Source organism: Equus caballus, chromosome X (genome assembly GCF_041296265.1).
Source record: "Equus caballus isolate H_3958 breed thoroughbred chromosome X, TB-T2T, whole genome shotgun sequence".
Classification (NCBI taxonomy): Eukaryota; Metazoa; Chordata; class Mammalia; order Perissodactyla; family Equidae; genus Equus; species Equus caballus.
This window is the reverse complement of record NC_091715.1, coordinates 111,911,502-112,418,236: the sequence shown is the minus strand read 5'-3', so window position 1 is coordinate 112,418,236 and position 506,735 is coordinate 111,911,502. Positions and strand designations below refer to the sequence as shown.

The window sequence follows — 506,735 nt, the reverse complement described above, 5'->3', positions numbered from 1 at the left end:
AAGTTTGGAGACCAAAAGGCCCAAGCCTCTGAAATTAGTAAGAAACCTCTTAAAAGTACATCCAATCTCCTGATTAATTGACAATTGACCTCTGGGAGAGAATGTGGCAACCTAGGTATAGATAGTTGCTTTAAAACTTAGGGAATTATGACGTGCAAATTACAATCAAGAGCTAAGTTTTAGTTTGAAGCAATTTCTATTTAATATTATTTGGAGTAGTTCTATTCTGTGGGTCACAGATAAGCTCCCAGGGCATTACCTGGAGCTTATTAGGAATTCAGAATCTCAGACCCTAACCCAGTCCTATTCAATTAGCAATCTGCATTTTAACAACATCTGCAGGTGGTTCATTTGCACATTCAATTTGAGAAGCAGTGATATATATAGCAATATTTTAGAATTAAAAAGACTAAAATAATATAGTGAGGTAAGCCCATGGGCAGGCTAACTACAGCTTTGACTATCGTTGGCATTGATCATCTATCTCTAAAAGGGGGAAAAGAGCTAAAACTGATGTGTAAACCAGAATACTATCCTCTACTGTCACTTGTAATCAATGATAGGATGCATCACCATTTCCCTAAGTAGACCTATCCTTGTTAAACATTAAACCTCCCATGGTGATATGAATTAAGATATAATATGATTGGCAAATTGCTCTCAAAGCAGGGCTTGCTAAAGTTGTTTTTGGTGTGTTGGGGGGGAAGGAGGAATGTGGAGGGGAGAGGTCAAGGCTAGGCAGAGAAGAGGCAAACAACCCCATCCTCGGAGGCTGAGTTGGTCTTAGGGACCTCATATTCCAATTCCCCTGTTCAGAACATGCATAACAAGCTCTAATAATGAAAGGATTTCTTGAATCCTTGCCATAAACCTAGAAGTCCCTAGCAGAATTTCTGCAATAAAGTGGATATAACAACCAAGTGGCACCAAATCTGGACAGAGTTGGACCTTGTAAAAGGACCCCTGGAACTACTGGCCTGCTAGCTGTGTAGGTTTATTAACCATTTAATAATGTGACCCCAAATTTTCTGAGATTGAATTTTTTGAACCTCTGTTTTTTTGCATTATGATAGAGTTTTAAGGTATCAAATATTTCCCCAATGCTTGATACAGAGACAGTGCCTTAACTCACGGTCCCCCTTTAGCCCATTTGACTTCTGCCAGCTAGGGCTGCCCTAGCCCCTCACTTTGAAGCCCTTTCTCTAGGATCTCCCAGAAACTAAGGAATGACACCTTTCACAGCAGGAGTTCCCCAGGATCCTACTTTAGGGTGAAAGTGAGTGAGGATGGCTTCATGGGATGTGTCTCGTGGAAGTACACAGGGTCCTATGCTTGGATGCTCAGAAGGGCCTCACACATGGTTTAATGATCTGTCACCATCTTGAAATTCTTAATAGTATTTTTAAGAAGGGGCCCCAGATTTCATTCTTCACTGTGCCCTGTTAATTATGTATCCACTCCTGATAGCCAGTATCAGTTCTGATTAGTCTGCTCAGGCTTTACCATTAAAACATCCCTATTCCGGTTTAAGACTATGATTTCTCTCCAGGAGGGGCTGCCCACCAGCACTCCTTATTCTTCCCAGCTCTGTGTTGCAGAAGTTCTATTCCAGACAAAAGAGGTCTGAGGCTCCCTTCCTCTACCCAGCCCCCATTCATAGAACAGAAACTCTACCCCCTGCACAGCAAGCTGAGAATATTGGGCTCCAGTAACCTTCACCCCAGCTTCTGTGTAGGGCAGAGGTTCCATGCTGGGAGGGACAAAGCAAGGAGATCAGCAATGCCCCTTCCCTGCTGCCCCCCAGTCCAGAGTCTCTTGTAATGGGTGATACTGCCAGGGTAAATGTTCCTGCTCCCATCTCTGGAGCAATAGCACAGAGGTTCTCCATAGGGGGAGAATCAGGCCATAAGAACAGAGAGCTCTGTAGCTGTCCCTAAAGGGGACTGACTTTGTTTGGCATAGAGACTGAGGAAGTTCAGGTCTCAGCTGGCTGTCAAAAAAAATATGGATTTTGCTAGTGAGCAAACATGATAACACAAAAAGGCAGAAAAGGAGATAGAACTATATAGGAGTGAGATTTATATGTCTCACTGTCATTAAGTTGATATAAATCTGGAGTAGATCTAAGTTAAGATGTATACTGAAAGCCCTAGTATAACCATTAAGAAAATAAATTTTTAAAAAGTGAACAATTATTAAAGTAATTCAAATGCCACACTAAAAATATTCAATTACAAATAAAGGGGATAAGAAGGACAAAGAAACATGAATCATAGAAAAAACAAAAAGTAAAATGGCAGTCGTAAGTCCAATCATATTAATAATGACAAAATGTGAATGAATTAAACAACCTAATGAAAAAGCAGACATTTTGAGACTGGATAAAAAAAACCCACATCCAACTCCATGCTATCTACAGGAGACACACTGTAGATTCAAAGATATAGGTTTTAAGTGAAAGGACTGAAGAAGATATACCATGCAAACATCAACCAAAGAGAGCAGAATTGGCTATACTAATGTCAAACAAAAGGGATTTTCATCTTTAAAAAGTGATGATAATGATTAATGATGAAAGGGTGACTCCATCATGAAGACATAATTATATCTGCATCTAATAAGACAGCCAAAAAATATATGGAGAAAAAAACTGATAGAATTTAAGAGAGAAATAGACAATTCGATAATAATAATTACACTTCATTAACCCACTTTCAATAATGGATAGAATAACTAGTCAGAAGATCATCTAGGAAATAGAGAACTTGAACAATAATATGAACCAATTAGGCCTAACAGACATCTATAGAACAATTTATCCAACAGCAGCAGGATGCACATTCTTCATAAGAGTTCATGGAACATTCTCCAGGATACACCTATGCTAGGGCATAAAACAAACCTAAATAAATTTAAAAGGATTGAGGGGCCTGCCTGGTGGTGCAGTGGTTAAGTTCGCATGTTCTGCTTCGGTGACCTGGGGTTCGCCAGTTCAGATCCCAGGTGAGGACATGGCACCGATTGGCAAGCCATGCTGTGGTATGTGCCCCACCTATAAAGTGGAGGAAGATGGGTATGGATGTTAGCTCAGGGCCAGGCTTCCTCAGCAGAAAAGAGGAGGACTGGCAGTAGTTAGCTCAGGGCTAATCTTCCTCAAAAAAAAAAAAGGATTGAAATCATATAAAGTATATTCTCTGAATATAATGGAATTAAATTAGAAAACAATAAAATATAAAAATTGAGAAACAGATAAATATATAGAAATTAAACAACACACTCCTAAATAACCAATGGATCAAAGAAGGAATCACAAGGGAAAGTAGAAAATAATATGAGAAGAATAAAAACAAAAACACGACATACTTAATTTATGGGATGCAGCCAAAGCAGTGCTTAGCAGGAAATTTATAGCTTATAAATTCATATATTAAAAAAGAAGAAAAAATCAATAATCTAACCTTTCACTCAAGACACTGGCAAAGAAGAGTAAACTAAACCCAAAGTAAGCAAGAGATAGTAAATAATAAAGATTAGAGCAAAATAAATGAAATAGAGAATAGAAAAACAACAAAGATAATCGACAAACTCAAACTTGGTTATTTGAAAAGATCAATGAATTAATAAACCTTTAGCTATATTCATCAAAGGGAGAGAGAAGACTTATATTACTAAAATTAGAAATGAAAAAGGAGAAATTACTGCCAACCTTAGAGAGACAAAAATGATTATAAGGTAATACCATGAAACAAATTAGAAAATTTAGATGAAATGGACAAATTCCTAGAAAGAAACAAATGACTAAAATTGCCTCAAGAGGAAATAAAAAAATCTGAATAGTAAAGAAAAGAGATAGAATTAGTAATTTTTAAACTCCTCCTGCCCACCCTACCCGCCCCCTACCCCCCACCAAAAGCATAAGCCCAGATGGCCTCACTGGTGAGTACTACCAAATATTCAAACAAGGATTCATGCCGATTCTCCACAAACTCTTTCTAAATGTAGAAGGGGAATGAAAATTTCCCAACTCATTCTATGAAGCCAGTATTGCCCAGATGCCAAAACTAGAGGCCAATTATTTTGTAGAATTCTTTTCAATTTTGGTTCACCAAGAGTTTCCTCATGATTACTTTCATGTTATGCATCTTTGACGGAAACATCACAGAAATGATGCTGTGTTCATTTCATTATATTCTATTATGTGGTGAAGGATTTCAATGTAACCCATTATTGATGGTGTTCACTTGGTTCACTTGACTAAAGTGGGTGCTATCAGGTTTCTTCACTGTAAAATTACTCTCTCCTCACCTTGGAATGAATAAGTGTTTTGTATTTAAAGTATGTAAATATCCTATTCCTCATCAAACTTTAGATTTATTAATTTATATGTTTGATTAATGGTTCTTATTTTATTCAATGAATTACAACCTGTGACTATCATTATATATTTTGATGTTCACCTTGTTCCAGATTTAGACAGTGGGAACCCCTTTAAGCTGTCTTCCCTGTCCTTTTGACATAGACCCATCATTCTTTGAGCAGTTCCATGCTTTTGATAGAAGACATTCTGGGCCCATCTTGTACTCTCCCTGCCCTCGCCGTGGAATTAACTATTTCTCCAAGAAGTTCCAATTCCTTTTAGTGAGAAATGGAATTTAGAAGCCAGTATATGAGGGCTGTATGTACTCATTATTTCTAGCCCCTCTCATTGCACAGTTTGGGAAAAGTATGTGTGAATGTGTGCGTGTATCTGTGTATGTGCGTATCCCCCTTATGTAGCTCAGGCTCTGATATCACAAAATGCTGGACTGCCCCCAACCCATGTGAATGCCTTCCTCAACCCGCTCTGACTCTGACACCCCACTCCAAGCCACCCTTTCACAAAAATGCCCCCCTCACCCCTCTGACACTCTGCCCTGGGACGCCCACATGTACAGATACGTCCTTACTCCCCTCAGCCTCTGACTGCTCGCACAGGGCTATCCCACCCCCATGCATGGATGCCCTTCTCACCTTGCTTGGCCCCTGATTTTCTTTCTATGCCATCCTCTCTCCTCCTTGTGGATTTCCTCCTCACCCCGCTCATGCTCTGACTCTGCATGCCAGGCCAGCCTCCTATTTGGATATCCTTCTGATTGAATTGACTTCTTGTGTCAAGTTGCTCCGTTCTGTTAATGCCTTCCTAATCCCACTTGGGCACTGACTGCCTGTGCCGGACCGGTCCTAGCATGGACATCCTATTTACCCTGATCAGGTGTTGACATCTCATACTACACTTTTCCAGCCCCCATCCCCCACCTTTGTGGATCTTGTCACTTCACCCTGAGTTCTGACTCCCCATACTAGGCTACTCTGACTGCATGGATATGCTCTTCACCCCCACTTCACCCCTAACATCTCACTCTGGACCACCATGGTTCCACTCCTCCCCATTAAGGATGCTTACCGTGATCTGTCCCACCTAACTGCTTTATGATGAATCGCTCAGCAAGAGGAAGAAGGGGAAGGGGGAGGAGGTGCTTGAATTGAATTTTGAAAGACGAGTGGGCATTGTCAATCAAAGAGAAGGGCCTTTCGGGTAAGGAACTTATATGTGCATTATGGGATATAGAAAAATAATTTTTCGAGTTTATAGTTTTTCCAGAAAGTTACCCAATAATTACATCACAATTTGTTGAACACACTCTATTCTCCTAATGTAAAAATGACACCTTCCACCTTTATCATATATTTAATTTGTATGTGTATGTGTGTGTATACATCTTAGTCTATTTGGTCTGCTATAAAAAAATACCACACGCTGGGTAGCTTATAAACAACAGAAATTTATTTCTCACAGTTCTGGAGGCTAGAAGTCCAAGATCAGGGTGCTGGCATGGTCCGGTGAGGGTCCTCTTCTGGGTGATTGCAGACTTCTCTTTTATTCTCACATGGTGGAAGGGGCTGGGGAGCTCTCTGGGGTCTCTTTTATAAGGGCAGTAAGCCCATTCACGAGGACTCCACCCTCATGACCTAAGCACCTCCCAAAGGCCCCACCTTTTAATATCATCATATTGGGCATTAGGAGTTCAACATGAATCTCGGGGGGGACACAAACATTCAGACAAAAGCAGTGTTTTTGTGTGTGTGTGTTCGTGTATGTGTAGCTGAGTTTATTTCTGGACTCGCTTTTCTTCCCTATTGAACTCTACGTCTAATCATGTACCAGCACTAGTTACGCACCAGCACCTCTCCAACTCTATAGCCTGAAATATGCTTTAATGTCCAGTAAGGGCAGCCCTCTCCACTCATTAGACTTCTTTTTCAGAAAATTCCTGGCTCTTCTTACATGTTTATTTTTCTACATATATTTTAGAATTAGCTTGTTTTATTCCCCACACCAATCATGTTGATATTTTTATTGACATCTCATCATACTTATAGAATAATTTGGAAGAGAATTCATATCTGTACAAAGTTTTTTCCTAGCCAAGAAAATGAGTACTTTTCCTTTTTGTCAAATATTACATTGTGTTTTTCAGTAGCGCTTCAAGGTTGTCTTCAAATAAATATTGCATGTTTCTTGTTAAATTTATCCCTCAGTAATTACCAGTTTGTATTTATCATAAATGGTATCTTTCTTCCATTATAAATGTAATTGGTTGTTAGTATATAGGAACCCTTTCTTTTGTATATTATTATTTTTATCCAGCCATCTTGCTCAGTTCTCTTAAAGTATATAGTAATTTTCTCTTGAGGTCTCCAGATATACAATAATGTCATCAGCCAATAATGCTAACATTGTCTCCATCACTCTACTTTTTAAAAATAAACTTTTTAAAATTTTACAACAGTTTTAGATTTACAAAAAAATGCATGATAGTACAGATTTCCCAAATATCACACACATTGTTATTAACTAAAGTCCATATTTATTCAGATTTTCTTAGTTTTTACCTAATGTCCTTTTCCTGTTCCAGAAACCCATCCAGGATCCCACATTACATTTAGTAGTCATGTCTCCTCAGGCTCCTCTTGGCTGTGACAATTTTTCAGACTTTCCTTTTTTTGGTAACCTGGACAGTTTTGAGGAGCACTAGTTAGGTATTTTATAGAATATCCCTCAATGGGATTTGCCTGAATTTTTTCTCATAATTATCTGGAGCTATGAGTTTTGGGAGATGAAGACCACAGAGGCAGAGTTTTCATTCATGATATCAAGGGTGCATACTGTCAACATGTCTTGTCCCTATTGATGTTGACCTTGACCACCTGGCGGAGGTAGTGTTTGTCAGGTTATTCCACTGTAAAGTTACTATTTTTCTCCCTTTCCATATTGCACTTTTTGGAAGGAAGTCACTATGTGTAGCCTACTCCTAAAGATAGAGAGTTATCCTCCACCTCCCTGAGAGCAGTTATCTACATAACCTATTTGGAATTCTTCTTCATGGGAGATTGGTCTATATTCCCACATTTATTTATTCATTCAATCATTTATTTATATCAGTATGGACTCATAGATATTTATTTTATACTTTGAGTTATAATCCAATATTACTTTATTAAGTTGCTCATATTGTTACAGCTTTGGCCATTGGGAGCTCTCTCCTGTCTTCTTTGACATACCCTCATCATTGTGGGTTTGTTTTTTTATAGCACGTCCTTACTTTTTGGCACAGTAAGATCTTCCAGGCCCATCTTCTATTTTCCTCTCTGAGCCCTACAATCTGTCATTTCTCCAAGGAGCCTGGTTCCTTTGATTGGGAAATGGTATTAGAAACCAACATCTGTGCTTATTGATAACCTGGTTGTTTCTTTCAGATTTCTGAAGTGTCATTTTTTATAGGCCCTTTCAGCTGACGGAGCAAAGAAATACATGTGTGTGTATTCATATCTCATAATCATATCATATACTCATATTAGTCTATATACACACATCTATAAATATATCTATATGTAACCATCTGTATTTATAAGAGTTAAAGATGAATTCATACTGATGTATCCAACAGTAATCCATTGCCACACAAATCATTCTAGCCTTCTCTCTTTGATTATCTATAACCTTTCACACCAAAAGTAAGAAACCTGTCTCCCACCATCTACTATCTATTTAATTAATTGTTCAGTTCAAGTGTACATGGATAGCAGTATGAGGATTGTTAACCTGTACTCCCTTGGGAAAGGACGTTATCAACCAGAGTACAGTGCTTTTTTATTTTGCATTTAGTCTTACAGACTCCATTCATTTCCAAAGTTACTTAGGTCAGCACTGTTTTCCCCTACTCCCTTCAGTGAGGTTGTTTCATATATTTGTAATATAGACAGATTGTTTAGTCAAATTCTGCATTCCATTCCTGATGTCCTAAATGTTTTTTTTAAAAATAGGCATACATTAAGGTTCACTCTTTGTGCTATGGATTTTGACTAATATTTAGTATCATGTATTCACCATAACAACATCATGCAGAATAGTTTCACTGCCCCCCAAAATCCTCTATGCTACATTTATTCAACCCTCACCCCTTCCTTCTGAACCCCTGGCAACTGCTGATATTTTTACTCACTCCATAGTTTTACCTTTTCCAGAATGTCATATAATTGATATCATGCAGTGTATGGCCTTTTTCAGACTAGCTTATTTTACTTAGCAATAGGCATTCAAGGTTCAGCCATCTCTTTTCATGGTTTGATAGCACATTTCTTTTCACTGTTGAATAATATTCCATTATATTGATGTAGCAAGTGTGTTTATCCATTCAGCTATTGAAGGAGATCTTGGGTGCTTCCAGTTGTGTGTGTGATTATGAATAAAGCTACTATAAAATTCATGTGCAGGTTTTTGTGTGGGCATAAGCTTTCAAATCAGTTGGTTAAATACCTAGGAGCATGATTGCTAGCTTATATGGTATGACAATGTTTAACTTTGTAAGAAACTGCTTCCAAACTGATTTTACCATTTGCATTCCCACCAACAATGAATGAGAATTCCTGTTGCTCCAGATCTTTGCCAGCAATTGGTATTGTCTGATTTTTGGATTTTGACCACACCAATAAGTGTGTAGTAGTATCTCATTGTTTTAATTTCATAACTCTGCTTTTAAAAGTTATTTCCATTGTTTGTAACATTTACATTGCTTTATTTCCATAATTTCCACAGATATTTAATCTTTAATCTTATGTTTAAATAGATTCAGTGTTCTACAGAACTTTCGCTGCTGTTTATACAATCAGTCCTTGGTTTGCTAAATTAATCTTCTAATAATTTTTCTCACGAAGGACTGATTCTCTAAGATTATGTATATTTGAAAATATTTCTTTCTAACTGAACACTGGCCACATTTTCTTCTTCTGAATATTGTTTTGTCCACTAATGTTTAGTGCTTCTACATAAGAGTTTAAGTCCCCCCCACACTTTTTTGTTGTTTGTTTTTGTTTTTTGCTTGAGTGTGAAAAGGAGTCCTTCTGTATTTTTGAAATCCAGGAACTGTACTATGATATTGTCTTAATGTCTATTATTCCTGGTGATGCAAGCTCGGGAGGCCGAGGAGTCGAAAGAAAGATTTCTTGGACTCTCAGGGTCTGGTAGTAGTTCTCCTTTATTCAGGGAATAGCATGGGGACAGGACCCACGGGCAGCGAAGAGTTGCAGGCATGGGGACAGGACCCACTGGCAGTAAGAGCTGCAAACATGGGGTGAGGGTAGGGCTAAATTTAAGGCCTAGGTATGTGAGTTATCTCTTTACAAGACAAAGGAAAGATCATATAAAAAAGTCATTAAAATGGTATCAGTGTAGGTGGGGTCTGGTTATTGGGTGGTCCTATAACTTTGGATAAGAATCAGATCACATCAGGTCAGGACATCTTATGCTTCCCAGAGGATGATATAGATCAGTGTGTAGGCCAGGATGCCTTGGGCTTCTCCCTGGGGCAGCCTTGATCCTCATCACTGGCATGTCATATGTTCTTAACTATATAGATTAAAGTATTTCTTTTGAATTTCAGGAAATTTTCTTATATCATGCCTTTGCATAATTTTCCTGTTCTAATTTATTTTTGTCTCTTGTTCTGGAAAACCGATTATGTATGTGTTGGATCTCCTACTTATGTCTTACAAAGCCAACAGTGTCTTTCTAATTCTTTTATATTCTTTTCCATTTTTTGGATCATTTTTCTCATGCCACTCTGCCTATCCCTTTCTGTGATTTTAATGATGTATCTTCTTTACGCTGCTTCCAATATGGTCTTAATTTCTGTAGTTGTTTCATTTTCCTCTTCCACTTCTTGCCTGTGCTCTTCTAACTCATTTCAATTGTCTTCTGTTGTCTTAACTTTTCTTTGTGAAGTGCTTTATTTAAAAGACAAAGTATTTTTTTATTGACTTCTTCGAATTTTTAGCAATATGTTTAATTACGATTTGCCCCGTGCCACAGTAATATGTTTTAGAGTGTGCTCTTCGCTTACTATTTGTTTACTTTTTCTTCTTTCCTTTTTTTCCCTTATAGCATATTTGCTACAAATATGGTTCCTTTAAAATTTTCATTTGGTTCCTTTTTACATTTTTCTTCTTTAAATGCCATAGTTCTTCCTGGACCACCGATATGTGAAGATATAAAAGGCACAGGGTCCAGGGAAGAGCTGTAAGCCAGCAGAGTCTTCCAGACTCAGAATGAAGATCTGTAAGGTACAGTATTTTGTGTCAGTGTATGTTTTTCCTTGTCTTTTAATAGTCAACACCTTTCCTGCCCTCTTCTATAACTTCTCCTATATTGCAGGGGCTGGAAGCTTGGGAACTGCATTTCCCACCTACTTGACATTTTTCTAATAAGGATCACTCACGTGAGATGTGCAAGATGGAAAAAAAGAGTTTGGTAGTAAAATTTTGGCCTTTGGGAGAGGTGAGGTTTAGTCTCACGCAAATCACCCACCTCACTGATGCAGCCAGCTGTGACTAGGGATAGTATTCTCTGCAGTTTCTCATTTTACTGACAGTAGAAACTTTTTGATTTTCTGAGAACTAGTGGTAAACTGCGAGTTAGCTGTGTCCTTCTTTGACCTTTGCTCCTTCATTGTTTCTAATAGTTTTATATCATCCACTACCCTTGAAACCAGGGTGTTTTCTCTTTTCTTAACCAAACTCTGTCTGGCATGTTGTTAACCAGTTTAAGCTTTCTTTCCCTTTCACAAACAAAGATTTGCATCTGAAATGCTTCTTATCACTCACAAAATTTCCTCCACCCTGCATTACAGTTGCAAATATCATGTGTTTTCATATTTTCTTATTTAACTTTGTCTTCCTTGCTACTTTCTGATGTTTGTATAGTTTAGGAAGGCTTCACTGACTGGATAGCCTACAAACTCCAGTCTGGTCATAAAGAAGGTGTAGGCGGGTTTTGTCTTTCAGGATACTCGCTGACTTTGGAGACCTACTTATTTTATTGTCTCTGCATGTGATTTGTAGCCACAGATATGCACTCTGCTGGTCCCTCACCATGGTCAAATTCTCAGTGCTCAGGAAAACACTTCTTTAGATTCATTTATTAATAAACATACACACACACACACACACATACACTTAGTATGTGTCCTAAAATTTTTAAGGCTACTTAGATCTTGATTTCCAAAATGTTTTATGATTTTCCTTATTTACTTGCTCGTTATTCATCTCTTTAACTTATTAAAATATTGTAAACAATCTTATTTCATATTTTGTATCTAATAATTCCAATGTGTAATGTTCTGCTTTTCTAATATTTCTGACTATTGTTTTTACTATCTATTGATGATAGCGCTTTATTGTCTAAAGACTTAAGTTTTTTGTGTGTGTGATCTGCTCATTTTCCTCTGAAATTTTTCTGTGGAAAATTTTTGAGGGCTAGGATAAAGGGGATTCCTCCTGAAGGGAAAATGGAGGCACTATGGACAACTAGACCCGAGCAGTTTCTGGGCGGACGTGACTCAGCACGTCCGCAGCAGGCAGCGCCTGCGCCGAACCATGTATGTAAATAGATCTTACGTAACCTGCTGTTGGCTGTGTGCCACTTTTGTGTGGAAGTCATATAAAAGCGGCCGGAGAAGCCGTGGTGGGCAGCGGGCGTCCTTCCCCCTGTCGGCCGAAGAGAATAAAGCTTGTCTACACTGCCATCAGCTCCGAGCATCTTTTTTCAACTCCCTGAGCCCCGGTTCAGTCCTCAGGCATTCCCCTCCTGAATACACTTGGCGCGTAGTTCCAAGGTGAGTGGGCCTACGGCTCCTGAGGCTGACGGCATGGACGTGTGGCCATCCACTAGTATGTGGTTCCCGGTGGTGGAGGTCCTGTTGAATTGGCTCTGCGTACCCTGGGGGACCAGGTGCCAGAGAAGGCCTGCGCGGCCTGCCGTTGGGCGGGCGGCTTGGCTGTTTGACAGCCCTATGCCACAACATGGATTCTACCCTGTGGGATGTGGCCCAGATACGGCAGCTGCGAGCCAAGGAGGAAGGCCTTGAGGCACAGGTGCAGCAGTTGGAACAGGAGATGGAAATGGCACCTCACAGCTAGACGGCGGAAGACCGGGACGTGGAGGAAGTACGCCCTCTCCATGCTGGGCCAGTAATCCAGCAAAAGGTAAAGCATGAGCAGCCCCTGGGCCCAGGAGGTGTCGCAGAAGGAGCCCCAATCATGACAGAGTTCACCGCATATACCCCCTATATGCCAACGGAACTGTGGGACCTGTGTTAGCAGTGCAGGCAATGGCCAGGTGAGCCCCTATCGGCCTGGCTCCTGAGGCTGTGGGATGAGGGGGCAGATGGTATAATCTGTGCCCGTGACGAGATGGAGAAGCTGGCCTCCGTCACATTGCATCCTTCCCTTCGCGGCGGCTACAGAATAGCTACCGGCTAGCCCAAGGGCAGGGAAATCACTCCATGATGGAGTGGGTGACGGCTGCCACCCGGACAGTGTGGGATAATGCCGGGGAGCTTCCAGAGACTGTAAGCCAGTGGTAGATCTATGCGGAACGGGTCCAAGTTATCTGAGAATTGGGAATGTGGCAAGCCATTTTTTTCTTTTTACTTTTTATTAAGATTATGGTAGTTTACGACCTTGTGAAATTTCAGTTGTACATTATTGTCAGTCATGTTGTAGGTGCACCACTTCACCCTTTGTGCCCACCCCAACCCCCCCTTTCCTCTGGTAACCATCAACCAGATCTCTTTGTCTACATGTTTAACTTCCACCTATGAGTGGAGTCATACAGAGTTTGTCTTTCTTTATCTGGCTTATTTCACTTAACATAATACCCTCAAGGTCCCTCCATGTTGTTGTGAATGGGACGATTTTATCCTTTTTTATGGCTGAGTAGTATTCCATTGTGTATATATACCATATCTTCTTTATCCAATCATCAGTTGATGGGCACTTAGGTTGGTTCCACGTCTTGGCTGTTGTAAATAATGCTGCAATGAACATAGGGGTGCATGGGACTTTTGGAATTGCTGATTTCAAGTTCTTTGGATAGATACCCAGTAGTGGGATGGCTGGGTCATATGGTATTTCTATTTTGAATTTTTTGAGAAATCTCTATACTGTTTTCCATAGTGGCTGCACCAGTTTGCATTCCTACCAGCAGTGTATGAGGGTTCCTTTTTCTCCACAACCTCTCCAACATTTGTCACTTTTTGTTTTGGTTATTTTTGTAGCAAGCCGTTTTTAACGTTCATACCCAGGGGCCCGATGATGAGTGCTTTACATTTGGGATGCAGGACCTGGTTCTTAACATGGCCCTGTCTAATTCTTTTGGGTCCTTTGTGGCCATTTTGGCACCTTATGTGGGGCACCAGATACATGAAGTAACTACTGCCATGGCCACTTTGGGGGACGTAGATGGCCGAAGGAGGGAGAGAACTGTGAGTGTTGCATGGCAGGTGGCGCCCAAGCTGAGAACAGGCTTGGCGGAGAAAGGGCCCAAGCAAGTCACCCACATGCAGATGTAGATAGACCTGCTAGCCGCAGGCATTGATTAGGCGAAATTAGACTGGTAACCGAATGCTGTCTTGGTGGCGCTGTGGCGCCAGTTGAAGCCTGAGCAACAGTTCCAAGAGACAGTAGGACTGGAGAAGAATCCTGGTAAGAGCCAACAGGTAAGCCTCCACCTCCAGGACTTCATGCAGCCGTCAGGAGGAGAGCCTGTGTCCCTGTTTGACTAGGGGGAAGGCCGAGGCGCCTGGCTTTGGGGAGTCCCTGGAGGACCAGAGGCCACATGTGGAACTTGCGATTTACTGGTCCCCCACCAATGTACAGTGTGTTCTGGCTTTGGTAGATACTGGAACGTATTGCAGTTTGATTTATGGCAACCCGGATAAGTTTCCAGGGAAGCCGGCAAATGTTTGATGGATATGGGGGCTGTACGGTGAAGGTGAAACCGGTGTCCCTGTCCCTTGGTGTTGGTCGCTTGCTGCCCCGAGTGTATACAGTTTATGTGTTCCCTATCCCTGAGTATGTTCTGGGGGTGGACGTCTTGCAAGGACTGCGCCTATAGACCACCCTAGGCGAATTCCACCTGTAGGTGCGTGTGGTCAAGACTGTTGTCTGGGGGCATACACACCACAGAATTGCCTTCCTGGTGGACATGAGGAGATCACACAGACCATTGCAAAACTAGAAGAGGCTGGGATCGTGCGACTCACCCGTAGTCCTTATAACTCCCTGGTTTGGCCCATGAAGAAGCCAGAAGGCATGTGGCACATGACTGTGGACTAACGGGAATTAAACAAAGTGACTCCTCTGTTGCATGCTGCTGTGCCCTCCGTACATGATATAATGGATCAACTGGCAGTCCGGCTGGGACAATACCACTATGTTGTAGACCTTGCTAATGCCTTTTTTTCTGTCGACATTGCCACCAAGAGCCAAGACCAGTTTGCTTTCACCTGGAATGGCAGATGATGGACTTTCTGCGTGTTGCCGCAAGGATACCTGCATAGCCCCACTATTTGTCATGGGCTCATTGCTTAGGACTTAGCCACCTGGGCTCACAGTGATGCAGTGCCTGTATTTCACTACATTGATGATGTTATGTTAACCTCTGACTCTCTTGCAGATCTAGAGCAGGCTGATGACTCCCTACGGAGACATCTGGCAACATGTGGGTGGGCCGTCAAGGACGCCAAAGTCCAGGGACCTGGCTTATCTGTCAAATTCTTGGGGGTTGTCAGGTCGGGTTAGACAAGGGTGATACCGGAAATGATCATTGACAAAATACAGGCATACCCACTGCCAATGACTGTAACTCAACTGCAAACACTTCTAGGCCTGTTGGGGTATTAGTGGTGTTTATCTCTCACTTAGCCCAGGTGGTGAGACCCCTGTATGCTATGATAAAGAAAGGAGCCCCTTGGGACTGGACAGACCCTGTGGACCAAACATTTAAAGCCTCAAAGTGTGCTGTACAGCAGGCACAAGCCTTACAGGTGGCTGACCCAGGACGACCATATGAATTGGACGTCCTGTTACCCAAGAGGGTTTTGGCTGGGACCTATGACAGTGGCATGACAGGGTACAAGTCCCTGTCAGGGTCTGGTCCCAACTGTGGAAAGGGGCAGAGATACAATATTCTCTAGTGGAGAAACAGTTGGCAGCTGCCTGTGCCACCCTAATAGCGTGTGAGGCCATCACACGAACGGCTCCTGTTCAACTTAGAACCACGTACCCTATTCAGGGATGGCTCTGGTCATGGGCTACCCGGCCAGGGTCTGATACGGCCCAGACCCCTACCTTGTCAAAGTGGGGGTCCTATCTGGAGCAAAGGAGCTCGGTGAGCTCCAGCCCCTTGAGTATGGAGTTACAGCAAGTATTAGGGCCAGTTGAGTTCCTTGCTGTCGGGGAAAAGGCCCCAATAGCTCCTCTAGAGATAGAGCCCACGTCCTATGCTGAAGGGAAGCCCCCTGTCCCGGAGGATGCTTGGTATACTGATGGTTCTAATAGAGAGCCAGCTGCTACGTGGACAGCCATAGCTGTGCAGCCAAGCACTGATACTATTTGGTTTGATACTGGCACCGGCCAAAGCAGCCAGTGGACAGAATTACGGGCTGTAGGGATGGTTATCGTCCGTGAACCAGGGCCTTTAGCTATCTGCATGGACAGCTGGGCGGTATACCGGGGATTGACCCTGTGGTCATCCACGTGGTGGGCTCAACAATGGTTGGCTGGAAACCGCTCCATATGGGGGCAGGCCATGTGGCAGGAACTGTGGGCTTTGGGCCACGAGAAAGAGCTAACAGTGTATCATGTTCCCCGTCATATGCCTCTGACTGCTCCTGGAAATGATGAGGCTGATGCTCTGGCCCACGTGAAGTGGCTAGAAAGGGACCTCTCTACAGATGTGGCACATTGGTTACATCGATGCCTAAATCATACATGGAGCAAGACCATGGGGACGGTGAGTAAGTGTTGGGGGCTACCCCTCACGTGGCAACAGATAATGACAGCATGTCAAGAATGTGCCGTATGTGCACAGGCTTTCCCTAATAGAGGGAAACTGGTGTCCACACAGCAGCAAATAACTAGTGGGTGTGTGCCCCTGGTCCAATGGCAAGTGGACTATATTGGGCCTTTATTGAAGACCAAGGGTGCTGTATATGCCTTCGTGGCTGTTGACACGGCCACTGATTTGCTCTTTGCATGGCCCTGTGCAGCTGCAGATCAGAGGTGGACAGTTCAAGCCCTGCAGGTTCTGTGTGTCCTTTATGGCCGACCCTTGGTCATAGAAAGTGACAGAGGGACACATTTTACAGGACAAGAAGTCCAACAGTGGGCCAGCACCATGGACATCCAATGGACCTTCCATACTCACTACAACCCAGCTGCTGCAGGGATGATAGAAAGGTGTAATGGGCTTTTGAAGCAGGGCTTATGCACAGCCATACAGCCCCCCTTGTTGCGAGGATGGGCGACCCAGTTGTGGCAGGTGCTGATGGTGTTAAATGAAAGGCCTCGAAATGGAGGGCCAGTCCCTGTAGAGGCTTTGCTACACCACAGCGCGGCTCCCATGCAACTACATGTGGTAACCACGGATGAGTTACGAAAGCCTGGTTATGGCTGAAATGGAAACATTCTTTTGCCAGCCACAATGTGCCTCAACATGGGAGAGGCACAAGAATGGGAATGGCCTTGGAAAATAAAAGCCCCCCACTGTAGATGGTTGGTGTTTCTAGCACCATGGGGACTTGGGGAACAACGGGACTTACACGTCACCCTGTGGGTGACTAGCACTTGGCCCCCTCAGGTAACTGTCAGGCTGCCACAGACAGATGCTGGTTCTATCCTCAAGGGAACATGTGTGATCTCTTTGTGGCCAATAGTTCCTCTGTACTGCTCCATGTGGAGCCAGCGCTTTCAGCACTCCTATGGGCAGAAAAGGTATGATATCAACAGCCCGGAAGGCCCCAGTTGGCAGCCAACCTCCCAAGATAAGCGACTAGCCTGCATTTTGCCTGAAGGACGTGATTTGCCTTTGCTGGTTCCTCTCACTGCTTTATCCTTTCACCCATTGATGGAGTGTGGTGAACAGTGTTGTGGAATGGGTGCACACCTATGCTGAGATGGCCAAGATATCTAACTGCTTGGTGTGCACAGAACTGCCCATCAGCGTGATAGGAGGCTTGCCGTGATATATCCACCCCGCTTCGGAAGGGAACTGGACCTGGCTGTATTCCTGGGGACCCTCTGATGCTTAGTGGTCTAACCTCTCCTCCCCGTGGCGGTGGGTTCCCGCTAGTTAGGGGAACCCGCCGCCTGTCTCTTGGTGGCCATTTGCTGTTCTCTGTATTGTTGTTGTGGTATGTGGGTCCAAGGCACTGCACTATATGCCCGCGCTTCCTGCAAGCCCCCCACTGCTGTGGTCTAATGGGGGGTCAAGTGAAGAGAAATGGAGGCACTATGGACAATTAGACCGGAGCAGTTTCCGGGCAGACGTGACTCGTCATGTCCGCTGCAGGCAGTGCCTGCGCCAAACCGTGTATGTAAACAGATCTTATGTAACCTGCTACTGGCTGTGTGCCACTTTTGTGTGGAAGTCATATAAAAGTGGCCAGAGAAGCCGCGGGGTGGGGGTTGGGGGGGGGGGGGCTCCTTCCCCCTGTCAGCTGAAGAGAATAAAGCATGTCTACATTGCCATTGGCTCTGCGCATCTTTTTTCAACTCCCCAAGCCCCGTGGTCCAGTCCTCGGCCATTCCCCTCCTGAATACACCTCCAAAAAAGATTTTAATTTTCTTCTGTCAGGTTGGGACCACTGGAAACTAAATTCTTGGTTTGAGGTTTTGTGAGACAACCCAGTTAATGTGAATTGAGGCTTCTGACTCATATGAGGGCTGGCTATGGTTATGAATTCTCAGGGAGTTTTGTCCTTCCACTTACTAAGTTCCAGATAGATGATTTAACTTGTAGTCCTCCAACCTCGTCTTTCTGTGGTTCAAGGGGACGGGGTGAGTTTAATTCTAGTTTACCCTTATACTCAGGGTAAACTTTGCTCTTCCAGTTTTGTGTAGGGTCTTCTATTGAATTTTTACCACTTGGATTTTGCTTCTCTTGAGATTCCCATGATTCTGCAGATAACCATGATCTCATTAAATTCCCTTGAGAGTAAAGCCAGCTTGAGTGCTGTGGGTTTTTACCCTCAATCATTCCTTGGCCTGAATATTCTTTAATTTTTGGTAAACTTAGGACAGTTATTTGGTAATATTTATTAAATGTTAATATGTTTTTCAGTATTTTTACTCGTTTTTATTTGAAGGTTCAGTCAGGTCACCTAATTCTCTGTTAGCACAAATGACCTATACCTGTGCTCATCAACTCCTCCTCTCTGACTTTGCTCATTTTCTCTCTTGCTCTCTCTCTCTTTACATACAGTGAAATTCATGTATTTTGAGTATACACTTTGCATTCTCTTTTAAAATGTAACTACCCTTGAAAAGGTTTCCTGGGCATCTTGCCTTTATCAGTCTTTGGTATATTAGTATTAATTAATAATTATATGTTTTATTCTTTCCCTTGCTGAGTGCTTTATACTGAGGGAAAGGGAAATTCATTTGGTGGATAGCAAGTGTAGGCTAGAGTGAGGCACCAGATTGAGTGTTTCTGGATATTTAGGAGGTAGTGTGTAGGTCTTGTGCTTGTAGAGGGAATGATGTTTAGAAAGAATTAGGATACCTTGACTATACATTTTATTTGCTGAGTGACTGAAAAAAAACACTCCACTTCTTAACAAATTAATGCATATTAAAGATACAGCTAACTGATGGCATCTTAAAGGATAAATTCACTAACAGCTCCATCCAACTACACAAAAGTAGAAATCTATAGTTCCAGTCCATAAATCTTCCCACATCTGTAGGCAGGGCACTTGCTGCACAGCAGGCTGCAGGATTTGCTTGTTCTTGTGGAAACCTAGGGACAGAGAGTGAAGAAATAGGGTAACTATACTTGTTACCTACATACATACACTATTTTTATTTATTCCAGAAGAATAGAGAAAGTCTGAGACACCACTGAACACTGCTTGGGATGGTAGGCAGCCAGGAAGCAGCTTGAGGACATTGAATGTTACGGATGGAGGTGGGGGGAACATAAACATGAGAAACGGAAGGTCATGTAAATTGTAAATCAATCCTCGATACTTGCGCTAACCCTATCCAACATAGGCTTGCTATAAGAACGTGTTTGGCTGGCTCTTTGAAAGCCTAATAAAAGAAAATAATACACATTATTCTTCCAGGGCTATGACCTTGAAATAATGTGATTTCTCCCCATGATTTTAGTGTTCAATCATAAAATCCCCTTTGCTTCAGATAATAAAGATTCCGGGTCTATTTGCTCACTAAGCAGTTTTCCCCTGTGTGCCAGGGACCCTTGTAATATGTAACTGTTGACTAGAATTTGTGTATATCTGGCAAAAAGGTTCAGAGCCCCCATAAAGCTGACTACATCAGGCTATTCTGCATATTGCCAAAACAACCCTGTGATAACAATGACGGTGGTGCTGCTGGGCACTGTTGTGGCTTTTTATGCATTTCACAGCGTGTCTATAAACATGCCCCTAATTGTTTCTCACAGTAAACCTATAAGGTATGCAAGATTAATCATAATGAGATGAAAAGACAAAAAACATTAAAACCTTGCCTGAGACCCTGTGTCCCCAAATCTTAGTCAGCTTCACACCGGTGCTGTGGTAGCTTCTTGATAGAGCAGAGCAGATACTCTGTGTAAAGGAGCGCTGTATATTACTAAATTAGGCTTTGTGCATCCCCAGCACCAAGCTGAACTGTACCATTCATTCATTATCTTTTTAAACAACATTTAACAACAAATTTTAACAGCATTTAATGAGTGCCTTCAATATGTCAGACACTGTGTTAATTTCTGGGAATACATTGTGGCCAAAAATAAACAGGACCTTTTCCCATGGAGCTTGTACTCTAGTGAGACAGAGAAATCTAAATAATCAAAGAAATAAGATAGAGATTGTGGTAAGTATTTTCAAGGAAATAGTGTGCCGTGAAATTGTGTATATGGTTGTTTTTTTTTTTACTAGTATTTTGAATAGAGTGCTCAGGAAAGGTCTCTCTGATGAAATCTGAAAAATGAAAAATAGTGAGCCATGGAAGGGGTGGCAGGAAAAAGGCACTAAGCAGAGGGAATAGCAAATACAGAGTACCCAGAATGGGGAAATGCCAGTATTTTGGAACCAAAAAAGTGTCACCTTTGTTGGTATGTCATTCGTGGCAGAGAATGACGTGAGATGATATCAACAAGTAGGAGCCAGGTATTGCAGGTCTTGATAAAGTGTTTGGAATTTCTTCTAAGAACAGCTATTTTTAAATAGTGATAGTTTCGCAGAAAGTTGTAAAATGATGCGCAGAGAGGTCCCACGTACCCTTCATCCAGTTTACCCCAGTGGTAACATCCTACATAACCAGAAAACCAACATTGGTAAAATCTACATACCTTATTTAGATTTTACCAGTTTTACGTGCACTTGTGTGTCTGTGTGTGTATAGTTCTATGCAATTTTATCACATGTGTAGACCACAATCAAGATAGCAACATACAGGACTGTTCTATCACCACAAGGATCCATTGTGTTACTCATTTATAGCCATATCCATCCCTTCTCCAACACCCCCACCCCAAGTCCTTATCCCCTGGTGAACCACTAATCTGTTCTCTGTCTGCATAATTTTGTCACTTTGTGTATCTCAGTGGAATCGTACAATATAGCATTTTGAGATTGGCTTTTTTCACTTAGCATAATTTCTTTGAGATCATCCACATTGCATGTATCAAGTTTTTTTTTATTGCTGAGTATAATTCCAGGATATAGATGTACCACAGTTGTTTTATCCACTCACCTACTGAAGGGCATTTGGGCTGATTCTAGTTTTTGGTTATTATGAATAAAGATGCTATGAATATTCATATACAGGTTTTTATATGAACTTAAGTTTCCATTTCTCTGTGATTAATGACCAAGAGTGCAATTGCTGGGTCATACGGTAATTGCATGTTTAGTTTTACAATAAACTGCCAAAATATTTTCTGGAGTGCCTATACCATTTTTCATTCCCACCAGCAATGTATGAGTAATCCAGTTTCTCTGTATGCTCTCCAGCATTTAGTGTTATCATTATTTTTTATTTTTACCACTCTGATAAGTATGTGGTGATAGTTCATTGTGGTTTGAATTTACATTTCCCCAATGTCAAGTGATGTTGAACATCTTTTCATGTGCTTATTGGTCATCTCTATATCCTCTTTGGTGAAATGTCTCTTTATGTTTTTTGCCCATTTTCTAAGTTGACTGTTTTCTTGCTGCTGAGTGTTGATATTTCTTTATATATTCTAGACATGATGCCTTTTTTGGATATGTGGTTTGCAAATATTTTCTCCCAGTCTGTAGCTTGTTTTTTCACCTTCTTCCCAGACTCTTTCACAGAGCAAAACATTCTAATTTTGATGAGATCCAATTTTTCATTTTTTTCTTTTATGGATTGTCCTGGTGGTGTCATGTTTAAGAACTCCTCACCAAGCTCTTGGTGCTGAAGATTTTCTCCTATTTTAACTTATAAAAGTTTTATAGTTTTACATTTAAATCTATGATCCATTTTGAGGTAACTTTCATATAAGATCTGAGGTTTAGTTCAAGGTTCATTAATTTTGGGGTTTTTTTTGGTAGTGGGTGGTTAAGCAAATTGTGTCTGCTTACAAACAGGTGAATTCCCTTGACCCCTCTAATGGCGTTGATTGTATGGAGCACATGCCAAAAGGGTCGATTAACAGAGTCAAATCCAAAAGGATTATACTCCAAGAAGGGAAGAATTTGAACTCTATTTCTTCTTCATCCAGATAGCTCCAATCTTTTGCAAAAGGCCCAGAAATATTAGGCTTTGGTCATCTCTACCAGCACTCATTCTCAGAGTTAAACAAGTGAGATAGTTGGAAGAGTTGGCTGTGGGATTTAAGTTTTTCCTAGAAATTTCTAGATACCATAGCAATTGATGAGAAAATGGGGCAAAACAAAGTTAAATGAGTTGAGAGAATTTCTTAGTAAGTCGGTTATGGAGTGGAATAGAAGTCAGTACTCAACTTTAGAGCCATATCACTATACTACCCTACAGTAAATGAGTAAGGGCTCAATAAATGTTCTCATAGTAACAGCAAAGAGTAAAAACCTTGGTTTATAAAGGAAAACATAATGGCATGAATGAAGTGCTTTCTCATTCACTCTCTTCACTGGTCAGATGCTATTTTCCATCATTCAAGGAATATAAAAAATTCTTGCAGTTTATTTTTTTAATGTCTTACTTTGAACAATTGCCTGAGCTACTAATTTTAAAGGAACTTGGTCCGCAACTCAAGTTTACTGTATGCAATTAGAATTCCAAACTAATAAAGTAGAAGAAAAAACTTTTAAGGCAAAATAGTGCCTAAAACATGATACCAGTTAAGAAAAATGAACTGAAATACAAATTTCTACTTTTCCAAGCACTAAATTAAAAGATGTCTGCAAGCTATTTTCTGTAGAGGACACCATGAGTTTGGAAAGTGACTTTCCAGAACAAGAATTGCTCTACTAATTAACAATAACTCCATGTTTAAAGAACAGAGAAGGTCACTGGAAAATTGCATGTGCCTGAGGTATGTATTATCCTGTCTGAGGTTGATTCATTCAGCTATTGAGAACATCATCTTAATGAGGCCAAAGACAAAGACCGTATTCCAATATGGGCAGTGCTCTGGACTGAATGTTTATGTTCCCCTAAAATTCGTATGTTGAAATCTTAATCCCCAATGAGATGGTATTAGGAGGTGAGGCCTTTGGGAAGTAATTAGGTCATGAGATTGGAGCCCTCATGATGAGATTAGTGCCCTTATAAGAAGAAACATGGGAGAACTCGCTTCTTCTCTCTCTCTTCTTCACCGTGTGAGAATACAAGAAGGTAGTTCACAAATCAGGAAGCATGCACTACCAGACACCAGATCTACTGGTGCCTTGGTCTTGGACTTTCCAGCCTCCAGAACTGTGAAAAATAATTTTTTGTTTTTTGAGCCACCAGTCTATGATAATTTGTTATGCCAGCTAGAACTGACTAAGACAGCCAGTGAACTCGCTCTTCCATAACAGACTTTCGCTCATCCCTCCTCAGCTCTCTGGCCAGTATGTGCCACTGACCATGCTATATAGCAGTCCCCATGAAAATAAGAACATCTTTAAGTGCAGATCAGTTTCCAAGTTGTAAAATGGATTTTTGTGGTTAGTGTTAAAAAGGGTGCTTTGGATTAATAAAACACCTACGTGTGCTCTGTGGAACTTTGCTCCACTGGATGTTAGTAAGTGTTCCCTGGAAAAAGGATTCTGGGATGAAATAATTGGGGGAATTCTGGGCTAACCCAAGTTAAACCTTTTTTTTTTAACTGCATGACCTGGCAGAGCCTTTATTAGACTATGTATTAGGACTCTCTGATTGTAGCATTCAACATTTTCCAAATTTGTTTGATTGGGGAGCCGCTTGTTTTAGACCACAGCTGTTTTTTTTCCACCTTTATTGATATATAATTGACATACAACACTGTGTAAGTTTAAGGTGTACAATATGTTGATTTGATATACTTATATATTACAAAATGATTACCACCATTTCATTAGCTAAAACCTCCATCATGCCACATAATTACCACTTCTTTTTCGTGGTGAGAACATTTAAGATTTATTCTCAGCAACCTTCCAGAATTATTACACGGTATTACTAATTATAATCACCATGCTGTACGTTAGATCCCCAAAACCTATTTCTCTTATAACTGGAAGTTTGTGCCCTTTGACCAGCATCTCCCCAATTCCCCTGTTTCTTAGCCCCTGTTAACCACCATTCTCCTCTCTGTTTCTATGAGATTGGCTTTCTTAGATTCCACATATAAGCAGATCACAGCTATTTACATCTCCCAAGAGGGTATTCCAGAGACAAAACCGTTTGAGATACATTAATAGCTCTAAACCCTGCCCGCCTGAAAATTGAGGTGATGCTAACTCAGAATGCCACTTAGGAGGAGGTAGTCATTAAGGGAGGATGCCTGTGTATCCTGGGCACACCGATGTTTAGATTTATTTACTAACTGCCTAACCAAAATCTGTGATTCAGTCTGATGCTGAATGAGAAAAAAGTTGTCCTTTGGAGTTCTTAAGAGTGGAAAAAAACATTTAGAAGTGAGACAATAGCAAGTACCTAAGCCAATAAATAATAGGCTGCTGATGGTGGAGTTCATACAACTGCTTCAAGTACTGCCCAGCCAACAGCTGAGGAGACTGTGAACAGAGTGAGGTAGATAGATGGGCAGTCTGTCCTCTGCTTACTTCTCTAACAAATCTTCCTCCCTTTTCTCCTGCCATTGCCATGGAGTTTGGCCCCTGAGTTCTGTTCTGAACACTCTCCTCTTCCCTTCTTCTTTATTTTCTTCTCACATAATCTCATCCATTCTTTGGCCTTGGGTACCACCTCCCATTTCTGGGTCTTCAGTCCAGAGGTCTGACCTGAGCCCCAGATCTGCATTTCTACTCGGATGTCTCACAATCATCTCACACTCATCCTCTCCAAATTCTAACTCCCCCATCCTTCCCACTTCAAACCCACTGCTTCTGCTTCTGCTTGGTGCTGCGTGAAAGGGATGATCCCAGGCAGAGGGTGGGATGGGTTGGTGCTGAGGACATGGTCTGAGTGGGAGTGTTAAAGTAATCATCTCCAGGCCGCTTCTAGATGCCAGTTTAAAAAGAGAAGTAGAGAATTTGAAGTCTCTGACCAGGGACAGCCCAAGGTCAAAGATCCTATGACCTCTTGTCTTAGGTAGTTGGAGAGGAAAGGAGTGAAGGGTGAGAAATCTGGCTGATTATGACACTGTTTTTGTCAATAGATGTGCACTGCTGGCAGGAGGGAGCTCAGGCACTCAGCCCTTCTATTCTCTCTGGATGTAAAGAAACAAGGATCAGAGGAGGCAAACAGAATAGTAAGAAAGTTCTTTTATTTATGTTTGACAGTCCAACAGCTGTGACAAAGTGTCTATGACAAAGTAAAGCCATTGGCAAAGGGAAAAATCACTTTATAAAGACTTTAGACTTCAAGATATTTTGAAACACTGTGCACATACCCTGGAAAAGGTGGGGTTTTTTTCTCTAGATTAAGAGATTTGGTTATAGTGGGGGTTTTGTGGCTGATCTGGTTTTTTATCCAAACCAAGGGATAAAGTTAGGATTAGTTAGCATCTCTGAGACTAAGATTCCAAATAGGAGAATAACACCACTCACTTTGTAGAGTTTCCTTGAGGATTGAATAACCATAGTATGTAGTAGTTCACTGAGCACAAAGTAAGAGCTCAATAAGTGCTATGTTTCTTTTTATTTCTCTCAAAAGTTGTAAAATTATATCTTTTTCCCAGAACACAGCATGTGGATGGTACCTGAGCCAATTTACTAGTGGAGGACTGCTGCATTGCAAATATTCAAGGGGGAAAGAATACAAATGCCCAGGCAAAGTGGACCTCTTTAAAGACACAGGACCTGACTTTTGAGTTTGTGAGTGTTTTTGAAAGAAATATTTTTACGCTAAAACCTTAAGTACTTTCCTTTCGTCTATATTATCATTTGAACAGGCATTGGAGAAATATGCTCAGTGAAGGAGTCCATAAGCTAAATAGTAATAATCAAAATAACAACAGCAAACCTTTGGCTAACACTTGTGTGCCAGTGTGCAAATCACTTTAGATCCATTACCTCATTTAATTTCATAATAACCCTGTTTCGTAGCTACTATAATTATCGACATGGGACAGCAAAAAGTGTTATTTATAATCTTTTGCTGCCCTTTGAGGAGGGATGTTACTAACAACTGGAGAGTCCTTTGTTTGTTGCGTAGGATTTTGAGTATAGATATGTGAGTTTAGAAGTCCCTAGACAGAGATAACTCACTCTGCCTAAGAAAGGGATAGAAAGAGAAGGATAATAATGATGCTGGAAGGGAGAAGCCAAAACTGGGAAGGCTAAGTGTAACAGAAGAGAATGTAGAAAAGGAGAACTATGGCCGTGACAAGTGAGACTTGGAAAGAGGTAACAAGGGAGATTTTTTGGAGAAAATATATTTTGTTTTGTAAACCTACTCCAGCTTGCCTCTGAAACCTTCAGTATGACATACATTTGATACAAAGAACTTCTTTATGGAGAACGCAATGAAGCTCTGAGTCCTGTATTACAACTGGTGGGGGGGCAAAAGGAGATGTATGTGGATACTGCCAACATATGGATTATGCTGTTCCACAAATAAAGAAATGAGGTTTAGAGAGGTTAAGAAATTTGTTCAAAGTTAATAACTAGGAAGTGCAGGAGTCAAGATTTAATCCCTGTTCTATAATATCCCAGTATCTGGAATCTTAACCTTTAAGGTAGACTGTCTCTCTGAATATGTTAGTTTTAAATGTTTTTATCAATTTATAATCTCAGACCATAACCTTTAATCTGAGGCCCATTGTATTCTTCTGGCTCAGTGAAGCACTACAATGTGTCCTCCTTGGCCAGGGTCTAGGGGATTCCTTTGCCCTTCCTCTTTACATAGAGCTTTGAGGAAGGTAAGCAGAGAGTGGCCTTCTCTGGAATAAACTTTGGAGGGCTGCCTTTAAAGTGTATGGCTCCAGACTTTGAATTGAAGAGCTGAACAGGGCGAAATGATCCTGATGAAATGAATAGTACAGAGTAAAAGCATATGGCAGGAGACTGACCATCAACACTGTTTCCTTGATTAAAACTTTTTAAAAATGGTTTCTTTTCCCCCCAAATAGAAAATTTGGGAATACTCACATTTTTCTCTCAAGTCTCTCTCTTCCCCCCATCTCTCTTTTGCTTCCCTCTTCTTCACTGAAATTTTCAAAGCAAATTTATAAGGCTTCAGTGCTTCAAATGCCCATGTAAATCGAACCCTTCTCCAAGGTGTTTTCTCTGGGGTTATTGAGTTAAGCAAACCCAGACTTATCAAGAGCTATCTGAGAGCCCAGTCCTCAATTCAATGGCAAGGGTCTCCGGAGGGAGTATCTGCTGGTGCTGGTGGTAAATCCAGTGCCTGAAGATGCAGAATCTTCTGCCTTCCAAATGCTTCCACAATTGAATGACTAGAATCATCTGCAGTTGGTTTATTGGTCAGAAAGCTGTTAATAGCCAAAGTCTCTACATTCTTTTAGCACTCCAGAGCCAGCCACACTGTGCCCCTCTGCTGTACCAGAATCATTTGGGCAATGTCCCCTCCTCAAAAGTCTGAGGCCCAAGCTGAGCCTCGTTGTTGCCTCAGAGTTCCCTTTTTGCTTTTTCAATCTTCTACTGTCTGTTTAACCATTCCTTGTATAGGCTCTATGTTGAAATGCCTAATATAGTTTCTGTTTTTCTATGGAAGTGTTTTTCTTCCCAGTGTCTTAATGAATAGGTTGAGTCAGTCAGGAGAGTTATTGGATTTCCCGTAATTTTCAAAATTTTTGACATTGACTCAAATCTTAGGCAACAGAAGTGTCCAAGAGAAGGTGAAAAGGGCAAATTTTTTTCTGTAAGTCCTTCACTGCCTTCGTTTAATTTAATCATCTGCAATTGGTCTTCAAGGAAGAGAAATACATGGAGGTCGTTTGTGGGTGTGCTTTGTTCTATTCCTAGCTTCCTGACCTGTATGTCTGATCTCTATATGTATCAGAAGATTACAGGGGTGCTGAGATAGTAATCCCCTCAAACACCTCACGCCCTTGGCCAGTCCTTTCCGGCTACAAAGAGCCTCATCCATTTACCTTTTTGTGCCACAAAAATATTAACAATTCCTTCCTAGGTGTGCATTGACAAGAAATGAGTGGGAAGATTTGGTCTATTGCATTTCATGCAGATTCTCCTAAAACCTCTAAGTTTAGTGTTTCCCAAAGTATCTTCTGTGGAATAATGGTCTCTCATGAGGTTAGCAGGTGTTACAAGGGGAAAAATGTCTATGGCCAAATAAATTTGGAAAGTTCTGGGTTAAACAGCAGACTAACCATAGGTCCCAGTTTTCCCAGGACATTTCCAGTATGTACTTCTTGTCTCAGTGTAATTATTAATAACATCCCCTCTGCACTCAGAAGTGGCCTACTTCGGATGGTTAATTATAGGTCACCCTATCTTTGAGACACAGAGCTTATGCAGCATCTCCAACACTTATTCATCCATGGAACTTATTTTTAAGAAGTGTGTTACAGGCTCCATTGACTATATTTAGGAAACATTGTATTTGAATCTATTTGATCTTTATGACTGTAAGCATCTTACGGCAGAGTAAAGAACATTTAGTTTCTTGAGGCCTGTCACTCTGCTTCTGGACAGAACAGCAGAAGTGTGACCTTATAATCCACAAGATTGGGCCAGGACAGGCTTTAATGGCTTGGAGTCTGAACCCCCTGAGAGGTTAGGAGGCAGGGAACTTGATGTTGCAGTTGTTGGCTTTGGAGTAACTCTCCCTTCTTTCTGTATTCTTGGACCCAGAGACTGGAACCATCACAGGAGGAGAGAGAAAAAAAGATCCCTGTGCTTCACATAAGATCCACATTCCCTAGATTTCCCTACTGGATTCTGTGTCATATCTTCACAGCTGCACTGATCCCAGTGTCATTCTGGAGATCCATTCCCTCATCTCTCAGATGATAGTCAACCAATCTCTGTTAAGGTGTTACTGGATAAAAACTTCACACAATGGGAGGCTGACCCTGTGGCCGAGTGGTTAGGTTCGCGCACTCCACTGCAGGCGGTCCAGTGTTTCGTTGGTTCGAATCCTGGGCGCGGACATGGCACTGCTCATCAGACCATGCTGAGGCAGCGTCCCACATGCCACAACTAGAAGAACCCACAACGAAGAATACACAACTATGTACCGGGGGGCTTTGGGGAGAAAAAGGAAAAAAAAAAAAAACTTCACACAATGGACATCTACCTTTCAAAAGTAGTGAAATGCTTTCTTCTTTGGAAATTTTGGACACTAAAATATAAAACAGATGAAAGTGAAGTGCACCAATTGAAGTGAAATTGGGAAAAAGAAGCATATTTTCTCAGCCTCCCTTCCGTCCCCATGACAACTCCTCTCTCTACCATGGTGACCCTTGATGCACATACTCAGAGCCATGGAGTTCTACGAGGAATAGAGAACTACTGGCTTATATTATCACACCCTAGTATAATGGATTGTGGTTAAACACACAGATTTAGAATCAGACAAATCTAGATCTGTATCCTGCCTTTGCTTCTTTCTCCCTGTATTGGCAATTACCAATCTACCATTGGGAATTTAAATAAATATTTTGAGCTTCAGTTTCTTCATTTGTAAAATATGGATAATGTTGCCTTTTGGTAGTTTAGTTTGAAGGTTAAATGATAGAGTGCTTGTAAATTGACTGGTACAGTTCCAAACATATAGTAAATGCTATATAACAGGTAACTAGAAGTATTAGAAAGAGAGGATAGAGTTTAGAGTTAGGTTTTGCAGTCATACAGAGCTGGATTCGAATTCTGATTTTTTTTTTTTTTGAGGAAGATTAGCCCTGAGCTAACTACTGCCAATCCTCCTCTTTTGGCAGAGGAAGACTGGCCCTGAGCTAACATCCGTGTCCATCTTCCTCTACTTTTTTTTTTTATATGTGGGACGCCTACCACAGCATGGCTTGCCAAGTGGTGCGATGTCCGCACCCGGGATCTAAACCAGTGAACCCCGGGCCACCAAAGTGGAACGTGCGCACTTAACTGCTGTGCCACCAGGCCAGCCCTGAATTCTGATTTTGATCACAAGCTGTATGACCATGGGAAGTTTACTTAGTCTAAGAATTAGTTTCCTCATCTGCCAAATTGGGATATTAACAGTATCTAACTCATGGGCTTTCGTAAGGGCTTTTGTACATATTTGAGATAATGCATGCAGTGTCTGGCACAGTGCCTAGGATATAGAAAGTACTGCATTATTAGTATTATTTTTGTTTCTATTATTGTTTATATTTCTAGTATAGTTTTTATTTGTGCTTCAATACAAGTCCTGGGGTGAGGGTGGTTGAAACAATTTCTTGGTGGACCACTGATTCCAAGACAAAGATGAATTAGAGTAAATTATGAAAGAAAATTCACAATTTTCATTTCCTCAATTGGAATGCTATAAACTTTAACAGAACTTAAAAATAAAGTATTCCCATAGAATCTACTATCTTATAGCAATAGCAAATGTGCGTTTCCTTGTGAACTATACTCTGCTGAAATACTGACTTGGTCAATTTATGTTACTGTTTATGAGTCAGCTGTGCCCTTTTGGTGAGCTGACACTTGCACCTCAGTCTCTGAGTGATTTAGATTGTCAGAATCTCTCTTTAGGCCCTGTAGATTAATCATTCAGCTCACAGAACAAAGGCCACACTGGTTAAGAAAATGGAAATTAAGCACCAAAAAAATTTGAGCACGATGAAAACTTACTTCTGTGAGAATGTCTGAATGTTTTCCCTGAGTGATTTTTCTATAATGCAAATCTGATTATATAACTCTCCTGCTTAAACCTTTTGATGTGTTACTGTTGCTGTCATGATAAAGATCGCTTTCATTGCTTAGGATCCAAGGGCTTTCATGATCTGACCCCTCATCAGTTCTTCACTATGTCGCTTATCTCTGAGTGCATACTTTTCCCACCACCCCACTCGCTTGGTTCCTCTCTCCTCCCCCAACTGCCTGCTCTCTCTTTCAGCCACACTGAACTATTTGCAAGTCCTTAGTCATGGCACCATCTCTCTTGTCTCTACTTCTTAAAATTTACTACCCTCTCTGCCTGGAACATCCTTCAACCACTCCTGCTTTGGCTGGGCTGGCTGACTACTGTTTGTTCTTTGTGGGGCTAAATGTCTTTTCCTCCAGAAAGCCTTATGTAAGGCAAGGTTATGTTCCCATTGTATATGTTCTTATTGTCAGTGTTTTGCAACCTTTTAAAATGCATATGTACTTTAGGTAAACAGCAGTGTCATTCTCTTTGTAATTTAAAATATGAAACATTATTAGGAGTTCTTTCTTTCCAAGTAATAAAGTATACTGTAACATTTAATATGCTTTAAAAATATACCTTTCAGGCCTTACAGATTCTGTCAACATCCTTTCCTGATCTCCTTAGCACCCCACCTATCTGGTTGCAAATCACTGCTATAGGTAGTTAAATTTTCCTTAAAGAGGGGATGAAGGAGAGTCCCAACAAACCAGTCTGTGGTTATGTTTGGAATGTCATCCTTCCCCGGGGATTTGGAGACAGTAAAGGCAGATAAGAAGAATGCTCCAGATTAATAAACTGGCATGATACCCAAGTTGTAGTCCCAGCTTTGCAACTAAGTAGTTTTGTTGATTCAGGCATTTTGCAAATTTTTCTGGGTCTTTATCCCTTTATCTTTAAAATGAGAATAGTCAACTAGGTTAGCATTTCTTGCCATATATTTGAGGTGCACTAATATTTTGCGAGGTGCTATTTAAAAAGGTTGGTTGCAGCTAGATATATTTGAGACACACTAAATTGAGCAAAGTTAACTAGATTTCTTCAGTCATCAAGATCCTATGACATGTTAACATCCTCTAGAGTTTTTTAAAGGAGACTTTAGTATGAAATGTTTTTTTCCATGTATTAACCATGAACTTCTTCTGATGTTCTTGTAGAACTCATATTCTGTGTAGTACAGCTGGACTGAATAATCTCTCGGGGCCTTTCCTATTCTGACACATTTTGATTCTTTTAATGAAATTGCTTGACGCTTGGCCTCTAGGTCTTGTTTAAACTCTTTTCCAAAGCAGCCTTAAGCATTCATCACTGATTGATAACCCGATTAATACACGCTACAGAGCTGATGGTGTATGGTTTTCATGATTCAATTTCCTGAGCCTTTTCAGATGACTCGACATTTCTGGAATGCAGAATTTAGAGGATAGTGACTAGCTTCAACTAGTTGCTTTTCCATATACAAGAGGCTTTGGGGCATTATGTATTTTTCATTAGTTATGCAATCTAGGGAGTCGTGTTGAAAAGCTTTCTGGAGAAAATATCTTGGGAAACCACCTACGCAAATATGGAAATTTTGACAATGCACACGAACTCCTATTGCCTAAAGGCTGTGTGTTCTCTTTTCTAGATTTGGAATGATTAGCTAGAACAAAACAACATGAAACAGATTTGCATCTGAAACAGTGAGCTTCTTGTCACCACAAGTGTTCTGTTTGAAGGACTTACAGCTGAGCTATTTCACTGAATGTCAGGAATATGAAAGAAGATATTCTCACATTGGAAGGGGAATTAGAACAGATTGCCTTGGGAAGATCTATTCCAGATTTAAGCTTGGTCTGTAGTGACATAAGTCCTCTCATTCTGAATTGTAATAGCACCTTTAGAATCTTTCTTCTGGAGGTTAGCCTCTAGGGATCCAATTCAGAACTGAACAAATAATACCTGGGAAAGGTCTCCTACGGATTTTTTTCCTTTAGTCATTAATAGAGCTTTATTCTTTGTTTAATTATTCCCTTTGAAAGCCCAGAAATTCAAGCTATGAAGGAATGGGATATTGGACCAAGAGTTTATAAATGGGGTAGGTGATCAAGAGTGAATAATGAAAAACATGGCTTGGATGAGGAAAATGGTGTTACAGCTGTGTGAATGTCACTTCATATATCTTACAGGGAGAAAAAACTTGGGTAATTATCAGGGAAGGGAAAGCGCTAGAGTGCCAAATCAAGGGAAAATTAAAACCTACCCACTTTTTCTTTAAACTCTCTCCTTTCTTGTGTCATAGAGACAGAACTAACATGCCAGGATATGGGGGAAGATAAAATTAAAAGGAAGGGTCCCTATCCTCGAGTAGTTGTCAGTTCGGTGGAGTAGACAATCAAGTGAGCATTTACAATCCCGTGTAAAATCTAGATAGAACAGAATTTTGGAAATAAGGGATAGGTGCTGTGGGGATACTTTCATGGTTAGTCCTTTTGTAGTCTTGTTTAAGAAATCATTTCCTATTCTAAGGTGATATAAATATTCTTTTTGTATTTCCTTCTAGAAGTTATAGAGTTTTCTCTTTCACATTTAAGTCTTTAATCCATCTTGAATTAAATGTTGTGTTTGGTATAATACAGGGCTTCAACTTCATTTTTTCTAAATGAGTAACCAGTTTATGCCAGCACGTCTTATTGAACAGTTTCTCCTTTCCCCACTGATTTGCAATGAGCTCTGACATATGTTGTTTCCATATGTGAATGAGTATTTCTGGCTCCCCATTCTGTTTCACTGATTAATTTATCTATCTCTGTGGTAAAACCATACTGTCTTCATTTCTATAGCTTTATAATCAGTCTTGAGATCTGATAGGGCAAGTTTTCATACCATATCCCCCACCCTTCTCCTTCGTATCTCCCTCCTCCTCCTTCACTTCCTCTTTGTCTTTCTTTAGGAGTGTCTTAGCTATTCTTGGCCCTTTGCTGTTATATATCAATGTTGGAATCAGCTTGTCAAGTTCTTTAAAAAACTGTTGGGATTTTTATTAGAATTCATTGAATCTATATGTGAATTTTGGTAGAATTGATAATGTCAAGACTTCTATCCACAAATAGGTATATTTCTCCATTTACTTTGATCTTCTTGATTACTTTTTAATAAGTTTATAATTTTCTATATAAAGATCGTTCACAGCTTTATTAGATTTGTTTCTATGTACCTTAATATTTTGTTGCTATTGAAATGATTCTTAGAAAATTTACATTTTCTGTTTATTGCTGGCATAATAAAATTGATTTTTGTATTTTGATTTTCAAATTCACCCACTTTGCTAAATGGTTATTATTTCTATTAATTTGTAGATCTTTGCACTTTCTCACTAAATAATTATATCTTCTGCGAATGTATTTGCTAAGGTAAGAATTGCTCTTCTGACAAGTATACCCATAAATCTTAGTGTCTTAACACAATAGTAGTTTGTCATTCACATAAAGTCCAGTGTGCATTTTCAGGGGTTAGTCTTCCATTTGGTGACTCAAGGACACAGACACCTCTTCTCTTGATGCTTTATTATCTCCTAGGCCTTTGGAGTCCTTTGCTTCCAGCTACAAAAGTGTATAGGAAGCATACTACTCCTAACCACCTTGACCAAGAAGTGACATATATCACTTACATTCACCTTCAATTAGTGAAAATTAGTCAGATAACTTCACCTCAATGTAAGGGGGCTGGGAAATTTCTACACTATGGAAAAACAGCATAGATCTTTGGACAATTAAGTCTCTATGTCATAGTGAGTACTAACAGCATTATTTTTCCTTTCTTAGACTCTTAACCTCATGCCTTTTGTTTCTTTTTCGTGCCTTACTGCTCTGGCTGGTTAAATGTAGTTCATTGTTGAATGGAAGTAGCAATAATAGGGGATCATTGTCTTCTTCTTGATTTTAAAGGAAGTGCTTTAAAGCTTTAACCATTAAGAATGATATTTACTATATTTTTTGGTTGATACCATTTATCAGATTAGCAAAATTTAAAATTATCCCTCATTGGTAAGATTTTTTATTCTTTTTATTTTGAATATGTTTTGAATTTTATCAAAACATTTCGTATCTATTGAAATTGTTGCATATATTTGCTCTTTTAATCTGTTAAAAGGGCGAATTACATTTATGGGTTTGATAATGTCAAACCAGCCTTGTTTTTCTCAGATAAAATTAACTTTAATAATGTGTTATTATTTTTATACACCACAAGTTTCTGTTTGCTTTTTTTTTTTTTGTGAGGAAGATTGGCCCTGAGCTAGTATCTGGGCCAATCTTCCTCTATTTTGTATATGGAATGCTGCCACAGCGTGGCTTGATGAGCGGTCCGTGCCTGGGATTCAAACCTGTAAAACTGGGGCCACCGAAGCAGAGAACACGAAGTTAACCACTATACTACCAGGCCGGCCCCCTCTGTTTACTTTTTTAAAAGTTATTTAGGATCTTTGCATTTATGATCTTGGGTGGAATTTGCCTATAAATTTCCATGCTCATATTGTTCTTATTTTAAAATTGAAAATACAGTAATACTGTGTTTCCTTCTCTCCTGGTCTCTGGAAGATTTTAAATAATATTTAAATAATGAGTTCCTTGAAAGTATTGTATTGCACACCTGTAAACCATCTATGACTAGTTTTTATTTCGTGGAAAGAATTTAAGCTACTATTTAAAATCTTTAAAAGTTAGAAGGCTATTCAGGCTTTCTATATCATCTTTAGTCAGGTTTGGTTTAGTAGGTTTATATTTTTCTAGGTAATTAACCACTCAATTTGAGAAAGTCAAGATTACTGGCATAAAATTGTTCATGGTATTATCTTTTAAGACTCTGCTGTTTCTATTGATATGCACCTCTTTAATTATTTTTAAAAAAGTTATAAATGTGTCTAAACATTTAAATTATATTAAGATATAATTTATACAGGATTTATGTACAGCCACTGAAAGTGTACAATTCAGTGCTTTTTAGTATATTTATACAGTGTGTAACCATCATATAAGCTAATTCTAGAGCATTTTCATCACTACAAAAATAACCTTGTTACCCGTTAGCAGGCATTCCCCCACTCTCTCTCCATCCTCTCCTTCACCCCAGGCAGCCATCAATCTATGCTCTATTGATTTGCCTATCATAGACATTTCGTATAAATGGAATCATCCAACATATGCCTTTTTGTGTCTGGCTTCTTTCACTTTGTATAATGTTTTCAAGGTTCATCCATGTTGTGGTGTGAATCAGTAGTACTTCATTCATTTTTATGGCTGAATTCCATTGTATGAATATACCACATTTTGTTGATCTGTTCATCAGTTGATGAACATTTGGGTTGTTTCCACTCTTTGTTTATTATGAATAATGATGCTATGACTATTAATAAACACATTTTTGTTTGAACGCCAGTTTTTAATTCTCTTGGTTGTATACTTATGACTAGAATTTCTCAGTCATGTGGTAACACTATGTTTAACTTTTTGAGGAACTGCCAAAATCTTTTCCAAAATGCCTGCACCATTTTACATTCCGCCAGCAATGTATGAGGGTTTCAATTTCTCTGCATCCTCATCAACAGTTGTTATTGTGTGTCCTTTTGATTCTAGCCTTTCTGGTGGGTGTAGAGTGGTATCTTACTGCGGTTTTGATTTGTATTTCCCTAATGGCTAATAATTTTGATTATCTCTTCAAGTGGTTGCTGGCCGTTTGTATATTTTCTTTGGAGAAATGTCTGTTTGAGTGTTTGCTCATTTTTAAGTTGAGTTATTTATCATTTTATGATGGAGCTGTAAGTGTTATTTATATATTCTAGTATATACCTCTAGGTATTTACCTAAGAGAATTAAAAATAGGTGTTCAAACAAAAACATAAGATATATGATTTGTAAAAATTTTCTCCTGTTCTGTAGATTACCTTTTCACTTTCTTGATAGTCCTTTGAAGCACAAAAGTTTTTAATATCAATGAAGTCAAATTATCAATCACTTCTCGCTTGTGATTTCAGTGTCAAATCTAAGGTTAAAAAGATTCACGTCAGTGTTTTCTGAGATTTTTATAGTTTTAGCTCTTACCTTTAGATCTATGATTGATTTTGAGTTAATTTTTGTGTATAATGGCCCCACTTCATTCTTTTACTTCTTGATATCCATTTGTCCCAGAATCATTTGTTGACAAGACTATATTTCCCCATTGAATTATTTTGACTCTTTTGTTGAAATCAGTTGGCCTTAAATGTAAAGTTTATTTCTGTAAATAAATCTATTTACACAAATGGATGTTCCATGAATCTATATATTGTACTTTTTAACTCCTAGATTTCTTTTTTTTCTTTTTTTTTTAAGGATTGGCACCTGGGCTAACAACTGTTGCCAACCTTTTTTTTTTTTTTCTGCTTTATTTCTCAACCCCCTCTCCCGCCCCCCCCCCCCCCCCCCCCCGCCCTGGTACATAGTTGTATATCTTAGTTGCAGGTCCTTCTAGTTGTAGGATGTGGGACGCCGCCTCAACGTGGCCTGACGAGTGGTGCCATGTCCGTGCCCAGGGTCCGAACCCTGGGCCGCTGCAGCGGAGTGCGGGAACTTAACCACTCGGCCATGGAGCCGGCCCCTCAACTCCTAAATTTCTATTTCATCCTTTTTTTAAAAATAATTTTTATCTCATTATTGATAGTCTCTATTTGGTGAGACACTATTCTCATACTTTTTCTTTAGTTTTTAAAGCATGGTTTCCTTTAGTTCTTTGATCATATTGAAAATAACTAATTTAAAGTTTTTGTCTAGTTAAAGTCCAATGTTGGGCTTTCTCAGGGATAGTGTCTGTGATTTCTTTTCTTCCTGTGTATATGCTATACTTTCTTGTTTCTTTGCATGTCTCATCATTTTTTTAAAACTAGACATTTTAATTAATATACTGTGTCAACTCTGGAAATCAGATTCCTGCCCCTCCCCAGTGTTTGTTTTTGTTGTTGTTTTGATGTTGTTGCTAACTGTTTCTTAGTTACTTTACTGAATCAATTCTATGTTGCGTGTAATCGCTGACGTCTCCATTCACTTAGCTAACTCATAAGATGATGAATCAATGGAGATTTCCTGAAACACCTGGAAGCAAGCAGTCTCCTAATATTTGCTGAAGGGCTTTGTGTGCATGTCGGGTCGCATCTACAGCACCCACCCACGTCATCGACAAATCTGCCTCAGCCTTTACTATTGCTTGTGCAGAGCTTCAAGGTCAGCCAGACATGAGAGCTTAGGGCCTTTTCAGATCTTTCCTGAGCATATGCACATCTCTGGGCATGTGCGTAGCCCTATGCCTGCTTGTGGCATTCTAGATTCACAGGAATCTGTCAGAGCTTCTGAAATCATCTCTGGATCTCGCCCTCCCCAGCCTTGTTTTTTGCAGGCTTTTGGTTAGCCTATCACTTGCCCCAGCCTCTATCAACCTCCTCGGGCAGCCTCAAATGCAAACAACGATCTCTAAATGCTTTTATCAAACTTCCCCTGGGAAAAGGTTGTTTGTATTAGCTGAGCTCTGAGTCCAGTCAAATTAAGATAGTCTGAAATTGAGGTGTTCTGGGGAACTATCAGTTACATGTGGTAATAACACACCTGTGAGAGCAAGGTTTTGGAGGACCTCCAATCCTCTTCTGCCCCTACGGTGGCTGCCAGGTTGCTGATTTTCACCATGACAGCTAGATTTTAGTTTTCAAGGGTATCATAGAGCTTGAGAGAGGGAGATAGGAATATTGCAAGTAAACACACCCCAAAGCTTATCAAGATGCAATAAATTCTACCTGCAATAAATTCTTGAATAAATTCTACCTGGATTACTGCAAGCCTTTGGTTAATTTGCAGAATTCTGAAAATGTTGATTCTAACTATTTTTGCCAGTTTTCTTATTGCTTTTATGGAGGAGAGAAATTTTTGTTAGGTCACCCTGCTGGTTATGTTTTGTAATTATTTTCTCCCACTTTATCTCCTTGTCTTTTTAGCCTTTTACTTATGTCTTTGATGAACAGGTATAATTAGTATTTTCCTCTTTTAAGATACTTTTTTTTTTTTTTTGGTGAGGAAGATTGGCCCTGAACTAATGTCTGTTGCCAATCTTCCTCTTTTTTTTCCCTCCCCAAAGCCCCAGTGCATAGTTGTATATCCTAGTTGTAGGTCATTCTAGTTCTTCTATGTGGGATGCCACCACAGAATGGCCTGATGAGCAGTGTGTATGTCCATGCTCAGGATCCGAACCGGTGAACCCCAGGCCGCTGAAACATAGGGCATGAACTTAACCACTCAGCTATGGGGCTGACCCCTCAAGATACATTTTTATTCACTTAAAGTGAATGTTTCATTGATGATTAAATAGCATTTAATATCAGAATTTTATTATTTAGTTTTATCTTCTTTAGCACTTTTTAATTTTTTTGAAAATGAACTTCATTAAAGTTTAATTCACATAAAATAAAATGCATCATTTACAGTGTACATTTAGATGAGGCTTGAAAATATTTCCACCCATGTAAATACCGTCACAATTAAGATGTGGAATATTTTTATTACCCTAAAAGTTTCCTCATGACCCTCTGTATTCTAACTCCTTTCCCCACCCTTAACCCTTGACGTCCACTCATTGTTTCCTGTCCCTATAGGTTACTTTTTTCCAGAATATCATTTTAATGGAATCGTTGAGCATGTAGTCTTTTGAGTCTTGTCTCTTTCCCTTAGCTTAATGGTTTTGAGATTCATCCATGTTGTTGCATGTATAAGTAGTTTGTTCTTATTTAGTTAGTTAGTTAGTTAGTTAGTTAGTTTTTGAGGAAGATTATCCCTGAGCTAACATTTGCTGCCAATCCTCCTCTTTTTGCTGAGGAAGACTGGCCCTGAGCTAACATCTGTCCCCATCTTCTTCTGCTTTATATGTTGGATGCCTGCCACAGCATGGCTTGATAAGTGATGAGTTGTTCTGTGTCCAGGATCCAAGCTGGCGAATCCTGGGCCCCTGAAGTGGAGCACGTGAACTTAACCACTATGCCACGTGGCTGGCCTCTATTCTTTTTTATTTTTAAGAACTCTTCCATTGTTTGGATATACAACAATTTGTTTATCCATTCATTGGTTAATGGACATTTGGGTTGTTTCCTGTATTTGGCTGTTATGGGTAAAGTTGCAATGAACATTCATTCATATATAGTTATTTTTGTGGAGATATATTTTCTTTTCTCTTATATAAATATCTGGGAGTGGATTTTTGGGTCACATGGTAAATGTATGTTTAACTTTATAAAAACATCCGGTTTCTTTTCCAAAGTGTTTGTAACATTTAGCATTCCACCAGAAATATATGAATTGTATTTACTCTATATAGTCACTCACACTTGCCATTGTCAGTCTTTCTAATTTTTCCTATTCTGATGTTTGTTAATGGTATCTCATTATTTTATTTTGCACTTCTATTGTTAGTAATGAAGTTGGGGACCTTTAAATGTATTTTTTGGCATACTATTTTGTAAAATGCTTGTTGAAGTCTTCTGCCTAATTTTGTATTGGGTTGTCTTTCATTTCTTCTTGATTTTTATGAGTTCTTTATACATTATAGATATGAATTGTTTGCTGATTATGTGTTGTATCTTTTACCACTGTGACTTGCCTTTTTAGTCTGTGAGTAGATGTCTTTAATTTTAATGTGGTTTATCAATCACTTCCTTTATGGTTAGTCTTTATATGTCCTGTTTAAGAAAGATTTTCTTACCACAAGATGACCAAGATAGATTCAATGTTATCCCCTCTATAAGCCTTGTTGTTTTAATGTCTATATTTAGATCTACAGCCTACCTAGAATTGATTTGTGTGCCTGATAAAGGCAATATTTTTTCTGTTTCTCATATGAATATTCAATTGGTCCAGTGCTGTTTATTGAAAGAAAAAGTCCTTTCCACATTTCTTTTCAGTGCCATTATTGTTATAATTTAAGTGTTTGAATAATTGTGGATCTATTTTGGACTTCTCTGTTCCATTGGTCTATATCCTTGTACAATTCACACTATCTTAATTACTGCAGCTTTATGAGTTTTGACATCTGGTTGTATAAGTCCTCTGGCCTTGTTCTGTTTCTTCCACAGAATTATCTGGATATTCTTGGCTCTTTGCATTTCCATGTATACTTTAGCATGAATTTACCAATCTCTACAAAAACCTTTCTGGGATTTTTATTGGGATTGTACTAATATCTAGATTACTTTGGGGGAGAAGTGTCATCATTAGGATACTGAGTCTTTCAAGTAATTAAGACAGTATAACACTCTATTGATTTAGGTTTTCTTTCATTTCCAAGTGTTTTATAATTTTCTGTGTAGAATTCTTGCATATTGTTCATTAGACTTATTAGTAGGAATGTGTTAACTTTTGTGCCATTGCAAATAGTATATATTTTAAAACTTCATCTTTAGTTTGCTGTTAGCATATAGAAATGCATTTTTAAAATATCGATTTTGTATACAGCTGTGGTGTAAAGCCTAAAATTAAGGTCAAATATTATGTGCCTTGACTTCTGGTTAAATTGGAAGGGACTCTAATGGACTAACTGCAAGCTTTCCTCCCCATTCTGCTTTTTCAGATAGGGTCCCCTAAGCTAAAATATCCTCCTTATCAAGGGGACCAGGCATAATTTCTGAACGAGTGAGCTTCAGCTCCTTGACAGCCCACAGAATTATTTAAACAAGCCAATCACATTCTCCCCCAGAAACCAGCGTCACCCATCCTCTTGATACTACAAAGCCTGCCTCCTACAGATGTTGATTGTTCACTCTGTTCCTGAGTGCCACGCGGCCTTGTGTGGTATGCAGTGCCCTCCTCCCTTGGGCTGTAAGTATACATGACTAATAAACTGCTGTTAATCTCATATATCCGGTGTTAAGTGTCTTGTGTTTGCCAGCCCCATAACCCTAAGGCAAGGATCCCTCCCTCATCAACATGGTGAATAGATGATTGAAACACCTGCATCCTTGCTCAACTCACTTATCTAGTACTTTATTTGAATATTCTCTCGACTTTCTGCAAACATAATCATGTCTTTGAAAGTAATGTTGATTTTACCTCTCCTTTTAAATTCTTGTATCTATTATTTATTTATTTTTTGCCTTATTGAACTGGCTAGAAGTTCTGGTACAATGTTGACTATAAGTAGAGATTGTGGACTTACTTTGTTTTTCCCAACCTCAGACAGAAAGCTTTCAACATTTCACTCATAAGTCTTTTGTTTGTAATAGGGGTTTTTTGTTTTTTTTTTTGGTGGGTACTATTTATCAGATTAAGTGTCTACCCTTCTGTTTCTAGTTTTATAAGAGTTTTCACCATGAATGTGAATTGAATCTTCTTAGGTACTTTTTTTCTGCATCTATTGAGATGATTTTTTTTTTCTCCTTTGTTCTATTAATGTCATGAATTACATTGATTGATTTCTCATATGTTAAACCAACTTTGTCGTCCTGAAACAAACTCAACTTGGTTATTTATTTTTTAATTTAGAATTTTTGCTACTGTGTGCATGAGTAAGATAAACTCTATTTTTTGTGGTATTACTTTTGCTACAGGAGCTTTCTTTTGATTAGTGTTTGCTATATTTTGTTCCATCTTTTTACTTTTACTTACCTATATTTACAATAAAAGAATTTTTTTTAAAAGCAAGTTGTGGTTGTTGGAGATACTTATCTTTTAACTGTAGCATTTGGTCCATTTTGTAGAATGTATTTACTGATACATTTTAGCGTAAATTTAATATCTTGCTATTTGCTTTCTCTTTGTGCCACTGTTTTATATCCCTTCTTTCTTGCCTTCTTTCTTGTCACTTATTTTTATTGTGTCATATTTCCTCATATTATCTTTATTCTTTAACATTCTTGCAATATTCATAGTGGTTGATATTGTAATGTATATCTCTGATATCAAAGTACTATATAAATTAGTACTTTCACTGCTTCCTGGACAAGTCAATGACCATAGACTTTTTAAACTCCATTTGCCTTCTTTCTGTCTTATATGTTATTTTTCTCGTGGATATTAATTCTCTGCATTTTTAAACCACTCAATAGATTATTATTAATAATAATCAGTACTAATTTTGGTGTGGCCGCATATTTATCCTTTTGTTGTTCTTTGTTCCTTCCTCTATCTTCAAATTTGTTTTAGTGTTTTATCTGCCTGAATATCATCCTTTAGTAGTTTTTCAAGTGAGTGTCTGCTGTTGACAAATTTTCTCTTTTTTTCTGATCTAAAAATGTCTTTCCTTCTTAATAGATATTTTTGTTATATATAGATGTATAGTTTGATCATTTTCTTTTTTAGTAACTTGAAGTTGTACCACTGTTTTCTGGCTTCCATTTTTTTACTTAGGAAGTCACTTGTCAGTCTTAATTTGGCTGCTTTGCAAAAGAAAAAAATATTTTTTTTTTTTTTTTTTTGTAAATCAGGCTACTTTTAACTTTTTCTTCATCTTTGATTTTTAGAAGTTTTACTATGATGTGCCTAGGAGTGGTATTGTTATTACTTATCCTGCCTGAAGTTTGTAGGTCTTCTTGAATCCATAGCTTGATGTCTGTCTTCAGTTTTGGGAAATTATCTGCCATTATTTCTACCAGTATTGAGTTTTTTCCATTCTCTCTCTTCTTTCCTTTGGAGACTCCAATTACACATTTACATGGTGTTTTCACTGCACCCTCAATGGGCATTTAGAATGAAAAATGGCCTGATAGTAAAGTTCTCTGAACTACTTTAAACTAGGGAATGATACAGGAAGATTCTAATAGTGAAAATATCGCTATAGTAGTTAATGTAGAAGATGATCATGAAGCAGAGTGGGGGCAGGGAGGATGGTTATAAAGCTATAACCGTAATCCTGCTTTTGACTACTTATAATTTGTTTCTTTCACTGATTTCCCTTTCTCCTCCCACTTTCTAAATGTGAGTATTCCCCAAAGTTTTATTTTTGTCTTTCTCATCTTCATTTCCTCTTGTACTTTTGTAGTTTCAAGTAACCTCTGCGTAGTTGTCTATGAGATGTATCTCTCCAGTTCTCATTCCCTCGTCCAAGAACCACTTCTACATTTGAAACTGCCCATTGTATATTTACGCACACTTCAAAGCAGGGACTTTAAAAAGCAAATATTTTCTCTGCCACATTTTAATTCTGTCCTCTGATTTCCAGTTTCTGTTAATGGCATGATCATACATCCAGCCACTTAGGCTCATGTCTCTCATTTTTGGGTCCTTCCTCTTTTTGGAGTCAAACATTCCATAAGTTACAAGACCTCTAGCCTTTTGATCCACATTCTCTCTCCCATCCTTTTTTATCTTTCTATTACCAAGACCCAATGTCAGCTCTCATCACCTGGACTATTTTAAGTTTTCTAACTGGTCTTTCTATATTCAATCTCTTTCCGCTCTATCCATTTAATAAAAAGTTTCTAGGTTAAGTTTCCTAAAGAGCCGTCATATAATGTTATTTGCCAGGTCAAAACATTCAATGGGTCCCCATTACTTACTGAATAAAGTACAATTTCTCAGCCTAGCATTCAAGGCCCTCCAAAGTAAGATCCCAATCCAATCTCCATTATTTATTTCCTATCATGCTTCAACAGAGACATTTTGCTTCCATCAAACTGAACTAATTGTCATTCTGTATACATGTTCCATGTATTCCTTCCTTAGTATCTTTGTTTGGGGTTTTTCACCTTTAGTCACAAGAGCATATGACAGTGAATTGCATTTTCTTCATTAGTAGAATGACAACTATCTTTAGGGACATGCAAGATATTCTGGCCTTAGGCAGATCACGTCATGTACTGTTTTACTTTCATCTACCAAATAGCTTATCTTGAAAATCAAGTCAAAATGAATAGAGATGCTCCTTTGAAACAGAAGTCACCTAATATTGACTTGAAATTTGGCAGAGAAATTTAACAAAGAGAAGGGGCAGTTATGCTTAGAGTCATATAAATTTTTGATAATCTCAAAGTGAGAAAACTTTGTCCTCAGAGCTGGGAAAATTTCCAAAAGGAACTTGTAGCCAAGGCTGGATTACAAGTGAGTGAGCAGGCTGGTCAATAGCATAATTGAACTGTGGTTCCCAGGCAGAATTTTTTTAAAATCTGTGTCTTTGGTTAATAGGCTCTGAAGAAAATTCGATAAGAGTAGTTCCAATCTTGTCTTGAGCAATATGGTCATTATAAAATTAGGATGTATACTTTTAAGGTGTCTACTTTGAAAAATGGCCTTCCTTTTATTCCAAACGTATCCTGGTTTTCTTTTTTTTTTTGAGCTTTGTCTCTATCACCTAATTTTTCTAAAAACAGACTTTCTTGGTCTCTTTACTCTAGTACCACACTTTAATTTTGGCCCCAAAGATCTTCCCACTCTCATAAGAATGATTATTACTACCATATATTGAGCACTTACTATGTGCCTGACACATGCTAAGCACTTTAAGTATATTATTTAATGCTCACAGCACCCTGTGAGATAAGTACTTTATCTTTAACATTTTAAACATAGGAAGCTCAAATCTTAGATAGTTTAAATGACCTTCCCATGGTCACATGACTTAGTAAGAAGTAGAGTTTTGTTTTAGACTCTGAAGTCTTGATCCTTAAGGGCATCCAAAGGTAACCCCAAGGAAATGTGCTTATATCAAACATCAGGGCTTCCTCTGAGTTGAAAACAAAAGTGGTTTAAGCTATCCACTCTAAATTTTTTTCCTTGGATCTCTCCCCGATTCTCTTGGGTTTCTCAAGTCCATCTTATTGCACTAGTTTCATAGGGTTTCAAGAGAGACTCTTTAAAGAGAAAATCTTAAGTAAAGAAATTCAAATGGATATTCCACATGGAAGCAAGAGTTCTTAAACTTACCGCTCCTTTGGTTGAGAATTTCACTCCGTAGCACCATTGGGCAGCAATAACCTTGTGCCGATATTCTTCTTTGACGTTGGAATCTTCCTGGAACTTGGAATGTGCAGATAATGTATCATATATCTGTGCATGTTGCTTACATCCACCCACATAATTAGCAAATTGATTCTGAAAATTGGAAGTCATGAAATAAATAGAAATAATATTTTAATTGGTTTGCTCCTTTTTAATTAAATAAACCTTTATTAGGTGATAATTTGTAAATGACATAGGCAGACATTCAAGGTCATACAAATTTGGATGGATGGTAATAGAATGAAAAGACTTGAAGTTAATCTAATATTATAGTGTACAAATTCGTGAAGCCTTCACTAAGGAGAATGTTAGAATTCTTTCACTAATAGACTTAATTTGTTCATTTTTATATGGTAGCTTCATGGTACTAGTTACTAACTTCTTAGCTCTTATTGTAAGTCTGTAGGATTTCTTCCCACATAGAAATGATAAGGGCATAGATGTTAAGAACATAAAATGAATTGGTACTAATAACTTTCACATATAGGGCTTACTGTTTGCCAGGGACTATTCTAACAGAATTACTTGTATTACCTCATTTAACTCTCATAACTACCCCAAGAGGTAGGTAATTAGTATTATTTCCATTTTACAAATGAGAAACCTGAGGCATACAGAGAGTTTTAATTTGCTCAGAGTCACATAACTATTATGTAAATGTGAACCCAACAGTCTGGTTGCAGAACTCATGCTCTTGTCTACTATACCATACTATGTAAACTTTATTTTTCCAATCTATTCAATCTACGGAGAGAGTAACATTCTATGGGAAGGAAGGTAAGTTCTTTTCTAAGGATTTAGTAGATATTCAAATCCAACTGAATCTGTCTACTATGGGTTATTCTATTCACCCTTCGGGACCTACAGCAGCTATTTCAAGCCTTCTCCCTCCTTAAGCTCTCAATAGTAACCATCACCCGCCAAGCTGATGACCAATATTCATCTTTACCACATCATCGCTGCGTCTATTCTCTCTAATCTCTGCAACCTTATAGACAGAGAACTTCTGTTACTAACTTCTGAGGAGACTGGGCTTCTAGTTTTATACTTTCCTTCACCCTCAGCATATATTTCTCCTCCATTTTGGTTGCATTATCCTCTGCTTAGAAAAGCAAAACCTCAGTATTTCTCAATTTTTCCTCATAGAAACTTAGTTAATAGGTGTTATGACAGTTAATAGATATTACATGAAATAAAAAGGTTTTATGGAAAAGTAAGGTTGGGAAATATTGGATTGAAATCCCGAATCTGCCTCTTAATGATTTTATTAAGTATAAAATGTTAATAATATAATATTAATAATAAAATAACAATATATAATAAAAAATAAAAACATAAAATGACTTAATCTATCTGTCTCTCATTTTTCCTCTTCAATGCAATGAAGCTAAATATATTATCTGCTTCACTGATTTGTTGTAAATATTATATGATGTAATACATGTAAATCACTTTGCACTGTGCCTTACCCATAATTTGTATTCAATAGATAACAGCTGCTATTATTAAATTATGATCATTACTATTTTACGCCAGGGCAGAGCTACTAAGGTTGAATTGTAACCAAGTCTGCAATCTCCTGGTAGAGCATGCAGCCCAGGTCCTCCATGCAGTGGATCCCCAAGTTTGCTCTGTGAATGGCTGCTTCAGAATCTCTGCAAATATTTTTTTAAAAATACAGAGGTCCAGGCTCTATTCTTAGAAATAATGATTTAGTACATTTTATAGATTATTTTGATAAAACTCTATTTTTTTATAAAACCAATTTTCAGTAAGGTTTGGGAACCACTAATATAGAAAATAATATTCATATTCCCTAGCATGGCATTCAAGGCTTTACATGACCTAGCTAGCCTGTCTTTACATTCTCAGCTTTCTGCTGTAGTGGTAGGGGATACTCTTGAAATAGAAGTTTTGGGACCCCATGTGGTATCTGGAAAAGAAGAGCTATAACTGACAGACAAAAATCCTCCAGTCACTACAAGGATTCCCAGTAATCTGCAGAGAGGATTCAAACCAGGATACACAAAAAAATCACTTGGGGGCACCTATTAAATATACATATTCCTGGATTATACAGTCACATGTCACTTAATGATGGGGAGACATTCTGAGAAAGGCAGCGTTAGGCGATTTCTTTATTCTGCTAACATCATAGTGTGTACTCACGTAAACCTAGATGGTCTAGCCTACTACGCACATAGGCTGTATGGTGTAACTATTGCTCCTAGGCTACAAACCTGTACAGCATGTTACTGTACTGAATACTGAGGCAACTGTAACACAATGGTAAGTATTTGTATATGTAAACATCTCTGAACATAGAAAAGGTACAGTAAAAATACGGTATAAATATAAGTGGTATGCCTGTATAGGGCACTTATAATGAATCAAGCTTGCAGGACTGGAAATTGCTCTGGCTGAGTCAGTGAGTGAGTGGTGAGTGAATGTGAAGGCCCAGGACATTACTGTACACTACTGTACATTTTATAAACGTTGTGTACTTAGGCTACACTAAATTTATAAAAAATATTTTTCTTTCTTCAGTAATGTTAATATTAGCTCACTGTAACTTTTTTACTTTGTTAACTTTGAAATTTTTTTTTTGGAGGAAGATTAGCCCCGAGCTAACATCTACCACCAATCCTCCTCTTTTTTTTTTCTTTTTGGATGAGGAAGACTGGCCTTGAGCTAACGTTATGCCCATCTTCCTCTACTTTATATGTGGGACACCTACCACAGCATGGCTTGACAAGTGGTGCATATGTCCGCACCTGGGATCTGAACCGGTGGACCCCGGGCTGCCAAAGTAGAACATGTGAACTTAACTGCTGTGCCACCAGGCCAGTCCCTAAACTTCAAAATTTTTTAAAAACGTTTTGAGTCTTTTGCAATAACACTTAGCTTAAAACACAAACACATTGTACAGCTGTACAAAAATATTTTCTTTATTTCCTTATTCTATAAGCTTTTTTCTATTTAAAGTTTTATTTTAACATTTTCTTTTTACTTTTTTTGTTAAAAACTAAGACACAAACACACACGTTAGCCTAGGCCTACACAGGGCCAGGATCATCAATATCACTATCTTCCACCTCCACATCTTGTCCCCCCGGAAGGTTTTCAGGGGCAATAATGCATGGAGCTGTCATCTCCTGTGATTACAGTGCCTTCTTCTCAAATATCTCCTGAAGGACCTGCCTGAGGCTCTTCTTGAGGAGGTGTCACTCTTTTCAGAAATATGTCCATGGTGGTTTGCTTGGTTTGTTTGTTTTTCTCATCATAGATTTGCTTGTAAGCAGATAATGCACCATGAACACTCTTCTCTATTAATGCAAACCTTTCAGTGTTGGGGTCCATGTTTTCAAACTTTTTAAGGAGCTTCTTGAGGTCTGAAAAAGCTTCTGAGAAACCCTTCACTGTGAATTTTCTTGGTGGTTCTTCTTCTTCTGCAGTTTCCTTTTCTCTTGCCTCTGCTTCAGCTATGCATTCCTATTCCAGTTCCAGCAACTCCTCATTAGCCAATTCTTGAGGAACCACCTCTAGGACCTCCTCAATGTCATCCTCATCCACACCCAGGGTAAAGTTGTTTGCCGTCTCAACCACACCCTTGTTGATGTTTGCAACCTCCTCATCCTTGGAAAATCCTTTAAAGTCATGGACAAACCTTTGAAGTGTCTTCCAGATGCCACTTATACCCTTCTTGGTGACATCACCCCAAGCTCAAGCAAGGTTCTTGACTCAGTCATAGATGTTGTAATCCTTCCAGATTGCATTGGTGCCTTCTCAGTGTCTTCCTCAGTTGTAGTGATAGCCTGGGCAAAGATCTTCTTCAGGTAGTAGGCCTCAAAAAGCTGCTATAACTCCTTGATCCATTGGTTGGATCAAAAAGGTGATATTGGAAGAGAGAAACACCACTTTGATATTGGAATGAAGGTCACCAATAAAAGGAGGATAACTGGGAGCATTATCAACAATAAGCAAGAAGTTGAAAGGTATGCTATTCTCCAAACAGTACCTCTCCTTTTTGCTGGCATAGCAATTCAGGAGGGCATCATGGAAGAGGAGCTGGGTCATCTGTGACTTCTAATTGCTTCTGTAGTACAGTGACAGTGTGTGCTTACTCATATGCTTGAAGGCCCTGGGGTTCTCACTGTGCCAGATCACAAAGGGTTTCAAGTTGTAGCCTAAAACATTACTCCCAAGCAAGACGGTTATTCTGTCCTTAAAAGCCTTGAAACCTGGCATTGACTTGGTCTGCTTATGGGTGAAAGCCTTTTCAAGTATCCGTTTCCAGAACAGGGAAGTTTCATCCATGTTGAGTATTTGTTCTGGCAAGTAATTTTTTCCCATAATCAGCTCATTTAGAGTTTCCAAAACTTCTTCAGCTGCCTTCACATCAGCACTCGCAGACCAACCACTCACTTTCACATTATGTAATGAATAATGATTCATATTTCATTTAAACCAGAGCTAGCAGTAAATTGAAATCATAGTCGGGTCCAGCCTTTTCTTTCAACATTGCAAGCAAACTTTTTGGTTTCGCTGTGGTTGTCATGGTGCTGAGAGGGATACGCTTCTGTGTTGGTCTTCAATCCGTGTTATTACAAGTTTCTCCATGTCTGATATAGGCCTTTCTTGAATTACTGTTAGTCTTGTTAGCTTTACTGAAGCAGATCCTATAACAGCTTCCATCACATTGATCTTGTTCTTCAAGATCATAGCTATGGTGGAATGGGACATGTCTGACTAGCGAGTAATAACCATCCTTGATTTTCCATCTTTGTAGTCCGTAATCACTTTTAATTTCATTTTCAGGTCAATCACTCAATGTGGCCTCTTACTGGCAACATTAGCAGTGTATTTTGTATACTTAGGGGTCATGATAAACAAAACAACATGAAATTAAATCAAGCACAAGAGAAAATGATGTAATCAAGAGACATAGTAAACATGAGATGTATGAGACTGCTTCCAGTGTAACATGGCATACTGTTTTATAGTAAACTATTTTTTATAAATAGGAAGTACACTCTAACATAATGATAAAAAGTGTAGTATAGCAAATACGTAAACCCATAACACAATTATTTATTATCATTATCAAGTGTGTACTACACATAATTCTATGTGCCATACTTTTATACAACGGGCTACACAGTAAGTTTGTTTACACCAGCATCACTGCAAACACATAAGTAATGCATTGTGTTTCAACTTTATGATGGCTATGACGTCACTAGACAATAGAAATTTTTCAGCTCCATTATAATTTTATGGGACAACCATCATATATGCAGTCCATCGTTGACTGAAATGTTACATGGCACGTGATTGTACTCCTAGACTTTCTGATGGAGCAAATCTGGGATGGAGCTTGGGAATATACATTTTTTGACAAGCTCTCCAGGTGATTCCAATGAGGCGCCAGGCTTGGAAACCACAGCATATTCTTTTCTAGGTCTGTATTTGTTGAGAGCAGAGACCACATATTTTTCACTTTTTTTTTGAAGAAGAAGATTAGCCCAGAGCTAACTACTGCCAGTCCTCCTCTTTCTGCTGAGGAAGACTGGCCCTGAGCTACGTCCATGCCCATCTTCCTCTGCTTTTATGTATGGGACGCCTACCACAGCATAGCTTTTGTCAAGCGGTGCCATGTCCGCATCCGGGATCCGAACCGGCGAACCCCGGGCCGCCGAGAAGCGGAATGTGCGAACTTAAACGCTGTGCCACCAGGCCGGCCCATCACATTTTTTTATTGTCCAAAATCAATAGTCCAACGTTCACACAAAGTAGATGCTCATTTATTGATCCAAGTCAGGGAGGAGGACTGGTTGGTTAAGAACGAGAGAGAACTTTTTGCTCTGCCACCATAATGACTTAATTTGTATCAGACGTATCCTCCTTTGGAATAAAGGAGAAACAACACCATCGACTATTCTATTCCTGACTCCCTTGAAACCACTTTTAAGGCCAATAGAACTGTAGATGTTTATGCTCTTTGATGGAAGATCCAAATGTAGCCAGCTTGGACTAGCAGTATCCAATTAAAACCTATTTAACTTTTTCTGTTTGTTGTCTCTCATCTATGAAAGCAAGGCAAATGAACTATTCAAATTCAGTTACAGTATTTTTGTTAACAGTGCAGGCTCTGGATTCAGACTTCTCGTGTTCAAATATTTTCTTCACCCTTTTCCAGTTGTATAATCTTAGGAAAGTGACTTAAACTTTCTGTGCCTCAGTTTTCTCAACCATAATATGAGGATTATCACTACTTCATATGATTGTTATGAGAATTAAATGAAATAATGAATATAACTTAAACAGCTGTTGACACATAAGATGGGCTAAATATTTATTTGTATATCTCCTTGTAACTAATAAATTTTCTACATATATGTATCAGAATTTCCATAGAATTCTAATTCCCTTCCCTAAAATAAACATTTTTTGTGAATTGAACAACCTCTCACATGTAAGCTGCATTTTCCAAATAGTGACGGAAGGCAAGATTTAACAATGTGTTCTAGAAATGGGGTTTCCACTTACTAGTACTTGATCATGTTTTCACCAGTTTGTGAAAAGTGGGAAAAAATAAAATGGTATAATTGCCAAGTGTCATTGGTTAAGAAGGATTGTTCTTTAGACACAGATTTATTTCATTCCTACATTTTGGGAGGATTAAAATACCCTCTTTAAGGGACTGACATAATGGCTTGTGGTATGTTTTTAAAAATTCTCATGCTTGAATAAACTTTTTCAGAATAACAAACCTACATCAGATCTTCACATTTGTTTGAAATTTTACTGGTTTGTGAAATACAATAGTTTAAGTACCACTATACTAAGGTCTATGATCACCAAGAAATACATTTAAAGCTAAATCATCAAAACATAAGTTCTCACTTCCTTTGACTATCTAGTAGGGCAAATACCCATTTCTTCTACCTGTCTTTGAATGTGGTTTTGGTTTTCAGTTGACAATATCACAGAGCAGTTGCCACCTTGACACTAAACACAGCAATAGACTTTGCTCGAATCTTGGACAAGAGGCATGATTCATGACGATGGTGTCAGTGGTCTCTAGTTGTCATTTTAGGATTATTTATGGACTTCACACTGACCAAAATGACTTACTAGTCTTTTATTAAACAATTAAGACATGAGAATATTAGATGGGACTATTGATTCTATTTAATGCTCTCACGTTAATTCTATCAAAAAAGGAGATAACTTCTTGTGTTGCACTGAGGTATCATATAAGGCATTTAAAATGCTTTGCAAAGATTAAAGTACTAGAGAAATGCAAAATATTATTAGATGGTACCCACTTAAAAACTATTTCTCCACTTTTTTTCTTCTTTCCTTTTAGTTTTAATATTACATGGATGTGACTTTTCTTGTGCTAGAGAAAAGTCCTCGACTCTGTGTTTGGATACTCTTTCTAAAGCACTATTGTCGTGACCTCAGTTATGTTTAAAATTGCATGAAAAGAATTAGAATTGTTGTTTCTTGATGATATGCTAATATATAATATTTTTTGAAATTTCTGTGCTTTCCAAAAAAATTTTTTAAATAAGCATTATGTATATAAAAAATAAAATTAAACATAAATATAAAATAAAAATAGTAAAACCATTCAATGTAATTGGAAATGAAAATCATTATAGAAGTCAAGCTTGCTTTATATCTGACTGCCACTGGGTGTCATCAATGTATGACTTTCAACTGGCAATCTCTAAATAAAGTTGTATGATAATTCTAAAGTTTATTGTGTTAGCATTTGAGGTAATATTTGTTTTCACTTGAGATTTTTATTATTGAACTAATCTTTAACTATATATTAGTAATAATTTTATTTCCTGGCTGATAATGCTTCATAATCACTACAATATTGTAGAACACATGATAAATGACACTTGTAATTTGGTAACTTAAGAAATTGAAAAAAAAAATATATAAGCCTCTGTTACTGCAATAAAAAAAGAATTAAAAAAAAAAGAAATCGAAGACCTCAAGAAGGTAAACAAAATGTGACCAAGCTGTTAGGTTACAGTTTTATGTTTGTGCTTGTGTGTGTGTGTGTTTTGTAGATTCAAACCATTTAAGTACTAGATAGAGCGGAATTGCCCAGAAAACACATTAAGGAAGCCATTCATTGATTCAACCCAACAGTCATACACTCAACACATATTTACTGAATGCTTACTGTGTGTTAGAAATTGTTCATGGTACAGGAGATAAAGGGGTGAACAAGAGAAACATCATTCCTTCTCTCAAGTTGTTCATAGTTTAGTTGGGAAAGCAAATAAGTAAAATCACAATTATAGGGAATGTGATATGTGATATGTATTACGTAAAGAGGAGACGGTATAGAATTGGAGTTAAGTGTTCTGGCTCTGGAGTCTGGCTGTCTTGCTGGACATCCCTGGTTTTACCAGCTATATGACCTGACCAAAAATATTTAATGTGTCTCAGCCTTAGTTTTCTCACATGTACAACGATGATAATAATAATAGCCCTCTCATAGGATTGTTTTGAAAATTAAGTGGAATAATCAATTTAAAGCACTGGATGCAAAGCACTTAGGCTGAAAGTGGGTAGTTATAGGATTGGAACTTCCTTCCAAAGTTGACAGCATTTGCAAAAGTATGCATACATTTTGAGAACTTAAAATTGTTTAGTATGGTGGGTATACAGCCATAGAAGTTAATGACCTTGCAAAAACAGTGGACATGTATATCAGGATCTTGGTTGACTTCCCACTGAGTATATTCAGTAGATAGTAAGATATGGGTCTGAAGTACAGTGGAAAGATTTGGGGGTCATCAGCATATAATTGATAGTTGAAGTCATGGGTGTCGATGATGGATAAGGAAGCCATTCAAGGAGTTTCAGCTCTGGAATTATGTGATTAGTGTTATAAATATATCACTCTTATAACAGAGACGAGGGTACGTTTAGGATGAGTGATGGGGATGCTTCTCTGAGACTGATGGCAGAAAGAAATAGAAGTCATTAGGAATATGAGATTTTTACTTAAAAAGCATACTAACATGATTTCTCTGAATAATGCATTATAACACGAAAAAATAGAGTAATGAGGATAATTTTGTAAATAATCATGCAAAATGTAAACAATAATTGTACTATTTGCTTCAAAGTTATCATCTTAAGAAATCTTACACTGCTGTAGCAAGAAGCGCATTTTTTGATATATATTAATGTGATTTTTTTGCTTTTCCTTGTACTGATCTCCCTCTTATTCTAAAAGAGGCACACGTGTCTGGTGAGGTTTAGGATAATTACAGCGGAAATCCAAAGACATAACTAGTTAATATGTTTCTAATATTCATGATAGATTAGATTGAGCCCCTAATGTGTGAAATTTTAGGACTAAATTGAAGGAGCAATTTTCCTCTTAAAAGCCAGGCTCTGTTGAGAGGGAAGATTTTCTATCCTCTCATCTCTTTGCTCTGCTTATTTATATGGGAGATTTTGTTTTTAAATAGAGTAGAGCAGAAGACTTTTGGATTGGAATAGGGATTTGAGGGGGAATTGAAGAGAATAATGACAGAAGAAGCTGTCATGATAACTGAAGATTGAACTCTTCGTGTAGGAAATGTTGAGACTGAAGTTGAAAGTGCTGTTTTCATGAGACGTGGTAAAACTTTCTGTCCTGGTTGATGTTTTCATAAAAACATGGTGAAACTCGATGCATTGGAGGCCAGGTATAAAAGAGTGACAGAGACTTGAGAAGATTCCCTTTACCGAGAAAGAAATGTTTTACTCCTTTCTCTTTGATCAATGGACTATGAATAACTTAAAATTTTGATCTCTACCATATCTGGACAAATATAGACTTCATCTTGTGTAGTCCAGGCTTCACAAGGTCTGTCAGGGAGCCCGGAAAGTTGGCCAAGATATCAAGATGGTATGTGAAGTGGAATATTACTTAATCGTTTAGCAAATATAAGTATTGTACCCCGGTATTCAACTGTCTTGCAGTCCAGGTGTGCTAATATTGTTTTAGCAATATATCTAACAGGATGGCCAGCTCTGCACCAGCTCTGGTTTTCACAAGTTCAACATGCTAGGCATATCATGATTTACATAGGTAGTCTTTGTTTTTGTGGGAGTTTGAGGAGGGCACACAGCAATCCACTAAAAATTCATATTAGACATTTCATTTTTTCAAAAGCCCTTCTTGGTAAAGCTGCCTATGCGATTCTGTACTTTTTAATTCCTTACATATTGGGAAGCTTCTGTCTCCTGTCTTTCTTGGATTAAGTATACCCATATCACCTTCAAATACTTTATCCTTTGATTATACATCTTTATAGAAGTGTGTCCACGTGCTCAAATAAAAAGTGTCTCACATTTATCTGGACCCGCTTACCTTAGAAATTCTTTTAAGGAACCAAATTTTGTACTTCAGTAACCTTTTTGGGGATTCACTCTCAACAGCTTTTCAACATATTTCTTCCTAATGGTGAATTTTGATATTACATGTTAAATGAATAAAATGTTGTACCTTCACTATATTATTATTTAAATGATTCTATGATATTAAATATATTTGTTTAAAAATGAGTTTGGAAACTTTTGAATCAAAGTATTGCTTAAATTCCAAATATTTGGGGGATTTTTTTCCAGATATTCTTTTGTTGTTGATTTCAAATTTAGTTCCTTGATGGTCAGAGAATATACTCTGTAGATTTCAATCTTTTAAAAATGTATTAGACTCATTTGATAGCTGAGCATGTGGTCTATCTTATTGAAAGTTCCATGTGCACTTGAAAATAATGTATTCTACTGTGGTCTATAAATGCCATTTAGGTCAATTTGGCTGTCAGTGTTCTTTGAATCTTCTCTATATCTATTGATTTTTGGTCTACTTTATTACATCAATCACGCAGAGATAACTATTGCAATCTTCAAGTATAATTCTGTATTAGTCTATTTTTCTTTTCAATTCTGTTCATTTTTGCCTCTTGTATTTTGAAGCTCTACTGTTAGTTTCACACACATTTAGTATTGTTGTGACTTCTTGATGAATTGACCCCTTGAAATGTTCTTCTTTATTACTGGTAATATTCCTTGTTTTGATGTTTCCTTTGTTTGATATTAATATAGTCTGTCTAGCTGTATTATGATTATTCCTTTCATTACATGTTTTTTCTATTTCATAAGCTATCTGTGTCTTTACATTTAAAGTGAATTTTTTGAGGAAAGCATATAATTGGGTCTTTTTTGTCAAGTTGACCTAAACTTAATAGAATTGTTGTTATGTTGGTTTAAATCAATTATCTTGTTATTTGCTTTCAATTTGCCCATCCCTCTTTTCAATTTCTTTTGTATTAATAGTTTTTATAATGATTTTTTATATTTTTTATTTGTTTCAGGAATTAAGGAAACCTCTGAGAAATCATTAGCTGACCACTAAGCTAGCTAAACAGAGACTATAGTGACCACAAATGACAAAGAATACAGAATTTATAAAACTGGTTCAGGAAAGTAACTAAACAAAACAACAATAAGAACAACAACAACAACACAACAACAAACACTGGGTGGGGAGAGAATCTTATTTCCAGATTTAATACCTTATATTATTAAAACTGTCAAGTTTTCAACAACAAAAAAATAAGACACGCACAGAAACAAGACAGTATGGCTCATACACAGGATATAAGAAACATTCAATAGAAATCGTCCCAGAGGAAACCCAGACATTGAATTTACTAGACAAAGACTTTAAATCAGTTTTTAAAATATGATCAAAGAACTAAAGAAACCATGTCTAGAAAACTACACAAAAGTATGAGAAGCATGTCTCACCAAATAGAGAATATCAATAAAGACAAACTATATCCCCCCTACCAACAAAAACCTAAATAAAAATTCTGGAGTTGAAAAGTACAATAAGTGAAATGAAAAATTTGCTAGCAGGAACCAACATCAGATTTGAGGAGATAAAAGAAAGTATTAGTGAACTTGAGATAGGTCAATTGAAACTAGTGAGTCTGAAGAACTGAAAAAAAAAGAATGAGAAAAAAAACACAGCCTTAGAGACTTGTGCAACATAATCAAGCATATCAACATATGCATAAGGGGAGTCACAGAAGACAAGGAGAAAGAAAAAGGGTAAGAAAGAACATTTGAAAACTGTCCTTGAAAAATTAAGGAGAAATTAAGACATTCCCACATGAAGAAAAACCGAGAGAGTTAGTCCCTTGCTAATACTGTTTCAGCAATATATCTAATAGGATGTGTAGCTCAGTACCAGCTCTGATTTTCACAAGTTCAAGTGTACTATGCATATCATGATTCACATAGGTTGTCTTTATTTTTGTGGAAATTTGAAGAGGGTGCACAGCAATCCACTAAAAATTTCTTAAGGTCTTCAATTTCTAAAGTTATCAAATTACAAGAAAGTGTCATTTAGTATGTGTTCTCTAATATTTCCTACAGGAAATAATAAATGGAGTCTTTCAGGTTGAAATGAGAACACTAAACAATAACTCAAATCTACATGAAGGAATAGATAGACCAATTGAAGGTAACCACACAGGTTAATATAAGACAGTATAATGTGTGTTTTGTTTGTAACTCTTTTTCCTCCTATCTTAATTATATTTAAAAGCCAACTACATAAAATAATAATTATAAAACTGTGTTTTAGAGCATAGCATTTACATACGTGTAGTTTGTATGACAATAACAACACAAAGGAGGAAGGAGAAAATGGAATCATAAAGAAGCAACATTTTGTACACTATTGAAACTAAGGTGATATTAAGCTGAATTAGATTATTATAAATTAAGCTGTTAAATGTCATCCCCAGGGTCACCACTAAGAAAATTAATAAAATAAGTTATAGTAAAAGAAGTGATAAGGCAATTAAAATCACATGCTAGAAAATATCTGTTTAACACACAAAGAGGCAGTAAGGGAGCAATAGAGAGAAAAAAAGACAACAGAAAACAAATGGGAAAATGATGCATTTATATCCTACCTGATTAACAATTACATTAAATGTAAATGTATTAAATGCTCCAATTAAATGGCTGAGATTGATAGAATAGATTTAAAAAGATGATCCAAGTATATGTTGTCTACAAGAGACACACGTTTCAAAGGCACAAATAGGTCAGAAGTAACAGAATATCAAAAGATAAACTATGTAAATGGTAATTAGGAGAGAGCTAGAGTCACTATATTAATATCAAACAAAATAGAGTGTACTGGATTGAATAGTGTCCCCCTGAAATTCATGTCCAATTGAAATTTGTGAATGTGACCTTATTTGGAAATAGTGTCTTTGCAGACATAATCAAGTTATGATGAGACTATACCAGATTAGAGTGGGCCCTAATTCAATGACTGGTATCATTTTAAGAAGAAGGAAAGTTGGACAGAGACAGTAAGGCAGAAAAAAAGTCATGTGATGACAAAGACAAAAATTGGAGTGATGCACATACAAGCCAGGGTAAGTAAAGAATTGGCAGGAACTGCCAGAAGCTAGGAATAGGCAAATGGCCTTGCTGACACTTTGATTTTAAACTTCTAACCTCCAGAACTATGAAAGAATAAATTTGTACTGTTTTAAGCCACATAATTTGTAGCAATTTATTATGGCAGCCTTAGGAAGCTAATATAGACTTTAAGACAAAAATTATTACTAGAGACAGAAGAATATTTTATAATATTAAAAGGATCAATCCATCCAAAATTATAACAATTATAAACATATATGCATCTAAACTGGATGAACTGAACTGAAGAACTGAAGGGAGAAATAGACAACTCAGTAATAGTAGTTGGATTTCAATAACCCACTTTCAATAATAGATAGAACAACTAGACATATGATCAAAAAAGGAAATAGAAGACTTGAACAACATTCTAAATGAACTAGACCCAACAGACATATATAGAACACTCCACCCAATGAGAGAAGAATATCTGTTCTTCTCAATTAATGTAATACATCATATTAATGTAGTATAAAACAAAACACACATGATCATCTCCATAGGTACAAAAAAGTACTCACAATTCAACACCCACCCGTGATAAAATGCTCAACAAACTGGGAATACAAAGGAAGTTCCTCAACATGGTAAAGGGCATTTATGAAAAACTCACAGCTAACTTCAGACTTAATGGTGAAAAAATGAATATTTCCCCCCAAGATCAGAAAGAAGACAGGGATGTCTGCTTCCACCAGTTCTATTCAACATTGTACTGGAGGTTTTAACCAGGACAATTAGTAAAGACAAAGAAATAAAAGGCATTAATATAGAAAAGGAAGAAGTAAAATTATCCGTATTTGCAGGTGACATGATCTTGTACTTGCAAAATCCTAAGAAATCCACTACAAAAAAATTATTGACGCAATAAATAAGTTGAGCAAGATTGCAGACTATGAGATCAATATACAAAATTCAATTATATTTCTATACGCTGTCAATGAACAATCTGAATATAAACTTAAGAAATCAAATTTGTTTACATTAGCATCCAAAATAATCAAATTCTTGAGCATAAATTTAAGAAAAGCAGTAGAAGACTTGTATACTGAAATCTACAAAACATCATTGGAAGAAATTAAAGATCTAAATAAATGGAGACATCTTGTGTTCGTGAATTGGAAGTTTCAGTGTTGTTAAGATGGTAATATTCCCCAAATTGATCTGTAGGTTAAACACAATCCTGCCCAAATCCTAGTTGACATCTTTGCAAAAATCAACAAGCAGGTCCTAAAAAATTTAATATGAAAATTCAACCAACCCAGAACAGCCAAAATAATCTTGAAAAAGAGCAAAGTTGGAGAACTCACATTTTCTTACTTCCAAACTTACTACAAGACCAGCCCTGGTGGCCTAGTGGTTAAGTTCAGCATGCTCTGCTTTGGCAGCTCAGGTTTGGTTCCCAGGCATGGACCTAAACCACTCGTCAGTGGCCATGCTGTGGTGGCAGCTCACATACATAAAGAGGAAGATTGGCAACAGATGTTAGCTCAGGGTAAATCTTCCTCAGCAAACAAAAAAACCCCAAACTTACTACAGAACTACAGTAATCAAAACTATGTGATACTGGCATTAGGATAAACACATAGAACAAAGGAATAGAATTGAAATTCCATAAATAAATGTATATTTCTAAGGTAAATAAATTTTCCATAAGATTGCTAAGACTATTCAATGGGGAAAGAATACATTATTGAACAAAGGATGCTGATACAGCTGTATATCCATATGCAAAAGAAAGAAGTTGGAACACTTCCTCACACTATATACAAAAATTAACTCAAAAATGAATCCAAGATGTAAATATAAGGGTTAAAACTATAAAACCCTTAAGTGAAAACATGGAGATAAATCTTCATGAGTTTGGATTTGATAATGGATTCTTAGATATGACACCAAAAGTATAAGCAGCATAAGAAAAAAATAGACAAATTGGACTTCATCAAAATGAAGAAGTTTTGTGCTTCAACAGACACTATTAAGTAAGTGAAGAGAAAACCCACAGAATGAGAGAAAATATCTGCAAATCATATATCTGATAGAGGTCTAGTATCCAGAATATATCAAGAACGTTTAAAATGTGACAGCAAAAACACAAACAACCCAATTAAAAATGGGCAAAAGCCCTGAATATATAGTTCTCCAAAGAAGATATACAAATGACCAATAGGCACATGAAAAGGTGCTCAACATTATTAGACATTAAAAAGATATAAATCAAAATCACAGTGAGATACCACTTCACACTCACTAGGATGGCTAGAATCAAGAAGACAGATAATAAGAAATGTTGTCAAGGATGTGGAGAAATCGGAACCCTCATACATTCTTGATGGGAATGTAAAATGTTGCAGCCACTTTAGAAAACAGTTTGATAGTTCCTCAAAAAGTTAAACATAGAGTTGCCATATGACTTAGGAGTTCCATGGCTAGGTATGTACCCAAGAAAATAGAAAACACATATCGACAAAAAATGTTATACATGAATGATTATAGTAGAATTTTCCATAATAGCCATGAAGTGGAAACAACTCAAATGTCCATCAACTAATGAATAGATAAACAAAATATGATATTTCCATACAATGAAATGCTATTCCTCCATAAAAAGGAATTAAGTATTGATTTATGCTACAACATGGATGAACCTTGGAAACATAATACCAAGTGAAGGAAGCCAGATAAAAAAGGGCACATATTATATGCTTCTATTTATATGACCAAAATGACTAAACCCATAGAGAGAGAAAGTAGATTATTGCTGTCCAGGGGCTGGGGGGATATTGGAGTACAGAGTGACTGCTAATGTATATGGGATATGTTTTAGGAGTGTTGAAAATGTTCTGGAATTAGGTAGGGATGATCATTGCACAATTTTGTGAATATACTAAAATCACTGAACAATATACTTTAAAAGAGTGAATTCTGGAGTGAGTTCAGCAACATGGCAGAGTGAGTCATTATGTTTGTCTCTCCCCTCTAAGTTACAACCAAACAGACATCCATTGACTAACAGAGGGTTTCCTACACAGCATAACAGGATGCCTGAGAAATCCATGCAGCTATACATCTGAAGGTGGGTAGACTGACCCCAGTGAAGCAGTGGAACTAGGGGAGTGGCCCCCTCACCAGCAACAGCGATCCAGGATGTGGATCCTCATGCAGTGGCCAGTGCAACTGTGAGTGGAGGTGAGGGTAGCCAGGCCCACGTGTGAAAGCCTGCTGAGTGGTGGCAGACCTGCCCATGGAAGTGTGTCCAGCCGAGTGGTGGCAGGACTGCCTGTGTGAACTCAGAGTGGCCTGACCAGCACAACTATGAGATGATGCCCACTGCCCAGCAGTGGCAGGTGGAATCTGACCAGAAGCATCAGGAACCACAGCAGAACTGGCAACCCAGCCCCCAGTGGTGGCAACCCTGACACCAGCTCCACCAGCAGTAGAGGGCGTATACAAGTCCCTGGGACCCCAGACCCCCACCAGTGACAACCAGTGGCAACACCTGTGAATGCAGCACCCCTGGCTGTGGTACAACGAGCACTGCAAGACAACCCAGGAACAGCAGCACAGGTGGTGCATGAGACAACAGTAACCAAGCATACAGAAAGCCAGTGGAGGAACATGAGACCTAGGTGACCAGAACCAAAGCAACCAAAGTTGTATCCAAATAAGAAAAGGTGATTACTACCACAAATGCAACAGCAGAGGATCAATTCATCAAACACCTCGAAGAGCTACAGTAACACTGCAGAACAGAAGGAAATGACAACTCTCAAGAAACCAAACCTGAAGTTACAGAAGATTAAAATCTAACTGACAGAGAATTCAAAATAGCTGTCATAAAGAAACTCAATGAAGGGCCGGCCCTATGGCTGAGTGGTTAAGTTTGCATGCTCCACTTCGGCGGCCCAGGGTTCGGATCCTGGGCGTGGACATGGCACTGCTCATCAGGCCATGTTGAGGCGGCATCTCACATGCCACAACTAGAAGGACCTACAACTAAAATATACAACTATGTACTGGGGGGATTTGGGGAGAAAAAAGCAGGAAAAAAAAAAGAAGATTGGCAACAGTTGTTAGCTCAGGTGCCAATCTTTAAAAAACTAAATAAACTCAATGAGTTACAAGAATACTCAGAAAGACGGTTCTCTGAGCTCAGGAATAACATTAATGAACTGAAGGAATACTTCACCAAAGAGACTGAAGCTCTAAAAAAAGCCCAGAAATTCTGGATATGAAGAACACAATGAGTGAGATAAAAAATAATGCAGAAAGCATACAAAAATAGAGCAGAGCTTATGGAAGATGGAATTAGGGAGCTCAAAGATAGAAACCTAGAAATACTTCAGGTGGAGGAGGAGAGAGAACTAAGATTTTTAAAAATGAAGAAATTCTTCAAGAAATATTTGAGTCAATTAGGAAAAGTAACATAAGGATTACAGGCATCCCAAAAGGAGAAGAGCGGGAGAAATGAGCAGAGAGCTTATTCAAAGAAATAATAGCTGAGAAATTCCCAAACCCGGGGAGGGAACTGGACATGCAAGTACATAAAGCTAAAATAACTCCTAATTACCTCACTGCAAAAAGACCTTCTCCAAGGCATATAATATTAAAACTGTCAAAAGTCAATGACAAAGAAAGAATATTAAGGGCAGCCAGAGAGAAGAAAATAACTTCCAAAGGAAATGCTATCAGGCTTTCAGTAGATTTCTTAGCAGAAACTTTACAGGCTAGATGAGAGTGGAATGACATACTCGAAATATTGAAAGACAAAACCTATCACCCAAGAATAGTCAATTCTGTGAAATTATCCTTCAGATATGATGGAGAAATAAAAGCTTTCTCAGACAAACAAACTCTGAAGGAGTTCATCACCACTAGACCTGCTTTACAAGAAATGATGAAGGGAGCCCTCCCACTTGAAAAAAAATGGAAAAGGTTTATAAAGCTTTGAGCAAGGAAAAAAACAGAAAGAAAAAATCAGAAAATTCACCTTTAAATCAGAATAGGTTAGCAAACAATTACAACATAAAAGATAAAGGGAAAGAAAGCATTAAAAATAACTGTAAACACTTCAATTTGGTCAGAAACTCACAACACAGAAAAGAATAATTTGTGAAAGCAAAAACATAGAAGGGGAAGAAATAAGGGATGGAACGTGCTTAGGCTAATGGAGATAAGAGACTGTCAGAAAATGGACTATCTCAACTAAGAGATCTTTTTGTGTGTGTGAGGAAGATTGGCCCTGAGCTAACATCTGTGCCAATCTTCCTCTATTTTATGTGGAGTGCCACCACAGTGTGGCTTTCCAAGCAGTGCTAGGTCCACGCCTGGGATCTGAGCCCACAAACTCTGGGCCACCAAAGTGGAGCATGCGAACTTAACCACTACGCAACCAGGCCGGCCCCTCATCTATGAGATCTATTAAACAAAACTCATGGTAACCACTAAAGAAAAAATCAGATCAAAGCAACAAATCATAAATTAAGATAAAACTGAGAAAAACCATCACAGAGAACCACCAAACTGAAATTGCAGTCAGAAATACAAGGGAAAACAAACAACAGAAATATAGAATTACCAGAAAACAAAACATAAAATGGCAGTCTTAAGCCCTCATGTATCAATGATCTCTCTAAATGTAAATGGATTGAGTTCTCCAATCAAAAGGCAAAGAGTGGCTGGATGGATTAAAAAACAAGACCCAACAATATGCTGCCTCCAGGAAACACATCTCAGCTCTAAAGACAAACATTGGATCAGAATGAAGGGATGGAAGATGATACTCCAAGCAAGGAAAGCAGGTGTAGCCACACTTATGTCAGACAAAGCAGACTTCAAGATACAAGAGATAATAATAGAAAAATATGGGCATTATATAATGATAAAAGAGACATTCTGCCAAGAAGACATAACACTTATGAATGTATATGCACCTAACACAGGAACACCAAAATGTATAAGGCGATTATTAACAGACCTAAAGGGAGAAATTGACAACAACACAATAATAGTAGGGGACCTTAAGATAGAGCTTATGTCAATGGATAGATCATCCAGACAGAAAGTCAACAAGAAAAAAGTGGCCTTAAATTAAACACTAGACCAGATGGACTTAATAGATATATATAGAACATTCCATCCCAAAACAGCAGGATACAGATTCTTCTCAAGTGCACATGGAATGTTCTAAAAGGTAGACCATATATTTGGAAACAAAGCAAACCTCAACAAATTTAAGAAGATTTAAATCATATTAAGCATCTTTTCCAACCTCAATGGTAGGAAACTAGAAATCGACTACAAGAAAAAAGCTGGAAACATCACAAATATGTGGAGACTAAACAGCATGCTACTGAACAACTATTGGGCCAACAAAGAAATCAAAGGAGAAATCAACAAATGCCTGTAAACAAATGAAAATGAAATCACAACATAGCAACTCTTATAGGATGCAGCAGAAGCAGTAGTAAGAGGGAAATTTCTTGCAGTACAGGCCTACCTCAAGAAACAAGAAAAATCTCAAATAAAAATCTTACTCTAATAATGAAAAGAACTAGAAAAAGCAAAGCCCAAAGTCAATAGAAAGAAGAAAATAATAAATATCACAGCAGAAATAAATGAGATAGAGTTTAAAAAAACAATAGAAAGGACCAATGAAACTAAGAGCTGGTTCTTTGAAAAGATAAACAAAATTGATAAATCCTTAGCCAGACTCAGTAAGAAATAAAGAGAGAGAGCTCACATAAATAAAATCAGAAATGAAAGAGGAGAAATTACAACAGACACCACAGAAACATGAAGGATTATAAGAGACTACTATGTAAAGCTGTACACCAACCAACTGGATAACCTAGAAGAAATGGATAAATTCTCTGATTCATATAATCTCCCTAAACTGGATCAAGAAGAAATAGAGAATCTGAATAGGCCAATTACGAGCAAAGAGATTAAAACAGTAATCAGAAACCTCTCAAAAAACAAAAGTCCAGGACCAGACTGCTTCACTAGTGAATTCTGTCAAACACTCAAAGAAGACTTAACATCTCTCGTTCTCAAAATCTTCCAAAAAGTTGAGGAGGAGGGGAAGCTTTCTAACTCATTCTATGAAACCAATATTACCCTGATAACAAAACCAGACAGGGACAACACAAAAATGGACATTACAGGCCAATCGCTGATGAACATAGATTCAAAAATCCTCCAGAAAATGTTAGCAAATCAAATGCAACAATAAATTAAAAGGATAATACTCTACGACCAAGTGGGATTTATTTCAGGGATGCAGGGATGGTTCAACATCCACAAATCAATCAATGTCATACATCACATTAACAAAATGAAGACTAAAAATCACATGATCATCTCAATACATGCAGAGAAAGCATTTGACAAGATCCAACATCCATTTATTATAAAAACTCTCAATAAAATGGGTATATAAGGAAAGTATGTAAACATAATAAAGGCCATTTATGACAAACCCACGGCCAACATCATACTCAATGGAGGAAAACTGAAAGCCACCCTCTGAGAACAGGAACAAGACAAAGATGCCCACTCTTGCCACTCTTATTCAACATAGTACTGGAAGTTTTAGCCAGTGCAATTAGACAAGGAAAAGAAATAAAAAGGATCCAAACTGAAAAGGAAGAAGTGAAACTCTCACTATTTGCAGATGACATGATTCTATATATAGAAAACCCTAAATAATCCACAAAAGAAATACTCAAAATAATCAACAAATACAGTAAAGTTGTAGGATACAAAATCAAAATACATTTATGTATACCAACAATGAACTAGCAGAAAGTGAAGTCAGGAAAACAATCCCATTTTCAATCTCAACAAAAAGAACAAAATACCTAGGAATAAATTTAAGGAGTTGAAAGACCTATACACTGAACACAATAAGACATTATTGAAAGAAATTGAAGAAGACATAAAGAAATGGAAAGATATTCTATGGTCATAGATTGGAAGAATAAACATAGTTAAAATGTCCATATTACTTAAAGCAATCTACAGATTCAATGCAACCCCAATCCCTACGACATTCTTCACGGAAATAGAACAAAAAATCCTAAAATTTATGTGGAACAACAAAAGACTGAAAATAGCCAAAACAATCCTGAGAGAAAAGAACAAAGTTGGAGGTATCACACTCTCTGAATTTAAATTATACTACAAAGCTATAGTAGTCAAAACACCATGGTACTGGCAGAAAAACAGACACACAGATCAATGGAACAGCACCAAGAGCCCAGAAATAAAACCACAAATCTATGGACAGCTAATCTTTGACAAATGAGCCAAGAACATACAATGGAGAAAGGAAAGTCCTTTCAATAAGAAGTGTTCGGAAAACTGCACAGCCACACAAAAATTAACTCAAGATGGATTAAAGACTTGAATGTAGGACCTGAAATCATAAAACTCTTAGAAGAAAACATAGGCAATACACTCTTTGACATTGGTCTTAGCAGTATCTTTTTGAATACCATGTCTACTCAGGCAAGGGAAACAAAAGAAAAAATAAACAACTGGGAAATCAAAGTAAAAAGCTTCTGCACAGCAAAGGAAACCATGAACAAAACGAAATGACTACCCACAAAGCAGGAGAAAATATTTGCAAATCACATATCCAACAAAGGGTTAATTTCCATAATATATAAGGAACTCATCCAACTCAACAACAAAAAAATGAACAACCCAATCAAAAAATGGGCAGAGGATGTGAACAAATATTTTTCCAAAGAAGATAAACAGCCAACAGGCACATGAAAAGATGTTCAACATCATTAATTATTAGGGAAATGCAAATCAAAGCTACAACGAGATATCACCTCACATTGGTCAGAATGGCTATAATTAACAAGACAAGAAATAACAACTGTTAGAGAGGATGTGAAGAAAAGAAGAAAAAGGAACCTTCATACACTGCTGGTAGGAATGCAAACTGGTGCAGCCACTATGGAAAACAGTATGGAGATTTCCCAAAAAATTTAAAATAGAAATACCATGTAGTCCAGCTCTCCCACTGCTGCATATTTATCCAAAGAACATGAAATCAACAGTTCAAAGAGATTTATGCACCCCTATGTTCATCACAGCATTATTCACAACAGTCAAGATGTGGAAGCAACACAAGTGCCCAAAAATGGATGAATGGATAAATAAGATGTGGGGTATATATACAATGGAATACTACTCAGCCATTAAAAAGAGAAAATTGTGCCATTTGTGACAACATGGGTGGACCTTGAGGGTATTATGCTAAGCAAAATAAGTTGGTCAGAGAAAGACAAATACCATATGATTTCACTCATTTGTGGAAGATAAGCACATAGATAAGGAGAAAAGACTAGTGGTTACCAGAGGAGGAGGAGGTGGGGGAAGGGTGAAAGGAGTAAAGGGGCACATATGTATGGTGGTGGATAAAACTAGACTACTGGTTCTGAACACGATGCAGTCTATACAGAAACTGAAATATAATAATGTGCACCTGAAATTTACACACTGTTACAAGCCAATATGATCTCAATAAAGAAAAGAACATGCTTACAAGAAAGGTTAGGAAGTTATAAGAGACAAAGGGTGAATCCTATGGTGTGTGAATTATAGTTCTATTTTATTATTTTTCCAGTTTTATTAAGATATAATTGGCATATAACATTGTAACGTTTAAGGTGTAGATCAAAATGATTTGATATATGCATGTATGGTGTAATGATTACCATAATAAACTTAGTTAACATCCATCACCTCATATAGTTACAATTTTTTTCCTTATGATGAGAACTTTTAAGAACTACTCTTTCAGCAATTTTCAAATATACAATACAATATCGTTAGCTATAATCACCATGCTGTATGTTTTATCTCAAGAACTCATTTATCTTATAACTGGAAATTTGTACCTAGTTCAATTTTAAAGAGCAAAAAAATATATATCAATGACAGAATCTTTTTGGCTAGTATACAAATTTTCACTGTGCCTTCTTTCAACCTTGCCATGTATTTGAACATTTTTAAAATGAAATTTTGGGAAGGAAGCAGTTTCAAATCTCTGTTCATAGATGTTGGGTTTCCTGGCTTTGGACTTTATTGTAGGATGATCCCACCAGGTCATTTCATTTGGGAGCCAACAATGTCAGTATTATTGGTATTTTCATCCTGTGTTCCTCAGATTCCCAGAGAAAACCCTTTCATCTCCCAACAGGAAGATTTCCAGCATTCTGGTTGCCCACTGGAGGAAATGAGTTAGAGTTCTCAGCCTTCTATTTTCAGTATGATATTAAGTACAATATTCCTTTCCTGTCTTCAATTCTGCCACATGTTCCCTAATCCAGAAACCCTCTCTTTTTTTTTAACCTTTTCCCATATGGTGAGAGTAGCTGCTGACCGTCTACATTAAGTGCGAGAAGAGATTTGCAGAATCTTAGTGTGTCTAAACAGATTTCCAATTAATTCTACTTATTTATCTCTTCCCTTTCACCCTAACTTCCAGAATAATCTGGTGTCACCGATTTGAAACTTTTGGGGAATCTTCTGTGGGTGTTAGTGGTAGAGTGCCTGGCACATTGTAAGTGCTCCTTAAGTATTTATTGAAGTAAATTGACTGATAACATTTTAGTCACTTATTAAATTGTATTTTATACTCAGCCAGAACTTCATGCATGTACAAGCATTAGTTGATGTGCCTACAGGTGATGGTCATCCCTAGGTTTTACCTGAAAGCCAGGAGCAGCAATATTTGTTTTTCTCTTCCTGTCTTAGGCCCCACATAGAACCTGAGGTGCTTCACATAGCACTTTACATATAAGGTCACAAAATCCAAATTATTGACATTATTTAGCTTTAAAGATAAGTGAAGACTGGCTGGGAGATGTGGCTCTTGTCTTGCACTGGGGCCGATCTGCTAAGACTCCTATTGTGTCAGCCTTATTATTGCGTATGAAGAAATAGTTTCTCAGACAGATTGTTTCCCTCAGGCAGAAAGCATCCAGGAAATTAATTTGCTCTCCATCTCTATGTTCTTGGTCAATAGTCACCAAAATTTTGATGGTACACCATTTTCAGTAAAATAATTTGGATCATGAAATCCCATGAATTCCAGCATATGTATATTACTGTATGAGTAAAATATATTTATAGTAAAACATGAACAAGACATTGAGATTTTTAGAGGATGGGTTAAAAATATACATAGACATTCTAAATTATTTTTCCAAACCTCAATAGATCATCTTGGGGATGAGTCCCCCTCCCTCTCGGGGAATGTGTACCTCATTGGTGTACATTGGACTAGAAAGCAAAATGTTTCTCAATCTGTGATCTAAAGACCACTCGTGTCAGAATCACCTGAGATACCTTTGAAAATAGTTTTGTGCCCTTCACTTGCCTACTTAATCAGAAACTTTAAGGGTAGTATCCTAAGATCTTCATTTTAACTAGATCCACAGGCCCAGGAGATTTTTAGGAGCACTGAAGATTTAAAACCATTGACTTAGAGCAGTGTTTCTCAAAATTGGTTGATCATAGCAAGAATTAGTGTGCTTGAAATACAGATTCTTATTTGCCCCCACAACACATACTGAATCTAAAATATGGGTAAGGACATTGAAATCTTAATAACAGTCATGTGCAGCATAACGATGGTTCAGTCAATGATGGACCGCATATACAATGGTGGTCCCATAAGATTAGTACCATAGAGCCTAGGTGTGTGGTAGGCTATACCATCTAGTTCTGTGTAAGTACACGCTATCATGTTCACACAATGACGAATTCGGCTAATGATGCATTTCTCAGAACATACCCCTGACGTTAAGCTACGCACAACTGTATTAAAAAGTGTCCACAGGTATTTTTTTTAGTAAGACATTGTACACATTTGCTAGGGCTGCCATAACAAAATATCACAGACTAAGTGGCTTAAACAACAGAAATTTATTTTCTCACAGTTCTGGAGGCTAGAAGTCCAAGGTCAAGGTGTAGGCAGGTTTGGATCTTCTCAGGCCTTTCTTCTTGGCTTGCGGATGGCAACCTTCGAGCTGTGTCCTCACGTGGTCTTTTCTCTGTGTGTGCTCATGCCTGATGTCTCTCTGTGTGTCCAAATTTCCTCTTCTTATAAGGATACAAGTCAGATTGGATTGGGGCCACCCTTATGGCCTCATTTTAGCTTAATCACCTCTTTAAAGGCCCTATTTCCAAATACACTCATGTTCAGAAGAACTGAGGGGTGCAGCTTCCACATATGGATTTTGGAGGGGGACACAATTCAGCCCATAATAGACATGCCAACTAAATGTAATGTAGTATTCTAGATGGGATCCTGGAAAAGAAAAAAGACATTGGGTAAAAATTTTAAAAAATCTGAATAAAATATGAACTTTAGTTAATAATGATGTGTCAGTGTTGTTTCATTAATTGTAACAAATGTACTATACTGACCTAAGATGTTAGTAACAGGGAAAACTAGTTGGGAGTTTGAGAAATCCTGGTAGACAAGAGTCTCTCCTCTGGCATTTACTAGCTATGTTATCAGACAAGTCCTTTAATTTCTCTAATCTTTAGTTTTATCATTTGTAAAATGGAAATACTAAGAGTCCTATATATCTTATAAGATTTTTAGAATTTAAAATGAATAATGTAGGTTTAGACACTTTGTAATCTGTACATTCTGATATAGATGCATTTTTAAAATAAACTTTTTATTTTACAACTGTTTTAGATTTACAGAAAAACTGTAAATACAGTACAATTTTTTAATATATTAATACCCAATTTCTCCTATTATTAACATCTCACATCAGTATGGTACATTTGTTATAATTAATGAACCAATATTCATATATTGTTATTTATTCACATTTCCTTAGTTTTTACCTAATGTCCTTTTTCTTTTCCAGGATCCCATCTAGATTGCTACATTACATTTAGATATCATGTTTCCTTAAGCTCCTGTTTTTATTTTTTTTAAAGATTGGCACCTGAGCTACAACTGTTGCCAAGCTTTTTTTTTTCTGCTTTTTTCTCCCCAAATCCCCCCAGTACATAGTTATATATTTTAGTTGTGGGTCCTTCTAGTTGTGGCATGTGGGATGCCGCCTCAGCATGGCCTGATGAGTGGTGCCATGTCTGCGACCAGGATCCGAACCAGCGAAAACCCCTGCCACCGAAGCGGAGAGCGCAAACTTAACCACTCGGCCACCGGGCCGGCCCCCTTAAGCTCCTCTTGATTGTGACAATTTAGACGCGGTTCTAAGAGATTTTTTGCATATGTGCAAATTTACCTTTCTTTTGACACTCGTAGTGTCTTAGAACTAAACCAGCACATTCTGAGTACATTTATAGACCATATGAGATACTATGGGATATTATTTCCCAAGTTTGGCTGAAACATGAGGAGAGGTTTTTGAAACACAAATCCCTGGTCCCCACACAGCCCTAGTAAATGATTATCTCCTGGGCTGAGTGGGGCCCAGGAATTCTATTCTATTTATTTATTTATTTTTAAAAACAAATTCCCCTGGTGGTTGTGAGACTACTCATCCAGCACATGTTTGTAGATGAGCATTGGAGATTCACTGCTCTGGTGCATTTCAATTGTTTCTCGCATTTTTGATCTCTAAATGGCCAGGAGAGATCTGCTGAAGCATGCACTTTGCTTATGTTGGTAGAAGATTCTTGCTGGATAAAGGTAAAACTAGGTAATTCCTTCAATGCCTATGAACTGGACCTCCGTCAGTGCCTTCATAATCGGGTATCTGTTACATGATGAAGAAATAACTCAGTCTTCCAACTGACATCAGAAAGACACATGGAATTCAAATCATGAATTGTGATAAGTATTAGACAGAAAAGTGTTTTCTGTCCTTCAACAATAGTATGAAGTGGTAGGTAAGGCTATGGAAAAAAATTGTCTATTGTGGTGAGCAGGATGTTGCAGCATAGAGCCAAGAAAATAAAAGACTGTTCAGACAAGTTCCTATCCAACTTAATGCCAGACAATAAACACTGATGCACTGTCTATCCAAACTAGTCTTCAGACAAAATAAGATGTGTGTCAAGCAGCTTTGGCAAGTACAGACACATAAGACAAGCCTATCTAAACCAAAGGTCTCAGGGAGCTTCATCCTCAAGTCAGTCACAATCATTCCTTTTTGGGAGGCACTATGAATTTATATTTTGGAATATAATAATTTGAGCACCAGAGTCATTCTCCAAAGTATCTAGCCAAGAAAATAAATTCTTCTATGACACTATGCTATAATCATTTCTCTTCTTTCGTTTTCTTTCTCTTTCTTCATTTCTCAGTTTCTGTTTTTGCATTAAACATTCTAATGGAAATTTATTAATACGCAATTGTTAGGAGAGCTTGCCAATACTGGAATATCTATGATTGCTTCCTAGGACACTATGTTTCTGGTATCAAAGATCTCGCAAATCAAATCAATAAGTAGAATACTAATCTGTAAACATAAACTGAGAACTAATCGAGTTATTGCAAAGTGTGATGACTTTTCTACTCCCTATGTTTGGGTACGACTATCCGTTAGAGTATTTGCCTTGGGCTGTGTGCTGGTAAATTATCTATTCGCTCTAGAATCCTTGCCGTGTTCTGTATCAAAACAAACTGTCTTTTCTAGGTATCTTTGCCCTTTCCTCGGTGAGCAGATTGGGCAGATGTGAGGCACTGGAATATTGGAAGATGTGAGAAGGCAAGAAGACAAGATATTTATCTCCCTCTCTCTGCTTTCTCTAGCATCTCTAACAATGGCTGATTCTCCGTCCTGGCTCTTCACCTTCTGCTGCATTGTCTTTTCCTCTATGGTCCCAGTTCCAGCCTTGGTTCTAGGTCCTACAGTATGGTCCCAGCCTCTGGGCTCTGGTAATAGCTCTTTATCCTTGTCACTCCTTCGTAGGGATAAGCATGGCTTCTTGTCATTTGTAATATGAGTTGCCTTGCCTCCTCCTATTTGGCTTCTAAGCGTGTCCATGTTCTAACTAACAAATGCCAGTATTAAATTTCCTCTGTTTGAAAGATCCAGAGTGGTTCCTTTTTCCTGGTTGGACTGTAAGTGATATACTCAGATATCCTGTCTCTTGGATGAGGCTAGAGAAATAATGAAAAATTATCTCAGGATAACTAACTGTTTTATCTCAAAAATCTCTCAAGATAATTGTCAATAATAATAAAAATCCTAACTCAGTGGTTGTAGAAATGCGTAAATACCCACAAAAGTTATGAGGATAAATGTAGAAGCATGTACATTGATGAATAATATTAGAAAAAATTAGTAAATGGTCTAAATATTTATCAGTTGGGAAATGCTTAAGTAAATTATGGCTTATTTATCCTGTGGCATACCACGAGAACATTAAAAAGAATGGGATTTATTTATATGTATGGACATGAAAAGCTTTCTAACTTTTGTGAAGAACAAAAAGGAAGAGCAGAAATCTAGCTATTTTAAAAAAATATCTATATAAGTGTGTGTATAAATATATATTAGCATATCCGAGTATGTGTGTATATAGTTGTAAGCATACATATATAAGAAATGTTCAAATCAAGTGCTTGATTCCCTCACCTTCAACCTGCTTTCCTTCGCGTTCTTCGTCTTAGTAAAATCACCGTTATTCACTCAGTTAATCAAATTTGAAGATATCCTCAACTTTTCTCTCTTTCACCCCCAATGTTTAATCTGTCAACAAATCCTGTCAGATTTGCCTTTTAGAACATATTCTGAATCCAACCACTTGTCACCACTACTGGACTATTACAATCCCTAACTGCTGTCCTTGCTTGCACCTTTGCTGCCTTATATTCTATTCAACACAGAAACCAGAATCATCTTTTAAAACAAACACTTCTTGTTATTCCCATATTCAAAACCTACAAATTCAAGTCCCTACGTGATCTTGCCAATGGCTACTTCTGCAACTTTTTCTTCTTATCTGTTCACTCTGATCTAAGCACACTCACCTCTTTGCAGTTATCCAAATAAAACAAACATGCTCCTCTCTCAGGGCTTTTGTACTTGTTGTCCCCTCTGGCTGGAATATACGGTTCCCAAATATGCAGTGACTCATCCCCACACTTTGTTTAGGTCTCTGCTGAAATATTACTTTGCCAAAGAGACCTTTCCTGACTAAAATCTAAAATACATAACAGGCCAGTCATTTTTTTTGTTCCTCTGTCTTCTCCACTAGAACGAAAGATCTATGAAGGCAGGGGCTTTATTTTGTTCCCTTATATATCTAATATATTCATAGATCCATATGAATAGGTAGATAGATGGATTTTGTATTCACGTGGGTAATGTCCTGAAAGGAAATATGGCATAGTGTTAAAAGATTATCCCCAGAAAGTGGGGGGAAGGGATGGCTTGAGAAGGATAATTTTTATAATGCAGTGATTAAAAGTGAGGGCTCTGGGACCAGACTGCTTCAATCAGGAGGCAATTCATCATCCTTTCTGTATTTCCTAGTACCTTTTGCCATTTTTCCTTAATAGAGTAGTAGAATAATTAAATTCCATTTCTAGCTATGATACATGGGGTATTTTTAAATGAAATAGTAAGTTGGCTAACTCCCATTAATAGTATTACTCTTATTGTGCCTAAAGATGTGTATATCAGAGTTATGTTTCCACAATGAATATATGATATGCTATTTACTTATCTTCTGTCTTTATTTTGTAAATACCTTTCTTAAGTATAATTGACATATGGTAAACAATGCATATTTAAAGTGTACAATTTGATAATATTTTGACATACTTATACATACACTAGTGAAACCATCACCCCAATGAAGATGACCAACATATCTATCACCCCCAAAATTTCTTTGTTTCCTCCGCTACCACCCTCCTCCATATGCCAAGCAATCACTGATCCGTTTGCTGCCATTTTATCTTAGTTTTCGTTTTCTGGAATTTTATATAAGTGGAATCATACAGTATGTATTCTTTTTTGTCCAATTTCTTTCATGCAGCATAATTATTTTGAATCTCATTCATGTCATAGTGTGTATAAGTAGTTCATTATTTTTCTTGCCAAGTTTCATTCCACTGTATGGGTATACCACAGCTGGTTTATCCATCTGCCTGTTCATGCACTTTTGTATTGTTTTTAGGTTTTGACTGTGACAAATATAGCTGCTAGAAAAAAATCTGTGTACAAGTCTTTGTGTGAACATACACTTTCATTTCTCTTGGAGTGGAATCACTCGATCATATGGTAGGCATACATTTACCTTTTTGAGAAACTGCCAAATTGTCTTCCACAGTGGTTCTATCATTTTACATTCCCACCATGAGTGTGTGAGAGTTCCACAACTTTGTCCAAACTTGATATTATTAGTTTTTTAAGTTTTAAATATCTTAATAGGTATCTGGGAGTATATCCCATTGTGATTTTAACTTGCATTACACTAGTGCCTATGACTCATCTGTATATATTCTTTATAAAATTATTTATTTATTTATTTGCATTTTACCATTAAAACTTTATTTTTTTAGAGCAGTTTTAGATTCATAGCAAAATTGAGGGGGAGCTACAGAGATTTCCTATATACCCTCTGCCTTCCACACATGCACAACCTCCCCCACTATCAACATCCTCTGCCAGAGTGATGCCTGTGTTACAACTGATGAATTTGTGTTAACACATCTTTATCGCTCAAAGTCTATAGTTTACATTAGGGCTCACTCTTGGTATTGTGCATTCTGTGGGTTTGGGCCAATGTATAATGACATGTATATCTCATTATGGTATCATCATAGTATTTTCACCACCCTAAGAATCCTCTATGCTTCCCCTATTCATCCCTCCCCTCACCCCAACCCCTGACAACCACTGACCTTTTTACAGTCTCCACAGTTTTCCTTTTTCTAGAATGTCATTCCTTGGAAATCATTCAATATGTAGCCCTTTCAGATTGGCTTCTTTCACTTAGTAATATGCATTTAAGACTCCTCCATGGTTTTTCATGGCTTGATAGCTCATTTCTTTTTTGCCCTGAATAATATTTCATTGCCTGGATGTACCACGGTTTATTTATCCAATCACCTACTTAGTAGTTTCTAAGTTTTGGCAATGATGAATAAAGCTGCTATAAACATCCATGTGCAAGTTTTTGTGTGGACGTAAGTTGTCATCTCCTTTGGGTAAATACCAAGGATGTGATTGCTGGATCATTTGGTAAGAGTATATTTAGTGTTGTAAGAAACCACCAATCTGCCTCCCAAAATGGCTCTACCGTTTTGCATTCCTACCAGCAATGAATAAGAGTTCCTGTTGCTTCACATCCTCTCTAGCATTCTGTGTTGTCAGTTTTTCAGATTTTGGCCATTCTACTAGGTGTGTAGTGACATCTCGAGGTTTTAATTTGCATTTCCCTGATGACATAATCTTTGAGGCATATTCATATGCTTATTTGCCATCTGTATATCTTCTTTGATGAGGTATCTGTTAAGGTCTTTAGCCCATTTTTAATCAATGTTTCTTTTCTTATTGTTGAGTTTTAAGAGTTCTTTGTATATTTTAGATAACAGTTCTTTATCAGATGTGTCTTTTGCAAATATTTTCCCCCAGTCTGTGGTTTGTCTTCTCATTCTCTTGACATTGTCTTTCACAGAGCAGAAGTTTTTCATTTTAATGAAGTCTATCTTACCAATTATTTCTTTCATGGACTGTGCCTTTGGTGGTATATCGAAAAAGTCATTGCCATACCCAAGGTCATCTAGGTTTTCTCTTAGATTATCTTCTACAGATTTTTAGTTTTGTACTTTACTTTTAGGTCTGTGATCCATTTTGAGTTAATTTTTGAGAAGGGTGTAAGGTCTGTGTCTAGATTCATTTCTTTGCATGTGGATGTCCGGTTGTTCCAGCACCATTTATTGAAAAGACTATCTATCTTTGCTCCATTGTATTGCCTTTGTTTCTTTGTCAAAGATGAGTTGACTATATTTATGTGGGTCTATTTTCTGGCTCTCTACTCTGTTCCATTGATCTATTTGTCTACTCTTTTGCCAGTACTACATTGTCTTGACTGTAGCTTCATAGTGAGTCTGAAAGTCAGGTAGCATCAGTCCTCCAACTTTGTTCTTCTCCTTAAATATTGTGTTGGCTATTCTGGGTCTTTTGCCTTTCCATATAAGCTTTAGAATTAGTTTGTCAATACCCACAAAATAACTTGCTGAGATTTTGATTGGGATTGCATTAATCAATAGATCAAGTTGGGAAGAACTGACATCTTGACAATATTGAGTCTTCCTACTAATGAACATGGACTATCTCTCCATTCTTCTTTGAATTCATTCATCAGAGTTTTATACTGGTCCTCATATAGATCTTGGACATATTTTCTTAGATTTATACCTAATAGTTCATTTTGTAGGGTGGTAATTCAAATGATTTTGTGTTTTTAATTTTAAATTCCACTTGTTCATTGCTGGTGTGTAGGAAAATGGTTGACTTCTGTATATTAACCTAGAATCCTGCAAGTTTGTTATAATCACTTATTAGTTCCAGGAGTTTTTTGTTGATTCTTTTCGCATTTTCTACATGAACAATCACATCATCTGTGAACAATGTATATCTTCTTTGGTTAAGGGTCTGTTCAAATATTTTGTCTTTTTAAAATTTAGCTTGTTTTATATTATTGAGGTTTGAAAATTCTTTATATATTCTGGAAATATGTCCTTTATTAGATAGGTGATTTACAAATATATTTTCGCAATCTGTAGCTTGTTTTTTCCTTCTCTTAAGAGGGTATTTCACAGTGATAAGTTTTAATTTTGATGAAGTCCAATCTATTAATTTGTTTCTTCTGGGTCATGTTTTTGATGTTCTACCTAAGAAATCTTTTCCTAAGCTAAGGTTGCAAAAGTTTCTCTGATGTTTTCTTCTAGAAACTTATAGGTTTAGTTTTGGTCAATGATTTAATGCTTGTATGTGGTGTGAATTATGAATTGAGGTTAATTTTGTCCATGTGAATATACAATTGTCCAGCAATTGTTATTTCTCCACTGAATTGTGTTTGAGTCTGTGGCAAAAATCAGTTGTCCATATGTGTGTGTGTGTGCACTTCTGGACTTCTTATTTTGTTCATTGATCTATTTGTCTATCTTGTTGCCAAGACCACTGTCTTGATTACTGTAGCTTTATAATAAAGACTTGAAAATAGGTGGTGTTAGTTCTCCAAATTTGTTAATTTTCAAAGTTGTTTTGGCAATTCTAGGTCCTTTTCATTTTCATATAAATTTTAAAATCAGCTTGTGACATTCCACAGAAAAGTGTTTTGGGATTTCATTTGGCATGGTATTGAATTTATAGATCAATTTGGAAAGAATTAACATCTTTACAATATTGGGTCTTCCTGAACCATAAAACAGTATATCTCTCCATCTATTTAGGCCTTCTTTAATTTCTCTCAGCAATGTTTAAATATAAGCAAAAACATATATACATTTTTATTTCTCCTTTCTTAGATAAAAGGTGACATATTATACACACTGTTTGGCACTTTGGTTTTTTGACTTAACAATGCGTCCTTGAGATTACTCTGTTGAAATATATAGAACTTTCCTCTAGACCTTTGTTTAGCTGCTGACTACTTTATTATGAGAATGTACCATATGTTATTCAAAAAGTCCTTTATTGATGGATACGTGGCTTCTTTACAGACTTTTGCTATGAAGAATAATGCTACAAAAAATGTCCTTGTGCATATGTCATGCCATATTTTTGCCGGTTCATCTTTAGGATAGTTTGCTAGAACTAGTAGTTCCTGTGTCAAATGGTCAATGTGTGTGGAATTTTCCTAAGTATTGCCAATTCTTCTCCAGATGAATTTTATCATTTCATTTTCTCAACATATGAGAATGCCTCTCCCCTACAACATTGCCAACAGAATATGGTGCCAAATTTTTGGATTTTTGCTAATCTGATAGGTAAGAAATGGCTTCTCAATGTATTTTGATTCATATTTGTTGCAAGTTGGTTCCCTAGGAAACAGACTGATTTGATGGAAGTGGAGTTGGGCAGAGGGAGAAGTTAAACTACGATGCATAGAACAAAGGCCTCAGCAGATCCCAGAGGGAACTCTAGAGCTGGGATTAACTATAAGTGATATCCTGATTGAGGCAAGGAGTCAGGCCTTTATATCCCTTCATTGACAGCTATTGGGTGCAGGCTGCCCTCAGAAATGGGGCATCATATGGGACAAGGCAGCTTTCTGAAGCTGAGGGCAATTCCTGGACTCAGCTCACAGTTTTCAGCCATCAACATTCCCAACAGCTGGAGAAATGGTTGTTTCAGTCCTGGAGGTGGGAATGTGGTTTGATATGGATGGCTTACTACAGAATACAATACACTGTTTCTCTTGATCATTTATGAAGCTGAGTGATAGGCTCATAGGGGTTCACTATATAATTCTATTTTAGTAGGTTTGAAATTTTACCTAATAAAAGGTTAAAGTGTAATTTGAATTTCTATATGAACAAGTTTGAGACTCTTTTCATGTGATTAAGTGCCATTCGTATTTCTTTTTCTGTGAACTTTCTCTTCATATATATTTTGCCCATTTTTCTAATAGAATTTTAGTTTTCTCCTCAAGTTTTAGAAACTTTTTGTATCTGAGATGTTAATCTTTTTTGGTGATATACATTTAAAATATTTTCAGTTTTACATTAGTCTTTTTATTTTGCTTATGGTGCTTCTTTTCTTGTAAAATTTTTAAATTTTTTTATCAAAATGGTTCATTGTTTACCTTATTGCTTTCGGATTATGAGTCCGAATTTGGAACGTTTTCTCTAATTCCAGGTGATAGTAAAATACTGCCATATTTTCTTTCAATACTTCCATGTATGTTGTGAGGAATGGAAACAATTTTGTTTTATTTATGGAAATTGAGTTATTATAATACCACTTATTAAGAAATCTATCATTCCGAACAGATTAGGGTCACCAGAGGGAAAAGGGGCCTGGCAGGGCGGGTGAAAGGGGCAAAGGGCCACATATGTACAGTGACGGGTAAAAATGAGACTGTTGGTGGTGAACACAATGCAGTCTATACAGAAACTGATATGTAATAATGTACACCTGAAATTACACAGTCTTATAAACCAATATGGCCTCAATAAAAGAGTTTTCAAAAATAAAAAAATCAAGTAAAAAAATGCCAAAAAATATCCATCTTTCCCCTCTAATTTGAATGCCGCCTTTATCATATACTGAATTTCCATGTGCAGTTGAGTCTGTTTCTGGATTTCTTGTTAAGTTCCACTTTTTTTTCCTAGGCCAATTTGGCACTCTTGTCAATCTAGAGAGTATAAGAAGTTTTACTGTTTGGAAAGACTACTCCCTCATATTGCTTTTTTTTTCAGGGTGCTCCTGAATAATTTTCCACATATATTCTTCCAAATATAATTTATAATCAACTTATCTGCCTCAAAAAATTGATTGCAATTTGTTGGGATTACATTAAATTTACAGATTAAATTAGGAAAACTTGATATTTTCTGATGTTGAGTATGCTTATGCAGGAAAAGCTATGTGATTTCACCTGTTGAGTTTTACTTTTATAACCTTCACAAATGTTTTATAATTTTTTATATAGATTTTGGGAATTTCTTGTTAATTCTATGAGCAAGTATTTCTTTTGACTATTGTAAGTAGAGCATTCTCTTCCATTATATCTTTTAACTGGTCAATATTTGTATATTGCTTAAGCCTTTTGATTTCTGTACTTCAATTTTATAAGCTATTATTGCACTATATTTCCTTTTTGAACTTCGAATCTATTTTGTTTGTTATTAATATAGTGACACCAGCTTTCTTTTGGTTAGAATTTGATGGGCAAGGGTTGAAGTTACAGTCTTAAGTCTGAAATTTATGGGGCAGGCCAGCAGACTGGAGACTCAGGCAACATTTCTACATTACAGTCTTGAAGCAGCATTCCTTTTTCGGGAAACCTGACTTCCTGCTCTTACGATATTCAACTGATTGAATGAGGTCTATACCACATTATGAAGGGTAATCTTACTTAGTCAACTGATTGTAAATGTTAATCACATCTACAAAATACCTTTAAAACGTCATCTAGACCATTGTTTGACCAAACAACTGAGCACTGTAGCCTAATGAAGTTGACACATAAAGTAATCTGTCACAACCCATTAAAGGACAATGGGGTTGTTTCCTGTTTTGGGCTATTACGAATAAAGTTGCTATGAACAATCATATACAGATTCTTGTATGAACAAAAGCAATTGCTGAGTCATATGGTTAATGCTCATTTTTTTTCTTGTCTGTTGGTGTCTGATTGTGCCAGCATCATGTGTTGAAAAATTATCCTTCCTTCATGGAAGTGTTTTTGCTTTTTGTCAAAAATCAATTGGACACATCCATGTGGGTCTATTTCTAGTTTCTCTCTTCTGTTCCACTGATCCATGTTTATCCCTCTACAAATACCACACCTTCTCTTCTCGCTCCCAGCTTTGTTGAAGTATAATTCACAAATAAAAATATATATGGTTAAAGAATATCATACTGTTTTGATGACTGTAGCTATACTGTAGGCCTTAATATTGGGTTGAGTGATTCCTCCCACTTAATTCTTCTTTGTCAAGATGGTTTTAACTATTCTATGGTCCGCTTGTGCCTTCCATAGAAATTTGAGAATAAGCTGGTCTACATCTACAAAAATCCTTGCTGGGATTTTGATAGAAATTGTGTTAAACCTGTATATCAATTTGGGGTGAATTAACATCTTTATTGTGTTGAATCTTTCAATCCACGAAGATTGTATGTCTCTTTGTATTTATTTTATGTTTTTAATTTCTTTCATGACCATTTTGTAATTTCAGCATACAGATCCTGTCCATATTTTGTTAAGTTTATACTTAAGTATTTCATTTTCTTTGTAGTGATTTTATATATTATTGTGTATTTAATTTTGGTTTTCATATGTTTATTGCTGGTATATAGATTGATATTTTTGTGTTGATCTTGTATCCTATGACCTTGCTGAATGCACTTATTCATCTTATTCATTCCAGGAATTTTTTTTTGGTAAATTTCTTGAAACTTTGTATGTCTTGTAATCTGCAAATAGAGACAGTTTTATTTCTTTCTTTCCAATGTATATGCCCTTTATTTCTTTTTATTGCCTTAATCTAGTCGCTAGAACTTGAACTACAATGTTGAATAAGAGTAATGAAAATGGACATCCTTGCTTGTTCCCAATCTTAGTAGTGTATTAGTTAGAGGTTTTTTTTGCATATGCTCTTTATTTTTATTATTTTTTAATGTATATGCTCTTTATTAAGTTTATTAACTTGAGATAATTAATAAAATCATGAATGGGTGTTAAATTTTTGCCAAATGTTTTTTATGCATGAATTGCATTATGTTGCATAACATTCCAAGAATACTCCTATTGTCTATGAAAACATTTCTATTGCCTGCAGTATTGACTCACCTGGCATCATAAAAGGAAAGCATAGGGCCAGCAGCTGTGTTGCAGTATGAACGTGCTCTATGACATCTGACAATGGAGCTATTTGGGTGGTGTAGAGAAACCACATTTGAAATGTATAGTACATACCAGAATCTTGTCTATGGAATAAGGTTCCACTTTCAGATGTACGAAATTGTAAGCAGGGAATTCAGTTGTCATCAATACCTAGTTAATTCAACGTTTTCTCCTGTGAGGAACTTACTGGATAATCCAGTATATAAAATTAGAAATGCACTGTATATTTTATCTTTCTTTATTGGAATCAACAAAATATACTTACCAGAATTCCTGTACTTGTAGTACACAAACATGTAACAGTAATTTAAAAATCTGTGTGAAGTTGCATATTTTATTCATCCTAACATACTGGATCATATCTTATATCTGATGTATCTTGTCCTGATGAAGGCTGTCAGTTACAGATGAAAATAGCACACAAATTGCCAGTAACCCAGCAAAACGGTCTAAAGGATAAAATGCTCCATTGACAAATCCTGCTCCCTTTCATCACTTATCAATGTATGTAGTATAAAAGTAATTTGATTACACAATTACGAAGATCAATACAATGGAGCAACAACTTTGAAGTGCTTTTGAATTGTTCTGGGTAATTAGTGTTATGGATTCAAATAATATTAAGATTGGTGACTGTATAAGATAACTTTAAATGCCGTGGACTATTACTGTTCATATATGAAAGAGACTTTATAAAGGTTTTCCAAATTTTAACAATGGTAAAACTTACATGGCTTTACTAAATACGAGTTATGAAACAAAAGAAACTTTTCTAAGCTGTCAGTGATACAAAAAATTTTCATCAACCACACTAAAGGGAGACTGAGGTATCTTTCTGTTCTCTCTATAGAAAATAATATTACAAAATTATTGTTATAAAAAGGATTGATGAAAGAGTATACAGCCACAAAAAGGTAGGAAAAAAGTATTATAGAGTTGTGTCAGGCAGTTATTATTACTATTAAAATATTATATTATCGTCATGGGTTTTGTAATGTTTGTGTTATATGTCAGCTTTTTTTTTTTTGAGGAAGATTAGCCCTGAGCTAACTGCTGCCAAACCTCCTCTTTTTTTCTGAGGAAGACTGGCCCTGAGCTAACATCCATGCCCATCTTCCTCTACTTTATACGTGGGATGCCTACCACAGCATGGCTTTTGCCAAGTGGTGCCATGTCTGCACCCGGGATCCGAACCCGCGAGCCCCAGGCCAACAAAGCAGAATGTGCGCACTTAACTACTGTGCCACCGGGCAGGCCCTATGTGTCAACTTTTTAAGTTTTGTAATTTCTTGTGATTTCAATCATTTTACATAATATCTGCTTTCATCCCTACTTTTGAGTTTTTAATAATGTATTTTTATTCTATAGTCCCCCAGCCCACACACAAATTGTATCAGCATCAGGTCTGAAATACCAGAATCTATCTTAGTTACTATAGGTTTATGATAGGACTTAATTTTGTAGGGGAGAAAATATAATTTCCCCTCTACCCTTCTGAGTTCTTGGCTGAGACCTCTGTAATAAAAGACAGATTAACAAGAGAAAACCAAACAGACCTGGGAGAGACCCAGGAAAAGAGAATAACTCCCCAAGGTGGGTTCGAATTCAGGCTTAAATACCATCCTAATAAAGAGAGGGGAGGGAGTTAGAATTTCAATTAGCACTGCATGACTCTGTGGATCAATTTGGGCAGAACTGACCTCTAGGCTTCTTATCTCTCCATTTACTTGTGTCTTGTATATTTTTCAATGAAATTTTATAATTTTCTTCACACCAGATTTGTACATCTTTTGTTAGATTTATTTAGAGGTACTTCAAATATTTTATATAATATGATTGTTAATGGCATCTTTTAAAATAATTACATTTACTAAATATTTATTGTTGGTGGGAAGAAATGAAATTGCTTTTGGTTTATTCACCAAACTACCTTGCTAAACCCTCTTATTTCCAAAAATAGTTACCTGTAACTTGTTCTGAGTTTTCAGTGTAGAAATTATATTATTTCAAATAATAATTTTACTTATTTATTTCAAATTTTATTGTGATTGTTATTTTTGTCATACTGTGCTCGTAGGACCTCCTGATTTACATTAAATAGAAACAGTAATAATAGGCATTATTACCATTTTAATGATTTTAAAGAGATTAGTTCTTATGGTATATTCTCACAGGAGAATGATGTTTCCTGTATATTTTTGGTAGGTAATGCTTTGTCAAGTTAAGGAAATTTCCTTCTATTCATAATTTGCTGCAAGTTGTATTTTACCAAATGCTTTTTTTCTTTGCCTGTTGAGGTGATCACGTTGTTTTTCTTCTTTGATCTCTTAAAGGAGCATATTATATTTACTGGCTAAATAGTGTTAAACCACCCTTACTTTTCTGGGATAAAACAGCTTTGTTACGAAATGTGTCGGTCTTACACTACTAGATTACTTTCATTGATATTTGTTTCGGGATGTTTGCATATGTATTCATGAGTGAAAGGTTTGCAGTTTTCTTATTCTTTCTTTGTCTGACTTGGGTGTCAGATTCATACTGACCACATCAAATAAGTGGGAGAGTATTCTCTGATTATTTGCTGGAAGATTTTATATATGATTGCATGAGTTATTCCTTGAGTGTTTGCTAGAATTCACCTGAAAACTTTTTGGTGCTTCCTTTGTGTAAAAATATTTAACTACTTACTCAATTTCTCTGACAGTTTTAGGAATATTCAGGCTTGTTCATTCCTCTCAATTTGTATAACCCATATTTTTATAATAACTTTTCTTTGCACGTTATTCAGTGTATTGGCATTAAGTTATTTATAATATGTATTTTTTAATTCACTTCTGTATATATAGTAGTGTTACTCTTTTACCTTCCATCATTGTTTATTTGTGTCTTCTCTCACTTTTTATTAGTCTGACCAAAATACGTTCAACTTTTTTTTATTAAGATTATGATATTTAACAACCTTGTGAAATTACAGTTGTACATTATTATTAGTCATGTTGTAGGTGCACCACTTCACCCTTAGTGCCCTCCCCCCACCCCACCTTTCCCCTAGTAACCACCGATCAGTTCTCTTTGTCTATATGTTAACTATCACCTATGAGTGGAGTCATACAGTGTTCGTCTTTCTTTGTCTGGCTTATTTCACTCAACATAATACCCTCAAGGTCTATCCATGTTGTTGTGAATGGGATGACTATGTCCTTTTTTATGCCTGAGTAGTATTCCATTGTATATATATACCATATCTTCTTTATCCAATCATCAGTTTCTGGGCACTTAGGTTGGTTCCATGTCTTGGCTATTGTGAATAATGCTGCAATGAACATAGGGGTGCATGGGACTTTTGGAATTGCTGATTTCAGGTTCTGAGGATAGACACCCAGTAATGGGATGGCTGGGTCATAAGGTATTTCTATTTTTAACTTTTTGAGAAATCTCCATACTGTTTTCCATAGTGGCTGCACCAGTTTGCATTCCCACCAGCAATGTATGAGGGTTGGTTTTTCTCCACAACCTCTCCAACATTTATCACTTTTTGTTTTGGATATTTTTGCCATTCTAACAGGTGTAAGGTGGTGCCTTAGTGTAATTTTGATTTGCATTTCCCTGATGATTAGTGATGATGAGCATCTTTTCATGTGTCTATTGGCCATCCGTATATCTTCTTTGGAGAAATGTCTGTTCATGTCCCCTGCCCATTTTTTGATTGGTTTGTTTGATTTTTTTGTTGTTGAGCTGTGTGAGTTCTTTATATGTTATAGAGATTAACCCTTTGTCAGATAAATAACTTGTAAATATTTTTTCCCAATTAGTGGGCTCTTTTTTTCTTTTAATCCTATTTTCCCTTGCCTTGAAGAAGCTCTTTAGTCTGATGAAGTCCCATTTGTTTATTCTTTCTATTGTTTCCCTTGTCTGAGGGGTTATGGTGTCCGAAAAGATCCTTTTGAAACTGACGTCAGTGTACTGCCTATATTCTCTTCTAGAAGACTTATTGTTTCAGTCCTAATCTTTAGGTCTTTGATCCATTTTGAGTTTATTTTTGTGAATGGTGGAAAAGAATGGTCAATTTTCATTCTTTTACATGTGGCTGTCCGGTTTTCCGAGCACCATTTGTTGAAGAGACTTTCTTTCCTCCATTGTAGACCCTCAACTCCTTTGTTGAAGATTAGCTGTCCATAGATGTGTGGTTTTATTTCTGGGCTTTCAATTCTGTTCCGTTGATCTGTGCACCTGTTTTTGTACCAGAACCATGCTGTTTTGATTACTGTAGCTTTGTAGTATGCTTTGAAGTCAGGGATTGTGATGCCTCCAGCTTTGTTCTTCTTTCTCAGGATTGCTTTAGCAATTCGGGGTCCATTCTTGCCCCATATGAATTTTAGGATTCTTTGTTCAATTTCTGTAAAGAATGTCATTGAGATTCTGATTGGGATAGCGTTGAATCTGTAGATTGCTTTAGGTAGTATGGACATTTTAACTATGTTTATTCTTCCAGTCCATGTGCATGGAATGTGTTTCCATCTCTTTATGTCATCATCGATTTCTTTCAAGAAAGTCTTGTAGTTTTCAATGTATAGATCTTTCACTTCCTTGGTTAAATTTATCCCAAGGTATTTTATTCTTTTTGTTGCAATCGTGAATGGGATTGCGTTCTTGAGATCTTTTTCTGTTAGTTCATTGTTAGCGTATAGAAATGCTACTGATTTATGTATGTTGATTTTACACCCTGAAACTTTGCTGTAGCTGTTGATTGTTTCTAATAGTTTTCCTATGGATTCTTCGGGGTTTTCTATATATAAGATCATGTCGTCTGCAAACAGCAAGAGGTTTACTTCTTCATTGCCTATTTGGATTCCTTTTATTTCTTTTTCCTGCCTAATTGCTCTGGTCAACACCTCCAGTACTATGTTGAATAGGAATGGTGAAAGTGGGCACCCTTGTCTTGTTCCTGTTCTCAGAGGGATGGGTTTCAGTTTTTGTCCGTTGAGTATGATGTTGGCTATGGGTTTGTCATATATGGCCTTTATTATGTTGAGGTACTTTCCTTCTATACCTACTTTATTAAGGGATTTTATCATAAATGGATGTTGGATCTTGTTGAATGCTTTCTCTGCATCTATTGAGATGATCATGTGGTTTTTGTTTCTCATTTTGTGAATGTAGTGAATCACGTTGATTGACTTGCGGATGTTGAACCATCCCTGTGTCCCTGGTATAAATCCCACTTGATCATGGTATGTAATCTTTTTGATGTATTGCTGTATTCTGTTTGCCAAAATTTTGTTGAGGATTTTTGCATCTATGTTCATCAGTGATATTGGCCTGTAGTTTTCCTTCTTTGTGATGTCCTTGTCAGGTTTGGGGATCAGAGTGATGTTGGCTTCATAGATGGTGTTAGGGAGTGCTCCATCTTCCTCAATTTTCTGGAATAGTTTGAGAAGGATAGGTATTAAATCTTCTTTGAATGTTTGGTAGAATTCTCCAGAGAAGCCGTCTGGTCCTGGACTCTTATTTTTGGGGAGGTTTTTGATTACTGTTTCTATTTCTTTACTTGTGATTGGTCTATTCAGATTCTCTATTTCTTCCTGATTCAGTTTGGGGAGGTTGTAAGAGTCTAGGAATTTATCCATTTCTTCTAGGTTGTTCAATTTGTTGGCATATAGTTTTTCATAGTATTCTCTTATGATCCTTGTATTTCTTCAGTATCTGTTGTGATTTCTCCTCTCTCATTTCTAATTTTATTTATTTGAGACTTCTCTTTTTTTTTTCTTAGTGAGTCTGGCTAAGGTTTTATTGATTTTGTTAATTTTTTCGAACAACCAAGTCTTTGTTTCATTGATCCTTTCTACTGTCCTTTTTGTTTCAATATCGTTTATTTCTGCTCTAATTTTTATTATTTCCCTCCTTCTACTGACTTTGGGCTTTGTTTGTTCTTCTTTTTCTAATTCTGTTAGGTGTTGTTTGAGGTTGTTTATGTAAGATTTTTCTTGCTTATTGAGGTGTGCCTGTATTGCAATGAATTTCCCTCTTAGGGCTGCCTTTGCTGCGTCCCAAATAAGTTGGTATGGCGTGTTTTCATTTTCATTTGTCTCCAGATAATGTTTGATTTCTTCTTTAATTTCTTCAATAATCCATTGTTTGTTCAGTACCATGTTGTTTAGTCTCCACATTTTTGCCCCTTTCCCAGCTTTATTCTTGTAGTTGATTTCTAGTTTCATAGCATTATGATCTGAAAAGATGATCGATATTATTTCAACCCTCTTGAATTTAATGATGCTTGCTTTGTTTCCCAAGATATGGTCTATCCTTGAGAATGTTCCATGTGGGCTTGAGAAGAATGTGTAACCTGCTGTTTTTGGATAAAGTGTTCTGTATATATCTATTAAGTCCATCTGGTCTAATTTTTCATTTAATTCTATAATTTCCTTGTTGATTTTCTGTCTGGATGATCTATCCATTGGTGTTAATGGGGTGTTGAGGTCCCCTACTATTATGTATTGTTGTTGATGTCTCCTTTTAGTTTTGTTAATAGTTTCTTTACAAATTTCAGTGCTCCTGTGTTGAGTGCGTATATATTTATGTGTTATGTCATCTTGGTGGAGTGTCCCTTTTATCATTATATACTGCCCCTCTTTGTCTTTCTTTATCTCTTTTGCTTTGAAGTCTACTTTGTCTGATCTAAGTATGGCAACACCTGCTTTCTTTTGTTCATTATTAGCTTGGAGTATTGCCTTCCATCCCTTCACTCTGAGTCTGTGTTTGTCTTTGGGGCTGAGGTGTGTTTCCTGGAGGCAGCATATTGATGGATCTTGTTCATTGATCCATCCTGCCACTCTGTGTCTTTTCATTGGAGAATTAAATCCATTTACATTTAGAGTGATTATTGAAACGTGAGGGCCTACTGCTGCCATTTTATCACTTGTTTTCCGGTTCTTTTGCATTTCCTTTGTTTCTCGTCCCATGATTTTTGGATTCCTAATTCAGGTATGTAAATTTCTGTATTGGCTTTCTTCTTGTTTGTAATTTGTGTCTTTATTCTTGTTATTTGTTTAGTGCTTACTAGGTGGTTTGTATTACACATCTTGTAGATGAGATAGTCCTTTTTCTGATAGCCTCTTATTTCCTTAAATTAAAACATTCCATCCCTTTTCTCTTCCCCTTCTAGGTTGTTATTGTCAGATTTTTTTTTTCTCTTCCTTTTTGTGTTGTGAGTTTGTGGTTAAAATGACAAGGTTATATTTATTCTTGTTGTTTCCATTCTGTTTATCTTTAATGTTTTATTTAACTTTTGCTAACCTGTTCTGATGAAGAGCTGCTACTTTCTGTTATTGTCCTTCTGCTTATCTCCTTTGTTCTGGATTTTGTAACCCCTTTCCTTTTTTTGATTTTTCATGTATGAGGTTCTTCTGAGCATTTTTTGAAGAGGAGGTCTTGTGGCAATGAACTCCCTTAACTTTTGTTTATCTGGGAAACTTTTTATTTCTCCATCATATTTGAAGGATATTTTCGCTGTTAGAGTATTCTTGGCTGCAGGTTTCTGTCCTTCAGAGTTTTGAATATTTCATTCCAATCTCTTCTAGCCTGTAAGGTATCTCCTGAGAAATCTGCTGATAGCCTTATGGGGGTTCCTTTTTAGGTTATTTTCTTCTGCCTGGCTGCCCTTAGTATTTTTCTCTTTGTTGTTGACTTTTGCTAGCTTCACTACTATATGCCTTGGGGTTGGTCTTCTTACATTGATAAAGTTTGGAGATCTATTGGCTTCTGTCACATGAAGTTCCATCTTTCTCCCCAAGTTTGGGAAGTTCTCAGCCATTATTTCTTTGAACAGGCCTTCTGCCCCCTTCTTCTCTTCTCCCTCTGGTATACCTATAATCCTTATGTTGCATCTCCTAATTGAGTCGAATAATTCTCAGAGAGTTTCTTCATCTCTTTTTAGTCTTAGTTCTCTCTCCTCCTCTGTCTGCAGCATTTCTATATTCCTATCCTCCAAATTGCTAATTTGGTCCTCCATATTATCGACCCTACTGTTCAGAGAGTCCAGATTTTTCTTAAACTCCTCCATTGTGTTCTTCATCTCCAGTATTTCTAATTGGTTCTTCTTTACAGTATCAAGCTCTTTTGTGACATAGCTCCTGAACTCGTTGAGTTGTCTATGTGAATTCTCTTTTAATTCATTGAGTTTTTTTTAATAATAGCTGTTTTGAATTCATCTTCATTTAGGTTATAGATTTCATGGTCTTTTGAATTGTTTTCTGGGTACTTCTCATTTTCCTTCTGTTCTGGAGATTTAATATATTTTTTGATACTGCTTCATGGTGTGGATTTGTGCCTCCACATAGAGATAGAGTTTAGTTACTGCTTCCACTTGTTTCTACTGGTGTGGGGGGTGGAGCAGCTGTTTAGACTTCACCGACCGGGAGCCCTGTCAGCTGTTGCTGACTGGACCTGGGCCCCTCCTCCTAGTCACAGTGGTCCTGTGGGGTCCCTTGTCAGCTGTGGGGGCAATTGCAAGGGGGCCTCAGGCTGCTGGTGTCTACTGTTGCAGACCACCTAGAGGCGCTCCCTCCTTGGGGTCTGCAGCGGTGTTATGGGCTTTCCCAGTGGCTGGAAGCAGGATCACCTATATTTGCCGCTCTGTCACTGTCAGAGCCCACAAGATCTCACTTGTTCACTATAGGTCACAGCAGAGCTATGGGTATCTTCTGCAGTCTGTGGTTAGCTTACCTAGCTGTGCTACTTTTGCCCCAGGGCCTTCCAGCCCTTTGATTGCTGGTCAAGGCCTCTCCACTAGTGCTTTGCAGAGGCTTTCACTGAGGCTGCTGTGGGACCATAGAGTTTCCCCCTGGGCTGCAGAGCTGGGCCACTGAAGCTCCACCCAACCCCTGGCCACTCCCACAGGATCTCTGCATGTCCCTTGCCCCCTCTGGGACACAGCCAGAGTCCGTGAGTCAGAGGCAGTTGGCAGGCTGCTGCCCTGCCTGGGATCCTCCTCTCCCAGAGCCTCCCAGTGTTCTGAATGTTGGGCGGGGCCTCTCCACTAATGGTGAATGTCCAATTAGTTGTAGATTCGAAAGGGGAGAGACAAAAAAGACTACTCACTCTGCCATCTTGGTACCACCCTCCAAAATACGTTCAACTTTATTTATCTGTTCAAGGATCTGATTTTTGGCTTTGATAATCCTCTTTATTATATCTTTGTTTCTTTGTTTCATAGAGTTCTGCTCTTGACTTTATAATCATCTTCCGTCTAGTTTATTTAGCTTTATTAATTTTCCTTTTATTGCCTTTTAAGTTACAAGCTTAACTCATTAATTTTCTCTCTGTTTTCTCTTTTGTCACGAGCATTTATGGTTATATTTCCTGCAAGTACCACTTTTAGTATATCATTTGCTGCAATGATTAATATGCAGTATTTGCTTCAAAGATTTAAATCACCAGAATAGTTTTTCTTTGACCCATTTAGAAGTATTTTTTATTTCTAAATATATTAAGTTTTAAATGTATCTTTTATTTACTTATTTTTTAATTGCCTGTGGTCAGAAAACATAGTTTGTATAATACTAATTCTTTAAAATTTTCTTTCTACTTTATTGCTTAGTACATGACCAATTTTATAAATATCCTTTGTGTGCTTGAGAAGAAGTTATAGTCCCTAATTGTTGGGTGCTGAGTTTGTAGGGGAAGAAAAACTTTTCCTTCTACCCTCTTAGGTTCTCTGGCAGCATTTGCAAAATAAACTGATAACAGACAGATTAACAGAAGAGAAGGCATACAAATTTATTACTTCTTAATTTTATATGCATGGGAGCATCACAGAAGGAAGTGAATACCCAAAGGAGCAGTGAGATTTGAGAATTTATATGCCATCTTAATAGGGGAAAGAGAAGGGAGGAAAGGTCACTTATGGCAGAGCAAATGATTTTTAGGAAAGATAAATGGACCCTTAGAAGAATAGATGGGAGATATGATAATGTGTGACAGTCTGTTCAAGTATGATACTGATTTCTCCTCTCCTCTAATTAGAGTCAGTCTTCCCTGGTGGATTAAGTTCTCAGGGAGGGGATTTATGACAATTGAGTTCTTTTTTTTTGAGCATCTGTTTTTAAGAAGAGAAGGGAATTCAGAGAAAGTCTCTTCTTGCATTTGTTGATTCTGAAATGTCTTCAGCTCAAAATAACCCTTATTTAAGAGAGGCACATTTTAGGATAGCATATTTTGATCTCCTACCAGTTTTATATGTGACCACTGAATCAAGATTATTAATTGTGTTGTTCAGATCTTCTTTATTCTAAGTATTTTTCTCCTTGACTAATCAGCAGTTTAGAAAATCATTTTGAAATCTCCCACCATGAATGTAAATTTATTAATTTTTCTCCATAGTTGTGTCAATTTTGCTTACATTTTGAGTCAACTTTACTTGGTTTATAGTACTTAGGATCATTATATTTTCTAAGTCAACTGAACATTTTATCATTATGTAGTAACCCTCTAACAATGCCTCATGTCTTAAAGTATATCGTGCTAGATACTAGTATAACTACCCAAAATGGATATGACTGTGTGTATGTGTGTATGCATACGTGTTGACAAAAATCCTCTCCTTGACCAAACTCTACTCAGGCTCCGCTGAACTTTTTTCAACTAGGCCTTGACTTTGGGATTTTTGTGTTCCTCTCTGCATTCTCCCATCTTAGCAAGAATCCTGCTAAATATATTTAGCTAGAATCCCCTATCCTCCATCTCTGATCCTCGATATCTAATGGAGTTCCTCATCCTCCATCATCCTCCAGGTGATGTCTGAGCACCCTGGCCTGCCTTCAGCAAGAATTCTGTTAGATTGGTTTAGTGAGAATCCTCCCGTACTTCTGATGCTTCCTCTTAGTAATCATCCGTCCACTGAGCCCCACCCTGCTCCTTGGCTATCAGTTCCCTTTTATCCATGCTGTATTCAGAGTTGAGCTCAATCTCTTTCCTCCACTGCAAGACCCCATTGCAGTGGTCCTATATGTACCACGATAGTCCCTCCTTGAATAAAATCTTCTTTATCATCTTTAACAAATGTTGCCGAATAATTTTTTCTTTAACAGCGTGTGTGTCTGTCTGTGTGTTTTGGTTAGTAAATACTTGGTGAATCTTTTTTTATTTTTACTTTCAATCTTTTCTTGTCTCCCTAACTTGTGTTGGACAAAGACATCATCTCCTATTCCTTAGGCAGTTGGCCATTTAACATGCAGGTCTCATCATTACAGTAATGAGAAAACGCTCCCAGGGCAGCCATAGGTTCCACTGTAACTTAACACCCTGGTTTCCAGTTTCTTTATTTTTGATCCTTGGAGATGTACCGTCTTTTGTTTTGAGTGCTATTATGAATTGGAAACAGCTGTTCTCAACCCAGATAGCATGTTTTGCGTCATGGAGTGAACTTTTAATAATACTGAAATACTGATGATGGGGTTCAGGGCAGGCTGTCTCAGAATGTGCCATTTTGGCATGTGGATTATTTTGAACTGAAGACAATTAAGGCCCAACAGATTGAGGAAGAGCTTTTTACCTTTCCCTTAACTGTCTAAAAGAATTTAGATAGGGGGACTGTACTGGGACGAGAGTTATTACCAGAGATAACTTTTTATAGCAGAAAGACTTATCTGCCTAGCATGGCAAACATTTGTTTACCAAACATTTGCTTTACCCACCTTTCTGTGAATCTTATGCCTCCCTTTTGAAGTCCCAGATACCTACTCCCTTCTCCTTAGCTGAAGATGGCATATAAGCCTCAATTGCCTGACTGTCAGAGTCTCTCATTTCTTTCTGGGCCTCCTGTACACACAAAATTTAATTTTTTTTCTCCTATTTACATACCCTCTGTGAATTTAATTATTAGGCCAACCAAAGAGCCTAGAAAGGAAGAAGGGAAAAGTTTTACTCCCTGACACTGGTGAGTGGCCTCCAACTTAAAATAATTAAATACAAATCTCTGAGACTGAGATCCTGGCATTAGTATTTTTTAAAGTTCCCCAACTGTTTATAATGGCAGCTAGGTTTGAGAACTGCACATTTAAAAGATACTTATTATCTTTAATTTAAGATATGTATGTGTTGCATTTTGGTGTTTTTTAAAAAAGATACTGCGTTGTTTTGCCAGAAATACTAGTTAAATTTAACTTCCACTTATTAAAACTGTAACCTTAAAGTCTGAGCAGGAATTCTGGGCAATGTATACATTCAAGTAATTTTAGAATGTAGACTTTTGTCAAAGCACTGAAATCTCAAAAGCTATTAAGAATTTTCTGCAACTGAATGAAGTAGCTTTTCATTTTCTGATTTTGAATGCAAAAAGTTTCACAGTTGAGTTAGAATCTTTTGGAATATGAAGTTGACTGAGAAACTCAAATGCAGAGTAATGCCCTTTATAAATAAGAGATACCCACAGTACTGATAGGTGTATGTATGTATATATCTGGAAGATTTTTGAAAGGACAAACAAAACAACTGTGATGATGATTATCTCTAAGATATGTGATTATGCAGTATGGAGTGAGTTAGAGGGAGCTTTTTCCTTGACTGCACATACGTACAATAAAAATTTTCACCCAAAGCAAGTTTTATTTTCATAATCATTTTTTGAAAAGCAACAAAAGGGGTTTTACTTCTAGGTATCCCATAATAAGTATGGAACGTTAATGCTTCCACTGGCTATAACGAAAAAAAATCTGGGTATTTTACAAAATTATATTTTAAAAGCATCAGAAAACTATGGAAGCAGCAATCACAAAATTAATTGAAATTCAGACTCTGGAAAACTCCCCACAAGTGAGTAGATTATTGGGCACCTTTTCCCCACTGGAGCCATATTGTGATTCTGGGTATGAACAAAGTGCCACATCTGGGGAAAGAGAAACCAGCGAAGCTTTTATTGGTTACATGAGGCTGGGGCGACAAAATTAGAAATTAGAGAGGCATCAAATACACAGATAGTGCTTTATTATGATTCTGTGTGGGAAGTTAAATAGCTAAGCTCAAAGCATCTGAAGAGCTGAGCAAAATATCCTATAGTCTCAGGGTATTGAGGAAAGAGAGACTAGCCAACAGGAAGGGCCTGCAAAGCCAAAACAGAAAAGAAATGAAAGCCTTAGAAGAGGTGGTGAATTAATACTCAGGCTGTATGGTCCCTTTTTATCCGGGGGCATTATTAATCCTGGACTCACCTGGTCTCTTTTAGAAGGCCACTGTTGAGGGGCAAAGGGATCAGCAGAGATTTCAGCACTTGTGTGAGGCTGGAATGACAAAACTGGAAAATTTGAAGGGCTTCAAAAAGATAGCTATTTCCTACTCAAGACATTTACCCAATTTTGAAGCTGAAAATTTCTAAAGAGTGGAACTGAATCTCTAACAAGTTTTCAGGCTGAGGAGACAAAGCTCTACCAAGTTTTCAATTAAAACCAATGGAGGACATGCTGTAGCATTACTGGTAATGTATAGGTAAACAGCGCTACGAAAAGTTAAATCGAGCAAAAGTCAGCTCAATTCCTAATTAGATTGTCACGATCATTTCACCCCCACCCCATATCCAAAATGGAGTTGCTTATGCTAAGCTCCACATCACCAAACCATGATTTAATTAGTTTTGGCTCTCCCAGAAGTGGAATCTTAAACTAGTAATTCAGGAATCTCCTGATCAGCACTAGTTAGGTGATCTGCCTGATAGACCCCTGCGATCCCCTAAAGGAAGGTAATCTTGCAATAACCAACCTGCTTTTTTGCCTAGTATAACTTCCTTGTTCCGCTTCGTTCTCCCCGTGAAATGTGAAACAAAATAGGGTCACTTATGTCTAAGGGCTCTAAAATGGAAGTGGGAGGGCACTAAGGAAGTGGGTCTTATGCACCTCCTCATTGGGCAGAACATGAATGTTTGAACTGAGACAAATATTCTGAGAATACTGAAAGAAAACCTGCAACTTGTCACAATGACAGACTTTTGCCTCCCTCTAGTGATAGGTTTAGCAATCAATTACACTTCCCCAAGGTTAGCTTTCTGCCTCCAACCGCAATTAACATTCTTTGTAATGCATATCTCTTCTCTTTGCCTTTAAAAATCCCTGGCTTTTACTCCCTAGTGGGATGCCATTTGGATTTCTACCTGAATCTGTGCTCCCCAAATTGCAATTCTTTGATCCCGAATAAATGCTTTGCCTCTTAAACTAGTATATGTTTTTGTGGGTTAATATGCCTATAAGTCTTTCATTTTTGTACGGCTCCTCAGAGCTCCTTTCTATGTGCTAGATTGGACGCTGCTGGATGCAAATTGATTTTTGCTCAGATAAACTCTTAAAATTTTTTAATGTGCCTCAGTTTATCTTTTAACATTGCATAGAGGTTTTTTTCTCAGCACTGGGATTATGGGGAAATTTTAGTTTTTTCATTATATATTACTATGTTTTGAACATTTTATAATAAATATATATTACTGTTATATTAGAAAGTATCAATAAATTGTGCTAAAAGAATGAAAAGTACATGCATTTACTTTGAACAAAAAGTTCATATTTAACTAAATATTACAGGTGTCGATGCAAATAATCCATAACCAATCTATAAATGAAAATTGGGGTGAGTTTATTCTGAGACGAAATTTGAGGACCATAGCCCAGGGCCTTGATTCCCCAAGGAAGGAAGGGCTCTGAAGAAGTGAGGTGTACAGAGTGGTTCTATACCCTCAAAGAGGATGTTTCACACATTATCGAGATGTCCCTTTTACAATAGTCACGAGACTGCTCTGTTGGCAAGCGATTGATGGACACAGCAGGGTGGCAGGTCTGGTGTCTCAAACTGGGTGGTCACAGCTGAGCACAGCATCAGTTCCCAGCCTAAGGAAAGATGCTTATCCTTAAGGAAATGCCAACATGAAGGAAGTTGCACCTTTATCTTAAGGGCATTTGTTCTTCCCATAGCAAATGCTTAAAGCAGATGTACAATGCATGCTCAACAGCCATGTCAGGCCTCTTTGGAAAAACAAAATCGGGCCAAATTAGGTTTACAGAAAATGGGTTCGTCGTATACCCCTATATATCCTATTGCTTGCCATTTCTATTTGTCACAGCGAAGCATTTTGAGACATTTCTAAATATTTCTACTCTGAGTCTTCAAAGCAAAATATGAGTTCACTACTATCAGAAGAAAAATCTTAATATAGTACAAAGAACACTGTTAATTGTTTATACTTCTTTCTCCTCTCTTAACATGATTGTCTTCCTGTACTTGAAAAAGTCATCTCAATGAAATTAAAATAATTTCTTACCATCAAAACATTTTATCTGAAGATAGAATAAACACCAGTGTTCAATAATTTTTAAATACCATAAGCTTAGTTTATACTCCTTCTCCTTCTCCCCAACATCAAGCAAAATCCAGGTACTGTGATTGCATTCAATTGTACCAAGTACACTCTTCTTCCTCTTCTGAATATCCTCCTTTCCCGTATTTCTATTCCCATATTTTCTACAAAGCCTACCCTCTATCTCCTTTCTCTGGCTGTCTAATGCAAATATTGCCTGCTTCTTAATACTGTCTTAATCTTAACTGTACTTCATATAGGTAAATCTAAGGTCTAGAGTACCCAGAATATCATGTACTATTTTGTTTGAACATATAGTTTGAATCTAGAACTATGTTCTTATTTACCACAAAGGGGAGCAGAATATACCATCTCAAAATGTGCCTCTTTGGCATAGGATTATCTTGAGCTGGTTATTTTTAAGAAACAGCAGATACAAGAGAAGCTCTAAAAACTGAGTGGAAGTTACCCTTTTGTAAGAGACATTTACACCTATAAGGGAAATCTCCATTTGTAAGGGTGTCTCCCTCTCTGTACTAGGAAGAGAAGGATGGCTCTAAATCTCTAGAAACTCTAATCAGGGGGGAAGGCAGTGATTTAAATCTACATAACAACCTTACCCTTGTTTACTGTGACTAGAAACCTCCCAAAACTGGCCTCCCTCCCCCCACATCTTCTTTTGTCTTTAGCTGGAGATGGTGTTTAAGGTGGTGGCTTGGGTCGTTTTGGGGAGTTACTCAGTTTTCCTGGGTCTTACCCATGTAGATAGGAGGTATACATGTTATTAAACTTCTGTTTGTTTTTCTCCCGTTAATCTGTCTTTCATTACAGGGACATCTCAGCCAAGAACTTGGAAGGGTAGAGGGAAAGTAATTTTTCCTCCGCTACAACCACTTATTATTAGGTAAAAAACAAACCAGCAAAAAAGTGGAAGCAGATGAAACTCACTTTAGTTGCACAACATCTTATGAGTTTTTATTATGTCCTAAATTTAAGTCAAGTCTTTATTGGCTGATTTAGCCTTAACATAACAATGTTAGTGAGTTTTTTTGTAATTTGCACACATAAGAATCTGCTAAAAATACTTTTTTGAGTAAGTCAAAGGCAAGTGTTAACACATCATTTATTTTTGTAGAGAACAACTTGCACACATGTAAGTGAATGTTGATTATAGCAATACATAAGGATTAAAACAACATTATTTGCTTCTTTTTATGAGCATACTGGCAAAGTGAGCAGAACGTATTACTGGATTTGGATTCAGAGCTGTTATTAAAGAATTAAATAACATATGAGGCCAAATTCCAGAAAGCTGTAAACCCATGGATAAAATCTAGAAGTCCATTTTGTCAACCAATGATAGGTATCTGGATTCTTATAAGATACTAGATGTCATAAATTCAAGGAAACAGGATTAAAATCCATCTTTGTGATGATTAACTCATCTGTTTATTTTATAAATATTTATTAAGCTTCTTCCATATGCCAAGCACTCTCCTAAGCACCGTGGATATAGCAGTAAAACAGAGAAAATACTTCTTGCCCTCAGGTAGCTTGCATTCTCGTGGTGGAGGGACAGACATGAACCAGCTTGGTTGCATTTATATTCTTCAATAAATATGAGGCAAAGTCATCAGGTGAAGGTGGGGGAAATTTGAGTATTTAAGAAATGAGAAAAAGGTTTGACAGTCATTTTTGAGAGTGGAGGCAAAAACATGCTAGGGAAATATACGTGGATTGTTAGGCATTATTGATTATCCATTTGAGATATGTGGTCAAGAATATAATGTGATCAGCATAATTCATTTATTCACCAAATACTTATTTAAGCATTTACTTTATGCCAGTCACTACTTTAGGCCTACATTGTAGTAGGAAGAATTAAATACTTTTTAAAAATTGGTAAAAAAAAAAAAAGATTTTTATTACAGGATTATAAGTGCTGTGGAGAAAAGGAAGCAGGGGAGGAAGATAGAAAATGTAGGGCTCAGGTTTAGGGGAGAGGTGAGGTGCAGGTTGCAATGTAAAAAATATCCGTTGTTAAAAAAGCAAAATTCCACTGAGCAAATGTAAAGATCTAATTGGCTTTATTTAATGATTCATGAATTGGGCCTCCCATCTAGCAAATAAGCGAGCTCTGAAGAGCTGTACTTTTGTAGGCAGAGATTTGGCCAAGACAAAGAAAGAATGGCTTACGCCATCCTTCTTTGGCGGATGGAGGGGTCTATTAGGCAAATTATTTCACTGCTGGTGACCAGAAAATTCCAGATTGACTGGTTAAGATTACACTCCTGAGGAAGGTTGAAGCTGCAATTAGGTTAGGTATTAAGTCTCAGTTTGGTGATGTGGGCTTAGCACACGTGACTCCATTTGGGGCCTGCTGTTTCTTTTTTAACAGAGGCAAACAATTTTCTTAGTTCATTTTATCAGATAGGCAGTAACAAAAATGCGTGCTTGCTAAAAAATATATTTTTGTTATCCATGGTCCCTAATAATTCAAAGGAATTATTGTACAGATTCTTTAAGGAAATTAATCAGAGCTCAATCCTTTTTCCAAAGTCAAAGAATGATAGAGAATTCAGAAAAACCGTGGGGGCAATTTTAGGACACATTTTATAAGTGTTTTTTTCCCCAAAAGTGACTTTTCCTAATGAATTCTCAAAATTATGAAAAACTTATCTCCTTTGAGGAAGCAACTTTAAATAGTTCACTTATGCATGCTTCAAATTCTTAGAAATCATAACTGGAGAGTAGTTTTATGGAGCAGCAGGCAGCTTTCCAGAGAAGTATTTCTTTAGCACAAGTGTAATATGCCAAGGTGACATATTTTAGTCAGCATATCCTAAACTCCATCAGATTTTTTACTGTGCATTTTTTGGCTGTATATGTTTGATAACCCCTTCATATGTCAAAAATTTTGTGGTATATTTTGCTATAGATCTTATTGAATGATAATCAGTCTGTTTTCTACTATGATTGATAAAAATAGTTTTATTATTCAAAATTTAGAAAAAATTCTTTCAGCTTCACAACTCATTATTGTTAATATCATGTAGATTTTATAGTCTTATGTTTTACATTTACATCTATGATCCTTTTTTTACCCAGTTCCTTATTGTGGTAAAATAAACATAACATAAAATTTACCATTTTAACCATTTTTAAGTGTACATTTCAGTGGTATTAAATACATTTCATAATGTTGTGCTCCTATCACCACCATCCATCTCCAGAACTCTTTTTATCTTGTAAAACTAAAACCCTATATCCATTAAACAATAATTCCCACTTTTCCTTTTCCCTTACCTCCTGGCAACTATGTTTTTACTTTGTGCCTTTATAATTTTTACTACTCTAAGTACTTCATGCAAGTAGAACCATACAGTATTTGTCTTTTTGTGACTTGCTCATTTCATTTAGCATAATGTCCTCAAGGTTAATCCATGTAGTAGAATAAGTGAGAATTTCCTTCCTTTTAAAGGCTGAATAATCCATCGTACATTCAAAAATTGCTTATACCTCACTCTATTTGTTTCTTCTGAAAATTTTAGCCCTATCCTGGTGCTGCTCAATCTATACTTCATATTTGTTGACATTTCTTATGTATTTCCCATTTGTTTATCCCTTACCACTATGTTTAGGGGAATTTATCTATTAGTCAATTCACTAATAGCATTTTCATCTCTGTCTAGCCTATTGTTTACTTGATCTCTTTTTTTCAGTCACTATTTTGTTTTATTCCTAAGACTCTACTTGGTTCTTCTACATGTCTGACTATTTTCATTTCATATTTTCCTATTCTTATTTTATAAATGTTATTCCTAAGACTTATAAAAAATAAACACATTCATTCTATGGTTGATTTCCTATTGCTGTAGGACTGATGAACTGTCACTAGTGTTCCTAGAGCATAATACTAGAAGTCTCTGTCTATTCAATTCCAAGATGATTTATACAGTCTGTAAACAAGGGCAGGAAATAAACACAGATATTAATCTCCAAAATCTTTATATATCTCATTGTCCATAAACCACGTAAGTGTACAACATTTTAATGTTTCTGTTGTAAGATAGGAAAAAGAAGTCTATCTTTCAGTGCTTTGAATGGAGATGAAATGTAAAATGCAAAAATTGAATTTATTTACTGTCAATTAATGCTGCCTCAGTAAAGGTTATAAAAGTCAAGATCAAGACACTTTTCTTTTTCTAAGCAGTTACTAGAATATGTCCATGAAGCTTGACTTTGGGCTTGGCTTTCACTTTTTATTCCTTCATTTGGAAGAGATATACAACTATTAAAACTTCTGAAAAAAAGAGAAAGAAATCTCACTAACAGAGATCTGAAAAGCCTTGAAAGTAATATCTGACCATTAATATTAGATTAAGTAAAAAAAAAGGGAGGTGAGAGAGTAACGTCAGCATCATGGTGGAGTGAGTTGTTCCCTTTGTCTCTCCCTTCTAAGTTATGACCAAATGGACATTCAATAACCAGCAGACGGCTCCCTGCACAGCATAGCAGGATATCTGAGAGATCCACACATCCATGCATCTGAAGTTGGATGGACTAGATCCCTGGGAGGTAGTAGAACTAGGTGAGTGCACACCTCTCCCTCCCAGGCAGCAGCAATCTAGTTCATGGGTCCTCACCCAGTGGCTGGTGTGACAGTGAAAGGAGGTAGGGGCAGCCCAGCCTGCATGAACACTTTTGGAGTTGTAGCCCAGGTCATGGGAACACCCACGGTGCTGCAGCACTCTGCCTGTGGAAACACTCCTCACCAAGTGGAGAGGCTCAGCCCTTGTGAAGGAGCCCCTACCAACACAGCAGTTCAGCCTAGCTTCCTGCAAACTCAGAGCTGACCCACATGCAAAAGAAAGTGCTCTTCCCATCCCACCTAATGCATCAGCTTGGCTGGTCCCCTGCCAAGCACAGTGATTCCATACCAGAATGACCCAATGGTGGAGCACAGAGGCCACACCTGTGCATATGTGTGTGACCTGCAGAATGGCCGCAGCCAGTACACAAATGCAGAGAAACCCTACTGGCACAAACTCCAGCAGACAGGGAGAACAGAAAACACAGGTCCTGACCCCCCAGTGGTGGCAGGTGGAATCTGCGGCCTATTACTACCACAAATGCACCAGCAAAAGATGACTTCATCAAACGCCATGAAGAACTACATTAACACTTCAGAGCAGAAGGAAAATAACAAGTCTCCAGAAACCAATCCTGAACTCACAGAAATTGGCAATTTAAATGACAGAGAATTCAAAATAGATATCATAAAGAAACTAAACAAGTTAAAAGAAAACTCAGAAAGACAATTCAATGAGCTTGGTAATAAAATTAATGAGCAGAATGAATACTTCACCAAAGAGATTGAAACTTTAAAATAAAAAAAAAAGCCCAGAAATTCTGGATATGAAGAACACAATGAGATGAAAAATAATCTAGAATCCAGAAAAAATAGAGCTGATATTATGAAGGACAAAATTAGTTATTTAGAGGATAGAAATAGAGAAATGCTTCAGGTGGAGGAGAGAAAACTAAGAATTTAAAAAATGAAGAAATTCTTTGAGAACTATCCGAATCAATTAGGAAAAGCAACATAGGGACTATCGGTATTCAAGAGGGACAAAGGAGCAGAGAGCTTGTTCAAAGAAATAATAGCTGAGAACTTCCCAAACCTGTGGAAGAAACTGGAGTTACAAGTACATGAAGCCAGTAGAACTACTAATTACATCAATGCAAAAGGAGCTTCTATAAGGCATATAATATTAAAACTAGCAAAAGTCAATGACAAGGAAAAAATATTAAGGTCAGCAAGGCAGAAGATAATCTGCAAAGGAATTCCTCTGAGGCTTTCTGTAGATTTCTCAGCAGCAACCTTACAGGCTAGGAGAGAGTGGAATGATATATTCAAAATACTGAAAGACAAAAACTTTCAGCTAAGAATCAAAAGACAGAACTTTTCACTCTCTCCAGTGAAACTATCCTTCAGATATGATGGAGAAATAAAAGCTTTCCCAGATAAACAAAAGCTGAGGGAGTTCATCACCACTAGGCCCACCTTACAAGAAAGGTTGAAAGGAACTGTCCCATGTGAAACTCAAAAGGAATGGCTTACAAAACCTTGAGTAAGGAGATGGGCAGATAGATAGAAATAGAAAATTGTAGCTCTATATCAGAATAGGTTAGAACACAATTATAAAAGACAAAGGAAGGAAAGCATCAAAAATACCTTTAAGCACTTCAATTTAGTCACAAACTCACAACACAGAAAAGAATAATTTGTGACAATAATAGCTTAGAAGGGGAAGAAGACAGGAGTGGAACATACTTAGGATAATGCAGATAAGATGCTATCAGAAAATAGACTATCTCATCTATGAGATCTTCTAAACAAACTTCATGGTAACCACTAAACAAAAAACCAGAGCAGTGCCACAAATCATAATAAATAGAAAACTGAGAAAATCATCACAGAAGACCACAAAACTGAAATGGCAATCAGAAATACAAAGGAAAAGAAACAATGGAAATACAGAACAACCAGAAAACAAGAGATAAAAAGCAGTATTAAACCCTCATATATCAATAATCACTCTAAATATAAATGGATTGAATTCTCCAATCAAAAGACACAGATAGGCTGGATGAATTAAAAAACAAGACCCCAAAATATGCTGCCTCCAGGAACATGTCTCAGCTCTAAAGACAAAGATAAGCTCAGAATGAAGGGATGGAAGGGAATATTCCAAGAAAATGACAAGCAAAAGAAAGTAGGTGTTGCCATATTTATATCAGACAAAGCAACCTTCAAGATAAAAAAGACAATGAGAGACAAAGAGGGGTAGTATATACTGATAAAAGGTACACTCCATCAAGAGGGCATAACACTTATGAATATATATGCACCTGATACAGGAGCACCAAAGTATATAATTCAGCTATTAACAGACCTAAAAAGACAAATGAACAGCAATACAATGAAAGTAGGGGATCTCAACATCCCACTTACATCAATGGATACATCATCGAAACAGAAAACCAACAAGGAAATGATGGCCTTAAATGAAATACTAGACCAGATAGTGTTAATAGATATATATATAGAACATTGCATCCAAAACCAGCAGAATAAGTATTTTTCTCAAGTGCACATGGAACATTCTCAGATAGACCATATGTTGGGAAACAAGGCAAGCCTCAATAAATGTAAGAAGATTGAAATCATATTAAACATCTTTTCTAATCACAATGCTATGAAACTAGAAATCAACTGTAAGAAAAAAGCTGGGAAAGTCACAAATATGTGGAGACTAAACAACATGCTACTGAGCAACCATTGCATCAATGAAGAAATCAAAATAGAAATCAAGAAATACCTGGAAACAAATGAAAATGAAAACACAACATACCAACTCTAATAGGATGCAGCAAAAGCAGGACTATGAGGGAAATTTACAGCAATACAGGCGTCACTCAACAAAGAAAAATCTCAAGTAATTTTAAATGACACCTAAGAGAACTAGAAAAAACTAAAATGGCACATATATTTATTATATACCAGAAATTATAAACCAATATGACCTCAATAAAATAAAAAAATAAATTAAAAAAGAAAAAAATAGATACCTCCCTGCCCCCCTAAAAGGAAACTAACTCAAGGCCAAGGAGGAGAGAAGTTAATTTAGCATCGTAAGACATAGGTGAAGCTCTAGGAAGCCTAGTGCCAGGTTAGACGTCTGGCAGTTCTGTATTCTCACTGGGGCTAGAACACCACAGCACTCTTACCCCCACCTTTCTGTCCTTTATCTTCTGTGTGTGCTCATTTTTTGGAAGTAAAGTTCACCTAACATGAAATTAACCATTTAAAGTGGGGGGAAAAAAAAGAAGAGACCAGAACTTGGTCTCTCCGCCACGTGAACACACAGCCAGAAGGTGGCTGGCTGTTAGCCAGGAAGTGGCTCTCACCAGGAACCGAATCTGCGGACACCTTGATCTGCACTTCCAGCCTCCAGCACTGTGAGAAATAATTGTCTGTTGTTTAAGGAAAAGAAAAGAAAGGGAGGTGTATAAATACACTTTAATCTCTCTTTCTTGGTCTTTTGAAATCTTTTCTCCTTCCTTTTATAAATAGTCAGTGAATTAGATGGAGGGGGATGTAGCGAAGGGAGACACTTCAGATTTTGACGAGATACTTAACTATGGAAGTGCGTAATAACTAAAGTGGGAACCTTAATTACAGATTCCTAATGAGAACAAGCATGACAACTAAATAGGAAGTGCAGTGCCATGGCTATCATTTATGGCTGGGTGGATTTTGCAAGGTGCTATACACTTACACTGCCAAAGTCATGCAACTCAGTGGCCCTGGGTGATGTGCCAGCTAAAATAGAGTTTTCTCAGAAAATGTAGTGGAAAGAAACCGTTGAGCACACTGGTGACTATCCCTATTGTGAGAATCTTTAGACTAAGTGGTTCCTCTCTAATCCAGTCAAATTAAATTACAGAATATCACATTTTATTATAATGTGTTATATACATTCTAGAAAAATAAATCTCATATAGCACATAATCTTTCACTAAAAGTAACAAGGTTTATTGGAAAATAAGGTAGAAGCAGATGATTCAAAATGTATGCAACTTTGCAAAAGATGATGCAAAATATATGTAACTAGTGCACCAACAAAACAATAATAATTCTAACCAAAAGAGTAGCACAGTTCAAGTGGACAAGAGGACATTGCATCCATAAAAAGGAAACAATTTGAGATCAGAAATAATGATTTTCAGATAAAAAATACAAATTAAAAAACATACTCAGTTAATAACATATTGAGGATTTCAGAACAGGATATCAGTAAGTCAAAGTTCAGTTTAACAAATTATGCTAAGTTCACGTGCTCCACTTCTGTGGCCCAGGGTTTTGCAGGTTCAGATCCTGGGCACGGACATGGCACTGCTTGTCAGGCCATGCTGAGGCAGAGTCCTATATGGCACAGCTAAAAGGACCCACAACTAAAAATACACAACTATGTACCGGGAGGCTGTGGGGAGAAAAAGGAAAAAATAAAATCTTTAAAAAAGAAGTTAAAAAAAGAAATTATGCTAGTACTTAGAAAAAAAGATGTATAAATGAATATCATGAATAAAAGGATAAGACATGGAAAAATGATACAGAACATCTAACATGTATATCGTGGGATCCAAGAAGCACAAAACAGAGTACATGGCTCAGAAGGAACAATAAAAAATAATGGAAAAATTTCCCTTAGCTATGGACAGGGGTTTCAGACTGTCAAGCCTACTAAGCCCTGGACAAAATTAGTGAAAAGAAATCTACATGCATCCAGTATTGAATTTTAAGAGTGAAGCAAAATTCTACAAGCATCAAGAAAATAACATGTCAGGGGCCTGCCTGGTCGTGCAGCGGTTAAGTTCACACGTTCCGCTTTGGTGGCCCGGGGTTCGGATCCCGGGTGCGGACATGGCACTGCTTGGCACGCCATGCTGTCGCAGGTGTCCTGCACATGGAGTAGAGAAGGATGGGCATGGATGTTGGCTCAGGGCCGATCTTCCTGAGCAAAAAGAGGAGGATTGGCAGCAGTTAGCTCAGGGCTAATCTTCCTCAAAAAGAAAATGTCAGAAAATAACATTACTAATAAAAGAAAATATAAACATAATATCACAATACTAAAAATTCTAAAGAAATTTAGGTAACAGGTATATAGATTTGAGGGGAGAATATTTTACCCAAGAATTCTATGCCTAACTAAGCTATCATTTATGTGCAAGAATAACAAAGAGATATTCTCATATTTGCAAAAACTCAGAAAGTATACTGACAACTAATCTTCCTGGAAAAATATTGTTTAAAAAATTTTAGAAAACTGAAAATGGAGCTAAATCAAGAGTTTAAGAAGCAAGGACAAGTTATTCACGGCATTGATCACTGAAACCAGTAAGCTTCAAAATTAATGGATAATGTATATAAGGTTGTGAAGTTAATATACACGTCAAAAACCCTTCAATATAGAATCTAAATAATGCACAAAATAAATCAATAATATGGATATCAAAGTCCCTGAGATTATTATTGAAAAACTAGCTAGAGGGAAAATATAAACGAGGGCCTAAAAGTATAATCCATATCTCATGTTACATGTGGGAATGGAAAAAATATTCTTACATTCATGTTGTTAGGGAAATATAGATTCAAAATGTTTTTTATAACATTAAAATAACTTCTAGGAAATTAAACCAATTCATGTAAATACTGAAAAAGAGCAGGTGAAATGTAATCAATATATCAAAGAAGTGTAATTTGTCAAATATGGAAGTAGCAAGTTGCCTAAAATAATCAAGAAATTTATTTAGAAAGCATAAATACACTTAATTAGAACTAAGAATGGGGACATAATCACTGATAGATAAAAAATGAAAATAATTAGATAATACTTTGCTACATTTATGCAAATATGTTTGAAATAAGATGAAACTAGTCTTTTGAACTTAAAATTGCTTGGACAAGAGTCAGAAAATAAGAAGAAATAAATTACTATGGAAGAAATGGAAAACGTTGTCGAGGTTTCCCTCTAACTCCAAAGAAAATTCCTAGGGCAGGATTTTATAGCCCCAGGACCCAGGATTTATGGATGGAGTCTTTCTAAACTTCAAGGAAAGAGCAAAGTTTGTTATTCAAACTAGTCTAGAGATATGATTCAGGAAGACTTCCAAACTCATTTTATGAAACACTGTGAATCAATGTTGAGAGAGATAATAATAATGCCAGAAACTAATTATATGATTTCTTTGTCTCTGACTTCTCTGACATGGCTGAATGACTCATTTTTATAGTCCCACAACAACACACACTATATATATGTTATATAAATAGATATATATTTTAACAGCTTTCTTAAATTTTCATTACATACCATAAAATTCACCACTCATCTGTTTTAAGTGTACAATTTAATTTTAGAATATTTCATTTGCTCCAGTAAGATCCTCATGCTCATTTACAGTTAATCCATGTTCCCAATGTTAGCCTTAGACAACCATTAATACACTTTCTGTCTATGGATTTGCCAATTCCGGACATTTCATGTAAACATAATCATATTTATGAAGTATGTGAAGTGAAAATGTCTATCTTTCACTCTGCATAATGTTTTCAAAGTTCATTCATGTTGTAATATCTATCAGTAGTTCATTTTTTTGTTACCAAATAATATTTCATTTTATGAGACTATCACAATTTATCTATGCATTCATCGGTTGAGGGACATCTGAGTTGTTTCTACTTTTTGGCTGTTATGAATAATGTTGCTGTGTACAAGTTTTTGTGTAGACATATGTCTTCAGTTCTCTTGGGTATATACCTACGGATAGAATTGCTGGATCATGTGGGAACTCTATGTTTACTCTTTTGAGAACCTGCCAGACTACCTTAGAAAAGGTTCATTTCAATTATTGTACTTTTTACAACTATAGAATTTCTATTTGGTTCTTATTGATAATTTCTTCTCTTTACTGATATTCTCTGTTTAGTCAGGTGTGTGGTCATACTTTCTTTAATTCTTAGACATGGTTTAATAATAGCAACTTTGAAGTGTTTTTCTGCTGAATTTAACACCTGGAGCCCGTCAGAATAAAAATCTATTGCCTGCTTTTCTTCCTGAACTCTGATCACACTGTTTTGTCTCTTTGCATGTCTTATATTTTTTTACCGATAATGGAATATTTAGATCGTGTATTGTAGCAACTATGGATTTTGATTACCCAAAAGGGCTTGGTTTTTTGTTTTTGTTTGTTTCTTAATGGCTTATCCAGGCTAATTCTGAAAAATTTATTTCCCACACAGTGTGCAGTCTCTGATGACAGAACTCTATTTTTTCCCTTGGCCTATATTTTTAAGTCTGGCTTCCTAGGAGTCTTCCCTAAGGTTATCATAGCTTAGTATTCTGCCAGTGATTTGTGATAACTGGTTCTCAGGTCCTATGAGGCGGTAAAACTTCCACTCTCTGCAGGTAGATCTGTGTGTGACTTGGGAAGGCTTTCAGTTCTGTCCCATGTTGAGCCAAGGACTAGTAGCTCTCAAACTCCCACTCTAGTTACTCCTGAGTGGGTGCAGCCTAGCACATGTGCACAGCCTTCCAGACCTCCAGGAATGAGTATAACCTTAACAGGGCCCTTTTTGGCTGCCTCTTTTTCTGGTTCTCTCTGTTAAACTTCTGTCTGGTCTATCATTTTTGTCCCTACTGGTTTCATTGAGCTATCAGCCACTAACAAAGGAAAGACGTGTGTAAACCCAGTGACTTGAACTACTAAGTAATATGCAATGTTATTTTCTATTCTTTTTTAATCACTTAAGGGAAAATAGTGTACATTTGGAGAGCAGAAGACCTATTTACTGAATTTTAGCAGAGAAATGAGTGAAGATTTTCCAAAATTGAACTAAAAAGTATTTTCTACAACAAAATGAAGGACCCAATGTCTTTCCCTTGAGGCAACATCTTTTTGAGATAGTCTTGGGCCTATGATATCATTTTGGTAGGCTAGGAGGAGGGGCTGAGAAGGTGTATAGACATATTGTGTACTTCTAAGCTGCTTTTATCAGAGGTACTTTCAAAGCACTTGGCTCCCATTCCAATTGTTAAAGATGACATATTCCTGAGGTGCTATTTCTGAATTGGGACATCAGGACCAGGAGGCATCTGGGTGGTTTAGTTTATTGCAAACCCCTGTAGGCTATAGCACAGCAACGATAGTGTAAAAAAGTCAAAGTGTTCTGGAGAAACCAATAGAATTACCATAGTCCTTAGTCTCCACCCACATAAAAGACCCAGGCTGTCATGAAGCTCCAGTGGCAACATGGGCTGTGATTTGTCCAGAGGTTGCCAAACTCCCTGTGGCGGTATCATTACCTGCTTGAATGCCTTGTTCACAGAGCATTTATTCAAAATAATACAGACACTTATTGTGAGTGTATAATTCCATAATTTTTAGTAGATTGATAGAGTTGTTCTACTGTCACAACAATCCAGTTTTAGGATATTTCCATCACCCCTCAAACTTCCCTTGTGCCTGTTTGCAGTGTATCTTCACTCCTACTTCCAGCCTTAGACATGTAGATTATACCTCAGCAAAACTGTTAAAAAGTAATCCAAATAAAATATTATCATATATTGCTTCCTGCAATATTGATTATATTTATTGTCAAAAATAAAATATTTTTAAAACTAAAAAAAATAGTACAGTAAGAAAGAGGAAAGGAGTGAGCATTAGAGAGCAAGTGCTTGATGGTGGGGTCTGGAGACACTTGAAACTGGAGTAGCTCCACACTTCCACGGTATACTGAGAACCCAGACCCTTGATGCTTAAAAGCCTGCAAAGTTCTCCTTAAAACCATACAGTGGAGACACCAAAATATACTAGCATCCAGGAGAAGCTTTCATATAAGTTATTGCCAGTTCTGTAAACAAATATCCTAGTAGATTTTGGAGTTGAGTGTCTTCCCTACTTTTTTCCTTTTGAGGCTTTGTGTTGACTGCCTCTGTTAGATTCTCCTACACAGAAAGAATACTCCAGCTAGGAGGAGTTAAGCTTGGTTTCTGCATAAAAGCAATAGTTAATTTATGAATTAAACATTTAAATAAGGTGTTAGCCTTTTGCCTAGTAAAATTAAACTTATTGTTATGGCTGAATGTTTGTGTCCCCCGAAAATTCATATGTTGAGATTCTAATGCTTGATGTGATGGTATTAGGAGGTGGGCCTTTGGGAGGTGCTCAGGCATCAGGGTGGAGCCCTGCTGAATGAGTAGTGCCCTTATTAAAAAGGCTCCAGAGAGCTCTTGCGCCCCCTTCCACCGTATGAGGACACAGCAAGACAGGCAAGATGTAGGCAAGACAGGGGCAGTCTGCAATGCAGGAGGGGGCCTTCACCAGAATGGGTCATGCTGATGCCATGATCTTGGACTTCCCAGACTCTAGAACTGTAAGAAACAAATTTCTTTGTTCATAAGCCACCCAGTGTGAAGTATTTTGTTATAGTAGCCCAAACGGACTAAGACACTAGGATGAATCCTCTGTTGAAACAATAGCTGTATTTTCTTTGATGTTAGAGCATCATCGGTAACATGATCTTCATCATCATAATTATTTTACTGTGCTTCAAGCACCCCTTTCCTCTTAAGCATAAACAAGTCCCTTCTGAAAAAGGTGTCTTTGTCGCTACGAATCTCATGTTAGTTGCTTGTCCAGTCCTTGTCCCTCTTTCCAACCTCTTCAGGGAAGGGCTTTCTCATGATAGGGATTCACAGTGGACTATACATGGCCATTCTTATTAACTTTCTTGGCAGGAGTGAAGGAATTTTTAAAGGCTTATTCCTCTCTTCCACCCATCTACTTCCCTACCCCATTTTGAAGTGGTAATACGTGGAAAGATGCACTTTGAGATGGGCTATGCCTTCTGCTCTGAGAAAGTGAATTTTGCTTATGGAACACTAAGAAGGAGTCATGTGCCATATTGGGAACAGCACAGGCTTATAAACCAGACACTTCCACCTCTGTTCTTTCCAGCAGCGTGACTTAGGTGAAGACTCCTTACTTCTCTGATCCTCAGTTTCTACAGTAGCAAAGTGGGGATTTTAAATAGACCAACTTATCTACATAAAACAAAGCACAGTTGTGTTTGGCACATTGTCAGTGCTCAATAAATGATAATTATATTAAAATTAATAATATCAAGAGAGCATTCCAGGAGTAGGCCAAGTGAAGCTGGTTTGGGTGTGAGGTTTTAAGGCAGAGAGGTTAAAAAGGATCAGTCATAACGTTTCCTTCTGTGTCTTCCTGTCTAAGCTTCTCAGGATCTTAACAAAAAGAAGATTTTTCAGAATAAAATAGAAATAAATAGTGCTAAAGCTTAAGCTTAGGTGTAAGGTTAGAAGTAAGTTTAGAGCTAGCTCTGAGGGAGCCTTAAAAGAAGGGGAAGCATTGGAGTTAATGATAAGTGTTGAGTTAGAGGTTTGAGTAATGTTAGAGTTTGCAGAAAGGCAGGATCGCAGGTAGAGGTAACGTTAGAATTTAGAGACAAGAGTTAGGGTTAGAATTAATTATAAAGTTAAGGCCAAGGGTAGGATTACATGTGGAGATAGTTTTAAGAATAAAGTTAAGGATGGAAATAAGGTTATATATAAGGCATGAGGATGTGGATAGAGTTAAGATTAAATTGAAAATTAAAGGTGGGGTTAGCTTTAGTGGAAGAAATACGTTCACTAAGTTCCCTTCCCATGGAGTCTCTATCACCATTTTTTCTGGAGTAACCATAATGAGAAGAGATTTCCTGGTAACCCACATTGGACATGGAGTGTGAGCACAAAATGAGCATTTGTTTTGTTAAGTCGCTGAGAGTTTGGGATTGCTTTTTACTGTAGCTTAGCCTAGACTACCCAGATGGATTCAGAAATCTAAGAATCCTAGTAAGCTGCTGTTTGAGAACACCTTTAATAAGAAGAGAAACCACGTATAAAAACTTGTATTTCCTTTCACCTCCATTGGCTTTGATTTTGGCTAAAGTGACAACCAGCCAGGTTCTTTCATGTTATTTATATAGGTGGTGAACTAGATTTCCACTAACAAATAGACTCTTGTTATGGATGCTATGCTACCCTGCCAAGATCCTACCTTCAGGGCTGAAGGGTTTATTCCTTGGGTACGGGGATGATTGTGGACTGGCAGCTTTCAGCTATAAGCCCTCTATGGTACTTGCCTTTGTTGCAGAGAGTGGCCTGGCATAAGGTCATGCATCTCTTTTGAGGGCAGTGGAAGTATAGAGGTTTGGTCTTCACGCTTCAACTTGAAACAACTCCTAAGCGATATCCTAGGTTCAAAACTCCCCATGGGAGTCAACTAAGTGTTATACTGTTTTTGTTGTTCACGCCTCTTAATTGTCTTTCCCCTGGTGTTGTAGTCTTTGAGTACATGCAGAATTAATCAGGAAGGCTTTCTGGTTGTGCTTGTCTTTGTGAATTTATTTTACAGAATTCAATTTAACTTTCGAAGAAAATGAGGTAAAGTGGTATATTTTCCTTTCCAAAGGTGCAGGGGGAATAAGTCCTTATTGTAACTACGTCACAGCCCAACTTCTCCCTCTGCCCAGTCCTGCTTTCTTCCCTTTCCCCATGTATAAACGTCCTACCCACTTTTATCTCCATCTCAGAATTTACATCCCAGGGAACCCAACCTATCTCTTAGAGCTATTTATGTTTATAAGTGTGCTATAGGTCACATAATATTTGAGAACCACTATGATGTCACCTACTCCCACTGGCATTGCCTCTAAAAATACCTCTTTCTAATATATTCAGCTCTCTAGGTAATACGTTAACATATGTGTAGGGAGAGTATGCAAAGAGAAATGAGCCTCCACTGTGGAGACTGCATTGGCCTAAGTGGGAGCTGAGAGTCTGTGTGGAAACCATGTGTTTCTGCAGTAAGCAGAAACTTACTGCTACTTGATAGCAAGAAGCATTGTTTTCTCTTCAGACCACAAAGACCTTCCAGTGCTGTGGAACGAGCCACTTCAGTCTTCTCCTGCCCACTTTTCCTTCCACTGGTAGTAGAGACTCCAGATCTCTGCCATCAGAAATTTCAACCTCTCTCCATCACCTGGTTGTTGGGGAAGAGCAGCCCCTAGTTTCAGGGGCACAGATATTTCTGGCTTTGGAGAGCAGTGGTCCCATTGTTTCAAGGGACAGTTCAACATTTATCTCTTGATCCACTCCTAGGAATCAACCCAGTCATAGTGGCAAGGGAATGAAGTATTCTTGCTTTCTTCTCAGGCAACTGACGTCATACCAGTATTGCCCAGGCTCACTCAGCATTGGGAAGGTAGTCATGTTGAAAGAAAAGGCTAATGTGTTTTGTCATCCCTGTCTCCAGGTGTGGAGCAACAGAGCAACTTAGTATGGTGACCCTGATGATTTCAGAGGTATCCAAAGCCATTTGGGATAGAGGGCAATTAAGGTGATCATCTCATGTTGCATGACTGAAGAGCGGGGAGTTGTGAGGCCCACTTTGGCAACAGGAACAGATAATACAATGCCCACAAATGTTGATGCTCAAAACATATCTGTGGAATGTAGAGTGGCCACTAACAATTGGGGATAAAACCATCAACAAGATAGACATGGTCCTTTCTGTTCTTGGGAAGCTTAGAGTCTGGTGGTAATAAGATAGTAATGATACCCATAGCAAGGAGAATATGTGAGCCACCCCAGGCCCCTGCTCAGGTTAAGAAAGGTAGGATAATTTGGGAGTACAGTTATTCTGCTCATGAGGAATCAGGGATGTTGGTGTTAATATTGGTTTTGTTGTTTATGCCTCTTAATTGTCTTTCCGCTGGTGGTGTAGTCTTTGAATACATGGAGAATTACTCAGCAGAGTGATATTTCCTGGTTGTGTTTATCTTTGTGAACTTATTTTACAGGGTACAATTTAATTTTCAAAGAAAATGAAGTGAAGCAGTATATTTTCCCCTCAAAAGATGCAGGGAGAAGAAAGACATGTAACATATTAGCCAACATTTAATAAATTTAATAAATTAATAGGAAGTATCACAAAAACCTGGAGTGGATAACATACAGGAACCAGGAATAAGACAGCACTTTGCAACCACTCACAAAAAGTACCATTTGATGAAGGAGAAGATTTACAGGAAATAATATAAGGCAGTCTGTTGCACATGTCTTAAACATACGTATGTATATAATAGTACATCAAAATGATTTGTTTGACAGTAAATTCCCACGTTTACATTTATCACATGGACTTTTTTTTTAAAACATTTATAAAAGTTTGTAGATTTAACATTGAACTGTAAGATTTATATCCAAATGAGCATATTTGTTTCATACCAAACTGCACGGAACTTACGAATAGCACACAATTTGAGGATAATTACTGTGTTGGGTACTATTTAGTACTACTACTTGATGACATAAGAATTATTAACAAATGTGCTATAAGCTGTTATCATTCAACTTATTGCTAGTGCTTTTGAAAATCCATGGTTTATATTTTATTTCTTTGTAAAACATGTGCTATGAGCTTGCCCTGATAGTTAAGAAATCAGATGTTTCCAATTTTCTCTAATACTCACAATACTTCAGATCTGAATACATGGTCTTTTTAAGGACTGCTGAAGGATTTTCTTCAGTTCTTTTTATATCACCTACTCTGTCCTACGTTAATTGATGTCCTGATGCCCTATAAATTGATGGATTCATGCAACATACATGGCATACATGCAGGAAACCATCTGTATGTGCAGAACTCATGCTGAATGCATGCTGTGTTTCTTCAGACATTTTCATTTTAGTAAGAATTAGATGATCTCATTCAATTTCATATAATTGTTTTTACATGCAGTTAGACAGAGCTAACAGGCAGGTAGACTTTACTTTCGTGTTATATTTGGGCATGCTCAAGCAATTGACTGACATTTGGCAGTGTTGCAAATCAAGTAGAGACTGTATGAGTTTCTTCAAATACAGCAGCTCTCTCACTGCCCCTGTGGCAGACTGTTGGATTTATCTATGCTGTGTGTTGAGGACACAGACCGGGGGTTTTAGAAATTCAGGTTCTGCCTTCACCAATTTCAAGGTATTGAGAGACACACACTTTAATGTGTGTAAGTAACTGTCAGGTATAAGAAATAGCATCATGAATTCTTCAGAAATTGATCCACAGTTGTGTGAAATGGACACACATGGAAATACAGTTACTGGAAACGTATACTCTGCACACAGCATAGACTTAATGGTCTGACATTAGCAGTGCTTGAAAACCTTTCACGGTTAACAAACTAATAAAATGGTACTGAATTCTTAGAGAGCAGCAGGCCCATGAATGAAACGATGGCCAACATTTATTGTTACACAACACTATATTTTAACAAAGATTTAAACTTCTGGTACATAATTTCAGTACAATGAAGAGCTTGCCACTTTCACAAATTAGCTGCAGCCTTTTCCTGCACTAGAGTTTGGAAGGATCTGAAAATGAGATAAATTTTGTTTAAAATTCAAATGGAAACTCTCTATTTCTGTTATTCCCAGAGTTCAGTAAGATTCTTTTAAATTACTTTTTTCACATTCCAAGGGCTTAATTCTGTAGTCCTTAATCAAGTAAAACTTCCAAGGTTTTGATCATCTATGTTTCCAACACAAGTTTTACTCAAAAATGGACTGCTAAATTAGGTCCTATAGATAGAGGTACGATAATTAAGAAAATATTTTAATAAGGCTCAAATGCTAACTTTATTTTGGGTGTAGCACATGAATTTCCAGGATCCTGAGATCAAAACCCAATTGATGTTGAATCCTGGACTGGGAAATAACTTTGGGATCTCATTTCCCAGTTTAATCATCAAATTAGGTATTTACGAAGGACCAGAATGAAAACACTAATTCCAGTTTGCTTGTCATTGTAATCAGAATTTGAACATTATCCTTAAGAAGTGAAAAGTTATTGGTGTATATATCTCAAATAATCCTTCCACTTCTGTAGTCCTGGTTAACAAGCTGCTATGTTAAAATACCACTACATTTAGGGACAGACATTGTGGTGAAATACCAACACAACATTTTGACAAGGTCAAATTTTGTCCCTATGTGTGATAACAAGTCTAAGTTCTGCCCTTGCCTCACTAATAGGTGTGATAGAGTACCAGAAGGCAGAACCTATCTTACTGTGTTTATGTGTGTAAATGAGCAGAGCAAGAATTTAAAGTGTATATTTACTGTTAACCTGGAAAAAGATTCCTCCAAATTTGTTCATTTTAATGTGGTTGAAATATAACCACTGTCATGTGCATCATTCTGGTCTCCTGCAAATGCCACCTGAGATGAACATCAACATTTCCTTATGAACAAAAGAAAGAGAAAGAGAGAGAAGGAGGAGGAGGAGGGAGGGAGGGAGGAAGGAAGGGAAAGAAAAAGAATCAACACTTTATGCATCAAAAAATCAAAATAAGTTATTCTCAACCTGTTATAAACAGTAAATATAGAACTCTAAATCTCACTATTGTATGCATGATTGTAAAGTACAAGGTTGCAAAGCTATATATAAAAACACTCTTTTCAGATAGCAATATTTACATTAGTTATGACCGACAGAAGAATTATAGAACATTTTCCTGCATTTGTAGCTTTACTGTAGGAAACGACTGTGCTGCTCTTTCTTACACACTACTAATCCTTTCACTAACCACATTGGAGGGATTAACTGGTAGCTCCAAATTCTCAACTTGCATCTCTATCCCGGGCTCATTGTCGTTAGCTTTCTTCGTCACCGGTTCATTGGTATGCCGGTACACGTTAACATTAAGCTCCCTCCCAGACAAAGCAGTGGCAGCAACTCTCGGGATTTGTCTGACAGGAGGTTTTTTTTCTGCCTTATAATTGCAGCGCAAGTAGTTGGAGAATGCCCTTCGGTAAATTTTGTTGAAAAGAGTGTACACCAGAGGATTAATTCCTGAACAAACATACCCAATCCAAACAAACACATTCAGAAGCTTTTCCATGAGCTTTTGATTACAGGCCTTCCCACAAAGAACCGACAGAATATTGGTAATAAAAAATGGGCACCACATGATCAGAAACACAAAGAAAACAATGCCAAGGACTTTCGAGGCTTTCCGTTCATTGTTGATAGCTTGCATGGTGCCCCTGGGACGTCTTTCTTTCTTCTTTCTTCGGCGTGGGTTCAAATCTTGGTTAGGGTTTGCAGAGTTCTCTTCAGCAGTTGTATTCCTTTTGCAGCACTTCAGGAAATCCAGGCTCATTCCAGGTGGTTCCTCGGTGTGGCCGCGCAGTAACATCAGAGCTTGTCTGCGAAGAACGTGAATCGTCAGGCAGTATGTAATCACCATGATCGTCAGTGGTATGAAGAAAGCTACGAAGGACCCAATAAGAACGAAATTTGGGTCATTCAGCACGCAGGTGGTGTTGTTGACGAATACTTTGTCTTCATCTCTCAGTCCAATCACTGGGATAGGAACTGATACACCTAAACGAACAAAAAAAGGAGGTGGAACATTGGTACAGCATATGGAAGGATTGAATCGGTTTGTGCAATGGCATACATTCAACTGCATTTTACTGAACAAAATTTAGAGCTGATATTTGTTGAAAGCAATTCACAGCATAAATTGATAGCCACATGAAAGAGTAGTCGTATGATATCAGAAAATGACAACTTTTTTCATGTTAGGAATGCCTTCTCCCCAAATCTTTGTAGAAGGCATGAAATTACTATCATTGGGATAAACTATTATAGATATGGTTGTGTGTAAGAGTGGATTATGCCTATTTTGTTTTATTTCTACTTCCTAGAACTGTCCTGGCTCATAGAAGACACTCAATAAATATTTGTTGAATGAATGAATAAATTTATATCTGTACTCAATGACATTAGTAAAGCCAATCATTCATTTTTTAGCATGTCATCTTCCAAATGCATTAAAAATGATGTGAATACCACCTATAAGAGTAATAATAGTATATCAGCCTTGGCTAGACTGGGTTTGAGATGAGTTTTTAGCTGACAACATCTATTTCCTCTCCCCGCTTTCCCAAGGAAAGGGGCCAAGAAGAGGAAACTTTATGTATGAGTCCTTTGGAGACAAGGCTGGGGAGCTCTGGAGTTACTGGAGATGATGAGGAGAGTGTGGTCCCCAAATACGCTACAGGGACTAGATCTGACCACTATGCAGAAATAATCTATATGCAGAAACGGAAAGAACTCTCTCTCTCTCTTTCTTTTCTTTTTTTTTTTTTGAGAAAGATTAGCCCTAAGTTAACATCTGCCGCCAATTCTCCTCTTTTTGCTGAGGAAGCCTGGCCCTGAGCTAACATCCGTGCCCGTCTTCCTCCACTTTATATGTGGGACGCCTACCACAGCATGGCGTGCCAAGCGCTGCTATGTCCACACCCAGAATCCGAACCGGCTAACCCCAGGCTGCCGAGAAGTGGAATGTGTGACCTTAACCACTGTGCCACCAGGCTGGCCTTTAATAAGAGTTTTTGTGGGGCCAGCCCGGTGGCGCAGCAGTTAGGGTTGCACGTTCCGCTTCTCAGTGGCCCCGGGTTCACTGGTTCGGATCCTGGGTGTGGACATGGCAGCGCTTGGCGTGCCAGGCTGTGGTAGGCGTCCCACATATAAAGTGGAGGAAGACGGGCACGTATGTTAGCTCAGGGCCAGGCTTCCTCAGCAAAAAGAGGAGGACTGGCAGTAGTTAGCTAGGGCTAATCATCCTCAAAAAAAAAAAAAGAGTTTTTGTGAGACTCTGGGTATAAGCAATATTGTTTCAAGGTCAAGAGACAGAATGAAATGCAGAGTTGGGAGAGATGCAGTCTTTCCATTTCTGTGTGGAATTTTGAGCATTTTTGTTTTACAGAATACTGAGAGATAGTACTCTAGGTAAGCATCTCCACTAATAAATAGGCTCATAGGCAGAAAATATCAACAAGGAGATAGGAGCAGAGGGTGATCTTGTGCCTGAGCATAAATAAGGAAACGGGAAATGGTCAGAAATCACTATGGTAGATCTTGGAGAGGTCCTGCATCAATAAGTAGGGGTAACCTGCAAGCGAAATTCAAATTTTAATGTTAATTTATTTTCTTTTGGAGCCACAGGAAGTTGAAGCCTGGGAAATTCAGATTGCTTTTTCAGGATTCTATGAGAGATTATTATTAGGAATCCTGGGCTGGTGGATATCTATGCTACAAACTCTAAGAGGAGGTAGAAGTGCACTGTCAGAGATCTTCGCTGGCCTTAGGGAACACACAAGGAACAGTAACTAATCTGAAACTGAAAGTCCCTCCAAGCCGTTTTAATGCCTTTCATCAGATATAGAGTGTTTGGCTGGATGATCAAGAAGGAAAAAATGGTCAACCTTTCTTTGCAAGAGCTTGCTGAGGATGTTGCTTGATATTTAATCTCTGGGAATACACAAGGAACGGAGAGTGTTTGGAAAGTGATCTTTAAACCTTCTTCCTCAGACACTGAATTTCTGAAATTTTTTCTCTAGAAAAAGACCGACTGATGGTGTGAGAAGCAGTAACAAATGTAACAAGACTCCTTGGGGTATTGGTACGTGCCTATAACACTGAACCTAGGCATGCCATGCAAGAACCTAAGAAAGTCTGTGAAAACCAGGAGGCACTGCAAACAGAAAGGCTCCTCCGGTAATACAGTGTGGGATCCTGGTGAAGAGACCTTTGGACCCTGGATGGGAAGGGTGGCAAGTATCAGAAGGCAATTTTCACAAAGTTTGATGAAATGCTTGAAGGAATTTCAACAAGCATTTGGGAATATAGAATCACACAGGTTACATTTCTTAACAGTTATAAAAACGCAAGTAAGAAAGCTGTCAGTTTCTATCATTAGAAGCTTCACTCCAAAAGTCAAAAATATAGGGGAATCTCTAGAAAGAGTATAGATCAAGCTTGCCTGAAAGAATTCAGTATTGGTTTATCCTTCATGAAGTGTTTTAGTGATGGATCAGGCTACGGGAAGTTTTCTGGAGTTAGGGAAGCTAATATGGGATTAAGAAAAGAGGGAAGGTTTCTTCAAAACAAATAATTTACAGGAGAAAAAATTAGAGGGAGAATCTACAGATTAAGGGAAATTTATAGGACCTAGCAAGCAATTATAATATGTGGATCTGCTTGAGGTCTTGATGCAAACAAACAAACTTTTAAAAATATTGAGGACACAGCTACAGATTTGAACAATGACTGACCTTTTGATGATATTAAATAATTATGGCTCATTAATTTTTAAGAGTGATGTTGATATTGTGGTTATGTAGAAAAATAGTTCTTATATTTTTAGATATACATACTGAAATATTTTGGACAAAGTATTATGATGCTTGGAGTTTATTTAAAAATAATATGGGAGGTGTAAATGAATGGAAGTATGGATGATGCAAGATAGTCTATACATTGATAAATCTTGGAGCTGGATGACAAGTACATGGGTCTTTATTACATAATTCTATCTACTTTTGTAATCTTTGAAAGTTTCCATAAAAACATTTAATAATATTTTAAAAAATTGAAAAACTAAAAGAAGACGTAGAGGTCCTGTCTGAAACAGACAATGAAGTTGCTATTAGTCCTAGAGAAAAAGACCGACTGATGGTGTGAGAAGCAGTAACAAATGTGACAAGACTCCTTGGGGTATTGGTACATGCCTATAACACTGAACCTAGGCATGCCATGCAAGAACCTAAGAAAGTCTGTGAAAACCAGGAGGCACTGCAAACAGAAAGTCTCCTCTGGTAATACAGTGTGGGATCCTGGCGAAGAGACCTTTGGACCCTGGATGGGAAGGGTGGCAAGTATCAGAAGGCAATTTTCACAAAGTTTGATGAAATGCTTGAAGGAATTATAACAGTCTCCAAGACTTAGTGGCCACTGCTGACCCTGAAAGTGATAATTCTAGAGCAAAAGACTTAGACTCCTGGGTGGACACACTCGCCACTTTGATATATTTTAGGGAAGAAGGCTATCTTCTGACAAAAATATTGGTAGAAAACTCCGTTATGCTTTCTCAGGATCCTATAGCAAGATGAGAGAAGTCCAGGGGAACTGCTCCCCTTCCAACCTCTCCTCGTCCTCTACCCCCCAGCAATGTGGGAACTAGAGCCTAGAGACTTGGTCTGGGGAATTTGCACTCTGGATGAATCTTGACAAGGGTAGACATACCTACATTCAGGAAAAAAATGGTGAAGTGGAGATTCAATTCCCCATAGAAAATGCTGCACAATCTTCTAGGTATTCCTAGAGACACCAGAAGTCTCTGGGAAAGGCCTCACACAGTGACCGTAAGAGCAATGGAAGTCAGTATTATTCAGAGCCCAGATCTGGAGTGGTGTTAGCTTGCCTCTATTAAAAGATTTCTTCACTTTCCTAAGAGACTATTGGGCTTAAAAGTAGGCCTTGTCAAGGGACAACAAAAGAGGGTAGCAGAGTGATTCCAGATGAGCTGAGGCTGTTATTGGATATGTGAGGTCAATTTTATCCCTGGCATCTATTTGTATAATTTTATGTACATTGAGCAAAGAGTGAAGTTGCCCTTTATTGAGTCTATCTTATGTGCCAGGCACTGAGCCATACATCACTGACAAAACAGATGTAAAATGTGTTATCCCAATTTGGGTTAGGGTTAGGGGTTAGGTGTAAAATGTATTATCCCAATTTGGTTAAAATCTCTATAATAGAGATATTATTTGGTAAGGCAACTTAACCACTTTACCAAATCTATGCCATCATTAGTTGCTTTTTTTTAAAACAGTGAATGCAGTCAACAAAACAAGAAGAAATTCACGTTCTTTTGACAATATCAGGAAGTGATAAATAATAACAAGAAGTAAAGCAGCACTAATAATAATATATATTGCACTGATTATCTTATTCAATGCTTTAAAGAAATAAAGATATGCGTCAGCAGTTCTCAAAGTGTGATTCAAGGACCCTGGTGGCCTCTGATGCTCTTTTAAAGAGTTTTCTAGTCTTCCTTTACCAAATATTTGTCTTTTAAACTGCATTTTCTTCACAAACTTCAACCAAAACAACGTATCACAACAGATTGAGTGCAGGTACATATATAAGAATCCAACTATCTTTCCATAAAACTAAACATTAAAGAGATTTTCAAAACTGTAAAACAATGCCAGTCCTTGCTCTGATTTCTTTTGGAAGAATATAGTTAGTTTTCATAAAAATATGTTATTTATTTATGTTAACATTAAATGGATTCATTATTGCTATTTAAAGTGAAGTGATTTGTAAATATTTTAAACATTTCTCAGCTTTAATTTTGAATATAGTAAATATCAATATAGTCATGTATCACTTAGCAATGGGGATATGTTCTGAGAAATGCGTCGTTAGGTGATTTTGTCATTGTGTGAACATCACAGAGTGCACTTACACAAACCTAGAGGGTATAGCCTACTACACACCTAGGCTATATGGTACTGATCTTATGGGACCACTTTCACATACACAGTTGACGGAAACATTGTTATGCAGTGCATGAGTGTAGATATAGCCCACATAAACAAAAGCTCTTTAGGGTCATCAATTATTTTAGAGTTTAAAGGGGTCCTGACATCAAAGAGATTGAGAACTGCTGTTCTATGTTAATGGATGAAGTTAAGCCCTGGAAAGTTAAGTTCAGCAAATTTGTGAAGTCTTTCTCAGTATTTTAAACTTGTCAACCAGTAGAAATTTAGGCGATACTTTAAGGTCAGGTAAATATAAGCAACATCAGTAATAGCAACAAAACATTTTATATACTTGATCTCATTTATTCTCATAAAAATTCTGAAAGGCACATGTTATTTGGTGAAGTTAACTTCAGAAAAGTTAAGTTTAGCAAGTATAATTGAACAATCTTTGGTATTTTAAAAACCTTTGATTTAGCCAAGAAGAAAAAGTAAAAATGAACTCCCATAGAAAATACCAGATACAAATAACAATAATTGCAATAATAACTACCTTTTACTGAATGCTTCCTATGCTTCCTATTTGTCACACGTTGAGTCAATTACTTTATAGTATATACTTTCATATATTATCTTATTCAATTCAGAAAAGAGCATAGAAAGAAGGAATTATTAGCTAGAATCACTTAATCTTTCTGAAATTAACTTCAATATATCTATATCACCTTCTTTAGAATTTTAGAAACAGCAAAGATAAGTTATAATTTATGTTCTGCTGAAAGTGTCAGGTACTACTTCAACCAATAAAGTCAAATATTTTGCATGCATTATCTCATTTAGTTCTCAAAAAACCCTGAAAAGTGATTATTATTTATTAAGGTAACTTAAACTCAGAGACAAAAAAATACCCTCAATAAGCATATAAGATCTTAGCATTTTAGAAACGTTGAATTCAGTAGCATAGTTATAGCTCAAGTTTTTATTGAAAATATGTTACTACTACTACTACTATGACTACTACTATCACTCATTGAGTGCTTACTGACTCTGGTACTTTATCTCCACTACATACTTTATATGCATTATCTCATTCCAGCCTCACAAAAGCCATAAAATAACTTGATGAGGTTATTTTACTGCAAATAAGGCAAGTGAGTTCAGAGAATGTATAAAGATGCTCAAATTATTTCTTAAAGCCTTGAATTCAAGCAACACAGATCAGTTCTCTTCAAACTATCAGATAGTAACACCATATGCCAATGATTCTTCAATGCACATGTCTTTCAGATTTTAACATCTTTGAAAGTGTGATGCATCTTATAACCAATAGTGTCTTGCAGTCACTGTTGGCCAGACAGCAGTTATTACATAGTTGTCGTTGTCAGTGCACATGTGAACCTGGCCTGAAAAACTTCTTTTGACATGTTCTGATATGACCAAAATTACCAGCAAGAAAATTTGCAAAATGGGTATCAGCAATTCAGTGTGAAAGAAAAATTACATCATAACAGGCTAGGGAGGGATTGTTCTGAAGAAGTCATCCTCAACAGCATCAGATGACACAGAGGGGTCCTAGAGTTCAAAACATTTCCTCTGTCTTTGAAAATAAGGAGGTCACCGGTGATTACAGAGAGAACAGTTATAGTAGAATAGTGAAAAAAGGAAACAGATTGCCAAGAGATGAATAATAAATAGTGATACAAAAAAGGAGAGAGAGATTATCGGATAAATTTCCTGGAACAGATTGGCCAACATCAAAATGAAAACAACTTAGGGGAATTATTACTGTATTCACAGACCAGGAACAGAAGTTGTCACCCCAAAATATACCTTTTTGGCATAAAAATTATTTTAGGCTGATTATTTTTGAGAAACAGCAGACACAGGGAAAAGCTCTGAAAACCTAGTAAAAGTTGCCCATTTATAGCAGAAATTTACATTTATAAGAGAACTCTCCATGCCAGGAAGGAGAGGATGACTAAATCTCTAGAAATTCTTATCAATAGAGAAGGCAATGACTTAAATCTACATAACAAATTTACCCTTGTTTACTGTGCTGACCTCATCCTAACAACAGAACATTAAAGTTATTTTTTCCCTCAATTATTTTATTGAAATCAAAAAGGTTTATAACATTGTATAATTTTGGGTGTACATAATTATTTATTAATTTCTGAATAGACTGCATCATGCTCACCACCATAGTCTAATTTTTATCCATCATCACATATATGTGCCCCTTTACCCCTTTCACCCACCACCCAGCTCCTTTCCCCTCTGGTAACCACGAATCCGTTCTCTTTATCCATGTGTTTGTTTATCTTCCACAAACAAGTGAAATCATGCAGTGTTTTTCTTTCTCTGTCTGGCTTATTTTGCTTAACAATCATTCCTTTGAGGTGGGAATGCAAACTAGTGCAGCCACTATGGAAAAGAGTATGGAGATTTCTCAAAAAATTAAAAACAGGAATACCATATGACCCAGCTATCCCACTACTGGATATTTGTCCAAAGATCTTGAAATCAACAATCCAAAGAGATTTATGCAACCCTATGTTCATTGCGGCATTATTCACAATAGCCAAGACATAGAAGTAACCCAAGTACCCATCTACTGATGAATAGATAAAGAAGATGTGATATATATATATATATATATATATATATATATATATATATATATGCAATGGAATACTACTCAGCCATAAAAAAGACAAAATCATCCTATTTGCAATAACAGAATGTTAAAGTTACTTTTCAGGGGTGATGAGCCAGCCAGCAGTATGCACAGAAGAGAAAGTTTTGATCCGCGAATTGAAACTTATCCTGCCGGGGCTTCTGCATACCAGTCTGCCCTCTCTGATCCCTTAAACCTTATCCCATGCACTGGCTCAGGGAGACAGATTTGAGAGCCTGGCCTCCTATCTCCTTACCAATGGATTACATAATAAGCTTTCTTCCGTCAAAGACTGGTGTACATAGTATTGGCTTCTGTGTACACAAGTGGAGACAGCCCTTGCTCTGTAATATTTCTAAAGTGCAGGGCTGTCTCAGAGGTATCTATTTTCGTGAATTGTTTTTCATGGAGAAGAATTTTTTCATGAAGACCTAGGAAGATCTCACAATGTCAAGCTAACACGAGTGGTTGCCTCATGGAGTAATAAGTGAGCCTCTTGAACATGAGAGTTGACAGCAGAAGGTAAAGGAACTATTTTCAGAGAAGATCATAGAAACAAACACAGGCAGCTCTGCCTCAGTTCTGAGGGGATAAAATGTGACTGAGAGTTGGGGAGAAAAGCTTGTTGTGTGCTTTAGCAAATAAATCAGTATGGTGTTGGTTCAGTGAGAATTTTAAGGAATTCAGAGTTAGGTTCAGAGTCAACTTTGAACTTCAAGGGGTTTTTAGCTTTGGGAAGAGTAGGAACATAGGCATGCATGAATAAAAGAAAGCAATTACAATGGTAGTAGTAAGGAGAAGACCTCAAATGACTGAGGAAAGTTGAACTACAAGAGAAAGATTGTAAGCAGGAAAGCATGAAAAGGCAGTCCATGAGGTGACAAGAGGAATGCCCATGATTTGGAAGATATTCTTGGATAGGAATTTGTGAGAGGTGGGTGTGGAGGTCCTAGTATTTAACTACAATAGGGCTGAGGGCATAAGGAAGTGAAATTTGAAGTAGCATTGAAATATGGCCATATTACTACTGAAAGGCAGCAGAATATGCCACCTCAAAATATGCCTCTTTGGCATAAGGATTATTTTGAGAAATGGCAGACACAGGAGAAGCTCAGAAAACAGAATAGAAGGTACCATTTTGTAAGGGAAATTTTCACTTATACAGGCAATCTCTCATTTGTAAGTGTCTCCCTCTCTGTACAAGGAAGAGAAGGATGACTCTAAATCACAAGAGAATCTTATCAATGGATAAAGCACCCACTTAAATCTGCATAACAAACCTTACTCTTGTTTACTGTGCTTTTCCTACTAACCTCCCATAACTGGCCTCCCCCCACCCAACATCTTTTTGTCTTTAGTTGAAGATGATATTTAAGGTGGTGGCTTGCACTATCTGGGGGAGTTACTCAATTTTTCTGGATATCTGTCATGTATACATAAGGATACCATGTTAATAAATTTCTGTTTGCTTCTCTCTTGCTAATCTTTCTTTTATTATAAGATGTCTAAGTTACGAACTCAGAAGGGTAGAGGGGAAATTATTTTTCCTCCCCTACACTACTCACAAGCTAATGAAGTTTGAGGAAACTAAGACTGCATTTAAGGTGTAATAACGTGCTTAAACGTTAAAGGTGAAAGCCAGTCGAGTGGAAGAGCTTAAAGATAGAGAAAAGAAAGATTACAGATGATGGATAAAGGTTCCTGAGGAGGCAAAGTCAGAAACAATTGAAAGAATTACATTAGGACTAAAGAATGGCTGTTACTTCCTGTTAGAAGAGATGGTAGTATGAATGAGCGGCAGAAATTATCAGAGCCTATATAAGAAGATGAAAGAGTAATAAAAATTAGAAGTAAGTGTTAGGTGGCAAAAGAGCAGAATTGTTAGCTGGATCCACAGAGTGATTCAAATGAATATTTGTTGATTCTGTGAAGCAATGAGAAATAAGGAGAGTGAATGCAGATAGATATGTGTGGATAGTGAGCTTTTCTTAAAAATAAAAACAGTTGAACACTCATATGTTACTGGCAAAATATTCAAGACAGCGAGTTTGAAGATGCAGGCGAGAAAGACAATGGGAAATGGAATCGGACCCTGAGAACCTGAGAAAAGATGGACTCCTGGGTCCCAGGCAGAAAGTCAAGACTTGAGTAAAAGGTGGCCTCAATTCTCTTGTAAGAGGTTTAAAAAAGATTATTATGCAAGGGAAAGAAGAGTGTCTAATTTAAGGGAGGAATAAAGGGGACTAAGGGGAATGGGCAGATTTTTGAGATATTTAGAAGTTCCATTGATAGGATATGGTGATTGGATGTGGCATGTGAGAGAGAGGAAAGAGTGAATAAGTGATTGCGGGTTTTTGGTCTACGTCGCTAGGTAGATGGGGGTGCTATTTAAGCATAAGAACACAGGTGAAAGGGCAGGATTGTGGCAGGGGAGGTAATAGACTCAGTTTGGATTGTGTTAAATTTAAAGTGCTTGTGGAGTATGAATATGGAATTCCATGTGAATATAGGTGTTTGGAACTCATGAGACAGGTGTGGGTTGGGGACAGTATTTTTCTTATAAGGGAAAATTTTAAGGTCATGACCTTCTAGGGAGAATTTTTGTGAAAAGAGAAAAGAGATCATATAAGAATCTACAGCAAGAGTTCTGAACCTTTTTGTATCTGAGGACCTCTTCTCAGAATACTATTTTAAATGCATAAAATGACATAGAGGGGATTGCAAAGGAAATAAATTATTTTGGCATTCTGCTATCAAAATATTAAAAGTAAATTTTAGAAACAAAATATGTGCTTTTAATTAGCCCATTAAATAACAAAATCTAGTATTGGGTCTAATAGCTAGTGAAATTTTGAAATATTGACGAGCATCTATCACATGTCATATAAACAAGGGAACCATGCTGTTTGAGTTCTAAATTTACATTTTTCTTCCCCTGAGGGCATTCTGCAGCATGGAGGTTAGATCTAAAACAGAAAGTTGCCATCTAATTGAACTGAGGAGTCAAAAAATAGCGTTAAGGGCTGCCAGAACAGCTGCTATTTGAAGGGTGCAATCAGAGAAAGGACAAGCCACGGGGAGGAGGGGGCTTAAAAAGTTTAACAAAGTTCCCTCAAATTCTTGCTTGACACTTGTATCCTTTATGTGCGAGACTCCAAGTAACCCATAAAGCCAGCAACATTTGAGAGGTTCAACGTATTTAATAGAGAAGAAAGTATTTACTCAAGAACAACAGTTGTCTACTGCAGAGAAAACAGAGTTGGGAGTTTGCATCACACCAAGTCAGAAAGGTTAGTAAACACTTTAGCCTGTTTATTTATACTGAGAAGGAGCATGCCTTAGGAGAAAAGCCAGTTTTTTAGGACTAAAGGATTTGCCCTAGAACTAAAAGGAAACCCAGAGTCCACCATAAAAAAGCAATACCAAAGCCTCCATAAGAGTATATTTGTAAAATTACTATATATACAAAGAAACAGAAAAATGTGACCCATAATAAAGAGGAAAATACGTCAATAGAAACAGATCCATACATGACCCAGAGATTGAAATTAACAGACAAGGGCTTTACCTATGATAAATATGCTAAATAATCTACCAGAAAAGATAAATACATGGTTGTAGATATGGGAATTTCAGGAGAGATGTGGAAACTAGAGAAAAGAGGAAATAGTGTAACTGAAAAAATTCATTACTTAAAATTAAGAAAAATAATTGAATGGGATTAATAGTAGAAGCAGTGAACAATTAACTAGAAGAAGGTCAATACATTCAAACTTGAGCACAAGGATAAAAAGATATTTTTAAACATTGGACTCATGTCTCTAGCTATGACAGAATTCTTGGTACCTGACTTGCCATCCTGCCAAAAACAACTATAAAATTGGACAGAATATATGACTCAACTCTTTTCAGGCATTTGGTAACAATTGGTCTAGGACTGTGCTTTTTAAGATAAAAGAAGCACATAAGATAACTCCTATATGCACCCTTCCCCTCTCTATCTGGAAACAATTTCTTTTTTTTGTGTGAGGAAGATTAGCCCTGAGCTAACTGCTGCCAATCCTCCTCTTTTTGCTGAGGAAGACCGGCCCTGAGCTAACATTCGTGCCCATCTTCCTCTACTTTATATGTGAGACGCCTACCACAGCATGGCATGCCAAGCAGCGCCATGTCTGCACCTGGCATCTGAACTGGTGAACCCCCAGACTGCCGAAGCAGAACGTGCACACTTAACCACTGCACCACCAGGCCAGCCCCTGGAGACAATTTCTTGACTGTGGCACAGAGAAGTAGAGACCAAGCAGGGATTGATTTTCCTCCTGAACTAAGGAGGTAGAGATCAGAGTTCAGGGTTGCCAAAGCACTTGGATCTTTCTGGGCAAGGTATAAGAGAAGAGGAAATTATACAGAAGGAGACACCAAGAAGTACTTGTGAGCATACCTTCCAGGTACCTGGCTGAGGGCTAGGTTGCACATACACAGATGAAACTCCATAAGGCCTAGCGGAGAGTGGCAGCTATGGGGACAAGAACAGCACAAAGATACTAGAGGTTATATAGTCCTAGAAGTTGAAGTCTGGCCCAGACAGAATGAAGAGACTCCATTAGGACATCACTAACATCTTGAGGATTCAGTTAAAACAAAAGAAAGACTCTGCTTAGCAATGAGGATCATGGCCTTAAAAGATGCACCACAATAAAGCCTAAAACTAAACCTCAGCAGGTTCAAGAAGAACAAACAATAAATTAACAGCATGCCAGCCTGAAATTCAACACTCTTTAAAAGAAAACAATATATTCCAGTTTTGTTGCAATGTATCATCTACAATACCTTGTATAAAATTAAAAAATAGGGGCCAGCCCAGTGGCACAGTGGTTAAGTTCACACATTCTGCTTCAGTGGCCTGGGGTTTGCCAGTTTGGATCCTGGGTATACATCTACACACTGCTAGTCAAGCTATGCTGTGGCAGGCATCTCACATATGAAGTAGAGAAAGATGGGCATGGAAGCTAGCTCAGGGCCAATCTTCCTCAGCAAAAGGAAGAAGATTGGTGGCAGATGTTAGCTCTTGGCTAATCTTCCTCAGAAAAATTAATTAATTAAAAAAATTTAAAAATATATGCTAAGAAATAGGAAATTATTATATTAATCACAGAAAAAGTCAAAAAAGACTATATCACTTAATGTTGGAATTATCAGGTAAGGAATTTGCAGCAATTATTACACAAACATTCAAGGATTTAAATGCAAATGTGGTTCTACTGAGTGAAGAGATGTTGATTCTTAGCAGAGAAATGTAAATTTTTAAAAAAGAATGCAATGGAAACTTTGGAAGTACAGGCAAAAATATCTGAATGAATAATAAACTAGACAAGTTTAATAGACAATCGGAAATAGTAGAAGAAAGGAACCACAAACTTGAAGACATTTATACAAATTAATCAATCAGAAGAACAGAAAGAAAAAAAGATTAAAACAATTAATAGAGTTTCAGTGACCTGTGGGAGAATGTAAAGCACTCTAACACACGGGTAATTAGAATCTCAGAAGAGGAGAAATAATGGGCCAGGCAAATGTTTGAAGAAATAATAGTAAAACTTCCAAAATTTGGTGAAAAGTGTGAATCTATAGATCTATGAAGCTTAAGCTCTTAGTAGAATAAATCCGAAGACAAATCCAAAACATAAGAATATCACAATCAAACTATGTATAAACAATATAAATAATAAATCTAAAAGGCAGCCAGATGATGCCAGTGACTACAGCAACACCAGCAGCAGCAAGGCACCAGAGACCCCAGAGGCACAAGCGGCAATGAAGAGAGTGACAAAATGTCCTCTGGCAGAAGTGGAAGAGGGTAGAAAGTACTGATTCTCAAAAGTAGCCAGGCAGCTCAGGTAGGAGAAACCAAAAACTTGTGCTATACTGCCACCTACTGAAAAAAAGGAAAGGCCTCTAATTACCAATGTTGTGAACTGTCAGAATCAAAGTGAACAAATACCTAAATAAGAAAGGTGTTCACTATTTCAAATGTGCTGATAGAGGAATAACTCATCAAGCACCATGAAAAACCATCATAACATGGTATCCTAAAAAGAAAATGATAATTCTCCAGATACCAAACTTAAAGTCATGGAAGATTGTGATCTAACTGATAGAGAATTCAAAATAGCTGTCATGAAGGAGCACAATGAGCTACGAGAAAATTCAGAAAGGCAATGTAATGAGCTCACGAATAAAATTAATGAACAGAAGGAATACTTTATCAGAGAGATTGAAACACTAAAAAAGAACCAAACAGAAGTTCTGGACCTGAAGAACTCAATAAACAAGATGAAGAATGCATTAGAAAGCACTGGAAATAAAGAAGAATATATGAAGAGAGAATTATTTAGCTCGAAGATAGAAATCTAGAAATGATTCATATAGAAAAGGAGAGAGAGAACTAAGATTAAAAAAAAAGATAAAGAAACTCTGAGAACTATTCGACTTCATTAGAAAAGGCAACATAATGATAGTAGATATCCCAGAAGGAAAAGAGTGGGAGAAGGGAGAAGAGAGCTTATTTAAATAAATAATAGCTGAGAACTTCCAAAACCTGTAGAAGGAACTGGATATACAATTCACAAAACTAACTGAACACCTAATTATCTCAATGCAAAAAGGTCTTCTCTAAGACACAGTATGTTAAAACTGTCAAAAGTCAATGATAGGGGCTGTCCCAGTGGTGCAGCAGTTAAATGCACACATTCTGCTTCAGCAGCCTGGGGTTCACCAGTTTGGATCCTGGGTGCAGACATGGCACTGCTTGGCAAGCCATACTGTGGTAGGCGTCCCACATATAAAGTAGAGGAAGATGGGCATGGATGTTAGCTCAGGGCCAGTCTTCCTCAGCAAAAAAAGAGGAGGATTGGCAGCAGTTAGCTCAGGGCTAATCTTCCTCAAAAAAAAAAAAAGTCAATGATAAAGAATTTTAAAGGCAGGCAGGGAAAAAAAGGACAGTAACCTACAAAGGAACCCCCATTAGGCTATCAGCCAAAACTCTACTGGCCAGGAGAGAGTGGAATGACATACTCAAAATATTGAAAGATAAAAACTTTTAGCCAAGAATACTCTATAAAGTGAGGATATCCTTCAGATATGAAGGAGAAATAAAGGCTTTCCCAGACAAACAAAAGCTGAAGGAGCTCATCACCAGTAGACCTTACTGACAAGAAATGTTGACAGGAGCTCTTCTACTGGAAATAAAAAGGCAAAAGTACACAAAACTTTGATTAAGGTGATAAATAGACAGATTCAGAAAATTGCAAATGTATATCAGAATAAGTTGTTAAATAATTATAGCATAAAGGTTTAAGGGAAAAAGATATTAAAAATAACCATATCTCCTTCAATTTAGTAACAAACTGACAACATAAAAAGGAATAATTTGTGACAACAAAAATATAAAAGGGGAGGAGGAAAAGGGTGGAACATGTATAGGCAAATGAAAATATAAGACACTATCAGCAGAAAAAGGACTATTTTATCTATGAGATTTTTTATACAAACCTCATGGTAACTATGAAACAAAAATCTAAAGCAGAGACACCAAACATAAAAAAAGAGGAAACTGAGAAAAGCATGGAAAACCACCAAATTACATGTCAGACAAAAATACAAGGGAAAAGAAACAATGGAAATAGAGAGCAACCAGAAAACAAAAGATAAAAGGGAAGTAGTAAGTCCTCATATATCAATAATCACCTTAAATGTAAGTCGATCGAATTCTTCAATAAAAAGACACAGAGTGGCTGGATGGATTAAAAAATAAGACCTAACAATATGCTGCCTCCAGGAAACACATCTCAACTCTGAAGACAACACAGTCTCAAAGTTAAGGGTTGGAAGACGATACTACAAACAAATGGCAAGCAAAAGAAAGCAGGTGTAGCCATACTCATATCAGACAAAATAGACTTCAAGGCAAGTAGATAACAAGAGAAAAAGATGGATATTATATAAAGATAAAGGAGACAATCGATCAAGAAGACATAACATTTATTAATATATATATGCACCCAACATAGGAGCACCAAAATATATAAAGCAACTATTAAAAGACTTAAAGGGAGAAATTGATAGCAACACAATAATAGTAGCTGACGTTAACACCCCACTTACACCAATGGATAGATAATCCAGACAGGAAGTCAACCAGGAAAATCAGCCTTAAAGGGAAAATTAGACTACATGGACTTAATAGATACATACAGAACATTCCATCCAAAAGCAGCAGAATATACATTCTTCTCAAGTACATATGGAACATTCTCAAGGATAGACTATGTGTTGGGACAAAAAACGTCTCCATAAATTTAAGAAGATTGAAATCATATCAAGCATCATTTTCAACCACAACAGTAGGAAATTAGATGTCAATGACAAGAAAAAAACTGAAAAAAAATCGCAATTATGTGGAGACTAAACAACATGCTACTGAACAACTATTTGGTTCAATGAAGAAATCAAAGGAGAAATAAAAAAATACCTGAAGACAAATGAAAATACAACATACCAAAATCTATAAGAGGTAGCAAAAGCAGTACTAAGAAGGAAGTTTATAGCACCAAAGGCTTACCTCAAAAAACAAGAAAAATAGGGGCCAGCCCTGTAGCTGAGTGGTCAAATTTGTGTGCTCTGCTTCTGTGGCCTGAGGTTTCACCAGTTCAGATTCTGGGCTCAGACATAGCAGTGCTCATCAAGCCATGCTGGGGCAGCATCCCACATAGCAAAACTAGAAGGACCTACAACTAGAATATACAACTATGTACTGGGGGGCTTTGGGGAGTAGAAGAAAAAAAAACAAGAAAAATATTGGGCCAGCCCTGGTGGTCTAGTGGTTAAGTTTAGCAAGCTCTGCTTCACTGGCCCAGGTTTGGCTCCCAGGCATGGACCTACACTGCTCTATTAGCAACCATGATGTGCTGGCAGCCCACATACTAGAAAATAGAGGAAGATTGGCATGGATGTTAGCTCAGGGTGAATCTTCCTCAGCAAAAAAAGAAAAAAAGAAAAAGAAGAAGAGAAAAATCTCAAATGAACAATCTAGCCACACACCTAAAGAAACTGGAAAAAGAGGAACAAACAAAGCCTAAAGTCAGTAGAAGGAAGGAAATATTAAAAATCAGAGCAGAAATAAATGAAATAGAGACTAAAAAGACAATAGAAAAGATCAATGAAACTAAGAACTGGTTTTTGAAAAGATAAACAAAACTGACAAATCTTAGCTAGATTCACTAAGAAAAAAAGAGAGAAGGTTCAAATAAATAAAATCAGAAATGAAAGAGGAGAAGCTATAGTGGGTGCCACATAAATACAAAGGATTATAAAAGACTAGTATGAACAGCTATATACCAACAAATTGGGCAACCTAGAAGAAATGAATAAATTCTTAGACTCATACAACCTTCCAAGACTGAATCATGAATAAATAGAAAATCTGAATAGACCAATCACTAGTAAGGAGATTGAAATAGTATTCAAAAACCCTCCATAAAACAAAAGTCCAGGACTAGACAGCTTCACTGGTGAATTCTACCAAACATTCAAAGAAGATTTAATATCTATCCTGCTCAAACTCTTCCAAGAAATTGAAGAGGAGGGAATGCTTCTTATCTTATTTTATGATGCCCATATTATCCTGATACCAAAACCAGTCAAGGACAATACAAAAAAAGAAAATTACAAGCCAATATCTCTGATGAACGTAGATACAAATCTCCTTAGCAAAATATTAGCAAGCTGAATACAACAATACGTTAAAAGGATCATACACGATAATCAGGTGGGATTTATTCCAGGAATGCAAGGATGGTTCAACATTGGCAAATCAATCAATGTGATACATCACACTAACAAAATGAGGCATAAAAATTATATGATCTCAATAGATGTAGAAAAAGCACTTGACAAGATTGAACATCCATTTATGCTAAAACCTCTCAATAAAATGGGTATAGACAGAAAATACTTCAACATAATGAAGAGCATATATGAAAAATCCACAGTTAACATCATACTCAGCAGTGAAAAACTGAAAGCTATCCCTCTAAGATCAGGAACAAGGCAAGGATGCCCACTCTCACTACTCTCATTCAATATATTATTGGAAGCCCTAGCCAGAGCAATTAGGCAAGAAAAAGAAATAAAAGGCATCCAAGTTGGAATAGAAGTAAAACTTGCTATTTGCAGATGACATGATTTTATATATAGAAAACCCTAAAGTCTCCACCAAAAATTTATTAGAAATAATAAACAAATAAGGTAAAATTTCAGTGTACAAAATCAAAATACAAAAACCAGTTGCATTTCTATACACTAACAATGAACTATCAGAAAGAGAAATTAGGAAAATAATAATATTTACAACTGAATTAAAAAGAATAAAATTTCTAGCAATAAATTTAACCAAGGAGGTGAAAGACCTGTACACTGAAAACTGACATTGTTGATAGACATTGAAGAAGACACAAAGAAATAGAAAGATATTTTGTGCTCATGGATTGGAAGAATTAACATTGTTAAAATATCCACATTGCCTAAAGCAATCTACATATTCAATGCAATACCAATCAAAATCCCAATATTTTTGACAGAAATAGAACAAAAAATTCTAAAATTTATATGGAACCACAAAAGACCCTATAGCAAAAGCAATCGTTAGAAAAAAGAGCAAAGCTGGAGATATCACACTGCCTGAATTCAAAATATACTACAAAGCCATAGTAATCAAAACAATTAAAAAACAGGCAAAGGATCTGAACAGATACTTTTTCAAAGAAGACATACAGATGGCCAACAGTCACACGAAAGGATGTTCAACACCACTAATTTTAGGGAAATGCAAATCGAAAATACAATGAGATACCACCTTACACACGTTAGAATGGCTGTAATCACCAAGGCAAAAAATAACAAATGTTGGAGGGGATGGGGAGGAAAGGGAACCCTCATGTACTGCTGGTGGGAATGCAAACAGGTGCAGCCACTATGGAAAAGAGTATGCATATTCCTCAAAAAATTAAGCATAGAAGTACCATATGATCTAGCTATTCCACTTCTGGGTATTTATCTGAAGAACATGAAAACATGAATTTGAAAAGATGTATGCACCCATATGTTCATTGCAACATTACTTACAATAGCCAAGACTTAGAAACAACCAAAGTGTTCATCAATGGATGAATGGATAAAGAAGATGTGAGATGTATACATACAATAGATTATACTATTCAGCCATTAAAAAGAAGAAACCTTGTCATTTATGATAATATCGATAGATTTGGGGGTATTATGCTAAGATAAATAAGTCACATGGAGAAAGCCAGATACCATATGATTTCACTCGTATGTAGAAGATAAAAACAGCAACAACAAACAAACACATTGATATAGAAATTAGATTGATGGTTACTAGAGAGGAAGGGGGGAAGGGAGGAAGGAGTAAAAGGGCACATGTGTATGATGACAGAGGGTAATGAGACTTTGGGCAGTGAATATGATGTAATCTACACAGAAATTGAAATACTATGATGTAAACTCAAAATTTATATGTTATGAACCAATGTTACTTAAATTAAAAAGAATAAAAAAATTCAATAAAGTAACTGAAATGCAATGCTAGAAATATTTGATAAGGAGAACATAAGGCAAGAAAAGAAGAATGGAGGAACAAAAATCAAATGAAACAAATAGAAAGCAAAGAGCAAGATGACAGACTTTAACTCAGTCATATCAATAATTACATGAAATGTAATTGGACCAAATACTCCAGCTAGAGTATCCAGCAGCACTTTTTAGAGTAGCATATAAAAGTAAGACTATCACTGTCTAAAAGAGATGAACTTTAAATATGAAGACACTTATAGGTTGAAAATGGAAAATTACGGAAAATGATATATTGTATAGACAGTAATTATAAGAAAACTGGTGTGGCAATGTTAAAATCAGGTAAAGTATACTTTAAAACAAGAAATATTACAAGAGATGAAGGGGGACATTCAAAACAATAAAAAGATAAATTTAAAAGTGAGACATAACAATCCTAAATATGTTTTTCTCTAATAGCACAACTTCAAAATACATGAAGCAAAATTTAACAGAACTAAAGGAAGTAATGAACAAATCCAAAATCATAATTGGCAATTTTAACATTCTTCTTTCAGTAACTGCTAGAAAAGGAAAGTAAAGATATAGAAAATATGAACAATGCTATCAACTAACGATGCAATTGACATATACAGAACGTTACACCAAATACTTCTGAATACACATTCTTTTCAGCGGGTATTGAATGCTTACATGAAATTCTCACCAAGATAAATCATATGCTGGAGCATAAAATATATCTTAATTATTGCAAAAGACTGAAATCTTCTGCAGCATGTTCTCTGACAACAGAAATAAATTAGAAATCATTTACAATGAGATAATGAGAAAACTCCCCAGATAATTGGAAATCAAATTACAAGTATATAAATTATTCATGGGTCAAAAAAGAAATCACAAGGAAAATTGGTAAAAACATTTGGATAAATATATTGAAAACCCAGCACATAAAATCTGTGAGTTTGGCAAAAGCAGTGTTTAGAGGGAATTTTAGTCATAATGTCTATAGTAGAAAAGAAGAAAGGGTTAAAGTCAGTGATCTCGGTTTCCATCATAAGAAACTTAAAAAAAGAGGAAACTACATTTTAGGTAAAAGGAAGGAAGTAATATATACAATAACAAAAAATCAATGAATGAGAAAACAGACGAATATTAGAGAAAACTGACAAAGTAAAAGTTGGTTCTTAGCAAAGGTTAATAAAATTGATAAATCTCTAACAAGACACATCAACAAAAAGGAGAGAAATGAGAGAGAGAACACAAATTACCAATATCAAAAACAAAAGAGAAGGTATCATGACATATGCTACAGACATTAAATAAAAATAAGGAAATACTACAATCAGTTATGATCAGCTGTATTATCTATTTCATGTATAATTTAATAATCATATAATTATATATGTCCATTTATACCCCCTGACATATGTGTGATTGTTTACATATGGTTTATTTCTAAATATGGTGTAACCCCACGACATATTGCTATAATGTTTTTTTGAGTTACTAATTAAATTTTGAAAAATACAATGAGAAAATGTACACTTTTTAAAAAATTTTTTCCTTTTTCTCCAGAAAGCCCCCTGGAGCTGCCATCTCCTGTGATAACAATGCTTCTTCTGGAACACCTTCTGAAGGACCTGCCTGAGGCTCTTCTTGAGGAGGTGTCACTCTTTTCAGAAATATGTCCATGGTGGTTTGCTTGGTTTTTTCATCATAGGTTTGCTTGTAGGCAGATAATGCACCATGAACATTCCTTTCTATTAATGAAAACTTTTTGGTGTTAGGGGTCCATATTTTCAAACTTTTAAAGGAGCTTGTTGACGTCTGCAAAAGCTTCTGCTAAACCCTTTACTGTGAATTATCATGGAGGTTTTTCTTCTTTTTCTGCAATTTCCTTTTCTCTTGCCTCTTCTTCAGCTATGCATTCCTGTTCCAGTTCCAACAACTCCTCATTAGTCAGTTCCACATGAACTACCTCTAGGAACTTCTCAATGTCATCCTCATCCACACCCAGGTTAAAGTTGCTTGCCATCTCAACTACAGGCTTGTTGATTTTTGCAGCCTTCTCACTTTTGGCAAATCCTTTCAAGTCATGAATGAACATCTTGAGTGTCTTCTTCCAGATGCCATTGATACACTCCTTGGTGACATCACCCCAAGTGCCAGCAAGGTTCTTGATGCAGTCATATATGTTGTAATCCTTCCAGAGTTGCATCAGTGTCTTCTCATGTCTTCTTCAGTTGCAGTGATAACATGGGCAAAGGTTCTCCTCAGGCAGTAGTCCTTAAAAGCTGCTATAATTCCTTGATCCATTGGTTGGATCAAAGAGGTGGTGTTTGGAGGGGGAAACACTGCTTGATATTGGGAGGACCATCATCAATAAAAGGAAGATATCTGGGAGCTTTATCAACAGTAAGCAAAATCTTGAAAGATATGTTATTCTCCAAACAGTACTTCTTCATTTTGCTGGCATAGTGGTTCAGCAGGGCAACTTGGAAGAGGAACTGGTTCATCCATGACTTCTTATTGCTCCTGTAGTAGACAGGCAGTGTGTACTTATTGATATACTTGAAGGCCCTGGGTTCTCACTGTGCCAGTCTCAATTTGTAGCCTGCAACATTGCACCCAAGCAACACTGTTATCCTTTCCTTAAAAACCTTGAAACCTGGTGTTGACTTGGCCTCCTTATGGATGAAAGTCCTTTGAGGCATCCATTTCCAGAATAGGGAGGTTTCATCCATATTGAATATTCGCTCTGGCAATAATTTCCCTCCACAATCAGCTTATCTAGAGATTCCAAAAATTCTTCAACTGCCTTCACATTAACACTTGCAGATTCATCACTCACTTTCACGTTATGTAATGAGTAACAATTCTTGAATTGTTTAAGCCACCCAGATCTAGCAGTAAATTTAACATCATAGTCATCTCCAGCCTTTTCTTTCAATATCATAAACTTTTTGCTTTGGCTGTGATCATCATGGTGTTGAGAGATATAAACTTTTGTGTCTGGTCTTAAATCTGGGTCACTAGAAGTTTCTCCATGCCTGATAAAAGCCCTTCTTGGTTTCTTTTTTAGTCTTGTTGCCTTCAATGAAGCAGATCCTTTTACAGCTTCTGTCGCTTTGTTCTTACTCTTCAAGATCATAGCTGTGATGGAATGGGACATGCCTGACTGGCAAGCAATAACCATCACTTATTTTCCACCTTCGCAGTCCCTAATCACTTTTAATTGTATTTTAAGTCAATCACTCAATGTGGCCTCTTTCTAACAACATTAGCAGTGGGTTTTGTATGCTTTCGGGCCATGATGAACAAAACAACATGAGACTAAATCAAGCACATAAGAGAAAGTTATGCAATCAAGAGATGCAGTAAACGTGAGATGTATGAAGCTACTGCCAGCATAACACAGTATACTGTTTTATAGTACATTTTTCTGTAAATAGAAATAGTACACTTACTCTAAAATAACAATTAAAAATATAGTAAGATAAATGCATAGATCAGTATCATAGTTGTTTATTTTCATTATCAAGTATTATGTACTGTACATAATTGTTTGTGCTTTACTTTTATATGCTTGGTAGTGCAGTAGGTTTGTTTACACCAGCATCACCAAAAACATGTGAGTTATGTGTTGTGCTATGACGTTACAATGACTACAATGTCACTAGGCAATACAAATTCTTTAGCTCCATTATTTTCTTATGAGACTTCCATCACATATGTGGTCTGTCATTGACCAAAAAGTCTTTATGTGGTACATGACTGTTAAGTCATTTCCTGAGAGAATTTTTGCCAAAAGATCCATCTTACAAGAAACATTAATGGAAATTCTTCAGGCTAACAGCAAGTGGCCTGAAACAGTAATGCAAGTATGCAGAAAATAAAAAGAATGCCAGCAAAAGTAATTTTTTAATTACATAAGTATAAACGTTTCTCCTTTCTTAATTGATTATATATATATAATCTTTTGTTGGCCACATATCATATAGAAATGTAACATATTTGCCAATAACAGCACAAAGGAGATAGGTAGAAACAAAGATGTAAAGGGCAAAAGAAATGATCTAGATGGTAACTTAAATCCATTGGAAAAAAGGAAGAGAATCTAAAATGAAGGTTAATATAACAAAGCTATAAATATATACTTGCTCTTCTATTCTCTCTCATCTTCTTTAAAAGATATAAAGTTATATAACATAATAATTACAGTAATATATTTTGTTTCTAAAATTTATTGGTATAATGTGTATAAAAATAATACTACAAAAGGATGAAAGGGAATAGAACTATAGAGAATGAATGTTTCTATATCTTATTGGAATTAAATTAGTACATATCTGAAGCTGATTTTGATAACATAAGACGTATATAGTAATCGCTAGAACTACCAAAATATCTCAAAATAATTATTTAAGTTATTTTGAAGTAACTAAAAAAATATAGTGAAAAATCCTTAAAGAAATAAAGTGTTACATTAGAAAATATTCACTTAATGTAAAAGAAAGTAGTAAAGGAGGAATAGAAGGAAAAAAAGACATGAAATATACAGAAACAAAATGTAACATGGCAGATCTGAATCCCAACTAAATCAATATAGTATTAAATGTGAATCAATTAAAAAATTCGATCAAAAGGCAGAGATAGACTAGATAAAAAATGATTCAAATATATGCTGTTCACAGGAGCTAAAAGATACAAATAGATTGAAATTAAAAGATGAAAAATGATACATAATGCAAAGAGCAACCATAAGAGCACTTGAGATTTGATACTAATATCAGATAAAATAGACTTGAAAACAAAAAAGTTTACTATATATGGAGAGTGACATTTTATAATGGTAAAATGGCCAATCCATCAGTAAGATATAAAAATTCTACACATATATGCACCTAATAACAGAGCACCAAAACGCATGAAGCAAAATTGAAAGAAATAGAGGGAGAAATAAACAATTTGACATTAACAGTTGGGGACTCCAATACCCCACTTTTAACATTCAACAGAACAACTAGGCAAAGATCAACAAAGAAATAGATGACTTGAATAACATTATAAAGCAATTAGACCTAAAAGACATGTATACATTAGATAGATTCTTCTCAAGTGCACCTGGCACATTCTCCAGGAGAGATTATATTCTAAACCATAAAACAAACTTCAATAAATTATAAAGACTAGAAAAATAAAAAAGTATATTCTCTGGCCACATGGAATGAAATTAGAAATTGATAACAGAACAAAATTTGGGGAACTCACAAATATGTGGAAATTAAACACTCCCAAATAACAAATGAGACAAAGAAGAAATCAAAAGGAAAGTTAGAGATACTTTTAGATGAATAAAAATGAAGATACAACACACCAAAACTTACAAGATGCAGTTAAACAGCATGTGGAGGTTAATTTATTGCTTTAAATGACTATATTAAAAAATAAAAAAGATCTCAAATCAATAACCTAAGACCCACCTAAGACACTGGAAAATAAAGAGCAAACTAAACCTAAAGTAAGCAGAAGGTAGGAAATTATAAAGATTAGGGAAGAAATTAATGAAATAGAAAATAGTAGAACAGTAGAGAAAGTTAATGAAAATAAACCTGGTTCTTTGAAAAGTGCAACAAAATCAACAAACCTTTATCTAGATTGATGAAAGAGAGAGAAATAGAGAGGACTCAAATTGTTAAAATCAACTAATTGAACATTGCTAATTACCTTCCAGAAATAAAGTATTATAAAGGAATACTATTAATAATTGTATGCTAGGGCTGGCCTTGTGGCCGGAGTGGTTAAGTTTTCGTGCTCTGCTTTGGTGTCTCAGGTTTTCGCTGGTTTGGATCCTGGGCACAGACATGGTACCACTCATCAGGCCATGCTGAGGTGGCATCCCACATAGCACAACCAGACGCACTCACAACTAGAATATACAACTATGTACTGGCGGGGTGGGGGTGGGGGGCGCGGGCGGGGTGGAGAGGTCTTTGGGCAGAAGAAGAAAAAAAAGAAGATTGGCAACAGATGTTAGCTCAGGTGCCAATCTTTAAAAAAAAAAAAAGAAAACTAGGCATCCCTAAAAAAACAATTGTATGCCAATAAATGAGACAAATAAGTAAGATTAAAGAAAAATTAACAATTCTTCATAAACTCTTCCAAAAAATGGAAGATGAAGTAACACTGTCAAACTTATTCTAGGAGGTCAGTAGCACCTTGATACCAAAAGAAGATGAAGACATTATAAGAAAAGAAAACTACAGACCAATATTTCATAGAAATATGAGAGGGACATCTGCATCATGGCAGCACAAGATGTTCCTCCTTTTTACCAACAAATTAACCATTCATCCATGAACAAAAATGCATTTGTGAGAGTTGTGGGATCTAGCTCCATACACCAAGGGAAGCAGGAAAATTCTCACCCAACTGTGCATCTAGCAATAGGGAGATGACCTTGGTATGAGCTGCAGAACCAGCAGAGCCAGCAAACCTTCCCAGACCCCTCTCACAGCAGTTGGGAAAAAACCTGGAAAGGGCTTACCTAGATAGATACCCATGCACAAGAGAGAATTTGCAGAAGTCCAGCCTTCCCCAGAGGAGGTTCCAAACACCAATGGAGCAAACAACAACAAAAACAACGAAGTACAAGTTTGGTTGCAGTGGAGGTGGTAAGAGAAAGTTTTTGAGTGTTGCACCCCCCGCCCCAATCCCACAAAGGAAACACTGCATGGGGCTGATCTGTCCAGTGCTTGGGATCTCTCCCGCAGGAGAAAGGAAGAGTGGTGACTGAGTGCCTGGCTACCCTAGTAGTGCCAGATGTGGCTGGAGAAACCTATTTCTTTCCAGCAGCACCCAGATTAATGAGGCAGGGCCTCCATGACTGGGGAGAGGGAGGAGGTTAGAAAAGAGGTAGATAAGAATTTCAAAGGGAGTGACATCATCATCTTGGTGGAGTGAGTTGTCCCCTTTGCCTCTCCCCTCTAAGTTACAACCAATTGGACATCCGTTTACCAACAGAGGATTCCCTACACAGCACAATAGGATGCTTAACAGATCTATGCACCTATACATCTGAAGGTGGGTGGACTGGACCCCAGGGAGGCAGTGGAACTAGGGGAGCAGCTCTCTCCCCCTCTCCTGGCAGCAGTGATCCGGGGTGCAGATCCTCACACTGGCCTGCACACCTGTGAGAAAACAGGCATGGCTTTCACCCTGCCTGTCTCCCAGTGGACTCAGGCTGCAAGTCCGTGAGCACTTGCAGTGGGAGCAGAGAAGGTGGGTGCAGCTTGCTCCTTGCCCATCTCCCAGCAGACCCAGTATGCATGCCTCCCCCATTCTCCCAGCAGAGGCCAGGTCTTTCCAACCGTGTGGGCAGTATACACAATTCTGGTTTTCCCCACTGGGATGGGGAGCCCTGACTTGAGTTTTTAAAATACACTGGCTAGCACCAGAGAGCAGAGGCTACACAGCAAGCAGCAACAAAAACCTCTCCCTGCTTAGCCCCTGCTCCTCTCTAGTTGTGTCAGGTGAAATCTGCAGTGAGAGGCTTCAGGATAAACAGCAGAACAGGTGACCCAGCCCCCAGTGGTGGCATCCCCAACACCAGCTCCACCAGCAGTGGGGGCTGTGTACAATTCTCTGCACCCCTGGGGCCCTGACAGTGACATCCATGAACCCAGCATGCCTTGAAGAGGTGTAACCACTACCCCTAGACAACCAAGGAACAGCAGCACTGGTGGTGCATGAGAAAGCAGAATCTGAGCCTGTGGTGGGCCAGTGGAGGAACACAAGATCCAGGTGATCCTAGAAGCAGCAGAAGTGCTCACAGCATGGTGACCCTGGTGGTGACACCAGAGACTGAAGCACCATCCTAAATAACAGGCATCGGTAACCCCAGAGGCACAAGCAGCACAAGGAAGGCACTGACAATGCCTCTGGCAGATACAGTGGAGGGTGGAAAGTGGAGGCTCTCAAGTATAACCAGAAGCAGCTCAGGACCAAAGTAACCAAACTATACCCAAATAAGAAAGGTGGTTACTACAACAAATATGCCAGCAGAGCATCAATTCATCAAATGCCACAAAGAACTACAGTAACATGGCAGAACAGAGGGAGGATGTCAGCCCTCCAGAAGCCAAACTTGAAGTCACAGAAGATAACTATCTAAATGACAGAGAATTAAAAATAGCTGTCATGAAGAAACTCAATGAGTTGCAAGAAAACTCATAAAGACAGTTCAATGAGCTCAGGAGTAAAATAAATGAACAAACAAAGTACTTCACCAAAGAGATTGAAACGCTTAAAAAAAACCAAACAAATTCTGGAGATGAAGAACACAATTAATGAGATGAAAAATAAACTATAAAGCATTAAAAATAGAGCAGATCATATGGAGGAGAGAATTAGTAAGCCCAAAGATAAAAACCTAGAAATGATTTAGGTGGAGGAGAGAAAGCTAAGGTAAAAAAAAAATTGAAGAAATTCTTTGAGGAATAGCCAACTCAATTAGGAAAATAACATAAGGATTATAGACATCCCAGACAAACTCTGTATGACTCCACTCCTATGTCTACTGATTACAACTAGAAGGACCCACAACTAAAATATACAACTATAAACTGGGGGGATTCGGGAAGAAAAAGCAGAAAGAAATAAAAGGAAAAGAAAAAGAAGATTGGCAACAGTTGTTAGCTCAGGTGCCAATCTTTACAAAAAAGAAAAAAAAAGGAAGTGGGTGTAGCCATACTTATATCAGAGAAAACAGACTTCAAAATAAGACAATAAGAGACAAAGACAGGCATTATATAATGATAAAAGGGACATTCCGTCAAGAACACATAACATATTAATATATATGCACCTAACACAGGAGCACCAAAGTACATAAAGCAATTGTTAAGTAACCTAAAGGGAGAAATTGACAGCAACACAATAGTAGTAGGGGACCTTAAGATAATGCTTACGTCAATGAATAGATCATTCAGACAGAAAGCTAGCAAGAAAACAATGGCCTTAAATTAAACACTAGACCAGATGGACTTAATAGGTATATATAGAAGATTCCATTCAAAAGCAGCAGAATACACCTTCTTCTCAAGTGTACATGGAACATTCTCAAAGATAGACCATATGTTGAAAACAAAGCAGACCTCAACAGATTTAAGAAGATTTAAATCATATTAAGCATCTTTTCCAACTGCAATGGTATGAAACTAGAAATAACTACAAGAAAAAAGTTGAGAAAGTCACAAAAATGTGGCGACAAAACAACATACTACTGAACAACTATTGGGTCAATGAAAAAATCAAAGGAGAAATCAAAAAATACCTAGAGACAAATATATCAAAACACAACATACCAACTCTTATGGGATGCAGTAAAAATGGTACTAAGAGGGAAATTTATAGCAATACAGGCCTGGCTCAAGAAACAAGAATAATCTCAAATAAACAATCTCACACCATACCTAAAAGAACTAGAAAAAGAAGAACAAGCAAAGCCCAAAGTCAGTAGAAAGAAGGAAATAATAAATATCAGAACAGAAATAAATGAAATAGAGACCAAAAAAAACAATAGGAAGGATAAATGAAACTAAGAGCTGGTTCTTTGAAAAGATAAACAAAATTGATAAACCTTTAGCCAGACTCACTGAGAAAAGAGGGAAGGAAAGATAGAAGAAAAAGGCTCACATAAATAAAATCAGAAATGAAAGAGGAGAAGGTACAATGGACACTGCAGAAATAGAAATACAAAGGTGTCTGCTACTTCAAACATGAAAGCAGCAATGCAAAACTACAAGAAACATAAAAAATGAAGGAAATGTGATATCATGAAAAGAAAATAATACTTCTTTGATAACTAAGTTTGAAGGCATGTAATTTTGTGATCTAGTTAATAAAGAACTCAAAACAGCTGTTTTGAAGAAATTCAAGTAGCTACACGAAAACTCAGACAATTTGACAAAATCTTGAAAAAAATATGATCAAAATGATATTTTACAAAATAGATAAATGCATAATAAGGAACCAAACAGAAATTCTGGAGTTTAATTTCTCAATGAATGAAATGAAAACTATGATACAGAGCATATACAGTGGAGTAGAGCAAATGGAAGACAGAATAAGTTAGAGAATAGGGATTTTGAAATAACTCAGAGGAGAACAAAGTAAAAAGAGTGAAGAGAACCTATGTGATCTACAGGAATCCATGCAAAGCACAAATATTAGAATAATTGGGATTCTAAAAGAAGAAGAGAGGGAGAAGCCAGCAGAAAATATATTTACATATATAATAGCTGAGAAATGCCCAATCTTAGAGAGAGAATTGGACACCCAAGTTTACAAATCTAATTGATCACGTATTATTTCAATACAAAAAGACCTTCTCCAAGAGACATTATAATGAAACTGTCAAAAATCGAAGATAAAAAAAGAATTCTAAAAGTAGACAAGGAAGAAAAGATTGTACCGTACAAAGGAACCCCCATTAGGCTATCAGCAGATTTTTCAGCAGAAACCTTACAAGCCAGGGGAGAGTGGTAAGACATATTCAAAGTACTGAGGAAAAAATTGCCAGACAAGCATACTCTATCTGGCAAAATTTTCTTTCAGATAGGAAGGTGCAATAAAGACTTTCTAAGACAAACAAAAGCTGAGGGAGTTTATCACCACTAGACCTGCCTTACAAGAAATGCTGAAAGTTCTTCACGTAAAAATGAAAAGACGCTAATCAATAATATGAAAACATACAAAAGTAGGCAACACACTAGTAAAGGTAAATATACAAACAGACTTAGAAAACTCTAAATCTGTAATAAGATGGTGGATTAATCACTTAACTATAGTATAAAGGTCAAGGAAAAGAGTATGAAAAATAATTATAGCTACTATAATGTACTGACAAATACACAATATAAAAGGAAATAAGTAATGAACCAAAAGTCTTAAAGGAGGGGAGTAAAAGGGTGAACCTTTTGTAGATAATCAAAATTAAGTTGCTTTAAGCTTAAAATAGACTGTTTTACCTATGAGATGTTTTATGTGAGCCTCATGGTAACCATAAAGCAAAAACTTAGAACAGAGACAGACAAAATCAAGAAAAGGAAAACAGAGCATATCACCACGGAAAATCACCAATTTACAAAGATAGGCAGGGACATAGGGAAAAAGAAACAATGGAAATAAAAAATCAACTAGAAAACAATTATTAAGATGGCATTAGTAAGTTCTCACATATCAATAATTACTCTAAACATAAATGGATTGAATTCACCAATCAAAAAGCACAGAGTGACTGGCTTCATTAAAAGAACAAAACTTAATTATGTGCTGTCTATAAGAGCCTCACTTAAGCTTTAAGAACACTCATAAGCTCAAAGTGAAGGGATGGAAAAAAATATTCCACGCAAGTGAAACCAAAAGAAAGCAGAGATGGCTACACTTATATCAGACAAAATAGACTTTAAGCCAAAAAATGGTAACAAGAGACAAACAAAGTCATTATATAATGATAAAAGGGTTAATTCATCAAGAAGATTAAACAATTGTAAATATATATATACACCCATCATCAGAATACCTAAATATATTAAGCAAATACTGACAGATCTGAAGGGAGAAATAGACAACAATACAATAACAGTAGGGGACTTCAATATCCCACTTTCAGCAATGATCATCCAGACAGAAAAACAACAAGGAAACAATGGACTTGAACAATAAATTAGACCAAAATAACTTAACAGACATTTATAGAACATTCTATCCAGCAGCAGTGGAATATACATTCTTCTCAAGTACACATGGAACACTCTCTAGGCTAGATCATGTGATAGGTCACAAAATAAGTCTTAGCAAATTTTAAGAATGTTGAAATTATACCAAGTATCTTTTCTGACCACAATGTTATGAAACTGGAAAACAACAAAAAGAAGAAGGTTGGAAAATTTACAAATATGTGGAAATTGAACAACACACTCTTGAACAACCAATGGGTCAAAGAAGAAATCAAAAGAGAAATAAAAAATATCCCAAAACAAATGAAAATGGAAACAATATATCAGAAGTTTATAGGAATAAACACATATAAGAAAATAGAAAGATCTCAAATAAACAACCTAACTTTACATATACCATAACTAAGTGTGATTTATCTGCAGGATGCAAGGATGGCTCAACATACACAAATCAATAAATGTGATATACTATATTAATAGAATGAAAGATAAAAATCATACAATCATCTCAATGGATGCAGAAAAAGAATCTTTCAAAATTCAACATTTTTTTCATGATTCAAACCCTCAATAAATTGAGTATGGAAAGAACATATATCAACATAATAAAGACCATATAAGACAAACTCACAGCTAACATTATACTCAGTGGTAAAAAATTGACAGCATTTCCTCTAAGATCAGGAGTAAGACAAGGGTGCTCACTCTCACTATTCTTATTAACCATAGTACTGGAAGTTCTAGCCAGAGCAATTAGGAAAGACAAGAAATAAAAAAACATCCAAATTGGAAAGGAAGAAGTAAAATTGTAATTATTTGCAGGTGTTAGGATCTTATATGTAGAAAACCCTAAAGCCTCAACCAAAAAACTATTGAAACTAATCAATGAATTCAATCAAGTTGCAGGATATAAATTCAACATATAGAAATCAGTTGCATTTCTATACACTTACAACAAAACATCTGAAAAAGAAATGAACTATCCCATTCACAAGAGCTTCAAAAACAACAAAATACTTAGGAATAAATTTAACCAAATAAATGTGAGATTTGTACAATGTAACCTACAAGACCCGGATGAAAGAAGTTGAAGAGGACACAAACAAATGGAAAATATCCTGTGTTCATGGATTGGAAGAATTAATATTGTTAAAATGTCCATACTACTCAAAGCCAGCTATAGATTTAACGACATCCCTATCAAAATTCCAATGGCATTTTTTTCAATGTACAAACATCCTTCCCCTTATTTTTCACACAAATGCTAATATATTATCACTTAATATAAATGATTTTGGGCCAGCCCTGTGGCGTACTTGTTACATTTGGTGCACTCTGCTTTGGTTGGCTGGGTTTCCGGATTCGCATCTGGGCATACACATACATCATTCGTCAGCCATGCTGTGTTGGCAACCCACATACAAAACAGAGGAAGATTGGCACAGATCCAATGGCATTTTTTGCAGAAGTAGAAAAAGTATCCTAGAATTTGTATGTAACCACAAAAGACCACGAATAGCTAAAGAAATTATGAGAAAGAAGAACAAAGCCAGAAGCATCACACTTCAAACTACATAACAAAGATATGGTAGTTAATACGGTATGGTACTGGCATAAAAATAGACACACAGACCAGTGAAACAGAATAGAGAACCCAGAAATTAACCCTAGCATATACAGTCAGCTAATATTTCACATGGAGCCAAAAACACTTAAGGGGAAAGGACAGTCTCTTGAACAAACGATGTTGAGAAAACTGCATAACTACATGCAGAAAAATGAAATTGCACCTCTATACATCAATCACAAAAATTAACTCAGAATGGATTAAAGACTTAAATATAATATCTGATAACATAAAGCTCCTAGAAGAAAACATAGGGAGAAATTCTTCAACATTGGATTGGGCAATCACTTTTTGGATACAATACCAAAAGCACAAGCAACAGAAGCAAAAATCAACAAATGGGTCTACCTCAAACTAAAAAGAGCTTCTGCAGAGCAAAAGAAACAATCAACAAAATAAAAAGGCAACCTATGGAATGGGAGAAAATATTTGCAAACCATATACCAGATAAGGGGTTAAAATCCAAAATATATAAAGAACTCATATAACTCAATAACATAAACACAAACAATCCAATTAAAAAATGGGCAGAGAAACTAAATAGACATTTTTCTAAAAATACATGTAAATAGGCAACAGGTACATGAAAAAATGCTCGAAATCACTAATCATCAGGGAAATGCAAATCGAAACCACAATGAGATATCACCTCACACCTTTTAGAATAGCTATCATCAGGAAGACAAGAGCTAACAAATGTCTGTGAGGATGTAGAGATAGGGGAACCCTTTTACACTGCTGGCCAGAATATAAATTGGTGCACCTATTATGGAAAACAGTATGGACATTACTCAAATAATTCAAAATAGAACTACCATATGATCCAGCAATTCCATTTCTGGATATATATTCCAAGGAAAAGAAAACTGGGTTTTGAAGAGATATATGCACTCCCATGTTTATTGCAGCATTATTCACAGTGGTCAAGATACGGAAACAACTTGAGTGTCAGTCAACAGATTGATGGGTAAAGAAGTTGTGGTATATATATAATATTAAATATTATTCAGCCATGAGAAAAAAGAAAAATCCTGCCATTCGCAACAGCATGGATGAACCTTGAGGGCATTATGCTAAATGAGATTAGTCAGACAGAGAAAGATAAATATTGTATGATCTCACTTATATGTGGAATCTAAAAAAGCCAAACTTGTAAAAACAGAGATTAGAATGGTGGTTACCAAAGGCTTGGTGTGGGGTGGGAGAAATTGGGGATATGTTGTTTAAGGGTACAAACCTGGAACAAGTAGATAAATAAGTACTGGAGAGCTAATGCACAGCATAGTAATTATAGTCAACAATGCTGTATTATAAACTTCAAAGTTGCCAAGAGACTAGATGCTAATTGTTCCCACCACTAAAAAGGAAGTGATTATTATATGATGTGATAGAGGTATTCACGAACGCTATAGTGGTAATCATATTGCAATATGTAAATGTATCAAATCAACATTTTGTACACTTTAAACTTAACCAATGTTATATGTCAATTATATTTGAGCAAAAAAAGAAACATGGATGCAAAAATACTCCCCAAAATACTAGCACACTGAACCAAGCAACATAAAAAATTACACACCATGATCAAGTGGGATTTATCCCAGATAGGTAAGGTTGGTTTAACATCAACAGAATTTTAAAAAATGCATGATCACCTCAATAAATGCATAAATAACATTTGAAAAACCTCCATTGCCCTTTCATGATAAAAACACTCGGTAAACTATTAATAGAAGAGAACTCCTCAGTTTGACAAAGGACATCTATGAAAAACTCACAACTCACATCTCACTTAACGACGAAAGACCTCCTAAGACCTCTTGGTATCCCCCTAAGATCAGAAACAAGGCAAGGCTGTGCACTCTGGCCACTTTTACTCATCACTGTACTAGAATTTCTAGAGAAGACAATGACACAAAAAAAACCAAAATAAAAGCCATCTAGATTGGAAAAGAACTTGAAGCTATCTATGTTTGCAGATAATATGATCTTGTATACAGAAAATCCTAAAGAATACACTAAAAAATTAGTAGAACTAGTAAATAAGTCAGGAAAATTGCATTATACAAGATTGATGTCCAATCCAATATATGAAATTAAGAAAACAATTCGATTTACAATAACATTGAAAAGAATAAAGTACTTAAGGATAAATTTTAAAAAAGAAATCCAAACTTTTTAAATTGAAAACTACCAAACATTGTTGAAAAAAGTAGAGAATTTAAATGAATAGAAAAAAGCTCATGTCCATGGATCAGAAGATTTAAAATTGTTAAGATGGAAAAGATGCCCAAAGTAGACTAAAGAGTCAACACAATTCCTGTCAGCAACCCAGCTGACTTCTTTGTAAAAATTGACAAGCCAATTCTAAAACTCATATGGAGTTGCAAAAGACTCAGAATAGCCAAAGTAATCTTGAAATAGAAGAACAAGGTAGGAGAAATCATACTTCCTGATTTTGAAACTTACTACAAAGCAATGATAATCAAGACCATGTGGTACTGACAAAAATAGATAGATAGATCAATGAAATAGAATTGAGAGTCCACAAGTAAACCTATGTGTTTATGGTCAACTGATTTTCAACAAGGCTGCCAGGACCATTGCTATGGTCTGAATGACTGTGTCCCTCCCAAAATTCATATGTTGAAATCCTAACCCAAAGGTGATGATATTAAGAGGAACCTTTGGGAAGTGATTAGGTCATGAGAGATGAGCCCTTGTGAATGGGATTAGTGCCCTTATTCCATTAGGGCTGGAGAAAGCTCCCTTGCCCTTCTGTGATGTGAGATTATAGTGAAAAGATGGCCATCTAGAAAGTGAGACTTCACTAGATATTGAATTTGCCAGTGCCCTGATCTTGGACTTCCCAGCCTCCAGAACTGTGAGAAATAAATATTTGTTGTTTATAAGCCACCCAGTTTATAGGATTTTGTCATAGCAGTCTGAAGGACAAAGACAATGATTCAATGTGGTAAAAATAGTCTTTTCAAATGGTGCTGGAATAAGTGGATACCAACATGCAAAAGAATGAAATTGGACTCTTACACCATCTACAAAAATTAACTCAAAATGGATCAAAGACCAAAATGTAAGAGGCAAAAACTAGACAATTTTAAGAAGAAAAGATAGGCATACATCCTTATGATTATAGATTTGGTAATGTTTTCTTAAATATGACAATAAAAGGACAAGTGACAAAATAAAAATGAATTGAACTTCATCAAAATTGAAAATGTTTGCACCGCAAATGATACCATCAAGGAAGTGAAAGGATAACTGACACAATGGCAGGAAATACTTACAAGTCATATATCTTCTATATGTCTTTCATCCAGAATACATGAAAATGCTTACAATTTAATAATAACAGATAGATAACCCAATTAAAATTGGGAAAAGGATCAGTAGCTATTAGGGAGATGCAAATAAAAACCACAATGAGATAACACTTTACACACACTAAGATGGGTATAATCGTAAACATTGACAACAAAAAATGTCAGTAATGATATGAAGATATTGGAACCCTCCTATATGGATGATGGGAATTTAAAATGGTACATTAGCTTTGGAAAACAATTTGACAGTTACAGTATGACCCAGGAATTCCTTAGTTATGTATCCAAGAGAATTGAAAACAGGTGTTCAAACACAAACTGTTCATAGCAGGATTATTCACGATGAAAAAGAATGAAAACAACTCAAATGCCCATGAGTAGAAGAATGAAAAAAAGTAAATGGCGGTATATTCTTATAATGAAATCTTATTCAGGCTTAAAAAAGGAATCATAGATACATGCCACCATATGGATGTACCTTAAAAACATTACCAAGTGAAAAAGCCAATCACACAAGACTACATATTATATTATTGCAACTACATGAGATTCCAACTATTGCCAGAGTAAGCATGTAGAGACAGTTGATTAGTTCTTGCCTAGGCATATGTTGTTGGGTAGGTAGGGGTAGTGATAGCTATAGAATTTCTCCTTGTGGTCATAAAAACGTTTTCATCAAACACTTTTCCAAAAAATAGAAAAGGAAAGAACATTTCCCATCTCATTCTATGAAGCCAGTATTACCCTGATACCAAAAACAGACAAAGACATCATACAAAAAGAAAACCACAGGCAGATACTTTTTATTAATATAGGCAAAAAAAAAACCCTCAACAACATACTTGCCAACCAAATCCAGCAACATACAAAACGAGTATACATCATATCAAATGAGACTTATCCAAAGGACGCAAGGCTGTGTCAGCATACAAAAATTAATCAACACAACAGGCCATAATAATAGAATAAAGGACAAAATCCATTGCATTTTTGTGATGAAACAGTGAACGTACAAGAAACAGAAGGGAACTTCCTCAACTTTATAGAAGGCATCTACAAAACACCTACAGCTAATATCATACTTCATTATGAAAAACGAAGATCAAAAAGGGAGAAGTTTACTTTCACCACTTCTATTCAACATTATACTGGAGTTTAAGCAGAGCATTTAAGTAAGAAAAAGAATTAAAGGCATCCAGATTTTAAAGGAAGAGGTAAAACCATCTTTATTTGAAGATTACATGATCTTGTGTTAGGAAATGAATTCAGCAAGTCTTTAGGATAAAAGATAATATGAAAGAATCAATTGTAGTAGTATATAATAGCAATGGGAAATCTATAAATGAAATAAAACAATTCCAATTTCAATAGCATCAAAAAGTAATAAAATATTTAGGAATAAATTTAACAAAAGTGCAAGATCTGTACACTGAAAATTGCAAAAGAAAAATTGAAAGAAATTAAAGAATATCTAAATACATGGAAAGATATCTCATGTTCATGGATTGGAAGACTTAATTTGTTAATGCTTTACAAATTGTTCTAAAGATTCAATGTAATATGTATCAAAATCTTAAATGACTTATTTTTCTGAAATTTATAAAAACCCCAAGACTTTCAAAAAAATATATATATAAAAGAAATTGACAAGCTGCTTATAAAATTTATATGGAGCTGCAAGGGACTCAGAATAGCCAAAACAATATTGAAAAAGAAGAACAAAGTTGGAGCACTCACACTTTCGCATTTCAAAACATACTACAAAGCCACAGTAATTAAGACTGTGTGGTATTGAAATAAGGAGAGCCTTGTAGATCAGCAGAATAGAATTGAGAGTCCAAAAATAAACTCTTATTTTATAGTCACTCATTATTTGAGAAGGATGCCTATACAATTCAATGGGGAAAGAATAGCCTTTTTAACAAATGATGATGGGACAATTGCATATCTGCTCACAAAGAATGAAGTTGGACTCTTACCTCACAACATCTACAAAAATTAACTTAAAATGAATGAAAGAGCTAAATGGAAGAGCTAAAACTATAAAAATCTAAGGAAAAAAACATAGGAGTAAATCTTCAAGACCCTGCCTTCTTAGACATGAGACCAAAAGCATAAACCATTAAAGAAAAACGATAGATAAATTGGGCTTCATCAAAATTAAAAACTTTTGTGTTGCAAATGCAAGATCAAGAAAGTGAAAAGACAATTAATAGAATGGGAGAAAATATTTGCAAATCGTATATCATCTAAGTGTCTTTTATCTAGGCTATATAAAGATCTTTTACAACTCCATAGCAAAAAGATAATCCAATTAAAAATTAGCAAAGTATATAAATTTCTCTAAAGAAGACATACAATTGACTGATATTAATATGAAAGTATGCTCAGCATCATTAGCCATTAAGGAAATACAAATCAAAACCACAATGAGATGTCACTTAACAAATACTAAGATGAGTATAATCATAAATACAGACAATAACAAATGTTGATGAGGATATGAAAAAATTAGAACTCTCCTACGTGGTTGATGGGAATTTAAAATAGTACAGCTGCATTGGAAAACTGGTTGGCAATTCCTAAATAAGTTAAACATAGAGTTATCATGTAATGCAGGATTTCCACTCCTAGGATATACCTGTAAGAACTGAAAACATATGTCTACACAGAAACTTACATATGGATGTTCATAGCAGCATTATTCATAATTTAAAAAACTAGAAATAATTCCAATGCCCATAAACAGAAGAATAGATAAATTGTGGTATAGTCATACAATGGAATATTATTCAGCCATAAAAATGAGTGAAGCACGGTCATGTGCTAAAACATGGATGAGCTTTGAAAACACTATGTTATTTGAAAGAAGTCATACACAAAAGATCATATAGTGTATGACTTTCTGTATATAAAGTGTTCAGAATATGCAAACTCATAGAGACAGAAAGTAGATTACTGTTTGCCCAGGGTTAGGGGGAGGAGGAATGGGTAATAATTGCTAATAGGTAAGTAGTTTCTCTTTGGGTGATGAAAATATTCTGAAATTGGTTAGTGGTGATGGTTGCACAACTTTGTGAATATACTAAAAACCTCTGACCAAATTATACATGGAAGAAGAGACATTACAATTCTGATACCACAGAAATATATGGATCATAAGAGACTACTATGAACAATTATGTGCCAATAAATTAGATAACCTAGAAGAAATGGATACTTTTTTAGACACATACAACCTACCAAGATGAATCATGAAGAATTAGAAAATCTGATCAGAACAATAATGAGTAAGGAGTTTGAAGCAATAATAAAAAGCCTCTCAACAACGAACAGCCCAGGACCAGATGGCTTCACTAGTGAATTCTACCAAACATTTAAAGAATGAAGGCCAATCCTTCTCAAAGTCTTCCAAAAAATTGAAGAGGAGGGAACATTCCCAAACTCATGTTACAAGGTCAGCATGCCCTGAGAAAAAACAATATAAGTACACTACAAGAAAAGAAAACCACAGGACAATAGCCCTGATGAATATAGATGAAAAAATCCTCAACAAAATACTAGCAAACTGAATTTAACAGAATGTTAAAAGGAACATACACCATGATCAAGTGGGATTTATCCCTGAGATGCAAGGATGATTTGACCTACACAAATTAGTAAATGTGATACACCACATTAATATAATGAAGGATAAAATCTTATGATCATATCAATAAAAGCAAAAAAAGTATTTTGCAAAATTTGAAATTCTTTTATGATAAAGCTCTCAACAAATTGGGTATAGAAGGAATGTATCTCAACACGATAAAGTCTTTATATAACAAGCCCACAGCTAATATCATACTCAGCAGTGAAAGGTTGAAATCTTGTCCTCTAAGATCGGGAAGAAGACAAAAATGCCTACTCTTGCTACTCTTATTCAACATAGTACAAGAAGTCCTAGCCAGAACAATTAGGCAAGAAAAAGAAAGAAAAGACATCCAAATCAGAAAGGAAGAAGTAAAATTGACTCTGTTTACAGATGACATAGTTGTATACACAGAAATTTCTAAAGACTTCATCAAAAAACTATTAAAAGTAACAAACTAATTTAATAAAGTTTCAGGATACAAAATCAACATAGAGAAATCAGTTGCATTTCTACACACTAACAACAAACAATTTGAAAAGGAAATAAAGAAAATAATTCCATTTACAATAGTATCAAACACAACAAAGTACTTAGGAATAAATTTAAGTTAGTGAAACATCTGTACACTGAAGGCTACAAGACTTTGGTGAAAGAGATTGAAGAAGGTACAAATAAATGAAAAGATATCTCATGTTCATGGATTGGAAGAATCAATATTGTTAAAATGCCCATACTACCCAAAGCCATCTATAGATTCAGTGGAATCGCTACCAAAGTTTCAATGGCACTTTTTAAAAAAATTGTTTTATTAAGACTATGATAGTTTACAACCTTGTGAAATTTCAGTTGTACATTATTGTTAGTCATGTTGTAGGTGCACCACTTCACCCTTTTTGCCCTCCCCCCACCCCCTCCTTTCCCCTGGTAACCACCAATCAGTTCTCTTTGTCTATGTGTTTAACTTCCACCTATGAGTGGAGTCATACGGAGTTCATCTTTCTCTGTCTGGCTTATTTCACTTAACATAATACCCTCAAGGTCCATCCATGTTGTTGTGAATGGGACGATTTTATCCTTCATGGCTGAGTAGTATTCCATTGCATATGTATACCATATCTTCTTTATCCAATCATCAGTTGATGGGCACTTAGGTTGCTTGCACATCTTGGCTATTGTAAATAATGCTGCAATGAACATAGGGGTGCATGGGATTTTTGGAATTGCTGATTTGAAGTTCTTTGGATACCCAGTAGTGGGATAGCTGGGTCATAAGGTATTTCTATTTTTAATTTTTGAGAAATCTCCATACTGTTTTCCATAGTGGCTGCACCAGTTTGCATTCCCACCAGCAATGTATGAGGGTTCCTTTTTCTCCACAACCTCTCCAACATTTATCATTTTTTGTTTTGGATATTTTTGCCATTCTAACAGGTGTAAGGTGGTGCCTTAGTGTAATTTTGATTTGCATTTCCCTGATGATTAGTGATGATGAGCATCTTTTCATGTGTCTATTGGCCAACCGTATATATTCTTTGGAGAAATGTCTATTTATGTCCCCTGTCCATTTTTTGATCAGGTTGTTTGATTTTTTTGTTGTTGAGCTGTGTGAGTTCTTTATATATAATGGAGATGAACCCATTGTCAGATATATAACTTGTAAATATTTTTTCCCAATTAGTGGGCTCTTTTTTTGTTTCAATCCTGTTTTCCCTTGCCTTGAAGAAGCTCTTTAGTCTGATGAAGTCCCATTTGTTTATTCTTTCTATTGTTTCCCTTGTCTGAGGAGTTAAAAAATATGGAACGCTTCATGAATTTGCGTGTCATCCTTGCACAGGGGCCATGCTAATCTTCTCTGTGTCATTCCAATTTTAGTATCTGTGCTGCCGAAGCGAGCAGTGAATGGCACTTTTTACAAAATTAGATAAAACAATCCTAAAATTTGTATAGAACCAAGATTACCCCAAATAGCCAAAGCAATCTTGAGAAAGAAGAACAAAGCTGGAGGCATCATGCTTCCTGATTTCAAACTATACTACAAACTTATAGTAATCAAAACAGTATGGTACAGGCATAAAAACAAACACATAGACCAATGGAGCAGAATCAAGAGCCTAGAAATAAACCCTTGCGTATACAGTCAATTAATATTTGACAAGGGGGCCAAGAATACTCGATGGGGAGGAGATAGTCTCTTCAAGAAATGGTGTTGTGAAAACTGGATATTCACATGCAGCAGAATGAAATTGTACCCTTACCTTATATCACTTACACCACCACAAATTTACTTGAAATGGATTAAAGACTTAAATATAAGACCTAAAACTATAAGACTCCTAGGGGAAAACACTCCTTAACATTGGTCTTGGTGAAGATTTTTTGGATATGACACCAAAAGGACCCAGAACAAAAGCAAAAATAAACAAGTGGCTCTACATCCAACTAAAAAGCTTCTGCACAGTAAAAGAAACAATAACAGAGTAAAAAGGCAGCCTATGGGGTGGGAGAAAATATTTGTACACCATATACCTAATAAGGGGTTAATATCCAAAATATATAAGAAATTCATATGACATCAGCAAAAAGCAAATAACCCAACTAAAAAATGGGTAAAGGAAGATGTTACTATGGGGAAAACAGAAAAGAGTATACAGAATCTCTCTATTATTTCTTGTAATTGCATATGAATCTACAATTATCTCAAAATGAAAAGCTTATTTAAAAATTTTTAAAAACGGGAAAAGGACTTGAATAGACACTTTTCTAAAGAAGACATACAAATGGCCAACAGTTATGTGAAAAGGTGACCAACATCACTAATCATCAGGGAAATGCAAATAAAAACCACAATGAGATATCACCTCACATCTGTTAGAATGGCTATTATCAAAAAGACAAGAGATAATACGTGTTGGCAAACATGTGGAGAAAAGGGAACCCTGGTGCACTGTTGGTGGGAACGTAAATTGGTATAGCCACTATGGAAAACAGTTTGGAGATTTTTTAAAAAACTAAAAACAGAACTGCCATATGATCCAAAGGTATATATCCAAAGGAAATGAAATCATTATCTTGAAAAGATATCTGCTCCCCTGTGTTCATGGCAGCATTATTCACAATAGTCAAGACATGGAAACAACATCAACATACGTTGATGGATGAACGGATAAAGAAGATGTATATATATACACACACAGAATGGAATAGTATTCAACCACAAAAAAGAAGGAAGTCCTGCCATTTGCAACAACATGGATGAACCTGGAAGGCATTATGCTAAGTGAACTAAGTCAGGCAGAGAAAAACAAGTATTGTATGATTTCACTTATAGGTAGAATCTAAAAAAGCCAAATTCATAGAAACAAAGAGTAATTGGTGTTATCCAGGGGCCAGGATGTGGGGGAAATGTGGAAATGTTGGTCAAAGGGTACAAACTTCAAGTTATAAAATGAATAAGCTCTGGGAATCTAATGTACAGAATGGTGACTACAGTTAACAATACTTGCATATTCAAAAGCTACTAAGAGAGTAGATCTTAAATGTTCTCACCTCATACATGCACACAGGTAATTATGTGAGGTGATGGATTTTTTAACTAACCTTATTATGGTAATCATATATATATATATATATCTCAAATCATGTTGTATACCTTAAACTTACACAATATTAGAATGAAATTATATGTCAATAAATCTGGAAAAATTAAAATCTCTGAATTTTACACTTTAAAATTGTGAACATATGTGAATTATATCTCAATTACAGGAAAGCAAGACATGGAAAAAGTTATATTATGCTAACACAAATCAAAGAAAGCGGATGTGTCTATTTTAATATCATAATATCTAAATTTATCAAAAGTTCATTTGAGTCATAAATGTGCACCTAATGATATAGGTTAGAAATACATTGACTAAAACTGATAGAACTGAAAGTAGAAATAAAAAAGTCCACAGATATAATCAGAGAATTCAACACCCTTCATCAGTAATCCATGGAACTAGGAGGAAAAAGACCAATAAAAACAAGGAGGACTTGAACAACATTATCAGCCAACACGTGCTATTAATATGTGGAGAATAATCTGTCCAAAAATAGCAGAATACCATTTTTTCCAAGGGCACACAGGACATTTAGCAATGTAGACCATTTTATTTACCTTAATAACTATTAATTTATCAATTATTTTTATGAAATATAAAATATATTTTATAATGATGTCATTAACTTCAATATTGATTTAAATAACAGAAATACATAAGGAAATTCTCCAAATATTTGGACACTAAACAGTACATTTCTGAATAACTCATGGTTCAAAGGAGAAATCACAAGGCAAATTATAAAGTATTTTTGAATGAATGAAAATAAAAACAGCATCTCGAAATGTTTGGAACGCGGCTAAAGTGATGCCTACAGGAAAATTCATTGCATTAAATACTTATATTACTAAAGAAGAAAGGTTTAAAAGCAATGACCTATGATTTTACCCTAAGGAACTAGACAAAGTATCAAATTTAACCCAAAGTAAAGCAAAAGAATGCAAATACTAAAGATAAAAATACATCACTGAAGTATATAGGAAAGCAATAAAGAAAAAACAATGAAATCAAGAAAGTGATATAGTTGATAAAAATCCAGTCAGATCGATCAGGAAAAATAGACGAGATACAAATTATCAACATCAGGAATGAAGTAGGAGAATGCACTACAGATCCTATAAATATTAACAGAGAATAATATGTGAAAAACTTTAAGCCAATATACTTGACAACTTAGATGTTACGGATAAATTCTTTAAAAGATACAGACTTATCAAAGGTCACCTTAGAAGTTATAGAAAACCCAAATAACTGTGTATCTATTAAAGAGATTGATGTTGCAGTTCAAAATCTTCCCACAATGAAAACGCCAGGCCTGAATGGCTTCAGTGGTGAATTCTACCATACATTTAAGAAAGAAATTATTCTAATTCTAAATTCTTTCTAAAAACAAAAGAAGTAATGCTTCCCAACACATTCCATGAGGCCAGTGTTACCTCAATTCCAAAACTGGACAAATACATAATAGGAAAACTATAGACGAATGCCCTTCATGAACATTGATGCATAAATTTTAAACAGAATTTTAGCAGCTTCAACCCACCAGTAACCAAAAAATTAAGGCAACATGATCAAATGCTGTTTATTCCAGAAATAGAAGATTCATTGACATTAAAAAATTAACTGATATAATTTTCCATATCAAGAGATTAAAAAAGAAAATCCATATGATCATCTCATAGACTCAATGGAGAAAAACTGAAAGCTATCCCTCTAAGAACAGGAACCAGACAAGGATGCCCGCTGTCACCACTCTTATTTAACATAGTATTGGAAGTCCTAGCCAGAGCAATCAGGCAAGAAAAAGAAATAAAAGGGATCCACATTGGAAAAGAAGAAATGAAACTGTCACACTTTGCAGATGACGTGATTTTATATCTAGAAAACCCTAAAGAGTCCACTAAAAAACTTTTAGAAATAATAAAGGAATACAGGCAAGTTGCAGGATACAAAATCAATGTACAAAAATCGGTTGCATTTCTATACACTAACAACGAAGTAGCAGAAAGAGAAATTAAGAATACAATCCCATTTACAACTGCAACAAAAAGAATAAAATACCTAGGAATAAACTTAACCAAAGAGGTGAAAGATCTGTACACCGAAAACTATAAAACATTGTTGAAAGAAATCGAAGAAGACACAAAGAACTGGAAAGATATTCCGTGCTCTTGGATTGGAAGAATTAACATTGTTAAAATGTCCATACTTCCTAAAGCAATCTATAGATTCAACGCAATCCCTATCAAAGTTCCAACAACATTTTTTACAGAAATAGAACAAAGAATCCTAAAATTTATATGGAACAACAAAAGACCCCGAATAGCCAAAGGATTCCTGAGAAAAAAGAACAAAGCTGGAGGTATCACACCCCCTGATTTCAAATTATACTACAAAGCCATAGTAACCAAAACAGCATGGTACTGGCACAAAAACAGACACACAGATCAATGGAACAAAATTGAGAGCCCAAAAGTAAACCCACACGTTTATGGACAGCTAATATTCAACAAGGGAGCCAAGAGCATACGATGGAGAAAGGAGAGTCTCTTCAATAAGTGGTGTTGGGAAAACTGGACAGCCACATGCAAAAGAATGAAAGTAGACCATTCCCTTACACCACGCACAAAAAAATCAACTCAAAATGGATTAAAGACTTGAATGTAAGACCCGAAACCATGAGACTTCTAGAAGAAAACATGGGCAGTACGCTCTATGACATTGGTCTGAGCAGCATATTTTCAAGTCCCATGTCTGACTGGGCAAGGGAAACAAAAGAAAAAATGAACAAATGGGACTACATCAAACTAAAAAGTTTCTGCACAGCAAAGGAAACCATCAGCAAAATGAAAAGACAACCTAACAATTGGGAGAAGATATTTGCAAACCACATATCAGATAAGGGGTTAATATCCAAAATATACAAAGAACTCATAAAGCTCAACAACACAAAACCCAACAATCCAATTAGAAAATGGGCAAAAGATCTGAACAGAGCTTTCTCCAAAGAAGAAATACAGATGGCCAACAGGCATATGAAAAGATGCTCAACATCATTAGCTATCAGGGAAATGCAAATCAAAACTACAATGAGGTATCACCTCACTCCGGTCAGAATGGCTATAATTAACAAGACAGGAAATAACAAATGTTGGAGAGGGTGTGGAGAGAAGGGAACCCCTGTTCACTGCTGGTGGCAGTGCAAACTGGTGCAGCCACTATGGAAAGCAGTTTGGAGTATCCTCAGAAAATTAAGGATAGATCTACCATATGATCCAGCTATTCCACTGCTGGGTATTTATCCAAAGAACTTGAAAACACAAAGGCATAAAGATACTTGCACCCCTATGTTCATTGTGGCATTATACACAATAGCCAAGACTTGGAAGCAACCTAGGTGCCCATCAAGGGACGAATGGATAAAGAAGATGTGGTATTTATACACGATGGACTACTACTCAGCCATAAGAAATGACGAAATCTGGCCATTTGTGACGACATGGATGGAACTTGAGGGTATTATGCTGAGTGAAATAAGTCAGAGGGAGAAAGTCAAATACCATATGATCTCACTCATAAGTAGAAGATAAAAACGACAAAAAAACCCACACATAGCATTGGAGATTGGACTGGTGGTTACCTTTGGGGAAGGGGGGAGGCGGGAGGGCAAAAGAGGTGATTAGGGTCACATGTGAGGGGATGCACTATAATTAGTGTTCGGGTGGTGAACATGATGTAATGTATCCAGAATTTGAAATATGATGTACATCCGAAAAAAATAAAAATTAAAAAAAAATTCAATATCTGTTCGTAATAACAACTCTCAACAAACTAGTAATGGATGGGAACTTCCTCAATCTGAAACGGCACCTACCAAAACAAACAACAAGCAAGCAAACAAAAATACTATAGCTACCATTGTACTTAATTGTGAATGACTGAATGTCTTTTCCCCAGTTAAAGAATGATGCAAGTTTTTCCGCCTTTACCATACATTTTATTTAACACTGTGCTGGAGGTGCCAGTTCATGCAAAAAACCAACAAATAGATATAAATTGTACAGATTGGACATAAGAAGCAAAACTGTCTTTATTTATGGATCTCATGATCATCCATATAAAAAATCAAAAGGAATATACAGAACGCTAGAAATATTAAATGAGTTTAACAAGTTTGCAGCATAAAATCAATTGTATTTCTGTGAAATAAGAATGTATAATTAAATATTAAATTAAAAACAACTAGGGATAAAAATTAGGAAAAAATTTTTTAAAATATGTGCAAGAACATGAACTATAAAACAATGTTAAGAGACATTAAATATACCGTGTTCAGGGATCAACTTATTCCTCATTGTTAAGATGTCAGTTCTCCTCACATTGATTCACAGATTTAATGCAATCTCAGCCAAAATTCCACCTGGAGTTTTTAACAAATATTATGGTGCAATTCTATGATTTATATGGAAATACAAAGGACCTAGACTAACCAAAATAATTTTGAAAAGAAGAGCAATATGAGAAAATTCAGGGGCCGAACCCGTGGCATAGTGGTTAAGTTCTGCACACTCTGCTTCGGTGGCCCGAGTTCACAGGTTTGGATCCCTGGCACAGAGCTACACAACTCATCAGCCATGCTGTGGCAGCAACCCACATAAAAGGTAGAGGAGGATTGGCACAGATGTTAGCTCAGGGACAATCTTCCTCAGCAAAAAAAAAAAAAAAAGAAGAAGAAGAAGAAAGAAAGAAATAGAGAGAATTCACATTATATAATTTCAATACTTACTATAGCTACATTACTATAGACATTGTGAAAGTGGCATAAATATAGACATATTGATTTCCTGAGCAGAACAGACAGTCCATAAATAGACCAAAACACATATGGTCAGTTGATTTTTGAGACAGGTGATGTAACAATTCAAGGGGGAAAGGATAATCTTTCTAATAAATTGTGCTGGAAGTATTAGATAGCCATGTGCAAAAAAAGGAATCTCATCTCTTCACACTGTATACAATTTTAAACTTGAAATGAGAACACATGCAAAAATTCTATTTATCAAAAAGAATTCAATGACATAGGAAAAAAGAGCCCATTACCAAGTGGAATTTATTGTAAGAATATAAGATTAATTACAAATTCAAAAATTTAATTTACCATGCTAACAGCACAAAGAAAGAAATCCTATGAACATCCCAATAGATGTAGAAAAAGGATTTGATAAAATTCACAACTGTTTATAATAAAATCCAAGCAAATACAGAATAAAAGAGAACTTCCTTAATCTGATGAAAGATATTTCACAAAACCTACAACTAACAAACATTATTCTTAGGGGTCGGCCTCATGGCTGAGTGGTTAAGTTCGCATGCTCCGCTTTGGTGGCCCAGGGTTTCACCAGTTCAGTTCGCAGGCACAGACATGGCACCGCTCATCAGGCCATGCTGAGGCGGTGTGCCCTATAGCACAACCAGAGGCACTCACAACTAGGATATACAACTATGTACTGGGGGGATTTGGGAAGAAGAAGAAGAAAAAAGATTGACAAGACTTGTTAGCCCAGGTGTCAATCTTTAAAAAAAAATCCCAAGAAACAAAAAACAAAACATTATTCTTAGTGTTGAAATAAATATTGAACACTTTTCCACTATTCCACTCAAGAAAAAGATGCTCGTTACCTCCACTTTTGTTAAACATCGTTTTGCAAGTCCTTTCAGTGCAATAAAATAACAATAAATTAAAGAATGCATTAAAATAGGAAAAGAAGAAATAAATTTATTATCATGACATTACTGGGTATGCATAAAATTCCAATGAATCTATTAACAAACTCTTAGAAATGCTAAATGAATTTAGCCAGATATCTTGGTACAGAGTAAATATGCAAAAATCAAATGTCTTTCTGTATACTAGGAATAAACTTGTGGAAATAAATTTATGAAGTACTAATACTGTTTACAAAAGCATTCTAGGAAATCAAATACCTAGGGATAAATCTAACAAAGATATACAAGACACCTAAACTGAAAACTACAAAATCAATTAAAGAAGGCCTAAGTAAATGGAGGAATATTTACATGTACATACACATAGGTACATGGATCAGAAGCCAGAATATTGTTAAAACTTGAATTCTCATTCAACTGGTTTGTAAACTCAATGTAATCCTGATTTAAAAAAAAACAGTATATTTTGTTTTGAATATTAACAAGGTAATTTCAATTTTAAATGAAAATGAAAAAGTCTTAGAACAGCCTGGACAATTTTGATGAAGAGCACAGTTAAAGGACTTACTCCACTAGATATCAAGACTTAGCATAAAGTTACACCAATTAGGATGTCGTAATACTGGTACAAAGACAGAATATTAGAATAGAACAGATAGTCCCGTAGCAACAACATCCATAAGGTCACCTGACTTTTGGGAATGATTCCATTCCAATTCAGTGGGCAAGGATAATCTTTTCAATAAATGGTGCTGAATCAATTAGATATCCGTATGAGAAATAAAATCCAACCCCTCTTATATCAGACATAAAAATTAAATTGAGATGTCTATTAGACCTACATGTGAAAACTAAGATCGTCAAGCTATTAAGAAAAAACAAAGTAAAACAAAAAACAGAGAGGTTTATCCTCTTGAACTTTAGATAAAAAAATTTTTCTTAAACTGGACACAAAAATTGCTTACTATTAAAGTAAACAGTGACAAAGTGAACTTCATTAAGAGAGTAAAAAGCTAAACACAGATTGGGAGAAAATATTTTAAATATATATATTTGGCAAAGGACTCATATGTAGACTATAAAAAGAACTCTAGAAATCAAGTAAGAAAAGAATTAAATTGAAAATAGGCAAATGATTAGAAAAGATGTACCACAGAAAATACACAAGAGGACATCCAAACGCATAAAAAACATAAGGAAAAGTGTTAAACACTATGAGTCAATAGAGATATAAAAATGAATACTAAAATGAGATAATCACCGCAAACTTACCGGAACACATTTAATTATTAGGTCCAGGGTTTGGCAAACTGTGGCTCATGGGCAAAATCTGGCCTGCAGCTGGGTTTTTGTGGACTAAAAATTATTTTAAATTTTTTAAAAGGTTGTTAAAAATATATGCAACAGAGATCATATATGGCCCACAAAGCCTAAAATATTTACTAACTGACCCTAATAGAAAATGTGCGTTGGCCTGCAACTATGACCACTAATACTAATTTTTGACAAAAGTTTAGTTTTTCTTCCATTTCTTACATTGCATTTCTTTCATTTTTAATATTGTGGATGACTTTGTGAATGAATACAATCTCTTTGAAAAAATCTTTGACAGTATATACTAAAGAAGTCTAAAAAGATTCTCAGATTTTTCTTTTAAGTATAAGTACAACAAAAATGAATGTTTATATCCATGAAAAAGCATAGACACTCAGGTTCTTTGCAACTTTATTTATAATAGCCAAACACTGGAAACAAACCAAATGTTCATCAACATTAAGAAGGTAAATTTATTTTTTGATATTTATACAGTGGAACGCTGTGACAATGAGAAAGAACCAACTACTGATAAATGCAACAACATGGATGGATCCTATAGAAGCAGCATTGATTGAAAGAAGTCAGACCCAAAAGAGTACACAAAAGAGTACATATTATACGCTTCCATTTATATGATATTCCAAAACAGGCAAAACTAATCTGTGGTTATAGAAGTCAGAACAGTGGTTACCCATAGGGGATTACTGACAGAAAGGGTGCAATAGATGGCCCTCTGGATATTTGGAGTGTTCTGTGCCTTTTTCTGAGTGTTCATTACAGCAGTGTATACATCTGTAAAAATTCATCAAGCTATACACTTAAGATTCGTACACTTTACTGTATATGTTATACTTAAATTTTTTTAAACTTTTAAAGTTTGTGGAAACCCTGAACTCTATTCACAGACATTGAAGGTTACAACCACTGACCTAAGATGAAAATTATATGTAAGATGCTTTTGAAAGATGCGACAGAGGGGATATTCTGAGGGCATGGGTTGAATTTGTGAGCCATGGCTACTAACGAGTCATGAAGGTGGACAAAATTCCTTGAGGCACCGCCTTATTGGTTGTCCAAATAATTCAATCGCAAATGTGGTAGAGAATTTTGAGTAGCAACACAAAATGGCCCAGGCCAAAGGAGAAGAGAAAAAAAGTAAAATGATTAGGAAGTCAAACAAGGCAGAAAACAAAGAAGATACAGAGAAGATAACGGAAAAGCAATGTTTGAAGGAATTCTCTGAGTAGTTGGACATAGAGATCTGGAGAAGAATCTTTAGTTCTTGTTGCCTTGTGTGCACCCTGCTCACTTAAGGAAGTAAAGCTGTGTCTTGGATATCTCTCCCATCTCTTCCACAGAGATAGGAGAGAAGGAGATGTGGGCTTAAGAATGATTAGCAATAAAGGCTTAAACTAAGAAAGCAAGTGAGGGAGTGGAGAGACTGGGATGTGAGAAATATTAAGGACAGGTTGTGTTGATTGGCTATGGGAGAGGAAATCTAAAATGATTCTCAGGTTTCTGTTTGGGTAAATGGGAGACACCATTGCCATCACTTGAGAAATGAAAATGTAGGAGGAGGGAAAAATGGAGATGGGAGAAAGGTGATGAGTGAAATCTTGGCGAGATGGCATTTGAGATATATGTCTAACGTTCATTTCTATATCCCCATATAGCTTGAGTTAGAGATCTAGATATAACCTGGATAGAAATAGTTTTTGAGTGTCGTTGGTAGATAGATTTTGGTTTTTTCTGTGGATAAAGTAAGCCAGGAAAACTGTACAAGCAACTGGAAAGAACAGAATCCTGGGGAAGTGTGAGAGTAAAGCAGAAAATGAAGAAAATGAATAGGAGCAGACAGAAAGATAGGAGAAAAGAAAACAAACAAAATGATGTTATAGTGTGCAGAGGAAGATAGAATTATGAGAAAAGCATTCTCAAACTGTTTCAAATGCCACAAAGGGAGTTAGGGCTGGAAACATAGTTCTTAAAGTGTGGTCCATGGGTATCTCAGTGTCTATAAGACTCTTTCAATGGTTTTGTGAAGCCAAAACTACTTCCACAATAATATTAATGTGCCATTTGCTGTTTTTACTGTGTTTATGTTTTTACCGATGGTGCAAAATAATAGTGGGTAAAATTGCTGGTGTCTTAGCATAAATCAAACTTTGCTGTTTGTTTTTAGTGCTGTGGCGTTTATTCTGCCTCCTAGTGACCTTGTGTACCCCAGAGTTCAACTCTGCCCCATCTTTTTGTGCCATCCTCTCACCTACCGGCACTATATCAGACAAATGCTTCATTGCTATTCATAGGATTTTCATGGCCAGCTTTTTCACAAGAGGGTGGTCAGGTCCTTCTTCCTAGTCTGTCTTAGTCTGGAAGCTCCACTGAAACCTGTCCACCATGGGTGAATTTGTTGGTATTTGAAATACCAGTGGCATAGCTTTCAGCTCACAGCAACTTGCAGACTTCACAGTATGAGAACTGACAGACAGATGGGTGGTATCGTTCCCTGACTGGAAAATGAAGCCGGGCTGTGTAGGTGAAAGCACCGAATCTTAACCTCTAGACAAAAAGGGCTGGCTCGATCAGGCTAGCGACACCAAATTGTACAAGTAGTCATTGTATTGTTCACCATTATACACTTTTAGGGAAAAAAAGGCTAGTTTTACTTAAGAATGTCCTTGATGAAGCAGTAGAAATTATTAATATTGTTAAATTTTGACCATTTTAATAATCCATGTGATGAAATGGAAGTATACAGAGAGCACTTCTGCTGCGCACTGATAGGAGACAGCTGCTTTGAGGAAAAGCACTTATGCAATTGCTAGAATTGGAAGCTGAACTAGACACTTTTTTCATGGAATAACATTTTTACTTGAAAGAATGACTGCCAGACACACTAGCATTATTCACACTTGGATATTCTCAAACTTGTCATGTCAAGGAAAAAACAGGTGGTATTTGCTGCTAATGATAAAATTTGAGCTTTCAAGTGAATATCAGAACTTTGGAAAACTTGCATCCACCCCTGGAAGTCAACACCTTCTCAATATTTAGAGCCTTTTCTGCTAAGACTTGTAGGGATTATTAAAGAATGTGATTTTTTGATACTGTATTAACATTTGGAAAATCCGCACAATTCAGGGAACCAATATTTTGCAAATGACCTATGCTTGATGTTAGAAAATAAAGCATGGATAAAATATTCATTCAAAGTGCAAGAAGGACTAGTGGATATTAATGTAATAGCATATGAAACATTCAATGATATCATTTCTGACTCCACATTACAACTAAACTTAAGAAACTACCACTTACTGAGTTGTAGCATAGTATCAAAGAAGAATGTTCACTACTATTTGAAAACTTTCCTGTATTGAAGTTGCCTATCTGTATGAGGATATGTATTTTCTTTGCGTAATTCAAGCAAAGCAACTCATTGCAACAGATTAAATGCATAAGTAGAGATGAGAATCTGGTTGTCTTCTACTAAGCCAGAGGATAAAGAGATTTAAAACATTATGACAGTGTCACTCTTTTCATTAACTTCATTTTTGGAGGAAAATGTAACTATTTTTCATAGGGTTATGTTACTTATGCTAACATGTAATTAGTTTACTATTTTTTAATAAATCCATACATAATTAAAAATTTTCTCAATTTTAATTTCCAAGACGATAAATATTGATAGATACAACTCATATAAATGAAAGCTCATTGGGGTTTTCAATAATATTTAAGTGTGTAAAGGGACCCTGTGACCAAAAATTTTGAGAACTGATGAATTAGACAATTAAGAAGTCACTAATGAACTTACAGAGAACAGTTTCAGTAGGTGGTGGAGCTGCAAAATCGATTCTCATGAGATGAACAATAAACTGTGACAAAGAAGACATGAAAGTGATTATATAAGTTTGGCTGTAAAGTCCAGGAGACAGACTGGCCATAATCTAAATTAGTATATAGATTGGAGAAAGTATTTTCTAAAAATTCAGCTAATTTCTTCCTAAGTTAATTTATAAATTTAAAGAGATCCCATCAAAATAGAAACTGACTTTTAAAATGGAACTAGGAAAGTTAATATTAAAGCTCATATGGAAATTAAACAATCCAGAATGTCTAGGCAAGCTCTGAAAAATTAGAGTAATGAGTGATGATTAATCATACCAGATGACAACATTTGTTATAAAACTTTCATAATTAAAACAGTGTGGAATTGGCACACAAATAGACACACTAGTGGAATAGAATGCAAACTTCAGAAATAGGCCCAGATAATGTAAGATAATTTTTTATACTATAAAGATGGCATCACAAATCACAGGGTAGATGAACTTTTTAAATAAATAGCATGAAATAACTGAATGATTAGGTGGATGAAGATAAAATTGAATGTATATCTCACCACATACAAAAATAAACTCAATGGATCAGAGGTCTAAATGTAAAAAATGAAGAATATATGGTGATTTATTGTCTAGCCTGAGTGTGGGGAAAGAATTTATAACTATCACTCAACATAGAAAAGAAATCTGATTTGATAAAATGATCTTTAAAAAAATAATAATTTTGCACACCAAAAGCACCATAGACATTTGCATAGCAAGTAGAAAATACAGAGAAAATATTTTCGTTTATAACATTTAAAATGTTTATTATCTGTGATGTATAAAGAGCTACTAAAATCAAGAAATAAAAAGGTAAAGAAACAGATAGAAAAGTGAGAAAAAGGCACAATCACTTTGCAAAAAACTGATTTATTAATGACACTTAAACATATGAAAACAAGCTTAACTTCTGTCATGATAAAGCAGAGACAAATTAAAACTACAATAAAGGGTGACATCAGCATCATGAGGGAGTGAGTTCTTCCCGTTGTCTCTCCCCTCTAAGTTACAACTGATCAGACATCCATTGACCAAAAAAGGACTCCCTACACAGCACAACAGAATGCCTAAGTGATCCATGCATCTATACATCTGAAAGTGGGTGGATTGGACCGCCAAGAGGCAGTGGAACTAGGGGAACAGCCTACCCCTCCCCTGACAGCAGTGATTCAAAACACGAAGCTTTACGCTGGTGCCTGCTGGCAAACAAAGGCTACATGGGCAGGCATGGCATGTGTGGCTTAGTCCCTGCACACTTAATGGTGGTGAGTAGCACAAGTATCAAGAGAACTGAGGACACAGGGCAGAGTCAGTGACCCAGCCCCTTCCCCCTCCCCCAGAAGTGGCCATCCAAAATGTAGAGCTGGTGTACATGCTTGTGAACAGAGGCTGCAGGGGTAGACATGGCACTTGTGGCATAGCCACAGTGCCCATCACGAGCAGTGGTGGGTGGTGCACACATCCCGAGGATTCAAGACACAGAGAAGAGCTGGTGACCTGGCCCCTCTTCCCTATCCCCAGCCTTTCCAACAGTGGGGACGATAGACAAAAATCAGATTTTCCTGGCTGGAGGGGGCACGCTGACCTGAGTTTTCCACACACACCAGCTCACACCAGCAACCAGAAGCTGCACAAGTGAGCAGCAATGACAGTCACTCCCTCTTTAGTTCCTACTCCCCTAGCAGTGGCAGGTGGAACCTGGGAACAGAATCCTCAGGAACCACAGCGGAACCTGTGACCCAGCCCCCAATGGCTGCACCCCCAACACCAGCTTTATCAGCAGCAGGGGCTCCATGCAAGTCTCCAGGTCCCCAAGACCCCAGCAGCAACAATGATACCCGTGAACCCAGATCCCACAGCAATGGCGCAAACAGGACCCCCAGAAAACCCGGGAGCAGCAGTGCAGCTGGTGCATGTGGCAGCAGCATTCAAGACCGTGGAGAGCCCACTGAAAGCCAGTGGGGTAATACAAGCAGCATATGTGCTTGCAGTCTGATGACCTCAGTGGTGACACCTGAGACTGCAGTGACATCATAAGCAGCAGGGCACCAGCAACTTCAAAGGCACAAGCAGCACAAGGAGGGCACTGATGATACCTCTAGCAGAGGCAGTGGAGGGTGGAAAGTATAGGCTCTCAAATACAGTCAGAAGGAGCTCAAAACCAAAGTAACCAAAGACTTATGCAAAAAAGAAACATAATTACTACCAAAAATGTGCTGGCAGAGGATCAACACATTAAGAACCATGAAGAACTACAGGAACACTGCAGAACAGAAAGAGAATGACAATTCTCCAGAAACCAAACTTAAAGGAGATTACAGTCTCACAGGAGTTTACAGTTTAACTGACAGAGAATTCAAAATAGCTGCCGTGAAGAAACTTAATGGGTTACAAGGAAACTAAGAAAGATAGTTCAATGATCTCAGGAATAAAATTAATGAGCAGAAGGAGTACTTCACCAAAGAGATTGAAACTCTAAAAGAAAAAAACCAAACAGAATTTTTGGGGATGAAGAACACAATTAATGAGATGAAAAATAAAGTACAAAGCATTAAAAATAGAGCAGACAATATAGAGACCATATGGAGCTCAAAGATAGAAATCGAGAAGTGATTGAGGTGGAAGAAGAGAGAGAATTAAGAATTTTTTTTTAAATGAAGAAATTCTATGAGAAATATCTGATTCCATTAGGAAAAGTAACATAAAGATAATAGGTATCCCAGAAGGAGAAGAGAGGGAGAAAGGAGAAGAAAGCTTATACAAAGAAACAATAGCTGAGAACTTCCCAAACCTGGGGAGGGAACTGGATATGCAAGTGCATGATGCTAATAACTCCTAATTATCTCAATGCAAAAAGACCTTCTCTGAGGCATAAATATTAAAACTGTCAAAAGTCAATGACAAAGAAAGAATATTAAGGGCAGCCAGAGAGAAGAAAATAACTTACAAAGGAAACCCCATCAGGCTTTCAGCAGATTTTTCAGCAGAAACTCTACAAACTAGGAGAGAGTGGAATGATATATTTAAAATACTGAAATACAAAAACTATTAGTCAAGAATATTCTAGCCTGGAAAGTTATCCTTCAGACAAACAAAAGCTGAGGGAATTCATTGCTACTAGACCTGCCTTACAGGAAATGTTGAAAGGAGCCCTCATACCTGAAACAAAAAAGCAAAGGTTTACAAAGTTTTGAGCAAAGTGATAAATAGATACAATCAGAAAATTGTAATTCTATATCAGAATAGGTTAGTAAAAACTTAATATAACATAAAGGCTAAAGGGAAATAAACCATAAAAAATAACTATAGCTACCTCAATTTGGTTACTAACTCACAACACAAAAAAGAATAATTTGTGACAACAATAATACAGAAAGGGGAGAGGAAAAGGACAGAACTTGTGTAGGCTTATGGAGATAAGATGCTATCAGTCAAAAAAGGACTATCTCATCTATGAGATCTTTTATACAAACCTCATGGTAACTACAAAATAGAAAATCAGAGCAGACTCACAAGTTATAAATAAAGAGAAAACTGAAAAAAAAAATCACAGAAAACCACCAAACTGAAATGGTAGACAGAAATACTAAGAAAAAAGAAACAATGGAAATATAGAACAACTGGAAAACAAAAGGTAAAATAGCAATATTAAGCCCTCATATATCAATAATAACTCTAAATGCAAATGGGTTGAATTCACCAATCAAAAGATACCGATTGACTGGAATGGTTAAACAACAAGACCCAACAACATGCTGCCTGCAGGAAAGACATCTCAGCTCTAAAGATAAACATAAGCTGAGAATGAAGGGATGAAAGATGATACTCCAAGAAAATGGCAACCAAAAGATAGTGGGTGTAGCCATACTTATATCATATAAACCAGACTTTTTTTTTTTTAGGAAGATTAGCCCTGAGCTAACATCTGTGCCCCTCTTAATCTACTTTATATGTGGGACGCCTGTCACAGCATGACTTGACAAGCCGTGCGTAGGTCTGCACCTGGGATCCAAACTGGTGAACCCTGGGCTGCCAAAGCAGAATGTGTGAACTTTGCTTCACCACTGGGCTGGCCCCTAAACCAGACTTCAAGTCAAAATAGTTAAGAAAAAAAGATGGTCATTATATAACGATAAAAGGGACATTCCACCAAGAAGACATAACATTTGTTAATATGTATGCACCTAAAACTGGAACACCAAAGTATATAAAGCAACTATTAACAGATCTAAAGGGAGAAATTGACAGCAACACAATAATAGTAGGGGACTCTAAAACCCCACTTACATCAATGGAGAGATTGTCTAGACAGAAAGTCAACAAGGAAACATCGGGCTTGAATGAAACACTAGACCATGTGGACTTAATAGATGTATATAGAACATTCCATGGATATACATAGAACATTCGATCCAAAAGCAGCAGAATACACATTCTTCTCAATTGCACATGGAGCATTCTTAAAGACAGATCATATGTTTGGAAAACTAACAAGCCTCAATAAATTTGAGTAGATTGAGACCACATTAAGTATCTTTTCCAACCACACTGGCGTGAAACTAGAAATCAACTGTAAGAGGAAAGCTGGAGAAGTAAAAAATATGTGGAGACTTAAAAACATGCTACTGAACAACTATGGAATCAGTAAAGAAATCAAAGGAGAAATAAAATATACCTGGAGACAAATGAAAATGAAAACACAACATATCAAAACATATAGGATGAAGCAAAAGTGGTAATAAGAGGGAAGTTTATAGTAATACATGCATACCTCAAAAAGAAAAAAAAAAAAAAAACCTCAAATAAACAATCTAGCACTATACCCAAAAGCACCAGAAAAAAAGAAGAACAAGCAAGCCCAAAGTCAGTAGAAGGGGGAATAAATATCAGAGGGAAAAAAATTAAACAGAGACTAAAAAAACCAATAGAAAAGATCAGTGAAACTAAGAGCTGATTGTTTGAAAAGATAAACAAAATTGACAAACCCTTACCCAGACTCACCAAGGAAAAAAGAGAGAAGGCTCAAATAAAATCAGAAATGAAAGAGGAGAAACTACAAAGGATACCACAGGAATACAAATGGTTATAAGAGAATACTATGAAAAGGTATGCACCAACAAACTGGATAACCTAGAAGAAATGGATAAATTCTTAGCATTATACAATCTCCCAAACCTCAATCAAGAAAAAATAGAAATTTGAGTAGACCAATCACAAGTAAAGAGATTGAAACAGTAATCAAAAGACAGAAGTCCAGGACCAGATGGCTTCTCTTGTGAATTCTACTGAACTTTCAAAGAAAATTGATCCTTCTCAAACACTTCTGAAAAATTGAAGAAGATGGAATGCTTCCTAATTCATTCTATGAAGCCAGCATTACCCTGATATCAAAACCAGAAAGAACAACACAAAGAAGGAAAATTACAGGCCAATATTGCTGATGAACTTAGATGCAAAAATCCTCAATAAAATATTAGCAAATTGAATATAATAATAGATTAAAATGATCGCACATTATGATCAAGTAAGATTTACTCCAGGGATACAGGGAAGTTTCAACATCCACAAGTCAGTCAATGTGATACACCACATTAACAAAATGAAGAATAAAAATCATGTGATCATCTCAATAGATGCAGAGAAAGCTTTTGACAAGATCCAACATCCCTTTATGATAAAAACTGTCAATAAAATGGGTATTAAAGTGAAGTACGTCAACATAATAAAGACCATATATGACAAACCCACAGCCAACATCATATTCAACAGTGAAAAATTAAAAGGTATTCATCTAGGAACAGGAACAAGACAAGGATGCCCACTCTTGCCACTCTTATTCAACATAGTACTGGAAGTTTTAGCCAGAGGACTTAGGGAAGAAAAACAAATAAAAGGAATTCAAATTAGAAAAGAAGAAGTAAAACCATCACTATTTGTGGATGATCTGATCCTATATATAGAAAACCCTAAAGAATCCATCAAAAAATATCAGATATAATTAATGAATACAGTTAAGCCTCAGGGTACAAAATAAACATACAAAAATCAGTTGCATTTCTACACACGAATATTGAACTGGCAGAAAGAGAATTCAAGAATACAATCCCATTTATAATTGCAACAAAAAGAATAAAATATCTAGGAATAAATTTAACCAAGGAAGTGAAAGACCTATACACTGAAAACATATATAGATAAAAGACATTATTGAAATAAATTGATGATGATGTAAAGAAATGGAAAGATATTCCATATTCATGGATTGGAAGAATAAACATAGTTAAAACGTCCATATTACCTAAACCAATCTACAGATTCAATGCAATCCCAATCAGTACCCCAATGACATTCTTCATGGAAATGGAACAAAGAATCCTAAAATTTATATGAAACAACAAAAGACCCTGAATAGCCAAAGCAATCCTGAGAAAAAGAACAAAGCTGGAGGCATCACAATCCCTGACTTCTAAATATACTATAAAGCTATAGTAATCAAAACAGCATGGTCCTGGAACAAAAACCCACACGTGGATCAATGGAAGAGAATTGAAAGCCCAGAAATAAAACTACACATCTATGGACAGCCAATCTTTGAAAAATCAGCCAAGAATATACAATGGAGAAAAGAAATTCTCTTCAATAAATGGTGTTGGGAAAACTAGACAGACACATACAAAAGAATGAGAGTAGATCATTGTCCTATATCATATGCAAAAATTAACACAAAATGGATTAAAGACTTGAATGTAAGACCAGAAACCATAAAACTCCTAGAAGAAAACATAGGCAGTATGTTCCTTGACATTGGTCTTAGCAGTATTTTTTTGAATACCATGTCTCCTCAGGTAAGGGAAACAAAGGGAAAAATAACAAATGAGACTACATCAAACAAAAAAGCTTCTGCACAGCAAAGGAAACCATCAACCAAAAGAAAAGACAACCCACAAACTGGGAGAAAATATTTGCAAATCACATATCCATCAAGGGGTTAATTTCCAAAATATATAAAGAATTTGCACAACTCAATGACAAAAAAATGAACAGCCTGATCAAAACATAGGCAGAAGATAGGAACATTTTTCCAAAGAAGATATACAGAAGGCCAACAGGCACATGAAAAGATGTCCAATATCACTAATTATTAGGGAGAAGTAAATCAAAACTACAATGAGATATTACCTCACATCCATCAGAATGGCTATTATTAAAAAGACAAGAAATAACAAGTGTTGGAGAGGATGTGGAGAAAAGGGAACCCTCATACACTGCTGGTGGGAATGCAAACTGATGCAGCCACTATGGAAAACAGTATGGAGAATTTTCAAAAAAAATAATAGAAATACCATATGATCCAGCTATCCCAGTACTGGGTATTTATCCAAAGAACATGAAAACACTAATTTGAAAAGCTATATGAACCACTATGTTCATTGCTGCATTATTCACATTAGCCAAGACTGGGTAGCAATGCAAGTGCCCATCATCAGATGAGTGGATAAAGAAGATGTGGTGTATATATACAATGGAATACTACTTAGCCATAAAAATACAGAATTGTGTCATTTGTGATAACTTGGGTGGACCTTGAGGGTATTTATGCCAGGCGAAATAAGTCAGACAGAGAAAGACAAATACCCTGTGATTTCACTCATATGTGGAAAACAAACAAACAAACAAACGAACACATAGATAAGGAGAACAGATTGGTATTTACCAGAGAGGATGTGGGTTGGGGGAAGGTGAAAGGGGTAAAGGGGCATATACATATGGTGGCAGATTGAAAGTGGACTTTTGGTGATGAACATGATGTAGTCTATACAGAAGCTGAAATATAATAATGTACCTCAAATTTACATAATGTTATAAATCAATATGTCAATAAAATAATTAAAAAGCAAAAAAACCCTGAGATAACATGTATCACCTATTGGATTAGCAAAATTTTAACAGTTTTAAAATACACTTTTTTAGCTAGGCTTTGGGGAAACAAGCTCTCTTGCATTGCTGGTGGGAATAAAAAATGGATCAACCCCTAACTAAATGTATATATATATTTACCCCTTGATAAATCAACTCCATATCTAGGAATTTTTGCTGAAATTAAACTTCCAAAAGTATGAAACACACACACACAGAGTGAAACAGAGAGAGAGAGAGAAGCACATGATTATTTCTGATGGAATTATTGGTAATTACAAATATTAGAAACAAATGCTCATACTACATAGGAGATTGGTTAAATAAATTATGATATATATATCTACACAACGCAGTACTAGCGTGTGTAAAATACAGAAGAAATTTGGCTTTAAATGGAGCGTTGAGGCCATTTACATGATATTTGGGTTTACATCTACCATCTTGCTATGAAGTGATACAGATTGATTCCTAGGACATATTATTGAGTAAAGAACAGCAAAGCATTAACATGCATGTAGTATTTCATCTTTTATCTAAGAAAGGAGAAACAACAATATATAATTTTTTTCAAAAATAAACTTCAAAAGTATACTTCAGAAATTAGTGAATGGGTTACCCAAGGGATAGAAGAAGAAGTGACATTTCTCTGAGTATACTATTTGCATAGTTTTGACTTTTGGAACATCATGTTAACATTTTACATATTAAAAAATAAAGTCAACAAGGTTGGGTAAATCAATATTGAATACGTACAGAAACCATAAAAGTTTCTAACTGTCAAAAATTGGTAACAGAATAACACAGAAGAAAGTTTCAAACTAATGCTAGCATTTTGAATACAATGCCTTGACTATATACCCTTGAAGGGAAACATTCTAAGGACAAAAAAAAATTATAATAAAATTTTAAACATAGCATTTTATTTATTGTAGTGGTATGAGGATAGCGATTCTGAAATGAATTTGTTGTATTGTAGGATTTAGAAAACATAAATAATAACCAAATAAATATATTGTTGCTTTTGGGGACCAGGCTACACACTGTGAGAAAAATGAGAAATAATAATGAATTGGGAAAGTAGCAGAAGAACCCTGTGTTACCGGACTGAGATTAAAGGCATAGATATATAGAAGCAATGATATCCTAGTAGCAGTGAGCATACCTAGATTCCATACCTTGGTGTATAAAACAACTGACCACTAAAAAGAACAGGAGGGGTTCCTTGTATGAATGACTGATTTCAAAATGGGGGTATGGAAAGTAGAAGGTGAACCTGGCCTAATTCTTGCCAGAAAGTAAGAGAGTGCTCCATGGGACATATCAAAAGGAGTTCTCACTGGACAACTCTAGGACAATTTGAGCATCAAAATAATTAAGGGCAGTAATTAATTGTTGCATTGATTACAACAGAATTCAGGAATCTTTACCAATATGAATAAATAAATAGTGGGAGTGAAACCCTTCCTTACTGTATAATGTCAACTAATAAAGGAAGAAAGAATGATAAAGTAAGAAAAATTATCATTGTACAATCACATATTAATAAATGGTCCAAGGAAGAATCATTAGTGGATTCTAAATCCATTGGGTAATAATTTGTTGGGAAATAATTTCTTAATTTCAAAATATATAGAAATTTTCTAATTACTTTTTTGTAAATATTTCTATTTCATTTGAATTTCAGAAAAAGAATATACACTTTATGATTTCAGCACTTTGAAATTTATTGAGAATTAATTTATGGCCAAATATAAGGTCAATTTTGATAAATAATTTTTGTGCAAATAATGGGAATATGTATTTTTCACTTGTCAATGAGTTAAGCTTTGTTCATTCTCATTATACAATCACTGATAAAGGTGTGTTAAAATTATATAGCATGATTGTAGATTTGTCTATCTGTTTCTATAGTTCTGTCCATTTTTGATTTAGTAATGTTGAGTGTATACTATTATATACAGGCAAATTCATTATGTCTTCCAGATGAATTAAATCTTTCTTCATTATCAAGTAACCTTTCTTTAAAATAATTTTTCACCGAAAAGTCTATTCTGACAGATTATTAATATAGCTACACAATCTTTCTGCTGGTTAGTGTTTGTGTAAAGTACCTTTTTTATCCCTTGATTCCTTTATGATTTATGTATGCCTCTTATAAACCCATAGTTGGATTGCTTTTTCAAATCCTGACAGTCTTAGAATATTCAGTCCCATTTTCAATTAATATAATTATCAATGTATTTGGTTTTAATTATGCCGTCTTAGTATGTGTTTTATAATTTCCCACCTGATCTGTGTTCCTTTTTCTATCTTTTATTGCCTTCTTTTGGACTTATCTTATTATTCTATAATATTCCTCTGTAAATTTGGAAGTTAAACATTCATTTTCTATTAGTGATTACTCTTGAATGTACAGCAAGTTATACTGTATTCATCAAAGCTTAATATTAAATATCATTTTTATCTTTCTCCTGGGCAATGAGGAAAGTTTACTTTCAATCCTCTTTACCTATATGCTATTGTTTTGCACATTTTAGTTCCATAAATATTCTGAGCTCCAGAAGACATTATTATTGTTTTACACATTCCATGTTTGTTTATATTTAACCACACATTTACCATTTTCATTGCTCTGAATTGCTTCCTGCATCTCCAACTTTCCATCTGTGGTCATTTTCATTTGTTTTAAGAACACTCTTCAGTATTTCTTTAAGTAGGAGTCTGCTTTTGTCGTGTTCTCTTAGTTTTTGCTTGTCTGCTAATTTCTGTATTGCACTTAGATTCTTGAGGTATAATTTTGCTGAGTATATGATTCTAATTTAGCATTCACTTTTTATCAGCACATTGACACTACCATTTCAACATCTTCTAGTTTTCATTGTTGCTGTTGAGAAGGCATTCATCCATCTTATCGTTTCTCTATTGAAGTTGATCTCTTTATTTTTTTTTCTTTAAAGCTGATACATTTTTTTCTGCAATGTCACTATGATGGTTCTAAATATTGATTCCCTTTTATTCATTCTGCTTGAGACCTGGTGAGTTCTTTAAATGTGGGAATCAGTGTCTTTCATCAATTTTTATAGTTCTGTCCATTTTTGATTTAGTAATGTTGAAGCCATAATATTATATACAAGCAAGTTCATTATGCTATATATTCCAGTTGAATTAAATCTTTATTATCAAGTAATCTTTTCTTTAAAATAATTTTTTTGCTGAAAAGTCTATTCTGACAGATTATTAATACAGCAACACAATCGTTCTGTTCAAATACTACTTTTCTGCCATTCTTTTCTCCTCTGTGGAACTCTTCTCATGTTATACTGTATGTCTATTATCCTCTTATTCTGTCTTCTCTCTTTTCCATCCTTCCAATTTTTCTTGCTTCATTCATCAGTTTCTTCTAACTGACCTCGAGTAATGCTCTGTTTAGCCATGTCTTATCTGTCTTGGAGTTCTGAAGTTTTCATGTTGTGTATAAGCTCCAGATTTTCTAGTTGTTTCTCAAGTGTTAAATGTCACTTTTTATAGTTTGCAATTTTTCGATGAAATATTTAAGTTCAGCTTGTACTTTCCACGTGCACATTACAAATAGTTATTTAAAGTCTGTGTCTGGTAATTCAACTGTCTTGAGTGTCTGTGGGTTCACGTGTATTATCCTTTATTGTGTTAGATCTGGTTCATGTTGTCTTGTCTCTTCATGTGTCTTTTTATCATTACATTCCAGTTACTAGAATTGAAAATTATTGAAAGAAGTAATTTGAGCCTAAGAAGATAATTTTTTTCTTATACCAAAAAATTTGGAAACATGAAGAATTTGAAATTTCCTTAACCTAATTTCTAGGCTCAAGATTTTTCTTGGTTACATAGGTGACTTGAAGCAGGCCTGAATTCCTGGTCAAGGGTGGTTTAATTCTGGTCTATCCTTATTTCTAGTGTACAGGCCTTTGGGATGCAAAAGTAAGTCAGTTGGTTGACCCTTGCCAGGCTTTGTATTCCAGCTTTGATCCTCCTTTGCTCTTGACACTGTAAAACGAGCTTCTTAATCTGTCAGTCACATCTTCACGTTAGCACATGCTTCATTGGCAAAAGTGACCTCAAAGTCATACTCATTTTTCCTGAATTCCTGTCTTTTTCTGGATCTCTCACTTATTATCTTCTCAATGCTTATAGAATTGTTTCCATATTTTTAGTTGTCTTAAGCACGAGTCATTGAAAATTACTGTCATTATTAGAAGCTGATGCCTCTAATAGTCTAATTTAATTTAGCAGTGTATTTCCTTTGTGAGCACCATAAGAACGGGTATCTTTTTAGATGAGCTCTTCTAGGTGGAAGGGGTAAAATCTGTGAGCATTTGCATATGTATGTCGAATTATGTATATAAATTCACCTTTTTTCTGGGAGAAGTTTCATTGCTTTTAATCCAAAGATGTGTATCTCTCTCTCTGTCTCTCTCTCTCTCTCTATCTAATCTATCTTCACCTATAATAGAACAATCTTAAAAACTTATTTTATCAATAAACCTAGCGTCAAAATCTTTAGATGATATCAGTGAAGATTGCATAGAGGTCTTGATCTTGTAAACTTTACCAAAATCTTTTACAGAAACATAACTTTGAAGAAAAATAATTTAATGAGACACTAAATGCAAGTTCCAACTGGAAGAGAAAAAAAAGGAAAAAAAGAATTGTAAAAGCCCTTATATTTTAATGGGTTAAGTTTTATGACTTGAATATTAGTGTTGTTATGGCATTTATGAATATCTCAAATATACAATAAGATGATCATTTCTTTCCCTTCAACCTCTTCCAAATCTTTAAAGAAACCAATAGATTTTTCTCCTTTTTATATAACCAGAATCCAAGAAGATATTTAAAAACAGAGGAGAGATAGTATATTTTAGATTGATTAAAAGTATAAATTTAGATACGTTTACTTCATGAAGATTTGTATTGAACTATTACTTTTTCAACTGAAGAATATATGGAATTAGAATAAAAACGTTAAGATTAATATTCTGGAATATATTTATGTTCCTTAAGATTTAAATGCTTTATTTTCAAATTTTGGACTTTGCCATATATCTTTGTCATCTTCAAATCGTCTTAAATTTCTCAAAGATCTTGTGTCTGTGTTGCAGAATTCATTGGCATATCAATGCATAAAATAATTTAGCAGCATAAATGGAAACTTAGCATTTACGTATTCATACACATTACATTTATTTCATTATTGTTAACCTAAATATCAGATAAATAGGTTAAGAATAATTATTAAATAGAAGAATCCCGATTAAACGCAAATGTTACCAGTCGACGTCTGTACGTTGTTCACAGTACATAATCCGAAAGTATTGAGCATAGCCGCTGCAATTCTAATGGCCAAGAAAGTTAATTACCTATAGAAATTGCCCAAACTATAGCAATCTTCATGATGGCCTTAGTCCGCGAATTGAAACGGCTATGCTCAATAGGATTACGTATTGCTACATACCGATCCAGCGAGATAGCGCAGAGGTGCATGATGGACGCTGTAGAAAATAAAACATCCAAAGAAATCCAGACGGGGCACAAATATCTAGGTAGTGGCCAGACATAATCTAAAAGAGAACAGAGAGAAAACAAGAACATATTATCCAAGTTATACTGACTATAGTTTTCAATTTTAGTCTACTTATTTTTCCTCTCATAATCTAAGCTTTTTAAAGACTGAAATTTGGGAAACATTATTTTCCACAGTAATGATGATGCTGACAATGATGATGATAATGCATTCAGTGTTCTGTACATTGTTTTTTATTGAGGTAAAATTTACATAGCATAAAATTAATAACTTTAAAGTGTACAATCCAGTGGCACTTAGTACATTCAAAGTATTATTCAACTATCACCTCTTTCTAGTTCTAAAACATTTCATCATCCCAAAGGAAACCACTACCCATTAGCAAGCAGTCACTACCCATTCTCCACTTCCTCAATACCTCACAATCTCTAATCAGCTTTTTGTCTCTATGGATTTAGCTAATCTGTATATTTCATATAAGTGAAGTCATACAATATGTGACCTTTCGTTTTTCACTTTTTCTTTCACTTAGCATACTGTTTTTGAGGTTCATCCATTTTGTAGCATGTTATCAGTACCTCATTCCTTTTTATGCCTGATGCTTTTATCACTTGAGATATTTTTGATGCTCTTGTAAATGGATTTGTTTTCTTAATTTCCTTTATGGATTGCTCACTGCTAGTGTATAAAACTAGAACTCATTTTCATGTGTTAATCTTCTATCCTGCAATTTCACTGAATTGATTTATTAGATTTATTTTTGTATGTGGGGGGGGGTCTTTAGGATTTTCTATATATAAGTTCATGTCCATCTGTGAAGAGAAATAATGTTATTTTTTCTTTTCTAATTTTCCTCTGCCTTTTATTTTCTTTCTTACTTAATTGCTCTAGATAGACTTCCCAGTACAATGTTGAATGGAAGTAGTATGAGCAGACATCCTGTCTTTTTCTGATCTTAAAATGAAATCTTTCATTCTTTCACTATTGAGCAGGGTGTTAGCTGTGGGATTTTCATGAATGCCCTTTATCATGTTGAGGAAGTTTCCTTCCATTCTTAGTTTGTTGAGTATTTTTGCCATGAAAGAGTGATGAATTTTCTCAAATGGTTTTTCTGCATCAATTGAAGTGGTCACATGGTTTTCTTACCTTTATTTTATTAATGTGATGCATTACATTGATTTTTGTATATTGAACTATACTTGCATTCCTGGAATAAATCCCACTTGGTCACAGTGTATAATATGATGCTGAATTTAGTTGGCTAGTACTTTGTTGAGGATTTTTGCATCCATATTCATGAATGATGTTGGTCTATACATGTCTTCTCTTGTTTTGTTTTTTTTTTTAAGGAAGATTAGCCCTGAGCTAACTATTGCCAGTCCTCCTCTTTTTGCTGAGGAAGCCTGGCCCTGAGCTAACATCGTGCCCATCTTCCTCTACTTTCTATGTGGGACGCCTACCATAGCATGGCATACCAAGCGGTGCCATGTCCACACCTGGGATCCGAACTGGCGAACCCAGGGCCGCCGAGAACCAGAATGTGCGAACTTAACCGCTGCACCACCAGGCCGGCCCACATGTCTTTTCTTGTGATGTCATTATCTGGATTTGTTATCTGGATAATTCTGGTCTCATAAAATGAGTTACAAAGTGTTCCCTCATCTTCTATTTTGAAGAAGTTTGAAAAGAATTGATGTTAATTCTTCTTTAAAGGTTTCATAAAATTTGCCAGTGAAGCCATCTGGTCCTGGACTTTCCTTGTTGGAAGATTTTTTTGATTCCTGATTCAATATCTTTACTTGTTATAAGTCTCATAAGATTCTCTATTTCTTCTTGAGTTACTTTTGGTAGTTTGTGTGTTTAAGGATTTGTCCATTGCATCTAGATTATCTGATTTGTTGGAGTACAAGTGCTCACTGTATAATTTTATAATCCTTTTAACTTCTGTAATGTCAGTAATTATGCCCTCTCCCACTTTCATTTAAAATTTCAGTAATTTGTACCTTCTCTCTTTTTTTCTTAATCACTCTAGCTAAAGGTTTATCAGCTTTGTTGGCTTTTCAAAGAACCAATTTTTGGCCTTCTTAATTGTATTTGTTTCTTTCTATTGTCTATTTTATTTATCTCCATTTAAATCTATACCATATCCTTTCTTTTGCCGTCTTGGGTTAAGTTTATTCTTCTTTTCTAGTTCCTTAAGATCTAAAGTTAGGTTATTGATTTTGGACCTTTCTTTTTAAATGTAGGCATTTACAGCTATAAATTTCCCTCTGAGCACTGCTTTAGCTCCGTCCCATAAGTTTTGTTAAGTTTTCATTTTACTCTTCTCAAAATATTTTCTAATCTTATCTGTAATTTCTTTTTTGATCCATTGGTTGTTTAATATTGAGTGAGGTGTTTAATTTCCACATATTTATGAGTTTTTCAGTCTACTGTTAATTTCATTCCATTGTGGAAAATATACTTTGAATGATAATATTTTAAATTTTTTATGCTTGTTTTGAGACCTAATATTTGGCCCATCCCAGAGAATGTTCCATGTGCACTTGAGAAAAGTGCTTTTTATGCTGTTGTTGGATGGGGTGTTCTATATGTCTGTTAGAGTTAGTTGCTTTATGGTATTGTTCAAGCCCTCTATTTTCTTTTTGATCTTCTGGCTAGTTGTTCTATCCATTATTTAAAATGGGGTATTGATGTCTCCAAGTAGTATTATAGATCTGGTTTATTCCTCCTTCATTTCTGTTAGTTTTGCTTTCTATATTTTTTGGTCTCTGTTGTTAGGTGCCTATATATTCATAATTTTTATATCTTCTTGATGGTTTGACCCTTTTACCCAATATATAATGCCCTTTTTTGTCTCTCATAACAATTTTTGTCTTAAGTTCTGTTTTGCCTGATACTAATTTAGCAACTTCACCTCGTTTTGGTTATTATTTGCATGGAATATCCTTTCTTTTCTTTTCCTTTCAAGCTATTTGTGACTTTGGATCTAAAATAAGTCTGTTACTGACAGCATATATATGAAGATTTTTATTTATTTATTTTTTCTTCTTAAGATTGGCACCTGGGCTAACAACTCTTGCCAATCTTTCTTTTTTTTTTTGCTTTATCTCCCCAAACCCCCCCCTGTACACAGTTGTATATCTTAGTTGCAGGTCCTTCTAGTTGTGGGATGTGGGACGCCGCCTCAACGTGGCCTGATGAGCGGTGCCATGTTTGTGCCCAGGATCCGAACCCTGGGCCACCACAGTAGAGTGCACAAACTTAACCACTCGGCCATGGAGCCGGCCCCATGATTTTTATTTTTTAAATTCATTCTGACATCATGCATTTTTAACCATTCTCCCAATCTCTGCCCTTTAACTGGAGAGTTTAATTCATTCACTTTTAAAGTAATTGAAGTTAAGAAAGAACTTATTTACACCATTTACTATTTGTTTTCTATCTGATGCATGCCATTTTCCTGATAAATTCCTTTGTTATTGCCTTTGTTTGTGATTAACTGATTTCATAGGATACCATTTGATTTATTTCTTGTTTCTTTTTCTGTATATTATTTTAGTTTTTTCCTTAGGTTAACTTGGGAATTAAAATTATCACCTAACATTATAACAACTACGTTTTAAATAATGCAAACTTAGTTTCAATAGTATACAAAGTTTTTGCTCATTTATATCTCCTTCCTCTTTATTTATTATTGTCACAAATTACATCTTTATACATTGCATGCTCGTTAACATAGATTTATAAGGATTGTCTTATGTATTTGCCTTTTATGTAAGATAGTAAACCAAAAGAGGAATAACAAATCAATAGTAAACTTATATTGGATTTTATATTTACCCATGTAGCTACCTTTATTGTATATTTCTTCTTAAGCCTTTGAGTTACTGTCTAATCACCTTTCCTTTCATCCTGATGGACTCCCTTTAACATTTTTTGTAGAGCAAGTGTACTAGTAATGAATTTCCTCAGTTTTTGTTAACCAAGGGATTTAAAAAAAATTGAAATATATTTGATATATAACATTGTGGAAGTTTAAGGTGTACATCATATTAATTTGATACATTTATATATTGTAATATGATTGCCACTGTAGCAATAATTAGCACCTCTATCATGTTACATAATTATCCTTTCTTTTTAGTAGTTGGAATAATTAAGTTCTGGTCTTTAGCAAGTTTGACAATTATAGTACAATATTGTTGTCTATATTCACTATACTGTGCAATAAATCTCAATTTCTTCCATTTTTATCAGGATGGTTTTGCAATATATAGAATTCTTGGTTGATAAGAATTTTTTGGTTTTTTGTTTTGGGTTAAGAACTTTAAATAAATATGTCATCCTACTGGCTACAGGCTTCCATGGTTTCTAAAGATAAATTCATTGTTAATCTTGTTAATGATCCCTAGCAATATTGACCATAATTTGTCTTGATTTGGCTCTCTTGGAGTAATTTATGCTTGGAGTTCATTGAGCTTATCAGATGTGTAGACTCATGTCTTTCCCCAAAGTTGATAATTTTTGGCCATTATTTCTTTATTCTTTCTGCCCTTTTCATTCCCTCTATCCTTCTGGCACTCTCATTATGTGTATATTAGTAAACTTGATTGTGTCTCATGTGTCTCTCAGGTGCTGTTCATTTTTCTTCATTCTTTTCTCTTTCTGGATAATCTCAATTGATCTATTTTCAAATTCCCTGATTCTTCCTTACATCTGCTCAATTCCGCTGTTGAATCAATCTAGTGAATTTTTCATTTTAGTTACTGTACTGAAATTTTATTTCAGTTGTTGTATCCAAATTTCTATTTGATTTATTTTTATAATTTCTATCCCTTTATTGATATTTTCTCTATATTGAGACAGAGTTCTCCTGGTTTCCTTTTGTTCTTTGTTCATGGTTTCCTTTGACTATTTCAGCATATTTGAGAGAGTTGATTTAAAATGTTTGTCTTGTAAGTTTGATGCCTGGGCTTCCTCAGGATCATTTTCTATTAATTTATTTTTTCCTATGAATAGGCCATACTTTCCAGTTTCTTTGCATTCCTCATAATTTTGGTGACACTTGAACACTTTGAATATTATAATGTGGCATCTCTGGAAATCAGATTTCCCCCCTTCCTGTGGTTAGTTATTCCTACTTGTGAGTTAATTTTCTTTGCCTATTTAGTGATTTTTCTAAACTACTTTTACAAAGTCTGTTTTCTCTATCTTGTGTAGCCACTGAAATCAGTGTTATGTCAGCTTACTGGCCATCTAGTGTTGTGGTAGAGGTTTCTTAGACATTTATACACAAAGAAAGAAAAAAAATTCTTAGTCTTTGCAGATCAGCTCTGTTTGGGGACTCCTCTTCAACAATTAGTGAGGCTGTTTATAACTTTGTGTTAGCTTTCAATTTAGGCTTGCACAGAGGCTCAGAGGCTGAAGGTCAGCTCAAGCATAGGTGAAATAATAGTGTCTTCTCAGGCTTTTTATAAGCATGCATCCATCCCTGGGCATGTGTGTGCCCTTCTTCACTCTGTGGTATATATGGATGCCTTAAAAATAATGTCTTATTTCCCATTATATCTCCTTGCACAACCTCTTCCTTCTCAGGTCATTCAGCCTGTCTCTTGCTTGTCTGGTCTGTTGTTTCTTGTATCAGTCTGCTGCAGATAATCCTTATACTTTTAAATGTTTCTGGCAAACCCCACCCAGAACATCAGTCTAGATCTAGGAATGCTGAGTCAAGTAAAACAAAGGCATATCCTTGTGCCTATACTTCAGGGATCCACCAGAGAAGTATAAAAAGAGAAGCATAATTCTTTGAGAATAGGGTCTATATTATTCCCTCTAGCACTAAGAACCAGTACCAGGCAGGCAAGCTGTCATCCCCTAATCAGCTGCTGATCTGGAAATTAGGGTATGGTAGGCAGGCAACTTAAAATGATACAGTGTTCTCTTACTACAAAGCAGTTGCTTCTTTCTTCACCAAGCCTTCCCTTGTTTGTTTTAAATTTTTGCCCAGGTTTCAGAGTTCTATAAAAGTTGACAGTGACCATTTTTGCCAGGGCATCTGTTGCTCTTGTGGAAGGACAGAACACTGGTGTTCTCTGTCACATAAATTCTTTATTCCTTAATTTAACTTATCTTATTCATTTGCTTACTATGTGCTAAATATTTTGTTGGGTACTAGAAGTAAATATTAATACATGGCAAAAACTCTTGTTTCCACTTTTCCAGATACTGGTTAAATTCCTGATTCCATTTTGATGATGATTGTTGGTGTGGCATTACTTCTGACTATGCTGGTGTCAAGATTGACAGAATGCTTCAAATAAGTTGTTTTTAATATTGGTGTTCTTTTCTTTCTTTTTGGTGAAGAAGATTGGCTCTGATCTAATATCTGTTGTGAATCTTCCTCTTTCTTCTTGAGAAAGATTGTCCCTGAGCTAACATCTGTGCCAATCTTCCTCTATTTTATATGTGGGACACTGCCACAGCATGGCTTTATGAGCAGTGTGTAGGTCAATGCCTAGGATCTGAACCTGCAAACCCCAGGCCACTGAAGGGGAGTGCGTGAACTTAATTAACAACTCTGCCACTGGGCTGGCTCCAAATAATATTGGTGTTCTTAATGAAAGAGTTGAGATCCAAGTGGTGTTCCATAGTGCTAAAGTTTGCACACTGGAGAATCATTCCAGGTTTAAAGTTTCTGTAATGACATTGATAGCCAAGATCTAGCAACTGAATCCGGCAAAAAAAGTCAACTCTTTTTTATCAGCTCTTTATTGAATTGTTTTATAATGTTGTATTCTAGTCTGTTGGAGTTGTTACTGAAAACTATCTTAGATACTGGGCTCTGCTCCTGTGCAAACTTGGTAACATTTCTACTTTACAAAATAACCAATGCAGAATGCTATTTTCAAGGAGAAGTAAGAGAAAAAAAGTAGATATCTGGCTATGGAAATATTTGGGATGACCGATATCCTTCTTCGGATATTTTTGGTTTCTTCAGGAAAGGGCTGAAGGATGTCAAGATATAGACTGATCAACAGGTGCTTCATGATCTAAAAAACTTTCTCAATAATGAGGCAGCACTGATCAAACCACCTTACTTTTAAGGTTAACCTTATTTCTAATTAGCAAGAGATCTATACAACTGATTATTATTTGGTTTTGGGGTCCTATCCCTTAATACCCCTGTTTTAGTTGGCTGCATCCCCAGCCTTTACCAGGATTTAATGTGTCCTTAGGTCTCTATCCTAGAGGTGGTCAATTTTAGTTTTTTCATTTTTGTCATTGGTGCTGTTTCAATCTATATGAGTTATTGATGCATATTTGGATGATGTAATTTTCTTAGATAAATCATTAATTCATACTTATACCACTTGTTATTTATTGAGCTTCATGAATCCATAAATTTATGGTTTTCACCAAATTTGAGGAATTTTCAGCCTTTTTTTCTTCTCAAATAGTTTTTGGTCCCATTCTTTCTCTTTTCCCCTCTAAGTCTCCAATTAGATGTATGTCAGCATGTTTTATATTGTTTCACAGGTTCCTGAGAGTGTATTCTTTTCCTTCTAAATATATCTTTCTCTCTGATCTTGATTTCAGATAATTTCTATTGATTTATCTTCAAGTACATTGGCTATTTTCTCTATCTCCATTACAGTGTTTAGCCTATTCATGGAATTTTAAAAAATTTTACATATTGTTTTTAAGCTCTCAAATTTCCATCTGATTATTTTTGTTGTTTTCATTTATCTTCTGAGATTTCCTATTTTCAATCATTATGAGCATATTTTCTTTTATGTTATTGAACATAAATATAATAGTAGCGATAAAATCTGTGTGAATTTCAACATCAGGGTGTTCATAGGATAGGTCTCTGTTGAAAAGTTTGTGTGTGTGTGCACACATGCATATATATGTATGTGAATGGGTTACATTTTCCTGTTTTTTCTTAAAGTAAGAAAATTTAGATTACAACCTAAACATTGTGACTGTTACAATGTTGAAACGTTGGATTCTGTTACATTTCTCTAGAAAGTGTTAGTGTTTTTGTTTTTCATGGTTACTAGCTTGTTTGGACTCAAACTGCTATCTCTGTCTCTTGGGCTACACTTCAAAAGTTAGTTTGGCTCATTTATCCTTTCTTTGACTGCTTGAAGTATGCCCCAGACAAGCATGGTTCAGAGGTCAGCTAAATGTTTAGGAAGAATTTATAGTTATCCAGAGCAGAATTTGTGGTTCCCTCCATCTATCTCTACCTTTCCCCAGATGTTCCCTCACCTTCCAGGTTTGAGATTTCCTCAAACTCTGTCCTCACTTTCTTTGGCCTATAAAAATGAAGATTTTTTTTTTGAGTTTTAGCCACCTCACATGGCACAGACTTAGGCTATAAGTCATGAAAGTTGGAAACTCAACCAGTGTTGGCCCCTTCTTCCAAGTCTTGAGACCATCCAGAATCTCTCTGGTTTTGTTTTTTCTCCAGTACCTTCAAGTAGTTGTTTTCATATTTTATTTAGTATTGATAGTTATTATCTGCTGGAAGTTTGGTTCAATAGAAGCTTATTGGCCATGCCAGAAGTGGAACTACCAATCATTAGAATTCAAACCATGCACTAAAGAAATCAAAGAAATTCTTCTAAGCAAAAATGGTTATGAATGTCCATTTCTGTCCAACATTTTCTTGTAATCTCCTCAGATTGTATCTTCCATGGAAGTTGACTGTGTTGAGGGTTTGGGTATTCTTCTTGACTTGTTTCACTTTCAGAAATTACTTTCCCAATTGTGCTTCCAATGCACAAGTATCACCTGACTGCCATTATGTGGAGAATTTTGTTGCCATAACTACTAGAATATAAAATCCATTGTGTAGGTCATTATTGCCTTTTTAATTTTTCCACTATTTTATCCATAATGCTTAGATCAATGCATGGCAAAGGCACTCAATAAATATTGGTTAAATGCATAAAAGAATATCCCTACCCAACAGATCGTAACTTCACTCTAAACTCAACCTCACCATATGACAATGTATATTCTTATTTGGGTACATATCCATTCTGCAAAGTCAATACACTATCTGGTCAGTTCTCGGCTGTTACTTGTTTAATAATGGCAAAAATGGCAATAGCTATTCTGCAGGATCTGTCATGTACCAAACACAACATTAAGGACTTCATTTTATTTTTTCCACACACAAAAAGCAATTTCACAATGTAGTTTCCTTTATCCTACAGTGTAAGGAAAATGTGTCTCATAAAGTTTTGGACTCATTAAGTCCACAGTGTGAATAAAAGATCTTGGTCCAAACCTGATATTTTTTCCTGAGCACTACGTTACCTCCTATCACCATACATTATTTCTTACTAGATAATGAATATAGTTGCTTTTCCAATAGAGGACAAAGTTCCTTATACAGATTTTTCCAAGACGTCTACTTCCAAACATACAACACAGCAAAATCCAAAGTCAATGAACAAGCACCTAAAGTAAAAACTATCCCAAAGGATGCCATATCAGAAGGAACTGAATCAGTAACTTCTGGATTCACTTCACAATCAAGAATAATTGCAGAAAACTTTCTCTGAATTTCTGTAAGCTAGATTTTCTCACACTTGACTGATCACGATTATCAACAAAGATTCTTAATAAAAATATTCTTTCCTGGACCTCAGTGAAGACCTATTAATTCAAAATATTTAGCATTTCAGTGAATATTTAATGTTTTCTCATTTGCCTTTTTAAGGCAAATGGACATTTTAAGTTATCTCAATGAAATTAAAGTCTGTTTGCTTTAGATAAATTTATATGATCCAGGTACATTGCAGAGAAGAAAGATGTGAAAAGTTTGGTGGAAGTTGCATAGCAAAGAGGCTATGTAGCATAATTTCAGTGGGGGAGGTCAATTCATAGCTGAGTGAGATTAAACCTTATTTTCAGAGGCAAAAATTGTGTATAGTGTTTCATAAGACATTTTCATATATTCATTCATTCATTCATTTAATCGTTCAAAGTTTGCATGATCCTTAGTAACTAAAAATCACAGGCATTCCTCCCCAATATTGAAGATAATGACAAAGATTGAATAAAATACATTGTAAAATTTAAATGTAAAATTCATTGTAAAATTTCATTTGTGCAAATGAAATATGAAAGGGCTTTATTTTTATGAAATAAACATCTTTGCCTGGCACAAATTAGGCACTCAATAAATATTTGTTAAGCGCATACAAGAATATCCCCACCCTGCAGATCATAATCCCACCACACAGAAAAGAATAATTGTCCATTATTCTGGTAATATAATTCAGAGATATAAGGACAACTGTGAAGTAATCTCAAAGCTAGAATGGAACTCAGAAGTTATAACTGATGTCTTTAAGTTAATATATATGAAAAGATGAACAAGCTGAAAAAGATTTAAAAGTTCCCCCAATTCATTTCATAAAACAATCTAATGTCAATATCAAAACCTACAAAACACTGAAAAAATGAGATTAAAGACAAATAGCATTCATTGATATAGATTCAAAGACACAAAGAAAATATTAAGCAACAGAATCCAGCAAAGTATCAAAGGAACAATGCATCATGGGAACATAAAAATTGTTCCAGGAACGCAAGGGTACTTCAGTATCATAAAAATCTGTGGAAATAACCCCTTGTACTACATGTGTAAAAAAATGTTCTGATCGTTTAATAGATATTGAAGCATAATTTGATAAAATACAGAAGCCATTCCTAATTAAAACTTTAATTATATAGGGATAAAAGGAATCTCCTTAAATTTGAGGAAAAAACCAACAACAACTATTATAAAAAATAATTTGTAAGTACATTTCAATTACATTAAATTCAAAAATTCGACAGCACAGAAATTTACAGACAAAGACTTCAAAGCAGCTACCATCACCATGCTCAATGAAGGAAGGTTGGATGCTCTTGAAATAGACAGAAAGAGGACTTCTCAAATAACTAGAACTGATAAAAAGAACCAAATGAAGAGTTTAGAGCTGAAAAAAAATAGGGTATCTGAAAGAAAAAAAATCACTGGATGGGCTCAATACAATGCCAGATGAAGAATCATTAAAACTGAATGTAAATCAATAAAAATTATCCAAACTGAACAAGAGTGAGAAAAAAATTGAAAATAAATGAACCTAGCAGGGACCTATGGAACAATATGTATATATCTAACATTCATGCCATTGGAACCTGAAAAGGAGAGGAGAAAGAATGATACAGAAAAAAAATATTTGAAGAAATAATGGTCTAAAACATTCAAATTTGATGAAAAATAAATTTACAGATTTAAGAAGTTCTGCAAAACCCAAATGATTGAACTCAAAGAAAATCATGCCTAGCCACATCATAATCTGGTGGAAACAAAAGATAAAGAAAAAAAATCTTGAAGCAGCTGAGAAAAAGGACTCTTTACATATAGGAGAGCAATGATTTGAACAACTTCAGAACTTTCATCAGAATTCATGGAGGCCAGAAGGCAGTCTAATCACCAACAGGAATTCTATATCCAGTGAAAATATCTTCAAAAAAATGAAGGTGAAATAAAGAGATTTTCATATAAGGGGAAACTAAGGAACTGACTACCAGGTGACTTTCTCTAAAAAATGTTAAAGTATGTTCTTCAGAAAGAAAGAAATTATATTAGAAGAAAACTTATCAACTTTAGGAATAAATGGAAAGCAACAGAAATGGTAAATAATCTGGGAAAATATAACAGATTTTTTAAAATTGTAAGTCTTTAAAATAGATGTGAGCATCAAAAAATTATGTCATTGTCTGAGAAGGTTCTTAATGTACATAGACGTACTCCATAGTATAACTAAAACAAAAAGGGGGAGAATAAAGGGACCCGTATTGCTATAAGGTTTTTATATTCACTTGAAGTGATAAGATACTAACTACAAGGAAATTGTGAAGCATTAGGTACATATATTTTAATCTAGAGAGCAATCTTCATAAGAAGCTGTACAAAGAAATATAGTCAGAAACACAATAGATCAAAAAATGGAATACTAAAATACAATGTACAAATCCTAAAATAATTCAGAAATAGGAAAAAATAAATGAAAAAGAGAAGAGATAAATAGAAACAAAATAATAGACATAATTCCAAACAAAGCAAAAATTGCATTAAATGTAAATAATATAAAGTATAAATTGCATCAACTTAAGAAGATAGCCATGTTGGATTAAAAACAACACAAATAAACGACCCTATTATATGCTGCCTATAATAGATCTTATAAGTTTAAATATAATGATATAAATAGATACACAGTAAAAGGGTGGAAAAAGATATATCATGCAAACACTAATCAAAGGAATACTGGAGTTGCTACATTAATACCAGACAGAGTAAATTTCAGATTAAGGAATATTAATAGGGACATCAGAGACCATTTCATAATGATAGAGTATCAATTCTTCAAGGGAATATAACAATCCCAAACATTTATGCACCTAATAACAGAACTTCAAATTTCATGAAGGAAAAAAATGATAGAAAAGAAAGAAGTAAAAAATACAATCACAATTATATGTTGAGATTTCAACATCCCTTCCCCAGTAATTGACAGAACAAGTAGACAGAAAATTACTGACGATATAAAAGACTCGAACAGCACCAACAATGAATTTGACCAAATTGACATTTACAAAACACTGTACCCAACAATAGAAGAATACACTTTTTTTCAAGAACTCATGGAAAATTGACCAGGAGAGACCATATCCTGGGTCATAAAACAGATCTTAAGAAATTAAAATGATTGATATCATACAATGCATGTTCTCTGACCATAACAGAATTAATCTAAAAACCAGTAACAAAAAGATGTGTTGAAAAAGTCCAAGTATTTGGAAATTAAACACAGTTCTACATAATCCATGTCTCAAAGAGGAAGACAAATTAGAAAATAATTTGAACTAAATGAAAATTAAAACATATCAAAATTTGTGTGATGGTGCTAAAGCACTACTAAGGGGGAAATTTCTAACATTAATGGTTTATTTTAGAATAGAAGAAAATCTCAAATCCATGATCTAAGCTTCCATATTCTAGACAAAAGTTCTAATCCATAATCTAGTCCAAAGTTCTAGTCAAAGAAAGGCAAATTAAATCCAAGTATCAGAAGAAAGGAAGTAATAAATATAAAAGCAGAAATCAATGAAATAGAGGAAAGATAATAATAGAGAAAATTTAATGAAATGAAATGCTGGTTTTTTGAAAAGATCAGTAAAATTGATAAACTTCTAGACAGACTGAGGAAGAAATAAAAGTAGAAGACACAAATGACCAATATCAGTGGTGAAAGAAGAAATATCTCTCAGACTCCACAGACAATTATAAGGGAATGCTATAAACAACAGTTTGCCCATAATTTGCACGGGATTTTTAGGTCCTTAGACACGAAACCACAAATTTTCTGAACGACGCACTCAGTCCTGAATTCCAGTGGAGAGTCTGCGTTACTGAGGCAAGAAAAAGGATACAAATGCTCTAAATCCCCAACCCTGAGTCAGCCTTTTCCTTAGTGTAAGATTGGCCCACTTGCCACCAACTAAAGAGAGCCAAAGCCAGGACAGCTGAGGGGAAACTTAACCTAGAATTGCACGCATATCGAATAAACCCTTTGTAGAACTACAGTCTTTTGAGATGGCCTGGTAACTCAGCTCTTGACTTAGAGTCTGTGGAAAACTCAATAGCATCAGTCAAGCTGGTGGTGGTGATAGAACCGATTGTCCGCCAGCAGCATCTCCTATAGATCAGTAATTCCCTTATACAGGTCCATAGTGAAATTTTCAGCATTCTATGGTGAAAACTGGAAAATTAAGTATAAGATTGGTTTTTTGATAAAACTATATTCCATTTAAATGGCTTATTTTTTTTCCTGAGATTATGTTCTCCCTATAGAATCCAAAAGTAGAAGAGTCCAGCCCATAGGATTGCCTGAGTTTTGCTTTACTACTTTGTTGCTGCCCCCATGTTTTTGAGAGCTCAGCCCTGCTCTTGATATTTCCTAACACCTTGCCTTTGACAAAGTTTGCGGGATATGACTGGATACTGCATCTGACGTCAATTATATCTTCTAAATGTTTGGCGGGGGCACGCCGCTAACTTTCTCCCTTGGAATCACACCCACTCCCCTGTAACTTGATTTTCCCCTGATATTAGACTGTGTTTCTACCCACTTGAACTTGATTTACAATTATTGGGTCTTCTATGGGCTATTGGTCCCAAATTGTTTCCTTCTGACACTGAGACATTTTTTTTTTTTTAATTTACTGTTTTACCTTGACCCTCAGACATGAAATTCTGGGCTGCTTTTCAGGCTATATCCTTTGCTTCCTTCTACAAGTAGAAATTGGACTCTTTCTCATAGCTACTATGCCTCTGGGCATCCTAAATAAATATGCCCAGCTACTAAATTCCCCTACCGTGGTGTAGTGCTGAGAGTAGGAGGTGCAATTCTCAAGGCATTATCTGTATGGCTGGTGAAGTTGCTGGCAACTCTGCAGGTCCTTCAGCTGGCTAATACGGTTCAATACATCCTGACTGGCCATGAGCTTACAGATGCACTCGCATACCCACTCCTCTTACGAGCCAAGGTCATAGCACTCAGCACTCTATCCTCTAGTAAATACATTTGTTACATACACAGAGTGCCTTTCTAGTGATGTAGGTCAGCATCCGTATTTCCTTGACATGCAGACTTTATGGTTCTTCAGCAAGGCAGAGTAGTGTTTCTGGAATCTGTCCTGATGAAGCGGGCGGGGAGATGGGACATCCTACATATGCAACCAGCCAGCCCCCTCTTAGTATAAAATGGGGATTTCCTGGCAGCACTATGCAGGATGTTCAACCTCCCCGCCCATGTGAAGGTTAACTGCTGCACCATGAAGTTCCAGTTTCTGTCGAAGGGCTTGCTGTTGATTGATGCTTCTCTGTGTGAACGATTTCATGAAGGTCTCTTCCAACCTGGTCTTCTGTTCCTGATGGACTTGCTGTGATTACTAATGGCTGAAATAATCTAGAAGTCTGGTAACTAATAATCCACCTCATACTCAAACTTAAACCCCACATCTCTAACAATATAAATTCTCAACTTGAAAAGAGAAAATCCTTCTGACACAGGTTCCAAGCTATATCACGAGATACAACCAATCTCCAGTTCCACTCCCAATTTAGTCAACCCGTATTAAATAATATAAACCTTTACATAATATAAGCCTCTCTAAATAATATAGACAGAGACTTCTTAAACTACAATAGAGGCACTTCTATTGCTGGAAGACCCTAAATGGGCTGCATACAATTTTTTGACCAAGCTACCCCAGTTGAAATCACCTATCTCATATGTATCACAACTTATTTGCCAAAAACGCATGTCTAGAGGCATTGTCCTGAGACTTGATGGTCTGTGGCTGTGCAATCTGACCACCGCATTCTGAACTGAATAAAGAAACTTAGCTATGGACGGATTCTGCCAGCCTTGTTCTTTCAGCTGAGCAAATTCTGCATTACATACTTGCCCATCTCAAGCCTCTTAGCTCTGAGAACTTTACCTGTAAAACTTGTGAAACTGCGGTGCCACCGGGAACTGACAGCTGAAAGGTTCAATATGATGTACAATATCTTTTGAAAAACACCCTGGATTTGCTCCCCTGCAATAGTCCCACCACCTGTCTACCCTGGAGCTTTTCATATGATTTGCGATTGAGCTAGTTCCTTTCAAGCTGACCTCAAGTCTTTCCCTATGGGTATATGGTAAAGATTTCCATTTCTCTGTTGATATTTTCTTAACAAAATGGAAGACTCAACAATTTTATGGATCTTGGGTAGAGGGAAAAGGAGAAGGACAAAGAAGAAATTATGAATATTTTCCTGGTGCTCTCTGCCTAACCAAGTATACATTAATGAGAACTTCTGCTATGTGTACTATTGTGGCTCTACCTTGTCAGTAGTGGGGGAAAAGAAATGATGCAGGCAAGGGAATAAGATATAATTGTGGCTTTAACTTTATGCTTCTAGATATTCTGGTTTTGATTTTGGCTTCATTTTATTACATTAAGCACACTCTTAATTTGGTACTTTATTTTCAAAAGAAAAAAAAGCCTATTTGACTATGTCATTGATGCAAGGTGATTTCTAAGTCAATAGGACAAAATAAATTTTTAAAAAGTGTATCTAGTATTCATAATTGATCAAGTCTTGACAATACTAGCAGGAGTAAAATTTGCTGACTCTCCTAGGTACTTGAATGGCAACTCTGGCATTCTAATGTTCACAAATACCACAGTAAACTGGAAAATGTTCTTTTGAATAATGCTTTTTTACAGCGATCCTTTAAATCCCCAATAATGTATCCATAAATACTAAAATGCACATTTTGTTAAAGATTAGTATTCTAAATAATGAATAACATCCTTGACCAAGTAATTCATCATTAGAAATTTTTAGATCAATGTTTCTAACTTCTTCGGTTGTTATTGATTAATTTGCCATGGAACTTACCTTGTTGTATACCTTATTTTCTACAATACATTTTAAGCTGAGCATACAGAACATAACGTATTTATATATCAATATTTACCAATCTATTCAAGTCTAAATTAATTGCTGCTGATACTGGTGTCAACAACATGCTGTCAGGTCCCAGGCAGATTTCTTAAAGCATCCGGTAGCAATCATAATTTTAGGTCATTCAAAGTACCGCTAGGTCAAAGAGACACCATCTACAGTCTTAGATCACCCTGATAACTACTGTTTGTGAACTTGTAACATGTACTCACATCTGCTTTCTTTAGTTAGTGATCCTCTTGATTACTGGCATCATCCCCCAAGGTTTGAAATACATCTCTAAGTGTTCTCCAGGTGTTTGACCTTGAATGCCCCCATCATCTCCCTTCTTTTACGTCTTAGATTGAAACCAGTGCTTATTTACTCCTTTCATAGGCCCAATTTTCAAACATCCCCACATCCCAAGTGTCACTGATGCTTTACACTTTTTATTTATTCTTTATTCAAACAGTTCACTCTGCAGAATAATAATAGATTAAAAGTGACTCTGGGGGCTGGCCCCGTGGCCGAGTGGTTAAGTTCGCGTGCTCCACTTCGGCGGCCCAGGGTTTCATCAGTTGGGATCCTGAGCATGGACATGGCACCGCTCATCAAGTCATGCTGAGGTGGTGTCCCCCATGGCCCAACCAGAGCCACTCACAGCTAGAATACACGACTATGTAGTGGGGCGCTTTGGGGAGAAGAAGAAGGGGGAAAAATGCTTACAAAAAAATGCGCCCATGAAATTTTACTTTTTTGTTATATTTGATAGACTTATTTACTTTCTATTGAAGTATGGTTGAGGACTATGAAACTTAACTGAGTGCACAGAAACTCCTTCTAAAGCTTCTAAAGGAGACCAGAAAATAATATTTACTTACAGTTTCATAGATAAGAATAAATTATATTATACATATCATTTATATGTGTTTGCATATATATATGACTTACAAAGTTGTAGTTTACAATGAAATTATTGCCATTTAACAGTATTTCCCTAAAACTTTTACAAGTTTGCTTAAAAAGAAAACAGTGACAATGTGTTTCAGGAGCTAAGTATTGAAGTTAACTACTATATTGTATAACAAAAATGTTCTTTACAGAGTAATACATTACTCAAATTGTTGGTATAATAGAAAAATATTGAAATAAGTTTTAGAATAACTAGTGTATTTTATTACTTTATGGGTATATTCTCTTCCTTGTTTCAAAATAAGTTTAAGGTGTTTTACCCATGTGTCATTGATTTAACGTATTTAATAAATATTCAGTTCTTAATACGTACTAGGCAGAGGAAGATAATGATTCAGAAGGCAAGCATTATACTTGTTCTGTTGATTTTATAGTATAGTGAGGAGTATCATATGATAGAAAACTAAATAAATGAACTGGTCAAAAGAAAAGCACACATGGAGTCGAAGGGCATTTTTCCCCCACATTCAGCAATTAACAGAGAGAGAAGAAAACCAAAGGAAAACCAAAACAAATTGAAAAGAGTAAACAAGTAAAAACTTGGGATTTTCGAACTGTATCTTAGACCAGAGAATGGCAAATATTTTCTGTCAAGGGCCAAATAATATATTTTTGAGTCTTTGCAACTACCTAACTCTACTGTTGTAGGGTGAAAGAAGGCAAAAACAATCCTTAAAAGAATGGGTGTGGCTGTATTCCAATAAAACCACTTAGCCAAACAGGTAGCCAGCAGGATTTGGCCGGTGGACCACACTTAGTGGACCCCTGGCCTCGAGGGCTAGGAAGGGTGAAACTGAGATATGGTTTAGGATTGATGGAGACGATTCAGTATCATCTTCAATGCTGCTGCTTGGGGTTATCATGGAGAGAGGTAACTCTGTATATATTAGCGTGAACTTGGGGATTGAAAAAATAATCCAGGCACACAAGAAGATTTCTGCTTTAGCTGCATAAGATAAGCATATTAGTAAGGATCGTCATTAGATTTCTTGAAGGATATTACTATTCAAAAGAGAAAGGAAGTTAAACAGTATTTCACCCAAGTCAGTGAGAAAATTTCATGGTGAATTTGAACATGTGAAGTTCAATTTCATTAGGTACTAAGATCTTCTATTTTTATTAATCAAAGACCTTGAATTCAAATAAACATAACAAACTCATAAGCCTGTACCCTTCACCAGTAGCTCTTGATGAGGTTGAGGAAGTTCTCTTCTATTCCTAGTTTGTTGTTTTTATCATAGAAACGGGTTGGATTTTGATAAATGCTTTTTTGTGTCTATTGAGCTAGTCAGGTAGTTTTTGTATCCCTTTATTCTACTAATAAGGTATATTATATTCACTGATTTTCATATGTTGAACCAACTTTGCATTTCTGGGATAATACCTGCTTTCTTGGTGTTCAATCCTTTTTTATATATTGCTGGATTCCCTTTGCTAACATTTTCTTGAGGATATTTGCATCTATATTCATAAGGGATATTGGTCTGTAGTTTGTTTTTCTTGTGATGTCTTTGTCTGGTTTTGGTATGAGGATAATACCAGTCTCATAAAGTGAATTGGGAAAAATTACTCTCTCTTTTATTTTTTGGAAGAGTTTTTGAAGGATTGGTGTTAATTCTTCTGGGGAACCACTAGACAAGCCAAATAATGACAATTCTCTGAAAATGAGGTTCTGAAGGAGCTCCACACTCACCGGATTGTTGCAAGCCTTTAGTGAATTTCCAGAGTCCTGGATTAGTTAATTTGGACAATTTTTATAAATTTTCTTGTTGCTTTTAAGAAAGAGAGAATTTTGGAAGTCCTTAGTCCACCCTTTTGGCTGATGTCCACAATGTAATTTTTGTGTTATGAACACATCTTAAAATTTTGTAATCTCACAGAGTTTAGAAATTGCATTTATAGAAAGTTTTGCACACTGAAACCACATTACTAATACCAAGAATGGAAATGGTGATTTTGAATAGAAGTATGAATGAGAATATGGAGATATTATGTTTGTATTCATTTCCCAGTATCTAGGGGGTGCATTATACACTGTTCTAAATAAACCTAGAAGTATATTTTATAATACAGAATTTTAACTTATCAATAATTGTCTCAAATATTTTAGGCTAGTAATTTATCTTTTTTTTTTTTTTGAGGAAGATTAGCCCTGAGATAACTACTGCCAATCCTCCTCTTTTGGCTGAGAAGACTGGCCCTGAGCTAACATTCGTGCCCATCTTCCTCTACTTTACATGTGGGACGCCTACCACAGCATGGCGTGCCAAGTGATGCCATGTCCACACCCAGGATCCGAACCGGCGAACCCCGGGCCGCCAAAGCAGAACATGCACACTTAACCACTGCACCACCGGGCTGGCCCCGTTATTTATCTTTTAATTTTGCTTATGTTTATTTTTTGCTGCAGTTATTTTATCCCTACTTCACATTTTAAAAGAAAATGTTGTCATAGTCAGAAGTTTTATAATTATGTGTAGCCAAATCTGTCAGTCTTCTCAATTGTGTAATCATCTATAGTTTCTTTATCTTAGATATTGGGTAAATATTCAATAGTTGGGTAAATTTCCTGTTGAATTTCTTCTTGTTTTTCTTTGGAGAGGTTTTAGATAGTCAACTTTGAATCTTCCTAGAGTTTTGAGTGTGAAATGAGGTGAGAACCTAATTTTATCCAACATATTTTCTTCTATCTTTGATTTTGCTGCCTCATTTATCATAAATAGTATGACCTATTGCTGTACTTTTTTTCTCTTATGGTTTTATTGGTTTAATTCTACACCCACACATTACTATTATACTGGCTGTTGGCTTAGAATATATTAAAAAATGGCTTTTCACTTCCCATCTTTGAAAAGCATTTATTAGGAATGTGCATTGAAGTTTATTAAACGATTTTCCACCTCTACTAGGATGAACGATAGCTGATTGTGTTTAATTTATTGCAATATTATATTTACATATTTCATAATATAATGAAAAATATTTAAATTCATGAAATGAAAAGAAACCAGCATTAGTTAAGTATATTTTTTTGCGGGAAACTTTACATCAATTATGTCATTTGTTTCTCACAACAACCTTATAAGTAGTTACAGATGAAAACAAAACAAAACAAAAAGACCCTGAGGCTTGGTGACGTTAATGCTCAAAGTGATGCAGTTGCTAATTTGGATTTGAATATATATATATATACATATATATATATATATATGTATATATATATATATCAAAAGCTGTGATTCCACCCTGTTTATTCAAGTTGTCCTGGATTTTATTTAGAATTTTTCTATATTAGTAACCAGGAATTCACTGTACAATGGAGAAACAAATATACAAACGTTTCAGTTCAATGCCATGCAGAGGTAGTACACATGATGTTCTGGGAATGCTGAGTATGATATACTTAACTCTCTCCAGGTTTATGAGATAAGGCTTCTCAGAGAAGACCGGAGAGGGAAGAAAGTAAAGTTTGGCGGAAGCAAGAGATTTGGAGAAAGTGTCAAGGAGATCAGCAATGCTGTCATAGAACACAGTATCTGTGAATGAGAGTTAAAGAGCTGGAAGGAAGAGCTTTATATTGAGAAGTAGGAAGTTGATTATAAAGGTGGAGCAGTTCTTAACTTCTGACCCATTATAAGAGTAGCCATAAAAATCATGAGACTCTGAATTTCCAAGAAGGTTGTGCTTTAAAAAATGTTTATTAATACATTATTTGGCATATACTCCTGCTATATAGTATCTTATACTTTCTCTACTGCTAATTTTTTAGGTTAATGCAGATTTTCTCATCTTCCAGCTTCCCTTGTCCTATCAATAAGTTAGAAACCATGGCTGGGAGTGAGTCAAGATCTCCTTTCACCACTTCCGCATCCTAATTGAGGAGAGAGAACTTAAGCCAAACTTTTGTATTGTTTCTAATTCTAGTTATATTATTGTAGCTTTTATAAACATTAAAAAATTCTGCCATGCATTCAATACTCCTTATTAATTTCTGGTAGGGTTTCGATTTATTTTTGTTTGATTTTACAGGACTTGTGTGAAATGCTAAGAGCAGTCTCCAGCACTTTTACCCATTCTGTTACTTTAAGATAAACTGAAAGCTATTCTTTTAATTTTAGCGTGTGATTGAGGGAAGGTATAAAGGAGAAAGGCGTGCCTACTTGCCTAAGTAGCAATATCTCTTTCAGGTCATCATCTAAATATCTCTTTAGCCCTTTTAAACATAACAAATTGATTTTGAAAGGAGATAGAATGAAAATTTATAGACTGAAATAGGGCACTGCTCTCAGGTAAAAGCAGATAGAGAGGAAAAAGTCAGAGAAAAAGCACTGTACTAGTTAAATATTCTCTGGAAAACTTGCCAAGGATAAATACAACTTTATTTTAGTAAGGGAAAGAAATGCTTACAAAACAGAATACGATTTATCATATAATTTGCTTTGTGGAACTTGATAGATAAACACAGGTTTTCTTTCAGCCAATAATTTGAACAACGCATGGCTTCAGTTTGGATCAGGAGGATTTATGTTTTGTTATTATTTTGTCATTCTATTAATAATTGCATAACATTATAGGCGTTGATTATCTAATATTGCTTTATATTCTTAGTACTCAAGTTACTCCCTACTAAATAATCATATAAAATGGTCTGTTGTCCTACAAATTCTTAACACTGGCTAGGTACACACTAGGTATAGTTTTAGGTTCCACAACTTCACAGGAAAGTCCCTAAGACGATTATAAGCATTATGAAAATAAATCTATAGGATTTCATTAAGTAGCAAATGTTGCTTAGCTTTCAGAGAAATACAACATTAATGACGACTTGCAAGTATTCTTGCACAGATATTTCCTCATTCCATCAAGTATAAAGCCTGAGTAAACAGGTCATAACTATGTTATGAAGAATTAGGTTACTCTGAGATCTGATATCTGCTTTCTACTTCAATCTCATCTCTAGCTATTTTTCCCTTTTCATTTCCACATACCTTTGCACGCTTTGACTTTTTTTGCCTAGAATGACCTCTGTAAAATATTCCTTCTTCAGATGCCTTTCCTGGTCTACCAGGCAAACTCCTACCCATAATTAAAGACCCAGCTCAGACAGTACTTCGTCTGGGAAGCCCTTTCTAAAACTGCACATCCAGAGTTAATTACTCCTTGCTATATCTTCCCATAGTACTGTGAGTATATCTGTATCCTTATCCCTCCTAGAACACTAAACTTCTTGAGGTTATAGCCTGTCTTAGTACTGTGTAATGTTTCACACAACTCCTTTAATAACATGGATGCCAGTCTTTACATGTTCTGTGGTGTCACAATTCCCCAGGTTATTATTAGTATTATTATTATTGGCATAATCAGCCACACCCAGACTCTGGACAAATGAGAGACAGACCTAGCAGTGTATTAGGAGCTACTAACAACCAACTCTTGTCCTCTGTGGCCAGGCTGCTTAGCAGCTGGTCTCACTGCATAGGTTCCTGGTACCTAGATTTTCCAGCATCCTTGTACAGAAAGAGATCTTTGGCTGATTAGAGACATAACTTGTCATTCTTTCTGAAAGCAGAATATCTACTTTTGATCTTCCATATCTCATCTCATCTCATCTCAGGTCTAGATTCCTCTGCATTAAAATCTTCTCTTCTGTTGTACTTTCTCTCAAGACTGAATATCAACACTATTGGAAACATCTGATGAGACATCACAAACAACTTCCTTATACTGTCCATATACTCCATGTCTGAACTGTAGTTTGGTACCTTAGGCTCATGAATTTGGATTCAATTTGCTGAACCAGTTTCCAAAATGGGGATAGCATTTTCTGCTCAACTATTTTATCCTACCCTGGAAGAAATTTACGAAGGCTATTAATGGGCCTCCTCCACCAAATTGTCATCAAGAGTTATTTCTTCAGTATGTTTCTGACATTATTTAATCATCAAGAGTGTAGTTTTAAATGTTTGCATGCATTAATAAAGGAGACTGAAATATATTTTGAATGTATATGATTTTTTGGGGGTAGATTTTCATCTGCAGGGTGGCGTGACTGTTTTTATGAATGTAAACAATTTAATTAGATGAAACTATAAAGTCTTTTTTGACTTCATAAGCCTAAAGTATACTTTTTAAAAATTAACTAATCATAAACAAATATTAAAGGACCTTTTGTCTGGTAAAAATATTCAAATACTTGCTAAACTATTCCATGTTTTTACTTTTATTTAACAAAATATCCACTAGTTATCATAATAATTCAATTTATAAACTGATATTACTCAGGAAGATTGGAAATCAGTATCAGCTACTTCAGTTCACTAAGGTTATTTAGGCTTAACAAGATGGCATTTTCATCATTCTCTTTAAACATATTGTGGATCTGTCTAAGCTACTGGAGAATGTTTTCATAGAATATGGCCTGGTTTTCATAACGTGGGTTTGTTAAGTCTATAACCCATGGAAGGGATTGGGAACAAAATTGGGGTAACCGAGGAAGGAGCCACAGAGTTTTGGGGTATCTACCACTCTAGATAATTCTTTCTATGGAAAATCAATTTAAGTGAGTAAATAACCATTCACAGTTTAGTAAGGGACAGAAGAGAAAGTAATGGGACTAAAAATATCTCAAAAATTGTGGCTGCATAAAGCAATAGGAAAAATTGACGCTAAGAAGAAATGGTTGTTTTACCATGAGGAAACTTGAATGTTTGAAGCATGAACAGGTGGTTGTTATGGATGACTAATGAAAGCACATGCTGGAAACAAGTAGTAGCTTGGCAGATAGCAAAAACTCTCCCATGAAGGAGTCTCCTGCAATAACTCCTCTATCTTCCATTAAGACTATGCATTTAGAAATTTACTGACACAAAACATTTAGCCTTGGTGGGAAAACTGCAGATTTAATATGCTAATATATTTCTCAGTGAATTAAATCTTTGCAATGAGTGCCTGCAATGGGAACGTATTACCATGATCCTTGTCTTTTCCATAAGGCAGATATTGCCATGATTAAAGGGAGGAGAAATTTCATGTAAAAGTAAAGAGGAAATACGTAAGGGTTCCCCCGATATGAGTGTTCCTATGTATATGTGACATATATATGTTCTTTGAACGTTTTACTATATTACTACTGTCATATACTTAGATTTTTGTCATATACTATTTAGATTTTTTTATCCAAAGACTTTAAAGCATTATATAAACATTAGCATGTCAATCTTTTAAAAAAACATGTAGAGTGGGGTCTGGGGGAAATTATGAAATGAGAAAATCTGTCTTTGGGCACTTTCTTCACTTTCAAACCTCTTTCTCCCATTAATAGTATCCATAATTTAATAAAACATTTTGAATTAAAATTAAGTTTCTATGATCGGAACTGTAGAGAATGACAGGTGATAGGAAAATATTTTGGCTGGTGTGGAAAGACAAAGCAACTTTAGCAGTGTCCCGCAAAGGACATCTGATCAGAGGCTTACTCAGAATTTCTAAGAATTCCCAGGCTTCCTAGAACATACTTAGCGATTCTATCTAAGAAACAAGCAGTTCATTAGTCAGACTATGCCACGCTTTTTCTATTTTATTCATTAATATTCTATATAATGTACTATAAAATGTTTATATAAATTGGTTTTAAAAATCAAAAACTATAAATTTTAGCTGGACTATCATCATATGATCACTTTGTGGTGAGGTGTAGGAATTTTTATAGATTTTTTTTATGTGATGAAAGTCTTGCTTCAAAATTGAAATTGAAGACATGAAATGACAAAAGAAAAGGTGTTGAGACAGGTACAGGGTTGCAGTAATGGACAGACAGTGGAACTTACAAGAGAAGGCCCTGAGTCCCGGTCAAGGGGACAACAAAGGCTAACTTGGGAATGGAGCTGTGTGTCTACAGCTTGAGGAACAGATGAATCATGTGCCAAAGTTTGAGAATCAGGTAGGTAGGGAGCAAAAGAAAAAAAGACAAGCAGAAATGGCTAGAAAGTAAATTGGAGCAACTGTGGTGCCTCATGGGACACGCTAGGACAAATATAACAGTAAAAAGCCTCCTTTAACCCATTGATATCTCTGGTGAATCCCAGTTTCTGTCTTGTCTGTTTCCTGTAGATTAAATGAACTATTTGGCTGCATTCCTAACTTTCAACCTTTATGTTTTGTTCCCTGGATCCTGATCAGCTTTTTTTCCTTTTTTGTGGCTTGGCTTTTTGACAGATAAGCTTTCCTCTTGGCATAAAAATATTCATAAAATCTGAAGATAAAGGGCTTAAAGTGTAAGAAAAGCTTATGGCCTGGATTTTAGATTTGGCTGTCATCAACAGATGGTAGCTGCAAACATGAGAGTGGACATATTGCCTAGGGAAAGAATATAGGGGAAGCAGACTTTCTACCTGAAATTTATGTTACTGCAACAAGTCCCTGGAAATGCCAGCTGAAGGCTTTCAAGGGACCACTAGCACAGGACGCTACCAGCAAAAGACTAGATTACTTGTCATTTAAAGATACTTAGAATTAATCAGCATTCTACAGTCTTCTGGTGTAAGCAATCATGTAAAAAGTCGACAACATTTTGCTTTTCTCCTTCTAAAAAGTAAATTACAGAAGTTTACTCCAGAATCCACATATTAAAGCTGAAGGGTTCTAAATTGTTGTTTTATTCCTTTTGATTGCTTTAATGTCTCTACTATTGTAAAATTTTGCAAAAACAGAAAGTAATTATATGAAATTTTAACATTACATCATTTTGGAACCACTTATTTCTTAATGATTTTCATTATCTCAACAACCTTATATAAAGTAGAAGAATATTATTCTTAAATTGAGAACTTTACTGTTCAGCAACATTTAATTGCTAGCTAAGCATTGTACAGCTTCTTCTCAACTATACCACAGTGGGATGAACGTGGACTTTGAAAGTAGGCAAACCCGAGTTTCAGATATAGTATCATTAACTTAGGTGTCACCACCTCCATGAAGCCATTCTTGAAACTCTTCCCCCTCCCTCATTAGTTACTTTCGTTTTGTGTTCACAAGATACTCTGACACAGATCTGACTTTGCAATTATGCCACATTGTACTAAAATTACCAGTCACTGTGTCAGTTTCCCCCATTACAACTGCTACAGGCAAAGGAGAGTGTTTACTCAACACAGAGCCCAGCACATTTTAGGTACTCCTTTTAATGTTAGAAAAGACAGATGCATAGACAGTATTTAAGTGGCTTGATTTATCTTTTTTTAAAAGGAAGAATGAAAAGAGAAAGATGATAACATTTTTTTCAGATACATGGATAAAAAGAACCTAAGCATAGTGTGTCAGTAAAATAAGACCACAGAATGTGAAACTAAAGGCATCATCCTGAGCAAAACTTGATGAAGCAAGTAGGGCCCTCATGCTGAAATGTTCTGATTGTCATCACACACTATATAACAGCTTGGGTTTGGTTAGGTAGACAGAGGACTTTCTAGCAATTAACTTGGTTCTTTGGAAATTTTGTTGTTAGTGCCGAGGAGTTGATTCTGACGCCTAGTGACCTTCTGTACAGCACAAAGGAACCCTGCTTGGTCTTTTTGTGCCATCCTCTTATCTTCCAGCACTACATTAGACAATGTTCCAACGCTATTCACAGGGTTTTCATGGCCAATTTTTTCGGAAGTGAGTGGCCAGTTCCCACTTCCTAGTCTGTCTTAGTCTGGAAGCTCTGCTGAAACCTGTCCACGATGAGTGATCTTGCTGGTATTTGAAATACCATGGCATGGCTTTCAGCATCACAGTGACATGCCGCCGCCACAGTACGACAATCGACAGACAGACGGGTGGTATGGTTCCCTAACTTGGAAACAAACCCAGGGCGTGGTGGTGAGAGCACCAAGTCTTAACCACTAGACCACTAGGGCTGACCTCTTTGAAAATATTGAAGGGGGCCGGCCCGTGGCTGAGTGGTTAAGTTTGTGTGCTCCACTTCGGCGACCCGGGGTTGCGACGGTTCAGATCCTGGGTGCGGACATGGCACTGCTCATCAGTCCACGCTGAGACAGCATCCCACATGCCACAACTAGAAGGACCCACAACTAAAAATATGCAACTATGTACTGGCAGGCTTTGGGGAGAAAAAGGAAAAATAAAATAAAATCTTAAAAAAGGAAAATATTGAAGCATGTTTCTGAAAAAATTTGAATTGTAAAACTCTATGGCATGTTCTAAGATGACTGCCCTCTTTTTTGGATTTACTAGGCTCATATTTCTCATGGAAGTGTCAGGAAACAGCACAGAAACTCCATGCAAAAGCTCCTGAGCTCGCTCTATGATTTCTCATCACAGATTCCTATTTGTTCAAGTAAAGAGATGATAGTTAAGAAAGCTCATTATCTTGTATTTGGAGCTTCGTGTAGCTAAAATCACATATGAATACATCATAGCCAGTGCCAAATATTCACTAGATAGCTCCCATGATATTGCAAAAAAATATTGCAAAATCCCTGTTGCAGATTCCAAAATTACAATGCCTTTGTGATTAACATGGGCTGACATACATACAGACGGGCCTACTGAGTCACATCTTACAATGAGGTGTGAGTTGCTTCAGTGATAAGAAGGATAAATAAACTGCCATAAGAACTTGCTCCTATGGAATGGGCCAGTATGTATTATATAATTAATAATACTTTGGATTAATTTCTAAATCAGATTGGTCTCTATCTTTATCACAAAGGCCATGGCTACGCTTTAAAGTTCTGCTAGTAACATCTATTTTTATGTTAATCTTGCAGAAACATATGTAGCAGTTTCAGCTTATTACTAGCTACTGATGTCTGGGATGCATGTTTGCTCTTTGGCATAATATATGAGAAAAATAAGGACAACCAAGGGAAAATACATATGATTAGCAAAAAATGCCAAAGAAGTAAATTCTAATGCTTAAATTCTCCATCAATCTAATGTATACCCAGGGTCAGTCTTATGCCATGAGTTACTTCCAGGGCATAAAAATTCCTCCAGATATGATAGTGACTTGAGAAAGCTTAAGAACATATATAAAGGATGAGTATGTATAAAGATAGCTGCCTCTGATCTTCCTCTACTTGAATCCAGTAATACTACACAACTTATTTTTCTAAAATCAAACTCACATTCTTTCCAAAAGTTTTAATGGGCTGATCTCATCAAGATGGCAGTGTAAGCAGACTCTGAACTCATCTCCTCCCATGAACACAACCAGGTTACAACTATTTTTGGAAAAATTACCCTGGAGAGAAAACTGAAAACTGGATAAAAAGAACCCCCACAACAAGGCACAGTTCTGACTAAGGCAGAAAAGACAGAAATTCCTGCTGGAGAAGAAAAAAGCCACCTTTGGGAGCAGCGGAGCTTCTCAGCTGGCCAGGCAGGAGACACCCTAAGGTACGCAGCCCTCCCTGGAGGAGTGAGGACCAGAGTGGGAGCCAATACTGCTATAAGCATCCTTCAGACTCAGCCCAACTGAGACAGGGGTCTTACTGTCTGGCTTTGCTGGCTATTAACTGCAGCGAGGATACCCCCAGAAAAGCTATAGGCCGAAAGCCGAAAAGATCTGGGTCTTAAAGGGCCCACGCACAAACTCACTCATTGCAGCAACGTAAAATCACCAGAGAGGAGGCTGACAGTCCTTTGGTGAAACGAGACTCACCTGGTGGGTTCTGGGGGCATCTTGGTGAGAGGAGGGATCTCTCTGGAGACTGAGACATTGGTGGGGGCCATTGTTCTGAACTGGTCCAGGCAGGCTGACACAGACCCCGGTGGGTGCCACTGAGGTTCATCCTTTGGCCTGTTAGCCCAGGGGTCTGCCATGCCCACTAGAGCACTGATTTAATCCAGTTCAGCCAAGGCAGGCAACCGGCCCTAGGGACTGGCCCCACCTAACAGCAAGCCTTCAGGCTACTTTTCAGCCTGCATTGACTGGGTGCCTTGGTCCTCTACAGGCAGGCAAGGGTGTCTGCCTCTGTGGGGCAGGGCCTGTGTGAGGACCAGGTGAACTGTGGGGGGCATTGGTGGAGAGGTGGGGGCCTCTGCAGTGTGGCATCGGGGTATGCTCCATGGGGTTGAGAAGTGTGCATGGACCAGGACTGTGTTGACTGCGTGTGTGGTCCTGGGGGGGTGGTGGTAAGGCTTATCAGCAGCAGAAGACGTGTGCTTCACAAAAAACCATAAAAAGGATCAGCCCCACCTTCCAAAGCCTGAAACAATTGAGTGTTCCCGTGCTTAGGGCCAGCCCCACTCAGCTGCACTCCTAAGATAACTGACAACAGCCTTGTAGGGCTGAGGCCTATCACAACTGTAAGCCCCTGAGCATAGCAATCAGCTACACTGGGTACCAACCCAATTAAGAGGAAAACTGCAATAGGAGTGTGCTGATAGACTTTGTAGCCAATGGTGCTGAGGCTCCCCAAACCAGATTTACAAACAGCTGGCCAGGGAAGGAAAGACTAGACTCCCTGGGTTCCCACAGTGGGAGCAACCCTGCTGCAGCAGAAGGACACAAGTAGCCCACAAAGTGGTCACTCCTGGATCTTCTGGACTGGTGACGAGAGGGAAGCACACTGCTGGGCCTCATAAGGCATCTCATACATAAGGCCACTTCTCCAAGATCAGGAGATGTAGCTGACTCACCTAATACAGAGAAATAAGCACAGAGAAAGAGGCATAATGATGAGACAAAGGAATACTTTCTAAGCAAGGGAACCGGACAAAATCCCAGAAAAAGGACTAAATGAAACAGAAACAAGTGACCTACTCAACAAAGAGTTCAAACAAAATATCATGAGGATGCTCACACATATGGGGAGAAGACTAGATGAACACAGCACATCAGCAAAGAACTGGAAGATATTAAAAAAAATCAGAAATGAAGAATATGATACTAGAAATGAGAAATTCACTAGAGGGACTCAAAAGCAGAGTAGCGGATGCAGAAGAACAGATCAGCGAGCTACATGAAAGACTAGAGGAAATCACCCAAGCAGAACAGAAAAAAGAAAAAAGAATTAGAATGCGAACAGTCTAAGGGAACTCTGGGACAATATCAAGCGTGCTAACATTTGGATTATAGGTGTCCCAGAAGGAGAAGAGACAAAGGGGCAGAAAATTTATTTGAAGAAATAATAGATGAAAATTTTCCTAACCTGAGGAAGGAAACAGACATCCAAGTTCAGGAAGCACAGAGAGCTCCAAACAAAATAAGCCCAAAGAGGCCCACGCCAAGACATATTATAATTAAAATGTCCAAAATTAAAGACAAAGAGAGAATCCCAAAAGCAGCAAGAGAAAGGCCACAAGTGACATATAAAGAGAAGCCCATCAGGCAATTAGCAGACTTATCAGCTGAGACCCTACAGGCGAGAAGAGAATGGCATGACATATTTAAAGTGCTAAAAGGAGAAAACCTACAGCCAAGAATACTCTATCCATCAAGTTTGTCATTCAGATTGGAAGGAGAGATAAAGAACTTCCCAGACAAGCAAAAATCAAAGGAGTTTATCACCAAGAAACCAGTTCTATAAGAAATGCTGAGGGGAATTATTTAAGTGGGAAAGCAATGACCACAAATAGAGATGAAAAATAAAATTATCAAAAAAGCAAAACAACAAAAAAACCCAGGCAATAAAATCACTTGTAAAAAGGTAAAAATATAGTAAACGTAGCAGATCAACTACCTGTGAAGATAATATGAAAGTTAAAAGACAAATGTACTAAAATCACCCATTTCAATGATAAGAGGGTAATGGATAGACACACACTAAACAAGAGACTATACATGATTTGAAAAAGATAAAATGTGGGAGGAGGGGAGTGAAAAAGTAGAGCTTTTAGAAAGAGGTCAAGCTAAAGAGTCTATCAACTTGATATAGACTGTTATATACATAGAATGTTAACTAGGATCCTCATGGTAATCACAAATCAGAAACCTATAATAAGCAAGCAAGAAAGTAAGACAAAAGAAATTAAACATATTACTAAAGATAGCCATCAAACCGCAAGGGAAGAGAGCAAGAGAAAAAGACAGGAACAGAGAAGAACTATCAAAACACCCAGAAAAGAAGTGACAAAATGGCAATAAATACATATTTATCAATAGCAACTTTAAATGTCACTGGACTAAATGCTCCAATCAAATGCCATAGGGTGGCCAATTGGATAAAAAGACAAGACCCATGTATATGCTGCATACAAGAGACACACTTCAGACCTAAAGACACTCACAAACTGAAAGTGAAAGGATGGAAAAAGATATTCCATGCAAATGACAAAGAAAAGAAAGCGGGGGTAGCAATACTTATATCAGATAAAATAGACTTTAAAACAAAAACTGTAACAAGAGACAAAGATGGGCACTACATAATGATAAAGGGAACAATCCAACAAGAAAATATAACACTTGTAAATATGTATGCACCCAACATAGGAGCACCTAAATATATAAAGCAGTTATTAATAGACATAAAAGGAGAAATAGACAGCAATACAATAATAGTAGGGGACTTTAACACTCCACTTACACCAACGGATAGATCATCCAAATAGAAGATCAATAAGGAAACACTGGCCTTAAAGGACACATTAGACCAGATGGACTTAGTAGATATATACAGAACGTTCCATCCAAAAACCACAGAATACACATTCTTTTCAAATGCACATGGAACATTCTCCAGGATTGATCACATATGAGGCCAGAAAACAAGTCTCAATACATTTAAGAAGATTGAAATAATACCATGCATCTTTTCTGACCACAAAGGAATGAAACTAGAAATCAACTACAGGAAGAAAACAAGAAAAGCCACAAAAATGTGGAGATTAAACAAAATGCTACTGAACAATGATTGGGTCAATGAAGAAATCAAAGAAGAAATCAAAAAACTCCTGGAGACAAATGAAAAGGAAAATACGACATGCCAAAATCTGTGGGATACAGCAAAAGTGGTTCTAAGAGGGAAGTTCATAGCAATTCAGGCCTACCTTAACAAACAAGAAAAATCCCAAATAGATAATCTAAAAGCACATCTAAAGGTACTGGAAAAAGAACAACAAACAAAGCCCAAAATCAGCAGAAGGAAGGAAATAATAAAAATCAGTGCAGAAATAAACGATATAGAGATGAAAAAAACAATAGAAAAAATTAATGGAGCCCATGGAAGCAACCTAAATGCCCATCAACTGATGATTGGATAAAGAAGGTATGGTATATATATACAATGGAATACTACTCAGCCATAAAAAAAGACAAAATCGTGCCATTCACAACAACATGGATGGACCTTGAAGGTATTATGTTAAGTGAAATAAGCCAGTCAAAGAAAGATGAACTCTGTATGACTCCACTCATAGGTGGAAGTTAAACATAGAGACAAAGAGAATTGATTGGTGGTTACCTGGGGAAAGGGGGGATGGGGGGAGGACACAAAGGGTGAAGTGGTGCACCTACAACATGACTAACAATAATGTAGAACTGAAATTTCAGAAGGTTGTAAACTATCATAATAAAAAGTTTAAAAAAATAATGAAACCAAGAGCTGGTTCTTTGAAAAGATAAACAAAATTGACAAACCCTTAGCTAGACTCACCAAGAAAAAAAGAGAGAATGCTCAAATAAATAAAATCAGAAATGAAAGAGGAGAGATTACAACGGACACCTCAGAAATACAAAAGATAATAAGAGAATACTATGAAAAACTATATGCCAACAAATTGGATAATCTAGAAGAAATGTATAAATTCTTAGAAACATACAACCTTCCAAAACTGGAACAAGAAGAAGTAGAAAATTTGAATAGACCCATCACCAGTAAGGAGATCAAAACAGCAATCTAAACCCTCACAAAAAATAAAAGTCCAGGACCAGATGGCTTCTCTGGTGAATTATACCAAACATTCAAAGAAGACTTAATACCTATCCTTCTCAAACTCTTCCAAAAAAACTGAAGAGGAGGGGAGGCTTCCTAACGCATGCTATGAAGCCAACATTATCCTGATACCAAAACCAGACAAGGACAACACAGAAAAATAAAATTACAGGCCGATATCACTGATCAACATCGAAGCACATTCCCATTTAAAAATTATTACGTGTGACTGAAGACTTTAGTCATTGAAAGCCCATGTTGAAATACACACATACCAGGAAAAGACTTAGGTCATTTTCTGACATTAAACCTCCAAACACTGTGAATTGGTCAGATTAATCAGTTCCTGGCAGAATCAAGGCTGGGGAAGCTTGGGAAACTTCAAGTGCCTGGGGCTCTCTTGGTTTTCAAGGACTGCAGTCTGGTTCAATGGACAGACCATGGATATAGACTCCACTCTGGCTCTCATACTACTTACCTTTGTGTCATTAGCACAATCAATTAACCTCGTTGAACCTTAGTTCCCAAGTTTGTGAAACAAGGGAACTGAGCTCTTTGAATTTTAGGGTCTCTTCTAGTTCTCAGACCCTGAGTATAAAACTAGTAGTTGTCTTTCTAATTATCTGAGGAATATAGAGCTGTCCAAACCATTCTTTCAAGTTCATGGAAATTGTATTAACAGGACTGTGTTAATACTAATATTATTAATCTACAGCAAGATTAATAACTCAGAACTGTTTGAAATCACATGAAAGAAGCAAATATCCTTACCAGAATTTGGCTAACCATTTCAAATATCCGATTTCCTAAGACACTTTTTTTTAGCACAAGCATACCATAACATCAGGCTAGGTGACAAGTACAAAGTTAACTTTTCTATTGTGTCCCAATGGGACAGTGTTTGTCCCCTTTCCCTAACTGATGATGGTCCATTCCTCATTTCCTAAGAATGATCCTTTATCATATATACTGTTCTGTTACAGTCCAGTGCTCTATTTTTAAGTACAGACATCATTCCAGTCTGACTAGGGGTATTTCAGTCACACACTGTCTGCCTTGATTATTATTTGTTGTCATCTTCCCAAGAGAGAACATTTATGGAACAATGTGCTCTTTTAAAGCCACTAACTCTATTTAATCCTGATAACACAACAATTAATTTATTCTTTAGTTTAAGGATAAGAAGTAAAATAACTTTTGTGCCCCTGGACATTTAATTGATATACACTGTAGCTTAAGTTAGAAACTTAAGACAGAGTGTCGTCCAATCAGTGAAACTGAACTCTTAATAATTAGAAAATCCTACATTAAATGGTCTTCCCCAGAATTTACCTCAAGCCAAATTCAGATGGGTTGGAGTTGAGGGCCGCAACTTGGCAGAAATAAAGGTATAGTGGAAAGAGAACAGGGTCAAGGGTGACACATGAGTTTTGATTCCAATGTTAACTATGACTAGTTTTATTATTATAAGGATATCACCCTCTGTGGTTGTCAATGGACTGGAAGGAAAAAAAGGAACACTTGGTTGCAGATGTTGCACTTAATACCCCACTAGACCCTGATACATGAGAATAATGATACTACTTCCACTATCTACCTTTTTGTGTCACTGGGCATATTAAATGGTGTAAAGAGCTTTGGGGTCAGACAGAGCTGCGCTCTAATCTAAACTCTACGCTCCTGAGCTAGGATAGTTTTTAAATCTCTCTGACCCTCAATTTCTTTGCTTTAAAAATGGAGATAATTACACCCAACTTGCAGGGTTGCAGCATTCAGTAATTAGTACAAATAATAATAATTAAATGAGATGCCACATGTGAAAGTACTTTTAAAATTTAAAGATATTTAACATGTAAGAGTGTTGAGTAGTATGGTTATATTATAGAATTTCTAATTTCTTATTTATGATATTATTACTGTCTTTAGAATTGCCAAGACTTGCTTTTTCTACTTTTCTATTTTTACTATCTTTTTTGATATTTGACTCATAGCCCCTGCTTCTGAAACATTTAACAAAGAATGAAGAGACACATAGAGGTAAGGGAAGAGTATGTGTATTTGGATTTGGGGAAGAGAGAGACAATGAAGGCCTTCAGAATTCTTGGCCATAGGTGAAACAATACTATTCTATTTTTGATAAATCTATATAAGTAGCCCTTAGAGGCATCAAAATTCAAGGTAGACAAAAATATTACCATATGGATTTAAAGTGATAATATATTGGTCTTACCAAAACAGGATAGTTTTTTAAAATAACTTCCTTAACTGGAGTCTCATAAATTACAACAAGCTCTACTCAGGAATAAGGTAATATTGAAAGTAAGCTAAAGGAAGCCAACTAACTTTGGCTTTTGCATCAATAAGACAGTATTCCTGCAAGATGTGCTATTTCATTACAATCTTTTTCTGGCTGCAGATTTGCAAAAACAGAGATATTGGAGCCAGATTCAATGAAAGTTACTTTACTAGTATGAATTGTTTTAGGGACAACTCACGTTTGTCTGAGGAGTGTTTCCAACTACAATGGACATTCTCCTAAACAACTTATTGTGTCCTGTTACCAGATGAGAGGAACGTTTTTTTGGAATACTCACCTGAGTGACCAGGTACAACTAACTAAGACATTATCCTCTGTGAGGTGGCAGTGGGGCAGGGGCATGCCATTCTCAGATTACGGTAGCTTTTGCCCTTGTGTATCATCATTGGATGGTGAAAGATGGGCACAGAAGGTAACAATCAAGAAAATCAGGTCTTAGGAGGGTAAAGAGAAGAATGTAAGATTAATTGTCTGGATGGGAGTCCTTTGGCATGATAAGAAGCCAAAAGAAAGAAAATTATGTCATTTGTATCTGAGAAGTTTGGGAGATGGCACTGTGTGAGCATGTAGTTCTTGATATTAATAACTAAAAGCAATTCGTCTTCTCTGCAGTTTACAGATTTTTTAAAAAGTGAGGTTTAGATCATTTAAAACCTGCTGAAAGTAATGTAACTATTAAGCAGCAGGAATTAGCATTTGAATCCAGGCATATCTGTCTCCCAAAGAGTCAGTCATATATAAGCTTTTTCTGCTACCTCTGCTGCATCTAACAGTCTTAGCTATACAACAATGGATTTGTACTGCCAGATATGTGTATAGAGGATATAAATATAGCATATTCGGTCTTGAGCTTCTAGGTATTTATTTTTGGTTTTATTTTTTCTAAGTTGTTTGAATTAAACTTTACAGACATATTTCTTCTACAAATCCAGGAAGTTTTCTTAAATCTAACACTTAAGCTTTACGTGACTTAGAATTCTTAAAGGTGGCAAGAATTAGCAAATCAGGCCTCTAGCATTTATTGTATCTCCCAAGTGCTTGCAGCTACTTACTATCAACCAAGGTTCTCTCATTGTAAACAAACACCTTAAGATCTTGGCATGGATGTATCCAAATTGATCCCTATAAGCTAGAAAGTATCTGCCATCTGTGAAGAAATCTCAGGGGAAAGCAACAACAACATTATCTCTGAGGCATTGCAATCCTACAATTCTGTCACCCAGTGCTTTTAGCTGAGGAATGAGAGCTTTCCGTAAGCACAGCAAGCAGGAGAAAGATCCCTCCAGTCTGGAGCCTGGATGGTTGATTCCTGGTGAGTTGGTCTGTTTGAAGTGAGGCCAGAATAGCCTTCTACATTTCAAAGTGGTGTGGCTAAACTAGACAGTAAATTAAAGAGGGGCACGTCCTTGTAATATTACTTGATTGTATTCGGCTGCTTAATAGATAAATTAGTAAAAACAAACATGACAGGTATTTATTATTGTTTGCTTCTATTATCGTTTGCCTCTTACACAAGCAACAAAGTATACATTTAGAAATAAGGTGCAGGCATTTTGGTTTTATGTAATTTTGGTGTTTGACACATTAGTGAGTCTTCTGTAAGCTTTTACTATTTTCATATTGTTTTCTGATTTAGGGAGGAAGGAGTAAAGCATGGATTGAAATTGTCACAAACACAAACCAAATACTAAAATCATTGATCACCATCAAGCAGTTTGGTACAGGCATCATTAACAAAGCACTGTACATGTGTACACATACACACTAGTACTCCCTATTCCCTCTCATCATTTGTAGGGGCACTAGCCCCTATATAGTGCCTTTTAAGCCATGCATCCTTGAAGCCCCTTGTCTGGGCTATGTGCCAGCACTCATGATGCTAACAGTGCTGGGCTTGGTCAAACAAGCTGTTTCTCATGAGATAGCACAAAGACTGTCTTGGTCTCAGGGACCATGGAGGCCCTCCGGGGGAGCTCTGGCCCTTGGAATGCAGGCTATACAGGGACAATCCCCCTTGGCATGCAGGCAGCCTTTGCTCTTCTGCCTACTCAAGCAAGCTTCTCTCAAGGGGTGGTGGTAGATGCACATTTCTGTCCAACCAGCCACCACTGGACATTACCTGTAAGTAACTCCCAGTAAACCTACATGTCTCATTCACTGTCTCTGGGTCTTTTCTTCAGTCTCTTGGCAACCTATCTTGCACTACTCACCCAGCTGGGCACGAGGTAGAACACCAAATTATTTCACTTCATGGCACCTATTACCATCCAACATTCTATATTTTCTCATTGGTTTTACTTATGGTCTCTCTCCTACCATGAATATACGCTTTATGCCTGTTATTTTCACTGCTCCAGTCACAGTGATTAGAAGCGTGCCTGATAAAAAATAGGTGCTTATTATATATTGCTTGAATGAATTTGGATAGATAAATGAATAAATGAAAAAAATAAAGTCTAGGGAGCTGTTTACTGATCTGCCTGTGTTTGTGCATCATTCAGTAGTACAGCCAGACCTAGAACCCAGATCTCCTGCCTCTCAGTCCTGTACTCTCTGTATTACACCATGCATGTAACTGATCAACGGAAGAGAAAGACAACTTTAAAAATCCATAATAATTTCCCCCTATAGGAAGGTGGGAATGGGATAATACAGGTAATACATGTAATGAAAAGAGCATTCTTTGAAGATTATTTGAAAAATATTGATTTATATAGTAACTTTTCCTGTCAAAAGTTCATTGTTCTAAGTCCAAGGGACAGTGAGAGGCCAGTGATGCATAGCTTCAGTAATTTGAAGTATAGAGATTACATCAGTTAAACATCAATATCTTCCTGAGAGCTTCACTGTTAAATAATGTATTTTTTTTAAAAAGATGATGCAAATTCTCACTCTCCTTCTGCACTGGCTTAGATGAATATACTAATGTATGAGTCTTTGCTCAAGAAAATAATAAGGCAGAATGACCTTTAGAAAATTGTTGTGCTGCTGCTGTCTATGTCTGGATAATAATGGGTGGATCTTTGGGCTTAGTAGTAGAAACTGTCTTTCTAAAAGAAAGACACATGATATAGAATGTGAGTCTTGAATTTTAGGGTACATCTAATCACCTGAGGAACTTGTTAAAATGCTGATTAAAACACTAGGTATTTCTGAAGCAGAAGGTCACATTCCAAGAATTGTGGCTACAATGAATGAGAATGACCATCTAAAAATGACAGGCCAAGTTTAGTTTGCAGAAGTATGAACTGATAAGCTCGTCTCCAAAATCCCTTAGCCTCTTCATAATTATGGGTTCAAACCCAAGGTCTACATATTATTGCTTTTGTGCCTATTGTCTGGGCTCCTCTACAAGATTACAAACTCCTGGAAGGTAAGGACAATGCTGATTTTCTTTACCACTGTAAACCCAGCACCTAATATAGATACTTAGTAAATATTTGAATGAATGAGTGAATTCACTACCTAAGTGGCAAATACTGGAGAGAATTTTGCTCAAGCTATCCCATTTTCCTACTTATTATTTGGACATGAAATTGTCATAAACTTAGGGATGGATGGAAGCTTTCCAATGTTTTCTGAGAAGAGAGGAAGAATTAATTTGTTTCCTCTACCCTACACTCTCCCTCCCTCATATCAATTCAATGGATTAGCTCTTCTTAAGGTAATTCTACTTTGATTTTCTCTGGATTAAAGGAGGGGCTGAGAAAATTTTGTGGACTATGTCAATTCTTGACATGTTCCTGTGTATATCTTTTGTGTCAGTATGCATTCTCACACTGATGCATATACTCATATACAAATATTCATAAGCGTGTTCAGATTAATGTACTAAGACATGATAAATGTGTTTGGCCACTTAATTTTTCTGCCAGTCATATGATCACATCTGTAATGTGGCTGAATTATTATTACATAATATGCAATCCCATTTATGGATTTGGTTGATGTGCTCATGGTGCTGTTCATTGTCATGGTCAGACAAGCCACATCTGTTCAGAATTTAAAATGGTCCTTTACTGCTATTGCTAGAAAATTATATTAAACATTTAGTTTGCTTATTTTAAAATTTCCAAATGTTCCAGTGATGAATTGAATGATCTTGATCAAGGACATTTGCATTATGTTTCCATAATAAAATGTGTGATTGAGAATAAATGTGCAAAATACCCTTTTTTGTGATTAAAGCTTCATGTAGTTCATTTAAATGCAGACAAAACAAGGGTCATAGTCTATTCAATATGTTTATGGGAAGATAAACAGTCTATATTCTAAATGGGAGAAAGAAAAAGTGTTATCATTTTCTACTCTGTATGTATCTCTAATATACATGTATATTGGTTTGAGTGCTTATTTTTCAACTTAACTTCAAAAATGAAATTTTATAAGTAGAGTGAAATATCTATCACCTATCTACCTACCTACCTGTCATATATCCTATTATAGTGAATGCCCATAAAATAGAATTTTTTTTTTCTGTAATGAATTGGATCAACTCAAATATTGCCTAACCTAAGTGGTTCATTGGCTGGCATTCAGAACTCTTTTTGTTTTTGTAAAACATTTCAACAGAATGGTACTTTTGGACTTTATTTACTTCCCACATTTAATTCAGTACTTATGGAGAGCCGTGCCATTAAACATAGCCATAGATAGGAAGCAATTGCATTTCAAGCTCAGTATTAAGACAACAGAATGAGTAGAAGAAACAAGGCTTTGGAAGGACATAGAAGTAACTATTCACATTTAGAGCTACTGTGGAATTTTTTGAATACCACAAAGTCTTCGATTATCTTGAAAAAGAACAGTGGGATCTTTGTTCCTAGATATCTTGAAGAAAGAGGCAGACATCTAACTACACGTATCATAGGGATATTTTTATGTTCTAACATGACTAAAGAACAAAAAAATGCAGTAATGTCCTTCACAGTCCACTCAATCACTTACTGTCTTTAAGAATAAACAAAGCAATTTATTTTATGAAAAATATAGCCAAAATATAAGTACTTAGTTGCGCAAACATAACTTAGCATTGTTCAAAAGATACTTTAAGGGCCTGCAGGTAAATATAAAAACTTGGTAAGAAACAAAATCTTTAGAATACTAAACATATTATTTTACAACAGTAGTAGGTGATACTTATATGTTGCTTATTTGTTACGTTGGTTAGTCCTCACACCATGTGAGGTATGTACTATTATCACCCCCATTTTACAGATGAGGAATCTGGAGTGAATCTGAACCATTTTCTCATCCTCCAAACTCTTATCTAAACACAAGAGAAGAGGATATTACTTTCTCCCTTCTTATTAATATTGTCCTTGGCTGTGGGTGTGCTTGCAGTATTTCCTGTTTGTGGCCTCCATGCTCTGTAATTTCTAAGCTCAAAGCTCACTTTTCAAGTTCTCAGAGGAACGTGGGAACTTTTTTTTGCCTTATCCTTTAAGATAACTTATAATTCAGATCATTAGTAATTATAATTACTGGTAATTATTTTCTTTCTGAGAAAGACCTGTAACAGGTTAGCCTCCTTTCGGGAATCAACTGAGAAAGAATTGATGACACTTTTAAAGGCTTTAATTTCCAATGAGAAGCTGCAGCACTAGGAGCATCTAACACTGTATAGCCTGTATGCTTGCAGTTAATGAGAAACACCGGGGTATTCAGTTCCTTGTGAGTATAAAGTAGGATGAAGCATAAATCTCTTGTAAGTAACAAAATAACAACTACACTAAAATATATGGCATTCTGTGACAGAATCTCAAGTAGTCCTCTATTTTAAGAATCACAAAAGGATAATTAAACTGTTTCAAAATCTCTCCTATAAAACTCTCCCTGGGTCAAAAGTCTGAAGCAAATGATTTTCTTCTTGAGAAGGTGTCACTAAGGGGGAGGTCTCAGCTTTCTTGAGAATTGTAATTTTTCTAATGTTTCTTCTGAGAATAGACCATGGCAAGTGTACTTTGAGAAGACTGACTTTAATAAAGTCATTTCCTCCCCAGACGTAAGTTAAAGTAGAAAGATGAAAGCTTGAATTTGAGATACAATAACAAATTTCCAAAAATGTCCCTGACTTTATCCAAATCTATATCTCATTTCATCTGAATTGGGAAGGTTATATTAATGAAGAATAAAACGTCATTAGATTCTGAAATTTATAAAATAAATTTATAAAATAAATCTTTATTTACAGCTGTTCTGGAGGGGGGGTAAGGGAATGGAGGGGCAGGCACAGGGAATTACTTAGTTTTCTCCCAGTTTTATTAATACTATTGGGTGAAAAATGGAGGAGTGATCCCTGAACTTTAACAGAATTTTCTCATTCTCCAAATTCTTATCTAAACACAAAATATGCAGAAAAATAAATTTCTTCATCATTCTAGAGATTATTTTTGGAATTTAAAATTTAGCTTTGGTATATTTATTTCTGCATGGAAAGAAAACCTAGCTTTGAATCATTAGAAAAAGTTGCACCTTTTAGAATAAAATCACACGGCCATTTTATAACTTTCTTTTTTCACAAATTATTTAGTTTAATTCAATCTCTTATACATAAGACAAGTTCTCTCAAGCATTTGTAAAGTTTTAATTCATTTTTGCCATACCCAACAGATAGATATTTTGACCTGTGAAATCATAGAGATTTCTTGTAACCAAAGTTTTCATCACTTGCTTATAATTCTGAGAAAAATTTCTCTGCGTGTTTAAACTGATGAATTGTATTTACTTATTTGCTTCCATGGAATTTTGGCAGGATCTTTCAAAATGGGTGAGTTTGTGTTATACAGAATCCTCTGGAGGACAAGGCCCAAGGACAGAAGTTCACTGTCATTCATGGTGAAGGGTGGCCCAGAAAAAGATCCTTATGGGTTTTTGCATTTGGGAAGACTTTATTGCCCAGAAGTGAGTGACTAGGACAAATGCATGACAAAGACTACATTTCTTGGCAGATGTCGACAGTTGTAATTACTTTCATCATTTCCCTTCCCCATGGTTAGTCAGACTGTTTTATTTTGTACCACAGTCGCTTAATAAAATGAAAACCAGAATAGAGAAGCAGCCAAGACCTTTGGCAATGATGGCTTTTAGAGGAAATGAGCGAAGGAAACTTTTTTCACAAGTAAAAGACAGCATAGAAAGTCATTTTGAGTGAGAAAGCTAGGGAGAAGGGGGCTGATACACTGAGCAAGGTGATTTCAGGCCACCTGGGCTGAGAACTTAAAGAACTATTAGATTGAACCATGTGAATTTGCTAATATTCAACTCTTTTGACTTACAAAAATGTTAATTTTGTATAGTTCAACTTAATATTATTCATTTCCTGCAGAACCAGACTTTAGGATTGGGTTGCTTGGAGGCAAACCCCACCTCTGTCATTTAACATCTGTGTGATTTGGGGCAAATGCACCTCTCTGTGCCTCAGCTTCCTCATCTGTACAACATTTGGTTGTATCACTAATTCAGCAGTTTAAGTATCCCGTTTACTGTTGCTTGTACAATTTAGTTGCTTCCAGTTTGGGTAATTACAAGAAATAGTACTACAAATTCTTTTACAAGTATCTCGGTGCTCAGGAGTAAGCCTTTCTCTAGATTATATTCTCAGCAATGGAACTTCTGGGTCCTAGGGTATACACTTTTCTAAAATTGCTATATAATGCTGTGTCGTTTTTCAATAGAGTTGTAGCAATCTACATTCCCACCACAACTGGGTGAGAATGCTTGCCCTTCCACATGCTTGCCAACACAAGTATAGTCACACTTTAATTTTTGCTGATCTGGTGACTACTTACTGGTATTTAATTGTGGCTTTAATTTCTCTGATTATTAATGTTTGGGCACTTTTGCCTATGTTTATTGGCCATTGGATTGCTTTTGTAAAGTACCTCTTCAATTTTGTCTTTTTGTCAATTGCATTGTTTGCTGTTTCCTTATTCATGCATAGGAATACTATATTCCAAGGATATTATCAACTAAATTTGCAGCTTGAACTTTTTGGACCACTGCAAATCACTACAACTTCTGACTTGAGGTTACAAATTTTCAGGGACGGGTTTCCTCCGCCCCTCAACTTTAAGGCACTTTTCCTTGGAGACCCTAGTGGTGAGGGTATGGTTCAGGTTTACCCCTGGTCCACCCTTATAGTAGGGTATAGTTTGTTAAGATGCCAGCCTAAAATGGGGATGATCTTCTGTTTGAGTTCTTGTCTGCATACTTTCAAACTCCTTCATTTAGCAAATTTCTGCAGGACAAAAGGTTCTTCAGTCCTGAGCCTACATCTGGGTTCCACTCTTGACTAAAAGTTTGCCCTGATAATTACTATCTTGTCAGCTCTTTCACATACGCACACACACAAACACACACACACATATTCAATATACTTGTTTGGTAGTGTTGTTCTAAAAAACCTAGTCTGCCATATTTTAGAAAACAGAACTCATTGCTAAATAAACATATAAAATCTCATCCTGTACCTAATGCCTTTAAGTCCCTTACAAATCAGTTCACGTGCAAACAAAGGGAAACCAGGCTCTGAACTGGAGAGATTTTCATCAAAGTGTAGAGCTGTTATCTGAAATACGTACTAGTCTTTGACTATAACCATACCCTCAGTGGCCTTCCAGAGTAGTGACAATATGAGTCTGAATGAGCTCAGGGCCCCACTGTCCTGCTTGAGTTTAAAGAATTTTTCCTTAGAATAAGAAGCTGTATTACAGATTTTATGTGCAAAGCATTAATACTGTTAACAGGTGCTTAAGTCTGCTTCCAACCTGCAGGGCACAAGAGAAAGCATATTCTACGGTTCTAATGAGCGTAGGGAAGGAGGAAGACTTGTTTTAGTACCTGCTGTGCCACATATCATCTGTATGTGTATATCCACTTCGGAATTTAGTTTTCCCTTCTGAAAGCTCAAGAAAATTACCTGTTTTATCTACTTTGCAAGGTTGTTCAAGGATAAATTGAAATACTGTGTATGAATGAGTTAAATATTTAAGATATCAACTACAGTCTTCCACCCAAGATAACACACTTCTGCTTCTTGTGCTTCCACTATCCTCCTAAATTATCCACTGAACCAAACCAGATTCACACCTAGGCACCCCTTCTTCCCTCAAAGGCCTATGCAGACAACTGGAAAATGATGCTGCAAGAGCCAATTTGATCTTTTGCCAAATGTCTTCTGAAATGGAATCCTGGGGAGTTTAGTCAGTCCATGATTAAGGATATAGGATTTATACACAAAACTTTTAATATTCTCTTTCATTATTTTGCCATACATATTTTTTATTCTCAATTTCTTTCATTTATGTAGAGTCTGAAAAGATATAAAGAAAGAGAACCAGGATGGGAACTGGTCTACTAGCCTGGAACTTAAAGTTTTCCATCTGTGACCTGGGATGGCAAAGAATCCTTACCATACAGCACAACCCTCCATCTAGGTCCCAGAGGTCAGTCACTGTCTCTTATATAGGGAGCTTCATCTAGGTAGCTCTGTTTTCACAATGACAGACACAAACTCTTTTTTTTTTAACATGGAAATGGCAACAAAGGGATACATGAATGGGAAAATGAAATATGTCTGATCATTTCCCTCTCCGCCAAGATATATATGTTGCACACAAAAACACTAATCAAATACTATTCGCAAGGCTGGAGGGCACTCCTATTTGTAAGCTGACTTATGAGACGTTGTATTATTTTTTCCTGTTCTTTGATCTCATTCTACTATCCTATTGTTCATCTGGGACAGAGTCTCAGAAGCTTCTGGCTTGTGAACTCAAATATGATGTGCCTTATCACTTTTATTCAGGGTTTCCAAAATAAGATTTTACTAAAATCAATTCCTAAGAGTAATGTTGTTAATAATAATTAAAATATGGCACACATACTAAGTACCAGAGATTCTATACACATGACCTCTAACTCTCAATGTCATGCCGGTTAGATATTTCCCTGTTATATAGATGGAGATGTTACTCAGAAATAAAAGGTGACTTGCCCAAGGTGAGAAGACGGTAATGTAAGGATTTATACCCATGTCCACCTGATATCAAAGCCCACTTTCTACTGCACTACACCTCAAAAAATACCCCTGAGAATTAATGGTGTTTCATGCTATTGACAGATGCATTGACAGATGCATTGACAGATGGACTGACATGGCACCTTCAATACATTCTACTTGCATTTTTAAAAAATCTCTTCAGAAAAGAACTGACACGAATTCCACATTGGCAGTACCACCCACAAATGGTACAGCACTTTATTTCCTACCAAACATTTCTTGTCACATCGACACAGGCATTATACATTTCTGCAGGAATTCATCTTATCTCCTACATAATGTTACCAAAACACTATTTGCCTCAAGGATTTTAATTGGAATTGGACATTTCAGCTCTCCATTAGCTGCCCTTAGTCAGAATCACTGAATTTAGTCATTGCTGATTTTGAAAATTCTCCAGAAATTATTCAAGGCCGATGTTGAAAATTAGATGTTTTACCTAGTGACACTAAAATGGAAAATACCAGACTACATAACTTATTTAAATAATTTGAATATTTTTCTAAATGTGAATAAGTTCCTTGGGTGCTAGAGCCCTGTTTATTTACCTCTATATTCCTAATGCTAAGCACAGGGTGAGCATTCAATTAATATTTGGTGACCTGAAATGTTGACACATGATCCCAGAAAGTGTCTTCAAAAGCCATTTTCCCTTAGATCCTATGAACTGTTCAGAATGAGGCATGTCTTAAAACATCAACATAAAACTAATTGAACTGGAAGTAGATGAAGAAGTATGAACGCAGAGAAGGGCAACCAAGAAAATTTTCAGAAAAAGTATAGAGACAGGTTAACTTTATAGTACCTAATCTCAACACTTTTAAATGATAATTAATAAGGACTAGAAAGCCCTTGTAAGGACAGTTGTACATTTACTGGTCATTTTATTCGTGGTAATTTTAGTTATGCTTTGATGCCATTTTTTAATGCAGCAGATAGTAATTGAGGTAAGTTTTTATCTTATAGTAGTTTATCTTATATTTTTATCTTATCGCTCTATTTGTAAGCTTTTATCTTACTTTTGCCATTACATTTCTGTTTCATAATGCTTGTCATGACATTTTAAACTACATCTATTTCTCCTTCACAAGAATTAGATAATAATGTGTTAAGAATGTGTCTCTAAAAGTTACAGAAATATAACCACTTGCATTTTTAATAAACTGTGTGTAGAAAGATCTAATCCTAAAAGTATAGGTACAATGAAATTGGGTTTCTCTATTTCTTCTCAAAGTTGGGTTGGCTTTATGAATATATTTAGTAAGCATGAAAAAGACCATTTATGTGGTAATTTGGGACCTCCTCTGAACTTCTAGACTATCTATTACATGTTCAATATCTTGCATCATTTGCACATAACACTCCATTGTTCATTATCTCTTTATATAAATTTCTGCCTTCCACCAACATATACAAATACATATGTGCATTCACATAATTACATTATAAACTCCCTTGTAGGCAAGGATTGGGATTAACGCGTTTCTATATTCCACTGTGTTTTGTTCAGTGCTAACAAAAAGCAGATATTCAGTAAGTGTTTTTATGTTGATTGTGGGTTGGCCCATGAGCTATAATAGGTTAATTTTGACGTTTGTTTTCTCTGATCATTGTCTTTGATCCTCTCCATCTTGGTGGCTTACTGGTTGTTTCTGGGCCCATAAGAACTCCTTAAAGTATTAAAGATAGTGGAATTTGGGCACAGGTTGGGTGGGATGGGGAGGCTTCTGAGTAAAATAAAAGTTTTAATTTCATTTAGGTGTATATTTTAGAAGTGATACAGAAATCAAATCTGATAGCTTGAGGATTAGATGCACAAAATGAAAGGCATTTTTGGCAATTATCTGGATTATTTAACCAGTTTAATAAAAAAATGTTTAATTCCAATCCCTGGATGGATTCTGTGGTTTCATTAATCTGATTTGGCTTACTGAAAGTATAATATAAGTGAATATGCAACTGCAATTTTTGCAATCGACCTATCATATTGTTCAGCAAAGGTGACCTCTGAAATTTCTGATCAGAATCCCAAAAGCACATTACCAAATATAACTTTTATTGTTGAGAAAGGGTATGACTCCATGATGTCTACAAAATTGTCTCAATTTTGAGATGATTTAAGAGCCTATGCTCCAATTTGACAAAGATTACTCGAGGATTTAACTTTTGAAAATTGTATGTGGCTATTCTCAATCACAATACATTATTTTGCTTCAACTCCCTCAAAGATATTTTTTTGAGGTAGTTTCACTTATGAAACTGGCTTTTATTACAAAAACTAAGTATAACCTGTCATAATTATATTGTTTTATTTTGAAGTTTGAGTAGGAAGAAAGGGTAATATCTCTATTTTACTAATATAGTCTATATCAGTCTTTAATTCTGATTTGAATTCTTTTTATAAAACAAGTTATGATGAGAAGAAAGAAAGAAGTTCTTGGGTACCTGATGTTCAGGATAAGGAAAGCAAAAAGGGTAAGTAAGCTCAATCATTGAAGACAATCTATGCTTATTGCATATATTTACCTAAGAAAGGCCTTAAAATAATTACATTTTAGAGATAAAAGCAATTTTAGAGAATCGAAGCCAGTCTTCTCATTTTACAAATCAGGAAAAGGCTCAAAGAAGCCAAATGGCTTAACCTAGATCACACAGCTACTGTCAAAGCTGAAAATAGAAACTAGGCCTATAATGACCTTTCTACTATCCTTTAGTATTAACGAATAGAAAGAGAAAGTAAAAATGCAGATTAGAAAAATAATTCACAAATAAGAGTAATTCACCAAGAATCTGGCATCCCAAAGTAAACCCTTGCATTATTGATGGTTTGCCCTCAAATTTTGACATCGTTCCTCCTCCAGCTTTCCTCTCTGATCTTGTACCTTTCTAGATTCATTTTTTCAGGTCTCAGCTTTTGCTTCTTCATTTGGACCCCAGGCTGAACTGAAATTAATAGCTGTTAGTGGACACGACCTTTGAACATGGGGAGGATTGTTTTGTAAGCCAGAAACTACTGTGATTTCCCTTGAGCCTATAAACATGTATAAGTCTCTCATCTGCAGTTAAAATACTTCCTAGGTTTTGCGTTTCCCTCTAATAAATGCTCTGTCTTCTGAGGGTCAGAACCAAGCCTCTACAAAAATGGTTTCATAAAATCCAAATGTAATGTGTGGACCTTGCTTGGGTCCCAATTTAAATAAAACAACTGTTTAGATCCTAATTTGAGTCAGTTTGGAAAAGTGAATATAGATTAGGTAGTAGAGGATATAAAGTAACCATTTAAATTTTATTAGCTAAGATAATGTTAAGGTGTTGTGTTTAAAATGTCATTATAATTAAAGTATCTACAAAGGAAGGACTTCAGAAAGGCAGAATGAGGACCTTGGTGAATCCTTTCTCTCACAGAAGCAACAGAAATACTTGCAAAACTATGAAAACCAACTATTTCAGAATTCTGGAAATTAACCAAAGGCACAGAATTAACTTAAAAGACATTCTTCAAAAAAAACCCTACTAAGCTTTGATAAGAACAGTGGAGTCTGTGTTGTTTTAACTTGGGGCCACTCCTATACCCCTCCCATCCCGGCAATGGAGCACAGTAGACATGAAAAGCCAGCAGCCAGTAGAATAGAGCCTGGCTTGTTTTGGAGCTCCATGCAAAGCTCTATCTCCATAGCACTGTAAATATTTTTATAACATTTACAGTAAATTCCTTGCAAAATCCTGTCCTCAAAGCATTGTAGCTATTTGATATGATTCTGAGTTCAGTTTCTCAGAAAAGACTGATATAGACTATATTAGTAAAATAGAGATATTACCCTTTCTTCCTACTCAAACTTCAATAGAAATATTGAAAACAATAGCAATAAGTTGGATTTGATAATACTGCAGTTGCCTAAGTCTGTGAATTCAGTCAGAACAAATAAGAACCTGACTAAAAATTTAGATGGAACACCTTGCTAATGGGAATCAGACCAAAATAAGAGACTTTAAAAAGCTCCAACATATTCCAGGAGATCTAAAAGGCTGCACACACGCATGGCTATGCACTTTCCCAAGAAAGCCCAGAGAGGACCCCAGTAATTCATCTCTTGCTGTCTTTGCTACCTTGCTCAAGTAGAAAGTAAAAGCCAAGACTGACTTGCAAACTCCCAGAAATTTGAAGGGATGACTTCACACAAAATTTCCTTGAAAGAGGGAGGAGGAATAACTGACTTAAAGCATCTAATGAAAAACATTCTGACCAACCATCACCTGATAACAAACTATGGCAGTTCAGGGGCAACTCCTAAGAAGCCAGGCTTAAAGATAAAAACAAGAATTAAAAAAGAAAGCTACCAGAGAAAATAGCAACTACAAATTGCAAGGAATACAGAATTAATCTAGAAAAGTCTATAAAGAAAGCAGAATGAGAAAAAAATCCAGCAACAACAACAAAACACTGGGAGTCAAAAGATCTGATTCTAAAGTTGCTACAGTATATTGTTTTAAATGCCCAGTTTTCAACAAGAAAACAGAAGGTAACAAAGAAACAGGAAAATATGGCTCATAGGCAGGAATAAAAGTGGTCACTTTCTAGTGTCCTAGAGGGGGCTCAGATGTTGGACTTATTCTACAAAGGGTTTAAATGATCTATAGAAATATGTTTAAAGAAGTAAAGGAGACTATAAAGAATTAAAAGAAACTATGCTGTTAATGTCTCACCAAATAGAGAAAAATCAATTAAGAGATACAAATTAATCTAATATTTAAAAAAACAAAAACAAATAGAAATTCTGGAGTCAAAAAGTATGATAACTGAAATGGTGAGTTCATTAGATGGGTTTAACAGTGGATTTCAGCAGGAAGAAAAAAGAATCAATGAACTTGAAGATAGGTCAAAAGAGATTATCCAGTCTGAAGAACAAAAAGAAAAGAGAATGAAGAAAAATGAAAAGAGCCTGTTGGACACCATCAATTGTATGCATAGTGGGAGTTCCAGAAGGAGATGAGAGAGAGAAAGAGACAGAAAAACCTTTGAAGAAATAATGGCTGAAAATTTCCCAAATTTGATGGAAAACAATTTACACTTATCAAGAAATACCAATTAGATTAAACTTGAAGAAAGACACCTAGACACTTTATAGGTAGTCAAAAGACAAAGACATGGAGCAAATTCTGAATGCAACAAGAGATAAATGACTCAACAAGTGACAGAAGTCCCAAAATAGGTTAGTAGTTGACCTCTCATTGGAAACTATGAAGGCCAGAAGGCATCGGGATGACATAGTCAAAGGGCTGACAGGAAAAGACTGTCAACCAAGAATTCTGTATCCAGCAAAACTACGCTTCAAATACAAAAGAAAAATAAAGACATTTCCAGATTAAAAAAACTGAGAGAATTTCTCACCAACAAACTTGACCTACAATATCTACTAAAGGGAATCCTTCAGCTAAGATGAAAAGCTACATGGTAACTTGAATCCATATGAATTAAAACACTTTTCCCCTAAATGGTTTAAAAGACAACTATATAAACAATGATTATGGAAGTATTTTGATGTGCTATAATGTATAAAGGTGTAATTTGCATGACAATAAAAGCACAAAGGAGAGGGAAGGAATGGAAGTATATTAGAACAAAGTTCCTATATACTATTGAAATTTAATATCAATATTAACAAGATTAAGTTAACATGCTTATTGTAGGGAGTGACTGCTAATTCTTATGGGGTATCTTTTTAAGGTGATGAAACAGTCTGGAATTAGATAACAATAATTGCCCAACTTTGTGAGTATACTAAAAACCACTGAATTATATATTTTGAAAAGGTGAACTTTACATTATATAAATTATATCTCAATTTTAATAAAGGAATGAAAATAAAAAGAAGCATGTTGTAAGCCCTAGAACCACCACTAGGAAAATTCAAAAAGACATAGTAAAAATATTCACCGAAGAAGTTTAGACGGTACAATACAAAATATCTCTGTCATCTTCATTTTGTTGACAAAGGTAAAAAATAATGAAGAATCTTCTATGAGTAGTAGTAGTTGGTCTTTCAAAATCCAGCAGAATAGTGTCATGATGGTAGGAAATTGTGCAGAAAAATAATGACCTTGATTTTTCTCCAAATGTGTCATTCTTTATGAGGTATATGTGAGGAGGCTGGCTTTCCTGTATAATTATTACTTATTAGCGTATTATTTTCAAGTCACCACAAATACATTATTGTTCCCTACTAGATTTGTTAAGTATAGATAATAATACCTGTAATAAAGGATTGCTCTGAGGTTTTGATGAACAATAGAAGTAAAAATGTCAAATCTAAGAAACCGCTCTTATTTGTGTGAAACAGCAAAGCATACTGGAAGAGCAAATGCTTTGAGGTTGAATTTGTACTCCCTCCATTGTACAACCTGAGCCTAAGTTTCCTCATCTGTAAAAGGTGAATAATGACATCTACTTTATGTAATTTCATTAAGTTAAATTATAAGATTTCAGTAAAGTTCTTAGCATATAGCTGGGCCCCAATTTATATCAGAGCTATCACTATTATTAGTTTTATTTTTGTTATTGTTATTGGTTTTACAGCATACAATAATTTCCCTAAGGCCATAGCTCTGTTGTAGTAGGCATGAATAAACAAAAAACAATAAGAAAGAAGTTTGAGCCTAGATTTAATTTTGCTGTTCTACTACTTTTCCTTTCTGTACTCTCTTATTTTTCCTATTAACTATCACCTTTGTGTACTGTTGAATTATCTTCTTTTTTCAAGTAATCCTAAAACATGTCTGGAAAAAATACTATAAGAGAACATCAGGTTGGGCTACAAGTTTCATATAATGGCATATGCAATATCTTTCAAGCTTTTTTTTGTTTATTTCACAGTAAAAATTGGACAATTCTTTATTACATTGTCACAATATTTTACTTCAGAATTAAATAGGGCCTTAGATTCCCTTACCACATCTCCCCTCTTTTGTTCAGTCTTTATATAAGTTATTTAATTAGAGTTTCCCAATTATGTGTAAAATAATATTGTGACTAACCTAGAATGAAACTTTTAGATGAATAAGCCACATTAAAAGTTAATTGAGTAATTTGTCATAGTATTGCATGCTAAAAAAATTATTTGCGAAATGTTGATCTTCAAAAATTGCCTTTATATATATACTTTTTTGATGAGGAAGATTGGTCCTGAGCTAACATCTGTTGCCAATCTTCCTCTTTTTTTTTTCCCTCCCCAAAGCCCCTGTACATAGGTGTATATCCCCCTTGTAGGTCCTTCTAGTTCTTCCGTGTGAGACACTGCCCCAGCATGGCCTGATGAGCACCGTGTAGGTCTGTGCACAGGATCCCAACCAGAGAACCTTGGGCCACCAGAGCGGAGCATGTGAACCCAATCACTATGCCACTGGGCCAGCCCCACCCTTATATTTTTAAATGAAATAAGTTTTGGGGAAGTAGTCACTTAATTTTCTACTTAAAGCATATTCTACTTAAACCACAAGAAACTTACCTTACTTCATTGTAATTAAACTGAGAAAATTTATATATTATATATTTAAATCAAGAAAATACTTTCAGAACATTTGTTTTGGTAGATGTGGAAATACATAGTCTATATTTTCATATGCATAACATATGGTGAGGAAGGTAGGCCCTGAGCTAACATCTGTTGCCAACCCTCTTTTGTTTTTGTTTGAGGGAGATTGTCACTGAGCTAACATCTGTGCCAATCTTCCTCTACTTTGTATGTGGGACATCGCCACAGCATGGTTTGACCAGTGGTATGTAGGTCCATGCTCGGGATCTGAACTGGTGATCCCCGGGCCACCAAAGCTGAATGCATGATCTTGACCATTACGCCATCAGGCCAGCACCTGCATAATTTTTTTTTTTGAGGAAGATTAGCCCTGAGCTAACATCTGCTGCCAATCCTCCTCTTTTTGCTGAGGAAGGCTGGCCCTGAGCTAACATCCGTACCCATCTTCCTCTACTTTATATGTGGGACGCCTACCACAGCATGGCTTGCCAAGTGGTGCCATGTCCGCACCTGGGATCCAAACTGGTGAGCCCTGGGCCACGGAAGTGGAACGTGTGCACTTAACAGCTGCACCAGCGGGCTGGCCCCTGCATAATATTTTTTAATTGGAGATAGAAGCTTGGTTCAATGTATAGTCATGAGTTGCTTAACAATAGGGATATGTTCTGCGAAATGCATCATTAGGCGATTGTGTCATTGTGTGAACATCATAGAGTGCATTACACAAACATAGATAGTATAGCCTACCACACACCTAGGCTATATGGTACTAATCTTTGGGACCACCATCATATGTGTGGTCTGTTGTTGAGCAAAATGTCGTTATGTGGCACCTGACTTTAATACTAAAAATAATAATTTCTTAAAATTGTATAGAAATTTCCAGTTTATGAAATATTTTCACCTTAAGACTTTACTAGTCACAAATACCTGTAAAGTTGATGCTAAGTGAGATAATGTAGATTAAAGTACACAGGATGATAGGTACACAATAAAAACTGATCATTCATAAAGGAGAATCTAATTCTTAGAGATATCCATTGATTTACCCAAAGTCACAATGTTAATGTGGCATTATTTAAGAGTCATTTGATCAAAAAGATCTAGTTAAAACATAATAGATCTTAGCCAAAATTAAAGGTAAGGAAATGAAACTATCAAAATTCAAATACATAAATGATTAACTTATTAATGTTCAGCTTTTATATAATTTTTCCATTAAACAATTTCTTTTTATTGGTAACTAAGCAAAGTATAATTCAATGTTTAGTGGAAATAGTTTGTTATCTTTATTTTTTTACTCCAATAGCCCTTTTAGAGAACACAGGGGTTGATTACAATGGTTTATATGTGCCACCCACTGGTGAAATTCATGTATGTACAGAGATTGTAATTCTAGATTTTTGAGGAATTGAAAATTAGAGACTTCATTCTCTCCCATCACAAGAAATACTTCAAAGCACGTAAGGAATTTACTTATCATTATTTATCTATGCTCTCTTTTGAATATAGTTCCCATTTGAAATTAAGTACATGAAAGTTAGCTTCAGCTACTAGTTCTATAGCACTTATTTAGCTTCCTCTGTACTTATTCCTAAAGCAGGAAACCCAGGAAAGTTCTTTCTCTCTATAAATATGAAGGACATATTAAGCTGAGAGTTTATGAGATGAGGTTACAGTAAAACAGAAAAGTGAATCAGTGCTTAATAAATATCAAAGGCCTTTTGTTTTAGATCTTTTTCAAGGTTTTTTCTACATAATTTTGAGGAGAAAATATGTTTTTTAAATTCTTTTGAGTTCTGAAAATAATCTTGATCTAGACTAAGGAAAGCTTTTGCTCTCCAGAAGCTGGCCTGACCCTGTTATCTTATGTATACTCTAAGACTCTAAGAGCTAATTCAGAATACTTCCTTTCCTGCTTCGTTCTGAATAGGGTTAAAATCCACAGATGCTGTGATCCTACAGTTACATGGAAAATGGTAATAAAGAATCTACAATGACTTGGGCTAATTTGTAGTCATACACACCTCCATAAAAACCCTCAAATACCTCTTAAAAAGTAATTAAAGAACGAAAGTAGAGATAAATAGGCTGGAAATTAAAATTTTGTCTCCTCTACCTATTTTATTAAATATTTCTCAATGAGAAATTCTACACTGAGAAAAAAATCTCATTCAACTCTGATTGTCTTGTTGATATTCTTACTTTAAAAAAACAATGGCATTAAGTCATGGAAAAAAATTCATGAAGTGTATTTTTGGGACTTAATGTTATGTGAACAATTGGTGAGCAGCTTGTCTTTGCTATATTTTAAATGCAGAAAAATTAGCATGAAAAGATTTTAGATTTTTGATATCTTTCATTTGGAACACAAAACAAATTTCAGCACTTGCAGACTATAGACATTTGACTAAGGAGGAAAAGGAAGAAATCAACTTTTAACAATCAGTTCAGGCACTCAGATACTGCACAGTTCAAGCACTATGTTTGGGCTATACAGTGATAAATGAGAACAATTAAGATTCATAGTTGTAAGAGATTCTATTTAGCATATGAAAGACAGCTTTCAAGCATGAATTACTGCCCTTTGAGGTAAAGGCTAAGTAGGCTATTCTTATTCATCTCATAACGTTTAAGAGTGAGGGCTGCGGATATAGGATCCATTCGTTCTAGGCAAATTTTCTTTTATGTTCACTTAGATGGCAACAAGAGATGAAACATCTTCTGTGTTGTTAAAATAATATACAATTAATGAGTCTATTTTTCATCCAGGGTCTCTTACTGGGACTAAGCAAATTGATTATAAAGATCAAAGGCACATAAAAGCACATGTGAAATGTAACCCTGTTGTATGAAATAGTAATTCTTCTTTTCATCTCCCTGTCATTCACAAAGGCACTATACGTCTACCTCCATAATGATAATTTCAGACTCCAAGTAACTTGTTCAAAGTGACATCAGTACAAAACTTAATTATAGAATCTTAAAACATAGAAGAAAACCTAGAAAACATCTAGCTCAAGTTTCTACTCAAAATAGAAATTCCTTGTATAACCTCCAGTAATGGGATGGTTCCCCTCCTTCAAAGACAGACTTTTTCATCAATAAAGATCATTTTAAGGAACCCTAATCTGCTTCTTTCTGTATTTTTTACTATTTATCCTACTTTCACCTGTGGAGCCATACGAGCATGAAAATCCTTCAACTATTTGAAGATACATCCTGCCCCTCCACCACTTCTCCTTAATTCCATACTCTAATCACATGGCAACAAAGGCATTGAAATCTGGGTCTACAAACTCTGTCTTAACGGGGTGTGAATATAGTCTGAAATGCACTGAAATGAAATTACTTTGAGCAAAGCTATGATTCTAAAAGAGTGTCTATCAGCTGAGACAGTATCACTAGTAAGTGTACAATAACTGTTAACTATTGTTGTCATTGTAGGGCTTGGAAATTACTCTTGGATATACAAGAGATTATTTTGTTGTTATGCTCCTTTGTGTCTCTAGAGTAATATCAAGACAGGAAACAAGAAACAGTGCTCGGTTTAAGTGTTCAAGAACACAGCATGTTCCACATTTCTATGAACCTGTGGCAGAAATACCAGTCTGCTAGCTGGGGAAATGGGGCCCTTAATATCAGTGATCTAAGTGAGAATGGATATTAGCCTTTTATGGCCCTAAATCAGGTAAAATTGTGTGCTTCAGTTTTCCTCATCTCTAAAGTGGGGAAAATATAAAGTTTTATCTACATGTTGGTTGTGAAGATTAAATGAAGTAATAGACACAGAGTAAGTGCTGAAGTGGATAAGAATATGCCACCTCACAATATGCCACTTTGGCATAAGGATAATTTTGAGCTGAAGGCAATTAAAAAACAGCTGATACAGGAAAAACTCTCTACCCTCCCCCTTTCTGCCTAAAGGCAGGGTATAAATTTCCCTTTATGAACGTGTCTCCCCCCATATCAGGAAGAGGAGAATGATTCTTAAACATTAGTGACACACTTAACAGCCCCAAGGCTACACGAGACTGAGCCTGTATAGCAAATCTTATAAAAATAACCTTTATCAACAAATGGATAAAGAAGATGTGGTATATATACACAATGGAATACAACTCAGCTATAAAAAAAGATGAAATCTTGCCATTTGCAACAACATGGGTGGACTTTGAGGGTATTATGCTAAGTGAAATAAGTCAGATGGAGAAAGTCAAATACTGTATGATCTCACTCATAAATAGAAGATAACAACAACAACAAACACATAGACATAGAGATCAAATTGGCGGTTACCAGAGGGGAAGGGGGTAGAGAGGTGGGGAAAGGCTGACTCAGCACATGTGTATGGTGATGGATGGTAATTAGTCTTTGGGTGGTGAACATGATATAGTCTACACAGAAACTGAAATATAATGGTATACACCTGAAATTTATAGAACATTATAAACCAATGTTACCTCAATAAAAAATAAAATAAATAACCCTTATCTTCCATTATTTTCTTCCATGTATTTACCTTCCCACAATTTTCTACCCCTAGAAACCAAAATCCCTTTTCCTTTGTCTTGTCAATTCTCCACAATTTATTGCTCTCTGTTAAAATGGTATATAAAGCCCTGGGGTCTAACCACTTCTTTGGGTCTTTGCTTCTTTTCTATGAAGGCCTCCATATGAATAAGTAATAAACTCTCTTGCTAATCTGTCTTTTGTCAATTTAATTTTCAGCATCTCAGCACTGAAACTAAGAGGACAGAGGAAAACGTTTTCCCTCTCATACAGGGCTCAATTAAAGTTAGCTATTATAATTATTGTTGTAATCATCTTGCCTACCATCAGGGCCTGGCACCCAGCAAGCATTCAGTTAGATGTTAGTTGCTATTACTTAGCTTAGATAGTGCTGCCTATCTGCCTGTAGTGAAATGACCTTTGCAAGTAGAACTAGAATGTTAACTAAAATTACATTATGAATTTATTTTGTGAACTTACTGGATAATTAAAGCAGTAATTAAGCAGAGATAAGCACTTTAAGCAGAGACAAAGTGCAAAGAACGACTAGAAATAGCAGACTCTAAGGATAAGAACAAGAACCAGCACCTCTGGACTGTATTCTTTAACATATGTCACTGTAATTTTCGGTAAATATACTTTGTGCCATCCTTCCTTTTTACATTTAGAATTGAAACTTACTTGGAAAAAAATTTTTCCCTTAGGCTAAGGAGCCTGCAGTGAAATGATTATGTGTATTGAGAGAGGAATAGGAGATATTAAGAGAAAACATTTGAACCAAAAAGTAAAAATTCACAGGTTTAGATGTGTGGGGCCAGGAAATTCCAAGTATCTAACCTCATGAATTGATTTGTAAGAGGGAAGGAGGCCTTCATTTATTCATTAAAAAATGTCAGATACAGGGATAAATGCTAGGTATATACAATTACGTAAGACTTCTAAGTAGAGAAGGTCACTACTTAGCCTTTCAGAGGGAAGCTTTTGTGTAGATGCTTGAGAATAGGAAGTAAGGCATCAGTAAATAGACTCTCAATCAGCCCTATGGAATGTGTAAGCCCTGGGGAGACAATAATAAGTGAAAAAGAAAAAGGAAATAGAAAGCTGTTTTACAGAGGAATTTTGTGAAGGAGGAAGGGCCAAGGATTGCTTTTCAATGTTTAGATAAGAAAGTGTGTCACACTTATGGAGGGACATACTCTCAGTTTTTACAAGGAACATAAGCACAAAAAAGGCTAAAGCAAATGCAGCACCATGCGGTGTCTTGAGGGTTTGTAGGTTTGGCAGCATCAGATGACAGCACCCAAGACAGGTAAGCAGCATTCTCATGGAAGGCACTGGTGGTGAAATGGCAGAGCACCAGCAGAGACCACAATGGCTGGTGGGAGACTGTGGATGCCCAACAGACATGGCGGTACTCAGCAAATGCCCAGCGAATGATGATGGATGCCCAGTGGCAGATGATGGATGCCCAATGGGAGATGATGGATGACCAGCAGATAGAGTGAAAGGTGGCAGGTAATGGTGGATACATACATGCTCAATGAAAGCCCAGAATAGTGGTAGCAGTGCATGATGCAAATTGATTTACTCACAATCACATGTGAGACAACTTCTGAGGACTTCTAGAAGTACTTGGAGGGTAGGTGTGTATTTTTCTAGGATTGGAGTAACTTTGTAAACACATGGGAATAAGAAGCCAGTGACCAGGGTATGAATATCAAGGTTGTATCTTTTGTGCCCACAAGCTGTGAGACCTGTCACAAACTTAAATGCTTTTAGGGATAAGGTAGGTAATATCAGTGAGCAAGACAGCTAAGGGTAAGAAAATGGGGAGTGGTAGAAAACATAGCAAAGATGGAACCTACACACTTTTAAAAGGTATTCAGTTTACAAAGTTTAAAACCATTGGCCAGGTGAAAACAAAACACACCTGCAGGCAGAAATCAGATAAAAGGCTGTCAGTTCGTGACCTTTGGTTTAGGTGAACACTGAGTATCAATGTCTTAGAGCTTAATATAGCATTTACCTAAGAATGTGGTGTTACCTTTAGACAAATAAGAAAATTGTTTCATTTTAAGAATGAACTCCAGGTATACAAATTTTGGAGATATTTCATGTATATGAGAAGATTGTCTTCTGCTATTTGTTAACCAATTAAAAGAAATCAGAGAGATTGTATTGATCACATTTTTATTTCTGTAAACTATAGCTTTTCCAGAATATTTAGGACAACTTGGACACATTGAACGACTTTTGATGGAATCCCTGAAAATCCCCAGGGATGACAGTGGAAAATATGAGGGTGGATTTATATTTTCTAAATATATTCCCAAACCCTCTTTCCCAGATGCATTTCTGAAGCTTGAGTTGGACAATATCTATCCTTTACTAAAAGGTATAAATCTCTAGCAAAAGGGAGTTAGAGTTTAAGGAATTCTTCAAAAGACGTGAAGATAAAATTATAAAATGGAGGAAGATTTAGCTTATAAGCGTATATTCCATTTTAATGGAATAACTAAATTCCGAAGAGCATTCACTATCATCTCTCTCTCTCTCTTTTTGTATATATATATTTTTGTTTGGTAGGAGGATAGGTGGCTAATTTAGCAGCTCACTGTTTTTAGTATAGTTATTCTTGAGAGGAATGTTCTAAGTGAAATGTAACATGAAACAATGATTAAGAATGAGGGCTTTGGGGCCGGCCCAGTGGCTGAGTGGTTAAGTCTGCGCGCTCTGCTTTGGCGGCCCAGGGGTTTCACCGGTTCGGATCCTGGGCGCAGACATGGCACCGCTCATCAGGCCATGCTGAAATGGCGTCCCACATGCCACAACTAGAAGGACCCACAACTGGAATACACAACTATGTACTGGGTGGCTTTGGGGAGAAGAAGGAAAAAAAAAGGCGGCTTTGGTGTTTGTTAGGCCTGTGGGTAATGATCAGTTATGTCACTGACAAGTCCTGAAGCCTTAGACACATTACTTAACTTCCCTAAACATTAGTTTCTTTGTCTTTAAAATATGAAAAAAAATCATAGAGATTACTTTGTGAGGATTAAATGCGTTAATATACGCAAAATTCTTTGCAGAATACATGGGAAATAGTATGTTCTCAACTAATGACATTTCTTATGAATGTGAAGATGAAATGCTGTGATTGTAGTCCAGCGCCTTGTAGAGTTACTAATCAACAATTTCAGTTTTCTCCACTTCCAGTCCTCAAATCCTTTCCAATTCCCATTAATATACTTAAACAGTTGCTTAATTTTCCTTGTACATGGATGATCCTATGCTATATTTTGGTAACAACTAACCCTTTTATGACTTCCACAGGAATTTTAGCTCCCAGATCTACTTCTGATGAACAGACTTCTTGACGCAAGTGAATGGAGGACCAAACCCAATACACTTACCTTCTCAAAGGATCCAAATTGAATATTTAGGTAATTATTACAACTAGTCCTACTTTAGAAACATAAGCATAATATTATAAGAAATTTAAAAAATCTTAAAAATAATTACATAGATATTTACTCGCTTTAGCCCATTAAAATGGTTGTATATAAATTGTGTCATTTTCAATTTCTGACAGTATTTCCTCTACATAAAAATAAAGGCTATTAAAATAGATAATGCATTTCCTTAACAAATAATCTAGAATCTACTTTTGTACACAGATGTTTGACTGCATGGACTACATGCCAGTGATGAAATCTCTCTTCCCCAAATCCCCTGGATGCCTAGTTTGGTTGAGGACTTGCAAATGAATTATAAATACGATGTTGTCTGAAAAGAAATCATAGCTATCAGAAACAGGGCTTGGGCTGGTATATTCCATTGTGGTAAACTGAATAATGTATGTGAAAGCATCATGAGTGCTCAATGACAGATATTATGTGATATGTCTGGATAGAGCATCAGAAGTTCAAGAATGGACTCCCTGTACTTGCATAAATTAATCCAATGGCTTTGAAGGAGAAATCGCTTTCATCTGGTATCCCCAAATACTGGTAGGAGGAAATTACCAAAGAAAACAGCTATAAAAACTTGACTGGAATACTTTTCTTTTGGGGGACGTCCATTATAAAAGCATATAAAAATTTATAATGATAATAATAACAATAATGAATTGCCATTTAATCCTGCAAAGCCACATAAATTGGCAAATATGTAGTTTAAATAGCTATTTTTTTCTCTTTTTGCCTACTGCTTTTGCTTATTACCAGGAAGGGTATTTTTCCCAGTCATTCATTCCCCCTTCCTCCTTACTCCAAAGTATCTGTGCGTTATGAATGTCCGTTTCTGAAATGCAGATGGGCTTTGCCACTGCTCTGCTTCTATCTAGCAACTAGATTATAAATTTCATGAAGTTATGTCTCTTTCCTTTTCCTGCTGTGTCCCCAGTGTCTAGCATCGCACCTAATGTGTAGTAAGTGGTCAAAACTGATGAATGAATGATGTTGAATTGATTCCCACTGAATCTGAGTAAATGGTAATGGGATGGGTTGAGAAGAGCCATAGGTGGGAAAAAAGGTGGTGATTTCTAAGGCTCAGTAAAACGTACTAGGAACTTGTTACTCCATGACGTGTGAGAGAGAGGCATCAGACCCTAGAGCAAGAAAGTGCCAGACAGCATGGCTCTATTTCACTATAGCAATGAGTTTGTATAAAGAACTAAAAGTCCAGCAACAACCCAAGGAGTTGAGATTGATAAATTAGGGATCATTAGTCTGGTGAGCCCAGTGAAAAGTCAAACATGACTTAGGTATTTGGAAATTTAGTAAAGAAAACCAAAACAAAAATTACTTTAAACATGCAAGATCTATAGTTAGATTGAGTTTGGAAACCAAATTTTCTTCACTTGATATTTTTAAGGTTTCACTTTATATGTTAATCAGTTAAATTTTAAACATATAATCTTAATATGTACATACATATATATGTTTTAATTTAAAATAAATGTGGAGTATATTGAGTGTAAACATTAAAATGTCTTAAGAGCAGGAAGATCACCAAATTAAAAGGAATAAATGAAGACCTAGCAAACCAGGCAGCCTGACCTCTACTCTGAGCACACCAATATGCAAATATATGCACAATAGTAGCCTAGCAGACCTATCAGATGGAAGCTGCTGAAAAGAGGGATGGCTGAAATAGAAAATTATTTTTCAAAGGCAGAAAAGGATAGGATTCAAGACAGCTGATCTGAAAGGCTTGGCATACAACTGGTTAAGCCCTAGAAGTACAGAACAAGGGGAAATTTAACTTGAATTATAGGCACTAGGAAGTTGGGAACTGATTTCTTCAAAGTTGGAAATGGTAAATATCTGTAAATCTGAGCGTGAATATTTTTAATTCCTCCTATTGAAAAATGGAGACTATAATTATGCGAGAAGAAATTCTTTTTGTTGTGTAAGAACATGGGGGTAAATTGTCACTATTATGTGAATGGAAAAATTATTCTTCTTGGTTCTTTATTATAGTTCTACACATCTGAGGTCAAAGCGTCCATGTCGGGCAAAAGAGAAGAGGAGAGATAGATAGTTCAAATAGACGATTCAATAAATATTTTGCACACTTTTGTGGAATGTTTAATATGAGTGAATAAGTCCAAATATTCGTGTCTGAATGTAATAGTTACCTATGTGTCTTTACTTGTTGACTGAGCATTAATTTGTTCTCGTGGTAATTCAGTGTTTTTTATGTTTGTTTCGGGTGGCTGTATATGATGGAGAAAGCTTTATGACCTTGAAATCTCAGAAAAACCATCCATTTTGGAATGACCTAATAGGGACTTAAAGGCAATTTGATGACTAAACACCTTTAAGTTAGACATTCATTATCATTGTTACCTTTCGTTTCCTTCTGAAGTTATTGAAAAGCGATTTTTAAAAAATGAAATAAACTGAGATATCCTAATATCTTTACAATTGAACTGAATAAATTAGATAATATTCAATTTTGTATACTGATTTCAATAAATTGTTATAATTTCACTATATATGAGTTTGATCATTATTAAGACTTTGTGTAGCAAATCCATTTGCAGGAAAAAGGCATAGCATCATATAATACCTGGTTAGGCAAATATATTTATTATTCTTGTATGTGTGCGTATGTGTTTTCTAGGTTTTAATTGCAACTATAGGAACACATATCGACCTACTTGTAGGAATTTTGTCAGGCTGGCAGGAAATAGGGAGGGCAAGGGAAATTTGTTTTTTACTACATGTTGATAGAAATATTTAGTCTGGGTATTGTTTTCTGATAAATAATAAAATTATGTTTGTAAATTGAAATTGTAGAATATAATATAATCCTGTTAGCAAATTTCTAACTAGACACATTTTGACTATTTGATATTAACATAATGGTGATTCTAAGTAGGTGAAGAAAGAGAAATTTTGGCTGGTGAATATGAATATTGAGAGAGTTTACTTTTTATTAGGTGGCTTTTTTGAGTGTCATCACCATGGAATGTCAAGTTGAGTTTGTAGGCACACAGTGTCTTATCCACCTGAACAATTTGGGTACTCGTGCAGCTATGGGAGTATTTATAAAGGAAAGGTAAAGACTTGATCCTATACATTTTGAGATTCTCCTGGTTTTTGTTTTGTTTTGTTATGTTTTTGACGATTATAAAGCTATGGCTAAAAGGGTGGCCAGAATAAATCAAAATTGTACTGAAAATATCTGAGATGTGATTAAAATATAGATTTGGGGCTAGTGGTGTTGTAGGACTTTAACAACCTGTGGAATATTATTTAGAGAAAATAGGGTTTTCAATTCATGACTTAATTGAAACCTGTGTTAATCTCTAATAGAATGATGCCAAGGATAACTTAGTCCAATTGCTTTTGATTTTTTATGACCTTAGGAGTAGTTGCCGTCCTCACTGAAGTATGTAATTTCTAAAATAGTAGCAATTTTATATATATCAACTTTCTACTGTCTACATTTGTATTTTATATCTTAAATATTATACATGTATTATTATATGCTTTTATTTTTATATATGTTACTCCTCACTAGAGAGATCAAGTTCCCCTGAGAGATGAGGAGTTCCAGGTCTGAGAATGGAATGATTCTACAATACTTTAAAACTTATATATGACTTACATATATATTTTTAAGTTAAACTTTTTATTTTGAGATTATTGTAGATTCACATGCAGTTAGTGGTAACAAATAATGCAGAGAGATCACGAGTGCCCTTTACCCCATTTTCCCCAATGGTAACGTTTTGCAAAACTATAGTAAATATCACAACCAGGATGTTGACATTGGCATAGTTGATACAGAGCATTTCCATCATTGCATGACTCCTCCTATTTCCCTTTTTACAACCTCAACTACTTGCTTCCCCTGCAACCCCATCATTAAACCCTGGAAACCATTAATCTGTTCTCTAGTTCTACAATTTTGCCATGTAAAGCATACTACATAAATGCAAGCATACAGCATGCGATCTTTGGGATTGGCATTTTTTCACTCCGAATAATTTTCTAGAGAAGCATCTAGCTTGTTGTGTGATTCAGTCATTTGTTTTTATTGCTGAGTGGTATTCCATGGTAAGGATGTACCATAGTTTTTTGGCCATTCACTCATTGAACATAGTTTCCAGCTTGGGGCTATTATGAATAAAGTTGTCATAAACATCACTGTGCAGGTTTTTGTGTAAACATAAATACACATTTCTCTCAGATAAATGCCCAGGAGTGCAACTGCTGGATAGGATACGTAGTTGTCTGTTTAGGTTTTCAAGAAACCGCCAAACTGTTTTCCAAAGTGTCTGTACCATTTTATATTCCCACCAGCAACGTATGAGCAATTCAGTTTCTCTGAATCCTTAGTAGCATTTACTTTTGTCATTTTTTAAAATTTTAGTCATTCTTATAGGTATGTAGTAATATCTCACTGTGGTTTTAACTTTCATTTCCCTGATGTCTAATGATGTCGAACATCTTTTCATGTGCTTATTTGCCATCGGTATAGTCATTATGGTGAAAAGACTCTTCATGTCTTTTCCCATTATTTAAGGGGATTATTATTTTTTGTTGTTGTTGAGATTTGAGAGTTCTTTATATATTCTAGATACTAGTTGTACTAGTGTGAAAAATGACTTCCCAAAAGATATCCATGTCCAAGCCCTGGAGCCTGCGAATGCTATCTTATATGGCAGTAAAAAGGGGTCATTGCAGATGTAATTAAATTGAGGATCTTGAGATGGAGGGATGGTTCTGAATTATCTGGGTGGGCTCTAAACGCAATCACTTGTATCCTTATAAAAGGGAAGCAGAGGGATATTTCATGTAGAAGGCAATGTGACCACGGAGCAGAGATTGGAGTGATGTAGCCACAAGCCAAGGAATGCCAGCAGCCACCAGAAGCTGGAAAAGGCAAAGAATGGATGGATATTCCCCTATAGTCCCGAGGTATTACGACCTTGCAGACACCTGGATTTCAGCCTAGTGATACAGATTTCTGACTTCTGGTCTCTAGAACTGTGAGAGAATAAATTTCTATTATCTTAAGCCACCAAGTTTGTGGTAATTTCTTACAGTAGCCATAATAAACTATTACACAATTATTCCTTTTTTGGATATATAGTTTACAAATATTTCCCCTACTCTGTAGTTTCTCTTTTCATTCTCTTAAAGGGGTCTTTTGCAGAACCAAAGTTTTTAAGTTTGATCAAATCCAATTTATACATTTTTCTTTTATGGATTCTGCTTTTGCTGTCAGACTGAAGAACTCTGCCTAGCTTTAGATCCAGAAGATTATCTTTTTTCTAAAAGTTTTACAGTTTTACATTTAAGTATGTGATTCGAGTTAATTTTTTAATAAGGTGTGAAGTTTAGATCAAGGTTCATTTTTGTGCCCATGGATGACCAATTTATTTGGCACCATTTGTTCTTCCATTAAATTTCTTTTGCACCTTTGTCAAAAATTAATTTGGCATATTTACGTGGTCTATTTCTGGGTTCCCTACTCTGTTCTATTGGTCTATGTATCCATTCCTCTGCCAATACAATATTGTCTTGATTACTGCTGCTCTGTAGCAAAACTTGATATGAAGTAAGGTGATTCTTTCCACTTTATTTCTCTTTTAAAAGATAGTTTTAACTACTTTAGGACCTGCCTGTGCCTTTTAATATAAATTTTAGAATAAGCTTGTCTATATCTAAAAAATTTCTTACTGAGATTTTGATAGGAATTGCACTAAATCTGTAGATCAATTAGAGAAGTGTGTTAGGCTGAATTGTGAACCCCTAAATTTATATGTTGAAGTCCCCAGTACCTCAGAATGTGACCATTTGGAGATGTGGTCTTTAAAAAGGTAATTAAGTTACAATGAGGTCATTAGAGTGGACCCTAATTCAATGACTAGTGTCCTTAAGAAGAGAAATTTCAACACAGACAGTACAAGGAAAGACTGGGTGAGGACACAGTTAGAAGGTGACCATCTGTAAGCCAAGGACAAAGGCCTCAGAAGAAATCTACCCTGCTGACACCTTGATCTCTGACTTCTATCCTCCATAACTATGAGAAAATAAATGTCTGTTGTTTTAGCCCCCTGGTCTGTGGGACCTCGTTATGGCAGCCCTAGCAAACTAATACAGGAACAATTGACATATTTACTATGCTGAGTCTTCCTATCTATGAACAGGGTATGTCTCCTGCTTTATATAGGTCTTCGATTTCTTTCACCAGCACTTTGTAAGGTTAGGTGTACAAATTCAGTACATATTTTATTACATTTAGACCTGAGTGTTTTATTTTCTTTTGGACAATTGTAAGTGATATTGAATTTTAATTTCAGTTTCCACATGACCATTGCTGGTCTAAAAATGTGATTGATTTCTGTGTGTTGATCTTGTATCCTTCAACCTTGCTGAACTCATTTATTAGTTCTAGGAGTTTTATTTGTAAATTCTTTGGGATTTTCTGCATAGACAGTCATGACATCTCCAAATAGGAACAGTTTTACTGCTTCCTTTCCAATCTATATGCCTTTCTTTTTCTTATAGTAGTGGCTAAACCTTTCAGTACTACGTTGTGTAACAGTGCTGAGAGCAGACATTCTTTACTCCTTCCTAATCTTAGGAGGAAAGCTTCAGCCTCGCACACAGTTTCCACTGCCATGGGCAGATGAGCTTGCCCTGTCACTGGGTGTGGGTCTCCTTGCTAAGTCCCTTCTTTGGTTTGTTTGTTTGGTTTTTTGTCCATGTCTGTTGAAGATCCTGAGTTGCAGACCTCTCCAGTATCCAGACTAGGACATATGGGAGATAAAAAGAAACCCTAGAGAAGTCACTGCAGTGTCATTCTTCAAGTACTGAGTTTCCTAGCCAGTGCGCCTTCTTCGTTGTGCTTTCAGAGTCCTTTGATGATTGTCTGTCAAATTCTTTACAGGGTATTTAGTTGTATTGAGAGGAAAGTAGCAGGGAAAAGTGAACTACTCCATCTTATCCCTGAACCATGTATTTTACAAATTATTATGTTATTAAATATTACATAATAATACAACTGTTTTTTTTTTAAAGATGAGCCTAGAATATCTTATTGCTACTATGAAACTTAGAATTATTTGAAATGATTTCTTGGGATGCTAGAGTTGGCTGTGGGTGAAGAAGTCTAGCAAATCAACTGCCAGTGTCAAAAGGAGGAGGCACTAGGCAGGTAACAGGATGGGGACTCCTGTGGTTGTAGTCTGTTGGGTGAGAGATAGGGTGTGAGTGCTTGTGACGTGAGTCTTATCTATTTAAACACAAATAATTCCCCTCAGGCATTTTGCCAATATGTATGGAGAAATAGAGCTTAACTCATATTTGTCTACTGCTGCATGTTTATGTTGTTCTTAGGCATATTGTATTAGTCAGTCAGTTCTGTACCATAAACCTTAAAATTCTGGTGCAGTGGACCAGAGAGCATGATTCTCTTTTGAGAGAGTTAAAGGGTACCTAGAGAATATTGCTAGGTGGCTTGGGAGGGGACCTGGATGTAGCTTAATAATGGAAAGAAAAAAAATAATCCTCTAAGTAAAACTGCAGCTTAATGCACAAGAGATATTGCGACTTTCACAAGCTACATAATGAACTTTCAAATACATTTGAATATTTTTTCTCATCATTTCTTATAGCTCTACTCTACTAAAATAATCACGTACTGTTTAAAATACTAAATCTGAAAAGTTCTGATTTAAATGCTTTATTTCATTCTAAATTATTCCTGGCTTAAATATCTAAAGTCTGAGAGCTTCTGTATCATTATATTAAAAAGTGACTGAACTTTATCAAATTTAATAGTGCATGCTCACTTGCAATAGAAATTTGAAAATTCTGTTACATACCCATTCCCAGGTCTCCATTTGACACCTCTGAAGTTTAATGCTCTGAGTCTCTCTGCAAGTCGTTTTGTTTTTTAATGAAAGTAGAGCCCAAGTGAGAATGGGATGAAAAAAATAGTTGGAGAGAAATAGAAAGCTGGGAATGTGGATGGCTGAACCTCTGAGTATGTACACGCACTTTAATTATTTACACTCTATTAATTGCATATCTTTTTATATCCACATTTTAAGGACAAAATCCTACCTGTTACCATAGCACATCTTCCCAGAAGTTTGGAGTGAGCAGGAATTTCAAAGGAGGAAGACATTTATAGCAATAACAATGTTTTTAAACTAGAGACTTGAAGACATCGTAGAAGTTCACAAGTGCAAAAAGCTTTACATATTTTTGGGAGCAAGAATAATCACTTTGATGCATAGTTTGAACTAAATCCCTCTGTGAGAACCAAAGGCCTCAGATGTGAAATGAACGTTTCAGGCACTGAACTAATTCACAGAACTGTCTTAATTCCTGCCAATACCATGAAGCATTTTTAAAAACCAGCAGGCCAATCTTCTTGACATTCTTGGGAACAATTTGACTTCTAATTTTCCTCTAATTTAGCTTACATAACCCCCCAAAACAAAACGGTCCTGACCTTTTAAAGTAGTCTGTGAGCATCCATGTGACATAGTGAAAAATGAAATGGGTATTAGAATCAGCTACAGCACTACATCTAGGTTCAAATCTTGACTCTGCTATTTACTAGTCTAGTCATGTGACCTCGGGGAAGTCAAAGCCTAAGTGAGGAATATGTAAGTTGCATGAAGTGACAGAGAGTCTTTGTGCGACCAAACCGTAGTGAGGCTCCTGAGCCTTCTCCTAGAGAGAAATTCGTTATGGTTTTGTCCACTAGCCATAGAATTGAGAAGAGTGCTTGGCACACAGTAGGTTCTCAATAAATATCTGTTGAATCAATGATTCTCAGTTTCCACATCTATAAAATTAGATTTTTGTGAGAATTTAAAATTACCACAACTGTTAAGGCCCTGGCATATTAATATACTAAAACTCCAATGAAACCCTATTTGTTCCTCAAAATTTGGCTGGTCTCACCATCTCTGTGAAGTTTTCCTGAACTATCTTCACCCAGCTCTAGATTGTCCAATCGTTTCACACATCTTCAGTCTCTTTACCTCTCAATGCGATATGTATATGTCTTGCTGTATGACTGAAACTGGACATATTGGTGCTTTTATTATGAGTCTGCTGTTTTCCTATGAAGGTATTTACCTGGATTTGTCCCTTTTACTCTTGCCTCTTTGACAAAGGGGGCTATATCCTCTCTGTTACCTGTCATAGTGTTTGAGAATAGACTCTAAAGCAAGACAGACTCAGTTTAAATCCTACTCTACAATATCCTCACTATGTGCCTTCTCTTAGTTACATAATAGCCTCATTCCTCCATTCTATCATATGTAAATTGGGGGGAAAACAGAATCTAACTCGTACGGTTTGTAAGAATTAAATGATTTAGTACATGTAAAGCATTTAAAGCAGTGCCTAACACATAGAAAATACTCAACACATGTTAGCTATGGTTATTGTAGCTTCCTGCAAAGCTACATACAATTAATTATATGCTCTGCAACTTTCATAAAGACTTGCTTCTAGACAGTATTGTCAAGCTGAACAACACATCTTTATATAATTAAATTATCTACACAGATCTTGGATGTATATTCTAATTTCTTTAAAATAAGACAAAATAGAACAGAGTAAATATGACATCTTAAATATGCATGCAATGACAGGATAACAGGATGAAAAAAGAACGTCAGAAAAGATGTTATTTGAATAAGACAGGGTAAATGTTACAGATTCACTGTTTTCAAGTGGGATTTAGGAGAGGCAAATTCGTTCATTTTGTTCGAGAGTTCATTGTGGACTGAAGAGCAGGGATGCTGTACAATGATAACTCATATTTCACTGCTTCTGAAGTTGCCATTTAATTCTGCCATTTCTTGAAGTAGTTGTACTTACACATAGCTACATAAACTCAGAAAAATAAAATGCCAAGTTGCCATAAGGAAAGAGGGTATGATCTGGTCTCCTAAACTAATAGGAATTTTTAAAATTTCAAGACTTCATGTTCACTTAACTTCAAACTTAAAGTCTGTTAGCTATTTGGGGATTGAATGGACCATATGTGTAATCCAGCTTTACTCTGTAAACAATAGCTCTATGAGTGAAAACATATATGTAAAATGAAACATCATGTACTAATAATGGTGAATTTGAGGTTGCACTCAATTTATTAAGAAAATATATTTAAAGCTGGTAATCATTTTAATTTTTTTTCCTAAAAGATACATGATCTGTTACTGTGTTGTTTAATTACTACAGATGCTTTTTTTGACATCTTATTTTTTATCTTTATTTGACATCTACATATCCTCTTTGGTGAAGCGTCTGTTCAGATCACTTGCTAATTTATTATTAGCTGTTTATTTTTCTTATTTTTGAGTTTTACGAGTTCTTTATTCTGGATACAAATCCTTTACAAGACATGCTATTGTTTAATATTCTCTACCAACCTGTGGCTTCCCTTTTAATTCACTCTAAACTGCTGTTCAAAGAGTAAAAGTTTTAAATTTTGATGAAATTTAATTTATCCATTCTTTTATGAGTCACAGCTTTTGTTGTCATAGCTAAGAACTCTTGGCCTAACCTAATCTCATAAAGATTTACTCCTATGTTTTCTTCTAGAAGTTTTATAGTTTTACATTTCACATTTAGTTCTATATCCCATTTTGAGTTAATTCCCGTATAAGGTGTGAAACATGGATTGAGGCTCTCTTTTTGCATGCGGGTGTCCAATATTTCTAACAACATTTATTGAAAAGACTATTTTCTCCTTTGAAATGCTTTCGAAACTTTGTCAAAAATTAATTGATAGTATTTGCCTATTTTTGGATCCTCTATTTGATCCATTGATATATGCATTCATCCTCCCAACAATACCATTCTGTCTTGATTACTGTAACTTGACAGTAAGTCCTAAAATCAAGTACTCTGGGTCCTCTAATTTTGTTCTTTTTCAAAATTGTTTTGGCTATTCTAGCTCCTTTTCCTTTCCACATAAGTTTTAGAATCAGTGTGTTGATTTCTACAAAAAATTATCTGCTGGGATTTCATTTGGAACCGTGTTGAATCTACAGATTATTTGAGAGAGAATTGACATCTTAAAAATACTGATTCTTCTAATCTGTAAACAGTGTATATCTTTCCATTTATTGGGATATTCTTTAATTTATTTCATCAGTGTTTTGAAGTTTCCAGCCTACAATTCTTACATATATTTTGTTAGATTTACACCTAAGATTTTCATGTTTGTTGATGCTATTAGGCATGGTACTCTTTTTAATTTGACTCCCAATTTCCATTACTAGCATATATAAGTACAATTTATTTGTGTACAGGGACCTTGCTTTCTAAGAGCTTGCTAAACTCATTAGTTGTCTTAGTTATCTGTTGATGCATACCAAATTACCCCCAAAATTAGTGGCTTAAAAGACCATATATTATTTCACAGTTTCTGTGGATCAGGAATGTGGTCACATCACATCCTTTCCTTTAGCTTGTCTCACAGGCTGCAATCAAGGTGTCAGCCTGGTTGCAGCCAACCAAGGCTTGCCTGGGGAAAGATACACTTCTATGATCACTCATGCACTTAATATAATTCGTAGGTTTTGGATTGAAAGACACAGTTCCTCATTGGATGTTGGTGGAGGCTTCCTTCAGTTCCTAGCCATGTGGGCCTCTCTATAGGAAAACTTACAATGTGGCAGCTTGCTTCATCAAAGCAAGTCAGCAAACAGGCAAGAGAGAGTGTCAGCAAGAGAGAAAGTGTAAGCAAGTCAGAAATTACAGTTGTTTATAATCTAATCTCAGAAGTTGCATCCAATCACTTCTTCTGCACTCTCTTCTTTAGAAGAAAATCACTAGGTCCAGCCCACACAAAAGGGAAGAGGATTATACAAGAGAGTAAACACCAAGAGGCAGGATCATTGGGCGCCATTTTAGAAGGAGCCCACCATATTATTTCTAGGAGCTCTTTTATAGATCCCTTAGCATTTTCTATGTAGACAATCATGGCAACTTTGAATAGAAATAGTTTTGTTTCTTTCTTTCCCATATGTAAGAGTTATGCTAATTTTCTTACCTTGTTGCACTGGTCAGAGCTTGTAGAATAATGTTAAAGAGGAGTGATGAGAGTGAACATCCTGGTCTTATTCCTGTTCTTTATGTGAAATCATTCAGTCTTTCAGCATTAAGTAGGATGTTAGCTTAAGAACATTTGTAAATTCCCTTATCAGGTTGAGGAATTTCCCTCCTATTCTTAGTTTTTTGAGAGTTTCATTTTGAATGGATGCTGATTTTTCCCAAATGTCTTTTCTGTATCCACTAATCCATAATTGAGATGATCATATGGTTTTTATTCTCTTTAATCTGTTGATATGGGGAATCACTTTAATTTATTTTTGAATGTTAGACCAGCTGTGTTAGAATGTTTTATCCTTTTTAAATATTGCTGGATTCAATTTCTTAATATTTTCTTGAGGATTTTTGCATGTATGTTAATGAAGCATACTAATCTCTTTTTCTTTTAATGACTAGTTTTATTATCAGAGTAATCCTGGATTCATAACATGATATGGGATGTATTCTTTTTATTTTTATTCTCTGGGCTAGATCATGTAGAATTCTTATTTTTTTCTTCCTGAAATGTTTGATAGAATTTACCAGTAAAGCCATCTGAGTTTGGAGATATTTTTGGCAGTTTTTTAAGTAGGGCTATTCAGGTTAATCATTTTTTTTATAAGTGAACTTTGCTAGTGTATGTCTCTAAGAGAATTAATCTATTTCATATAAATTTTTGAATTTATAAACATAAAGATTTTCATAATATTCTATGTTTTAATGTCTGTAAATTCTGTAGTGATGCCTCTTCTTTCATAATTGATACTGGTAATTTGAGTTTTCTTTTTTTCTTGATCAGTCTGGCTAGAGATTTATCATTTTCATTATTCTTGTAAAAGAACAAGCTTTGGGTTTCACTGGTTTTTCTCTATTACTTTCCAATTTTTGATCTCACTGATTTTTACTCTGAACTTTATTATTTCCTTCTTTCTGCTTGCATTAGGTTTAATTTGCTCTTCATTTCCTAATTTCTTAAACTGCAGGTTTAGATTATTGGTTTGAGACCATTCTTGTTTTCTAAAATAAGTAATTAATGCCACAAATATTCCTCTAAGCACTACTTTAGTTGTCTTACAATTTTAATAGCTTTATTAACAGCTTTGTTGAGGTATAATTGACAAATAATAAACTGTATATATTTAAATGTACAATTTGATATGTTTTGACATATACACACTTGTGAAATAATAACTACTATCAAGATAATGAAGATACATGTTATGCACCTTATTTTCCTCATGCCATTTAATATCCATTTTCATCTGCCCACCCCACTCCCAATGGTCTCCAGCAACTGATCTTCTTTCTGCCACTGTAGATTGGTTTCCACTTTCTGGAATTTCATATAAATGGACTCATGCAATACGTACTCATTCCGCCTAGCTCTTTTCACTTAGTTTAATTATTTTAGGGTTTGTCCACCATTTGTGTGTTATCAATAGTTCATTCCGTTTTATTGACAGTGTTTAGCAATTTGATTATGATGTGTTCAGTTTTTTTTGAGTTTATCCTGTTTAAGGTTTGATGAACTTCTTGAAGTTCTAAATTTATATCATCAAATTTAGGAAATAATTGGCCATTTTTTTTGTTTTAATTTGTTTTTTTTTTTCTGCACCCATCTTTTACGCCTCTCCTTTTGAGACTCCAGTGACACAAATATTCTACAGTATAATACAGTCCCACAAATTTTTGAAGCTTTGTTCATTTTTCTTCAATTTTTCTATTCTTTAGTTTGGATGATTTCTATTGATCCATCCTCAACTTCACTGACTCTTTCCTCTGTCATCCCTATTCTGTTATTGAGACCATCCTTTGATTTAAAAAAATTTCAGATATTGTATTTTCCTGTCATAAAATATTCAATATTTTACATTTTCTTCTTTTTTGTAGTTTCTTTTTCTCCATTGAGAACTTCCATATTTCCATTCATTACTACATGGAGTATTGTTACAGCAGCTGCTTCAAAGGCTTTGTCTGATAGTTCCAACATCTTGGTAATTTGGGGGTTTGCATCTGTTGATGGTCATTTCCTTTAAGAATTTTTCATATTTCCTGGATTTTTTTTTACGTCAAGTAATTTTAGATTGTATCCTGGACACTTTGAATATTATGTTTTGTAGATTCTAGGTCCTGTTAAAATCCTCTCAAGAATGCTGATTTTCTTTACTTGTTTGTTTTAGTAGGCCATCAATCCGATTAGTTTCAGACTTAACATTCAGTCTTGCCTCTATGGGCCATAGGTTTAATATCTTTTCTGTTTTCATAAGCTTTGTTTATGATACTTTGGGTCTGTTCCACGCACGTGCCCCTCAGGGCATGGTCTGAGACTGGGATGATTGTTTAAATCAGTTCTATCTCTAAAGCTTTTCTATGCTTCTTGGGGCCTTTCCTGTTTAGGTAGAGGTCAGAGTTGAGACTGGCACTTGTGCAGGTTCATACATAGAATCAGGAAAATCTTTAACCTGCTTTCTCATCCATGGGATTCCCTTCCATACTCTCTGGTCTACAGAGGCCCATTTTTCAGGTCCATTGGTCAACCAAAGCACAGTTGTCTGACTACAGCAATCCCTCTGGACAAAACCAGAAGACAAAAAAGGTAGGAAAAAAAGATATTTCAACTACATTCGGTAGACCACAGAGACTCCTTTTGCCAGTTACTCTGGCTGGGAAGACTGGGTTTCTATAAGAGTTTTAGCCCCTCCTGTACTACCACCCATACAGCTCTGTGACTGGGTACTTGCCCTTGGGGCAAAGCCGCTGGAGAAAAGAGGAAGAAAATAATGGTTACTTTTCTAAGCTTTGATTTACCTCCCAATCTGCCTGCTTTTGTTTAATTTTCTGAGTCCTCAGGTAGTTGCTTTTGAATTTTTCCAGAATTATTACATGAATACAGTAAAAGAGAGAGTCTTTAGTGGGCTCACTCCATTTTTGTTGGCATCAGAACTATCATTAGGGGCCAGCCCTGGGGCCAGCCCTGTGACCGAGTGGTTAAGTTCATGCGCTCCGCTTCAGCAGCCCAGGGTTTCGCTGGTTCGGATCCTGGGCACAGACATGGCACCACTTGTCAGGCCATGTTGAGGCAGCGTCCCACATGCCACAACTAGAAGGACTCACAACTAAAATATACAACTATGTACTGGGGGCACTTGGGGAAAAAAAGCAGAAAAAAAAAAAGAGAGGAGATTGGCAACAGTTGTTAGTTCAGGTGCCAATCTTTAAAAAAAAAAGAACTATCGTTATTAATTTTAATGCTCAAATGTTTTCAGCTTTGGTAAGGGGGCCCCTTTAAGCTAGCTTCTGTGTCTTTTTTATATATTCCCATCACTCTTTGAGTACTTTCTTACTTTCTAGATCAAAAGATGTTCCAAGTCCCAGGCATAGAGTCAACCATTTCTCTGTGGAGTCCTTGTCGCTATTTGTGCTTACTGCTACTCATGTGACATTGATTTTAAGCCCTCATAATAGACAGAGATAGAAAATAATTCTAAGTATATGCATACATATACATATACATATGAATATTGGTTTCTATATTGATCTATTATTATCTATATTATCATTTCCATGCATTCATACTGATATCATGAATATTAATCAAGCATCACAGGATTCATTATTTGCTTCTCCCTTTCCAAGTTTTCATCTCCCTTATGCAACAGTGAGAAACTTGGTTTCTATTATCTTTCGTATACTTATATACTTATAGCATCCCAGAACACATAGGAAGTAGTTTCAGAATTACCATTGTGTATCTATGATAAAATCAAACCTAATACCTAAAATTCATTTATTTACATTTTTATTTATCTTTAGATCATGTATACAGTACAAAGATTGTGCTTTAAAGTTATATGGGTTAGGATTTTTTGTACTCTCTACTCAGTGTGGTTATGTTATTAATTTCAAGTAGAGTTAAGCTCATTTGACTCTGTCCATAATCCATTTCAGAGTTTTCTTCCAATATTTGTTTATTCTATTTTTTTATATATCTAAAACAACACAGTTTCTGAAGTCGAAATTCAATAAAATGTGTATCCAGAGAAGTGTAATTCTCCTGCCCGACACCGTTCTTTCTAGTTCCCATCTTCCCCCTGCAGGTAATCGATCTCATTAGGTTCTCATTGATTTTTTTCTGTTTCTTTTTTAGAAAAATAGATATGTGTATATTTTTGTATTTCTCCTTTTTCTTACATAATGATAGCATACTCCATGTCATCTGTTGCATTTTGCTTTTTTCATTTAATAATATATATTGGAAATTACTCCATGTCAGTTAATACAGAACTTCCTCATTCTTTTTAATAGTTTCTTGGTACCCCATTATGTGGATATTCTATAATACATTCAATTAATCTCTTATGTATGGGCACTTAGGTTGTTTCAGATATTTTCCAAGTACAAGCAATGTTCATGTGAATAACCTTATACATACATATCTTTGTATTATCAGAGGTTTATTATCCAGGACAAATTTTTAGAGGCTGGTTTGCTGGATTAAAATGTAAATGTATATGTAGTTTTGTTTAGTATTGCCAAATTCCCCTCTATATGGTTGTACCAATTGGCATCCCCACCACTAATGTACGAGAATGCCTATGTCTCCAAAGCCTTGTGACAATGCCAAGTCAAGTTTTTAAAATTTTGCCAGTCTGATAGGTAGAAGATAGTATCACAGTGTCATTTATTTTATATTTCTTTTATAATGATTGAAATTAAACATTGCCATCTATTTATAATTCAAATATTCACAAATGTTTTTAAATATATATGGTATATAAAAAATTCACAAATTACCTACATACATATTTAGCTCATTCTTTTTTTCTATTGAGTGTTGGATCTTATTACCTCAGTTTTAAAGAATTCTTTATATATTAGCCCTTTATCAGTGATATATGTAACGTTGCAAATATTTTCTATGAATTTGTTTTTGAACTTTGCTATTTGTACTTTTGTCGTTTATTATTGTAATTATGATTATTATTATTATTATTGTGCCAAAGATATCAATCTTTTATTTTAGTACATCTGAATTTTGAGTCATAGTTAAAAATCCTTTGCATACAACTAGGTTATAGATAAATTCTCCTTTCTTTACCTCCAGTACTTGTATGGTTTCATTTTTTAAAAATTAGATTTATGATCCACTTAGAGTTTATCTTTGTTTTTGATATGTGGTAAAATCTAGTTTTATCTTTTTCCAAAAGGCTATACAGTTGGACAACACCATTTCCCAGTGATTTGGAATGACACTTTTACCATATATTGCATATTCATGTGTACTTGAATCTGTTTCCTATTTTCTAGTCTATTCTGCTTGTTTTTCTACGTATGGTCCAATGATACACTCTTTTAATTATAAAGGTTTTATTGTATGTTTCAATATCTCATAGGGCTAGTTCCCTTTCGTAGCTTATCTTTTTCAGTTTTTTTCAAGCTATTCTTGCATGTTTAATTTTCCAAAAGAACTTTAATATTACCTTATTTATCACCATAAAAAAGCTTGTTGTGAGATAACATCCAAAAAGGGTTAAACATAACACCTAAAACTGTAAAACTCCTAGAAGAAAGCACAGGGGAAAATTTTCATGATATTGGTCTTGGCAATGATTTCATGGCTATGACACCAAAAGCACAGGCAAGCCAAAATAAACAGGTGGGACTACATCAAACTAAAAAGCTTCTACACAGCAAAGGAAACCATCAACAGAGCGAAAAGACAATCTACAGAATGGGAGAAGATATTTTCAAACCATATATCTGATAAGGGTTAATCTCCAAAATATACATGGAACTTCTCCTACAACTCAAGTTAAAAAAAGAAACAAAACAGTAACTCAATTAAAAAATGGGTGAACGGTAGACAGATCTCCCTACGGCCTGGAGAGCTTTAGGGAGGGTTGTGGAGACAGATATCAATAGGACTTTGAAGTCTTGGTAAAGTGGCTTGCTTTCATTAGGTGCCTACTGTGCACCCGGCACCATGCTAAACACTATATATATTAATTCTGAGCAATGTGGGAAATTAGTCACATTCTACACGTGAGGAAACTGAGGCACAGAGGTATTGAATGGGAGCGCCAGGGTGCACTGGGCTAATTTCCCACAGGATGGCTTTAGTGGCAGTGGCTGCACAGATGAGCTCCTTGGGTAACTGGGAATGCTGCTCTGGGGCTTTAAGCCTAAAGGTGGTGTTGGGAGAGATGGGAGTACTGGGTGGGAGGAAATTCATTAAAGCACAGGTTCTTGGAGGGAACTCAGGCAGGGGCAGGGTGGCCCCTGGTGGACATGAGGAGAATAGCAGCTCAGTGGCTCTGACCTGCTCCACCAATGGCTTCCAATGAAAGAAGAGGGAAGGGAAAGGGTGGGTGAGGCTCGACAGAGGTCGCATATTGTTGTGTGGGGCTGAACTAAGGACCTCAGCCCTGTGACAATAGTGGCTATTCCAGGGGGCCCGGTCTGGGGAGGGGTATTCTGTGAGGACAGAGAGGAGGAAGGAAATGGATCTTCACTGAGCACTGACCAGACACTTAGAAGAGACACCCCAAAACAATGATATCCACTTTAAAAATGGGCAAAGATACACAGGCACATGCAAACCAAAAGAAAAACAAGGTCATGACCTGAAGATCACAGTGCAATTCAACTCAAAAAGAATTACATGGAACAAAGCAGATCTCTTTATAATGCTGAGTGGGACAAGATCCCAGAAGACAAAATGTGCACCAAATGACATAGCATAAAAACATGTGCTTCAAGAAGGCGAAAAGACAACCAACAAAATGGGGGAAAATATTTGCAAATCACATATCTGATAAGGGACTTGTATCAGAATATGTAAAATATCTCTTACAACTCAACAATAAAAAGACAAATAATCCAATTTATAAATGAGCAAAAGATTTGAGTAGACATTTCTCCAAAGAAGATATACAAATGGCCAACAAGCATATGAAAAGATGCTCAATATCATTAGTCATTAGGCAAATTCAAAACCACCATGAGATACTGCTTCACACCCACTAGGATGGCTAAAATTAAAAAGACAGGTAATAACAAGTATGTGCGAGAATGTGGGTAAACTGGAACTCTTATGTTGTTAGTAGGATTGTAAAATGGTGCAGCCACTTTGCAGAACTGTTTGGTGATTCCTCAAAATGTTGAATATATAGTTATCCTATGACCCGGCAATCCCACTCTTATATAGATACTCGAGAGAAATAAAAATCATATGTCCACACAAAAACTTGTACAAGAATATTCATAGCAGCGTTATTCATAATAGCCAAACTGTGGAAACAACCCAAATGTCCATCATAGATGAATGGACAAATAAAATGTAGCCGATCCATGCAATGGAATATTATTCAGCAATAAAAAGGAATGAAGTATAATATATACTACAACATGGGTGAACCTTGAAAACATTATGCTAAGTGAACGGAGCCAGACACAAAAGGCCATGTATTGCATGATTCCACTTATAAGCAATGTCCAGAATAGACAAATCCACAGAGACAGAAAGTAGATTAGAGGTTGCCAGAGGCTAGGCAAGGGGGAATAAGTGACTGCTAATGGGTACGGGATTTCTTTTCATAGTGATAAAAATGTTCTGAAATAAGATAGTGGTGATGGTTTCACAAACTTGTGAATATACTAAAAACCATGAAATTGTACACTATAAAACTGGTAAATTTTATGGTATGTGAGTCATATTTTAATAAAGCTGTTATTTGAAAAACATTAAAAAAGAGGGCAAAGCATTTGAGTAGGCATTTCTCCAAAGATGATATACAAATGGCCAATAAGCATATGAAAAGATGCTCAACATAAGTGATCTCTGATGACCAATCATCAGAGAAATGCAGATCAAAATCACAATGAGGCATCACCTCACACCTGTCATGGATGGCTTTTATTACAAAGGCAAGAAATAACAAGTGTTGGTGAGGATGTGGAGAAAAGAGGACCTTTGCACCCTGTTGGTGGAAACACAATATGGTGCAGCTGCTATGGAAAATAGTATGGAAGTTCCTCAAAAATTAAAAATAGAACTATCATATGATCACACAATCTCACTTCGGGGTATTTATACAAAAGAATTGAAATCAGGATCTTGAAAAGATATTATCACTCCTATGTTTATTGCAGAACTATTTGCAATAGTGAAGATGTGGAAACAACCTAAATGTCCATTTGACAGATGAATGGGAAAAGAAAAGGTGGGATATAAATAAATATACATATAAGTGTCACATTATTTATATAGATATATATAAATATACATATATGAAAATATACGTATATAAGTATATAAAATGGAGTACTATTTAGCCTTAGAAAAGAATGAAATTCTGCAATATGTGACAACATGGATAAACCTTGGGCATATACGCTAAGTGCAATAGGCCAGTCACAGAAAGACAAATACTGCATGATCCCACTTATACGAAGTATCTAAAATAACCAAATTCGTAGAATCAAAGAGTGGAATGGTGGTTGCCAGGGGATGAGTTATTTATCAATGAGTGTAAAGTTTCAGTTAAGCAAAATGAATAAGCTCTAGATATTTGCTATGCAACATTGCACCTAAAGTAAATAATAACAATGTATTATACACTTAAAAACTTGTTAAGAGTGTAGATCTCATGTTAAGTTCTTATGACAATAAAATGAAATTTAAAAAATTTTTAAAGAGTTCATTCTCATTTTTATTGAGATTGAGTTAATTAATAAATTAGCTTAGGAAGAACAGATACCTTCATGTTGTTGAGCTGTTTTATCAAAGAAAATGAGGTATCTTTTCATTTGTTCCAGTCCATTTTTATGTCATTTAGGGATGTTTTAAAGTTTTCCTCGTAAGGGCTGTGCACATTTATTCTTCAGTATATTATCTTTTTCTTGCTATTTTAGATGGGGGTTTTTGCAATTGGTTATTTGTTTATATTAATGCTACTGATTTTTGCATATGAATGTTTATTTTGCTATCTTACTAAATATCTTATTTTTTTAGTAGTTTTATCCTTATTTGTTTAGAGTTTTTGAGATATGCTGGAAAAAGAGATAATTTTACTTTTTCTTTTTCAGTCTTTACAACTCTAAGTTCTCCTATCTAACTGCATTGTCCATCTTCATTAAAATGTTGAATATAAGTGGAAGTGCGAGGCTTACTCATCTTTTTCCTAATCTCAGAACAAGTGCCTTAAGTGTTTTTCCATTAAGTACAATGCAGGTTGTACAACTATGTTATTCATATTTTCTTATATTAAGGAAGTACTATCCATTTCTATTTTCTTGAACAATTTTTATGGAAAGAACTGTGAGCTTGACAAAAGCTTTTTCACTCAATATCTTTAGAGATAAATCACATACTTTTAAAATAATATGTTGATGTTATAAACATAACACTGTGTTAATAGTACTATTGTATCAAATTGATATTAATTATTTTTAGCTTTAATTAGTAATAATGTTCATGTATATTAATATATTTTATTAAGAGATTCTTTAATATTGAGCCAATATAGTGTTACTGGAATTAATCCCAGTTGGTCATGGTGTAATATGTTTTAATGTGGCATTGGATTCTATTTGTTGATATTTTATATAGTACAGTCACATGTCGCTTAATGATGGAGATACGTTCTCAGAAATGCATCATTAGGTGATTTCATCATTGTGTGAACATCATAGAGTGTACTTACTCAAACTTAGATGATATACCTTCCTACACACCGAGGCTATGTGGTACGAATCTTATGGGACCGCCGTCATATATGAGGTCCATCATTGACTGAAACGTTATGTTATGCTTGACTGTATTGTTGTATTGATAGTCATAAGTCATGTTGGTCTATAATTTTCTTTCTTTGTACTCTCTTTATCTGGTTTATGTGTTAAAGCTATGCTTGCTTCATATAAGAATTAGGAAGTTTTCCTTTATTTTCAATGCTCTGAACTATTTATGGAGCATTATGACTATCCGGTCTTTGAAGATTTTATAGAATTCCCCCAGTGAAACTATCTGGATCTTTTTATGTGTGCAATAGCTGGTGTTTTTTTGTATAATAGCTCCTTGATAACTTTATTTCTTCTACCGAAATTGGTATGTTTCTCTCTACATCTTGTGGGGTCAATTTTGTTAACCTGGTTTTCTCTAGAAAATTCCCTATTTTCTATGTTCTCAATTGATTTACATGTAAATCCAAAAAGTAATCTCATGATTTAAAACATTTATTTTGCTTCAGCAGTTGTTTTTCTTGTCACATCCTATTTTGCATTTTTATGCTTTCTTCTTTTTTCCTTAAGTTAGCTAGTGATTTTTTATTTCATTTAAAAGTTGGTTTTGGGGGCCAGCCCCATGGCTGAGTGCTTAAGTTCACATGCTCTGCTTTGGCAGCCTAGGGTTTCAGTGGTTCGGATCCTGGGTGCAGACATGGCACCGCTCATCAAGCCATGCTGAGGAGGCATCCCACATAGCACAACCAGAAGGACCTACAACTGGAATATACAACTATGTACTCGGGGACCTTGAGGAGAAGAAGGAAAAAAAAAAAGGGAAACTTGGCAACGGATGTTAGCTCAGGTGCCAATCTTCAAAAAAAATTGTTTTTTTTTAAAACCAGGATTTTGATTTATTAATTACATGTATTGTTTTTCTATTCTCTATCTAATCAACTTCTGCTTTTATCCCTAGTTTTTTTCTTCTTTGTGATTTCTTTTGATTTACCTTGTAGTTCTTTCTAACATTGCTTGCTGGGAATTGAATTAATTTTGATACTTTTATTTTTACAGATAAATGTGATTAGAGCTAAGAATTTTCCTCTGATCATTGCTTTAAGTATATTCTATAGATTTTGATATGCAGTGTTTATGCTACTATAGTTCTAAAAAAATCTGTAATTTCAATTTGCATTTCTCTTTTTGACCAAGAGTTGTTTAAAATTTGTTATAACTTCAAGATGAGATGGTTTTTGAACTTTTGTTGTTAATAATTTCTAGTATTATTGCATCTCACCAGAAAGTACTTTTTGTAATATTTCTACTTTTCTAATATTTTCTTTGTGGCCTAATATATGATTAATTTTTGTGAGTGTTCCATGTACACTTGTGAAAAAGGTACACTCACTATGATAAGGGTATAAATTTCAACATATATCCATTAAGATCTATATCCTTCTTTGTTTTTTGCCTAATCTTTCTTGTACTGAGTGTGATGTGTTAAAAATCTCTCATTGGTAGAATGTATCCATGAATGTATCCTTCCATGTTCTTTAGTTTTTGCTTTGTAAACAGCATTGCTATGGTATTGGGGGCATGAATATTCTTTACTGTTATACCTTTGTTGTTAATTGTGGCTGTTGTTATAAATAAGCATCCTTTTCCTGTTATGGGAAAAAAAAATCTCTCTTTTTCACTCTTCTTTTTTCACTTGAAATTTACTCCATCAGATATAAAGATTACAATTTCTGTTTTCTTATTGTTTCCATTTGCTTGATACACCTTTGCCCATCCCTTTATTTTTGGCAATTATGAATCACTGGGTTTTAAGTGTTCTTCTTATATATAGAACATAGCTGGTAAATTGAAAATATTTTATTTTTAATAGTGAATTAGGTCCATTCAAGTTTATTGCTATTACTGATATGTTTGTTTTCAACTTTGTCACATATCATGGTATATTGTTGAAAGCATTATGTTTTATTTTGTTGTAATTCTTCCTCCAGTTGATTCTTCTCTTCCTCTTCTATTAATTAAATTTATTTTGGTTTTAGGAAGGTTTGTTTTTGTCCTAGTGGTTAACTTTATATCATATTTGTATCATCTTTTATTTACGTCTGTTTAATGGCCTTAGACCCCTTTTTTCTTATTAAATCTATTACTTTCTTGTTTACCAGAATATTTTTTGGTATCATTTAATTCTCACCCTTTGTTTATGTAAAAATCAATGAAATTATTCTACTTTCTTCTTCTTTCTCTTTCTCTTCTTTTCTCAGTTTTAGTTGCATTATTTCTAATATGTTAAAGTATATAACAAATAATATATATCATATAAGATATAACAGTATTCTTTTGCCCTTATATCACCTTTATTTTTATCTGAGCTCTAAAATTAAATATATTAAATGCTCACCATCAGTTTTTTTGGCGAAATTTTCCTAATCATCCCTTGGTTGGATGAATCACACCCACTATTCAATTTCTTAAGAATGGCTTGTGGGTTTAGAACTCTCTGCGTTTAAAAAAAATTAAACTTTTAATAGCCTTGATGGCCAACTTGTCTGGATGTAAAATCCTTGTTTCAAACTTTATTTGAGTATATTTTTCTGTTTTTAATTTAAAGTATAATTTACATATAGTAAAATTCAGCCTTCTAAAACTGCAGACTGGAATTTATAGCTTTTCAAATTTTGAAAAATATATATTTTATATAACCACCACTACAATCAAGATGTAGAATAGTTCCACAATACCAAAGTAAATGCTTCTTTGAAGTCATCCTCCTACATTCAGCCCTTGGAAACTAATGATATGTCTTCTGTCTTTATAGATTTGCCTTTGAAGAATGCCCTACAAATGGCTGACTTTTAAAAAAATATTGCTTCACAGTGGCTTAGCTTTGTTATTTTTGTTAACTGTTAAATTTTGTTAATTTTTAATTTGTTAAATAAGCCAGTCTAATTCTCTTGCTCTTATAAATTATTTCTTACTTTTGCCTAGAATCCCTGAGGATTTTTTCTTTATACTTAAAATCTAATGTCTCAGGTATATCTTAAAGTTAATTGTTCCAGGTCAAATTTCTGGTATTAAGTTGGCCCTATCAATATGTAGATTCAGAAACTTTTATTTCTGGAGAATTTTCCTGGATTATAGTATTAAATATTAATTCTGTTCAATAATTTCTTTCCTTTCAAAGATTCTCATTATACAGTCATGTGTTGCTTAACGATGGGGATATGTTCTGAGAAATGCATAGTTAGGCGATTTTGTCATTGTATAAACATCAGATGGGACTTACAGAACCTAGATGGTATAGCCTACTATGCACCTAAGCTATATGACACAGCCTATTGCTCCTAGGCTGCAAGCCTATACTGCATGTTACTATACTGAATACTGTAGGCAACTGTAACACAATGGTAAGTATTTCTGTATCTAAACATAGAAAAGGTACAGTAAAAGTATGGTATAAAAGACAAAAATGGCACACCTGTATAGGGCATTTACCATGAATGGAGCTTGCAGGACTGGAAGTTGCTCTGGCTGAGTGCGTGGTGAGTGAATGTGAAGGCCTAGGACATTACTGTACACTGCTGTAGGTTTTATAAACACTCCACTTAGGCTGTGCTAATTTATTTAATAATTAATAAATAATAATTTATTAAACAATATTTTTATTTCTTCAATAATAAATTAACTTTCGCTTACTATAACTTTTTTACTTTATTACTTTGAAAAATTTTTAACTTTTTGACTCTTTTGCAATAACATTTAGCTTAAAACATAAACATATTGTACAGCTGTACAAAAATATTCTCTTTATATCCTTATTCTATAAGTTCTTTTCTATTTCTCAAATTTTTAATTTGTTTTTACTTTTTAAACTTTTTTTAAAAACGAAGACAAAAACACACACATTAGCCTAGGCCTACACAGGGTCAGCATCACCAGTGTCACTGTCTTCCACCTCCACATCTTGTCCCACTGGAAGGTCTGCGGGGGCAATAGCATGCATGGAGCTGCCATCTCCTGTGATAACAATGCCTTCTTCTGGAACACCTCCTGAAGGACCTGCCTGAGGCTCTTCTTGAGGAGGTGTCACTCTTTTCAGAAGTAAGTCTATGGTGATTTGCTTGGTTTGTTTGTCTTTCTCATCATAGATTTGCTCGTAAGCAGATAAGGCACAACGAACACTTCTCTCTATTAATGAAAACCTTTCAGTGTTGGGGACCATGTTTGCAAGCTTTTTAAGGAGCTTTTTGAGGTCTGAAAAAGCTTCTGCTAAACCCTTCACTGTGAATTTTCCTGCAGATTCTTTTTCTTCTCCTGAGGTTTCCCTTTTTCTAGCCTCTTCTTCAGCTATGTGTTCCTATTCTGGTTCCAACAACGCAATGGTCATTTCCTCAAGAACCACCTCTAGGAGTTCCTCAATGTCTTCCTCACCCACACCCAGGGTAAAGTTGTCTGCCATCTCAACCACAGCCTTGTTGATTTTTGCAACTTTCTCATCCTTGGAAAATCCTCTGAAGTCATGGACAAACCTCTTGGGTGTCTTCTTCCAGATGCCTCTCATATGCTCCCTGGTGACATCACCCCAAGCCCAAGCATGGTTTTTGTTGTTGTCATAGATGTAATCTGTCCAGAATTCCATTGATGTCTTCTCAGTGTCATCCTCAGTTGCAGCAACAGCCTGGGCAAAGGTCCTCCTCAGGTAGTAGGCCTTAAATGATTATATAACTCCTTGATACATTGCATCACAGAGGGGGTGTTTGGAGGGAGTAATACCACTTTGATATTGGGTTGAAGATCACCAATAAAAGGAGGATATCTGGGAGCTTTACCAACAATAAGCAAAATCTTGAAAGGTATGTTACTCTCCACATAGTACTTCTCCATTTTGCTGGCATAGCAATTCAGGAGGGCATCTAGGAAGAGGATTGGGGTCATACAGGACTTCTTATTGCTCCTGTAGTATACTAACAGTGTGTGCTTATCGATATGCTTGAAGGCCCTGAGGTTCTCGCTGTGCCAGATCACAAAGGGCTTCAATTTGTAGCCTGCAACATTGCCCCCAAGCAAGACTGTTACCCTGTTCTTAAAAACCATGAAATTTGGCGTTGATTTGGCTTCCTTATGGATGAAAGTCCTTTCAGGCAGCCATTTACAGAATAGAGGCGTTTCATTCATATTGAATTTTTGCTCTGGCATGCAATTTTCCTCCAATCAGTTTATCTAGAGTTTCCAAAAATTCTTCAGCTGCCTTCACATCAGCACTCACAGACTCACCACTCACTTTCACATTATGTAATGAATAATGATTCCTGAATCATTTAAACCACTCGCGCTAGCAGTAAATTTCAGCATCGTAGTCATCTTCAACCTTTTCTTTCAACATCACAAACAAACATTTTGCTCTAACTGTGATCATCATGTTGCTGAGAGGGACATGCTTCTGTGCCTGGTCTTCAATCCAGGTCATTAAAAGTTTCTCCATGTCTGATATAGACCCTTCTCAAATTTTTGTTAGTCTCATTGTCTTCAATGAAGCAGATCCTTTAATGGCTTCTGCTACTTTGTTCCTGTTCTTCAAGATCACAGCTATGGTGGAATGAGACATGTCTGACTGGCAAGCAATAACTACCATTGATTTTCCACCTTCATGGTCCTTAATCACTTTTAATTTCATTTCCTGATTAATCACTCGACATGGCCTTTTACTGGCAGTTTTGTATGCTTAGGGGCCATGATAAACAAAACAACGAGATTGAATCAAGCACAAGAGAAAATGATGTAATCAAGAGATGCAGTAGACACTAGACGTATGAGGCTGCTGCATATTGTTTTACAGTAAACTTTTTTTATAAGTAGGAAGAGTACACTCTAAAATAATGATAAAAATTGTAGCATAGTAAATACATAAGCCAGTAACATAGTCATTTATTTCCATTATCAAGTATTATGTACTGTACATAATTGTATGTGCTATACTTGTATACAACAGGCAGCACAATGGGTTTGTTTACACCAGGATCACCACAAACATGTAAGTAATGCATTGTGCTTCAACTTTATGATGGCTATGACATCACCACGTGACAGAAATTTTTGACCTTGATTATAATCTTATGAGACCACTGTTGTATGTGCGGTCTGTCCTTGACCGAAATGTTATGCGTTGCATGACTGTACCCACGTTAGATCATTTTTGCTGGTGTTCCATCTCAAACATTTTCTTTCTGACCCCTTTTACTTCTTTCTTTATCTTGCCTTCTTTCTCTTTGTTTCCCTGTTTTTCTTCAATGCTCCTCATTAAGTTTTCATATAAATCTGTTCTTTAGACACTTTTAATTTAATGTTCATTTCTGACATGGTTTTGCCTTTTTCTTCTATTTTATTGTCCTGGGTTCAGTCAACTTTTGCTTTATTTTGACCAATTTTTTTGTCCATTTCTTTTCTTAGTTTTTATATTTCTACTTCATGGTATTTTTTTCATACCTTCAAATACTTGTTTGGGGAAATTTAATTTTGTTTGAAGTGTTTTGTTATAGTTTTCTTTTTCTTGATCATTCTTTATTAGTGGGAATTTTCATTAAATGCCTTTTTTTTTTTTTTTGGTGAGGAAGACTTACCTCACCAAACTAACATCTGTTGCCAGTCTTCCTCTTTTTTTTTCACTTGAAGAAGATTAGCACTGAGCTAACATTCATGCCAATCTTCCTCTACTTTGTACATGGGATGCTTCCACAGTATGGCTGACAAGAGGAGTAGGTCCATGCCCAGGATCCAAACCCATGGACCTGGGCTACCAAAGCAGAGTGTGTGGAACTTTGACCACTTGGCCATGGGGCCGGCCCCATCAAATGCCTTTTTTGATTCTCATGTTCTTCTTTCTTCTTACAGTAACTTGGTATAGATAAGATTGGTTGCATTTTTGAATTTATATGAACATGGCTGGAAGTTTGTGGATGGTTTCCCAGATTTCAATCTCAAGACTATCTTCTTCTCTTCATGGAAAAAAATATAGTTTCTTTACTGGAGGGCTTTTGGGCTATGGTGAGGGGCAGTAGGGGGGAGGGTTGATGGGTCTTTACATGTTAACATTTTTTTTTATAAAGTGGTAAATTTTCCCCTTTTGCTTCTTTTTCCCTTTGTTGTGCATTTTTTCCAAAAGTCACCTCTACCTTCCTTTTCCTACCCTTTTCTACCTCCAAAGAGTTCCTTTTCCAAGACTGCTTTCTTGTGTCCTATGCACCCTTCTAAGTCACTTCCCCAAAGCCTGAGCTTCCAGGGAAAGTTTTCAGAATTTTTAGACTTGGGGTAGACTCTCTTTTCTGTGATGATTTTAGATCAATCTTAGGCTTCCTGCCAGCTTTCCTCTTCTCCCGTTCACGCAGTTTTTCCTGGACTGTCCTTCTTCTACACAAGAGCATGTGATGGGGGCCTGATAGGTAGCCCACTCCGATATCCTGTTTATTTTTCTATTTACAGATAATTTGGAGTTTAGATATTCTCCAAATTTGGTGGTGGTATAGCGCAGTTTTATTTGTTCTTGTTGTTCTGTATTGTTGAGGGAGGATGGACGCGTTAGGAGATTTGGTTTTAGGCTGATGCAATTATTTGACCATCCATATATTTTTTAAGAGAGAAACTGGCAAAATGAAACATACCAGAAGACAAAGTACACCTTCTAAAGTACATTCATTCCAGTAAGCTTTTCTTGCATAATGATGGAGCTGGAGAGCGGGAAAGTACTCACTGAGCAGGTAAAATACTTATGCTTTGAGGTTAATGCATCATTGAATCTCAGTAAACATAAGAAAAGCATTTTTCTGAATTTTATAAAATGCCTATTAAGATAATCTATTACCACTGTGTGTTTAGACCAAGATAAATGATTTTCAAATTCCATGAGAGATTATTTTCTAGATGCGGTGATCTTCTGTTAGGATTTGAGAACTAGATACATTTTCAGTGTTATTCCTTCTGGCCTAATTCCATTTTACACCCCAGGTAATGGAGTGTCTATTCCACTCCTTTGTGAGATGAGCATATCAGCAATTTAATTCAAACTGGGTTCTCCAACTCCCTAGTAAAGATACTTTGTATAAGTGATTTTGATTGTTAATTATAAATATTAGCTAGAAACAAAACTTAGGTTAAAATGAATAGGACAAAGACATGGCAGAAAAATAAAAAGAAAAACAAAAAACCTCTCGAAAATCAACATATGAAAACTTTCAATGCTTGAATTTTTATTGTGATAACGTGACCTTTCACTTGTATAGTTAGTCATTAATTTGTTATCGCCCGTCTCCTCCTAGAACCATGAATTGTAGACTCCACGAAGAGGAATAGCTGTTCTTGAGTGCTTATTATGCACCAGACACTTAGTTTGCCAATATTTAAAAAAATAACTGAAAGTATATTTACTAAAGATGATAAGCCACTTTTTCCTTCTTTGTATAAGAGATGGTACTAGGTATGTGTACTGCCCAGAATATAGGAGCGGGAGCATGTTTCTGTCACTGTCCCATTCTGTACATTGTAAGACGACTGTCATTGTTTACAAATGACACTGAGCCATAATGTATCTATGTAAGATCTTATTATAAAGTGTCTGTTTTGCTTTTTAAGCCTCTGCTACCGATGTATTTAGTAAATATGATACATGCACACAATTTCTTCTGTCACACAATTTGCTTTTTTCATTTCCAAAATGATACAAGTAAAATAATTAACTTTGTGAGTGTTTACTCTGATACCTGACACAAATTTATGACATAATCTGAGATTGAAAAATTAATAAAATTGTACTTACCATAAAGGATTGCAAGCAGAGACAGTGGCATGACGAGTAGTCCCACCAGCATATCAGCAATGGCTAGGGACATTAAGAAGTAATTGGTGGCATTGTGCAGTTTCTTTTCCAAGCTTACTGCCATGATAACGAGAATGTTGCCACCTATTGTCAGGATGATTATTATGACGATTGAAAGTGCTGGCCAGTTTTGTACCCCGTCTGGGAATTTGAAGCGTCCACCATCGGAGGTATTGAAAATGTCAGTTACTATAGCTGCAACTGGGCTCACAGAAATATCGCATTGCCAAACCAATAGGCCAATTAGGTGCACACTGAAAATTAAGAAAAAAATAATCAGGTACATATCATATTGATTATACCTAACAAATTACTCATACAAAACAATTGCTTTTCTCTTAACAATCATTGTCCTCATCTCCATCACTTCTATTCTCTTAATTAAACCTCTGTACTTCTTTCTATCCGAGGAATACTAACTTTGACTGAGTGCTTATGATGAGTCAGGCACTTAGCTTACTGAAATATATATATGTATAATCTCATTTGATCTCATATAACAACCTCATGAGGTTAGTACTGGTTTATATCTATTACGTAAATGAAGAGACTGAGGTTCAGAGAGGTTAAGTAACTTTCTCAAGGCAATACAGACAGTTAGTGGCTGGGGTAGGGTCCACACTCAGGTGCCACTGATTTCAAAGCCTGTGTTTCAAACTTTTACTCTGTACAATAATCTGAAACCACAGTATTGTTTGAATTGCTGTAATGGTCTATTCTTTATATTTTTAAAACATTAATTTCTTCTAGATATCCTCTGAGACAACCTACAACAGAATGAGAAGAGATTTTCTTTTAAATGTGCAGTACCTTGACAAGAAAATTGAAGTTGCCTTCTTTTAATCCAAAGCTAAGAAGGAATAAATTGCCATCGGACAAACTTCAAGCAAGATTTTGGATGAGGCACAGTGGGTTTTGGCAACAGTACATATTCATTCTTTTTAGAACTCGTCTTACCTTCTCAGAGCTGCAGAATGACTTTATGCTGGTACATAGTTTTTATCTGTGCTATAAATTTCCCTTCTACCTGACACTCTCCCCATTTCTGTCCTATGTTTTCTGGGCCTTGTTCTAGGCTAGAAAGTGATTTGTGGTGATTAATTCATATGGGTTTGCTGCTTTCGTATGCTGGAAACGAAATCTAAGTCATTTAAAGCATACATTTCTCATGATGGTATTTTGGTAGATTTTACTAGTAGGAATTTCAGGCCAAGTGGCAGGCTAATGCAAGAGAACTGGACATGGTTATGTTTTGCAAGTTTCAAATTAATTTCCCCTGATGGTGATATGAGATTTAATCAGGTTACGTACATTGTGTCCTCTCCAAGTGTAAGCTCCTAAAGTGTCTAATAAAACTAACATTTTCCTTAATAAAATAGACAAGACAGACAAGTATATTCAATATTTCCTACTTAAAAGCAAGAATTATCTGTAAAAGACTGTCTTATGTGTATTCTATGTTCAGTAATATTTAACGAGTATTAAGCATCAACTATACTATACGTAGTGGTTGTAAAATCTGACATTATTTATAGAGGAAAAAATTTCCTCTACTGGTACAATATGTGCTAAACAATTTTCAACGCTAGCCAGTTGAAGTCAGATTCTTTCAGGAATTGGGGAGATGGAACACATGACAATACAACAACCAGAGTCTATGAGTTTTCCATGCAAATGCCTTCGTTTCATTATCTCACTCACTTGTTCTTTGAACTAAAAATATTATCTCCATACAGGGAAAATATATGCGTGATTGGATTGATTCATCACTTACTATCAATCATCAGAGAAACTTGCAGTAGTAAAGCTAGATGATTATGATTATCATAATCATATCATATCTATAATATTTTATACGCACACACATGCACACACACCATCCTTTCTGAACTGAGTGAAACAGCCTGAAAAATTATTGGCATTATTTAAACTTAAGTAAAAATATTGTAATAATTTTTAGCATATTTAATAATTATTTCTCTTAATATCTTGTTAATATACTTCTACGAATTTTTTTTCTTTTTAGGAAGATTAGCCCTGAGCTCACATCTGCTGCCAGTCCTCCTCTTTTTGCTGAGGAAGACTGGCCCTAAGCTAACATCCACGTCCATCTTCCTCTATTTTATATGTGGGATGCCTGCCACAGCATGGCTTCATAAGCAGTACATAGGTCCATGCCCAGGATTGGAACTTGCGAATCCTGGACTGCTGAAGTGGAGCACACGAACTTAACTGCTGCGCCACTGGGCCGGCCCCTCTATGTATTTTAAGATAATGAAGAAATCATAAAAATATTTTGACTTTCTCATTCTACAAGGAATAGAAAACTAATAGTTCAGACATTTAGCTTAAAATTACTTCTCATTAGTCAAAGTTACTTGATGTCCTAAGCAACATGGAGGGGAGAGGCATACATAGTAATTTTTATCAAATAATGAGAAGCAATTGGTAAATTCCTTCAAATGCTGGCCGTGTTATTTTCTTGGAACATAAATAAATAAGCTAGGGGCTGGCCTGGTGGCATGGTGATTAAGTTTGTGTGCTCTGCTTCAGTGGCCCAGGGTTCATGGGTTTGGATCCCAGGTGTGGACCTGCACACTGCTCATTGAGCCATGCTTTGCTGGCATCCCATGTACAAAATAGACGAAGATGGGCACTGATGTTAGCTCAGGGCCAATCTTCCTCACTAAAGAAAAAAAGTGAAAACACTACATGATTCAAAAACTCTATATCATAATTAGTCTGTGATTAACGTGAGAAGAAATTGTTGAAAGAAAGAGCCAAATAAATAGAAGCAAGTTATTTACTCTCAGCTTTGGTTATTCTGTCACTGTATTTGTTGCATTTGGCATGTGGCCAATGTCCTAGCTACGTGATCTTAATGATTTTTTTTTGACCAGTCACTTAACCTCTTAAAACATCAATTTCCTCATCTGTTCAACAAGGATGATCTCTGTCACATGATTGTTGTGAAAACTAAATGATCTATGTAAAATCCTGAGAAGAGTACTTTGTCATAATAGGCCCTCAATAAATGTTGGAGCTTACCCTCTTTCTGCCTTCAAAGTTAAACAAAAGTATTTTAGGATGTCTACCCCTCAACTCATGTATTTCAAAATTTTTCAAGAATTTAAGTCCTGATTTTATTTTCGGAAGATACCTATTTATGCAGAACTGTGCTCCGATAGTAATTTTAAATTTGAGGTCTTTTCTGATCTAGCTGATGAACACCTTGTCTTTCTGGCATTAAAAAAAAATTATGGTTTAAATTAGCTGACGATCATCTCAAGTAGTCTCACAGGACTTTACGCTCACAATAAAATACTGCATCTTCAACTGTCAGTAAGAGAACCGCAAATATATTTAGCCTTAAGCCTAGAAAATAAAGTCCTAGCAAAATATGCAGTCCAACTTCAAATTTTCTAAGTAAATTATGAAAACATCTAAACCCTTTCATATTTCTCAAAGAATGATAGAGAACTCCAGGATAAAATTGTATATAAGGAAAGAATAGATGAAAAACTGTGTCCAATTATAAATTTTATAATTTGAGTATCTTAGAACTTTGAGATAGAAAACTACTTCAAGTGGTCATCTTGCCTACCTCAACTGGTCAGATACATTTTTATTTTTTATTAAAGAGTCTGTGAGACAAATACCTAATTACTGAGGAAGTTTGTAGAATCTAAATATATCTATTGTGAATTATAAATAAACTAATGATGCTGGGGAAGATCGTGAAAGAGTATTTACTTCAGTTTCCTGGTTTCAATTCAACTAAAATTAATAAATTCTTATTGAGTACTACTTATGGGCAAAGTATTATGATTTTTATTGCAGTTTAATCCTGTTTTCTATAGTTTTGTAATCAAGAATTGGCTATATTATAATTTAACCTAATTTCTAATATTTGTTTGCTCAGTGAATTATGTACAGTCCTTTTACAAAAGTAAAACAATTTAGGTCTTGTTCCTAAAGCTTCTGTTAATTGTTATTAAGCCCACAGAAATCTCATAAAATATGTACACAAAATCACAATTTCTCTCTGAACAATGCAAATAATTTATTCACTGTTACTAAATTTTTAATGAAAATATAATTTTACACTCTTGGTAGATAAAAAACGATAATTTCATTTAAAAGTCTGAGTACATTTTAAATCTACTGGGATTTTGCATGGCATATGACAATGGACATTATTAGAAAAGATGAATGGTCCCTTGTTTCTATTAACAGAGTGTAAAAACTTCTGTATGACTTCCTTAGTTTCATAGCAGAATAATTTGGTGCCTGTTAAGGTAGCCCTACAATTTGGTACATAGACCCATGGCTATAGGCTGAATTGGCACAGGCGCATGGAGTAAGAACATTTGTCCTTTCGTTTTCCCGTTCCTTACTCTTTTTTTCCCTTTTTTATCATTGTCCTTCACCCTTTCCTTTTCCTGTCTGCTCTAGTTCTTTTGGAATAATGCATCTTTGAGACTTTCATTACTACAGTGTACAGTGACATCCAAGATGGGCTACAGTGGCGCCTATTGCAGAGGATCCAATGTTGATGCACTTTATATCTACGTTACTCTGTAAACTTCTTCCTGGGTGAGTCCTGTTACAGGAATCATAGAGGAGTGAGGCAATTCAAGGCTTCTCAACTGTACTGATCAGAGTTTACAGAGCCCTGGATCTTTGTTTCCATGCCCCCCCATTCCTCGAAAAGTGGGTTTGGAAGAAACAAACCCCAAATTTTATTAAGTTAAAAAGAAGATGTACCTGGGTTAGATCACATTTAGAGTTGCTCAGTACTTGAATCCAGTTCTTTACTTATCCCCTTTATATTACATTCTGTGGACTTTAACTACTGAGTCATTGTATCAAGACTCACGAACATGACATAGTTTTCCTCTGTCCAACTACATCCCTTAACCCCCAGGCCCTGACTTCTGACGCATTCTTTTGCAACATCAAATAAATTTCATAAAACCAGAGGCTTATAAAGATATTTTATTCCCTTGGCTGTTTAGTTCATGCAGGAAAGAAAAGGAAAGGACCTTTCTCATTTTCACGTATTAACTGTGAAGAAAGCAACCACGAGCAATGGAATTATTTTTGAATTGAGGGTATTGTTACCATATTACTTGTTTGAATACATGAACTTTTGTGTTTAATTGACATTCAAATTATTCAGATTTTTTTCCGTTTATTTTTTTTGATTAGGAAACACCCACAATATTAGTCTATTGGGATGCAAGTCATTTGCACAGATTGAAGCAAATATAGCTGAATGATCATATAATAGCCTTTTAACATTTTTGAGCAAGCTACCATAAAAAAGTTATCTTTTCAAAAATAGTAAGTAATAAGATCCTTACAGGAACGAATGCACCGCTTTCCTCAGGTTCACCATGATTGCTTCAGTCTTAAGCAACCAAAGTTTAAAATTGAGAAGAGGAAACTAACAGATTGGATTCATAATGCCATCCTTTCTGGGGAAAGAAAAAAAAGAGAAAGAAAATTAGTCAAAAGTCCAAATAACTTGCATAACAACAAATTAAATAAACAAATATACTTATTAAGTGATAAGAATCAATACTAAATTTAGCAAACAGGTAAGCATGTTATATCATATAAATGAAAAAAAAGACAGAATAGATTTTTCATTTATTTACTAATATACAACCATCATAGTTTTGCTAAAATTTCTTGTATGCATTTTATTTATATAGGGCTTCTACTAAATCTCCCTCTATTAGAGTACATGTAGCTTCAATTCAGTGTTTTGAGGAAGCAAGTAAGAATATACATTTCTTAATTTGCTAACCATTGGGGGAAAGTTTGTGATCTAATAATTAAGTAGCGTGTGTAAAGTAAAAAATGTTTCATCTTATAGCAATATGGAAAACTAAAACAAGTTTTCAGCATTTTTACAAAGTGAACATATTTTGTATAACATTTCCAGTTTTTTTCTTCAAAGTGAAGCAATTTGCATTTACATAGACTTTTGCATTAACCAACAATATTCTCCAGAGGGCAGCAACAGATTTATACCAAAATAAATGAGTTGGTCAAGTTTACTATATTAAATATAGCAACCACTCTAGGAACCAACTAGTTAGTATCCAATAGATAGTATGTTACAGTTACAGCAAGTGGAATAATGCTGAAAATTGCAAACAAAAGGCCAGTTGCACTAGATAATTGAAACAAAAGTCCTTAGTTTATTTTATTGATTGAGAGGTGACAATGCATCTTCAGAGGTACTAGGAAGGAAGCATGAAAACTCTCTAAGAAACTTTTCAAAGAATTTCAGAATGAATATCTTCAATTTTTGTGGGCTATTTTTCAAGGAGTTATTTGTTGCATTGCAAAACATCACCAAATATTTACACAGCCGATTATTCACCACTTAGCACTCACTATGTTCAGAATGCTAAAATACTGGCCAAGAGTAGAAAGAACGCAAATTTGCTGAGAATCTCTGCTGTGCTCCTTGTGGAAACATCTTTACAGAGCAGAACAGGTCACTATGAATCTTTACATTGACATTGAAGAAATATTCAGTGTGAATTCTAGTGATTAATATACAGACCCTCTGGTTTTTCTGCCTAGAGGTTCTAACTGGTAATAGAATGGGTAAACCTCTGTTCTCCATCTTGCCTTTTCTTTATCTTTTATTCTAGGATTTGGATTATACTCTTTTCCCACATCAAACATCTAACATCTAATTGTATTACTTTCTGGGGTCACAAGCTATTACAAGGGCCAAGATCGTCACGTTGTTAAGTGTGCATGCAATGAGTGGTCAATGAGAAAAATTTAGTTGAGTTGAGTGTGTGTGTTTGTGTGTGTGTGAGAGAGGAATAACATTGAAAGAGCATCCATTTTGTCCAATTTGTAAATATTTTTAAGGAATATAATAAAAATCTGTCGATAACCCTTTTTAGTGTTTTCTAGGTTCTTTTAGAAATCTGGAAATAAAATTTTACTAGAACAAATTGCCCCTTCCCAGGTTTCACATCTCATTTAATAGAACTATTATTCTAGACTCAAGCTACAAATTTAATTTATTCTCTTTTTTTATCCCTCAACTCTCACTTGTGATTTCTATCAGTGCTATCTGCACAAAAATCTATCTGAAAATCATCCCCTTAACTACAGTAATACGTAAAATATGGCCTCCAGTATCTAGAAACTCAAAATAGTCTGTGAGAGAGAGAGAGTGACATTAGCCAGACCGTTTCTATTCCATAAAATACTGCCAGACAACACATAAGTCCCTTTTTCTGGGAGGTCTGCAAATAAGTGAGAGAAAAAATGGTAAAGGGAGACAAAAAAGTTTTATTTTGCTTCTTAGCCCTCAATAAATATCAAAATTCTTCTTTTTTCCCAATAATGAAATATAAAAATTGTTTTCAATTTTTATTTTTCAAGTATCCAAAGATTAAAATAATTCAAAAGTTTCATAGTAAAATATTCTTCATTTCTATAGATTATAACAAATCAATTGAAATTGTGTTTGCCATAGCTTGATATGATAATCATCTCATTAAACATTATATTATCCATATTCTGAGTCATGGTAAAATCTCATTATTGTTATTCAGAATATTATTATATTCCTTTAAAAATTAATCAACTGCATCATCCTTTTTACCTGTAATTTTCCTGGGAAATATAAACAGAAAAATTGAATAACAAATATTTACTTTTTTAAGTTCCAATTTCATTGATTGAGAAGAGCATGTAGTAATCACAAAAGTATATTATGTGTATATATCTCCAATTTATTAACTAAAATACCTTGAAGGCAAAATAATATCTTTCTGTGCTGTTAATATTTACATCCTTTGAAAGTTGACTATACCTGACAGAAAATGCCCCTGGATTGGTGGTAAATTTAGAGATATTATATGATAGACAAGAATATATTATGTAAGTTATGTAAGTAAGTAATGCCACATTACATATTTCCCCAAAGGGCCAGGTCACTATGATGGTATTTCGCAATGAGGAACGTTCTGTGAGTAATTCTACAAAAAGAGGAGGGGATGCAAACCCTCTTAAATCCTTGGATAAGATAAATTAGTTAGACAAACAAAAAAATAAAACAAATCTAATTAAATGCTCTGATCTGCATACTTCTCAAACTCCACCAATTTTTCATAATGGAATTCTCATGCTTGTGTGAACACAAAAAGAATACCTTTAAATTTAAGTATTCAAATTTGGGAAGATTTGTGTTTTATAAAATAAAGAAAAAAGTCACTTGTGGGATAGCTGACAGAATGATTAATTTTTTATAAGAATTTATTAATTCTCATAGAAACTATGTTTGATCATGTAACAAGGTAATAATGTTATAAAAATATATACATGTTTATATGTGTGTGTATATACATGTGTGTGTGTACAGAAAAAGATTGATTAACTTGAAATCAATTAGCTGTCTCAAGCATGAAGAGAAAATCACAGATTAAATCACAGAAGTAAGTTCCAGATGAGTAAATACACATTCAGACCAATCTCATTTCTTTCTGTAGCATAAATCACAAACCTTTTCATCCTCTTTCTAAAGCTCTGTAAGATCTTCAGGCATCAATAACAGTAACTACATTTGCTAAGGCAAAAAGGGGGACAAATATTAGTTTTCATATAGTTCTCTATAGTATAATTTTATACAAAAACTGCAGAATAACCTCAATTAATATGGAATTTTAATTAAGCAAAAGCCATACCCTCAGCATTATGTTTAATTGATGCCTATGAAATCTATGCTCATATATCAACAAATGTCATGTGTCATATAGCATATATCACAAAAACATAGTGTGAGCACTTGAGAACAATTGAACCAAAATAAGATCTCCACTGCATATTCAGAAATAAATTTCATAATATCAGAATCAGTATCACTCACAGAAATACTTAAAAGCCATTATCAATAATCATCATGGAAGTGAAAATAATGACAAAAAGTAAAAACTCTGTGGGGAAGAAAGGCTGGCACAAATTAAAAAGAGCAAAGGCTACTTTTGTCTCTTCCAACATGACCTCAGGCTAGACTTGGGAATTTGTCAATTTCATAGCTAATTCCTATTTAGGTCTAAACTTAAGATTGACTATGATGGGACCTAAGATTTCTTCAGATCACAGCTCCTATTTTGACTTATTCTTAGTAGCTTTTTAAGGGTTTTGCATGGGTATGAATTTAAGTCATGCTACACCTCCTGCATTCATTGTAAAAGAATGTGATGGTTCATTCACTTGGAAGACCAGTGTTGTGCTCTCTCTAAGGGATCTAGTTTTCCATGCTAATTTGCCATCCAGATGGTGGGATATATGTGGCCTTTATTTTTTGCTTGTGGAATACTGTATATTAAATTCATTTGTGAAAACTACAAAGGTGAGATGGGAAAATCAGTTTTGCATATCATTTCAGTTTTACACATACTAAATTTAGCTTATGAAAGAGCATCTACTTTGCTCTCTATTGGGAGGTAAAAGTAAAAACATGAATAATAACAACAAGGAAAACCCCCAAAATTTTGGAATCCAGTAAAGTCATAGTTGGGGATTAAGTTTAAGAATCAACTGTTAAGCCAGTAAAGAGTAGACATTAAATTAGAGAAAGGAAAAACAAGGAGAGAAGGCAGCAAATAAAATGGAGAGAATAGGCAAAAGGGAGAATGTCAAGGGAGAGTGTTTTGAGAAGGAACAGAGTTCATACTATGTGATTTGCTTAAAGAAGACTGCTAGTAAATTTAGCACCATTGCAATAAAGTAGTGTAGAAAGGATCTAGAATGCAGTTGGATGAAGGGGAAGAGAAGAGGAATGGCCAGATGAGAGAAGGTGATTGTTGAGGAAATGGAAAATGTTTAAAAAGTTTTGTCTGATGCAGCAGAAGCAGATGTGTACTAAATGTGTACTAAAGACCCTTTTGAGAGGAGGAGTCATGTAAATGTACTTCCCATGTAACTCCCATGGTCCTTAGCCAAGTGCTTGGTGCAAAGCAATGGGCTAATTGAAGGGAAGGGAAAGGGAGAGACTTGCAGAGATTTAAGGTGTGAAGTCAAAAGATCCTAAGAATAAAGGAAGAGCTGTGGCTTTGTCCAAATTGAGTTTGGAGTGGATAGAAGTCTACAACTTTGTTGAAAACCCTGGACATTTTCTTGGATCTTCTAAAGCTAACCATTTATAATTCATTTGTACCATTACCTTTTCCACTCTTTGACACTGAAGAGAGATTGGTCATGTTTCAATCACATTTTATGTCCTCTGTTTTTTATTATTTCTTTCCAATACCAGATCAAACATATTATTGATGAGACTAAGAAGAAAATGCCAGCATTTCTACTTGGTGTTTTAACAAATTGGGGGGTATAGATTAACCCATAAAAAAACATAGTTTATATTAAATTTCTGGAAATACCATGAGCTCATCATGGTGATGCAGCAGATTACTTTCTCTCATACTGAAGAGACTAAATCTGACGCTGAATGTTTTTAAAAATTATTGAATATACAGTCAACTGAGATCATTCTTGTCTGACTTTTTATAATACAGCCTTTAAGAATTGAATAATTAATAACAAACGTAGATGTTTAATTTTTGTCAGTTTTCACGGTTCAGAAATTATGGACTCATAATTCAAAAATCATCCCTCTGGGTACTATAGCCACAGAGCTTTTGGCAGATGGCTAGATCAAAAGTGAATTAGTCATAAATGTTCAGAACAGTCCTGGGAAATTATGTTACTGTGGCACAGATTTACATTTTAGGGGGAAATCTTTTAATTCAAAAACTATCCTTAGGACTAATGAATGTTGTAGGAATTTTCCTTTCAACTTCAAATGTACTGTAGGGATTTTCTAATAAAACATACAACAATCATAGTAAAAATTCACTTTTGCCAACTATAATCAAATAATAACTATTTATGATTTTAATAAAAAGTTACTAAGTAGTCCAGTTATAATCAATGCAACTAGAGCCTGTTCTTCTACCAGTCAACAAAGGATCTTTAAGCATGTTAAGCTCATTTCAAACTTTATTGTATGAAGTTAAATAAATTCCAACTGTCTATCTTCAAGTATAAGGTCTTAATTTATTCTAAAATTATGAATTCACACAACTCCTACGGCTGGAAAATGATGAGTGATCAAATAATCTAGTCCTTTGCCTTCAGACAGGTCTATATTTAAACCACTTGAAGAAAGTTGATAATTGATGTTCTTTAGAACAACCTCTAGGAGAGGCAATTTTATAAAGTTCCAATGTTTGGCAATCTGCTCTGCCGGAAAGTGTTATTTTATATTAGGCAAAAAGCCTTAAGGTAAGAGACTTCAATGGGAATGATTAGCTCTGTAATAGTCAAGTATCTATACCATAGGATAATGCAATACTAGCGACTTGCTTACTGTATCTTTCTTTGGCTTGCCTGAGAATGCAGTGCTTCAGACACAGAACTGGACACTTCCTCATAGTGCGTCATAGTGAAATCTAACGTATATAATCTGAATGTACAATTATGTATATTGGGTGATTTTATAATTTCTTCTCCAAACTGAGACACTTTTGAAAGGGAAGGGCAGGAGGGCATTAACTGGATGAGACTCTGGGTGTCTCCTGGGCATTTCATGAGATCTGGTAATAAGGTGATTATTTTATTTGAATGCAGGTCTAGTGTCATTACTGTCATTTCTTTCCTCCAGCCCCTCAAGATAACGTTTAAACAAATTTAAACGTTTCTCTTGTTCTTGGAATTTAAATGAAACATGAAATATTTTCTCCTTATTTGTATTTAATAAAAGATTCTGCTTGTGTTTTACATATTTTATGAGAGTGATTATTGTTAAATTTAGTGAGCGTTAACAAGATAGTTACCTTGTAAAATCTACAGTATATAAGATCCTAAGTTTTTCACAGCTAGATTTATTCCATTTACCTAAAACAATACTTCAAAAACAACACCGCTTCCAAATTGATAGAGTTAAAATAGCTACCAAATCACTCCACAATAGTAGTACCAGACATTGAGAGAAGCTGGCTCAGTGGGCAGAGTCCCCGGCAATTTGAAGCTGCTTTCTCCATAGGTGGTAGTAGCACTATCCCCGAATTATCTCAGCATAAGTATCCACATAGCAGAGTAAACCGAAGGCTTTTAAACAGCGGAGCTCACTGGAGCAAACCATATGCTAAATCTCTGTTTTGGAGACCAACTGTGACTAATTTACAGGACTGAAAACTCTGTATAACAATACTTTAATGTATTTGAATATTTATTGCTTGTCTATTATGTGCTCGGCACTCTGCCAAATGCTGGGCATGTAGTAGCAAACAAGATAGAAGAGGCCTCTGCTCTCATGGAGCTCACATTCTAGCAGGAGATACAGACAATAAACATTTAAACAAATAAGTAGGATAATTTCAGATAGTAAGAATTGCTAGAAATAAACTAAAATGGCATAATGGATAAAGAGTGATTGGGGGACATACTTTAGATGGACCTATGAATGTAGCCATAGCTTGAGGTTAAATACTTAAAAAATATTATAATATACTAATAATATTAGCCAGCATATGCTGGTTATTCTCAATCACAATAAAAAATACAGTTTGTTTACACTGGGGAGTTAAGCATATAACAAGTGTCATTGATGGGAACACTTTAAAATTTTCTGTTAGTTTGATTTTAATTTTGCAAACCAGGGGGAAAAATCTGTTCATCTTTTGCTAAAATACTTAACGTTCGATTTAACTGCAAAGTAAAATGTGTTCCCACTTACATTTACATTGGTGCCTCCTCCCCCATAAGCAACTCCCACTTCCCATCTCATTAGGTTAAGAGATCACAAACTTTTGACTATATAGCAGGTCCTTCTGGCTGTGGAAGGTTCCAGTTGAGTCATGAAAAGCGAAAAGTTCAATCAGTTGCCCAGATGTATTTATTGCCAAATAACTGGGTACTTGGATACATCTGGACAGCCGAATGAACTCTTAACTCCTCATCTTTCCAATAGCTCTTCATTTCACAGCTTCACAATCACCTATATAAAAGGAAAAGAAAGAAAGAAAGAAACAAATATCTACTTTGGAGTAGAAGGATCAATTTTTTCCTGGTTCTGCTGTCCCATCTACAAAAAAGTAAATCTTACCAGTTGTTTTATAACTTATTACTATAAAATGCATATAAATCACTAAAATGCAACAATACCTATAAATAACATATTAACAATGTTAAATTAAGATATATCACAGGGGGCTGGCCCTGTGGCTGAGTGGTTGAGTTCACGCACTCCACTTCAGCAGCCCAGGGTTCACTGGTTTGGATCCTGGGTGCAGACATATGCACTGCTCATCAGGCCATGCTATGGTGGCATCCCACATAGAAGAACTAGATTGACCTACAACCAGGACATACAGCTATACAGTGGGGCTTTAGGGAGAAAAAAAAAGAGGAAGATTGGCAACAGATATTAGCTCAGGGCCAATCTTCCTTACCAAAAAAAGCATAAAAAAAGATATACCACAAAAACAAAAAAATAAGTCAAAATCAAAATTAATTGTATAATTAACAATTTAAATAATATATAATTTGTTCTAGTATCATTCAGTACCCAATATGTTAAATATATGTAGTATAGCATAAAGGACACTAGGCAGGGAAGTAGGAGACATGGGTTCTAGTCTTAACTCTATCACGTGGTTGATGTGTGACTTAGGATAAGTCACTGAACCAATTTCGGTCTTGGTTTTCTCATCCATTATATGAGGGGAATATGATAGAGGATCTCTATACCATCTGGCTCTGAAATGCTGTGATTAAGGTTTTATTCATAAATATTTGACATTATTCTATGGTATTTTACAAATAAGAGGCTTCTAAATAGCTGTTTGATTACAATTAGATTCTACTTCCTTATTGCCAAGTCAGTGTAAGATATGACAATCACCTGAGAAAGCCTCTTGATTTGAAAAGAGTGTGAAAGTGATTTTTAGCTTGAGTATCCTCATAATGCAGCCTGCATATCCCACAAATTAATGTGCATGTATTCTGTCTCATCTCTTCTTTCTACTTTCTTAAAGGAATCTTAAATACATATCTCATTCTCAAAGAGTTGGGAGACTACACAGACTCACAAAAAATTTAAAACAAAGTCATTTAATGTGATTTTCTGATTTAAAAAGTTTTTCTGCCAAAATACTTTACAAAAAAGTTAAGTAAGAAGTAATGGCTAGTTTTGTCGCTATCTAAAGCCTGACTTCTGTTTTAGTAGTTTAATGCTCAACTAAAACCTGTTTATTGCTTTGTGTAGTTTTCTCCCTTTTTATTTACTTAAGGAAAAAAATAGTACTTCAGTTTGACAACTTTGAAAATACTCCATTTCTTGCACCAGGTCTGTGAACTTTATATCAGATAGTGTCAATATTTAGAGAAACAGATCTGCCTATTTTATAACTCCTCTCAGTGAGATTAAAGCTATAATTCAGACCACAAATGATGTAATAAAGTTTTCATGGCTTTTTGTAACTAGATGCCTGAAGAATTCTGTTAATTATCCTCCTAGAGTACATATTGTACAACTCAATTTACAAAATAAAATCTGTCAAGAAATTCAAACCAATATAAATCCTCAAATCCTTTTGCTCATGATTTCAAAGTGTGTGTGTGTGTGTGTATTTACGTTAGAGGTGGTTAATGAAAAGAAAAGTGCAATGAATATACAAATTTTATTGTTATGACCCTTTAAGGCACCATGATTTCATAAGTGAAATTTCATGAGTGGTTGAATATTTTCATTCATATTTTTGAAGCAGGCAAATTAACTTATCTAATATTATAAACCTATGAAATATTGATCACTGCAAATTTGGAAAAAATAAGCCATTTCTGAAATAACAGCAACATGTGTTGTTACATCTCACTGAAAGATTATTCTATATATAGGCAGTCATGATTGTTTTACCCACTCATGTGCAGTAGAGACATAGTTTTCTATCACATATATTTATACTATAATATAAACAAACTGTAGCAATTTTGCTAAAATATCAACATGCTATTCTACAGTTTCTTCCAAAGTTGAAGTAAATTTGAAAAGAAAAGAACAAAAAGATATTTCTGAGACAATTGAGAGACCTTGAATATGGACTAGAATATTTGATGGTATCAAAGACTTACTCTTAAAATTGTTAGGTGTGCATGAGAGCATCAATGACACTGTTGGCAGAGGACGTGGAGGGTAGAAATTGCTGGCTCTCAAATATAACCAGAGGCAGCTCAGAATCAAAATAAACAAAGCCTCACAAATAAGAAAGATGTTGACTACCATAAGTGTAGTCATGGAAGACTGCAATCAAACTGATAGAGAATTCAAAACAGATATTATGAAGAAACTCAATAAGCTATTAAAAAAACTCAGAAAGACAGTTCAATTAACTCAGGAAGAAAATTAATGAGCACAAGGAGTACTTTATCAAAGAAATTGAAACTCTACAAAACAACTGGACAGAAATTCTGGAGCTGAGGAACTCAATAAAGGAGATGAAGAAGGTATTAAAAAGTACGGGAAATAGAGCAGACCTTATTGGAGAGAAAATTAGCAAGCTCAAAGTTAGAAACCTAGAAATGATTCAGGTAGTAGAGGGAAGAGAATTAAGATTTTTAAAAGACGAAGAAACTCGACAAGAATTATCTGACTCCATTAAAAAAGACAACATAAGAATAATGACTACCCAGAAGGAGAAGAGAGGAAGAAGGGATCAGAGAGCTTATGTAAAGAAATAATAGTTGAGAACTTCCCAAACCTGAAGTAGGAACTGAATATACAAGTCCACGAAGCTTATAGAATACCTAATTATCTCAACACAAAAAGACTTTCTCCAATACACATTATATAAAACTGTTAAAAGTCAATGATAAAGAAAGAATTTTAAAGGAAGCCTGGGGAAAAAAAAAAGAAACCTAAAAAGGAACTCACATTAGGCTATCAGCAGATTTCTCAGCAGAATCTCTACAGGCCAGGAGAAAGTGGAATGACATATTCAAAACGCAGAAAGATAAAAACTCCCAGCCAAGAATACTCTATCCAAAAGGTCATCCTTCAGATATGAAGGAGAAATAAAGGCTTTCCAGACCAAAAGAAACTGAAGGAGTCAACTACCAGTAGACTTGTCTTACAAAAAATGTTGAAATGAGCTCTTCTACCAGAAACAAAAGGCAAAAGTACACAAAACTTTGAATAGGTGATAAACAGACAGAACAAGACAACTGCAAAACTATTATAGAATAGGGTGTTAAACACTTAATTATATCATAAAGGCTAAAGGGGGAAAAAGCATTAAAAATAACTAAAGCTACTTTCATATGATAATAAATCACAATATAAAAGGAAACAATTTGTGACAACAAAAACGTAAAAAGGGAGGAGGAAGAGAACGGAAGTTGTATTGGCAAATGAAGATAAGACACTATCAGCAGAAAAACTAGTATTTTATCTATGAGACATTTTATACAAGTATCATGGTAACCACAAAACAAAAATCTAGAGCAAAAAGATGAAACATTAGAAAAAGAGGAAATTGAGAAAAACAGTATAGAAAGCCACCAAACTATAATGGCAGATAGAAACATAAGCAAAAAAAAAAAAAAAAAAATGAAGATACAGAACAACCAGAAAACAAAAGACAATATGTCAGTATTAAGTCCTCCTATATCAATAATCACTCTAAATGTAAATGGATTTAACTCACCAATCAAAAGGCACAGAGTGCCTGGATGGATTTAAAAACAAGACCCAAGTGTATGCTGGCTATAGGAGACTCAACTCAGCTCTTAAGAAAAACATAGGCTCAAAATGAAGGGGTGGAAGATGATACTCCAAGCAAATGGTAGTCAAAAGTAAGTGGGTGTAGCCATACTTATTTCAAACAAAATAGACTTCAAGCCAAAAAACATAATAAGAGACAGAGATGGACATTATATAATGATAAAGGGAACAATCCATTAAGAAGACATAACATATATTGTATATATGCACCCAACATAGGAATACCAAAATACATGAAGCAAATATTAACAGACCTAAAGGGAGTAACTGACAGCAACACACCAATAGTGGGGGATTTTAATAATCCACTTACATCAATGGATAAATCATCAGACAGACAGTTAACCAGGAAATATAAGCCTTAAATGAAACATTAGACAAGATAGTCTTAAGAGATATGGACAGAACATTCCATCTAAAAGTGGCAGAATACCACTTCTTCTCAAGTGCACATGGAACATTCTCCAGGACAGACCATATGTTGGGACATAAAATAAGTCTCAATGAATTTGAGAAGATTGAAGTCATATCAAGCATCTTTCCTGACCACAATGGTATGAAACTAGAAATCAACCACAAGAAGAAAGCTGGAAAAGTTAAAAATATGTGGAGACTAAACAGTGTGCTATGGAACAACTATTGGGTCAATGAAGAAATCAAAGGAGATGTCAAAAAATACATGGAGACCAATGAAAATAAAAATCCGACATACTAAAATCCATAGGATGTGACAAAAACAGTACTAAGAGGAACATTTATACCAATACAGACCTGTCTCAGGAAAGATGCAAAATCTCAAATAGATAATCAACCCTTACACCTACAGTAACTAGAAAAAGAACAAATAAAGTCCAAAGTCAGTAGAAGAAAGGAAATAAAAGAGCAGAAATAAGTGAAATAGAGACCAAAAATGACAATAGAAAAGATCAATGAAACTAAGAGCTAGTTCTTTGGAAAAAGTAGATAAAACTGATAAACCTTTAGCTAGACTCACTAAGAAAAAAGAGAGAAGTCTCAAATAAATAAAATCAGAAACAAAAGAGGAAAAGTTAAAATGGCTGCCATAGAAATAAAAAGGATCATAAGAGACTACTACAAACAGCTATATGCCAACAAATTAGAAAATCTAGAAGAAATGGATAAATTCTTAGAATCATACAACTTTCCAAGGCTGAACCATGATAAAATAGAGGATCTGAATAGACCCGTCACAAGTTTAAAAGTTCAAAACAGTAATCAAAAGCATCCTAAAAAACAAAAGTTCAGGACCAAATGGCTTCACTGGTGAATTCCAGCAAACATTTAAAACAGATTTAACACGTATCCTTCTGAAACTCTTCCAAAAAATTGAAGAGGAGGAAACATTAACTCATTTTACAAGGCCAACATTACCCTAGTACCAAAAGAAGACAAGAACAACGCACAAAAAAGAAAATTACGGGCCAAAATCTCTGATGAACATAGATGCGAAAATGCTTAACAAAATATTAGCAAACTGAGTACAACAATATATTAAAAGCATCATACGCCATGATCAAGTGGGAATTATTCCAGGGATGCGAGTATGGTTCAACATCCACAAATCAATCAATATGATACACCAGAGTAACAAAATGAAGGATAAAAATTATGTTATCATCTCAATAGATGCAGAGAAAGCATTAGACAAGATTCAACATCCACTTGTGATAAAAACTCCCAATAAAATGGATATAAACAGAATGTACTTCAACATAAGAAAGGCCATATATGACAAACTCACAGCTAACATCGTATTCAGTGGTGAAAAGCTGAGGCTATCTCTCTAAGATCAGAAACAAGACAAGAATACCCACCCTCACTACTTTCTTTCAACATACTATTGGAAGTTCTAGCCAGAGCAAATAGGCAAGAAAAAAAAAAACTCATCCCAATTGGAAAGGAAGAAGTAAAACTGTCACTATTTGCAGATGACTTGAGTCTATATATAGAAAGCTCTAAAGAATCCAAAACAGAATCAAAAAACTGTTAGAAATAATAAATGAATCCAGTAAAGTAGTAGGGTACAGAAATCAATGTACAAAAATCTGTTACATTTCTATACACTAACAACGAACTATCAGAAAAAGAAATTAAGAAAACAATTCCATTTACAATAGCAACAAAAAGAATAAAATGTCTAAACATAAATTTAACAAAGGAGGTGAAAGACTTGTACATTGAAAACTGTAAGACATTACTGAATGAAATTGAAGACACAAAGAAATGGAAAGATATTCCCTGCTCATGAATTGGAAGAATTAACATTGTTAAAATGTCCATATTACCTAAAGCAAACTACAGATGCAATGCAATCCCATTTTTCACAGAAATAGAACAAAAAAACCCTAAAACTTGTATGGATCCAAAAAACACCCCGAATAGCCAAAGCAATTGTTACAATAAAGAACAAAGCTGGAGGTATCACACGCCCTGATTTCAAACTATACTACAAAGCTACACTAACCACAACAGCAGGGTACTGGCAGAAAAACACACACACAAATCAGGGGAACAGAACTGAGGGCCCAGAAATAAACCCATGCGTATATGGACAACTAACTTACAACAAAGGAGACAACAACATACAATGAAGAAAGAAACGTCTCTTCAATAAATAGTTTTGAGAAAACTGGACAACCACATGCAAAAGAGTGAAAGTAGACCATTATCTTACACCACAAACAAAAATTAATTCAAAATGGTCTAAAGACTTAAATGTAAGACCTGAAATCATAAAATTCCTTGGAAAAAACATAAGAGCATCCACTCAGGCATCAGTCTTAGCAATATCCTTTGAATATGTCTCCTCAGGCAAGGGAAACAAAAGCAAAAGTGAACAATGGGACTACATCAAACTAAAAAGCTTCTGCACAGCAAAGGAAACCATGAACAAAATGAAAAGACAACCTAACAAGTGGGAGAAGATATTTGCAAATCATATATCTGATAGGGGACTAATATCCAAAATATACAAATAACTCATACAACTCAACAACAAAAACATAAAGTAACAGACTAAAAAATGGGCAGAAGATCTGATAGATATTTTTCCAACAAAGACATATGGATGGCCAACAGACAGATGAAAAGATGTTCAACATCACTAATTATTAGGGAAATGCAAATCAAAACCACAATGAGATATCACCTCAAACCCATCAGAAAGCTATAATTATTAACAAGACAAGAAACAAGTGCTGGAGAGGGTGTGGAGAAAAGGGAACCCTCATGAACTTCTGGTGGGAGTGCAAACTGGTGCAGCTACTATGGAAAACAGAATGGAGATTCCTCAAAAAATTAAAAGTAGAACTTCCACACGATCCAGATGTTCCAGCTATTTATCCAGCTATTTCTGGATATTTATCCAAAGAATAGGAAAATACTAATTTGAAAAGTTATCTGCACCTCTATGTTTACTGCAGCATTACTTACAATAGCAAGACTTGGAAACAACCTAAGTACCCATTGACAGATGAATGGATAAAGCAGATGTGGCGTATATATACAATGGAATACTAATCAGCCACAAAAAGATGAAGTCTTGCCATTTGTGACAACATGGATGGAGATTGTGGGTATTATACTAAGCAAAATAATCAGATGGAGAAAGACAAATACTGTATGATTTTACTCTTATGTGGAATAAAAAAAACAAAACAAGTGAGCAAACAAAACAAAATAAAAACAAACTCATATAAGCACATAACAGATTGGTGGTTACCAGAGGGGAAGGGAAGTGAGAGGAGGCAAAATGGTTGAAGAGGGTCAATTGTATGGTGACAGATGGAAACTAGACTTTTGGTGGTCGCATGCTGTAGTACATAGAGATGACAAATTATAATGTTATTCACCTGGAGCTTATATAATGTTATAAACCTATGTTACTTCAGTAAAAAAAAAATTAAAAATTTATGACAAAAATCTTGTTAAGTGTAGTAACTGCATCATGGTTATGCAAGAATATACCCACAATTTTAGAAATGCTTATTGAGGTAAAGCAAAAAGATTTAAAATAATCCAACAAAGAGAGTGGGAGACAAAGGCAAAGGGATATATGAATCAAGCATTGCAGAATCTTAATAATTACTAAATCTGGGCGATAAGTATATGGAGGATCATTGTACTATTGTCTCTACTACTTTGTGTGTTTGAAAGTTTCTCAAAAGAAATTATAACTACAAATGAGATATGCTCTCAGGTAATATAGCATGAAAAATATTTAGTTTTCTCAAATAAGGCAGACTTCATTATTTTATGCACAATCCAATTTTTATTTTTAGCACCATAATGTGCCACTAGCCCACTTGTTAAAAACAAAGACAAACAAAACACAAAACATTGTTATTAACCATCTAAAATGATGAGCATGATGTATTTTCCCTAGAAAAAACTGATCTTTCTAGAAACTATAAAATTATATAGGCATCTTTCTTTGATGACTTTATTCTTAGTGGATGTTACGATAATGCATTTTGAGAAAAGTAGTCCTCGGGTAAACCACATTTTCAATACCAATTCGTTAAAGTCTTTGCATTAGTACTACCCTCTCCAGTTAGCAACAGCTTACATAAACTTGAACTCTCATCTAAACTCTTGAGGGAGGTGCAGTAATGGTGACTCATTAAATACAGGGCATAGCTCTAATTTGGTAAAGGTCTTAAAAATTTTGCAGAACCACAACGTGACCATATAGAGGAATGTGACTGTAAATAAGGTTTGCTGACAGCTACCTGTGCAATATGCATATTACAGTATTTAAATTTGCTATGAATTTATCTAGTAGCTGTAAATTCAAACTTATTTCCATCAGGTAAGAAGGATACCCAAATACCGGGAATTTCCACACGTAAGGAAAGAAACAATATCACTCACTTAAGTCATGAACTGTAGTATGGAAATAAATGGCCAGTCAAAAGAAGAAATTATTTCTTATAGTGAAGAAAAAGCTCTTTAGCAGTACAATAGGCTCTTTACTAAAGGCTGAATTATAGTACCCTCCTGAGCTGAAATGGACAGCTTTCGGTGATCCAGTCAAGAGAAAAGTGGTAACTGAACAATCATGATGGTTTACTATACAAACAAGTGCTTTCAAATTGATGAGCCTTTTCTGTAGGTTTTCAAAGTGATATTTATATCTGTAGGTGTTATAGTCCCATTGAAACAATGCAGTATTAATACATCCTTATAAACTTATAAAGGAAAATGTGTTTGGCACAAATCACCACTAAGGCATGGTGTGACACTTTTGTCTCACATGTGATTTTGTAGACCTTCTAAAATATGCTTGGAAATAAATTAACGAGAGTATGTTACTCTTTTCTCTCATTTCAGAGACTCAATATTTCATGATATCACCAAAATGGCATTTAAATAATGCTTTACTTTTCTAAACTGCATAGGATGCTGACTAAATTGTGCATTGGTTTAACAAAAATATATTACATGCATCAACATGAACATTTGTTCTTCTTTAGGTAGTAAATCATAGGCTGTGTTGTTATTTCTATTGTTACATTTTAAAAGCTGTCATAAGGAGTCCTATTTTCTTATTTTATAAATGACAATGTCTAGGTTAAAGTTATAGGGCCCTATTTTTTCCGAATGCCAATACAGTGCTAACAAAACAAAAGCCACAAACATTTAATGACCGCCTACTCTGTGCCAGGCTCTATAATTAGTTTCACCTAATTTAAGTTTCACAACTCATTTTACAGAAAAAGAAATTGCTAAGTTCAAATAGGTCAAGCAGTTTTTACTAGTAAATTGCTAGATCAAGATTCTAAAAGTACATTTTCAAAATTTTAAAAACCAGCACATTTAGGAAAACAATATAAGCAAAGAGTTTATGATTTCATCAGGGCATTGTTCATTTATTCAACACAGTTATTTAATGCCTTCTACAGCTCGGTAATATTCTAGGCACTTGGGATACACCAGTAAATAAAGCAAAGACCCCTGCGATGAAGAGGTTATGTTCTTGTATCAATTATTTCTTTATTGAGAATGTATGGTAAAATAATTTGGTATAATTTCCAAATGTTTTCAAGATTTCACTCACCTCTTCTATAGGTAAAGGAATAAAAGTTATGCAGGCTGCTTTTGGCAAATTACCTGTATCCTTAAGATTACTAACTAACATATTTGTGAACATATATTCACTATTCCTCTCTCTTCAAACTTCATTTTTTCCCACCATCTGCTCATATTGGAGTTCTGAAATAGAATCAGTTGTTACTGTATTACTTGTTATTGTAAGAAAGATTCCATAAGTTTTAAAATCTTACTTTAAAATCCTAAAATATTTTGGTCCAAATTAAAACCATCTGTAAAGAGAAGCAACTAAAACAAATGAAAGCCAAAGATAGAAGAGTTGGCAATGTAGTGTCTCCAGAGCCGATCGTATTGCATCACATATATACATACATAGGTTTGAAAAATTCTACAGATTTCACAAAACACCTGCTACTCAGAGAAAGCCAGAAATTATTCTAAATGGTCATTGCAATTAACTTGCCAAAAACCGAGAAGTTACATTCATAAAACAAGTACCCAGCTCTTGCCAATATTTGTGGAAACTTATTCATCAGCTTCCCACATACCTTTTGGCTTGATTGCTTTGCATTTGGCAGTAGAGAAGCTGTTAGTATAAGACTTTATAAAGTTGATGCCATTGAAACTGTCATTGTGGTATGCCCTGGAAAGTCTTACTAACTCACCATCTATCACCCTAAGATAGAGAGAAGAATAAACCTTCTTGACTGAGTAATCCCTGTAGAAATTTCTCAACAAGAACAGAGTGTGAAAACGGGATGCATAATCATTGTTTTCATCTACTAATTTATTATTATATGTCAAACACTGTGAGAAATATTTTATATACTTTTTCTCATTTAATCTTTACCATGACAACAATGCAATACCACATTATAAATTAAATTGAGATGTTAAAATACCACATACAGGTAGTAAGTGGTAGAGTAGGATTCAATTTCAGAATTGTTCACTCCAATGTTTATAGTCTTTCACTCTGTACCACTAACCCTTACAGTGGTTCGTGATTCCTGTAAGAAGCCATAAAATTCTCCAAATTGAACATTGTACCTGTCAATCTCTGTGTCTAATAAGTATACTTTCAGGGAAGGTATTGCCTGGGGAGTGCTTAAGGGCCATCCAACTTCCTGTTTTGATAGCTGTGGAAGCTGACCCAGAAGAGATAAATGACTTGTCCAATGCCCTTATGTAATTTTTGTCAGTGCCAAGATTAGAAACAAATATCCTATTCTCTTTCCAGGCCTTTGATGCTGAGCTTTACCAAGAGCAAAGGGCCTCTAACGGTCACAGATATTGAAGTCTCACTAGTTTATGCACAATTTTTAGTACTGATGTCTCATATCCTCCCTTTAAGTGAAAGGTATGAAGGAAATGTCATAGACTACAAAATTAAATGCAGTAGAAAGCTACTTTGGAATGCAATCCTGAACACTTGGCTCTTCAAATATTCAAAAAAAGGAAGACAGGCAGAAATGCAGGAAGAAAAAAAGAACAAAAGAGGGAGAGGAAGAAGAGAAGGAAGAAATGAAGGAAGGGAGGGAGGGAACGAGGGAGGGAGGAGGAGAGGGAACAGAAGGAAGAAAGGGAAAGAAAATTGTTGTTCTCAAATCCGTACTAATTCCTAGATGTCTGGAAGCCCCACTTGTTACACATACTGTTTCAGGGACTAACTGGCAGGAATATGCTGGCAGGACCAGTCTCAAACATAAGTTGTTTATGCAAACTTTGTTGAATCTTACAGTTGCTTTGATCATTTAATTTACTCACAACAACAGCAGGGAAACAAAGTGATTTTTAGATACAATTAACACTTCCATGACTAGAACAAAAATGTAAAGAAGGCAATTTTGTTCTGCTGGAAAACACACTAGTTTACATATTCAAGCAAGTAGTATAGAGATAATCTCACCAATCAATAGTCCTAAATTATTATTTTAGCACAGTTTGTGAATTTAACATACTTAACACAACTGTAGGCAAAACAGTCCATTAAGGAGGTTTTAAATAGCAATGGAAGATAGCTTTTAGTTTTGGCTCACTAGGATTTACTCAAGTGATTCACAAGATGACATTGCCTTTGATCTTGCTAAAATTGTGCAATTGTGCAAGTTGTTTTGAAAGCAGAGATTCCTTTGAAGCAATAAAGTATTCAATTATAGTCTAAGAGTTGCCAAATAATGCCTTCTCCTTCTAGGTCACATAGTTAAATCACAGAGAAAGTCTTGGCCATTACAAATGAAGCTGAATAATGCTAAAATTTTTGAGTCAGCTAACCAACTTTTTGAGGACATTATGTCTCTAAACCTTTAGGATAAGATGCACACAGTACTGGGATAAGCTAGCTTTGTTATTCAGAAGAGACATAAATATGTTATATTTGAATGAGCATAGAATTTTGGGATCTAAAGATGGAAAGTTGAGACCAACTTTTACTTCTTAACTTTATAACTTTGGGAAACTCATTTAATCCTTCTGTGACTTTGTTTAATCTACTATGTGGCCAAAAAGCTGATAAGCATGAAATTGCTCTGTAAAAAGCTAAATGATTGGCAGATACTAAAATAAAGAGGCATGTTGATTTAATGAGTAAGTGCATTTTCTAAAAGTAGTGAATAGAATTATCTGATTATTTTTAAATCATGTTGAGTCACATGGTTAGTTACAAAATTATTTAAGTTAACGTTGATTACTTTCCTAATATGCAGCTCTAATAAGATATATTCTTAATGAAACAACTCACAATAAAAATTTATTTTCTCTAGATTTTTTTCTTTAAGTTTGTCTTCAAAGATTGGGAAGCAAATCAGTTAGAAATGGTTCTAATACAGTACATTTATCTAAACAGTCTGACTTGGAAAAAAAGGCAAAGTTGAAATCACAAAGACTGAATTGACTATATTTGTACCAGACTAGAATTGAATTTAGTAGGGTTTCCATGACACTCAAATGAGGAGGTTACCCAAACACTGAGAATTTACACACATAGGGAAAGAAACAAAGTCACTCACTTAAGTCATGAACGGTAGCATGGAAATAAATGTCCAGTCAAAAGAAGAAATTGTTTCTTATAGTGAAGAAAAAGCTCTTTAGCAGTACAATAGGCTCTTTACTAAAGGCTGAATTATAGTACCCTCCTGAGCTGAAATGGACAGCTTTTGGTGATCCAGTCAAGAGAAAAGTGGTAACTGAACAATCATGATGGTTTACTATACAAACAAATGCTTTCAAATCTGTGAGCCTTTTCTGTAGGTTTTCAAAGTGATATTTGTATCTGTAGGTGTTATAGTCCCATTGAAACAATGCATTATTAATACATCTTGATAAATATGTTTTTAATCTAAATGTGTGTAATGATATTTTGAGTAAGAATTCATTTAAGAAGAATTCTATCACTTCATTACTTTTTAAGCAGATGCATAGTAGGCACTCAAAAATAGTTCCCGAGTTTTTTGAGTTGAAGTTTTAAGGATAAAGAGTTTTGAGAGATTTTTTTATGAGTTAAGTTAGGGTGGCTGGCTGGTAGTCATTGACAGTTTGTATTTACTCTCTATATACAACAGTAACTGAAGTCTTTTTGGCTTGGTTTGGTTGTTTTTAATAGACTCTAGAAAAAACCAGCATGGACAACTCTTAATTTTTTGAAAGATTAGTAAATTGTATTTCAATTTATTACTATCTAATATTTTTATTTTATAAAATTATATGTCAGTTATATGTGACTGACCTTTCTCTTGACTGGATTGGCAAAATCTATAGATTTCAGCTTAAGATGGTACTATAACCCAGTCTACTATAAAGGGGATGAAGCCAACTGGAAAGTATATTTATGCAACCAAATTTTATAGATCACAATTTTCTTACTCTTAAATCTTGAAATGAGCCCAAAAGAGCCAATTACCTGGTATATTTTTACTTTTAAGTTCAGAACAATCAGAATAAGTAGGTGTGGAGAAAATGAGCATGTCTAATTCATTTAGCCTTTATATTGATTCAAAGCCCATCAGCAAAACATCCTTGAAGCTTCTATTTCAGCACAGCATTTGTTATTAAAATAAGACAATAATAAAATGAAGAGCCAGTGAATTAGGGAAGATGTATTATGTCCATCAAACTTTAGAACGTGATAGAATGCTTTTTATTGACAAAGGCAGGTAGAATCACATACCTTCACATATATTCATAATGATTTAGAGTAGCATGTCAGTCTTATTTACACTTAGGCATAATTCAGATTCCACTCCAGGAATAATTCAATGCTTCATTACATTAGTTATGTTATTATAAAAGAAAAAGAATGTGAATGAGTACAAAATCACCTGCCAGTATAACCTATTAGAATGAAATGAAGAGATACATTTATTGTACTTATATTACATATCCTTTCAAATCTGTAGACTCATGCTTTCCCAGCCAAGAAAATCATAATTGAATCATAAGAAATGCAATAGACCAGTATCTGTGGCAGAAACCTTTGATGTTAATGAGGGAACTGGCAGTCATATAAAATCAGATAGATCATGGAAAATACAGTTGCAAGAAGGACAAGAAAATACAATTGCAAGAAGGAACACATTGGCTAGCAGCCTGATATTTCTTTTCTTTCTCCATGAAAATTATAGGTATGGAAAGATTTTTCAAAATCAACATTTTCATTAAAAAGTTGTAAAGGCACACTTTGAAACTATACCTAAAGTGGTTGCCTTCTTTTTGAAGTGACAATAAAGGTGATTCACTTTAGCCTTGGTAGTCCCTGAGAAAAAGCTCCCATGTAACTAAGTGTTACCAAGGTCTCTAACAAAAAACACTTGATGTACCCACACATCTATGGACAGCTAATTTTTGACAAGGGAGCCAAGTACATACGATGGAGAAAGGAAAGTCTCTTCAATAAGTGGTGTTGGGAAAACTGGACAGCCACATGCAAAAGAATGAAAGTAGACCATTATCTTACACCATACACAAAAATCAACTCAAAATGGATTAAAGACTTGAATGTAAGACCTGGAACCATTAAATTTCTAGAAGAAAACATAGGCTGTACACTCTTCGACATCGGTCTTAGCAGCATATTTTCAAGGACCATGTCTGACCGGGTAAGGGAAACAATAGAAAAAATAAACAGATAGAACTACATCAAACTAAAAAGCTTCTGCACAGCAAAGAAAACCATCAAAAAGATGAAAAGACAACCTAACAATTGGGAGAAGATATTTGCAAACCATATATCTGATGGGGTTAATATCCAAAATATACAAAGAGCTCATACATCTCAACAACAACAAAAAAATCTAACAACCCGATTCAAAAATGAGCAAAAGATCTGAACAGACATTTCTCCAAAGAAGATATACAGATGGTCAACAGGCACATGAAAGGATGTTCAACATCATTGACTATCAGGGAAATGCAAATCAAAACTACAATGAGATATCAGCTCACTCCGGTCAGAATGGCTATAATTAACAAGACAGGAAACAATAAGTGTTGGAGAGGATGTGGAGAGAAGGGAACCCTCATACACTGCTGGTGGGAGTGCAAACTGGTGTAGCCACTATGGAAAACAGTATGGAGATTCCTCAAAAAATGAAGAATAGATCTACCATATGATCCAGCTATCCCACTGCTGGGTATTTATCCAAAGAACTTGAAAACATGAATGCACAAAGATACATGCACCCCTATGTTCATCGCAGCATTATTCACAATAGCCAAGACTTGGAAGCAACTTAAGTGCCAATCAAGGAACAAATCGATAAAGAAGATGTGGTATATATACACAATGGAATACTACTCAGCCATAAGAAACAATGAAATCTGGCCATTTGTGACAACATGGGTGGACCTTGAGGGTATGATGCTCAGTGAAATAAGTCAGAGGGAGAAAGCCAAATACTGCATTATCTCACTCATAAGTAGAAGATAAAAACAAACACACAAAAACAGAGATTGGATTGGTGTTTACCAGAGGGGAAGGAGGGTAGGAGGAGGACAAAAGGGGTCATTAGGCACATGTGTGTGGTGATGGATTGTAATTAGTCTTTGGGTGGTGAACATGATGTAATCTACAAGTAATCGAAATATATAACGATGTACACCTGAAATGTATATAATGTTATAAACCAATGTCACCACAATAAAAAAATTAGAAAAGAAAACACTTGACGAAAAGAGAAACGAATCCATACTTATATTCATTATTAATTTATTGAATGGTCTTAATTGAGGCCTTTTATGTGTTAAGCACTGTGTGAAGTGCTGGTGACATGGTGATAGGCTAAATAGACATGACCCTTTTTGTACGAAGAAGAAAGTCTACTGCATATAACAGACCTTACATGAATAATCACACGAATTCCATATCCTTGGAGGTTGTGATTGGTGCTTAGAAGTGAGAGAATAGGGTCCTATGAAAGTGTAATTTCGATTGGTTGGTCAAATGTGGCTTCTTTAAGAAGTAATAATTAACTGGGATCTGGGAGATTCATGATATGCCATTTTTTCATCAGCCTACAAGGTTATTGGAAAAAAATTGCATTTCAGTCTCAAGTCCAACAGATTCTAAGCCACTTATGGTGCAGGAGTTGTATATGAGTATATTAGAAAGTCAGTTTAAGGCAAAAGAAAAATCTATTATAAATGTTTCTAAAAGAAAACTGGGGGACATTAAACTATACCACATTACTGCTTGGTTTATTGTTGAACAATATCAAGAGTCCATAGACTGTCTGAGGTAGAATTCTAATATTTAATAAATAAGACTCTCTTCTGTAGGCAACTTTCATTTGGGGCAGCACACATTTTAGAGCTGCCATCTAGTGACTACCAGAATAACTACTAAAAGTGGTCATTTATGTTGGTGGGCACTGTGGTGGTTTTTACACAGAATAAAATACTACTACCTAGATGCAACAGTCTATGTGAGTACGTATTGAATTCCTGAGCCTCTTTCTTTACATGAAGAGTAATTCTATGTGCATATGGCAAAGACACTACTGTAAAAAGGAGAATAGGATACGTTACTACTAAAAATAACAGATAACTCACTTCAAATGTTGTGTCATCCCAGTTTTGATAGATCAATTTTGCAGATCATCAAAATTACAAATGGCTTCCCAAAGAAGGGAAAAAAAGTGACTGTCTTTCCCAATCTGGTAAAACAAAAAAATATTTTGCTCTAAATTTAGTAATTTTTTCTTTTTATGAAGTAGAAGAGAATAGAAAATATTTATTGCACACAGTAAGAATAAATACTTTTTTATGAAGCATTTATTTTGTGTGTGTGTTCTGAGTTGCACACTACAATGTATTTCAATGCTGTGCATATCAGTCGAAAAATTTTGAAAGGCACTGGAAGGTTTTCCATGATAATGGGTTAGCGTGGTAGGCAAAATTCTAGAATGACCCCAGTGACCCTCACCCGTGCATAATCCCCTCCCCTTTAAGTGTGACTGAAACATGTAAGTAGGAGATATCATTCCTACGAGTTTGTTGCTTTATGTGGCAGAAGAGATTAACCAGGTGGGCCTAATCTCATCCTATTAGTGCTTTAAAAGCAGATAATTTTCTCTGGTTTGTAAGTGAAGAGAACGTCAGAGAGAATTGAAGCACGGAAAGGATTTTATACGCAGTTGCTGGCTCTGAAGATCGAGGGGACCATGTGCAAAGGAAAGTGGGCTGCCTCTAGGAGCAGAGCAGCCCCCAGCTGACAGTCAGCAAGAAAATAGGGACCTCAGTCCTACAGCCCCATGGAGCTGAATTCCACCAACAACCTGAATGAATGTGGAAGCAGACTCTTCTCCAGAACCCACAGATAAGAGCTCGGCCCAGAAGACAAACTGACTTCAGCCTTTTGAGACCTTAAGCAGAGAACCCAGGTGACGACCCTGGACTTTTGACTTACAGAACTGTGAAGTAATAAATGGGTGTTGTTTTAAACCACTAGGTGTTTGGTAATTTGTTACATGGTAATAGAAAACGAATACACTTAGTCAATATGGTTAATATAAAAGGTATAGGAAAGATGTTGAATTATTATAGTGGCAGAGATGTGAGCAAATAAGGATCAAAGTGTGAGGAGTAGGAATGATTGTGAGATAGAACAAAGGAGTGGAGATGATGGCATGAGCAAAAAGTAGAGTCAGAAAAATGACTAGAAGAGGACAGAGGCAAGGAGCAGAAGACGTGCAAGATTCGGCAGGTGAAGGCTTGTACTTTTCATGAGGTAAAACTATTTTTTCCCTATCAAAGAAAATTGGCTCACTCCCATTTAAAATGTTTACATTTTAATTAATTTGATTTATTTTTTCTAGTATTCTCTTAGATAGAAATGTGAGAATCGGCTCAAATTTTTCTAAAGATATGTTCTGAAGGACAAAGAAGTCTGGGAAAAACTTACAGGCTGCACATAGCACAATCCATCTTAATAGAAAAGCTTTATTGGATTTGAACAAGCATGAATAGGAACTGAATTAAATTTATGCCAAAAAACCGGAAGACACTGTTTTGGATTGATGCAGACTAATAAATCAAGTGATGGAGTCAGTACATTTTTAGATTGGTGGCACAAAAGAAAATGGAAACATTGGAAAGCTCTGGTTGTTTAATATACAGAACCAGGTAAAACAATGATGAATCCAAAGCTGATAAATGGGAAATTGATTCCACATTGCACAGACTGAAATTCCTCTGAGACTTTGAATAACAAATATAACCTACTTAAGGAAAAGTTCTCAGAAATTAAAACTCAGAGCTGTCAGATCCTGAAAAGAAAATTTCTGAATAGGCTGCAATTGTTATTGAAACACTGAGGCAATTAAAATCTTAAGTGTGAGGAAAGGCAAAGATATGATGGCTTCCCAGGAGAATGTCATAAAACTTTAAATATCTCCTGTGCTCTAAACTGCTCAAAGAGCTAGCAGGATTATTAAGTTTTTAAATCCTTTCCCTGCAGTGAAACCTCATAGAAAACGATTAATAAGCAACTACTACGAACAAGACATTATTTTCTTCTCTTTAGAGTTTATATAACATGAGAGCAAATGCTAGTCCCCCAGAGAATTAATACTCTAAGGAAATAGAAGAAAGATGAACAAGAAGTATCATCACTGTATAGTTTTGTCAATAATCATCAAATCTTTTTCCTCTTGTACATCTTTAACAGAGTCCAAAAGAATGGAAATAAACCACTTTGAACTTAAATGAAAAAATAAAAACCTTTTATAAATGTACTTTTATTCAATTTTGCTCCTGTAACTTCTGTCACGGTCCATCGTTGTGGACTTCTATTACAGTCCATCTTTGAGGATACGTAGAGAAGAATACCACATTAGTATCCAAACCAATAAGCATTGACTGACTAAAAGTGATCTTACCGTACTATAAACAATGTATATTCTGAGGAGCACTTTGATTTGCCCAGTATGTAAAATATGGATAATACCTATTTTGTCCAAAGATAAAATGCTGGAAAAATAATTTCATGAAGAAAAATACTGTTTCCAGAGTTCTTAACCTTATTTTCCACTGTCAAATGTTATGGGTAAATGCTACACTTAATTTCATGATTTTCAGTAGCATATATAAGACTTCTCTTCTTTCTTCTGCAGATACTTATTGGTTTCTTAGTAAATTTCAAGCATCACCTTAATAGGTGCTGTTGATTAGATACAGATTTTATTTCCAAGTAGGGGTGAAAAGAAGAAGGATAAAGCAGATACAAGTATAGCTTAGAAGTCACTATACTGTAAGGGATGATGGGTAACCTGACGGTTGTAGTTAATAAGAGGCACCAGTGAATCAAATTTTACCTCAGTCTTTAGAGAATGGATATATATTTTCATTTTTTCTGGTGTGCTTAGGACATGGTCTTACTTAAACTCTGGGAGAAGGAGTAATGCCTATATAATCCTGTTCAATACTCTATCAAGCATGCTTCTTTATATGACTGAAGAACTGGCTCATATTGAAAGCATGCTACTTGAACAAAACAGTTTCATTAGTGGCATTCATTTGTTTCCTAGTGTGAATATATGATTCCTGCTGTTAATAAAAAGAGGGAAGTTTGCTAAATCAAATCTTAAGATATAATTAAATGGGAAGTATGACATTAAGCTTCACTGCAACTTGTCATTATTATTGTGGTACATTTATATGGTCCTTCATATTTGCAATACGCAAGATAAATGACCTCATATTAACTCTCCTACTGAGTTTGGGGAGTCAGGGTGAGCACATAACTCTATTGTTCAATTAACCAAGTGAAAAGCTTACAAAACTTCATGGGAATTATTCACTGTAGCTACTATTTCTATAGCACTGGTGGTTCCCAGCTAGGTTTACTACTGAATGGGAAAAGATTTAAATTAATGTTTATAATTCTGCTGTTAAAAATTTCATAGCTCCTCAAAATATTTTAGTGAATAGAGATCATAGTGCTAGGAATTATATAATGCAATATTTTTAAATGACTTCTTTGTGTTTATTACAATGAACTTGTGAGGGTAAAGAGAGACAAACATGATGAGGTTGAAGATAACTGGTTTCGAGATAGAGCAGTGGGATTATTTAGAAAACGCAGATATTCACCATTAGGAAAGTCAAAGACCTTTCTTTCTCTTTGTTGTCTCTTGTCCCTACTCACATACAAGCAAATGTGGGGGATTGGAATTGGTCACCCCAAGATCTGTCTCTTTGGCATTAGGATTGTTTTGACCTGGTTACTTTTTAAAAACTGCAGACACGAGAGAAACTCTGAAAAGGAGAAATCACCCTTTGTAAGAGACATTTACATTTGTAAAGGAAATCTGCATCTGTAAAGGTGTCCCCCTCTCTGTACCAGGAAGAAGGGGGGATGACCTTATCTCTAGAACCTCTTATCAATGTGGAAGGCAAGGACTTAAATCTGCTTAATAACCTTACTCTTATTTACTGTGTTTTTCTGGTAGTCTCCCGTAACTAACTGCCCCCCCCACCCCCAACATCCTCCTTTGCCTTTAGGTGAGGATGGTATTTAAGATGAGAACCTCTGCCATTTTGGCGAGTTGCTCAGTTTGCCTGAGTCTCTCCCATGTATACATGTTATAAAGCTTAGTTTAATTTTCTCCTGTTATTCTGTCTCATGTGAATTTAATTCATTATCTGGCCAGAAGGACCTAGAGTGGGTAGAGGAAATGTCTTCTTCCCCTGCACAAACATATTTTAAAACTCCCAGTTCTAATCTCACCTAAGGAGTCTGAATCCATAATATCAAAAAGAAAACAGAACCCAGAACTAAGTCTATGTTTCAACATCAAACAATTGGTATATTTTCTTTTTCACAGTTCATTTTAGGAGTTTCTAATACAACTAAAGGATCACTTCTATTTAAAACGTCCCCATCAAATAATCTTTTTCACTGTTAAAAACATACAAAGTTTCTATAAGCTTTAATAAATTAGATAATTGCTTTGTATGACAAATTTCCCTTAAGGGATGATATTGCAGTCAGCAAACTCTTATCTTAAAAATACCAGAAGATATAACCTTCTAGACAACAAGCCTAAAGAGAAGCAAGGTGTCAATAATCTTTACCCCTTAACTTTAAAGCCTCAGTGGGAAACTGTGAAATTAACTGGAAATGTTAAAATAAAAAATTCTTAAAGTTTTTCTATCCTTTTTGCAACCCTCCAATCCCAGAATCTAGCAGTAATTTCTCGATTATTGGTTAGAAATACAGAGTACATTGCGCTACAAGTGAGGTTTGAAAGAGATTGTATAAGGCATAGGAGAGTATAAACTTTATTGTGAATGCAATATAATCTTAGTAGTCCAAGAAAGCGTAAACATAACAGATACTGAAGAATATGTTTGAGAAAAAGCAAATTAATTGGTAACTGTAGCTAGAATAAGTATCCATTGTTTTGGTGTGCTAGGGATAGTTAAAAGGAAGCCCTCAACAAGATGCCCTAAGGTCTCAAGTATAGGAATATTTGTCTCTGCACTGAGCTTATGCAACATTTAATAGATCATTAAAAATACTCTTAAATTATGTTACTTTATTAGTTTTAAAATTTTATTTTGGCTTGCTGGTGGTCTAAGTGCCATATGAGAAGGCGCCATAATCTTTTCAGCGCTTAGAATCTTTAAAGTCTTACTCCGGCTCTATCTGTACATAAGTGCAGAGTGGACGACACTGAGGTCTACTGTTGGTACCAGGAATTTGGAGATTCCTATGAGCAATTTAACAATGATTTTTCTCACTGAATCTTTGCGGTTGCACATGCAAGGTCACTTTCCATGTTGAGTTTTATGGTTATCAGATTGAAAAACACAAGGAGAGTCAAAAAGGTTGTGGTACGTGAAATTTGCTCATGACATGGGACAATATTTCAAAAATCAGCTCTCATGTAACTCCCTTAGATTTCTTTGGGAGATTCTGTCTACATTTTTGATGAGTGTTTTGTTTGTCTTGTCTTGGTTTTTAATCTTCCATTTCAGCCAACTTTTATTACAAAGATGGGAGAGCATAATCCAAGAAGATAGGCGACATTGGTTTTAAACACACTGTGGAAGTAAATACAGAATAATATGACAACTATTTCCACTACTAAAATGTTCTTGAATACTAGGAATACAATATGTTATCAGACAAATTTATAACTATCCCATCTCTTTTTCCCCTATATCAAACATGAATATTTTATTAAGAATCATGATTATGACCTGGGAGAGAGAACCTGTCTGATCTTGTGAGTTCTTACCAAATGTATGGGCAATCCTCTAGGAAGATACTGTGTTGATTACTTATTTTAATCTATCATATTGATTTAAGAATGTGAAGTCCAAATATGAATAGCAAATGAATTTTGGAAGCTGCATTGTTCTTATCTGGAATTACTGATGATCTTATTAATACAAATCACTCTGATATGATTAAATTACCTTGTGATATATTAAGAAATCTGAAGCATGTATGCAAGTATTTTAACTGAATTCTTCTTCAAATACATAATTTGACAGAAATATGTTTGGTAAAGAATACTGACATAGCACTATAATGCCAACTTTAGGCAGACTAAAGAAACTAAGCTTGTTCTGACATTATTAGATACAGAAAATAGTACTCTCAAAAGTTCACAGATAACAATGTCTAATACTTTTTGCTCATGTTTGCCAGGAGCACTTTTCAAAGACTAGTATTCAGAGATCATAATCTTGTTAGAGGAAGTCTAAAAGGATATGTAGAGAAGAATACCATGTTATTAGTATCCAAAGCAATAAGCATTGACTGACTAAAAGTGATCATACCGTACTACAAACAATATATACTCTGACAAGCACCTTGATTTGCCCAATATGTAAAATATGGATAATACCTGTTTTGTCCACAGATAAAACGCTGGAAAAATAATTTCATGCACACATTTCCAACATTACAAATACCAATTCTTAATACTGCAGAAAAGAATTAATATAATCTTGTAGAGGAGACAAATTATTCATAAAAATGTCTATAACAACAAGCTCACTCATTCATTGTTCACTGTGTACCAGGCACATAATGGCAGACTTCTGGGGACCAACATATAAATAAAACACAGTCCTTAGCAAGAAAGGGTTCAGAATCTTGTATGAAAAATGTGTAATGAAGATCGCTATCCACTCATTGACCTGAATTATTTTCTCCACAGACTAAGGGCTTTTTGGGTGTCTTCAGAAAACACAGAGCTCAGAAGAGTGGATATTGACTATATTCGGGGCAAATAACCTGAGGGGAGGAAGTCACTGAATAGCTGCCTAGAAGATGCACTCAGTTCAAAATATGTTATTCATCATGGCTAGGTGAATTAGAATGAAGCTGGGAAAGTAAATAAATGAAACAATAAACAAAGCACCTGGCAAAGTCCCTACCACAGATATGGTTTTCAAAATACTCAGTGTAAAGGGACAACTGAGAAGACTACTCTGTTGGTTGAAACAAAACAGAAGGTCAAGGACAACCTAGGATTGTTTCTCAACTCAAAATCTGTCATTCATTGAGGCTTTGCAAATAATCTAAGGACTCAACATTCAGAGAGATAAAATTATTTCTTAAAAACTATACAGTTAAAAATTATAATTTTATTATTACTTTTCATTTGTTCCCATAAAAAGTTAGTTCTTCATAAAGAAAATTCTCTTAACAGCTTAAAATTAAAATGCTAGTCAACTGAACATATCAATTTATCAGAAAATATGCAATGATGTACATAAATCACAGATGCCATTATTGCAAATGCATTACTTCCCAGGAAGCTGCTCAAAGAAAAAAAAGTAATCAATGTGATTATTACTGAATATTAGTCTCATAAAACACATAAAAATTTTTACAAATAATTTTTTATATGAAGAAAGAAATGTTCTGCTCTGGTAATGTTCATTTATTTGTATGCTTACAAGAAAAATCTCCCATTAGTTAATGCTGACATTGGCGCTAAGATGATACATGTGTTTGAATTATTTTGCAAAGCAGATACATTTTTCGAGCTCAAATGAGATTCTAATATCCTTGTTTAGGAAAAATGTTAGAGGTTAATACTATTTTATTAGGAGGAGAGTTCCTTAACTAAATCCTGGAGAAAAATCTAAAGTAAATCTCTAATCTAGATCCTGAGTTGAAACATTGAACATTTTATTATTATCAAATATGCTTCTTATTTCATCATAAAACCTCCATAGCATTCTTTCCAGAATCAATCAGAAGTCCACTGGAAAGACATTATCACTTGTACAAGGGAAAGTTTTGGAAATTTTTTAAGATTTCATAAATATTGAGATATACAAAAATCTGAAAATATACATTATATACATATATCTAAAGACATACTTGGCCAATTGAAAGAAGTTTTGTTTAATCATGTGCCAAATAACTATTCCAGCTATACAGAAGATAATTCATAATAAGAATAAAAATCTCCAAAGTAACATGTACAGTCCAAATAATTGTGATTTTATTTCATAATGGAAAAATGTAGACCATTGGTAAACATAGCAAGAGAGATACGTTGAATTGCATCAAAAGTGACAGAGAAAGAAAACTACATTTATTGAGAAAATTAATCCTTTCAAGAAGTAGCAAAATATTACATCTAAAAATTAACCAGCTTGCTGACTACATTATTCGCAATCTGTGTATTTCTCATAAATCATCTTGAGTTGGCTGTGATTGCTAAAGTGACTAGTTTGAGAGATGGCCTAAAAGGAATGAAAAAGGGATGAAAATAAATTAAAAACGACTGGACTAGACTAGGTTTATGATAAAACAGAGTAGATGAGGTAGTTAAGCATGCAAAATTGTGTTCAGTGGGAAAAAATATATCCCTCTGATCTGTCTGTATAGTTGTTTTTGACATTTCTACCCTCAAACTGTCCAATGAATATTTAGTTGTGGAATAGAATGAGCAGGGTTTGGAACACATATAATTCATAGTTTTATAAAGCCCAAGCAGATGAAATTTATTTGGGGTATTTACAATAAAGAAATTTTATGTAAAATACCTGGATTTTACTATGCGGAAATTGCTAATAAACGGAAGCCAAGAAAAAAATTATAGAATAAAGTGAATTCTTCAGGCTTTCAAGAGTGAAGCAAAAGAAACAATTTCATTAATTATCTTTTTTTAAAGATGAGCAACATGAGCTTGCCAAGGAAAAGGTAGGTGGAACAATTCCAAAATCTGCGACAGAAAGAACCAAAGATACGCCTTGTTAAAAACTTTCAGAAAAAAAAATGTAGTAAAATCTGATTGCTAATTACAATCATGTTTGACACAAAATAACATTTTCTTCTTTTCTAGCATTTTGCTTGGTCATACTGTTATTTGCCTATTTTTCCATAGGTAGAAAAAAATGACTAAGCTTCAGACATGAGGCACTGCAAACTGTAAAAAAAATAAAGTGTTTTCATTATGGTTCTTTTTTCTCCTTGTTTTTATTTTTAATGGTAACACCTTCTACCCTTACTGCCAACCTCAAACATTCATCTTAGTGTCTCATGGTGGGAATGAGTGACTAACTGATAACAGTGAGTAACTAAAGCATTAAAATACTTTAGTTTGTGAAGTTATCGTTTCTTCTGGCGCTTCCACCCTGATTAAAGTCAGGCTGCAACTAACGAGAGACTTCACTTGGGGCTAGAATGAAGGGAAAGTTGCTGGTCTTGCTGGCTTCTGTTTTTCTTTATCATTCTTAGGCATCAAAAGCAGCTCTTTTCTTCAAAAAGGAGGATCAAGCAGTCCAACAGAGTTGTTTTTGAATAATCCATGCACGTTGTCTTGAATACAGGAGAGTTTCACAGCTTTAGATCAGGTAAAAATGCCTCTTCTTCCTATAGCATTTATTTTGTGGGTATTTTTGGGTAGAGTAATTGTCCTTCATTTTCCAAATTTCTCCTTCACTCCAGCTGAAATATTTAGTGTCTAGGTTGGTAGTTCTCAACTGGGGGTGATTTTGCCTCTCAAGAGACATTTGGCAATGTCTAGAGTAATTTTTGATTGTCATAATTGAAAGAGTGTTGGTACTGGCATCTAGTGGATAAAGGAATGCTGACAAACAACCTGCAATGCATAGCACAGCCCCTGACAACAAAGAATTATTTGGCCCAAAATGTCAATAGTGCTGAGGCTGAGAAACTCTGATCTGGCTATACCCTGCCAAGGACTCCTTCCCTTTTTATTTGTAGTAATTCTTTACGGAGAGATTTTAGATTTTTGTATTTAATGATATATATTTCATATATATCAGGTCTTTGTAATCTATTTTCCATTATCATCTTTTATGAGGCAAGAAGTCTTGGGACGTTCTACATAGAGGTCTTATATTGGTTATCTGAAGCTATTTTATAATTCTCAATATGAATATGCTTCTCTTTCATTACTCATATTATATATGTCTTTAATTATTCTTCAAATGATGCCATTTTATTTCCAACATTCTTCATTAACACGAGATTAAGTGAAACACTCTGTTAGCCTACTACTATTTCAAAATATGGTGGCCAATGCACTAAACTCTTGATTACCTTCAACAACATAGAGCAATCTAGCAGAATTCATATACTGAAGCTTCCTCGTTCAAGCAAAATTGTTTATTTTTTAAAATCCATTATCACATTTTGAATTCAATTTTTATTCCTCCTTTTATTTACAACATAGAACAAAACTTTAGCCTTTAGAGCACTTTGTTTCTTTAAAGTTATTTTCTAATTGTAATGTCAGTACTGCATTAAACAATTTGAAGGCAAATTGCAATTGACAGTAACCAAAGTTTCAATTAAGTACCACTCTCCAAATTAAACACCATTGGGTATATTTTCATCTGAATTCTAATATGCTAAATCACTCAATTATGACAGTGATGTGAGGGAGGTGGAACCCCATCATCCCCTTGTTAATCTTGTCTGGGATAGCAGTACCTTACCCGCTATAAGGACAAATTCCATCTTTACTACAGATACAAAAACTGAATGGAGTTGATACCTTGCTGTTGCAATAGTACTTTCAGGAAACCTAACTGTCTTTACCATGTAGCCTTTAGTGGAGAGAACAAAGTCCCCTTAAGTATAATGGTCTCCAGGGATCTTAAACCCCAGTTTATCTTTAGAAATTGCTGTGATTCATGATTCAACCATATTTTTTAAATGACTTTATTTTCTTCATGTAATTTTTTTTCTTGTAGTCAGGTTAACTTATGGATCTTAAGTAAGCATTAAATGGGTTAAATCAGAATAGATTTTTCACAGCCATTAGCACTGTAAGTCTTTAATATCAATATTCTGTGTAGAATTACAGAAATCAAGAATTTTGAAATTTAGGAGAGTTCTTTGTAGTAGAGAGATTAAAAATTAAAGGAAAGGAAATTAGCAAGTTCATCCTATGTGCCAAGTGCTTTATATTTATTATCTTACTAAAGCCTCTCTCACAATTCTATGAGGAAAAGTACCATTACACCAATTTGTAGACAGAGAAACTGGGCATGGAGGAATTAAGGAAGTGACCAGGATTCTAACTTAGGGTTGTCTGAATTCAAAGCAGAAAAACAGTGTTTTGGTATGCAACTGAACGTGCAGAGTAGACTAACTTATGTTAGTCTATTCCAAATATAGCTGTAATAACTAGCTTATAAGTATAAGGTTCTTCAACGAATGTGGATTTTATTAATTCCTCAAACATTTATTAAGTGCTTGCTATATATGCCAAGTGCTAGGAGATATAAAAACAATTAAAACAGCATCCTTATTCCTTGGAGACCTCACAGTGGGTTGCAGGGGGTACATAATTAGATAAAGTGCAATACAGGGTAGCAAATGTTATCGCAGAGCAATGGACAAACTGGTAGTTGGGAGGGGTGGAGCAGCACAGGATAGACACGCTACCTCCCTATCTTGGGTGTTAGTACCAGTGATAGCCCCATTTTACCTAGATGTATGAAATATTTTTAGTAGTAATAAGCTTAAAAGATCCACGTTAATGATATTACTCCACAGAATTCTACCCTATTAATAATAACTTTTGTTTATTTGTCTTCTGCTTTGTGTGATATGCTTTACATTTTATCCTCACAAAAAACTCTTTGAGATTGGTTTATTTTATGGATGAAGAAATTGAGGCTCAGAGAGGTTACAAGTATTCCCCAAGGCCACATAGCTAATAATTGACAGAGCAAGAAATCAAATTTAGGTCACAATGTGTGTCCTGTTCTCATTGTCTCTGTAAACTTCCTTTAACCCATTTGCGTATCTCTTTCCTCTGTCGGTCCTTTTCACTTACCTTTTTCTACTCCTCCCTTTGTCCTTCGATCCAGTCTAACAAACATAAAACACTGAAACATTCTTTTCCTTAATTGACACACATACTGAAAAATTTATATTCTTGTTTTTAATTTAAAAGTTGAGGGATTGCTGTAATATTTATCCAGAAAAACAGGTTGTTTTCTACTTATGTGATCCTTGACAGCAAGAAATAATCTCTCCTACCTCTGAACTTCTTTGAGCCCTTTGACGTGCCTCTATTCACATGGTTCTTTTCATATTCTCCCTTGTATTATGTTATGGTTTTGCTCCCAAGTCCCAGCACAGTGTTTTGTACATAGCAGTCATTCAAGAAACATTTGTTGACGACATTTTCTGTGAGCCATTGGCTTTCAAAAAAAAAAAGCAAGTTACGTATTTTGAGATGGGAAAGGCCTAATAAGGTTTGGTGTGCTAATTAAGTTTTACAAATTTATCTTCTAGGCAGCATTTGTGCTGATGATCTTCTTTTGTCATAACACTTATTCTCATAATACCTGTATTATTTAGCACTTAGAAAGCTATTTTAACATTAAAAGAAAAGTTTCACTGAAGGTTTAAAGCATAAACAAAACACCTCATACAGTAATTGGTGAATAAAGTAGAGGCAGGAAGTTTAAAGAATGTATTGAGATACTAACTCATTTCCTGATGCCCAAGCCACACACCTCTAGTTAATAAATGTATATGTAGAATGGACCTTACACTAAATTCTTAAATCTTTTAACTATAGATGATAAGGTGAAGCTACTTAATTTTTGATATTCAAAGTAAATATTTCTGAAGTATAAAAAGCATTATCATTTAAGATATTTTTTAAAACATATCTCCTGTTATGCATTAATAGACTTCACATTATTCCATCTCAAGAGATGAAGGCTTTCATATGAGGGAAATTACATATAATGCATATCACAATCTACACCCTTAATGAATATTTATTCAAAACACAGACCTATCCCAGAATTCCATAAGGCTATCCATTTAAATCAGGTAGAAGGTAGCTGCATAATAGTCAAAGATTGCAATATGAACATATAGTAAATTGCAGCAGAAAAATCTCACTATAAAATCACTCGTAAGTATTAAATTTGTAGAATCTGTTGGGGGTTATAAACTATAACTCCAAGTATAACTAGTTAAGTTAAAATCTTCAATACCATCCCACCTCGACAATGGTCTTTACATTTGTGATCAAATTCCTGTCACTTTTCCTTTGTTCTAGTTTGATCTGGAAAAAATTCTTTTAGATTCCCTGCCACTACTCACCTCCAGTTTTTCTGCTTGAATAAAGTCATCAATAACAGCTCCAGCTTTGAATTTTGGTAAGTCTTTCATGAGTGTGTGTTAATACCGGGGGCTGCTGACTGTCTAGACTGAATGTCCTGAGTTAGGCAAATGCTCTGCCTCTAAACTTTCACAGCAGAGGGAGCAATACATGCTATTGCGTAGTTGTAAAAGAAACAATCCAGGCCCAGACCTTTATAAAACCTCAACAGAGCTTCCTTTACTTGCAGGGGTATCAGTATAAATGTGGATCAACATTCAGTTAATGGAAAACTTTTATAAAAGTGATCATTTCAAATTCTTCACTCACAGTGACCAACTGACACAATTCACCCAAGTTGTTTCTGGTTTGAGCACTGAAATTCCCATGGCCTGGGAAACCCCTCAGCCCAGGGCAAATGGGGACAGATGGTAACCCTATAAAGAACCCAGCCCATGCCTTTTCAGAAACCTCAATGAAGTCTCCTTTCAATTCCATTCATATCTCTAAAAGCAAAATGCTATATTATTGGGAACAATTACTGCCAATCAATTCTTCCTCCAAGAGGAAATGTTTCAGTATAGCAATCTGGAAACGTATGTCAATTTTCTTTTGCTTTTCACAGTAATAAAGGAGATGCTAAAGTGAGACAAAACACCCGTCCAAACGATAAGTTAAAGAAAAAAAGTACCATCCAGTTGCCTTAACTTTCTTCTATTGTAGAATTAGAATTGTTCACGTCTTTAACACTTTCTGCTTAACCTAAACATCTGGAACTCATGAACAACCTTTTCAGCAGAAGAGATCTAAACAGTTTTAACTCACTTTTGCAATCATTCCCATGAGATAGTAGACAGGTTTGGGAATTCAATGAAGAGATTTAAAAAATGACAACACAAAGATCATTTATACATTAAAGCATCATTGTTGGACCCAATCCTCAAACTCCTACCACCCCTATGGTGGCAGTTAGTGCACACCTGCAGTCCTCCAGTTCCTTCTCTCCAGCTTATTCCTAACTACTTTGTCTATGCACCTGCAGCACCAGGGATCCCTACTCTCAGCGGGAAAAGGGATGAGAAAGCAAACGACCAGGAGCAGAGTCCTGTTTTCTTTTCCAAGCTGACATTCTGGGATTCTGGACCTTTGCTTCTGCTGAATACTGGAGTCAGGTTGCTCCCATGCAATTCTACTTCTATTATCCAATGGCCAAAGACCTGATTTGCTCCTGACAATGAATGCCTCAGATTTTTTAACTCCACCTGCATTTCTCAGCTTGAAGACATACAGACTGGCTCTACAGACACCTTAACTCCCTAGGCACAACTTTGATTTCTTGGTTCTCAAACACTTAATAAGCTCTTGACCTCTGGTACTATATGGGAAACAAAGTTCTGGTTTGCCACTTCGGTCAAACTCTTTCTCTTCCAGCTTCCTACCTGTCTAACTAGACCATATCACTGACTGTAAAACCAGCAATGGGAACCCAAATTTCTCAATTTCTGATAAAACTACACATCTACAGACAGCTAATCTTCGACAAAGAGGCCAAGAGCATACAATGGAGAAAGGAAAGCCTTTTCAATAAATAGTGCTGGGAAAACTGGACAGCCACATGCAAAAGAATGAAAGTAGACCATTATCTTTCTCTATACACAAAAATAAACTCAAAATGGATCAAAGATTTGAAGGTAAGACCTGAAACCATAAAAATTCGGGAAGAAAATATAGGCAGTACACTCTTTGACATCAACCTTAAAAAGATCTTTACAAATACGATGTCCACTCAGACAAGAGAAACAAAAGAAAAAATAAACAAGTGGGACGTCATTGGATTAAAGAGCTTCCAGAAGGCAAAGGAAACCAAGATCAAAATGAAAAAATAACCCACCAACTGGGAGAAAATATTTGCAAATTATATATCCAATAAGGGGTTAATTTTCATAATATATAAAGAACTCACACAATTGAACTACAAAAAAATAAACAACCCAATGAAAAAGTGGGCAGAAGACATGAACAGACATTTTTCCAAAGAAGATATACAGATGGCCAATAGGCACATGAAAACATGCTCAACATCACTAATCATCAGGGAGATGCAAATCAAAACTACACTTAGATATCATCTTACGCCAGTTAGAATGGCTATAATCACCAAGACAAAAAATAGCAAATGTTGGAGAGGCTGTGGAGAAAAGCGAACCCTCATCCACTGCTGGTGGGACTGCAAACTGGTGCAGCCACTTTGGAAAACGGTATGGAGATTTCTCAAAAAAACTTAGAATTACCATATATATGACCCAGCTATCCCACTACTGGGTCTGTATCTAAAGAACTTGAAATCAACAATACAATGAAACTTAGGCACCCCTATGTTCGTTGCAGCATTATTCACAATAGCCAAGACGTGGAAGCAACCCAACGGCCCATTGACTGGTGATTGGATAAAGAAGATGTGATATATATACACAACGGAATACTGCTCAGCCATAAAAAAAGACATAATCGCCCCATTCACAGCCACGTGGATGGTCCTTGAGGGCATCATGTTAAGTGAAATAAGCCAGACAGAGAAAGACAAACACCATATGATTTCACTCATACATGGAATATAAACAAACTTATGGACAAAGAGAACAATTTAGTGGTTATTAGGGGAGAGGGGGAGAGGGTAGGCACAAGGGGTGCAGGGGCGCATTTATGTGGTACAACTGAAATTTCACAATGTTATAAGCTATTTAGACCACAATAAAAAATTTTTAAAAAATATTTCTTAATTTCTGGTTCATTTCTTCTCACATGAGAGGAACAAATACTGAAAAATTGACAGTCACTTCTCCTAAAGCAGTTCTTTCTCTGTGAAAATAAAGATAATAGGAGAAATGTAATATTTCTTATTTATGGAAGAGGCAGAGTCTTCCCTTAGCAGGAAAGCCACAACATTGCTCTGTTGTTGCATTTTCTCTCCTAATGTTTCAGGAACTCTAAGCTAGTAGCAGTGATTACATCAACAAGATATATAGATGTTATTCTTTTTTCTAACAAGCAGTAGCCATCTGGGACAAACACATTTTATGAAACAACCTGTTATTTGTACCAATATATTTGAAAGTCATTTATTTTGAACATGCGAAAATACCAAATATAATTGATCAACTGAGTCCCAACCATGTCTCTGACTATCACTGAAGGTATTTGACAGTAAATTCTCTAAGACGGGACCTGGCATATAGTAGGAGTTCAGTAAATATCTGGTCAATGAGGAAACTGTTGAATGGTTGAGATTTTTGTCAAGAATTTATACAGAATTAAGGAGGCACGTAAGACAGAGAAAATAATAAACAAAGAAAGAAATTTCAAATAATTGTATAAATCTTGCCTTGTCAAAGATACAGAGCTAAGAAAAAAGCAAAGGGTTATATGATAAACTGTAAGCTTTGGTTTTATACAGAAATCCTTTCTAAATATCACTTCTCACTAGCATGTGACAAAGCAAAATCCATAAGCCTAATTTCAATGCTAAGTAGGCTACCTCACCACTATTGTTTTGTCACTTCTAACAGTTAGCATCAGGCATTTGGTAGTGTGATTTCTATTTTACAACAGTCTTGTATATAAGACTGAAGAGCATATGCCCATTTCTAGTTCACATGCACTTGTTTGCTGTTGATTTCCATATAATTAATATCTCACTAGTGAGTAAAAATGTCCAAGGGAACCAAAGAGGGAAGTGTTCTAATATTTCTTTTAAATAAAATTCCTTTCATTCTGTGTGACTTGTTGTACAAAGGGACTTAATCACTTTTAATCTCAATTTCCTTTTCCATAAGACAGAGTTAATAATAGTGTCAATCTCCTAGGATTGTTATGAGAATTGAGAACGATAGAAATTAAGATTATTGTTGTTATGAATATGATTGTGATAATAAAATAAAAATAGTGATATCCATTGAAGGGATTTAATGAGCCAACTCCTGTCCATAAATAAGATGCAGTGTATTGTCAAAAAGGGTCTAAGTCTAGGATGTAGGCCACATTTTTTCATCATACAATACCCTTATTGAGCGATTGTCAACATTTTTTCTATTATTGTGTTAAGTATTAATGTTTTTATTACACAGAATTAATAAGTAAAACATTGCATGCTTATTGTTTTTGATCTGTATTAACTGAGTTCTATTTTTATAATGCTCACCTCAAGCTAACCATAAAAGAGCACTTGCTTTATTATCCCAGGAGCAATGATTGACTAGTTACACTAATTTACTCAGTATGGAGTAAAGGAATTTTTTATGGTTCATCTGTTTTTGTTTGTGAGTTATTTCCTATAATATAGTCTTTTAGTTAAAGTTGTTTCATTGTATTCTATTTTTTATATAGAAATTTTTTATGTTAGATCAGAAGAAAATGATGCAGAAAAAAGAAAAACATCTTGAAGGGTATCAAAGCAGACGGAAAACAGGCTTTCAAAATCATGTAGTGCTGGTTTTAGTTTCTTTTCAGTATCTTCTGGAAGTGCAAAGAAAAAAAGAAAGGAAATCTATCATGTATTGAATACCAGGTACTATGCTAGGAACTTCCACACGTTAAGATATTTAATTCTTGCCCTCAATTTGTAGAGGAGGAGATGGCTGGGTTGCAAATTGAAAATTCTTAACCAGATAGACATCCGCATCTCCCAAGAGTCAAGAAGTGTCTTGATCATCATTAGTGCTCTGAGGAAAAAGGGCTGCTTTTCTGGGGTGCTGCTGTGTTGACCAAAATAATTCCTCACCCAGGAAACAGACTTTTCAAAATAGTGTTAGACACGACAGATGCTTTAGTTGGAAATTATATAGAAAGTTGCAGTGTTGCTGTTTCTATTATTTGAATAAAAAAATATGAAGTGTGTCTCCAGAGCTGTCAAACTGATACCTTTTATAAATACTGATTTTTTTTTAAAAAAATGAGAGAGGAGTTATTTTACAAATGACAAGAAATGTTTCCAGCAATAACTGCAAACTTAATTCCTCTTAAAAAAATTACTGTGTTACAAACCAAAGTTGATCTGCCATTTTGTGAGCTCCACTTGAACTATTAAATTACTGACTAATATGAAGACTAGTGCTATATTAAAATTATAACAAATAAATAGTTTACGGTCGAATGCTTTTGCATTGTTTTGGTTATAAGGAATCACTGGATGCATTACAAATCCTGTGCTCACTTCCATTAGGAAAATGATGCTGTCTTTGCAGTCTCAGAAATGGTAGTTGGGAATGCCACAATCATGCATGTGTTCCCAGTTTTCCCTTTATGGATAAGGCCGTGGCCAGCCAAATTGTGGTAACAAACTCCAATGAGTCTAATTTGTCAAACAAAAAGCCTATTTATTTACTAATTTAAAGTGAGAAAATGTACTTATGTCTCCTTATTTCAAGAAACTGAGTTCATGTCATTCTGGAAGCCAAATTGATGTAACAAAACTAAAAGAGAACCAGAAATACATTGTGTTAGCCTCAAAGTAAACTTTCTCTTTAGATTAAGCAGAAGACCCTTCTTGAATCGCATTCACACCCTAGGGGATAAATCTATATGGAGAGGTACCATTGGATAATATTTGCCACCAAAAATCTTGCTCTTTTAAAACCAAGTCTCTTCCTCTTTCTCTCTCTCTCTCAGTCGGGCAGACGATTTTAAAAGTGCAGTTGTCTGAATTTTCAGAGCTTTTTAGGAAGTAAGTGTTTGTGCAGATATTTCCTTCTAAATGCATTATTAAAAAATCGTCAGAAACATCATTTGACTCTGATCTAGAGAGGCTGAACTATTCTAATGCGAATTAGACCTGGTTCAAATAAAATGCTACTAGGTTTGTTCTGATTCTACAAGGCTGTGATCCTTTCCCTCTTCAGTATCTAGCTTACTTATCTTGTTGAGAATTTTTATCATGACAGAAAACAGACGTATCATTTTTTCTATTTTCGATTACTTGATTAAAAAATTCATTGCTTCAGAAGAAGAGCTGATTAAAGATCTAATGACAGATGTCATCTTTTAACTCAGTTGCAGTTTCCTGAGACTCCATATTATTTTACCAAGAAGCACCATCCCATAACCTAGCAGAAACTAAGTAAGTACAGCAGTCATGGTTTGCGAGGACAGTATGATGCTCCACAGCACATTAAGAAAGGCTATTATTTAAACCCTATATATGGCTATTTTATAGCTTTGTACAATGGAGGTTGGTTTTGGAAAGGGATAACTGTTTACCATTTTTCATATATGTTTACTGTGTAGTAACTTCTGGGGATGCAAGATTAAATAATCATGTTTTAGAGAAATGTCTAGTAGGAGAAACAGAAAAAGAAGTGGGCAATTGCAAGCCAGAGACTCACATACTGTGATGGAGGTACATACAAGGTGTTACGAGAGCCAATATGAAACACATCTCTTTGAGACATGGGAATTTTAAAAAGCTTCCTTATAGTAAGGGAACTTTGGAAGATAAAGAAGAGTTGGATAGAAAAGAGAACTTGAGATGGGAGTGAGGAATGTTATCTGCAAATTTGGTCCTTCTCTTTTTTTCTTCTACTCTTTCTGTATTGTATCTTTCCATATAATAAGTAGATCTGAGGACAAAATTTTCATCCACACTTCTATGACCAGGAATAAAAATCTGCCAAAATTAGAATTCTCCTCTTTATTATTCAATTTTCCTATTTCAGTGAAGCTTTCATCAAAGAATAAATGATAAAATAGTTTTCTAATCCCAGGTGGCAACAGCTGAATTAAGTGTACTACTTATTAAACTGACTTTTAAATTATAAGATGGCTTTTTTATTATGTCTCAGTACCTTACATATATATTTATCATTAATTGGTAATCATAATTCATTTTCTGGTCAGGTATGTGCACTGTAGGCCAATTACTACAGCATTGATATAGCACTTTCCCCAGATGCTAATGTGAATTTCATTTCCCACATCTTTTTTTTTTTTTTTTTGGAGGAAGATTAGCCCTGAGCTAACATCTGCCAACAATCCTCCTGTTTTTGCTGAGGAAGACTGGCCCTGAGCTAACATCTGTGCCCGTCTTCCTCTACTTTATATGTGGGATGCCTGCCACAGCGTGGCTTGACAAGTGGTGCCATGTCCGCTCCCAGGATCCGAACGAGCGAACCCCCGGCTGCCAAAGCAGGACAAAGCGGAACATGCAAACTTAACCGCTGTGCCACCGGGCCAGCCCCTCATTTCCACATTTCTTAAAAATACTGCTGTGCTTTATGAGACAATTGGAGCAGAGTTTAACATTTATGACCAGTTTAACATTTATAACAATCCAACAGATAATTTAATGAAAATCAGAAGCATAGTACAAAAGGAAGAGCTTGAGACATTAAAATTTGACAAAGAATATTGCTCACTTTGGCAGCACATATAGTAAAACTTGACAAGGAATAGAATTGATATTTATAAAGAAAAGCTAATAAAATAAATTTCATATTAAGAGACCATAAGGCTAAGAATCTCAAACGCACTTAACATTTATATATGAATTGTCTATTCTATTATTTAGTTGATTACAAAAAATTATACTTTTCAAAACAGATTACTCTGAAATTATATTGCTAAACTTTATAGATCATATCAAGTTGGTCTTGAGGTTCGACAAACCTAATTTTAATTTAGCATATAAAATTCATAATAAAGTAAAAACAGATTTTAGGCATTTGTCTATCCTCTTCTAAAGGAGTTACAAATGTTCTTAAAGAAAAGATACAACAAAAGTTAATTTGGGGCTGGCCCCGTGGCCGAGTGGCTAAGTTCGCGCGCTCTGCTGCAGGCGGCCCAGTGTTTCATTGGTTCGAATCCTGGGCGCCAACATGGCACTGCTCATCAAACCATGCTGAGGCAGCATCCCACATGCCACAACTAGAAGGACCCACAACGAAGAATATACAACTATGTACTGGGGGGTTTTGGGGAGAAAAAATAAAATGTTAAAAAAAGTTAATTTAATTTTGTAAGCAATGTACTACTAATTGCTAAGGTATAGGATACCTTGAGGTGATGTCAAAAGACATTCAAATTCTCAAATCAATAAAAGTACATAAAATGTATAAAACATAGATATATCATTAAATGATGAAGAATGCACAAAATGTATTGTGAAAGTACAAATATAATTGTGTCTATGAACTAGCATTAGACCTAGTTGTTTTCTGAACAATGTAAGTTTTCAAAATATTGTTTTTCATCTGTATTTTCCATTTTATCTCTTCTAATACTTACCAAGTAACTGGACTGCATAATATTTTCAAAATTTTAAAATCTTATTGGAAGAAAAGATAACTGGTGTAAATGACAGGAATAATCCTTTTAATTCACAAAATCTCTTCTGAACCTCAGCCTAATAAAGTCAATGCCAAGAATTCCAGTATCACTAAGTTTACGTACAAATGTTTAAACTAAGAAAAGCTTCACCTACATAGGATACATCAAATATTAAAATAACGTAATTTAAAATTTTTCTCACTTCTTTCAAAAAGAAAACAAAATAAAATTTATGAAGTTTTATTATTTAACTTATTTTGTCCTTATCTGAAATATTATATTATTAAAGTACTGTTATTTTTATTTAAGGTAAGCGTATATATAATATAATTCCACAATGGTTATCCAATCTATTTTACAGTTGTGTTCCTTGACATGTGTCATAAATCTGTTTTTATAATCTGTTTTTAACCTATATTTCAGAAAATTGATTTAATAATACTGGATGGAAGTAATATGGATAAATTTTTCCTTCCTTTCTATCTTTGCCTACTTTCCAAATTAAATGAAATATTTTAAATTGTGGATGCTTTTAAAAACTTATATTTTTAAATAATTCACAAAACGTTACTTCAATTAGAAATAAAAGCTTCCCCCTCCCCCAATAGACCTATGGCCTGCTCAGAAATAAGTTCTAAAGCATTCTCATGCTGAAGCTTCAGCCTCGACTGAAGATGAATATTCTTAGCAGTAAACCATCAAGTGTTACCACTGGAAATACTTGTTCAAAGTAAGAGTGAAAAGTTAGTACTTTCTGATTGGAGAAAAACTAGTTCCAAACATGTGCTGAGTGGCATGAGAGTGCCTACATTCCTTGTTTCTCTTTCTATTTGCCCGTCGAGGAAGAGCTCTGGGGGAGGTGGAATCCCTGGAGAATTATTTCTGGAACATGCTGTGAAGTGGAGTCGCTGAATATTCTTCCTTCTGGTAGAGTATTCTCAGACCCTAATTTGGTCAAGAGTTTTAGATAACAGTTACTTTTATGAAAGATGCATTTTAATCATGTCTGAGGACAATAAAATATTTAAAGTAAGTGATGAATGCTAACAAGAAGGGCTGTCATGAGAGTTACCAAAATGACCTTAATTTATATTGTTGATTTTAAAAGGATTTGCTGTATGTCAACTGCCCTTTGTTGAAGGTTTGATACTGTTAAACTTCATTGACTTGAATAGTAACATTTTTCATGGGGAAAAAGTAGGGGCTAGGTAGAAACACTTAATTGGATCCTCACTTTTTTGCTACTGTAAAATAAAACTATTGGACTAGATTCCTTCTCTTTCTAAAGTCCTAAAAATCTATAACAATCTACTGTCATAACCTGTCTCAGATAAATGTGTGGCACTAGGAAAGCATCTGACAGGCAATCCAGGGACTGACAATCCCTCTGGTAACAGGTTCCTCTAATTTCAGTTTTATTTGTTTTAGGCAAAGACTTCAACTCCTCAAGCTGTATTAGCAGACGTAAGCACACATAGTAATAATAAAAATTATGTCAGTTACAGTAGTAGGTTAATACTTCATTGACTAATTCAGAATTCATATGATCAGTGCAATGAAGCATCACCAAGTCAAGAGAATAGTTTCACTGAAAGAGTCTCCAGGTTATTCATAATTAACAGGTAAAGAACTAGGCTGAATTCATCTCGTGGCTTTTGAAAGTTAGTACCAAAGTACCGCTGAAGATGTGAAACAAGAATACTCTATTAATCTTGTTTATAAGCTATATAGTCAAGATAATTAAACACTGTTCTTGTGGGATGAGAAGATTTAATTAGCCCAGGGCATCTAGAAACTATTAATAAAAGTTTAAATGTTAATCAATCTTACAACAATTGTTAACTGGTTCAGTAATACATTATCATGGTGTTTACTAACGACACAAATTAATGGTATTTATAGTACCAGTAATACAAATTAGTAAAACAATAATCTCTAAAACATGAATGTAGCCTTTAGAAAAAACATTCATCAAATTTCAGGCTACTGAAATGTTTTGACTACAGTACACAAAATCTATCATTGCTCTTCTAGTTTTCTTTCCAATGCATCAAACTTCATCTCAGTATTAGTTGAAAGATTTTAGTCTTTCAACCAATGTATCACTTCAAGTATTTATATAAACTTCTCACCTGTCTAGACTGAAAGATAAAAGTTTTACAGTATAGGTTTTTGATAGAAAAAGAGGTGTTTTAAATTAAACTTTTTAAATTGTAAATTTATTGATATTGTGGTTTTTAAGAAGGTATCTTGTTTTAGTCTTTTTCCTATAAAGATATATTTTTAATACCATAGTGAGCAAAAATATAATCCTCCCACTACCATTCCCATTTTCATAAATTTGATATTTTGTGGAAAAACTGCAATAATTTATATGCCAAAAAACCTTTTGCACTTATTCTTAGTGTGTTTTTAAATAGTCTTATGAAAGTGAAAATTACCTGTCCGTTTTTCTTTAGGAAAATATCTCCCCCTTCCAACAAATAACCAAGAGAACTAGGGTAACTACTAAATGAAAATAACTTACAAATTTCAAAACTGTGAAATGAGAAGTATTTTCTGTTATTACACATCTGGCTTTGAAGAAGAAAATGAAAGCACATTCCAAAGCATGATTTTTCTTTGTGAAGAATATTGAATTTTAGTAAACTCGATGCCCCTTTTTAAATAAGGATAATCTTTGGACTCTTGTCCAACTACATTTAACACTAGGCTAAAAGTTTTTAAAGCAATATTTTTACTTAAGATCAGTGTATAACGTCATCTTATTGCATTCTTCAGTCTTGGTAAGCAAACCATTTTACAAAATGTGAGAAGCAGTCATAATACAAAGTATCTTAGAATACTTCAGTGAAATTCTAAGATAAAACTGATGCAAAAATATAAAAATACTAAATTGGTAAGTAGTTAATACCACAGGTTAGTCTGCTGATATAGACTCTCTCAAAGAGTTCTCAATACAGAGCTGCTTGCTTATGTCATAAAACTATAATTTACATTAATTAAATATATTCACTGCTGCCAAGGGTCATTATTTTCAGGGAAAAGAATGTACCTTAGCAATTGGATGAACTTGTAAAGAGGATATTGTTTTTTCAAAAGATAATTCTCATAACAAATTTTTTAAGTGTAAAAAAACATAATTCTCAGAAGTCAAGCATTTTGAATATCAGGTGATTCTTCACCGTTGTCTGGGGTTCTTAAGGCTTATTCTTCTTTGCCAATGTACAAGTCTGATGGATGATGAGTCTCCCCCACTCATCCTCACCCAATAATGTAGTGAAACTTCAGCTTACATTTACTAGGAATAAAAGATTTAGAAGTGCAAATACAACATTCAGGGACATTTTGTGTATGAAAGTATTTGCTTTGTATGACTAAATGATATACTAACACAGATGAACTATAGTATAAAGATAAGTTCTGGTGCCAGCCTGGTGGCACAGAAGTTAAGTTCTCATGTTCCACTTCTTGGTGGCCCAGGGTTCCCAGCTTCGGATCCCGGGTGCGGACATGGCACTGCTTGGCAAGCCATGCTGTGGCAGGCGTCCCACATATAAAGTGGAGGAAGATGGGCATGGATGTTAGCTCAGGGCCAGTCTTCTCAGCAAAAAGAGGAGAATTGGCAATAGTTAGCTCAGGGCTATTCTTCCTCAAAAAAAAAAAAGATAAGTTCTCTATCCACAATATATTTCATTTATCATTTGTAATTCCACCTGTTATAAAGAAAATCACAGAGAAAACATTTATCTTTTGTGTATGTAATGTAGGGGATCAGAATTGGCCATCCCAAAATGTTTCTCTTTGACATAAAGATTATTTTGGGCTGGTTACTTTTGAAAACTGCAGACATGGGAAAACTCTGAAAACCAAGTAGAAGTAGAAGTTACCCTTTTAAGAGATATTTACATTTGTAAGGGAAATCTCCAGTTGTAAAGATCTCTCCCTCTCTGCACCAGGAAGAGTGAGATGACCTTATCTCTAGAAACTCTTATCAATGAGGAAGGCAAGGACTTAAATCTGCATAATAACCTCACTCTTGTTTACTGTGCTTTTCTGGTCATCTCTCATAACTGACTACCCCACCCCCAACATCCTCCTTTGTCTTTAGCTGAGGATGGTATTTAAGATGACAATCTCGGCCATTCTGAGTGTTACCCAGTTCTCCTCGGTTTCTCTCATGTATACATGTTATAAAGCTTTGTTTGTCTTTCTCCTGTTATTCTGTCTCATGTGAATTTAATTAATAGTCCAGCCAGAAAGACCTAGAGTGGGTAAAGGAAATGTCTTCCTCCCCTACAGTAACAACTACCGAATAAAAATAGCTGAAAACTCAACCTGTGCTTTGAACACTGAAGTGTTTCATCACACTTACAATAGCAACACAAAGTTATGATATCCTCATCATGCTTGATCTCTTTATCTTACGACCATAATTACAACCTCATACTATGATTATGTCAGTAAGAGAGGGAGGCGGCTCTCCTTGCCTGGTGTCGTCAGTATGGGTACATATTTTCCAATTTGGCAGAAAGTGGAGCTTTTATTTACATTTGAATAATGTTAATGGAAAACTTTGAATGAAGTGAATAAGGGCATATTGCTCCTTTTCAAATACTTATATGCAATAGACAGTTCCACTTCTTAAAAAAATAGCGGCTTAAGCAGTCTGGGTGAAGCCTCTTATACAGAGGTATTTTATAGGCTTTCAGAGCCACGAGTATAAGATATTGGGTGAGTGCAAAGAAAGATGGAGGGAGGGAGGAAAGAGACAGACAGATCTTATCTCTAAGTGAATTGTAGATGTATTTTTTTTTTCTGGGAAGGGAAAAAAGAAAAGGTTTATTTCAATGAAGATGTTAGGAACCCCTACGATAAAACTTAATAAGCAGCAGAAAGCTAATGAAATATTCCTTTAAGACAATGAAAAATAAATCTCATTTCTAAGGTAGCCTCATTTCCCTGAACTTTGAAATTCTAAAAAGAGCAGCATATTAAACAATATAAAAAGCACATTTACATATGGAAATATCATCCAGAAATTTCAATATAAATGTGTTACCCCCCACTAATTATAGCTACTAAGTGGTCCGGTTTTATGAAAGATTCGGTTTCTACTTAAAATAGTACTATTCACTTTAAAAGTACATATAAAAGTTATCGTTGAGAGAAAAATGGCAAATTTCAATCTACATCAATTAAATCTCAGTCATAGCATTTTAAAGGTACTCATTTATCTTTCTTCTGTTAATGCTTTTAACGTATGCTTCTTTATGGTTCTAGGTATTCATTTTCTTTTTTTTTAAAGATTGGCACCTGAGCTAACAACTGTTGTCAATCTTTTTCTTTTATTGCTTTTACTCCCCAAATCCCCCCAGTACATAGTTGTATATTTCAGTTGTGGTCCTTCTAGTTGTGGCATGTGGGACGCTGCCACAGCATGGCCCGATGAGCAGTGCCATGTCCGTGCCCAGGATCCGAACCAGTGAAACTCTGGGCTGCCGGAGTGGAACGTGAGAACTTAACAACTAGGCCCTGGGGCCAGCCCCAAGGTATTCATTTCTTGTTCTGTTGAGAAAATAAGTGTTATCTTGTGAACTGAATTTCCTAATCTTTAAATACTTTCTCTGAATGCAATGTGATAATATACTAATGGCATATATACATTTTAAACAACTGAGTTTTTATAGGTGGCAAAACTTGACTAAAAATAAGTGTTAATTTAAATTTTTCAGATGGAAAAATTGCCTCTAAAAATTAAAATAAGAAAACCACTGTCCCATATTTCATTTTTATTTACTGCATTTTCTTTTTGTGCGTGTGTATGATATTGCTAGCCATACCAATGTGTTTTTGAAGCCCTATGTTTGCAGAAAGAGGAACATGCTTAATAGAAAACAGGCAAGCAGCAAGGAACATGTTTTGACAGTAGAGAGCTCTAACACATTTTAACAGTTACAGAAACATCAGGGGTAGTCCTTTCAGCATAACTTTATACTAGAAAGAAGGGAGCTGACTATCCTGATTACCTCTTGGGATTAGATTACTAAAACATCTGGGACTCTATAGAAGAGTGCTTTTCACGTTAGTCTGAGAGGTAAAAGACAAATTGGGGAAAGCCTGATCAAAATGATCTCTTCACTCAAAAGTCTGAATGAAACTTACTGATGACTGCATTGACTCTTCTTATTTCCTTTTCCTCTCTTTGGAGCTACAGTTTACAAAAGCCAACTGCATATCAGAACTTGAACCCCCTTTATCCTTTTGTTTTGTGGGGGATCAGAATTGGCCACTGCAAAATGTGTCTCTTTGGTTTATTTTTGAGAACAAAAGACTCTGAAAGAAACTTTGACCCTCCACTTAACTGCCTAAAAGAATTTAAGATAAAAAGCCTGGCTCCGGGCCAGGCCATCACCATAAACAATTCTGGGTATAATAGACTAGGAGGATCCTTGCTAAACACATTCTTTGGTTTCCACGTGGCTGTCACCCCTGTTAGCTAGTATAATATGTGACTTTCCCTTCCAATGTCTAAATTAGACATCGAATATAGGCACCATGATCTGCACGGCAATATTTTTATCAGTAGAAGGCAACGGCAGGCTTTTCCCATGAAAGTGTTGTTTGAAATTGCAAAACTTTGGGACTAAAAAGATACAGGGAGATACAATACTTTTGTTACCACCAAAGTTTGCTTTAAACAAAGTCTCTGTACATGTATATCTGTACGTATTACTTGCTTAATTAAATGCTTTTAATCCTCACAGAATACGACCTATCAACTAATCTTATGCATAATTTTCTTCTGGAGAATTTTTTTTCTTTAGCTTTTATTTTTGGTAAGATAACTAAGAAACTTTGTGGGTATTAGAAATGGTTTTAAATCTGGTAATTAATTACTGCCTATTCAAAGAGGACAACAATACCCTTCTTGATGTTTTAGTCACCTAATTCTATTTGTCTTTCCCATGGTTCCAAATTTAAGTAGAGAAATTGTAATCAAATATCGTCCAATTATAAAACCGAGTGAAGTAGGTATAGTTTGTAATTTGCCAAGTATATATCAGTAAAATCATACTCAAGAGTTATGAATTTAGTGTGAGTTATATGTTAATAACCAAGAAAATATTATTCTACAGCCTAAATTTTATTTATTTGGACATGAGATCAGATCCTTAAGCAAGCTCAATGTGGCATGCTGGGTAAAGCCCTGAGCTAGGAGTGAAGATACAGATTCTAGTTTTGTGAACTTAGGTGAGCCTCAATCTTTTTACAGCTAAATTTCCTCTTCTATAAACATAAATTATGCATTATGTACAAGCTATTAGGTTTAGGAATACGGCTATAAGTGTAAAATGGCCTCTACCTTCACAGAGCTTACATTCTATATGGGTGTAATTTTCTCAGTGGATAATCTCTAAGTTCACAATCACTTTTAAAATTCTGTACTAATAATGTTCTTTCAGATTGCAAAGGATTGGCCATCATCATGTGTAGGGAAAGGAAGGGCATGTAACAACTGCACATTAGGTACAGAACGAGAAAAAGAGGGAAATAATCAAACCCATGCTCATAGAAGAAGGTCAGTTCATAACTGTTCACATAATCATTTCACTGAGTCTAACTATGTGTTTCCAATTTGTGGTTTAGCAGATTTGTTTTTCCAACATTTCATGTTATTGCCTTTTTAATTTATATTTTATTTTATTTTTTTATCTTTAAGAAACTTCTGTGGAAGTCTAAGAGGACAACTTTTTGTGTGTGAAAATAAGCTCTTTTAATTGTCAGACTACTTAGGCAGCAAAAGCATTTTATCAGCTAACTTCATAGCTCTTCTAAGTAGTTACATAATAAAAATGAAACGTCTTAAGCTTACACTTTCAAAATGATGCGTAGGTAGCTGAGAAACTAAATCTGGGTAGGAGAGATGAAAATTCCTATATCCTTTGAAATGTTGGTACCTAGACCCAAATGTATACTCTTCCTTAAATCTCTGGTACTTTACTGTTTGCAAAGCACTTTCACATTCATCGTCTCATTTGAACCTCACAAGATTGAGATTACCAGAATTTGAAAGAGGAGGCAAAAAAGCAAAGTAAATGCCACCTTTCCTATTCAATAATTAGTATTGAGGCTCTATTCATTTCTGAGGATGGTCAGGCTGCTAATCTTCAATACCACTGCAACACTAGAGATTTGTTTCTCTCTCTTATTCCCATCCTCACTACCAAATCAACACCAGCATTTTGTGGTTTTGCCTATTACTTGTTTTCCAGTTTGAGTTAGGGACGTGGAAATAAGAATACAGGTGGGAAGGTTGACAGGATTTGAGGGGTTAGTTTGATTCTTTAAATTTAAGTCTGTTTTGCATAAGTCTTTATAAATGTGTGTATGCACACATACCCAAACATGCAGGCTTAAAATATCTTCTCAAGCACATCCTATCTGATCAAACTTTAATATTTACTACATGTTCAGAAGAAGCATCACTCTGCCCATTCTATTTACAGGGTCTATTTACCTTGACTTATTCTGGGGTCCAAAACTAATTCAAGGCCGTGGAAAAAGGAAAGGAGAGTGGCCAGAACTTCTGTTCCAAAAGTAATTTTATATTGTAAAATGGCATTGTTTCAAAGTTGTACTGAATGTCTTTATATGTCATAAGAACTCTAGAAAAGAGAAAAAGTAAAATAGAGTGCTTTAGGACACCTATTCTTTTAGCCATGGCCTAGACGATCATTTTGATGATTTGGAAAAGCAGTATATTAGAAATGGACATAGTGATATTCTCATTTTTTCTTAATTTCAGATACATAAGATTGAGCTCATTTATGTTCTAAGAAGGCAGAATGTAATTGCAAACGTTTAGCTTGTTTGTAATTATTATTCTTTTCCCCTTTCTTGACAAGTACACAATATTTTTTACCCACCATAAAGGCCATTGTGACTTATTACTAATGAAAGATTACCTTCTGAGCTCTTCACTTTTTAAAAGCTCCAAATCTTATGGTATTTTAAAATACAAGGCCTTATTTTGTCCTTAAGAGGCTGGTGACTGAAAAATAGTATTTTTAACTCTGTCCAGTATACTGTTTCATTGTGCCATGGTTAAAATATTAGTAAGTACTTCATTATTCTCTAGGGCTAAACATTTTCTTGTAGTTAAATAAGGTTTACCCTCCAAGGAGGAGATACGACCAATACTTCATTGCGATGTTATGCACTGGTAGTTTTCCAAGATAATTTAAACTTAAGCAGCAGCTCATCAAAATATGTCTGAATCTGTCCCCTCCTTTCCATCTAGGCCCTCATCAGCTTTTGTCTAGACTATTCCAACAGTCTCCACATAGTTCTCCTTGCCTCTAGACTCTTACTCACTCCAATTCTTCTCAAAGTTACCACCATAGCTTACTTACTATATGACATATGATCATATCATCCAAGAGCTCAAGAAATCCATATTGACCACAGAACAAAGTCTAAACTCTTTAGCCCATCACGAAATTCCCATAGCCTACTTCTCATTTACCCCTTCAATACTGGCACTGCAAACATACAACAAATGCATACATGCACACACATAAAACACAAATCATAACACATTTCTTGAACATGTCAGACACTTTTATTGCTCTATGCCTTTATTCCTACAGAGAGGAAATAAAATACAATTGCTCGATATTTGAATTAAATTAAGGAGATCAAACACTGAACTGGAGGAGGATTTCAAGTAAGCTAATATCGCTCTTGTACCACTTGAGTTTTACACTCACCCACTCAGGCCACCTGTTATCTGTCTAGTTTTTAGCTCAAAAGCAGATAGGTCTAGAGCAATCTTTTAATGATTTTCTAAGGATTAAAAAAAAACACTTTGTGCAGAGCATATTCATTCTGATCTAAAAGTAAAAAGGAAGTAAGCAAGGAAACAAACAAACAAAAACCAAAAATTCATAGGGCAGTAATAACAAATTACTTAAACCCTTTTTTTTGGAGAAGTGGGTTTCCACATTGCTATTTAAAAACTCTCTTGAGTAATTCTTTCAGCAGTTAACAAATTCTTATGAAAGAAAAAATTTATATTGCAATTCAAAAGTTGTTACTACTGCAGATCACAATGAATTCTTTCTTTTCAAATGATTTCTTAGCAATGAATTTTCCAATATGCATAAAAATGGAAAGATTTTGCAGCCCAAATGATCTTTTTATTTTCCTCCTCAAAAGTGGGTCTTTTCTTACCTCAGAAAGCTGAAGTGGAACACATTTCTATTTTCAGAATAGAATAATGGCTATAGACAATCGAAGGTGATTATATGACAAAAGTAAGGAAAATTCTGAGTGCTGGAGAGGAAGTCTTTTTGCCTAGTCATTTTGATAGATTAGTCAATTTCATTTATATGTATTTTTTCCCTATAAATTGTAGGCATCCACAGGCAAAACTTATGATCGTAAGCAAATGATTTTCAGGCTTGATATTTACCTACTCAGTATTAGATATGGTTATCAAAACACTCCTTAAAAACTTTACAAATCTCTCAACATTCAATAATTCTTCATTTTTTTTGGCAACTGTTGTTACTTTGGATTTTTGTTCAATGAAATGAACAAGATGTCAGGACTTAAACTATTTCTATGTCTGGCACCTTGGGAAGCTACAGCGACTATTTCAGGTCATCACATATTATTTGATGAGTAATTATTTCACTGTACAACAATGAACCCAGGAAAATAAAAGGAATAATATAAATTCCAAAGGTCCCTGATTTGCAACTGTCAAGGAGAGAACAAAAAATAGGCTTTCAAATAAGCACCTGTTAGACTAAGTACAGCACATCAAGAAAAAATAGATTGTACCATTCTACGGGTCCCTTTCCACTCTTGAGTCTATAACTATAGATTGGTTACCTCTTTGGGGTCCTTCCACTGATGTAAGTGACAGCTTAGATCTTTGAATAAAAATATGAACAGAAGACTCATGAGTTTTATAAGGATGTACAACTATAAGTGTTGAAGTTAAAAAACAAAAAAGATTTAACCAGAACTCTTATTGCCAGAGTATTCCAATTAACCAAAGTCAAATAGTATAGGGGTGATTTTTGTTTAATATTTATAACAAGGAATATGTTAGCTCTTATATCACATACATACAAACGTTTAACCTGGCTAACCACAGATGTATTAAATAATAGTAAACATTTGCTGCCAAATATGCAGCTTTTCTCATAATTATGCCACTAGATTATTTATAATACATTTGTGTTGAGGAAAATGTTAAAGTAATATTTACAAAGCCTCTAGTTTACTTGTTTTGTAGACATAACGTAGGAGCAAAAGGCAGAAACTGGCACAATGCCTTTTATATTTAGCTCTAACCAAACTAACTATAGTTCTATATTTCTTTGAAGTTTAGACAAATATGATTTTGCATTCAGGTTCTATTGTGAACAGAGTATGAAAATGTGAAATAAAATCTAAGATCCACCACCTTCTGAGACCACAGTAATGAATACAGTATCAAGAAGACTGTCTTGTAGACAGCAGAGTTTAAAGTCAGAAAAAATGGATTCTACCAAACATAATACTAAAGAAAGCCATCAAACCACAGGGGAAGAGAGCAAGAGAAGAAGAAAGGAACAGAGAAGAACTACTAAAACACCCAGAAAAAAAGTAACAAAATGGCAACAAATACACACTTATCAATAGCTACTTTAGATGTCAATGGACTAAATGCTCCAATAAAAAGGCATAGGGTGGCAGATTGGATAAAAAAAAGCAAGGGGCCAGCCTGGTGGCATAGCAGTTAAGTGTGCACATTCTGCTTCGGTGGCCCAGGGTTCGCCGGTTTGGATCCCAGGTGTGGACACGGCACCACTTGGTACGCCATGCTATGGCAGCCATCCTGCATATAAAGTAGAGGAAGATGGGCATGGATGTTAGCTCAGGACCAGTCTTCCTCAGCAAAAAAGGAGGATTGGCAGCAGTTAGCTCAGGGCTAATCTTCCTCAAAAAAAAAAAGAAAAAAAAAAACAAGACCCATATATATGCTGCATATAAGACAGACGCTTCAGACTTAAAGACACTCACAAACTGAAAGTGAAGGGAGGGAAAAAGATACTCCATGCAAATGGCAATGAAAAGAAAGCTGGAGTAGCAATACTTACATAACACAAAATAGACTTTAAAACAAAACTGTAACAAGAGACAGAGAAGGGCACTACATAATGATAAAGGGAACAATCCAACAAGAGGATATAATGCTTGTAAATATCTATGCACCCAACCTAGGAGCACCTACATATATAAAGCAATTATTAACAGACATAAAAGGAGAAGTAGACAGTAACATAATAATAGTAAGAGACTTTAACACTCCACTTACACCAATGGATAGATCATCCAAAAAGAAGATCAATAAGGAAACATTGTCCTTAAAAGATGGGTTAGACTAGATGGACTTAGTAGATATATACAGAACATTCTATCCCAAAATTGCAGAATATACATTCTTTTCAAATGCACATGGAACATTCTCCAGGACTGATCACATGTTAGGCCACAAAACAAGTCTCAATAAACTTAAGAAGTTTGAAATGATACCAAGCATACTTTCTGACCACAAGAGCATGAAACTAGAAATCGACTATAGGAAGAAAATCAGAAAAGACACGAATATGTGGAGATCAAACAAAATGCTACTGAACAATGATTGGGTCAATGAAGAAATCAAAGGAGAAATAAAAAAACACCTGGAGACAAACGAAAATGAAAATGCAACATGCCAAAATTTATGGGATACAGCAAAAGTGGTTCTAAGAGGGATGTTTATAGTAATTCAGGCCTACCTCAACAAAAAAAAAATCTGAAGTAAACAATCTAACAGTTCAGCTAAAGGACCTGGAGTAAGAACAAACAAAGCCCAAAATCAGTAGAAGGAAGGAAATAATAAAAATCGGAGCAGAAATAAATGAAATAGAGACTAAAAAAGCCATAGAAAAAATAAATGAAAGCAAGAGTTGGCTCTTTGAGAAGATAAACAAAATTGACAAAGCTTTAGCTAGACTCATCAAGAAAAAAAGAAAAGGCTCAAATAAATAAAATCAGAAATGAAAGAGGAGAAATTACAATGGACACCTCAGAAATACAAAAGATTATAAGAAAATACTATGAAAACCTATATGCCAACAAATTGGATAATATAGAAGAAACAGATAAATTCTTAGAATCATACAACTGTGAAAACTGAATCAAGAAGATATGGAGAATTTGAATAGACCAATCACCAGTAAGGAGATTGAAACAGTGATCAAAAACTTCCCCCAAAATAAAAGTCCATGACCAGATGACTTCTCTGGTGAATTCTATCAAACATTCAAAGAAGACAATACTTATCCTTCTCAAACTCTTCCAAGAAATTGAAGAGGAGGATAAGCTTCCTCATTACTCTGATACCAAAACCAGACAAGGACAACACAAAAAAAGAAAATTATAGGCCAATATCACTGATGAACATCGATACAAAAATCCTCAACAAAATACTAGCAATTCGAATACAACAATACATTAAAAAGATCATACACCATGATCAAGTGGGATTTTTTCCAGGGATGCAGGGATGGTTCAACCTCCACAAATCAATCAATGTGATACACCACATAAACAAAATGAAGAATAAAAATCAGACAATCATCTCAGTAGATGCAGTGAAACACTTCACAATATACAGCATCCATTTATGATAAAAATTCTGAACAAAATGGGTATAGCAGACAAGTATCTTGACATAATAAAGGCCATATATGACAACCCCACAGCTCATATCATTCTCAATAAAGAAAAACTGAAATCTATTCCTCTAAGAACAGGAACCAGACAAGGTCGCCCACTTTCACCACTCTTATTTAACATAGTATTGGAAGTCTTAGCCAGAGCAATCAGGCAAGAAAAAGAAATAAAAGGGAGCCAAATTGGAAAGGAAGAAATGAAACTGTCACTCTTTGAAGATGACATGATTTTATATATAGAAAACCTGAAAGGATACACTAAAAACTTTTAGAAATAATAAATGAATACAGTAAAGTTTCAGGATTCAAAACCAACATACAAAAATCAGTTGCGTTTCTATACACTAACACAAAGACAGAGAAATTAAGAATATAATCCCATTTGCAATTGCCACAAAAAGGATAAAATACCTACGAATAAATTTAACGAAAGAGGTGAAAGATCTGTATACTGAAAATTATAAAACATTATTGAAAGAAACTAAAGAAGACACAAAGAAATGGAAAGATATTCCACACTCTTGGATTGGAAGAATTAACATAGTTAAAAATGTCCATACTTTCTAAAGCAATCTATAGATTGGATGCAATCCCTATCAAAGTTCCAAAAACATTTCCCACAGAAATAGAACGAAGAATCCTAAAATTTATATGGAACAACAAAAGACCCCGAATAGCTAAAGGAAACCTGAGTAAAAAGAACAAAGTTGAAGGTATCACGCTCCCTAATTTCAAAATACCCTACAAGCTATAGTAACCAAAACAGCATGGTACTGACACAAAAACAGAGACACCGATCAATGGAACACAATTGAGAGCCTAGAAATAAGCCCATACATCTTTGCACAGCTAATTTTTGACAAGGGAGCCAAGAACATACAGTGGAGAAAGGAAAGTCTCTTCAATAAACGCTGTTTGGAAAACTGGACAGCCACATGCAAAAGAATGAAAGTAGACCATTACCTTAAACCATACACAAAAATTAACTCAAAATGGATTAAAGGCTTGAATGTAAGACCTGAAACCACGAAACATCTAGAAGAAAACATAGGCAGTATGCTCTTTGACATCCGTCTTAGCAGCATATTTTCAAGGACCATGTCTGACCAGGCAAGGGAAAAAATAGAAAAGATAAACAAATGGGACTACATCAAACTAAAAAGCTTCTGCACAGCAAAGGAAACCATCAACAAACTGCAAAGACAACCTAACAACTGGGAGAAGATATTTGCAAACCATATATCAGATAAGGGGTTAATATCCAAAATATACAAAAACTCATACATCTCAACAACAAAAAAACTAACAAAATTAAAAAATGGGCGAAAGATCTAACAGAGATTTCTCCAAAGAAGATATATGAATGGCCAACAGACACATGAAAGGATGTTCAACATCATTAGCTATCAGGGAAATGCAAATCAAAACTATAATGAGATATCACCTGGCTCTGGTCAGAATGGCTATAATTAACAAGACAGGAAACAAGTGTTGGAGACAATGTGGAGAGAAGGGAACCCTTATACGCTGCTGGTGGGAGTGCAAACTGGTGCAGCCACTATGGAAAACAGCATGGAGATTCCTCAAAAAATTAAGAATAGTACTACCATGTGATCCAGTTATCTCACTGCTGGGTATTTATCCAAAGAACATGAAAACACAAAGGCATAGAGACACATGTACCCCTATGTTCATTGCAGCATTATTCACAATAGCCAAGACTTGGAATAACCGAGGTGCCCATCAAGGGACGAATGGATAAAGAAGATGTGGTATATATACACAGTGGAATACTACTCAGCCATAAGAAACAATGAAACCCGGCCATTTGTGACAACATGGAGGGACCTTGAAGGTATTACGTTCAGTGAAATATGTCATAGAGGGAAAGTCAAATACCATGTGATGTCACTCATAAGCAGAAGATAAAAACAACAACAAACAAAGGCATAGAGACAGAGATTGGATTGGTGGTTACCAGAGGGCAAGCGGGGAGGGAGGAGGGTGAAAGGCGTGACTAGGCACATATGTCTGGTGATGGATTGTAATTAGTCTTTGGGTGATGAACATGATGTAATCTACACAGAATTCGAAATATAATAATGTATACCTGAAATTTATATAATGTTATAAAGGAATGTTACCACAATGAAAAAAATAAAACATGAATTCTAGAACCACCACTTCTTTTAATACACATTTGACTTTAGGCAGGACACTCCCTCATAACTTAATTACCTACTTGTTGAGTAGGTATAATAACTGTACTACATACTTGGAAAGATTATTGGAAGCTTAAATGACATAATAGACACTATAATTTTTTTCAGGTTAAGACACTATGCAATATAAAGTATCTCTTATTGTGCTGTACATTTTGACTTAAGGATGTTGATCAGCCTCGATTACATATCACAAATATATTATTTCAAATTTTTGATTTACAATTTGGGAAAATATGGGCAGAAGCACAATGAGAAGCCTATCTGAAGTGGGGAAGCAGAGACACATTTTTCTTTTTTTCCCACCTACTGCAGATTTAGAAAAAATAAATTCGTGAAAATGCCTCACTCTTTTAAGGTCATTACTATGAGTTCAGCAATTTCCCTAAGAAAGTTTGTTGTTTAACGTGAGAAATGATAGCGCTTGGAGTGTTTCAAATTCTACATGTTGCCATAGAAACACAGCTTCAGACATTGGATAGAATGAACTATATGTCACTCATTTTTTTCTGATAAAGATTTTCTTAGTAGCTATATCCTGGAAAACTAGACTATGAAATAGGTGGAAAGATATGAAGCACTTTGCTGGGCTATGATTGCAGAGCCTGGATGTTGTTTAACCAACAAACACATTTGTTCTTGTGTTCAAAGGTGCCCCTGCACTGCTCTGAGAAACTGTCTTTGGAAAAACACAACTGCTGAGAACAGAGCTGTTCTCTCTACTGCCCATAACAAGCTGGGAGTTCAAAGACTCATCAAACATAGCCTTGAAGGAGCCAGTGGCAAATGTGCTTTCTTAGTAGATTATATTATAATATAATATATTATTAATGTAACTATTTTGAGAGATTTAGAAGCAGGAAGTTTTAGTTATAGAAGTAGAAATTTTTCAGATTCCCTTCAGTCTTTGTGGCAAACAAATTTCTAACGTTTTAATATATTACTTATTATTTCCATTGCTTACAAGTAATAAACATGTCCATTGTATAAAATTTGAAAAACAAAAAAGAAAAAATGTAAAAATCCCAGGTGATTTTAACACCCACATATAACTACTTTTAAACTTATTTAGATTTTCATGTAGATGAAGTCAAATATTTAATTTTAAACCTATATTTTTCTACTTAACATCAAGACTTTTCCTTTAAAATAAAACCTCACATTGCCATATGATGTCAGATAGTCCATAATAAGATTCAAGAAAAGCAAATGACAAATGATGAATGTCTTTCTTCTTTTTGGAACTTATTTGCATGCCCTCCATTGAGGATGGCGATCCTGAGAAGAGGCAGTGGCTAAGAGGCTTTTTTGATTTTATATGAAGAAAAAGTTGAATTGTAACAATCTTAGATTTCTTAACCTTATAATCAAAATCTTGGTTTGTTTAGTTTAATATCATATATGTCAAATTTATCAATTCACATATTTTCCATAAAATCCATTGTAAATAGTCATAGGAACATAGATAAGATACAAATGAGGTTTAAAGTAAAAATTTTGATAATTTGGTGAAATAATTTGCAGTCTTGCATCACTTAATGACGGGGACACATTCTGAGAAATGCGTTGTTAAGCAATTTCGTCATTTTGAGAACACTATGGAGTGTACTCACATAAAGCTAGATGGTATAGCCTACTATACACCTAGGCTAGATGGTACTAATCTTACGGGACCACTGCCATATATCTGGTCCGTTGTTGACTGAAATGTTATGTGGCACATAACTTGTACTTCTTAGTGTTCTGGTGTTCTTGGAATTTATTATCCAATATAAGGTTCACCCCAAACTGAAGTTAATTTCTAATTAATTCAGGTCACTAAAGTAAGATTCAGTGAGTTATTAATCTAGGTCAATTATTGTTCTTGAGCAACCTTAAGAGTTAATAAAGCTTTCAAGTTTGTCTACGCGACAACCAGTAGACAACTTTTGCCCTGAGAAAGTCTGGCTCACTAATGGAGAATCAGAATTTTTAAGTCCAGTTACACATGGGAAGCAGCACTTTAACTTAATTCAGCCGATCTTAAAGATGCAGTCAGATAAGCCTCCTGATCCATAATAGTCTTGTTATAGTTAAAGCAAAATAACCTTACTTCATAGTTATGCTGTTCAAGTTTTATTTAATAATAAAAATTTAAAGCAGGAAACACTGACCAAACAATCTAAGTTAAGAACAGCAAAATTGTAACATAGCCTAATAATCTCAATTTATGCATATTAGCTTAAATATATATGGGTATATACGGCTGCTATATTTTTGAAAGTCATATTTGAAAATCCGCAGAATAAGTGTACATGCCTTAATTTGAAGTCTTGGTTGTCTGTATGCATTTGTACACACCTGTGGCTATTTTTAGCTATGTATGTAATTGCATTATTTCATTTAATGTTCATATCAAAACTGCCATCCTCATTTTATAGGCAAAGAATATCCCACTATACAGGAAAGCTAGGTAAATTGCCCAAAGTCATATGGCTAGTGTATTCCTTTTTAAAAATTATTTTGCATAAGTAAATAATTACATATAAATTTATTTAACCTAGGATACAAAATTGAATTGAAATTTTCACGTGATTTTATTCAAGTGGGGAAAAATTTTATTTTAAACCATATTTAAAATAAACTTTAATTTTGTAGTTCAAGTTACTCCACTTTTGAGATTTAACACTTCTTTCCTATAAAGGTAAACGCTCCTGATGATGTTTTTCTTGTTTCATTTGCCTGTAGCTAACAGAATTCTGACATTTTTGGCACATATTTACGTAAATCAGTAGTGACCTTTTTCACTTCTGTAATTTACAAAGAAGGAGAAGATGAACGTTTGCGTACCGTCAGTGTTCATTTTCCATGAACAGGCTCTATGACAAGTGCATATTAGACTCATTCTCAACTATGTAGCAAGTGAACACAATGATCTACATTTCTAAACAAGAAATCATAATGGTATCTTAAAATTTTATTTTTACTTGCCAATGAACTGCCAACTGAATAATGGTAATGCCTGAAACCATTGCTGTGCATGCCAACTTCTTAAAAATATGGCCCCCATCAATAATGTCAATGACTACAGTATAATAATTCTAATGATCAAAGAAACATTCTGAAAATTTTATGCTATTTAACACTAAAGAATGTTATATATTTTCTAAGCCATCATAGATCAACTTAACAATTGAAGAAATGAACACTATATTGTTGTGCAATATCAAACATGATGGAAATGTAAAAATAATTGAATTAAAAGTTAAAGCAAAGGTGAAATCTAAAGCAGTCTAAATGTTGCAAACCCAAATCTTATGAATTTTCAGTCTATTTATTAAAAAGTGTAAGTTACCAGTAACAGCAAAATGCTCATTTTAAAATTTTTTATTGAGATTAATAAGAATTTTTATGTAATGGGGGGCTCAAGCATCTAGGATCTGAAAACAAGGCATATAACTATATTTACATGTAATTGCTCTTTGTTATTTTAATTAGATTTTCATTTAAATTTCTCTGAAATTTCTGAAATTCATATGTCAAGAGTTATCCATAAGTTTTGGTAGAGAAAACATTCTAGGGTATTTTGCTTCTGTGTATTCTGATGGGCATGTATGAAAATTAAATGTTAATCTCAGTCTGATTTCCCCCATGGTGTGTTAAGAACTGTACAGAAGCAGTTTTGCAAAGTGGAAAGATATTAGTTACATTCTATTTAAAATCATTGACCAAAAATGTTGTTTCACAAGATCAAACAAATGACGTAAGTCTGATGATGAGGCAAGTCCATGGCTTATATGGCTTGCCCCCAGGCATATTTATGAAACCGAGAATAGATAATTCACAGAATGTATCCAGTAACTTTAAATAAGAACGAATTTTAAGTCAAATTTTTATTCACTTCTGTTTTCCAGTTAAACACATACATTAATTATAAAAACAGACTACTTTCATGAAAGAGAAGAATATTTTATTCCTGAATACATTTTATTCAGGCAATCTGCCTAAAAGCAAACACATGGCAAATTCTTTATTTTTTTTCTTTTTCTCCCCAAAGCCCCCCGGTACATAGTTGTATATTCTTCGTTGTGGGTCCTTGTAGTTGTGGCACGTGGGACACTGCCCCAGCGTGGCTTGATGAGCAGTGTGATGTCCGCGCCCAGGACTGGAACCAACGAAACACTGGGCCGCCCACAGCGGAGCACACGAACCCAACCACTCGGCCACGGGTCCAGCCCCCATATGGCCAACGCTTAATAACAGTCTGTGGATTTGCTTGCAGGGGGTATTAATCATCTACCTGCCACAAATTTATATATTTAATGAGAAATTCAATATACTGCATAAATTTCAGTTTTGGTCAGTACATAGTCATTATACACAGTGAACCTACACTATTAGGTAAGAAAACACCATAAGATATGTTATTACATGCTAGACTTAGAAGAAGAAAAATCAATTTTCTTTTAACTGTACAACTGCTTAACTGCTTATTTCAGGGCAAGTATGCACCGCTTTTGGGCAAAAGTCATTATGATATTTACATAGTTAATAAAGACAAAACATAAAAAGAATGATTTTCTAACCATAAAATTAGAAAATCTTATGGAGTAAATTTCTAAAGGAGTTGTTACAGCTTTGCCATATACAAGCTGTCTTATCTTGGCCAAGGAATTTAACCTCTCTGCAATTGTGTCCTCATCTTTTAAGTAGGGATGCTAACAAAACTTATCATAAAAGGCTGTTGTAGGAGATAGTGAAAATGCATGTAATACTCTGAGAATGATGCTAAGAATATAGTATGTGTTCAATGAATGTGAGCTGTTATCGGCGCAAAAAACACTCCTACTTTATTGCACAAATGTATTCTTTCAACCCAGCGCTTAAAAGATAGAAATGCATGTCTCCTCAATAAAGTGGTCACTATATCTTTTCTGGTACTATTCAAAAGTAAATTCTAACTAAAAGTGTGTCTAAAAAACTGTTCAACATGGTTCCCAGCACATAGAGAAGAAATGAAAGCTGCATGGAAAATTTTGTAGCTCAGTGATACAACTAATTCATGGTCTTTAGGTTAGAAGAGTCTGGAAATAACCAATTATTATTATGCCAAAGTCACCTTTTATTTTTTTCTCTACAAAGAAAACTTTAAAGAGAAAAAATATAATTTTGTTTGGCAAGTATTGAATGGGAAAAGTTGAAGTCGGTGTTCTTAGTGGTAATGAGCTTAATTTGTTCAATAGCCTGGTTCATACTGGCTTACTGATGACTATTATGCTTGATTAAGTGATTCACATTTCATCTGATCATTAAAATTCAAATTAATAGACAAAGGGGGCTTAGTAATGGTTTGGGCACCATTGCATAAATCACCAGGGAATTAGGCTTTATGAAGTTTTTCTAATCCAATAAAAGAGTTCTAAAGTACCAACTTGCTCTTCAAATTAAAACAATATTTCATGAGCTGAGGGAATTCTAATTTATTACCATGAAATTATTTATGTGTGAATATATTTCTCAGCTTAATTTATAAGATTAAAAACTAACCTATGGTTGCAATAATTTTTATTAGTTTTTACAATGACAACTTATCAACTAAAATGTACTTTATAACAAAAGAACCTGTTGATAGGAATTAGAGTGAAAAAGGAAAATTAGTGCTACTTTCCTTTAAATATCAAAAATTGACACAAATATAGAAAATATATCATAGACAGCATTGCGTAACACATGTATCTTTACTTTTGACCTCTGTAAGTCACTTGAAAGAAAATATTTGTTCATGCCCTGATATGCTCAGTACCATTACCCCTCAAAAATTACTTGTTTTAAAAAGAGCCTGAAGGATATCATATATATGTATTTTATATGTTTCAGTTGAAGTAGAGGTTAATTTTTAGTCCAAAGTATGTTACATTACTTGAAATAGCTAAATGATTCCGAGGAGCTATTGTGGCTGTACAATCACCCTTCAGTTTTATGTTTTAGATCCTCCGAAGCGGAAGAGTTATATATAAGAACATTTTTATGAAATGTTATAGGCAAAGAAAATCATTCTTGGTACCCATTTTTATGATTATATTATTATTTTGATGCTTATGAGGTATGCAAATTACAACCACACCAGAGAATGACACCAGATTTAGAGTATTTGCAAAAAGGAAATATATGGAGTGGAATTTATTTATTGGAGCACATGTACTGTAAAATCTATTTTTACTCCTTCTATCTATGTCTTTTCAGGGTTTACATCCACCTATCTTTAATTTAAACTCAGCCATAAATACACATCTTTTAAATAATTATAGAATTTTGGTCCTTCAGAGGATGGCTTCCCTCACAGCGTCTCTGAGAGCTAAATAAAAATTTTAAAGCAAAAATGTGTGGGTGAGGTGTAAAATTAGATGGGAGTGCACTCATTTTGAATTAGGATGATTAGTCATTAATTTCAGGTATTCATAAGACTTGTTCTCAAAGTACCTTCAAACGTATTGTGTAAGGCTCTTTCTGAAAGAATTCATTTTAATTTAAAAGGAGCACAGATCAGGCATCTATGCTAGGAGGATAAACCCACCCGACAGTCTCACTTTAGAAATGTAAGGCAATATCTTCTGCAAAAGAAAAAGTGTGAGAAAGAAAAAAATCATAGGAATTGTTATTGAGAGTCTATTATATCAAAACCCTTTCATTATTTACTATGCTTAGTAAACTAAGGCATGTTTGTATTCTGGATAAATGCGTATATTGCTCTTCAATATCAATGAAACAGGTTTTGGTATGTCCTCTCTCTTCCAAGACATTAGCAGATATGGGTGATATTTTTTACCATGCTTAGAGGAAAGTAAGTTTTGCCATACATAAGAAGAAAGTATGTAAATTAATTTTGCTAAAATTATCTTAATGCAAGCATTAAAAAGTCTGTGGATTTCTAGAAGTATTTAAACAGCCAATAATTGTGTCATTGCCTGTCAGGAAAAGTCATGTGTCTGGCTTATAATGAGGACACACACTCTGATGTCTGCTTCTATAGCTGCCTTGGGTTTGCAATACACATTTGCAAGAGGGTCTGTGTGCAGTCTGTGATCACAAAACTAAGAAAAGTTAATTGGGTCCAATTTAATTCCTTGGCTTCCTAGAAATTAATGTTGCATGTGACTTCAATGCCATCCAGTTCCCCAGCTCCAGTTCCACCTGCAACAGCCTCAACATATAATAAATAACATAAACATTCTAATAAGCTTTCCAAGTTCAGCAAATTAGTCCTTTCTTCATTTAGTTTAGATTCCTCAAAACACAAGTCAGTATATATTTTATGAGACCCTAGAAGGAAAGAGTAAGCTTTGAGTGTTAGATTGAGCAATAGTAAAAATAAGATGCTATCCTCCTAGTATAGATGCCTGATCTTTACTCCTTTTAGATTAATTTAATAATTCAATTTTTTATGTCAGATTACAAGGAGGTTTAGTGACTAATACTAAAAAAATAATGAGACACAACTAAAGAAATCCTCTTCTCCAAAATTTGATTGCCTTATTCTCAACGTCTCGGTAAAACATTTAAAGACAGAAACCAAGTATCCTCTCACAGAGAGCAGAATTAGAGCCATGTGTAAATAATTAATGTTTTATTGTTGTTCCTTAGGGTTTTTTTTGTTGTTGTTAAAAAACAACTGATTCTATAAATTATAGTTTTATTTTCAGATTAGCCTATAATCTAGTATTTAGATTTCTTGCTTACAGGTTTGAATATATTAAGTTTCCTTGAATATGATATTATGTATTCCTCTATTTGGTAGAGCCCAGAGTTCACTTAAACCTCAAGAAACAAACAAATGATTAAGAGTTCAATGATTCCATGAATCATAAAATTTTAAAACTATTAAATTATTTTAATAATTATAGAGTGATAGCAAGTAATGATTGAAGTAACTAGCAAAGGGCTTGCTGTAACCTATTTTAAGAACAGATATAATTATATACTATACAATACTTGAAATCATTGTTCAAGCTAAAATTAATAACCCCCATCATGTCACTTGTCTATTCTACTATAATGTGACAGTTGCATTTCTAAGAAATCTTGCATGATGCAAAGGAAAAAAATTGTTTTCAAGGGGAAACACCAGGAGTTTCTGATTTACAACATTATTGTTTCTGAAGGAATTTGGAGTATTTCCTAAACCTCATACCTTTTTTTTACTTTTCACTTAATAATCCCCAATATATGTCCACTCCAAATTTAAAAAGTTCGACTTAAGAAAGAGTTAAATGATTCCAATAATCCATAGACCATAGAATGCTATACAGCCTAGCAGAAATTGAATATAATGCAAGGCTATTGTAAAGTAGCTCTATTATCTACATCATCGCTATAGTTACAAAGTAACATTTTAAGAAAAAAGAAAGAAAGTAAAAGGTTATTCAGAAAAGCATAGGGAAGTAATTTAGCTACAGTACATTTTCTGAAATATGAAGTATACTCTTAAAATAAAGCTCTACCAAAAATAACCTACCCATTGCATTTTAGTATCCAATATTGCTATTTATTGAATTTAAGATATTTTCAAATTCTTTTTAAAATATTTTATAATTTGACTGTACAATGGGTTATACTTAAAGAGACAAAATAATACTTAGGTATGTGTATGAGTTAGGAAGGAAAGCTCTAATGTATACGTCCTTAAAAATAATCTAATAGAAGGAAAAAAAACAAGGAGTGTTCAACTACTGATGTAAATAAACAAACAAAGCTCATATCTTGAATCTTTTCAATGTTATTACAAATCCTAGAATGTAAATTTTGCTCAGAATTCAAGTTCTCTGCTCATCATACATAATACAGCACCTTGGTGATGCTAATATGATAAAATTAGATAATTGTAAAGAGAAATAAGATAATTGATTGTTAGAAAGAAAGGCTGTTCTCTGAATAAACTTTTAAAAAATTATGTCTTGGATATTCAGATTGATTTTCATTTCAATTTCTCCAGAAAATTCTCTTTGTGACTGTTACACTTTATTATTTTGGCAACATTCCTCAAAAGTATCTCTCAAGGTTGGTTAGCATTACTTATTCTATTTTATACAGAGACAGCTGAAGCAAAGAGAGCAAGCTCAGAAGAGAATTGAGCTCAAAACTCACAATTGTAGTTTGTGTTTTCAATCTACTTAGCCACTGGGTCATTGTATCTTCTTATTTCTAATCTGTTTCTCCTGCCTTACTGTATTTTATTGATAACTGAACATGTCACTTTCCCAACTTTCACTATGAATCTTTTGTCAGCAGCATGAAGCAGGTAAACACATCTCCTTTATAAACAGATTTTTGTCCCCAAAATAATTAGGTTGTAAATGATAGGGATGGAAGAGAGGCAGGTGTTATATCAGAGAGATAAAGAATTCATTTTAAGAAGCAAAGTCTTTCTTAAGGAAAGGAGAAAATAACATGTCATGGATACTAATAAAAGAAAGAGGTCTTTAGTTTCCTACAGGGCTTGTGTGCTGAGAAGAAAGGGATGGGGTGCAGGGCAGGCCGCCCCAAGATATGCCACTCTGGTATGCAGATTATTTCAAGCTGAAGACAATAAAGACTCAGACTCAGGAAGAACATTCGACTTTTCCCTCCTAACTGCCTAAAAGAAATTTAAAATAAAGGCCTGTCCCCAGGACAGTTCATCACCATAAATAACTCCAGGTTCCTTTTTTTTTTTTTTTTTTTTGAGGAAGATTAGCCCTGAGCTAACTACTGCCAATCCTCCTCTTTTTGCTGAGGAAGACTGGCCCTGAGCTAACATCCATGCCCATGTTCCTCTACTTTTTATACGTGGGACGCCTACCACAGCATGGCTTTTGCCAAGCGGTGCGATGTCTGCACCGGGATCCAAACCGGCGAACCCCGGGCCACCGAGAAGTGGAATGTGAGAACTTAACCGCTGCGCCACTGGGCCCGCTTCAGGGAAACTGGGAGGATCTTCGCTAAGCCCACTCTTAATAAAGTTCTATTTACCAAACATTTGCTTTTCCATTTCCATGCGGGTTGCCTTCCTCCCCTTTGAAGCCCCAAATCACTACCCCAAACATCCTCCTTGTCTGTAGCTGAAGATACTTAAACACGCAGCCTTGGCCAGTTGGCTGAGTTACTCAGTTTCTCCCATGTATACATGCTATTAAACTTGGCTTGATTTTCTCTTGCTGACCTGCCTTTTTAATTATTTTATCAGCCATAAGAACCTTAAGGAAAAGGGGCAGGTGGAATTCTCCCACTTCCCCAAGAAAAGGCATATCAAAAACAAACAAAACATTTAAATTATGCTCAGTAATGCTATTTAAGAAATTAACCAGAAATTTGCATGAAAATCATCAGTGGAAAACTGAACACTTGTCAGCATTGTGGAAAAGTCCACCTTAAACTACAAAACAGCTTGAGGTGGTTTTGTGTTAAAGTGAAATGATGTTCACAGCCAGTGGCAGCCACAGTGATTGTGGCTGGAGAATAAAAACTTTACTGCTGAATCCAAAAACTTCCTACAGTGTAAATCAGATGGGAAGAGAGATGATACCTAATCTAGTCTCCACCGATATCATGATTTGCCTATTTGCTGGGATTTCTACCTGCTGTAAAGGATTGGGTTTTGAAATAAACTTCCACATGCCACATGTGAATGAAAATTGCAAGCATAAACATCAGTTGTTTATGATCCTCTTCTTGCCATATTTTCACTCAAAGCCTCATAAAGAATGTGACTACACATCTGCTATGGTCTGCATGTGTCCCCCCAAAATTTATATGTTGAATCCTAGCATATGAATTCACATGTTGAATCCTAATCCCCAATATGCTGGTATTAGCAGTTGTGGCCTTTGGGAAGTGATTAGGTCAGGAGGGCAGAGCCCTCATGATGGGATTAATTCTCTTATAAAAGAGACTCCAGAGAGATCACTTGTCCCTTCCACCAGGCGAGGACGCAAGAAGTTAGAGACCAGGAAGAGAGTTCTCACCCCACCATGCTGGCACTCTGATCTCCTACTTCCAGCCTCCAGAAGTGCGAGAAACAAATTTCTGTTGTTTATAAGCCACCCAGTCTATGGTATTCTGTTATAGCAGCCCTAACAGACTAACACACTATTCCGTGTACCTATTTTAATATTTAAGATTTTAATTTCTTTCATTTTTCATTTAAAAATCCATGTCAATGTATATTTCCTATCATAACATCCTATTATCTCCTTTCCTCAATGAAAGAGGCTGAGCATGTTGATGGAATAAATACACTATATATTCCGTTAGGTTCTACAGGCAATTATTGACTACTGATTAAGATTTCAGTACAGTTCTAGGTACTAGGGGAGACACAAACCAAAAAGAAGAGGGGAAGGTTGATGTAGGAGAGCTTACAATCTAATCAAGAAGGAAGATCTAAAGCAGTTAAAGAACCAAGGTGAGGTCCGTGGAATAGACTCAATCAGGCAAACCCATTATCAGCACATATTACAAGAATTAAGTTATATACCTAACTTCTTTGTTAGAGAATTGAGTACTCTTTCATGTGGTTAGCCACTCTTATTAACTTGACATTTACATTAGGAAACTTGATTTTCTTGTTACTTATGCAATTACTTAACAATCAAGGGCAATACTATTACACACATTTTGTTTTAGGATGATTTTCTCCCTTACTCTCTGTATTTCCTCACTTACTCCCAGCACAGAACAGATAAATTGTCTGATCCATTGACAATTTTAAAAAGAATAAGAGGTGATCTCCTTCTGGCAAGATTAGTATTATTTATTAGACTATGTGAATTATTACCATTGTAAGTTCAAGTTATTGGTCCTTTTAACGTACAACAGTTTCTGCATATGTCTGCCTAGTCATTTAGGAAAAAAGTATATTTCGTTGTATTATAAAATCCTTTGGATTTATTATGTGTGCAAAAACCTATAAAGTTATTTTCAAATCATTTATTCATTTTAAGTCTTGATTTTCAAGTCTTAAATCAAGGGAACAATTTTCTTTTTTGTATATGTGATTTACATCTTGATGTGTGTGTTGATAGGTAGATAGAAAAAAAGGCAGATAGACAGAACATAGTGTAGAACTAAATCACCTCAAATTGACTCTAGGTTGTGAAAGTATTTGTATATGAAAGCAAACTGACTGCAGTTTAGGGCTTATTGAATTTTATTGTTTCCTCCAGTCAAAGAAGCATTTAATTTTATAATAGTCATACGGATGTGAACAAAATTAAGCAAAATATTCAGTAACTCTATATCCTTGTCAACATTCTTTATCATGATTATGATAAGTATGAAATTAAGAAATATTACGTGAGGTATTTAGACACCTTGCTATTTCAAAAAAGCAGTCTCTTCATTTTGTATTCCCAGAGAATACTGAAAAACTTTGCCACTATTTTACTTCAGCATTTGTTTTAGGCCCAGAGAGGAAGACAATTGCCAATAAAGAGAAATCAATATAGAATAAAAAACATATTGACTGTGCAATACATACAAATCCATTGCATATGTTTAAACAGTTTGAAATGACTAACTAGTTTGCAGCAAGATTCCATCTGAAAGGGGTAACAAGCTGACTAATATAGCATTGTAGATCAATTTGCAAATTAAACCTTAGAAGAATGGGACCTAGGAAATGTAAGACTTGATTGATGTGTGTGTTTGCATGAGAGATTTAAATAAATCAAGAACCAAATCACTGTTGGCCATTATAGTAGTGATCCCTGAACAGTTTAGGGGTTTGAGAGTACTGGATGACAAAAGGAGGGCAGAATGGGATAGATGTGTGACAAATAAATAGTTATTTATAATTAGATTTCCTGAAAAATGATTGATTTGAGAAGAATGACAAGATTAATTAAATCTTTTCTGCTGTTGCTGAGTCTTATGCATGGTACCCTGGGAGATTATAGGTGCCATGAAGTCATACTCTTATAAACGTGCTAGGTTTAAATGTATAAAACCTATTCTTTGAATCTCTAATCTTGGCATTGGGTAATTGAAATATGCATAGAAAAATTCTGTACACTGAATATATTATTTTCACATTATCCAAACCTCTTTGATAAACAAAAAGGAAACATTGGACCATAAAAATAAGACAATGAAGTGCACACATATTGCCTTCCAGTCTTAATATTATTTGGAAAGTAAACAGGCACAGAAGAGCAAGATATTATCCACAAATTAAGAAATTAGGCAATAAATATAATTCATAACTGAATTTCAAATAAAAACCTAACTCAAAATTTAAGAAGCAAGTATATTCTGCAAATTAAACAATGCAAGACTTCCCCCAGAATTGATTTGTTCTTTTAAACAAATTATTTCATGCAAGTTTTGTTTTCAGCATTTTTAACTGACATTCTGGAGTTAAAAATAAATTTTACTTCATAACACACAAAAATCATCCCTCTCCTTAAAACACGTGTTCCTTTTTGGAATGGTTTGTTGAATGTTATAAGGAAATGTGGTAGCATTTTTTCATGTTCAGCCATACTGTTCAAATTAACCAGCAAAATATTTATTGTGTATTTTTGTGTTGGCTTTATGAAAGGTACAAAGGAAGTGAGTGACCTGATTCCTGCTTATGAGAAATATAATTTAATTCTGTTGATAAGCTACATATGAATAAAATAAGTGCCAAACTATTTAGTGAAATAATCATAAGACAATGAGGTATGTATTTAAATAGAAATCAAATAGTACAAACAAGAAGAGTAGCAGGAGTTCAGAGACAGAAGGCAATAACAAGTACGCCTATAAATGCCTGCTGAAAGAAACTAATTTAATTCATTCTGTAAACATTTAATGGGAAGCTACTGTATACTGATCTACATACTGGGAATTCAAAGATGAATAAGTCAAGAGCCTTGCCAGTAACCAAGAGATTTTAAGCCAAGGTACCTTGGTTTTTATTTTAGATGGATTAGATCTTCACCACATGATTAACTGCCTCCCAAACCATCAAGTCATTGACAAAGGCCGATAGTTTTACAGAAGGCACCAAAAGAAAAGAACAAACTGTTGGCTTGTTTTTCAGGAGTTCTAATTTATAGTTACCAATAATCTGTTTTTATCATGGAAATTATGAACTCTAAAAATATGAAAATGAAATAAAGTAACTCCTCTGAAGAATTTGATTAGGTGCATGAAGTATAGAAACATATTTATGCTTGCTCTAGACAAGCTGTATCGTAAGGGAAGTAGACTTACCATATTAAAACAGATTTCTTCTATTAATGAAAATTGGTTACTTCTTAACATCACTAAATGCTTTTTATATTACATGTAGGTTAAAAAATGCATTTTCTGGGTGCATTGCTGAATTTGCATGAATTATTTATAAAGTGGAAAAGTTTTGCTCATATTCTTATTATTATGAGTTTTATGCATGTAACCTGCTATTTATTACTGACAAATAAAATAACCACCCTCTTAAGATTCAAACAATTCAAATAAAAACTAATTGGGGCCAGCCCAGTGGCGTGGTGGTTGAGTTTGAACTCTCCGCTTTGGTGGCCCAGGGTTTGTGGGTTCAGATCTCAGGCGCAGATCTACACACCGCTCATCAAGCCATGCTGTGACAGCATCCCACACACAAAACAGGAGAAGTTTGGCACAGATGTTAGCTCAGCGACAACCATCCTCAAGCAAAAAGAGGAACATTGGCAACAGTCGTTAGCTCAGAATCAATCTTCCTCATCAAAAAAAAAAAGTAATTTAGGTAAATATCCTAGAATATCAGTGATCTAAAAATATAAAATACCACATAAATGAACATATTTTGGGAGATGATTTTTTTCTGCTTCCATTTCATCATTATTTTGGAATAAAAGAGCAATCAGGTTATGAAAAATGTATGAAAATATTTCTCATTTAAACTAATACCTTGAAAATCAAGAAGTGTGACAAAAGACATAGCAACTAATGGAATTATGTTGAAGATATATGTCTCTAAATTTCATTGAGCTGCAGCTATTTATTTATAAGATTGTTTCACAATCACAACTTGAAAATTCATTTTTGGAAACAAGACAACCTACTATCTCTGTATACATTATTGATTTATTATTTTATTATGTCATATTTATTTCTTGAGATAAGTTAGACCTTTTCCCCACCAAGTTAAGCATGACACAAGCGTATTTAATTTGTTTGTTGTTCCCTTTTCCAGATCAACATCCTTTGACCCAAATTGAAATTAAATGAAATTATCAACATGTTAACTTTCAAGCTATATGACCTGATATAATTTGGTTACATTTAAAACTGACTTCAGAAAAATTTATCCAACTTCCATGAGAAGGTTTCTATGAAAGGTCTATGATAATGAATTGCAATTTCAAACACAGAGTATTTTTAGATTAGATAATTTTTGCTCAAAATAAAACCAATTCCAGGAAGAAAATTACTTGACATTACCTGACACTTAAGTCTACCTTAGTAAACTCCTTCTAAGCAATAGTGGATATATATATATATATATATATATATATATATATATATATATACACTCTCACTCTCTCTCTCTCCTTTTTCAGACCATAGTGATTTAAAGGTAAAGCAATAGAGAACTTGACTTGATGGAAATAGGACCTTTGATTGCATTAAGAAACTAATGGATATATCCATTCATTTGCAAGCAATCGAGTGTGAAGTATTGTGATGAGAGTTATGAAATAAATGAATAAATGGATAGATGGGTGATTAAATGAGTATTCCTTTTTTTCATATTGGAGAAATATTCTAGGAGGAATACTGTGTAAGAGGAAGAGAGAACAGGAAGAAGTTGGGAGAATAAATTAAACCAATCTTTTCATCTTGATCTCTATCTTTAATTTCACTAGTTATTAATAAGAAATGAGACAATAAATTATCTAAGAGCAACAAAGCGAGCATATAAAAAGATACTGTGATAAAAGAAGTTCAGAAAAGATAATAAAGAAAGTCAGAAAAGATCTGGGACAGCTCAAAAGAATATACAGTAGCAGAAATCATTCTAATGGATGAAACAATGAGATAATTCATTTTCTTGTACAAAGTGACCTAGATGAAGGTAACTTGGCTGAAATGACCATGCAAACAAAAATTAAATGCATATTTGAAATGATAATGAAAATAAGAAGAAAGCCAGGATGAAAATAATCAAAATAATTGTATCATGATTCAGCAAGTTATTTTTGCAACTTTAATTAACAGGTCAATTCAAATGAGTAGAGTTTGAGAAGGTACAATATCTTCCAAAAGAATCCAGTCAAATGAGTCAAAGGAATTTAAGAGGTAGAAAAGAATTCTACGATGAGTATTCTCATCAGTCTCCTAAAATGGCAGACATACATAGATCTCCTCCAGGATTTGTAGTCGGCCAAGTCATTTACTAACATTCTTTGGGTTGGTACATGAGGTAGTTGTAAAATTATTTATAAAAATATAGCAAAGGAACATTTAGTTGATGATATGTGCCAAAAATACATAGGAACTTGAGGAACAATAAAAAAGCCACTGATAACTATGAAATTAGCAAGTATAATAAAAGAATATTAACATAATTCATTAGCAATACTCTCATAAGGGTTGAGAACATACTGAAGGAGTGTAATTAAGAATAGATATTAAAGTAACTGTTACAACATGTCAGCACATTTTGCCAGACCATTTAACACATCTAGAGAAGTAGTGCAATGACAACTCGCCCTGGCAGCAACGTTCAGTTCTATAAACAAGCTGATGCATACAACTCAAAATGTGTGTCTTGTTTGTTACTTAAAAAATCTAAGTATATCACCCTCTAAGAAAAATCCTTAGCAGTTTCACCTATCAGATTGCATTCAACCTCCTAATTCTTAATTTCCAGGAATTTCACTAGTGAACATTTGATTCTTAATCACACCTCATTCCTTATTTACTAGGTTCATGAAAACTGCATCTTTGCCTCTTAGGTTTTTTTTTCTTTTCTTTTTGTCTCCACCTTTAGTACCAGAAATGTATTTTGAAGTTCCATGTCGTACAAAACTCAAAGTAATCAGACAATAAATTCTTACTATAACTGTCACTTGGGTATTAAATATTTGAATAATTTGCATTTCTACCTCCCTGGGAAGGACATGAATAGGCAGAAGTGCAACATTGCTACCACCTCCTCTAGGAAGCCTTCCCTGATTGACTCCTCCACCCGGAGGCTGGATTGGGAGAGCTTTCATGTGCTCCCAAAGTATCCTGAGCTCACTCCTGCTGTAGCACTTACAACACAACATTTTAATTGTCTGCTTACTTGCCTGCTTCTCCCAATAAAATTTGATCTCCTTGAGGAGAGGGACTGTCTTATTCACTGCTGCATCTACAGCTTCTAGCACAGGACCAAACACTAGGTACAACTTTATTGAATGAATAAAAGAACAATATGGGGTAAATTTTCAGTGCAAGTAAAAAAAGGAACTCATCAGTGAAAGTATTCTACAATGACTGCAATTGAAGGGCCATTAGTAAAGGTTCTTTAACTTTTAATCCTTCAAAATATATCACTAAATATATAGGGATACAATCATGTATGACAAAGCTTTTGATCTTAATTTTCTTTTAGAAATTTCAGGGATTACATACATCTAAATAATAGTATTAATCAGCATTACTAAGTAGATATCTTATCTTAGTAGGATACTAAGTAGGTATCATGAGTTCTGTTAGTAAAATACACATATATATGTATTATTTTTACTTTGGTGGTTTTGGAATCTCATGTCAAATAACTTAGAGTAACTTATTGGTATTAATTAATAAGTAAAGAGCAAAAAACTCCACATACATTTACCACATACATTTTTAAAAATTGTATTCACATTTGCATCCATCATAAGGTGGCTCAATAGATTTTCTCATTCAATCTACTGCCTGCAGATAGACAAGACACTATTAGTCAGATTTTACATTGAGAAAACCTGAAGCTTGGGAATCTTAATGCACTGGCTCAAGGTTACATAGCTAATAAGTGTTGAATGGGAGTGAGGCAGGTAGGCCTTAAGTCTTCTGTCCTTTTAGGTAGAGCTGTGTAGAGTAGTCCTAGCAGAAATATTTCAAAAGAGTTAATAAAATAAAAGCCTTTTGAATTTTATTTTAGGACGTACTATATACTTCAGGAGTCAGAGTGACCTTCCTATACTATGTTTCTTGATTGCTATATTTAAATGACTTTACTTTTCCAAAACAGGTGGTTATTAATTTATTCAACAAACATTTATATGGATGCCCATTCAAACTCATGGGTCGTGTTAGTAGCTGCATATAGAATGGTGAACAAAACCTGCATGATCCTTGTACATTTAATAAAGATGAAAGAACAATAAGAAGAAATAGGAGAAGGAAGAAAATGGGCACATCTAGATCCTGTCTGATAAATGGGAAAGTGAGTTAGGAGCAATATGCGTGAAAGGGGTGAGAAAACTAGCTGAGAATCAAAGGGATCTTCACATCATTCATGTGATAGGCATAAATAGCCTGGGTGGGACGATCAGTTTGCTTTACTCCTAATACCTCTCCCTACTCTGACGAAATCAGCATTTCCTAATACCAGTTACTCACAAAGACGACCTAAAAGGAAATAAGAAAAATGTTAAAGTCTTTAATCTTCTCAGGAAGAAAAATAGCTATAAGTCTTTATGCTAGAAATATCTAATGCTATTTTCATTATTTAAATTCATTTCTAATAACTTAGGCTAGAAGTTTAACCTTAATAAAAAAATGATTGACAAAGTAATTACTGAAATATTTTGGATATGCTACATTAGAACTGATATATGTAACATATTAAGGGAAAAAAACAAGAGACAAAGAGGCTTATGGGAACCTAGACTATTTCATGTTATATTAATGTAAAAGATCAATGGAATTTTTAATAATGAATGATCATAAAAAGATTTCTTGATGATCCAATATTTGTTGTTTTCAATTTGTTTAATGTCTTATGAAAATATTGATTTAGTAATTTTTACATATTTGATAAATTTCTACAACAAATAATTTTGCTCACTTAAATTTTACCAATTCTGAGGCTCAAGTCCCTTTTTCTCCCTAAAACCTTCCCAGACGGGAAATGATCTGGCCTTCCTCTGACCTTTTAAGATACATTTATTCTTATTGCACACTGTCTTGTCTTTTTTTTTTTTTCCAAGAAAGATTAGCCCTGAGCTAACATCTGCCAATCCTCCTCTTTTTGCTGAGGGAGGCTGGCCCTGAGCTAACATCCATGCCCATCTTCCTCTACTTTATATGTGGGACGCCTACCACAGCATGGCATACCAAGCGGTGCCATGTCTGCACCCGGGATCCGAACCGACGAACCCTGGGCCGCCGAAGGGGAATGTGCGCACCCAACCTCTATGCTACTGGGCCAACCCCATCACACACTTTCTTACACAGCGGTCATTTGTGCATCCGCCTTATATTTCTTCTCTCCCATATTAGATCATAAGCTCTGTCTGAGTCGTAGTTTTTTATCCTCCACATAACAGGTGCTCAAATAAGACTTGTTGGTTCATTTATTCTTTCAACAAATACTTATTGAGGACCTGCTATATGCCAGGCATGAAGAAACACAATGTGTTGAATATATTTAGACTTTTTCTTTAAAACTATTATACTATAGTTTTCAGTTTGATAATATTACAGAAAATGGCCCAATATTTCTAATCAGCATTTATTAAAATTCCTCTTTCCCTATAAACCCACTTTTATTCTCAATTTTATTTATAGGTTCACTTAGGTGAACTTCTGCTATTTTTCTTTGGCCTATAATATTTTTTATTCATGTTTTGAACTAGGTCTCTTAATAAATACTTCTAAATATTTATTTTGCTATTAGATATCTAAGTTCAGCTTTTGGTTCCTATTATAAGCAAGGAGAAGCCAAAATAAGAATAATGAAACAATTTTATAATCCTAATTTTCTAGTTATAAGGAATAAGTCATGAATGGAGCAAGTGTATTTTACATTTGAGATTTTATGCAAAGATCACATGATTTGATTTCAAATCAAACTAATTAAATTCTAATACTCTAGGAAAATTGTTTTCCTATTTCAACTTAAGGACGTATAATCAATTTACAGTTATTGAAGTGCTAGATTCTCATTGTAAAAATATTGGAAATTATGGAAAATTTTAAATAAGGAGTTAAACTTCCAGTTGGCTGATAATGAGATGATGTGTTCACCAATATTATCATGGGGCAAAATCATACCATGGAGATTTCAATTATCAACTGTAAATAGAGAGCATCGGACGTGTCAGCAAAAGAAATTTCAATAAAATGATTAAAAATCATAATAATTGTCTTCTTCCAAATGTATTTTTTATAGCTCTATTAAAAGAATGCTTCTAGCAGTTACTGAAAGTTAACTTTATCCATGTGAGATTTTAACAGACTTTTAATCTAAATAAAAGAGAAATAAAAATTTGTTATAAAAATAGAATCAGTATACAGATTCTAGTTAGGAGTTTGGAGTGTAGGTTGTGGAATTGAGAGTTTAGTAAAGAGCTTAAAATGGAGAATTAATAAATCTACATGAAACATAAAGTTACCCTTTAAGAATTTGTATTTTACCCTTTTGGCTGTCTTTCAATCTCTATTATGTTCACACTGCACGCTCTGGGTATTGAATAAAAATATACACAGCCCATGCAATGAGCACATCCTAGAGCCAAGTCCAGCTGTGATATAAAGCTCCAAAGGTAGTACCATTTAGTCAAATTTTAAATGTAAAATAAATTGGAAAGGATTCTTTTTGAAGGTCAAAACCTTGGCCGAAAGACTATAGAATCTTAGAGCTTGAAGAGACCATATCTAAGTAATCTCTTACCCTCTACCCTCTTCCAAACCACAGCAGACAGATGAGTATCTATTCCAAATCAATTCCAAAGATGTCTGGGAACAACCTGGGATAACTCTTTTCAGAACTTATAAACTAATAAGAAACATTTTTTGTTTAGTATAGTCAAATTAAATTCCTTGCTCTGCAGACTAAACCAGAGGTGGTGTCATGGAAAAAAATATTGGACATGAAACTAAGAAAACATGAATTATACCTTATAACCATGTGACTTTGGACAAGTCAGTTAAATTCTCTTTACCAGAGTTTCTATGCCTATAAAACAGAGATAATAACAAATTTACTTACTTATTATTTAAAAGATTAAAGGAGTTTCTACATGCAAAAGTGCTCTGTAAACTGTAAAAAGCAAGTGATTATTATGGATTCTTTCTCTGGAGTAGTAATTGTCCAACTTATATCACCATTTTCTCCTCTTCACAGGTCCTGTTTTCTAATCCTTTCCCCATCTTTGTATCTCTCCTCTGAAATCTTTTCAAGAGCTCCTACAGCATTGTCTAATTCTACTGCCCTGAGCTAGATCTAAGATTTATTTGGTCAGCTGGCTGAGGTCTATTTTTATTATTATCATTCTTACTTCACTAAACATGCAAACTGGTTGGTTGGAACACAGCTGGGAACAAGACAGAAATGGTCTGGTTACTGTGGAGTTTACAAGATAGGGGCAGGGAGAGAATTAGTAAGGAAGTGAACAAATAAGATAATTTTATATAGTAACAATGCTGTGAAAAATAAAATAAGATAGATGAACTCTCACGTAGGGGTGAGCAATTTGGATGGGGTGGTCAGGGAAGAACTGTTTGAGGCAGTGATGTGTGGCCTAAGAATTGAAAAACAAGGAGGATTAATCATTTGAGAATAAGGGAGAATAGTGTTCTGGAGAGAACATCAAGTGCAAATGGCTTAAGGTGGGTGAGTCACTGGGGCTGGGGAATAGTGAATAAATTGTGTACGATGAGATTAGAGAGAAAAACCTGGGACCTTATCATTGAGGTGTTGTAAATCATAGTAAGTTTTGAGATAAGAAGGCATTGATTGGTTTTATGCGTGGAATGATGTGGCAATGAACTAAAAACCAACCTTCAGAGTTTATCCAGTGACTTCTTAATACTCTCAATACATTCAAACAAGTCCCACCTGGGGTCTCTTTCACCTTGTAAGTGACCTGCAAACTGGATCTTAGGCTTTCCCCTTCATCTCGGTTTAGTAACCACTAATTAGTCATTTCTACGGTGCTTTGCAATAGAGTAATGACTGACAAATTTAGTCAACTTGGAGATCTGTGCCACCCATTTTGTCCTCATTCTCCAGATCTGCCAAAGTAGACTCACATGTCAGGCCCATGCTGTCTCCATTTCATAGGAAGTCATGCACAATTACAGAGCCACTCTGTGGATAAAAACATGTTTCCTACTCCTCACCTGTCATTCAGTGGGAAAATGATCGAATGGTGCTATTATGCGGATATTCTTTAAAACCAAAGAGGAAGGACTAAAGACTATCCTTGCTTTTCTCAGATTCCTACAGCTACACCTAAAAGCCTTGCTGATGCCCTCCCCATCCCCCGCAACCCCCTAGAATAAACAAAGCAATCTTTCAGAGAAAGAGGCAGTTAACAGTAGGATAAATACTTACTGCTTTTCTCTGTACTAAAAGTAATACTGCTGTATCATATTGCATTAGGAATTATCAAAATGAATTAATCATCAAGAAAAAACCCACAAGAATAAAAACTACTGTTTGCATTGTTGGCCGATAGACGGAGATGACAAAATGTGCTCCCAACTGTTAATATTTTCTATATAACATTTAAATAGTATCGAAAAAAACCTGAATTTGATAAGTGAAAAATAGAATATTAGCCCAAGTGCTTGAAAAGTGTATTAGGCATTATGGATTTAGTACTACAATTGTCACAATCATATATGGAAAATCCTTACATGAAATAATTGGGGAAAATGGAGCATATAATGCCTGCATCTGGGTTGATGCGCTACTATTGCCTCGGAGCCAAGGACTATTGATATTAAAGTATCTGAAACTAGTGTACAGTAGGTAATCAATAAATTATCACTGAACTAAACTTCCTGGTACCTGTTAGTTTCCATATCCTAATAAAGAAACAGAAAATTCTGAAGTATTAGTTTGTTGATGAACAGAATCCTAAAATTTTACTGAGGCCAGTATATTTCTCATGTCTCTGAAAATTAGTCAAAAATTGCTCCAAAATGAGATATACAGAAGAAAACTATTTAAAATACTGGAACCTGATACAATCTAACCAATAATAATAATAACATCAGCCTGTTAGTTTGTATATCTTTTGTGCGTGTGTGGTGTATGTGTGTGTGAGAAAGATTGGCCCTGAGCTAACTTGTGTTGCCAATCTTCCTCTTTCTGCTTGAGCAAGATTGTCGCTGAGCTAACATCTGTGCCCATCTTCCTCTATTTTATGTGGGATGCCACCACAGCGTGGCCTGGCAAGTGGTGCTAGGGCCAAGCCCAGGATCTGAACCCGTGAAGCCCAGGCCTCCAAAGCAGAGCATGTAAACTTAACCACTATGCCACAGGGCTCACCTCTGTATATCTTTCAAAGGAAAAGAAAAAAGAGAGGATTCTAGAAGACAGTAGTATTACAGCAATACCAAATTATGGATAAAGGGTAGCAGAATATGCCACAGAATATGCCCAGAATATGCTTCTTTGGCATAAGATTATTTGGAGCCAGTTACTTTTGAGAAACAGCAGACCAGGAGAAGCTCTGAAAACAGAGAAGTTATCCTTTTGTAAGGGAAATTTACATTTATAGAGGAAATCTCCATTTGTAAGAGTGTCTCCCTCTGTACCAGGGAGAGAAGGATGACTCTAATCACAGGAGAATGTTATCAATGAAGAAGACATGCACTTAAGTCTGCATAATAAACCTTACCCATGTTTACCACACTTTTCCTGGTAACCTCTCATAACTGGTCTCCCTCTCCCCCACAGCATCTTTCTTTTGTCTTTAGCTAAAGGTGGTTGCTTCGGCCATTTCAGAGAATTACCCAGTTTTCCTGGGTATCTCCCATGTATACAGGAGGTATACATATTATTAAACTTGTTGGTTTATCTCTTTTTACTCTGTCTTTCATCACAAGGAGTCTCAGCCAAGAACTCACAAGAGTAAAGAGAAAATTATTTTTCCTCCTCGACACAAACTACATTGTTTTAAGACATCTCTGTCTTGGCACATGCTATTTCTTCTGTCTGGAAAGATCTGTGATCCTTTCCATACTTGGCCATTGTGGGAACAAAATTTGCTACCCCTAAATGCGCCACTTTGGCATGCAGACTATTTTAAGTTGAAGGCAATCAACACCCAGCAGACTCTAGAAAAATAAATCTTACCTCTCCCTTAACTATCTAAAGAATTTTGATAGGGGGCCTGGCCCAGAAAGAGAGCTATTACCAAGAGGTAACTTTTTATCTGAATGACTTACCCGTATGGCAGGACAAATATCTAATTACCAAACACCTGCTCTTCTTATTGCCCTGTGAATTACCCTCCTCCACTTTGAAGCCCCAGGCTCCTATCCTATTCCTTAGCTCAGAATAACATGTAAGCCTGAACTGCCCAACTTGTCCTGGGGTCTCATTGGCTTTGTGGGGCCCCCATACATACATAACTAAATTGATTTTTCCCCTGTTGATCTGCCTCATGTCAATTTGATGATCAGACCAGCCAGAAGGACCCAGAATTGGAGAGAAGAAAATTTTTTCCTTCCCTACACCATCTCAGAATCATTCCATAGAGCATTGCTAGATATCATGTCTTCTATGAACCCCGCCCTGAGAGTGCCAACCAGTCCTTCCTCTAGATTACTTGTGGACTTCATACTTATTTCATCATGGCCTTCACACCATTTTATTTTCATTATTTGTCTGCACATCTGTCTCCTCTATGAGGCTGGGAGCAATTAATTAACAGCAACTGTAACTTAACCTTTTTTGGGTCAACACTTGGAACAGTGTTTGGCACACAATAGGCATTTAGTAAACTGTTACTGAACTGGACAGTGCTAAGCTAACTATTTGCAGATACTTGAAATTGAGGAAAATAGAAACGTTGCTTTAACATTGAATGCAAAGACTTTTTTCATACTGGAAAATGGGAATCGAAACATGTTGCCAAAATACTGTTTTTTTGATATAAAGAAGAGATCCTAATGTTATATGGACTACTTTATGTAGTGTACATTAGACAACTTACACTTCTGGATGAAAAGATACATGTGTAAACGACATTTAATGTGTTGCTAAAGTAATTCAGAACTTACTATGTGGATTCAGGAAAAACTGTAAAGTCAATGTAAATTTATTATAGCTTTGTAAGTCAGAAATTGGAACCTAAACTTGAAGTCAATTTACCCTTCATTAGCAAATATCTAGTGTGCACTAAAAATAAAATGTTCAAACATATGGTCAAATCAAAGATGTGTCTATGAATATTACAAAAATTTAAATGTGCTTTAAATAAGTTTAGTAACCCAGACAATTCTAAGAATTTCAAACAATATTTCTCAATGAATGGAACCTTTAAAATTACTTCTTGAATTAATATATAAATTTAACTAATCGATCCAATCTTTACTTAATGATTTGAAGATGAACTGTAGTTAATCTGAAAATATAAGTAACATGCATAAATTCTTTTATGTTCTCTAGAATTCTTTTTTTTAACAAATAGGAAAATCTTTAGAACTTTTGATTGTCCATGGAAAAGAAGTAATCTCATTTTCTTGTGGTGCATAATATTTACAAAGCTGATTTTCTCTTTTTTTTTTTCATCTCGTCCACAATTACCTACCGCCCCTCCTAGATTTCCTATATTTTTAATAACTCCTCTATGTTTGTTCTGGAAAAATTCTAGTGACTGATATGGGTCATTCAGAAATAGTCCATATTTGCCCCTTTTCATAAAAATACTCTCTTCACTATTAAATTTAATTCATAGCCCTGAACTTGCATAAACCACGACAAATTTTTGCATTTTTGTAATTGTGCCTATTGTATTCTTATACTAAACATGGGGCATGTACATGCTTTCAACTGTGTTACTCTTGGTTGTTTGATTTTAATTAGTTCTTCAAGATTTCCCTTAAACTCTCTTTAATACTCCCTTTGACTTTGCCCTTTATACTTTCAAAGTCAGTTTCCAACTAAGGCAGCTTGTTTCCCTAATTCTTTGTTATTCACTCAAGTTTTTGTTTTTAAAATTTTTTCTTTCTCCCTCCTTCCACCTCTTCCCCTCTCGGAAGAGCTCCCCTGGGGAAGCTGATGACTATTTGTCAGCCTCTCCGTTATATTTTCTTTTCTTCTTGAGGAAGATTAGCCCTGAGCTAACTACTGTCAATCTTCCTCTTTTTGCTGAGGAAGACTGGCCCTGAGCTATCATCCGTGCCCATCTTCCTCTACTTTATACGTGGGATGCCTACCACAGCATGGCTTTTTGCCAAGCAGTGCCATGTCCACACCCGGGATCCAAACCGGCGAACCCCGGGCGGCCAAAAAGTGGAACGTGTGAACTTAATTGCTGCACCACTGGGCCGGCCCTATATTTTCTCATATTCATTTATTCCTCCTCGTGGAGCTATCACCTTCATGCTGTCTTCTTGAAGCATTTTTTTCTTTATATGAGCCTTAATGTATCTATTTTCTTCCATATTTCCCATTCTTGTCACCACTTGATGTTTATATTTCTTTTCCTCTAGTTCTCCTCAGCTTCCTCAAATTTCCTTCCCTATATTCTGTAACTGTTAAGTGGCTTTTTAGCACTCAATAGAACAGGGACTCTTGTCACCAGCTCAGAAATACCATTTGACCTCCAAAACAACAGAGGTATTCAGTGCTAGCTTTTCTTACACTTTTCTTGTGCGCTGTTTTCACGTGTCTTTCCCCTCCAGTTACCCACAGTCCCTTCCTGAAAAATGCTATATTCCTGAAACGCTTTTCGTAGAGGATATACTTTGGCAATTTTTTGAGCCACCTTTCTCTGTTGACTCATCTCCTTGCTATATGTCTAACCCATACCCTGAGGTCCTCGGCCACCTAGATCCTGACTACGGACTAAGCACAACTAAGAAACTCAGCTTTAAGAACTAAAACCTTATTTAGTATGCTCTCACTTTTCATTTATTTCCTCAGTATGTTGCCAACAATTTTTAATACTTTGAATTCTGACAAAATAATTACCTTGAAGCCTCTAGCAGCATTTATTTTATTGGCAAGGGCGAGTGACTCATTAACAGAGGCTCAAGTGCTAAAAACTTCAGATATCACAAGTAGGTGATATGCTAACTCAATAAACCATGAAATAGGAGTGACATATCTAATTTGCAAGAATGAGAAGCGAATCTGATTAAAGTGTGAGGGGAAAACATGAAAGGGCAACAACGCAGTAGTTCTAGTAATCCTCCCATGTGAATCCAGGAGGCTCATGAGGTGCTTTAAACGTTTTCCATGCACTTAAAATATGATTCACTTGGTAGAAGATCAGTTACATACAGCTTCTCAGAAATGTATTGCCTAACAAGGCAAATTGACACTTATCTCCCGCTAGCTACATCGATTTTTGAACAATCTCAGCTATTCACTTAGGCAAGCACACAGGCTCCCAAACTGCTCAGCTAACTATAATTGGAGTTGTAATATATAGCAAACGGAATAAACCTCCAAAAACACTGGCCCCCGAATTTTAATTTAAAATCTGCCTTCTTTCCACCTTATAGAGCAGTTATTTCTCAGTTGGTGCTTTGAGGGATTGCTTTTCTCTGCAAGACTGAAAACTAACAGAATTTTTTTTTGTTTTGTTTAGCAGCAAATTGCCTGAAATTGAGCCAGCCCAAGAACATGTAATTAATAAATGTCATCCCACGCAAGTAGCTCTGTATTCTAATTAACTTGTACTTTCATAATTTCTTAGCAAAGTTCTTTCACACTGAGAGCTTTATCCTGTTAAAACTGATTAATCTTGGTTTGGCAGGAAGGATGGAGAAAGTCAGAGCTCGAAGGCTCTCCCTTACCCTGTTCCCATCCTGGACTATGCAGGTTAAACCACCCGATTTATCTATGGTTCATATTTTCATTTAAAAACATCAAGATTTTAATAAATAATACGTGAAGGCTGACAAAGCATTACAGCAATGAGAAGTTTGCATAAAAAACACCAGTGCATACATTAAAGAAGACAAAATAGAGACTAGAAAGTAATCAATATTGCTCCATCCATTTCTAAGACAAATTAGTAACCTAATTCTAGGGCTCACGTGAACACTAAAAGAGGTATTATTTTAGATGCTCTATAAACTGCAAAAATTCATTTATCTGGAAACCTCTCTTATATAGAAACTATGAACCAGAAAGGGAGCAAAAGTAAAATGATATTACAAAGTTCACATCCACTTCATTAATGATAATATTGTTTCTCCTTTTTAAAAAATCATGTCTCCCAGTTTCTGATTATTTTATTAGAAAGTAAGTTCTGTTTTGCAAAATTCATTGTTGAATTTTTTTCCTGATTTACATATCAATAGCACCAATATGCAAAAGTTGGGAGTCAATTATCAAATCATTGCTGTGCCCCAATATTGATTGTTAACAAGAAAACAAACGTGTGTGTCAGTAGTAAAGTGAAAATTCATGAGCATTCCAAGAAATCTTTCTATAAAAAAACCAATTTGGTGGGGCCGGCCTGGTGGCATAGTGGTTAAGTTTGTGTGCTCTGCTTTGGCTGCCTGGGATTCGCAGGTTGGGATCCGGGGCAAGGACCAACACATTGCTCATCAAGCCATGCTGTGGCAGTGTCCCACATACAATAATAGAGGGAGACTGGCACAGATGTCAGCTCAGGGCCAATCTCCTTCACCAAAAAAACAAAAAACAACTAATTTGTTAAAAACTAATTTGCAATTATACCTCAATTAAAAAAAAACAGAAATAATAGCAGAAAGTATATAGAATCCATATGAACATGACTATAAAAATCTATTAATGATTTAAAAGGAGATATACATGTGTATATACACGTGTGTGTGTAGATATACATATATATATATACATATATACACATACATACATTATATATATATATAATTTTGTTACTGGATAATGTAGTGGACATCAGTTGTTTTTGTCTTTCCACTATTTCCTCCTCCCTCTTTTTGTTACCATTGTGTTCGTTCTTTTGGGGAACACTACTTTCCCCACCCTATATGATTCTGTTGAACTTCCTTCCCCCAGTCAGTGGTGGGTAGTCTATCAGTCTAGGTGTATAATATTACCTTAGCCTCTTGGTCACTGTAATGAAACTAGAACCATGATTTGATCCAAATAAGTCAATTATAGTGCTTCTCAATTTTTCCAAGGTGGAAATTAAGGGAAAGCATTCTCAATTTCCCTGGATGATCTGTAAGGATGGATCTCTAGAGATGATAATAGCCACATTTCTTGACACATGGAGCAGCCTAAGAGAATGAGGATAGCATCTGGATAAAAGTTGAAATAAGAAACGAAGAAATGGGAAAGGGAGTGGTTGTGACAATTTCCAAGTTCCAGGATACCATCAATTCCAAGGCCTGTACTACTCCCTGCTTTATTTTAGTTTGGATATTTGAGCCACTGTATTAGCTATATTTAATTAATATGGTTGGAACTGGGTTTCTAAAAAAAAGAAACATTAATTTGCAAAAGACTAATAAGCTCCAATACTCTAAATTACAATATCATACACTTTTCTAAAGAAGCTCAGAAGCTATAAAAATGTTATCCTTCTGGTATAGTAACCCTACAAACCAGACAAAAACCAAGAGATAACAATTAGAAACATAATACATAAAAAATAAATAAAACACATAAATAAATATGTCACATTTATTATTCTGAATAGCATCTACCCATGTTATACATAAAATACTAACTTGTATATTCTCACGATAGTTTCAAAATGAGACATTTGCTCAGGTTTTTTAAAAGTCTTGATATAGCTATCACATAGTAGTAATAAAAAAACAGTTATAATTTATAGCAACTCCCTCTCCTCTGCTCGAATTGCATCTTTTTTCATGTAAGGTACAGTAATAAGAACTTTGCTATGAGAATGTAGACTTGACATTTCCACAGATGTATAGAAATTAATGCAGTTTACTTTATCACTGCCTGAATGAAGACCACATCCTGATGGAATGGCATACTATCCTTTCTCAACTATCTTTTTTCATTATCGTCTGCTGGGAAATATAGTCATACTTCTCTGTTCTTGGGATCAACCTGAAGGGCTAGTGAGATAATCACTCTCAGCATTTCGCAGAATTGGTTCTTCACCTTTAAATGAGAATATACTTACCAAGGTCTCCACACTAGAAAGAAGAGCCTCCCACAGAGCACAAGCGCTCTGATCTCATGTCCTTAAACATAAGGGCTCAGCAAAAGCAGATTTATGTGAAGAGAAAATATCTGAATCTACTTGCGAATTGTATATGCCAACGTAGTCAAGTAGCATCTGCTTAAGCAGAAAATCTACCAATGAACACTTAATCCTTTGAGCTAAGAAACAAGGAAAAACAGAAAGCACAATAAAATAAAAGATGATGTAACTCAAAAGCATAAGTTAGAAGAGTCCCACTTTTGAAAAGAGGTCAAGAGATCTCTACCCTTAGACTATAAACGACTTGAATGCACAGAGTATGGTTTTGTCTTCATTGCATTTGCATAGTCTGGTACCCATGAAGTCTTTAAAAGATGTTTGTGTGACTGTATTGAGTACCAAATTCAAAATGGGTTTCAATAATTTTCAAAATTGGCGTAATTTGTTACCCAAACTGCAGTTAAACATGTGCTCTCCAGCTTCATTGTGACACGGCATAGCCTCGGAGCACTCTGTGACACTTACCTTCTGTGCAGTATGAGGTTGGAGTCTCATAAGATCAAATGTGGATAAACGTCTACCTGTGGTCTTGCAGATGAGAAGATGTGATTGACAGAGTCTTTAATGCTCCCCTTCCTAATGGCCCATCTGTGTCCTTCACCCTAGCCAGCGGCCCATGTCATGTAGGAAGCTTCCCTTGATTACTCCTACCGAGTAATCACTCCTACCGGGTAATCACTCCTAATGATATCTGTGTTTCTCTCTTTCATTCAAAGCGAGTATTAAACACATCTAAGCAGAAATGTAGAGTGGTGACATCCAATTCTACATTCCACGGTTCAGGGATGCATTATCAACAGTCAACTGAAGACAATACTACCTCCATTACTAGGTTGCTGAGATGATTATCCTTGAGAATGGATCATGCATGGAAAATATCTTGCACATATTGGATATTACGTAAATATTTGCTGAATAAAGAAATGAATGACAAATTTGTATTTTAATTATTATTATATTTATAATTACTATTATTTTACTACTATAAGATAGCACAGTCACTTCAAATTTTAATTTTGAGAGTCATAGAGTTCTATAAAATAATCTTATTTCCTGGCTTGAGTTCAACCTGTAATATACTTCAAACTCAAGGACATAAGGATTGTAAAATATGCTGGTCATATATGAATCTTCTTATATCTACTTATGATTCTACAGAAATTTTCCAAGTAGTGTTATACAAGATTCAAATAGATACAAGGTTCTAAAATAAAGAATCTCAGTCATTTTATCACTATTTTTGTCTTTTGCATGTATGTTTTATCATTACAACATTATAATCTGTGAACAACACATGGCTTAAACATTGTGTTGCTTAGAAGAAAAGATGACACAAGAAAAGCATCTTGCATTTCAAAATCTTTAAGTTTCAAAACATTACTGCTTTGTTCTAACTTGAGCAGTTTCTTTCTTTTTTGTTTTGAGGAAGATTAGCACTGAGCTAACATCCAGGCCCATCTTCCTCTACTTTATACGTGGGACGCCTACCACAGCATGGCTTTTGCCAAGCAGCACCATGTCCACACCCGGGATCCGAACCAGCAAACCCCAGGCCACCGAGAAGCAGAACGTGTGCATTTAACTGCTGCACCACCAGGCCAGCCTCTCCTAACTTGAGCAGTTTCAATGTAACAGTTTCACTTTTCTGAGAGTCCTCAATGCATTGATTATAATCAGCTGGTCAATCTTCCATCCCAAGGAAATCAATCATGGTGACAGTTGCCACTATGGCCTCCTCCCTGTATTTCCCAAGCATGGAGGAGGACAAGTGAGCACCTGCCTCCTAGATTTTAGATCGAAAATATTGCTCAAACAAACTGGGATTCTTTATATATGGCAGAATATAACCTTTTGAAAAAGGCTGGGAGTCCCCTAAAAGATGCGTCCGTACTCTTGATTATGATGTTTTTCTTTAAAAAACAAACTCCTCAAGGAATTTGTAAATGGAATTTAATAATATTTACAACTTAAGCATCAGTAAACGGCATTTGAGGTATTTATTTCACATTGTTTTATCACAATATAAATCAATAAAAGTTTGATTAAAATATTTATAGAGCTACTTTTTGCAACAAGAAAAGCCATTTATTTTCTTTTCATAATAAAAATAATGTACCAAATAAATACTTATTTATGGAGCTGCTCAAGCAAAAGCAAAACCAAAAATATTAAAGATCAGTAAAGATATTCACTCTTCCCTTAGAATATCATTCAAACAGTTGACAGAGTGTTACATAATGTAATGAGATAGCATTACGTAATGGTCAAAAACATGTTACAAATGATCGCTTTAAAAGTAGAAAGTTGTACAAGGATTCCATTTATAACATATCTGATCTCTATGTTTACTAATCTAAAAGCCCTGGGAATATAACATCTCATGCCTCTGCATTTCAAAAATGGACAGGAACAGATGCTGTTAAATTCCTATTTGAAGATATTAAACTAACAAACTCTGTCCTTAAACTATGAAGTTTTATATTCTGTTGAACTCTCAGGCTATTCCATTGCCCTCTCTCAACACATGGTTCAGGACATGAGTAGGTTCATCTGAGAAGCACTCCCTCTTGAAATTCAATAAGTACGTTTGTTTGGGGAAATTAGTGAAACTTTCCCATTAATCAGTCATTTCCTTTTAAATTAAAAAGACAAAATTATCTATAACTTTGTGATAGAGCCCAGTCATTTGCCCTGAAACACCATAGGTGCACATCTGCTTTCTTACTATTCCTTCTGTCCCAGAAAAGTTTCCTATCTCATCAGGAAGAAAGGGAATACCCATCATCCTATTGGTCCCAACTCAGCTTTCTTTTTTTCAGTTCTTACCCTCACTCACCTTTAAGATGTCCTGGCTTTCTTCACCTGCAAAATATGAAGCCTTTTTAAGAACAAGCTCGCCTTGCTCAAAGCCTTGGCTTTTCAGGTTTTCTACAGCTGGTTACCCCCTCCAGATCCCAGTGTGAGTTAATATCTCCATTTTCCTTTTCTCATCCTATGCTTGGCCCCTTGCAACAGCTCTGTAAGGTGTCCCCAATCTCTAGAAGTTTTGAAATGAGGCATACAATTTGGATCATGCTCTTAATTTGACAGAACAATGATTAGTTGCACGCACACACACGCACACACTGAATAGGGGTTTGAATTGTGTTTGCTTCTAGACCCTGAAATAATTGAGCCCATTTTTTTAAAAAAAAATCTACTTTCAAATTTGGCCTTTATTTTAAACATACACTTAGTCAGAGATGTCTGCAGTTTAATATTTCAGCACCTTGTCAAGTGACTCCATATGCTTTTTGCTTTTCCCCTTCTTATTCCCCCACTTTTAGTCAGTCGTGTTCAAAGTTTAAGTGCTTTATAAATTGAGGGGGTAGAACAATCTGATATGACTGGCAGAATAAAACAGATTGATTTAAAATTCACGTGCAGTGTATTAGAAAAGACTCCCAATGATTCACTTACACCTCCATTTTCAGCTTTTCATATCTCTGATTTAACGTTTTATGTAGTTGCCTTAGTACATTTATAAATTTAAATGTACAGGAGAATGTATTTCTGAAAAACATACACTGAAAGTTTAAAGATTCCAATGGGACTATGTGGAAAGCTGGTTAAAATTTCTTAACACTTGGAATTCACTTTTTTTTTAATTAGTGAAAGGTACTGACTAAGAATATTTTTCCTGAAAAGACTTTAGTTTCCCTTCTCATGCCTAAGCACACAAAAAGTAAGGGGAAACCCCTTGAAGGGATGTTTGCAAGTGTTCTGTGTGTAAAGGTACAATGTGGAGAAAAGAAATACCCTCAATTCTAAATTTCAATAATTTGCTTTCCTTGCAGATATCATTTATGATCAGACATCTACTGTAGCCCCTGTTTTTCTATGTCCACTTTTCATTCCACAATTCTTTACAAAATCTTGACTTCTCTCCATCTCATCCCCTACCAGTATGACCATAACAACCACCGTCAATGCTGAAAGCCAACATTAGTCACTTGCTGCTGGATTTAAAAATATCCTGGCACTTCTACCAAAAAAAATTCTGTCTCTGTTTTTTGATAAGTCACAAAGGTAAAAGGACTAAGTATCAACGTAAACATTGTTCATATTTGATCTTGTATTTTGTATCTACTATATTAAGAAGGCCCAGATTTATTTATGGATAAACAGTTACTTTTATCACACCACAGTATTTTAAAGTACAGAATAAATATTAGACCAGTAAAAATAATTTTCTCTTGCTCCTCAGTTTAGACTAGATCTACCACCAACTTCTCCAGTTAAAGGAGTGGAGCGTCCATGTGTATTATTAAAAGTGACGTATAATCCATTCTGATGGTTTAGGGCCACTTTCCCCACTCCCTGCAATAGGAAAACCTGCCAAGGGAAGTGGGCCTGTAGCCTTGAACCAGCTGGATTCACAGAAGATGGCTCAGCTTCTCTGAGTTGGTAGAGTTCCTTGTTGTTCCGTTGCTACAACTTCACTCCAGAGAGCATGATCACTCCTGTTAGTGATTAGCACTGGGAACAAGAGCAAGCTTCCTGAGATTGGAGTGGTAGAGCAATTAGGGAACAGGCCTCAGGCATGAGAAGTGACAAAAGAGACCAGTGCATGGTATACATGCTTTCCAGATGAGCTGACTGTAGCCTTATTACCTGTTAGCATAATGGCGGTTTCACGCTCTGAAAATATGCAATGCCAGCTTCTCCTGGTAGAGGCCCCTACCATTCTGGGGTTGCATCATCATCACAGGGAATGAAAATATGGTCTTAATTCAATTAGGAAATAAAGGACACTTGCTAGGAAAAGTTTCAAGTCAATTTAACACAGCAAATATTTGCTGGTTTGGATTCACTTACCTGGAAGAAATGTTCTTTTTTGACAGAGGAGCACGTGATTCCAAACAGGCTACAACTATGTCACTGGAAACATTGGTGGTGGAAGTGATTGCCACAGAAGTCAGAGCAGGAAAGGAACTTTAGAGATCATTTACATAGTCCTTAGTAGAGTGCCTTGCACATAGTAGGCTCACAATAAATAACTGATGAATGGATAAATCCAGTTCACTCTTTTTACAGATGAAGGAACTAAAACCAAAGGGAAGAAGTAATTTACTCAAGGTCATAAAGTTAGCCAGTGGCAGAACCAGGATGAGAGATCAGAATTTCTGGGTCCTTATCCATTACTCTTTTTACTATACCCTTCTTTTTACTCAGTCATTCCACTGTTGACTGATCTGCTGTGAACTATAATCATCTCCCTGCCTAGAACTTCGTCCATGTGACCTCACGCCTGTAATGCCCTTTAGTGGAGCAACTCCTTAAACTAGACCTAACCACTCCAGTCCACATCCATTTATCTCTTCTCTGAATTCCCACAGTGCTTAATGTCTGTACCACAAATTTAGAATTTTAACACAAAGAATTATGGATTATTTAGTAATTATTTCACATGTATTTCTTGTGTCATTAATAAATTTGCATGCTCCTCCGGGTAAGGGACATTTGCTTATAGTTCTTTTTATATGTTAGCATGTAACTCTTAGGTTTATATGAGTGCATAAGAAATAGAATAAGCATGTAACTTAGCATCCAAATTGGGACACTTTTGAGAGTCAAAGAAAATATTGATATTTATGTCGTAAGTATTTACACTGTGACTATCCTGGGCAAACTGGAATGTATAGTCACCCTAATAACAGTTGACTTGCTCAGTATGTGTTCAATTAGAATCATTCCATTGCTGATTATACAATTGTCCAAATATGAGATAATGTTTACAATTTACCTTAGTACACTAACACAGTAATCACTGAAAAATCATGATGAGTTGTGGAATTATATTTATTGAATACATATCTGTATGTGTTATTCGTTTAAAAGTTATTATGAATATTTCCAGAAAATATTCATTTGTTGTCTTAGTTTTTAAAATTGTAAGAATAAAGTTAAATGCAAAACTTTTGTTGGTCCAGTTTTAATCATTCCAATATTGAAAATGTGACTGAGGTGAAAAAATGGCATTCTTTCTAATTCTTTCCTGATGGTAAAATACGAAATCTGATGGCTTTCCATGTTGGGTAGGTCATATGAGGTCATGTTAGGAGCTATGGACAAAAGGGCCCAAGTTTAAAGTTTAAAAATAGATTTAAATTTAAATATTCCATTCAAATATATCAAGACATAAATCATGATTTTTAATTCCTTTTGGGATAAATTATGGAGACATTAGCAAAGAAAACAAGTAAAGTCCATGATAAATTCACATATAACTAGTGGCTGACTAAACTTTTAATGGCATTTACCCACCCCATTATACTGTATATTAACTTAATGAAATCTTTACATTGATTTGTTAAGAAATAATCAAACTTTTTGATACAATATTCATAATATAAATACATATTTTTATGTTCAGATATATAACAAAGGTTCAGACATCCCAGGCAGAACAGTGCATAGTTTCAATTTATTAATTTGCTAAATTAGAGGTTTAATCATAAAAATTCCCTGCAGCAGAATGAATTTTAAGCACTTGAACAGGGGCAATTATACCATCTGCTCTAGATAGAAATTTGTTGTCTTGACAGTAATAAAGGACAAATAGGCAATACAAATCCATCAGGCTGTAGGAGGGTAAATGCAGTGAGGGAGGAGGCATTTCTTCGGTAAATTGCTTTTTCTGTTGAATTCTACATTCTATGCCAAATGACACTTCATTCAACTATAAGCAGCTGTTTATCAAAGAGAATTCAGTCTTTATCACAAAAACTGTTTTATATTGAGAGAATCTAATCAATCATACTTTTGCATCCTCAAAGTTCCAAATTAAATTAAAGTGTACCAGCAGAAAAAAAAAAGCAAAAATAATTACATGGGAAACAAAATAGCATGCTGCCCTTGGGGAAAATGCTGAGAACAGACATTATGTTGACAGATTCTCACCTACCCACATGGACCTCTAAGACAAGCCCCTAGACTACACTATTTTAAGAAATGAAGTTTTAAAAATCTCTTTAAAAGACTCTTCCCACATCTTGTTATCAGTGTAATATGTGTGTGTGCGGCTGGGGAGAGGTTTGGGGATATTCAGATAGTATTTATTCTACACTAAATAATAAGGGGAAAATAATAAAATTCTGCATCATTTATAACACATTCACTCACAAGGTTAGTAGGGCATATGAACACTATCTTGTCATACTTCTAAGGAAGGAGATATTCATTTTCATTTCAAAAAAGAGGCCAATTTCTAGAACCTCGAGACAAGGAAGTTTACATAGAGGCACGTGACCCATCTTCTACTTCCATCTTGTATCGCTTACATACTTGACATTCAAATTTCTTTTACATTTGGTTCAATAGTGTCAATAAAGACGATAGCTGAAAGAACAATAATTTAAAAAAATAGACTGTATAAAAAAGTCTCTCTAATGTATCTTTGCCAATTATCAGAAAAAAGTGTCTTTTTTTTTACTGGGTTTTGTATTTCAATCAACAAGGGTTTATTTAGTTCAATATATATTTTTCACTGATATATTTCATCTAAATTGTCTGAAAATAGTGATATTATAATGAGCTGCAAGTTGTGTACATTCTTTTACAATGTTGGCCTAATTATCAGAACATAGCTATAACCTGAGATTAGACTTATGAGCCCAATGTCCTTTCTGGCAGAAGGCGCTGAAGACATGTCTTAGGAAGGCAAGTTTACCATTCATAATTAACACAAAAAAGTGTGAGCTCTTCCTTCAAAATAATTATTTTCATTTAAATAACATCATGGATTCATCTCTCACAACCTAATTTTTCCTGGATTTTAAGTGAGTTTTCAGTCTATATTTTATTTACCACATAAAATAGTGCCATGTTTTACATGGTGCTAAAACTATGATATTCAATTTTCTAGAGGCTTTCTTAAAGTTCTGGTCACAAGAATTAATGACTGATTTCATAGATAACTTACATGAGTTTATCTACCAGTAATTATTTATTGAGCTTCTTCTTTATGCAAGGCCCTGGGCTAGGAGCTACAACAAGTACTAAGATGTTTGAGAAGACAGAATCTTTGCTTTCAAAGAGTTTACAACTTAGCTAGTGAGATAACATAAATGAATATAAAAAATGGGAAAGTGGTCATTGCCAAACTGTGTAGTAGGAGGAGAGATTAGTGGGAACTTGAGTATTTAAAAGTATTATGAAGGAAAGAAGGGGCCAGGAATGGGTCTTGAATGTAGATCTGAATTATAAGAAATAATTGGGAAAGGAATTCTGTCAACATTAGGTTTAAACAGACTGTCATATACAGGGGACGAAGAGGCTGGGGAAGGCTAGTCTGTCAGGAAGCTCGTAGCAAGGTGGGGAAGTAAAATACACAGGAACCAACATCTGCAAGACAATTATAATCTCATTTCTATCACATTGAAAGGAGAAAAGAACTTATCTCTCCTATCCTACTAAGACTTAATGAGCAATCTGCCAGGGAATTTAAATGAATTTATCTTGTAATCATCATGACAATCTTACATCATTCCAGTAGTGTCAACCTTATTTTATGGAGTAAGACACTGAGTCCAAGAGAGGTTAGTGTAAATTGCTAAGAGCTACACAGCTAGTAATAATAGTGATAATAATTTAATAATGGTGACTATATTTATCGATTGCCTGGTATTAACCTGATACGGACATAGTCACCTTTATCTAGTAGTAGCAGGCTGAGCTGCTTGATTTGTCTCTCCACCACATCACTTTTCTTACGCAGGGTGACAGAACCCGGGAGATATGTACCCACCTGCATGCAGGAGTAGCCCACAGCATGACTCTCCCAGCTTTGTGGAGGGATTTGCTTTTGCACTGCTCGATGCCCAGTTGGTCAAGGAGGAGCCCAATGGGTCACTTGCCAGTGCTGTAGACAGCAGAGCTAGGGTTGGGACCCCATGCTCTGTGCAGAAGAACCAGGTTGGAGGAGCGAGTGGATTGGAGACCTGAAACATCTCAGGATCCATTGCTTCATTCTCTTAGCATGGCTACTGTATATATACACGGGTCAGCTTCAGAGGAAGGAAATGTGAGTTTAGAGTCAGGTAGTCTGAGTTCAGAATCCCAGCTCTGTCACTTGTTAGCTGTGGAACCCTTGAAACTCACTTAAGCTCTCTTAGCCTGTGTTTTCTCATATGTTAAATGGGATCAATAATAACTACTTCATTGACAGTTGACTGTTGTGAGAATTAGAAGAAAGAATTTACAGAGTCCAGTCCAGTACCTGACATTAGTAGATGCTCAATAAATAATAGCTATTATCACATCTCCCCTCTTGCCAATGGCAATTTTCTTGCTGTTTCAAATTACCATTTGTGAGAAACGTGGTTAAAAAACTTTGGATTTTTTAAATTAATAATTCTAATTATACATTTTTTTCTACTCATAATTTCCTCTCACAAAAGCCAAGTTGCTTTATACCTAATTGTTTATGTTGGCTTAAATGTTGACTGTGACTATTTAAAAATTGCCTAAAGTTCCTGAGAAGAATTTGTAGATCATTATTCTTGCATTATGTGAAAGGCGAAGACATATTTTTCCTGTGCAGCTGGAAGGAACTCTCATTCTCCAAAATGTACAAAAGAGAAAACTAACCATGTGATGTGCCTTCCATTTTTTTCTCTTGGTTATAAAAATGTGCTACCTCAAGCAGCCACTGGCAAAATCATATTACTTCTTTTTCCACTTATTGCTTCATAAAGTCATTGATAAAATTCTATGAATCAAGCACTACTCTAAATATATAGTGTTTGCATCAAAACAAGCCTTTGTCTTTATCCCTTCTAGTTTTGTCCTAACCTGGTATGGTACCTTACCAAATGCTGCCCACTCGGGTGCTCAGCTATCCTGGAATTCTAAGAATAATCTGGTCCCAAGTGCATAGAAGTGGATTAACTATAACCCTTGGTATGCGAATCACCATTATCCTCTCACCAAACACGGATCCATTGATATAATTAATTAATTAAAAATAAAACAGTACATTGTATGCGCATTGTGAATATTCAATTTTAAGAGAGAAATGCCAATCTTTTTTTCCAAGTAGTTGCACGAATGTCACTTCCACCAGCAATGCATAAGAGATCTACTTGATTCATATTCATCCAAATGTTTGGTTCTTTTAAACTTTCTAAATTTTATGAATATGAAGAGTATAAAATGTTCCATTTCTTTCTTTCCTACCCTCCCTAGATGAGGACGTTTCATTACCAAAGTTGAGGTTTAGAACTTTTCCTAGACACTTGAAACAGAATGGAATCAAATACCAGAACTTTCTCAGCAAAATGAGAACTACAGGTGACATTCCAGGCTCTTCTCGGCTAAAGGTTTTTAAAAATCAGGAGGAAGAAAGCAATTTAAAAGTAAGCAGTATCCAATTTAAGAGTGGGAAAAAAAGTGCATTTCAAAAACTAAAGTGCATGTGTAGGCTTATCTGTTACTCATAAAATAACTTATTTTCCTGCTTAAAATTCCAGAATAACGGCAAACTTAAGGGAAAAATATGAATTAACCATTATTTCTGTTTTTCCAATCAAGGAGACCTATTTACAAACATTAGTTAACCAGTTAAAATATAGACACTTTCTTGAATTTTCAGACCATCTGATGGAAATAAATACAAAAAGAGGGAAAACAACTTGACAAGTTGTTTCTTAATTATGGGTTTTAATATTTTACACTTCCTTTAGAAGACCATTCATTTATGAAGTTGTGGGCCCATTTAGTTCATCAGTCAGAAAAAAGACGTGTTCGTTATTCTACAGTTTTGCAAAGCAGTTGCTGTTTCCTAGAGTAATTGTTTTATATGTAAGTATGACTAAAACAGCTTTAATCCTAAATTACAGTACTACTTTCAATAGGCATACTCATCAAAACGCAATGTTGTAGTGGAGGTCATTTAACGAAAAGAAATTTAGTCAAGGTTTTTACTTTATTAACGGTTGTCATTCTATCCCTATCTTTGATGATGTGCCACTATTCTAATTGTGTCTAGCCATATCCTGGGAAAATTACATACTTGACTAATATTGATTGCAGCAATGTCATTCAATGTCTTTTGTTTTTGTGGGAGACATATTTGAGAGAAGCACCTCTAAGCAAACAAAAGTTCCTAAATACAAAGATATGAAGATTAAAAAAACCCTACTTTTCTTAGGCATAAAATAGATACTACTTAAATACTCCTCCTCAAAGGAGAACACTCACTGTACTTAAATATTTACATCAATTTTTGAATATACCAAGGATTAGGGAAACACTTCTCCTGAAAAGTTAACTACTTGCCTTATATAATCTTGATACTATAAGTCATGACTAATTGATGCATACCAGTGATCTAAAACAGTTTTCAGAATCCAATAGGCATTCATATTTTGACCTTTATTCTTCAGTGTTGTGAGGCTAAACTACTGGGCACTCACTCTTTAAGAAGCAGTTCTAAATGCTTTACTTTCAGATTGGCACTATGCATTAATGTTAAGGTACTCTATCCATGGTCAATACAGAAATATCTTTTTCTCAAGATAACTAAGTATTTGACAGAAAAACAAAATGTCTCTCTTTTGATTGCTTTTACTATATCCTTCTCAAAAATTAATTTATCAGCAAATATTATGGAGTGTCTACCATGTTGAAGGTACTTACATGAGCGCCTGGATAGGATATAAAAAGACAAATGGATACTTAATGAGATAGAAGAGATAATGATGGCAAATACATGTACAATTCATCTCAATTTATAGTCTTTCTTCCTGAAGGCTGTCCCTCTGAAATGCAGGCTTCATTGATTCCTACCCTTTTTGTACCTGTAAAATCATTATTGTTTAGAACACACTATTTGGCTCTTTGTAACATTCTGCCTCTTTTTTTACTCCCCAAAGCCCCAGTGCATGGTTGTATATCCTTCTAGTTCTTCTATGTGAGCCGCCACCACAGCATGGCAACTGACAGAGCGGTGGTGTGGCTCTGCAACCAGGAAACGAACCTGGGCCACCAAAATGGTGAGAGTGTGCAACTTTAACCACTAGGCCATCAGGTGTGGCTCATTCTGACTTTTTAAAAAATTTTACATTAATTAATCTTGTCTCACCAATAAGATTATGAGCAACCTGAGAAGTCAGAGATCTTGGCCAATAGTTATTTGCAACCCCTGTAATTCCTGGCATAGTGCTGATCATGTAATACTTCTCCATAATTATTCTAGTTAATTAATCTATTCATTAAGGGTATATTATCCAGGTACCTCAGTCCACTCATTCTTTATTATAACCTCCACAGACACAAATAGAAAGAACAAAGATGAAATTTTGCGTATCACCATCAACTACTAGTTCTGGACTTTCCTATTAGTCAGATGTTTACAGGAAATTATGTGAAAACTCCTGAATAATTCAGAGCATTAAACAGCATCCCTTTCCTGTGACAGGGGTATTTTGAAATGTTAATTGTAGTATTTTGCTTTTTAAAAACTATGTTACACCATTTTTCGTTCTAATGCAAACAATGCACTACCTATTTATATGAAGAGTCAAAAATAATGATCTTGGATTTATATAATTTTCCCAGAAAATAAACTGAGAACTTTATGTTCTCTGGAGAGTGATATCATAAAGTATAATGAAGGCTGGATCTCTATTCTGCCAACTCCTCCTCTCCAAACTGCTGCTGACCTTCCCGGGAAGGCTTTAGAGAGCCTCACCGCCTTTCCTCTTCTTCTAACTCACTGAATATCCTTTCTCACAGCTATAACTCTGCCATAAGGAATTTCAATCAGTCAATTGTGGGAGAGGAATAAAAAAAATTAATGACAGAATTCAATGTTGGATAGCAAATAACACTAAAGAAAGTTGTCTGAGAATAAGTCATGGATTATAGTGGAGGGTGTATAGAAACTTGATACAAATCATATTTATTCCTCCTATTTCATTTGTTTTGATGCCTCCCTTGGGATTCTTATGTAGAAATCAATTCCCTAAGCTTATGTATACTGAGAAGTGATGAACTTAACTTTCCCTGAAAAGTTGTCTAGAGAGGAGATAAGATATTAAATAAATGATCAGATCTTTAAAGTTGTGACTTGGAAAAACTTTCACCACACCAGAGTCCCAAATACTGGAAAACCATCCTAGCATCACATGACTCTGTAGCTACCTGGTGGTAGGGGGTGTTTGTTTGGTGTAATAACTGGAGAGCACAATACCAATGCATCAGAGCTGTGAGACAAAGAAAGATGAGAGATCCAGTCTCATATTTCTAAGTACTTGTAGGAGTTTCTCTTTGGAAGAACCACTATAAACATTATGAAAGCCCTTTAAGCAGCGTTTTCCTTTTACTATCTTCTCCATGTTGCTCTCTCACCTTATCTATCCCACCTTATCTCGTTACTCAGTATAACCCAATAAGGTCACAGGCTCCATCAGTTCTGCCTCATTAAACGCTCATTCATTTCCAAGAGTCTTGTGAAGGCTGCCTCCCCACTGCACACACTTGATGTGCTCTTCTTCCTGCCCTCTCCACATTCTAAATTCAATTCTTTGTTCAGTGTTGAACTCACAGGCCACTCCTACACCTTATTACAACACAAGCTAATCTTACCCCATTTGTTTTCCCTAATTGACCCTATAGCTTTCTTCCCTGAGCTATCATTTCAATGATAAGCTCTCAAGTAAACACTTTTTCCCATAGAATCACTCTCTTTAGAAATGTACTTCCTAGCTCTGCCTTTATTTGACAAATTTGGAGAAGACACTGAAATATCAAGTTTCTTTAGGATGCTAGAGATACTTGGTCATTTTCCTTCCTTTTAGAACCAGAGGCTACTGTTAGCCAATAACATAAAGATCTGTTTGTAAACTGAAAATTTGGCTGACCCTTTAAAAGCATGAAGAGTGCCAAAACTCATCAAAATTAATATTAAATTCAGAAAAGCACCAAGGAGCAAACAATGTAAGGAAAGTGTGCTGCACTTAAGTGTTAGCACATCAAGTACCAAAATCAATTTTAAATATAATTTAAAAGAATAAAGTGTAACAAAGACTTATCCCTTTCTGCTTTCATATCCATAGGAATATGATGTGTCTTATTAAAATGAATTTGTAGAGATAAGTATATATTCAATTTAGATGAAGATTTCTTAGCAGAAATCTAAAGATATAAAAATAATAGAAAATAAAAATGAGTCATTCATTCACACTTTCATCCAACATTTATTGAACACATCTATTGGGCACTTCCATACTATCAATAAACATTGCGTCAACTATTAACAAACAAGTTTTGAAGTGGGGCACAAGTGAATGAATTATGTGATTTTAATAGCATTATGAATAATAGTATTTCATTAAACACACAAATAGAAAATATTTAAGTCCTTAGACATACAAACTATAGGAAGTAGTGGATAGGGCAGAAAAAAACTCAGAAACTTTGAAGTATGTGCTGAGTATTTCAGCTATAAACTTTCTAAACCTCCTGATTCCAGGCATTTAAATCAAAGTCACTTTCTAGTCAAATATTGTTTTCTTAAGATAAACTGTTAAATTAATTACCCAGGGGCGTGCTGATAAATAACTGGAGGTATCAGTATCTACTGTCTTATTTGGTCTTATTTAAACATGAAAAGCATCCTTCACGAGAAAATGTATAGGGTTTTGACATTTACTAAGTGGTTTCTATATGCTAGAAATCTTAAGTGGGTTGTTTCATGTAATCCCTCTGACAAACATATTATATTGACATGTCATAGTTGAGGTAAATAAGGTTTAGAGGTGTTAAGTAAATGGCAATAATACTAATGACAATAACAGCAAGAGAACAGTAGCTAACTTCTATTTAGCATCTGGCATGTGCTATGTACTTAATATTACTGGATTTACACAATAGCACTTTTGTTAGGCAACTCCGTAAGACACAAGGGAGCTTGGATAACTCACTAAGCCCTGTAGACCTCATATGTTAAGTATGGGTAATAATAACCACTTTAATTGGAATGCTGTGAAAGTTAAATGGAATAATTTATATAATTGTTAGCATGTTGCCTGACATTGAGGAGATGTTCAATAAATGATAATTTATATTATAACTACGTGTAACATCTTTCTTCATTTGATGGGAAACTTGGTCATAGGTCCTTTGAATGTTAAAAAAATAACACATTACATATATTAATATGTCTAATATTAATTAATTAATTAATTAAAATTAATTAACTAAAAACTAACATTAATAGTTTCTTATGTCTATGTTTGCTACTCTTCCTAACTTCCACTAATAAAACCATGTTGCCTTTCATCTGGTTAGTCAGTATTTAAAAATAACCTAAAACTTTTTAACCAAAATTATAGCTTTCCCTCTGTTGTGGAAAAATGGAAACTCTCCCTTTGCTCCACCTCTCTTTTTTTTAACCCCTGGGTTATGACAAAGCCAGTGCTACTTACCAGTAACTACATACCAGACGCACCCTCTATTTTGGGGAAGATTTGGGTAAATAAGTAGCGGCAAAAAAAATCCCAATTCATTAGATTGTTGGGAGAATTGAAAAAAGAAACTCCTTCAGTCCCTTGTGTATACTAAGTTCTCAACAAATGTTAATTCACTTCCAGCATTCCAATGAGACTCAACTCCAGAACAACTAGACAAAGTCCTTTTGGGGAGGATGAGATGGGAAATGAAAAGAGAATTAGCAGAATAGCATTCCAAAAAGTATTGAGATTGTGTTAATTTTGTACTTGATATTCCATCTTTGATAATTCTGAACTCTGGTGTTTTTTGTAATATTCTATCATCTCACTCCACTGCCACTTCTAGAGAAATAATAGAAGCATCTTCTATAAAACCTATGTGCTCATTTTACCCCTCAGTGCGTATGCCTACTCTGTAGCTCATCGACAAAGTTTGTCAGCTGCTGAGGCATTTGTAGAGACCATCTCTTAAATCTTCAATCCTCAGTTCTCAGCTTCCCTTTTAGTCTTGTAGGAGAGGAAGAAATTTTCCTCTACCCTTCTAGGTCCTTCTGGCTTGTCTAAGAATTAAATTGATATGATACAGACTAACAGGAGAAAATCAAAGTTTGATAACATGTATACATGGGAGAGACCCAAGAAAACTGAGTAACTCACCAAAATGGCCAAAGCTGCCACCTTAAATACCATCTTCAGCTAAAGACAAAGGAGGATGTTGGGGGTAGTGGTTTGGGACCTCAAAGGAGAGGAAGGAAATTCATAAGGAGATGGAAAAGCAAATGTTTGGTAAACAAATGTTTGCTATGCCTTGCAGAGACAATGGGACATGGAGAGGACTTTGATTAAATGGGCCTTGCTGGGTTCATCCCTGTCTACTGCACCTAGTTCATATTATACTACAGTTATCTGTGGTATTAGCTCCTTCCTGGAACAGGCCTCCTATCTTAAATTCTTTTAGGTGGTTAAGAGGAAGGTCAAAGTTTCTTCCTGAATCTTTTGTTCCTTAAAAATAATCAGCCCCAAATAACCCTCAAGCCAAAGAGACACATTTTGGGGTGGCAAATTCTGCTCCCCTATAGTCTGCTGCATAGTTTGTAATAATGTACAAATGCCTTGACTGCCTTGCTCTGCCTGGCTTTGTGATACTCATTTCACTTTTCATCAATGAATTTGCAAGTCCTGATCATTTATATAAATGCTTCCACAAAGCTCTCATGTGAGAACAGTCTGCAGTCACTTGCAGAGAGTCCTGATCTTTCAAATGTAGTTTTTTCCTGGTTCCCTCAATCAACTCTATTCTCTTTCTCCCTCCCAGCATACCAGTCCTCCCTTGAAATTCCAGAATGTGGAACTTAATAATATCCTCCACTTCTCATTCTGCATGCTTACCTGAAACTACAACTCCTTAAAATTTGAAACCATTTAAATATGCATATAAGGAATTCCCATTTCCTTTGAGCCCTCTCAACCCAGAAGGGCTTCTTGTTCTCATGCCACACTGCTATGCTTTCAGTTTAGAAAACATTAATGCTGTTGCTTGCCTATCTCTCTGTCTTTCACTGCTTCTCACTTCTCTGTACAGAAAAGCCTTACTTCTTAAAGTCCTAGTTCAACGGTAATCTTCTCTACAGAGCCTGTTCCACCACATACCTCCAGCCTCTGGCAAAGTTGTCCATGGAATTTTTATACTCTAGCAGAGTGGTTGGCAAACTACAAACTGTTTTTGTGTGGCTCAAGAGCTAAGAATGGTGTTTACATTTTTATATGGTTGGAAAAAAAAATCAAAAGATGAATAATATATCATACCACGTGAAAATTGTATGAAATTTGAATTTCAGTGTTCATAAAGTTTCATTGGAACCCAGCCACGCCCATTCATTTGTATGTTGTCTACGGCTGACTTCATGCTACAACAGCAAAGCTCAGTAATTGTGAGAGACCATATGGTCCACAACATCAAAAATATGTACTAACTGGCCCTTTACAGAAAAAGCTTGTCGACCTCCTATTACCTTGGTACTTCAAGTGTAACCCGTGGACCAACCCCATCAACACCACCTGGGAGCTTGTTAGTAATGCAGAATCTCCAGCCCCTCTCCACACCCATTCAGTTAGTATCTGAAGCCTAACAGGATCCCCAGATGATTCCATCCACTATAAGGGTCGAGAAATATTGCTCTAGCACTCATCATGCTGTCTTAAATTTTTTTGTCAATATTTCAATATTGTAACAGATGAAAAAATGAAAACATGACTAGGATATTAAAGTGTATGAATTATGGTAGATATATGTAACTTAAGACAAATTTGGGTCACTCCAAAATAGTGAAGTGCAATAAGAATAAAGTACAATATAAAATTAAAGCAGCCATAAGAAAGCTTAGTTAACCAGGAGGAAATATGAACTGAGAATTTATCACTTAGCAATGTATTCTTTTAGTAACATTACATTTCAATTATATTCATATATATATACACAATATATGTATTCCATATATTCATATATCCAATCATATATTCATACGATATTCATTATATATATACTATATATTTTTAGTGTGAAATGTAAGCCCCACTAGCAATAAGCCTTAATACTTTGTAGGTTATGCTCTAATTCATTTGTCACAAATTTGAATTTGCTTATTTAATAACGCATAGCAGTGATATGATTTTGTTTTCTGAATATGAAGCTCTTGGTGCATGAAACAGGGCAAGAGAGACCTGTTCAAAATCGCTGTTGGACTGCTCAACAATTCAAATGTGGTATTAGGCATTTATAAGTGTCAGCTGCTTGTACAGCTAATGCTACATTTAAAGTCATGGCAATACTTTTACTGCTGTCACAGTTAGTTGATAGCTCATATCTGCAACCCTATGTTAAGGTCTTAGTAATGGACACTTCTCATTTTTCACCAGGCTGCAATATTTACAAGCTACCACTGTGGGGTTGGGAGCAAGGTAGAAAAATATCCTCTGCAATTGAACAACCACAGATTAACCATCTCAGAAAGTTACACAAATGACTTTTTAATAGATGATAGCTATTTTATCTTTCAGTTATTCAGTCAATGAATATTTGTGGAATCATATGCTGGGCACTGTGCTAGATGCTAAGAATACAATATTGAATGAAAGCAAATACTGTCCCTGATCTCATGGTGTTTGCATCTCGTAGAGAAGATAGCAATCCCCAACCAATCACAAAGATAAATATAATTACAAACTGCAATAAGTAATATGATGGAAGATAACACAGTGTTATCTACTAGGGTATATAACAGAGGAAGCTGACCTAGTCTCAGGAGGTAGGGTGAGCAGGAAGGCTTCTCTATTTCCAGAAGAAATATCTTTTAGGTTGTGCTTTGAAGGCTTAATAGGAGTTAACTAGTGATATGTGTGTCAGGAGAGATGAGGAGTGCAAGAAGTAATCATGACAGAAGAGAGAGTGTGATGCATTCAAGGAACTGAAAGTAGACAGTGTAGCTGAAGCATTCACAAGGAGAGTGAGGAGAAAGAGTAAAATATGATACTGAAGACATAGAAAGGGACCAGATCAGGCTGTCTCTTGTAAACCATGATAAAGATTTTGGTATTCATTCTAAGAACAACAAGAATTGGGAGAATGGATTTGGGAGTGCAAATGTGTAATTGGGGCGATTAGTTAGAAGGTATTCCAGTACTGAGACAAGCGATGATGGAAAGCCAAATTGGTATAATGGCGGTAGAAATGGAGTGAAGATATTTAGGAGCTAAAGCTGACAGGAGTTAGTGATGAATTCGGTTATGGGCATAAGGGATAGGAAGGTGTTCAAGGATGACTGATAGTTTCTTGCCTAATCCAACTATCTACGACAATATCATTACCAATGATGCTAAGAAATTTGCAACACATTGAGAGCATGTTCTCACGTAATCAAAATCCTATAAAGTCAATGAGAATACTCAATGGAATGGCAATTAATTATATAGAGATTTTAATTGATGTATACTTTCAATGAAGATACCACAAATATACGATTTGATTTTCATATTTTATTAGTATCTTTTTATTAGTTTAATATTAGTTTATTAGTATCTTTAAAGGTACAAATAAAGATATTTAGTTTTGAGAAAGCTAAATGAACAACCCTATCTAGATGTACGAAGAGGGAAGATTTCAAAAAGCAATTGTTAACAAGCTCACATATGCAATGTATTACTTGTCTGGGTCATATGTTTAATTTTGGTGGAGGAAAAATCATTTTCAAATAAGGGTAAAATGCAATAGAAACATAATTAAATATGCAGATACTCATTTCACACAACATGTAAAAACTTCCAAGCCATTAAAATATCTGCATTTTATTTGAGAGATATGTGCTATTTTTAAAATTAGAGCAATATGTACTAAAGGGAAGAATAATAAATATTTTAAATGAGTGAAATAAAAAAATAAACATTGTTTATGTCATAAACTCTTTGATCATGATATCCTCTTATATGACATATGTTAATATACTTGTTGCAGTTACTTAAGTTACATCCATATTTTATATTTAAGGAGATAGATGCTTTGAAAATCTATAATTTAAAAGTACAAGCATATTATCAAAAGGGATTATTTTCAAAAACAGAAAACATACATGTAAAATCATTTTACTGTTACTATCTAGTATGGATATGCTCTACTTTGAAGCAGCTTGACTACTTATCTTTCCAAAAGAAAGTAACTTTCATTTATTTTAGAAAGATGAAGTGTCTTAGAATGTGTGCATTCTAAACTGTGTTGTCAGCCTTGTTGGTTTTTGGTGCAGGCTACTCAGAGTGAAAACATGTATGGGATATAGTTTTTCAAGTAATCAGTTGGCTCAATTAGATTATTAAAATCAATAAATATTTCTGTAAATACTTAGTTAATGCCATGTTCTTGAGTTCAACTAGTTATAAAGGATTACTTAATTTTTTGAATATTAATAAAAGTAAAAACTGTGAAGAATATGGAATTATTTCATAAAAGCTCAGATTTTCCTATGCTTTACAATTCATATATATATTCATTTACTAAAAAGCATGCCTGATTGAGTACTTCTCTTCTAGAAGTGCTATTATTTTACCATTCTTAGTTCAATAGTTATTATTGAACTAATTATTGAATATATTATTAAACATATATTATGTGCAAGACACCCCATTAGTTCCTGTAGGTGATACAACAAGCATATACTCTGCATAGGACACATATATTCTGTTACTTAATACTCAATTCTGTATACTTTTCATAAGTTTTGATTATGTGTTATTTACTTTAACCAAATGAAGAGTTGAAGAGCAGTAAAATATATTTAATTTTATCAAATCCAAGAAGTTAAAATATGTAAATAAAGCAAATAACTACAACACACTGCAAAGTGAACTAATGGAATTGTCTATCAATGTAAATAATATTTTATTTTTGTTATAGTCTATTTATGTTTTAATTCAAGTAATTTAGTAACCTAGAGTAAAGAACTCTGCAATAATACCCAGTTATAAATCACAGAAACTCATATTGTAGAAAAATTCTAAGTGAATTTGCATTTATTTGTAGCAACATAAAGCATACAAATAAAAGACAAAAGCATAAAAGATAAAATTCTTAAGTTGTTAATATGGGTGTTAAGAGAGTCACAAGTATAAATCCTGTCACGACATTGTAGAACCGATGTATGCATACCATTTCTTCATTACATTAGGCTTTTCTGTGAGGAAACCTCAAATGCAGTTTTACAGAAAAAGGATAACGTTTACCTTTAATACTTACTGATATTACAAACCTTATCCAGCTCAGGAGAAGCATAGCTGTCCAAGTGATCATTTTTCACAAGAGACATTGAAAACATTATCTAAATTACTACTTTGCGTTATCCCTCTCTCTTTATATATATATATATATATATATATTTATCTCACCATAGCATAGGTGACATAGGTAGGGCTTTGGGGAAGGTATTACTAAGTTCAAATGATAGCTAGAGACAAGTCGAGTCAACTGACTTTTATGTTTTAGGGTCAACTGAATCTTATATAGTTTAAAATAGCCACAGAAATCATCAGGGACCCACATTTCTAACAACTGAAGAATTTCAGGTTGTGGATGTATACACATTATAATAAAATTCTCGGTATTCTTCTACATACATTGAGAATTAACACATTTAGTAACATTAACAACGTTATTTACCATAAATAACCAGTCTCTAACATTTTTTATTAAATATGTTGTACATATATTTTTCATGTCGCTAACATGCCTTGACGAGCCAGCCTTTTGGGAGAAGAGAAGTAGGCAACAACCTTACATACCAACGTGATAAGATTTGGGGCATAGTTTTTCCTTCAGCCCATTAAGGAACTCAATTGTTGGAGCCATTTTCAACGTTAAAACATTCCTTTCTCGGGATGGGGTAGGATTTGTTAGGTATTGCTACCCTAGGATGAATTTGTGTATCAAATCCTGTCCAGTTAACACCTGGGCAAGAACAAGATGTCAACAGGCATGTGTACAAAGAGGGGTACATGTATCTGGGAGAAGAGCAAGGGGCAAGCATTATGGAGTCAATATGGGAAGGATAGAATAGCACCGAAAGGGAGATAGTAAATATGAAATTGGCTTCCATCACATTCCACCAAGACTGATCTTGGTCTTTACACCCAGGCAGGGCTTACGACGCCATCGATATATGTGAGATGGCCTCGCGCCAGCATTCTTTGAAGCTTGAAAGTGTAAACTTACCTGCACGTTTGTGTTAGCCCATTTCACAAGCACAGTGAAAACATCTGCAGGCAAACTTGGATCTTCACAAACTTATAATGAGTGACTGACTTCCTGCGCATGCTCAGGACAGCTGCTGGGCTCTTTAAAATTTTACATTTTACACTTTTGAATTTCATTTTTTTCTCTGTAGAAAGCTGCCTATAGCATCTAGAGCTTCTTCAATATATATTTTTAAAACGAAGTGTAACCTTTGTTATCATCTTAAATGATGAGTCATTAAGTAACAAAGCAGGACAATTTGATGTTGGCCATTCTGACTACGGATACATTTTAATGCAGCCGTTTTGAGGCAACTGTCTTGATGTACAATCACTGTTTTCGTCTTTTATTTTTCGATCATTAATAATATGTTCAGCAGACATTCCCAATCCTATTTCATCCCTATCCTCTTTCTATTTTGACAGAATTCTACTTTCTACTTTATTTTTGTGTTGTTTAGTTTCTTTTATATAATGAGTGCATATTAACTTTATACTAAAAAGGCCTATTAACTAAAAAGGTCTACTAAAATTTTACTGTCAAAGTGAGTTAACCTCTCTGATGTTATCAGTTCTTCCTCTAATACCATCATTCTAAAAATATTTTGTAATATTAAATGTATGGGCACGACTCTGAGAACAATCAGAAATCTAATTGAGAATCATTTGTGCAGTCGGGAGCTTAGAATAAGGGCTTCAATTTTGCCCCACCTTGCCTAACTTGGAATATCATGCTCAGAAAGCCTAGGGAATGCAGAATTGCCCATTCTCTAGATCAGTGTTTTTCAGCATTGATAACTTGATATCCCCGTTTGAGAAACAAAGTTCTCAGTCTCCTCTCCTACTCCTCCTGAGATTTTTAGGTCCATCTATCAACAACATTAAGAGCTTCACTTTCTAAAATTTATAATAGGAAAACAACAGCTGGATTTCCTATGCCCCAATTTTGGATATTAGAGTTTGTTTCTAAAGGAGAAAACTGAGTATTCATATTTTGTCTTCACGAACCTAATTGTTCTTATTTATGCTATCTTATTTCATGTTTATTTAGTGTAAAGTCCGGGTGGGGGCTAAACACTTTAGCAAGGGTGTCTAACACATTTAGTAATAAAATAAGCCAGCTTTTTTCAGGTTTCATTAAAATGTCATTTACCAATTAAATAATATTCCTTTTAAATATGGTAAGTGAGTAATGGCAAATGTTTTAATAGTTCAGAAGTAGGTATGCATCAGCAAAATAATAGAAATCCTCTAAATACAATAGTTGAATATTATTGCAAAATGAGAGTCCTGAAGCATGTTTAGGAGTATACTTACAATTATGTTTGAGGGATGGCGATGGTTGGCCTACAGATGCTCGTGGACATTGGTTGATAAACCTAAAGGCAAACATTTAGAAAAATGCGATAAGAACTCTATAAATAAGGTGCTATTTAGGATAACTGTTTACACTATTCACATATAAAGCTTAATCGAAAAGCAGCGAGGCTGATAGCCATAAGCACCAGAAGAAAGACATTTATATAAAATGAATTAAAAAACAAGTATTAGTATGAGGTATGTCAATGTCCATCAAAGAGGAAATTAAATATCACTTAAGTATTATAAATGAATCAGCAAAATTCTAGTCAAACATTAAGTTAAAACATTATTTCACATAAAATATTACAGACCAGGAGTAGTTAAATGGTATTTTACCATTAAGTATTCAAATGATACTAGAAGCTGGAAAGGGAAATAACATTTGAAAAAACACTATGTTAGTATCAATTATTTTACAAGTATCAGTTGACAGTATTTATTTTGGGACTTGAAGGAAAAATTAAAACAAATATTAGCCAGCTAGATTTTTGCAGTAGGACAAATAAATTTAGTGTAATGTTAAGATTTAACACGTTTTAAGCATAAAAAGTTTCCCAAAACACATAAAACATGACCAAAAATTTTAAATACAGGAATTTTCCTAAAGTATATAGCTGTGGGAACCCACTCAGAACCCCAGAGTTGGTTGTAAAGATTATTTTAATTTGAAGACATTTTGAGATTCAACAGGTGTGGAAAAAGCCTCCTGGGAGCTTCCATTATCTGACAAAAAGCCGTAATTTCTGGGAAATGATGCTACCATAAATTCCCCCTCCAAGGCATTTTATGGCTCTGAAGAAGACAGAAAGACCACTCATATCTGTATAAACAAACATCATAAACATCTCCTGTGCATTGTCCTACAAACCCATTTGTCTTTCCTAAAGAAATCTGTTTTTCCCATAGAATCCGTTCCTCACCATCTCCCTTTTCCCTATTAGATTAGCTATGTAAACTTTTGACTTGAACCACTTAACAAGTCCGTTGCTGTCTTTGTTGGCTCCGATATGCATATGAAATACACCTTTTTCTCCTTTTAATCTCTCATTTGTCAGTTTAATTTGCAGGCCCCATTCTTTGAACCCAAGAGGGTAGAGGAACATTTTTCCCAAGAGGAAAAGCTAATTCTTCCATTCATCCAAGTAGGTGAAATAGAGTGATGCAAGGATCATTAGAGTTAGGAGAAATACATAGGAAATGTTAATTATCATATTATTTGAAGACATTAAAATATTTTATCTCATAAACTTATCAATATAAGTTAACATATTTGCAGCATAGCATAAAATATTTGTGTGATAAATTTTAAAATCACAATTTAAATAGTTTAGTGTGACTACCCCTTTAATCATCCAAGATACAGTGAACTATAACAGTAAACTGTTATATTTTTCATTCCTTATGACGGTGAATAAAAAACAGTTCTCACTTCAAATTAATGAAAATCAACTTGGGTAAAAGCTTTGCTATTTTAATCTAAATTTCAGAAAATATAATTAATGTTATAAATTTGAACTAGCATTTTATTGTCTCTCCTACAGCTCCAAATAATACAAAGATTTATTGAAATAAATATGTGAGTACACATGATCACATTAAACTTGTACTTTAATAAAATGGTAGGGGTCCTATAGTAAATAAAAATAATTTCTTCATGAAAAGGGATGTAAAACTGGTTCTCCCTAATATGTTTCAAGGTGCAGAGCAATAGCAATTGTTGAACAATGATGAAACTCCATGCTTGGTGAAGAAGGAAGTGGCCAAGTTATTAGTCTGTACAATAAAAATTATACACAGCATTGCAGTAAAGCATGAAATCATCTCAACACGTAGTAACGACCCATCCTACCTGCTGTAGCTCCCACTTAATTTTACCTAACGTACAGGTACGTGCAGGGAATAAAACGTTTATGGTCGGAGAACTGCTGCCAATGGAATTACAGCCCCCTAGTGGTTAACTGTGACTATTGCAGTCATAACCATGTGAGCTAAGATTGTGATTATGCCATTTATTCATGATTGATTTATTTATTGAGGAATTTTTCCCTCTCTTGGGGGAGGATTGTGATACCTTATAATAAAATATTTCTGCTCCTTCCTAAAAAGAAAGAAAAAATAATCTGAGAGTCAAAAAAATTGATTCAAGACTTATCAATTGAAAATATATTTTCTGATGTTTGTAAGATTTTAGCGTACATTTCTAAAATTTTAATTAATTTTGAAAAATTCTGGAATACGGTAGATGAAATTAAATCTTTTCTCAATTTCTGTCTCTTTAGCCCCACTTGCTTTGCCCCTCCCCCACGACCATGACATTCTTTATATTAATATGGGTGCATCTATCATACACTCTCATTTCTCAGTCTTTTTCTCTCAGCTCTTTATACATAAATCTGAAATATATTGTATTATCAACGTTCTGTCATTTCAAGTTTCTATCCACCTTACCGAACTTTTAAAAAAAAATTCCCACATGATTTTGATCGATGTTTTTTCTTTGCAGGCTAGTGACTCTAGATAGAAAAGAAAGATACCCCGACCACAAACTCGCTCTACATATTAATTCAAACACTGTATCATTGCCTCTCACAAAACAGTGCCCAGAATGTTTTTCAGTTTCACGTGGGCAATCCTGTTACCTCAGACGCTATTTGTAACCCACTTACAAAGTGACATTAAGGGTAATTTTGTGATTGTTCCAAACAGATTTCATCTTACTTTTCCTACAAAAATTGTTGTTATTTTGTTTTCAGCCTACCCTGAGATATTGTAAAATGGTAGTTTCTATTCAAAATGGTGCTTTAAAAGTCATGAGAACCTTGCGATAATTTAATGGATAAGTTTGCTGCTTTATTTCTCCTCAGTTGAAATAATAGGGAAAAAGCAGGCATTTAAAGTGGAATATCTATCAAAGAAATGTGTATCTTACTGAGGCTAATAGTCGACATTAAAATGCCAGTACTCAATCCTGAGCAGAAGGAGTAAATGCTAGCATTGCAAAAAAGCTTAATGTACTTCTGTGGAATGACATGAATATCCCATATTTAAAATGAAGGAAGTCATCTTTCATTCAGGATTAAAACATGACCACATTCACACCCAGTGCTATCCTTTACTGCCTACTTTGACTTTTTTAAAAATCGACTTTAATGAAGTGTAATTTACATATAGTAAAATGTACATATTTTAAATATAGAGTTTGATCAGTTTTGATGAAGGTAGACATACCTGTGAAATTGCCACGCCAATGAAGATACAGAAGGTTTCCATCCACCTGTTCCCCAATTCCAGGCAACCACTTTCCGACTTCTATCGTTAAGGTTATTTTTGCCAATTCTGGAAGTTCATATAAATGGAACCATAGAGTATGCTCTTCTCTTTTTCTATTTCTTCCATCCTCTGTTCAAAACATTTTTTCTCTTTCCCTGAGTCTTATTTATAGATTATTTAAAGCACACATTTCCCTTTGCCCTATCCTGTTGATTTATTAATTTATATTTTCTTACATTTCTTTTCAAGTTATCGTGGATTCTTTATTACCTCAATCTTTGTCTAACATGATGCTGTCTTTTAGACTTACTGTGTCATGTCAAAGAGAGCAATGGAGTGGACTTGGTGACACTTGGAATAATGGATCTTAAGTCCAACAGAACATGGCAAACCAAAGGAGCAATTATAAAAGACAAAACCACCGGAGAACGCTTTCAAATACAAAATGATACACTGTCTATCACATCCTCATATTTAGCACAATAGAGATAAAAAAACCCGTTATTTCTAGCATGCCTAGAGCAAATATGGGGATATTTATATTTATATTTAGCATCTATTTATATATTTTATTAGATATTATAAGATTGATTGTTTTAATGGGAAGTATATTAAATAATAAATAGCACATTTTGGGAAGAGGGTCCCAGTTTTTATATTCAGGTTTTATGTACTTTATAAAGATTTTTGACCTTGGCAGCTAAAATGTATACCAATTGAAAGTTCCTACTAATGTATTATGTGCTACACCACTATTGTAAAAGAATGATGCAAACCCAATCAGAATGAGAGGCAGTTTTACTTCATAAAAATCCTCTGAATAGCTGTAATTTTAAGAAAATGTGTTCCATATTAGAGATTTAGAAAAAACAGACAGTAGACTTGGATCAACTGTGCCTTATGCATCTTATTTGACTGCAAATAGCACAGACACAGAAGTTTTCTGCTGGAAATGCCTCCTTTCTGGAAAGGATAGTCATGTTCGCCACGAGTTGATTGGGTAGGATGGGAAAAATGAAAGAAATGGACTAGAAATTTAACTTTCCTGAGTTTGAATTTAGGTTTCCTAATCAATTGATTTTGAACAGCAGTACTTTGAAGATGCCTTTCTTTTTATTGATTTTACAGTACTAAAATAAAGTTGAATAACAAAAACAACAAAATAACAAAAATAAGGATGATGGAAGCTCAGATACAAAATTGTATTACAATTAAGGATTGAGCCAGGTAAGTCAAGACCTTATTGCCTGACTTTAATCAGGAATTTTTTATTTTATTTGCCAACTCCTCTTAATATAAAACAATCTCTCTGACATTCGCAGCAAGTACATCTGTGAAAAGTTTGCTGGTTCCTACAATAAGCAAATCTATAATGATAGAAATGATTTCTGGTTGCCTAGAGCTGGGGGGAGGAGGGTTGTGGGAGAAGCTAGGGGAGTGGGGAGTGACTGCTAACGCGTTTAGGGTTTCTTTTGGGGATGATGAAAATGTTCTAAATTGTGGTGATGGTTGTACAACTCTGAATATACTAAAAACCATCGAACTGTATAGTATGCTAATTGTATCTCAATAAAACTGTTAAAAAAGATTTTGGGTTGAACTCATTACTTCAAATGAAAAATCAGATCTTAAAAATAACTTTGAAAGATTGATTGTATTTTTAAAAGTTATACTGGGAAATATACTAATTTCACACAATAATAGTGTAAACGTTTATACATCTAAGAATCATGAAAGGCAAGGTTTTAATTAAAAATAATAATCCTAATATCTGAAACTCTGCATGTGTGAACAAAATGTCTTCAAAATTTTGTAGCGATGTGGAAGCTGGAGCAGAACATTAAAGAGAAAAACTAAAACTATGACAAATATGACAAAACAACTAAAGCATTAACAAAGTCTTTTTAATTAAATAAGATACATTCAAAGGTCCATTTTTATCTGGCCCCTATCTCAAATCAGCAAATATTCAGTGTTTATGTATAATCAGAATGATGCAAACTTTTCTGTTCAAGATGACTTTTTAATCATTAATCTTAACACCAAACAATACTTTCCAGTGACTTCTCTGGGGAAGAAAATGTTGCCCTAAGCATCCAATAAACGGCCAAGTAGAAAAGACTCTATATCTTCTTTACTATGGGCAAAAATTGTGTTTGATACTTCATTTTAACTTCTCTATTCACAGTTGATATTCATTAAAGGTTATTTGGGGGGATCCTTTACTTTGTTATGCACGCTTTTATCTTTTTCTCAGCCCTCTTTTTATTTAAATTGTACCAGCATATATATAACTGATAATTTTCATTAAAAAAAAAGATTTTAAAGCTAATGAATTCAGAATTGAGTTAAAAACTAGAGACAGATTCCGAAAACTCTATAGGCTTTTGCTCTGAATAGCATTTGGAAATTGATTCTTAAAATACTCTTAGATAGCAGGTGGGTTTGTTTGGTATGTTTTGTTTTTATTGAAAACCATCTGGTCATAATATTTACTCAATTTGAAGTGATAAGCTTCACTGTAAAAATCATAGGGAAAACGCAGTACAAAATATATTATCATTATGAAGCTACAAGCCAGAAGAAAACATTTTAAAGATATAAAAAGGCATAAAATGGGAGCTTTAAAATTTGACATAAGTATGCTTTGCATTTAAAATTCAGATGCCTTCTTTAGATTTGAGCTTTCCAAATTATGAATATATATAACTACTATATATGAAAATAAATTAAAATAGAAGCATTAATTATGTTATGAAGATATAAAGACAGAATGGAATTTCATGGAATATGTAGTCAAAACGTTTCTTGTGTTATTCTGACTGCCTTTCATTCCCTAGTAAACGTGAGTTGGGGGAACTTAAGGTGAATCTGTCTGGTCTTTTCTTTTATCGCTTACTGAGAGTTTATTGTGTGCCAGGTTCTGTGTATACATTACACATTACATCCTTGAAGCAATCCTGCAAGGCACAAATTATTATCTTCATGTTTTTAAGATGAGAAAGCTTAGACCCTGAAACCTATGTAAACTGCTCTTCAAATTATTCCACAAACTACCCTTAGAACACTTGCTTACTATATGGTAAAGAGTAGACAGGTAACAATATTAACCTGCCCAAATATAACAATATTCCTCATCTAATCTTAAACATCATCTTCAAAAGCTTTAAGTTCATTTTTTTTTTTACCTTTACATACTCCAAATACTTTTTTTTGTTTTTGGTGCGGAAGACAGGCCCTGAGCTAACATCTGTTGCCAATCTTCCTCTGCTTGAGGAAGTTGTGGTTGAGCTAACATCTGTGCCAATCTTCCTCTATTTTGTATGTGAGCCATCTCAGTATGGCTTGATGAGCCATGCATAGGTCAGCACCCAGATCTGAACCCGTCAACCCCAGGCCGCGGAAGCTGAGCACAGTGAACTTAACCACTGCACCACCAGGCCAGCCCCTTCAAATACTTAATCACGAAGACCTCTGATTAAATAATTTATGTCTGGTCTTTTGCTTTTAATATTATGATTCATTTCTTCCATTTTCCTATTTCATTGCCAATTACTATTATTAGATAACATTTTGCACACTTTTTCCATCTTTATTTCTGTTAGTAAAAAACAATGCCCTCACCTTTAAAAGTGAACTGAGATCTTTGAAAATACACACATTCTTGATTTATAGAAGCTGATATATGACTCGTCTTCATTTATTTAGATCTTTGAGAACACTGTCAGTGACTAAGTAAATGTTATACTGAGAGTAGATTTTGTGCATGAGTGTTTGGCATAGTTTTAAAACTTAAGGCTGTTAATCAAGGTGCTGTGGAAAAAGTATACACAACTTTCATAGTCAGACAGACCTGAATTTGATTGCTGGCTCTATCCCATATTAGTTATGTGTTTGGGCACGTGACTTCACCTCTCTCTGTCTCCATTTCCTATTTATTATGGTTGTCATGAAAATTACAAGAGATGTATGTACTTTGCCAAATGCACTGACTAGGATATGGTGGGGACTCAATATTTGTTCATTCCTTTTCCTTCCTGTCCTCTTTCTACTAGAGGTACCCATGATTTCTTCCCTGAACCACCTCTTACCTGAGAGATTCTGCTCTGCATTTACTAGATGGAATAGTAAATATAAATAACAATTTCAGCAATACTATTGTTTTAAAAGTTCTGACAAGAGGCTGAGTGACTAGAAAATTGAAACCACTCAACAAAACATACATTGAAGATTTTCTTGAGCTACGCATTTTCCTCCAGGTTCCTGTTTCCTCTGGTGCACATCTAAATGAAAACTAAGTATTTAAAATTTGCTTACGAGATATGTGAACGTTTCAATTTGGTTTCAAATCAGTCCAATATATGGGAGGTGCACATGCAAGTGAATAACGGAATAAAAATCACAGAAGTAAGCCGACTTCACTGTATAAGATGTGCTTTATTTTTTTTGCCTTTTAGATCATGCCACTGAACTCATTTGATTGTTTATGTTATGATTTAATCTTTCACGTACTCTGTAGTTCAGATTCATTGTCCTTAAAACCACATGAAAGTCATTGGTTTGTTTCCTTATAAAAATGACATAATGGATTAAAGCTGGACTTCTGTAGCTAGTGACTCATCCTTGCAATGTACATTTTAAGAGATGTAATTTATAGAAAGGAAGCATCCAGCTTTGAGCTGTTTCAAACTTCGGTTACTCTAATAAATTAAGAAATAAAGGTTAACATAAATAGTTCACATGGCCTGTCAACTGGTCAGTCATATAATTTAAAACTCAAAAAAATGCTCTTATTTGTCTTTTTCACAATTCTTTTTCTCTTATTGTGAATATATATGTATAATGTATATCATATCACACACACATATTTTACCTATACGTCAGTAAGAACAAAAGTCATAATCTTGAAAGTGTTCACCTACTTGTACTAACTCTCTAATGACTGAAGCCAACAATGTAAATGCACTTTCTGTTCATTCTGAATTTATTAAGCATGACATGATTCTCAAGGACAGTATGATGTAGTCAAATTTTTAAAGGCTTTCATTTAATATGCCAAATAGCCTTCAAGAAGCAGTGAACCATGGTGGAAAAGAACCTGATTTCAGGCTTAAGAGATTTGGGTTCTCTTTGTAAGCTTTGCCAATAATTAACTGTGTGACCTGGAACAAGTCAGGGACCCTCTCTAAGCCTTAATTTTTTCATCTTTAAAATGCAAGCAATATTAAATCTATTACAAATGGTATCAGTATACTTTAGTTCTATTGCTTTATTAAAATGCTCAGTACTTAATGTGTTGTTGCTTTCATAACGTCATCCATTCATTTAGGAATTATAGAGTGCTTTGCTAATATTCCTAAAAATATCAAACTCCATAAATTATCTAATAAAAATGAATGACTGTTGGTGTTGGGAACTAACAGCCACTTGATATTCAGACAATTGACTTTATCTGAGAGTCTAATCTGTAGCTCATCATTTACTCACTTGTGATGTAAGCCAAGGTATAATTCAGATGTCTAAGGGTTGGCTAAGAACAAATAATTCACATGACTCCTACCTGTAAGGATATTACTATTTGTATTTGCATTGTTCGACTAACCTAATCCATTACTGGACACACAGAAGGTGTGAACTCATGTTTCCTGATTTATTTTTTTAAGTAAGTTAAGAGCAACAGGATTGAGCATGAATAACTCCACGCTCATGGAAATTTTCTTTTTTACAAAAATATTATGCATCTGAAAATTTCTGAGAGTCAGTACAAAAAAGATTTGGGCACTATATGCTTAGGTGATAGTGAAAAAGCCACCTGAGAGAGTTTATCCAAATTTATATTCCTTCCTTGGGCTTTGGGACAAAAAGGTTTTCATATCAGTATTTTAATTCAATACAATCTCTTTTAACATCTGTGTCAATCTTCCTCTATTTTCTATGTGGGTCGCCACCTCAGCATGGCCACTCTTGAGTGATGTAGGTTGGTGCCTCGAACTGAACCTGGGCTACCAAGGTGGAGCACGCCGAACTTAACCACTAGGCCCCAGGGCCAGCCCCCATACAATCTCTTTTTTATCTACTCTACTCTCTGAAACTTCTCTAAGTTTGACAGTGACCTTTTTCTGCCAAATCCTTTATGTCAAGTTCATATACGGGATCTCCAACTAGACTCCGAACTACTGGAGATCAGAACTAAGTATCTTTTCCTCTTCTGGGAGGCCTTGGAGTGCTCAGTCAAATGTTGTGCACAGAGCAGAACCTTAACAATCATTGAATGTGATAATGTATAAAGTTGGGGAAAAAAACTGAGAGTTTCCTTTTGAGGATTCTGAGACAAATATGATCCTTAGATATTCCGCAAAGCTTTGAGGAATCAGTGCTTAATGTTTGGACCTCTGTTCTTTTCTCTCTACAGCTTTCTCTCCCTTGGAAAGTTTTGAAATTCAGCTAAATTAGAGTAATATGGGCTGCTACAAATTCTTTTACCTCTAGGCTTGCCCTGTCTCCAGAGATCCAGTATCATACTATCAGCTATCCAAAGAACATCTGATGATGCACCCACCCATTATCTGAAATATATTTCAATCAAAGGTGACTATCTGACCCCAAGTAATTAGTTCTTAGTTCACCTTTTCTCACACTGAAACAAGAACATCCCACGCCCTTTTGGAAGGTTTTCCTTCTTCTCTGTCAATTTAAACCCTAGTTATCCTCAAGCTTCAGTCCAGTTCCTATTTCTTCCAATAAAATTCCCTTAATTATTTCTCTCCCTTCATTTGTACATGGCACATACTTTAGTACTTCATTATATAGTGTCTCAATTTTTGATGCATGTCTATATATTGTAAGAAAATAAATAAAAGGTAAGTTCCTCCATGGTAGGAACCACAACACACAAAAAATGCTCATTAAGTACTGGCTTGACAGTTTTGTGACTCTAAGAATAAATGCTATGTTCTCTGCCATGTTTTTACAATATCAGGTGTAATTGAGCTTCAAAAAATATTTAAGTGGTGATGATGATAGAAATCTCCATGAGTACTGATCTACATCTAGAGTAGGCTTGAGTGTCTGCCACAGGTAAAATCTGGCTAAGGACAAAAGATTAGATAATTGTTTTGAAATTATTTTATTCCAACCCAAATGGCATATCTTTAGATTCAGTAAAGGTGGTAATAAAGGAACTAGATATTATTTTCATGGGGGAAGGAATTAGAAATCAAAATAGAACACAGAGCGAAGTCATGAACAAGCTATAAAAGACCTTTCCTTTTCGCCTTCCTACCACCTGGGGTCATCCTCAAAGATTCAAGAGTTCTGAATACAAATACAGTAAATTGATTACTCCTTATAAAAGAAGAGTTCTGATACAGGGAAAAAAAGATCACATGAAATGTAATTAAAAGCCTCCAGATGACTATCTGTCCACAAATTTCCTTTTCTTCTGAAGCCCTTTATAAAGTAATAGCTTACGTATTCAATTAAATTTAAGAATATGTTAAAGGAATAAGACAATTTCTAATCGTGAAGCTCAGTCAGAAACGAAGCCTTGACAACACTGATATTCAGTAAGATATTAATGAACTTGGGTGGAGGGTTTGTAGCTGCAGACAGTTTCATTTAAACCTCCTAAAAATGGTTATGCTTAATTTGTTATAGCCAATGATGTCTTAAATTTACTTTAAGTAATAAAAGACAAAAAGAAGAGACATTTTCACTCATTCAGTAATCTTTAAATAATGAATCACTTCAAATTTAGGTCACTGGAGTGAATGGAAAATGACAAGGTTAGGACCCTAAGTGAGGATTGGCTTTAGCTTGTTCAAAGATTTCTTACGTAGTTAAAACGTCATGACCATTACCTTCTGGGCTATAAAAATCAACTTCCTGAGCATTATTATTTGAAGTGAAATTTCAGAACTAGAAAACTGTTGTTGTTTTTATATAAGATTGCAGTATTTGAGATGATCTTAGTAACCATCCAGTCTGATTTACTTTTTTAATAGGTGAGAACATAGAAGCTCATAAAAGACTAGAACCCAGGTCCTTTAACTCAAAATTTGCACTATAAAAGCCTTTTCCCACAGTACTCATGTGGTTTTATATATTAATTATTCAGCAAATATATATTGAAAGAACCCACAATGTATAATGATGTATGCAGAGGGTAGTTGGGGTGGAGTTATAAACATGAATAATATATAATTTTGTCCTGTGTGAATTTATAATCCAATAGGAAAGATAAGACTCAAATTAAAAAATGAGATGATGCATGTAAAACTTTAGACCTCATGCCTGGTACACAGGAGACCCTGAGATCTAAAAGACAAATAACAGCAACAAAATGCAATACAACGTGCTAAGTGCCACGTGGTGATAAAAACAATAACGTCTACTTTCTTTCAAGTTTGAAATTCAAATTCTAGTATTCTTATGTACGTGGGTGCCAACCTAGATGATTTTCTTTTAGTGGCCAATAGTCTTTTTACAATGCATATACAAAATCACAGCACATTTGAATTTTAGGCCCTGCTTCTTGGCTTTTTAGTTTGCATAATACCCTTCGTCTTCCCTCCACCCCATGCCTTAATAAAACAATACTTCTTTCTCTGAATTAAGCATGAGACTGGCTGCAATCATTTCCCAATGTCACCCACTACCTGGAGCTCATTACTTCATGACCCACCTTGTAGTCTCTTTATTTTATCTTGTCATTTGACAGCAACTTTGGCATCTGACAGCTATTAACCACACATATACTCTGCCGAGGAGAGGGGTAGCATTATTTTGTGCCATTTTGGTGGGAGTGGGAGATATACAGAGTTCAAACATGGAACTGGGGAGTTGTCTGAAGTGAGCTTTAAAGCACTAACCCCAAGATTCTATAATCATAATGGGAATGAAAGCAGGGACATATTTGAGCAGCGTTTTGTAAAAATAATTCAGAAGCTATATTGATGGATTTAATTGAGAGTAGATGGAGAAAGGTGATCCAAGAATGACTCCAAGGCAGAAAGAACAAGCAGTATTTCAATTATCACATGAAAGTCAAGAAATGTGAGAGAAGGGGTAACGTATTTTTAAAAGCTTTCTAACAATGTTAAGTGTTCTCATAGATGTAGTCTGCATTATGTTACAGAAATAAATGTACTTTTATTTGATCTTATTGCTTCACTCTGAATCAAGAGACTTAGAATATCCACTATGGATACGAACAAATTTGGCTGCTGTTCTGAAAATTGTACTTACCCAAAGTAAAGTACAAAACCAAGGTAAAAAAATATCAAATCACTTTATACTAATGTACTATCTTCTAAGATTTTCAATGTTTTTAACTTTAAAATTTTGACTATTTTCATTTCAGTGGTAAAATTTGTGAGAGTTTTCTCCATATTCTTTTCCCCATTTTATATATTCAAATAATTGTATCTCTAGATTTGTAACATTAGGGATGTAAGTCATTCAACCTCAGTGGTTTCTGTATGCTTGTTTGTAACAAAGAGGTTAGTCTGCAAACCCTTACGGAAAGATCACCTAGTACAACTGTCTCATTTTATAGTTGTAGAAACTAAGGCCAAAGCAGAGCAAGTGACTGACCCATTCTTCCTTCATTCAGCCTGAATGGGAGGGTAGGAAAGAGAGAGATCAATGTGTCCAGACCATAAATTGTAGAACTGTATTATTACATGGAATTGCCTTTTTTGTTTGTTTACATTTGCCTCTCCTTGATTATTTATTCAGCACTTTCGTACTCCTAATGCTTGAGGAAGGTAAGAAGGTCACAGAATTCTTCTTCTCTTCTTCTTATATTATGTAAAGGATTACGCTTAAACCTGGAGTACTTCCTCTCAACACTCTTATCAAGGGAATAGTTAAGAAATATTTTGATATGGGTACATATCAGATGGAACTGCCTTTTCTGTCTAATAAGATTACTAGCTTCTTTAGGGAAGTATTGCATAACATGTGTATCACCTCTCTTAACATTCAACAAAGTGTTGGGCATACAGTAGGTCCTCAACAAATGCTTGTTGAAATTCCATAGTTCTTACAATTTTTTTATTTACCTTCACCTTATTGTTGACTAATTTGGCAGGTAAACATGGATAATAAATCTTGTAAATTTACTTACAAAAATTTTGATGTTTGGCAGTAGAAGCATGAAAAGTCGAGGTAGACGATTATCCAATGAGAGGAGGGTAATGAGCCTTCAAACTAATGAATCTGTACTTGTTAACTTACGATTTTGGAGAGCAAGAGTCATTGTATCAGACAGAAAGTATAATGGTGGTTACCAGGGCTTGGGGGGAGGGGAGAATGGCAAGTTATTGTTTAATGGGTATAGAGTTCCACTTTCACAAGATAAAAAGAGTTTTGAGGATAGATGGTGGTGATGGTTGCACAACAACATGAATGTATTTAATACTACTCAACCGTACACTTAAAAATGATTAAGATGGTAAATTTTATGTGTTTTTTACCACAATAAAAGTAATTTAAAAATAAGAGTCATTGTATCAATGAATAGTTTTTGGGCTTATAATTCTACCATACATCATAAATTCTTTTCCATGTGTATAGCAATTTTTTAAATAATATAGAAGCATGATGAAAGGACTAGAGAAATAAGTCTATTGAGAAAACAGCTCGTTTCCGCTTTCTTGGTTTTAAAAAAAATATCTGTTGGAGAGATACCAGATATTTCTTGTTTTACTTTCACCAAGAATAAAGTCATCAACTTCTCTCTGAATCTAATTTAGACTGATGTTACGTTTAATAATGTAAGAAATTGGCATATTAGCCCTTTGGGAGTCAGTGGCTAACCAAAAAAATGCAAAAACAATCTACGTAGAAGTCACAAAGCATTAAATAAATTTTAGCTGTTATTCTAATCGAAGATAAAAAAAACCTAACAGAATCATGATTTTATCACTCAAAGCAATTCATTAATAGTAACCTCTGATTGCCTATCACATTATAAAAGTGAGGCAATAAAGCTCTATTTTACAAATTTATTTGCTGCAAATGCATTTGGGAATTGTTATTTTAAAGAGAAAAAGTTTTGGGGACTGGTCCAGTGGCACAGCAGTTAAGTATGGACGTTCCGCTTCAGCGGCCTGGGTTCGAGGGTTCGGATCCTGGGTGAGGACGTGGCACTGCTTGGCGAGCCATGCTGTGGTAGGCGTCCCACATATAAAGTAGAGGAAGATGGGCATGGATGTTAGCTCAGGGCCAGTCTTCCTCAGCAAAAAGAGGAGGATTGGCAGCAGATGTTAGCTCAGGGCTAATCTTCCTCAAAAAAAAATGAAAGAAAAAAGTTCTGTTTCACTCTGAACCACCAACCCATACCACAAAATGAACGTAGATCTTTGACATTACCAATTAAAGGCTAAATAACAAGGGAATTCTATAGTCAAAATGTGGAACTGATACTAATCTTTGATCTTATCTTCACCAGACATGTATGTAGCCAATAGAGTGAGGTGTCTCTCTCTCTCTCTTTCACATATATATGTATATATGACTTATGTATGTATATATATATATATATACACACACATACAAATTTGTGTACAGTCACGTGTCCCTTAACGACGAGGGTATGTTCTTAATAATGTGTCGTTAGCCGATTTCGTCATTGTGCAAACATTATAGAGTGTACTTACACCATCCTAGATGGTATAGCCTATTACATATCTAGGCTAGATGGTACTGATCTTAAGGGACCATTATTGGATATGCGGCTTGTTGTTGACTGAAACACCGTTATGTTGTACATGACTGTGTATATATACGTATATATGACTGATATATGTAACATGATATATTTCATTGTGAAATGGAAAAATAAAACTGTATATCGTGGCTAAGCTTTAGCTAGACTAGTTTTAAGAAGATTTATAATTTCTTAATGGCACTAAAATATGTTCAGCGAGATTACCTGAAATTGCTTCAGAGAAATTTATCACTCTGTTAGATGCCTTGAGTTCTTAAATGCTATTGTGCAAGTGTGCTAAAAATTATACTCTAGTTCTTCCTTTATCTTCTTTCATCTTTACTTTAACCATTGGGACATACATTCCTAGGAAGATAGACAGATAGATAGATATAGAAATACCATATGTATATGGCAACACAATTAGTAAAGATACATTAATTGATTCCCTACTATGGGCAGAGTTTGCCATACAAGCGGGCTAGTCAGCAAAAGCTTTATGCAAGAGGTAGGGCTTGAGCTAGACCTTGAATATCAGGTAGAATTTAGATACGTTTGGGAGGAGGACCTCATACCACAGTATTGGACTTCTCCACTCTTACTCCAGTATTTCCAGTAATAAATTACTGTTGAATCAAAAGTCATAGTTTTTGTGTTACCAAAGTGGAAATAATTGGTTTGGTTGTTTTTTGTTTGTTTTTGCTGAGGAAGATTTGCCCTGAGATAACATCTGTTGCCAATCTTCCTCTTTTTTTGCTGAGGAAGATTTGCCCTGAGATAACATCTGTGCCGATCTTCCTCTGTTTTGTATGTGGGTGGATGCCATAGCATGGCCTCTAACAAGTGGTTTAGGTCCATGCCCAGGAACCAAACCCAGGCCACTGAAGCTGAGCGCTCCGAACTTAATCAGTAGGCCATGGGGCTTGCCCAGCTTTTGGTTTTTCTAAACCAACTTAAAATAAGTCTTTAAGCATGCAAAATTTTTGTAAGTATGTTCTTTTTAACCCTGTATAAACTTTAGTTTGATTATTGTACTCTGATATAGTCTTTCTACCTGGGCTCAGATCAGTAAATTAAAAAACTGATAATCGCTTTTTAAAGTATCTATTTTCCAAGTCACAGATAGCAAATTATTTCTCCTGACCCCAGCATGAAAAGGTAATATATGGCAAACGGGATCAGACAACACTTCAAACTTTTCTGATACATGATAAATGATTTTTAATGACCCTTTTGTCACTCCAGTCTCAGACTTCCAGGACTTCAATTTTCCTGTTTGAATTCCAAGTAGGCAACTTTATATAAATGACCAAATTTGAATAGCCTTTGTTGTAGTGTCATGTATATGACAAACCACACACACCTATGTGTCCAATTCATTGTAGTGTCACCTGACCCTTTCCAGTCATCTTCTCTGTATAATAGTGTTATTTCTCTGATTTCATTTCAGTCTTCAAATGATCTCTGTAACTCCCCTGAGCTTCACTCAGGCTTCCTGACCCTCAGTCCCTCAGCATTAATGGTGCTTTCTCATTTGCTCTACTTTTTTATTAGTGGCTGAATCTCCAGATGAAATGTTACATGCCTATCTTACTACCTTGCCAAGCAGCATATTAATGATTAATGGACACTATCAGTAATAATATCCTCATGTTCACAAATGCAAATCTGTTCTATCCAAAGACTAGAGGCTACAGTATGAAAGAAAAACTAGCCAATTCTAAACAGAGGCAGTAGCGTTTGCTGCTTGACAGTATGGCCCCTGGGATCAAAAGTGCCTGACTTCAAGACTGATTTTGGTCATTTAGTGTGAGCAGATTATTTAACCTCTTTGTGGTGCCTCAGTTTCCCCATCTGCAAACTGCAGATATTAGTAGTACCTTCTTATGCTAATTGTGAGTTTTATATGAGTAAATACATGTAAATCTCTTAGATATCTGTAGTACATAGTAATTTTCAATATATAACAGCTATTATTATCATCTTTTATACCTCTTTTATGAAGAAGAATTACTTGCTAACTGGGGCAAGTCTTCCTACTTTGATTGTAGGAACCTGTACCTGAAACCGGTGAGTACGTCTTGATTACGAGATAAAATGAGAGATATGTGAGTTTAAAATACACTTATAAAAAGGTTTGAACATGGGACATTTACTCTTGGGCATTTACTAATCACTTTAAAGACAACAGTCATTTTTTACCAAAATGAAAAGCTAAAGAGAACCCATGTCAGTTTGTTCATTGCTATTCTTTTCTAGACCCTAGTTGACATTGTCTTTGGTTTCACTAATGTTTAATTTTCATTTTTTAAATTTTCATACTGAGTCTACCCCACATCCTGCATTACAATACTGATTCAGCTCTAAATGCTCACCATCCCTTCCTCGCTTCCAATCAAGCTGCTTCATCTTCTTTGGAAAGCCACACTCACCACTCACCTTTGTTTTTCCCATGCTCGGCTAACCACCTTGTACAGTAGTTCAGGCTGCCCCAAGTTGCCTTGAACTAACTCTCTATGGTCTGCTTCCTCTATTACTCACTCTTTTTTATCAGAAACATACTCCTTTTATCGTCCACCAGAGGATCCCTTTTTATTATAATCACCTAAACTTGAATAATGAGAAACATGTTTAAGAATTTAGCACAGATGAAACGGCCATTGCTGACCATCTATATACACACTTTTTCCTATGTGCCAAAAGAAACTCTGATGGAGGAGTGTGATTGGGCATGGGTGGGGAATAGGCTCATGAGAACATTTAATGGAAAGTGGGTCAGAAGGAAAGTGTGGTTATTTTAATAACTCACTTGAAATGTATTAACAGTAGCCTATCACAAAGGACAGATTTTTCAATATAAGGAAGATTAAAGAAGTTTTTATGTGGAGGGCAAACAACCAAAAGGAACCATGTAAGATACTGCAGAAAGAGAAGAATATATCATAGATGAGATCTTCAGGATATGGAAGAAAATAGGATCCCGTGCACAGATGGAGAAGAATAAAGGTATTTATTTTTCTGAAGAAAAGCAAAAGAAATAAGGATAGGAATAATAAATAAATGTCTAGAGGTAGAGGAGAGAGCAAGCTAATAAAGATGATATTTTCCTTATGCACTTCCTTATCTTCTGTTTTCTCTGTGCAGTGTCAGATTGCTGAAATTAAGGGATGTGGGAGCGGAATAGAGAAGCTGAGAAGAGTAGCAAAAGTGTGGAACATATGTCTAGGAAAATAGGAAAGGGAGTTAACATGTAAAATTGGCATGCAAAAGGATTGCTGAGCAGTATTGAGGGCCTAGCTAAGATTGGAGATTATAAATGTGTAGTTTCGTTAGTTTTCTTAATAATGCTCAGCAATCAGAGTAGAAAATAGGATAGATTAACTCAAAACAGTGGAGGTAAAAGGTAGGGGCAGTGGAAGGGCAACAAAAAGTGTATATTTGGTGATGATGAGAAACACTGAAATGACTGGAATGACGGTCAGACTAGAAAGAAAATGATGTGAAGTCAAGAGAAAGCATTATAACAAAGAGCTTTTGGAAGGGCCCAGGAAGTCTTGATGAGATAGAAGAGCAGATACAAGGGAGGCAGAGGTGGGAGGGGGGAGGTACTGAATGTCATAATCTGAGGGTAGTATTTCTGAACTTAAAATGTTAGAAAGTGGTGCATTTTAGGTGTGTCCATGGGCCTGAAGCTGAGGACAATGGAAAAGTAGAGGCCAAGGAATTATGAGGCTAGATAGTTATTAGGTAATCTTCATAAGTACTGAAGTCCCCAGAGGATGGCAAGATTAAAAATGAACAGTAAGCAAGAGACTGGTGCCAAAAATTTCAATGAAGGTGTAGACAGCAGAAACAAGACGAAAATATTTGAGTGGCATAAGCTTCAATAAAGGATTGTTTAAATAAAAGTGGAAAAGACGTGTTCTAGTATGTTGGAAGTTAAACAAAATGGAACAAGGAGAGTTTCAACCATAGCTTGAAGCCCTTATATATGAGGGGGTAATAAGATTCATGAAGTGGGGAGAGGTAGAGGATAAGAATTCATTCATCTCCATTTGAGAGATCTGTCAGGAAGTAGGAAAGCTTCTGTAGGAGTAATCCAAGTAGGAGAAATCCAGGTTTTGGTTAAGGTAAGGAGGTGGAGGAAGTGTTCAGTGAAAAAACTGATGGTCTCTACTTTCTAGTACATTGTTGTCTAAAAGAACTTTCTGCAGTGATGGATATGGTCTATATCTGCACTGTCCGATGGGTAGTTACTAGACACATGTGGCTGTTGAGTAGCTGAAATGTGGTCTGTGAGACTGAGGGACTGAATTTACAATTTTATTCAACTTCAATTAATTAAAAAATTTAAACAGCCACATGTGGCTGGTGGCTATTGTATTGGACAGCGCAGTTCTAAAGGCTTTCTGAAAGCTGTCAATAAATTTATGTTTACTTATTAATAGCTAGTGATAAAAATATTTTACCTCTCTAGGTGGATATTTGGATTTAAAGGAAATAATGAGTAATATTAAAGAAGGAAATTCCTGAACGTAGAATTTCAAATGCTGTGGAAAACCACGAAGGCTATTAGTTGGGGCTCAAAAGGTCTTTCTAGTGCTTCTTAAATTAGACCATAGGAGTGGTCATCTATGAATAAGGTTAACCCTAATTAACAAGATTGACTTTATTAAATGCCAGCTACAAGTACAACGTTGTAATAAGCAAATATCTTAGTAAACCGCTTATGACACAGTCTTAACCGTAGCTGAAAGGAGGAAGAAATAGGTAGGATGAAGTAGAGATGTTGGGTACAGGGAGACAAAAATATAATTAAGATTCTAGCTCAAGTGCATCTTACTTGAAATCCTGCTTTCGCTATACCATTTGTGCCTTAAAATGTCAGAAGTGACCGCCAAAGTGTTGTTGCATGTGAGCATTACTATCGAATCTGCTAGTGACTGGCTAAATGATGGTGCAGCTTAATCTCTTGGTTGGTTTCAATGTTATTCACCTAAAACAGAGATTGCTAGGCTGTTCTGCAGCAATTTTAAGGAAGCTTTAAAATGTTTTGAAGAAAGGTAGTGATGGAGCGATCTATTGATGGGACACATTAAGCTGGTGATCGGCGATTTCTCTCTGAGATTCAATAGTACAGAAGTCGTAGATATCATAACATAGGTATCTTGAAATGGCGACAAATAATAATAAATATAGTTTTGTGAAATAATTAAAAATTTTTAAAACGCTTAATATCCATGTGTTTTACAACAATCAGATGGGGTTAATATATTATTAATTAATATGTAACATATTAGTATATATTATTATATTACAATAATATAATATGTTATTAACCCAAAGTTATGGTCAGGTTTTCCTAGTTTGCTCATGGCTATCCAGGCTGTTAGTGGGACACAATTTACTATTTTTTCTATTAGACAACACTTAGCTTTATGCAAAGCTCTACTAAAATAATCTCAATACAAGGGCCATACGTTCTCATTGTGTGAGGTATTTCACTGCAATAAAAGTAAGGTGGTAAGAGGTTCTTCAAGGATACTGGCCAAATAGGCTGGAGCTTCAGGAACCATTATAACTTGGGGCTTATCTGCTAGTGGGGGCTCGGCAAGCAGCCATCTTCTTCAATCGTGGGCCTTGAACATTTCAATAAGAGTAGCTGAGGATACTTAATGTTGGTTACTGATAACATCTCTCAAATGTCGTTTTAATTTTTGTGTTTCCCTTAGTTGGAGAGAAATAACTTTTACTTGAAGGAAATAAATGGAACAGTAAAATAATTGAGCTTTGCTGCAGGCTTCAGATTATTATTTAGATTTAGGTATTTACCAGCTAAATGTAGAAATGTTCCTAAATAATTAAATTCCAAATGGTAGCGGTAATCCTGCAAATCTAACATGATTTTAGAATTTATTTTCCAGCGGAGTAATATACTATCTGTAAGCCACTGTGGGTGAGATGGCCATGTTGCTTAAACCCTTGATGGATTATCCAACATTCTATCAGAGATCTTAGGCTTTTTAGATTTTACTCTTATTGCTAAAGAAATAAACATGCTCTTTCCAGGTAGCCTTGAAAGCACAAAGAAATATTTCTTATTCCACTGCCTTAAATTAATCTGCAAGAATATATTGAGAAATGGAAGGAAAAAATCCAACGGTATCAATAGAATGGAAATAATATCTTCCCCTTCCTAGGCTCGCTATGAAGACCATGTGAAATAATATATATACGTAATGCTCCTGGCTCCACACCTGGCATTCAGTAGGTTCACAAAAATGTCATTTCTCACCTTTCTTCCTATGAATTCATACTGCACCAAAGACTGTCATGTTATTATCTGAAAAAGTCATCACCATCATCCATGACAGCTTTAGATACATATCCCTCAAGAAAGCATAGGAAGGGTTAAAAACCCTCTCTAGGTTATGCGGATAGAAAAACACTGTCAGTGTTGGCTTAAGCACTCCAACTCCTACCTTGGCATTACAATCACAAGCCTTATCCACCTTCCAAATTTCAGGGCTTGCGTTGGGCTTGTTGCTGTAGATAACAAGAGCTATTAGGAAAGAAATTGTGTGGATGAAAAGTATAAATATTTTATTTCCTCCTCAGGAGGATCAGAAGAACACATTTAAGGAATTAAAAATATAATTAAGCATTCTATAACCCACCTCCCTCAAAATATAGAAAAAATGATTTTATTCCCCCTACTCATGGGGGTGGGTAGATGACTCCCAAAGATCAAGGTATCATGGTGCGAAGGAATTATACTCTTCTGAAAGGATGATATTCAGTGTGACTTAAATACTGCAAAAGAAATGCAATGATCATGGTAGAAATCACTTTTTCTGTGGGGCATGTCAGTTGGCATTTTTCATTGTGTCTACACATACATAGTCAACTACAGTAACGCCTTGTTTCTACCGTGTCCGTATTTTGATCGTCAGAATGGCTGATGTGTAGATAAACTTCTTAATCAAAATTTAAACTCTGAAACCCAGATGTCTTTTTGCACCATGGTGTGTAAGGTCACAAACGTCTGCACACTGGGGAGCTCAGAGGTTACTTACTGCAACGTCTCTCCCAACCCCAATTATTTTAGCTCAATGCTATTTCCCCCTAGAGAGAGGTTCCCTTGGTTAGCCTGCCTAAAAGGTATGTGGTGAGGGGCATATGCACTTAGCTGCTCAGCAATCAGAGGCTTCTTTGGATGAGGCTTGTGATGGTAAATATTGACGAAGAAGCTGCGCGGTACCGGCAGTGATTCACAACCAAATTAGATATTCTCTTAGTGCCGAGGGTCGCCCGCTGAATTTGAGCGGAGAAACGCTGTCGCTTAAAATAAAGGGGTCTTGAACACAATACAAAGTGTCACCTCAGATCCCATATTATTCAACAGGAAGCAAAAGGCAAAAGGCATGGCGCAGAAAAGAAACAGACACACAGACACGTTTTGCAATGACGAACTTTATGTGGCGTCAGGAACGGCAACCTGTTCTCATGTTTAGCAATTCCGAGGTACGCTGTTAAGACTGCTTGTCAGCTTAAACTGAGTAAAGGAACCGGAATAAGAGGCAGCGCTGGCGACTTCTCCGCAATCCTTTTCAAAATATAAAGCTGTCACCAAGTGGCTTAGGTAATAAAAAGGCCTGCTGTATGCCCTTATACTCTCCTCTTAAACTTACGTGACCATCAGCAGCGCCGTTCAGATTCAGCCAACAGCTGTTAGACCAAGACACGGATCCGCAGTGTTTATCTCCCCAGAGTTACCGGTGATCACTGAGACCCTCCGAAAATTAGGGTCGGTTTTCAATGAGAATATAATAGAAGATCCTTCGCCCCCTCCGTTCCCACTGTCCCAAAGCCTTGTGCCCCCTCCCACTTGCCCGAAATCGGATTTCTTATAAACGTAGCCCACGCCCCCAATTCAGTTGCACCTTCTGCAGCCTAAATCTTTGCCCAGAGACACTCACGTTCAGTCTCCCTCCCTCCACTCTCACTTCTTGAGACCCCAACGCCCGCCTTCAGTTTCTCTCTCTCTTCCCGGGCGCCTGGTCTCGAGACCCTCGCCTCCGCCCAGCACCTTCATCTCCAGTCCCTACTTCTCAACCTTATTTGAGACTCTGGTGACCCTCCGTAGAACCTAAGACCCTCTCTCCTCCCAGAGACCCCAGTTTCCCCGCGATCTGCGCATTCAGAGTCCCTCCCTATCTACTCCCCCGCCCCCTCCCCCCACCCGGGCCAGTGCGGTCCTGCAAGCTGCAACCATCCGGGACCTGTCCCCGCTCCCCATCCCATCCCCCCCCTACACCGTTAGGGTCTCAGCTGGCAATGCCGACCGGGGCTCCAACTTACCACAAGCGTCCGGGAGGAAGACAAGGCAGCAGTCGCCGCGGCGGCAGCTAGACGAGAAACGGACTCGGCTGCAATCGCCCAGCGGAGCCCTTGGCAGTCTGTGCGCTGCTCTGCGCTGCGCGCCGCAATCTCGCGCCTCCGCGGAGGGAGGGACGGAGGGAGCTCGGCGCGATAGGAAGCGCCGGCGAGTCGACCTCCTCTGGGCGACCCTGCGCTCCCGGACAGGTTTGGCCGGTCTTGCTCCACTATCTTACTCTAGCTTAGTAACTGACCACCTCCAGCATCTCTGCACTATTCGCGTCTTCTTTCTTCTTCGATGGCCCCTAACTAACTACACTACTCTAAACGGACGAAGGCCATCACGCGAGCGCCACGACGATCTCGACGACTCCGACGACAAGGTGTTCAAGAAGAGGGAAGAAAAGTTCATATGCAATCGCAGGTAAGAGACAGGCAGGCCGATGGAGCAGCCAAGGCTGGCAATCAAGCTGCTCCAAAGGCAGGATCGGAAAGATCAGTGCACCCGAGGAAGGGAGCGTCCTCGGCGAGCACCAGAGCTCCTACCCCGCGCTGGTGAGGCTGCACAGCGCTCTTGGGCCAAACGCGGGATGAGGGGCGGAGCCAAGAGCGGCCAATCAGCTCTCTGCGTTAAACTGCCCCCGGCCTAGTTGGACCAGTCTCTTAGTGCATCTGTAACCCGCTGGCAGGGGGCGCGAGACCCCATGGTGGTGGTGGCCATGGTGATTAACTTGATTCATGAGGCCTGGAGACTGGACGGAACTGGGGTCAGTCATGGGGGGAGGGTCTCAAGAATGCACCCTTAAAGGTTCAAAGAACACCCCTCCTCCCCTCCCCCCCACACCCCTACCTGAACATTTCAGTTCAACACTTATCAAGTCTTGGAAGTTCCACTGAGCTTTGAATCTCTCTCCGAGGGTCTCGGCTCTGACTGCTGTCCCTTCCCTCAGGAGGAGCAACTGAGGCATTCACAGGGTCCAATATATTTAGTGTTCAAAGGCCATGGCCCTGTTATAAGGCCCACTTCCCCACCCTTGTCCCCAGCCCCAAATACAGAGAAGGGAGAAAGCAAAGCCTTTGGCCTTCGTGTCCCAAGAGGGCACAATTCAGTTTCCTTCTTGACCCTACAGGCCTCTTGCTAGGTGCTTAGAATGACACCCTGAAAGCAGCTCCTTCGGGTTTCTGAGACAAGGCTGCACCTATTTGTCTGGCACAAAGCATTGGGCTCAAAGCCAATAGGTTGCCCAGCTGCTGCTAGGGCTGCCATGGCATGGTCAAGGCATCAGGGCAAGGGGTGAACCACAAAATCTCCCTTTTGGCAACTAACAGCATGCTGAGCTGCAACCGGCAGAGCTCTTCTCCGTGGGCTCCAGGGCGCCCGGCAGGTGCCTGAGGTGTCCTGGTTGCAGCGCAGAGAAAAGCTGTCGGGGCCGCCTTGGCCAAGACACCTGGGAGGCACCAAGATCAAGCTTAGTAGTGTAGATGCTCCCGCCGAGAAGGGGGGCAGAGGAGATTTCTTCCAAAAGAGAATGGGAGTGGGAGGCCTCAGGTCTTGGTCGAGGTTCCGCAGCACTTTACTAGGGGCCACAGTGGGTAGAAGTGGGGACTGGCTCCTTGCTGGCGCGAGGTAGTTGGACCGAAGGAAGATATCAAGACTCTGGTTCAGCTACTGGGGACCAGACGGCAGAGTGGCGATTATACCGAAGAGGCTACAGGGAGGCCGTGCAGCGGCTTGGAGTATTGAATCCCAAAGTGCGGAAGGGAAGGAAGCGGCCAGCGAAGCCTGGGACTGTTTGCCTCAGTAGCCCCAAAAGTTAGGGATGGGGGAGGCGGTATGAACAATGATAAGGATCTGGTCCCTTCCTAATTCTGGGTTACTTCTCTCTGTGCCTCGGTTTCCCGATTTGTAAAAGGAACTTTTTGGTCTGTTCCAATAGGGGCATCTGGGAATCCTCGGGATTCCGTCCATCCCCACTGAGTTCAAACACTTTTCAGGGTTCTGAAATTTAATTTGGCGGTGAACATGCGGTCCACACCCAAGTTCTGTTTCACAAAGCAAAAACCCATTGCAGTTTTCTTGAAGCGTCTGTTGAATGCTGCTGTATGATGCCACACAGGTGGCGGCAACAGCGCTGCCAAGACCACTGACTGCACAACGCGCACATCTTTAGAAATGCTTTGTTAGCGAACAGTAATTCATAAGCATCCAAGAAAAAATGTATGTCTTCTCTTTAAATAATTAAGCACTAATCTTCAAAAATTCCCCAAGTGTCCTCTTTCTCTATCCCCGTAAACACGGAATGCTTCGTCTTGGCTTTTCTGGCGGGGCTTATATTTATTGTGTCGGAGGCTGAGAAATTGGTTTTACATTTAAAAATGTAAATATAAACCACTGTGATACATTCGCTAGGGCAAAATGGGCTCTGGCGAGCCGATTGCAGGAGATAGCATCCGCCGAAGCCGGGACCTCTTCACTCTCACCAGCTCCTGGGGGAAGCAGCTTAGAGCCGCTGACCACGATAACAACAATGATGCAGACAAGGGCAGTGATGATGAGGATAATAGTAATAATACTACCAATAATTATTATTGTTATTACTATTAATAGTATTACTACTGCTTCATATCTCCCTCTTTAGGCTGTTCTCTCCTTCTCCCTGAGAAAGGCAGAAGTGCCAAAGGGACCTGGGGTGAAGCCCACTCAGGGACTGGGAAGGTTCCAGGCGTAGTAGAGAAAGTTAGCTAGCCAGGCGGCGGGCTGAAGCGCGCCTAGGCTTCTGAATTCGGGGAGACACACAGGCAGGCAAGTTCGCCTTTAAGCGGCGCTTACCGGCGGCCGGGAGCCGGTAAGGCTGAGCCGGAGCTGGGGTTGCAGCGGGCTTGGCGCGCCCGGTTCAGCCAGGAGCGCCAGCTCCGCTATCGCCGCACTGGCGGCGCTTACAGCCTCTTTGGGTTTTCTGCGCTGCGGTCGGGCCCAGGGCTGGCGGATCCGACGGGTTTTGGAAGGTTTTGGCAACACCACCCCGGAGAGTATAATGTAAGGAGAAATTTATGGCGCACTTTAAGATCGGGGAAGCAAACTCAAAACAAGCACATGCGGACGCGCTCTGTCGTCGCCAGAGAGGTTTTCTCGAACCCTTGCCTCGAGCGTCCTGGGGAATCAGCCGAGAGTCGGTTTTCCCTTCCCTTCCTTAGGTCTACGGAAGTTGTCCCTGGAAATGGGAGTCATTCACTGTGAAATCCTCGAGTTTGACGCAAATCCCTAGCGGCCCCGGGAACACAGTTTCCAAAAACTCGCCCCGTTTTCCAAGGATACAGACGTGTTTTTGCAACTTCTGCACCAGAAGGATTTTCCCCCACCTCAAATACATACCTTTCCAAAACTACTAATTTAAAAATTCAGGAAGGAATTAAAAAGATTGTTATTAAATAGGAAAAGGTTCTTTATCATTTAAGACTTAGGGAACTTTCTTATAAATATTAGTAACCGACTGGAAAAGTTTACTTCTCAACTCATTACTATTTCTCCTCTTGACCCGAGAGCCCTATTTTAACAAACTTAAAAGATTGTGGACTGTGATCAACTTAAAAATGAGTGACCACCTTCTCAAAAACTTTAAGGCAGATATTTTTGAAGAGCAAAAGAAGCTACACAAAGATTCTACCGGGAAATTCCCTCTCCCCTTGTTTACCACAGGACATAAATGCAAGGCATTTTGATAATCCTTCCACTTATATTTTTTTCAGTTTTAAAGCAAAAGCTGATAGCTAAAAGGTTTTTTTTTTGTTAATTATGCAATTGTATAAAATAATATTTTCAGCATTTCTTATTTTTGCTTAACTGGAAAATCCCAGGATCATATCCATAATGTCCATCATTGAGGCATGACATATGGAGGGATAAACTTTTATAGTATTTTCCACAGCAAATTTCTCTCTTATTGTTCCTCAATCAGGGTCATTGAGTGGGAAAAAAAAATCTTAGATACAGATGGCCCATTATATTTGAAGTCTTCAAAGTTGGTAGGATTATTTTTAATGAAAATCAAAGAAGTTGAACTCTATGTGCTGTGTAGGAAGGCAGGGGGCAGTCTCTGATCATGTCAGTCTTTCTCGGAGTGCAACTTCTTTGTGGAAAGGATCCCTGTTTTAGCCAAAAAACAGCAATCAACTCTGGTTCTCTGATACCCTCACGGATGGGAGGAGAAAGAAACTGAAAACCTTTTGGGTGGATTTGGAAGTTCCCATGTTTTTGCCACTTCTCAAAATAAAAAAGTATAGCAAGATTTAAAATCTGTGCTTAAATTTTTGGGAACAAATGTTATTGAATTAACTTAATTATATCTGACATTCTTGTAGTTGTGGCTTCTAATAATCCAATATATATTTTAAAAAGCAACAAAATATACATATAAGTTTGAGTAGGAAGGGGCGTGGACTCTAATAGCCTCACCAAGGAGAAGAAAGAGCTAGAAACTTAGATGTCAGTTCTTTAGAGAGACGTGTGTTGTTATGGAGCACATTCATGCTACGATGAATGCATTTTATATTGTGGACATGCATTCCACTCTTCCAGCATACAATGAGAAAGATGGTAGTTAGAACCTTTTGTTTAAGTTAAACCAAGATCAAAAGGCCAGGGAAACAGTGATTTTTGTTTCATTCTTAGCTCAAAACTACTTTGTCCTTGAACTGGCTGTCTTGCTACTTTTATATCTTATTCAGACTCTTTCAGACTACTTTGATCTCTACCCTGAATTCCTGTACTAATTGGGCTTTTACCACGCATTACCACGCATCAAAATATTTGCTTGTTTGAGAGTCATCGCTAAAGTAATGGGCTTGGTTTTCTTGGTCTGTAAATCAGTCTTATTATACTATTTCAAGTGAGATACACCATCATGCTTTGCTATTTGACTACTTCTTTTCTTTTTGTAAGAACTATCTCCTCAACCAAATTTTAAGTATCGCAGGGGCAAAGATTTAGTCATATACTTTTCTTCATTTCCTTTGTTCACATCTACCCTAATACTGGGCACAAAGAATATAAATAACAATGATAATTACTAATTTTTGACACAAATGGAGTTCGGATGAAAGGTCAAGAAAGGCAGGACTGTTAAAACCTGAATTTCTCAATGACTTGAATATAAAAATAGAAGGTATTTTAACAAACTGGCCCATCATGCAAAGAGATCATGACAATTTGAACTGACCAAGATCAAACTTAATGGGAATAAATGTGAAATGCTGAATTTTGGCTACCAAACTTCTCTGCACAAATTTCTATCACAGAAGAAGGAAACACTTGGTGGATTTTAGTTGGCACCAGGATCAACAAGTCCTCAGTGTGATATGATTGCCAGGAAACCTAAGTTTCTCACGGGCTTTTGCAACTTTGGTAAAAAGGGTCAGGATACAATTGGGCTCTATTTGGTGCTTCCAGGCACATATTTTAAGAATGAACTCAGTAGATTGGTGTTCATCCACAAGGATGTTCAGGTCAGTAGGGGGCTTGAGACATGTTATATGATGAGCTGTGTGTTTGTATCCTCTACAGGATGAGACTCTTGGGAAATGTGCTGGCTGGTTTCAAATATTTGAGGGATTTTCTTATGGAAAAGAGATTTGATTTGTTTCCCAAGGTCGGCATTTATATCTTATTTGTATTTTTTCCCTCAGTGCCTGGCACAGAGTCTGACACAAACTAGGCATTTAATAAATATTTCTGAACTAAAGGAAATTACAAGCACAAGAGAATAAAACTGGAATTAACGGTGAGCCCTGCAGATTCTGGCTCTATAAGAGAATTTTATAGCATTCAGAACTGTCAAAAGGTGGAATCAGCTGTTTCTGGAGGGAGTGAGTTCTCTGATTTTGGGGTGTTCAACCCTATAGAAGTTAATCAATTAATGGGGATATTACAAGAGTCATGTATGAGGAAAGGGGAAAAATGGGTAGCTAGTGAATGACACTTAAAGCTCTTTCCAATCTTAAATCTTGCAGAATCCATACATGCTGTCTGAATCTACTTTTAGGGGACAAAAAAGAATATTGAACTTTCTGAAAAGCAAACACCAAAGAAGTTGTGTACTGCAGACTTGCCGTAGATTCAGTTTTGCTGCAGGAAAGAAGCAGCTTCTTACCAAGTCCAAAAGACACGACCGCTTAGCCTGGTGCACTTGCTAGCTACTGACTTCCATGGAAAATAAGCTCCGGGGAGCTTATTATCACAAAAACAACAGTATTATGTTGGGATGCTATCATTCTTTATAAGTCTAGAATACTATACAAAAATGATCCAATTAAAAATATCAGGTTACGATTATAAGATGTAAATTAAATTGAATGTTACTATGGGAATTTGATGAACACAAGTTGAATGTTAGATTTAAGTGAAAGGAGAATTAGTTTTTTATTAACCTGTATCATACGTATGCATGGATGTCAATATTCTCCAGTAACATCTTTGCCTAAGAGTCTTGAGATTTGCACAAAGAAAATTTTCGTTAAGAACTTGCATAGAGAACAAATTGAAGCACATCTGGAAATAGTGTATTGGGCAGCTTTTTTTGTTTCCCAATTAATCATTTTATTTAACTGTACAAATTGGCAAGAATTTCAGGCTAACTACCACACCAAAGAAGCCTGTGAATTAAATTCTGGTTATACGTTTGTTTTAGTCAGAAATGATATGGTTCACCAAGATATGATGAATGGGAGTGAAGGATAAGTTATAGAATATGCTCAAATCAAGCTTAGAATGTAGAGTTAAGGAGTTTTGAAAATACGTACTTTATCATGCAGTCTTTGTATAACTGAGTGACCTGCCTTTGTTTATTTGACTCTCTTCTTTTCTTCTTGTCCCAAGAGTTATTATTCATTATTAGTTCAGTGCTGCTAGATTTTTTAAAGATAAAATTTAAGTTCATGTTCAAAAATATTTCCTGAAACTCAAGAAATAATTTTATCATCACATAAACCTGTGTTACAAGTGAGACTCTTTGTGAGTCTTCTAGTTATTAGGAAAATTACAGTAAAAATACTCTACTAAGTGATCTTGTGGTGGAGAGTAATGAATGGTTACACTGTTGGTAGAGCAAAGTTGGGGGGCAAGATTTGCCAGAGAATTCAACTTTGTTAGCCTTCCATTTGGCCAGTAATCTTCATCTGCTAAGATATGATACAAAAATCAACCTTTATCTTTTAGTGTGATAGACAATAACCAACAAAGCTGCTAAATCAGGAGCTAGATAATGGTTTAATCTATCATTGTTAACTTTGTCTGTACCTTTCTGACTTCCTGATTACCTCAATCTTTTTGTTCAGTATAACTTGCCTGAAGTTTAAAAGACAGAAGGAAGGAAGTTAAAGATGTAGAGAAGTACTGTTTATTATATTATTTCAAGGCAAGTGATACAGCGGAAAGCAGCATTTCTATTGTCTGATTTGATTACAAAGTATTGTGGCTGGATTATATCAGTAGCCCTGGCTTGTTGGAATTTTCTTTCTTTAAGTTTGTGATAAAGTAATATGGCATTAAACAAAATCCCAATAGAGTCATCTGCAATTCCACCCTTCAGAGAAAAAATTCCCAACAGAAGACATACATCTAAAAAGGCAGTTTAGTTTTCAAAGACTAGACACATATTTCATTGATGTTATGATTCATCAAAATATTTCCTAACATCTCTTTTGAAATTGCCTTAAGAATCTATGCTACATTCTTTTGAATTTTTGGAAGTATTACAAAGTCATTAAACAGTTATATCTGGTGATTAAAGTTTTATGATCTTAATATTTTGTCAAATCAAGTCAAAGCACATGACCCGAAACCTTAATGGTGGAACCAAAAAAGAGTGCCTTGCTTATGTAATTTATTTAGAGTGACAGTTTATCCCAGAGTAAGCAAGAGTTTTCTTCTATTTGTTCTACCTCCTTATATATCTGCTCTAGTAGAAACCCAAGATTTAACTTTTCCTGGAAGCTTGCAGTTAACTTTTCAAAAATTGAAGCAAGAGAAATAATATTTCTGTAGAAGCACATATCACTAATCTGGATATTAACTGTATTAGTGTAGTAAAACTGAAATAAATATATCTCCTCTCACCCCCCTTTCCAGAAGAATGGATAAATTAACAATATAAATTAGACCTGCTGATCCCTACTCCACATTCACTTACATGCTGTGTAATCTGAAATATTTATAAGTTCACAGGGTAACCATGGCTAGAAATCCTTTAAATTTGAGAGTTTTGCCCAAAATTATATTGATGCATATGGTTTGGAAATGTATGGAGGAATCATTAGTATGTCTATAATCTCTCACAAAACTAATTAATGAAGTTAATTAAGAAAGCTTTACTTTAGGAAAAAGTGAACATTAGGTGATTTAGTGACCAAATCCAAAAATTACTACACAAACTGACCTACAGTTTTGATCTTGGCTATGCTGGTTGTCTACTGGCTACATTTGGAATGGAAAAGAAGCTTAGAGTTAAAGTACAATATTGGATTAGTTAAAGAGACATTTTCTCTGAAAATGTCACTTCTGTGTTATCGCAGATAGTGTACCACAATTCAATCATCTCTACTCTTAAAAAATTTTAAGTGCTTGACTTCTTATTTGTCGCAAAGCCTGAGTTCTGACTGCTTTTCTAAGGAAGCTAAAATATACACCATGTGGTACAGAAAAGGGAAGATTACAGAGAGACAGTTTGATCAGGTACCAGATTAAAATGCAAATCAAAGTAGAACCAGAATTATTATAGATGAAATATAATCTATTAGTTTTTTAAGAACCGTGAACTTCCAAAGTTCTTAAAATGAGCAGTGTTAAGTTATTGAAAAACTTTTCCTTCTATTATTCTGACAGTTGTACTAAATACTGCTGGTGTAGACCTTGGCCTTACTGTCTTCATAATGTTTCTTACTACACTGGGAATTGGATTGTGAAATATTTCATAAGTGCAATAATTCTTAGCAATAAAAGACCTTGCTAGAGTCTTCTAATAATTTGAAAAGTGGAAATTTTACATTTTTTTTATTTTTTGAAGATAATTTAATTTTAAAGTTAGAGTTGTTAGGCTTGAAAACGTTTTCCTGAACAGAATCCATTAATTGATAGGTGATTTGTTTGATCTTCATTTACAGCTAGTTATAGACTTACATATGCCTTTGTCCTTTGAAGTCAACATTACACAAGAAATAACAGCAATGTTTCATTTGTGTTCTATTCACTAATGCATAAAACATACAATTAATTTTCCAAATTTAATATTAGATGTTATTGAAAAAAACATTTTTAATATTGCAATCAACCCATGTGACAACCTAACTCTCCATTAACCTTTTATTTCCATACAAAGAAGCTAATAAAGTCCAGTACACTGAAAGGTTTATAATTACATAAGGCCTTTTCCAGACGAATTGGACATTCATTAAGTTTCTTATTTGCCTTAATATAGGTAAGACCTGTAAGATTTAGTGAAAATTCTCAGCTATAGAATATTCACCAGAAAATAATCATAGAAAAAATATATGGCAGTTTTCCCAACCAAAAACTCTAAAAACTTGGTATTCCAGATACCTCTATGATAAACTCTCCATCGGGTAACCAGGGCAGAAGTCAAACCTGACCAGATTTGATGGTGAATCAACTGGGTGTTAAACATAAGAAACTTCAAAACTGGACCAAGAAGAAGTTGAAAATTTGAATAGACCCATCACCAGTAAGGAGATCAAAACAGCAATCAAAACCCTCCCAAAAAATAAAAGTCCAGGACCAGATGGCTTCCCTGGTGAATTCTACCAAACATTCAAAGAAGACTTAATACCTATCCTTCTCAAACTCTTCCAAAAAATTGAAGAGGAGGGGAGGCTTCCTAACTCCTTCTACGAAGCAAACATTATCCTGATACCAAAACCAGAAAAGGACAACACAAAAAAAGAAAATTACAGGCCAATATCACTGATGAACATCGATGCAAAAATCCTCAACAAAATTCTAGCAAATCGAATACAACAATACATTAAAAAGATCATACATCATGATCAAGAGGGTTTCATTCCGGGGATGCAGGGATGGTTCAACATCCGCAAATCTATCAACGTGATACACCACATTAACAAAATGAAGAATAAAAATCACATGATCATCTCAATAGATGCAGAGAAAGCATTTGACAAGATACAGCATCCATTTATGATAAAAACTCTAAGTAAAATGGGTATAGAAGGAAAATACCTCAACATAATCAAGGCCATATATGATAAACCCACAGCAAATATCATTCTCAATGGAGAAAAACTTAAAGCTATCCCTCTAAGAACAGGAACCAGACAAGGATGCCCACTGTCACCACTCTTATTTAACATAGTATTGGAAGTCCTAGCCAGAGCAATCAGGCAAGAAAAAGAAATAAAAGGGATCCACATTGGAAAAGAAGTGAAACTCTCACTCTTTGCAGATGACATGATTTTATATCTAGAAAACCCTAAAGAGTCCACTAAAAAACTTTTAGAAATAGTAAAGGAATACAGTCAAGTTGCGGGATGCAAAATCAATGTACAAAAATCGGTTGCATTTCTATACACTAACAAGGAAGTAGCAGAAAGAGAAATTAAGAATACAATCCCATTTACAATTGCAACAAAAAGAATAAAATACCTAGGAATAAACTTAACCAAAGAGGTGAAAGATCTGTACACTGAAGACTATAAAACATTGTTGAAAGAAATCGAAGAAGACACAAAGAACTGGAAAGATATTCCGTGCTCTTGGATTGGAAGAATTAACATTGTTAAAATGTCCATACTTCCTAAAGCAATCTATAGATTCAACGCAATCCCTATCAAAGTTCCAACATTTTTTACAGAAATAGAACAAAGAATCCTAAAATTTATATGGAACAACAAAAGACCCTGAATAGCCAAAGAATTCCTGAGAAAAAAGAACAAAACTGGAGGTATCACACTCCCCGATTTGAAATTATACTACAAAGCCATAGTAACCAAAACAGCATGGTACTGGCACAAAAACAGACACACAGATCAATGGAACAAAATTGAGAGCCCAGAAGTAAACCCACACGTTTATGGACAGCTAATATTCGACAAGGGAGCCAAGAACATATGATGGAGAAAGGAGAGTCTCTTCAATAAATGGTGTTGGGAAAACTGGAGAGCCACATGCAAAAGAATGAAAGTAGACCATTCCCTTACACCATGCACAAAAATCAACTCAAAATGGATTAAAGACTTGAATGTAAGACCCCAAACCATGAGACTTCTAGAAGAAAACATAGGCAGTACGCTCTATGACATTGGTCTGAGCAGCATATTTTCAAGTCCCATGTCTGACTGGGCAAGGGAAACAAAAGAAAAAATGAACAAATGGGACTACATCAAACTAAAAAGTTTCTGCGCAGCAAAGGAAACCATCAACAAAACGAAAAGACAACCTAACAATTGGGAGAAGATATTTGCAAACCACATATCAGATAAGGGGTTAATGTCCAAAAAAACAAAGAACTCATAAAGCTCAACAACAAAAAATCCAACAATCCAATTAGAAAATGGGCAAAAGATCTGAACAGAGATTTCTCCAAAGAAGAAATACAGATGGCCAACAGGCATATGAAAAGATGCTCAACATCATTAGCTATCAGGGAAATGCGAATCAAAACTACAATGAGGTATCACCTCACTCCAGTCAGAATGGCTATAATTAACAAGACAGGAAACAACAAATGTTGGAGAGGGTGTGGAGAGAAGGGAACCCTTGTTCACTGCTGGTGGCAGTGCAAACTGGTGCAGCCACTATGGAAAGCAGTTTGGAGTATCCTCAGAAAATTAAGGATAGATCTACCATATGATCCAGCTATCCCACTGCTGGGTATTTATCCAAAGAACTTGAAAACACAAAGGCATAAAGATACTTGCTCCCCTATGTTCATCGTGGCATTATACACAATAGCCAAGACTTGGAAGCAACCTAGGTGCCCATCAAGGGACGAATGGATAAAGAAGATGTGGTATTTATACACGATGGACTACTACTCAGCCATAAGAAATGACGAAATCCGGCCATTTGTGACAACATGGATGGACCTTGAGGGTATTATGCTGAGTGAAATAAGTCAGAGGGAGAAAGTCAAATACCATATGATCTCACTCATAAGTAGAAGATAAAAATGACAACAACAACAACAACAAATACATTGCATTGGAGATTGGACTGGTGGTTACCATTGGGGAATGGGGGGGGGGCAAAAGGGGTGATTAGGGTCACATGTGAGGGGATGCACTATAATTAGTGTTCGGGGGGTGAACATGATGTAATGTATCCAGAATTGGAAATATGATGTACATCCGAAAAAAATAAAAATTAAAAAAAAAGAAACTTGAGGTGAATCAGTCTAGTAACTTAGGGGAAGGTAAGGCTAAGTTTCCACATCTACATAAACAGTGCCAATCACATTTAAACACCTCTAGGAAGAGTAGCAAAATTTCAACACCTTTGCTGTATTTTCAAGTTAGAAAGTGTGTGACTGTTCACATAGTCTTACTTTGAGATTGATTTCAACAACTGGAAATTTCAATTTGAACTTGAAATGGTTTCTATTGATGCAGTTTTTCATTTATCATTCCATTCACTATTCCCTTTCTTAAATTTTATGGGCTTTTTACTCTTATATTGTCCTTAGAGGGTGATTTATGCATTTTCTGTCTTTTTTCCCCCTAGCTTCAGATTTAAACTTAGAAAGAAGGTAAGTGATAAGAGCTCTGGAGACCATCTGGAGCAATGTTAATTCATTCCTAGTTAATAAAAGTTTGACTCACTATTTCCTCCTGTTTCTCCTCTTCTCTGCATCCCCCTTGCCCTCCAAATGATGACAGGGAAAGAAAATGAAGCAGCTGGCCTTTTTATTTTATGTGGTTTCACAGATACTAACAATTAGATTTAGATCATTTGTAATTCACCTAGATTTTACTTAGGAAAAATACCTACATGTAAAATGTATTTAACGTGCTTGAAAAATTTGTTGCAATCATCCTTAAATCATCTTAAAATTTATAAAACATAGCTGACAATTTCGATTTCTTTTGAAACTAGTGCTCCATTTTTTTCTCCTGGGGGGAGTCAAATGGGATCTTTTTCTATTACTTTCAAACATGGTTTCTAATTTTTAATAACAACTTTATTGAAATACAATTCACAAGTAATGAAATTTGCCCCTTTAAAGTATATAATTCAGTGGTTTTTTTTAAAATATATTCACAGAGTCTCGAAACAATCACTACTATCCAATTTTGGTTTCTAAATTTTAAAACTCAACTTATAGGTGACACGAATCTTAGAAGCTTTCAGAAAGATAGTAGCTTATTTTAGTAATTGTTTCTTCTTTGTTATACTGATGATCCCCTTAAAACATTGAGCTGTAATTAGGAACGTCATATTTCCTAAATTATAGACTAGTCTGTCAAGCCTAGAGAGACAGTTTGGACTTCTAGGATATTAAAATTTAGCACTATCTTTAAGAATATTCGATTATTGCAGGAGTTGTCCTTTGGTGCATAGAAATATGATGTATATTGGGAAGAGGAATTTGGAGCACTCAATAGCCCTAATGCTTTATCAAATATAGTGTGTAATGATATGTTGCTTTAATCAATAGTTTGCATCTGGTCCCACTTGTGATTTGTCATCTCTATCTGTTTCCTCTGGAATGACACTGAGCTAATTTTGTCAATACCAGCTTGATAGACTGAATAGAAGCAGTAGACATAAGTTGTCAATCTTTAATAAGTATCACAGATTTGTGAAGCAGTTAATAATTACTCCTTTAGTAATACTAAGTGCTGTAAGATGTGGAAGTTTGGCCACTTCTAAGTGTGCTATAGAATTCATAAGTCTTTTTCTTAGTTTGTACTCAGAATCATTCTCTAAAGGGAAAATATTGGCAGATACATGTGGATGTGCTACTAAAACATTATATTAGTAGCTAGGTTTTTGTGTAAGGGTTGATGTGGGAGTACTTCAGATGTGTGACCAGTGCACTCAAGAAAAATGCAGTCATAACAAAACAGTGGAAAATGTAGTATTAAACAAGCAACAACACTAAGCTAATTAGGGGACAGTGTGATTGATACAATGGCAATGAAGACATAATAGTAACTCTAATAATTTAGCATGGTGTGCTTGGCATTTTGCATGCATTATAACATTTACACATCACACGGCCCTACAAGGTAGGCATTCGTATCCTCCTTTCATGGATGAAAAAAACAAAGATTAGAGTTTGTGATTTGACTAAGATTATTCAGGAAGTACATTGTAGAACCAGGATTATAAATCCAGGTTTTTCTTACTCCAGGATCGGAGTTCTTGGACATTTTTTAAGCAATGGACTTGATAGAGGTTGTTCTAGAGATGGAGTGGAGTCGTGTAAAGGTTTGGGAATACTTGCCACAGTCATGTGGCCAATCTTTGGTAAGGTGTTCTGGTTTTCTTTATGGCTCCTCTCTCCTCTGTACACACTCAGGAGATAATAAGTTCATATAACAAATAAGTTCATCCCACATTTTTTTTTATATTGGTGGTATATGCATTTGACTTCTCATGTGGCCTTTTGGTTCATGGGGCATTTTCAAGAGAAACATTTTTCCTTTATTCCCCATTTGCACTATAGTTCAGTCTATTTACAACACTGTAAAATCACTTAAATTTGTAAATATACAAAACTACTACCTCTTAAGTCAGTCAGCCATAGCATTTATGTTCCCCTGTACATTTCCCCTTTTAGAGTTTAAGTAAGTAGGAAGTTGGAAGTGGTCAATTTTAGCTAACAATGACCAGGCAGCTTTATTTTCTTAGGAAAAAACACTGCGAGTGTTTTCTTAGGAAAAACATTGCTAGATAGGTTCAGAAGATGGCAGATGTTTTTACTCAGACTTGATTGGTCAGGGTGTGAATTATATTTAAGTCAAGAAATCATTTTTCTCCTTTATTTCTCTCTCTCTTTGTTATCCATCCCTGAAATCAGTGGGTATGAGGATGAGCAAGCACAAGTAAATACAGCTGTTAGGACTGCAAAAAACTATTATGTTTACCCTATGAAACGGCATAAAAATTATTACAGTTTATTAATATTTTATTTAAAACACAGATAAACCTCCAGGAAAGACAAATTTTATAGTTGGATACAATATTGGAGGTTCTGAAGACTGGGTAGCTGATATTGCAACTAGGAATGCAAATAATGATTTATTTTCATTTTTTAGGACTACCTATTTCATTTGAGATCTGTATGGATTAAAAATGCTTTCATATAGTTTATCTAAAAATATTTAATCACTTTAGAATTCATAGAACATCATTGCAAGGACAGTGCTTTGAGCCTTTAATGTTGAGAATTCTGAACACTGTTTTATCACACTTTCAAGCAGTTGGAAAAATATGTGATGAATCTAGTTTATATTTTCATGCTTTAAATTCATAAATATTGCCAAGTTCATAATTCAGTTAAAATATAAAGTGTGTATTCAACAATTTTAAATTTGCTGATTTTGCCATTAGCTTTTAACAGCTGTTCTCCATTTCCACTAAGGATAAGACTAGAAAGAAGGAACTACACTTGCAGCATGAAGGATATAGACTAGCTTCAGAAAAATCCTCCTATCAGCTTAGTGAGATGCTAGATTATGTTATCAAGCGAGTCGTTAGTCATCTGTGCCAGAGATTTTAAAGAAGTCCATGGTGTTTCTGGGAATGCATTAGGTGCAGTTTTCTATTCAAATCAAAAATGAAAAGTATAATAATTTCTCAAGTTTTCTTCCACCTTATAATTCTATGTGCATTTTATTTGAATAAATATCTTGCTTAATTGCAGTATGTCATCATCAGATGTGGGAAATGTTGTATTTCAGGAGAGCAAAACGTTAAAATACGTTAACCTATAACAGCTATTTGAATATGCCAACACCGGGGAATTAAGGAGCCACTTGGAGGAAGGAATGCTCAACACCAAATGTAGAATCCCAACTTCCTACTGGACACTTTTACCAAAATACATGCATGTCTTACAAGTGCTTCAAAACCTAAAAAGGCCTCTCAAAACCAAAATTATTTATAATATTCTCAAATTGGTTGTCTTCTTGAGTTGATGTTTTTTCCACTAACCCAATAGCCTCGGAGAGAAAGATGAGTCATATGTGATATCATCCCACTATCCTTTCCCTTATCCTTGTCCCAAATTTTCAACTGTTTTATTAACCCTACCTCAGAAATCTATCAAATCAGTCCCTTCCTCTTCATCTCCGCGCCACTGCTTTACTTCAGCAACATGTTATATTTCACCTAGGATATCACCGCATTAATTTCCAGGTACCTTTCCTTCTCCTAGTCTCACCTCTTCAAGTTAATTCTCCACATTGCTTCTAAAGTGACTTTCAAATGGATGAATTTCTTTATCTCTTTGCTGTTTAAAATCTGGCAGTGGCTCCCACTTGTATGTATAGAATAAAGTTAAAAATCCTAATTACGAGTTTAAAAAAATCCCTTCTTGGTCTAGCCCTTGACTATATCTCTTGCCTCAACTCCCACCACTTATCCATATAAAATTCACTCACCCTGTAACAACTCATGTTCTTTCAAGTGATCTGCTTGTTTGTATCATATTTCTTTTGTCTGGAATTTTCTTCTTTGCCTGTCCACCTACTCATTTTCAAATATAATCTCTATTGTAACAAACCTTCCTTCTCTTCTTTTTTATGCTTACAAGGCCCCTTGATAACCATCTCTATTGTGCAGCACATACTGCATCATATTGCCATTATCGCTTGTCTGTCTCTCACTAGACTGAACTGCATGGGGCATAGTGACAGTTAATATATAGATCATTTTTGTATTTCCAGTGTCTCAATAGATCTAGCACATAGTTGAGGTTTCATATGTTTATTAATATTCATCAAGTAGAATTTGTCCAAGAGTTGGAGGGGGCTAAACTTCATGTACTCCTCAGCTCTCTTTAAGTTTCATGTTAATATCTACCCTCGTGCAAATGGTCAACTTGAAGAACAAATTGGCCCAATTGTAGCAAAAATTCTAGAAGTAAAGCTATAAATCAGGCTGGTTTCTCCCATGCAGTGCTTGGCTCTAGTTTTAGACATGACTAGTTGAAGACTAGTTTGTCTCCAGCAAGCTGAACAGAAACTTTACTGGAAGAACTTGTCAAAAATTCTAAGTTGAAAACATTTTAGAATGTTTGAAGATAAATAGAAAATTAAAATTTCTTAATACTGTACAGATGAGTAAATTCTTTATTTCAGAACTCATTTTCTTTTTAAAGATTGGCACCTGACTGTTGCCAATCTTGGTTTTTTTTGGCTTTTTCTCCCAAATTCCCCCCCAGTACATAGTCATATATTTTAGTTGTGGGTCCTTCTAGTTGTGACATGTGGGACGTCACCTCAGCATGGCCTGATGAGCGGTGCCATGTCCGCGCCCAGGATCCGAACCAGTGAAAGCCTGGGCCACTGAAGCGGAGCGCGTGAACTTAACCACTCAGCCACGGGGTCAGCCTCAGAACTCAATTTCTAATTATTTTTTATTTTATGTTTTCCAACTTGATTTGAGGTGTAATTGACAAAGTTGAAATATATTTAAAGTGTATGAGGTGATGGTTTCATACATACGTTGTGAAAAGATTCCCACAACTGAGCTAATTAACATATCCATCACCTCACATATTTACCTTTGTTTTTGTGGTAAGAAAACTTAAGTTCTACTCTCTCAGTAAATTTCAATTACATAATATAGTATTATCAACTATAGTTACCACGTTATACATTAGATTCTCAGACTTATTCATCCTAAAACTGAAAGTGTGTATCCTTTCTCCAGCCTCTCCTTATTTTCCCCTCTCCTATCCCCTGGCTACTCTCTGTTTCTGTGAGTTAACTTTTTTTTTTCTTTTTTAAGATTCCACATATAAGTGGTACCATGCAGTACTTTTCTTTCTCTGTCTGGCCTATATCAGTTAGCATAATGCCCTTCAGGTTCATCCATGTTGTTGCAGATGACAAGATTTCCTTCTTTTTTAAGGCTGAATAATATTCCATTGGTGTGCGTGCGTGTGCGTGTGTATATGTACACGCACACGTACACACACACATATATATACATACCACATTTTCTATTCATCCTCTGAAGGACCCTTAGCTTGTTTCCATACCTTGGCTATTGTGAGTGATGCTGCAATGAACATGGGAGTGCAGATATCTCTTTGAGATGGTGATTTTGTTTCCTTTGGATATAGATCCAGAAGTGGGGTTGCTGGATCATACGGTAGTTCTTTTTTTAAACTTTGTGAGGAACCTCCATACTGTTTTCCATAGTGGCTGCACCAATTTACATTTCTACAAGTAGGGTAGTAGGGTCCCCTTTTCTCCACATACTCAACAGCATTGGTCATCTCCTGTCTTTTTGACGATAGTGATTCTAACAGGTGTGAGGTGTTATTTCATTGTGGCTTAGATTTGCATTTCTGTGATGAATAATGATGTTGACCATTTTTTCATGTACCTGTTGGCTATTTGTATGTCTTCTTTAGAAAAGTGTCAGTTCAGGTCCTTTGCCCATTTTTTCATTGGGTTATTTGTTCCTTTTGCTATTAAGTTGTATGAATTCTTTATATATTTTGGATATTAACCCCTTATCAGATAAATGGTTTGCACATATTTTCCCCATTCCATAAGTTGCCTTTTCATTTTGTTGATGGTTTCCTTTGCTGAGCAAAAGCTTTCTAGTTTGATGTAGTCCCACTTGCTTACTTTTAATTTTGTTGCCTTTGCTTTTGGTGTCAAATCCAAAAAATCATCACCAATACCGATGTAAAGCAGCCTACTCCCTATGTTTTCTCCTAGGAGTTTTATAGTTTCGTGTCTTACCTTCGAGTTTTCAGTTCATTTTGAGTTGATTTTTGTGAGTGGTGTAAGACAGTGGTCCAGTTTCATCTTTTTGCATGTGGCTGTCCAGTTTTCTCAACACCATTTGTTGAAGAGACTACCCTTTCCCCATTTTATATTCTTAATAATTAATAAGTTTTTAATGTAAAGTTAGTATAATTACATTATATAATTAATTCATAGACCAATGGCCTATGGCCTAAAAGAAATTAGTTAATCTCTAAAAAGTTAGATTTTACCAAAATAAGAGTTATAATCACATTTGAATAAGAAGTGATTCATGGAGTTATTTTGCTAGTTACTTATGCTCATTTTCATAAAATGTACTTTTTACTCTGATAGTGGGAAGGGATTTTGAAATTTCAATAGGTTAATAAACTGTATGAGATCATTGGACCTTTTTGTAGCAATCCTATAGATGGTCCTATGAACGTTCCTTATTTAAAACAACAACCAAGTGTAATTAACCTTGCTGAAGCATTGCACCCCGGAGGGACTGTCTTTCAGTCTCTGCTGGATCACGGTAAGTGATGAGTGGCTGGCTACCTCACGAGGAAATTTGTTTCTTTGGACTTTTGTAAGATGTTTCCTCAGCCTGAGTTGTCATTTCCCTGGGATTCACCCTCTGGAGCTTCACAGAGTAAGTGTATTCCTTCTCTTATATGGTAGTCAAGTTATTTGAAAACGGACATCAAATGTCCCCTAAGGTTTCTCTTCTTCACTCTAAACATTGTGGAGTTTCAGGCTTGCTCACAATATCATTTGCCTGCTTCTGGAAACACTTGTTTCTAAAATATGGTGCCAAGAATTACATTAATAATACTGCTGATATGATCTATCTTGTTGTAGGACTGTTGCAACTTATGATCTGGATACTTTATATTTGTGACACAAGCCTAATTTTGGATTAATAGTTCATAATTGTGTGAATATTTCAGAAGAAGTATCTGAACGCAACTTGATTCATGTACGGAAATGTAGGTCACTTTCACTCAGTTGCTATTTGAAGTTCTTTCACACTTTCTTACAGAATTTTTCCTTAAATCTGAAACTAATTAATTTCCACTGTTGCAAGTTCTGACTGTTTTAATCTGCTTCATAAGCTCACTTTAAAACTCCATACTCTTTTTTGATGAATCTCCCCTCCTCACTTTACCAGTGTTCAAGATATTTTAAAAGTTTTTGAAGTTTTCCTGCTGATTTAGCACCTTGTAAAAACTTTCCCACTATGGTATCAATGACCTGTAAAGGAGTGAAAAAGTAAAGAAGCTTAAGATGAGCAAAGAATTTAAATGTCCAATAACAGCAAACAAATAGCTGCCACATAAAGAAGCAGTACTAGGAGAAGAGAATTTTGCTCTTGAAATTAAGAATAGAGACAAAAGTAGCCTTCTAGGTTGAAAAAGTGATCATAAGTCAGTTAAATTCTTAAGTAGAAACATGTTCCTGATTAAATAACTAAATTAAAAAATATAATGCCTATGTTTGCATCCATCACAGAAAATATTCTATGAACCTCTGTACTTCCTATATTATTTCAATTTTGACAATAAAGTTTCTGGCTAATTCTTATCCATGAAACAGCTCCTACTTGTTATGGGATATTGTTTTGTATGAAAATCTGAACTGACTATAAAAAAAGCAGCCCAATGTTTGACATCGGCTTTACAAAACAATTTACTACATACTTTCTCTTGCTTTTTTTTAAAGTAAGACATAAAAAAAGAAAAACTGTGCCTTAGCTGCACATTTATTATACAAGGCAAGGAACAGCTGCATGAGGTTTCTGTTTGTCCGAGAAAAGCCTGTTCATGTGGATTACTGTTGGCTCTATTTAGACTCTGGGTAAATTTTTCTAAATTCTAAAAATTTAGTGGACAGAGAAGGCAGATTTGCTGTTAATGGAAAATATCTTTGTAGAAATTTCAGTAATGAAAATATTGAGTAATGTCTGCTTTTATGGAAGTAGATTGTTAAAAACATCTTGCCCTATTTGGAACTTGCCTCGTGCCTTTTATATTATACTTTGATTTTTTTCAAGTTCATTAGCACATCAGTGGGAAATTGAATTTAAAGAACATGTTTTTCACGCAGCACTTTTCATTATTTTCCTGGCAGTTCTGAAATGAAATGTGAATTTTGGTAATGCTAAAATAACAAAACATGTTACTTTTTTTTCCAGCACATTATTGGAGGACTTTCATCTTTATTTTTCTTTAATTGACATGTGACAAATCTGTTTATCATAGGCATTTTCTACCACATGGGAAAATTGTTAACCTGTGGGAGTGACAGATGATTTTGAGAATGTAACTTTAATCATTACTTCTTTTGTCACCAGGTGTGAAGACCTCATTAGATAATGGTGGTGATTTTCATGACATTTTAATCTTCTGTCAATGTTTCCATGATAACCTCTTATATCAAATAATTCAAGTTTATTAACTGCATATGTTTGCTGTAAGTTAAAGCTTCCCCAAAAGAAAGCTTTTGCAGTTATATTTCAACTTTTCATTGAATGTGGGGTTTCGTTGTATTGCTCTTTCCCCCATATGTTTGTAAGATTTACTTCACTTATTCCTAGGATCAAAACATTTTCTGGTAAATTCTTCTGAGACAGTAAATGCTGCTCCTGATTTCCATATTGTTGATTTTCATGAACCAGTCTTATGAATTTGTGGATATCTTGCTTATAATTGGATGAAGATTGGTAAATCATGACTATATATGCAAGCCAAGTAAACAATCTTTCTACGTGCACAGGTTGGAAATGAATGTTGGTTATATTTGGTTTTTTAGTCATTCCATCTTTCATCACTTCTCTCAATTCCCCATCCCTCTCCTAAATACACACATTGAAATATCCATGACTGTGGTCATTCTCAAATCTGAAAGTGTTCACACTTCCAGATTCTACTCTTTCTAGGTAATGGGTATTTTTCATAGCACAGAGTGAATTTACTACTGGTAATTTTAAAGTGTTTAAATGGTCCAGTTATACTTTCAAAGGAGACTATGAAACACAAATAATTCCTAGTATTAAATAATTTTTATGCAATGGAGAAGTAAGCTCTGGATGGTTAAGACAGTAATCCTTCTTTTAACAAGACTCAAAGTAATTGTAAATTAAGTTGAATTTTCTGAACTCTTTCAGAAGAAGAAATTTAGGTAAAAGGAAAACTTTGATGAATATTTTGGGGTCAATTAATATTTAATTGAACATTAGCTAAACCTTCTATAACCATAGAACTCTGCCATCAATTCTAAATTCAGCTTTTACCTATGAAGTGAAAGCAGACAGCTAGATTTTATGTTGAATGGTTGCCAAAAGTTTGGTATAGGTAATGAGAAAGGAGCGAAATCAAAAATATATTTCCTATAAAGAATCATAAATACGATTCTTTATGGAAATCAGGGAAGCCCCAAAATGTGACCTGAAATATGAATACTGGTTTACAGTAGATAGAGAAGAAGGCATTCCAATTGAGCGTAATGTCACCAATGGGCCAACTAACCAAGACGCAAGGATAGAATTAGGGTGTGGGTTTGGCTAGAACAAAGGATTCTTATATTAGAGCAAGGGACAGGTGTATAGGCACATAAATCAAGTTGTGCTCCAGAAAGATTAATCTTGTAGAATTGTATGTGATGAACTAGAGGTGAAGAGTGAAGACAAATGGATCAGTCAATTAGAATACTCTGTATTGGTTCTGGAAACATAAAACAATTTCCAGAAATTGCGTGGAAAGAAGCAATGGCAATTTAAAGGATGGTATGGGATTGATTATCACTTGAAAACTGGTTCTGGAAACCAAGAGAGAAATAAACAAAGATATGCAATATTTGACATCTATGTGATTGTGTGCTATGGTTTTGGGGCAGCGTGACATCATGGTTAAGAATGTGGGCTCTATATCTAAGGTGCTGGAGTTCAATCTCTCCCTGCCTCAGTATCCTCAACTGTAAAATGTGGTTTATGAAAAGGCTTATCTTATAAAGTCCTTGCGAAGATTAAGTGAATTAATATGTATTATGTTCCTAGAAGGGAGTCTTAGTATAGAAGGGGTGATTGGCAAAATCATTGACTTAATGACAGAAATCAGAAAGTCCTGCAAGACCCTTAACCATGTGCCTGCTAGGTGGGGATGTGAGCCAGCATATTTCAGAAAGCTTTATAGCTAAAAGACCAACACAAAACATGTTTTATTCAATTGTCTATTAATCAGAAATTAATTCAGAGCACCCTATTTTCTTGCCATTCTGGTAAAATTATTTGACTTTATCCGTAAATCATGCTTCCTGTTACATCATTGTCTCCCCACCATACTGAGGAGTAGCTGTAAGTGTACCCACAGCTCATCTTTGTGAGCGAAGGACACCTAGACAAAAACAATTCCAAAGCAATGTGCCATGTTCTGAATCAGGCTTGGCATATATGGCTCTAGGAAGGCAATTTTCTTCCGTTTATGTGAGGCCTGTTGATATTATTGCAGTTTATTTGCCTGTAGAGTAAATTTACATTGCCAAAAGGTAAGTTTGACACTTTCATTTGTACCAACACAGCAAATGAATATACAATTTTTTTTGTTCTGCATCACTTAGTCTCCTTGATGCAAAGTCGCTCAGTAAAGGAGGTTTTTTTTCTCAATCAATTTTCTATCTGCAAACAAACATCCACCAAGCCAAACAAACATTTACACCAACTGGGTTCACGATGTGGCATGCTTTGCAAGGAAGTTGATGAAAATTAAGAAAAAATTTAGGGGCTGCCCAAATAGCCATGTTTTCCAGTCTGGATACCAGAATGACTGCTGCTGAAGATTTTTCTCCTCCCACACATCAGTAATTCTTTTCACATATAAAGGAAAAAAGTACATAGAAGAACTTTTTGAGAAACCTGAGTCGAGACCAGTTTTTTAAAAACTTATTTTATTGAGGTCATATTGGTTTATAACATTGTGTAATTTCAGGCATACATTATTGTATATCAGTTTCTGTATAGGCTGCATGTGTTCACCACAGATAGTCTAGTTTTCATTCATCACCGTACATATGTGCCCCTCTATCCCTTTCACCACACCCCCCTCTTCCTCTCTGGTAACCACTAATTTGTTCTCCTTATCCATGTGTTTGTTTATCTTCCACATATGAGGGAAATCATATGGTGTTTGTCTTTGTCTGGCTTATTTCACTTAACGTAATATCCTCAAGGTCCATCCATGTTGTTGTAAATGGCACGATTTTGAGACCAGTTTTTTATAGTGGTGTTATAAGTCTAAATTTTTGCTTACTCCTCTTTGGCTTCCATACATTAAAATGAGGTTTGGGAAACACTAGCACCAAGATTGCCTTTCAAAAGAAGAATCTTTCATTTAGAAAATCACAGAGCTACATACGAATGTAAAATATGAAAAAGGCTGTATATAAGAGAAATTAATTATACCTCCTGAATTACATAATCCTAAAGACTTCAGCTATTTTCATGTAATGCTTTGTCCTATATACATCTTACTTTTTAATCACATCAGGGAGTCTTCCTCAGCATTTCATGATGGATAAATGTCAATCAAAAGTGTCTTAGAAAACTCACGCATCCGTCCAGAAGCATACGTATATTACCTGTCAAGTTTTCAGTATTAACTAGTGACAGCCATTGTGGTGAATTAAATTTATTCTAGGAGACTGGTACTCAGGAAAGGATGCTCCCTGAGAGGCCAAGATAACATTGGTCTTTCCATTTCACACTACATCCACCCTCAACTTTGCTTTATCTATAAAAGCAATTGTGTAGCCTAGTGCATTAAGTAAAACCCAACGTGTCATTGTGGATATAAAGATTTTGTGGTGGAGTAATTTTCTGTTACATAAGGAAATATTATATTTACAATTTTAATTTATAAAAATTTTAAAAGAAAGCCATTTAAATAATGAGAGGGCTTTAGCAATACAGTATTATATATTATTGGTTTGCTGAAATCACTTAAAATCACTTTGCTTCTTTCAAGGCACTCCCAGAACTTCCATTATGACTTCCATGCTTTGGTAGAGATGGAATGCCTGACTATGGGACATATTAACTACGTAATTATTTAAGTATGCACATGGAACTTTCCATCATTAAAAAAGATAATGGTTGATCACTAAGCCATGAAGTTAGATATGCGGACCAGTCTTCTATCATCAAATGGAAGTGAAATATGTAGGGCCACTCTCAAGTTGGTTCTGAAGTCACAAATAATTTGCACAAGCGTGCTGCTTACATTCCAATAGCACTTACTCCTCCTAGCTGCTGCTTCTCCCTCAATCCTTTTCTATGGCCTCACGACAAGATCACCATGATAATCTGGTTTAGGAGGAGAAAACTCACATTGGACTTATAGAAGGTTCTGCTATCACACAGTATGCTATCACAAGGCTGAAGTAGATTACTGTCACATTACAACCCCACTCAGGGAGTATCCCTAAAGGGTAATGGGAAAGGACAATTCTCGAAGTGGGCAGAGCTCCAAGCTCCAGTGTTTATCTGGAGGTACAGTTTGACTGAAGGACAAATGGCCTAAAGAATGGATCTACACTAATTCATGGACAATAGCTATTAGAATGACCAAATGGTCAAGGGTTTATCAGGAACAGGACTAAAGGATTGATGACAAGACGTTTGGGAATAAGAAATTTAGATGGACCTCTTAGAATAGTTTCAAATGTGTGGATATTGGAGTCTTGGGTGGATTCTCCCTAAAAGGCTCTATTGCAGAGGTAACTTTCAATAATCAGGTAGATAAAATGACCCATGAGATGGCTGTCAGTCAACTTCTATCCTCAGCTACTTCAGGGGTTATTCAAAATAACTCATGAAAAAAATGGTCTTGGTGGCAGGGACGGAGATTATGCATGTGGCTCAGTTATATAGACTTTCTTTTCCCAAGGCATTCCTGGCTATCATCACTGTTGTGTCCACAGTCAATCGATAGCAGTGACCAATTCTGAGGCCCCTCTGCATCTTGAAAGATCTGGCTGCTACCCTCTATCTTGGTGGGGAGGAGTTGTAGACAGAGAGTTGTCTTCTTTGGAATAGAAACATACTATGGATATGGATTTTGTTTTATTGCTTGCCATATTTCTGCCAGAATCATTGTCCATTAATTTACTGCATACCCTCGTCACCATCGTGATTTGCCAAACAGCGTTGCTTCTGAATGAGGCAGGAATTTATGGCAAAACCATGTGTGCCAATGGGCTGACGTTCCCAGGATTCCCTCTTTCTATCTTATCACTCAGAATATTATTGCCAAATCTCTATCTCTAGTCTCTACTTCTAGTTTTCACACCTGCTTTTCAATTTCATATCTTTATGCTTTGGTTCATGCAGTTCTGTCTGCCTTCACTGTCTTTATTCCTTATCAAAACTTCTATATTGTTTGAGACTCACCCCAAGTATCATACTTACTCTTTTGATTCCCCCTGGGACTTTGCCTCTACCTTTCCATTGATACTTAATTTAATCAACATTTTGTTGTAGTCACTTGCATACTTGTCTTCTTATTTTACAGGATTAGAAGTACCACATGGGGAACTAAGTCTTACTCTTCCTTACATCACCTGTGGATCCTTGCCCAGTAGGTACTCAATAAATATTTATTAAATTTAATTGTCTCAATAGCAAATATCTTTGTAATAATGCATAGATGGGTAAGAAGAGAAACAAGGCAACAAAATATTACCTTAGTGTAATATTTCTTCCAACCAGTGTTTATTGTATCAATATAAACATAAAATAATATGGAAAAGAGATAGTCACCTTTTCTTGGTTTCAGCCACCAAAAGTTATGGGGAGGCATGAAAAAGTGGTAATAGAAGCCTTTCTTTATTAGCTGACTAAGATTCTCTATATGAAGGAAATAATATATGCAGAAGGCATTTGAGAATAATTTTTTCCAAGCTACAGATAATACTGTGAAGTTGAAAGGATAAATTTTATTTAAAAATGTGAGTCGAAATATTTAACGTTAGAATATTCAGAAAACATGTTTCTAGTCCCTTGGTCAAATGAGAGGTTTGTTGTTGTAGAATAGACAATATACAGGGTCTATAAGCCAGCAAAATTAGAAGGAGAAGGATTTTTGGTTTTGTTTCTATTATCCAGGGGTGGAAATCGAGGGTGTGATATAGAATAAAAGAACTCTCTTGCTATCTTGGTCATTGATTTCTGATATCTTAATTACTTATTTTGTGAACTACCAGGGTTTGTGTGAAAATAAATAACTTAAGTTTAAATGGTTTTGTTCTTGAATTGAATGAAGCATAAAATAGAGAGCTTTGAACATCAGAATGTAGTCAAAAATAAAAACAACTTAAGCTGTCTATAGAATGATGTGTAGTATGCGTTACTATGTCAGCTTTCTTCAAATATGTCAAACTTGCTCGTGATACTTTGTTTGCTTTACAAAATATCTGAAAGCAAATTAACTCAGTCACATGAAATTTGCCCAAGCAATATACAGCTTCTGCTTAGTAGAAGGTGGATCCTTTCTAAAAATATATGCATGAATATTGGATATTATTTGATAAATGGTCTTTAACTATATGGTAGATGCATTTCAGCTGAATGGCCTATGGAAATAATATTTATAAAGTTAGGAATTTCAAGGTGCTGATGAAGCATAGACTAGGGAAATGACATCCAGTTTTCATGGCAATTATAAAAGAGAAAACTATGATCTAAGGGCGATCGTCCCACCTTTATGATTCATATGTTTTTCTAAATGCAGAATTTTATTTAGGCAGAAGGACAGAAAAACAATGACATAATATGTTTGCTACTTAGCTACAAGGGGATGTGCAGTTTTAAAACAGGAATTTAACTTTGTTGCCCTCTCAGCCAGGTTGGCTGGTGAATGATTTGTACTGTTCTTACCATTCAGAAATTGACTAGCACAAATGTACATTTAATTAGCTGGGATTACTGGTTGACATCTATTGCATCAACTGGTAAATAATTGCTGCTATTTATAGATTTAGGAAAAGGACTTCTGAGGAAAGTTTATGTTTTTTTTTGAGCCATTAGACTAGAAAGTGTAATTCTGAATCAGCTACTCATTTTAAAGATACTGTTGAGCAAGCTGAGATTCAAATAACTGCCCTAAAAGTTATCTTACATTTACTGTTAATTTTTTTATGGGGCTTACTCTTTTGGCCATAATGTTTCATCTTTATCATACATGCCTAGGATGAAATTTTCTTATGCATATGGTGCAATGAGAAATGAAATGAAGATTCAGTATCATAAAACATGCTTTAAGGGAAAGTAGAGTGTGAAGTATTTATTAACCACGTTGTTGCTGTAGACAACTTAAGTTTCCTGAGTTAGTGGCTTGAATTTTCATACGGCCAGTCATAAGCTTATCTGTGGCTGTTCAATTCACTATTTAGGTCATAGGACTAATAAAATGTCATGATGGTTTTAATTTCTACATAGTCTCTTTCATCATTCCTCATCACCATCATCAAATGCTGATTAAGGTCTTATAATTAGGTCTTGAAGATGCTAGAAAAAAGACATAGTCTCTGTCCTTCAGTAACATAGTTAGGAAGACAAGATGTGTAAAAAATGTGAGAATTATTAGCAGTATAAAAATTGTCAATCAAATGGTGTAAATGTAAGAGTTATAGTAGCACTGGTTGAATTGGAACTGGGCCCCTTCCTTAAAATGAGATAATGAAGGCAATTGAACAAAAGATTTTGGTGGGATGTGTACAAATATTTTACTGCTCCTGGAAAATAGATCAAGGGCATGCCCAAATGAGAATGGGTCACTAGTGTTTTCGTATCTTAGTATGCGAAAGAAATATTATTGGGTGACATCATAGAATACACTTCTCTTTATCAAATTCTCTGACTTTAAAAAATAAACTGAACTCTGCCATTTAGTCTTCATTTCAATCTTTTAAGAAGCATATTCACTTCCCTTCCTCTTTTGTTCCCCCCTCACTGACTTTTATGCTTCTGGTGTTTGATACAATTTCTTTGATAAGTTTGACACAAAGCTTCATGATTTGCTCTCCCTGTTTTTCCTCATTTTCTTGCAATTGCTTGACACTTAGAATGCTGTCGGGCTGCTTCATTATGCATTTTGTCATCTTATGCTTCAAAATTTTCTAAACATTTTCGGAATTATAATTCACCTTTTCTGGGGAGGACAAGAGGCCTCATTTTAGGAGCTTCCTAGGGAGGCAGAACCTGAGTCTCTGTCACAGGTTCTTCCATAAAGGACCCAGCCCTCTAGCCACTCTAAGGCTAATCCAGTTCTCCCCACCTGTCCTACTCTTTCCTCCACTTTCTAGCTTAGAACTTCAATTGGCTTCTCTTTCCCACATCCCCAAACTTACCTCAGTCCCTGCCTGTCCCTCCCTCTGTCAAAGATTCCCAGACACATATTTGGTTTTTACTAACAGCGTTGTGAGAATTTAATGACTTTTCATGCTCTGACTGCTAGATTATTTCTCCCTCAGGATTTTTATGTCTCTAACAAAGAAACATGCCATTAAAACACAGTGAATTTAGACAAATCTTATGGTAGTAAAATCAAAATAAGTTAAGATTCTGAAGTGACTTCTTACCACCCAAATTAGTTGTTAGTGTGACACCAAACATGGCATATTTACTCCTAATAAGAGAAAGGATTTGCATTTTGGGTTGTTAGAGTTCAACAAATGTTTGTGTGTGTCAAAAAGGCATTTTGATTAAAAAAAAAGCCATGCATTGCCAACTCACTAGATGCACAAAGCCAATTAAAATGACTTTGACGAGTGCCTGGAAAATGTGGACCTGTTATTTTTCCCATGCACATAGAAGAATGAAAATTATGAATTTTTAGCCAAATTAAAACAAGATATACGAGTGGGAAAGTAGTGGTGTTTTGGGAATGAGTTGAAAGGAATTAATGTAGCATATGGTTATTGATTACTCAGAATTAAAACTTATGATTAAATACTTAAATATATTTTGAAGCATTTTACCATGGTCTCAGACAAAAGGAGTGAGAAGTTGAGTGGCTTATAAAAAATTTTATTAGAACTCAGTAAATAATGATAAAATGCTAGCAGGAACAGAGGCAGCAGCAAATATTTTGTGACCTGATATTCATACTGTGTGCCGAGACTCTCGTTCTAAACATTAGCTACAATTTTTGCCTATGATGCCCTAGATAACACTAATGAAAATGTAATTGTTTTAAAAGTAACCCAGCTCTAGCACTTCCGAAATCATAAATGTAAAATAATTCTTAAATTTAATATTCCTAAATATTATAATAACTATCTCTGCTAAATTGCCATGTACCACTATGAAGGTATTATTGTTTCTATTCATTTGTCTATTTTATTCTATCTTTGAATAGTGCTTTTATTTCTTACCTTTAAAAATACCCCACAGATTTGCAGAGATATAATTCAGATCCCATATAACTCATCCATTTAAAGTGTACAATTCAATTTTTTAGTGTATTCACAGTCATACAACCATCATCACAATCAATTTTAGAATCTTTTCATCACTGCGAAAAGAAACCCACACCCTTTAGCCATCACCCTTCGTTTCCCCATCCCCATTTCAAGGCAACAGCTAATGTAGTATCTATCTACATTGGCCCGTTTTGGACATTTCCTGTAAATAGAATCATGCAATATATTGTCTTTTGTGACTGGCTTCTTTGATTTAGCACATTGTTTTCAGGGTTCATCCATTTTGCAGCATGCATCAGTACTCCATTCCTTTTTATGGTTGAGAAATATTTGACTGCATGGATATAACATATTTTGTTTATCCAGTGATCATTTGATGGTCATTTGGTTTTACATCTTTTGGCTATTATAATTAGTGTTGCTATGAACATTTGCGGACAAGTTTATGTGTGGAAATATGTTTTCATTTCACTTGGGTGTATACCTAGGAGTGGAATTGCTGGGTCATATGATAACTCTGATCTTTTGAAGAATGGCCAGACTGTTTTCCAAAGTGGCTGCCTCATTTTACTTGCCACCAGCAGTGTATTAGGGTTCTAATTTCCTCTATATTCTTTTCAACACTTGCAATTTTCTTCTTATTTTTTTTTAATCGTAGATGTCCTTGTGTGTGTGAAGTGGTATCTCATTGTGGTTTTGATTTGCATACCCTGATGACTAATATTGAACCTCTTGCCATGTGTTTATTGGCCTTTTCTATATCTTCTTTGGATGAATGTCTATCCAAATGTTTTACTCATTTTTAATTTGATTACTTGCGTTTTTATTTTTGAGTTAAGTAACCTTTTATATATTCTGGATACTAGACCCTTATCATATATATGATTTGCATTTTTGTTACATTCAGTTGGTTGGCTTTTCACTTTCTTTCTGTTTTATTTTTTTCTGAGGAAGATTCGCCTTGAGCTAACATCTGTTGCCAATCTTCCTTTTTTTGTATGTGAGCTGCTGCCACAGCATGGCCACTGACAGACGAGTGGTGTAGGTCTGCACTTGGGAAATGAACCCGGGTCACTGAGGCGGAACACACTGAACTCAACCACTAGGCCCCCAGGGCTGGCTCTTCATTTTCTTGATGGTGTCAGATGATTTTTATGCCTCTATTGAGATGATCATGTGGTTTTGTCCTTTACTCTTAATATGGTATATTACATAAATTGATTTTTGGATGTTAAACCAACCTTGCATTCTTGGGATAAATCCCACTTGGTCATGATTTTTAATCCTTCCTGTATATTCTTGGATCCTCTTAGCTACTAGGTTTTTGTGCATTTTCACATCTATATTCATAGGAGATATTGGTATGTAGTTTTCTTGTCTTGTGATTTCTTTACTGGTTTTAATATCAGGGAATTACTGGACTTTTAGAATGAACTGAGAAGTGTTCATTCTTCTGTTTTTTGGAAGAGTTTGTGAAGAATTGAAATAAATTCTTTTGTAAATGTTAGATAGAATTTACCAATGAAGACATTGTGCCTGAGGTTTTCTTTGCTGTTAATTTTTTAAAATTACTAAGTCTTTTTATTTGTTATAAATCTAATGAGATTTAGGAATTTTTCCATTTAATCTAAATGATCTAATTTGTTACTATAGAGTTGTTCATATAATCTTTTTATTTCTGTCAATAGTAATAGTCAATGGTGATTTTAGTAATTTAGTATTCTCTCTTTTTTGGTCAGTCTAGCTAAAAGTTTTCAAATTTTGTTGATCTTTTCAAAGAATTACATTTTAGTTTTGTTGGTTTTATCCATTGCTTTTCTATTTTCTATTTCATTAATTTCCGCTTAATCTTTATTGTATTTTTTTCTGTTTGATTTGAGTTTATTTTACTCTTCTTTTTCTAGTGTCTTAAGGTGAATGTCTTAAGGGTATTGACTTGAGATTTTTTTTTTTAAAGATTTTATTTTTTACTTTTTCTCCCCAAAGCCCCCCAGTACATAGTTGTATATTCTTCGTTGTGGGTCCTTCTAGTTGTGGCATGTGGGACGCTGCCTCAGCGTGGTTTAATGAGCAGTGCCATGTCCGCACCCAGGACTCGAACCAACGAAACACTGGGCCGCCTGCAGCGGAGCGGGCGAACTTAACCACTCGGCCACGGGGCCAGCCCCGAGATTTTTTTTTTTAATGTAAGCGTTTATAGCTATAAATTTTCCTCTATGCATTGCTTAAGCTGCATCCTATAAGTTTGGGTATGCTGCATCTTCATTTTTATTTATCTCATTGTATTTTATAACTTCTCTTGTCATTTTTGCCCCCTGATCCATTGGTTATTTAGTAGTGTGGTTTAATTTCCACATATTTGTTAATTTCCCAAATTTCTTTGTTATTAATTTCTAATATCGCTCCACTGTAACTGGAAAACATATTTGTATTATTTCAATCTTTTTAAATTAATTGAGGCTTGTTTTATGGGCTAACATATGATCTATCCTGGAGAATGTTCCATGTATACTTGTGAAGTGTTTTTATTCTGCTGTTTCTAGTAAGTGGTTGTTGATTTGCAATCGTTCTTCTTTCTAATATAGGCATTTACAGCTATAAATTTCCTTCTACAAACTGCTTTAACAGCATTCCATATATTTAGCTATGTTTTCTTTTCATTTTCATTTATCTCAAAGTTTTTTCAATTTTCGTTTATCTCAAAGTGTAGAAAAACTTTTAATATTTAAGCATGTTTTAGTAAATTTCCAGTTTTCCTTCTGTTATTAATTTTTAGTTTCATTCCATAGTGATCAAAGATGACTCTTTTTATTATTTCAATTTTTAAAAATTTAATGAGGTTTGTTTTATGTTGTCGTTTTGTCACTTGTCTATCACTTTATACAATTTTATATCTCTTGAGGAAGCTGAGAGAAGAAAGGAGAATAACTATATATTTATAGTTTGTTATATTAACTTTTTATTGTAAGTATATTATAGTTTTTATGTTATAGGGCCCCAAATACACTTAAATACATGCATACATACATACATACATATACGTACAATTTAGTACAATTGCTTTTTTTATATCAGTTTAGAGAAGGACAAAAATATGCAATTATAATTTTTTTTAAATTATCTAATTACTTTAACCAGTAGTCTGCTTTTTTTTTTTTTTTTTTTGCGTGGATACAAATTACTCTCTGGGTCACTTACTTTCAGCCTAAATAACTTCCTTTAGTATTTCTTATAAGATGGGTCTGATAGCCACAGATTCTCTCAGTTTTTGTTTATTTGGTAATATCTTTATTTTTCTTCATTTTTGAAAGATAATTTTTACTGGATAGAATATTTTTGGTTTATTAGTTTCTTATATCATCTTACTGCTTTCTTGCCTCCATTGATTCTGACGAGAAGTCAGAATGTTAACCATATTGGGGTTCCTATTACATGATGAGTCATTTTTCTATCACTGATTTCAAGGTTTTCTCTTTGTTTCTGGTTTTCAACATTTTTACTATGATGTGTCTTGGTGTCTCTTTCCATTTACATTAAATTGGAGTTCATTGAACTTCATGAATGTTTACATAATTTATTTTTAAAAAATATTAGATTTGGGAAGTTTTTAGTTATTAATTCTTTGAATATTTCTGCTCTCTTCTCTCTCTCCTCACCTTCTGATACTCTCATTACACATATTGGTTTAATAGTATCCCACGTGTCTCTGATGCTCTATTCATTTTTGTCATTGTATTTTCTCTTGGTTCTTTGGATTGCATAATCTGTATTGATCTATCCTCAAGTTTGTTAATTCTTTCTTCTACCAGTTGAAATCTACCCTTGAACACTTCTAGCAAATTTTTCATTTCACTTATTTTATTTTTAATCATCCAGATTTCCATTGGTTCTTTTTTTCTTTTTATTGAGTCACCATTGGTTTACTACATTTTATAAATTTCAGGTGTACATCGTTATATTTCAATTTCTGAGTAGATTATATCATGTTCACCACTCAAATTCTAATTACCATCTGCCACTGTATACATGTGCCCTTTAACCCCTTTGCCTTCCCTACTCCTGCCTTCTCCTTTGGTAATCACCAATCTATTCTTTATATGGGTCTATTTCTTTGTTGTTGTGGTTGTTTTTATCTTCCACATATGAGTGAAATCATACAGTGTTTGGGTTTCTCCATCTGACTTATTTTGCTTAGCATAGTTCCCTCAAGGCCCATCCATGTTTTTGCAAATGGCAAGATTTAATTTTCTTTTATGGCTGAGTAGTATTTCATTGTATATATATATAAACATCTTATTTATCCATTCATCCATTGATGGGCCCTTAAGTAGTCTTGGCTATTATGAATAATGATGCAATGAACATAGGGGCTTGGCAAGCCATGCTGTGGTAGGTGTCCCACATATAAAGTAGAGGAAGATGGGTAATTTGGTTTGTAACATATATAGATATAATATGTATAGCAATAACAATACAAAACAGAGAAGGAAACTAGATAGTAGTAAAGTTTCTATATTTCGCTGGCCTAGCATATGGTCTATCCTGCAGAATGTTCCATGTGAGTTTGAGAAGAACGTATATTATGTTGTTCTTGGGTGGAGTGTTTATAGATGCCTCTGAGATCTAGTTGGTTAAGAGTATAACTCAAGCTTTCCATTTCTTTGTTGATCTTCTGCCTAGTTGTTCTATCTATTATTGGAATTGGAGTATAGAAGCTTTCAGCTATTATTGTTGGGTTGTCTATTTCTCCCCTCACATCTGTTACTTTTTGCTTCATGCATTTTGGGGCTGTGCTTTTAGATGCATAAATGTTTATAATTGCTATATATTCTGGTTGTATTAATGTTTTTCTCATTGTAAGACATCCCTTTTTATCTCTAATAACATTTTAAATATCTACTTTAATATTTTACTTACTGTAGCTTTATTATGGTTACTATTTGAACGATATTTCTTTTTCCATCCTCATTTTCAAACCATTAGTATCTTTGAAAAAAAGTATACCTTCTGTAGACAATATATAGTTGCAACTCTTTTTAATCTAGTCTGATTATCTTTGCTTTTCAATTGAATTGTTTAGAACATTCATATTTAATGTTATTAATGATATAGTTGGATTTATGTCTACCATTTTACCTTTTGTTTTCCACGTCTTATGTTTTTTTCTCTCTCTGTTCTTCCTTTACTGATTTATTTGCATTTAGTGAATATTTTCTACTGTAACATTTAATTCCTCTTCACTATATTATTCAGTTTCTTAGTGGTTGCTCTAGTGCTCATGATATACATCTTAATTTAAAAGAGGCTGCTTCAGATTTATACTGGAACATCTTCTTTATCCATTCATCCATTGATAGACACTTAACTAGTCTTGGCTATTGTGAATAATGCAATGCAATAATGCAATGAACATAGGGGTGCATATATCTTTAAAATTAGTGGTTTTATGTTTATATAATTTCTGTTTCTTTCTCTGGGTTAAGGAAATTTTCAGCCACCATTTCTTCAAATGAACTTTTTGCCTCTTTCTCTCTCTCTTCTACTTCTGAGACCCTTATAATGTGAACATTGATCCCATGGATGTTGTCCCATAAGTCCCTTAAGCTATCTTCACTATTTTTCATTCTTTTCAAAATTTCTCTTTATTGATCTTCTCTAATTGATGAAACATTGCCATAATGGCTTCCTTTACTTCCTTAAGTATGGTTTCTTTTAGTTTTTTAACGTATTTATGATGGCCGCATTGAAACTTTTGTCTGTTAAATTCTACATCCAAGCCCTTACACAGGAAGTTTATGTTCCCTGCTTTTTTTTCCTTTTATGAGCCACACTTCTTTGATTCTTTGCATATCTTGCAATTTTTTTGTTGAAAAGTAGTAATTTTAGGTAATGAAGCAAATATGAATTTTGATTCCTTTCCCTCCTCTTAGGGGAATATTTTTGCTGCTGTTTGCTTTTTTCCCCGTTGTTTGTTTAATTACTTGGATAGGTATTTGAGTAAAATTTATTTCCTTTTGCTTGTGAAAACTGTGCTGTTGCTCCTAGGAGAGCACAAAATTGGGCATGCACACAGTCACCATGGGATGATCATGGTTTTAGTCCTGCCACTTTCACTGATCTCTGTTTTCAGCTACCTTCTTCATTTGGCATCACATGCAGTTGTTAGGCTTCACTAATTCCCAGCTGATTGCTCAATTGTTGTTGACAATGTCCTGGGGTATAAATTACTCTACAATCTGATTCAATTAAAATTGTGCAGGGGTAGTTTTTCAGTTTTTTTCTGACCCCAGAAAGGTTCTTCCTGTTGTCTTTTTCCATAGCTCTCTGATGAACTAGCTGGCATATAGTTTACCTTGTTGCTCTTAACAAAGAAGAGCTATTGTTTTTGAGAGTGCCTTTAGGCCTGAACTTCCCCAAACTTTGTTCAAATAAAGTCAGTTCTTTTGGGTAGAGTTTTGGTTTGGAGTTCTCTTTTCTTATGGACTGCTTCTCCCCTGCACAAAATCTCTGAGCCACTAGTCTGGTTGCTGGACAGAGCTCGTAATCTCTGGTCTTCTTGAATTGCTTCATTTTATGTCGAACCTCTGTCCTACTAGCAAGCTGTGGTGACAGCAATTGGTGCCCCAGTATTGCTTGGTCTGTTGTGCTTGGGAGCTGGATGAAGGGAGAGAGCCCACCATCTCTTAGTTTTACTCTGGAAAGTTAGCCTCTGCAAATTAAATTTGGAGAGGATGAGAAATGTTGGTAGCCAGTCCCTTTTTCTCTCTTTGAGGAAGATTAGCCACTGAGCTAACATCTGCTGCCAATCCTCCTCTTTTTTGCTGAGGAATACTGGCCCTGAGCTAACACCCGTGCCCGTCTTCCTCTACTTTATATGTGGGACGCCTGCCACAGCATGGCGTGCCAAGCAGTGCCATGTCCGCACCCGGGATCTGAACCAGTGAACCCCAGGCCACTGAGAGGCAGAACGTGTGAACTTAACTGCTGCGCCACCGGGCAGCCCCTAGCCAGTCCCTCATGATGAGATACTCTAACTCTTAAATGGGAGCTGACGGAGGAAGAGGCAGCATCTTCCCCTTGGCCACAAAAGCCTATATTTGAGTTTATATTAAGCTAAGGTGTGGGCAGGGGGAGGGAGTATCACTGCTCAAGCGTGACAGACTCTGGCTTTTATTACCAAGTTTTCGTAGATTTTCCTAAATAAATGTTTCTTCACTTGCTATAGGCCCTTAGGACCATTTCCAGAGACTAATTTTTTAAAATAGTTTTTTTAACCAGTTATGCTTGTTTCACTGGGTAGCGAGTCCGTAGAACTCCTTATACTGACAGACCAGAAATGAACCTCTTATTTCCGCTTTATTTTTCCTCTTATCTTAAAGAATCTTGTCACCTAGTTGCCATATATCTAAAACTGCACAGATATATATCTAATATCTAATATTTATCACTATAGAAAAAGGTAGATGGATATAGAAAGACAGTCAATTATAACTGCCTTCTTTTATATCATAGGCATTTTACCTTTGATATTAGCAACATGGTCATATTTTTTCTTCATGGAATTTGTGCTATTTAGCATTCTTCTTTGTCTTTTAACTTTTAGATTATCATTGTGCCTTCTTTTGATTTTCCAACCACTTTCAGTAGTTAGGTAAAAATTTATACAGAACCGCAAGAAATCAATAGTTAAAAGTTAGTTAGTCAAAGTTAGTTTTAACAATTGCCTCAACGGAAGAGTTTAAAATAATATGCATGGTTCCAAGACATGGCAAACATAACATTTTGAATTATTAATATAATCAAATTCATTATTTAGCTAGTAAAACTAGGAACAAATTGTTTACATTTTTTAAAAACTAGTAAACCAGCAACTGGGCTAAGGGCACTTCCACAAAACTTTTTTTATCTTTAACATCTTCTGTAATCTACAATCCAAACTTTTTGATTCAGGCTGAATTTCCAAGGAGTGCACATCAAATTCCAACTCTTTTACCTATCAAATAACCTTGAGTTTTATAACCTCTCTGAGCCATGTTTTCTTCAGTTGCTAATGAGAATAAATAATAACTGTCCTTCCTTATGAGGTCGCCATAGGGACTTGATGAAGTAATGCAAATGAAAGCTCTCAAAGTGATATACAAATGCTAGGAACCATTGCAGTATTTCTGTGTAGAATATCACAGTGCCTTAGAACATGTACCTATAAGAAAAATACTTTATTGTGTGAACTCTGCATTCAACAAAATACATTGTATTATATCCTCAATAAAGAACAAACTCATAACAGAACTCTAATTTTATTTTGAAAATTTACAAAAACTTCTAAAAGTCAGTAGCTTGAAGATACAACACAATACAGTTTTCTTTAATTATAGTAGTTACTAGTTACAGAGTGGCTGAGAGAAACAAGCAAATTAAAATATTTAATATGTCTGGTCCACCATTTTTTTTATCCTCTGCTCTTTTTACAAAATGAATTCGAAAGAAAAGAATATTATTTCCATTAGCATTACTTTCTAGTTCTTGCTTTGAGATTCTAAGTTTTCTGACTAGCCACAAGATATGATGTTCAATATTTATAATCTACATTTAGTCAAAGCTTACATTAATTTCCCAGGAACTAATTTTCATTTTTGCTAGCCCAAATAACATAAGAGAGGAAAATTTTAAATTGTTTAAAAATTTCAATTGTCCTTTAAACTTAAAAATGTTTATTCTCTGTTTCTAAGACCCTGTCTGTATATTTTGTAGCATTTGTCACATAGAATGGGAAATAAGTTTATAAGAAAATATGCACAAATTAGAATACACCAAGATAAAATTAATATGTGAAATAGAAATTATATGAATCATTATTTATGTGATTAAGCTTACTTTTATCTTAGAATTAGAAATAAATGTCTCAAACTTGAAGTTCAGAAAGAAACCAACATTCACAGGATTTTATTGACACATTGAAAACAATGTCGAGCCGGCCCTGAAACTAGTGGTTGAAGTTCAGCGCTCCTACTGCTTCAGCAGCCCAAATTCATTTCCTGGTCATGGCACCACACCACTCGTCTGTCAGCTGCCATGCTATGGCAGCAGCTCACAGAGAAGAGCTAGGAGGATTTACAACTAGGATATACAACCATGCACTGGGGCTTTGGGGAGGAAAAAAAAAGAGGAAGATTGGCAACAGATGTTAGCTCAGGGCAAATGTTTCCCTGAAAAAAAGAAATCAAAATTATAATCCAGAGTTGTCTCGTCTTAATGATGAGCTGTAACACCACTCTCTGGTTTTCTTCATTATTTTCTTTTGTAAATTAAACTTAATCACACCAAGTTTTTGTGTAGATTCTAGCATTTTTTATAAGCCTAGAGACTTATCATAAGATTATGGTACAGATAAATACACACACTCATACGCACACACAAATGTGTGCACATGTATTTATAGTTGTTATTGTTGTGGTGGTGATGATGTTTAATACCAGATTCTCCGTCTCACCTAGACTTCTTGCCTTGAAAATGATACAGTTAGCTCCTTCACTAAAGTATGCCTGTATCTACAAGTACAAATATTTGCTGTATGTATGCTTGATGGTATTTGATAGGGTGGGCAACTGTTATCCAATCAAAATTTTCAGCAAGAAACCTATGAAAAGGCCATAATCATTTGATGAAGAGGAGAAACTGATAGAAAAGGCAGAAATCCTTTATACAGTAAAACTATTGAACTGGATTCTTAGATGAAGGCAAATCAAACAAAGATCTTCTTAGAAGTCTGTTAGTGTAAGATGCAATTGCTTACATTTAGCTTAAAGGTAAGTCATACATGACTAGAATATTTCGAACATTTGAGATAATTGATATATTTTCCTGGAAGAATTCATGTTAGAGTAAAAGAAAGACAGGTTTAGGTTTGAATTTATCTTTCACAAATTACTAACAATGTGGCTTTGTGTAAAAGATTTAACCACTCTGATATGTAGTTTCTTTATTTTTAGAGCGGGGATGATAAAACCTACCACAAGTGTTGAGAGGAATCAATGAGATAATCAAATCGTTTTGTAAACTTTAGTCTGCTATTCAAATGTTATATTTTGTAATTATTTTGAAGCTATGGGTAGATTATAATATTGACAACACTTGGTGAAATATTCTAGGGTAATATATATTGAGGCAAAGTCTTTGTGATGCTGATATGTGTATTCTGTGCTTGCTATTTAGACTAGGACATATAAAAAATGAAGGTAAATAGTATTGTGTGTTAGAGAAAAGTAAACTAGCACGACTGAGGTACTATGCAGACAAGACACAAGTTACCTATTAGATGAGCTGTGGGTGTCAGGATGGGTTTTATACAGGTGAACTCTGTTCATTGGCCACCTTTCAAAGAGAACTTTTTTAATATCATTGAAATAATAGTGTATGCAATATCCAGAGAGGACTGTGACAGAGACTTACTGCTTCCGATTTTATAAATGGGTGTTAGAAAGAAACTATTTGTAGAGATAAAAAGAATGAGCTCCAGTTAAGTAATATATGTATGAATAGAGTTAATGGTCAATAGAAATTACGAGTCTCTCTGCTTGATAAACCCACTTGGAACTTGGAATATTAAACTTATTACTTCAGATATCAATAGAAATAAAACTGAGAAATTTATATTTTGAATATTAAGCAGTGTTTTTTGGGAGTTGGTTAAAAGAGAAAAAGAAAATGTATATTAGTATTTTGTAAAAGAAAATCAACCCATATGTAATTAGTCCAAAAAACTATAAAATTTGGTTTTGGAAGGATCTTCACTGAGTTGGAAAAGTAGAAAGGGAAAACTAAAGCCTAGAAAGGTGAGATATTTGCTCAAGGTCACACAGCTACTTTGTGCCAGATCTGGGAGTGGGACCCAGGCATTTTCCTTCTGGTTTCCTTCTGTTTTCATTACATTAGGGTGCCTTATTTATCTGGATGCAATAAAAGAAAAAAGTATGATGTATCAGTTATTGTGTCTGGAATATATACAAGCTCTTTCAAATATTTTATTAGAAAGCTATGAGTTACTTCATTCATTTGTTTCTGATGTAATGACTCTCATGTACTTTAGAGCTGTTTTGTCCAATATGGTAGCCATTAGCTACATGTAGCTATTAAAATTAAATTTGAAATTAACTAAAATTTGTAAATTCTTCGGTGGCACTGGCTACATTTCAAGTGCTTAACAGACACATGTGGCTAATGGTTACTGTATTGGACTACACAGATATAGAACATTTCAATCGTTGCAGAAAGTTCTATTCGACAGTGCTTCTTCTAGAATCTTTGGCAAGGAAGAGGGAATGTTCTAGTAGGGCTAGCCCCCACACAAATGACTAATGCTACTGCTACTACTACTATTGTTGTCTTACGGTTCTTAAAAACACCAGATGTCTTTATTTCTAATTCTTCCAAAAACTCTCTAATGCTGGTGTTGCTAAATCTATTGTACAGTTGAGGAAAGCTAAATGACTGTTTAGCATCAGACAATTATGATGAAGCTGAAATCCAAGTGCGAGTCTCTATCTGGCCAGATGTTTCAAAACTTCGATTTCCTTATGTCTCAATGACAATAACAATAGTATAACCTCACACAGTTGTGGCAAGGATTACATAGATTAAATGTAATAATATATGTATTGAGCCTGGTATCAAAATGAGTAGTTAATAATGGTAGCGATTATTAATGACTTATAGTAAAATGTGACCTTTTTTCCAGGATTTAAAACTCTGGGAGTTAAAATATCTTAACCCAAAGAAAAATCGTAAGATAGCCTTACATTTTTGTTGCATTTTACACTGTGCAGAAAATGATTCTAATGGCAAATAAGGAAATTTCATGTTTAGAGAGATTAAAGAAATTGCATATAATTCATAAATTGTAAATAGAAATCTAAATCCAATTCTTCTGAAACCTCGTTACACCTCCATAATACTGAACTGATGCTAATGGTAGGATTTTAGGCGCTATAATAAGTAAATAAAGTGACTATTTTTGACCAAATATTTAAAGGCCAAACCTTGAATCAACCACTGTTTGCTCGCTTATGTAGTTTGGGGTATACATAGAAAAATGGAGTCTGTCAAGTTCAGAACTCCCGATTCTTAACTGTAGTGAGAAAAGAAGATTCAAATTATTTTCTGATAAATTTTCAATTTTCACTTTTTCTCCAACAAAAGAAATTCTTTCCATAAATACTTTTTATCTAAAGGAGAAATAATTTATTCACTATTATTATTCCAAAGATCATTTTATATATGCAAATTCTCACATTGTTCTTTACCAACTGACACATCTTGATCTCCATCTGTTTATCCCTGTCATCACTTACTAAATTCAAAATGTTATCACAAGAAATTGACATGCCTGTTTGTAGCAATCAGTGCAGTCATATTAACTTAACTAGGAAGGAGGATTTCTGATCAAGGACCTAAAAGAGGTTATTTAACATCACAGTTCAAACTATCAATCAAAAACCAGGATATACTGCTTTGTTAGAAGATTTTGTTAAGGGCTGTTCTCTCATAAACTGTTGAGAAGTACAAATGAAACTCCTTTCATAAACTTTAACTCCCCACTGCAATTGGCACCAGCACCTAGTCTGGTCTTTGACTTCTGCTGTGAGTCACAAACCCATGGTATTGATTTCTAAACATAGACTGGGAAACACTGATGAGAGTTACTCCCAGTATTTCTGTCACATGCAAGGGGATTTTGGTAATTTTAACTTTAAAAAATATTGAACTTCTTTTGAACTTTTGTATTAATGAATAGCATGAAGTAATCACAGATTGGTGATTATAAAAACTATGAAGGTGTTTGAAGTTTCTAGAAAGCTAGAACGTAAGTTAAGACTGACTAGAAACATAATTCAGTTGGCAGTATTTCACTAAAAGATAATTTGGCTCTGTGGCTGCCAACCCAGTGTGATTCTGGAGACAAAACAAAACACACAGACACACACACACACACACACACACACACACACACACTAGACGCCTCATCAGAAATAGCAATCATGTTAGCCTTACTAGTCTAGAAACTGTTTTTTTAATGTATCAAAATATTGTACTTCTATTAGCTAACTTTTAATAAGAACAACAAGAATTCCTAAATCCATACTGATTTTGTGGCTGTTTATATTAATTCTTCATAAGATAGCTAGAGATAAACAGAAAAACCTGGTGCTTGGTTTATGTTCTTCATTCCTCCCCGCTGTCTGTAGCTCTGGCTTGATTCCCTTTGACATCTTCTTGGGGTGATCATTTGGCCTTTTCCTGTATAGCCAGTTATTCTGTCTGAATGAAGCTAGACATTTCAAAAAATTAATGACAAGTTCAGAGAGAAACCCCAGGAGATGTTCTCTCCTCAAGACATAGCTGACTTTCACCTGTGTTAACCATTAGTCCAATAATCCCAAATAGGATTTAAAAAAATCAGGATCCTCTGAGTCCAATTGGTAATATTTGCAACAAGAGTTAATCTACAGATTAAGTACTGAGATCTGAATTTATGTGATTTAGCTCTTCCACATGAAGTCAACATATTCCAAGAAAATTGTTTTATCTGGCTAATCTAATTTTCTCTCTCATTATTGTTTCTTTACCTGGAGTAAAAACAAAGTATTTCAGAAGGTGAACATGACTTGGCGTACTCACAACCATACTAGGTATTTTTGAGGTATTCCTCTTTAATATAGCATACGTATTGTGCAACGATTTCTATATTTAAATTTTGACTGTCAAAGTCTGTTTAAAAGTGTTAAAATCTTCCCCAAATATTTCTTTGCTATCATGTGGTCCTGATGATTTTGAAATTATAGACAGGGCACATATAAAATACCTATGACACACTTAAACATTTAGAAACAGAGAAATTTGGGTTTTCTTTGCAGTGGGAGCAGATTTAGATTATATGCTACATCTAGATAGAGTAAAGCATTAGGCAATGTGATTTAGAAACAGATAATTATTCTTGTTTATTAGAGGGGAAACAGTGACTTACCATAAGCATTCATTCATTCATGTGAGCAACCAAAAGTAAGCAATCCGATAGACATCACAAGACATTTGGACAACATATTTCGAAAGTGTGACATGTAGGATACCAAAGTCCTATGGGATGAAATTTACCTACATATGGAATATTAATAAGAATTTGATTACCTTGATGATAAAAATAAATTAAAATTCATTTTATTATTTTCGTATATTGATATGTTCCATAGCAATATGTACTATGTAATATGAACTATTTAATTTTCTAACCTGATTTTGAAAAACCAACAATTTGGGGGCTGGCCGGGTGGTGCAGTGGCTAAGTACGCACGTTCCGCTTCGGCGGCCCGGGGGTTGCTGGTTCAGATCCTGGGTGCGGACATGGCACTGCTTGGCAAGCCATGCTGTGGTAGATGTCCCACATATAAAGTAGAGGAAGATGGGCACGGATGTTAGCTGAGGGCCAGTCTTCCTCAGCAAAAAGAAGAGGATTGGCAACAGATGTTAGCTCAGGGATAATCTTCCTAAAAAAAAAAAAAAACGCAACAATTTAGGCTTAGTTTTCCAGTACCAAAGAAAAATAGCACAGTGACATATTAATCTCCCATAAATATCAGAGTTATAAAATCCGTTCTTATAAATTTGTTGGTCCATGAGTGTGATCGTGGTGATGAGTGTGTGTGTTTCTTTGCGTGTGTTGAGGTGAGGGGTGTGTGCGAGACAGTGAGACAGAGACAGAGAGATAGAGAAAAGAGGCACAGACTGGTGCTATTCTCCTCTTTAACAGTGCATTTGCCAACTCTGGTTATTTTATGTAGCCAACTTTTCCATATACATGAAAAAAAGAAAAAAAATCTGTTCAGTTCTTGAGACCAATTTTCACCAGACCTTCAATTTTTCTTTCTGTCCCTTGGCAAGTACTATAACCATTCTGTTGGTAACCACCTATAAGCTGGAAACAGCAATGAGGTGTAAGGTCTCGCAATTAAAAAAAATCTTAAGAAGGTATACCTTTGATGCAAGTAAGTAACTGTTTAAAAATAATAAATGATGACTTTGGCAGTATCCATACCTCTGTTTTCTGTTGCATATTCCAAAATGAGGTCACGGATAACTCAGATTCCTTATTCTATAAAGTGTACTTTAGACCCCACAACATATATCAAATTTTTTTCTCCTTTAAATTAATTTCATTTGTAGCATGTTTCCATTTTGTGTGCCAGGCCAGGAATGAGTAGAGATGGAACTTGTTCTTCCATCAAACAATCTTGAACATAGTTATGTCAAAATTAATCTAATCATATGATCCACTACATGTTGATGGCTATTTTATTCAGCTTATTAAGTGGAGGAATTAGATAAATACCTTATTAAGAAGTTCCTAAAATCAATAATCTGATTTCAAAGCACTATTTTACAGGAAAGCTCTCTTTGATATTAAGTTGTGGTTTACTTGGAATGAATGAACATTTCCTCTTTATCCAACTGATATTTCCAGTTGTAAGGGTGCATCTAATCAGTAGCACTAAGTAAAAGTCTTCTGAGAACTATTGGTCCATATAGTAATCCCATGTACACATCAGTTAGGCTTTCATCTTTGCCCAATTATAGTGTTCTATCAGTGAGATTACTACCAACACTATGCACAACACTGGTGATTATGGGGACATATGCCCCCAGTAAGGAGGTCCAGGAGAAACCCATTTCAATGTTAACTACTAGTCATAGGCTGCCATTATTGGTCCAAACAAAATAATGTCCAATTTTAAAAGGCTTCGAATTGAGAACATCATGGGAATGTTGAATTCTCTGTGCTATTTGCCTAGTGCTACATGGTGGTACTCTCTGCCAATTCATATAATTATTTTTTTAAGTTGGCATTATCTTTTTCTTCCTTAGCCAACAACCCTGTTAAATACATTCCATTTGAATAATTTTGGCTCTCTCACAGCTAGTCAGCCTTGCTGCCTGCATTTCCTGTGAGTGGTAATTTTAATTGATTTTCCTGGCTTTTTATTTACTCAAAATAAAATGAAAGATAGACCTGTTAACATTTCAAAATTCAGTATGAGTAGTACACAGACTTTCCTAGTGAAGTATTTGTGGTCTGCTAATGAATCAACATAAATTGAAAATTGAATCTCCAAAAAATATCCACAGCAGAGACAAAATGAAGTTCAACGGATTTGTAGAAACTCTCCACCACTAATTTCTATGGATTACTTTTTAATACTTTCTAAGTAACCATATTTCAAGTTTATCCAATTCAATGAATATGCTTTGAATTTTTGTAGTGAGTGACATATACGTCTTTTTGAAAGAAGTGATTATACTCCCGGAAAACAGTTTTCCATTGCCAGGCAGTAAACAGCTATCATTAATGACAAATACTCAAGTGAATGGGCTATATTTGAAAGTGTTTGACAGCAATGCAAGAATAAAATATTTGTAAGTAGAATAACAGAAAAAGTAGGAAATTAGGAATCAGAATGCATAACTCATCAGCTGCTTGATTTTAACACTTAAATTGATGTCAGTGGGCTTCAGTTTCCCCCATTGTCTAACTCAGCAAGTGATCATTAGCAAATTTTATATGTTTACATTTAAAAATGTCACCATAGGTAGACAAAGTTTACTTCATAGACTACCATTTGGGAATGGCTATGATTTCAGGTTTCTCTGTGGGCACTGGATTACATTATATGTAGAAATATAAAAGAAGAAAGCCACGCACTAACTACTTTCGTATTCATCTATTGGGTATGGAACTGCCTTGTGATCTGATCTTATTTGTTCTCCCTTGTTTTTGCCTAATCTCTTTTTGTATTTTAACTTGCCTCATTGCAACCTGACTGGAATAGTTTTTGAGTGGATGACACATCAAGCTTTAATAGATACATATAAGTTACTATTATAATTCATTCAGGAATAGGAAATTAATTAGATGCATAAGGCATACAAAGCCCAAATTCTGAGAATCATGCAAAGGTGAATTATTCCCAATGGATCTAAAGTAGTTACCTCAATGAAAACTTAATTCCAATTTCTTATTTACTACTTTGATACAGGCTCATCTTGTTTTAGAGTGTTGCCAAATGATCATTACCAACTGGGCAGAACAAGGTGATATATTGCCAAGAGTTAAGGATCTTAGAGATTGTAATAAATGAACAACAAGGTCAATGAAATGCCCATTATTTCAAATCGTTACAGTCAAAATCAAATGATTTGAGTGGAAAAGAGGGAGAAAATTCTTTAATCTTATATTCTCAGGGAATGAATTTACCAGGACTAACCATGTTCAGGGTTTAGCACATTAAAACTATTCTAATAAACTGGAGTTTTCAATTAAGAGTGATGGAGATTCCAACATATAAACTCCACTTAGTGGAGCCAAAAATATTTTAAGCATCTCTTAGGAAGTAATAATCCTCTTTTGTAGGTTGCAATAACAAGATGCTTTTGCAGATTAGTTTCTAAAATCTTGAAGGCATAAATTCAGAGTGACTCAGGTGAATTACTTTTAAATGTTCTATGCTTAGGAAAATAATTACTTTTCAAAAAATTTTATTGGGTCATAATAGTTTATAGCATTATGAAATTTCAGTTGTACATTATTATTTGTCAGTCACCATGTATATGTGCCTCTTTATCCCATATGCCCGCCACCTCCTTCCCCTCTAGTAACCCACTAATTTGTTCTCTTTGTCTGTGTATTTGTTTTATCTTCCACATATGAGTGAAATCATATGGTGTTTGTCTTTGTCTGTCTGGCTTATTTCACTTAGCATAATATCCTCAAGGTCCATCCATGTTGTTGCAAATGGGATGATTTTGTCTTTTTTATGGCTGAGTAGTATTCCATTGTATATGTATACACCATATCTTCTTTATTCATTCATCAGTCGATGTGCACTTGGGTTGCTTCTATGTCTTGGCTATTGTGAATAATGCTGCAATGAACATAGGGGTCCATAAGTCTCTTTGAATTGTTGATTTCAAGTTCTTTGGCTAAATACCCACTAGTGGGATCACTGGATCATATGATATTTCTAGTTTGAATTTTTTGAGAAATCTCCATACTGTTTTCCAAAGTGACTGCACCAGTTTGCATTCCCACCAGCAGTGTATGAGGGTTCCCTTCTCTCCACATCCTCTCCAAATTTTGTCGTTTTTTGTCTTGGTAATTATAGCCATTCTAACAGGTGTCAGGTGATATCTCATTGCAGTTTTGATTTGCATTTCCCTAATGATTAGTGATGTTGAACATCTTTTTATATGCATGTTGGCCACCTGTATATCTTCTTTGGGCTATTTGGGTTTTTTTTTTTTTTAAGTTGTATGAGTTCTTTATATATTTTGGAGATTAACTCCTTGTCAGGTATATGATTTGCAAATATTTTCTCCCAGATGGCGGGTTGTCTTTTCATTTTGTTCCTGGAGGAAAATAATTACTTTTTGTCACATTTTCCATAGATGCGACTCCCCCAAATTTTCTCGTTCTCTCTTGTCGGGAGAAGTCTTAGGATTTTGTGTCTTCTTCCTATCTCACAAAATCAGGCTAGGTGCTGACAGCCTCTCGTTTCTTTTTCCCAATGTAGTGTCCTGAAGTGTTCAAGGTTGTGTGCCTTCTCCCAATCTTGCAGAATTGAACTGACTGCTGATATCAATGTGCTTTCTATGGGGGTTTATGCTCCCCCTCTGCAAAGCTTGCACTCACCATGTATGGGAGCATATGCACACTGAATGTGGAGGCTCACATGTGCTGTCTTAGAGACATGCACAGAGTGCTGAGGGCACATATCAACCAGTTATAGAGGGCTGCAGGTGAGGTGGCCCATGAGATTCATGGCGGGGCCTCTTGGTGGAGTCTGTGAGCCATTTAGTAGTATTTATGGTCAGGTTTTCAGGTCCATGTTATGGTTGCTGTGAGACCCTGTTCATTTTTACCTGCTTCTAGCTCCGCTCAGACTATTCAGCCCTGCTAATCCCCTCAATTATCTGGTGAGGCAAGGCAGAAGTGGCTTCTTAGGCAATGTTCTGTGAGGCTTGTGAAGCCCTGTGCTTATGCTGCTCGTGTATCTCTCTTGGCTCTGCCTTGGGGAGGGGTGACATGGTGAAGTGAATCTGTTTCTCCTCCTTTTTTCATGTTCTTCGAAGTCTCGTATCTATTCTCAGAACTTTTGCACAAATAAAGTACTGGAGTCTCTCTCCAGTGGACTCCTTGGTTCCCACAGAGGTATTTCTGTCCATGAACGGTTATTAAAATGGACATTTCTGGGTGAGGTATGGTGGCTGGGATCTCCTATTCTGCCATCTTGCTGATGTCACCACTGAACAATTGTTTTTTCATTTGCTGTATGCCTTTAGGATAATGTTCAGGAGTTTTATTTTTTTTAATTTTCATCAGTTATGATTTTTTTCACTGAGAAGTTCTGTGGAGCTCTTTATGACACCATTACAGAAATCTTTTTGCTTTCTTTTGATTAATATTTTCATAATATATATTTCTTTTTATCCGTTTACTTTCATTATGACTCTATGGTTATAGGTTATATCTGAAGAGAGTTTAATGCAGACAGCATATGCTTGGGTAATTTTTAACGTACTCTTTTAATCCGTGTCTTTTTATTGGTGTATTTTGACCATCTACTTTTAATGCAATTATTGCTATGCTAGGGATTAAGGTTTCCTTTTTATTTATTTTTTCTGTTTTTGTTGTTCCCGCCTTTCTTTTGGTTACTTGAACAATTTTTAGAATTTTTAAAATGGGCAGAGGATATAAACAGACATTTTTCCAAAGAAGATATACAGACGGCCAACAGGCATAAAAAAGATGTTCAACATCACTAATCATCAAGGAAATGCAAATCAAAACTACACTGAGATATCACCTGACACCTATTAGAATGGCTATAATTGCCAAGACAGAAAACAACATATGTTTGCAAGGATGTGGAGAAAAGGGAACCCTCAGACACTGCTGGTGGGAATGGAAACTGGTGAAGCCACTATGGAGAACAGTATGGAGATTTCCCCAAAAATTAAATTTTGATTTATTTGTAGTGTTTTGAGTTTATATGTTTGTATAGTTTGTTTTAGTAGTTGCTGTAGGTATTCACTTTATGTGCATAACTTATCATAGTCTACTGGTGTCATCAACAAATTCAAATGAAATACAGAAACATTACTTTCCTTTATATCCATCTACCCTTCTCTGTTTATAGTTGTCTTAAATATTTCCTTTATGCACATTTAGAATGACATGAAATAGTGTTATATATAATTTTTGCTTCAACCTTGAAGCTTAACTTAGAAAACTCAAGTGGATAAGGAAAGCCTATTCTATTTTGCCTATATTCTTGCTTACCATGTTCTTTTTTTCGTTCCAAGTTTTTTTCTTTTCCTTTTATAATTTCTTTTCCTTTTAGAAAGTTTTCTCCAGACATTCTTTTAGTTTAGGTCTTCTGGTGACAAATTTTCTTAGTTTTTCTTCAGCTGAGAATATCTTGATTTTCCATCATTCGTGAAGGATATTTCACTTGATATAGGACTCTGGATTAACAGTTCTTTTTTTTTAAAGATTTTATTTTTTTCCTTTTTCTCCCCAAAGCCCCCCAGTACATAGTTGTATATTCTTCGTTGTGGATCCTTCTAGTTGTGGCATGTGGGATGCTGCCTCAGCATGGTTTGATGAGTAGTGCCATGTCCACGCCCAGGATTCAAACCAACGAAACACTGGGCCACCTGCAGCTGAGTGTGAGAACTTAACCACTCGGCCACGGGGCCAGCCCCTGGTTTGACAGTTCTTTTTTTTCAACACTTGAAAATGGTTTTGCCATTTCCTTCTGGTGTCCATTGTTTTCAATGAAAAATCCACTGTCTTTCAGATTGTTTTCTCCACTATAGTAAGGTGGTGTTTCTCCCTCATTGCTTTTTAAAGTTTTTATGTGTCTTTAGTTTTCAGTATATTTACTATGATGTGTCCTGGTGTGTCTTTCTTTGGATTTTTCCTGTTTGAAATTTGTTCAGCTTCTGGAATTTGTAGGTTTATGTCTTTTGTCAAATTCGGGGAGTTTTAAGTCATTATTTCTTGGTGACGTTTGTAGTCTCTACCATTTGTCTTATTCTTACATGACACTGATGACATAATCTCAGATATCAGTGAGATTGCCACATAATCTAGGACTTTTTCTTTAGCCTGTATATACCACACACTTAATTGGAAAATAATTTGAGGAAAAAATACACTGAGAGTTCAGGGGTCATCTTAATGTGTTTTTCTTTTCTCTGGGATATGACCCCTTAAGTTCTAGTTTTATTTTTCTCCAAAGCCTTCAAATAGCTGTCTACATTTCTATTTCACCACCATAGTGTTTTTTGGCAGGAGAGTTCGTTTGATATTAGCTACTCTAACATAGGAGAAAGCCAAATACTTTAGCTAAGATTTTTAGAAGCTCCTAGAAAATTAAATTTCTTTCCGTCCACTTAAAAAGCTAGTGGGAAAAAACTGTGTCAAGCAACCAGTTGATTAATATTAAAGATACATAGGGAAAGAGGAGTATGCCTTGCTCATACCTATATCAGAAACATTATCTACCTCATAGAATGTGGTTTAATAAATATTTGTGGCGTGAACGTGTGAATAAATGAGAAAACTGGCAAGTGTTTTCATTTAAGTAGCCTGAGGAAAGCCAGAGCGAGAGTTGTTAATGGAATATGTTTCTTGAAAGTTTCATAAATTCTAAATTAGTTAACTGCTAAATATTTTGTAATGGAAAATAATATAATTAAATGAGTCGTAGACTGGGGGCTGGGAAACTCAGTTTTTCTCTCTGTAACCTTAGGAAGATCACCTGGCCTCTTTTAAAGGAGGTTGTTGGACAGCAAGATCTCAAAACTCTAACTTTCTATGATATTATATGCTTCATAACATTAATAAGAAGAGAATTACCATAGCTTAGATCTATGATGACAACAGGTATATAAATACAAGGACATCGACTTTTTCTCTCTTCATGCTTATTCCTAGGGATGAGAAGAGTAGTGATGAAATGCATACTGGTCTATATCAGACATTGTATACAAGCAATTTTAACCCAGTAACCATTCTCAATATCCATAGTGTGTTAAAGCTTGCAGAAAAGATACAGGATCTGCAGTTAAGAATCCATAAATTAGATTTAAGGGAAAAGCAAAAAAGGAACTTTTTTTTTTTTTTTTTTTTGCTGAGGAAGATTCATCCTGAGCTAACATCTGTTCCCAGTCTTCCTCTTTTTGTATGTGAGCTGCTGCCATAGCATGGCCACTGACAGATGAGTGGTGTAGGTTTGCATCTGGGAACTGAATGAACCTGGATCTGCTGAAGTGGAGCATGCCAAACTTAACCACTAGGCCACCAGGGCTGGCCCAGGAACATTGTATTTTAACAATCTTTCTTTACCTTTGTGCTTTTTGCTATACCTGGGGACTGAAAGAAAGAGCCATGGTTAAGCTTTATTAGTTTCTAAGTTTTAGTAATCGCTTGCCCTTTAGTGAAGCATGTCTTTCAAGACAACTGAGTTAAACTTCTTTTTTTTTTAAGAATTACAACAGCAGCACTAGATACACTAAAAAAAACTTGTTCAAGCCTAAAATTTAAATAAATCAAGGTATCTTTAAACTGAGTGGGACATATTCTTTTAACAAGGAGAACCTTTTCTTAATATTTCCTCATTCCCAGTATGTGCTGCTTCATATAAATAAGGCATGTCTCCGTGGATTTCTCAAAAGTATATCATCAATTTGAAATGTAATTGAATTTCTGTCATGCTGTTCTGTCTGTGAGGATTAGATAGTTCAAAACATAAAAATCAATGTGCTCTAACTTATGTTGAGAAAACGTGACACCATCAGAGGAAGTAAGACACAAAGATAGGATTCAGTAAACACCCGTTTGTCCTGGACTTCTCCCAAGAATGGCTGGGCCCAAACTTTGCCAAATATACTAGAAATTTTAATAGGATCACCTTTGCTAAAATCACATTATGTCAAGCAGACAGAATCTGTAATTGGGATATGGTGCTGGCTGCATATGAGAGGTTATCTCAAGGTGGTAAGAGAGTTGAATTCTTGACTACCTAAGAGATTTATTTCAAAAAGTTGATTCAGCTTAGTCAAAGAAACTTCTTTTAAAGGTTACTCTTATCTTGGGCCTAGCTGTTTCATTCTTTTAAAAGACAGTATTGAAGGAAATGTGAAGCATTTCATTTGCCTATTCATTTGTGAGTGCTAGCACAAAATGATTATCAGTATGAAATAAAATGTGGATTATCACTTTTTTTTCAGATAAAGAAAAGAAAACCCAATTTTTCCTTAATGAACAAAAATACACCAAGCTGCTCAAAAACAGTAAAGTTTTCTATGCCTTGTAATCATGCTTTACTCTGGGCTCCAGTATTTGCAAACTTGATGTCATTACTTATGTAGGTGCTCCCCAAACTGGAATCTACTTCTCTAAATCCATAACCTTTAATCTGCCTGAGTTGCCAATCTATTTCCTTATATCAGTCCTTAGGACAAAGAGATTTGTTTCTACTTTGTGTTATTCTTTTACATGGACTTACCCAATCAAAAAGACAAACAAGAAAAAGCAAAACAAAACAAACAAACAAAAAACTGGTATCCTCACAGTGTCAAGCCTAGTCATGAAGATTATTTTTCTCTTTATTTCTTTTTTTTTAAACCTCTGAACCTTGGTTTAAGCCATTACAAGCTCAATCCTATATTAGTTACTTATTTCTGTGTAACAAATTATCCCAAAATTTAAAGCTTAAAACAACAAATGTTAATTATCTAAGTTAATTATCTATTCTTTGGGTCAGAAATCTGGGCATGGTTTAGCTGGGTGCCTCTGGCTCAAGGTCTCTCATGGGTCTGTAATAAAGATGTTGAGCAGGCTGCAGTTATTTCAAGGCTCAACTAGGGGTCTATTTGGGTCTACTCCCAAGTTCACTTATGTGGCTGTTGGCAAGTCTCAGTTATTCATTGGCTGTTGGCTGGGGATATCAGTTTTTATCTTGAAGATGTGGGCCTTCTTACAACAAGAAAGATAACTTTCTCCAGAGGAAGAACAGGGGTCCAAGATGGAAGACACAGTCTTATTGTAACCTAAACTTGGAAGAGACAGCCCATTCCATCTGCCATATTGTATTAATTATAAATAAGTCAATAAGTCCAACACACACTCAAGAGAAAGGTAGTACATAAGGGTGTGAATATCAGAAATGGGGGTCATTGGGGGCCATTGTGGAAATTGCCTATCACAATTCCCCTACCACCAAGGATTACCCATCCTTCTATATGGCTTTGACAAATGCTTTAAGGCACATATTAGACTTCTCTTTCTCTTTCAAGCCTTCTCCAGCTTTATTGATTATTATTTTTGCCTCCTCAGAGCTCCAAAAGAACTTATGGTTAGTACTCATCTGGGTACTTAGCATGTACTACCCAAAATTATAGATATCCTTTCAGAAACATTTGCCTCATTATCTCACTCAGAATGTAAGCTCCTGGAGAGCATATTGCGTCTCAAATTCATCATGTATCACTCTACCTGAGTGTTTAGGTAAATGCTTTTTACTTAGCAGACATTCAGTGGGTACCTGTTTCTGTGGCTGAGACCTTTAAAAACTGCCACAGGGACCTGAGAAGTACACTGAACTGGAATTCAATAATTTCTAGATCTTCACTAATGTAGCACTCTGAAACTCTTCCAATAAATCCAGAGAGTAGTAAGCATTCATCTCAACACAACAGTGAATACAATCTAAGTTAGAAGAGATGGTGGTTTTAAAGAAGATACATGAACTTCTCAGAAGCTGCTTCTGTAACATCCGTCACTTTAAATTCTAAGCATTTTAACAGTTTTAAGTTCTGGCAAAACTGTATGAAGGAGACATAAAAAAAAGTATCCTCTTTTTAAAAGAGGCTCTAACCTAAATTCAGACCATTCTGACTACAGCTTGTGAGCTATCAAATGCTTGAAAACATTTAAAGTTTAGAGCATTCTTTCTTGAAAGCCCAGATTCTCATACAAGTCGAAAATGAAAGCCACTATAAAAGGCTTCTTTCTTCTGGAAGACTCTGCTCTCCAAATCTCTGTGGTTTGTAGCATCAAATGACTTAGAGGTCATGTTTGTGCCACAACACTGATATCCATCCTGTATAGATAACCCTTCCCTTTAGCCCCTCTTTTTCTCTTTTGTGCTAAAAAGTACTGCAGTTCCATCCAAATAAACCTGTTCAGAATTTTGAAGTTGTGCTGTTTGAAAACCAGACCTAAGGTTCTGGAGTTAAATGGAAGAAAGGAGGTGATCAAAGAGGGCCATGTACCTCACAGACACACATATACACTTACATATACACACACACACTTACAGTGAATGCTGTTAGCATTTAAGAAAATGATGTTTGTCATATTCTTCTAGAAAATTCTTTGACCTAGCAACCAGAATGAAGTAAGCAATATTAATCTACTTTTAAAGGGAGTGGGACAAAAGTGTATGTGCCTTAGAATAGGCTCATTCTTAGTGAATATATTTGTAGAATGCCATTCTCTAAAAGAACTGTGGGGAATAGAGATAATGGAAAGTGAGGTCTCCTTGAATTCTAGGTCCAACAGAATCCAAGGCAAAACACAATTAATCATGTGTAGGATATTGTTTAAACTTCAGTCAAATGATTGCTTTCCTCTAATGTTGGGGTGGCCTGCTTCACTTAAAGTGAAGAAAACTAGCTTTTTTTGTGTGCTAGGGAACAGAATGACTAGGGCTTCTAGGTTGCAAACTGCTTCAGAAAATCTGTGCCACTAAGTATTGATTAACCTAAGTGGGCTAACAAGTTTTAAAATAGAAACAAAAACAAATGATATATTTAACCATACACTTAACTAAATGACACTCCACATGACTTAACATAGAAAGATAGCTTTTGTCATGGAAAGTAGATCGTTATACTTTGCTTATATAAAGCACTTCTGGTATTCCAATTGCCTTCACATACTTATCATTTTATCTATAACATTTTGTTGTTGAAGAACTAAATGAAAAAATTTTCTCTTCAAAAATTCATATTTATTTCAATTTATTTTATATTTATTTATTTTATACTAATAGATGTATGAATGTCAAGTAGAGTTTGTTTTAAATGATATAATAAAATATATATAAATAAAGAAAAAACTAACATAGAAGTGCCCAGAATAACCGAGTATGCTCTATAGGGAAGGTCTGAGTCAGAATCCATGAAACAAAAAGTGCTGCTTCCAGTAAAAAATATCTACTCTCCCTGACTCCAGTTTCTCACTGTTATAATGATTTCAACACACCGAACTAAAATCTTTACTGCACCCCATGAAGTCCTCACCGTTTCCTAACTCTCTTCCTCTATTTACCCAGTTCCCTCTGTTTTCTCCCCCACTTTTGCCATATAGAAAATCTTTCAGAACCCAGCTCAAATATCACCTTTTTCATGAAGTCCTTAATGATCTTTTTAGCTGAAAGGAACATCTTCCTTTTATTAATTTCCGTAACATGTTATTTCTACTTGTCTCATGATGTTTTTCTGTTTTTATCCAGTATTAGAAATGCATTATAAATAAACAAATAAACAAACAAAATATTCCTCTACTGTACTCCACTAAGTAAGCTTCCCTAGGGGAAAGGTCTGTGTTTCATGCATCCTTCTATTTTTTCTATAATGTCTATGACATAGCCAAGAATACAGTAGACTTTTAATAAGTATTTTCAGGGGAAAATGTTCAAGCACATAGATGACACAAAAAGTGATAGTGCCTTATGACTTAAAAACTGGCATGTGTTTTGTCTTAGAATTACCAGATCAGATACTGTTAAAACATAATATTCCTACAAGGAGAAGTCATTGGCTTAGGGTCAAAAAACTAGTTGGGAAAGACCCAGGAGCAGAATCCTGAGATGCTGGTATGGAAACCAGTGATCAAACTTTGGCCTGCACTGCCTCTCTCAGGAGTTGTTGTTTCTACTCTTCCACATAAGACTATATTTAATTATATTCATGTGTTACTTACTTTATTCATTTTTGTTCAGTTCTCTGACAAAGTCACAGTTGATGCAAGAACAAGCTTAGTAGAAAAATTTATAAAATTGATATTCACTGTTACTAAAAGCTCCAGACTGGAATATTACTGGAGAAATTAATCAAAAGGGAATGGATAATATGCTGAAAAGAGATTTGTACCTTAATCCATGGATTAACATTTATCATGTTTATGTAGGTGATTTGAAACAAATCTGAAAGCTGCAAGATCTATTTTTTTCTAGCTATTTCACTGGAGGTAAAAAGGGATGACTTAGGATCTGAAGTGCAATAAACAGATATATTGATTGACTGGAAATTTTTCTGCTTTGATAATGTTGCATGGGATGAATTGAATGCCACAAAATTTGTTGCCTTATGTAGAGGAGGCATTTTAACCTAATTATGCCATTTTGACTATAGTAAATGGGTTGGTATGGGGTGCAAGGGCCGCCCAGAGATACCTAAACTCACTGCCGAATAGCCCAATGTGCCCAGGCACTGAGAACCCATTGAATGATATGTACCTACTCAGACTGGAACCAATATAAATTGTTGCTAAGTATCTTTTAGTTTAAAAAGACTATTGCTGTGTTCACCTTTTACTTGGGAAACATTGGGGACTTTTCTCTCATATTCTTTGCTTACCCTTTTTGGGTTTTTCTTCCTTCACAGAATTCATTTCTAAGATTTTTACTTCCCTTGGCACTCTATTCCTAAAACTCTGTCTAGGTTGATGTTTTTCATAATGTAAAATAATGGGAGAACTTCATTCATCATTGCAGCCTAATGCAGAGAATTGCTAGAAATTAAATTCTCTATGGAAATATGACTAGAGTGATTCAACATCTTTAAAAGTCCCAACCATTCTGGAGGAATAACTAACCCCAAATGCAGAGATCATGTTGTCTTATTCATTAATATCCATACTAGAATTCTATCTCAAGTAAGATAATAGAGGAGGCGTCACATCTTGATAAATGTTCTTAGCCAAATATATAAACTTCATTAAGATAAAATTATGCATTTTTCTACTATAGGATTTGAAATATGATTCAGTTGAGTTTGGCTCTGTAGTGAAAATGCCAAGCACAAGCAACCTTTTATTGCCCTATTCCCCCTATATTGTTAGTAGGTTTATCTACTTAGATTAGCTAAATTAGTTAACCCTCTGAGCATGATAGACTGGCATAGTTTTCCTGAGTCTAAAATGAACATGGTTTGGGTGATTCAGAATGGTTTGGGTCTAGGTCCTTCCAGAACCCTAGCAATACAGAAACTGTGCTTTCAAGCCCCTGTATTCTTTAGTGAAAAAAGTTCCAATATAGCTTTTTGTTGTGGTGGTTATTACTCTGATACTAAACTAATTAAGAATATTATCAATAGACATATCATCTGCTCTTTATTAAGATGAACAAAAAAAGATGGCTAGATTTGGGGTAATTGGAAATGTGGTAAATGGGGTGATATGATAGTTGGGAAAATAAGTTATGTAAAGTTAGGACTGACCTGGTGTATACAAGAAACAGGGATGAGAGTGTCCTTTATAAGCAACATTCTTCTAATTTTTTTTCTTTGTCCAGTATGTGTCTGATTTTGCACAAGACAGGACTCATTGGAGGTAAAGCAAAACCTAACCCATGATTACTTTTAAAAACTCTCTTGACTTTAGCAGTCAAATGTTTCGCTTGTGGTTCATTAAAGCTGCATCTCTTTATTACGGAAATATTTAAACATAAACAAAAGCATTGAGCAGAGTATGTTAACCCTCCAAGTACCCATCATACTACTTCAGCGATCATCAATTCACGGTGAACTTGTATCTTGTTACCTCCATTACCTCCTGCCACATATTATTTTGAAGCAAAATTCAGACATCATATATTTATATCCATAAGTGTATCAGTATGGATCCCTGAAAATAAAAACTTCTTTAAACATAAGAAGCAAGCTATCACAACTAACCATGTTTAACAATAATTCCTTAAAGTAATGAATGTCGAATCAGTGTTCAAATTTCCAAATGTCGCTAATGACTTAAATTTATTTTTGTTTGAATCCATATGTAAATAAGGCTCATGCACTGCAATTGAAAATGCCTCTTTAGACTACTTTTAAAAAATTATATGTTCTATTTTGAGGTAATAGTAGATTCACATGCAGTTGTAAGAGATAATATAGAAAGATCCTGTTTCCTCCACTAGCAAAGCTATAGTATAATAGCACAACCAGATTATTGACATTGACATGATTAAGATACAGAAAGTTTCTATCACTGCAGGATTTCTCTCTTGTTGCCCTTTTATAGCTACACCCACTTGCCTTCTGCCCCCAACCCCTCCTTAACCCCTGACAACCACTAATCTGTTCTACATTTCTATAGTTTTGTCATTTCAGCAATGCTATAAAAATGGAATCTAATGGCAAGTATGCTTTCGAGATTGGCTTTTTTCCACTCAATGTAATTCTTTGGAAATTCATTTAAGATGTTGACTGTACCAATCGTTAGTTCATTTGCATTGCTGAGTAGTATTCCATGGAACAGATGTAAAAGAGTTTATTTATTCACCCATTGAAGAACATCTGGGTTATTTCCAGCTTTTGGCTATTGTGAATAAAACTACTGTAAAAATTCATGTGCAGATTTTTGTGTGAACATAAATGGTCATTTTTTTTCTGGGAAAAATACCCAGGAGTGCATTGCTAGGTCATGTGTTAGTTGTATATTTTGTTTTTTAAGAAATTGCCAAATTAGTTTTTAGAGTAGCTGTACCATTTCACATTCTTACCAGCAGAGGGATCCAGATTCTTCACATCCTCACTGGTATTTGATGTTGTCACTAGTTTTATTTTAGTCACTTAGTTATTATTTAGCCATAGGTGAGTAGTGATATCTCATTGTGGTCTCAATTTGCATTTTCCTAATGGCTAGTGATGTTCATATGCTTATTTGCTATCTGTGTATCCTTTTAGGTGAAATGTCTTTTTTCCTTTTTCTGATTGCATTTTTTTTTTAAAACAATGTTGAGTTTTGAGAATTTTTTTTTCTTGATGAAGAAGACTGGCCCTGAGCTAAGATTTGTGCCAGTCTTCCTCCTCTTTGTATATGGGACGCCACCACAGTATGGCCTGTTGAGCGGTACACAGGTCTGTGCCTGGGATCTGAACCTGTGAACCACAGGCCGCCGAAGTGAGTGCATGACCTTAACCACTACATCACTGGGCCAGCCCCTTGAGAATTTTTATATATTCTAAATACTAGTCTTTTGTTAGATATATGGTTTACTAATATTTTTCCCATTCTGTGGTTTGGTTTTTCATATTCACATCTTGTAATGAGCAAAAGTTTTGGATTTTCATGAGGTACAATTTAATAAGCTTTCCTTTTATGGATCACACATTTGATATTCAGTCTAAGAACTTTGTTCACATTCCTCAATATCAAGGGTTTTCTTTATTTTTTTTCCTAAAAAATTTTCTAGCTTCTATTTTAAATTTAAGCCCACGATTAACTTTCAGTTAATTTTTGTATAAAGTGTGAGTGGGAGGTCCAGATTAATATTATTTGTTCTATTATTGTGACTTTATTATTTTATTCCAAGGTAATATACTTATATTTATTTTGTTGAACATTTAATTTTCTAAGATCATTTTGTTAAAATATCTTCTTTCATAGTATTTTTATTGAGGTATTATTCACACACTATAAAATTCACCTGTTGAAGTGTACAATATATTGGTTTTTAGTATATTGAAAAAGTTGTTCAACCATCACCACTACCTAATTCAAAAAAGTTTTCAATATTCCAGAAAGAAACTCTGTACCCATTAGCAGTCATTCCTATACATTCTTCCTTCCAATCTCTAGAAAACACTAATTTACTTAAGTCTCTATTTATTTCCCTATTTTGGAAATTTCTTATATATGGATTCATAAAATATATGACCTTTTGTGTCTGGCTTCTTTCATTTGGCATAATGTTTTCAATGTTCATCCATATTATAGAAAGTATAAATACTTCATTACTTTTAGTGACTGAATAATATTTCATTTATGGATATACTACATTTTGTTTATCCATTCATTCATTGATGGACATTTGGGTTGTTTTAAATTTTTTGTCTATTATGAATAATGTTGCTATGAACATTCATTGACAAGTTTTTGTCTAGCATATGTTTTTAATTTTCTTGTGTATATAGCAAGGAGGGATAGCTCTATGTTTAACTTATAAGAATCTGCCAAATTGTTTTCCAAGGTAGCTACACTACTCTACATCCCCATTACTAATGTAGGATCATTCCATATTCTCCACATTCTCTCCAACACTTGTTGATTTCTTTATTTTTTTATTATAGTCATCCTATTGTGTGCGCAGTGGTATTTCTTTGTGGTTTTGATTTGTATTTCCCTATTGAATAATAACCTTGTGCACCTTTTCATGTTCATTAACCACTTGTATATCTTCTTTGGAGAAACGTCTATTAAAATTATTTTCCATTTTTAAATGGAGTTAACTATATTTTTATTTTTGAGTTGTACGAGTTATTTATGTATCTTGGATACAAATCCTTTATCAGATACATTATTTGAAAATATTTTCTCCAATTTTGTTGATTGTCCTTTCCATTTATTGATGATGTACTTTGAAGTACAGAAGTTTTTAATTTTGATCAAGTCTTATTTATCTACTTTTTCTTTTATTGCTTGTGCTTTTGGTTTCATTTCTAAGAAATCATTGCCTAATTCAAAGTTACAAAGATTTATGACTATGTTTTCTTATGAGTGTTATATATTTTTTTTTAAGATTTTTTTAATTTCTTTTTTCCTTTTTCTCCCCAAAGCCCCCCGGTACATAGTTGTATATTCTTCGTTGTGGGTCCTTCTGGGTGTGGCATGTGGGATGCTGCCTCAGTGTGGCTTGATGAGCAGTGCCATGTCCGCGCCCAGGATTCGAACCAACGAAACACTGGGCCTCCTGCAGCAGAGCGCGCGAACTTAACCACTCGGCCACGGGGCCAGCCCCATGAGTGTTATATATTTTTGTCTCTTACATTAAGGTCTTTGATTTTATAGTTTCTATTTCTGTGAAAATTTTGTATTAATTTTTGTATATGGTGTGAAGTTGGGGACCAACTTAATTCATTTGTATGTTGATATGGAGTTGTCCCAGCACCATTTGTTGAAAATACTATTTTTTTCCCCCACTAAATTGACTTGACACTTTTGTCTAGAATCAGTTGACCGTAAATGTCACATTTTATTGCTGGACTCTCAACAGTAATCCTTTGATAGGTCTATCTTTACACAAGTATGATACAGTCTTGATTGCTGTAGCTTTGTAGTAAGTTCTGAAATCTGGAGGTGTGAGTCCTCTGACATTGTTCTTCTTTTTCAAGATTGTTTTGGTTATTTTGGATCACATGCATTTCCATACCAATTTTAAGATCAGCTTGTACATTTCTGCAAATATGGCAGCCAGAATTTTGATAGGGGTTGCACTGAATCTGTAGGTCAATTTGAGTAGTTTTGCTATCTAACAATATTAAGCCTTACAAGACATAGACACGTGATCTATTTCCAACTATTTAGATCTACTCTAATTTTAATAATGTTTTGTAACTTTTAGTGTACAAGTCTCACACAGTTTTGTTAAAATTATTCCTATTTTTGGTTTTTGATGCTATTGTAAATAAAATTGTTTTTTAAATTTAATTTTAGGGTTGTTTATTACAAATGTATAGAAATACAATTAAATTTTTTCCAACTTTATTGAGATATAATTGAAATATAAATCATGTAATTTTAAGATGTACAACATGTTGATTTGATACACTTCTACATTGCAAAACGATTACCACAGTATTGTTAGTTAATACCTCCATCTCTTCACATGATTACCATTTCTTTTTTTTTTAAATATTTTTTTATTTTTTCCTTTTTCTCCCCAAAGCCCCCCGGTACATAGTTGTATATTCTTCGTTGTGGGTCCTTCTAGTTGTGGCATGTGGGATGCTGCCTCAGCGTGGTTTGATGAGCAGTGCCATGTCCGCACCCAGGATTCAAACCAACGAAACACTGGGCCACCTGCAGCGGAGCGTGCGAACTTAACCACTCGGCCATGGGGCCAGCCCCTACCATTTCTTTTTTGTGGTGAGAACACTTAAGATCTACTTTCTTAGCAACTTTCAAGAATATAATACAGTATTGTTAACAATAATCGCTATGCTGGACATTAGATTCCAGAATTTATTCATCTTATAAGGGGGAGTTTGTAAGCTTTGACTAACATCTACCCATTTCCCACACCCCTAGCCACTAGGCTGCTACTTTTTACTATGATTGTGTGGTTATTTGTTTTCCAGGTTGTCATGGTCCTGGGAAGAGAAGAATGGGACTAAGGCAAGTTAAAATCTACAAAGCACTCTCTTCTTGAATAAACACTCCCTTGATTGCTGCAAGTCTTTGGTTAATTTTCAGAGTCCTGGAGAAGTTGATTTTGACACTTTTGCCAATGTTCTAATTTCTTTTATTGAGGAGACAAGTTTTGGAGGTTCTTCCTCTGCCATTCCTGCTGACATCATTCAAAGGTTCATATTTTTGGCTATGGATGTAAAATTAGTATGTTCTTTTTTCATTTTCACTCAGTTCAGTGTATTTTTTGATTTCCCTGAAATTTTCTCTTTAAATGTGTGTTGTTTAGTTCCCTAGTATTTTGGGATTTTCTTATCTTCCTGTTTTTGATATGTAGTTTGATTTTATTGTGGTTAGAGTGTACACTTTGTATGATTCTAATTCTTTTAAGTATGTTGAGGTTTGTTTTACGGCTCGGTATAAATTCTGTCTTGGTATATGTTCTCTGGGGACTTGAAAATAATATGTGTTCTGCTGTTATTTGGTAGATTATTTTATAACTATTGAGTACATTCTGTTGTTTGATGGCCTTGTTGATTTCCTCTATATCCTTGCTGGGTTTCTTTAGTTGTTCTATCAATTGTCAAGAGAGGGATGTTGAAGTTTTCACTTATAATTGTGAATTTGCTTATTTCTCCTTTCACTTCTATCACGTTTTTCTCACATACTTGCAATTGTTGTTTGGTGCTTACAGAAACTATGTCTTGCTCTATCTTCTTGGTAGATTGACCCTTTTATCGTTGTACAATGTCCCTCTATGTCTCTGGTAATTTTCTTTGCTCTGGAGTCTACTTTATCCAATATTAATATAGCTACACTTGCTCTATAATTATTAATATTTGTGTGATTGTCTCTTTGCATCATTTTACTTTCAACCTCCCAATATCATTATACTTGATGTTTGTTTCTTGTAGACAGTATATAGTTAGGTTATTTTTCGAAATACATTCTTCTAACTCCTGTCTTTTAATTGGTGTATTTAGACCATTTACAGTTAGTGTAATTATTGCTATGTTAGAGCTTAAGTCTACTGTTCCATTTTACTTTTCATTTTCTCTGTTTTTCATTTCTGTATTCTTGTTCCTGCATTCCTATTCATTATCTGAACTATTTTCAGAATTCCATTTTGATTTACATTTCATGTTTTTGAGTGTATCACTTTATGTAGATTTTTTCAGTTATTGCTTTATGAATCACATTGTACATACATAATTTATCGCTGACTAATGATGTAATAATTTTACCAGTTTAGGTGAAGTATAGAAATCTTACCTCCTTTTAAACCCTTTTACCCTCCCTAGTCTATAATAAATTGTCTTCAATATTTTCTCTCTATGTATTTAGAACTATATCAGGCTGTGTAACAATTTTTATTCAATTCACCAAACACGATATCTAAGATTCAAGAGGAGAAGGAAAATGTACTTACCAATATTTTTGCATACCATGTTCTTTCCTCTTTCCCAATGTTTCAGGATTCCTTCTTTTATCACTTCTCTTTTGTGTAGAGGACATTCTCAGGGCCATTCTTTTAAGACAAATCAGCTGGTGACAAATTCTCTTAGTTTTCGTTCATCTGAGAATGTCTTGATTTCCTTTTCATACTTGAAGGAAATTTTTGCTGAATATAGAATTCTGGGCTGATAATTCTTTTCTTTCTGCATTTGAAAAATGTTATGCCACTTCCTTGTAGCCTCCTTAGTTTTGAATGAGAAGTTCACTGCATTTCAAATTGATTTTTTCCCTCTAAGTAAGGTATTTTTTCCCTTTTATTGCTTTGAAGTTTTTTTGTCTTGAATTTTCAGACTGTTTCTCTGCAATTTTATTTACTATGTCCCTCCGTCTTCTGTATTTTCTGTAAATTAGGAGTTAAATCTGAAAGCTTTATCAGATCAAAGTTCAATTTTGTTTTCACAAACACTTCAAAGGTGGTGGTGTGTCTATCCATCAGGAAGCACACAATGAATTTCAAGGTCTTGTTGCTCTTGGTGTGGTTATTGTAGTTGTTTGTGATGTCTGGATCCATAGATGTCCAATGCCTGGATCCAGTAATTCATTAGTAGTTTTAAAATGATGATATTCTGTCCATTTTTATTCATTTATTAACTGGAACAATTTTATAAACAAAAATTTCCCCTCATCTACTATTCAGTTACCCAGTAGTCCAGTTCATACAGGAAAAGCATGGTAAACATTTGGATTTTTTTTTCAATTTCCCTATTAATTTCCAAAATAATAAGTTATTTCTCCAATGGTGACCAATTTTATTATTATTAAGAATTGATGGATTTAGAAATATTTCATGTTTCAATCCATTGAAATTACTATTCTTATTGATGTTCAATTTTTTTTTTTTGGTCTATCTTTGGTGAGTGGGAACTTCTTTAGGTTGACTCTGGAATTGCCATACTGATTTTTCCCACACCCTAGTTGTCTCTGATTATTTTTGTTCTATTTGCCAGGACAAGTTGTTTCCGGTTCATTTTGTACATTTCCTGCCTCTGATCTGGAATTAAATATTCTTTAAGTAGTCCTTGTTCTTTTGAATTGGAAAAGGTATCTCAAGACCAGAGTCTGGGCACTAAAGGGGCTCATTGCTGTTGGCTTTGTCACTGTTTCTTGGCCTTTACCAGGGATAAAACTGGTCTACAGAATTTTTACTTGATCTCTTTAGTTTACATTTTTCTCTCTCCCATGCCAAGAATCTCAGTTCTCAAGGACACAGGGGATGACAGAATTAAATGTCCCTCACTTGTTTTATGCCACAATACCCACACACTAGTCTCAGAATAACAATACTAACATTATTACTCATAGTGTGATTACTGAATACAATTTAAGATTTGTCTTGCAATTATATTTTTCCTTAGTTTATATCTCACTAGGAATGTTCAATCATACTATTGTGTTTTAATGTCACTTCATTTAATGTTTTAATATACTTTATCGTGTGGTTAGGGCATCAACTGGGTAAAAATATAGTTTCTGTTTTAAAAAATTATTTCTGTGGATCTTTTAAAATTTATTTTTGGTTTATCACTATATGAAATATTTACATGGTTCTAAACTAAAATACAGAAAACAAGATATGCTTAAGAAGACTACCTTTTATTTCTTCCCCTTCATCTTATTTTCTCCCACTTCCTATGGGTAACCATTTAAAAGATTATGGCTTATCCTTCCACTGTTTGTTTATTTTAGTATGAGCAGAATATATTTTAAATATTTAGTAACTTTTTAAAATTTGTATCTCTATATTAGCATCTTTATATAATACTGTTAATTTCCTTTTATTTTTGGTTACAGAATATTGGTTCCCTATTATGAACAACTTTGGGATTAGCTAATAATTTCTTCTTTCTCCTTTCTTTTTTCACTAGAATTTAATTTAAAAGTATATCAGTTTATTCATGGTCAAGGCCAAATGGGAATCAACATGTTTACAGTCATGCACAACATAACAATGTTCTGGTCAATGACAGACTGCATATACCATGGTGGACCCATATTATTAGTACCTCATAGCCTAGGTGTGTAGTAAGCTATACAATCCGGGTTTGTGTAAATACCCTCTGTGATGTTTGCACCATGAGGAAATCACCTAATAATGCATTTCTCAGAACATATTCTCATTGTTAAGTGACACATGGCTATATTATAATTCTCTATTTTTCATGGGCTCTCTTCATTGACTCCCTTTTTTTTATAATTATACTATATCAAAATTGTTAAAGCATATAGGCATTACATGCTATATTTTATTCTTTTACAATATTATTCAGTCTTAGTTCAATGATATAAATAAGTTTAAAGCTCAGCGCCACTCTTTATAGGAATGTCTATGTAATCATAACAGTTCTAAATGATAATTCTGCATAAGAATTTGTTTGCAGGTTTTATAATTCGAAAAATCAGTTTGATTAGATATAAAATCCTTGGTTTAATTTTTTTCCCTGAGTATCTCAAGTATGTTACTTCTTTTTCTCTTTTGATATTTAACACTGCCATTGAAATGACTGATGAGAACTTGATTTGACAGTAATTTTGCCTGGATGAATTTTTTCTTGCTTCTTTAAGATAGAATAATTTTACTAGTAAATGTCTCAGATTGGGCTGTTTTAAGTCAATCTTCCCAGAAAACATGATTTGCCCTTTCAATATGTAGTTCAAAGTCTCTCTTTCTATTTTTAAAGGAAAGTTCTATTGAATTATAGTTTATAATATCTGTGATGTTCCATTATTTTAATTTTTAAAGAGTTACTATTATGTAGATGTTGGATTATCTTTGTCTTTATTCTACATCCAATGAGTCTATTATTTTTTGACTTAGAGGAATAATTATCTAGTGATATCAACTAGGAGAGATCAATCCAACGATAAGTCCATGTTCTAACACAAGTGTTTTGGTTTGGCTGCTGAGAAGCACCTTAAAAATAGCTCAAGTATTTGCTTCACTTGACCAGGTTTCCTTGTTTTTCTAGCAAGAATCATCTTTAGTTTTTTTTTTTTTTAAATTTTGAAATCACAGAATAATTAGAGTTGGAAAGGCCCTCTCCCACTTACTTTTTCTGAACCTTTTTTCCTCACCCCAAGTTGTTCTGTCCTTGTCACTTTGGATTCTGCTTTTAGCAATTTCTTCTCAAGGTGAAGTTTTGTCCTTGAGGGTAGTTTTAGTTGGTTCTTTTCTAAAGTTCATAAGGTCTAGACTGTTACAGCAACTTTATCTCAGCAAGGACCCTTTGCTTTATATGTGAATTGGAGTGTACAAAAATCCTTCCCAGTTTCAATGCCTGTTCTCAAATTTTCCCACCACTCTTTCCAGTGAGAACTTATTAGCGTGGAAGTTCTCCTCCTCTTGTGTGTGTCAGATCCTTTGTTGCTTGTCTCCACTTTTTACTGCACTCATACTATGTAGGTCTTGTACCCACAAGTAGTCTTTCTCCAACCACTTATTTTTGAGTATTTATTGAATAGTTTTAAGTCTAGTTTTGTGGTAGATGGTATTCAAGGGTTTTAAATTTTCCTATCCTATTTGCCATGGCACCATCACTATCTTCTATATTTTTCCAGGGACTAAAGTTTAATGCTTCTACTTCTGCTTGGGTAATAGCCCTACTAGATTATGTTGTCTCCTCCTCTCATGCAGACTCTTTCCTTGATTTACTATTGTAAAGAAATTATTTTATAATTCTGTAGAAGAACTATGATTCCTTGTTTAAATCTGTTTTTAAATAATCTATGTTCTAGAATAATGCACTTCAAAATGTTTTGGTTTTTACTGAATTACATATGTGTGTGTGGATATATATGTATATATGTATATATATACATATATATATATAGAGAGAGAGAGATAAAAGGTTTACTCTGGTCATGACACAACAACAACATAATGGATCAAGATTCATAATTTGAAAACTTTTTTAGAGAGTGTGCTGAAGGTAAATTTGGAAATGAGTTTAAATTTTGCTAAAACTGTTGGTGGAGAAACTACTTTTCTATGTGCATTAAATAATTAAACAGTAAACATCTAGTAGAACTATCTTGTTGGGAGAGAATAAACTCAATTCCTTTGGTGGGTAAAATTTTCCCTAATTGGGAAGAAAATAGTCATCATATGCACAGTGACCCCACACTTCTCTCACCACTTGATTTTGGTAAGATATATGGAGCAAAAAGTCAATTTCTACATTAAATAAATAAACAGAGGATAGTTACTTAATTATAAGGTGAGAGTCAAACACCAGTCAGCAGAAAAAGAAAGACTATGGTAGTCAAAAGATTTCTTTCACTAGCAGAGGAAGTGTTTTAGTGCTTTCGGTACCTCAAAGATATGCAATCAGGTGTCCTGGAGTAGAGCTATGTCATGGAAAAGTCAATATAAAATCAGGATACCTTCTTTTCTAGTTTAGAAATAGAGCCAGTGTTACATTTCAGCAGTAGTTGCCAACCATTAAAGTTTTTTGGAAATGTTACTAACTTCTACATATATGTTTGCTTTTATTTTAAAACACTCTAATTCTTCATCTTTCATTTGGACTAATTAAAAAACATGTAAGTAAACAACAGAACAACAATGAAAGTGGTTCCTTCTGGGGAGCAAGGAACTGTTGCTTTTTATTATAAGTCCTTTATATGTGAGAAAATATATTAAATACTTTGAGAAAACATTTTAAAAATAAATAAATAGAATTAAATATTAATCAAAACTGTGTGCTATTCTCTTAACATATAATTATTAGAGTTTAATTTATTTTTAGGCTTGACTTAATATAGCTCTATTTCAAAAGAGAAATCTTGATTCTCTGGGAAAACATGGTATAATCCCTTTGATTTAGTTACCTAAAATTCGTTTGAAATTTTCTGTTTAAGCCATATGATCACTACCACCCACATACCATCTGGTGGCACATCTCCAGATGGCACATAGGAAGTAATAAGCCTCTATAATTTTGCCCTATATAACGAAACCAAGAAAGTGCTTATAAACAGCTTCATGTTGCTGAAAGATGATGCGGAATTTTGTCTTTTAGGATGCATTTTAATTTTAGCTAATTAAACAACAACAGTAACAGCAACAACAAAAGCCTTCACTTCTACTCAGTATTATTTGAAATCCTGGGTAATTTCATGGACAAGTAGATTCCATGTGGACAAAATTCAGCCTCCCAACTTCAATTCCTGTTTTTGGTGGATCCATAAAATATAAGAGCTAGTGGGACAATATTGTTATATTATATCTTGCTAGTCATGAAAGTTGGTGCAGAAAATGGTGTCTATGTAAACCCTGTGAGCAGTGATTCTGAGCCTTGGCTATACATTAGAATCACCTGGTGTGCCATGAGAAACCTGAATGCCAAACCACACACCACATGGATTATGTAAGACTCTCTGATAGTGTGAAGGAGGCACTTGAATTTTTAAAGCTTTCTAAATATTGACAATGTGAAGCCAAGTTTGAGAAACACTGTCTTAGAAGATTATGTCTATTTAACCTAAAACTGTATACAGTTGGGGATAAAGTACTTTGAAGAATTTTAAAAATATACAAAATATATATTGGAAATGGGTCAACTGGGTTATAATTATTGGGATTAGAACAAAAAATTGAGACATATGCTTTGGTGGTATATTGAATTATAAAACAAAGTAAAAATCAAACCTTTTATGTGGCTTAGATCTAATGCTATTTTCTAAAGTGTTAGTCATGCAGTCCTAAAAAACAATATACAGCCAAAAAGATAAGAATGATATAAACTATTGAATACAAATGGGAGACATGAACCTCTTTTGTAGGATGAATAAGTTTCCTAAGGACCTAATAGAACTTCTTAAATTGAATGCAACAAGCCTTTTTTAACACACAATAAAAGAAAATAAACACCATAGGATATACAGATTACTTATACATTATGTTTTCCCCAAGCACGACTGCAGTGTTAATTTATTCATTAATATTTTTTCATAATGCATTACTCATATGTTTTTTGTATAACTTTTGGCTTAAAATTTACATTACGTAATTTCAAATAATTTCATTTGACATTTTTCTTGATTATTATTTTAAATTTTTATCCACTTTTTTAATATATCATTTTTCAATCTTATCTAGAGTATGGTATAGAAAGAACATGGTTGTTGATTACAACAACTAAAAACACACAAGATTTTTTTTCAACTTACCTCTGCATGTTCTCATCATCACTTTTTAGGACCTTACAGTCTAAGCAGAAAATAACAGCACTTATGTTTCAATTTATGTCGCAAGTTTTGCACCTGTTGTATATTTATAACATTTATATATAATTTCCTTTGAAATTAAAATGTTATTCTCTCAATAAAGATTAAAAGACGCCTCATAAGATACCATCACCTAGGAAAACTTTTCTGTAAGACCAAGTTTAATAGCAGTTAGGAACTCAAAACTTAATTTCCAAATATCATTAGTGAGTCATGTTCATGTGAAACATTCTGATGGATTCATATATTCATATAGTAATTATAGTTTACTCTTTTTAAATCATAAAGATATATGTATTCATATCTATCCCATGCCATCTAGAAAGGAAATGGAAATTAGAAGATGGGTAGGTTAACTAAAAGTTTTAATTTTTTAGTCCCACATAATTTTCCACTTGTATTTTTTGTTACACCTTGAAAAGAACCATAAACATCACCATTCCTGAGTTTGACCTGCATTTTTTCGTTTAAGTGTTTTAAAAAGATTATTCCTCTTTCATGTGAAGTTCAAAATGTCACACGGGCTAATTTGAAAAAAACAAGCACACACAAAACTGTTGATTTAGATGAAACAAAAATGTGACATATCTATACAATGGAATGTTATTTGGCAATGAAAAAGAATGAAGACCTGGTACATACTCTAACATGGATGGACCTTAAAAACATTGCACTAAATGAAAGAAGTCAATCACAAAAGACACCTTATTACATGATTCAATTTATATGAACTGTCCAGAAAAGGCAAATATATATGTAGAGAAAATAGATTAGTGGTTGCCTAGGGCTGAGGGCTTGTGGGAGATGGGGTGTGACTGTTAATGGCTACAGATGGAGTTTATTTTTGGGGTGTTGAAAATGTTCTAAAATTAGATTGTGGTGATTCTGGCACAGCTCTGTAAATATACTAAAAAACATTCAACTGTACTTTAAATGGATGAATTTTATGGTAAGTAAATTAAATTATAAATCTTTTTAAAAATTCTGGTTGATGCAAAAAGGCTGGTTTGAAGTTAATTCTTCTTATGATAGATAACCTACTTACATAATAAGACAGATCCACCTTATATCAATAGTGCTGAAGTTAATAATGTGGGCAAATAAAACACATTACGAGCTTCCTACCAAAAATTGTGACAAATTCAGACAAAATTCTGGCAAGGCTACTGTTGTCATGTGAGACAGAGCACCCAAATCCATGCAATGCTAGATGTAAAGCCCCTTGCACAGTGCTTGGTGCATTAATAATATGCTTAATGAATGAGTTACGTTTATCATCATCATTATACTCATCACCATCATCACCATCATTCCAAAACTTGTAGTAGAAAACATATGGATACGCAGACTTTGTTTCACCTCTTGAAGTTATGCTCAGTTGACTGTACATGTAATATCAATGCTATCTATCAACTGGTGCCAGCCACCGCAATTACAGACAAAGTGACTCTTGCAAAATTAGTAATCTCTATGGGGCTTACCTTTAAAATTCAATACAGTGAAGTGAGGGCGAATCTCACTCTACTTGTTCATGGTTGAGAACATTTACATTTCTTTTAAAAGATAGAAATTATATTCTTAATTATGGAAATCAACATCAATGCAGCTTTCTCTTTCAAAGCCAGTATTCTGATAAAGCTTTAAGAGAAATACTGTGACACAAAGAAATTTTAAATTGTAAAGGTAGGCTTTTCATTTGGGGCAACAGTAGTCTGGACCTTTGTGACATTATTTTAATAAATACTCCAAATTCTGTGTGGCATTTAGTAAGTGGAAAACACTCATTGAGTATATATGGAAATTGTATAAAGATAATGCCATCCTTGGTTATCTTAGGAAATAGAAATTAATGGACCACACTATTGTGGAGGATGAAAATAAATGGCAAGATAAAAAAAAAGTAAAGTAACTTTTACAAAATGCAGTCACAGTTTGATTTAATTCAAAAGCTCAACATTTCTCTTCAAAGTCATGGAATTTTGAAAGCATTTCAGTGGTACTTTTAATGGACTACTTGTTTACTCTGGGATTTTGTGAGCAGAAAGCTCTATGAGAAACATTAATTATGGTACTGAAACAGTAATTGAAAGGTCATTTAATTTTTACCTGCCCTGTGTGTCAATATTGAATACTCACACGTGTATTGGATATCTTGAATATTCTGTCAATATTGAATACCTTATATGAAAACTTACGTAATGGGATGATATTTTCATATGGAGAGCTCTGTTACCCTCTTTCAGCATCCTTTTCCAGGATCTATCTACCACCAATATCACATCAAATTCTCGTCTAAAGTTGCTTCACTATTTCAGATAATTGGTCCCACCATCTTCTCAGTCACCCAGTCTTGATATTTCAGTTACTCTTTGCTCCTCTTGTTAGCTGCCAAGCTTAGCTGAGAGAGAAAGGATATAGCTTTAAGCCAGAAGAATTATTTTTTCTTATGCTTGGGGACATTTGTATAATCAATTATTATTTCATATTTTCTACTTTTCAGAAGAGAGAAACACCTTGATGATATAAGGAAAGGTATTAGTATCTATTTGTTTAAAACATGTTGGCTGTTATTCTGCAGATGAATAACATGCAGAAGTACACATCAATCAGTGACTTATTAGCTGAGGGAATAGTGTCCCCAGTCAAATATAATCTGAAGATGCCCTTTCTGGTAGAGAAAGGAAGCAAGAAGAGAGGGCAAAAGAACCTTGATCCAGATCCATAACAGTCAATCCAATTTCCTAGCAGCCCATGAAACACAGTTAAGTTTTTCTCAGAAAGCAGAAAGCCTGGAAATAATCATGTTTTTCTGACAGTTAATGTAAAGTTATTTTTAGAAGTGAAGCTTCAACTATTTACTAAATGAGACCAAACACATCAAAAAGGAATCCAACTTCAGAAAAAAATAATATTTAGATACATGCCTAAATGGCTCATATTTGTACCCAAATTGCATGGCTTAACATTGGGCGGCAGCCAGCGGATACAGGCTGCAGCACTTGAGGACTTGCTCAGATTGGGAGCCATTAGAGTTTCAATGTGACTTCAAAATGAGTCATCATTTTAAGTTTCAAGTAGAAACATTTATCTTTTTCAGAAACACTGATTCTGAAAGTGTGTTTAGTGAGGTAGAAAGTACATCAGTACTGAACAGATTATTCTTTTTAATTCTTTGCTCCTTTTGCTATTTTCATACTCAATCATGTCCTAGACTTGGGTACTTAATAATTGGTTACTTAAGTCACAGTGATATTTATTGTAATATAAATAAACAATTTACAATCTGATGAAAAAGTCATTGATGGGAAGTGATTGTCATTAGAGACCTTATTCAAGTCCTTGTTCCTCAGCATCACCATCCAGCGGCAAGAAGCTTGAAAAGACCGCAGAGGCTTCCAGAGACCCTAAACCTAATAGAATGCATGCAGCTAACTCAACCGTGGTGCACAGTGACACAAACACTATAATTTGTTTAAACACTAGTATATACTTTTGTTCAAACGAAGTTATCTAACAGAGAAATATTTTTTATGCTTGTGTTAGAGCGAAATAATTTACACTCATTATAGGTTGTGTTAGATGAGTATTTTTATCATTTAGAGAAACTCGTAGACGCTTGACATTGCCTGTTTGTATATATTTACATGTTTACAATAGTCGTATTTTCAATGGTATCATCAATGATATTAATTTGCTGCTTGAAAGATTGATCCTTTCATTTCCCACAGATTTTTTATACACAATTCTCGAGAACCACGATCTCTGGATCTTTACCCTTCTCACCTCTTTATTATTAGTAGAATTTCAAAGAAGAATCTCTATTCCTTCCTAAGGCGAATCTGCCTATATATGGAATTGATCCACCATCTGGGTTCACCAAATATTACTGTTAGTATTTGAACTTTTTTGTATGCAAAGATTTAAAACATTTTTTCCCTCAGCCTAGACCTATGATCCCATTTAAAAAATCCCTGCCTTGCCTTTGCTGCCCTCTAACTGTATAGACTCTTCTGGAGCACATAGAAAAACTAAAATGTATTCAACACCTTTACTTCCTTACCTTAAAGTCACTCCTTCACTCTTCACAATCTTGCATGTGGCCCTATTCTGTGGAAATTTTCTCTCTGAAAGATCACCGATGACGTGGCTAAATTCAGTAGCCTACCCTTAATCCTATCCCTTATAACGAAGTCTCACAATTTATATTTTATTAAACAAGTATAATATGTAATATATCATACATACAAAATATATAAATAATAATGTAATGAGCATCAGAGCTCCAACTAAGTGGTTTAATACATAATACATTAAAAAACTCTTGTGTATCCCTTTTTCCTGTGGTCACATCCCCCTTTTTCCTCCATTATTGCTCCCTCCTCTTCCAGGAATAAACTATTCTGAATTTTATATTTATCTTTAATGTTCATGTTTATACTCTTACTACATATATATCTCTAAATAATATTATAATATTGACCTGAATGTTTTGAAATTTTGTTTAAATGGAATTATATCATATGTATTTTTATGCAATTTCCTTTTTTTTCTGTATTTGTTGTGCTGGTTTTGCTCTTTTCTTTCCTTTAATTTTCTCAAGGTAGCACTGGTTTATAAGATTATATAAATTTCAGGTGTACATCATTATATTTTGATTTCTGTGTAGACCACATCATGTTCACCACCCAAAGACTAATTACCATCCATCACCATGCACACTGTACATTGTCATCCCTTTCACCCTCCTCCCTGCCCCCTTCCCCTATAGTAAGCACCAATCTAAACTCTGTATATATGTGTTTGCTTGTTGTTTTTATCTTTTACTTATGGGTGAAATCATACGATATTTGACTTTCTCCATCTGACTTATTTAGCTTAACATAATACCCTCAAGGTCCATCCATGTTGTCACAAATGGCAAGATTTCATCTTTTTTATAGCTGAGTAGTATTCCATTGTGTATATTTACCTCAACTTCTTTATTCATTCATCTGTTGATGGGCATTTACAAGTCCTGGCTATTGTGAATAATGCTGCAGTGAACATAGGGGTGCATATATCATTATGAGTGTTTTCGTGTTCTTTGGCTAAATACTCAGAAGTGGAATAGCTGGATCATATGGTAGTTCTATTCTTCTTTTTTTTAGGAATCTCCATACTGTTTTCAATAGTGACTCCATCAGCTTACATTCCCACCAGCAGTGTGTGAGAGTTCCCTTTTCCCCACATCCTCTCCAAAACTTGTTATTTCTTGTCTTGTTAGTTATAGCCATTCTGATGGGGTGAGATGATACCTCACTGAAGTTTTGATTTGCATTTCCCTAATAATTAGTGATGTTGAACATCTTGTCATGTACCTGTTGGCCATCTGTATATGTTCTTTGGAAAATGTCTGTTAAGATCTTTCACCCATTTTTTAATTGGGTTGTTGTTGAGATGTATGAGTTATTTGTATATTTTGGATATTAAACCCTTATCAGATATATGGTTTGCAAATATCTTCTCCCAATTGTTAGGTTGTCTTTTCATCTTGTTTGTGGTTTCCTTTACTGTGCAGAAGCTTTTTAGATTGATGTAGTCACATTTGTTTATTTTTTCTTTTGTTTCCCTTGCCCAGTCAGACATGGTACTTGAAAATATACCGCTAAGACTGATGTCAAAGAGGTTACTGCCTATGTTTTCTTCTAGAAGTTTTGTGGTTTCACGTCTTACATTCAAGTCTTCAATGCATTTTGAGTTAATTTTTATGTATGGTATAAGATAGTGTTCTACTTTCATTCTTTTGCATGTGGCTGTCTAGTTTTCCCAGCACCATTTACTGAAGAGACTTTCCCTTCTCCATTGTACGTTCTTGATTCCCTTCTCGAAAATTGGCTGTCCACAGATGTGTGGGTCTATTTCTGCAGTCTCATTTCTGTTCCATTGATCTCTGTGTATTTTTATGCCAGTACCATGCTGTTTTGAACACTATAGCTTCGTAATTATTTCAAAATCAGGGAATGTGGTACCTCCAGCTTTGTTCATTTTTCTCAGGATTCCTTGGCTATTCAAGGTCTTTTGTTGTTCCATATAAATTTTAGGATTCTTTGCTCTATTTCTGTGAAAATGTCATTGAGACTTTGATAGGGATTGCATTGAATCTGTAGATTGCTTTAGGAAGTATGGACATTTTAACTATGTTAATTCTTCCAGTCCATGAGCACGGAATATTATTCCATTTTTTGTGTCTTCTTCAATTTCTTTCAACAATGTTTTATAGTTTACAGTGTACAGTTCTTTCATCTCTCTGGTTAAATTTATTCCCAGGTATTTTATTCTTTTTGTAGCAATTGTAAATTGGATTGTATTCTTAATTTCTTTTTCTGCTATTTCGTTTAGTGTACAGAAATGCAACTGATTTTTGTATGTTGATTTTGTATCCTGCAACTTTATTGCATTAATAAATTATTTCTAGTAGTTTTTTGGTGGTGAAGAATCCACCGAAAATTTTTTTCTATATATAAAATCATGTCATCTGCAAATAGTGACAGTTTACTTCTCCCTTTCCAATTTGAATACCTATTATTTATTTTTCTTGGCTGATTACTCTGGCTAGGACTTCTAATACTATGTTAAATAAGAGTGGCAGAGTGGACATCTTTGTCAGGTTCTTGTTCTCAGATGGATAGCTTTCAGTTTTTCACCATTGAGTATGATATTAGCTGTGGGTTTGTCATATATGGGCTTTATTATGTTGATGTACTTTCCTTCTATACCCATTTTATTCAGAGTTTTTATCATAAATAGATGCTGTATCTTGTTGAATGCTTTCTCTGCATCTCTTGAGATGATCATGTGATTTTTGTTTATTTTGTTAATGTGGTATATCACATTGATTGATTTGTGGACGTTGAAACATCCTTGCATCCCTAGAATAAATCCCCTTGATCATGGCATATGATCTTTTTAATGTTTTGCTGTATTCTATTTGCTAGTATTTTGCTGAAAATTTTTGCATCTATGTTCATCACTGATATTGGCCTGTAATTTTCTTTTGTTGTGTTGTCCTTGTCTGGTTTTGGTATCAGGGTAATGTTCGCTTTGTAGAATGAGTTAGGAAGCCTCCTCTCCTCTTCAATTTTTTGGGAGAGTTTGAGGATAGGTATCGAGTCTTCTTTGAATGTTTGGTGGAATTCACTGGAGAAGCCGTCTGGGCCTGGACTTTTGTTTTGGGGGAGGTTTTTGATTACTGTTTCGACCTCCTTACTGGTGATTGGTCTAACCCAATTCTCTATTTATTCTTGGTTCAGTTTTGGTAGATTGTATGATTCTAAGAATTTTTCCATTTCTTCTAGATTATCCAATTTGTTGGTGTACAGCTTTTCATAGTATTCTTTAATAGGGCTTTATATTTCTGAGTTGTGTTTTGTAATTTCTCCTCTTTTGTTTCTGATTTTATTTACTTAAGTCTTCTCTCTTCCTTTCTTGGTGAGTCAAAGTAAAAGTTTGTAAATTTTGTATACCTTTTCAAAGAACCAGATTTTAATTTCATCGATTTTTTTCTATTTTTTTGTTTAGTCTCTATTTCACTGAATTCTGCTCTGCTCTTTATTTCCTTCCTTCAACTGACTTTAGGCTTTGTTTGTTCTTTTTCCTAGTTCCTTTAGGTGCCCTGTTATATTGTTTATTTGTGATTTTTCTTGGTTTTTGATGTAGGGCTGTATTGCTATAAACTTCCCTCTTAGTACCTCTTTTGCTGTATCCTGTAAATTTTGGCATGTCATTTTTTCACTTTCATTGATCTCCAGTTATATTTTGATTTCTCTTTTACTTTCTTCGTTGACCCAATCATTGTTCAGTAGCATTTTATTTGATCTCCACATATTTGTGACTTTTCAAGTTTTCGTCTTATAGTTGATTTCTTGTTTTGTCGACGAAAATAATCCATAACCAATCTATAAATGAAAATTTGGGAGAGTTTATTCTGAGGATTTCTCCTGTTCCCTTATTTGGAACATATTGCTTTGTCTCCTCATGTTGCCTACTTCTCTGTGCTTATATCTATGTATTAGGTAGATTGGCTATGTCTTCCAATCTTGGAGATGTAACCTAATGTAAGAAATGTCTTATGGGACACAGCAATGTGCTTACCTCTTGTCACCAGTCCCAAATGTTCCAAGAGTGTTCCCTGTGTGGGCTACATGTGCCTTTCTGTTGTGGCAGGGTTGCTGTTACTGTGGGTGCATGGGAACCCTAGGCTGGCCTCTAGGGCTGACTGGTTGTAAGGCTCAGCTGTGTGTGGCTGCTAAAGTCAACTTAGTCACTTTGCCTGGTGGAGGGAGCCCCAGCACAGCTGGCTGCAAGGTCTAATAACACATACCTGCTGCTGTTTTACTGTTAAGCGAGTCAGGCCCCCAGCATGGCTGGTTGCTAGGCTCAGAGCTTCACAATTCCTATAGGCTTCTGGTCTGCAAGGCTCTTGTCAGCTCTCTCAGGAGCACAGTTGGATGGGGCCAGCCCCAGGCGTGGCAGCAGATAACCATTTTAGTTGTTGGAAGGTGGGGCAGGTCCCCTGTGTGGCTGTTTGAGAAGGCCAGTGGCATAAGTCTGCTACAGCTGACAAGCCCCATTGCCCATGGTCTCACACACCCCACCAACACAGCCCTGCCCTGTGTGCATGTACTGCACCACTGAGATGGACTCACTTGCCCTGCTGCAGAGGTCCCTCCCACCAATGCAGGCCCAACCCTCATGGATGCCCTGCCCCACCAAGGCAGATCCACTCACCCAGCTGCAGAGGTCCCATACACTCCAAATAGGCAGGCCCACAAGTTCCTTGTGGGCTTGCTGGTGGGCAGGGCCAGTTCCTAGGGCAGGCTACCTGCCTTGGCTGAGCTGGATTAGATTGGTTCTCTAGTGGATGTGGCAAACCCCTGCACTAACACGCGAGAGGAAAAAATCCAATGGTGTCTGCCAGCATCTGTGTCAGCACACCTGTGCTAGGTCACAATAATGGCTGCTGCCCAGTGTCTCAGTCCCTGGGGAGGTGAACCCAGCCACCTCCTGCATCTCTGAGATATGCTTGGAGCTTATCAAGTGAGTCTCTTTTACTAAAGGATTATGTACCTTTCTTTCTGGTGCTTTTGTTTTGGTTTCTTGAATGGGTGAATCTGTGCATGGGCCCTTTAAGAGCAGGCTTTCCTTTCTCTTTTGTTTGATAGCTTTTCTGGGAGTACTCCACATTGGATTTAATAGCCAGTAAAGTCATGTATTATTGTAGACATCTTAGTTGTGCTGAATTCAAAGGTTGCTTCTTGTGGCATAGATCTGTTCACATTCCCCGCTCCTCCAAGAAAAGCTTTGTACCTTAAGATTGCTCTTGGCCCTGAAGCACCATGGCTAGAATGTTTTTTTTCCCTCAGCAGAAAGGTATTTCTGCCTCTTCCACCTCTGTCAGTGTTGTACCTTCTTGTGGGTATTCTTTTTATCCAGTTTCCACTTCTGTCTCAGAGGAAATTTTTCCACAGGTAGCTGTAAATTTGTTGTGTCCATGGCTGGAGGTGAGTTCAGAGTCTTCCTATGCTGCCATCTTCCAGCAATCTCCACAATTTACATTTTATATTTTTGAGATTCATCTGTATTGATGGCTGTGGTTGTGTAATATTCATTTATGTTGTGCATAGCATTCCATTGTATGAATATGATCACAATTTTGTCTTCTCCTATTGAAGGGCATTTAGGTTTCTTGAGGTTTTTTTCCAGTTTTATTGAGATATAATTGATGTATAGTGCTATAAGTTTAAGTTGTATAGCATAATGACTTGACATACATACATTGCCAAATGATTACCAGAATAAGTTTAGTCAACATTCCTCATCTCATATAATCACCAAATTTTTTTCCTTATGATGAAAAATTTAAGATTTACTCTCATTCCAACTTTCAAATATACCATGCAGCTGTGTTAACTATAGTCATCTTGTTGTACATTACATCCCCAGTATTTATTTATCTTATAACTGGAAGTTTGTACTTTTCGACCACCTTCATCCAATTCTCCCCAACACACACATCCCCCTCCCCACCTCTGGTAGCCACAAATATGATCTCTTTTTCCATGAGTTTGGGCTTTTTGTTTTAGATTCCATATATAACTGAGATCATATAGTATTTGTCTTTGTCTGACTTATTTCACTTAGCATAATGCCCTCAAAGTCTATCTGTGTTGCAAATGGCAGGATTTCCATCTTTTTTATAGCTGAATAATATACCATTATTATA

At 35.5% G+C, this 506,735-nt stretch overlaps 2 protein-coding genes and 8 non-coding genes across 10 annotated transcripts; 1 reads left to right on the top strand and 9 right to left on the bottom strand.

The window, feature by feature from the left end:
• Nucleotides 1-117,017: 117,017 nt before the first annotated feature.
• HTR2C (5-hydroxytryptamine receptor 2C) lies at nucleotides 117,018-424,890 on the bottom strand. The gene is made up of 6 exons (XM_001488512.4): nucleotides 424,765-424,890; nucleotides 401,376-401,437; nucleotides 285,540-285,653; nucleotides 280,114-280,427; nucleotides 187,978-188,178; nucleotides 117,018-120,507 (listed from the first exon to the last, which is right to left on the bottom strand). The coding sequence occupies exons 3-6, from the start codon at nucleotides 285,572-285,574 to the stop codon at nucleotides 119,681-119,683; spliced, it is 1,377 nt and encodes a 458-aa protein (XP_001488562.1). The 5' UTR covers nucleotides 285,575-285,653; nucleotides 401,376-401,437; nucleotides 424,765-424,890; the 3' UTR covers nucleotides 117,018-119,680.
• Nucleotides 161,918-162,024, bottom strand: LOC111771669 (U6 spliceosomal RNA). Its single transcript, XR_002805597.1, has one exon. It is a non-coding gene; the product is annotated as a U6 spliceosomal RNA (small nuclear RNA).
• On the bottom strand, nucleotides 202,922-203,030 carry MIR448 (microRNA mir-448). Its single transcript, NR_033092.1, has one exon. It is a non-coding gene; the product is annotated as a microRNA mir-448 (primary transcript).
• Nucleotides 247,308-247,446, bottom strand: MIR1911 (microRNA mir-1911). The gene has a single exon (NR_128191.1). It is a non-coding gene; the product is annotated as a microRNA mir-1911 (primary transcript).
• Nucleotides 293,070-293,180, bottom strand: MIR1298 (microRNA mir-1298). Its single transcript, NR_033072.1, has one exon. It is a non-coding gene; the product is annotated as a microRNA mir-1298 (primary transcript).
• Nucleotides 366,948-367,016, bottom strand: MIR1264 (microRNA mir-1264). The gene has a single exon (NR_033071.1). It is a non-coding gene; the product is annotated as a microRNA mir-1264 (primary transcript).
• MIR1912 (microRNA mir-1912) lies at nucleotides 368,065-368,144 on the bottom strand. Its single transcript, NR_033076.1, has one exon. It is a non-coding gene; the product is annotated as a microRNA mir-1912 (primary transcript).
• Nucleotides 379,488-379,596, bottom strand: MIR764 (microRNA mir-764). Its single transcript, NR_033113.1, has one exon. It is a non-coding gene; the product is annotated as a microRNA mir-764 (primary transcript).
• Nucleotides 386,570-386,698, bottom strand: LOC111771700 (small nucleolar RNA SNORA35). Its single transcript, XR_002805627.1, has one exon. It is a non-coding gene; the product is annotated as a small nucleolar RNA SNORA35 (small nucleolar RNA).
• Nucleotides 423,868-451,371, top strand: LOC138921790 (uncharacterized). The gene is made up of 3 exons (XM_070257147.1): nucleotides 423,868-423,927; nucleotides 424,575-425,206; nucleotides 451,302-451,371. The coding sequence occupies exons 1-3, from the start codon at nucleotides 423,868-423,870 to the stop codon at nucleotides 451,369-451,371; spliced, it is 762 nt and encodes a 253-aa protein (XP_070113248.1).
• Nucleotides 451,372-506,735: the final 55,364 nt, after the last annotated feature.

What these genes read in the sequence shown, in the direction of transcription:
- HTR2C (XM_001488512.4), bottom strand. Translation starts at nt 285,574, where the DNA reads ATGGTGAACCTGAGGAAAGCGGTGCATTCGTTCCT. An exon ending in AAAGCGGTGCATTCGTTCCT is followed by an intron (nt 280,428 to 285,539) that starts GTAAGGATCTTA and finishes CTTAATTTTCAG; the next exon opens with TGTGCACCTAATTGGCCTAT. An exon ending in TCTGCTTGCAATCCTTTATG is followed by an intron (nt 188,179 to 280,113) that starts GTAAGTACAATT and finishes GTTCTCTTTTAG; the next exon opens with ATTATGTCTGGCCACTACCT.
- LOC138921790 (XM_070257147.1), top strand. Translation starts at nt 423,868, where the DNA reads ATGACGAACTTTATGTGGCGTCAGGAACGGCAACCTGTTCTCATGTTT. An exon ending in TCATGTTTAGCAATTCCGAG is followed by an intron (nt 423,928 to 424,574) that starts GTACGCTGTTAA and finishes CTCTCCTCCCAG; the next exon opens with AGACCCCAGTTTCCCCGCGA. An exon ending in AAGTTCATATGCAATCGCAG is followed by an intron (nt 425,207 to 451,301) that starts GTAAGAGACAGG and finishes CTTATTTTACAG; the next exon opens with GATTAGAAGTACCACATGGG.